At 40.3% G+C, this 476,756-nt stretch overlaps 4 protein-coding genes across 6 annotated transcripts; 3 read left to right on the top strand and 1 right to left on the bottom strand.

Annotated features, from left to right (window-relative positions):
• The first annotated feature begins 8,086 nt into the window (after positions 1–8,086).
• Positions 8,087–464,991, top strand: LOC135700024 (serine-rich adhesin for platelets-like). 3 transcript variants are annotated; one of them, XM_065220402.1, is made up of 9 exons: positions 89,997–91,174; positions 91,298–92,102; positions 324,701–324,811; positions 358,822–358,961; positions 377,512–378,546; positions 378,610–379,078; positions 424,986–425,084; positions 434,142–435,350; positions 463,775–464,991. In XM_065220402.1, the coding sequence occupies exons 2-9, from the start codon at positions 92,100–92,102 to the stop codon at positions 464,981–464,983; spliced, it is 4,275 nt and encodes a 1,424-aa protein (XP_065076474.1). In that variant the 5' UTR covers positions 89,997–91,174; positions 91,298–92,099; the 3' UTR covers positions 464,984–464,991. The 3 variants fall into 3 exon arrangements, with proteins under 3 accessions (XP_065076472.1, XP_065076474.1, XP_065076473.1); XM_065220400.1 differs by lacking the exons at positions 89,997–91,174; positions 91,298–92,102 and adding an exon at positions 8,087–9,165; XM_065220401.1 differs by having other exon boundaries at positions 89,997–92,102.
• LOC135700012 (angiopoietin-4-like) lies at positions 23,273–24,472 on the bottom strand. The gene is made up of 2 exons (XM_065220368.1): positions 24,029–24,472; positions 23,273–23,969 (listed from the first exon to the last, which is right to left on the bottom strand). Exons 1-2 carry the CDS (start codon positions 24,382–24,384, stop codon positions 23,273–23,275), a joined length of 1,053 nt encoding a protein of 350 aa, XP_065076440.1. The 5' UTR covers positions 24,385–24,472.
• Positions 449,634–451,205, top strand: LOC135700013 (uncharacterized). The gene has a single exon (XM_065220369.1). The coding sequence runs from the start codon at positions 449,889–449,891 to the stop codon at positions 450,897–450,899; it is 1,011 nt and encodes a 336-aa protein (XP_065076441.1). The 5' UTR covers positions 449,634–449,888; the 3' UTR covers positions 450,900–451,205.
• LOC135700014 (uncharacterized) lies at positions 451,289–452,621 on the top strand. The gene has a single exon (XM_065220370.1). It carries the CDS (start codon positions 451,507–451,509, stop codon positions 452,455–452,457), a length of 951 nt encoding a protein of 316 aa, XP_065076442.1. The 5' UTR covers positions 451,289–451,506; the 3' UTR covers positions 452,458–452,621.
• Positions 464,992–476,756: the final 11,765 nt, after the last annotated feature.

Here is a 476,756-nt window from a genome sequence, read left to right on the forward strand (position 1 = left end):
ATTCTCTTCGTCGATTTTCTCTTTTGTTAATAACTCGCTAGATTTAACGTTTCTCGGTGCGTTTGCTGTTGCTTTTGATAGCCAATACAACCTGTTACTACTATGTACTGAACAAATTCTAGAAAATTGTTTCGCTTAGCTGCAGCAATGCAAAGAGAAAAACGATGAAGAGAATCGATCATCGCGTATTCGCCCTTATGCATGCTCACTGTTGACTTTCAGCTTCATCTCATACGATCCGGTATGCTGACTGGGGGCTGCTATGGATTTTTTCGTCTGATACCAATTACCGTTACTAGATTTGGACGCGCACAATTCGTTAATCTGAAGATTGGTGATCTTCAGTTTAATTTGTACGTACGTAACGATGAACATGATCTGAAAAAGCGGCATGTCACCAATCGTTGGTATCGCGTGGTTGGTTAATAGTGGGACCAGCAATCTGGAAGAAAGAGTACGATAGTCACTAGGTGGATATTTACAAATAACGTCAGGCATAAACAAACCTCTCGTCATTTGATACATCTTCGATTTGATCAAAGCGATACTGATCCAGCCACTTAGACTGGATACCACTGATTGCTGTTACGCTCTGGATTCCACGTAACGACAATTGCGAACCACATCGTGGCCGAGCAATATGTTTCGGAATTAGTCTAAATTTTTCATCTCCGTCAACTTCAGCTTGAGATTTTGGCTTTTCAGTGGATGGATCTCAATGTCTGAAAGATAAACGTTAAGGTTTTAACCTCGTTGTAACTGCTATTGCTTTTAAAAACAATACAAAACAACACTGGTTAGAACCTGCGCAATCAGATTTTCTATCAGAAGGGCTGTTCGACTCCTTGCGTTCCACCAGCTCCTTGACATCATTGTTGATTTTAATGTTATCAACATACATGGACTAGCTTTGGCAGTTTGTCACCCCGTCACGATTGCCTTAATCAGTGGTATACACTGACAGAATTTTGCACCATTATTCGGACTTAGTCGAGGACTTAGTATAATTTTGAAATAAATTTTAATCGAATCAATGTCTCGATCAATGTATAAAAATAGGAAAAACATAAAATGGGTAAATTTTAATCGTTCCAAGTTTAGCTATATTTTTGAATGTGTGGTACACATAACAATTGACCACTTTTTTCAAACAGTTTTGGCGTGACCTTCTACCAGCGATTTCACAAAACGGGATCAACTAATTTCTCTTTTTTATCAAACGCACAAATGTTGGCTACTTTTCTCGTGGTTGTAGAAGAAAAAATCTCAAAATAATGTTTTATTTCAAAGTTTGAGTGGTAGTAAACGTCATTTTAACTGCTCGAATGAAGTGGTTAATTAGAAATACTCAGAGGGAGAGATGGGCGGAGAGAATGTTTTGAGCCAAATGAACTGCCAAAATCTGAGCCAATCGAACATTCCCATTAGATTTTGATCAAATATTTCTTATTCTTATTAGATAAAATTTAAGAGTATTGCAATCGAACAGAAATTCAATCACCTTTATCTTTCGTGTGCTTCTCAAATTCAACTAGTTTTTGAAATCAAAAACAATATTCTAACTCCATAGATTAATTGATCTTAGTTGGTTAATTAATGGCACCGAGAAATGTGCAAAATATTACGATGCAATCAATTATTATTTTGCACGTAAATCGAATCAAAAATAAAAGTCATGTGAAATGCTGGCTTCTAGCAAGGGTTGCAAGCAGGCTTCCGGAAATCTCACGCGTACACAAATGCGACAGCGAGCTGTGAGACAGAGCGTCGCATGACTCTCAAATCCATGGTGTGCTACATTAATTGTACAAAAGAGAGACCAGAACGATGCGCGCGACAAGCTACACGCTCTCAACAAATTCGAGCGTTTCAATTTTTTTTTTGTCTCATCGCATTGCTCTCTCAATGCGACGCATGTTTTCAATCACATGCGACTGTTTCATTGAAACATCTCAATGCGCTCTCTCAGGGCGCCATCGCCGTGCGCTGTTTCGCATGCCTTGACCACAAACGAAGTGACAGACGGAGCGGCTCGATATTTGATTTGACGCACTTACATTTAAAATTTTCGAGTGTACCTCACGGCAACACTATCTACTCATATGTACTAGCTTAAAATAGGGGGTACCGCCTGTTATTTCTTTTTCTCTAACGAAAATTGAAAGGGAGAGCCTGTTGCCAAACAGCATGTCAAGAGCAAATTTTCATTATGTCGTAAGTAACATTCCCACCGATCCGAGAAAAATAAAGTTTTGTTTGGATGACCGAAAATTTATTCCTATTTCCAATTAAACACATATAATCCCATAGTGATAGCAATGTTTAACATATTCAGCCGGGTTTTAATCATACAAAGACAAATCGCTAGCTTTCATGCTAAGAAATACTGGTTTTTAAGTCAAAAGATATTATACGTCGTTTGGTGGCCCCTATTGTTACTTAAGTCAAAGTGTATTTAACAGGATATTCGGGAGAGTAATCAATTACGTCTCCTTACGTGCAGCCCATTCATCATTTTAGGACCACCGAGATCATCTTAGCAACAAACAGTTCGATTTATTCACTTTAATAATGAGAAAACGAAACGACGAAAGTACACTTTTCACGGGTTTCTCAGTGCTGTTACTTAAGGCAAACGGCATCTCCATAGAAATCGGGTGACTTAAGCGAGGGGGGCGACACATCTAAATCTCAAGTTTAGATGGTCAACAAATCTCACACTAGCGAATCAATCTTCGAACAATCTTCTTTCATTTGTCGCATCTACTTGCATCGCTCATCAATTTTTTGCAGGAAATCTTCAGAATCGTCATCAATCTTCTTTCTATCTACTCAGCATGCGCGCAGCTAGCCACAGCAAAACACAATCTTTTTTGCATCGTAGATAGAGTCGTCCCCTTCGGACTTAAGTAACATCGAAAACTATTTTGATCGGAAGGTGACTACGTCAAAAAGCAATTCGACTGGTAAATAAATTTAAAAATGGGATGTGATCCTATATTCGGACAGTATATAGTGTAATAGCAGGAGCATCGATTGACACTGATAGCTCGACTTTGTTTACCTTTGTTACATTCGACGTAATGAAAATTTGCTCTTGATGTCATTAGGTCGCTTCTTTTGTATAATGAAAGACCATAGGCCAAAATGATTAGGGATTTAAGAGATGAACTAGCCTATGGCTAAAAATCTCTATAATAAAGGAAAAAAAAAAAAAAGATTAGGGATGAACACATCGGGTTGACATTTGCTTACAAGTAAACGATGTTGAGCTGTCAATGACTCGCGCTTGTTGCAATTGTTGCTACAGATTTCTTCAGTCCGTGCTAGAAGCCTAAGTCACAGTCATCCGCGACCGAGAAGACATCGTTATTGGACGCCAAACAGAACCCGGCCATACTCGGTATGCTGGTATACATTCGCTCCTCCGTAGCGGAACTGGAAGGATCCACCCAAGCTGCCTGTTATCAGTTTTGTCTGCTCCAGCTTCTTCTTATTATTCTGCAGAACCAGACAGTGCGAGTACTGGTCGTGTTTTATCATGCCAAACCAACCGGTGGAATACTAATCCGAGAGCCGATTTCTTAGGCACGTTGCATTTGTCGCAGTAGATCGTCACTTGCCGCTGAACTTTCATGAAGTGGATTACAATCGCCGTGGTAGTAGTTTTGTCGTACAGATCGATCACTGGATCGATATCAACCCGATAGGTATGGCCGGCATGCTTCGCGTAGTGACGCTCGCTCATGTCGATCGGGACATAGGATTTGATGTCACGCTTTTGTCTCTTGCTGCCTCGACTACTCAGCCTCTTCTTATTCATCATCAAAACATTTTCCGGTACGGGTGCGGGTAGTGGATGTCCCTGTCGAATTGGTTGATTGGACGAGATCATCGTCAGCGACAAGTACCAGTTATCAAACTTTCCAGCTATCATGCAGATGAAGTTTTCAACGGAGTAATCTCTTCCACCTATGCAGCACAAGCTCGGTTAACAAGCTGCGGCAAGTTTTTACGTCGATGCAAATGGGAAATTGGAATTCAATCTGAAATTGAAAACCAACCCTAATAAAATTGTTATGGTTATTTTGCTTAACGACGTGTTCGGGGTATCATCCAAACCATTTGTGGAATAGTTCTATTATTTGGGTTTTCGTTCATGTATGGTAGTTTTTTATTAGGGAAACAGTAAAAAAAGTTGTTGAATATTACAGCAGATAAGCTGCACATAACATATACACACTAATCCAGTCAGTAATGTTTTTACTGGGTTTTTGAATTGTGAACTGTTCGATAAAAGTTTAAAACTCTGCAGAAAATTCAAACATATGAAACTTTCTTCGAACTTGTACAGATATAGTTCTGTTAATCTCATTTCTTTTTATTTTCCTTTGATTTGTTTTCCGTTGATCTGGTTTTCCGTACTGAGCACCAATGCTACCGACGCCAGGGAGGCAGCTCCCATACCTCCCATATCGATCCATCAACTCATGAACCAGGGAACAACGGCTTCACTTCCCTTTTGAAAGAAGGCTTGATAAGGACTTTAGGCCTCAGACAATCCGGCTGCACCGACTGGGACTGAACCCAGACCTTTTGGGGTGAGAGGCAATCACGCTTACAAAATCAATCACCACTGGCGCCGCTAATCTCATTTAATGATAGAAAATAAAATTTGTCGATTGAATTGATTCCTTATATCTAATGGTCATTTAAATTTTTACTGAATTTTTCAGCAATTCATAAACCAGTTAAAAATACTGACTCCTGTAAAATAATCTAAGTGTGCAGGTCATTCCGCAGGCTGTGTAATATTACGCTTTGCGATATACACCGATTTTGCGAACAACATTACATGAATGAATTAATTACATGTAAGGTAAAATGGTGCAAGACATCTGAAGGAACACAGAAAAAATGCGCGCAGCGTAACGAATCGACGGAGAATGACAAGTGCTGTGAACAATGTGATTGGTGAGGCAGAAGAAAAGAAGTCAGCTGTTTCATTATCACGACATTCTAATGCATAATATAGTGTGACGTAACGTTGGATCATGTGTAAGAACACCGTGAGAACGAAAGAGTCGACTACATTCCTTCTGCCGCACCGCACACGGTTCTCGCGCTGACTGTTCCTTACTTTCTCACTCTAATCAAAATTTCTTTCGATGAGTGAGAAAACAGCACCCCGTCAACGCGAGCGAGAACGCGAGTTGCCAGATCATTGCACACAAAACCAACTTGAATTAATTCAAAACAAAAATACTAGCGAACCTGGCGGTGAGAGGTGGAAGGTGGACTAAAATTCTATTACAGAGAACCACATTATTTTAATTAATTTCTTCGGAGAAAGTCGTCTGTCACTTCGTTTGTGCCTTGACTCTCGCGGTTCCATCATATGTGATGTTGGCGGGTGACGAGAGAAGGGACTGCAAGGGTTTGTTCACAGAAGACTTGTGTGCTCTTTTCACATGTGGCTTTTGAAATGGGGTGAAGTTTTAAATGGTCCCAGAAATATCTTCTAGTATAGATTTATGCAGGCTCAACACATGGTTCCAGAGATATACTGGAATCACCGTAAGATCACCACTCATGCTCCTAGGAAGTCGAAAGGATGCTAAAGGAAGACTACGTGAGCGGTGGATGGCAACCTTACGGTAGTTGCGATACCGTTAGCATGTTAGCACCCCAAATAATACCGGAATATCTCTGGACCTATGTGTCCTTCAACAAGTCCTTATGCGGAAATCTTTTAAAATACATTTTTCGAAGCCTCTGAAGCTTTCAGCCCATCTGGTGGAAAAATAAACAAGTTATTGCGCATTTGCACCAAATTAGACTGCCGCGCTAAAAAAAATCCCTCAGAATACTTTCACTCAGACCAGTAAAAATATAAATGGACGATTTTGAATGTGAAACAGCACTATATTTTACTATACAAGATCATATGGTCGGCGTTAAGTCAGAAGGGACTAAGTAGCAAAATAAAAACAAAAAATGAGTTAATGATATCATAAGATTAAGAATCTCTTAGCTACATTTCACTTTTTCAGTTCGGTCTGACTTGATCGATCATATCAACACGCTAGTAGTGATAGAACTCTGAACTCCATTATTTGTATTTTGTCTGGCTTGAGTGAACAATATTTTAAGGGATTATTTTCAACGCAGAAGTGTACTTTGCTGCAAAAACGTTGGTGGTGACTTCCCATTAAATACACACAAGTCTACACTTAAAAATTTACCAAGTTTAACATGTAGTAAATTTGTTCTGTTATGATAAATTGAGCTGAAATTTTGACTCAAAACTTGCTTTTCCATTGACCTTTGTCCGATCAGCTATGCACAAATTTTAATTTTATTGTCACCTTCCAGCAGGTGCTTCAAAAAATTTGGTATTTCTTACACGTGAAATTCAAAATTTCAGCTCAATTGATCCTAACAGAACACATTTACAACATGTTAAACTTGGCTAGTTTGTACACCACAGTGTACGTAGGTACGAAATGCTGGATTAAGGTTAATGTAATAAATTTAGGAAAAAGTTGTGTCATATCTGTACTACGGATTGTTGCTAAGCTTCTTGCTTCAGGAATTGTATTGAATACCTGTCAATCAACTAAACTAAACCCTCGGTGAAATTGAAAAAAAGCATATTAACGAGCAAATAAACCACAACTTGATTGTACATTTCGCTTATCAAAGCCACATCTCTTCCTTCGTTCGTTATGAATGGCCTATTTTTCAAGTTAATCCTTTAATCAACGAAAATTGCCGCTAGATAAACTTTGTTGGTCATAGCCATCTGACACCTCTTCTCCATGTTCGATAAGAGTGTAGTAGCTAGGTCGCTTTCCACCGTTTTCAAAACGAAACAACACTTTTCCCACATCAAAAACACGAGTTGGTCTTCCAGTTGAGTTTGTTATTTCTATGTCGCATTGAGACGTCGCTTAGCGTCTCATTGAGAAAAACGCATGAGCTTCACCTCACGCGACGTCGCATGATACTCGTTCTCATGAAACGCATACATCCGGAAATGTGCTGTGCTTACAAAACAGTGCGACACACAGACATTATGAGAAAGTGAGATGCGACAAAACTGAAGAGAGAGAGAAACAGAGTGCTACAAATCTCTTGCGCATGCGACTGCTATGACTATGAGACTATTCGTATTGCGTCTCGCATACGAAAGCGCGCGCACTGGAAGCCTGGTTGCAAGATAATTTAGGTACAAATCCCTGCTGCCGAATTGCATTTTGTTTTTTCCGCCTATCTCTCCCTCTGAGTATTTCTAATAATAATAATCATTGAATTTTTCTTAGTGTATACGCTTACAATATAATTCATAAACTGCATCATGCTTATTATTTTATTTATGAAAAAAAAATATTTATAAAATTTTATATATATATATATATATATATATATATAATATTATATTATATTATATTATTATATTATTATTATTATAATATTATATTATATTATATTATAATATAATATGTATTATATTATATTATATTATTATATAATATGTATTCATTTATATTTTTTTTTAAATAATATTTTATATTATGAATAATGAAAAAATAAATTCGACAGTGAGCATTCATAAGGGCGAATACGCGATGATCGATTCTCTTCATCGATTTTCTCTTTGCATTGCTACAGCTAGGCGAAACAATTTTCTAGAATTTGTTCAATGCAGAGTAGTAACAGGTTGTATTGGCTATCAAAAGCAACAGCAAACGCATCGAGAAACGTTAAATCTAGCGAGTTATTAACAAAAGAGAAAATCGTCGAAGAGAATCGATCATCGCGTATAGGCCCTTATGCATGCTCACTGTCGAATTGCCATTTTAATGTGTTACGTACCTCTTTGTATGGACCCTAATGAAAAACTCGTCCGTGCACCACTCCGACACCACCGAGTCCCACCCCTGTTCGTCGACCGCTGGACAGAGAAACGTCAAAACTTGCTCGATTTTCCCGTCAACTTTGACAATCAGAAACTGACAGAACCGCAGTCCTTGATCGTTCGTCGTTTTCGTTTCGTTCTTCGCTTGTCCTGTGCTGTGCAGTGCAAAATAATCATGATGGTTCCCTTCTCGTAGCCGTCTTCTCTCCATCACAAGAGGAAGCCAAAGCGAAAAAAAATTTGCATCATCGCCCTCGTCGTCGTCGTCGCGATCGTCCGCCGTGTCTGTCTTTGCTGGCTGCTGATGGTCGTGTTTAGTTTTTCCGGTTTATTTCCAGTAGGATTCCTAGTTCCTCCGATTTTGTGTGCATTGTCTACGTCGTTGTCGTTGTCGTCGTCGGTCTCTGGGGTCGCAGATCCGCGGAGTTTGTCTGCTACTAGGCAGGGACAAGAGTCTGTGGTGTGAGCTGCCTGAAAATCAGAATTTAAATTTTCCCTAGTAGATCGATTGTGAAAATTCCCTTGAAGTGGTGTCCGTCGCGACGGTCTCGCGGATTCCGGAAGGAAGACCTTCCAAGTGATCCCCTAGTCCCGGGGAAGGAAAAGTTGTTGTGTGTTTCAATCAGATGATGTGTATCGTCCGACTCAAAGTCTAGAAAGCAGTGTGTTGGGATAAAATTTTCTAGAAAGTGTTTCGAGCAAGGGGGAAAAAATAAGCCAAGAAGTGGCAAGTGGTTGTGTGCAGCAAGAAAAAAAAATATAAGAAAATAGGCGAAGAAATTGTGCATTCAGTGAGCCCGAGAAGAGTGCAATGATGGAAGCAGATTTCGGTAGGGTGCAATGACGTTTCCGACGTCAGTAGGGGGTGCTGCTGCTGCTGCTGATTAATCCAATATGAGCGTATCGCCAGTCGTCATCGTCAGCAAATTTTGGGATTAGAAGCAGCGAGACGGTGATTCCCCGGAGCAGGGGGGAGGAAGTAGTGAAGTGGCAGCAGCATCATGTCTGGCACGGTGGCAGCAAATAGTGGCAACAACGTCGATGAAACGGGTTCCGGTTCTTCCTCCTCGGGTGTGACCATCAGGGCGGAGCTGCAGCTGCTGCAGAGTGACAGTGATGTTGATGCGGGTGCACCACCAGGAGGTGGAGCAGTTGGAGCTATAAAACGGATTGCTGCTGAATTGTTCAAGGACGAACTGGAACGGGCCTGCTCGTCGCTTCCGCCGCTGGTTTATGATGGAAAGGTGAGTCTTTTTTTGTTGTTGGTTTTATTGATTTATTTAATCGCAGACAGACGGAATTAAGATGGAATTGAGACGGATTTTAGACGGAATTGAGACGTTATTCAGATGGAATTGAGACGGAATTCGGACGGAAATGAGACGGTAGTTAGACGAAATTGAGGCGGAATCTAGACAGAATTTAGGTGCAATTTTAGATGAATTGAGACATTGAGATGGAATTACGAAGGAATTTAGATTAAATTTAAATGGAATTAAGAAGGAATTTACTCGTCATTGAGATGAAATTTAGACGAAATTGACACGAACCTGAGACGGAATTCAGACGAAATTGAAACGGTATTTAGACGACATTGAGACGGAATTTATATAAAATTGAAACGGATCCTATACGAAATTGAGACGGATTTTAGACGACATTGCGACGGAGTGTAGGCAAAATTGAAACTGTACTTATACGAAATTGAGACGGAATTTAACCGGAATTCAGATAAAATTGAGGTGGAATTTGGCACAGAATTGAGACAAAATTTAAGCGAAATTGCAACAGAATTGAGATATCTGGCGGAATTGATACGACATTGGGACGGAATTTGGTTGGAATTTCGACAAATTTGGGATGGAATTGACACGAAATTGAGACGAAATTTAGACAGAATTGGAACGGAATTTGAGATGGTATTTAGACGGACTCGAGATGTAATTTAGATGACATTGAGACGGAATTTAGGTGAAATTGAGATGAAATTGAGGCTTAATTTAGATTGAATTCAGATACATTGAGACGGAATTGACTCGACATTGAGACGGAAAGTTAGACGAAATTGAGACGGAATTGCGAGATGGAATTGAGACACAAGTGAGGTGTAATCGAAACGGAATTTAGAAGGAATTGAAATATAATTTAGACAACATTAAGACGGAATTTAAGATGGAATTTAGGCGGAATTCATAGGACATTAAAACGGAATGTAGTTGGAATGTAGATGGATTTGATACGAACTTGAGACGGATTTAGAACGGAATATAGAAGAAATTTAGATGAAATTGATACGTAATTTAGGCGGAAGATAGACGAAATTGAGATGGAATTGAAGTGGAATTTAGTCGGAATTTATACGGAATTGAGACGTTATTCAGATGGAATTGAAGCGGGATTCGGACGGAAATGAGACGGCTGTTAGAAGAAATTGAAACGTAATTCAGAATCGAGACGGAATTTAGATAGAATTGGGCGGAATTTATTCGACAATGAGATGGAATTTAGTAGGAATTTATACGAAATTGAGACGTAATGGAGACGCAATTTAAACGAAATTGAGATTGATTTGAGACGAAATTTGACGCCGAATTATGACGGTATTCAGACGACATTGATACGGAATTGATAAGGAATTTAAATTAAATTTAAATGGAATTTAGACTACATTGAGATGGAATTTACACGAACTTGAGACGGAATTTAAACAAAATTGCGACGGAATTGAAACGGTATTTAGACGACATTGAGACGGAATTCAGGCAAAATTGAAACGGAACTTATACGAAATTGAGACAAAATTTAGACGGATTTCAGATAAAATTGAGGTGGAACTTAGACGAAAGTTGACACAGAATTGAGACAGAATTCAAACGAAATTGAGATGGAATTGAGATAGAATTGATACGGCATTGAGACGGAATTTAGTTGAAATTTAGACGAATTTTAGATAGAATTGACACGAAATTGCGATGGAATTGAAGCACATTATGCAGAATTGGGACGAAATTTGAGATGGTATTTATAACGGAATTCAGACGTAATTTAGATTACTTTGAGACGGAATTCAATCGGAATTTAGGTGAAATTGAGATGGAATTGAAGTGTAATTTAGATACATTGAGACGGAATTTAAGATTGAATTTAGACGAAATTGATACGAAATTGAGACGGATACGGAATTGAGAAGAAATGTAGACGAAATTGATACGAGTTTGAGACGGAATTCAGACGACATTGATACGGAAATTAGATAGAATTTACACAGAATTGAGACGGCATTTAGATTAAATAGAGATGGAATTTGGATGCAATTCAAACAGAAGTGAAAAGAACTTAGACGGAATTTGAAGTGGAATTTAGACGAGATTCAGACGCAATTGCGACTGAACATAACGAAATTGAGATGGAATTGAAATGGAATTTAGACTACATTGAGACGGAATTTATATTAAATTGAAACGATCTTATACTAAATTCAGATCTAGTTTAGACAACATTGAGACGGAATAAAGGTGAAATTGAAACGGAATTGAGATGGAATTCAGCCGGAATTAAGATTAAATTGAGGCGGAACTTAGACGGAATTGGGGCGGAATTGGACCCAGAATTCAACAAAATTGAGATGTAATAGAAGCGGAATTGAGACGGAATTTAGACGAATTTGAGATGAAATTGAAACGGAATTTATACGGAATTGGGACGAAATTTGAGATGGTATTTAGACAGGAATTCAGATGACATTGAGACGGAATACAAACAGAATATAGGTGAAATTGAGGTGGAATCGAGGTGGAATTTAGATGGATTGAGATATTAAAACGGAATTTCGAGACGGATTTGTGACGGAACTTGTTGGGAATTGAGACGGAATTCAGATTAAATTAGATGAAATTTAGAAGGGATTCAGACGACATTGAGATGGAATAGAGGTGGAATTTAGAAGACATTGAGACGGAATTCAGTTAGAATTAAGACGAAATTGAGACGGAATTGACAAGAAATTCAGCCGAAAATTGAGACGGAATTTAGAAGACATTGGTACGGAAATTAGACGAATTGAAATGGAATTTTAGAGTACATTGAGGAGGAATTGATATTAAATTGAAACGGATCTTTTACTAATGTGATGGATTTTAGATGAAATTGAGACGGAATTTAGGTGAGATTGAAACGAAACCTATACGAAATTGAAACGAAATTGAAATGGAATTCAGCCGGACTTAAGATAAATTTGATGCGGAACTAAGACGGAATTTTACACTGAATTCAGACAGAATTCAATCCGAATTGAGATGGAATAGAAGCTGAATTGAGAATTTAGACGAATTTTAGATAGATGTAATACGAAATTCAGACGGAATTTAGACAAAATTGGGACGGAATTGAGATGACATTGACACGGAATTCAAACGGAAAATAGGTGAAATTAAGATGGAATTGAGGCGTAATTTAGATTACATTGAGACAGATTTAAAGATGGAATTTAGGCGGAATTTAGCAAGAATTTAAATGCAATTTTAGATGGAATTCAGATGGAATTTAGACGACATTGGGACGGAATTGCGATGGAAGTGACGGAATTTATATAGAATTGAGCGGAATTTATTCGACAATGAGATGGAATTTGGTAGGTTACGTTAGGTTATCTTACTAGCGAGACTTTCAGCCAGAGGCTGGTTCATCTCTCGGAATATAGTAGGAATTTATACGAAATTGAGACGGAATGGAGACGCAATTTAAACGAAATTGAGATGGATTTGAGACGGAAATTGACGCGGCATTAAGACGGTATTCAGACTACATTGATACGAAATTTAGATTTAGATTAAATTGAAATGGAATTTAGAAGGAATTTAGACGACATTGAGATGGAATTCAAACGGAATTTAGGTGAAATTGAGATGGAATTGAGGCGTAATTTAGATTGAATTTAGATACATTGAGACGGAATTTAAGATTGAATTTAGATGAAATTGAGACGGAATTGACACGAAACTGAGACGGATGTCAAACGGAATTGAGAAGAAATTTAGACGAAATTGAGACGGGTTTGAGACAGAATTCAGACAACATTGATACGGAAATTCGATAGAATTCAGACAGAATTGAAACGGCATCTAGATTAAATTGAGATGGAATTTAGATGGAATTCAGACAGAAGTGGCAAGAACTTCAGACGGAATTTAGACGAAATTGGTACGGAAATTAGATGGAATCTGAAGTGGAATTTAGACGACAGTGCGTCTGAACATAGACGAAATTGAGACGGAATTGAAATGGAATTTAGGCTACATTGTGACGGAATTTATATTAAATTGAAACAAATCTTATACTAAATTGAGCTTGATTTTAGACGACATTGAGAAGGAATATAGGTGAAATTGAAACGAAATTGAGACGGAATTGCGATGGAATTCAGCCGGAATTAAGATTAAATTGAGACGGAACTTAGACTCAATTCCGTGGAATTTTACACAGAATTGAGACAGAATTCAAACGGATTTGAGATGTAATAGAAGCGGAATGGAGAACATTGAGACGGAATTTAGTTAGAATTTAGATGGAATTGAGACGAAATATAGACGGAATTGGGACGGAATTTGAGATGGTATTTAGATGACATTGAGACGGAATTCAAACGGAATATAGTTGAAATTGAGATATAATTGAGGCGTAATTTAGATTACATTGAGGCGGAATTTAGATCGAATTGAGATAGAGTTAAGACGACATTAAGACGGAATTTGAGACGGAATTGAGATAGAATTTAGGCGTAATTTATACGACATTGAGACGGAATTTAGTTGGAATGGAGACGAAATTGAGACGGAACTGAGAAGCAGTTTAGACGAAATTGAGACGGATTTGAGACGGAATTTGTGGTGGAATTGAGACAGAATTCAGTCGACATTGATGCTAAAATTAGATAGAATTTAGACAGAATTTAGATTAAATATAGATGGAATCTAGAATTAATTTAGACGACATTGAGATGCAATGAGAATGAAATTGAGTCACTTCTGAATTTGAGATGGAATTTAAACGAAATTGCAACATAATTTAGACTACATTTAAACGGAATTTATATGAAATTGAAACGGATTTTAGACGACATTGAGACGGAATTGAGATGGAGTTCAGCCGGAGTTAAGATAAAATTGAGGCGGAACTTAGACGGGATTGAGACGGAGTTTTACACAGAATTGAGACAGAATTCAAACGAAATTCAGATTGAATTGAGGCGGAATTTAGACAGAATTTAGTTGGAATTAAGACGAATTTGAGATGGAATTGACAAGAAATTGAGACGGAATTCAGCCGGAACTTGAGATGGAATTCAGACGGAATTTAGATGGATTTTAGACGGAATTCAAACGGAATTTAGGTGTAATTGAGATGGAATTGAGGCAGGATTTAGATTACATTGAGACGGCATTGACACGAACTTGTGACGGAATTTTATGGAATTGAGACGGAATTTAGACAAAATTGGGATGGAATTTGAGATGGTATGTAGAAAGAATTTAGACGGTATTTAGATTACTTTGAGATGGAATTCAGGCAAATTTGAAATGGAATTTAGATGGAATTGAGATAGAGTTGAACCGGCATTAAGACGGAATTTGAGATAGAATTTAGGCGTAATTTATACGACATTGAGACGGAATTTAGTTGAGACAAAATTGACACGAACATGAGACGGAACTGAGAAGCAGTTTAGACGTAATTGAGACGGAATTTGTGGTGGAATTAAGATGGAATTCATTCGACATTGATGCGGAAATTAGATAGAATTTAGACAGAAGTGAGACGGAATTTAGATTAAATTTAGATAGAATTCAGACGTCATTGAGATGGAATTTGAGACGCAAGTGACAAGAACTTGAGATGGAATTTAGACGAAATTGGTACGGAATCTAGACGACATTGCAGTAGAATTTAGACTGCATTGAGACAGAATTTATGTGAAATTGACACGGATTTTAGATGTCATTGAGATAGAATTAAGGTGAAATTGAGGCGGAACTTAGACGGAGATTTTTTTCACATAATTGAGACAGAATTCAAACGAAATTTAGATGCAATAGAGGCGGAACTGAGAAGACATTGAGACGAAATTCGAACGGAATTTAGGTGTAATTGAGATGGATTTGAGGCAGAACTTAGATGGCATTTAGACGGAATTTTATGGAATTGAGACGGAATTTAGACAAAACTTGGACGGAATTTTAGGTGGTATGTAGACGTAATTTAGATTACTTTGAGACAGAATTCATCGGAATAGATTGCATTAAGGAATGGAGATGAAATTTAGATAGAATTGAGATAGCGTTTAGACGACATTAAGACGGAAATTAAGATGGAATTGAGATAGAATTTAGGCGTAATTTATAAGTCATTGACACGAACTTGGGACGGAACTGAGAAGTAGTTTAGACGAAATTGAGACGGAATTTAAGGTGGAATTGAGATAGATTTCAAACGACATTGATGCCGAAATTAGATAGAATTTAGACAGAATTGAAACAAAATTTAGATTAAATTGAGATGGAATTTCGATTAAATTCAGATATAATTTAGACGAAATTGAGAGGGAAGTGACAAGAACTTGAGACGGAGTTTAGACGAAATTGGTACGGAACTTAGACGAAGTTGCAACGGAATTTAGACTACGTTGAGACGGAATTTAGATGAAATTGAAATGGATTAAGACGACATTGAGACGGAATTGAGATGGAATGAAGCCGGAATTAAGATGAAATTGAGGCGGAACTTAGACGGGATTGAGACGGAGTTTTACACATAATTGAGACAGAATTCAAACGAAATTGAGATGGAATAGAGCTGGAATTGAGAAGACATAAAGACGGAATATAGTTTTAATTAAGACGAATTTGAGATGGAATTGACACGAAATTGAGAAGGAATTTAGACGACATGGAGACGGAATTCAAACGGAATTCAGGTGTAATTGAGATGGAATTGAGGCAGGATTTAGATGACATTGAGACGGAATTGACACGAACTTGTGACGGAATTTTATGGAATTGAGACGGAATTTAGACAAAATTTGGACGGAATTCGAGATTGTATGTAGACGGAATTTAGATGACTTTGAGATGGAATTCAAACGGAATATAGGTGAAATTGAGATAGAATTGAGAATTGAGATGTTATTTTGATTACATTGAGGCGAATTTTAAATGGAATTAAGATGGAATTGAGATAGAGTTGAGACGGCATTAAGACAGAATTTGAGATAGAATTTAGGTGTAATTTCGGACGGAATTTCAACGAAATTGTGACAGAGCTTAGACGAAATTGAAAGGGTATTGAGACGACATTGAGACAGAATTTAGACGGAATTCAGATGGAACTTAGACGGAATTGAGATGGAATTCAGCTTGGATTCATATGTAATTGAGGCGGTATTCAGGCGGAATTTAGACGGATTTGAGATTAAATTTGAGGTGGAATTGAGGCGGAATTTTGATTAAATTTCGACGAAATTCAGACGGAATTAACATGGTATTTTGACGAAATTGAGAAGGAATTTAGGCGTAATTTAGAGGAGATTGAAATGGAATTGAGATGGTATTTAGACGATATTGAGACGGAATTGAAACGGGCTTTAGAAAGAATTGTGACGGAATTTGAGGCGGAGTTGATACGAAAATTTAGATTAAATTGAGACGGGATTTAGATTGAATTGAGATGGAATTTATAAGGAATTTTGACGACGTTGAGAGGGAATTTATACGACATTGGTACGAAAATTAGACGAAATTTTAAGTGGAATTTAGACGGAATTTAGACGAAGTTGTGACGGAATTTAGGCTACATTGAGACGAAATTTGTATGAAATTGAACGGATCTTATACGAAATTAGGTTAGATTTTAGATTTTGGAATTTAGGTGAAATTGAAACGAAATTGAGTTGGAATTTAGACGAAATTGAGATGGAATTGACACGAAATTGAGATGGAATTAAGAGGGAATTGAGATGGATGTGAGACGGAATTGAGGCGGAATTGAGACGAAATTTACACAGAATTTGGACGGAATTTCGACGATATGTAGAACGGAATTTGAGCTAGAATTCAGACGGATTTGGAAATGGAATTTAGATGACATTGAGACGGATTTCAAACTGAATTTAGGTGAAAGTTAGATGGAATTGAGGTGGAATTCAGACGGAATTTTGAAGGATTTGAGATTAAATTCGAGGTGGAAATTGAGGCGGAATTTTGATTGAACTTAGACGAAATTCAGACGGAATTAACATGTAATTTTGACGACATTGAGAAGGAATTTAGGCGTAATTTTGAGGAGATTGAAGCATAATTGAGATAATATTTAGACGATATTGAGACCGAATTGAAACGGGCTTTAGATAGAATTGTGACGGAATTTGAGGCGGAATGGATACGGAAATTTAGATTAAATTGAGACGGGATTTAGATTGAATTGATATGGAGCTTACACACTTAAAATTTTTTACAGAAATCTGTAAACTTTTACCGAAATCTCAACAGCTGAACGTTCGGTAAACAGTTTCGCAGATTTCCTGTAATTTTTCACAAATATCTGTGATTTTTTCACAGATTTCTGTAAATAATTACAGGAAAACTGTATGATTGTTTACCGAACTTTCAGCTGTTGAGATTTCGGTAAAATTTTACAGAAATCTGTAACATAATCTTAGTGTGTATAAGGAATTTTGACGACGCTGAGATAGAATTTAGACGAAATTAAGTCGGAATTTAGACGAAATTGAGACGAAATCTAGATTAAATTGAGACGGGATTTAGATTGAATTGAGATGGAATTTATAAGGAATTTCGACGACGCTGAGAGAGAATTTAGACGAAATTGAGTCGGAATATAGACGAAATTGGTACGAAAATTAGAGGAAATTGTGACGGAATTTAGACTACATTGAGACGAAATTTGTATGAAATTGAAACGGATCTTATAAGAAATTAAGTTGGATTTTAGATTTTGGTATTTGGGCGAAATTGAAACGGAACCTATACGAAATTGAGACGACGGAATTGAGTTGGAATTTAGACGAATTTGAGATGGAATTGACACGAAATTGAGACGGAATTACGACGGAATTGAGATGGATGCTAGACGGAATTTAGACGACATGGAGAACGGAATCTGAGATAGAATTCAGATGGAATTGAAATTAAATTTAGATGACATTGAGACGGAATTCAATCTGAATTTAGGTGAATTTGAGATGGAATTAAGGCGGAATTTAGATGAGATGGCATTGAGATGGAATTTCAACGAAATTGCGACGGAAGTTAGACGAAATTGAAACGGAATTTAGCTGACATTGAGACGGAATCAAGACGAAATTTAGAATGAATTCAGCCGGAATTCAGATGTAATTGAGGCGGTATTCAGGCGGAGTTGAGACGGAACATGAGAAGAAATTGAAATTTAGACGAAATTGAGACGGAATTAAGACGAAATTTTGACGGATTTGAGATTAAAATTGAGGTCGAATTGAGGTGGAATTTTGGCTGAATTTAGACGACATTCAAACGGAATCAACATAGAATTTTGACAAAATTAAGAACGAATTTAGGTGAAAATTAGATGAGATTGAGATAGAATTTAAACGGACTTTAGATGAAATTGAGACAACATTTAGAAGGAATTGAGATGAAATTTAAACGGAATTTAGACTGAATTAGAATGGAATTCATACGGAATTTAGATGGAATTGAGACGGATTTAAAAATGAATTGAAAAGGAATTGATTGAGCTATTATTGTGGCACAATTTATAATATTTATAATTTATAATTTATAATATTATAATATTAAGTTGAATTAAGACGGGATTGAGAAGGAATGGAAAACGAATTGAATAGGAATTAAAAAGGATTTCATTAGGAATTGAGACATTATTGTGGCGGAATTAAGACGGATTTTAAGTTAAATTGAGATGAAATGGCCACGAAATTTTGACGGAATTTAGTTCGAATTGAGTTGTCACGATAGTAGGATAGAATTTAGCCAGAATCTGAGACGGAATTGAGATTGAATTTAGAAGGAATTTAGATGAAATTGAATTGGAATTGAGACTAAATTTTGACGAAATTGAGGCGAAATTTAGACGAAATTGAAGTAGAATTTACACGAAATTTGAGACGGACTTTGGATGAAATTGAGACAGAATTTAGACGGAATTAAATTGGAATTCATACAAAATAAAGATGGAATTAAATAGGAATTGAAAAGGAATTGATTGAGATATTATTGTGTCGGAATTTAGACGGATTTTAAGTTGAATTGAGATGGGCTAGAGACGAAATTTTGGTGGAATTCAGATTGAATTGAGTTGTGACGATAGTGGAATGGAATTTAGCCGGAATCTGAGACGGAATTGAGATTGAATTTAGACGGAATTTAGTCGAAATTAAATTTGAATTGAGACTAAATTTTGACGAAATTGAGGCGAAATTTAGACGAAATTGAAGTAGAATTTACACGAAATTTAAGACGGACTTTAGATGAAATTGAGACAGAATTTAGACGGAATTAAATTGGAATTCATACAGAATTAAGAGATGGAATTGAGATGGATTTAAAAAGGAATTAAGTAGGAATTGAAAAGGAATTGATTGATATATTATTGTGTCGGAATTTAGACGGATTTTAAGTTGAATTGAGATGAGATGGAGACGAAATTTTGGCGGAATTCAGATCGAATTGAGTTGTGACGATAGTGGGACAGAATTTAGCCGGAATTTGAGACGGAATTGAAATGGAATTGAGATTGAATTTAGACGGAATTTAAACTAAATTTGTGTAAATCTCTCTAAATTTTGTGTAATTTAGAGAGATTTACACAAAATGGAGACGAAATTGAGACGGAATTTAAACTATATTGAGAAGAAATTAAGGCAGATTTTAGACGGGATTGAGGCGGAATTTGAACTATATTGAGACGTAATTGCATGGACTTCAGACGAAATTGAAGTGGAATTTAGACGAAATTTGAGACGGACGTAAGGCAAAATTTAGACGGTTTTTGAAACGGAATTGAGATAAAATTTTGACGGAATTCAGATGGAATTAAGAAGAAATTGAGTCTGAATTTAGTTAGACGAAATTGAGAAGGAAATTGAGATTTTAGACGGAATTGATGTGGGATTTAGGCGACATTGAGACTGAATTTAGAGTTAATTTAAGATGGAATGTAGACGGAATTGGGATAAAATTTTTGGTGGAATCGAGACGGAATTGAAGCGGAATTTAAACGGAATTTAGGCGGAATTGATACTCAATTTCGTGTCATGTAAGACAGAATTTAGACGAAATTTAGACCGAATTTAGACGGAATTTGGTCGAAAAGAGGCGGACTTAAACGGAATTGAGATGCAATTGAGACTAATTTGGACGGAATTCTAATGGAAGTTTTTGCAATTGGGGCGAATTTAGGCGGAGTTAAGAAGGAATGGAGACTCCTGAAGAATATTCCCCCTGACAGACAGATGCAGTACGTAGATGTAACGAGAACAGGAATAGAAGAAGCTCGAAGAGAAAATCGGGAACTCTTGCTGAAGCCAATGCTCAGACAACCACTTGGATTAATTCATGAATCCTCCTGGAGAAGTCCAGCAAACCACTTTAAGATTCTTTAGGGAACCGTCAAGATTTGTCTAAGAAATCTCCAGAGAGGTTCAGAATACCTCTTGGGAAGTTCACTGGTAACGGAATATTATCGGAATTTTCAAGAAACAGAGCATCTTTTGAAAACTTTCAATCGAGTTCAAGCACCTCCTAGACAAAGCTGGAGCTTAGGCAAGCTCAGGAAACCTTCAACGGATTTTCAGAAAACTGCCCCTAAAAGGTCTAGGAACCTGGAGGGCAGGAGTTATGGAAATCTGTGAGGGGAATTTGGGGTTATTTTTTTCCTAAGAGCTCACTGAACCTCCGACAGACGCCTCGAGGTTATCTTAGATCTTTCCGGAAGTCGAAAAGTAATAGAAGTCAATAGAATCAAAAATAAACTCTCTGGGAGGCAAGGGAAGTGCAGGAAACTTCCAAGCGATGAAGGTAATTTTTAGAAGCGGAAATCATCAAGGAACGCTCAAAATGCCACCGATGAAAGTCCAGGAAGCTTTAGATGAAATTTCAAGTCGAAGTTCAAGAAACCTCAAAGAGAACGTGGTTGAAAGTGCTTTACATCAAATATCAGACTTAAAGTGGTCATTTTATACGATAGATGAGGAGATGAAAGTATAGAGTTGATTGTTCCTTGAGAGTACGGCAGTGTGAAAATTGTATAAAGAGAGTAGAAAGCGAGCAAAGGTCAATTTTGAAGAAGTCACGAATCGGATTGATCATCTCCTTTACCAGTGTTCACTCGACTGTCGACAGAAGCAGGCCACTCTCAATGTGTGTCACGCGATCGTCTGTTTACTCGGCAGCAACCATTGTGTGGTCCTCCTCATTGTTCTTCATCAGCAGTTCATTCGGTCGATGCGTCGTCGACTTTGGAAAGCAACCGTTTCGTGATGAGCGTGTGAGTGCTGACCACGTTTTGCGTCCATTTCTGCAATGGAAGCGCTCTGCCCCCCGTTCTGATGGAGAAGGCTTATTGGATAGCGGAAGATATAGTGTTGATTGTGTTGTACCTTTTGACTATAGTTTTAAGCTGTATTGCATAGTGAACAAGAATCCTCGGCTCTGTATAGTTAATTCGATTGAGCCTTATCAAATAAATTAATATAAAAAAAAATCTCCTTTACCAATCTCCCCTGCGTGAACTACTTAAACAAATCAAAAATATCCAAACAAATTTAAATTTTAAATTTGGATAAATTTTCATGAATGCTGTTTGAGTATCAATTTTATTCAAGATTTTGGATTTTTGGATATCTCCAGAATTTCCAGGATTTGAAAAAAATGTTCAGGATTCTGGCCCTTTGTAGAATTTTTAAGTGGATTTTGATGTGAATTTCAAAAGGGTTCGAGAAGAATTCTCAGAGAATTTGAGAATTATTCCTAGTGAGATGCAGAGAGAACCTTGGAGAAGTTTGAGATTTGGGCGTAATTGCTTTTGTAAACAAACACGACTATCGCCGATTAATCGTAAATTGAAACTTATTCTCGCGAACAAGCCATACTAAATGATAGAGGATTCATTTATCTACCTGTTTATGCCGTTTATTTTTTAGATTAGGCTTTAATTTGCGAGAAATTGGCGATTGAAGTGTTTGTTTACAAAAGCAATTACACCCTAATCTCAAAGTTCTCCGGAACTGTCAAAGAGTTCCAAGGTTACTCTGAGAAGAATTTCAAGCGAAATATGAGAAGAACTCACGGTGAATTTTAATCAAAAAAATTCAATGATTATAAGCAATATCGGTTTTGATTTTGATTACAATATTCTGAACGTTGGTTCTTAGGGGTCATCCACAAATTATGTGAAGTAAAAGGGGGGACGGTGAGTCTGATTTTTTTTTACATAAGATTCAATAGTTAGAAGTACATAATTCTCTGTACCGTTTATTTGGCCAAATGAGCATAAACTGATCTAGGGATAATGTTTCTAATGTCGACCTAAGTGTCCCTAATATTGGGCCCGTACTTAAATTTCGAAGGAAAGCTTTTGCTTGACAATTTTTCACTAGCAACCAAAATTATCCAGATGACGCATTGTTCTAAGAAAAATTAAAAAACTGGAAATTTTTAGCGATGGGCCCAATCTTTAGATCCATGGGCCAACTTTAGAGCCATTTGCCCTATTTATTTTAAAACGGTTTCCAACTCAATATTTAACGATTTAAAAAAAACCTTACTAAAATTTCAGAGGGAGGGGCTAAACTTAAAATCTTTCAGTGTCTCACAAGAGCGGGAAGGAACACTTACATAATTTGTGAATGACCCCTTAAATCTTTGTTTTGATTTTTAAATCACGTCCAGCTCTAGCATTTTATTAACTAAAATCTATTTTTTTACAAAGTTGTTTACTTTCTAACTAAGCACACCTACTTCTACCGATTTCATCACCCCCTCCCGGTCGAAATGCGTCATGGTTTCAATCGTCCACACTCATCACAGCTTCGCCAGCGTATCCTTCAGCTCCATCATCTCCTCTTTCATCCCCTCGGTCTTGTCCTTCCGCTTGATGTTGGTCCGCCGAATCATCATCTTGGACATCTTCAGCGAATATCCAACGCCGTGGAATTTGGCCCAGGACATCCCGACGCCAAACTCTTCGTTGGCACCCCTCAGATACTTGCCGTTCAGGTTACTGCAAAGAGAGAGATCAACGCTTGTTCCCGCTTATCTGTGTTGGCTTAGGGGCCCCAAAAGCTTACCTCGAGTGGCAATTCCTGTACCACCAGGCTCCATGGTATTTGACGGAGCAGTTCTCATCGTGCGTATCGTTGTCCTCGTCGAACGTACTGAAGTACGCCCCCAGGGTGTAGCTCATCGAGTCCCCAGCCGTCCCGTTGTAGCCGTTGATCTTGGTCACCTTGTACAGTTCCGTTTCGCTGGCAATTTCAAAGTTGGCATAGTGCGCTTGCGTCGTATTGCCATCGAAGTCCTCCAGCAGGATCATCAGTTCATGCGGAGCCGAATAGGTCAGCTGATGGATACGTTCCAAGCCTAGCCAGAACTCTCCGCCGTCCATCTTGCCGAACCCGAACCGATACTCGTCCCAGTCCCGGTAGAAGTTGACCATCCCATCGTACCGGTACTGGAATACGGTCCATCCTCCCTCCTGGAAGGTCATTTCGCAGTACACCCGAATCGGCTTGCTGAATTCCCCGTCCGGTTGCACGTCCCAAACGCCACTTCGACTACCCTCCGGAAGCTGATCGCAGGCCTCCAGAATCGTCGGCGGTGGCTTCTCCGTCGACTGAATATTATTATTCATCTGCATCTGCATCTGCTCCAACTGCATCAGATCGCCGTTGCCGTCGCAGTTGGCCGTAGCCTTCATCATCATCATGGCGTCGTCGAAGTAATTCCGCGTCGGTAGACGCTGCTGGGCTATTGCAAGATCCCTAAAAAATGAAACCGTTAAGCTCGTCTATTGACCTGTACAATTACCCTTGCAATTCACCTCATCTCCTTGTGCAGCAGGGTCAAATTCTTCGCAATAACCCGCAGCTGGTGTTCGGCATTGTTGGCCGACCGTTCCGTCTCGGAGATGTGCCATGCCAGATTATCGATCACGTGCACCAGATTCTGCAGCAAGCTAGCAACTGTATCCACCTTCTTCTGGACGTTCAACTCGAACCGCATCATCCGCATGTCCAGCTGTTCGATCTTCAACGTAAAGTGCTCGATGTCGAACTCGTTGTACTCGCTGGCGTTAACCTCGACCAGCGCCTGGCGGGGCTGTGTGGCCCGCTGCGGAACCGCTCCCTGCAGGTACAGGATCGTCCCGAACAGAACGATCACCAGGAACGACTTCATGCTCGCTCTTTCTCTCTCGCGCTCTCTCGTTCTAGAACAACAACAACATCAACAACAACAACAACAACAACAACACAGTTCTGCACGACGCGACCTGATCGACGGCCAAAAAAACACTGAACTGGAAGAGTTCCCTCCTGGGGCCGGGCCCGGTAATCATCCGGAATAACGGGTGATCTCGCGCACTCGATGCGTGCCATTTCTCCCGATTCTCCACCACAGTTTCGCGCTGACGTGGGCCAAACCGTGCGAACGTCATGTGCGAGGTGTTAAAGAGCTCAGAATAATTGGCCGAAATTGGTGGAAATCTTCTGGCAAGGTGGTGGATGGGAAGTGTTTTTTTTTTTGGGTTTGTGGGTCGGTTTGCGGCTGATAATCATCGGGGATTCGATCTCGGGTGGTTGATAATTGATTATTGTCCGGTTCGAATCGGTCTTAATGATGAGATGCAGTTTTTGTTTTTGTTTTTGGCTGTTACAAATTGCATAGCTGATTGTTTGTGTGTGTGTGTATGTGTGGATTGCGAGCGGATGTTACGTTTCCGAGGAAGCTAATCAAATCAATTGCCATAACCGGTGCCAGGTTGAATTCAAAACCGTTTGATTGGAACTGAACGATTTGGAATAACCGTGCTTTGATTTGGCAGGTTGAGGTCAAATCAGATTTCGAAGGTTGTTCTTGATCGTCAGGGTTGGTATGGAGTGTGTGTTCTTGTGAAACTCAGCTTAGAATATTGATCTTAATTCTTGATCGTTTAATTTGTTATTGCATCTTCAATCTTAATCTTGAGAATATCGCATTGATGCTAACTACGGAAATGCTTTAATAATAACAGCTGCAAAACTACAACAAGAAGAAGAAACAGAAGTTAGAGGACTTCAGAGACGAGCACGTTGAGAATTCAGGATAATAGTTTTGGGAGCATGTTCAGATAAATGTGCTCCTCTTCAAGTTCGCTTATCCTAGAGGTCCGAAGGACCTCGGCGACGGAGAATTAGGTTTTAGTTTTGGACTCTGATTCAGAAGACTTCGAAGAACCAACTGACAGAACTTCAAGGCTGGGTGGACAGATGTCCAGTGAATATTGATTACAGGTTCGGTGAACATCGCGAGAAGCTCCTTTAGGACTTCAGTGACCTATTCAGTTGGTCAGAAGACTTCGAGAACTTCTAGAGCTGATCCATAGGGTTTTAGGCCATGTTTGTCCAGAGTTCAGGTGACCTTGTTTAGGGTGAATTCGGAAAGGGATTCTGTTAAACTTCGTAACGTACAAGTTTAGCTTACGTTGTGAATTGTCCAACGGAGCTAGTCTGGAGGGATTCCGGAACTGGTGTTCAGCTAATTAACAGACAAATTCGAGGACAGACTCAGAGCCGTTTCAGAGATCTTTGGGTTCTAATTCGATTCTTTCGATCCTCCATCAATTTACTTGGACGACCTTGAACGTGAAATCGAAATTTATCGTTTTGGATTTGTAGCGTAAACGGCAAATTGGCGAAGCCCTCAAAGACTTGACCGAACCTCAAATTAGAATGTACGGTCAAGATTCCTATAGTACGGCCACCACTAGATTCCTATAATTCGGTCGATCCGGCATTAACGAATACACGTACCATATGGAATTTGAGCTAATTGGGACCATACACTGATTGTACGGCAATTTCAAGAGATAACTTCCTGATGTCTTTGGAGAGTTTTCAGGGGAACATTCAGTTTCCGGTAGGTCACAAGTCTGGTCCTGTAGAAAATCCGGTAAAAGTGGTCAATTCATGAAACTGATCGTAAAGCTCCGCGGTTTTGTCTAAACCTCTTATCAGAATGAACTCGAAGTTGGGATCGGAATATAGACCTAGATAACCTCTGGATGGTCCACCGAAAGACCCGCAACATCCTTGAAAGTGGACAATTTATAAAACTGATCCTAGAGCTCCGCGGTTTTTTCGAAACCGCTCAAGGATGCCTTACAAGAACCAAGCCGGAATTGGGACCGGAATATGGACCAAGAGAACCTCTGGATGGTCCACCAAAAGATCCGGAACATCCGTAAAAGTGGTGAATTCATGAAACTGATCGTAGAACTCCGCAGTTTTTTTTTTCGAAACCACTCAAAGACGTCTTATCACAATGAAAAATGGACGCTGGGGGCCACTGGAAGATCCGGAACGTCCGTAAAAGTGGTCAATTCATGAAACTGGTTCTAGAACTCCGTGGATTTTTCGAAATCACTTATAGACGTCAATGAATTCAGAGTTAGGACCGGAATATGGACCAAGAGACCCTCAGAATGGTCCACCGAAAGACCCGCAACATCCGTAAAAGTGGTCAATTCATGAAACTGATCCTAGAGCTCCGCGGTTTTCTCTAAATCGCTCAAAGATGCCTTGCAAGAATGAAGCCGGAATTGGGACCGGAATATGAACTAAGAGAACCTCTGGATGGCCCACTGGAAGATCCGGAACGTCCGTAAAAGTGGTAAATTCATGAAACTGATCCTAGAGCTCCGCAATTTTCTCAAAACCGGTCAAAGATGCCTTACACGAATGAAGCCGGAATTTTGTCCGGATATGGACCAAGAGAACCTCTGGATGGCCCACTGGAAAATCCGGAACGTCCGTAAAAGTGGTGAATTGATGAAACTGATCCCAGAGCTGCGCAATTTTCTCAAAACCGCTCAAAGATGCCTTACACGAATGAAACCGGATTTTGGACCAAAATATGGACCAAGAGAACCTTTGGATGGTCCATCAAAAGATCCGGAACATCCGTAAAAGTGGTCAATTCATGAAACTGATCCTAGAGCTCCGTGGTTTTCTCAAAACCGCTCAAAGCTGCCTTACAAGAATGAAGTCGGAATTGGGACCGGAATTCGGACCAAGAAAACCTCTGGATGGTCCAACAGAAGATCCGGAACGTCCATAAAAGTGGTAAATTCATGACACTGATCGTAGAACTCCACAGTTTTTTTTTCGAAACCGCTCAAAAACGTATTATCACAATGAAAAATGGACGCTGGGGGCTACGGGAAGATCCGGAACATCCGTAAAAGTGGTCAATTCATGAAACTGGTCTTAGAGCTTTTTTTTTCCGAAACCGCTCAAAGATCTCTTATCAAAATAAAGTTGGATTTGGGATCAAAATATGTACCAAAAGAACCTATGGATGGTCCGCCGGAAGACCCGGAACGTCCGTGTAAAAGTGGTCAATTCATGAAACTGATCTTAGAGCTCCGCGGTTTTTTCTAAACCGCTCAAAGACGTCTTATCAGAATGAAGTCGGAGTTGGGACCGGAATATGGACCCTGGAAACCTCGGGATGGTTCACCGGAAGATCCTGAACATCCGTAAAAGTGGTGAATTCATGAAACTGATCTTAGAACTCCGTAGTTTTTTTTAAATCGCTCGTTTATCACAATGAAAAGTGGACGCTGGGGGCCACGGGAAGTGATGAATACATGAAACTGATCCTGGAGCTCCGCGGTTTTGTCGAAACCTCTCAAAGACGTCTTATCAGAAAGAATTCAGAATTGTGACCGGAATACGGATCCTGGGGACATTTTCTTTTCTATACTTTCTCACATCTGTTGCGTGACGTTTTCCAGCACGACTTAGTTGTTTCACGTACGTCGGACGACAAGATTGATGGAAATTGTTGACATAGTTATTGTCGAAAAAAGTCCTGTAATGTCATTCTCACATCCTGTCACGACAAAACTGCCGCTGGTCGTTTTCTAGTAAATGAATGTCGCTTTGCACACGAGACATAACAAAATTGAAATAACTGGAATTCTCGCGCAACACGAGAAAAGGGCTTATCATTGTCAATCGATTTTCCTTTTCGCGAATAACCCGACTGCAAATAAATTTCCCATTCAGTGTGTTGTTTCAGGCGTAAGCTAACATCATCTTCTGTCGAACTGTGCTGCGAGCTTAGCGTGAAACTCGTTTATGTTGCCGTGGTAAACCAAAGAGAAAGCCGGTGAAGAGAATCGATCAACGAGGATAGGCCCTTTTCAAATGTTACGCGAAAATTGTGTTGTTTTGACGGGATTTCCCCTCTGGCACAAAGTAGCTTGAATCTTGGCACTAAACTTCGTGCTTGGACGACATGTAGATGCCGGAAATCGATGTCCGACGTCATTTTGGAATCCAAGGTGGATCGGAGACGGCTGAAAGTCTCCTTAATAAAGATATAAAAAAAAAAAAAAATCTTCAGAAAAACTGTCAAATACCCTAAAATATGGATATTTTCATAACGGAGGCGACGTGAAGATGCCAAAAATCAATGTTCGACGCCATTTTGGATGGTGGCTCTCAGATTCGGAAAAACTATCAAATACCCTACAAGATGGATATTTTAGGAAGAAGTACGACGCGTACATCCCGAAAATCGATGTCCGACGCCATTTTGTAATCTAAGATGGCGGCTCTCAGATTCTGAAAAACTGTCAAATGCCCTATAATATGGATATTTTCGAAACGAGGACGACATGTAGGTGCTGAAAATCGATGTCCAACGCCAGGGCTGGAAAGCGCCTCAGAGCGTTAGCAAAGCAGCTTTGTGCATGCATCTCACAACACTGGACCAATAGTGTGTTGTTCTCCCATTTACTTCGCACACTCTTTTCCAACTAATCTGTGAGAAAGCGATCCACACAATGAGCAGTACACTCCGTGCGGCGCAGAGAGCGAATATAATACAACAAGCGCTAATGTCTTCTTTGGGTTCTTTGCAGACTTCCCATTTGCAACCCTACACTGAGTGGCGCTCTTTGCGTCGGAGCCGTCGAAGTGATGGCTACACATTGAGCTTCCGTTATTTATGGATGTGTGTTTGCCTTCTCTTCTCCACTGCTTTACACTTGCGCAGAGTGAAACACATGCAAACTTTGTGTTTGCTGGATTCTCACTTTCTTTATTTCATAAAATCAGTACATTGTGCGCATCGAGTGATCAGATGACAGCCCTGTCCGACGCCATTTTGTAATCTAAGATGGCGGCTCTCAGATTCTGGAAAACTATCAAATACCCTACAATATGAGTATTCTCGGAACGCGAACGACATTTAGATACCAAAAATCGATGTCCGATGCCATTTTAGAATCCAAGATGGCGGTCATTGGTTGCTGAAAACTGTAAAATATCCTTCAATATGCGTATTTTCGGAACGGGTACGACGTGCACATCCCGAAAATGGATGTCTGACCGAATTTTAATCCAAGATGGCGAATATTGACTTCAGAAAAAAAAAACTTCCAAAGGATTATGGGTATTTCCGGAACGTCGTGGAAGATGCCATTTTTTTTAATCCAAGATGCCGGCCATTGGTTTCAGAAAAACTGACAAACACACTGTAATATCGATATTTTCAGAACGGGCCGAAAATCGTATCCAATATTGGTATTTCCAGAACCGGGAGGACGTGTCTGACACCTTTTTGTAATTCAAAATGGCAGCCATTATTTTGGGAAAAACTGTAAAATACTCTACAATATGGATATTTTTGGAACGAGGACGACGTGTAGAATAGATTCCGAAAATCGGAATGCCGAAATGCCGGATTTCAAAACTGGGCCGCCATCGTAGATTCCAAAATTGCGTTGGATATCGATTTTGAGCCCCATTTCGTAAATACCCATATTGCGGGGGTATTTGACAGTACTATCCAGTTTATCTTTTCTGAAACTGGAAGTCGCCATCTTGGATTTAAAAATGACGTTGACGTCGGACAATGATATCCGGTCCCTAGACGTCACCCTGCTTCCAAAAATGTCCATATTCAAGGGTATTTTACACAATTTCTCACTTTTTCTTACAGAAAGCCGCCATCTTGAATTTCAAAATGGCATCTGATATCAATTTTCAGTCTCTAAACGGCACCTCGATTCTGAAAGTAAATATATTGAAGGGTATTTGACCGTATTTACACTTTTCTGCAACCGAAAGCCGTCATCTTGGATTACAAGATGGCGTCAGACATAGATTTAGGGTCTTCACTTTGATTCCGAAAATATATTTGACAGTATTTCCACCTTTTTAAAACCGGAAGCTCCCAGCTGGGATTTCAAAAGGGCGTCAGACAATGATATACGGTCTCTAAACGTCACCTTGATTCCGAAGATATCCATATTTAAAAGTATTTGACAGAATTGCCCACTTTTTCTTAAATCGGCAGCCGCCATCTTGGATTTCAAAACAGCGTCGGATAACGATATCCGGTCTCTAGACATCATTTCGATTCCAAAAAATATCCATGTTTAAGAGTATTTGACAGTGGTTCCCACTTTATCTAAAATCGGAAACCACCATCTTGGATTTCAATATGGCATCGGACATCATTTTCTGGTCTATGAACGTCATCGAAATCCTGAAAATACACAAATGTCGATTGGACATAAGGTCGAATGGACACAACGTAGAAAGAAGTTAAAAAGGACAAAAGTTCGAATGAAATTAAATCTGACAAAAGATCAAATGGACAAAAGGTCGAACTAGACAAAATGTCGAATTATACAAAAGGTCGAATGAAATTAAAAGCGACAAAAGGTTAAATAAAATTAAATGGGACAAAAGGTCGAATGAAATTGAATGGGACAAAAAGTCTAATGGACAAAAGGTCGAATGAAATTAAAAGGGACAGAAGTTCGAATGAAATTAAATGGGACAAAAGGTCGAATAGACAAAAGGTCGAAATGGACAAAAGGTCGAGTAGAAAAAAGATCAAATGGAAAACAGGTCGAAATATACAAAAGGTTTGATGATATTAAAAGCGAAAAAGGTCGAACTGTACAAAAAATTGAATGGACATAAGGTCGAATGGACAAAAATTCGAAGTGATAAAAGGTTGAATGAACAAAAGATCGAGTGGACAAATGATCGAAATATACAAAATGTCGAATGGACAAAAACGTGGAATGGACAAAAACGTCGAATCAAATTTGAAGGAACAAAAGTTCGAATGAAATTAAAAGGGAAAACAGGTCGAAATGTACAAAAAAAAAACTTGAATGAAAATAAGGTCGAATGGACAAAAAGTCTAAGTGATAAAAGATTGAATGAACAAAAGATCGAATGGACAAATAATCGAAATATACAAAATGTCGAATGAAAGTAAATGGGAAAAAAGGTCGAAATGTACAAAAAGTTGATGAACGAAAATACGACGTGACTAAAGGTTTAATGGACAAAACATCAAATGGAAAAATGTTCGAATGGACAAAAGCTCGAATTAGACAAAATTTCGAACTAAACAAAATGTCGAATGGACAAAAGGTGGAAATGGACAAAAGGTCAAAGTGATTAGAGGTCAAAAGGTCGAACGAACAAAAGATCGAATGGACAAAAGATCGAATGGACAAAAGATTTAATGGACAAAAGATCGAATGGAAAAAAGATCAAAGGGACAAAAGGTCGAACTAGACCAATTTTTGAAATAAACAAAAGGTTTAATGAATTAAAAGCAACAAAAGGTCGATTAAAATTAAATGGGACAAAAGGTCGAAATGTACAACAAATTGAATGGACTTAAGGTCGAAGTGATAAATGGTCGAATAAACAAATGGTCAAACATACAAAATGTCGATTGGACAAACGGTCGAATGGACACAAAGTAGAAAGAAATTAAATCTGACAAAAGATCAAGTGGATAAAATGTCGAAACATACAAAAGGTCAAATGAAATTAAAAGCGACAAAAGATCGAATAAAATTAAATGAGACAAAAGGTCGAATGAATTAAATTGGACAAAAGGTCTAATGGACAAAAAGTCGAATGAAATTAAAAGTGACAGAAGTTCGAATGAAATTAAATAGGACAAAAGGTCGAAATGTACAAAAAATTTAATGGACATAAGAACGAATGGACAAAAAGCCCAAGTGATCAAAGGTTGAATGAACAAAATATCAAATGGACAAATTATCGAAATATACAAATTACCGAAATATAAAAATACACAAAAGGTCTAATGGAGAAACCGTCGATTGATATTTGAAGGGACAAAAGTTCGAATGAAATTAAACGGGAAAAAATGTCGAAGTGACAAAAGGTTTAATGGACAAAACATCAAATGAACAAAATGTCGAATAGACAAAAGGTGGAAATGGACAAAATGTCAAAGTAACAAAAGATTGAATCGACAAATGGTCGAAGTATACAAGATGTTGAATGGTCAAAAGGTCGAATGAACTAAATATAGACTATATGAATGGTCGAATGGACAAAGGTCGAAATAGACCAAACGTCGAATGAACATAAGGTCTAATGAACAAAAGGTCGATTGAAATTAAAAAGGACAAAAGTTCGAATGGAATTAAATGGGACAAAAGGTCGAAATGTACAAAAAGTTGAATGAACAAAAGGTCGAAATGGACGAAATGTTGACGTGACAAAAGGTCGAATGGTTAACAGATCAAATGGATCAATTATAAGCGATCGATTTAAAGGTCGATTAAAATTAAATGGGACAAATGGTCGAATGGACAAAAGGTCGAAATGTACAAAAAAATTGAATGGACATAAGGTCGAATGGACAAAAAGTCGAAGAGATAACAGGTCGAATGAACAAAAGCTCGAATGGGCAAATGGTTGAACTATTCAAGATGTTGAATGGGCAAAAGGTCGAATGAACAAAAGAGAGTAGATGAATGGTCAAATGGACAAAAGGTCAAAATAGACAAAACAAGGTCGAATGAAATTAAAAAAGACAAAAGTTCGCATGAAATTAAATGGGACAAAATGTTGAAATTTTTTTTTAAATTCTTTATTAAAGAGATTTTTAGCCTTAGGCTAGTTCATCTCTACAAAAAAATGTTGAAATGTAAAAATAGTTGAATGAACAAAAGGTCGAAATGTACAAAAAAATTGAATGGACGCAAGGTCGAATGGACAAAAAATCGAAGTGATAAAAGGTCGAATGAACAAAAGCTCGAATGGATAAATGGTCGAAATAAACAAAATGTCGAATGGACAAAAGGTCGAATGGACAAAACTTCTAATGAAATTTGAAGGAACAACAGTTCGAATGAAATTAAATGGGAAAAAAAGTCGAAATGTACAAAAAGTTTAATGGACAAAAGGTTGAAATGGACAAAAGGTCGAAATGGTCAAAAGATTGACGTGACAAAAGGTCGAATGGACAAAAGATCAAATGGAAAACAGGTCGAACTAGACAAAATTTCGAAATATACATAAGGTTTAATGATATTAAAAGTGATAAAAGGTCGAATATAATTAAATGGGACAAAAGGTCGAATGGAAAAAAGGTCGAAATGTACAAAAAAATTGAATGGACATAAGGTCGAATGGACAAAAAGTCGAAGTGATAAAATGTCGAATGGACAAATGGTCGAAATAAACAAAATGTCGAATGGACAAAAGGTCCAATAGACAAAACGTCTAATGCAATTTGAAATGGACAAAATATCAAAGTGATAAAAGGTCGAACGAACAAAAGATCGAATGGACAAATGGTCGAACTATAGAAGATGTTGAATGGACAAAAGGTCGAATGAACAAAAGATATAGTAGACGAATGGTCGAATGGACAAAAGGTCGAAATAGACAAAACGTCGAATGAACATAAGGTCGAATGAAATTAAAAAGGACAAAAATTCGCATGAAATTAAATGGGACAAAAACTCGAAGTGTACAAAAAGTTGAAAGGACAAAAAGTAGAAATGGATGAAATGTTGACGTGACAAAAGGTCAAATGGTCAACAGATCAAATGGATCAATTATAAGCGATCGATTTAAAGGTCGATTAAAATTAAATGGGATAAATGGTCGAATGGACAAAAGGTCGAAATGTACAAAACATTGAATGGACATAAGGTCGAATGGACGAAAAGCCGAAGTGATAAAAGGTCGAATGGATAAATGGTCGAAATAAACAAAATGCCTAATGGACAAAACGTTGAATGAAATTTGAAGAAACAACAGTCCGGATGAAATTAAATGGTAAAAAAGGTCGAATTGTACAAAAAGTTGAATGGACAAAAGGTTGAAGTGACAAAAGGTTTAATTGACAAAACATCGAATGGACAAATGTTCGAATGAAAAAAAGCTCGAATTAGACAAAATTTCGAATGGAAAAAATGTCGAATGGACGAAAGGTCAAAGCGATAAAAGGTCGAACGAACAAATGATCGAATGGACAAATGGTTGAAATATACAAAATTTCAAAACGACAAAACGTCGAATGAAATTTGAAGGGACAAAAGTTCGAATTGTACAAAAAATTGAATGGACAAAACATCAAATGAACAAATTGTCGAATAGACGAAAGGTCAAATAAGACAAAATGTAGAAATAGACAAAATGTCGAATGTTTTTTTTTTTTTTTTATGCTTTATTATAGAGATTTTTAGCCATAGGCTAGTTCATCTCTTGAAATGTCGAATGGACAAAAGGTGGAAATGGACAAAAGGTCGAAGCGATAAAAGGTCGAACGAACAAAAGATCGGATGGACGAACTATACAGGATTTTGAATGGTCAAAAGGTCGAATGAACATAAGGTTTAATGAACAACAGGTCGAATGAAATTAAAAAGGGCAAAAGTTCGAAAGAAATTAAATGGGACAAAAGGTCAAAATGTACAAAAAGTTTAATGGACAAAAGATCTAACTAGACAAAATGTCGAATGAAATTAAAAGCGACAAAAGATTGAATACAATTGAATGGACAAAAAGGTCGAAATTTACAAAAAGTTGAACGGACAATAGTTCGAATGAAATTAAATGGGACAGAATGTCGAATGGCCAAAAGGTCGAAATTTACAAATAGTTAAATGGACAAAAGGTCGAAGTGGCAAAAAATCAAATGGACCAAAAATCAAATTAGACAAAATGTCGAATGAAATTAAATGGGGCAAAAGGTTGACTGGGAAAATGGTCGAAATTTACAAATAGTTGAATGGAAAAAGGTCGATTGGAAAAACGGTCTAAATTGGCAGAAGCTCGAATGAACAAAAAATCGAATGGACAAATGGTCGAACTATACAAGATGTTGAATGGTCAAAAGGTCGAATGAACAAAAGATAGAGTAGACGAATGGTCGAATGAACAAAAGCTCAAAATGGACAAAACTTCGAATGAACATAAGGTCTAATGAACTAAAGGTCGAATGAAAATTAAAAGGACAAAAGTTCGAATGAAATTAAATGGGACAAAAGGTCAAAATGGACAAAAGGTTGACGTGACAAAAGGTCGAATGGTCAACAGATAACATGGACAAAATATGGAACTAGACAAAATGTCAAATGAAATTAAAAGCGACAAAAGGTCGAATAAAATTTAATTGGACAAAAGGTCGAATGGACGAAAGGTCGAAATGTACAAAAATTTGAATGGAGAAACGGTCGAAAAAGCAATATGCTGAGTAATGCAAGTAAATCTAGCATAAGGTTTGAGTAACCTAACTGAAATGTTCTCGAAAGTTACTCCTCTCTCTTTCTTCTTTAAAATATGAGCAATTCTTTAGCAGAAACAAATCTATTGAACAATCCAGCTGACAATGCTCGAAAATTATTCCTCTTACTTGGAGTTAACTCCTTTTTTGTAACCTGAGCAGTTCTAAATGAAGGCTACTGAACACCCCAATTTGAAGTGCTGGAATGTTCATTCGATCTTTTGTTTGTTGTTTGATTACTTTCAGCATTGCAAAAGTAGCTATTTCAAAACAAACTGCTGTCAAAACATTCCAGAACCGACCAAACATTTTCCGTCCAGATTCTACACTGAAATATAAACTAACTCAGAGAGTGAGTCACTTTTACTCAGTTGTGAGTCACTTTTACTCATTCGTATGGAGACATTTCTTAAAGTGTAGCTCACTCAGCGCTTGAGTAACCTACGATTTTAGAAATTTTTGTCTATACGAATGAGTAAAAGTGACTCACTCTCTGAGTAGGATTTGATATCAGTCTAACTGGACCAAGCCTTAGCCACAGTCCCATGTTAGTTTTTCCCAGCAGCCGTCGTTCTAGTCTTCCTGCAATGATCGTCCGATTCGCCAAAACCTAACCGTCTGGGATCACCCAGAAAATCCGCGTCCACAGAGATGGAAATCATGCTCCATGGCATGACATGGCACATTCATTTTACAATTCATTATTCAAATTACATTAAAATGCTCCTCCCCACTTGGAAGTGCGCGCCTCGTCACAGTCAGTTAGCCTCCGGATTCCGATTAGCTGGCAGCAGAGCTAAAATCTAAAATTAGCCCAAATTCAGTTATACTCCGCGGTCGGCGTAACCGTTCGTTTTGTATCGATCTTGAACGACCTTGATGCCAAAGCCTCATCCAATCCAATCGAAAGCGCCCGTTCCAAAATCCATCTAAAAAAAAAGCACCAGTGCAAGAGAAAACGAGGAAATTGAACAACCAGTTCGGGTCTTTCTCTCGTGTGATCTGTTTTCCTTTCCGATTTATTGGCTTTCGATCGTACTCGATGCCGGTAGGAATTGAATGGGAAGGATTCGTCGCTCATTAGTGTCCAGAACGACCGGCCGTCAGTTGTGGGTCGTTGACGGTGTCTTGTCCTCGTCGATGAGCGCTCGTTTCCTCTCACTTATTCAATCAAAGTCGGAAGACAATAACATGCACGCACGGTAAATCGGTAGGAGACGTGACATAGTTAAATTTCAGCTGAGCTCACAGCCAAGTCCGGCAGCATGATTTTACGATTACGTCTCTGCGCTAGTCACTGTAAAGAGTAAAGCACATTATGATGGCGGTGGTTGTGATTATTATTTTTTTTTTGAAAGCCTTTTCAAACTTTGAATTGAAACATCGAAAAGGTAGTCAGCAGCGGCCCATGGTGCAGCCGCTCGTAATTATCGGTTACAATCAGTTTATGTTTTGGCTACGCGTGTTTGATTCCATTAATTGAGATTACGCCAGCATTGGCCAATGGGGGCTGTGGCAGCGAGGTTTGTGTAAGGCATGAGTATGTCAGTTCGCCTCTCTAGAGAGTGAGGTTAATTTTTTTTTCTTCTGCACGGGTGTGGCAATCATAGATTGGAGAGTATCATAATTCTCGGGGATGTTTGCTCGAGCTTAGACCAAAGAAAGAATCTTTCTGAGGCAGAGAAAATTTTGAAATCCAACCTTGAAACAATCACATCCAGTATTTATCTAATATCTCTCTAGAAAATTCACAAAGAATCTTAACATGGAAGACTTTTTCGAATGTCATTGGAACTAAGAAAGTCGCACGCGAAATACATGTCATCCCCATAGTATCCCATTGTCTTCTCCAAATTTCGTATGCCCCTTCCAGGCTCTCATTTCACAACACATCACTTGCTATAACTACGATTCAAACCCGGCGGTGGCGATGACCGATGGCAACTGTCACGCAAAACATAATAAGCAGACGTCTGGGCTTGAACAGTGATGTTTTGCTCAGTAAGCGAAAACGGTAGCCACTAGGTCGCCGAGCTCCTTAAATTGTAACAAACCACACTGAGTGGGATCGTTGAACATTCCAGACCGCCGACATCCCAAGCAAGATTATAAGCATTCAAAGTGTTTCTATGTTACTTCATGCGTGAAGTTTACGATTTTCAGAGTTGGCTGGAAATGCCATCTAACATGAAGCTTAAGTGTGATAATTTGTTAGCTAGAGAAAGGTCTGTAGAGGGTCGGCTGATAGTTCCGCTAAAGTACGGCAGTATGAAAATTGAATAGAATTTGAAAATGAGCGAAGGGCCATTAATGCGACAGTACTAGTCAAACGCACACTTCTTGATGAGGAGACTTGAAGTATTCATTCAAATCTACAGACAAAAAAGTGCGCATATACTGTCTGCGGCTGTGGAATTCTAGCGACGTTTCATCTCTATCTAAAGCTAAGTTTTGGAAATTTCTGTAAAGTTCCTGCAATTTTCCTGAACTCAATGAAACTGTCTGAAAGGTATCTAATCTTCACAGAAATTCTAGACATTTTTATGAAATGTATGGACCAGCACTGAAGCTATTGGAAGTTACCCTTTAAAGCTCTCCAGACGATCTTAAAATTCTTGGAACTACTCTGAAGTTTTTGGATCTTTTTCGACGTTCTTGGATCTTTTGTAAACAGTCAAAACTTCCTAATTGTTCCTAATAATTTTCCTGAATTAAATAGAGCTACCTGCAAGCTCTCAAAAGTTCTCAAATGTTTATGATGGTCATGGAACTGCCCTGAAGCTCTCAGAACTGTCCCGAGGTTTCCTTAAGATATCTAAACTACTTTGAAGTTTACTGAGCTTTGTATTCGTTGTTGTTAAAACATCTATAACGTTCCCACAATGTATCTGATCCGAGGTCGAACCGTCCAACGTGCAACGTCGAATGATTGTATGGCTTCGGCTTGTGTCGTTAGGGATCAACTTTCTGATGGCTGTGTTAGGGTTGAGCACCTTGCGGTCAGATAATGTATGGAAAATCTCAATATTTCCATATTTATTCATTGTTAACTATTTAAATATTCAACAATTATGATGTGTGACATACCACACAAATCTTATAGCACTGTTGAATCGCTCGACGTACAAATCATCAAAATCCATTGATTATTGGCCAAGTTATTAGCATTTAAAGTCTGACCAATTTTCGTTGCATTTCCCTGAATTGGCACCCTTCCCGAAAGACGTAGGCTTTTTGAGTTCCTTCAAGTACAGGACAATTTTACAAACAGTTCCGAATGATCGCTTCCAGTCATCGTCCATTCTTTTTCGCGTGAACTGAGCACCACGTCCAACCCTCGTCCGAACCTACCTAGCCGACTGGGCCAGAATCACCGGCAATAAAACAAGATTTCTCGCACTAAAAGTCCAACATCCTCGCTAAATCCGCACTCCGTTTTGATGGCGATATCCATTACAGCCAACTTCAAGGGGTAAGCATCTCGACCATCAGTATCAATATTTTCCATACTTAAAAACCCATTCCATTCCCTATTGCACAGTGGTCCGGAATGGGATTTTTGCGGGCAAAATGCGACAAGAAATTGAAACGTTAGAAAAAGAAAAGTGTCTTGTACTTACAAAGTTTTGAACAGATAAGCCCTTATTTTGGTGTCAATTAATGCTAGGGTGGTTCTTATTATCATTGAAATGAAAAAAAAAACTATTTTGTATATAGAAATAAAAGTATACAGTCTTGAGAAAAGTTGTAGCTCAGCTTATTTCAACCAACTTTGTTGAAAAAAAAACTTTTTGTATTTCTCGAAATGACCGATTTTGCGCAATTTTCCTCAATTGACTTAGGGTGTCCCTAAAATACAAGTTTTTTTTTCGTTTAAAATTTCTTGACAAAGTTGTCTTCAGAAAACTTTTAAAACTTTTGAAGACGCAATTTTTGCCGTTCAGAACTTGTCGATACCTTTTGCCTTTTGCAAACCGGTGCGGGTACTTCTGGGCAACCAACGGAACCGAGAAGAATCCTGTCCGCAACATTCTGAGAAGAGACTGGCGTTCTATAGGGTTCGGTTATCACGGTCACCCTTTTCTTAATTTGTATGAATGGGGTTTTCGTTAACCTTCCCAAGGAAATTTACTTCTTTGTGTACGCTGACGACATTATCCTCCTGATCACTCACAAAACCATAAAGGCGCTACGTAGAAAGATGGGCGCTGCCACAAGGGCAGTCTCCCTGTGGACATCACTGATTCTATCTGCCCTCACCATCATGCCGTCCTTAACACTCCCGTCTGTATCAATCCCAAGTAACAATTTTGGCTTAGTTCTGTAAACCATGATTTAGACTTGTAGAATGCTATAAAACTGCGATAAAACCTGCAATGTTACTTGGGATGATACAGCTATTCCCATCAGGAGGTCACTCCGTATCCTCGGAGTTCGAAGCGACCGACATTTGACCTTTTCTGCTCACTTCGACGAAGTCAAGAACGCCTGCAAAACACGTCTTAATCTGCTACGATCCATCGCAGGTCGACACCCAGACAGTAACTAGAGCAATTTTGGAATCACGTCTCCTTTATGAAATCGAAATTACCTATCTCGCTCGCGAACAACTTATTACAAAACTAGCCTCTACATACCATCAAGCTATCCGTACCTCATCCGGCAACTGCAGCTTGCGTCGAAAGTGGAGTACTACCATTCAACCTTCTAGTTACTCAGGCCATCTGCTACCGATCGGTTAGCTTCGAGGAGAAGACAGCTGGCTCAGATGAAGGAGTTTTCCTCCTTACCGTGGCTAAACAGCTCCTTTCAGCCATCGCCAATCTGGAGCTCCCCCCGGTGTCTAGCATACATTGGTGTGGAGCCAGAGGTTGGAACCTGCCCGGGCCCATTAACGACTCTACTCTACGGCACTTGTGAGATCCGTCGCGGAACTCCAGAGAACCAGATACTGCAACCACACTGTCCGTTACTTCATCGACTTCCAGACCAGTACAGTATAAGCTCGGCAGAAGCGGTCTCTGCTTTTATTGCTGCTACCACTCCCTCAAACAAACCGATTGCCGTATTTACGGACTCCGCAAGTGTAGTTCTAGCCCTCAACTCAGACTCTATCAAGCACTCATGGATCCAAGCTATTCAGCGGTATGCTTCCGGAAAAACTACATTTGTAATACGGAGGCTGATCATCTAGCTGCTTTTGGAAGACAAGCCCAACTGTTTACCAAGGAGGTTCCAGCGGGGGACCTGAAAAAATGGGTTGCCAACAAAATCTGGGACCTATGGTCCCAATCAACAAGCATTTTCCTTAGAAAGGTGAAGGCTGACACACGAAGACGGGAAGACCCCCCTGACCACCGAACTCAAGTTGTTCTGGCAATACATGCCATACCAGAGTCTCGCATCACTTTTCAGGGAGCGGGCCGTTCCGGAGCTTTTGCGACCTCTGCCGTTCAGTGGAACACATAATCTGCCACTGCACTCAATACGAAGGCTCACGAGAGCTGTACGGCATACCGGGCAACTAGAATCACAGCGTCTTCCTGTTCGATAGGTCGTTTTCTGACCAATTGGCTGATCAATTTGTTGGAAGGAGATTCTTAACTGTCCCAAGGAAATGAATAGGCGAATTGCCTATCAATCCATCCATTCGTTTTTGGCCCTTCATACAGCGATTTGCTGATGACAATCAGCTGTTATAAAGCTTGATCAAGTTCAACAGTGGGGAGAGATTAGTTTCCGTGCCACAATGGGTGGTAGACCACTATCATCATCATCATCATCAAGAAGTCACTGAATTCGCTTAATGTATTTTGCCGTTCCCTCAATGAACCGAAGGAAATGGTTGTTAACAGAGGACAGTGCAGTCAACAATGCTAGAAATCCCTTTCACAGACTACAAAATAGTGTTCTCATAGCTCCAGGGAAATTCTTCTCAGAATTTTAGGGATGTTCTTCCCAAAACTTCAGAAAAGTCCTCCTCAGCGCTACAGAACAGTTCCTCCCAGAATTCCACGGAAGTTTTATCCAGAACTTCAGAGATGTTCTTTCAAAAAATTCTTCCCAGAGCTTCAAAAAATTCTGCCCAGAACTTCAGAAATGCTCTTCTCAGAGCTCCAGGGAAGTTCTTTCCAGAACTTCAGTAAAGTTCGTCAAAAAACTTCAGGGATGTTTTTCCATGAACTTTACCCAGTTCTATACTCCATGATTTAGCCTGGTAGAATACTATAAAACCGCGGTAGAACTTGAAATGTTGCTTGGGTAGGGACGTTATTTCCAAAACTTTAGGAAAAATCATCCAACAGCTTTGAGGAAGTTTATTTTCCAGAACTTAAGAAAAAATCTTCACATATCTTCAGGGAAGTTCTATCCAAACCTGTAAGGAAGTTCTTTCTAGAACTTCAGAAAAAAAAATTCTCAGAACTCCAGTAAAATCTTCCTAGAATTTGAGGGAAGTTTCTCTCGAAACTTCATGGAACTTCTTCCCAGAGCTTTAGGAAATTTCTTCCCTGAACTTAATGGATTTTCTTCCTAGTACTTTAGGAAAGTTCTTCCCAGAACCTCAGCAAAGTCCTTCCTACAAGTTCAGGAAACTACTTTCTACAATTCTGTGGAAGTTCTTCCCAGAACTTTAAAGAAATGCTTCGGAAGAACTTTAAGGAAGTTTTTTTTCCCACGACTTCAGGGATGTTCTTCCCAGAACTTTAGGGAAGTTCTTTCCAGAACTTAAGGGAAGCTCATCCCAGAACTTGAGAAAATTCCTTCTCAAAACTTTAGGGAAGTTCTTCTAAAAACTTCAAAAACTCAAGCAGAACGAAGCTGTGGCAGGATCTTGCAGCTACTTGATTGTGACTAAAATAAGTCAATTCAAGTTGCCTCGACCGTTTTGCACCAAGTGTGCTGCTAGGGAAATTTCTCGCAGAACTTAAGAAAAGTTCCTCACAAAACTTTAGAAAAATTCTTCCAAAAATGTTAAGGATGTTCTTCCCAAAACTTGAATAATTGAAATGAATGATTTTCAGAACGACTTCTGAGATCCCGACCACCGCAATGGACTTTCTCTTATCACCCAACATCTCAAACCAAAGCAAGATCCTCGGCAACTTAACAATCAAAACTTATATAAGATCAATAAGAAATACGGATCGGAACAATCGGCACAGACCTACGCGACGAAATAAGGACTACGATTGGAAACTCGGAACATGGAACTGCAAATCGCTCGGCTTCCCGGGCTGCGATAGGTTAATCTATGACGAACTTCAACCACGCAACTTCGAAGTCGTAGCACTGCAAAGTCCCTGGACGAGACAAAACGTATGTAAAAGCGGGCATCGAGCGGCTACTTTCTACCAGAGCTGTGATACCACAAACGAAGGATTGAGGGCCGTTTCTTCAACTACAGCATCGTCAACGTGCACTGCCCACACGAAGGAAGACCCGACGACGACGAGAAAGAAGCGTTCTATGCGCAGCTGTACGACGGCTGTTCGCAACGGGACGTCTAAATCGTCATCGGCGACATGGACGCTCAGGTAGGACCGGAGGCAATGTATAGACCGGCAATCGGGCCTAACAGCCTGCATGCCGTATCGAACGACAACGGCCAACGATGCGTGAACTTTGCAGCCTCTCGGGGTATGGTAGTCCGAGGTACCTTTTTCCCCCGCAAGGATATCCACAAAGCCACCTGGAGATCACCTGACCAACACACAGAAACACAGATCACGTTCTAATCGACGGGAAATTCTTCTCCGACATTATCAACGTTCGCACGTATCGAAGTGCTTCACGCGCTGGTCGACGCATTTGAACGGCACATCTAGATTCTACGTCAGCTGGGAGAACCTACCGACACGTAGAGTACCATCCTCGAACACTTGCTATGCTCGTGCATCCACGACGATACGCTGAAGGCCTGGGAGGACCATGCGTCTACGGTGAATGACACAAACTACTCTTGCCTCATCGAGTTCCTGCAACGGAGAATTCGGGTTTTGGAGTCCATTTCCGTGAATCACCATGCGCCATCGAGTACTGTTCCAGCCACGCTGTCATCAAAGAAGCCGTCGATTCAATATATATTCAAATTCCAACGTCTTCCGCTGTCTGAACGTCAGAAGATAGTCAAGCAGGCCGTCTAGCGAGAGCTCATCGGTAGCTTCGACGTCATCTTCTGCACCACTGATCCAGTCTCGCTCGCCTTCCCAGACAGAAACATCTGAGCAGTCAATGGTGGCCTCATCAGAAGTTGTTCCAGAGGTAGAAACCAGCGTTCCTGTTCAGCAGCCAAGGGAAAATGTGTTCCTGTTGACCGTAATCGTGCACATCGTTGATGCATTTGGGCAGGAGCATCCAGTGCGTGCTCTACTGGATAGCGCTTCACAGCCGAATCTGATCACTGAGCGTTTGGCAAGCAGTCTTCGGCAGTTAGTATTCACAGCAGTCAGGGCCAGAATCTTTATCATACGAGGCGACCATGGACGGCGACATGGACAAGGCGACGATGGATCGAGTGATGTGCGTTGTTCGAGTATCGGGGACACTCTCGAGTCCCTTTGAATCTCGAAGGGGGTTACGGCAAGGTGATGGACTTTCGTGTCTGCTGTTCAACATCGCGTTAGAAGGTGTGATCAGAAGAGCTGGGATAGACACGAGTGGCACGATATTCAGGAAGTCCATCCAGCTCCTTGGCTTCGCCGATGACATTGACATTATGGCACGGAACTTTGATATGATGGTGGAAACGTACATCAGACTGAAGGCTGAAGCTAGACGGATTGGACTTGCCATCAACGCATCAAAGACAAAACACATGAAAGGAAGAGGTTCTAGGGAAGACAATGTTAGCCTCCCACCCCGAGTTCAGATTGACGGTGACGAAATCGAGGTGGTCGATGAGTTCGTGTATTTGGGCTCACTGGTGACCGCCGAAAATGATACCAGCAGAGAAATTCAAAGACGCATTATGGCAGGGAATCGTGCCTACTTTGGACTTCGGAGGACGCTCCGGTCGAATAAAATTCGCCGCCGCACGAAGTTGACTGTCTACAAGACGCTGATTAGACCGGTGGTCCTTTATGGCCACGAGACCTGGACTATGCTCGTGGAGGACCAACGCGTCCTTGGTGTTTTCGAACGGAAGGTGTTGCGTACCATCTACGGTGGAGTGCAGATGGATGACGGAACGTGGAGGAGGCGAATGAACCACGAATTGCACCAGCTGCTGGAAGAACCATCTATCGTCCACATTGCAAAAATTGGGCGACTACGGTGGGCTGGGCACGTCGTAAGAATGCCGCACGACGACCCAGTGAAAATGGTTCTAGAAAGCGACCCAACAGGAACAAGAAGAAGAGGCGCGCAGCGGGCAAGGTGGATCGACCAAGTAGAAGGTGACCTGCGGACCCTTCGCAGACTACGAGGCTGGCGAACTGTGGCCATATATCGAGTAGAGTGGAGATGACTTCTTCGGACAGCAGAGGACAACAAGGCCTGATTGGTAAGGTAAGTAAGGGCCAGAACCTAGCAGTTCTTTCCACAACAGCGTGGAATATTCCGAATGATCTCGTCCTGGCCGACCCTTTGTTCAACAAATCGTAGCCGATCGATCTTGTACTCGGAGCAAAGCACTCTTACTCCTTCTTCCCCAGTGCTGCACACCTGCAGCTGGCTGAAAATCTACCCCTTCTTGTCGATAGCGTGTTCGGCTGGGTCGTTGCTGGTTCATCATCACTTGTTCGCCCAGTAAATTCGTTGAGCCTTTCTGGGTCTAGCTCCTTGACCATTTCGATGGTGTCCCTGTAAGAAAGCATCGAACGCTTCTGGAAATCCGAAGAACTGGTCCTCAACGATGGATACTCCGTGGAAGAAAGGCAGTGTGTGAAACGCTTTACCAGTCCACTGTCTCATGCAACGGGGAAGGTCGCTACCTTGTACGTCTACCTCGTCAACCGGACTTCGACGTCAAGCTGGACTTCGTCGTTTAGAACTTCTGGAAAGACGATTTGAACGGAGCGCCGAGCTCAAGGAAGATTACCAAATGTTCATGCAGGAATACCTTGATCTTGGCCATATGCGTTTGGACGGAGCGCACGAAGAAGAATTATCAGTAGCCTACTATCTGCCACACCACCCGGTATTCAACGACTCCAGTACGACAACTAAAGTGGTCGGGGTGGTATTCGATGGTTCAACGAAAACTGTAGTAGATGACGTTGCGAAAATGTATCGGCAGGTTCTACATCATCCGAACGACTAGCCGCTAGTTCGCATCTTCTTTCGTTTTTCATTGCAATCTGGTTAGAATTTCACTTTTTGGTAGTATATTTTTTTTTGACGTAGGACTACGTCTGTGATTTCTATATGGGGTACACTTTGTGAAAACCGAAAATGGAAGATATAACAAAATTATGAAAGATTTTGAACGTTAATAACTGAGCTGCCCCTGGACCAATTTCAATAATTTTATCACCAATCGATCAGAAATATTTCTACGCATCTGCTAAATTCAAGACTAAATTCAAAATGTCACTATTGAAAATTGCACGAATGTGCAACTGTTGCTATGATAATTTAAATTATCACCGATTGCCTGCGAAAAGCGATTTCCCTAACACAGATTTCAAAGTTGAATTCCATCCGGTCTCACCAAACGGTGTTAATTCAATCGCCGCGTGATGAGTGGTGGTGTTCTCCAGTACACAACAAAAGGCTGCCTGTAAGCAGTGAGCTGTAGCCCACATGAGCATCCATAGAAGGAGGAAGAAGCCGCACCGCTATTGATCGGAATCAGTAGCTCTTCGTGAGTCGTTGTGGGTTATATGTGTCAAGCGCGTCATACTAAAGAGTATAAACAGAGAGAACCCCGCTCAAATTCCTATTCCTACACAAAACACAAGCTCCTGCTGCAGTTAACAAATAATATTTATTATATAAGACCACGTAGTCCTACGTCACCATTGCGTACAACCCCATAGGGCTGTCCCTTGTAGTTTTTTGCAAAATAAAGCGACCACAACGGAGGTGCTTGTTTTCCTTTCTCTCGCGACGACGTCGACGTTTGATCAGACATCATATGATCGCGCACTGGTGGGATCTCGACGTTGTGTTGATACGAAAAAAAATAGAAATAAAAGCACACCAACTGTTACTATTGTATTGTATTTATCCGGCGAAACCGGATGGAATTCGATTTTGAAATCTGTGTTAGGGAAAGCGCTTTTTGCAGGCAATCGGTGATAATTTTGGTCACCATTGCAAGAGTTGGACATTTGTGTTGTTTTCAATAGTGACCTATTGAAAATTGATACAGTGTTCTTTTTGGCAGATTTGTTGAAATTTTTTCAATCCATTGGCTTGTTTAGAATTAAAATCCATCCGCTATTAACAGAGTTATAAGTGGTCAAAACCTAACCACTTTTCGTAACGAGGTCGATTTTGGTTTTTTGAAATTGCACCCCCAATATTTTGCTGAAAGCCGTTATCCTACGTCAAAATGTGGATTCGAAAAAGAGGGCAGTGGAAAAAATAATATTTTGGGCTGAAAATTTTCGAAAATAAAGCTAAAAAAAAAATATTGTGCAATAACACACTGAAAACCCTAATCTATCTAATCTAATTTTCTAACAAAATTACAAAAAAATATATATTTTTTAGAGATCGCAACAGGTTAAGGGGGAACTCAACCCAACGGAACAACTTTGTAGAGGACACTTTTTCGTTCTAACGTTTCAATTTCAGGCTCTAAATGCATTTTGTCCGCTAAATCCCCATTCTGGATCACTGTGTGCATTGGCGACTTTTGCCACTAGATTCGCCTATAAATTTTCGCAATCAAAAAATTACAACCTGCAACTGCGACCGACAACAATTATTAGCTTGTATTTTTTTTTCCACTGAAGCGAAGGCTCGATGTAAAAACTGGTAGGTAAGTGAGGCTGTTTCTTCACCACAAAAAGGCCCATTATCGATTGCACTTCCCGCGTTCCGGCGTTGATTTTTATTGCGCTACTTAGGCTTCATAAATGCGTTTTTCTCCGCTGGATCGCTGCGATCGGGAGCTGCAATTTGTTGCAAGACAAGTGTCGGCGAAACTCGTTATCCGGACGACGAATCTCGTTTCCTCGAACTGCTACCACCGGTGAAATGACAAATTGATTCGATCGACTTTCGCCGCCCGGAACATTCAAAGGGGGCGGCTCTTTTTTTGTTGATGGTGCCCTAATTTTCGAACAGTCTCAGTGGTTCAGGTTCAATTTAGATAGCAATAAGGCCCACTTCATTTTTGTGAGTTTATAATCGATTTTTAATAGAGGAAGAAACGACCGTGTTGTGATGGCCTCGAAAGTTACTGCCGATGCAAACCGAAGTTGGCGTCGGATGGAAGATCGAATGCACCTTCGAGCGCCGACGACGACGGGCACTGACTGTGTGAAATGACTCTACACAAATCAAGGAAATTTCGTCAAGGTTGGACCCGGTCTCGCGGCCGGTGGCGTTGATCTTGGAATGGATAGATTTGGTGCTGTGTGAGTGGAACTGGCTTTTGGTTCGATGGTCAGGCTCCCGGCCCAAATCGGTCTTCTCCAACTTGAAACGCACAGAACTTTGACCTCAAAAAACCACGGGGCTTTCCACCTGATCCGAAACCGTAATATGGTAATGACGATCATGATCATCGTTGATGGCGCTAATAACAGCACGCATGCTCGCTCGCATCATTCAATTCGCCCGGGGTAATCCAAATTGATGGGTAGGTAATTGATTGAATCAAGCAAAAGTCTACCTACTGCACTTGCTATACATATATTGCTAATTAATCATCGCCACTTCGAACCGAATCATTAAACTTTCCTTGCTGGCGATGAACGGTGGAGAAAAAGTTGGACATTTGATTGAACACTATCGGACAACGGGGGGGGGAGAGGGCTAGGGGGTGCATTATTGTGGGGGTGTCTGTCGATCCTAATCAGCTGGCGTAGCATTTGAAGAGCTCTCTGCCATGTACATATGTTTGAGGCATTGATTTATATCTCTCGGAACAGCACGGGGAAAGAGCGAAACGGAAGCACACATGTGGTTACGTTAGGGTGCGTCAATTTGGACGGTATGAACCTGGATTTCACGGGAAATCTTCCGCTTGTGAAAATTAAATGGATGGATTTCAAATTTTTTGGTTACTTCAGAAGAAAGTTAAAATACATATTAGCCCGTAGAATTGCGCGAAATTGATCACCCTAATGTAAACGAGTCAGGGCAATGTTTCCTCTACTTATTTTTTGTTGTTGCCGATGCGTACGTTCGAACGTACTCAGCTATATCGTGGTCGTGGTGCTTACCCAGGGTGGTGTCAATGGCCTGCCTGAGATCGACTTCGCTGTGATGAGTTTGATTAAAGTAAAGATAGCAGTGCGGGATTGCCTTTTCCTGTGAGAACATAATAATGAAATTAGTTCTATTCAAAACAAAAAAAAATGTGCGCTATATCAGCACTCGGCGTTCTGATTTAGTGCTGACAAACGGGTGCTGGTTAGCCCATTTAGCAGGCTGGCAAGTCAACCGAAACAGCGAGAAAAAGTTGGGAATTTGATAAATCCACCAGGAAAATAATCTTGTTTCAATAATTTCAGAATTTCGCATGGATGGCACCAGGGTGCCTTCCATTCATTTTGACTAAAAAAATGTTTTAAGAAATTATGGAATAATAAAACATAATGAAAATATTTTGATTATGTAAACAACAAGAAAAGATTGTTAAGTTTGTGTTTGACACATAATACCTGCCAATTTTGCCACATGAGAGTCGCAATATTTAAGCGATTTTGTAATTTATCTCACCCACTCTTCGCTCTTCACTCTTCGCGAAGAGGCGATCAGAAAAACGCTCATTGTGACTCTGTAAAAGCTAAATTTGCTGGTTTGATGTGTGAAACACAAACTTTACAATCTTTTCTTATTACTTACACATACAAAATATCATCATGATATCCTATTATTCTATAATTTCATAAAACATTTTTTTAGTCAAAATGAATGGAAGGCACCCTGGATGGCACATGTTTCAATAAATCCGATGTCATCGTTTATAAATTAAAACGCATCAAAACTAATCATTTCGTTCGAACTAACAACAAATTAGCCTAAATTAAGGGTTTTTGAAAAAAAAATTATCGTTATTTTATTGTTTACTAGCTGTGTGGGCGCGGTCTTGCTTGGGATTCAATATAAGCTTGAGTTTATGCGCCAATTTTTGCTCCCCCCCCCTCTTATCTAAAGGGCTACCCCCTATGACCTCCACATGCCAAATTTGGTTCCATTTGCTTGATTAGTTCTCGAGTTATGCAGAAATTTCTGTTTCATTTGTATGGGATTCCCCCCTTAAAGCGGAGGAGGGGTCTCGAACCATCATAAGAACCTTTCCCGGCCCCAAAAACCAAATTTTCACGCCGATCGATTCAGTAGTTTCTTCCGAGACAGACAGACATACAGACAGACAGACAGGACAGACAGACAGGACAGACAGGACAGACAGACAGGACAGACAGACAGACAGGACAGACAGACAGGACAGACAGACAGACAGGACAGACAGACAGGACAGACAGACAGGACAGACAGACAGGACAGACAGACAGGACAGACAGACAGGACAGACAGACAGGACAGACAGACAGGACAGACAGACAGGACAGACAGACAGGACAGACAGACAGGACAGACAGACAGGACAGACAGACAGGACAGACAGACAGGACAGACAGACAGGACAGACAGACAGGACAGACAGACAGGACAGACAGACAGGACAGACAGACAGGACAGACAGACAGGACAGACAGACAGGACAGACAGACAGGACAGACAGACAGGACAGACAGACAGGACAGACAGACAGGACAGACAGACAGGACAGACAGACAGGACAGACAGACAGGACAGACAGACAGGACAGACAGACAGGACAGACAGACAGGACAGACAGACAGGACAGACAGACAGGACAGGACAGACAGACAGGACAGACAGACAGGACAGACAGACAGGACAGACAGACAGGACAGACAGACAGGACAGACAGACAGGACAGACAGACAGGACAGACAGACAGGACAGACAGACAGACAGGACAGACAGACAGGACAGACAGACAGGACAGACAGACAGACAGACAGGACAGACAGACAGACAGGACAGACAGACAGACAGGACAGACAGACAGACAGGACAGACAGACAGACAGACAGGACAGACAGACAGACAGGACAGACAGACAGACAGGACAGACAGACAGACAGGACAGACAGACAGACAGGACAGACAGACAGACAGGACAGACAGACAGGACAGACAGACAGACAGGACAGACAGACAGACAGGACAGACAGACAGACAGGACAGACAGACAGGACAGACAGACAGACAGACAGGACAGACAGACAGGACAGACAGACAGGACAGACAGACAGGACAGACAGACAGGACAGACAGACAGGACAGACAGACAGGACAGACAGACAGGACAGACAGACAGGACAGACAGACAGGACAGACAGACAGGACAGACAGACAGGACAGACAGACAGGACAGACAGACAGGACAGACAGACAGGACAGACAGACAGGACAGACAGACAGGACAGACAGACAGGACAGCAAAGTTTTATCGAACTCCAAGTGGTAAAATTTTAAATTCTTTTAATTGTTTTTTCGCCATTTGACGGTGGGCTTGCTCATGTGGTTTCAGCATCCCCGAGAAGTGACCTCATCCGTCAATCAAATCGTTTTCAATTAAAACTATCGCCTCTTCCGTTTGCCAAACTATTACGCTTTGACAAACTCGCTTCGGTAGGTATTCGAATTAATTTCTTTAAACCCTAACAATAGCGCATCGAACTAACGTAGCAAATCAAACGAACGTAACAGGCGAATCGGTAACGAGCCGCACGAGGAATGGAAACAAGGATGATTATTTAAACAAAAGCTACTAAAAGGGGAAAAAAACATCCAAAACATTTGACGCAACCAATTAGGCGCATGTTTCTTGTGTTTGATTTAGCGGCCGGCGCTGCACCGCGGCTGGTTGGTACTTAATCCATGTAAAACATGCGTTTTCGAAAGGCAGCAGGCATCAGCTGATTTTTGCAACTATGCAACCATCAGCTGTGATGTTGCACACAGCGGGCCAGCGGTAAAGGTTACGTGTTTGTGGTTATTGTAGCAATGAAAAAAAACAATTGACCAGTTTGAGGTTATGTTTTTTTTTCTTCCATCCGACGAGCAAGCTTTGGAAGGGGGCATCTTCATGGAGGAAAACTTCAAGCGCCCGGTGCAGTGGGGCGTGAAACGACGATAGCAACATTCTTGCCAAAACTTTCGATTTCGTTCTGTTTTAGACCAAATTTTTATAGCAGAAAACAATGATGGATGTTTCAGAATAATCGCGGAAATCTAAATCTCAAGAATGTGTGGCGGTCCAAGGTCGGTGGTGTTGTGAATCGTGTCGAATTAATGCAGCGAACCGAAACCGAGAGAGACCGGGTAGTGGTGGTCATTAATCTAGTTGTAATTTGCGGATGGAATTGGATTGGAAACATATGTAGGCCTTACTTGAAACCAGCTACGGTTTGTGAAGCTATTATTGTTGATTTAAACCGAAGCTGGACTACGTACCTAATAACTGCAAATAGAGTTGGTGTATGTGGCGCATCCAAGGAATACCAAATGCAAACGATCTTGCTTGTACAGTTTGGTGGGAAATGCTCAATATATTAAGGGCTATAAATTCTACGGTGACATTTAAAACAAGTGCTTCATATGTAAATTGAAGACTGGCCTGCTCATGAAATAATTGAACATTTAAGTGCAGAGATAAGCTTATGTTAAATAGTCATAAGCTTAAAACAATATAAAGAGGATCGAGGGGTTTATGAGAACTTTACAGGCGTCCACAGATTTTCAGGTAAGTTTAAGGATTGTTAGGACAGTTCCTTTTATTTCAATCCGCGAGAGTTTCAGGGTAGTTTTGAGAACATCAGAGAAGTTCAGACAACCTCATGGTGTTCAATTTACTTCAAGGAAATTACTCTACAGAAGGCCCGAGAAACTGAAGAAGTTAGGAATACTTCGGCATAGTTCCGAAGTTATTAGGGAGACTAGTGCGTCTCTTCAGTCAGGGAAACCCAAAGAAAGACAAATTTTTAAATTTTCGAGTAGTTTCATTATTTTTAGGGATGTTACAAGTACTTAAAGGAAGATCAGAGAACTTCAGAGCAGTTCCATCAATGAATTGCAGGAATTTTCTAGAATTTCCGAAGAATTATGAAAAAATCCGAAGATTTCAGAAATATTCCAAACATTTCAGGAATCTTGCAGGGTTTTAAGGGAACTTCCATGAATATCATATAGTTTTTTGGAACGTTAGAAAATTTAGAGAAATTTATCACGAAGGAAGAATAATTTCAGGCAAGTGCACAGATGTTCAGGAAAGTTTGGAGATTTTAAGGGAAGTTCCATGACCTACAAATAAGCTTAGAAAACTTTAGAAAAAATATTGGAACTTCATAATAGATTAAATAACTTCAGGGAAGTTCAATTTACTTCAGAAATATTGTGGGAACTTTTGAAAAGTTTTGCAAAATTCAGGGAAGTCTAGAGAACTTTATTGAAGATCATAGATTTTCAAAGCAGTTCCATAAATTTCAGTGAAGCATCGGAAACCTCAAACCTCAACTTAAATTACAAATGAAACATTACTAAGTAACCATGACAGCACTGATCTTGACTCCAGAATAGTTTGGAGAGCATCAAACATATTAAAATTACTATTCCACGAAGTCTGTGTTGTCAAGAGACTTTCTTGAGCTTTACGGATTCATGCAAATTTTTAGAATATCGTTTAAGACTACATTCTGCTTGCAGAACTTCAAGATCTTGGGCTCTAGAATGGTTTGAAGAGTATAAACAATCTTATTTCAACCATTCGATGATATCCAAAAGGCTCTCTGAATTGCCTAAACGGTTTTCAGGACATTTTTCAACACTTCATTGTGTCTGTACAACTTCAAGATGTGAACTCCAGAATGGTCTGTAAAGCATTGAATAGCTTAGTGATACCGATCCGTGATAAGCATGCTTTTAAAAGACTCTCTTGAATTTCATGTAATTTCTTGAATTTCACGGACTCATAAACATTTTCAGGGCATTGCTCAAGACTTCATTGAGTCTGCAAAACTTCAAGATGTTAATCCCGGAATGGTTTGGAGAACATTAAATATCTTATTAATACCATTGCTGCCACTCATCGCAAGTCGGTTCCATTTCCGTTTTTATCAAAACTGAGTGTTTCATGGAAATAACAGTTAATCACCTATATTTTCATAATATTGGATGAACTCAACAACTTCGTTCTGAAAAAGTTTGGCCAAACTGGTAGTCCCATCACGTAAGACGCAACTGTACGAAGCAAACTTAAAACGCGTTTTTCTGGGCTTGTTGATTTGTGCTATGGGACGGACTTGTCATGAGCAGAAGATTAGATGAAGAGCATGTTGTCAAGAGGCTCTCTTGAGCTTCATGAACTCATACAGATTTTCAGAACATTCTTTAAGACTTTCATTGAGCCTGTAGAACTTCAAGATCTTAGCTCCAGAATAGTTCGGAGAGTATTCAAAATCTTATTGATACCACTCCATGATGTACAATTTGTCAAGAGGCTCTATTGAGCTTTACGGACTCATAAACCTTTTCAAGACATTGTTCAAGACTACATCGAGTCTATAGAACTTCAATATCTGAACTTCAGAATGGTTTGGAAAGCAGTCAATATCTTATTAATACCATTCCGTAATTTGCATGTTTTCAAGAGGCTTTCTTGAGATTCATGAACTCATACAGATTTTCAGAACATTGTTCAAGACTTTCATTGAGCCTGTGGAACTTCAAGATCATATCTCCAGAATTGTTTGGAGAGCATTCAAAATCTTATCGATACCAATACACGATCGGCAAGCTGTCAAGAGGCTCTATTGAGCTTTACGGACTCATAAACCTTTTCTGGACATTGTTCAAGACTTCATCGAGTCTATAAAACTTCAATATCTGAACTCCAGAATGGTTTGGAAAGTATTCAATATCTTATTAATACCATTCCGTAATTTGCATGTTTTCAAGAGGCTTTCTTGAGATTCATGGACTCATACAGATTTTCAGAGCATTGTTCAAGATTTTCACTGAGCCTGTAGAACTTCAAGATCTTAGCTCCAGAATAGTGTGGCAAATTTTTATTGATACCATTCCAAAATGTCAAAATGTGCTCTATTGAGCTTCATGGACTCAAACAGATTCTCATAACATTGTAAGACTTTAATGCCTGTGGAACTTCAAGATCAGAGTTCCAAAATCGTTTGGAGAGCATTCAATATCTTATTGATACCAATCCATGATGTGCAGAGACTCTGTTGATCTTTGCGGACTGATAAACATATTCAGGACATTGTTCAATACTTGATTGAGTCTATAGAACTTCAATATCTGAACTAACGAAGGGTTTGGAAAGTATTCAAGATCTTATTGATACCATTTCGTATTTAGCATGTTGTCAAGAGACTCTCTTGAGCTTCATGGACTCATACAGATTTCCAGAACATTATTCAAGATTTTCATTGAGGCTGTAGAACTTCAACATCTTAGCTCCAGAATAGTTTGAAGAGTATTAAAAATCATAATGATACCAATTCATGATGAGCATATTGTCAACAGGCTCTCTTGAGCTTCACGAACTCATATATATTTTCAGGACATTGTTCAAGACTTCATTGAGACTGTAGAACTTGCAGATCTTATTCCCAGAATGGATTGGAGAGCAGTAAATATCATATTGATATCATTATTTTATGTGCATGTTGTCAAAAGGCTCTCTTGAACTTCATGGACACATGGAGATTTTCAGGATATTGTTCAAAACTTCATTGAGTCTGTAGAACTTCAAGATTTTAATCCCAGAATGGTTTTAAACGCATTAAATATCTTATTGATACAATTACATAATTTGCATGTTATCAAGAGACTCTCTTGAATTTCACGGACTCGTTAAAATTTCCAGGACAATGTTCAAGACTTCATTGAGTCTGTAGAACTTAAAGACCTTAATCCCAGAATGGTTGCAAAAGCATTAATATCTTCTTGATACCATTCGATGATGTGCATGCTGTCAACAGACTATCTTGAGCATCATTGACTCATAAATATTTTCAGTACATTGTTCAAAACTTTAATTTACCCTGTGGAACTTCAAGATCATAATTGTTGAAGACTTCATTGAGTTTATAGAACTTCAATATCTGAACTCCAGAATGGTTTGGAAAGCATTCAAGATCTTATTGATACCATTCCATAATTTCCGTGTTGTCAAGAGACTCTCTTGAGCTTCGTGGACTCATACAGATTTTCAGAACATTGTTCAAGACTTCATTGAGTCTGTAAAACTTCAAGATATTAATCCCAGAATGGTTTCAAAAGCAATAAATATCTTATTGATATCATTCGATGATGTCCATGTCGTCAAAAAGATATCTTGAGCATTATTGACTCATAAAGATGTTCAGGACATTGTTCAAGGCTTCATTGAGTCTACAGAACTTCAATATCTGAACTTCAGAGTGGTTTGGAAAGCATTCAAGATCTTATTGATACTATTTCGTAATTTGCATGTTGTCAAGAGGCGCTCTTGAGCTTCATGGACTCAATCTGTATCTGTATGAGGACATTGTTCACGATTTTCATTGAGCCTGTAGAACTTCAAGATCTAGCGGCGCCGGTGGTGTAGTAGTAAGCGTGATTACCTCTCACCCCAGTAGGCCTGGGTTCAATCCCAGTCGGCGCCGCCGAGATGTTCTGAGGCATATCATCTCTGATCACGCCTTCCTTCGGAAGGGAAGTTAAGCCTTTGGTCCCCGGTTCATGAGTTGATGGGTCGATAGGTAGGGTCCAGGTGTGGGAGATGCCTCCCTGGCGTCGGTAGCATTGGTGCTCGGCACGGAAAACAAAATCGACGGAAAACAAATCAAAGGAAAAAAAAGAACTTCAAGATCTTAGCTCCAGAATAGCGTGGAGAGTATTAAAAATCTTATTGATACCATTCCAAAATGTCACGGACTCATAAAGATTTTAAGCACATTGTCCAAGACTTCATTGAGTCTGTAGAACTACAAGATCTGAACTCCAGAATGTTTTGGAAAGCATTCAATATCTTCTTGATACCATTCCATAATGGGCATGTTGTTACGCGGCTCTCTTGACCTTCACGGACTCATATAGATTTTCAGTACATGGAAATTCTTGGAAAATCTAGGAAAATGAGGAAAGTTCTCGGAATATTTGAAAAGTTGTCGGAATTTCCTAGTAAGTATCTTACATTCTGGATAAGTCCCGAAAGTTATGGAAAGTTTTCGCATCATAATTGAAAAGTTATTTTAACTTCTGAGAAGCTCTTGAGATTTCTAGAAAAAATGCAGATCTTCTGCGAAGTTCTCGGAATTTCTTGGAATTTCTGTGCTGATCTTTTGGGAAGTTTTCTGAATTTCTGGGATATTTAAGGATCTTGTGCATAGTCCCTCGAAGGAATTTCTAGGAAGCTCACAGAGATTGTGAGTAGATCCCGGATGTTATCCGAAGTGTACACATCTCGTAAGAATCGGTCGGATATTCCGGGCAGTTCTCGGAACATTTGGGAAATCCTCAGAATTTGTAGTATTTTTTTTCATTATTATTATTAAACTCACTTTAAAACTATTGGGTCATTCGTGACTTGTCAGGGGGTGAGATTTCAACTCGTGACTTTGACGTGAGAGGTATGAATTCTAGCCACTACGCCGGGATCGCCCCCAATTTCTAGTAAGTTCTCGGATCTTTTGGGAAATTCGAAAGTCTTTTCAGAGGTTCTTGGAATTTCTGGCAAGCTTTCGGATATTCTGGAAAGCTCTAGGAACTTCTAGTAAGTTCTCGGATCTTCTGGGAAATTCGCAAATCTTCTAAGAGATTCTCGGAACATCTGGCAAGCTTTCGGAATTTTTGGAAAGGTCAGATAGTTTTTGCATCTTCTGGGGAAGTTCTTTGAAACTTTGGGAAGTTCTCGGAATTTCTGATAAGTACTCGGATCTTGTGAGAAGTTCTTGGGAACTATGGGAAGATCTAGGAAATTGTGGAAAGTTCTCGGCATTTCCTAGTATCTCACATCCTGGTTAATTCCCGAAACTTCTGGAAAGTTCTTGCATCATTATTGTAAAGTTCTAAGAAGTTCTTGGAATTTCTAGAAAAAAAATTTGGTCTTTTATGAAGTTCTCAGAATTTCTGCACAGTTATTTGAACATCTGAGAAGTTCTTTAAATTTCTGTGAAATTCGTCAATCTTCTAGGAAGTTTTCGGAATTGCTGGGAAATTTAAGGATCTTCTTAACAGTTCCCAGAAGGAACTTCTAGGAAGCTCACAGAAACTGTGAGTAGTTCTCGGATGTTCTTCGAAGTTCCCGCATCTCGAAAAAATCTGTCGGAAATTCTCGGAACTTTTGGGAAGTCTTCAGAATTTGTATTAAGTTCTCGGATCTTATGGAAAATTCGCAAATCTTCTAATAGGTTCTCGGAATTTCTGGAAAGCTTTCGGAAATTCTGGAAAGCTCTCGGAACTGACGGGAAGTTTTCGAATTTTTTGGGAATATTCCGCATCTTCTGGGGAAGTTTTCTTAAAATCTGGGAAGTTCTCGGAATTTCTAAGAATTACTCGGATCTTGTGGGAAGTTCCCGGAACTTCTGGGAAGTTCTTGAAAACTCTGGGAAAATCTAGGTAAATGTGAAAAGTTCTCGAAATTTTTGGGAAGTTTTTTTTTTAATTTCCTAGAATCTAACCTTCTGGATCATTCTTCAAACTTCTGGAAAGTGCTCATTTAAGTTCTGGGAAGTTCTTGGGATTTCTAAAAAGTTCTCTAAACTTCTGAAAAGATCTTGAAATTTCTGTGAAATTCTCCGATCTTCTGAGAAGTTCTCGAAAATTTTGAAAGTTCTCCGAAATTCTGGTAAATTTAAGGATTTTCTGAAAAGTTCCTAGAAGGAACTTCTAGGAAGCTCACAGAAATGGTGAGTGGTTCTTCGAAGTGTACGCATTTGGTAAGAATCTGTTGGAAATTCTAGGCAATTCTTGGAATTTTCGGGAAGTTCTCAGAATTTCTAGTAAGTTCTCGGATCATCTGGGAAATTCGCAAATCTTCAAAGCGGTACTCGGAATTTTTGTCAAGCTTTCGGCTATTATTGAAAGCTCTCGGAACTGATGGGAACTTTTAATTTTCGGGAAGTTCTCCCATCTTCTGGGGAAGTTCTCTAAAACTCTGGGAAGTACTCGGATCTTGTGAGAAGTTTTCGGAACTTCTGGGAATTTCTCGGAATTTATTGTAAATGCACGGATTTTTTTTGATAGTTCTCAGATCGTCTGAGAAAGTATCAGAACTTATGAAAACCTCCCGAAAATTCTGGAAAGTACATGGACCTTCTATGAAGTTTTTTAAATTTCTTAGATGTTCTAAAATCTTCTGGGAAAGTTCTAGGAATTTCTGGGAAGTTTTCTGAACTACTGAGAAGTTCTTAGAATTTCTGTGAAATTTCTTGGAAGGAATTTCAAGGAAGCTCACAGAAATTTTGAGTAGTTCTCGCATGTTCTTCGAAATGTACGCGTCTCGTAAAAATCTGTCGGAACTTTTGCGAAGCCCTCAGAATTTAAAGTAAGTTCTCGGATCTTCTGGGAACTTCGCAAATCTTCAAAGAGGTTCTCAAAATTTCTGGCAAGCTTCTGGAAATTCTGGAGGGCTCTCAGAACTGATGAGAAGTTCTCGAAATTGTTGGGAAGTTCTCGCATCTTCTGGGGATGTTAGCGGATCTTATGAGAAGTTCTAGAATATTCTGGAAAGTTTATGGAACTTCTTGAAAGCTCTCGGAATTTGTTGTAATTTCACGGATTTTTTTAAGTTCTCAGATCATCTCAATACCAACAATTGAAAAGGCCTCAACAACATTTTGTAAACAAACCTTGTAAGGTCATTTTCTCGCCGAACCGAAGTCCGCCAAGGCAAAACAACAGAATGAACAGGTAGGGGAAATTCTCCTCTACCCGATTGTGGTTAAGGTTTCCCAATGTAGGTTTCGGTTCGTGAGAAAATGGCCTTACAAGGTTTGTTTACAAAATGGAGCTGAGGCCATTTCAATTGTTGGTCTTTATCTGAGAAATTCTCGGAACTTATGCAAAGCTCTCGAAAATTCTGGATATCTCTCAGAATTTCTGGGAAGTACTGGGATCTGCTAGGAAGTTCGAGAGTCTTCTGAGAAACTCTTGGAATTTGTGGGACGTTCCGAGGTCCAGAAGATCTAGATCTAGTAGTACTCGGAGTGTGTGTGAAGTACACAGAACTTCTGGGAAGTTGTTGGATCTTCTGTGAAGTTCTCGAAATTTATGGGAAGTCCTCGCAACTTATGTGCAGTTTCCCGAACTTCTGAGTAGTTACCGAAACTTCTGGAAAGTTCTCTAATATTTTTGGAGTTAGAAGTTCTCGGATTTTTAGAACGTTCTCGGAAGTTGATGGAGCTCGCGGAAATTCTGGGAAGCTATAGGAAATTCAAGGAAATTTTCGGAATTTCTCGGAAGCTCCCGGAGCTAGTGGAAAGCTCTGAAGTTTCTCGAATGTTCTGCGAAGTCATGGGATGGTCCGAGAAATCTTTAACTGTTCCTAGATATTTATTCCGGGAAGTTCAGAGTACTCCTTGGCTATTCTTAGATTTTTTGCGAAGTTTCGAGGATTCCTTTTGATGCCTAGAACTTTAGGGAAATGCCGACAAAATTGGAAACGGTTCGTAAGCTTCAGGGAAATTCCGTTTATTTGAGGAACGTTCTGGAATCTTGAGATAATTTCTGGGAAATTCAAGGATCTTCTAAACAGTTCCTGGAAGCAGCTCCTAGGAAGCTTACAAAAATTGTAAGTAGCTATCGGATGTTCTTCAAAGTGCACGCATCTTGGCTTGATCTTGGAATTTTCGGAAAGTCTTCAGAATTTCCAGTAAGTTCTCGGATCTTCTGGGAACTTCGCAAATCTTATAAGAAATTTCTGGCAAGCTTTCATAAATTCTGGAAAGCTCACGGAAGTGATGGAAGTTTTCGAAATTTTTGGAAAGTTCTCGAATATTCTGGGGAAGTTCTCTTAATCTTTGGGAAGTTTTCGGAATTTCTGAGAAATTCTTGATTCTTCTGGAAAATTTATGGAACTTCCGGAAAGCTCTAGGAATGTTTGCGAAGTTTTTGGAATTTGTTGTAAATGTACTGATTTTTTGGGAAGTTCTGCATGTTGTCAAGAAGCGCTTTTGAGCTTCACGAACTCATAGACATTTTCAGGACATTGTTCAAGACTTCATTGAGACTGTAGAACTTCAAGATCTTAATCCCAGAATGGTTTGGAGAGCATTGAATATCATATTGATATCATTATATTATGTGCATGTAAATGTACTGATTTTTTGGGAAGTTCTCAGATCATCTGAGCAATTCTCGAAAGTTATGGAAAGTACTCGGATCTTCTAGGAAGTTTCTAGAATTTCTGAGAAGTTGTGAGATCTAGCAAATTCTCGGATTTTTTGCAAAATTTTAGGAATTTCTGGAAAGTTCTCGGATCTGCTAGGAAGTTCGAGGGTCTTCTGGGAAACTCTCGGAATTTCTGGGATGTTCTGAGATCTTTAAGATCTAGATCTAGTTGTACTCGGAGTGTGTGTGGAGTACACAGAACTTCTGGGAAGTAGTTGGATGTTCTGTGAAGTTCTCGAAATGTATGATCTTCTGAGTAGTTACCGGAACTTCTGGAAAGACCTCCAATACTTTTGGAATTTTTGAGAGGTTCTCAGATTTTCTGGTTCTCAGATTTTCTGGAAAGTTCTAGGATGTTTAGACAAGTTCTCGGAAATTGTGGTAGCTCTCGGTAATTCTTGGAAGTTTTCTGAAACTCTAGGAATTTCGGGAAATTTTCGGAATTTCTTGGAACTTTGTGGAATTTCAGCGTAGTTCTTGAATCTTCTAGAAAGTTTGTGGAACTTTTGGAAAGCTCTAGGAATTTTGGGGATGTTTTCGGAATTTGTTGTAAATGCTCGCATTTTTTTTGGGAAGTTCTCAGATCATCTGAGCAATTCTCGGAACTGATGGGAAGTACTCGGATCTTCAATGAAGTTTTCAGAATTTCTGAGATCTTCTCGGAAAGGTCTCGGAATTTCTGGAAAGTTCTTGGATCTGCTAGGAAGTTCGAGGGTCTTCTGGGAAACTCTCGGAATTTCTGGGATGTTCTGAGGTCTAGAATCTAGTTGCACTCGGAATTTGTGTGAAGTACACAGAACTTCTGGGAAGTAGTTATCGTTAATTTATGGAAAGTCCACGGAACTTCTGTGCAGTTCCCAGAACTTCTGAGTAGTAACCGGAACTTCTGAGTAGTTCCAAGAACTTTTGGAAAGACCTTCAATACTTTTGGAATTTTTGAGAGCTTCTCAGATTTTCTGGGAAGTTCTAGGATGTTTAGAGAAGTTCTCGGAAATTGTGGTAGTTCTCGGTAATTCTTGGATGCTTTTCGGAATTTCTTGAAACTTTGTGGAATTTCTGCGAAACTCTTGAATTTTCTGGAAAGTTTGTGAAACTTCTGGAAAGCTCTAAGAATTTTGGGGATGAGTCCGGAATTTGCTGTAAATGCACGCATTTTTTGGGAACTTCTCAGATCATCTGAGCAATTCTCGGAACTGATGGGAAATACTCGGATCTTCAATGAAGTTTTTAGAATTTCTGAGTCGTTCTGAGGTCTTCTACGAAAGTTCTCGGAGTTTCTGGAAAGCTCTCGGATCTGCTAGGAAGTTCGAGGGTCTTCTGGGAAACTCTCGGAATTTCTGGGACGTTCTGAGGTCTAGAAGATCTAGATCTAGTTGTACTCGGAATTTGTGTAAAGTACACAGAACTTCTGGGAAGTAGTTGGATCTTCTGTGAAGTTCTCGAAATATATGGAAAGAACTTCTGAGTAGTTACCGGAACTTCTGGAAAGACCTCCAATACTTTTGGAATTTTTAGAGGTTCTCAGATTTTCTGGGAAGCTCTAGGATGTTTAGAGAAGTTCTCGGAAAGTTTGGTACCTCTCGGTAATTCTTGGAAGTTTTCTGAAATTCTGAAATTTTTGTAATTTCTTGGAACTTTGTGGAATTTCTGCGTAGTTCTTGAATCTTCTAGAAAGTTTGTGGAACTTCTGGAAAGCTGAAATTTTTGGAATTTGTTGTAAATGTACTGATTTTTTGGGAAGTTCTCAGATCATCTGAGTAGTTCTTTGAACTTACGGGAAGTACTCGGATCTTCTATGAAGTTTTTAGAATTTCTGAGAAGTTCTGAAGTTCTCGAAATGTATGAAAGTCCCCGGAACTTCTGTGCAGTTCCGAGAACTTCTGAGTAGTTACCGGAGCTTCTAGAAAGACCTCCAATCGTTTGGAAGTTTTTAGAGGTTCTTAGATTTTCTGGGAAGTTCTAGGATGTTTAGAGAAGTTCTTGGAAATTGTGGTAGTTCTCGGTAATTCTTGGAAATTTTCTGAAATTATGAAAATTTCGGGAACTTTGAGGATTTTCTTCGTAGTTCTTGAATCTTCTGGAAAGTTTGCGGAAGTTCTGGAAAGCTCTAGGAATTTTGGGGATGTTTTCAGAATTTTTTGTAAATGCGCGCATTTTTTGGGAAGTTCTCAGATCATCTGAGCAATTCTCAGAACTGATGGGAAGTATACGGATCTTCTATGAAGTTTTTAGGATTTCTGAGAAGTTCTGAGATCTTCTAGGAAAGTTCTCGGAATTTCTGGGAAGGTCTCGGATCTGCAAGGAAGTTCGAGGGTCTTCTGGGAAGCTCTCGGAATTTCTGGGACATTCTGAGGTCTAGAAGATCTAGATCTAGAAGTACTCGGAATTGGTGCGAAATACACAGAACTGCTGGGAAGTAGTTGGATTTGCTGTGAAGTTCTCGAAATTAATGGGAAGTCCCCGGAATTTCTGTATAGTTCCCAGAACTTCTGAGTAGTTACCGGAACTTCTGGAAAGATCTCTTATATTTTAGGGATTTTTGAGAAGTTTTAGGTTCTTTAGAGAAGTTTTCGGAAATATTGGGAGCTCTCGGTAATTCTGGGAACTTTTCGGAATTTCTTGAAAATTCGCGGAAATTGTTGAACGTTCTCAAATGTTCAGGACAGTTTTCGAAATTTCCAAGGAATGAGATCCCCGGAAATTTCGAGAACTGTCATGCAAAGTCATGGGATGGTCCTAGAATTCTTTATCTATTTCTAGATTTTCCGAGAATTACAGAGCACTCCTTGGCAATTCTTAGATTTTTAGCGAAGTTTCGAGAATTCCTTTTCATGCCTAGAACTTTAGGGATGTGTTGAAAATATTAGTTAAGTTCCGTGAACTTCAGGGAAGATCCGTATATTGGAGGAATGTTATGGAAACTTGAGGTAAGCTACGGAGACTGGCCATATACTGAATGTGCTGAGGATACATACCCGACAAGTTGAAAAAGCTCTGGTACAACGAAAAGTCGATCAAAACTGATTCGTTTCAAGCTTTCAACAGTTTCAATCAGCTGAGTCATCTCAGCGGTGAGCAACCTTCACAAGTTACGTCTCTTCAGCTGTTCGTTTGTTTGTTTTTTTTTTCGCACCCAACTGACCATCAATTGATTGTAGAAGTGAATTTTATTAATTACAACCATTAAACAGAAGCGGAGGGCTCGGGTGAAGAAAATCAGCTTGGCAACCGTCGCTATTATTTCAATGGCTAAAAGGGTTTGCAATTGCGTACGGCGATCGACATGGGCATACACGCAGCTTCACAATTATAGCAGTTGAAGCCTTGTTGCTCGAAACGACCATTGTCATTTAGGCTTCTAATTGCGCGATTTCAATGCGATTCGATTAGGGACTGCCCTGAAACACCCCTAGGGCCATCCGAAGGTCGCAGCTCTCTCGCAACCGAAGGCATGCGATGTTTCAATCAATAATGCGAAATGCTTCCATCCTTCAGTAGAATGGAAATTCCGATTGTCAATTTTTGACATAACACCCCGCCGGGCCACGCGCGCAACCAACGAGGAAGAGAGTTCATTGACAACTTACATGAATTTCACCTCATTTAACCCTCCGCGTCGACGTCGTCGGCGAGTGGAGTGCAGGCACAGGCAGCGCTCATTATCGATAACTGTTTCATCCGATTTCCCTCCTCTTCTTCCGAGTGAGCACACCGTATCGATTGATAACAATGCTCAACAACGATTGCAAGGCAGAAGAAGACGAAGAAGAAGAAAAATCTCGCAAACAATCCAACAGAGGTCTCCCTCTTTCCACGTTTTGAAGCATTTCCATTCAATGCTCGTTTGGTGATGCCTCTATTTCCACCATTTGCCGCGCTGTTTTTCATCTCGATTTCGTCGTCTCCCCGCAAACCACATACTTTGGGGGTACTTATTTCGGTTTTTATTATTAGAAAGTTTTTTTTTTATTATGATTTTCGAATTACAAGCTATGCTGATTTTCAGCCGCTTTATTTCCCTCCCCATCGTCATCCACTTGTAACCATTTGTATTGGCTATGTTTTGCTCGTTCGCCGAAAAAAAAAATCAATCTCTTGTTGTGCCAAATTTGGAAGAGCTTTCCCGGTTGACTGATTATGTGGGATGGTCGTGTCGGGGTGATCGCATTCCGAACGCGCCGCCGCCGTCGACCAATTTCCGCGATTAAAGAGATCGTGCTACGGCGGAATGAAGTGGGGCTTAATTTCGTTTTCTTCTCGGTTTTCAGTTGAATAGAAACGACCGAAGGGGGACAGTTTTACTTTCAATTCGTTTAGTGATCGATTGACACATTGAGGGAACATTATTCATGGGACCTTTTCCCGGCCTGGGTTGTTTGTTGGGCACAGCTCGCTCGCTGTGAACAAGGTCAGCGGGCTGGTTTCTATTGGCGTAGCTAATGATGGTGCCCAAGAGGTAGAATGATCTTGGTTTCTTTTCAATTTTTTTTGGGGGTTTATATCATTTCAGTTATCGGTATTAGAATCACAAAACAAAACTGTGGAAGGTGTCAGAAGGTTCCAGAAAAAGTCATCAACCTGATCGAACAAATATCTTCAAATGACTTCACCCCACATATATTAATTAGGATCTTGAAGAGATGTCTCAGACTAAACTGATTCTTCTAGACAGTGAAACTCTAAAAAAAAATCTGAGGTTTCGTTTTTCCACATTACAAAGAATTACTGGAAAGTTCTCGGATCTGCTAGGAAGTTCGAGGATCTTCTGGGAAACTCTTGGAATTTCTGGGACATTCCGAGGTCCAGAACATCTAGATCTAGTAGTACTCGGAGTGTGTGTGGAGCACACAGAACTTCTGGGAAGTAGTTGGATCTTCTGTGAAGTTTTCGAAATTTATGGAAGTCCCCGGAACTTCGGTGCAGTTCCGAGAATTTCTGAGTAGTTACCGGAACTTCTGGAAAGACCTCCAATACTTTTGGAATTTTTCAGAGGTTCTCAGATTTTCTGTGAAGTTCTAGGATGCTTAGAGAAGTTCTTGGAAATTGTAGTAGCTCTCGGTAATTCTTGAAAACATCTGAGAATTTCTGAATTTCTGTAAATTTTCGTAATTTCTTGGAACTTTGTGGAATTTCTGCGAAGTTCTTGAATCTTCTGGAAAGTTTGTGGAACTTCTGAAAAGCTCTAGGAATTTTTGGGATGTTTTCGGAATTTGTTGTAAATGCACGCATTTTTTTGGGGAAGTTCTCAGATCATCTGAGCAATTCTCGGAACTGATGGGAAGTACTCGGATCTTCTATGAAGTTTTTAGAATTTCTGAGAAGTTCTGAGATCTTTTAGCAAAGTTCTCGGAATTTCTGAAACGTTCCGAGACCTAGAAGATCTAGATCTAGTAGTACTCGGAATTGGTGTGAAATACACAGAACTTCTGCGAAGTAGTTGAATTTCCGGGAAGTTCTCGAAATTAATGGGAAGTCCCCGGGACTTCTGTACAGTTCCCAGAACTTCTGAGTAGTTATCGGAACTTCTGGAAGGATCTCTAATAATAGGTTTTGACCTAGCTGTTGTGCAAATTTTGGACAGAATAAAAGTTGGAGGTAACAATTGTTTTAGAATATTTTGAACATAAATTAATTAGGGTCTTGAAGAGATGTCTCAGATTAAATTGATTCTTATAGACTGTGGAACTCTAAAAAAAATCTGAGGTTTAGCTTTTCCACATTACAAAACCCTCCAGGACATTAAAAAAACTACAAGGGACAGCCCTATGGGGCTGTACGCAATGGTGACGTAGGACTGCGTGGTCTTATATAATAAATCTTATTTGTTAACTACAACAGGAGCTTGTGTTTTGTGTAGGAATAGGAATTTGATCGGGGTTCTCTCTGTTTATACTATTTAGTATGACGCGCTTGACATACATGGCCCACAAAAACTCACGAAGAGCTACTGATTCCGATCAATAGCGGTGTGGCTTCTTCTTCCTTCTATGGATGCTCATGTGGGCTGCAGCTCGCTGCTTGCAGGCAGCTTTTCGTTGTGCACTGGAGAACAATGTTCAACGCCACGTGCCGAAAGCACTGCTGCTGCTGATGCCGACGACTGGACATCACCACACACGATAATTGGAACTGAATCCGATCAGCGGTTGAGGTCAGCCTTGATCGCTAGCTGCTTGCGGGGAGCCTTTCGTTGTGTACCTGAGAACACCACCACTCACCACGCGATGGTTGAATAACCACCGTTTGGTGAGACCGGATGCAATTCAAATTTGAAATCTGTGTTATGGAAATCGCTTTTCGCAGGCAATCGGTGATAATTTTAATTATCATAGCAACAGTTGTGCATTTTTCAATAGTAATATCTTCTAAATGATAAAGTCTTAAATTCAACAGTTGCGTAGAAATATTTCTGATCGATTAGTGATAAAAATTATTGAAATTGGTCCAGGCGCAGCTGAGTTATTAACGTTCAAAATCTTTCATAATTGTGTTACATGTTCCATTTTCGGTTTTCACAAAGTGTAGCCCCATATAGAAATCAAAGACGTAGTCCTACGTCAAAAAGATCAGATGTCGGATTTTGAAACTTTTCCGCGATCACAAATTTAAAAATACAGTGCTTTCCTGATTTTACAGCTCCCGATTTGGACAGCACGAATTCTCTACCATCTCGCTCCAAATGACACCTAATTGCTTTGTCATAACCTCAATCATTGCGACACTGCACAATAACTGTTGTGGCAGTCGACAACAGAAACAAAGTGTGGCGTTGCAATCATTGCGGAACCGTATCGAGTCCCTCCCAATAACGGTAACTAGGTGCTGGGATAGAGCCGGAAATGGCTGTAATACAAGTTAAGGTCAGATACCCCATTCAAGAAGAAGGTTTCGTGATCGCCAAAATAAACGGAATCTTAATATGCAGTTGCTACGCACCCCCTATACCAAGAGCTGATCGGACAAAGACCGATAGTTTCCGGAGGAGACTTCAACGCTTAGGCAGTGGAGTGGGGAAGCAGATGTACCAACGCAAGAAGGCATATTCGGCTGGAAGCTCTGGCAAAGCTGGCAGTTAGGCTGTCGAATGAAGTACTTTTCGCAGAAATGGCCGGGAATCCATTATCGACGTCACTTTCTGCTGTCGGTCGCTGGTGGCAAAAATGAATCGGAAAGTGTGCGAAGGGTATAGCCATAGCGACCATCAGGCGATCCGATATGGCATCGGCCAACGGAATCCTGTGGTAGTACGGAGGACGAGAACTTACGACAGGAAGTGGAAGACGAAAGCTTTCGACAAGGATCTTTTCGTTGAAGCACTCAGTGTGGACAGCCGCCCCGTGGATCTGAACGCGGACGAGTTGTGACACGACACGAGCCAAATAACAGACGACGTCCAGCTTACTGGTGGAATGAGGCACTTAGCACCCTCCACGCTAGTTGTCGCACAGCCAGAAGACGTGTCCAGAGAGCAAGAACAGAAGCAGACGAGAGACAAAGCAGAGCAAGTCAAACTGTTTCAAGGAGCAGTGTCGAGACGCTGATGCCAACCTCTGGCCCGACGCATACCATGTCGTGATGGCGACGATCAGAGGTCAAACGATGCCCGCTGAAATGTACCCAGAGAAGCTGAAAGTCATCGTGGAAGGACTTTTTCCGGAGCACGATCTGGTCACCTGCACCAACGAGGAACTCGTAGCAGTGGCGAAAGGATTGAAGGTGAAGAAAGTTCCCGGTTCCCAAGGACTCTCCAACGTGACGTTGAAAGTGGAGATCCAGGCGTCCCCGGACATGTTCAGGATGGTGCTGCAGAAATGCCTGGACGAGGGTTACTTCCCTGAGAGGTGGAAGATACAGAGTGTAGCTGCCGAAGCCAGGAAACCGCCGGGGGATTCAGCATCGTATAGGTCTATATGCCTGCTGGATACAATCGAAAAACTCTTGGAGAGGATCATCCTGCAGAGGCTGACGAAATGCACGGAGAGTGAGCACGGATTGTCGGAGAGGCAGTTCGGATTCTGATTCGGTGGATGCAATTCGGACAGATCGATATTACGCCGTAATAACGATGGACGTCAAGAATTGCGTTCTACAGCGCCAGCTGGGAGGCCATCGCCGAAGCGCTGTATAGAATGAGGGTCCCTGACTATCTGTGGAGGATACGAGACAGACATGGGACAGAGATCGAGAGTTCCACAAGACTTCATCATTGATCCAACGCTTTGGAACGGGATGTACAATGGTGTGCTAAGGCTGAAGCTACCCAAAGGAATTGATATCGTCTTGACGGTAACAGGCGAGACGCTGGAAGAGATGGAACTGTTGGCAACCGAAGCGATCGACATGGCAGGAAACTGGATCCAAGGAGCGAAGCTGCAGATAGCTCAGCACAAAATGGAATTGCTATTGGTCAGTAACTTTAAAGCGGTGCAGCGAACGGAAATCACTGTGTTGCAATACCTGGAATGTGATGATCGACGACCGCTTAACTTCATTAGTCATGTCGAATACGCCTGCGATAAGGCGGTAACCAGAATCATACCGAACAGCTCAGGACCAAGCAGAAGCAAGAAGCGATTCCTTCTTCTTCTTCTTCTTCTTAGCATTTCAAACTTATTTCTTATCGAATATTAGCTTATTGCGTGCTCTCTACTCAGTGTTCTAGATGCACTTCCACAGTTATTAATTGAGAGCTTCCGATGCCTGCAGGCTTGATGGAGTCTTGCGTAGCATTTTTCTGAGGAGTAGAATGCCTACGACCAAATCATTCCACTGAGCTTCATTCATGGTTTGCTGCCATTCATGTTCATGTTTTCTATCACACGCCATTACTCTCACTCTGGATGAACTCTGAGCTTCTTGCGTCGATCAAAAAAGTGATCCGAAGTCTCGAAAAGCGCACCTCACGTCAAATCATCCTCTCTCTCTCTCGAGGGAGTTTACTGTTTACTTCTTCCATATTCCTGCCACCACTCACTCGAGGTCAGTTGACTCGGCTGTTGACAAAAGCAGGCCACTCTCGATGTGTGCCACGCGATCGTCTGTTTTCTCGGCAGCAACCATTGTGTGGTTCTCCTCATTGTTCTTCATCGGCAGTTCTTTCGGTCGATGCGTCGTCGACTTTGGAAAGCAACCGTTTCGTGATGAGTGTGTGAGTGCTGACCACGTTTTGCGTCCATTGCTGCAATGGAAGCGCTCTGACCCCCCGTTGGCAATACTGCCATACAATGAAACCACTGGAAGCGACGAGTGTTTTTAGATAGCGGAAGATAAAGTGTTTATTGTGTTGTACCTTTTGACTATAGTTTTAAGATGTATTGTATAGTGACCAAGAATCCTCGGCTCTGTAAAGTTAATTCGTTTGAGCCTAATAAAATAAATTAAATTAATAAACACACTCGAGGTGAGGGCTGGCTAAACTCGCAGGACAAGAGTGTTTTAAAACCTCCAGTGAGTTTGAGGAGTTTCAGCAAGCCTGGATGCCTGTACTATTTTTGAATTAGTACGATTGTGTGGCAAGTAAAGTCATACTATATTGCCCAGGGAAGTCGACTTATGTGCGACTTATCTAATAAAATGGGTAAATCTAAAGAAATTCTGAGGAGTATTCGAATGCAAATAAGGAGAACTTCAACAATAAAATAAGAATTGGTTTCAAGGTAGTTCCAAAAACATTCCGATTCCTGATGAAACCTAAGAATAATTCTAAGAAATTAGCGAGGAGAGCATCAAATTAATACTAAGGGGAATTCCAAGGTAGTTCTGAGGGGAATCCCAAAACAATCTTGAAGAGGATTCTAGGAGCATTCCAAAGGATTTCTGAACAGAAATACCACGGGAGTTCGAAGCAGGATTTTACAGGAATTTTAGGAAAATTGAATATTTAGATAAATTGAATGGGAATGAGGAGAAGTTTGGGTGCATTTTATGGAGAATTTCAAATTAATTCCAAGGATATTTGGGTTGAAATTCCAAGTTAAATATGAGGATAATTAAAATCCAATTAAATTGAAGGAAATCCTAGTATGTTCTAAGGAGAATTCCAAGAAAGTTTTGAGCAAAATTCCAGGATGATTTTAATAATTGAGACATTAAGGCAATACTTAGAAAAACCGAATGGGAACTATGAGGTGAAGTTTGGGGGTATTTTATGGAGAATTTCAAAAGAACTCCAAGGAAATTTGGACTAGAATTTCAAGATAAATATCAGGATAATTTTAATACAAATGAAATCTTAGTATGTTCTAAGGAAAATTCCAATGTAGTTTTGAGTAGAATTCCAGGGTAATTCTAAGGATTACTCGATAGAAGTGTTGAGGATAATTCCAGGATAATTCTAAGCAGTGTTCCAAAGCAATTAAAAAGAGAGCTCCTAATGAGTATTCTAAAGTAGGTTAATTCAAGGGAGTGTTCTAACAGAATTAAAATGAGCGTTTCAACGGAATTATGTGGAGTATTTCCATGCAATTCCCAAAGGAATTCCATGGAAGCCTGAAATGAAGAATTTCGAGGCACATTTCGAAGAATTCCTGAGCAGAAATCATGGTAATCCATCCGGTCATATAGTGTATTTTCTAGTTCCTTATCATGTTCCGTGGACAGGCAGTAGTCATTGTCTAAGTTGGAGGTTCTGATTCGTGGTTTCAAGTTTGATTGGTGGGAAGGTCCGTGGACACTACGATAATCGGGGTTTTTTGATAGGTTTAAACTTGTTTGTAGGGTTCGGTTTCGTGAAGAAAACCAGTGAGAGCCGTAATCCTGGTAGGGTCGTTGGACAGGACTTCACGAATGTTTTCTGATATTCTATAGATCTATCCTCAGTCGCGAGATTATGATCTGCGTTCGGTGGTCAGGCCCGTCGTTCCACTTTCCGACGTCTCCCTTGACCCTTCGGATGAATGGTTCTATTTGGCCCATTGGTCCTGGATGATCTCTGCTATCCATTTTTGTAGGTCATGCTCAGGGGTGTATAATGTGGACTGCCTTCCAGTAGCCGCCTGGTGATCTGTCCCAATGTTACCACGAACCCCACAGTGTCCAGGGATCCATCCGAAGATGGTGCCATAGGGGCGCGTTATCTGTATACCCTGGATCCATGGGTGCTATGTGGTATCGGATTGAATAGCTTCGACCACGTTGGCTGAATCCGTGAACATGGTGATTGGTTTATCGGAGGCAGCGGTGGCGGCAATAAAGGCTGCGTCAGCCTCGACATTTGTAGCCCGGTAGTCGTGGTACTTGTCGCTCTGGAGTTGGTTACCGCTTATGGGTTGTAACCTGCTTTAAAACTGTTTTGAATAGTTGGATCAATTCTGGATTTCTGGCTGCAACTCAGTGAACCTGGCACACTGTGGGCAGCTCCTGGTGGGCTAATTCCATCAGGATTTGATTGGCCTCCTCTAGGAAGAACCCTCCCTCACCTGTTGTCTTTGAAGCTATCCCGATCGCTCTTCGACAGATGGCGTTGACAATGTACCGGTTGCAAGGGAGCGAACCCCGATTAGTCCGAGATCCCGAGCAAGGCAAGTCACTTCCGGACCGTATGTCAGACGAGAGTCCGGGTGTCAACCTCCAAGGGTACGGAGAAGGTTTAACCTAGATTTGCAGTTAGATTTGACCTCGTTGAAGTGCGCTGTGATGAAAGCTTTCTATCAAACCGAACACTGAGAGGTCGATGGTTGTGTGAACAGCACTTTTTCGCTGAGATTGGAAAACCCGCAGAAGAAGCCCACCGGTGTATCTAATGACGACCAGAAACTCCTTAGGGAGATTTTGGTAGATCCCATTCATCCGCATTAGAAATAACTTTACTGCGATAATCGATCCTAATCGGGAGTTCTGTCTCATCCGAAAAAGTTTTCGAGCGATGGTTCCCAACAATTACCTGAAAGGTTCGGCAGAGTAGGATATTCCTCATGAAGTGAAGGATGTGTTCGCGGAGACCCCATTCGACTAGTTGTCGAATGACGTCAGGCATCCAAGACCTATTATATGCTTTTGAGATGTCCAGTGTGACTAAGCTCGATATGTTTTTCCGTCCCACAGGACTTGGCCAAAGGAATTGAAGTAGTGTCCTACTGGACATGGGTCAAATACCTACTTCAATTCCCTTGGCCAAGTCCTGTGGGACGGAAAAACATATCGAGCTAGACACATTGGACATCTCAAAAGCATATAATAGGTCTTGGATGTTTCCAGAAAGTTCAGGAGCGCCAATTAACCATTCTCTCCATGACCTTAGGAGGAACAGCAGGTTAAGGAGATGGGGCGATAGTCATCCGCCTGTCTTTCGGTTTTCCCTTTTGTTTTTTTTTTTTTTAAATAGGGACGACAAGGCTATGTGTCCACTCAGCGGGGAGGGTGTTGTGGGGGTTGTACAGCTCCAGAAGCTTGAGTTTACTCTCTGGTGGAAGGTTCCTAAGGATGGGACAGCCAATTTCGTCTGGTCCCGCGGAGTTACCTCTGGCCTTTGTAAGAGCCAACGTAAGCTCGTCCGATGTCTGATGTGATCGATTCTTCGGGAATAATAATGGCCTTGGATTTACGGAACTTGTCGCTGTATCCCCCGATCATGGAGAGGGATGCAAAATGTTCCCTGAGTTTGTCGCTGACCATCGCTGGATAACGGGTGGCGGTCCCCGAGTACTGCAGGTCTATGCCATGGGATCTCCGTTTACCGCCGATAGCGTTGATTCTGCTCCAGATCTCGCTGACACTTTGGTTTGGTCTGATACCGTTGAGAAAATCTTCCCAACTTAACTGCTTCCTTGGTGGAAGGGCTCCAGGGGAGGGCTTTACGTCCCGGGTTGGGGCTAGTCTTCGGGATTGCTGTAGATGCGGTTTGAAATATCAGGGTAAGGGTGGCTGGATTGGATGCACCAGACGCTTCAAATATATAGTCGTTTGATAACTGACCGATCAGTTTGCAATCCTAACGGATATTGATTGAGTAGTGGTCGCTACCCATGGTATCCTCGTGGACGTTCCATAGGAGACGGTGGATGATGCAGGAGCGTCAATGGCGGTTTCCCTCTGACCACTAGAGAAGGTGTTTTACCCATCCTTGAGGGGAAGAAGTTCGAAGGATTCAGCTGTCTCAAAGACGTCGACTGCTCTGCGGTTGTTCGTCGGGCTTCCTCAGACCGAAATCACAGTAACGGTGACAATCTGGAGGTCGGTGTCGAGCGGGATAGTGGTAAAAGAAAGCGGAGACTGGATTCCAATGGCTGCATTGTGTCGTGAGTTATGGTTGTTATCAAGGATCCAACTGTATTGACCTGATGGGGTCCGGTTTATGCGTTCTAGGTTGGCGTGATGGATTTCCTGCATAACAAGAATAGCCGGAGAGTGTTACCGAAACCAGTGATTCCAGATCGCTTAAATTATTCAAATAACCGTTGATATTCCATTGGATTGGTAAACAGGGTTGGGTTGGACTGAACTGACGTGCGCAGTTGATTGTTTGCCATTGCACCTGGTCTGGAAGAAGAGTTGTCCGAGTTCCGTATGGCAATCCCGTCGATGGATCTGGAGAGATGGGGTTGAGTCTGTATCTGCATAATCCTGGGAGAGGAACCCAACGAGGAGCCCGCTATTGGCATAGTGGTTCCACCGGTTATATTCCTCAGCGTTAGAGATGGCGAGTATCGGTACCGACATCCTGCTTTGTAGCCTGGCTGATCTACGAAGCGGCTTGTGTGCGTAATCAATGGTGGACCCTGGCAGAGTTACACCGGCAGAAGCAGTTAGACAGACTAGACCCCGCTGCCAGCAGATTTCCTTAGTGTTCTGTTGGGTTATAGTGAGGTAATCACTTGACACACGTATTTCTCAGGTGGACCTTAGGATAGGTGTCCAGGCCGCGTTTATTAAAGGTGGATTACCTGTACTTATAGGTCTTGAGTCCCTCGTTGTCCTTAGGGGGATACGGGAAACGCCGCTTTTTCGTCCCTCTTCCGAACCTCACCGAGGCCGAGGGTTGTCCGCCGGTTCCGCTTCTTGATTGGGCCTCGACGCCCCCACGGTCCAATTGGGTTAATGTTTCTTGTTTTGGTAGTCATTTTCGCAGTTGGGTACCGGAGGTTATCTGTAAGTTCCGGTGAGGCCAAAACGTCCGTACCGACAGTGTCCCGGCTATCTAAGGTTGAAACTGGTTCATTGGATGTCTTGATAGTTTTGTTTGGGTGCGTCTGGGCCATTTCACCGAACCAGCGACACGAAATCATGTAAGATATAAAACGTTAGTAGCTTGGCCATTAATGGATGGATTTAGAATGTCGAGGTGCCATTAGAATAAGATTTGTTGTAAGATTTGTTTGATATTAAAGTTTCAAATTTAATAATAAACTATTGAAAATTGATCAAACTTGCTTCCATCCCAAGGAATGTCGACAAAATTTGGCGATAGCGAATTCCTAACACGGACTTCAGTTCATGATACCAAAACACTAGCACTGACGTAAATTCAACCATTGATCAAATGGATAAGGAGTACCAATACAAATGTAGAAGACTTATGAGAACTAGTCCAAAGCGTTTGCAGATCATGATTCATCATATGTAACATAAAGGAACCCCCCCGTAAGTTAAAAGTTCAATAAAGGAAATTTCTGCTGACGACTAGAGGCAGTTGGGACGGGAGTGTTCCGCAGAAAAAGGCAACAAACGTGGGCAAGCTTCATTAGGAATTCCTTCCACTTTACGATCATCTTCGTGCTTTGTTTGCTCTGACTTCTTCAGGTCCTTAATCGATAAACACCATAACTCATTGCCGGTTAACTCAGCTGATTGCATCCGCATTCGCTGGAAATTCGTCTGCGCTGCGATCGTTCATCCACTTTGCACTTGTTCGTCCGCGTACGTCTATTCTAACGGAGATCTGCTTTCAACTTCTTCGGTAATTACAACCAAGATCCATATCTTCCGCAACATGCTGCCAAATGTTGTTCTTTTCGGTTGAGGCAACTAGTGTTGTAGACAGGGGGCCATTATCAAGTCGATCATCACCACCACCAGAAATCCGTCTAGAATTGATGAAAGGAAATTCAATCGTTGTTGGTACCTAATTAGAACAACTGCGCCCGGACGCCCCACCGCGGAAGCCCCGTTACTCTCGCGGGCCGTTCTTTTACTTTTTTTTTATATATTCCCTGGGTGGGGATTTGAACTCAAAACTGTGATTGGGTGAAGAATGCTTCTCTACGGCTCTAATCAGCGCAGCCCCCCGCCTGATTTCGTACACAACTGTTATCTAATGGATTTTCCTTTTGTATTCTCCTTGTTTCTCTTTGCAGGTAGGTAACGTACATTACCATTTACCAGTTGCTGCTGCTCGTGCGCCACCGGCTGGTTGTTCAACCTTTTTCCGGCAGGGGATTTTCGGACGTCATCGGACGACGGCTGCGGGAAGCAGTTTTCGGCAAAAAACGAGCAGATTATCGCAGAAACTCGGAACCAAATGCGCGTGAATCAGGTTTTTTTTTTGGTGTGCCACACAATTTGCAAGGCAAATTCCTATGATTTTCACTCTCTCTCTTTTCGATCACTATGTTTCCGTTTAATTAGTTGCAGTACTACATTCAATCGATGTAGCGAGAAAAAAAAAATCAAATAAACGGTAGTCCGAAAAATTACCTCCTAGCGTACAATTGCAATAATTGTACCAAATCCCGCCCGCGTTTCGACTATCGACTATCTTTTGTAATTCAGCGCAGCGCTCTGCTGTGCCACCACCACCCTCCCTCTTTCGCGATCGTCGTCACATTGTTGTGGTGTGCGTAATGAAATTTAATGCAAAATTGTTATGCTTTCTCCTGCGCTGCCTGCTGCCACTACTAGTGCTACTTGGGCGCATAATATTATTGCTCGGAGATCTCGTCGTCCGTCGGTCTTCGCGTTCGGTGCTCGGTTCGGTACCAAACATACATTGCACTCTGTGCCAATTGAGTGGAAATTGGTTCCGCCAGCGAGCGAGCGCCCAGCACATTCACATTCACAACAGTCGCCTCGCATACAGGCATCCAAGCAACCAAAGACGAACGATCAACTCGCGTTGGGTTGGGGTGCGGACGGGGTTCGGGATGGGTGATGTGTCATTAGTGTTGTTGTTCCAGCGAAACGATCGTGGAAGTGTTTTTCGCTTTTTGCTTTTCTGCGAAGAGATTCGTTGGTGGGATCGCTCTTTCGCTCTCGCACTTGGTGCGAGAGGGAATATAAACGGAGCGAGTGACTGGAAGTGTTGCCAGTTTTCAGGTACTGGGTGCTCATTTGATTTTTTTTAATATCGTGAATTGGTTGGCGTGTTTTCTCGCGTTTTTATAGCTCTGCGGTGCGGATTTTGCGGAAAGTTTCCATCTATAAAAAATATTGTTCAGCAAGTTAGTTTGAAGAATAATAATACAGTAAACTTGCCATAACTCAATTTTGAAGGGATAATCGAGCTATAGAATTATCGAATTATAGAATAAGTAAAATATATTTTTTACCGTCTATAATTTTAAGAATAATACCTAAATACTCCATTTACTGAATCATCTGCCCTCATATACTCATATGAATTAGAAAAATGGTTCAAGGAAACACGCATTAGGGCTGCCAGTTCTTGAAATTTAATTTTTCAAGATATCAAAGGGTCTGATCAATTCTGGAGTGTGTTTGTTCATTAGACCGAAAGTAATTAGGCCGAATGGTCATAAGCTCAGACATGAATAAATGTTGGCGAGCTTCCTTATACATTTATTTTTTAAAAGATTTTAAACGCTTTTGCCGTTTTAGTTTGGTGAACCAGGTTCGAAACTGGGTTAGTTCCTTTAAACTATCACTCTCGTGGTGAACTGGGTGAACTGAAATGTTGTGTACATGTGTATGTGTGACTTGAAATAGAAACGTCAAAAAGGCAATGACAGATTGATCAAAAGCAGTTTTCAGTTTAAATATGCACAGGGCATTCCCTTGTTCGCTGCTGAATGAGTCCGATGCCACTTGTATGCCACAATGTATTTTAACGCACGCAAATGAATATCATCAATTACGAGCTAATTTATGACCAACAGGATGGTTACATATGCTTGAGGAATATGTACAGAAGGTAGCAGAATCGATATTGAAATTGCATATTTCAATATTCGCATTACCATTTTTTCCGGTGATTCCGGATATCTGGGGATCAGTTTTCCGGTCACCCAGTAACAGAATCGGGTATTCTATGCAAATTACACAAATTCTCTTATCTCTACGCTGATCTTCAAGAATTGACTGTACACGGGGTTTTCCGGGAGTCTTCAGACCATAATCCTCTCGCTATTTTCCCGGTCTGGCTGGCCAACTACAAGTCCAATCGATTCCCTATCTGTTTCGCTGAAACGCCAATGTCCATACCTTTCAAAATTTGATGAACGCATTGCCGAGAACCAGCCATGCCAACATGAAACGATACGCATTATGCTCAGGAGTCACGAGTTTTTCCGATCCGGTTGGCCAAAAGCAGGTCCAATGAGGTAACTTTCTATTTCATTTGAAAGTTGATTCCTATATCTATCGAATGGTGGCTAAATTAGAAAAAATAGATCATCACAATGCCATGAACCAACCATGCCAACATGAATCGACACGCTGTTTGCAGTCTTTGGCTTCTGACTGTTAACGGATGTTCTGGATTTTCTGGAGGACCAGTGTGAGGCCATGGATGGTCCAAATAATGTTTACACATCGTATATAACTATTCAAGTAGAGTAAAACGACATTTGAAAAAATAGCAGAGATTTAGAATGATTTTCATGATTGGACCATTTTTAAGGGTGTTCTGGATCTTCTGAAGACTACTTATTCCGGAGTAATCGAGCTTTTGGCTTCAGAGATACAGTCATTTGGGTAAAAAAATACCATCGGAAGGTAAAAATTCTTCTGTATCAATTTTTACCTTCATAACATTTCAATATTTTCTGACGGATTTTTTGTTGTTTACCTTTTTGACATTTTCAGGTTGCTTGGTGGCGAACCTAGATTGGTAGCTGGCGTTCAAACTATCAGTTTGACAGGTCTTAGGTTGCCACCCGGGTGAAGGTTCGCTTCAAACTAAAACGGCAGGCATTGATATTTGTTCAGACTATTCGGACTGCTATTTTTGACTATTTTTTCGGATTAGAAGAAATTTCAAGTTGTTTATGTTGACTAAAAATCTCTTTAATAAAGAAAAAAAAAATCCTTCTTTCAAAAGCTGCTCGGTCTTTCAATAGCTGCTTCACACCAAGCTATGCAACTTGGATTTTTTTTCGATGTTGAAGAAATTTCATATTGGGGAAATGGATGTAATGTCGGCCTAAATGACCCTAGTTTACGATTGCCCCTAGCAATCGACTAAATTTTCAATAGCGACCAAAAATATCCATTAGTACCGTCCCAATGACGCGTTCATCAAGATAAAATTGATAAATAGCAAATTCCTAGCGATGGGCCCAATCTTAGATCCATATGCCAACATTAGATAACTTCTTATATTCCAGAATCATGGGAATTTTTCCATGTCCGGAATATTTTAAAACAAAAACTACCAGAGCCTTGAAGATTTTTCATAAAATTTTAATCATAAAATCTGAAATTTTAACATGAAATCAAAAAAAAATATACAGCCATTTTCCAAATCCTGGAAACATCATCTGCAAGAACAATCTTTGGAGTCAATCTGCAGTGCTCTTCAAATTATTGATAATTCATGTAGAATTACCAGGGAATTTACCCGAAGATTTCTCCGGAAAATTCAATTGGAGTTTTCTTCAGCATTCACTTTTGAGTTATAGAACATTTCGTGTTATAGATTATCGACTTGTTGATAGTTGACTGTATCTAGAAGTAAATGATAACAAATGTTTGAAAATGGTTTCAGTAGATTTCCATTTCTAGACCAGGGCTGGTAGTGGGTATGTGATATACTAGTAGAGCAGTTCCACGCTCAATTGTTTTTCCCCAAAGTCCTGGAGAAGCAATAGAAAAAGGCCTATCAACAGAAGGAAAGTTTGGCAGGATTTTGGAAGTACAGGAAAATTCTGTAAATTTCAGGAAAAATCTTGGAATTTCAGAGTAGTCTGTGGGCCTAAAGGAAGTTTGCGAACTTCAGAAAAATCTAATGAATTCAGGGAAGTATGGGACCTTCAAAAATATTTTGTCAACTTCAGTGAAGTAAGCGTATTTCAGGAAAAATACTGCTAACTTCAGTAAATTCTGCTTATTCCAGGAAAATTTATCAGGAAAGTCTGTGTACCTAAAAAAAAAACTGTGAACTTCCCGAACGTTCTTCAAACATGCGAAATGTGTTGCGAAGTTCAGGAAAGTTCTGATAACAACATGAAGGTTTAGTAAACTTCAGGGAACTTTTGTGAACTTTATCAAAATTATGCGAACTTCGAAAACTTGAACGAATTTAAGAAAGTTTTATCTTTAGAGAAGTCCTGAAGTTTATAAGGAAAATTCTACGACACAGAAAATCTGTAGATTTCTGAAAAATTCTTCAAAATTCAAGGAAGACTGCCAATTCTGCCAATAATTCCTTTAAAAAAAAAATCTGCGAGTTTCTTTTATCTAAAAGCTATAATAAAATATTGCTAACTTCAAGAATATTCTGCGAACTTCCAAAAAGGTCAGCTCACTTTTGGAAAAATTCTGCAAACTCCAAGGAAGTTTTAAGCCTTCAGGAAATGTTGTGAAATTCCGAAAAAAAAATCAGAGATCTACATAAAAGTTCAGTGAACTTCGAGAAAATTCTACGAGTTTCAGAAAAATTCTGGGAACTTCACGGAACTTCAGGAATATTCCGAAAACTTCTGAAAAGTTTAATAACCTGTTGTAAAGTTTTGAAAAATTCATAAAACTTGTATTAATCGAATAACATTCTGCGAGCTTCAGAAAAATTCAATATATTTTTGGAAAGTTCTGCCAACTTCAGGAAAATTCTGAAAATTTCAGGGTAGTCCAGGAATTTCAGCAAAGTCTGTAAAATTTATCAAACTTCAATAAATTGTTCTAAATTAAATCAAGTCTACGAGCTTTACGGAAATTTGCAAACCTAAGCGAAGTCCGTGAATTTCTGGGAAAAAATTTAAACTACAAAAGTATTCTGCCTATTTCAGAGAAGTCGGTAAGCTTCAGGAAAATTCTGCGAACTTCAGAAAATTTTAACAAACTTCTGAAAAGTTTTGAAAAGTTCAATTTTTTTTAAGAACTCAAAGAAAGTTCTGCGAATTTCAGGAAGGGTTAGAAAACGTTAGGAAAGTTCTTCACGAAAATATCTGGAAAAAACCTGGAAGCTTCAGGGAAGTATGTAAACTTCAAGTAAGTCTACGAACTTCAGGATTTTTTTTCTTATTTCAAGAAAGTCTGCGACTTTAAAAAAAATCTGTCGACTTCAGTAAAGGCGACGAATTTCATGAAAGTTCTGAGGGCTTCAGTCAAATCTGCTTCCACCAGGAAAATTCTGCGAACTTGAAAAATCTTTAAAATAATACCAGATGAACCTGATTGGAAAAAAAACACTGAGGACTTCAGGGAGACCTTCAGGAGTTACTCAAAATAACTAGGATAGGCAAATTGTTGGTCAACTTTGGAGTGTTGTAACTTCGTCAAATACGATCCGATTTTAAATCTTCCAAGAGAATTTGACTGGAAAACTAATATTGTTTTACGGTGTAGCCTTGAAAATATTCGTGGTCACTGGATATCGGAGATATTCTGAGTTTCCGGAGGGCTTGTCTAACTTGTATGATCGTCTGCTGGTTTTTTTAAATAAGTTCTGATCATCCTAGTATCATGGGTGAAAATTAGAGCGACTTGATTTAAATTGTTTGGCTGTTGAAGATCTTCAGAATAATACCTGATAAATCTGATAACTTCAAATATTATCCGAAGGATAATATAGAGACATCTCTGATCATCTGTAGGTTTTTGAAATAATTTCTGATCATGCTGTTATCGTGGATGAATATCTGAGAGACGCTATTTGAATTCCTGGACAGTTTAAGATCTTCAGACTAAAACCTGAACAACCTGAAGACTTAGCGGTGCCGGTGGTGTAGTGATAAGCGGGATTACCTCTCATCCCAAAAGGTCTGGGTTCAGTACCAGTCGGCGCCGCCGATATTTTCTCAGGCATAAAATCTCTGATCACGCCTTCCTTCGGCGGAAGTAAAGCCGTTGGTCCTCGGTCCATGAGTTGATGGGTAGATAGGAAGGGTCCAGAGGGAGCTGCTTCCCTGGTGTCGGTAGCACTATCAACAATTTGAGTCATGTTTTTCCCAGAACTAAGGAGAAGTTCTTCCTAGAATTTTAGAAAAGTTTTTTCCCGGAACTCCAGAAAAATTCTTCTCAGAACTTTAGGGATGTTCTTCCCAGAATATCAAGAAAATTCTTCTCAAAATTTCAGGAAAGCTCTCCCCTAAACTTCAAAGAAGTTCTTCCCAGAACTTTAGGAATGTTCATCCCAAAACTTCAGAAAAATCCTTCTCAAAACTACAGAAGATTTCTTCCAAGAACTCCAGGGAAGTTTTATCCAACACTTGAGGGAAGTTCTATTCAGAACTTGAGAGAAGTTCTTCCCAGAACTTCAAAAAAAAAAATTCTTCTCAGAACACCATAAATGACCTTCCCAAAAATCCAGGGAAGTTCTTTTTCGATGAACTTTAGGGATGTTCTTCCTAAAACTATAGGAAAATTCTTCCAAGAGCTTAAGGGAAGTTCTACCCAGACCAACAAGGAAGTTCTTTCTAGAAGTTCAGAAAAGCTTATCTCAGAACTCCAGTAAAATCTTCCCAGAACTTGAGGGAAGTTTTTCTCAAAACTTCATAGAACTTCTTCCCAGAACTTTGTGGAATTTCTTCCCTGAACTCAAGAGATGTTCCCAGTACTTTAGGGAAGTTTTTCTCAGAACCCCAGAAAAGTCCTTCCAAGTGCAGGGAACTACTTTCCACAGTTACAGGGGAGTTCTTCCCTAGAAATTTAAGGAAGACCTTCCTATAACTTTAGAATAATTTTCCCACGACTTCAGGGATGTTCTCTCCAGAAATTTAGGAAAGTTATTCCCAGACCTTTTTTTTCTCCTCTATTCGGGACCTAACACCACTGCGAACAGTAATTTGATCTATTGTAGTATATCCCGAGTCCTTAGTTTAGTGCATGTCGTATTACTCCATCACTATTGAGAAATGATGAAGTATTCGATTTTTTTCACAGTTGTCATTCTTGCATTTATCACAAGGATCCGACTCTAATTGAAAGGTTCCACTATTTATACCCTTCGGAGTGTTGAAACACCCTCCAAAGGCGCGCCCCTTTGTCAGTCAAAATTGGATTCCTTAGCAAAAAAAATAAGGAATGACACCGATAATGACCATGCATCAGAACCCTAGTCTTAATCACTTCAAACTAGAGAACAACGAATAGAAGATTAGGAATCACATATATGAAGACTAACTAACTCATTTTTTCCTTGTTTCAAGATCATCCTTGGTGGACAAAGCCGAGTCTTGTCACTATCAACAAGGCATAAAAAGTAACAAGGACTAAGATGTGTTCCTTGGATTACTGAAAAATCCTGTTCCCCTAGTTTGAAGTAGTCAGGACTAGGAATCGGTGGTAGATCTTACACCCCGTAACGTACCACGAAAAGGTGATCTACCCACGTTACGGGGCTCCCAGACCTTAAGGGAAGCTAATCTAAGAACTTGAGGGAATTACTTCTCGAAACTAGAGGGTAGTTCTTCTCAAAACAAATTCTTCAAAATTTACAGAACAAAAGCAGACGAGCTTCAGGATAGTTTTGAATTATTTTTAGAGCTCTTGAAAAATTCTGCAAGTTTTAGACAAGTTCAGTAAATGTTTGGAAAGTTGTGAATGCTTAGCGTAAGCTTATTTCTGGAGCACCACTCAGCGAAACGGTCTATTAATTGCTGTAATGCGACACAGTCCTGAAGACATTTCACCATCATGTAAATTTTGACGTCATCAGCACAGAATAAGCGGCAGCCAGGGGGCAGTGCTTTACATAACTCATTGATGAAAATTGAGAACAGCAGGGGACCCAGGTTGATCCACTGTGGCACACCTGATATGTTGGTGAACGGTGCAGAACATTCACGTCCAATCTTCACAATGAGTCTCCGGTCCGTAAGATATGATCTAAACCAGCAGGTCAAGTTTGAAGGAACACCAAGCAGTGCTGCAAAATTTCGACAATACACGGTGATACTCAAAATTCTGCTTTGGTCACTCGTTTGAGCTAGCAGTCATCGTCAAGGCAAACCATGTCAATTGTCAGTAGCATTTTTGTCAGTGACGAACATGTGTTGATTTGTTTATTAGCTAAATTTGAAATGAAATTAAATGGCTTGAGCAAAACAATTACATGGATCCATTAAAGTGAATAAGCATCTACGTCCTGAACCGCTTGGATAACAATAATGTGTCTCAGAATGCAAGAAATTACACTTTCTGTTACCAGGTGAATCTTTGTCATTGACGAAAAAATGAATGAGATTTTGACAAAGATTTTTTTGAGGATCAAGTCTATCATTGACTATGTGAAAAACAATTTTGTCAATATCGCGCAAAAGTCTGTCGATGACAATGACAAATCTCAGCACTGACACCAAGTCTTTCAAATCGTTCAAGCAAAATCTCATGATCAACTCGGTCAAAAGCAGATTTTAGGTCGGTTGATCCGAGTTGATCTAAAGAAATATAATTCCTGCAGGAGGTGAACAGCAGCATGTCGTTGATTATGATCTCAAATATTCTCGAGCAGGCGCACAGTGAAGTTATTCCACAATAGTTCTCAATGTTACGCTTATCGCCCTTTTTGTGAACTGGAAACATAATGGAAGTTTTCCAGTTGGAGGGAAATTTACGCTCTCGCAAGGAAATGTTGAACAGTTGAGTCAGAGGGTTAATCATAGCATCACAACATCTCTTCAAGATACATGACGGAATACCATCATGGCTAGGTGATGTGGAGTATTTCAATTTATCGATGGCAGATTTAAGCTGTTGGAGAAAAATCTGAAAATTTCCCAATGAACAGACGTTGCGTGGCGTGTCTCTGCAAGCATTTTCGACTTGAGCTGGAGATGACGTAGAACCATTGAAGGCACTCTTGAAGTGATTAGCGAATTGCTCGCATTTATCAGATAAGGTACTGGTGAAATGATTGCCCAAAACATTTCAACAGGTAATCCTTCCGCTTGGAGTTGACGAATTTCCAAAAATTCCTTGTGTTTCTCTTAAGATTGTCTTGCATACGTAGAGTGTAGCGTTTGTACAAGAAGCAATTGTATGTCCGATATCTGCTACTAGTTCGATTGAATACCTGCTTAGCGAGTGGACAACGAGATCTGCAGTATTTCCGAAGTGCTTCAAATGTCGCAGATGTGCATTTCCCCAAGCTGACTTCGGGCTAGGCCTACGCAAACGAACATGATCAGCAATGATGTTATGCATAATCTGAGTGAAGCGATCAACAGCATCGTCCACATCTCCGGAAGTGTCCAAATGTGCCTGGTGTGCCTGGTGTCCAAATCATAACCTGGATCTTCGGGAAAGTCCTCGAAATCGAAACCTCTAGAAACGTTGACTTCGACTGTTAACGCAGGGTCGTCACGGCAGGTGTCATCTTTGGACGGATATGAAGGTAGGTCAGACGTTGCGGCATCCGTTCGATGTGCTTCTAGCTCCTTAGCTGACGTCGTGAAAAACAGTTTTCATCTTCGGTGGACTCGATGGCAAGTTGAGATAATGGTGATGGACCATGCTGAAAGTTTGATGCACTATTCGAAAGTGTAGGATCCAATCCCACTTCGGCAGGACATATACTTGAAATAGATTTACCTGGACAATCTGATTCCGTTCTGCTGGTCACATCAACATATCCCTCTGGTTGCTAGCTGGTGTAGTCTATACGATGCTTAGCCTTTTCCAAACGTTTCTTGTGTAGCAGAAAGGTGCTGCTCCACGCAGAGTGTGCGTCGTCGAGTAGATCTTCATTTGGCTTACGATGTAGATTTTTCTAATTGCAGTTGACACAGAGTTCGGTTTGTGCTTTCCGGTGCAGTTAGGACAGCATAATTCATTACGGCAAGTAGATGATTTGTGGCCGAATGGCGAACATTTGTAGCAACGCATAGCATCAACGACTTCAAAAAACTTGCAGCGTTCCCAATCAACATTTTAGTATCGCGATTTCATCAGCAATTCAAAAGCTACAGCATTGGTTTCCTAAACAGCCACATACGAAGCAGCAGACGTGTTTTCGATCTTCTGTGGTCGAATAACATTCAATTCAGCCAGATCAGGTAGGCGGTTTTGTTATTTTAGCAGATCAACTAAATGGCTGCTGTCAGTATCGTCCGAAATGCCAACAATTTTTACTCTTGGTCTCAGTGGTTTCAGAGTGTTAACCTCGTACTTGATCGGGAACGTTTCACTAGCCACACGCACCATTTCGGTAGCAAGTGCATCAGATCCACATCTGATGACCACCTCACCGTTATCTCGACAGTGAATATCCCGAATAGCACAGGAAACAGGATTAAATTTATTGTGAACGTCTAGTTTGATGACGTCAGCTGACTGTTTTTGTTTGGGCCTAAAGACAACAGTTTGCTCAAATTTGGTTTTGACTGACCCTGCTCTGGGGTGACAGCTTTGTTTTCATCTTTCTTGGATGTGGGGTCTCCACCGCTCTTGAATGAATCATTCTCATTACGAATCTTTCCCGAACGCAATGATCCTGCTTTAGGTGCCATTGCACCAGGATCAGTACCCTTAGTGGCAGCCGAATCTGACTTGTTCTCTGTTGAATCCAGTGAAGTTGAGTCACCATCACCGTCCGTCGAATCAGAGGTACTGCAAGTGTTCTGTACAAATGTTCTTCGAATGATGTAAGCTGTTCTTTAAAGGACGCCATCAATTTTGATTCGACATCTCTGACGGTTGCATTAAAGCCGTCAACTTTCTCGAACATCTCGGAGCACTTTTTCGAGATGTCGTTCAGACCAATCTGTGTCTTCCTACACTCGAAGCAGAAGGATTTCAACGCTACGTTAGATTTCATTGCGCCAACAGCAGCAGTAGTCATATCACAACATTTCGAATGGTAAATTTGTTCGCAGCCACCAAAACAGTAGATGCGATCGCCTTCCGATGTGATACGATGTGTGCAGACATTGTACAGTACAGCAGTCATTGTGAACCAAAGCTGGCAGCTGCGATTATCTACCAGAAGCAATAATTAGTCCATGGTAAAAATAATTTGAAATTTAAATTTGTGTCGACTGGGACGTCACACACTACAATTTGTTAAATGTGTGTTTTGCTTTATTTCTATCTTTATTATTTATTTGCCTTTCTCAGCTTATTATTAATGTTTTGTGTAGAAGTTAATGGTGGGCACGCAATCTATTTTTTTTTTAAATCAGACTATGTCGTTGTTTTGGCGTTTGTGAACTCCCTGACATGGATAGTGAAAAGGAAAAACAATAACACTGTTACAAAAATTGTGGTCTAAAACTATCAGCAGTGAAAGCAAATTCAGTAAAAATCATTCACATTTGACTAAAAACCCTAATATTTAAACATCAGAATGTAAATATACGTGATTAATCGCTTATGGACCCTACAATTGAATTATGTCCTTTTGAAACAATAATGTTTCATGTTTTTCTCATCAAGGGTACAAAGATTCCTTAGGTTTTGCAGACTGAATCATGTACTTTCAGAGCTTGAGCTTGAGCTTGAGCTTGATTGACCGCCCACGGTTGCTACTCTGTTACTGCCAGATCAGCTGTAATTACACAGAGAACCAATAGACGATGCTTGGGACTAGCAATCATCCTCAATGTGTAAAAACTGGTGATCTTAAATTAGGCAATACCAGCGCCGGCCGCGCCCGAACACAGGTCAAGAAAGGAATGGGAAGGATTGTGTTGACATGACACTTGCTTTGATGGAAGCCGAGAACACCTCTGCACTTCCACGAGGAATCACTGCGATGTTGGATAAGAGATTGGGTTTGCAGCAGGGTTCGTTTTGGTAAACGATAAACTGAATTGATGTCCTAACGATCATATAACGCGAAGGAGCTTGGGACTAAACCCACGGTCTTCTGCTCAATAAGCAAAAACGTTTGCCACTAGGCAGACGAGCACCTTTTTAATCACCGAGTTGCTGTTATTACCATGTAGTCATATTAACAAATAAAACGATTGACGAATCTTGAATGTGGATGGGCCTGAGATTAGATTCATGATGTTCTGCTCAGTAAGCAAAAACGGTTGCTCTAAGGCCTCTAACTACGAAAAAGTACTTAGGCCTTCATTAAGTTCCACTTTCACGCGACGTTCAATGACAGGGTCCTATCCAGGATTACATCTGAAAAATCCAAATCTGGCCAACGCCCACCCTAAACCTAAACCTGTTCTAATTCACCTGAAATGACTAACGAATGGAAGACTTTGACTACCCATCCATGCAATAGTCTTATTCCGTGCCTTATGGCAACTTGATGATTCTATTGCGCTCATTTTTTGGCACCACCCAGGGGAGACTTGGTCCTGTACCCAATGCTTAACTTATCTCCATTCCACTCAGCTACTCGCAATTTCTTGTGATATAGTGGGCGGAATATTATTATATGAGACAATTCAATGCAGACGTCTTTCCAAATTTGGCAGATCGACAGGTAATCGGTGAGTTACCACGATAGTTGCTATTCAACAACTCAACAGCGTCCCATCGTCAACGCCTGCTATGAGAATTTCCCATTGCAGACGCCAACGAAATGATGTCATCGAGCTATCGATCAACTACCCTGGTTATCGCCTGGTACCTTATAGCACGATGCTAGGAGGCGAACCGGAAGAATCGATGAGCTACCTCTCCCCCCTGAATCATGAACTTTCAGAATATGCGTCAAACTTCTGCTCATGTTTACTCCTTTTGGAGAAAAGTGTTTTAACAAAATGGATTATCATAGCTTTCGTAAAACAGCATATCGCAATTTTCAACAAGCTTCAACATACGTGTCCTCTCATGCTCTTGAAGTCCTTCGAAGGCGGTTTTCAGAATAAAATCGAAATAAAAAAGTTAGAGCAGAAAACTGATTTTTTCAGAACCACCCTAATTTAATTTCGAAAAAAATAATGCCCAACCAATTGGTACTCGATTATGACGTCTGGGTTAGAGAAAACGTTTATTTCATGAACGCAAGTGACAAAATTATCACTTTATATGTGTATATTTACCAAAAGTTTTTTTTATGGAAAATTTGCAGAAGAATTTACTTCAGCAAATTTGTAGAGTTATTTCCTATTGATTGGTGTATTTGGATTTTAATTTCATATATAAATGACAAAATTATAAGCATTCAAAACCTAACACCTTTTCGTGTCGGTCGCAATTTTAGATTTTTAATTTACCCCTTGTATTTTCCCGTACGACGTAGTCTACGTCAAAAAAAAATCCCCATACGCATTGCATTTGCCAACCGGTTTGACCTATTAAATTAAAAAGCATTTTTCTTATCGATTACCATTTGCTAGGTGAAAAGTTAACATTATTCAGCTATCGAACGATGATTTAAATTCATTACTCTCTTGGCAACCCTTCCAGGGAGATCCCTACGACGATCGATCACGATCGGTACCGTTGTAAGGTACTCACTCTCCGTCTCCGTCTCTCTCTTCCACGTCTCAAACGCCAATTTTTTTTTATTTCTTCCACCATTCTCCTTGATGCAGTCAGTGGATGGTAGGCGGTTGACTAACTGACTTTTTTTCAGACACCCCAAGCCGACGGACTATCGACTAAACAAACTCATAAAATCACCCAGCGACTCTCAGCGACGAGGTGACTGACTATACCCCCCTTCAATCCAATTCAACCTGCTGCGTGGGGTGCACTCACTCTCTCACTCTCCCGCTCCGTTGTTTTGGGGTGGTTTTGTTTTCGGTGAGAGGCTCCCGCTCTTCGTCATCGCCCTGGTCCGGGAGGTGACTCACCGACAGACGGTCGTTGGTTGCCAGTTGAGCAATACGCGTGTGTCGAGAGTCCGTGAGTCCGTGTGCGCTGCTTCGTGTCCCCCTCATCATACATTATTGTGACGTCCGCCGACGTCGTCTCGATTCGCTGGACGGTTGGTGATCACCGATCGCCGTGCCTTATCACATCCCATTGCTTGACAATAGCTCGGCGGGAATCGTCCAGAAGCAGACGACGAAGAAGAAGTTTCCATCCCGAATTGTTGAGGCTGGTGTCTCTTCTATTGTGTGTGGATCGTCGTTTTTTTTTTTTTTAATGGGACGATCGTGTTTGTGTCGTTTGTTCGCGTTCGTTGGGGTTCCGTTCCGTTCCGGCTGGATCGGTTTTCATTCAAGCGCTTGTATGTAACGAACTTTGTGTTGTACATACCGAGGAGGAGGAGGAGGAGGAGTGCGCGTTCGTTTCGTAACGTTACGCTACGGTGATCACGAGCTGCTGCTGCAAAGTTTTCGGGTGTGCGTTACCTGATTGGATGTGTTCTGGTGTTGTTGCCGAGTGTGGGTTGTCCATCCAGGAACCGAAACGGACAGGTTGCAGTGATCAATCGGATAATTTCGGGACTCGACTGGCTGAAGCATTGCGGAGCCACGTTAATTGTAGCTGTAGTTTACGAGTTGAGTGCGCCGGGCTGCTGTGAAACAATTGCTTTCCGAATCGTAAATTGTTTTCCCCAAACAGCTGTGTGCATTGTTAAGTCGTGTGTAGCTACATGGTGAGAAAAAAATAAATAAACCGCAAGGTTATGGGCCCCTTTTCTCTGTTGGTTGTTAATGCCCCTTGGCTTGCACGGTGCTGTTTCGTTAGGCTGTTATTGATGTATTGTTATCGTTAATAGATAAAGGAGGAAAGATGAAGCAGACTTAACGCTACGGAAAGCAGTTAGGGAGATAACGCAAAATTCACTCCGTCTCCGGAGCCGTGAGCTTCTTCTGAGAGTGAGATGAGAAAATTAGATGATTGCCATTAATTAAATTAGTGATTGTGTGAAAATCGGGCCGCTCGTCCAATTTGAATTGTTCGTGAAGAGAGCAGCAGTGTGAGCAGGCAAAAAGTGCATTGGGAGGGAAGCAACTCGTAAAACCGTAAACGATCCGTCGGTGTTCGGAACGGGTAGGGTAGTGACGACGGTGAGGAGTTTCGCCGCCGTCGATGCATGGAGGAGCATCGTCGAGATCAATGGCCTGTATCGAAATCATCCTAGTCAAAGAAGATGCAATCTTCTGGTGGTGCTGAACTTCGACATGGACGACGGGGCAAAGTGATGACGATAATGAGCTGCTCATGAAGCGGAGGTTTACACACTAAATACATACTCTGGCGCACACACGCACGCTAATTGGGATGTTTTATTTTTGGTGAAGATTTCCGTTACGAGCTGAAAGCAAAAGCAGAAGAAAGTTGGCAAATTTTTTGTGCTGGTAATTGGTGTCGTGTACCTAGGGGCTAGTGTGTGTCGGAAGATCTGTGTGGAAGAGTTTCCGGGTGCGGCGAGCTAAGTGATTGTGATTTTTCTCGAAATAGAGTGCAGTGTTTGGGAAGCGATTTTTGGATAATTCACCGCAGCGGAAAAGATTTCATCGTTGGAGTTATCGAGACACGCCGAGGGGTCGGCAACTGCACGTGGATGTGATTTCTGAATGGTAAGCAAGCGAGTGGAGTGCATTTCACCTCTTTCCGGGCGGAGATAAGGGGCGGTTCGAGCGAGCCTCTGCCGAGCAAATGTTTGGATATCGTGCTTTTTTTTCCATTTACTTGTCATTGAAACGTTTCCTGTTTGACTGGATGGACTTGGGCGGGACTCTTCTCGCCGTCGGGCTTATCTCAGGGGAGATCACAGTCGTCTTCCTGTTCGATGGAGGAATTGATGTTTTGTTTTTTGCTATTATGCCTGACTGATGGAAGTGAGCTGATAATTGCTCTGGCTTGGATTGGAGGTGCATTCAATTCATAAAAAAATGTCATGACATTTTCTGTCCTAAAAACGTTCATTTTTTGGTGGTTCAGTTGGTGTTAATTTTCGGAAAATTCTTCAAAAGGAACCTGGTATTTGCTTCTTGCGTATAGTGACATCACCCAGAGCTGATAGTGGATCACTTTTTTAGTGACTTTGTCACCTTAAAGGTCACCAAAATGTCACTACCCGAGAGAATGAAAACAAAATAAGAACAAAATTTGATATTTTGATGTAAGCGTTCTTGATAACATGTTTTGACAACCGTGTGGTCACAGTTATCATAACAAAAATGAGATCTAAATGGTATATGAAGGATATTAAAAAGAAAACAAACCTAGCTTTCTTGATAACATATCGTATGTGATTTTTTTTAATCCATGCTTATTTGAAAGTTTAGAAAATTAAGCTTAAGAATTTGTCATGATTTCTGAGCAATGCAGATTTCAACTTTAGCAACTTAAGCGTTACTTTTCCAATTAGTTTATTATTAAATGAACCAATTTTAAATCAAAAATTATAATTGTTTAAGATTAATTAGATTGATTTTCGGTAATGTCATGTTCAAACTAGTAGTTGTAACGTGTTATGTTATATACATTGAGGTAACTAAGGAAAATCCTAGGGCGGAGCTAAACTTATTCGAATTTCTCAATTAGATAATTTGCGAACAATTTTGATCTGTAAGGACAATAGTAACAATTCTAGAGTAGGCTACATTAACCCTAGGGGTGCTGTAGCCCCCAATAGCCCCCTCCAATGTAGTTAGGTTATAAGCTATAAGTTGTTTATAAGATACCAGAACAATTGTGATACATTTTTAAGATTATTAGTGTTCTGTTCTTCAACATTGTGAAGAGAAACTGCTCTTTTGACTTGTTTAAAAAATATCAATATTTCATATTCAGAATTATCATGAAATACTCCTTAAACTTATCATTTTGAATTCCGTAGAAATTTTCCCAAGTATTAGTCTGGAATCCTACTTAAAATTTCTTTGCAACTACATATTTCAACAATTAAAGTCCCCTAAAATTCTTCTAATTTTTTTAACTCAATACTTAAGAGAGTCTTTTTAGAAATCCCATGGAATTTCCTTCTGAATTTTCTCAAAACTTTCCTGTGAGTTTCATTTAAATTGTGCTCCATTTTTTGGAACTGTCCTCAGCATATGATTCATATACATATGATATGATCCTTCTGATTTTTTCGGAATTCCTTTTAGTTCCTTTTACTTTGAACATCGCTTTTGAAAAAGGCGTATTTTTACTGAAAAGTGTTCATACATTGCCAACCACAAGAGATAGTGCTTAGAACGTACTGATTATGAGCAATCAATGTATGAAATTTTCAGGAGTCACTCTACATTATATATTAAAAACATACACATCTTGAACCATTAGAGGTATAAAATTGCTTCCTCCAGCAAAGTTGATTTAAATTAGTTGTTCTACAGCTTTGTCAAACATTGTGGTACTCTATCTCGAAGTGTAAAAGCTTAGAAGAAGAAGATGAAGAATCGATGATAACGAATCTCTTCGCACCATTACAAAGCATTACTGAAGTAACAATTTAGGTTTTATGAGGGTTCTGTAGACCATGATTTAGACTTGTAGAGTGCTTTAAAACCTCAATAAAACTTGTAATACTACTTGGGTAGGCAGTAGAAAGCCAGAATATGAATCTCCAACAGATAGCAGTAGTCAGGGTAATTTCCTGAGTTTTTTTTTTTGTTTAAAGAGAGTTCCATGATTTAGACCTGTAGAATGCATTAAAACCTCGATAAAACTTGCAATGTTACTTGTGCATTTCGCGCCAATTGATTTCAATGAAATTTTCTGGATGTGTAGATTTTGACTAAATAAACACTTTTGCATACTCACTTTTGAGCTTCACTGGTTTAGTTTTGTGTGAAAATGGGAAATTAAAATAAAAATCAGTTCAGACATGAAAAAGATTTTGTTAGAAAATTGTTGTTTCCTTAAAAGTGCCCATCTCGCGATGTATGGACGGTTTGTAGTATTAACATAATTACCTATCTTGAGACAGAGTTTAATTCAAATCAAATATGGCCTTTTTTTAAATCGACTTCAAATTTAAAAAAATCGATTTTTTTAATGTTCAATTTTTCAGTATTTTTTTTTTGGAAAACTTGGACGATTTCCTAAAAGTCATCCATACAACACATTTTTGTAGGAGTTGTCATTTTTCCATTATATTTTTTTTTGAAAAAAAAAATCGGCTTAAAAAGTATGGCCCTTCTCAAAGGTTAGCCTAGATAAATTTTGGAAAAAACTAAGTATATGCAAAGTGGCTTATTTAGTCAAGGTCCACACATCCAGAAAGTTTCATTGAAATCTGAGAGGGTGCTGCCAGCTCCGAATACGATTTGGCGCGAAACGCGTCATTTGCTACAGCCAGATTTTAAAAGAAAGGCAAAGACGCCATAGAGTTTCAGAAATTTCCCACCTGTTCATAGAACAGTCCTGAAGCTCCCGGAATTTTTCTTAAGTTCTCGGAACTACTCTGAAGTTCCCGTAATTTCCTCTTGACTTTCCTGAAATTCTCTTCTCAAAGTTTCCACAATTTCCCTGGTGAACAACATCCTTGAACTTCTATGGACTTCCCTAAAGATGCCTCAATTATCCTAATGGTAATGGGTCGTCTCTAAAGGACCAGAAATGATTCTGCAACTCTAGGATACTATCCCAAGTAACATGGCATGCTTTGTAGAGGTTTATAGCATTCTACAAGCCTAATTCATGGTCTACAGAACCATCATAAAACCTAAATTGTTACTTGGGATTTGAAGCTATAACAATTTCCCAGAAGTACCTGAAACTTTTTCATTAATATTATTATTTTCCTGAAGTTATAAGAACTACCCTAAGAATCTCTTAACTTTCTAGAAAAAACCTTGAACTTCTCTGAGATTCTCAAGACATTTCTGAACATTTCTTAACATCTCTGAAGATCTCTAGATTTCTGGAAAATTTGGGCACCTCTCATACATTTTCCGCAATTTTCCTCAATCACAGGTTCCTCCAAATCTCTTCTCAAAGTTTCCACAATTTTCCTGGAGAACTACATCCCTGAACATCTATGGACTTCCCTAAAGTTCCCTCAATTATCCTAATGGTCATGGATCTGAAGGACCCGAAATTATTCTGCAACTCTAGGATACTATTTGAAGCTTTAATAATTTCCCCGAAGTTCCTGAAACTTCTTCAAAAATGTTATTATTACCCTGAAGTTAATAGCTGTTGATCTTTCCCGGAGTAAATTCTTTCAATTTTACTATAGCTCTTAGTACTGGTACTGAACTTAATAGAACTATCCTAAGAATCCTTTAACTTCTTAGAAAATCGCTGAACTTTTCTGAAATTCTCAAGACATTCCTGAACATTTGTAAACATCTCTGAAGATCTCTAGAATTCTTGAACATTTGGGAATCTCTCATACATTTTCCGCAATTTTCCTCGAACAGAGGTTCTTCCCATTCTTGGAACAGCTCTGAAGCATATGGTACTTCATTTAATTTTTTTTCCTAATATTCTTGAAACTTTCCTGATGTTCTCTCCATAACGTTTTCTAAACTTCTTAATTCTTCTGAACATTCCTGAAACTTCTTAATGTCCCTGGAGTAATTTGGACTTTCCTGAAATTTCTGGAATTTTCTGAAAGTTCCCACCCTGTATGAAAAAATCATGTAAATTTCTGCGATACATAGCGCACACTGAACGCTAGATTTGGCGTAATTGTACGCGATATTTCGTGTTCATTTAGGCGCATAAATCTACAATCGTGTATACAAGCTTGTAAGAAATTTTGATGTTTATGCCAAATTTAGTTATAGCAAATTTTCTACCTTTGTTCGACTCTTATTCCTCTTCGATCCTTGTTTGGATCCTAGCCGAAGTAATCCTGCTTGGACATTGTCTTGGAAAATTCCTCTTCGATCTTTCGGATTCTTCTAGTAAGTCGATTTGGAGGAACGTTTTACTGCCGCCATAGCGCCTAAGCGCAAAAGAAAAGGGCAATCTCCTGATCCCCCTTCTGATGAAATTCAATTAAGCAATCAAAATGATCCATCATCCAGGCAAAATTCCAGTAAACTGTCCCGGCTTAACGCCAAGAAGGAAAAGGTCCCCCCGTATTGCGGTAACCATTTCCGATTAGCGATTTCGTTAAATTCAAGTTTTCACTAAAAAAAATGGCAGTCGGGGTGAATACCGTGTATTGAGAGATCACCTTAAATTCTCTAATATTCTTCGAAGTTCTTAGTAACATCTTAAACGTTCTCGCATTTTTTTTATTTATTGGAAGTCAATAGAACTGCCTTGTGATAGTAGATGATGATGATGATGATGATAGACTACCACCAATTGTAGCAAGGCGCCTGCACATAGCAGTGAACTGTTCCTACTGCATGACTTGATCGAGATTTTATTTCGTATCATACTCACCATACTCCTGTATGAAGAGCCAAAAACGGTGGGACGAACCCGTAAGCAGAGACACTTACGCGAAACCCGCGGGAGTGATAGAGAATCTCCTTCCAGAAGTAAGTTCATGTAACCAGAAACCAATTCAAGCGAGCGTGTGCAAGATCATCTCAATAGATGGGGAGAAGAGCCCGCCCTCTATCCACGAAAATTTATCAACAGGGAGTTGGCAATCCCACTCTCTCCATCCAAATCACTTCAATCGCGTTTTCACCTGGCACATATGCCCCATGGAAATGAAAGTGATAGGAGAACCCGAATCGTCCGAGGGAGTTTTGGGATGAACTCTGAGAGTTTTCAATAGAACTCCAAGTCAATTGTGTGCTTAACCCTTATGTGATCGACAGGGTACACGGGTACCTTTTCAGATTTCAAGTTAATAAATTATAAAGTTATTTTCACGACAGGAAACCAGAATTCAGTGACATCTTCGAACTCATGGAGTGACAACTTTTCGTGAAGAAATGTAAATGTATCAGAATTTCCTTCAAAAACAATTTCGACTTACTTGAGGACCAGTAGTCCCGTAGGGCCTCTAGTGGCCATAGAAGTGTTTTTGAAGAAACCCCTGCAATATGGGTTTCCAAATTCAAGAATTTACAGCAGGAGACTGTTTATCATAATTTTGTGGTCATCCGAAGAATTCTCCCCGGGACGGCCATTCCGGCGTAGGTTCCTGTAGGGCCTCTAGTGACCATAGAAGTGTTTAGGAAGAAACCCCTGCAATATGGGTATCAAAATTCATGAATTTACAGCAGGAGACTGTTTATCATAATTTTGTGGTTACCGATGGATTGCCCCCGAAACGGCCATTCCGGCGCAGGTTCCCGTAGGGCCTCTAGTGGCCATAGAAAAACCCCTGCAATATGGGTATCAAAATTCATGAATTTACAGCAGGAGACTGTTTATCATAATTTTGTGGTCATCCGATGGATTGTCCCCGGGACGGTTATTCTGGAGTAGGTTCCCGTAGGGCCTCTAGTGGCCATAGAAGTGTTTGGGAAGAAACCCCTGCAATATGGGTATCAAAATTCATGAATTTACAGCAGGAGATTGTTTATAATAATTTTGTGGTCGTCCGATGGATTGTCCCCGGGACGGCCGTTTCTAAGTAGGTTCCCGTAGGGCTTCTAGTGGCCATAGAAGTGTTTGGGAAGAAACCCCTGCAATATAGGTATCAAAATTCAAGAATTTACAGCAAGAGACTGTTTATCATAATTTTGTGGTCATCCGATGGATTGACCCCGGGACGGCCATTCCGTATTATGTTCCCGTAGGGTCTCTAGTGGCCATATAAGTGTTTAGGAAGAGACTCCTGCAATATGGGTATCAAAATTCATGCAAAATACAGCAGGAGACTGTTTATCATAATGTTGTGATCATCCGATGGATGGTCCCCGGGACGGCCATTCTGGAGTAGGTTCCCGTAGGGCCTCTAGTGGCCATAGAAGTGTTTTTGAAGAAACCCCTGCAATATGGGTATCCAAATTCAAGAATTTACAGCAGGAGACTGTTTATCATAATTTTGTGGTCATCCGAAGAATTCTCCCCGGGACGGCCATTCTGGCGTAGGTTCCTGTAGGGCCTCTAGTGACCATAGAAGTGTTTAGGAAGAAACCCCTGCAATATGGGTATCAAAATTCATGAATTTACAGCAGGAGATTGTTTATAATAATTTTGTGGTCGTCCGATGGATTGTCCCCGGACGGCCATTCCGGAGTAGGTTCTTGTAGGACCTCTAGTGGCCATAGAAGTGTTTGGGAAGAAACCCCTGCAATATGGGTATCAAAATTCATGAATTTACAACAGGAGACTGTTTATCATAATTTTGTGGTCATCCGATGGATTGTCTCCGGGACGGTTATTCTGGAGTAGGTTCCCGTAGGGCCTCTAGTGGCCATAGAAGTGTTTGGGAAGAAACCTCTGCAATATGGGTATCAAAATTCAAGAATTTACAGCAGGAGACTGTTTATCATAATTTTGTGGTCATCCGATGGATTGTCCCCGGACGGCCATTTCGGAGTAGGTTCTTGTAGGACCTTTAGTGGCCATAGAAGTGTTTGGGAAGAAACCCCTGCAATATGGGTATCAAAATTCATGAATTTACAACAGAAGACTGTTTATCATAATTTTGTGGTCATTCGATGGATTGTCTCCGGGACGGTTATTCCGGAGTAGGTTCTTGTAGGACCTCTAGTGGCCATAGAAGTGTTTTTGAAGAAACCCCTGCAATATGGGTATCCAAATTCAAGAATTTACAGCAGGAGACTGTTTATCATAATTTTGTGGTCATCCGAAGAATTCTCCTCGGGACGGCCATTCCGGCGTAGGTTCCTGTAGGGCCTCTAGTGACCATAGAAGTGTTTAGGAAGAAACCCCTGCAATATGGGTATCAAAATTCATGAATTTACAGCAGGAGACTGTTTATCATAATTTTGTGGTCATCCGATGGATTGTCCCCGGGACGGTTATTCTGGAGTAGGTTCCCGTAGCGCCTCTAGTGGCCATAGAAGTGTGTTTGGGAAGAAACCCCTGCAATATGGGTATCAAAATTCATGAATTTACAGCAGGAGACTGTTTACCATAATTTTGTGGTCATCCGATGGATTGTCCCCGGGACGGTTATTCTGGAGTAGGTTCCCGTAGGGCCTCTAGTGGCCATAGAAGTGTTTGGGAAGAAACCCCTGCAATATGGGTATCAAAATTCATGAATTTACAGCAGGAGACTGTTTATCATAATTTTGTGGTCATCCGATGGATTGTCTCCGGGACGGTTATTCTGGAGTAGGTTCCCGTAGGGCCTCTAGTGGCCATAGAAGTGTTTGGGAAGAAACCCCTGCAATATGGGTATCAAAATTCATGAATTTACAGCAGGAGATTGTTTATAATAATTTTGTGGTCGTCCGATGGATTGTCCCCGGGACGGCCATTCCGGTGCAGGTTCCCGTAGGGTCTCTAGTGGCCATAGAAGTGTTTGGGAAGAAACCTCTGCAATATGGGTATCAAAATTCAAGAATTTACAGCAGGAGACTGTTTATCATAATTTTGTGGTCATCCGATGAATTGTCCCCGGACGGCCATTCCGGAGTAGGTTCTTGTAGGACCTCTAGTGGCCATAGAAGTGTTTGGGAAGAAACCCCTGCAATATGGGTATCAAAATTCATGAATTTACAGCAGGAGATTGTTTATAATAATTTTGTGGTCATCCGATGGATGGTCCCCGGGACGGCCATTCTGGAGTAGGTTCCCGTAGGGCCTCTAGTGGCCATAGAAGTGTTTGGGAAGAAACCCCTGCAATATAGGTATCAAAATTCAAGAATTTACAGCAGGAGACTGTTTATCACAATGTTGTGGTCATCCGATGGATGGTCCCCGGGACGGCCATTCTGGAGTAGGTTGCCGTAGGGCCTCTAGTGGCCATAGAAGTGTTTTGGGAAGAAACCCCTGCAATATAGGCATCAAAATTCAAGAATTTACAGCAGGAGACTGTTTATCATAATTTTGTGGTCATCCGATGGATTGACCCCGGGACGGCCATTCCGTATTATGTTCCCGTAGGGCCTCTAGTGGCCATAGAAAAAACCCCTGCAATATGGGTATCAAAATTCATGAATTTCCAGCAGGAGACTGTTTATCATAATGTTGTGATCATCCGATGGATTGTCCCCGGGACGGCCATTCCGGAGTAGGTTCCCGTAGGGCCTCTAGTGGAGGCCTCTAGTGACCATAGAAGTGTGTTTGTGCAATGTCATCTATATGTGCAACTTCCCTACCCACTGTACCATTACAATATACAAAACAAAACAACAATGAATTAGTAGCTCGTATGCCTCCGCCATGGCAGGACGGCGAAGTAATCGGTGCTTTTCATTACTATTCGTCTCGATCGGGATCAACAATTGAAAGATAAACAAATAAAAACAACGTAGGGATCTCTCCCGTGCACGATCAAAGTGTTTGGGAAGAAGCCCCTATAATATGGGTATCATAATTAATGACTGAACAGTTCGTTACTCGACGAAAAGTCGACTGAATTCTATGTCAAAATTGACGCTCATATATGTCAGTCTAAGAGCACTTAAATTTATATGATTTTTATCGAAGTGTGCAGGTAGTTCTACCATAGAGGTAACTCTAAGACTAGTAGGTCCCGAAGAAACGTGTTCAACTTTTTGGCCCTGCTCTGATACTATCTTCGGTCCCAAGCTAGTCGATTCACCCCTCGAAACATAGGAAAATCCACTAACCCCTCATTTTATCTGTCAAACATTCATAGCGAATCAAAACAAACATTGTGTAGTAGTAGAATTTTGACTAGAATGGGATACGTTAATCGTTTGCTTGGGACCAATAGGCTAGTCAAGTAGTGAGCCAATTTAAAATCGTTAGTTTCGTATTGATTGTTGGTTCTACTCCAGTTGAACGAGATCCGTCCGGACGGGAGCCACAAGTTGGCATCTGTCATATCTGCAAAAGTGAAGACATCAAGTGTAGGAAGACCAGGAAGATGTGAAGTCATGCTCAAAACCTATATTTGATGTTAAGCATTTCCAACTACGAAAATAATCTATTTCCAAGAATTTTTTTGATTGTTCTGCAAAAAAAATAAGAATGCAGTATTGTTTTTGTAAAAGCTTATTTGCCTCTAAATTTAAGAGAAGGAGAATTATTTAAAAAAAAAGTTTTTAAGATCATTCTGAAGAAATTCTGAGAAAAGTTCTTAGCGAATTATCAAAGTTATCGACCTAGATATATCAAAATTTAAAAGATCTCGAACGCAGAAGCAAATACAAAATAAAAAATATATAACGTAAGCAAAAGTAAATTATTCATATCACTTCAAATGCTTTTCACATGAGATTCCGTTGTGAGCTTCGATTAAATTAGAGGAATTTATGAAATTTGATTTTAAGTTCCATGACATAAAAAGTTTATTTCAATATCAACCTGTATTTGAATTTCTAAGTTACCATATGGTTACTTATTTAGTATTTACAAGTCACTATTTGGTCACTATTCCCATAATTTTAGTCACTAAAGTCACTACCAGCCCTGCACCAAAAACGATTCAAAATGGATTTCTTGAAGAGATTCGGTATAATTAAAATAATCAAACTGATGTAGACCCCAAGAGTTAACAAACACGAACAGCAAATTAATGTTGGGGAACTTCAACTTGTACTCAAATTTTTATGGATTTCTGAACGACCTTCACAAGTCACATAACCAAGGTTCCCCTTCAGTTCATATCAAGAGTATGGTAACTGCGTTTCAACAACAGTCCCGATTAAATTATTAAAGCATATTTGAAGTATTTTGAGCTCACCACCAGCACGCAACGTTCCAGAGTAGACAAAAGTTGTAAGCCCAGTTGACTCACCCACCGAAACAGAAGAAAAAAAATCCATCAGCAGAAAGCCCCATGAGCGAGGCCGCGCCGTACGAACTAAAATCGATAACCCTCGGGCACACACACACACACACACGGGTTGTGGACCATTTGCAGCACAAAACCTCGCCACACCTAATTACGCCCGAACAAATCGGATTAAAAGGTCAGGTTACTCCACTTCACGTTCTGCTGGCTGACGACTACTGTTCTTCTCACTTCGGACTGGACAAATCCGTACAAATGCACACCGTAACCGTTCGCATTCCATATGGTGGCTTGGATTCGAGCCAGCGAAAAAAAAAAAAATTCACTTTAAAATTTGACCATCAATTATGAGTGGAAGAAGGTGCCCTCGGACGAAGTCAGAGGGGAGAATCGCGAGGAGAAATTCTAAGTGCTATTATTACTGCGTTTTCGAATCAAACCAAACAGAACAGCCGTGGCTCAGTCCGTACATAGCGTAGCGTGCGGTTATTAATTGCTAGGTGTTACTGTTTATTCAACGTTCCGCTCTGAATTCTACGCGGGCTGCTGCCTCGGATGTGGTCGTGGTGGTGGTGGTGGTGGCAAACCCAGCAGTCGAACGCATGTGTTTCTGGTTTCTTTCACCCCCCCCCCCATCCCATCCACACCCAACAGAAGAGGAGGAATCGTGTAAGCTGAACAGTTAGATCCCCAATTTCCCTCCCCGAGGAGAACGACGACGCGACGGTGGCGGGGGTGGCTAGGGGGAATCAAGGCAGCATAGTGGGATCTTAACTGCTTAATTCTGGGCCGCTCTGGGTCTCTCTCTACTTCTGTTTACGAGGTGGATAATAACAGCTTTTTCTAGCTGTGTCCAGGCGCTGAGAAATGAGATGCAATCCGAAAATGATGCACCATCATTGTTTCGAGACAGAACCGAATGGATCAACTTCACTAAATGACCATTTTCTCACGAGTTGAAGATCAGATGCCACCGCGCGCAATGAATGGGCTCTCGGAAAACAGTTAGTCAATGACCGGACCGAAAGGTTATTGGAGCGAAACCTTGAGAGAGGAGTCCATCATCATCATCGCTTGGATCAATCAATCGATACACCCTTCGTGGTTGAGCTTCGATTGATAAGTAATTATGCGGTCAGTTAGCTGGCTGGCCGCCGATGGTTGCGCCGTTTAATAGGGGCAGTTGTGAGAAGCGACGACCATCGTCAGTGGTGCATAGATTGAAACTCTGCTCTCAGTTGGCGCGGTGGCAGACCCTGAAACGGTGATTGGTGGTTGGTGCTGCGTTTTGTAAAGAATTACACATGGCTGGCCACTCGGCGGTGCCTACTTTCATTCGAGATTCAATCTGCTTGTCTTTACTTGCTAGAGATAGTTTGCAAAGTGATCTATCAGTGGTTGTCAAACATTCGGTGAGGGCGACCCATTTGGAGAAATTACGTAAACTCGCGACCCACCAATATGGAAGGCAGATACTGTAAGACCGCAAAGGCCTTAAAAATAGCGTAATATTGGCTTGAAAACGCCAAAATAACCTAAATGGTGTCCAATTTGTCGTAAAGACACCAAAATATGGTTATTAACGTGAAAATTGTCCAAATTTTATAAAGAGAGAGAGAAGGATTAGTAATGTCCATTAAATTCCACTACCTTATTTGTTTATCACAGACTTCTTCAGTGGCTCGACTGAAAAAAACATCGCGTTTTACCGGATATATATTAACCCAGGCACTTAAATTTAACTTCTTGTAGGAGCAGGTACTCCGCTGCTAACTCGTTGATGATGGTTCCAAAGGTTTGAGCTGATCGATTTATCTTTAAGATAATTAAATATGACAATTTAACCAGGTTTGCAAACAAAATCGAACTGGTTACAGTTACAGATATAAATTCCCTCTAGAGTTTACAGTTGCTTCACAGCGATATAAATGTGGAAAAGCTCAGGCGTCTACCTCTTAGTTCGCCTTTTTGTCCACCTAAAATATTCATGATAGCAATCTGATGTTATCACAATCTTCAGCAATGTCAGGAATGCTCAAGAACTCCCCTAAAATTTGCCAGAAAACTTACTACTAATTCAAGGTATCTTCCAAATGAGCTCCAAAATTGCATTTTGTTTTATCAACTGTAAAATTCAGTCCTCTATATTCGTAATACGCGCGCGAGGCTCAAACCTTTGTAGACTAAGTTCTATTTTTTTAAATTAATCTACTACTAATAAATCAAATATTAAAAAATCCATCATCACCATCGTGGCGAACAGAAGTAGTTTTTGCAGTGCTACAATAATTATTAAAAAGTCATTATGACAGCTATCCATACAAAATAATACGTTAGGGATAACTTAGTCAAGATACATAATTTGTCAATTCATAAAAAAAAAATCGCTGGATAGCTGTTGAAAAGACAGTTTTAACGTGTGAAATGCAGTGTCTTTTAAATTCTGTAAGTGTTGCTAAACACGTGACATCCAAACGCCAGATGTTGATGGTGAAACACCCCAAGTAACATTGCAGGTTTTATCGCGGTTTTATAGCATTCTGCAATTCAACTAATGGTCTACAGAACCCTCATAAAACTTGGGACGCACTTCTGATGCATGTCAGGTGGGTTGCAAACAACCAGCTGACAAATCTAGTTGCTGTCCCCACAAGTCTCTGGTCAGAGAGAACTAAAATTCTGGCTGTACTTATCTCACATTCATCCGGAAGTTGCCAATGAAGCGGTTTCTGCCATGGTGAAAGCCAATTTGGAAACAGATGACAACCCTGTTGTCGTAAAACTTGTACCCAAGGGAAAGGACATCTGCACGCTGGCATTCGTATCCTTCACAGTTGGCATCGACAAAGGATTGAAGACTACGGCACTGGATCCTGCAACCTGGAAAAAATCTCAACACCCAAAGAAGTTGGCAAAACTGGATCCAATTGGGCAAACACCCAAAACGGATACCCCAACAATGGACCAGACATAGTGAAGTTAAAAAAAAACATTCTGAGACGCAGCCACCAATTCTCTCACCACAGTCGAGCCATTCGTGCCAGCGTTCTACAGTCGTCCCGGCTCTGTCTGTATGACTGTCTTCCAGTCTGTTACGTCAGGCAAGTGTGATCTGTTTCTCGACCAGTACCAGTTCATTAGTTCCAGTGCATTATCAGTCATCAATCATCCGTCACATATCGGTCGCCTAACAACTCAGGGACGCATTGAAGTTGGCACTACAGGAAGCCCCTTCTTCTCCCGCCATAGTTAGTCATTCCAGTCATCGTCCCGCAGTCGTCCCGGACCTGTGTGTGGGCTTGGAGAAGGGGTCTTCCAATCTGCAATTCAAGGCAAGTATGATCGTGTCATACCAACCATCAACCATTCATCACCCGTCTGTCACCGGAACACTCTTAGACGCATTTAAGTTAGCACTACGGAAGGCCCCTTCCTCTCTCGCCACAGTCGAGGTAATCCAGTCATTGTCCTGCAGTCGTCCTGGACCTGTGTGTGGGCTTGGAAAAGGGGTCTATGGAAAAGGGGTTATGATCAGTCCCGCTCCTGATTCGTCCGTTGCTTCCAGCGCCTCACCGCCTCAAGAGCAACAACCGACTGGTTCGACTGAAAATCGGATCTGGGTCGGGTGTACTACCAAAATGTACAAGGTATTCGGACAAACATTGATGATCTATTCCTGGATGCTGCTTTGGTGGCGTGCTGATAGCTGTGACGCAACGTTATGTCAGCTCATTTGTGAACGTCAGACACGGTACTAGACTGGAACAAGTCTGTGTATCACATGGCTATAGACTATATTTATGCGCTGTGTACATCCCACCCAACCGAAGTCGCGACGTCGAAGTTACGGAAGCGCATATTGTCTCAGTCAAAGAGTTGTGCGACAAGGCATCTTGTGATGGTAAGATTCTTGTTTGTGGCGATTATAATCAGCCTCGTCTTCAGTGGAGAATCGATGACAACAGGCTCCACTTGACTGGCCATCTCACCCAGCTTGCAACGTGGATGATAGAGCAGGGCTTCTAGACTTCAAGAAAATTGATTATGTCTCATTACTGCAGTATCTTTTTGATCAAGACTGGGCCGATGTGTTTGAATGCATTGATGTTGATGAGATGACTGTGCGTTTCTGTAGTATTATTTAACATTGGTTGGAATCAATTGTTCCTCTCAAAAGACGACCAATTTCCCCAGCTTGGAGTACTCCTCAGCTTAGAGTGCTGAAGCGTGAGCGTAACGCAGTCCCGAGAAAACTACGTCGTCACAGAACAGCTGACACGAAGCGTGACTTCAAGCGTGCCAGTATCGCTTACATTAAACTTAACAGTGCCTCGTACAAATCACACGTCCTCAGAGTCCAGTGGAATTTGTAGCTTTTTCAACAGCAAAAGCAAAGATTCGAGTATACCGTCCAACATGCCAACTCGATGGGAAAGAGTCCACTTCTCTTAGCGAAGCGTGTGAGATGTTTGCTAAACACTTTGCATCTGTCTTCGATAGAAAAATATGACAAGTGACGTTGAAGCTGAATCTGCTGCCTAGTGACTCGGGATATGGTACTTTCAGCAGCAAGGAGACTGAAAACCTCACTCTCTTCTGGTCCAGATGGAATTCCGGCAGTGGTGTTCTGCCGTTGCTCAGCTACCTTAGCAGCCATATTTAATGTATCCTTTGAGTAAGGAAAATTCCCAACATTGTGGAAGCAAGCAGTCTTATATGTTTCCTGTTTTCAAAGTTGGCAATAAACAGGATATTAAGAACTATCGAGGTATCACCAGTCTTTCGGCAGCGTCCAAACTGTTTGAGATCATCTTGAGCGAATGTGTCCTGAATCGCTCGAAGAACTACATTTCAACTGACATGGATTTATTCCCGGTAGATCGGTAGCTACTAGCTTTTTGGATTTCACCAGTACACGAATCTTCAATCCTTGTATCCGTTGAGTCTCGCTGTTTCGAAGATGTACTGTAATTCCATAACCTTTCCTGTATCGCTGAGTGGAAGAGTCTGCATCCGATGAATCATGTGGTGGACGGCGGCCATTTTCTGCTGGAACGAATGGTTGGAAGTATAGGGGATAACTCTTTTGGTGCTTGGTTTCCTGTAAATTTCGTATTCAAGCGAAGAAGGTGATGACGATTCCGTGATGACTAGAAGATCGAGAAATGCGAGTTTCGCGTCTTTTTGATATCCTTGTGAATTCTGTGAATCACATCTAAAATTTGTGGAAGGGCTTCCCGTTTAACTACGCTGAAGATATCGTCAACAAACCTCCACGAACGGTTTGGTAATGGTCCTCTCTCCTTCAGGATTGATTTGTTTTTGTAAATCCCTCCAGATAACTTTCATGGCAGGATCGCGTGTTCTTTGATATTGTCGCCTACGGACATTTTTCAGACGAACCAAGAGCTGAAGATCGTCGCTGAATCCAACTGAACCTCGCATTTTGGTACCGAGGCAGCTCTTGCTTCAACCATAGAAGTAGTCAGAGTTTCAAGATGTATAATTAACATCATCTTTGGTTTGCAGAGGAGCATTTGGATCGAAGTTATATTCCATAAATGTTCCAGCTGGTTAAGCGTATTATCCGGAAGGTAAAACAAATAGAATGGGATTAAAAATAAGTGTTTCATATGTAAAATGCAGTGACCAGTGAACCGGGCAAACTAAAAAAAAGCTGGGAATTTGAACTCAGCGGGGAAAAAACCGAAAGATGACAAATCTGGAAAACTATATCGCATTCCTCTTTGAAAACAATAAGATTGCAAGACCCTTGAACTGAACTAGATTTTCAGGATACAGTCACTTTGAAAAACTAGGGGAAATGGATGTAATGTCAGCCTAAATGCCCCTAATTTGGGCCCATACATAAATTCAGCAATCGACTAAATTTTCAATAGCGACCAAAAATATCCATTAGTACCGTTCCAATGAGGCGTTCATCTAGATAAAATTGATAAATAGCAGATTTTTAGCGATGGGCCCAATCTTAGATCCATAGGCCAACATTAGAGCCATTTTCCCTGGTACGAGAATTTTTGATTTTTATTTATCAAAAACAAATTTGAGCAGATTTTAGGATGAATTCCAGTGATAACACCAAGGTATTTCAGGGATTTCAGTATTCGTGAAAAATACCAAGGGAAGTGAATTTTGAGGGAACAATTCCAAAATAATTCTGCAAAAATCTATAAGAAAATTTCTAGAATAATTCCAAGCGCATTTCGAATTGAATTTCTAGAGAATTTTAATGAGAATCCTATGTAATTTCCAGAAGAATTTAGGGGGAACTCCAAGATAATTCTGATCAAAAATTTGAAGACAATTCTCGGCGGGAGAATTTTCCCCTAATAGACCCTTGTCAATTGTTGGTCGAGAATCGAAAATTGAAGCTAAGGATGAATTTAAGATTTTTTTTGGAGTGTTTTATAGACAATTTATGTAATAAAGAAATTTTCAAGGGACTACCAGAGCGAATTTCAAATTAATTTTAGAAGAATTATGAAAAGAACTCTGTGGTATTTCAAGAAAAAGTGTCCAGAAAGCATTAATTTATATATCTGAGGAAAGTAATGGCTTATGGGGTTGTATTGCAAAAACGGGAAGGCATTGCAGCTGGATTGTTTTTTGGAAAATAACTGGAAAATCAAGGAACAGGGAAATGGATGTAATGTCGGTCTAAATGCCCCTAATTTGGACCCATACATAAATTCAGCAATCGACTAAATTTTCAAAAGCAACCAAAAATATCCATTAGTACCGTCCCAATGACACGTTCATCTAGATAAAATTGATAAATAGCAGATTTTTAGCGATGGGCCCAATCTTAGATCCATAGGTCAACATTAGAGCCATTTCCCCTATCAGATTATTTGATTTTTTTTCAATGAGTCGACACCCTGCTGAAGGTTTCGAGAGCGGCCAATGTGGTCAATGTTCCATTTTAAGCCTATCTAAAGCCTATTCATGAAAAACCATGAAGAAAGAGGTGTCACATGGCATGATTTGGTGCAAACTTGCAGTTGTCTCCTGCTACAGGTTCCCCCGAGGTGTCCCTGTCGTTTCGAGAGCGACCAATGTGGTTCGTAGTTTCGTTTAAAGTCTATCAAAAGCCTATTAATGAAAAACCATAAAGAAAGAGCTGTCGCAAGGCATGTTTTGGTGTACTAATGCAATTGTTCCCTGCTACAGGTTCCCTCGAGGGCTTCTCTGTTGTTCCGAGAGCGGCCAATGTGGTCAATTATCCATTCAAAGTCTATCGAATGCCTATTGATGACAAACCATGAAGAATGAGCTGTCACACGACATGCTTTGGTGTACTAATGCTATTGTCCCCTGCTACAGGTTCCCTCGGGGGCATATCGGAGTTTCCGAGAGCGGCCAATGTGGTCAATGATGCATTTAAAGTTTATGGAAATCCTATTCATGAAAAAATATGAAGAATGAGCTGCCGCATTTGGTGCAAACTTGCAGTTATCTCCTGCTATAGGTTCCCCTGGGGTATCCCTGTTGTTCTGAGTGCGACCAATGTGGTCCGTAGATCCGTTTAAAGTATACCAAAAGCCTATTAATCAAAAACCATGAAGAAAGAGGTGTAACACGGCATGCTTTGATGTAAAAATGCAATTGTCCCCTGCTACAGGTTCCCTCGGGGGCATCCCTGTGGTTCCGAGAGCGACCAATGTGGTCCAAAGATCCGTTTAAAGTCTATCAAAAGCCTTTTAATTAAAAACCATAAAGAAAGAGCTGTCGCACGGCATGCTTTGGTGTAAAAATGCAATTGTCCCCTGCTACAGGTTCCCTCGGGGCATCCCTGTGGTTCCGAGAGCGATCAATATGGTTCGTAGTTTCGTTTAAAGTCTATCAAATGTTTATTAATGAAAAACCATAAAGAAAGAGCTGTCGCAAGGCATGCTTTGGTGTAAAAATGCAATTGTTCCCTGCTACAGGTTCCCTCGGGGGCATCTCGGAGGTTCCGAGTGCAACCAATGTGGTCCGTAGATCCGTTTAAAGTCTATCAAAAGCCTTTTAATTAAAAACCATAAAGAAAGAGCTGTCGCACGGCATGCTGTGGTGTAAAAATGCAATTGTCCCCTGCTGCAGGTTCCCTCGGGGCATTTCTGTGGTTCCGAGAGCGATCAATGTGGTCTGTAGATCCGTTTAAAGTCTATCAATAGCCTATTCATGAAAAACCATAAAGAAAGAGCTGTCGCAAGGCATGTTTTGGTGTACTAATGCAATTGTTCCCTGCTACAGGTTCCCTCGGGGGCATCTCGGAGGTTCCGAGAGCGGCCAATGTGGTCAATGTTCCATTCAAAGCCCATTGAAAGCTTACTCATGAAAAACCATGAAGAGAGAGGTGTCGCACGCCATGCATTGGTGTAAAAATGCAATTGTCCTCTGCTACAGGTTCCCTCGGGGTCATCCCTGTGGTTCCGAGTGCGACCAATGTGGTCCGTAGATCCGTTTAAAGTCTATCAATAGCCTATTCATGAAAAACCATAAAGAAAGAGCTGTCGCAACGCATGTTTTGGTGTACTAATGCAATTGTTCCCTGCTACAGGGTTCCTCGGGGGTATCTCGGAGGTTCCGAGAGCGGCCAATGTGGTCAATGTTCCATTCAAAGCCCATTGAAAGCTTACTCATGAAAAACCACGAAGAAAGAGCTGTCGCACGGCATGCTTTGGTTTAAAAATGCAATTGTCCCCTGCTACAGGTTCCCTCGGGGGCATCTCAAAGGTTCCGAGAGTGACTAATGCGGTCAATTATACATTCAAAGTTTATCGAAAGCCTATTCATGAAAAATCATGAAGAAAGAGGTGTCACACGGCATGCTTTGAGTGATTAAAAGATCTGAATCGCAGAACCGATTCCATGGAAATGGCCATATCTCGGTTGATTATAGACCGATTTTAGTCCTTGGCCTATCATTTGCTTTGAAAATGGTTGTTTTGCAAGTTAGACAAGCGCTCCGGAAACCCGGAATATCTTCGGTTTCCGGTGACCATGGTTATATTTGGTAGAATTAAAATCGGACCATATTTGACGAAGCTGCAACACTCCAAAACCGAAATTGTGCCTATCCTAGTTGTTTTGAGTAACCCCCTGTACATCTGGACATCATACAACATTTGGTTTAGCCTGCAGAACATCGAGTCCCAATCCTCAGGCTAATTCTGAGACCCCAACATATTTTTTCATTACAACCAGGTGCCTCGCATGGTGCAATGGAGCTCCAGAAAGCTTTTTGGGTTCACACACTTAGTCGAGACATCGTCCAATACCTCTTTCAGTCTGTGAAACGTCAAGATCTGAACTCCAGGACAATTTGGATAATGGGACATATTTAGTTAACACCGTTTGATGTAATGCGGTTCTATGATGCGGGCTGGGTTAAAAAAAATCTGTTGGTACATCGTACAGGTCACTATTGAGCCTGTTGAACTTGAAGATCTAAACTTCAGGATGATTTGTAGAATCAGAGATATTTTGTCTACATAACTATGTATTCTGCAGATTGCTTTTGAGCCTAATGAAGCTCTAGGGGATCAGCAATCCGATCGATCGGGATATTGTGTACTACTTAGGGACATCGTATCTTACTTTTTTGAACCCGTAGAGCTTCAAGATCGAATCTTCAAGATGATCTGGATAACTTGTATTATTACGTTTGTCATGTTTTTGTTTTCAGTATTGAGATATGTCTTTCTGATCATACTGCATAGGCTCGTTATTTGAAGATAACTCTGTAAATTTGTGCTGGTTAAGGTTTTGGAGATCCAAGCCGTCAAAGTGTTCATCAATATCCTATTTTCTGAATAATTGAAGTATTTTTGAATAATATCGACTTCCTTAAATCTTGGAAACGACTCCAATGGATCAGCGGACCTGTAGTCGAAGTACGCTCAACTCGGCAGACCACGCGAGGCCGCTTGGATATTGATAGAAACTCTCCATTAATTTCACATCAAAACCTTGCCGCGGACGACGTTCCAACGATTGAATTGAGTCACCTACTACGCCCTCACCACGCAATCAACCGCGCTCCTGAGCTTAGGTCGCCACTTTCACCGCCCTAGCTGCCAACTGGGATCCAAGCAAATATGCATACCCCGATGGTCGTGCTTCGTTGGCCGTAACTTCAAGACAAGCAACAAGTTCACCGATTGTGATTCGTGATTTTAGTGGCCGGTTGACTGAGAGGAAGTGGTTAATTGGTGAGACGCCGATATGCGTCGCGTCCAAAGTTGACCTTAACCTGAAGGGGAGATTCCATTATCGGTTCGGACCGATCGCCATCAGTGGGTGTATTTGTGTTGCCCGCTGGTTAGTAGAACGATGTGCTTAGTCGAATGGAAGAATTACTTCACACCCTGCTCGTCGCCACATGCATGTGTGTGTTTGTATTTGTGCGCTGCTTGGGGTGGTGTTTCGTCCTCGAAGAGTGGTGCTGCTTTCGGTTTTCCAAACTAGCCAAACCATCGTTCAAACGTCAGTCAGTGCCGCCGCGACTCTCGTTTTCGATTAAAGTGTGACACACGACGTCCTCCTTCGCCTCCTACGCGTTGAAGTTCGTCGGGCGGTTTTTGAGGGAAGGTCCTTAGGGTCACCACCCCCCCTTCCCCCTAGACGCGTTTTGGGAAGCTCGCAGTTCGAGTCAGTGTTATGATTGTCCCAGTGGAAACGAGCCTTTCAATCCGGAGAAGTGGCTGGCGATTGGCCGCCATCGGTGCCGTCGCCGCCGCCGCCGCCGCCACAGACGCCATATTGGTTGATAGTGAACCCGATTGTTGAGGTGGCAAACGTCGTTGCAGCGGCCGTAGCACGGATGCTGCCTCCTCCGCTGGTCGGAGCGGTGCAATGTTTTGCATCAAACATCACCACGTTAATCAGATTTCTCGTACGTATACACAACTGTTGCGGAATCGTGACTTTGTCACGCTGACTGACACTATCGGGGGGGATCGGTGGATCGGCGACCTTTTGCCAAAGACTCCTGTGTTTTAGTCGTGGAAAACGGAGTTGTTTCCACGATTTGCTGTTTTGAGTTTCACATTTTTTCGAAAACACCTTCCCTCTCGGTAGTTGTGGCAGAAGACAACCCGATCAAAAATGTTTGTGAATTTTCAACATAATTGTTCACCGTAAAATCTACTGTTACTTCATAGGAGTCCACCATTTTTTATTAGGCTTCTAGTCGATTTACGCTCATATGCACACTAAATACGTACGTGTGGCGTGATCGTTCCACCATTGAAGCACGTTCGCCATATTGGTTGTTGCCATTTTTGTTTTTCCTTTGTTGCTTTGCTCCACACCTTCCATCTATCCAATTTGTTGCTATTGCTGCTGCTGCTGCTGCAATCACGCTCATGACGACGACGACGACGACGACGACGATGATGATTGCTAAAATACTGCTGGTGGTGGTTGTGCAGTGTTCGAGCATTTTTCATAAACCATACTACGAAGAGGACACGATACCGTTACGGATGAAGGATTTCGCTTGGGGGTGGCGGACGGGCGGTGCGAATCGATGTAAGTGATCTGACGTCAACCCCGAAGTGACGACGCGGACGACCAGACTGGACTAGAGACTAGACGCGATCCCCCGTTTGTTGTCGGTGCCGATTAATTGGATTTCGAAAAAGGAGGAGGACGAGGAGGGAAGCCCCATGTGCATCGGGCGATTACCGCGTCCAAGTGGTGGTGGTGGAAGGCTGGAAGACGCTCTCCGATGCAATCGGATCGGCGCTTTGGTGTGGGTGGTAATTTGAGTTTAGTGTTGGATTACTTAAGCGGTTGAATTGTGCATGGAATGGTATGAAGCGCTGTGGATCGTGAAAAGGTTTTGGAGTTGTTGGCAAAGTTGCGTTTTGATAAGTGGGTGAGAACTCTTACCTCTTGTCCAATGAAAGGGGTGGGGGACTTGAAGGTCTTCCCTCCGGAAGACTTGATAAATAGGTTCCAGACTAGGATTTCAGTCAGATGTTTTCTAAGAAGAACCGATATCTTCCAGAAATTCCAGAGAACTTTTAAGAAATTTTGATAACTATTTGAGTACTTCGAGGACGACCCCGTTAACTTAAGGAACGACCCCATTAACTTAAGGAAATTTTCAGCGGCCTAAAAGGACTTCCGTGGAATTAAGGAATAATCCGAGAATTATCTGGTTAATGAGATCGCAGTAGACCGCCCTTGTAAGCTGACGTGTTTTTATTTTGCTGCGTATTTTTCGTAAGCAAATTAAATACAGTTTGGCTTTAAATTTGTTAATTTGTGTGCTAAAATTTAGTTTCAAGTGTTCATAAAGTTATCATTTAGTGATATATCGTGTTTTGCCTTGAGTGGGTCGGTTGACCTTGAATCTAACCTCCAAAATATACAACGCAGAGTCAGTTCCATTGTTTGGTGTCGATTTTCATTGCCTCCCGGGAGCCACAATTTCGGCGTGTAGTTCTATTGAGAGATCGGTCTGGTTGGTGAATTAGTCCGGGAACGTGTTGATGATGTGTCCGTCGCGAGTTTTGGTGGTGATTCGGTGGCCGACGTTGCCGTGAATCAGCAAGTTTTCCGCTTGCAAAATGGCTCGACTGCTGGTCTCTCACCGGTGTCGCAGATTGTGAGCAATATGAAAGATGCCTCGCTGGATACGTCCAAGACTGAACAGGTGGCAGTTGGTGGTCGCGAACTGTTCTTGGGGAAAGCACTAGACGCAAATCTCCTCCCAGATGACCATGGTAATGCAAGAAAATTTGTGTTCGTTAAAGGAAGTATTACGAAGGTGCATCACGAAATGAGATGCAAAGCTTTGAGAAAATCAAAATTACCCTTGGATTGGAGGATCAAATTAACATGGCGAGACCAGTCCAAATACATTTTACAATTAAAAAAAACATAAACTAAATACGTGCCAGGTTTGAAAAGAATAATTTCGAACCTGGAACAGGGTGGCCAGCAAACCGGGAAAACCGGGAATACCGGGAAATATCCGGGAATTTGAAAAGTATCCGGGAAAACTGGGAAAAACCCGGGAATTCGACGAGAGAACCGGGAAAAATAAATTTACCATACCATAGGAACAATGTTTTATACCAGAATTTCAGAATAAACCATTAAAACAGATTGATACTTTACCAAATGAATGTCTTGCTCTATTTGCTGCATAATTTTCTTCAATTTTCCGTCTTATTGTTTTGAAAATTTAATCACTCAGCAATATTGCAAATTGATTTTTGTCGTTTCAATTTCAGATGTAAAGTACATGGTCCTTAAAAGAAAATATTGAAGATGTTGGACTTTGGAAACAAATATTTGTTAAAATCCGAAACTGAATTATTCTTTTCCAGGGTTTTAATTTTTCGTTGTTCAAAATTCTCATGATATGAATTCCAGAATAAACTTGGAATTCTGCCTTGAATATCATGGAATTCTTTTGAAATTAATCAGAAAACACTACGCGTAATAATTACCGTTGAATTATTTTTGGAATTTACTTGAAACCCCTTCTAAGAATTTAATTGGAATCCTTTTTAGAATTCCCTTGAACCTAAATTCGGAGACTTTGATTCCTTTGAAAATATTTTCAAAAATTTCTTTAACTCTATTCAAAACATCAGAAATCTTTCGAAATTTTATTTAGAAACGCTTTGGAGTATTTTAAAGAATTTCTTTCTAATAATCAGCATATGTTTTGCAATCAATTTTGTTGGAGCTCTGTGATGAATCTTTCGCACTAGGGTTGAAATTATTGCCAGAACACTCTTAGAACTCAGTTTCTTGTTGAATTTTCCTCACGATTCCCATACAAATCTTCTCAGAATCACGTAGGAATTTCCCTTAAAGTTTTGTTTTTCACAACTCCTTGTGAAATCTTCTAAATTTACCTAAAAATTTAATTTAGAGCTTGCATTCTTCGCCACAGAAATCCCTCCAAATTCATCTAACAATTTCTAAGGACTCAAATTCTGGACTTCTGCCCAGAACTTCTCCTTCGAAAACTGTGTGAGAATACTTCTCAATATTTGTTCGAAATCAACAGTTTGAGTTCTTTTAAATTTTACTAAAAATTCCAAGCTTTGTCCGCAAGATTCTATAGATTGTTCTGTAATTTGTTATAACCCTTGAAATGCTTCCAAGTCTCAGAGTGTGACAATTATGACTGAACGACTCATAAGTATTTTTTTTTTCAAATCTGTTATCTTGAAATTGTTTCAAAATCTAACATTTTAATTATTTTTTTTCTCCAAATCTTGCATCACGAAGATTGTTATTGATCACAAATTTTGAAGAAAAGTTCTAGTTTCAGACTCTACACAAGTTTCAAAGCCCCAGAATCTTGGAAATCTCCATAAATCACATTTTTTTTATCCTTTCAGTAAATTCCTTCCAACTTTTTGTTGAGTATTAACAACCGGGAAATTTTTAAGATTTAAACCGGGAAAAAACCGGGAATTTCAAAATGAAAATTCGCTGGCCACCCTGCTGGAAGCGTGTATGAAATACCAATATCCATTTGATAACGTGGGTGTGACTCTCCAGACATTCTGAAATGGGTTGCTGGATCTGCAATAGAGCTATCACTTTCTAACTCCCGGACTAAAGCTGTCTACGATGACCATAAATGCGACATTGTGGAGAGAGTTCTTCCATAATAACAGTGGGGCCAGTGGGGGTTAGAGGGAACACACACACACACACACACACACACACACACACACACACACACACACACACACACACACACACACACACACACACACACAATTCCGAGAATTCTCCGGTTGATCCGAAAACTTCAGAAGCGCCAGGGAATTATAAATATGGGTCATTCCAGCTCAAGTGGGTACAGAACTTAAAAAAAAAATTGTGGTCGATGTCACTGATTTGAGCCAAACTTGGCCAAAACGCTTATTTTGGCATTCTGAATAAACGGCTTTTATGATTTTGCTCTGAAGTGCCTAGATCCCTCTCGGCTACAACCCTGGATTTTTGAGATTTTTAAATATTTCATCTTCCAGAAGAGATTACTCCACAACCAAATAAGCTATTCGTGATCTTAGAACGTCAACTTAAAGGTCTTTTAACGTAGATTCTTAAAGGTGTACTCACATTTTATTTTTGTTAAAGTAACTACAGTAAACAGGCTGATTACCAGCAGGCATCCAAATTGTCAAAAAATGGCAGAAGTAAACAAATGCGCTAGTTATGATTTCATATAATGGTAATCCTGCACATAACATGTGGAAAATAACATAAAAATATTATTGTGCCATCGGCGTGAAGGAATTCAATAAAAAATTAAAACATTATTAAATAGCATTGATTTTTCACCAGAAAAGCTCGAAACTACCACTCACTCATCTGGTCATATCTCAAAAAATTATTTGTTCTAATCAAAATTGGAAACACATCTAATTGAAGAGTTTTCCAAAGTGTGGTGAAAATTTGAGCCCAAAATATTAAGAAATGCCCGTACCCGCCCGTGGTGAAAATAGGTCATTTTTTGACAATTTTGATACCTGCCGGTAATCAGTCTGTTTACTGTAGTTACTATAACAAAAACAAAATGGGAGTACTCCTATGTGAATCTACATTTAAAAACCTTTAAATTGACGTTCTAATATCATGAATAGCTTAATTGGTTGTGGAGTAATCTCTTCTGAAAGTTTAAATTTTTAAAAATCTCGAAAATCCAGGGTTGTAGCCCAGAAGGATTTAGGCACTTTGGAGTAAAATCGAAAAAGGCGTTTGTTCAGAATGCCAAAATAAGCGTTTTGGCCAAGTTTGGCTCAAATCGGTGACATCGACCACAACTTTTGACGTTGGACTACGTCTGTGATTTCTATATGGGAAAATGGAACATGTAACGAAATTATGAAAGATTTTGAACGTTAATATCTCAGCTGCCCCTGGGCCAATTTCAATTATTTTATCACCAATTGATCAGAAATATTCCTACGCATCTGCCTAAGTTAAGACTTTATCATTTTTTTTATAATGTCACTATTGAAAAATGCACCAATGTGCAACTGTTGCTCACCAATTGCCTGCGAAAAGCGATTTCCCTAACACAGATTTCAAAGTTGAATTCCATCCTGTCTCACCAAACGGTGTTTATTCAATCACCGCATGGTGAGTGGTGGTGTTCTCCAGTACACAACGAAAGGCTGCCTGCAAGCAGCGAGCTGCAACCCACATGAGCATCCATAGATGGAGGAAGAAGCCGCACCGCTATTGATCGGGATCAGTAGCTCTTCGTGAGTCGCTGTGGGCCATCTATGCCAAGCGCGTCATACTAAAGAGTATAAACAGAGAGAACCCCGCTCAAATTCCTATTCTAATACAAAACACACACTCTTGCTGCAGTTAACAAATAACATTTATTATATAAGACCACATATTCGTACGTCACCAATGCGTACAACCCCATAGAGCTGTCCCTTGTAGTTTTTAAATTTTGTACCCACTTGAGCTGGAATGACCTATGTATGGGAAAATTTGCAGGGACATTAAAAAAATTTAGAGAACTTCAGGGATGTCCAGATAAGTTCAGGAAAAATTAGTGACTTAAGGCAAAGTTCCGTCAGCGTTTATAAAGTTTATAAAACTTAAGGAAAATTGTGGTATCTTCAAGGCAATTCAATTAATTTCCGTAAAATTTCGGGTTCTTTTAAAAAATTACTAAGAAATTCAGAAATCTTTTGGGCAGTTTTAAGAACATCCGGAAAGTCTAGTCTATTGAAGAAGTTCTGCATTAGTGTCGATAATTAAAGGGCTGTTCCATGAACTTCAGGAACATCTTGAGAACAGCAGTGAAAAATATAGAACTAGGGCAAATGTCGGCCTAAATGCCCCTAATTTGGGCCCATACATAAATTCAGCAATGGACTAAATTTTCAATAGCGACGAAAATATCCATTAGTACCGTCCCAATGATGCGTTCATCTAGATAAAATTGATAAATAGCAGATGGAATAGGTGATGGGCCCAATCTTAGATCCATAGGCCACTATTAGAGCCATTTCCCCTATATTAATTATTTCGTTTTGATTCCAAGAAAATTGCGGGAACTTAAGGAAGTTTCAGAAAAACTTTCGAAACTTCTTAGAAGTCTATGGAACCTAAGGGAAGATCCGAAAACTTCAGGAACTTATTAATTAGCAGGAAATCTTAAGAAGCTCCCAGATTTTCAGAAAAAAACATCAGAGATTTTAAGACAATTAATGAAGTCTTCACATAAGTTTAGAAGTCAGTGTTCACTCGGCTGTCGACAAAAGCAGGCCACTCTCGATGTGTGCCATGCGATCGTCTGTTTTCTCGGCAGCAACCATTGTGTGGCTCTCCTCATTGTTCTTCATCAGCAGTTCTTTCGGTCGATGCGCGTTGTCGACTTTGGAAAGCAATCGTTTAGTGATGAGTGTGTGAGTGCGGACCACGTTCTGCGTCCATTGCTGCAATGGAAGCGCTCTGACCTCCCGTTGGCAATACTGCCATACAATGAAAACACTGCAAGCGGCTCCCGTTCTTTTGGATAGCGGAAGATAAAGTGTTTATTGTGTTGTACCTTTTGACTATAATTTTAAGATATATTGCATAGTGACCAAGAATCCTCGGCTCTGTAAAGTTAATTCGGTTGAGCCTTATCAAATAAATTAATGAACAAAAAAAAAATAGTTTTGAAGTCATTATCAAAGCTTTAACGGGTTTAGGACAGTACAACAAGCTTTATGTGAACGGCAAAATAGAAGAGAAGTTTCGAGAACTTCAGGAAAGAGCAGAGTACCTCAGAGCAGTTCCATTAGGATGAGAGAAATTACATAGATTTTAACGAAGTTTCGAGAACTTCAATGATTCTTTTAAAACTTCAGAGAAGATCCATGATCGTTAGAAAAATTGAGGAAAATTTATGAAGTCCGAAAAACTTCAAGGAAGTTTAAAACTTCAAGGGACAGCCTTATGGGGTTGTACGCAATGGTGACATAGGACTACGTGGTCTTATATAATAAATCTTATTTAGTTAACTGCAGCAGGGGCTTGTGTTTTGTATAGGAATAGGAATTTGAGCGAAGTTCTCTCTGTTTATACTCTTTAGTATGACGCGCTTGACATAGATGGCCCACAGCGACTCACGAAGAGCTACTGATTCCGATCAATAGCGGTGCGGCTTCTTCCTCCTTCTATGGATGGTCATGTGGGCTGCAGCTTGCTGCTAGCAGGTAGTCTTTAGTTGTGCACTGGAGAACACCACCACTCACCACGCGGGGATTGAATAAACAATTAATTAATTAATTTAGCTTTATTTAGGAGGCTTTCAGCCTTAGGCTGGTTCGCCTCCGACCGATTGAATAAACACCGTTTGGTGAGACCGGATGGAATTCCACTTTGAAATCTGTGTTAGGGAAATCGCTTTTCGCAGGCAATTGGTGAGCAACAGTTGCACATTGGTGCATTTTTCAATAGTAACATTATGAAAAATGATAAAGTCTTAACTTAAGCAGATGCGTAGGAATATTTCTTATCGATTGGTGATAAAATTATTGAAATTGTTCCAGGGGCAGCTGAGTTATTAACGTTCAAAATCTTTCATAATTTCGTTACATGTTCCATTTTCGGCATTCACAAAGTGTACCCCCATATAGAAATCAAAGACGTAGTCCTACGTCAAAAATCTGATGAGAAGTATTCTGAGCATCAGGCTAGTTTCTGAGCAAGTTCTTGACAAGTCTAGACGACGTTCAGTTCAAGGTCAGGTGCAGGTCTTCTTGGCGTTTGTTTAGCTCATTTTGGCCATAAAGTGGGTCACAGTTAAAGGAAGTGTGAGAATCGCTGTGTCTTTGGGTAAAATTTTCGGAATAATCCCTGATTGTCCAGAGGACTTCAAGAGCAAGGCCGGACGACTTTTAGGACCTAGTCGTGATTTTCAGGGTTAGTTCTGTACCTTGATTGCGTCTAAAAAAAACATCCAGGGCAATTTTATTGGGCAGTCAAGAACATGCCTAACGGATTTCATGGGTCAACTAGTGTCGAAATTGTTCAAGGCTTTTAACATAAGTGTAGGGGACCTTCCGAGCAAGTTCAATTCCACGAGACTTTTTAAGCAAGAACGTGTTCAGATGACTTTCCGGGCAAGTCTGCAGAAGTATGAGAATGTATTTTTTGATCAATCATAGAACAATGTATTCCCCAACTGGTTAATCAGCAGCTCTCCATAATCGCTTAAAACGCAAAACCCCCTTCCAGGCTGAAACTGGAACTGCAGCAAGTTCAGTTTTCCAATCCCCCACGCTTTGCCTTCTAATGATTCGGCTGCTGCTGCTGCTGCTGATGATGAAACCAATCTCACAGCCGCTCTCACAGTTTCCATGGGCGACATGCCGCGCGAAACCGAGAAAGGCATAAAAATGGGGGCGTAGGTGCGTTAACCTTTTTTCCGTACATGTGGGCATCCACCTCCAAGTCTCGCAGCGGCAGTTCATGGTTTCAACACCCATCCCCCTCCCGTGGATCGGATCCCGCCGATCCGAGGTTTGGCTCATCATGGAAATGATGAATCACACTTAATGAGATGAGTTTTTCGTTGCTACTCTGCCGGCGCGCGTTCGGATCGGATCTTTCGGGGTTCTACTAGCAGCAAACAGACTAATTGATCGGCCGAAAAACGGTTTCTGTTCGTTGGGGGCAGTAAGAGAGGCAACGAGAGCGGCCAAGGCCACGGCGACTGCCGGGTATCATCAATTTAGACGTTGTTAGCGGGAATTAGCTTTAGTCCCAGGAAGGGGGATGAGGGATCAGCTGACTGGAACTAATTGGATCCGGGTGAAGGTTCTTCCAATCGGTTGAGAACCTGTTTTCCGGCAAACTCGGGTACTTCACGCGTAAATGGCTATGCATTTGTATCTCATTCGAGACGGATAGCTTCGCGGCCAAGATGTGCTCCAATTAGCACCGTAATTTTCTCCATCTTTAATAGTGCACTCTCTGTATGCATTTCGATTTGGTTGGTTATGCTTTTGCGGTGAAAACGCTTGGCGAAAAATCAGTTCACCCGAACTGTTATGTTACGTAACTCACAAATTGGGGGAATAGGTAACCTTCAGACGAATTCCGGAGAAACGCTTGAACGTTGTCAATCAAAGGGAATCACTCCCGAAATTGTGATTACCCGGTTCGAAGTCAGTTTCGATTTGCCCTCCGGGAACTTTCCACACTGTTCGTGGCAACGCGGCGAGACACGGCAAAAGCGAAAGGGAACTACCTTCAAGCGAAAGAGGTCAATCGAGAGCCTTGAGCCGTGCGCCACCAAATATGTCGATAAATCAATACACTTCGGGCCGTTGCCAAGGGGGACCGGTTTCGTTCTGATGCGGCGAGGAGGTCGCGGAGTTCTACCGGAGAAAGGCACAAACTGAAAACATTGCAACGTGACCTACATTTCCGATCGGAAAGGGTGTTACCTTTGGAGTTCCGAAAGTTGATCACACCGAAAAATTAATGACCATTTTGGGGAGGGCAGCTCATCATTTTTCATAGTCCCCGGCAACGGCCATTTATGGTACGTGCAAGACGCAGAAAGAGTAAAGTCAGTCAATGCCGAATTTCACCATTGATGGTCGCGTAGCTTTTGCTTTGCGGAGTGCCGTGTGGAGTTTTTACGGCTGAGTGAGTAGCGATCTGTGACCCCCCCCTGCGCAATGAGTGCATCTTCCATCGTTTTCGGTTTCTTTCGCTGTTGATGGTTGCGAGAAGGTCTCTCGGTTGTTGTAGTTTAAGAAGCCTATTTACCAGACCAGCTCTTAAACTCTCTGAAGTCTTTGGAATGCTCAGAGCAAGTATATTGGAAATCCGTGGAACTTGACCCTAGAAAACCTCCAGACGTGGTCTTACAAATCCTATGGATTGACTTGCACTGAACGTCTTCTAGACTTGCCACGAAATTGCTCTGAACTTGACCAAAAGTTCTACGGAATTGGTCCAGAATTCACCGCAGGTATTCTCTGGAAGTCCATCAGATTTGCCCGAGAAGTTCTATGCATTTGTCCCGATAGTCTCGAGTCTATGGATTGACAATCTAGAATCACTCGATATCCTTTAGATTAGCCATAGCACAGTGCAGAATGAAAATTTAGCAGGAAAGATGCATTTGGAAATTGAAATTGAAATTTTAAAAAAAGTCCTCATTTTGGTGTCAATATAAGGGTGGTCCTAATTGAAATAAAAAAATAAAAAAAAAATACAGGAATAAAGATATACATTCTTCGGAAATGCTGTTTCTCAGCTAATTTCAAGCAACTTTGTGAAAACACACTTTTTTCGTGTCTCTTGACTTGACCGATTTAGAGCAATTTTCCTTAATTGACTTAGGGTGTCTCTGAAAAAAAGGAGTGTTTTTGATCTATTTTTTGTTTCTCCAAATTTCTCAGCAAAGTTGTCTTGGGATAACTTTTAGAACTTCTGAAGACGCAACTTTTGTCGGGCAGAACTCGTCGATATATTTTGCCGATCAAAAGTTGCTTTAATTTGATTGAGGGCCACCCTAATTTGACCGGGTGGCCACTGCATTTATGATTTTCTCGAATTTTCGCGGTTGTCTATGGCTCGGCGAAAACATCCATGGTACTTACCTTACCAATCAGACCAAGGCCTTGTTGTCCTCTGCTGTCCGAAGAAGTCGTCTCCACTCTACTCGATCCATGGCCACACTTTGCCAGCCTCGTAGTCTGCGAAGGGTCCGCAGGTCGCCTTCTAATAGGTCTATCCACCTTGCCCGCTGCGCGTCTCTTCTTCTTGTTCCTGTTGGGTCGCTTTCTAGAACCATTTTCACTGGGTCGTCGTACAGCATTCTTGCGACGTGCCCAGCCCACCGTAGTCGCCCAATTTTTGCAATGTAGATGGTACGCAACACCTTCCGTTCGAAAACACCAAGCACGTTGGTCCTCCACGAGCATAGTCCAGGTCGCGTGGCCGTAGAGGACCACCGGTCTAATCAGCGTCTTGTAGACAGTCAACTTCGTGCGGAGGCGAATTTTATTCGACCGGAGCGTCCTCCGGAGTCCAAAGCAGGCACGATTCTCTGCCATAATGTGTCTTTGAATTTCTCTGCTGGTATCATTGTCGGCGGTCACCAGTGAGCCCAAATACACGAACTCATCGTCCATCCATGGAACAAATTGCAATTTTCTAGAACTTCCTGGGTCGATTTCAGTGATCTTCGGTAGCAGGTCCAGAGGACTTCAGCTTTTGTAAAATTTCAAAGCAACTCGGGTCTAGCGACTGAAGCTCCAGAGCAGGTCTCCCAAGAAAACGCTACCTCAGTCCTCCGACCCAGACCATGGCGGAAATGGCCCGTTGGAGGTCCGTTGAACAGAAGGGCTCCGAAATGTAACTGCAATTCTTAAAAAAAAAAACAGCCGGTAGCCTCCAGGAGTTGCGCCTGAAAGCAATTTCAAACATGTTCAAAAGTTCATCAGGATCGGTCCGGAAGGCACTGCTGACATGCTCTTGGGCTTCTTGGAAACTATCCGAGAAACTCATAGACTTGCTCTATAGGCGTCTCTAGACTTGTCAGGAAAGCATTCACAAATTAATTTGGAAGCCCTCTGGGTCTGGATTAGCGGTGGGCAAAACAGCTCATCCAGCTGAGCGAATCTGAACCGTCCAGCTCACTAAGGGGAGTCGAGTCTTTTGAACATTAAATGAGCTGAATCGTGAAGAACCGAGGGAAACAAGATCCGAAGAGCTTGACGGGTCGGAAAGCTGTCATCCTAAATAGCTCCCAGTGAATCACTGTCCCTAAAAAATGAACCACGGGTCATCAGCTCACTTGCGAACAGCTCTGGAGCGGATCGGCCATCTCTAGCTCTGGATTAGCCCTAGAAGTCCTAAAAAAAAGCAACATTGAAGCCTACAAGTTTCGTTTCCGAAATAATTTGACATGACCACAACAAATCTTCAGAATCGACCTAGAATACCTAGGCAGGTTGCCCTTTGATAATCCGCAAGATTTGTTCTGCAAGTCTTGACTTCGTTTAGACGTACTCTTGACGTCTTCACAGCATAACCAGTAAGTCTTGACGATTTTCTCTTGAAGTCCGTTTGAACTAGCCCTAGTTAATATCGAGGAAGTTTACTGAACGTAACCTTGAAATCAACATGATGAGCACCAAAAGTCTTCAAGAACTGCCTTCAGTACACTGTGGATGTTCTCTTGGAGTCCGCAGCGGTCTACTCGGTAGTCCTAAAAGCATCCCTGGGAATTCTCAGAACGTGTTCTGGAAGTCTTTTAACCTCCATGTACTGAAAGTGTTCTGGACAAGGGTAAAATCTACCACCTTTGAGGTTAGGGACCATCCGTAAATGACCTAGCATATTTTTGACAAATTTTAGACCTCCCTTTCCCCCCTAGTAGCGTATTTTGCTATACCCAATACATGGCCGGTCACAACTTCTGAAATGCTGCGATCATTTGTGTATGTTCCCTTAGTACTGATCCTTAGTGTCTTGCATCAGAATGAACGACTTATCCAACTGAAGCTGGAGTTCATCTTAAAACGGGAAACTTTTTCCAAACTTGCAAAGAGCAACTATTCCCTACATATGGATTTAGAAAGCAAGTATAGTCCTTTAATGATACCATGACCAAAATGGGCAACTATGACCCAAAAGGACGGACTCCATTCGGGCGGTTACGGACAGGAAAACTAAAGCTGAGGTCTTACTTACCCTACCTTACCAATCAGGCTAAGGCCTTGTTGTCCTCTGCTGTCCGAAGAAGTCGTCTCCACTCTACTCGATCCATGGCCACACTTCGCCAGTCTGCGTAATCTGCAAAGGGTCCGCAGGTCGCCTTCTACTAGGTCGATCCACCTTTCCCGCTGTTAGGTCACTTTCGAGAACCATTACCACTTGGTCGTCGTGCGGCATTCTTACGACGTGCCCAGCCCACCGTAGTCGCCCAATTTTTGCAATGTGGACGATGGATGGTTCTCCCAGCAGCTGGTGCAATTCGTGGTTCATTCGCCTCTTCCACGTTCCGTCATCCATCTGCACTCCACCGTAGATGGTGCGCAACACCTTCCGTTGGTCCTCCACGAGCATAGTCCAGGTCTCCGTAGAGGACCACCGGTCTAATGGGCGTCTTGTAGATAGTCAACTTCGTGTGGCGGCGAATTTTATTCGACCGGAGCGTCCTCCGGAGTCCAATGTAGGCACGAATCCCTGCCATAATGCGTCTTTGAATTTCTCTGTTGGTGTCATTTTCGGCGGTCACCAGTGAGCCCAAATACACGAATTCGGCGAACACCTCGATTTCGTCACCGTCAATCTGAACTCGGAGTGTCTTCCTGAATGAACCTCTTCCTCTCATGTATTTCGTCTTCGGTGCGTCCAATCCGCCTAGCTTCAGCCTTCAGTCTGATGTACGTTTCCGCCATCGTCTCAAAGTTCCGTGCCATGATGTCGCTGTCATCGGCGAAGCCAAGAAGCTGGATGGACTTCCTGAAGATCGTGCCACTCGTGTCTATCCCAGCTCTTCTGATCACAGCTTCTAACGCGATGTTGAATAGCAGCTACGAAAGTCCATCACCTTGCCGTAACCCCCTTCGAGATTCAAAGGGACTCGAGAGTGTCCCCGATACGCACATCACTCGATCCATCGCGTTGCCTTGACCAATCGCGTCAGTTTATCCGGAAGTCCGAACTCGTGCCTAATCTGCCGTAGCTGATCTAAGCTGAGGTCCTGGCACAGAAATTCAAGTTTGAGATGACTTAGTCTTCTGCTAGGCGAGATTTCGATGGAGGATTCCGTGAATTTCCGAATACCGGAGCTTTTCCTGTGATTCAGCCAGGTTGTACTATGATATTAGTAAATTAAGGTGGACTTCGGATCTTTAAGACATTTAAGGCATTTCTTGGCAGTCCTGAATACTTGCTCAATTATGGATGAGCCCTGGAGGTCCTCTAAAGCGGTGTTGCTAATGTCCCGGCTATTTTTCACTACCCGGGAATCGGTGACCAGATATGATTTTTGAAGGGAAGTAAACCCCGCCCTTGGTCCCCGGTCCATGATAAGTCGATAGTGGGGGTCCAGGTTGGGAGCTTTGCCTCCCTGGCGTCGGTAGCATTGGTACTCAAGTACGAAAAAGAAATCAAGGAAAATCAAATAAAAAACCTTAGTCGGATATTTTGAGTATTTCTTCAAGCTCGAAATTCTTAACTTTTCCTTAGTTCGAGTTGGGGTCTTAAGTCTAAAATATAAACAAATAAGCAATTTCCCTGAGTTTCATAAGTCACTTTGCTTAAATGAGTCCAGTGCTAATTCTTTGAAAAATCCAAGCTTCAGTCACTTGATTTTTTGACGTAGGACTACGTCTGTGATTTCTATATGGGGGTACACTTTGTGAAAACCTAAAATGGAACATGTAACAAAATTATGAAAGATTTTGAACGTTAATAACTCAGCTGCCCCTGGACCAATTTTAATAATTTTATCACCAAACGATCAGAAATATTCCTACGCATCTGTTAAAGTTAAGACTTCATAATTTTTCAAAAAGCCACTATTGGAAATTGCACGAATGTCCAACTGTTGCTATGATAATCAAAAATATGCCTACAAAAAGTGATTTCCCTAACACAGATTTCAAAGTTGAATTCCATCCGATCTGGTGGTGTTCTCCAGTACAGAACGAAAGACTGCCTGCAAGCAGCGAACTGCAGTCCTCATGACCATCCATAGAAGGAGGAAGAAGCCGCACAGCTATTGATCGGGCTCAGTAGCTCTTCGTGAGTCGCTGTGAGCCATCTATGTCAAGCGCGTCATACTAAGGAGTATTAACAGAGAGAACCCTGAACAACCCCATAGGGCTATCCCTTGAAGTTTTTTTTAACTTTCCTATCTCAAAATTGTTTCAGGATTCGCCTCATGATTCTCTTCGGTATTTGCTTAAATTTTCTCAATAACAATCTCGAAATGTAGTTATGAAAATTCTCGCTAGAATTTCCTTAAATTTATCTCCATGTTTATATATTTTTTTAAAATCCCATGCATTGTACCTAAGAAATCTCTTCGTATTCCCATTAGAATTTAGAAACCCTAGAATTATCTTCAGAAGTCCCTCAAAGTTTACCTCAGAATTTTCTTGAATTATCTGAATTGTCTGGGAACTATTGTCAAGAGTCTCCTACCCTTGGAATTCACTCCAGGGTTTTCCGAAAGTATTCTCCCAAAATTACCTTGGAATTCCCATCAGAATTTTATGAAAATTCTCTGAATTCCATGAAATAGTTTTCAAACTGCCCTTGAGCGAATTTATTGAAATTTCCTCCTCCGAATTGTTTTGAAACTTTCCTTAGAATTCCCTTCAAACTATTCTGTGGATTCGATTCACATGGATTTTTCTCAGAGAACTTGGAATCGCCCTAGAATTCCTTCCGCAACTCCCATTAAAGTCTCTTCAGAATAACACTGGAATGCATCTTTAGTTCTCCTGACAATTCTCCTGTAATACTTCTCAAAAGTAATTGGAACTTTTTGTCGAATTATCTAGGAGTTCTCCACAGAACTAACTTAGAATTATGTCTAAAATACTTCTACAATTATCCACAAAACTCATTTGGCATTCGCTTTAAACTTGTGTACACAAGTGTTCAAACTCATCTCAGAATCCTAAAACTTTGTTCAAGCCACCATATTTAAAATTTTAATTTTTCGGTGCCTGAAATCTCTAAAAATTATAGATTATAAAGCAGCCTAAAATCCTAAAAATACGCCATGTAACTTTTGAAAAATAACTTAATCATAGATCCACGATGGGATCTCGGATTAAGTAATTTTTTTTAAAGATTACATGAGATACTTGTTTTAGAATTTTAGACTGTTTCACATTCTATAATTTTCGAGATTTTAAATAGGTACTTAAAACAATCATGGATAGAACAAAGTTTTAGGATTCTGAGACTTTGAACAATTTTGTGCCTCGCTTGATTGATTTATCCTGAAGCTCGCACAATTTTCTTGATGATTTGGATACTTCCTTGAAGCTCACAGAACTTATTGTAAAATCTTTGAACTTCACCAAAGGTTCCTAAATTTTCAAGAAATTCTTAGAACTTCTCTTGTGTTCACATATTTTCCAGAAGACCCGCAAATTTCTAGAACATTTTAGGACATTCATCAGATTCTCGAAACTTCTTGCAAGTTCCTGCAATTGATTAATGGAATTGCTATGAAGTTCTCCGATCGCCCTCGAATTACTAGCAACATCCCTGAAAATAATGAAACTGCTTGGAAATCATAACACTTCTTTGTAGCTCTCTGGACTTCCCTGAAGATCTCAGAACATTGCTAAAGCTTTCGTAAATTCTTGGCAGAGTAACATGGAGCTTCTGTAAAGTTCCTTCAGCTTGAAGTTAACTGAATTGCCCTGAAGTTCGCTGATCTTCCCTGATGCTCTCGAAGCTACCCTAAAGCTCTCACAAGTCCCCTGAAGTTCGTTGTACTACCCTGCAATTAATTGATCTGACCTAAAAACCTTAAACGTCCCCGAAATTATCTACACATCTGTAAAGTTTTCTGAAATTTTCCAGCGTCCCTAAAGTACTTGGAACTTCTTAAAGTTTCTCAAAACTCTGCTAACGTTCATGGTGCTTTTATCGAAACTACCCTTCAATGATCTTCCAACGTGTCCGGAAGTCAGAACGCTTCTGAAGTTATTGTCACTGCCCTTAAGATCTCTGAGCGTCCCTGAAGATCTCTTGACCTAGTTTCCCAGAGCTTCTTATGTCCTTGATTTGTTTTTCCTCGATCTACCGACGCCAAGGAGGCTCTTAGAACTGCTCGAAGCTGCGTAACTTCCCTGAAGAGCTTTAATCTCAACGGAAATTTTGGTAAATTCAGTAAAGTTCTTGCAATTTTCCTGAACGGAACTGCCTTGAAGCTCTTTGATCTCCACTGAAGTTCTCGAAGTTTTCCGGAAATCTTTGACACTATCCTGAAGCTTTCGGAACTTCCTTTAAAATCTTCGATGTCTTTTTTAAAGAAATTCTCAGAACTTCTTGAAGGTTCCCGCAATCGTTCTGATGTTAATGGAACTAACATGAAGTTTTAAAAATTGTCCATAAGTTCTTGAAACTTCATTAAAGTTCCCGAAATTTTCTTAACCGGGCGAGGAACTCCCAACTTCTTTAAATTGGTGTCATCTTGTTAGTTCTTGTAATTTTTCTGAAGGAAGCTTCTCTCAACTTTTCAAAAAATTTCGGATGTTATTTTCTTGAGCAAATTTACTTGAAACGACTTTATCTGGAACTTTGTAGAAGCAAGTATTTGCTTTAAAAAAAACTACAAGGGACAGCCCTTGTATGGACTATGTGGTCTTATATAATAACTGTTATTTGTTAACTGCAGCAAGAGCGTGTGTTTTGTATTAGAATAGGAATTTGAGCGGGGTTCTCTCTGTTTCTCCTCTTCAGTATGACGCACTTGGCATAGATGGCCCACAGCGACTCACGCAGAGCTACTGATTCCGATCAATACCGCTGCGGCTTCTTCCTCCATCTATAGATGCTCATGTGGGCTGCTGCTCGCTGCTTGCGGGGAGCCTTTCGTTGTGTACTGGAGAACACCACCACTCACCATGCGGTGATTAAATAAACACCGTTTGGTGAGACAGGATGGAATTCAACTTTGAAATCTGTGTTAGGGAAATCGCTTTTCGCAGGCAATCGGTGATAATTTAAATTATCATAGCAACAGTGTCACATTCGTACAATTTTCAATAGTGACATATTGAAAAATAATAAAGTCTTGATTTTAACAGATTTTTAGAAATATTTCTGATCGATTGGTGATAAAATTATTGAAATTGGTCCAGGGGCAGCTGAGTTATTAACGTTCAAAATCTTTCATTATTTCGTTACATGTTCCATTTTCGGTTTTCACAAAATGTACCCCCATACAGAAATCACAAACGTAGTACTAGTCACCATCTACGCCAAAAGGAAGATCTTTTCTTGTAGACAAACTTTTTGAGGCTTCGGTTTTTACGGTGCAATGGCGAGTGTTCCTTTTTTTTCTCGCCATCGTTGAACCGCTGCTGAACTACCATTAGTATTGAAGCATCAACTTAATGGTCCCAAAAATGGTTGCCCCATCGGTCAAAGTCACGCAAAAACAGATTCGCACGCGTCGTTGCTCACTTCAAGTTGAAGGCTGACCGGCCACAACCAGTTCTCCCTGCAGATAGTGGTGTAATCCTACAATGACTTAGCTTACCTAGGAGACGTGGTCCTAAAAATAAACAAATGCACCCCTCGACACTCACCGCTCAAGCGGCGAAAATGGTGAATGGGTTCGATAGGTGACACACATAGCTGCACAATTCGATTCGTCGTCGTCGGAGGTTTGACCGCCGCCGGCTAGTTTCTGGTGACATGCTTTTCCGAATTTGTTGAGAAATTTCAATTAGCGTCGCTCGCGCTGTTGCATGTGGAAACGTGAATCGAAAGTGAATGTGGATTGGATTCCGTTCCGTTGACGGACAGTTCCCAATTTGATGACCATTATCAAACGCACACAACATCGCATCGTATCAGTGTCACGTCGGCGGCCGCGGTTGTCGTTGATAATGATACCTTCTTCCCGCTTGACCTAGTAATTAAGCTAATTTCTCTTCTCCATAGCAACCTCATTTGCGTTCCCTGCGTCTCGTCCGGGACTTGCCTCCTCTGTGGCTGCTGAAACATGTTTCCCGATTTTCGATTATGATGGACTCGTCTTCGCCGATGATGATGATGATGTTGATGATGGTCACGTTGGTGGTTCATGGAAGAGCAACTTCCAAACCTGGTTCGCCGGAGTCGACGCATAGCAATCATAGCCACCGCAAACGCACCATTACGATGGACGGACTTATGGACATCGGCAGTCACATCAGCAGCATCAACAACAGCAGCAGCAGTGTGTATAATTATTCCTTGTATGGTTCGGGTGACGCACAAACACACACGATGCTCTTAGAGCCGTGTATCAAGCCGAAGCGGGGTCTATTATTTGCGCGATGCGATGCAAGTAGAACACATGTGCACTACTTGATGATGGTGGTGGCCGTGGATTCCGGGAAGATCAAGTCTCGATCGGACTTATATTTTTGCGCTTTGTTCAGTTTGAACAACTAGACCGGGGAGCAAATCTGAAAAACTAACGCTGACCCAGAAAAATGAAAAAAATCGTTATGTATTATGGGAAATGGCCTATTTCGGAAATTGGCTCTTTTTGATTCAATCAGAAAATAAATTTCCTTGGAAAGTGACAACTTATCGACGATTCTTTGTATGCTTCTGATCATCACAATATCAGGTGCATCAATCGAATAAGCATTTTCAGAAACTGCTAAACAGTGTTACAATCTTATCTCTGAGTACAAATTCCGGTGAATCAGTACTTTCAGGGTCAATAGCAGCGCTGACCTCGTCTCACCCTTACGGTCATCGGGGAAGGGAAGGACGATGGTACTAGAGACCGAGAACACCTCTGCATAATGGAAGGGGAATTCATCTCAGTGGGAAAGGTAGCAGAACAGGATTCACCATGGTCCGTGATCTTCTACTCGGTAAGCAAAATCGGTCGCCATTAGGCCACCGAGCACCTTGTTATGTAGTTTTTGTTATTGTCGTCCAATCTCGGCGGTGGCTTCAATGACGACGACAATCGTCACCAACGTGAAAAGAAACATTAGGATGCCAGAGGCCAGAAAAGCTTCGAAATAAACTTCCAGTATTCGTTGGAAATCGTTCGGAGAAGTCTGGACAACATTCGCGAAGATGCAAAAAAAAAATATACTTCTGAGAGAACTAAAAAAAAAACGTTCCGTAAAAATTACAAAAGCTTCCTGGTACAGACGGAAACTGGAAGGATCCCCTCCTAGGTTAAATCAGAGCAAACTTCTTAAGAATGTCAAAAGAAGCGGCTTTTCGGAAACAGTCTGATGAAACTTCTAAGAGAATCCGGAGGAATTTTCCAAAACAAAGTCAGAACACAGATACTCTCGGGTGAAAGAAAGAATTCTGGGGCAAACCGGACGAAATCGGGAGAATCTCGAAGAATAAGCCAACGGAAAATTCCGGGGCAAGTTAAAAGAAACTGCCGAGTGAATTCATTTGCCAGGGGAAACCAGATGGACTTCTAGAAGAATTTTCGGAAAAGTTACCATGAAAAATTTGAGATTTTCTGGACGATGTCAATCGAAACTTCCAGTAGTGGTGGTAAAACACTTTCTGGTTAGTTGGGTGCGCCAGTATTCATCATGTACCGTATCATTCTTTTGAACATTCTGATAAATTTATCTGGCTACTGGACAACAGTGTTTCCCGATTCCCGGGAGTTTCCGGGAAGAGCCATTAGCTATTTCCAGATTCACGGGTAGCCAAAATTGGCCTAGAAATGGAAACACAACGGTCGAAGTCTGCACGGACGCTGAGCGAATCCTGCCATCGCTTCCAACGAACACTTTCACTTGGGTCGCCATACCTCCCTTCCTAGGTATTTAGTTTCTGGCCGTAAGCCATGAACACCAGCGGCCACATTATGGAACCAAGTCGAAGATTTAAGCGATTTGTTCAGTATTAAAATTATGATTGCTTATTCCGGCTTTCCGGTTTGCCTTGACTACAAAGTGTGGATGATAGCGAATCCCTAGCACGGACATCAAGTCCAGATACCAAAACACTTACACTAACATTAGTTCAACCAGTGACCAAAAGTTAAATGTGCATATTATAGTTCTCGATAACTTTTTCAAAGGGACGTATCAGCTTTTATAAACAATGCATTTGATCGTCGCTTTGGCGTAACTGGGCTCGCCCACGCATGCTAACACTACCATCAGATAGGGGATATTTTCCCCTACCTGCTAGTTGTGTTAGTAAGTGTGTGCGAGCTACCAGTTACGCCAAATCGACGAACAAATGTATTGTTTGCAAAAGCTGATACGTCCCTTTGAAAAAGTAATCGAGAGTTAATAGGTGGAGCCTCTTGCCTGAATCTCTGCGTAATTCTTTCATGGACTGTCGATGCGACGCCAACTTGATAAGAAGAAACTTTTATTTTAGAAGCTTCTTCCAGATTCATCGTTCTGAAAGTTTCTTTTCTGAAGCTACTTCTACAAGTTTATTTTTGGAAGCTTCTTCGAGAAGCTCCTTTCTGGAATAGTAGAAGTTTATTTCTGAAATCTTTTTCTATATACTTCTTTTTATAAGAGTTATTTCTAGAAGTTTTTTTAAAATTTCTTTCAAGGTGGATAGAAACGATACTTTTGGCTAAGAACATTTGTTTGAAAGGAGGAGTTTTTAGGAAAATGATGAAAATTTAACCCTTCTCCTAGAAGCTCAAAAAAGCTTCAAGAAGCTTCTCCAAGCAGCGTTTTCTAGGAGCTCCTTAAAAAAGTTGCTTCTAAAAGCTTCTTCAAAAAGCTTCTTCTAGATCTTCAAGAAGCTTCTTCTAGATGTTTCTTCAAGAAGGTTCTTCTAAAAGTTTCTCCAAGAAGGTTCTTCTAAAAGTTTTCTCAAGAAGTTTCTCCAAAAAGCATCTCCTAGAAGCTTCTCCTAAAAGTATCTCCTAGAAGCTTATCCAAAAAGCATCTCAAAAAAGCTTCTCCAAACATCTTCTCTTAGAAGCTTCTCCAAAAAGCATCTCAAAAAAGCTTCTCCAAAAATCTTCTCTTAGAAGCTTCTCCAAACAGCTTTTTCTAGATGCTGCTCGAAAAAGCATCTTGTAGATTTTTTCTAGAAGCTTCTTGTAGTCCTACGACAATGCCGCCTTTATGATCCTAGACAGCTAGAAGCTTCTCCAAGAAGTATCTCCAGAAGCTTATCCAAAAAGCATCTCAAAAAAGCTACTCCAAACATCTTCTCTTAGAAGCTTCTTGTAGTCCTACGGCAATGCCGCCTTTATGATCCTAGACACAACATCCTTAATTTGTTTCCTTTATTCTTCCAACCGTCACTTTTAGCGGCCCAAAATAATCATTCCACCTTGCTGCCTTCCAGATGATTGTTCAAGAAGGTTATTCTAAAACTTTCTCCAAGAAGTTTTTTCAAGAAGTTTCTCCAAGAAGCTTGTCCAAAAAGCATCTCCTAGTAGCTTCTCCTAGACACTTCTACTAGTAGTTTCTCCAAAAAAAAATCTCCAAAAATCTTCTCCTAGATCTTCAAGAAGCTTCTTCTAGATGTTTCTTCAAGAAGGTCCTTCTAAAATTTTCTCCAAGAAGGTTCTTCTAAAAGTTTTCTCAAGAAGTTTCTCCAAAAAGCATCTCCTAGAAGCTTATCCAAAAATCATCTCCAGAAAGCTTATCCTAGAAGCTTCTCCTAGTAGCTTCTCCAAAAAGTATCTCAAAAAAGCTTCTCCAAGTAGCTTCTCCAAAAATCTTCTCTTAGAAGCTTCTCTAAAAAGCTTCTCCTTTGTGCTCCTAGACACAACACCCTTAATTTGTTTCCTTTATTCTTCCAACCGTCAATTTTAGCGGCCCAAAAAAGTTTCCCCAAGAAGTTTTTTTCAAGAAGTTTCTCCAAAAAGCTTCTCCAAAAAGCATCTCCTAGTAGCTTCTCCTAGACACTTCTCCTATTAGTTTCTCCAAAAAGTTGCTTTAAAAGCTTCTCCTAGATCTTCAAGAAGCTTCTTCTAGATGTTTCCTCAAGAAGATTCTTCTAAAGTTTTTTCCAAGAAGGTTCTTCTAGAAGTTTTCTCAAGAAGTTTCTCCAAAAAGTATCTCCCAGAAGCTTCTCCAAAAAGTATCTCCTAGAAGCTTCTCCAAAAAGTATCTCCTAGAAACTTTTCCAAAAATCATCTCCAGAAAGCTTCTTCTAGAAGCTTCTCCTAGTAGCTTCTCCAAAAAGTATCTCAAAAAAGCTTCTCCAAGTAGCTTCTCCAAAAATCTTCTCTTAGAAGCTTCTTCAAAAAGCTTCTCCTAGAAGCTTCTCGAAGAAGCTTCTTCTAGATTTTTTTCCTGTAGTCCTACGTCAAGGCCCGTTGAGGTCCTAGACACAAGACCCTTGATTTGATTCCTTAATTCTCCCAACTGTCACTTTTAACGGCCCAAAATAATCGATGTACATGTTCGAAAACGGATTGACCTTTGCCGCCTTCTAAATGTTTCTTCAAGAAGCTTCTTTTAAAAGTTTCTCCAAGAAGTTTTTTCAAGAAGTTTCTCCAAAAAGCTTCTCCAAAAAGCATCTCCTAGAAGCTTCTCCAAAAAGCATATCCTAGTATTTGCTCCTAGACACTTCTCCTAGTAGTTTCTCCAAAAAGTATCTCCTAGAAGCTTCTCCAAAAAGTATTTTCAAAACGCATCTCCTAGAAGTTTCTCCAGAAAGCTTCTCGTAGAAGCTTCTCTTAGTAGCTTCTCCAAAAAGCTTCTCTTTGTAGCTTCTCCAAAAAGATTTTCGTAGAAGCTTCTCCAAGAAGCTTCTTCAAGATGCTTCTACTAGGAGCTTCTGCAAAAAACTCTCTACTAGGAGGTTCTTCTAAATTTTTCTTTAATAAGCTTCTTCTATTTTTTTCTAGAAGCTTCTTGTAGTCCTACGTCAAGGCCGCCTTTGTGCTCCGAGACACAACACCCTTAATTAGTTTCCTTTATTCTTCCAACCGTCACTTTTAGCGGCCCAAAGTAATCGATCCACATGTTCGAAAACGGATCGACTTTGCTGCCTTCCAGATGATTCTTCAAGAAGTTTCTCCAAGAAGCTTCTCCAAAAAGCATCTCCTAATAGCTTCTCCTCGACACTTCTCCTAGTAGTTTCTCCAAAAAGTTGCTCCTAAAATCTTCTCCAAAAAGCTTCTCCTAGATCTTCAAGAAGCTTCTTCTAAATGTTTCTTCAAGAAGGCTCTTCTAAAATTTTCTCCAAGAAGGTTGTTCTTAAAGTTTTCTCAAGAAGTTTCTCCAAAAAGCATCTCCTTGAAGCTTCTCCAAAAAGTATCTCCTAGAAACTTTTCCAAAAATCATCTCCAGAAAGCTTCTCCTAGAAGCTTCTCCAAAAAGCATATCAAATAGCAATCCTATAAGCTTCTCCAAGTAGCTTCTCCTAGACACTTCTCCTAGTAGTTTCTCCAAAAAGTTGCTCCTAAAATCTTCTCCGAAAAGCTTCTCCTAGATCTTCAAGAAGCTTCTTCTAAATGTTTGTTCTACAATTTTTTCCAAGAGGGTTCTTCTAAAAGTATCTCCCAGAAGCTTCTCTAAAAATCATCTCCAGAAAGCTTCTCCAAAAAGCATATCAAAAAAGCTTCTCCCAGTAGTTTCTCCAAAAAGTTGCCCTTAGAATCTTCTCCAAAAAGCTTCTCTTAGATCTTCAAGAAGCTTCTTCTAAATGTTTCTTCAAGAAGTTTCTAATAAAAAAATTTCCAAGAAGGTTCTTCTAAAAATTGTCTCAAGAAGTTTTTCCAAAAAGCATCTCATAGAAGCTTCTCAAAATAGCATATCAAAAAAGCTTCTCCAAGTAGTTTCTCCAAAAATCTTCTCCTAGAAGTATCTCGAAGAAGCATCTTCTAGGTTTTTTTCTAGAAGCTTCTTGTAGTTCTAGTAGTTTCCTAGTAGCTTTTCCTAGACACTTCTCCTAGTAGTTTCTCCGAAAAATTGCTCCTAAAATATTCTCCAAAAAGCTTCTCCTAGATCCCAAGAAGCTTCTTCTAAATGTTTCTTCAAGAAGGTTCTTCTAAAATGTTCTCCAAGAAGGTTCTTCTAAAAAATTTCTTAAGATGTTTCCCCAAAAAGCATCTCCTAGAAGCTTCTCCAAAAAGCATCTCCTAGTAGTTTCTCCAAAATTTGCTCGTGAAATCTTCTCCAAAAAGCTTCTCCTAGATCTTCAAGAAGCTTCTTCTAAATGTTTCTTCGAGATGGTTCTTCTAAAATTTAATCCAAGAAGGTTCTTCTAAAAGTTTTCTCAAGAAGTTTCTCCAAAAAGCATCTCCTAGAAGCTTCTCCAAAAAGTATCTCCTAGAAGCTTATCCATAAATCATCTCCAAAAAGCATCTCCTAGAAGCTTCTGCAAAAAGCATATCAAAACAGCTTCTCCTAGAAGCTTCTCCAAGTAGCTTCTCCTAGACACTTCTCCTAGTAGTTTCCCCAAAAAGTTGCTCCTAAAATCTTCTCCGAAAAGCTTCTCCTAGATCTTCAAGAAGCTTCTTCTAAATGTTTCTTCAAGAAGGTTCATCTAAATTTTTTCCAAGAAGGTTCTTCTAAAAGTATCTCCCAGAAGCTTCTCTAAAAATCATCTCCAGAAAGCTTCTCCTAGAAGCTTCTCCAAAAAGCATATCAAAAAAGCTTCTCCTAGACACTTCTCCAAGTAGTTTCTCCAAAAAGTTGCTCTTAGAATCTTTTCCAAAAAGCTTCTCCTAGATCTTCAAGAAGCTTCTTCTAAATGTTCCTTCAAGAAGGTTCTTATAAAATTTTCTCCAAGAAGGTTCTTCTAAAAATTTTCTCAAGAAGTTTCTCCAAAAAGCATCTCATAGAAGCTTCTCAAAAAAGCATATAAAAAAGCTTCTCCTAGTAGTTTTTCCAAAAATCTTCTCCTAGAAGTATCTCCAAGAAGCATCTTCTAGGTTTTTTTTTCTAGAAGCTTCTTGTAGTTCTAGTAGTTTCCTAGTAGCTTCTCCTAGACACTTCTTCTAGTAGTTTCTCCAAAAAGTTGCTCCTAAAATATTCTCCAAAATGCTTCTCCTAGATCTCAAGAAGCTGCTTCTAAATGTTTCTTCAAGAAGGTTCTTCTAAAATTTTCTCCAAGAAGGTTCTTCTAATAAATTTCTTAAGAAGTTTCTCCAAAAAGCATCTCCTAGTAGTTTCTCCAAAAAGTTGCTCGTAAAATCTTCTCCAAAAAGCTTCTCCTAGATCTTCAAGAAGCTTCTTCTAAATTTTTCTTCAAGATGGTTCTTCTAAAATTTAATCCAAGAAGGTTCTTCTAAAAGTTTTCTCAAGAAGTTTTTCCAAAAAGCATCTCCTAGAAACTTCTGCAAAAAGCATCTCATAGTAGCTTCTCCTAGACACTCATCCTAGTAGTTTCTCCTAAAAGTTGCTCCTAAAATCTTCTCCAAAAAGCTTCTCCTAGATCTTCAAGAAGCTTCTTCTAAATGTTTCTTCAAGAAGGTTCTTCTAAAATTTTCTACAAGAAGGTTCTTTTAAAAGTTTTCTTAAGAAGTTTCTCCAAAAAGCATCTCTTAGAAGCTTCTCCAAAAAGTATCTCGCAGAAGCTTCTCCAAAAAGCGTCTCCTTAAAGCTTCTCCAAAAAGCTTCTCCAAAAAGCATATCAAAAAAGCTTCTCCTATAAGCTTCTCCAAGTAGCCTCTCCTAGACACTTCTTCTAGTAGTTTCTCCAAAAAGTTGCTCCTAAAATCTTCTCCGAAAAGCTTCTCTTAGATCTTCTATATGTTTCTTCACGAAGGTTCTTATAAGATTTTCTCCAAGAAGGTTCTTCTAAAAATTTTCTCAAGAAGTTTCTCCAAAAAAGCTTCTCATAGAAGCTTCTCAAAAAAGCTTCTCCAAGTAGTTTCTCCAAAAATCTTCTCCTAGAAGTATCTCGAAGAAGCATCTTCTAGGTTTTTTTTCTAGAAGCTTCTTGTAGTTCTAGTAGTTTCCTAGTAGCTTCTCCTTGACACTTCTCCTAGTAGTTGCTCCAAAAAGTTGCTCCTAAAATATTCTCCAAAAAGCTTCTCCTAGATCTCAAGAAGCTTCTTCTAAATGTTTCTTCAAGAAGGTTCTTCTAAATTTTTCTTCAAGAAGGTTCTTCTAAAAAATTTCTTAAGAAGTTTCTCCAAAAAGCACCTCCAGGAAGCTTCTCCAAAAAGCTTCTCCTAGAAGATTCTCCCGAAAGCATCTCAAAAGAGCTTCTCCAAAAAGCATCTTATAAAATTTTCTCCAAGAAGGTTCTTCTAAAAATTTTCTCAAGAAGTTTCTCCAAAAAGCATCTCATAGAAGCTTCTCAAAATAGCATATGAAAAAAGCTTCTCCAAGTAGTTTCTCCAAAAATCTTCTCATAGAAGTATCTCGAAGAAGCATCTTCTAGGTTTTTTTCTAGAAGCTTCTTGTAGTTCTAGTAATTTCTTAGTAGCTTCTCCTAGACACTTCTCCTAGTAGTTTCTCCAAAAAGTTGCTCCTAAAATATTCTCCAAAAAGCTTCTCCTAGATCTCAAGAAGCTTCTTCTAAATGTTTCTTCAAGAAGGTTCTTCTAAAATTTAATCCAAGAAGGTTCTTCTAAAAGTTTTCTCAAGAAGTTTCTGCAAAAAGCATCTCCTAGAGCTTCTCCAAAAGCATCTCCTAGAGCTTCTCCAAAAAGCATCTCCTAAAAGCTTCTCCGAGAAGCTTCTATGAGAAGGAACTAGGAGTGGTTTCTCCTAGAAGCTTCTCCAAAAAAGCTTATCCTAAACGCTTCTTCAAGCAGCTTCTACTAGGAGCTTCTCCAAGAACCTTCTTCTGAATTTTTCTTCAATAATCGTCTTCTAATTTTGTTTCTAGAAGCCTCTTGTATTCCTGCGTCAGGATCCGAAAACTTCAGAGTAGTTCCAAGAATTTCAAGACTGTCGGGAGAGCTTCAGAAAAGTTAAGTTCCAATAGCTTCAGTGCAGGTCCATAGATTTCAGAAAAAATGTCTAGAACTTCTGTGAAGATTAGAGACCTTCAAGGCAGTAAAAGCAGTTCCATTGAGTTTAGTTAAATTGCAGAAACTTTACAGAAGTTTCCAAAACTTCAGGGATGTTTAAAGGTTTCTAGAAAATTACATGAACTACGAGGTAATTTTTGAGAACTACAGTACAGTTCCGTGAATATCAGAAAATGTGTGGAAACTTGTCATTCAGTTCTAAGAATTTCAGCAAAATTTCGACAATATTTAAGAAGCTTCGGGAATTTGAGGGAAGTCAAATTTTCGGTCATTGACATTTATTTCAAAGCTTCAGAGAAGCATTTCAGGAAAATGTGCGAAAACTTCAGGAGAACAACAGAGAAGATCAGGAAACCTCAGGGCAGTTCAATTATCATCAGAGAAATTCTTGGTATCTAAGGAAACGTCCGAAAACTTTCGCAAAGTTTCGTGAGTTTTACGAAAATAACGGAATCTTAAGGGTAAGTTCCGTGAACATCAGAAAAATTCTGGAACATTTTAAGAGAAGTTCCGATAACTTCATGGCCGTTTTATAGAACTTCAGAAAAATTGCGGGATCTTCAGTGAAGATCAGAGAACTTTAAGGCAGTCCCATTAAATTTTAGGAAAAAATATCGAGAAATACATCCCTACAAATTGCAAGCTTTTTATGTTTATTTTGAAGGTTTGGTTTTGGCCTTTAATGCTGCTTAGCTTTGATACCATTTCTGGCGTTTTAGTTTTTTAATAGTTTGGCGTTTCAATATGGCGGGGCGGTGCTTAGCTTTCGGGCATTTTTGGCGATTTCGCCAGTTTATGGAGCTTCTAAAAGTGGGTCACCACCAACAAAAGTTTGAGAACCGCCGCCTTTCTCGTATGAGCTGCTATAAAATCAACCTTCACAACCACAGTACATCGTGAACCATTGTGGAACTCAATCCCTTAGGTCTGACCTCAGAGGCCTTCTTCAATCTACTTGGAAATAAGCCACATTGTTCTGTGTACCGGTGCAATTCATTCTGTCTCAAACAAGAGCATTCTCACGTTGAACAAACAAAGTCACCGGTTCCATAGCTGCTTGTGTCCGATCGGGTAGTGGGCAGCCAGTAGAAAATCGATAACCCTGACGAGAGGGGGGCTGGACTCCACCGAACTCAGTCCCCGACCGGCGCTCGCTTAGTGCATCCAACCAGCCACGCACAAAATACCTCCACAATATATTGACTATCATCTCGAGAGAAACTTGGAGCACATGACACTTGACAATGTAGGCAGGCTGGGGTAGGGGTAGGGGTCTAGTCAACAACTGCGCCTCCACTTTGTCCGTGTCACAAGAAGCGAAAAATCATTAATATTTAGCCGCTGAGACCGATGAATAATAATAATGGGTTTTTGTGCGTCTGGCAAGCAAGCAAACCTGCAACCGGTCGACCGGCACCAACGTCTTTGGTGGTGCAGTACTGCGTGAAATACTACAAGAAGGTACATGCAAGGTACACCGAGAGTCGACTGACGACGCACGAAGGTCAAAGCTGACCTTGGAGCAGTGACTGACTGACAGACAGTCGCATTCGAGCAGAAACCGGCTGCTGGTCTGACTTTGATCGCCGTCGTCATTGTATGCACGCGTGCAAACGGGAGCAAACACAGAAGGTGGTCGTTCGTTTGGCGGTTCGGATTTTCCTGGAGAAGCTGAAATCGGATGGCGACCTGTTTGTTCGTCGCATCGGTGATTCATAGGGTGATTGGTTGTTTCGTTCCTGAGATGTTGATAGGCAAGATAATCTGAATATTTGCATGGCACAAACTGGTCTACACTACTTTTGCGATATCTCAGTGGTGTGGTGACTTATTTCGATGTAAAAGACTCCCTTAAATTTTGCTTTAAAATAGTCACAAATTGGATGTATGGTTACGGAGATATCTAAAAACTGTAGCTAGCAGCCCCGAAACGATTGATTTCGATCAAACACATCTATCCAGTCTCACCCTATTGCACCCGATTAAAATTTATCATCGCATTCATTTCGCATCGGGAAAGTGGACTTCCGTCTGCGACGAGCTCCCCCGTCCCTCCCCCACAGAGCTCGCTCACTCACGGGAGATCCACTACCGGTGATAATGAAACACCAGGCCCCGGTTGCTGCACAAATGCAAGTCTTTTTCGTCGTCGTCGTCGTCGTTGCAGCAGGTGACTTACTGACACAGTTTACAGAGGCAGAGAGTGCACTCGCGCGCTCGCGATGATGCTGCGATGCGAAAGTCGAAACAAGGCAAGGAAGGGCGGCCCTGTCATCATCACAGCAACATGTTGGCGACGACAGCGACTAAAAGACGACAAGTTCGCCACGGTGGGAAAGTGGTTTTTAAGATCAACCTCGACGCACTGAAAACCGGCCTCGCAACGGAATGAATATGCAACAAGGTGAGGGGATTAATTTGAATATACTTTCCCTCGGCTTTGGGAAACGAAGGCGGTCGTATGTGCCCCACATGTGTGCGGTTGTCGGTTGGAGATGATACGAAAAGAAAAGGAAATTGGAGCTGATGAACTGATTCGATTGAAGTTGGTTGTGAATTTTGTACAGTTAGAATGCATTTTCCGAATCTTGAAAATTTTACGTGTCTCAGAACTTAGAACCAAACTCAATGGCCTAGATGTCCAAAACCTTATGAAGTCATTATGTTAACGAACACAGACTTTAATATTGACAGCGACGATATCGGATCATGTTAGTCAAACCAAATTTGACAATTCTCTTGGTTGCAACATGTTCCAAGTACTCCAAATTGTCCTGGAGTTCAGAATATTTGATCTATTGGATCAACCAAGGCCTGCGCGGTGTCTCCAGTGGCGACACCTACCCAAAAACTTTCATTGAGTTTTTGCGCATTACTTATAAATAAAGACTGTACTCGAAAAAAATGCGACAGACAAAAATGATCACCAAAAATTCACTTTAAGTCAATTATTAGCTATGTTTTTGCAAAGTTGGTTTATTCAACCTCTCTCCTAGGCTAAATACCAGCACCTTGGACTTGACGCTACCCATCAAATCCTGTGCAAAACTTGCGCCATCTTTCTTACACACTTTCATCCACTCTTTCTTCAAATTTTTGTCGTTTTTGAAGACCTTCCCTGTTTTCCGGAACTTGCCCTTCATAATCGCCTAGAATTTTTCTATTGGGCGAAGTTCTGGCGAGTTTGGCGGCACAAAAACAACATCGTTGGCTGCGTACCACTCCATCACCGGTTTCGCGTAATGGCACGATGCCAGATCCGGCCAAAACCGAGTGTCACCTTCGTGGGACCGGAGAAAGGATAGCAGGCGCTTCTGGAGGACTTGCCGACGAAAAACTCCAGGCCGGGGATCTGCTTGGCGTCCGCTTTAATGTGTACGTCTCGTCGTCCATTACGATGCATTTCGGCTGCACCAACCACTCGCGGTACAGCTTCCTGGCGCGGGATTTGGCCACCGTATTCTGTTTATCGGTTCGGTTAGGCGCGCCTTCCTTACCTTGAAGACATGAAGTCCGGTTGATCTTCTTGGCCACGTCCCGAATCGAAACGTTCGGATTGCGCTTGAAGTGATCGCTCACCTTCCTTGCGTTCACGGGGTCGGTTGTCTGCGCTTTTCTTCCGCTGCCAGCTCGCCGCTGGGTCGTCTGGGTTTCCCTGAACGATTTTACCACACGAGACACGGTCGAATGGTCGATTCCAACCTGTTTCGCGATCCACCTGTGGGACTGGCCGGGATTTTCCACGACCGCTCCCATAATTTTTTGTCGAAGCACTTCTAGCTTGGAAGCCATCTCGATGACCACTTGACAGATTGTGACGAGATTTTGCACATGTAAACACTACACTCTAAACTAGATGCTCAAGGTTCTCCCAATTATCCTGGAGTTTAGATCAAATGATCTACCAGATCAACCAACACTGATTCAAGACCCTTAGTAATGAAACAATTCCAAACAGGTTCACTGAGATCATGCACATTATTTACGTTTCAATTCCATGTGTATAAGGTGTTATAGATACTCCAAACTGTCCACGAGTTCAGGCTATTGGATCTACTGCATCAGTCAAGGCCTGCACGACGTCCTCCTTGACGACACCTGTTCAAACAGGTCCATTGAGTTTTTTCGCATCACTTATAATCTATTTTGATGTCTCTAAGATGCTCTAGGTTCTCCAAAATTATCCTGGAGTTCAGATCAAATTATCTACCAGATCAACCAGGACTGATACAATGCCCTTTTTTACGAAACAACTCCAAACAGGTTCATAGAGATTATGCACATCATTTAGGTTTCAATTCTATATGTATAAGATGTTCTAGGTTCTCCAAATTGTCCTGCAGTTTAGCTTGTTTGATCTACTGGATCAACCAAGGCCCACAGATTTCCTCACCTATCCAAACATGTTCCTAGAATTTTTGTGCATCATTTATAATCCATTTTGAGGCATATTGAGGTGCTCAAGGATCTCCAAATTATCCTGGAGTTCCGATCAAATGATCTACCAGATCAACAAAGACTGCTACTTTTATTATCACGACTTCAGCTATACCCAAACACGGTGCGATGTCTAGCAGCCCAGAATAACGAACGTTGGCGGGAGCGTCGCGCAGAAACGTAGAAGTTTGCCTGTGGCAGAAGATCAGGGCAGTCAATCCGGTTGCTTAGAATATCCAGCCTTATCAATCGACAGCGATGCTCGTAGGGAGGGGCAACCTGAGCCGATCATTCCAAGGTAATCTCCGTAGGGCGAATCGAATGAAGCAACGTTGCACTGTTTCAATTCGGGCAATAGGGCTTCGTGGTGAGGGGTCCAGATTTGCACAGCATACTCAACAACACTTCGAACAAGTGAACAATACAGATTCTTCAATGCATACACATTACGGAACCCAGATGCATTTCGGCGGATGAAACCATGTACGGCGAAACCTTGCGAACTGGTCGTTGAGACATAGCTTGCAGTCCATTATCACTCCCAAATCCTTAATAGATGTTACACGGTCCAATCTAATGCCATTAACTGCATAGCCAAAGCGCACAGGAGTCCGCGATCTGCTGAAACTTATAACTTTAAACTTCGCCGCGTTCATCTCCATTCCGTTTGAGACAAACCAGCTTTCAATGGTATCAATATCTTGCTGTAAAAAAGAAAACTTAAGATCTTCGGTCGACATAAGGCGATGTATTATGAGTTAAGTCGGAGGCTCAAGTGGTTAACGAAAAGAATACAAAACAAAGGCCAGATGACGGATCTCAGCTTCACGTATGACCATAACCACCTTATTAGCCTTCTCAGAGTTAATTCATGAGGCTTTAGAAAAGTCCACGTAAATACTGCCGGCTTGGCAACACTTTTCCAAGCTGGAGTTGAGCGTGCTAGCGTATGCCATCAGATTCGTAGCGGTAGAACGATTCTTCGCTTGATATTGAGAAATTTTGGGTTTAGCAGCAGAGTACATCTGTCATGAATCAAAAGATCGAGCGTCTTTGTTAAACAGCAAAGAATAGAAATAGGTCGTTAAATAGACATCTTCCATGCGTCCGGTAAGACAGCTTCCGATAGCGAAAGGTTGAATAACCAACAAACAGGTGGTCCGAGTACTTCAGCACATCGACGAATAAACCCGGGAGGTAGTTTATCCGACCCGGAACCTTTTTTTGGTTACATCTGCTACGGTGATCGTTGAGCGCGGGAAACCTATATCGTATGACGGCAGGGAATTTAACAATCCTGGAGAGTCCGCCGGAGTGACAACATCGTACAATGATTTGAAATAATCGGCAAAGAGTTCGACTGAACCTACGACGTCGTGACTCGTTCTGCCAGCGAATGTCATTTCCGGTGGGAACGACTGAGTGACTTTCCTGCCTTTGAAAAACTACAAGGGACAGCCCTATGGGGTTGTACGCAATGGTGACGTAGCATTACGTGGTCTTATATAATAAATCTTATTTGTTAACTACAGCAGGAGCTTATGTTACGTGTAGGAATAGAAATTTGAGCGGGGTTCTCTCTGTTTGTACTCTTTAGTATGACGCGCTTGACATAGATAGCCCACAGCGACTCACGAAGAGCTACTAATTCCGATCAATAGCTGTGCGGTTTCTTCCTCCTTCTATGGATGGTCATGTGGGCTGCAGTTCGCTGCTTTGATTTATTGAGACCGGATGGAATTCAACTTTGAAATCTGTGTTAGGGAAATCGCCTTTCGCAGGCAATCGGTGATGAATTTAATTACTATAGCAACAGTAGCTCGTTCCAATTTTCTATAGTGACATTTTGAAAAATGATAAAGTCTTAACTTCTACTAGATGCTTAGGAATATTTCAGATCGATTGGTGATAAAATTATTGAAATTGGTCCAGGGGCAGCTGAGTTGTTAACGTTCAAAATCTTTCATAATTTTGTTACATGTTCCATTTTCGGTTTTCACAAAGTAGTCCTACGTCTATAGCGCCAGAAAGGAGAGGGATTCGCGTTAAACTCGTCTTTGATTCGGAAAATATACTCACTGAAAGAGGAAGAGAAGCATTCTTCGTATTCAGTGCGGTTCGATGACGGAAAAGATGTTTATGATCCCGAAAATCACGTCATAGAATGTTATAACTGCTGCGTTGACATTGGGACCCAAAAAAACGTCATTCCAGTTCAGCAGACGAAGATCTTCCATAACGGCATCATAATCGCATTGATTGAAATCGAAATCGAGGTTCGTTGGAATATCGGGATAACTTTCTATGGAGCTTCGTACGGCCAAACGGAAAACAAACGGTTTGTGGTGACGGTCAGAAGGTAAAGACGTGAATTCAACTTAGCTACTGTTGATACATTGCCCTTGGTTTCGAAACAACTCCAAACAGGGGTTCATAAAGATTATGCACATTATTTTCGTAAAACGTAATTTCATGTACATACTATTTGATCTACTGGATCACTCAAAGCCTGCACGAAGTCCTTACTGACGACACATGTCCAAACAGGTCCATTGAGTTTTGCGCATCACTTATAATCCATTTTGACATATATAAGATGCTCAAGGCTCTCCAGAGTTGGGGGCGACCCCGGCGTAGTCATCATCAGCCAAATCGAAGTCGCTGGGGTGCCAAAGTAGCCCACGTTTCGGTACACGGTCGATTGCACCGACCATGATCTCGTCGGTTAACGATGAGGAACAGTAGCGGTACGTAGGACTCGATGAGGTTGGTGATTTTATCCGGGACTCCTTTGCGTCTCAGGGTCACCCACAGATTTTCGGGATTGAATCGGTCGAAAGCTTTTTCGTAGTCCATGATTACCAAATAGAGGGACTCTTGCAATTCACTGACCTTCTCCAGAATGATGGGGAGCGTGGAATTATGGTCCACACAAGATCTTCCGGTGCGCAATCCTGCCTGCTGCCACCGGAGAGTTACGTCGATCTTTCCCTGTATTGGATTCAGGTTAACTTTGCACAGACTTTGACAAACAGACGCCTGGATATCACGGTGTCCCAGATATTATAGAATAGTTGATGCAACATTTGTGCAGTTAGCATGGGGTCGGTTTGAGCATTTCTTCTCATATGCGATCGACCCCGGAAGCCTTGTTGGATTGCATACTTTGGATAGCTGCTTCGATCGCCTGCAGGGATGGGGTATCGGAGTTGACGCGAGTGATGCGCCGCACCCTTGTCGGATCATGCCGAGACGTTAATGGCTGGTTGGACGTCGAAATATCTAGTAGATAATTTGATCTGAACTCCAGGATAATTTGGAGAACCTTGAGCATCTTATAAACATCAAAATTGATTATAAGTGATGCGTAGAAACTCAATGGACCTGTTTGAACAGTTGTCAATGAGGACGTCGTGCAGGCCTTGGTTGATCCAGTAGATCCAATAGCCTGAAGTCGTGGACAATTTGGAGAATCTACAACATGTTGTACACATGGAATTGAAACGTATATGATGTACATAATCTCTATGAACTTGCTTGGGAATGATTCGTTACTAAGGGCCTTGGTTGATCTGGTAGATTATTTGATCTGAACTCCAGGATAATTTGGAGAAACTTGAGCATCTTATAAACATCAAAATTGATAATAAGTTATGCGCAAAAACTCATTGAACATGTTTGGAAAGGTATGGTCAAGGAGGACGTCGTGCAGGCCTTGGTTGATCCAGTAGATACAATAGCCTGAACTCGTGGACAATTGCGAGAATCTAGAACACCTTATACACATGGAATTGAAAAGTAAATGATGTGCATAATCTCTACGAGCTTGTTTGTGGATGATTCGTTACTAAGGGCCTTGTATAAAGCATGGTTGATCTGGTAGATAATTTGATCTGAACTCCTGGATAATTTGGAGAACCTTGAGCATCTTATAAACATCAAAATTGATAATAAGTTATGCGTGAAAACTCAATGGACCTGTTTGAACAGGTGTCGTCAATGAGGACGTCGTGCAGGCCGTGGTTGATTCAGTAGATCCAATAGCCTGAACTTGTGGACAATTTGGAGAATCTAGAACACCTTATACACATGGAATTGAAACGTAAATGATGTACTGTGATGTGATGTGAAGCTCTATGAACTTGTTTGGGATGATTCGTTACTAAGGGCCTTGTATAAGGCATGGTTGATCTAGTAGATAATTTGATCTGAACTGCAGGATAATTTGGAGAACCTTGAGCATCTTATAAACATCAAAATTGATAATAAGTTATGCGTAGAAACTCAATAGACCTGTTTGAACAGGTGTCGTCAATGAGGACGTCGTGCAGGCCTTTGTTGATCCAGTAGATCCAATAGCCTGAACTCTTGGACAATTGGGAGAATCTAGAACATCTTATACACATGGAATTGAAAAGTAAATGATGTGCATAATCTCTATGAACTTGTTTGGGGATGATTCGTTACTAAGGGCCTTTTATAAGGAATGGTTGATCTGGTAGATCATTTGATCTGAACTCCAGGATAATTTGGAGAACCTTGAGCATCTTTTAAACGTCAAAATTGATAATAAGTGATGTGTAAAAACTCAATGGACCTGTTTGAACAGGTGTCGTCAATGAGGACGTCGTGCAGGCCTTGGTTGATCCAGTAGATCCAATAGCCTGAACTCGTGGACAATTTGGAGAATCTAGAACATCTTATACACATGGAATTGAAAAGTAAATGATGTGCATAATCTCTATGAACTTGTTTGGGGATAATTCGTTACTAAGAGCCTTGTATAAGGCATGGTTGATCTGTCAATTCCACATTCAGAGCGTCACAATCAGCGATTTTACGATTCGAGAGCGTTCACTCAGAGTGAGCGCTCATGAATCGTAAAATCGCTGATTATGATTATCCTCATGATAGTTGACCACAGCCGTAAAATAATGTCAAATTTCGCAAAAAACCTTCGCCACCGGCGAATTATACCACTTTTAATTCCCCATATGCAATCCTTCTCTTCATACCACCGGTAATAATCGCAACCGTCGCGACGCCAACCACCATCAATTTGCCGACCTTTGGCCTGCTTGATATCGAAGTTCTCGTCGAAACGACGCGAACCCGAGAGCTCCGTTAAGCATTCAATGTTTCTTTTTCTGTGCTGTGTTTGACATTAAGACACATACCACACACAAACACACACACACACACACACACACATATGTTCCAGTACGTGTCTAGCCGTGTTCTCAAGTGGCAGTTCACCTTAGTTCCTTCTGCCGCCGCCGCCACCGTTCCCAACCAGCGCGCTGGTGTGGATTTGTGAAATGCATAAATAACATGAGAGCCCTCATCATTCTTATTGCCCTCTGCTTCGGTTTAAACAAACTTCAATTTGAAAGTCAAAGCAAAGCCGCACCGTGGCGCGTGACCACCACACGCCACTGACCTACGACGGCTCGAGGAGCGGTTGCTGCAACCGTTGTTAAGCGCCGGGAAAGTGAAGGGATTTTTTCCCGAGAATTTTAACGCCAAGAAAGACATTATACCAGTTTGCTATAAACTGGTATAAAACTAAATTTTGATCGTTTTGGTATGTCCTGGCTCGGAAGGGGACGTCTCCGTTGTCTAGCTGTTGCTATTAGACGTTTGAGTGATCCGACAGGGCTGCTATAAGAAAAAAAACCCGAAACGATTTGTGAGTATTCTTGGACAACCTTGCGTCTAAATTCGTATGATTAATTAAGCTTCCTCGTTCGCTCGCTCGCTCGCTGGTGGGCTGCGAAGGTAACGAACAAATTTCCAAACAAAGCAACAGCAGAAGCAAGGAATGGGGTGGAAGAAAAATTGCAATCCACTTTTTTTTCGAACGTCCGCATTATGGTGATGGCGCGGAAGTAGTTTGCCTCTCCCCCTCCGTTCCGCAATCTCTCGCACTCGCCGAGCGCAGCGCAGCGTTGGAAATCGATTTTCAACTCGCCGTCATTCCATTGTTGTTTCTGGCAGGCGAAGCGGAAGATATGCGATTTGCAGTTTTTGTTTTTTTCATTTGTTTGCGTGATTTACGACGGATGCGATGCCATAAAGTGGTATAATTTTGCGCTTTGACAGCGATTGAAAGCGTTTACGTAAGAGGTTGTTACCAGATGTGCGTCAGGTGGCGGCTCGGTCGGGGTTTTTGAGCGATTATACCACTTCTCCGGCAACTGGTATAAAAGTGGTATAATGGGGATTATCGCTGCCGTAAATGTCATTTCGATACTAATTTCAAATTTTTCTCCCATCTTTTCGCAGGTAAGCAACTGGAAAAAGGGTAATGTTAGGCAGGGCGCGCACGTCTTTCAGAGACATAGGTGCATAGTCGTAAGTCAAAAAAAAAAAGAAAATCACTCATTTCCTACTAAATTGGCTCGTAAACCGAAAGCGATACCACAGCCACACATCGGCAACAACCTGTTTGCCATCTCATCGCTCAGTTAAAACCGACCAACCGACCGATTTCGAGAAGCGAGAAGGCCTAAGCACATGCATAAATTATGTTTTATATCGTGCGTCGGTTTTCACTTTCGAGACTTCTCTCCCCCTCTCGCCCTTTCTCTCGCGGCGGCTCATTTGTGCGCCAGTCAAAGCGCGAAGCTGACTTGATTTTTTTTTTCGCTTTCCTGGTTCTTCTTTCTGTGTCCCTCCTTCCGTCTGCAGCTTCGCGACTCGTCGAACGAACCAACAACAAGAACAACAACAACAGTAACGTCAGCAACCGTTTAAGGTTAGTATGTTAATGATGATATTCTGGCCTCCCCATTGCAATTATTTTAACACTTCTCCGTCGGCTTTTAAGGGCTTTTTGTTGGGCGATTTTCACTTTTAGTGGCCGCGTTTTTTTTTTCGGTTCGCTTTTATTCGGCGAGCAAAATTGCAATCGTGTACCTACTAATGCGATTGGCTTTTATGGCGAGCGATTTGTGATTAGAAAAGGTAGGATTTTCTCGAATAAGTGGGTCATTTCGCCGAAAACAGAAGCCACCGCTTATTGATTGGGTGAAATTTGCAACTTGGCACTTTGGCAGTCGCGTGTCGGGAAACGGACCATTTTTCCAAGTGGGTCATTTCACCGAAATGTTAGTCTATTCTGCCGAATTCTACCTAGGTGCGAATCTTTTAGCATCACTCGGAGCGTTAAAACCACCTCCCCGAATGAGGTCATTTCACCGAAAAAAATTAAGTGAAATGTCCCCCGTTCCCGTCCAATTTTTCGGAAATTACTGCGGCCTTGCATTTAGTCATCAATCATCGCCGTCGTTGAGTGGTTGATCGGCTTGGATGCTGGTTATGAAAAGATGGTAATCGTTCGCCGTGAAAAGATCTCCTCTGTTGTTCCGTTAGTCTCGTCTGTTGTTGTTGTTGGCTGTTTGTGTGAGAGCGCATATGCATGCATATGAAAGCCCGGGTACGGTTTTTGACCTGTGCGCAGTCGAAACCGAACAAGCGAGCGGTTTGTACTTGTAGATTTATTATTATAATAAAATGGTGATTTTCTTCTTCTCGATCTCACCGTCGTCGTCGGTCGGTCTCTATGGCACGGCGATGAATAACGGGGAAAGTTTTGGATGAGGTTTTTTTTTTCGGGGCATAGAGGAAGTCTTCCGCTTTCTGTTGGAACAAGCAAAGGGCGTTGTCTGGGAGTTTGCTTTTGATGCCGCGCGCTGCTGAGCTCGAAGGGTTGTGTCTGGAGAAGATTGTCAAGGGTTTGAATGCAGTTGAACTCCGACATTTTCATCAACATCTCATCATTATAAAGGCTTGAGGAATGTCGGTTTAAGTAGATTTTGCTTGCTTTGAATTCGATTTTTTTTCAAACTCTGACCATCTCTAAAAAAAATTAGATTACAGTACCCGTTAAATTTTGGCAACAAAATCACAAAACTGTTCGTTTTTGGCACTCAGTTCAATTTTTGGAACCGGCACGTTTCAGTCTGGTGTATTGCTCCGCCAACTGGCTGCACTTAATGAAGATCGTGCCCCGCATGTCGAAGCCCGCACGTTTAATAACACCTTCTAGCGCAATGTTGAACAGGAGGCAGGAAAGACCATCGCCTTGTCGAAGTCCTTTGCGAGTTTCAAACGAGTCCGATAACGCACCCGATATCTTCACGCAGCACTGTACACCATCCATCGTAGCCCTGATCAGTCTTGTCAGCTTCCCGGGAAAGTTGTTCTCGTCCATAATCTTCCATAGCTCTTCACGGTCAAAAGTATCATAGGCAGCCTTGAAATCGATGAATAGGTGGTGCGTAGCGACTTGATATTCACGACACTTTTGGAGGATCTACCGCAACGTAAAGATTTGGTCCGTTGTCGATCGCCCGTCCACAAAATCGGCTTGATAACTTCCCACAAATATCCTTGCTAGCGGAGGAGTGGTAGCTGTTCTGTATCCCAGATCCTGACTATCAGTCGGTGCAGACAAGTGGCCAACATATGCGGACCCATTTTTAAGGCTCCGATACCATCTTTCCCAGCAGCTTTGTTGTTCTTAAGTTGTCGGATAGCATCGTTAACTTCACCTATCGTGGGAGCTGGCATGTCCCCCTCATCCGCTGTACCGACGAAGCCATTCCTGCCTTGGTCCTCTGCCTCTGCGCCATTCAGATGTTCATCGTAGTGCTGCTTCCACCTTTCAATCACCCCACTTTCGTCTGTCAAGAATTAGAGATGGGCGATCCGCTCCGGAGCTGTTCGAAAGACCCGATTCACTAAAGTGAGCTGATGACCCGCGGCTCATTTTTTTTTAATAACCGCAGCTCATCAGCACACTGTTATCACAAATCTAAACCATTCAATCCGTCACTTATAGCGAAGTAACCAAGATGCGCGCGTAATTCAACATGTACCTACGATTAGACGATCTTTAATTTCTACTGGTATTATCCAATGCATTTACGTATCCGGCGTATGTGCTCTTGCCTCTCCTCCCATAATTCCCTCCAGCTTATCAGCTCAGCTCCGGATCCGAATCATCGGCTCGAATGATTCACTGATATAACAGCTCCCGGACCCGTTCAGCTCTTCGGATCTTTTTTCTCTCGATTCGTCACGATTCAGCTCCGGATCCGGATCTAAGCTGATGATCTGGAGCTGAAGCCGAGAATAGCGCGAGCAATTGTGTTGGAGAATCAAGGTGGATTCCGTCCCGAGCGATATTTCACGCGCGGGGCGAGATTTTGCGAATGTACGAGAGGCAGAGAAGTACTAGTTGTCTCTCTCATTCCAACGCAAATTCTGCTCCGCTCCGCTAATGCCCGCTCAGATCTGAACACACCATTAGACTTATGATATCAGTGAGCTGATGAGCTGCGGTTCCTACAAATGAGCCGCGGTTCATCAGCTGACTTTAGTGAGTCGGGTCTATAGAACAGCTCCAGAGCCCATCTCTAGATCTGAGCTGATGATCTGGAGCTGAAGCCGAGAATAGTGAGAGCAAATCTGCGGAAGAATTAACATCAGAAATGTATGTAGACTGAAATGCATAGCTTCAGAAAAGGCGTAACATCGTGTAACACGATGTCGATCATATCATTGCGTGTGACATTTGTGTCAAAATTTCTATAATTCCATGGTGAGCTAAAGAGCTGTTTGAAAGAATCGACTCCTTTTAATGAGCTGGACGGGTCTGATCCGCTCAGCCAGATGAGATATTTCGCCCACCTCTAGTCAAGATACCCCCTTCCTTATCCCGACACACTTCGGCTCGCGGCACAAAGTCTTTGCGGCAGCATTTCTTCGCACTCCAGCTCTTCCAGGCGGTGCTTCTTATCCCGGAAAAGATGGTTTTTTGCTGTCTTCGCTTCTGCTTGTATCACTCCGCATTTTGACGGGTTCCTTGGTGCAACATCCTCGCCCCCGCTGCGTTCTTCTCGTCCAAAACCGTCTGACACTCGTCGAATCAATCGTTCGGTGAGCTCTCCTTCATCCGGCAACGCTGCGTCGAGGCATTGCGCGTAATCTTTTGCGACTTCGGGCAGCTTCAGTCGCTCCAGATTGTACCGTGGCGGGAGTTGGTACCGAATGTTGTTGGCAACGGAAAGTTTTTGGCGCACCTTAACCATTAGAAGGTAGTGGTCCGAATCGATGTTTGCACCGCGATAGGTCCTGTCCGAGAAGTGCCTTCCGTCGATCAAAATGTGGTCGATTTTCGATTCTGTCTGCTGCGGTGATCTCCAGGTGTACCCATATGGGAGGCTATGCTGGAAGTAGGTACTACGTATGGCCATGTTCTTAGAGGCGGCGAAATCGATGATTCTGAGGCCGTTCGCCTTCGTTAGCTGGTGAGCGCTGAACTTTCCTATAAACGGTCTGAATTCCTCCTGCTGGCCGACCTGAGCGTGAAGATCTCCGTTAACGATTTTGACGTCATGGCTTGGACAGCTGTCCTCCCAAGTAACAATTCAAGCTGAACAGTAAGAACAGAAGCTGATTATTGGTTGATTTAAGGTGTACAAAGCTGATTAACAGCAGGCTAGATATATATATAGTTGATGAGGAGTGCATTAAGCTAATTGTATCCCCATAAATCAACCTCAATAAGTTAGCTGATCTAAAGATTGAACAAGCCTTATTCTAGCTTAACACTTCTCCACAAATCAGCAATGCACTGCAAATATTTTGATAGCCTGATTTGTTAAATGTAGTAAGTGTCACTCGTTGCATTTCGGGCATTTTAGTTCTTCTAAATTAACTACCTATTTTTTTCTAATCCCAAACAGTGGCAGCAGTAGAAACAAGGTAGAAGAGCTTTTTAGGAATAGATACAGGTAGAAGTGGGCTGCGACGACGTCGGAAGTAGTAACATTTGAATCTCTGTGTTTGAATGCAATATTGCACTAAATTTTCAGACAGAATTCCAGAAATATAACACAATTATGGCACTAAAATAGCTTCCACATGACCATCGAAATAAATCGTGCGCTTGTGTCCACATTTCGTTTAATACGCTTGAAAATGAGAGGAATGTTTTACTGTCACCAGGTGTTGTTTACAATTCTGCATTGCTGTATAATACTCTTCCGGTTGCTGTCATTCAACTTAAATTTGACGCGTTTCAAGTTAATGATCATATCTATTACCACACATATGCTTAAGTGGTCCAGTAGGTATGATTGATGTCTGTAAATCAGCGACTGCCGGCTCGAATCCCGAAATGCAAAGGTAATTTTTAGACTTATAATAACAATATAAATATGTAAATCCAATTAGTCAGCACCTTGTTGCAGTCCCATAAAAATATATAAGATATTAACCGGTCTTCCATTATTATTATTTTTATAAATAAAACTAGAAGGCTGAACAAGAGTTGGAGAAGACTGTTATTTAAAGCCTTAAAAAGCTTATAATTTATATAACTGTTAAGCTTTTGGCTGATTAAAATCACCAGATTTAGATGTTTAAAAGCTGAACAACAATTATTCAAACTAAGGCTGAATTAAAATCGATTGAACAACACTTGTTAAGCATCAAATTGTTACCTGGGGTATTCCCGTTCCAACGCGTAAAAAGCGTCTTTATCGTCATCGTCACTTGCTAAGTGAGGGCTGTGCACGTTGATTATGTTGATATTGAAGAAACGGCCTTTGATCCGCAACTTGCACATTCTTCATTCAGCTCTGGTAGATGGTATAACCATCCCTGTACGTATGTACCGACGATCCCCTCCAGCAAACTACCTGCAGCGCAACAATGTCGAGCTTGCGGATCCTTCCCAAGAAATTGAGAGACTTGCAGTTCCATGTTCCGAGTTTCCAATCGTTAGTCCGTTTACGTTGCCTGGGAATATGCCGATTGTTCCGGTCCGTATAAACATAGCTAGCTTCCTGTACTTTAGTTTTTTTACGGCTGGCTTGTAGGACCTGCACCAACCCCTATTGTCTCGCCGGAGGACCATCGTATGCACCGTACTGTTTAGAGTCCCACGCTGGCACCAGGATGTTGATCAGCCGCTCCTAACATAGAGAACAGACGCCGTTTTGAGCCGCACCTCCATGGTGAACAGACGCTCGAAGACTGCACTCTCCGGAGAGAGGAGTCCCCCCTTTCCTGTCAGCGGGGAGCTAGGGATAGGAGTAACTGGACAAGAGGCTAAGTTACCACGCCCACAGAGGTGTTGGGGTCTATTTTATACCTTGCAGGTACGCGAAGTATCGATGGTACGCATTGTCCAGCCGTTTACCAGCCAATTACCCTAAGTAAGGGTATTTTAGGAATCGGAGTGACGTCTAGGGGCAGTAAATCGATGTCTGACGATGTCTTTAAATCCAATATGGCGGCACCTGGTTTCATAAAATGGTGTCAAATACCATAACAAATAAAGTAACTGGCGTCGGACATCGATGTTCGGCATCTACGCGTCGTCCTCGTTCCGAAAACACCCATATTGTAGGATATTCGACACTTTTTCTGAACCCGATGGCTGCCATCTTGGATTCGAGAATGGCGTTGTTAATTTAAATTTCGTTTAATGTAAAATAACAATTTATTACTAAATATAATGAGGATGCCATCCCTATCGGCAACTGATATTGTGTGGATACTATCCGGATGGAAGAATACTGGAGATTATCTCGATTCGCTTTCTTTCCCATCCGAATAATTTGACTTGGATATTATCCGCTTTGAAAGTATGCTTAGGGATCCAATGATATATTCGATAATGGACAATAGATAGAGATTTGATGCCTGATCACATGCCTTAAAAACATGTTCTTGCTCTGAGATCTTTCTATCAAGTTCAAGGTTTCTAACACAAAGGCTGAATTTAATCTCTCCCTCTAAAATTCGGTATCAAAAGACTCATTCAGCCCGATAGCGTATGGCTTTGCTAACTTACATTCCCATACAAGTTTAGAATTACATGTTGCTGATTTCAAAAAATTTAGTGCTGCTTGGCTTTCAGACATAATGCAGATATTCGAATGTCTGCGAATAATTTATACGCAAGCAAATTTTAGAACATTAAAGAATTGCTTGGACTTTTGCTTGGAACACGGTAGGCCAGTAGCCTATAGATATTGAGATATTTATTCTTGGACCTATTACCCCTGCTCCTACACGATTATCCAATCTAGAGCCGTCTGTATAAAAGACAATTGATCCTGGACGGATGTTTGGTCCCCCATTGTCCCACAAATCGCGATCCGCATCTGCTACATTGTAAAGACGATCGAAGTGATATTTTTCTCTTCATCCAATCTTCATTTTCTATCACAAGAGAATCAATATTGAACATTTTTAGGATGCTCATATGTCCTCTAAGATCACCTTCAAGGAAGTTCTGTGACCGTCGGATCCTAAATTCACTCCTTTCGGCTTCTAATTGAATAAATTGATGCATCGGAAGCAGATAAAGTAGAGCATCTAGTGCCATACTTGGTGTGCTGCTCATTACACCAGTTATTGAGAGAGTGGTTAGTCTTTGCAGCCTCCCCAACTTCTTCTGAGCTGATTTTTCATTGGTTTTAGGCCACCAAACCAATGATGCATAGGTTATTCTGGGTCTTACAATCGTCAAATAAATCCAGTGGATCATTTTAGGTTTTAGTCCCCATTTCCAAACAAAAGTTTATTTTACTTATCCAAAGAGCAGTACTGCTGACTTGCTCTAGATGCGAATTCCAATTTATTTTGCTGTCAACAGTAACTCCCAGATACTTGACTGTGTTTGAAAGTTATAAAATTATTCCTTACATGTTAATATTATTTAAGGACATTTTTTTTCAGAAATAGAAAGACTGCACAATGTTATGTCAAAAACTTCTTGCCAAATTGCATTTATAAAAGTTGGATCAACCCCCTTATTACATATATCTATTTTAAGCTTTGAGATGAAGTCTAAAAGGTACTCACCTCTGTTGTTGATGTCTGTACTAGCCCACAACGTATGTTGGGCGTTCGCGTCGCATCCAATTATGAATGGTTTGTTATGTTCCTTACAGTACGAAACAAACCTTGCAACCTCTGGTGGAGGTATATCTTCCACGTCGCTGAGGCAACGTAAACTTTTGTTTTTTCGTGGGTCGTTGGAACCTCCAACACGATAGCTGCGATGTCTCTTTTGATAAATTCTGTAATCGGAATGTTTTGGCGTAGGACTACGTCTTTGATTTCTATATGGGGGTACACTTTGTGACAACCGAAAATAGAACATGTAACAAATTAAGAAAGATTTTGAACGTTAATAACTCAGCTGCCCCTGGTCCAATTTTTATAATTTTATCACCAATCGTTGCTTCCAAACAATGCTTCCGAATGTTGATTTTCAACAAGAAACTATTGAAAAACTGGTAAATGTCCAGCATTGTTAAAAAGCGTCGAATTAACTAGCAAATCCACCAATTACCTACATGCATATGCTGCTTCCCCAGCACAGTCGTCAGAGAGTAGTAAGTAGACGAAACAAGTCGAAGTGGCATTCGCCTCCGATCCTCGGGCGCATGCGAATAGGGAGGATGGAATTGCGTAATATTTTGCACACTAATCGCCATATTCAGAACCAAACGCAAATTCTTCGAGATAACTACCATCCGTCGTCTGGCTCGCCGTGGCGATGTCTGACGTATCTCCGGTCTGATTTACGAGGTGTGCTGAAGGTGTTCCTGAAAAATGAGCGTAAGCGGCCATGGATGTCATCTACGTTTTGAAGTGACAGATACGCACTCTGTTTGGTTTCGGAGGTTAAATCATGACCAACTTTGGCAACAAAACGGCTCTTTTCAGGGCCACCAAGCTTATACCAGTAAAGAGTAGGAATAGAAGTTCTCTGCCTGTTTGTCCAACGACCACACAAAATGCTCATGTAATCAAACTGGAAGCAGGGGTACAAATTATTTTGATCAATCTTTATAAATTTTTAATCGCCACGGCCGGATATTTTCGATGGAAGAAGCAACAATCTAGCATCTTATTCGACGAAGGCGGCAGGAAACATTATTAAAGCCGAGTTATTTACGAAAGAGAGTATCGATGAAGAGAATCGATCAATGTAGATAGGACCTATTGAAAAGTGACGCGAGATTTGTTTTCCGTACTGAGCTCCAATGCTACCGACGCCAGGGAGGCAGCTCCCACACCTGGACCCTACCAATCGACCCATCAACTCAACCAGGGACCAACGGCATTACTTCCCGAAGGAAGGCGTGATCAGAGATGTTATGCCTTAGAACATGCCGGTGGAGCCGACTGAGATTGGACCCAGGCCTGCTGGGGTGAGAGGTAATCACGCTAACCACTGGCGCCGATATCTTTCAAGGTGATATCACGGCGAATGAGATCGACCCAAATTTGAGTTTAGTTATCTCAGAAATAAGAAATAAAGTGCAGGAACTCAGCGATGAGTAAATTTGCCTCATGTTTTCCCAGGTTTTTTCCAGGGAAAAATTCCCGAATTTGAGAAAAGTGAAGATTGGATTCACTCAGTCTATTGGTACTACTCCGAGACTGAATAAAATTTTCGTCAATTTCCTCATTTTCTGGCAGGTTTTTTAGGTTTTCCACAGGAAACCATGAGACAAATTTACTCATCGCTGAGTTCCTGCACTTTTGGCGATTATGAGTGAACTAAACTCAAATTTTGGGTCGTTCTCATTCGCCGTGTACGCAAAAGGAAAAGAGCCAGCGTCGCTACTTGATAGCAAACTACTCATAATGGGAGGAGTCTTTGTAGCTTTTATACCACTTGGTTGCACATCATTCTGCTTTAACCTGAAAAGATATAAAAGAGCGCTGCTTCGGACGGCGTGGTGAACATCAATAGCAGCAGCAGGAAGGTGGTGGCTAGTCCACTCCTTCACACCTAACAAGCAACAATTGACTGGTCGTGGCACCAATGTTTCCGGCACCACTTGATGCTGTGATTTGGGAATCTGAATAATCGACGATCATTCTATTATTTCCAGTTTCTTCGTGGGTCTTATCAGCTCCATGGTCGCTCCTAATTTCTGGCCTCCCACAATGATCTTTGTTTTTTATAGTTTGACTAAGTTTTTTCCACTAGATTTTTCCTTTGGAACTTCTTCCTTATTTGGGCATTTTCAAATTTAAAATCCAGCACAAAATCACAATCTTTGATGGCGTTCATGGAAACCCCATCTACAGTGAACACGAGTTCAACATGTTGCTGGTTAATAATGTTACGCTGGAGTATTCTCCATGCGTCAACTACTATCCCATCATTTTGGCTTAAAGGCACAATGCCCTAATTTCGGTTTAAGTGCTCTTTGAATAGCAATCAGTTGTGGTGTGGTAAGTTCAATATTAAGATAGCCTTTCGGAAGGATATCCAACTTCACACCACTCACTACTTCCTTGTAGGAAGGGTTGATCTTACCCTTAGTTCTTTTAAATTGCCCTGAGCGTCCGGATCTATGCGCGCGCATCCTTTCTTTGCTGTACAGAGCTTTTCGATGTTGAAGGCTTACTGGTGCCATAGCATTGACGTGGGATTTTGGAAGGACAAGGACACTAGTATTTGAACCATTGAGGTCTAGATCCTCTTCGCATCTTTCTCTCGATCTCCATCTTCGATTCGCTAATGGTTCGTAAGCTTTTGGATTGCTAGAAAACCACGCAAGAAGCGATATGTTGATGCGGTCAACAATAATAGTAATAACAGGGTGGCCAGCAAACCGAGAAAATCGGGAATACCGGGAAATATCCGGGAATTCGATGAGAGAACCGGGAAAAATAAATTAATCACACCATAGGAATACATTTTCACACCAGAATTTTAGAATAATTTAATGTTTTTTTTTTACGAAATGAATGTCTTTCTCTATTTGCTGCATGATTTTCTTCAGATTTCCGTTTTATTGTTTTTAGAATTCAATCAATCAGCAATATTTCAAATTTATTTTTGCGATTCAATTTCAGATGTAAAGTGCATGGGCCTTAAAACAAAATATTGAAGATGCTGGACTTAAGAAACACATATTTGTAAAAACTGAAACTGAACTATACTTTTCCGCGGTTTTAATCTTATTCAAAATTCTCATGATATGGATTTCAGAATGAACTTGGAATTCTGCTCTGAATTATTATAGAATTCTTCTAAAATTAATCAGAAAGCATTCTGCGTAATAATTATCGTTGAATTCTTTTTGGAATTGACTTGAAACCCCTTCTAAGAAATTGTTTGGAATCCGTCTTAGAATTCCCTTAAACCTATTCGGAGATTTCATTGATATTCTTTTCAAAATTTTATTTTAATAGTCAAAACAGCATAAATCCTTCGAAATTTTATTTAGAAACCCCTTGAAGTATTTTAAAGAATTTAATTCTAATCATTAGCATTTTTTGCAATAATTTTTTTTGGAGCTGTTTGATGAATATTTCACACTAGGGTTGATATTATCGCCAGAACACTCTTAGAACTCTGTGTCTTGTTGAATTCTCATCATAATTCTCTTGGGATTCTTCAAAAATTACAAGTTCATTTTTCTGAAACTTTTTTTTTTTTTAATTTAATCTCTTATTCTTCACAATTCTGTCTTATAACCTATTCATGCAGATAGCATTTGGCCCAGTGACCTTAATTTCTGATACTCAATAAATTCTAGGGCCTTGAATTCTAGCATAAAACATATATCGAAAGATAAATAATTTGTTTTGAATACTGATAGTGACTCATAGAGTTGAATTTTTCCTATAGCTTAAGAAAATGCTTTCTGTAATTTGGCTTTTATTTTTCATACAAATAACCACTGAAAATTTACAGTTCGCCACGTTTTAAAAAATGTCTACAATTTGGTTTTTTGTTGAATATCAACAACTGGGAAATTTTAAAGATTTGAGCCGGGAAAACTCGATTAGAGCCGATTGGCAGTCAAGGTTTCATCAAAACGAATTTGAGATCCGTTCACGATAGGGTGGGAAATGTCAATGACGTCAGGCGCTTCAGCGACGACACTGTTCAGAAGTGCACTTTCGCTTACAAAAACCAAGTTAAGAAAACGAGACTGGAAATTGTGAACAAGGTTTATCTGGCTCAGTCCATCAAAAGCCGTACCGTCTACAAGTAAGCGGCTGACAGGAGTATTTTGAAGATGCAATCGGATCTGGAAACGCATAACCGTGGCCTGAGGACCCAGGCTGATTAAAATCACCAAGCAGAAGAAGCACATCCGTTGTATCAACCAAGGATGATGCAAATTTTGCGAATGCGTTGGAAACAGCGATGAGGACACCACCACCTCGAGTACGAATGCTGTTGGATGAATTCTGATCTAATCTGTAGACAGTAAAAGAGTCACCAAACAGTTGCACTGAATTGATCCTTCAATCGAGCCAAGTTTCCGTGAATACATAAACGTCATATTCCCCGTCCAGCGCAGCCAGATAAACATCGTCCTATTTAGTCATGAGCCCCCTGGTGTTCTGATAGTAGACTCGTAAAACCGTTTTCGGTGCGAGCCGTGTCAATGGTAACTTGACCAGGATCCGTACGAGAGAACGGTGAACTATCTGGCAGCGAAAGATCACCTGGCGTAGAAAGGCTCGAAGTGGTGGCCATAAGCGAAGATGAACTGAAACCAAGCGGCGGATCAACAGCTGAATTCACATGGACGAGTTCATACTTGCCGCAAACGAGTGGTTGGAAGACCCCTTCACCAGGCCCGCACACAGGGCCAGGACGGATGCAGGTCGCTGGCGGGAATGGCTCGACTGTGGCGAGGGGCTCGGTAAACAAACAGAAGTTGATTCATCATAATGGTGTACGTCGTCAATCTTCGGCAGGGCTAGATCAGAGGGTTTGGATGCGTCCGGTGAATTTTCAGTGGAGCGTCTCGGCTTCTGGTATGGTGGGACTGGTATACTGTTAATGTCATTTTCAGACCACAATTGACGAGGAGCACTCTGGAAAGCAAGTATAGCGTAATATCGAGATTTTCGTTTCTTTATTAGAGTGACTTTCACTTGGAGACTTTTTTTATAAATTGTTACTTAAAGAAGCTTCAACACTAAAAATCCAGAACACAATTGTTACAGCCAAACCATACCCAGTAACGTCTTCGTTTGTCAGTACCTTTCCCCCACACAAGTAAATTGCAACACACCGACCAAAAGAACTGGTTCAATTTTGCTCTAAAAAATGACTCATAATTGTCTCACGTCATCATCGCGCTGAGCGATATGTCCAAAGAAAAACGAAAAAAAAAACCAATTGCCTTATTGTGCCCGCCTTCGACGAAAGAGGCCATCCAGCAAACAACCAATTACCGCCAACAGCAAAATCCAAACAAAACGCAACAAGACTCGATCGCAAACAACCGTTGGGCAACGCGGGAATCGATTTGCATTCCCAACAAACGACGGCAGCAATCTGCAATCTGCACATGCATAAGCTCGCGATTTATCGCCCGATTACCAACGTGTCAATCCGAAGCGCGATTGCGCCAAGAATCACCGCCGTAGTCGCGTCCCCCTTGGGTTTGGCTCAGGAGAGCGATCGGCGGTACGTGGGCGTCCCAGGTTCAAGTCCCACAGCGGGTGTAGATTTTTTTTTTCTTCAAGCTCGTTAAGAATTTTAATTCGAGTGATTGAATAAGTGTCGCGTAGGACGTGTGTAACTAATCTAGATCAACTGCCGCACGGCGGGAAGACCTTGAGTTTTCTGCGGTTAACAGCGTCGATCGGTTTCGGTTAGGATGGAAATAAATTAGAAATTAAATCGTTCAATTCGACCGGGACTGGAAATTTATTGCCTTCGGAGAGGTGTTTCAAAGTCACACCCGGAAGGTGCGTGCGGAATAGAGCGCTTTCGAAAACCGTAGGAAAAACAAGAAGAAGCGCCGGCGTCGACGGCTCAAATTACTCGCGCCCGGTCGACTAATGGTGTGACGGCGTCGGAACGCAGGTTGTTATTACAACGAGGCGAAAGGTCTTCATTTTCACACATGCAATTGGTTGTTGGGGGCTGTGTGGGGTTCATGAATTTTCGCTTAGCGGCGCACGACTAGTCACGAGTCACGAGATGGGTGGATTTGCTGCATCGGAGGAGAGTTGAGACGGGAGGTGCTGGTGAAATTGCTACCTTCATGGGAAAAGAGCCGCGAGCTGCACTTTTGTCCGATTGATTAGGTTATCTCCCGATGATGGTGATTTGGTTGAGATGTTTTAGGTGGCAGTTCTGCGCAGGTGGTTGGTTTTAGGCGTTTCCCAAGCGACTTTTGACGGTATTGGCCGTTGAACTCAGAGTGAGCTTTGTTCCAAAGAAATGGAAAGCCCACCCTAATAAATAAATACCATACTGAACGATAACCCAAATGATAGAACTATTCAACAAATGGTTTGGATGATACCCTGAACACGTCGTTAAGCAAAATAACCTTACAAATTTTATTAGGGCATCCCGAGCAAAGATGTTTACCAAACAAATTACAAGTCCTAATACCTGGTTATCAAGGTTTGGATAACTGAATATGTTATCATTGTGGTCGAATAACCAACCAACATAACAAAAAAAAATTCTTATTTAATATCTGAAAAATAACAAATTTTGTTATAATTAAAAAAAAACTTGGTTACAAATTCTTGTGAGGTATGCAAATTTGTTCTACTAATTATAAATGATGTGTTCTCAATCCCTTCCCTGACATCCAATTGTTACAATTATTACCCCTAGCCTCGAGATAGCCGCGAGTAATCGGCCCCCGCTTTATTAATGTTAGTTTTAAGTAAGTTTGTAATTCAAACACTAAATATCGACTCCACAAAGCTGCAGCAAATGAGCCTTGAAAAATAAACGCATTATAAAAAGATATATTAATTATGTTTTCGATTTGATATTAAAGCCTTAGGCTGATAACTGAAATATGATAAGCTGTGTAAAACACCATTTGGATAATATTCAGATTTTTTAACTAACCATGCACCGGTTGCAAACAAATAAAACTCACCCCTATCGTTCGACAATGTATAAGGCGCGGATATTCGGCCCAACTCCTACTAGACATAGAAATAAGTGTTATTTCTATCGGCACCGTAAAGCTAACGCCATTGAGCCTTGCAAATAAACGAGCTAGTTAATGATAGCAACTGAAAACAACATTTGTCAAGGTTGATAACTAAATTAATAATGCGATAAACTGAAAACAAAATTATATCTGGAATAACAAAACTTGTTATAAGGATGATATCAGGTTGTTATCTTCGCTAATCGCTTTGTGTTTAGAAAATTCTTAAAAAATATTTTCAAATTTCGGAGTATCTTCAAATGTCTGCCAATACCAAATGTCTTCAAAATGTCTAACAACAAATAAAAGTCTTCACAAGATCTCAAATGTCTTCAAAAGGCAACTACGTCTTCAAATCTGGATTCCCTGATCTCCATCGATTTTAACTTAATGCTTAGTGGCAAACACATGTTGTGCTATTTTGTTTGCATAAATTCTCAAAAGAAGGTATTTTCTAGCATTTGTAACAATCAGTACAGCAGGGTCAATGCGGATAAGACCTATTGCCATGTTGATCTAGAATCAGAGGACCTCCTTAATATATTTCATCACTTGAAGGTCTTTTTAATAGTTTCTGAGCCAGATTTTATCATGAGAGATATCTGAGAGACTTGAACTGAATTAACGGACAGTGGAAGATCTTCAGAATACTATTTTATTTTTCTGAAGTCTTGAAAAAATATCCAGAGGACCTCATTGACATCTTTGATCACCTGAAAGCCTTTGGAATAATTGTTGAGCACGCTGTTATCATGAGGGAATATCTGAGAAACTTGAATTATCATATTCGACAGTTGGAGATCTTCAGAATAATATTTGATCATCTTGAAATCTTGAATAAATTTCCAGAAGACCGCATTAATATATTTGATCACCTGAAGGTCGTTGGAATAATTTCGGAGCATCCTTGTATCATGAGAGAATATCTGAGAGACCTGAACTGAATTATCGGGCAGTGGAAGATTTTCAGAATAATATTTGGTCCTTCTGAAGTCTTGAAAAATATCCAGAGGACCTCAATAACATCTTTGATCCCCTGAAGATCTTTGACATAATTTCTGAGCCAGCTGGTATCATGAGAGAATATCTGAGAGACTTGAATTAATTTGTTGGACAATGGGAGATCTTCACAATAATATTCGATCATCCTGAAGTCTTGAAGTCCAGAGGATCTCATTAATATCTTCGATCACCTAAAGGTCTTTGGTATAATTTCGGAGCATCCTTTTATCATGAGAGAATATCTGAGAGACCTGAACTGAATTACCGGAAAGTGGAAGATCTTAAGAATAATATTTGATTCTTCTGAAGTCTTGATAACATATCCAGAGGACTGCATAAACATCACCTGAAGGACTTTGGAATAATTTCTGAGCCAGCTGGTACGATGAAAGAATATCTGAGAAACTTGAATTATTATGTTGGACAGTAGAAGATCTTCAGAATACTATTTAATCTTTCTGAAGTCTTGAAAAAATATCCAGAATACCTCATGAACATCTTTGATCACCTGAAGGTCTTTGGAATAATTTCGGAGCATCTTTGTATCATGAGAGAATATCTGAGAGACTTGAACTGAATTAACGGGCAGTGGAAGATCTTCAGAACACTATTTAATCTTTCTGAAGTCTTGAAAAAATAGCCAGAATATCTCATGAATATCTTTGATCACCTGAAAGTCTTTGGAATAATTTCTGAGCCAGCTGGTATTATGAAAGAATATCTGAGAGACTTGAATTATTATGTTGGACAGTTGGAAATCTTCAGAATAATATTTGATCATTTTGAAGTCTTGAAGAAATTTCCAGAGGACCTCATTCATATCTTTGATCCCTGAAAGTCTTAAGAATAGTTTCGGAACATCCTTGTATCATGAACGAATATCTGAGAGACTTGAACTGAATTAACGGACAGTGGAAGATCTTCAGAATACTATTTGATCTTTCTGAAGTCTTGAAAAAATATCCAGAATACCTCATGAAAATCTTTGATCACCTGAATATCTTTGGAATAAGTTTTGAGCACGCGGGTATCACGTCAAAATATTTAAGAGACATGATTTATTATATTGGACAGTGGGATATCTTCAGAATAATATTTGATCATCTTGACCAAAATGACCAGAGGACCTCATAAATATCTTTGATCACCTGACGGTCTTTGGAATAGTTTCTAAGCTTGCTGTTATAATGAGAGAATATCTGAGCGACATACATTATTTTGTTGGACAGTTGGAGATCAGAATAATATTCGATCCATCTGAAGTCTTGAAGAAATTTCCAGAGGACCTCACGAACATCTTTCATCACCTGACGGTCTTTGGAATACTTTCTGAGCAAGCTGGTATCATGAGACAATATCTGAAAGACTTAAATGATTTTGTTGGTCACTGGGAGATCTTCAGAATAAGAATTTGATCATCCTGAAGTCTTGAGAAAATGCCCAGAGGACCTCATTAATATCTTCGATCGCCTGACGGTTTTTGGAATAATTTTTGACCATCCTTGTATTATGAGAGAATATCTGAGAAACAACCTGGCATACATTGAAGCACGAAACGCCAGAACTTCTCCGAAGTTTTTCAGAACTTCTCGGAAGTTTTTCAGAACTTCTCTGAAGTTTTTAAGAACTTCTCTGAAGTTTTTCAAAACTTCTCTGAAGTTTTTCAGAACTTCTCTGAAGTTTTTCAGAACTTGTCTGAAGTTTTTCAAAACTTCTCTGAAGTTTTTCAGAACTTCTCTGAAGTTTTTCAGAACTTCTCTGAAGTTTTTCAGAACTTCTCTGAAGTTTTTCAGAACTTCTCTGAAGCTTTTCAGAACTTCTCTGAAGTTTTTCAGAACTTCTCTGAAGTTTTTCAGAACTTCTCTGAAGTTTTTCAGAACTTCTCCGAAGTTTTTCAGAACTTCTCTGAAGTTTTTAGAACTTCTTTGAAGTTTTTCAAAACTTCCCTGAAATTTTTCCGAACTTCTCTGAAGTTTTGCAGAACTTCTCTGAAGTTTTTCAGAACTTCTATGAAGTTTTTCAGGACTTCTTTTTCAGAACTTCTCTGAAATTTTTTCAGAACTTCTCAGAAATTTTCAGAACTTTTCTGAAGTTTTTCAGAACTTCTCTGAAGTTTTTCAGAATTTCTCCGAAGTTTTTCAGAACTTATCTGAAGGTTATCAGAACTTCTCTGAAGTTTTTTCAGAACTTCTCTGAAGTTTTTCAGAATTTCTCTGAAGTTTTTCAGAACTTCTCGGAAGTTTTTCAGAACTTCTCTGAAGTGTTTCAAAACTTCTTCGAAGTTTTTCACAACTTCACTGATTTTTTTCAGAACTTCTCTCTGAAGTTTTTCAAAACTTCTCTGAAGTTTTTCAGAACTTCTCTGAAGTTTTTCAAAACTTTTCTGAAGTTTTTCAAACTTCTCTGAAGTTTTTCAGAACTTCTCAGTTTTTCAAAACTTCTCGGAAGATTTTCAGAACTTCTCGGAAGTTTTTCAGAACTTATCTGAAGGTTTTCAGAACTTCTCTGTAGCTTTTCAGAACTTTGAAGTTTTTCAAAATTTGTCTAAAGTTTATCAGAACTTCTATGAAGTTTTTCAGAACTTCTCTGAAATTTTTCAGAACTTGTCTGAAGTTTTTCAGAACTTCTCTGAAGTTTTTCAGAACTTCTTGAAGCTTTTCAGAACTTCTATGAAGTTTTTCAGAACTTCTCTGAAGTTTTTCAGAACTTCTTTGAAGTTTTTCAGAACTTCTATGAAGCTTTTCAGAACTTCTCTGAAGTTTTTCAGAACTTCTCTGAAGCTTTTCAGAACTTCTCTGAAGTTTTTCAGAACTTCTCTGAAGTTTTTCAGAACTTCTCTGAAGTTTTTCAGACCTCTTGGAAGCTTTTCAGAACTTCTATGAAGTTTTTCAGAACTTCTCTGAAGTTTTTCAGAACTTCTTTGAAGTTTTTCAGAACTTCTATGAAGCTTTTCAGAACTTCTCTGAAGTTTTTCAGAACTTCTCTGAAGCTTTTCAGAACTTCTCTGAAGTTTTTCAGAACTTCTCTGAAGTTTTTCAGAACTTCTCAGAAGTTTTTCAGAACTTATCTGAAGTTTTTCAGAACTTCTCTGAAGTTTTTCAGAACTTCTCCGAAATTTTTCAGAATTTCTCGGAAGTGTTTCAGAACTTCTCGGAAGGTTTTCAGAACTTCTATGAAGATCGTTGGACTGCGCAGCAGTTCATAGCACTTTCATGTAGTTAGAAGGACTTCTTTTAAGTTGAAGTTCGTGGGGCTTCTCTGTAGCTCGTGAGATTTTCCTGTAGCTCGTGGGATTTCCGCAAGGGTCGTAGGACTTATTTGAAGTTCATAGGGCTGCTCTGACGTTCGTGGGACCTCCCTGAAGTTCGTTGGATTTGCCTAAAGTTCGTAATACTTCTTTGAAGTTCATTGGACTTCCCTGAAGGTCGTTTTTTTTCCTTGATTTGTTTTCCGTCGATCTTGTTTTCCGTTCTGAGTACCAATGCTACCGACGCCAGGAAGGCAGAGCTCCCACACCTGGATGCTACCTATCGACTCATCAACTGATGGACCGGGGACCAACGGCTTTACTCCCCTTCAGAGATTTTATGCCTCAGAAAATCCCGGTGGCACCGACTGGGATTGAACCCAGGCCCTTGGGGGTGAGAGGCAATCACGCTTACCACTACACCAGCGGCGCCGCTGTTCGCAGGTGACTTCTATAAAGACAGCAGGTGACTTCTATGAAGTTCGCAGGTGACTTCTATGAAGTTCGGAGGTGCAGTTTAATGAAGGTCGTTGGACTGTGCTGAGTTTCTATAACTCGCAGGAGTTCTCTGAAGTTCTCAGGACTTCATTGAAGTTCATAGGCCTTCCCTATAAAAATTCTAGTGAGTGGAAGCAATCCTGGTACAAATTAGTAAATTGCAAGTGTTCCCAAACCATTTTTATAGCACCAATCTTCCCGGAACACATTCATCATTTCCCCCCGTCAAAGGCGTCCACTTATCGCAGACCCCACCGAACCGATTTCGAAACTCATTCGCCTTCGCATCAGACTAATTTAGTCTGACCATCGGGCCGCGGCAGCCACCGCCCAACTTCACACTAATCATTTCGTACCTTAATTATAGCAATAAAAAAAATTTAAATACCCCCGCACACATACACACACATTCACACGCTCGTCGACGCGGATGTGGGCCCTGGATGCTGCCGCGGCGCACTGTTATGATTCATTATGTCTTTTGTTGCGCTGTTACACACCGAACACATGTGGCCCCGGCGATGGTGCCACCGATGATGAAACCCTATTGTAAAGGGTCAACTCCGGACCGCCATAATCCGATGGTGCGGCGCTCCACAGTGGCGAGCGAGATTCATATGTACACAGCATAAACATGAGTTATGCCACACTACAAAACCCGACAGCAGTTCAGAAACACACGGCGTACAGTTGTTGCTTGTGGTTACACTTTCCCTTTTTTATGCTGCCCGTTATTTTTTTTTCTTTTAGCTTTATCCAAGTTGTGGCGCTCACTTGCAGTGATTATTACCAACTGCAGCTCGCGAGCGTCGTCTTTCGATCGTCGTCGTCGTCGTCGTTGTTTGCTATTATATTGTGAAATGTGATATAGTTTTAAATTACCATGGCGACTTGTGGAAATTGACTTGGATGTCATTGGGAACGATCGCTTTTATGATTTCTATTTTTCTGAAGGAAGCTTGCATAATTTCCAGCTTTGTCGGAGCGGTAGAACAGCTACAGGAGTTTGCTTGAAATTGGTCACGGAAAAACAATAAATTATTGCGAAAAACGGGAAACGGGGCTGCCGATGCCACTCGACAAGAAACAAATTGCTATAATATCTAAAATTATGACAGTAATCGCTCAATATTAAAATTGGTTTCTTCTGTCAAAACATTTGATTTGCCTTCAACCTTGAAACCGCTGCAATAATTTTTCAGCAACGAAGCTCATCATTTCACCATCATCGTCAGCAATTACCGGCCGCTTAAGATAATCCAACGATCGGCGGCAATCGATTACCGACCACCTGGCAGAAGCTTCGAAGCTTGCGAAAGAAGAGGAGCAGGAGGTCAAACGTTAAATGGAATCAAGCGTCGTCGAAGGCCGTGACACCAACGACGCCAAAGCCAGCCCCCCTCCGATAATCGACAAAGCAAATCGTTTAACCTAGATAACGTGCCGAAAAATTAAACAACAACTTTTGACAAACGGTAGCTAGGTAAAGTCGAAAGAAAAAATCAACGAAGGAGGCATACGAAAGAACCGAACCACCTACACACACAAACAAACAGCGAGAGAGCTAATCGATAAAATAGGTCAGCTGAGCCGGGTCGATTTGTGCTGGACGGGGACGGGAAGAAGCTGCGGGTGCTGTTCAAATCAAATCACACACACAGATTAATTTTCCGGTTAGAAAACAACTCGATTGTTCTCGGCTCCTAAAACAGAAATCTATTTTTTGGGTACAATCAAACGGTTCACTTGTAATTTTCGCGCGATCCTTCGGTGGGTGTCCAATTGAATGTGGCAGGTTGAATGAGCACGGTGCTAACGGCCCGGCAGAGTCGCTGGGAACAGTGGGTCACGAACGATGACACAATGGGTCAGGAATTTTAATTGCTTTTTGCGGGTTCTTGATTATGATGAAATTGGTTAGACGAGAAGGTACGAACGAGTAACGGAATTTTACTGCTGGGCAGCACCGTCAAATGGACACACCTAATCCGGATATAATGTCTCAGCTAAATTCCGTTGTGATTATGGCAAAAAATATAGCTGAACATAGGTGGCAGGGGTCTCCCTTAGGTCAGCCGGTAAAGGCGCAACTATAAAGCAAGACCATGCTGCATGCGGCTGGGTGCGATTCCCGGTCTGGTCCAGGAATTTTTCGGGTTTGTAACATTTCTCGACTTCCCCTGGCATTTATTATGATTGAACTTGCCACACAATTATACTAACGCAAAAATGGTACAGGCATCGAAAGCTCTCACTTAATAACTGTGGAAGTGCATCTAGAACACTATGCCGAGAGCACGCAATAAAAGTTAATATGCGATAAGCAATAAGCTTTAAACGCGAAGAATAAGAAGCATAAGAAGAAGAAGGTGACATCCTGCAAGCTAAATTCTGAAAAAACATAGTTGTCCTATTTCAGACGATTTATTGATCTTAAATATTGCATGCCATAAATTTGCTATAAAATAAACTAAATAAATTTTGATCAAACAGCGGTGCCTCCTACCCTAAAGGGCCTGGGCTCAATCCCAGTCGGCGCCGTCGGGATGTTCTGAGGCATAAAATCTTTGATCACACCTTTCTTCGGAAGGAAAGTAAAGCCGTTGGACCCTGGTCCATGAGTTTATGGGTCGATAGGTAGGGTCCAGATGTAGGTGCTGCCTCCCTGGCGTCGGTAGCATTGGTACTCAGTACGGAAAACAAAGCAAGGAAAAAAATGTTTTTTTTTTAACAACTGAAATTACTGGGTAATATTCTTTGACACATATAAAAAACCATAGAAAATATTAAAAAATTTGAAATATTTTTCAGAAAAGCAACAATTTTGAGTAGCCGAAAATTAAAATCTTTATGGAAACAATTTTTAGCATAAAATTACTGAAATCTTACTGCCAGAACTCAGGAAATTAAGTTCATCAGCTTGAGCGGGCAATCTGCGCTGTGCTTGAGTTGCCGTAGATTCTATCAAAATTAGAGCGCCATCTAACTAGGGTTACCATATGGTATCCTAAAGGAGGACAGCTCAAGTGGCAATTCAGTAACCATTTGGCATCCACTCTGATTTATGATGGTTTTATAACGGTAATGAACAATCCATTTAGTTTAAATACAGCATTTCAAAGTGTAAAACATTCCTGCTCAGTAATTCAGCTTTTTGCTGTTTTAAAAACCTTTTGTAGTATGGCGAGAAAGTCAAAAACTGTCTTGTTTTAAAAATAAATTTAAAACAGTTCTCAATCCCTCCTTAAAACTGTTCTGTAATTCAAGCATAAACGTCATAAGCATTTTTTTATTAATGTCTAGATAAAATACTTTATAAACGTGTTCTATCATTATGAAATCAACCATAAAATCATTTGGTTTTGCAGTAGAACAAAAAGCATTAATTGTAACTCTTTAGGCTGTTCATAAATTGAGCTTAAAAGATGGTTCCTTATATTTAATAAAAGCCAAATTTATGGCAAAGAAATCTTCAAGTCGATTTCAGCAAAATTTACTTCTTTAGAAGAACTAGCACACCATCAACGACTGACCATCTGGCGGAGAAGAGTAAAGTGAGCGAATTCATAAAACATTGTCGAAAGTTTAAAAACATACCAGCCTTCTCCAGATCTTGCGAATAGATGACAATCGAAATAACAACCGACAGCAAACCACTGGAACTGTCAGTTAGCGGAGATAAGCTGGTTTCTATCAGCAAAAGAATCAACTCAAAATTTAATTCAAGCGTACATCCCTGCACTTCTGTAACCATCAGGAAGTAGGGGATCTTTTTCGGGAACGATTGCGCTTCAAGCTGTTTGACATGCGAAATGTTGTAAAAAAGTATCGCAAACTATCTGAGTAACTGCTCACAATCCATCGGGAGAAAACCGCCTGGAAGAACCCTGTACCCCACAGCGCAACTATCGAAAGATAACAAACTTTGACGTTTAACTTTTTGCAGGCAACTTTGCCTCCATAAATGCTGCCATAAATCTGAACGGGTTAACATCAAGCAGGCTTCAGATAAATACAATTCAGCCTGCAAGTTTTCTCCATAAAAGCCATTTTAAAACCTTATGAATTTGTTAAGGATTTCTTGAAAGCAAAACAACTTGTTCACAAATGACCCATGACAATCAACTTTTATGTCACCGCCATATTACAATTATTTTGTTTGATTTTTATAATCTTCGTTTTCAATGTATATTTCTTTGGATACCTATATCTTTAATTTGGACAATTTAGCAATGAGCAAACATTTAAATGCGAAAATCATAAAAATCTCGGCCAAGCTCGATCTGAAGAATATTTTTTTTTTCAATGTAAAATCAAACGTCAAATCGACGTTTTACGAGGGCGGACTTATTTTTTTCGATATTTTCACGTAAAGGGTGTCCACGATGAAATTGCCACACTATGAAATTGCTCTAACTTTTTAACCGTTGGGTAGAATTTAATGAAAATTTGGGTGGATTTAGTTCATAGTGCATTATTTACATCCTGCAAGTTTTAAAGTCCTGTGATCAAAACTCGCGGAAATGGAGTCGAAAGAACAGCTCGTGCGTGATAAAATCTTGCGCATTCATCACGAGAACAAGGATCTCTCGCATCGTTCCATCGCTTAAACGTTGGGAATCGCGAATTCCACGGTGTCGCGAGTGATTAAGCGGTTCGAGGAACGGTTGACCACCGATCGGAAGCCCAGAAGTGAAGGAAAAAGTATTCCGTACAACACCAAAAATCACAACCGCGTTGTTGGGGCCTTCAACCGAAATCCGAACGCCTCCGTTAGGGATGTGGCTAAGAAGCTGCACCTAAGCCGAAGTTTTGTCCAGAAGGCCAAAACTAAGGCTGGGCTTCGAACGTTCAAGGTACAAAAGGCCCCTAATCGCGATGAGAAGCAGAACAAGTCCGCCAAAACCCGTGCCAGGAAGTTGTACCACAACATGCTGACGAAAGTTGAATGCTGCATCATGGACGATGAAACATATGTGAAGGCCGACTTCAAACAGATCCCCGGCAACCTGTTTTTCACGGCCAAGGATAAGTTCAGCGTTCCGGAGCATGTCCGCACTCAGAAGATGTCCAAATTTGCGAAGATATTCCTGGTTTGGCAAGCCATCTGCACGTGCGGGAAGCGGAGTGCACCTTTCGTGACCCAGGACACGATGAACGGACAGGTGTACATAAAAGAGTGCCTCCAGAAGCGGCTGCTTCCTCTCCTGAAGGCCCACAACGTCCCAACAATCTTCTGGCCGGATTTGGCCTCATGCCACTACTCCAAGGACGTGCTGAAGTGGTATGCGGACAATAAGGTCAATTTCGTGCCGAAAATGTTCAACCCTCCCAACACTCCGGAGCTCCGCCCCATCGAGAAGTACTGGGCGATTATGAAGCAGCACCTTCTTAAACGACCTAAGGTAGTGAAGACAGTCGAGGAACTGAAGAAAGTATGGGTTTACATGCAAAAAACGGTTGATTCACAGGTTGTGCAGAATCTTATGGCCGGGGTTAAGGCCAAGGTGCGGGCATTTGCGTATGGACTGTAAATAAAATACGAGTAAAATGGTAAAATGAAGTTTAATAGTTATTTCTCAATCCCTGAAAATTTGATGGCAATCGGATGAAAACTCGAATTTTGCGAATCAATTTTGTGTGTGGCAATTTCATCGTGGACACCCTTTACATAACATTTAATAAGGCACTTAAAACTAGGCCAATTAATGAGAACTATTGTAATAAATTTGGATATTCAACAAGATTTTTATACCATCAGTTTCTATTTTAATTAATTTGATAAGCTCGGATTCATAAATCCTTTTCTATCTTGATTGATGCTTTCCTAATGGATTTAGCAAGCGGCTTGAAGGAGAAATGGCTCGGATAGTTTAATTTTTGCTCAAAAGTTTTTATTGTAGCTTTCAAATGGTTCTCAATGCGTTCGTCATACAACCTATTGCAGTAAATCAATCTTGAAGAGCTTCGAGAATACACCCTTCAGAACCTTCTCCAGGGTGGGTCAACTAGACATATTCTAGTCTTAATGAGGTTTTGGTGGATGCATTAATGACAAAATAGCCTTGACCAAGGTTTTATGAATGTTGTTTTATAGTTGCTTTGTAGTATTTCATAAAACTTAAAATGTTATTTGGGATGTCCTCAATTTTCGATAAGCAACATAGGATTTTAGAAAAATCTTTTCTCTCAGAAAATATTGTGATTTGAAATGTTCAAACATGACGGAGCACGCAGATGTTGGAGGTTTAAGGAGGTTTAAGAGTTCATATCAATGTATTAAAATTATTCCTGTGATTATTTTTTGTTCTCGCGTAAATTAGAGCTGGTTTCGCTTTGGAAAGTGATGGGATCTTGTAAAGGATAATATGCTCATAATGTCACAGTATGAATGTAAAGAGGCCTGTGATTAAACACACGATCATCTGATGAATTAGGAATCAAAAAAGTTCACTACTATGTCACCGAGCCACGTGCATCAGAACAATACACTGAGACCGATGATCGTTCAAATCAAACGACGTCCCCGAGAGACTTCAATCCACACTAAGAATACCACTGCTTTTTTCCGCTATCAGCAGCAGCTTACCACGATTTTGTATAATAAGAAAGCCTGATAAGTAGCCCGCGATATTCTTCTCAGTAAGCAAAACTGGTCACTACTAGGCCACCAAGCTCCTTTCAATGCAACCAACCACTACGAATGATGATCGTTTTAATTCTGGCAACATTCCAAGAAAGTAAGCAGTCACCGACCACTACAAACCACTTCGAATGTTACAAACACCTTGATCTTATATGTTGGTGTCGTCGTTGGCATTCTAAGACGCCACCACTACCCTCTGATATTTACATTTCCCGACTTTTTTTTTAATTTTTGCTACCCGGGCTAGTGAGAAACAACTGATGGCTCTTGCCGGGAATCGGGAAAAACTTTTATCCTATCTGACCACTGGATAAAAGTTTTATAAGCATGTTTATTGTTTAACCTCTGTTGAACGATCCATGAAGAATTCTCCTAGAATTGAGTTCCGACTGTACAGGTAGTTTTCTTCCTGCATTTCTGGATGTTTCTTCTACTATTTTGTCCGGAAATTTATCTCAAGTAGCATTTCTGGTTTTATGAGGGTTTTGCAGTCCAAGATTCAGGCTTGCAGAATTCTATAAAACCTCTATCAAGCTTGCAATGTTACTTAGGCTTCCAAATTGCTTCGGATGATTTATTTCAATTTCTTAGAAATTTCTTCCAGAAGCCCTTCTGGTTTCTCCTGGAAAGTTTATATTTAGTGTTCTTCCGGTAGTTCTGAAGTTTCTTCTGGCCTTGCCCTAGAAGGTTCTTCTCCAGAAGTTTCTCCAATTTATGCCAGGAGGTTTCTTCCATCTTTCCCAGGAAGCATTCACAAACATGCGTGGCATAACATTTTTGCTCACGAACTGCTCATTTGCTAATAACTTTTCACAGAGTCGACGAAACATAGTTCTGTTTGAAGCAGTCGATAGAATAGAATTTAAGCTTGTTATAGATACGTTAAAATAGGAGATTTTAACTCTAGTACTAAACTGTATTTGATTTTGCGTTGCAAAAATGAAGTAAGAAATGCTCGCTGCACATCTCGGATTCTAAGTGTAAAAATTCATTGGTGTTGATTCAAATGATAAGATTTGTCTACAGTATGTCTACAGTAAACTATGATCCTAATCTATCAATTACTTTAAATATAACTAAATTTCAACAACTGAGTGAAAAATTATTAACAAATGAGCAGTTGGTGTGTACCATGCCAAGCATATTCACAAATTCCGGAATGAGTTTCTTACGAGTATTCTCAGATGTTTTTTCGATAGGTATCATCTGGAAGTTTTTATAGACTTGCAGACTTGAAGTCTTGCTGGCTATCTCCGGATGCTTCCCTGAAGTACCAATTCTGGTTTTATGAGGGCACGTCAGACCATGATTTTGTCTGGTAGAATGCTTTATATATATTCTGGCCTCGATTTCGACTATGTGGCTTTTAACTTCCTGTCTTCTCCTGGAAGTTTCTTCTCCAGAAGATTTTTTCAAGAAGCTTTCATAATTTCAACTGGAGTTTCTTTCAGGATTTCTCAGATGATTCTTCTGGCCTTACCCTGAAGTTTCCTACGATTTAAACCAGGAAGTTTATTCCATCTTTTCCAGGAAGCTTTCCTAACTTCCTCACGAGTTTCTTACGGGATTTTTCTGATGATTCTTCTGCCTTCTCCTAGAAGTTTCTTATCCAGAAATTTTCTCCGATTTAAACCAGAATAATTCTTCCATATTTTTCAGGAAGGTTTTCCAACTTCCGGAAGAAGTTTCTTTCGAGTTTTCTCAGATGAATCTTCTGGCTTTCCCCAGAAGATTCCTACGATTTAAACCAGGAATTTAATTTCACCTTTTCCAGGAAACATTCCTTATTTGCATAGGAGTTTCTTTCGAGATTTCACAGATGATTCTTCTACCTTCTCCTAAAAGTTTCTTCTCCAGAAGTTTGCTCCGATTTAATCCAGAAGGATTCTTCCATCTTTTCCAGGATGCTTTTACAACTTCCGGAAGGAGTTTCTTTCGAGATTTCTCAGATGAATCTTCTGGCCTTCCCCAGAAGTTTCATCCGATTTTAACCAGGAGTTTTATTCCATCTTTTCCAGGAAGCTTTCTTAACTTCATCACTCTGTTTCAAGTACTAGTCTTCACAACATAAAGGGCACCATAACGGAGCATGAGAGGCCCGGCTGGGTGAGGGATAGAGGATGACACACACACACACACACACACACACACACACACACACACACACACACACACACACACACACACACACACACACACACACACACACACACACACACACACACACACACACACACACTCACACACACACACTCACACACACACACACACACACACACACACACACACACACACCCAGGACATAATTTGTAATCCCAACAGCTCGACTTTCAATTACCTAGCTCTATTTGGAGCAATATCGAACATTTATGGAATCTAATTTCGATCCAAATATTCCTTTGCAAATCAATGATGATGTTAATTACGCTCTTGAATCTCTGACTACTTCTATTGTTGAAGCAAGGGCTGCCTCAGTACCAACATACGAGATTAAATTCGACTCAATTATAATAGACCGTCGTCTACAGCTCTTGATCCGTCTGAAAAATGCTCGTAGGCGGCAATATCAAAGAACACGCGAACCTGCTTTGAAAATGAGTAAATATCGCTGTTTGATAATATTATCTCGTTACGTTGTAACTTTATTTGAGTGCACTATTATTGACGTATTCTGATGTTTATAAAGGTTGCACAAAGCCATGGTCGAAGCCTGTCGCTTTTGACGTAGGACTACGGCTTTCGGGAAGGGTACCAATCCAGGGAAATGCAACGAAAATTCGTCAGACTTTAAATGCTAATAACTTGGCCAATAATGAATGGATGTTGATGATTTGTATGTTGATAGATTTGGCAGTTTTATAAGATGTCTGTGGTATGGAATGATAAATATTTAAATAGCTAAAAATTAAGAAATATGGAAACATTCAAATTACTCATACATTTTCTTCAACCGCAAGGAGCTTACCCCTAACACAGCCATCAGAAAGTTGGTACTTAACAACACAAGCCGAAGTCGCATAATCATTCAGTGTTGCACGTTGGACGGGCCGACCTCGAACTTGTTCGATGCAGCGTCGGCATTTTTTCTATTCATTCACCTACATCAGCTGAATACAGAAAAAATAAGAGGCATAGAATGATAATCCAAATGCTTAAGTAAGTGAAACGTAGAAAGTTTGACTACAGTCATCGTTTGGCTGCCGAGTCATAAACAGGGGTGTTCGTTGCGTTGTGCATTGAAAACGAAACTAACTCAGAGAGTGAATAACTTTTAACGGCCAGGAAACAGGTTTCTGTATTGAGTGAAGTTATTCAGATGGACAATACCTATCGTATGATTGGCCTCTTTGTTCAGAATTCACTCACCATGCAGCGCTAGCAACATTTGATTCAAACGGCTTGCTCAAGCAGCCTACATTCACTGAAAACGAATCTTATTCCGCGAGTGAATCACTTTTACGTAGGTTACTCATACGTTGAGTGACCAACCCTTTTAGAAATGTATCCATACGAATGAGCAAAAGTTACTCACTCTCTAAGTTAGTTTCGTTTTCTGTGTTTCGACTAGATAGGAGATTGCTATCTCTAGTAACATTATTCAGATGAATAAGACCTATTGTATACTGGACACAGGGTGACCAGTGAACCGGGAAATCGGGAAAAAGCCGGAAATTCTAAATCATCGGGAGAAGTCCGTGAATTTCGATGATGAACCGGGGAAAAATATACTTCGTACTCTCGTTGGAAATTAATAATCTTCTCAACTACTAGATTTTCCGGATACAATCACTTTAAAGAACTTATTTGATAATTTTGATGAAAGTTCCAAAGGAATTTAGAGGAAAATTAAGAATGTATTCTAGAGACAATAAGGGATGTAAGATACAATGGAGTTTTTGGAAGTATTTTAAAAAAGTTTTGACTACAACGCCAAGTCAATTGTTTAAGTTCAAAGTAGAATTATTAGGTGTTTTTTGTGAAATTGCATGACGATTATAATGAGGATTACAGGTTAATTTTTAATGAATTTTCTAAATAAATTCCAAGAAGAATGTAAAGAGAGTTCTTACGAGAACTTGAACGAAATTCCGAAAGTATGGAATTCTGAGGGAATTATAAATGAATTATAATGAAAGTTCCAAAAGACATCCATGAAAAATATCATTATTTTGTCATTTATATATTATTGAATGGAACAACATAACAATCTCGTAGTTCAATGTCAACAATGCGGTCGTGCTTTGGACACAACCCTCAACTTTTTTTTTTCTAGTCAGCTTGTCACTTTTTAGGATGAAAGCAAAATTGAGTGCGGCTATCCAGTAAGAGAAAGTTCCTTTTTAAACGTACCCGCGTACCCGAACTTCAGAACCGGAGTGCGCAAGATCCGGACCACGGTGGCCAAATTTAATCTTGCAGGCATTTCTGTTTCTTCATGATACGTGCCTTGGTGTGAAAAGATGTGTCGCATGTCCATGTTTAGGCGTGGAGAAAAGCGGTCCTTTGAACCAGATTTTGGAAAATCCGGATACTGACCACCGTAGTCGCATTATGTCCAGTAGAAATCTCTAGTACTCCATCACACTCGCCTAGGATAATCAGCGTAAATTGATGTGTCGCATGCCCATATTCTGTCCGAGCGAAAAGTGGTCCTCGGAACCGGATGTTGGAAAATTCAGATGCTGACAACTGTGGCCGGATTGGATCTCTGACACTCTATCATACTCCCTTTAAAAATTTGTTTAAATTGATGGGTCACATTCCCCTGTACATAGGAACGAAAAGTGGTTCTCGAAAACGGATTTAGCAAGATCCGAATACTGGCCACTGTGGCTATGTTTCTTCTAGGCGGGTTCTCTGGTGCTCCATCGTACGCGCCTTTAAGCATTAGCGTAAATTGATGTAATGAATGCCCATGATTTGGCTAGGAGAAAAGTGGTTTTCGGAAGACCCAGATAATAGCCACTGTGGCCAGATTATGTCCAGGTGAGATCTCTGATATTCTATCGTACTCACCATTGAAAATTAGCGTAAATTGATGTGTCGGAACTAAAAAATTGTCCTCGGAACCGAATTTTGGAAGATCCGGATACTGACCATTGTTGCCAGATTACCTCTTAGAGGGTTGTGTGGTACTCCATCGAACTCGTCTTTGAAAATTGATGTGTCGCTTGCACGGGTAGATTTCAAAAGAAAAAAACAAAAAAACTAAAAATTGTATCCCCACACTGAAAAAAAAAAAGTTTTAAACATGTCTAGTTGACTTTTCTCAAATACTAACTTTTTTTAATCTAAAATTTTGTTTACATATGTTTATCTACAAGCCGTTCATACATCCCAAGATGGTCACGTTTACAAAAAAAAGTTCAATAAAAACTTTTTCGTACTCACGCTGAATGAAGTCTCAGCAGATGAAATTCATCCCAAAGTGGATAAATTTCAACCTTGGCCCCTCCCAAATTAGAACAAAACATTGGTGGTGTGATGCCTTTGACTAATAATGCAAGTTAAACTAAGTGTATAATGGTTTTTTTTTTCAGTGCAGAAATGAGACTTTTTTTTTGTTAAATAACTTTTTCCGTGTATAAGTTGCCATTTGTCGGATATATGATCGAGTTTTAGATAAATATTCTGGCTTTCTGTAAAAAAGATTTCAGAATTTTTAAAAACTAAATTATTGGGGAAAATTAATTTAGAATATTAAAACATTTTTTTTCAGTGTAGGAATGATATTTTTAATGCCTTTATATGTTCTTATAAAAATTCATAAAATTTTATACAAATCATTCTTCGACAACAATGTTTGTAGGTCTAGGATTTCAGTTTGATGTTGATATCAAAATTTGATTTGGATTTGCTGTCGTGATGTGTAACACAACTTTATTCGTTTCGAGATACATTTTCGATAGTCGAGATTTAAGCTACTCAAATAGAAACTTTACTCATTCTTCAGATATCAATCATTCTAATCTGCATTTTTTTTTTCTTTCTCAGGTATGTTCCTTTTGCGATGACGACGAGCTTGCTGAAGAGGTATTTAACACTAGCTGTCATGATGCTCTTAAGAGTGAACGCATCGGTGGATATTAGACTGGCCCATCAAAAATAAAAGTTCTAATTTTCCAACTCCTAGATTTGTGCCTTTAGGTGAGAAAACCATCATTTGAAAGTTTCAGCTTATTTGGTTCTAAGATGTGCTGGCGCTTTTAGTTTGAATTTTGTATGGTGAATTTGGATAAAATACATGAGAAAATGATTCAGATTTTCAAAACTTGCAGTTCAGTTAATGAGTAACAACTTTCCTGAAGATTGCATCAAGAATTCAGTTATTTTTATTGAGATATTCGCTTTTGAATGTACATGAGCATTTGGTATATGAAAATTTCAAACAAATCTCCTATATGAACAGTAAACCAAAAGTGCCAGCCCGTGTATCGGCAAAAATAGCTGAAACATTCAGAGAGTGGTTATGTTGGCCTGTGGAAAATATGAACTTTTATTTTTAGTGGTGATCTAGTTGATACGTTGCATAAGCTGCCTGTATTTTGTTGCAATATACGAGCAGAATACACATAATTAATTAATATCTCCATAATACTAACTTGCATCGAGTTTGCTTTGAGAATCGTTCGAGAACGGTTGTATTTTTGCTCCGCTGCGGGCTTTTATTTTATTTTATTTTTTCTGAGTTTGGGCTGCCTTTGTGCTGGCGTGGAATGCTTCCGCTTCCCTTTGTTGCCGGTGTGACTCGATCGCGCTGATCTATTGTTAGGTTAGATTAGGTTTTGTGCACAGAGTGATTTGAAAAATAAAAATGATATTTAGTTATTCTTAGTTGGAATCGCTGGAGGAGGAATTGTTTAAAAATGACTTGTGGAAAATATGCGTGGAAGCATCGGGAATGCGCTCCCGGATATATTGATTTGGTGAGTACGTTCCAGTTGAAGATTGTTCTTATACATTTCTCGATTGCATTTTCGCGGGGACGTGTCTGCTTTTCTGGGCAGTGTGTTTGATGGTCGGTGTGGTGTGGCTGGTGGCTTGCCCGCGGGTGCTGGCTCCGCTATAGCGTAGGGGAAAATTTCCCCTATCTGGTGGTTGTGTTGGCATGCGTGGGTGGGATGCCGGTTGCGCAAGATTGGAGATCGGATACATAGTTTGCGGGAGCGGATGCATCCCTTCGAGGGAGTAATCGAGATTTATTTTCAACTTTTCCCATTTGTAAGAGGGATGACCTCGATCGCGTGTGTTCCTCGGTTTTTTACGGTTAGGTGCCTACAAATAATGGATTTTGATTTTTTTATTTGCATGTTGAGAAAATAAATGTCGCGATCGAACATGCATAATCGGGGCGGTCCGGTGAAATATGAAGGAGAAAACAGTCGTTTTAAAACGCAATAGAGTTCAGTTGAGGACGCATTTCGCGCCAAATCGAATCGAAGCTGGCAACGCCCTCTCAGATTGCAATGAAATTTTCTGGATGTGTAGACTTTGACTAAATAAGCACTTTTTCATACTCAGTTTTTCCAATGTTTATCTAGACTAACATTTGGGAAGGGCCAAACTTTTTCTGCCGATTTTTTTCAAAAAAAAAATATTATGGAAAAATGAAAACTCTTTCAAAAATGTGTTGTATGGATGACTTTTATCAAATTGTCCAAGTTTTCGAAAAAAAAATTAATTCCATTAGAGACCTACATTGAATAAAATCTATTTTTAAAATTTAAAGTCGATTAGAAAAAATGGCCATGTTTGATTTGGATGAAACTTTGTCTCAAGATAGGTAATTATGTTTACTACCAACCGTCCATACATCGCGTGATGGGCACTTTTAAGGAAAAATAATTTCTAACAAAAACTTTTTAATGTCTGAACAGATTTTTGTTTTTAATTTGCCATTTTCACACAAAACTAAACCAGTGAAGCTCAAAATCATCTCAGAATCCAATGAATTTCAATTTGCGATTCAATTTTCGATAATTTGGACAATTTCTTAAAAGCCATCGATACAAAACATTTTTGTAGAAGTTGTCATTTTTCCATAATATTTTTTTGAAAAAAATCGGCAAAAAAGTTTGGCCCTTCTCAAAGGTTAGTCTAGATAAATTTTGGAAAAACTAAGTATATACAAAGTGGCTTATATAGCCAAGGTCCACACATCCAAAAAGTTTCATTGAAATCTGATAGGGTGCTGCCAGCTCCGAATACGATTTGGGGCGAAATGCGTCTGAGATAGCTTAAGAGATGCGCAATATTTGTTCGCTGGAAAAATCTTCGTGTCAGTCTTAGTTTACGTTGTGAAGTAAGATGCACGGTAGCCCAAAAATGTGAAAGTTTTATGGATTCTGTTTCCGTCTTACGTAAGAACCAAATCGAAACAACGAACGTCGCGAAGATGAATTTAATGAAGGCACCGCCGTCAAGTTTGAGTTTGAACAAATCCCTATCATATTAAGGATACTTATAGTAACATCGCTTGATTATCGTATGTTTTGTGCAACATCGTCAGCAACGTCATCGTTGGGGCCGGTTTTGAATGGTTGCAATAGCAACGCAATCGTTCCTTGTATGATGTGCTGTGAGGGGCTTGGTGGCCGTAGAGAGACCATTTTTGCTTACTGAGCAGAACATAATTAGATTAATCTCAAGCCCGTCCACATTCAAGATTCATTAATCGCTTTATTTGTTAATATGAATACATTGGAATAACAACAAATCGATCCCTGTTGTGCTGTAATAAAAGGAGCTCGTTTGCCTAATGGCAAACGTGTTTTCTTATTGAATAAAAGACCGTGGGTATAATCTAAAGCTCCTTCGCGTTATGGGATCGTTAGGACATTAATTCAGCTTATCGTTTACCAAAACGAATCATGCTGCAAACCCAACCCTATTATCCAACATCCCAGTGATTTCTCGTGGAAGTGCAGAGGATTTCTCGGCTTTCAATATAACGGGTATCATGCCAACACATTCCTACCGTTTCCTTTCTTGACCTGCGATCGGGCGCGGCCGGCGCTGGTATTGCCTAGTTTAAGATCACCAGTCTTTACATATTGATGATGAATGCTAGTCCCAAGCATATTGGTTCGCTGTGTAATTACAGCTGATCTAGCAATAACATAGTAGCATCCGCGGACGGATAATACTAGCTTGAATCGTGATGCTGTTTTCAGCAAAGTTGTTCTTTATAGTTAGAGCTATGCACGAAAGAGTGAAGGAATATTATTTCACCATACATTTCAACCAATATCCCCATATAAATTTTAAATCAAACGCGCCAGCTAAAATTTTAAGACAGTGGTTTTCTCATCTAATGGCATAAATCTAGGGGTAGGCCCGTTAAAAAATATAAAAGATTTCCCCCCTGTAAATGTGGGCCAGTCTAGTGGATATATCTGAATTATCTGGGAATTGTCTTTAGAATTCTCCTGCTCTTTGGAAGGTTCCCCAAAGTATATTGTCTCAAAATTACATTGGAATTCAATGGGACTGCTTCTCGAAATTCTTCTCCAAATACCTTTGAGAAAATCTCTTGGAATTAGCTATGGAATTCTCTTGAAACTTTCCTTAGAATTCCCTTAAAAATCATATCGGAATTCGATAATTTTTAGGAATTCAAGGCACGCCCACGCCTACATGATTTTGATGTTGATTGGCGTGGGTGAGCCTTGACTTTCAAGACATCATCGAAAGAAGTCATTGTTTACAAAAGCTGTTACGCCCTGATTCCAGCTCTATCTTGATATGGGAACTGACATCCGATTGATGACCTTGACAAATGACCAAGAAATACTCTTTACAAGTGTATGGTGGTCCTGAAAAGGACCGTTTTGTCGTGATGGTTGAGTAATTGCTGAGCTATTTTGGTGTTAAACACCGATGAGGCTGGTGAGCTGTATGTTGTTTGGAATGAGGGTGACGCGCTTGGCATAGATGGCCCAAAGCGACTCACGAAAAACTACTGATTTCGATCAATAGTGGTGCGGCTTGTTCCTCCTTCTATGGATGCCCATGAGGGCTGCAGCTCGCTGCTTGCAGGCAGCCTTTGATAGCTAGCTGCGGCGGTGAGCCTTTCGTTGTGTACTGGAGAACATCATCACTCACCACGCGGAGATTGAATAAACACCGTTTGGTGAGACCGGATGGAATTCAACTTTGAAATCTGTGTTAGGGAAATCGCTTTTCGGAGGCAATCGTTGATAGTTTTATTTCTCATAGCAACAGTTGCACATTAGTGCAATTTTCAACAGTGACATTTTGAAAATTGATAGAGTCTTGAGTTTCACAGATGTGTAGAAATATTCAATTGGTGATAAAATTATTGAAATTGGTCCAGGGGCAGCTGAGTTATTAACGTTCAAAATCTTTCATAATTTTGTTACATGTTCCATTTTCGGTTTTCACAAAGTGTACCCCCATATAGAAATCACAGACGTAGGCCTACGTCAAAAATCCGTAAAACATGCTTTTTCTTGATTTTCACTGCAGGGGTCTTTAGCAATTTTTTATTTTAATATTTTTAATTGAAAGTTCATTTAATTTTTCATTACGACATCGCTAATTTTCTAATATGTTTTGTTAAATTAAATAATTTTTTAACTAAAAATATTAAATAAAGAAGTTGTTGAAGACCCTCGCAGTAATTTTTTTTTTTCAATTTTCAAGTGTTTGTGGTTTTGTATATTGCAAAAGTTTGCATTTTCATTAGCTTGTTTTTAATTAAAAATATATAGAAATTGAAAATATGCTTTTTGAAATCTTTGAGCTTTCAATATTTTTTTATAATTATTACTCATTTTCAATTTCAATGAATATTTTATTTTTCTCTACAACTTTGTCTCAGACGACATTTCAATCAGAAGTGATGTTTACGTGCTACAATTTATTAAAAAAAATACAAAGTCGCCATTTTGAAAAAATTACATCATCCAAAATGGACGAATTGTAGAGTTGGGAGGAAATGCTACTAATATCATTATCCGCTTGAAGCGTTACGGCGATAATTTATTAGATTGAGAAACTTCACGGCAGTGTGAAAATTGAACAGAAGTAGAAATTGAGCGGAGTGCAATTAATGCGACAATACTAATCAAATGTGCTCTCCTTTACCTAGGTCACAATTGATGGGTGAGGGGATTAGAGGTATTTCCCATATTTAATTTACATGTGCTAATTATCACTATAAAATCTCATGATTTAATCATTCCGAAACATATGTTTATAGCAAGCGAGTGGAAGCAACCCTAGTGTGGACTGAGATATCATCTTAATTATAGCAATCTTACTGCGTCTAAATAATATAATTATTCAGGAATAATATATACTGTATACAAATACCACCTCTCGGAATTTTTAAAGCTTTTGCTATAAAATATCTAGTTTTTTTTTCAAATTAAGTTTATAATTCGTTAAAGTTCATAAAGTTAGTCTAGTACATTTTCCAACTTTACTTCCGGTGTATCAGGTTGAAGAAAAACGTCATAGCAAGCTTGTTTCGTTGCTATAAAATGTTACTCGCCATTTTAATGAAGTTGAGTATATTTTTATAGCAAGAAAACAAGTGTTTCATAACGTTTGACTTCAACCTCTAATATCGGAAATAAAGTCGGAGAATGTACTAGACTAATTTAAAAATGTTTAACAAATTATAAACTTAATTTGAAAAAAAAAACTAGATATTTTATAGCAAACACGTTAACATTTCCGAGAATGCTCTTTGCGATGGTATTGCATTGAGCCATTGCCGTCAAACTGTCAGGCCGCTCACAGCCCCCAAACTATTTCATAATTGCCCCGTAACACTTATCCAATATGCCATAAGAAATTCCCAAAATTCCATCACCCGTAATCAGCCAGTTCGGTCAAACAAACGCCGGTGTAAATCAATCGACCAATCTGTCACTTTTACGAGCCTACCGCGGCAATAGAGGGGCGGCGACGGGCGGTCGCACTAATTGCCACCAATTAGGCACCGTTCGTCGCCGTCGTCGTCGTCGTCATCTTCGTCGCACGCGAATCTAAGGTGTGAAGATCGAGATAAATCATTCTGAAGATGCATCTTTCTCTCGGCAATTACGGCTGCAGTCTGCAGCAACAGCCAGCCACCCAGATCCCAGAAAATCTGTGTTACATAGCTTTGTGCCCGGCCAAGACGACGACGACGACTGTTGTTCGGAGAAACAGGCAATCCAGGTCGTTATTATGATAATTTTCTTCGACCTACCCACCATTAGGTCTAGATTTTATGGCACACACAAACATTGCTCTGCGCTCGAAAGGGGGGGGGTGGAGGGTAGAAGAAGACGGCCCCGAACGAAAGTTGTGAAATTTTAACACTTTCCATTTCTATTACCGCGTTGTTGGTGGTTTCGGGCTGCCATTGCAGGTTTGCCATAATTTCGGCTCATTGCTGCACTTGAAAATGGGGGGATTCGAGCTGCTTTCCCTCTCTCTTTCTCGCTGGCCTTCTTCAGTTCGGTAATGGTGATCGCGATGATGATGGTGATGATCATGGCGGTCGTTCGAAGCTTTTAAACGCTTTTAACTGAACGATGCAAAATTATGGTAATGAAGGGGATCGGCCGCCAGGGATCCAGCGCAGCGGCGACTGGCATTCAGGTTGATACAGAAGGTAAATTGAAAATTAATTTCATTTACGTGTGCCTGAGCTTCGGGGGATTTTCCCTGCGAGTGTGTTGTGTAATCTGAGAAATGTTGGAAAATTGGTGCTGAAGGTGGTAAACTAGTTTACTATAATGGGGAAAAAAAAAAATCAATGGCGCCATGAGTTGATGTCGTTGTTTTTACGGTCTAATTGTTTTAAAGGGATTGGAATTTTCACAACCATGGCTATTGGGAGTGCTCAATTTAAAATCCATTTTCGTCGACACTGTTTACTGACCTTACTTTGAAGATTTCTTCATTCTTCAATTTAAATTTCTTATCGGCTTGGAAAGAGAGGCTCTCAAAATCTTTGAGGGCAGGGAAAATCATAGCAGCTACTAGTAAACAGCGCTAGTTAACCTCAAAGTGTTTTTATGTTACTTCACACGTGAAGTTTACGATTTTCAGAGTTGGTTGGAAATGCTATCTAACATGAAGCTTTAGTGTGATAATTTATTAGCTAGAGAAAGGTCTGAAGAGGGTAGATAGATAGTTTCACTAGAGTACGGCAGTATGAAAATAGAATAGAAGTTGAAATTGAGCGAAGGGCCATTAATGCGACAGTGCAAGTCAAACGCACACTTCTTTATCTCACTCGTACAATGTAAGTATTGCTTCAAATCTACAGGCAAAAAAGTGCGCGTTTGACTTGCTCATAAACTGTCTGCGGCTATGGAATAGTTCTAGCGACGTAAAGGGATATATTTTTTATAGTAAGACTTTTCGGGCTACTCTCGTTAGCGTATATTACTTTTGGTGTGGGAAATGCAGCACAACACTCGAATTTTGAAACTGATAGCTAGAGCAACACGTTTAAGATCCTCTAAAGGGCTACCCACATTGGATTCAGATCTGACGCGTTGCTGCAAAGTAACAGCTAAATCTATACCGTCCAATCTCTGATTTTCTCAACAACTAGTCATTAGTGACGATGCCAATTGAAAAGAGTGACAATGGCCTCTCAATGGCTCTGTAACAGGTTTTTTTTCCCTTGATACGTTTTCCGTCGATCTTGTTTTCCGTACTGAGTACCAACAATGCTAACGACGCCAGGGGGCTGCTCCCACACTTGGAACCTATCTATCGACCTATCAACTTGTAACTAATGAAGACTTCCCACCGTATTTGGCGCGGACGTCTTCACTAGCCAGCCGAGCTAGCTTAACTCTAATTTTCAGGGTCGGCAAACCGCACTAGAAGAAACTCACCTGAATCCAACCAACGACAAAATCCCAACCTGAAACTTTTCTTTCGGTGCATGCAGAATTTAGAACACAAGCGTTACGTTAAGAACACCAAGCCAAAAATATATTCAATCAAATCAAACTTTGGAGCACTTTTTTTTTATTTAGGAAAAGGAAAATGTTCTAAGGGTTTGACTCACTGTCTGATGTCTGCTGATGCTTGCCTCGCTGATACCGCCGCCGCCGCTGCCGTTGGATGCCACGTGTTTCCTCGTCGCTGGATCGCTTCACCCTTACCAGGGCCGATGCTGATACCGTTCCGATAAAAACGTGGTGCTAGGTCGTGTGTTGACGTACGACCGGTTCAGCGCATCTGGGAAGCGGTTCACTGTGCACAATCTTCACACACTTCGAGAGGAATTCAACCTAACTCACACCGCGACCCCTTGTCTCACCGGTTTTAAACTTGACGGACAGTTCTTCAGGGTGTCGACTTAAATTACACAAACCGGGAGACGACCTCTCGGAATATTAACTGGCCTCAACGTCAGTGATATGGAGGTCCAGTTTACCACCACGTGGCCACTAAAGCGCGCACTACCGTGTATTGTTCTTCGCGAGTTAGGTTTCACTTGGAGCTAAGCTCCTTTAACGTTTTTTTATTGAGACTCAACCGGCAAGAGTACTTATTACTGACTGTCCTTTAACTTCTCTAACACCGGTAAAATAACGGGTTTGAATCTCACTTGCTGAACTTTTCTAAAATGCACCAATCTTCTTCGCTTCCCAGGATACAAGAGGCCTCTATTAAGGATCGGGGACCCTTATATAGAAGTGCCGGGTTTGAATTTAGGTAGCCAATTATCATCATACGATCATCAGCCCATCGATGACGATCGTATCACGTGATTTACGCGCCTTCGGGTTTTTCTCACTTCGTGCGAGTCGAGCAGTAGGTGGTAATCTTCGCTGTAGCAATGTTCGAGCAGTGGAGCCACCTGATTCCCTGCACTAGCTAGAATTTCAAAAACCCTATCTGCACAACTCCTATCTGACTCGTAGGGTTGTGAGTCGTCTCATTTGACGATACATTCAGTATTTTTATCGTGCTGCTCGTCTTTTGGAATGATTTTTTTTTTCCCAAAATTAAGCATGACAACGGTTCACAACTTCCCCGGTCTATTTTATTAAAAAATGTTTTCTACTTTACGGCATTGGAGTTCATCAAATAGAAGTAAATTTATTAGGTTTTAATTTATATAATTCAATAAATTCTTGCATGAAATTTATATTTAAATACAATGGTATTTCATAAGGCAAATCTGACACCAAAATATAGTATATAAGGTTGAAACATTCGTCGAAGGTTACAATGTCCCCCTCTTCAGTATAAAAATTCCCTACTTTTGGGTAATTTTTAGTTTAGTTCATCGTGATGATCGATCATTGATCCCAGCATGGCAGAATGTACCTCTGACAGTAAGCCCGGATCAAACATTTAAAATTAATTTCTATTGGTATCAGGCCATTGTGGATATTTTATGGTTTTGTTTCGCCCATATATATATTTTTTTTTTGATCACCGTGATTTACGATACGATTTTATCTTTATTCTTCTTATCTCCCTTCATTGAGGAAAAGACTCTCTCAAAAGTTCTTTTTTTTTATTTTTATTTTTTAACTCCCTCAACCTGTGAGGAACAACAATTTTGGATTATTTCTAATAATTCTGATCAATTTTATCAAGCTTTATCTCACTAAAATTCTAATCAATCAGGTGCCTTTTTTGAATCCTAACTCATTCATTCTTTCATTCAATCGGGTACCCTTTCCTAAACCTAGCCCACTCATTCAATCTCTCACACACATAATCCTAACTTACTACTAACTGTACACTTGAAAATAAAAATTTAACCTGTACACTAATTATTCGATCATCTCATACTAGAAAAGTGGTGCTTTAGACGCAATTGTCTAAAGGCAGCGAAATTATTTATTTTCCCAATTATATTTCAAAGAAGTTTCTCCAAATTTGATCAGAGTGTGTTCTCAAACATTCGGGGTCATATACGTTCATCGTCGTGGGACTCCGTATCAACTTAGAAGGATATACCTTGTACTGACCGTCAGCGGCGCGTTGCCTCAGGTCTCCAGCGAATTTCGAGTTAACACATCCATCGCAAACTGAATTAACCTGAATAAATATTGAAAATAAATTAAAGTTTGTGCTAAATTCGAACTGATCATCCACCTGCATATGAAGATGCGAATCGATATTTTCTGTTCGAACTTCGAATTTCAACGTCACATTGATCATTCTGATTCTGTCAATTGTTAGATCGTGATCGACGTGAACCTAAACATTACTAATTTTTCATCTATGGCGGAAAAATCGTGAAAATTTCATCGTTTTAGGGAGAATAGCGAGAATAGTGACACGAATTTTCGAACTTGACACTGTTCCCATCGTACCTTTGTTTACCTTTCTCATTTTAGCTATCCATCGGACTGTTGAGCATCGGTGGACCTAACTTTTTATGACCAGGAGGATTGTTTACATATAAAAACGAAGATTTTGTGCTTGTTTTGGGATACTACGCCTATTTATATTGTTTTGGACAGTGACGATCCATTGACGAAAACCAATTTGATGGACTAGCAACTGCTGATAATGAAAATGTTATCAACGCTGTGTTACTGAGCTCACAAATAAAAATTAAGCGGGTTTCAGGTGGGAAGCATGCCAAACACCGAGAGATTTCCCTGTCAGGTCCTCGATTTCGTATGAGGAAGAACCAAGTTTGGATTTAACTCGAGCAGGCAGATACATTGCACCATATTTAGCATTGTAGTTCTGAACTGCGCTCGATTGTTTCATGTTCCTGTAGTAGACTTGCTGACCTATTTGCAAGTCCTTCGCATGATGACGGTGCCTAAGGTTATAACGTTGTTTACCTGACTCATGACCTTCCTTGAGATTCTTTTCGACGACTTCGTAGATTTTTTTAAAAAGTAGCCTCTGATTCTCCGAACGTTGCTCAAGGGTTTGATCCTGTTCGATCGGTAAGTCCTTATGATCAGATCCTTTTACGAAGAGTTCGTGACCGTGCGTTATGAAGAAAGTGGTCATTTTAGTCACGGAATGAACAGACGAGTTCAAGAGGGTTTCTATCTCAGAAAGTTTCGAATCCCACAACCTTTGGTCTTCCTTGACATAGGTTCTAATAGCTGCATTAACCGTGCGATTAACCCTCTCTACTGGGTTCGCTTGGGAGTGATACTTGGCGTTTAGCCAGTGTCGGATGTTGTAATGTTCTAAAAGGGATTTGAATTCTTTAGAAAGAAAACATGTTGCATTATCTGTTATGATAACTTCAGGGGTGGAATTTCGAAAGAACCATTGATCACGAATTATGCTGCATAGAGAAGCGCTATTGATCCTGCGGACTGGAGTGAGCATAATCCATTTACTAAAGAGGTCTAGTACTACTAGAATATGTTGGTAACCATTTTTGCTTCGAGGTAATGGGCCAACGAAATCCATAGCGATTATCTGCCAAGGGTGTTTTGTGATCCTTTGATCACCCATTAGAGGAACTAAGGGAACATGAGCACCTTTCACTTCTTTACACGTGCCACAATGTTGAATGTACTCGCGTATTTCTGCCGCTAATCTTGGCCAATAATATCGCTGTTTTATACGATCAATCGTCTTGTCTACCCCAAGATGCATTGACCCATCGTGATTTTCACGGATTATGTTGTCCCTATCCTCCAGTGGAGGGACTAATTTCCATTCATACCTATGATCGTACGGTAGATTAGGAGTGGAAACAAATTTCAAAAGTTTTCCATCTTCTATTCGATAATCTACAAAATTGTCAGGGTCGTCCTGAACTTTCTTGAGAGTGTCTTCGAACCAGGACGAAGATAATCTAGTGGAAACCACAGCTATGCTCCTGGAAAGAGCGTCTGGGACAATGTTGTCCTTTCCCTTTCTATGTACGATAGTCATATCATACTGCTGTAACGTTAAACACCAACGACTACAGCGGGAAGCAGTCTTCCACTTAGTCGACATAATGTGGGATAAGGCTGACGAGTCGGTGATCAAAGTAAAGTGGGCTCCTTCAATATACCCTCGAAATGCTTCGATCGCCAACAACGCCGCTAAAGTTTCCTTCTCACACGCATGATAGTTGCGTTGAGGAGTTGTAAGTTTATGCGAGAAATAAGAAATCACTCTCTCTGAGCCCTCTTGCTCTTGAGTGAGGATACCGGCCACCGCTACATCGCTGGCATCGGTCTGTATGCAGAATTCCTTAGAAAAGTCGGGACTCATGAGGATGGGAGCTGAGATGAGCTTTTCTTTAATAACACAGAAAGCTTCTTCAGCTCGTTCATTCCATCCCAGAACTTTACTTTTTGTTTTTAAAAGATCGGTCAGTGGGGTAGTAGATCCACTGAAATCCTCTATAAATCTACGGTAATAATTACACATACCTAAAAATCTGCGTAATTTGGTAATTGTTGTTGGGCGTCACTACAGCTTTAACCTTTTCTGGATTCGGACGTAATCCTTGAGTGGACAGCAAGTAACCTAAGAAAGGCAATTCATGTACGCCGAATTTAGATTTCTCTAAATTTATTGCCAGATTTGCTGCCTTTAAACGACGTGCGACTTCTTTGAGCAACAAGACGTGCTCTTCAAAGGTCTCGCTTACGATGACTATGTCATCTAAATATACAAAAACTCGGGGTTCCAGTTCACTATGCCCTAAGACTTGGTCCATAAGACGGGACAATGTCGCCGGACTATTGACTAAGCCAAAGGGAAGTCTGGTGAACTGAAACATCCCTTTTCCTTGGACGCTGAAGGCTGTGTATCGTCGGGAGGACTCTTCAAGAGGAATTTGCCAAAATGCTTCAGACAGGTCGATGGTGCTAAGATACTTAGCTTGAGGTAATTGTCCTAATATTCTACCGGGGTGAGGTAGCGGATACGCGTCTCGCACCGTGCGTTCATTTATCTTGCGAGCATCAAGACATAAGCGGACTTTTCCCGTGGGTTTGATGACCGGAACGACGTTGAGAGACCAATCTGAGTGACACCTTTCGATTATTCCTATCCGGAGCATCCGTTCGAGTTCTTCAGCAACCTTCTGATGAATTTTCGGTGACACAGTGTAAGGGTACTGACGAACTGCCGGCTTGTTTTTCCATTCGTCTTGAATGTCTATACGATGAGTAATAAGTGGGGTTGACGAAATTTCTTCAGGGATCGCTACTTTGAAACGGGTTTTGATCTCCTCGAGTTGCGCTAATTCGGTCTCGAGCAAAGATGCCCGTGACTCTTCAGGGATTGGGTTCATTTCTTCAATTAACGCACTTTGTTGAATGGACGGAGAAATACCGAATCGTTTCCAAAAATCCATCCCAAGGATGCAATCAACCACCAAATTTTCTATAACTAGAGTTGAAAGTATTCGAACTTGATTGTCGAATGTAAAAGGTATATACAATTTTCCAAGTACCATTAACTGCGTCCCACTAGCGGAACGTATTTCAATTGGGGTTTTCAAAACGTGTAGCTTGGTGTTGTTTAATTTTTGATAAATTCGGTCACTAATTAGGGTTATATTACTACCTGAATCAAGTAAACCTTTGGTTACATAACCATATAATTTTACTTTAGCGTAAGGCCTATTATCATTAGGAACTGAATTAGTAATAACTTGTACATTAGGACCTCCTTTAGAATACATGTCCTCTGAAGATGGTTCCCAAAATTCGAAAGGAGTAACGGAATCTTCAAAAGAATTTATGCGGATGACGTTGACGACCGGCGACTTTCGATCGTCTGAAAGCCGTTTTTTTTACAATACGGACAGTTTTGGGTGTCGAATCCTTTAAATCCGCACATTCTACAAAAAAGACCTTTACTCGATCGGCACTGATCTATTGTGTGGTTGGTAAATCTACAATAAATACATTGATTCATCTCAGGGGGTTTGTGAGCAGCAATCAAACTGGACAAGGATCGAATATTATTGGAATTTCCTTCTATGGGATTCTCTGAATTCACTGGAGCTTTTGAAGTGGAATTATTAGATGACGAACCGTTAGATTTTGTATTGGTTTTGGGTTGTTCCTTGTTTTGTTTGTTGTTGCTGTTGTTATTGTTAAGGGATTTTTGTTTTCGAAAATCTGTCTGTTGGTTATTATTTGGTCGTGGGTTAATTGGGTTTCTATTATCTTGTTTTCCAAGTTTAATTTCATTTACAACGTTGGCTGATTTTTCAGAGCCAAACATTTTGTTGTAAAGCGAAAAATTTGAAGCATCAATCTGACGACCTGCATCAACTAATTGTTGAAGGGTCTCAGTTGGTTTCCATAATAAATACTTTTTGTAATCTCCCCGCATATTTCGTTTAACAACATCTAACATTTCAGAATCGCTCATCTGCGACGTCATAGACCTAAAGAGTTTTTCCATGTCATAATAATAATCTTGGAATGATTCGTTCCGTTGTTGACGACGTTGGTATATTTTTGAGCGCACTAGAGAATCTAACTCTGGATGCACAAACGATTTCCTCAACTCCTCAACCATGTGAGTCCAGCCTCTCAAATAGCCTTTAGAACTCATCGACATGAACCAATTCAAAGCCGGGCCGGTGAACAAGTGGAAGGCAGAGTCAAACAGTTCCTGCTCTGAGATCCTCTCAGCGAGCGACAACTGCTGGACCAACACCAAGAATTCATTCAAATTGCTGCCTTGATCAGTTCCCGCGTATTTATCTATTTTCCATTTGGAGACAGGCAACGATTTGTGACTGTACGACGGCTGAGGTGGAACGGTGGGCAGACGAGGGGGAACGAATGGAATCGAAGGAACCGTTGGGATCAACGTTGTTGGAACAAAGGGGTTTGGGTTCGAATTTGGTATATTAGCTGATACAGGCAGTGTTGTTGAAACTCCTGGAACAGGCATCGAATATGGAACATGTGGTGGGTTATATTGAATAGGTGGATAATATGGATTGAAATATTCCGCAGCATTGGTTCCGTACATATTCGGGTACCATCTATTTTGCTCCTGTGGGTTTGCAAACGAGTCTGTATTAGGGAACGGAGTGGAATAACCGTACGCATAAGTGACCGGTGGACAACCGCCAAAGTGATGGGGTGTTGTATAAGGAATCGAAACTCTCGGGAAAGCAGTACTGGTAGTGGTAGTAGCTGTAGTTAAATTAATCGAAGATACTACCGGTGGGTTTGAAACACTAACCGATGACATGACTCTGGGTACATTCAACACACTCACCACAGTGGTTGGAGGATTCCACAATCGAGCATTTGAAATTGTGGTTATGTTAACCGATTGTGTGGTGAGTTTTGCTTGAGTTTTCTGCTTGAAAGTTCGCAACAAGTATAACTCGTGTTCGAAAGTTAGCATGGCTTCCCGAAAATCCTTTTTCAAGTCACCTGAACAGTTCGAGGTGTCCATACAACCTAACCTTTGCAAACACTGCACTAAATCTTCGTCTTCCGGGTCTAACAATGCGATTGAATTTTCATTTTCATTTAGTAGTTGCTAGTCCATCAAATTGGTTTTCGTCAATGGATCGTCACTGTCCAAAACAATATAAATAGGCGTAGTATCCCAAAACAAGCACAAAATCTTCGTTTTTATATGTAAACAATCCTCCTGGTCATAAAAAGTTAGGTCCACCGATGCTCAACAGTCCGATGGATAGCTAAAATGAGAAAGGTAAACAAAGGTACGATGGGAACAGTGTCAAGTTCGAAAATTCGTGTCACTATTCTCGCTATTCTCCCTAAAACGATGAAATTTTCACGATTTTTCCGCCATAGATGAAAAATTAGTAATGTTTAGGTTCACGTCGATCACGATCTAACAATTGACAGAATCAGAATGATCAATGTGACGTTGAAATTCGAAGTTCGAACAGAAAATATCGATTCGCATCTTCATATGCAGGTGGATGATCAGTTCGAATTTAGCACAAACTTTAATTTATTTTCAATATTTATTCAGGTTAATTCAGTTTGCGATGGATGTTTATAACTCGAAATTCGCTGGAGACCTGAGGCAACGCGCCGCTGACGGTCAGTACAAGGTATATCCTTCTAAGTTGATACGGAGTCCCACGACGATGAACGTATATGACCCCGAATGTTTGAGAACACACTCTGATCAAATTTGGAGAAACTTCTTTGAAATATAATTGGGAAAATAAATAATTTCGTTGCCTTTAGATAATTGCGTCTAAAGCACCACTTTTCTAGTATGAGATGATCGAATAATTAGTGTACAGGTTAAATTTTTATTTTCAAGTGTACAGTTAGTAGTAAGTTAGGATTATGTGTGTGAGAGATTGAATGAGTGGGCTAGGTTTAGGAAAGGGTACCCGATTGAATGAAAGAATGAATGAGTTAGGATTCAAAAAAGGCACCTGATTGATTAGAATTTTAGTGAGATAAAGCTTGATAAAATTGATCAGAATTATTAGAAATAATCCAAAATTGTTGTTCCTCACAGGTTGAGGGAGTTAAAAAATAAAAATAAAAAAAAAGAACTTTTGAGAGAGTCTTTTCCTCAATGAAGGGAGATAAGAAGAATAAAGATAAAATCGTATCGTAAATCACGGTGATCAAAAAAAAATATATATATATGGGCGAAACAAAACCATAAAATATCCACAATGGCCTGATACCAATAGAAATTAATTTTAAATGTTTGATCCGGGCTTACTGTCAGAGGTACATTCTGCCATGCTGGGATCAATGATCGATCATCACGATGAACTAAACTAAAAATTACCCAAAAGTAGGGAATTTTTATACTGAAGAGGGGGACATTGTAACCTTCGACGAATGTTTCAACCTTATATACTATATTTTGGTGTCAGATTTGCCTTATGAAATACCATTGTATTTAAATATAAATTTCATGCAAGAATTTATTGAATTATATAAATTAAAACCTAATAAATTTACTTCTATTTGATGAACTCCAATGCCGTAAAGTAGAAAACATTTTTTAATAAAATAGACCGGGGAAGTTGTGAACCGTTGTCATGCTTAATTTTGGGAAAAAAAAATCATGACAACGGTTCACAACTTCCCCGGTCTATTTTATTAAAAAATGTTTTCTACTTTACGGCATTGGAGTTCATCAAATAGAAGTAAATTTATTAGGTTTTAATTTATATAATTCAATAAATTCTTGCATGAAATTTATATTTAAATACAATGGTATTTCATAAGGCAAATCTGACACCAAAATATAGTATATAAGGTTGAAACATTCGTCGAAGGTTACAAACTCATGAACCGGAGACCAACGGCTTAACTTCCCTTCCGAAGGAAGGCGTGATCAGAGATTTTATGCCTTAGAAAATCCCGGCGGCGCCGACTGGGATTGAACCCATGCCTGCTGGGGTGAGAGGCAATCTCGCTTACCACTACACCACCGGCGCCGCTTGGGGTTCTCTGTTGATAACTCAGAAACCTTTCACGAGTGCGAGGATAGTGAAGAGAATAGAGTAAGAGAGTGTTTTGGACGATAGCGAAGGAAACAGCGATGAAGATAATTGAGATAAAAGAAAATATATAGGGGAAATGGCTCTAATGTTGGCCTATGGATCTAAGATTGGGCCCATCGCTAAAAATTTGCTAGTTATCAATTTTCTCTAGAGGCGTCGTTGGGACGGTAGTAATGGATATTTTTGGATAAATTTAGTCGATTGCTGAATTTATGTATGGGCCCAAATTAGGAGCATTTAGGCCGACATTACATCCATTTCCCGTCCATATTTTTTGTAGTGAGGGCCCAAATGTGTTTTTAAATTTCAATTCATCATGAAAAAAAGTTAAAGTACATCAGTCACTCACCAAACTGGAGACTAAATTTACCACTTCCCAAGTAGCAGTACCGAATGATTCCAGCATCATTCGATTCCCTAGAGTCGTATGTTTTTTTTTTAGCCAAAAAAATCAGCGGCGATTGAAGCTAAATATCACATATTTGGGGTTAAACGGAGCAATAAATACCATTTTAAGTTCCCAACTCTGAACCAAACTAGCATCTCTTTCCGGGCCCGGCACTGAAATGAAACCAGCTCCATTTGGTTCCCTATAATTTTTCACGTATGATATGCTGGGTTTCAATTACAAAATTCAGCGGTGATTGTAGCTCTACGAGCAGAATAATAAAATCACATATATAGGGTGAAATGGGGAAAAATGGACCACTTTTACCGGGCCCAGCGCTAAATTAAATCAGCGCCATTTGATTCCCTTTAATTTTTCACGTAGGACATGCTGATTTCCAGTCAAAAAAATCAGCGGCAATTGTTTCTATATGAATGTCAACTCAAAAATACACAGATTTAGGGTAAAACGGGGAAAAATGGCCCCACACCTGGACCCTACCTATCGACCCATCAACTCATGAACCGGGGACCAACGGCTTTACTTAGCGTGATCAGAGATGTTATGTCTCGGAACATTCCGGCGGCGCCGACTGGGATTGAACCCAGGCCTGCACGCTTACCTCTACACCACCGGCGCCGCTAAAATGTTGTTCGTCAAGTGAAATACTTACAGTGTTCACTCGGCTGTCGAGAGAAGCAGGCTACTCACGATGTATGTAACGCGGTCGTCTGTTTACTCGGCAGCAACCATTGTGTGGTTCTCCTCATTGTTCTTCTTCATCGGCAGTATTTTCGGTCGATGCGTTGTCGACTTTGGAAAGCAACCGTTTCGTGATGAGTGTGTGAGTGCCGACCAAGCATGGGAAAAATCGTTCCATTTTGCATTTACTACTCACTCACACAGCAGGCCTGGGTTCAATCCCAGTCGGCGCCGCCGGGATGTTCTGAGGCATAACATCTCTGATCACGCCTTCCTTCGGATGGGAAGTAAAGCCGTTGGTCCCCGGTTCATGAGTTGATGGGTCGATAGGTAGGGTCCAGGTGTGGGAGCTGCCTTCCTGGCACGTCGGTAGTATTGGTGCTCAGCACGGAAAACAAGATCGACGGAAAAAACAAACCAAAGGAAAAAAAAAGAATTGAGTGTTTTGCTGTGACAGCTGAGCGTAACATGAATGATTCTGAGTGTAGTAGTGTGGATGATTCTTCTCTTATTATTTTTTTCCATGCTGAGCCTTTTACGATTGCATTCTGCTGAGTGAGCTGAATGAGAATTTTGCAGAAATAATCACTAGCTTTAAACATACATTGACACATTTAAATCGCTATTAATATCGAGAAAACTGTTATACTGTAACACATAAACATAAGCGTCACGCAAATAACATAAAACTGCTGTGGCCAATTCAACTGATTTAAATCAGTGAGCCAAAAACTATCTGAGTCGGCTATTTAAATCGTTAGCATTCGGATTTTACGCATTCAATCTAGTTTCCCTCGCTAGAGAAAATCGTTCGGCTGCCTTTCAGTTTATCCTTCTTTCTTTCTTTCTATTGCTGTCAGTGGTGCTCGCGCGAGTGAATGAATTTTCCCATGCTTGGTACTACTGACCACGTTTTGCGTCCATTGCTGCAGTGGAAGCACTCTTCCCCCGTTGGCGATACTGCCATACAATGAAACCACTGGAAGCGGCTCTCGTTCTGATGGAGGAGGCTTATTCAGGGCTGGTAGTGAGTCACTTTCACTTTTTTTCAAGCCAGTCACTAAAAAGTCACTAAGGTCAAGTCACTAAAGTCACTTTTTCTTGTAATCAGTCACTATTTGCAACTATTTTAGCGTGAATTTATTTCAATATTGATTTTTTTTTAACTCTTTATTTGTTCCAAATTCAAAATAAACTACATTTCATTTTTAATCTAGGTGCTCCAGTTACTACAGTAACTTACCAGCCTTAATTGTTATGATATATATCTAAGTGTTTTTACATTGTTCCTGTCTTGGCAATTCAGTATTTTAAACAGGTTTTTTAAACCTGCATGTCAGTATAACAATTGAAATCTTAAAACAAAAACTAAAACTAAATCTTATCTAAGTATAAAGGGAATTAATCGTTGCAATTGAGGATTGCAATAATTTTTGCCGGAAATTATTAATTATTTTGTTGGACATTTGTGCTAAAGTCTTAACATTCGAAATTCTCTGTACTTCGGTAGTACTGTACCAGGGAGGCAACTTCAAAATCATCTTCAGAACTTTGTTCTGATTCCTTTGAGGTGCTTTTATCCTGGTAGTGCAACAACTAGACCATATTGGCACAGCGTAAAGCATGGCCAGTCTAAAAATTTGTTTAAATATTAGAAGTTTATTCATCAGGCAAAGTTTGGATTTCCTGTTTATAAGAGGATACAAACATTTTATATATTTTTTACATTTGGCTTGAATGCCCTCAATGTGATCTTTAAAAGTTAATTTTTGGTCAAGTACTAATCCAAGATATTTCACTTGGTTTGACCAGGAAATTGGAACTTCGTTCATAGTGACTATGTGACTACTATTAGGTTTCAAAAACGAAGCTCTAGGCTTATGTGGAAATATTATAAGTTGAGTTTTGGAAGCGTTCCATTTTTGTAAATAAGAAGAGAAAATATCTAAACTTTTCTGCAGTCTGCTGGCAAATAACACGAAGACTTCTTCCTTTAGCGGAAATGCCTGTGTCATCAGCGAACAAAGATTTGTGGCAACCCTGAGGCAAATCAGGGAGGTCCGAAGTGAAAATGTTATACAATATAGGCCCAAGAATGCTACCCTGAGGAACTCCTGCTCTTACAGGTAGTCGATTAGATTTGGAATTTGGATAATTTACCTGAAGAGTTCTGTCAGAGGACTACTTTTAAGAATTGACTATTTTCCTGGTGAATCTGGATACCCAGAAGGGCGTTTAAGGGGGTAGTATACTTTGAACGTCCAAAAAGTAAGGCATTTTCATTAATTTTTTAAGCAATAAAACACTCAGGGAGGGCAAATATGTTATAACCCGTTTATTAGTCATCCTTCGAACTACAATTTGTATTTTTTTTGAACTTGATTGGCGTCTCCCCGTGGTCGGTGCATCAGGTCGCGCGGGCGTCCTCGCGTGGAAGTCGGAAAACGGCGTGGGAAAATACTTCTTTCCATGTGATCCTGGAACATAAATCGAACAAAAATCCTGATTAGTAATGAAATTTGGGTTAGAAATACGTATTCCGATTTTTTTTAAATTATTTTTTTTCAAAAGTTGTGGCCTGAGGAAAAAAAAAGTCCATTTTTTCAGCTTAAAAATGCTTACAAAATCGTAGATTAAAAATCCATTTTTGACAAAATCGAAAATGTGGATACGTATTTCTAAGCAGAATTTAATTCTGAACAAGAAAACCTAGGCGATATCCAAATTTGATGATAGCTGGTTAGAATTATTTCCCACGCCAGTCTGAAAAACCCCATTTCGAGATAAACGCGTTTAAAGATAAAAATGCTCTCTCAGCGGGCCGGTACATGTTTTAGGAAATCGCTTCGTAAAGCGGTAAGGAATATTCTGGTGGACTTGGAGTCTTTTCTAAATTAAAGTATACATCCCAAGGAACATTTTAAGCCAAAAAAATGCATTTTTTTGAAAAATCAAAGTGTAATCTCCCCTTAATGCCAACGAACTCCTTGTAAGTCGCTGCAAATTTTCTTAAGCTAGTGGGATTTTTCTGATGTTATCTAATCGTCCTCGAAGTACACGGAACTTCACTGAATATAATGAAACAATCAACAATATCTAAATTTCTTAGAAGTTCCCTGAAATTTGTTGAAAAATATCGGTGCTTGCTAAAACTTCTCGCTTTTTTTTTAAATTAATGGAACTTCGTTGATGTTCTCTAATCAACTTAGCTAAATTTTCGAATTTTCTATAGTTCTTGAAATTTCCATGATATAACACCCCTGAAATACCCTCACATTTTCCGGATGTTCATATAATTTGTATTGCGTTCCAGAATGTTTTTCTGATCAAACCCAAGTTTCCGAAAACTCCGGTGTCTGCCATTTCCTTGAAATTGTTTGAACTGGCCTTTAATTCTCTGATATGTCTTCATGTTCTCGGAGCTTCCCTAAAACTCTCAATTCTAATGAAGATCTCGGTTCGGCTTTAAAACAAAGGTAATTCTCGTAAACACTTTTAAAAATCCCCGAATTCTCTGGATTTCTGTGAAGCTCCTGAAATATTTCTGAAGTTTTCATAAATTTTCTGAAGGTCTCTGTACTGAATCTTATGGGTTCACGATTTTATTTCAGCACCTCATGGAACTATCCTGAACTTCTCTAAACTCTCGCTTATAAATTTTTAAACCAATTCAATAATCCGGGCTAAAGTCTCGGAGACTTCACCTTAAAATCCCTGGAATTCCTCAAAAATATCTAAACCTAGCTTTTCTGAGATCAATAGAACTTCATTAAAGTTTCCACATTAAAAATGTTGTGATCCTAGACTTACTAAAATGAAATAAGTGTTCAACTTCAACATTTAATGGATTTGGTAGTCAAGCTGTTTCTTTAAAACTGATTGTCATGTCTTAAAAACGTTTGCGTTAAAAACATTTTTTTTTATCGATTTCATAAATAGCTTACTTATTATAAACCTGGAAATTATCCGCCAAAGTTATGGAAAAACCTGGAAAACTCAGGGCACTTTATTTAGCCAAATGAGTGGACACCCTGTAGATAGAGAAGAACGATTAAACGTAAAAAAAACTCTAAACCAGGTCGTCAACTTCGAATTGTTCAAAAATAGAACAAAATGTAGGCCTATCCAGAAGAATGATCAATCTTGAAATAAATTCAAGTTTAAAAAAGTTTGAAATAGTGATTTATTACAAGAAAAAGTGACTTTATTGATTTGGCCTTAAAAAAAGAGACTTTTTAGTGACTGGGTTGAAAAAAGTAACCAAGTCTCTGTTCTGTAGACCATGATTTAGACTTGTAGAATGCTATAAAACCTCTATAAAACTTGCAATGTTACTTGGGCGGTACCTCTTTTTATGCAAATAGAATAACACCTGAAGTCCATCCTTTTTTACATGCTGTTGGCAAAAGATACTTTCTGTCACGCCCCATTCATAAAAAAAAACGGCGGGAAATCCTGCTAGGGGTGGGGCTTAGAAAGTAGTTTTTGTGCAGAATATGTAAAAAAGGAGGGACTTCGGATGTTGTATACAAATTACAGATGCATTACTGTAAGAACTGTCAAAATCCTATGAATTTACACGCTAGTGTTCGTGAGAGTCTGCTTGGCGAACTGAATTTTGATGATTTTGGGCCGTCCCTGTGTTAAAGTGGGATCCAGAAAAAAATCATTTACATCTTTAAGCAGAGCTTTACATTGTTGTTTGTTACAAAATACATGCACCTAGTGGATTAGCGAGTTTCTGGGTAGTGCTGTGTTTAGTTCGGTCCAACAAAAAATAAAACTCTGAAAATGGGTTGGAGCGTCGTTTTGTAAATGCAGGAATGGCAAAAAGTTAAGAGATATATTTCTGAATACTTGTAGTTCTAGTTCCTCATTATGGTGCTTAAGAGGTGGATAAATTCCTACGTTAAGCTATCCAATGAACATTTAGAATTATGATCCTGCTTGGATGAACACATTTTTGATTGCTTGAAGTAGCAAATTATGATTAAATATTGAACATGTACCAAACTATCTTATTTTGTGAAAGCACAATTCTGAATATCAAATTTTCGATTATGCTGATGGAAAGAAAGTGAGAGGGCAATCCCAAATAACCAACAAACCTGCTTAGTAATTTACCGACTAATAATGCGCCAAAGCCCTGTATTAGTCGTATGTTAGCTTTATATCACAATCCAAATTAGCGGGCATATTGGTTACCTCCCAAGTAACAATTTGGGTTTTATGAGGGTTCTGTAGACCATGATTTAGACTTGTAGGGTGCTTTAAAACCTCAATAAAACTTACAATGTTACATCGGCTGGGATGTGCAATACACGCTTGTGAACGATTTCCCACCGGAGGTATCCCACTGCGATCAAGCGTTTGGTTAAACGTGTTATCCATAACAAATATTCAACGGAGATGGGATGGGCATTGAAGTGTGCATGGGGAATATATTTTATAACGGAGCATTAAAGACAAGTGTTTCGTACGCGGAAATATCCCTAACGGAAAGTCCAGAAACATACAGAAAAATAACTAATAAGGGTGAGGAAATTGACATGTCAAGGAGAGGAAATAAGTTACATCTACTGTATTGTAAATCAGTCCCATAGCTTTTCAGTTATTATTTTTGATATGATAGCTTTTATTTCGATCAAACCAATAACAAATTGAGATGCTCTGATATTATTTTTTCAATAGTATATCTTGCTGTTGGTTTGATATTCTCTTCTACTCGGGATAGCGTTTCAACTTCAATCGAATCGATCATGGCCAAAAAAGTGGCTTGTGGACCAAATTAGGTTCTAGTTTCAAATTACATTTTCATAACCGTCGGAGTTGGAGTCGGAGTCCATTACTATTTCTTCAACTCCGATTCCAACTCCAATTTTCAAGCGCTAACATTGTTCGCTCCAACTAGCCAAATGCCTATTTCGACACGTCCTGTCACATCAGAGACCCAACAAATGCATTTGGAATGACAAAATTGCATCACTCTGCCTGTGAACCAAAAAACACGCAGATGCAAATCGCGTGTCGACATTCGAATGGACAACGCTAAAAAAAACCAACGAAACGTAGTAATCACATTTCGACGCTAATTACATTGGCAACACCCAACCACCGAAAAACACGCGAATCAACCCAGATCAAGATGGGTGACGAACGCGACGACGCGCAAATGACATTACTCAAAACAGAAAAACAGAAAAACCGCAAGGGTGTCGGAAATTTGCGTAAGTTGACCATTTTGAGCATGTTTTTTTGAACCGTAACCACCCTCCTGCGTGACGTCAGCTGTGCTGCTGCTGCTCCCATTCGTTAGGCTAATTGAACATTTACATAATTCTACCGCCCCGCGCGAATGGCGACCGACATTCCACGCGCTGCGAAGAACAATGCAAATATTAAGCCGATTCCGAAAGAGGCGCTACCGGGCAGGAATCACAGGCAGGAAATGTGAGTGTGTGTGTGTGCATCCAAGGTCGCCGGGTGGAAGCCATACCCACCCACGCCCTACTGTACACACGGATTGTCAGACGCTCAGCTAAATCCAGGTCCAGTTTAATTAAGTTATGCCTATCGGAGGTCAGTTCACTGTCCCGTTCGCTAGCATTAGATTGTTGCATAATTTGTAATTAGTGGGGCGTGAGGGGTGGGAAGAACCCACCTTCTATCCACGAAATGCAACTACTTTTGTTGTACTGAGGCGGGCGACTCTGCTATCTAAATTTCTGGGAAGATTTTGTTTTGCTGTTGTGGTTGATGAATATTCAGTAGATTTCCTGCAAAAGTGAGACTTCGAATGTGGATGAATCAACCTGCTCGGACTGCACTTCTACTGTCTTACAAGTTCCAGAGGCTCCATTCACCTCTTTTTGTTTCGAATCTGGAAACTCCTACCGGCGCGGCGGAATGTGAATACGTGCAACAGTTCCACTCCACCCGCCGTCGTCTGCACTACGATAATGAGGAGACGGCGAGAAAGGTCTGAAGATTTATCGGTTGACTTTTCGGGGTTCACACGACCACCGACCGATAGATCCGTAATGCGCAGTGGACGTAATTATGGAAAGGTTTTGCGGCGTCCAAAGGTCAAATGATTGGGGCCCTCCTCCTGTCGTGCCGCCGGCCGCCAAGTCCTACCACTGGGGCTACGATAGTGTGGGTTTTTAATTTGAGAGGAAATTATTCCAATCGGAAAACGGGGTCCGGCCGGCGGACTGATTTCGGGTGGGCTCTCTCTCTCTATGTTGGGTTGTTACGGCGTTATGAGAGTGAGTGCGGATGTTTGGGTTATGCAATTTTGGGGTTTCTTGCGAGGGGCGATGGGACTTGGTCCGATGGCAATATTATGGAAAAGCCGTACGTCGCACAGCTCGTTGATCCATTAGACAAAATACGATTTTTATGGGTTTTCATTCAGGTTGAGTACTCAGGAATGTTTGCAGATATGGAATGGAATAAAATAAATCTTGATTTTTCACTGATCTTCACCGTTCTGTTGAAATGAATTTCAATGATTGAAGAGCGTTTTAGTAGAATAATTGTATACCTTATTACGTTGTGTTTCCTTTTTTTGTAGTACTATTGTATCACGTTCACTAATTCACTATTCACTATTTACTTTCACTATCACTTCTAAAAAAACTATAACATACGTATTTCGTTTACTTATTGTAAACTTCCTTAGTGTCTAGGTATAGTCTATGTCTAGTCTATGACTAGACACTGAGGAAGTTTGCAAGTAGTAATCGAAATACGTATCTGTTATAGTTTTTTTTTTAAAGTGATAGTGAAAGTAAATAATGAATAGAGAATTAGTGAAAGTGCAAGCGATACAATAGTAGCATAATTAAAAGAAAAGAGCAACAGAATAAGGTATGCAAGGAAAGAATTTAATCTTTGACAAACGATTAAAAAAAAAATCCACCGTGTTCCATCCTAAAACATGTGCCAAATTGTTGCTCGAAGTGTCCTTTAAAGGATCTTACACAATGTAGCTGCAATTTTTTGAAGCACTGTGATATTTTCCATTAGCTATGGTTTAACGTCAATCGCTCCTTAACAGACATATTTTTGAAAAATCTGTTAAATGCTACAGAATCAAAATAATTTTCCACTCAGTCCGTTAAAAGGTATGTTTTAAATGAAATTGAAGAAATTATTTTCCAAAGTGTAATTAAATTTATGTGAATTAAAAAAGTATTTCCAGGATTTTCTTATACGTTGGCGTTTAAGTCAGTTAAGTGATTACGTACATGATATGTCTGTTATTCAAACAGCCATCCTGATCAGCATGAACAACTATCTCTAAAAGACCATCGCTGGGCACTATTTTAAATAGAATGGCATTTGAGATACTTTTGCGATAACTTAAATTACATAAGTCATGTATGCAAATAGCAGTTCTCATGATCACTAACAACTTGTCCCATTAAACCTACAGGTAAAAATTACAAAAAACCTACAGCACTCCAGCGTCGTTGAAACATCCCAAGTAACAATTCTGGTTTTATTAGGGTGGACTTGTAGAATGCTTTAAAACTGTGATAAAACTTCCAGTGTTGCTTGTTGGGATTTGTTTTGGAAAATTAGATGCTAAAATTTTTATAGTTTGCCGTCAATTTGAAGACAATTTTGATTTCTTATTATTAGGAGGGCAATTTTTCTAATGCCAAGGCTCAATTGCTGTAGCTTTCCGGAGCCGATATTCATTTTCGAATTTACATTGTGTCTTAATGCTAAATTAGAAGAATTGGGAACGATTTCTCGCGGCTTACCTGAGTTTAACAAGTCGTAAACAATAGTAGGATAGTGAATTGGCGTCATGTTTTCAGACACAAAGCATACAAATTTCCATACATAAGACACGTACTATAAAAATTATTAAAATCAGGCATATAGCCAGAAATCCATAACATTTGCCAGAAAACTTACTGCTAACTCAAGGTATGTTCCAAATAAGCTTCAGAATTGCATTTTTTTATTAACTGTTAAATTCAGTCCTCTATATCCGTAATACGCACGCGAGGCTCAAATTTGTGTAGACAATTTTTTTTAATTAATCTACTATTAAATCAAATATTAAAAATCTATCATCACCATCGTGGCGAACAGAAATAGTTTTTGCAGTGGTACAATAATTATTAAAAAGTCGTTATGACAGCTATCCATATAAAATAATCCGTTATAGATAACTTTGTCAAAATGCATAATTTGTCAATTCATTAAAAAAAGTCACTGGTTAACAAATCAAACGACATATTTAACGTGTGAAATGCAGTGTCTTTTAAATTCTGTAAGTGTTGCTAAACATTTGATATGTCTAGGGATCGGATTGAAAACATTTATTCCTTCAAAATATAATGAATTTTGTGATGCACAAGTCAAGAAATGTGGTGCTCTTATTTCAACCGCGTTTCTAGTATTATATCTATGAAAGTCACTTCCTTTTTCAATTCTATCACACAAATATCGAGGCAGCAAACCGTTAACTACTTTAAAAATGAACACCATAGTCAAATATACAATTCATTGCTTCACCGACAACCATTTCTAAGGCGTCTAGCATCAAAGTTGAGGAAGTAAATCTATTGCATCTCAAAATCAAACGCATTATTTTATTCTGCAAGCGCTGTAATCTCGATATTTGTGTTGCATTGGCCAGAAATAAAATGGAAGGGCAAAAGTCTAGATGAGGAGAGATGATTGATTTGTATAGCTGTATTTTACTGGCAATAGTTAAATCGTTTTTCAGTCGACATAGAATTCCATACTTCTTGGCAATTTTCTTGATGACATTGTCAATGTGAGAGTTGAACTTAAGGTTGTCATCAATAATCACGCCAAGATATTCAATCTCCCGAACGCGATCAATAGTCTCATCATCAATTACAACATAGAAGTTCTCATTTAATCGATTCCGCGAAATTACCATAAATTTAGTTTTACTTGTATTCAATTTCAACTGCTTACACTTCAACCGTCTACTTAGAGAACGCAAATCTTCTTTCAAGTGTAAAACGACATCATCTAAATCCTTAACTGCAATGAATAACACAGTATCATCTGCAAAAAGATTAATGTCGCAAAATCGTAAAACACGTCGCAAGTCATTAATATACATAATAAATAACGGGGGCCCTAATACACTTCGCTGGGGCACTTCAAGGTTATTCCCCACGGGACTGGAAACAGAATCAATAGCTTTCAAACCATTTATATGCAGTACTCGTAATTCCAAAGCGCTTGATTGATTTTAACAGTAAGGGCCTAGAAATTGTTTCAAAAGCGCGTTTCAGATCCTAAAAACAACAACAATCGTATCTTTACGCTCCAAGTTATTTTTCCACTTCGCTTATACCAAATTTAACGCGGTTTCACAAGAATGATCAACAAACTATTACTATTTAACCACTAGTTCTAAAATTTTCTCTAATGTGTGCAACATGTTGCTGGGACGAAACTCTTCGGCTTTAATCGTTCCAGCAATTTTTTGAATAGTGACCACTAAGGATTCCATCCAAATTTGTGGCACATGTCCAGTTTGCAATGATTCATTAATAAGGTCCAGCAAGATGTGGCCAATGACATGAAAGCAATCTTGAATAACTCTAGCATTAACATTATCTACTCCAGCCGATTTTGCTAATGAACAACAAATAACTCTATGTTCATCTTATGTCATTGGGTGAAAACTGGGCAAAATAGCTCATGTGGCTGAGCGGATCAGACCCGTTCAGCTCATTAAAGGGAGTCGATTCTTTCAAACAGCTCTTTAGCTCACCATGAAATTATAGAAATTTTGACACTAATGTCACACGCAATGATATGATCGACATCGTGTTACACGATGTTACGCCTTTTCTCAAGCTATGCATTCCAGTCTACATACATTTCTGATGTTAATTCTTCCGCAGATTTGCTCTCACTAGTCTCGGCTTCAGCTCCAGATCATCAGCTCAGATCTAGAGATGTTCTATAGACCCGACTCACTAAAGTCAACTGATGACCCGTGGCTCATTTGTAGGAACCGCAGCTCATCAGCTCACTGATATCATAAGTCTAATGGTGTATTCAGATCTGAGCGGGCATTAGCGGAGCGGAGCAGAATTTGCGTTGGAATGAGAGAGACAACTAGTACTTCTCTGCCTCTCGTACATTCGCAAAATCTCGCCCCGCGCGTGAAATATCGATCGGGACGGAATCCACTTTGATTCTCCAACACAATTGCTCGCACTATTCTCGGCCTCAGCTCCAGATCATAAGCTTAGATCCGGATCCGGAGCTAAATCGTGACGAATCGAGAGAAAAAAGATCCGAAGAGCTGGACGGGTCCGAGAGCTGTTATATCAGTGAATCATTCGAGCCGATTATTCGGATCCGGAGCTGAGCTGATAAGCTGGAGAGAATGATGGGAGGAAAGGTAAGAGCACATATACTGGAGGAATAACAGCAGCAATAAGAGCGGGTACGTAAATGCATTGGATAATACCAGTAGAAATTAAAAATCGTCTAATCGTAGGTACATGTTGAATTACGCGCGCATCTTGGTTTACACCGTGGCTGTTCAATGCGTGCTTTTTTGATGAGCTCCGCTATAAGTGACGGATTGAATGGTTAAGATTTGTGATAACAGTGTGCTGATGAGCTGCGGTTCCTAAAAAAATGAATCGCGGGTCATCAGCTCACTTTAGTGAACAGCTCGGGAGCAACTCTGGCTCTGGTTTTGCCATTCCTCTCCAACCGAAATGGTTTACAACGAGTCTCGAACCCTAGCCGACTGCGTGACTGTCGCAAGTGCGGACTACTCAGCTAAATCAACTTATTCAATGTGAGAGAAAAACGGGCCAACCTTCGATAGAAAATTGAATTTTTGAATCGACCACCTCCGTTTGCTGTGGGCAATGATCCATATTTTTGCTAGAATTCGTCATTGACCAGGTGAACTAGGTAGTGAAGTAGGTCTAATTTCAAGAGGTCCGTTTCCTGGCCATTCAGTAGCAGAATCGATATGGTGATGGCATATTTCCTCCATGCTTATGATTGTATGCAATTTAGAAAAAATCGCGGATCTCTAGATCTACTTTCAGGAGTTGACCATTTTCCTGGTGATTCCGGATATCCAGAGGACCGTTTTTTGGGCGCCTTCTAGCAGATTCAATTATTGATGGCATATTTCCACTATACTCATAATTGTAAGTAATTTAGAAAAAAATCGTGGAGCTCTAGGTCTATTTTCAGGAATTGACCATTTTCCCGGTGATTTCGGATATCCAGAGGACCTTTATATGGCCATCCAGTGTCTGTTTCGGTATGGTGATGACATATTTCCTCTATGCTTATGATTGCATGCAATTTAGAAAAAAATCGCAAATCTCCAGGCCTACTATTAGAAATTGACCATTTTCCTGGTGATTCCGGATATCCAGAGGACCGTTTTCTGGTCATACGGTGGCAGAATCGATATGGTGAGGACATATTTCCTCTCTGCTCATGATTGTATGCAATAAAGAAAAAATCGCGGATGTTTAGGTCTACATTCAGGAAATGACCATTTTTCTGGTGATTCTGGATATCCAGAGGTCCGTTTTTTGGCCGCTCTCCAGCAGATTCAATTATGGATGGCATATTGCCTCTATACTCATAATTGTAAGTAATTTAGAAAAAAAATCGCGGATCTCTAGGTCTACTTTCAGGAATTGACCATTTTCCCGGTGATTCCGGATATCTGGAGGACCATTTTCTGGCCATTCGGTAACAGAACCGATATAATTATGTCATATTTCCTCCGTGTTCATGCTTGTATGCAAGTTAGAAAAAATCGCGGATCTCTAGATCTAATTTCTGGAATTGACCATTTTCCCGCTGATTCCGGATATCCAGGAAGAGGACCGTTTTCTGGTCCTCTAGGTCTACTTTCAGGAATTGACCATTTTCCCGGTGATTCCGGATATCCAGAGGACCACGGGTTTTCCCGTTCTGACAGGTCAACCACAAGTCCCAATCGGTTCCCTGTCTGTTCCGTGTTCGAAAGCAGATATTCATACCTTTCAAAAATAGTTGCCCAATCTTAAAATTTGGTAATCAAATTGCCGAGAACCAGTCCTGTCAACATGAATATCAACACGCATTTTGCTCGGGACTCTTCCGGGTTTCAGCGGGGGCCAAAATCAGGTCCAATCGGGTAGCCTTACCTGGCTGAATATACTTACCGCTTACCGCTGCTATAATTTTGCTATCAAAATCTCTTTTCGTTACTGGAATGCATTCAATGGTACATAAAGTGTCGTGACATTTTTCAACCCTGACAGTCAATCGATCGTTGGATTACATCCGAGGAAGAACTTCGCAGAACTGCTGCAGGGTTGAACTTGGGTTCAAGAATTATATTTTTTTTTGAAGTCATCAACTTCAAATTTTCATCGATTTGTAAGCTGTAATCCGCTATAATTTTTTGCTATAAAAATTTCAATTTTCAAAACTTCAAAATCAATTGAGCCAGGAATGCTTTTTAAAAATGGCAGCGTTGATTTTCCAATTGTATAGCAATATTATAGCACTTCTGTGAAGCATTTACGCTCCTCCCAGCGTAAGGTTCTTTGTTGATGTCCGATCCCCTATTTTCCTTCAGCAAATACCTTCAACTAAGCGGATTTACTCGACCTGCTAGCTAGCTACCTGTTTTGTGAGAGACGGACTAGGCCAGACAAAACCCCCGTAACCAATTCTATTAATACCGGCGACCCGATGACGCAAAAACGTAGCGTCGCCGTCGCCGTCGCACTTTCTAACACAAAGCGATAATTACATTATCACTGCTTCTTTTTCGCCAGTCATCGCCAGAGCTGTGATAAGCTTTTGCTACCATTGAGGTTTGTATGGGTGTGCGACGAACAACAACTGAACCCGGTCGCAACCGACAAGGATGCTATAAATTCCCATTTTTGGTAATGTTGCCTTCACTCTGCATCGTTAATAATAACGCACTGGAGGACCGGTCCCATAAAGTAGCCATCCGCGGAGGAATCCGGGCACAATTTTATAGCTTTATGGCTCCGCGCTCCCAACGGCATAGGCGGCGGAGTGCACTGTGAAACTTTCGCACATGAGAAGCAATTTATCCGATCGGCTTTAGGTAGAATATATCTGAAACTGCGACGAGGGCAAATTTTTAATGAATATCAAATTTAGCTGAACTGAAACTGAGACGAAGCGTGGGTCTCGATCGACCTCGTTTTGCAGTCCGACCGGAGACGAGGCACGGGGCGTGGGTAATGCCATAAATCAATAATAAATCAAATCATAGTCGCGGCGTGAGCTTTTTCGCTCCCGGGGCCGGTTCCATTTGGGTATGTGGAGTGTTTGAAACCGTTTTCACTCTCGGGATGATGAATGGGTATTTAGGGTAAATGGTGCTCATATGGGTCAATTTTAAGCGAATAATTCAAGCAGAAAGGAGAAAACTGTTTTATAGCAACGTTTATAGCACGTCAGCTGAAGTGTAATAAGGTTGCTAGCATCTTCAACGAAGTCAATAGTATTCAGCCGGTTTTTTTTTTGGTCACTTATTTTACTAGGCTCAATCGTATCCGCTTCACGGAGCCGATGCAGCAGCCTGAAGTACGTGTATGTTGAAACCAAACTTGGAAACTTATGCTGCTGGGGAAACAAAAGCTGCACCACCGTTCTGGCGATTCTTATGCAACACCAATCCTGTCGCAGAACAGTTTCAGCATCGAAAATTCAATTTAAACATCGTTTTCAATTGCAAACAACGTAGAGCAAAACCGCGAACAATGCTAATCACAATGACAACCACTAACCCGGCTGCAAAGACGTGAAAGTTTCGAATTACAGCCCCAACTGAAAATCGAAAAACAAACTTGAACAAAAGAGTGCGGTCCTCGGAGTGCGCAGTTTCTCTGTCATTAAATGTACTCGCCGTCCAACCTCTTTCGTTTTCGGCGCCGATGCGGATTTATTGTTTCCTGCTATAATTGTCCGCGTATCAGCATATGCGAACAAGTGCGATCATCACCATCGTCATCATCATCGGATGCATGTTGCTTTACGACAGCAGCACTCTAATGTAGTTATTGTTCGCTGCGGTTGATACGAAGCGAGAAAATTACTGCGTAGCAACTAAATTGACAACAAACCGCTGCTCGGACGGGCAAGGGGAATTTTTGCGTGTTGTGAATTACATTATTTATGATTTATCATTCCAACTACCTTTCAGCTGTTTTCGTCTCGCAGTCGTCTGATTTCGGGCTTTCGCGAGTATGAATTTCAACTATGGCTGCTGCACTCTTACTTTCGAATGAATTATGGATGTACGACTTCATGTCGCGTTCGGTTGGGATGTTATGTAATTTAACACAAATGAAATGGACTCTTATTTATGTTTCTTATAGCGAACAAAAAAAAACTGGACGATGATGTTAATATGAAACAAATGCAGAATACTTCAGAATTACGTCAGTTTCACTCACATGTTTGAATGATTAAATTTTGTTTGGAGAGCATTCCACTTTGCGCCTCTGTCCCCTGTAGGAGTCGTTCGGAACGGTTCGAGTTATTCTGGTTGTGTTTCTTTGCTGGAAATGCCCAAAAGCGGTGGAAACAATTTCGCTAATGATATCGAGGCCAATGCTGTTGCCGATAGCTTTTAATTCGCCAACAAGGTCAATCTGCATGCCAGTTTGTCCTATTTAAGCTACTGTTGCTTCTTATGAAGAATTATTTTGGCGTTTTCGAAAGAATTTAAAGATCTTTTTTGAGTTACAATAGAGCAGATCCACGCCAAATGACGAATCAATTTGATGCGACCTTCTCCGATTTGCTGTCATATGACATTTTAGATTAGGTAGTGTCGGAAGCAAAGGCAGCCAATTATGACAGAAAATGCGTCGGCTACGGTGTCGACTTACAAGATGGGATGAGACTCACCGAGGGGGTTGTGCTGAAGTTCCGCAAAGCGCCATTGATTCGTTTAATAAATCAGGACATCTTAAAAGGCTTTGTTAAGCTTGTAGAACCTCAAGATTGAAATTGCAGGATAATTCTAGATAGAGCTGGAATTAGGGCGTAACAGTTTTTGTAAATAATGACTTCTCTCGGTGATTTCTCGGAAGCCATGGCTCTCCGTAGCAAATCGACATCACCATCGAGTAGAGGAAGACTTCTCCTACCCTATGGATATGTTGGTTTGTGTAGGTGTGTCTGGAATTCCGAGAAATCAACGAGTGAAGTCATTGTTTACAAAGGCAGTTACGCCCTAATTCCAGCTCTATCTAGAATTAGGAGGTCTCGAAATACTATATCACTGCAATTATAAATACCACGGATTACTATGGAGCTCCGAGAAACTCTACGGGTTCAAAAAATTAGTCTGGTCGTCGAACAATTGTCCCAATTGTCCCTATAGAACTTCAATAGCTGGGCACCAGGCACTTTGGAGAACCCTTTATTGAGCCTGTAGAACATCGAGAGCTAAACTCCAGGATAATTTTGATAGTCCAAATGCTTTTTCATTTGTAATATTATGATGCTCCACGAACCTCTACGGACTCAAAAATTATGCGGATTATCCTGCTGGCAATACCTCGTTGAGTCTATAGAACTTTAGGATCTGAACTCTACGAATTCGTCTAATAACTCAGATTTATTTTTTTAATTGATTTGTTTTCCGTCGATCTTGTTTTCCGTGCTGAGCACCAATGCTACCGACGCCAGGGAGGCAGCTCCCACACCTGGCCCCTACCTATCGACCCATCAACTCATGAACCGGGGACCAACGGCCAACTTAGGAAATTGTATAAGGCTTTGTTTGAAGACGGAGAACTTCATGCTCTAAAGTCCAGGATAATTTGGAGCACCCTACATATTTTGTCATAACAACAATATATCTCCCATGATGTTACGGGTCTCCACGATGCTGTAAGGTTTTAAAACTTTAGTCGGTACATCATAGAATATCTTGTCTACAGTCAGTGATGGATCGCTCTTTTGTGGCTTTTACATTACTTTTTATTATAGAATCCTAACGTAAAATCCAGTTCACGTTTCAATAAACAGACCACTCCGGATCTTCCGGTGGACCATCCCGTGGTCTCCAGGGTCTATATTCTGGTCAAAACTTTGAATTATTTTTGATATGACGTCTATGAGTGGTTTTGAAAAAAAAAAACGCGGAGCTCTAGGATCAGTTTGATAAATTGACCACTTTTACGGATATTCCGGGTGTTTTAGTGGACCACCTCGTGGCTTCCAGTGTCCAAATTCCGGTCATAACTTCACATTAATTCTGATAAGACTTGTATGAGAGGTTTCGACAAAACCGTGGATGTTTAGGATCAGTTTCATGAATTGACCACTTTTACGGATGTTCCGGATTTTGCAGTGAACCATCGCGTGGTCTCCAGGATCTATATCTCGGTCACAACTTCGAATTCATTCTTATAAGACGTCTATAAGTGGTTTCGAAAAATATGCGGAGCTTTAGGATCAGTTTCATGCATTGACCTCTTTTACTGATGTTCCTGATCTTCTAGTCGACCATCCTGTAGTACCCAGCGTCCATATTTCGGTCACAACTCCGATTTCATTCTGATAAAACGTCTAGAAGTGGTTTCGAAAAAAAAACGAGGAGCTCTAGGATCAGTTTCATGAATTGACCACTTTTACGGATGTTTTGGATCGTCCGGTGAACTAACCCGTGGTCCAAAGGGTTTATTTTTCGGTCACAACTCCGAATTAATTCTGATAAGACGCTTATGAGTGGTTTTGAAAAAACCACGGAGCTACAGGATCAGTTTCATGAATTCACCACTTTTACAGATGGTCCGGATCTATCGGTGAACTATCCCGTGATTCCCAGGGTTCATATTCCGGTCATAACTCTGCATTAATTGTAATAAGATGTCTATGAGTGGGTTTGAAAAAAAAAAACAAAGCTCTAGGATCAGTTTCATGAATTTACCACTTTTACGAATGTTCCGGATCTTCTGGGGAACCATCCCGTGGACCTCAGGGTTTATATTCTGGTCACAATTTCTAATTCATACTGATAAGACGTCCAAGAGTGGATTAAAAAAAAAAAAAACAAAGAAGCTACAGGATCATCCCGTGGACCCCAGGGTTTATATTCTGGTCACAATTTCTAATTCATTCTGATAAGACGTTCACGAGTGGTTTTGAAAAAACCACGGAGCTACAGGATCAGTTTCATGAATTTACCACTTTTACGGATGTTCCGGATCTTCCGGTGGACCATCCTGTAGTCACCGGAGTGTAAATTCCAGTCAAAACGCCAAATTAATTGTGACAAGATGGCTATGAGCGATTTCGAAAAAAAAACGCGGAGCTCTAGAATCAGTTTCATGAATTAGCCACTTTTACGGATATTCCGGATCTTCCGGTGAACCATACCGTGGTCCAAAGGGTTGATTTTCCGGTCACAACGCCGAATTAATTCTGATAAACCGTCTATGAGTGGTTTCGAAAAATTCGCGGAGCTCTAGGATCAGTTTCATGAATTGACCACTTTTACGAATGTTCCGGATCTTACGGTGGACCATCCTATAGTCCCTTGAGTCCAAATTCCAGTCAAAACTCCGAATTAATTGTAATGTGATGTCTATGAGTGGTTTCTAAAAATAACACGGAGCTCTAGGATCAGTTTCATGAATTGGCCACTTTTACGGATGTTCAGGATCTTCTGGGGAACCATCCCGTGGACCTCAGGGTTTATATTCTGGTCACAATTTCTAATTCATACTGATAAGACGTCCAAGAGTGGATTTAAAAAAACAAAGGAGCTACAGGATCAGTGTCATGAATTTACCACTTTTACGGATGTTCCGGATCTTCTAGTAGACCATCTCGTCGTCCCCAGCGTCCATATTTCGGTCACAACTCCGAATTCATTCTGATAAACCGTCTAGAAGTGGTTTCGAAAAATTCGTGGAGCTTTAGGATCAGTTTCATGAATTGACCTTGACCACTTTTAAGAATGTTCCAGATCTTGCTGTGGACCATCCTATAGTCCCTAGAGTCCAAATTCCAGTCAAAACTCAGAATTAATTGTAATAAAATGTTTAAGAGTGGTTTTGAAAAAACCACGGACCTAGGATCAGTTTCATGAATTGGCCACTTTTACAGATGTTCAGGATCTTCCGGTGGACGAACGACAAAAGGACAAACAACAAAAGGTCGACCGTCAAAAGGTCGAATGACAAAATGTCAAACGACAAAATGTCAAACGTCAAAAGGTCGAATTAACTAAAGATCAAAGGGAAAAAAGGTCGAATTGAACTTAGAGGGACCAAATTGTTTAGAATATTTTCGCTCAGAGTTTAAAAGAACTTTTGAATAAAATACTATGCAAATACTCCCAAAAAATGCTTATGATTTAAAAAAGGAACATATTCTAGAGACATTTTGCACTGACACGCACGCACGTTATCTTCCAAAGAACTGTTCATTATTAAAAGAAGAAAACATATTTGAGAGTTGGCCCATTTTATTATTCTCCAACAATTTGACCAGTTTATCCATGTCGATCTTTTATCCATTTCGATTTTTTGTCCATTCGAACTTTTGTCCATGTTGACCTTTTATCCATTTCGAACTTTTGTCCATCTTAGATCAATTCGACCTTTTGTCCATTTCGACCTTTTGTCCATTTCGACCTTTCGTCCCCCTTCAAGAGAGAACGTCACACTTCAATCACGCCTAGAAGTTCTGTAGGCTACTTCACAAATATTGTTGATCCACAGAAAATTTCTCATTTGGCGGAGTAAAGAAGAAGTAGAAGAATCAGTGCAGCAGCTGTCAAACTGCTGTACACTAAAACAATATCTCAAACTAAAATCGAACAAATTTCAATCAAATTTTAAATTTGAAATGTTGAAATTCTAAATAATAATGAAGTAATGACATTGGATTATGCTTAGATGAAACAGCCAAAAAACGGTATTTTCCATTTAATTCCACTTAATCAATGACGTATTTCGACTACAATGTGCAATCTTCACCAGTGTCATTCCCACTAAAGAACTTATCAAAATCTAATTCCCTTAACCCGTAAAAGCCCGGGACAAACGTTTTATTTTCAAAAATTTGTATCTCTGAAATGCTATGGCCGATTAAATTGAAATTTCTGTAACATCATTCCGGTGGTTCTCACGTCCTCAGGCCCCTCCCTCTCTGTGTTTTTTCAATCTTAATCATATATCTTACTTATCACTGCGACAACATATTGTATATTTTTTCTTGGAACTCGAGAAAATAATAGAGAACAATTATAAGAACCCATGTCTACCTTGGAATCAATGCCGAATGCTCCGGATTATGGTTCCATATGGTCAAATTTATTATCTATCATAACCATATCGTCTCGATGAAATGTGACCAATGGCACTCAAACGACAACCATACAGCCATTTGGTCACCGTAAAACCAGTTCCAGATATTCCGGATCATGGTTCTACATGGTAAAATTTGATGTCTCTCATCACTACGCCTGTGATTTCTATAAGGGGGGTACACTTTGTGAAAACCTAAAATGGAACATGTAACAAAATTATGAAAGATTTTGAACGTTAATAACTCAGCTGCTCCTGGACCAATTTCAATAATTTTATCACCAATCGATCAGAAATATTTCTACAAATCAGTATAATTCATTATTTTTCAAAGTGTCACTATTGTAAATTTCACGAACGTGCAACTGTTGCTATGATAATTAAAATTATCACCGATTGCCTGCAAAAAGCGATTTCCCTAACATGGATTTCAAAGTTGAATTCCATCCGGTCTCACTAAACGGTGTTTATTGAATCACTGCATGGTGAGTGGTGGTGTTCTCCAGTACACAACGAAAGGCTGTCTGCAAGCAGCGAGCTGCAGCCCACATGAGCATCCATAGAAGGAAGAAGAGGCCGCACCGCTATTGATCGGAATCAGTAGCTCTTCGTTAGTCGCTGTGGGCCATTTATGCCAAGCGCGTCATACTAAAGAGTATAAACAGAGAGAACCCCGCTCAAATTCCTATTGCTACGCAAAACACAAGCTCCTGCTGTAGTTAACAAATAAGATTTATTATATAAGACCACGTAGTCCTACGTCACGATTGCGGTCCCTTGTGGTATTTAATTTTAATTTTTTGTAGCATTGAAATTTATAGTGTTTGCAACTAACTGGCAAAATTTGGTTATGGTGAAATCATAAACAAAAAAGCCATCCCTCTCCAACTGGGGAGTTTGGTAAAGGGAGATGATCTCCATATACAATTTTCACGTTGCCATAACTCTAACTATCAACTCTATACTTTCATCGAAAACAAATTAGCATGTTATTTGAAATTAGCATCTTCAACTAAGTGTATTTACGTTTATTTCATTAGCGCTTTTCTTCACAGGCCCAATTGGAAAAGTAGTCGGAAATCCGTTATTGAAAAGAAACGAAAATTCTTTCTGATGAATATTCAACTTAAACCTAAATTTTCGATCCGTATCAGTGACCTTAACGATAATAAGTCCAGTGCTCAACGCTGTAGTATTGAGCACCAAAAACATCTGTCTGTACCGATGGTAGAAATTGTACCTATCAATCTGATACTTTTTTTTTCTTTTGATTTGTTTTCCGTCGATCTTATTTTCCGTGCTGAGCACTAATGCTACCGACGCCAGGGAGACAGCTCCTACACCTGGACCTTACATATCGGCTCATCAACTCAATCTAATACTTAAAAGCGTTCTAATTGTGGAAACTAGCAGGAGTATTGAGTGAAAACCCAAAATTTGATAACTTTAAAAAAATTAACTCAAAAGCAAAACAAAATGCATTGCTGATTTTTTTTTATATGTTGTGTGAAAAAGCCTAAATTTTCAAGGAAAAATATCAATAATATAATATAATAATACATTAAAACCGTAAAAAAAAAACAAATTCAAACAATGTTTTTCAATACAAAATCCCAACTTTTCAATATATAGGTATTTTTTAAAAAGCATTTTTAATTACCTTTCATTTGACATTTTGATCTTTGAAATTTGAATTATGACATTGATTTTTTGAACCACCCTAACATGGAAATGGTCACCCTAATGACAAAAAGCAAAAATACGGGTCTAATATTTAACGATAAGGAACAAAACTACAAATTTTTACGAAATTTTGAGAACCACTATATCGTTGGCTGATATGATAAATGCCCGTATTAAATGTAATAGGGGAAATGGATGTAATGTCGGCCTAAATGCCCCTAATTTGGACCCATACATAAATTCAGCAATCGACTAAATTTTCAATAGCGACCAAAAATAACCATTAGTACCGTCCCAATGACGCGTTCATCTAGATAAAATTGATAAATAGCAGATTTTAGCGATTTGCCCAATCTTAGATCCAGGCCAACATTAGAGCCATTTCCCCTATGTGCAATGTAAATTATAAAATGATAGCTCAATTCGACCTTCTGTCTTATCGACCTTCTGTCTTATCGACCTTCTGTCTTATCGACCTTTTGTCCTTTGGCCTTTTTTACAACTGGGTGGGAGGGCGTACCATAATTTGTGGAAGTACGTATATAGGTATGGGAAAATGCGTGACACAGAACGGGGGGAGGGATGTGAATGTCATATTTGAGTCGCCCCCTAGCGCAGTTCAACTGCAAAGGTCTCCAAGTGGTTCTAACAAATGCATGGGTGAATCCAGAAGTGGCATGTGGCAAGTGGCATGCTCAGGCAAGATTTACAAGGGCGTGTTGAGAATTCCTAAGGCTAGTCCCGTGAACTGGACAAGATTTAAGAACCGGTTTAGAGGACTTCCTCCAGTACATGTTGAAGAGCATCAACAGGTCGAGTCTTGATGCGACGTTCAAACCAGACGACTTCTTCTTCAAGTCAAAAAATACAGGCCATGTGCAGATAACTTCAAAGGCACGTTAGTTGAGGGAGTTCAAGAAACAGTTCATTTAAGTTCAACGCACATAGTTCCTGAAGGTTTTGAATTGTTTTCATCGCTAAAATCTACTGCTTTGAGTATTCCCTAAACAGATGTTTTGTTATGTAAAGGGTGTCCACGATGAAATTGCCACACACAAAATTGATTCGCAAAATTCGAGTTTTCATCCGATTGCCATCAAATTTTCAGGGATTGAGAAATAACTATTAAACTTCATTTTACCATTTTACTCGTATTTTATTTACAGTCCACACGCAAATGCCCGCACCTTGGCCTTAACCCCGGCCATAAGATTCTGCACAACCTGTGAATCAACCGTTTTTTGCATGTAAACCCATACTTTCTTCAGTTCCTCGACTGTCTTCACTACCTTAGGTCGTTTAAGAAGGTGCTGCTTCATAATCGCCCAGTACTTCTCGATGGGGTGGAGCTCCGGAGTGTTGGGAGGGTTGAACATTTTCGGCACGAAATTGACCTTATTGTCCGCATACCACTTCAGCACGTCCTTGGAGTAGTGGCATGAGGCCAAATCCGGCCAGAAGATTGTTGGGACGTTGTGGGCCTTCAGGAGAGGAAGCAGCCGCTTCTGGAGGCACTCTTTTATGTACACCTGTCCGTTCATCGTGTCCTGGGTCACGAAAGGTGCACTCCGCTTCCCGCACGTGCAGATGGCTTGCCAAACCAGGAATTTCTTCGCAAATTTGGACATCTTCTGAGTGCGGACATGCTCCGGAACGCTGAACTTATCCTTGGCCGTGAAAAACAGGTTGCCGGGGATCTGTTTGAAGTCGGCCTTCACATATGTTTCGTCGTCCATGATGCAGCATTCAACTTTCGTCAGCATGTTGAGGTACAACTTCCTGGCACGGGTTTTGGCGGATTTGTTCTGCTTCTCGTCGCGATTAGGGGCCTTTTGTACCTTGAACGTTCGAAGCCCAGCCTTAGTTTTGGCCTTCTGGACAAAACTTCGGCTTAGGTGCAGCTTCTTAGCCACATCCCTAACGGACTCGTTCGGATTTCGGTTCAAGGCCCCAACTACGCGGTTGTGATTTTTGGTGTTGTACGGAATACTTTTTCCTTCACTTCTGGGCTGCCGATCGGTGGTCAACCGTTCCTCGAACCGCTTAATCACTCGCGACACCGTGGAATTCGCGATTCCCAACGTTTTAGCGATGGAACGATGCGAGAGATCCTTGGTCTCGTGATGAATGCGCAAGATTTTATCACGCACGAGCTGTTCTTTCGACTCCATTTCCGCGAGTTTTGATCACAGGACTTTAAAACTTGCAGGATGTAAATAATGCACTATGAACTAAATCTACCCAAATTTTCATTAAATTCTACCCAACGGTTAAAAAGTTAGAGCAATTTCATAGTGTGGCAATTTCATCGTGGACACCCTTTAGTATTGGAAGACAGATATAAACCATTCTTATCCGTATCTTATCTTTCGCCCACAGGTATGTTCCTTTTGCGATGACGACGAGATTGCTGAAGAGGTATTTAACACCTTCGGTTTTGATTTATCTTAAGAGTGAACGCTTCGGTGAAAATGCATTAGCAAGAAATGATGTGGCAATTTTCAGTCCAGTGGATTCCGATAAAAAATAGACAGATTTTTAGATCTCATACAGACATACAGTTCTTTCGCATAAACATTTTTTTTTTTCAAAAATTTAAAGAAGCCATTTGGGCTTAAAGCTGGCTTTAGACTAGGCAAGTCAAATGATCAACTCAGTTGAATTCAATTTTCTTGAAAAGTTGAGTCTGGTTCAACTTTTTTTCAATTCAAGTGAGTTGATCAAGTCAGTTGAAAGGCATGGTTTACACGTTCAATTCGACTGACTTGATCAGTTGACTTGCCCAGTCTAAACCCAGCTTAAGAAAAAAAATATTAAGATCTCGAATTAAGATTCGAAATCGTGGACCAAAATGTGTTTGTGCTCAAGTTTCTTAAGTTGATTACTAAACAAGTTTGCTTACTTTAGATTCGATGAAATGGCCCTCGACAAAACGCCCTGTAGCGATTTTATTAAAATTGCGATTATTTCTTGAAGCATCGTAAGATTGTTATGGATGTTTTACTTCAGCTAGGGTTTGATCCCTGGAATCTATTCTTTTTTTTTATAATTACTTTATTTGTACAGGCTCAATTGAATAAACTTTACAGAGCCGAGTTATCCTTTGCGTTATACATTATTACTGTCTTAAATTTAAAGTTAAAGGAACTGGACCGAGTACTCGCGGTTGTCTCGAGGTTAGTGGAGATTTACAATTTTTTGGATGGGAAAAAGGGAATCTATTCTGAAACGTATAATTTAATCAATAACCCGATTTCATCGAATTGTGTCATTTCACCGAATTTTAAACCCATACTCGCATTTTCTCCCTCGACAGTTTACCCGCCAACGAAAGTAAAAGTAAACAAGCAAAGCGATCAATAAACAAACAAATAATTAAAAAAGCAATTCATTACCACCAACAACCCTCTCCAGCCGAGTTCCAGCCAAGTCGAGCATATGGGAAAGCAAATATTTGCGCACAAAGCCTCCATAATTTCCACCGTGGTTAAGCTGACTGCGAACGACAAAAGCACTTGTTTACCCGAAAAGACGACCGCCATTGGTGATGGATCGGTTCGCACACGAGAGAGAGAGAAAGGCATCCAACCAACACGACCAACCAAACGATGAGGACCGACTAAAGTGCTGGTTTTTGATTGTGAAATTTTTAATTAGAAGCTCATGTCGATTGCGGCGGCGGTGCATGTGATGCACCGTGCCATATGGCGCCTCCCTCGTCGTCGCCGCTCTGTTTACTCTCGCACACTCGCGCTGAACCACTTGCTACATGACCATATGACGGAATAGGAATAATTTATGCATAATTCCTCCGCTGCGAGGGGGCATCCGGCGACGAACTTTTGACATATCAGCAGAAAGGCGAAAGGCGCGCAAAGGACTAACTTCCCCAACAAACGAACCCATTTTTCGAATCAAACGGTTGAGGTCGAAAGTATGTTAAAAATTTAAAACACTTTCCATCTTTTCTGCCTCTGTTGACGTTTGGACGGAGAACGGGTTTCGCATTGAACCTGCTTGGTCGTCGTCGTCGTCGTTGTCGTCGCCGCTGTCGCCATTGAACTATTTACACGCGCTAGCAGAAAAGAAAAGCAAAAAAATAAACTGTAGCCAAAGGGGAAACAGTTGAAGAACAGTTAATGAATAAACTTGCTTTGTTTGATTTCCTGGAGCTACAGCGGGACATAGTTTTGTCGTTGTTGTTGTTGACGATGGCAAGTGGTCGAATAGTTGGAATTCTTGTGTCTGCGTGCTTTCGCTTTCCACGAGCTCTGCGGGGTGTAAATTTCTATGTGACATTTGCTGATGCTGAAAGTGATGGACTGTAGATTGTCTTCGTTGAATTTGAATTACATGACCTGAAAATACTATCCACTGATCTATCACATTGTCTCTAATGTCAATTAATGTGTTTCAGAAATTGGTCATCTTGGAACTGGCAAAATGCGATTTTTTTAATGGACAGTAGCGCCGCCAAGGGGACGAATGTCGCATTAAACGGACAGTCATTCGATGGACAATTAATCGATTTCCAACTTTGTAAAACTCGAGAAAGCTCGAACTTACCTTGTTCTGGAGATATTGGACATTTTTCTCCATTATATAGACACTAGCGCCACGCCACGCCAGGTGGTGGGATTTCGCTTCAAACGGACTGTCACAGGGTAAGAGAGACCTCTATTTTTTCAAATGCACAGTCTTTGAATGGAAAATTGATGGACTCCCGGCTTTGTAAAACATCCAAAAACATGATCACTTAGTATGGAAACTAGCGCCACAAAGTGGTGAAATTTTGCACTAAACCAATAGTCTCGGAGGCCGAAGCCGTGCTCCACCTTAGCTTTTAAATCGCTTTCTATGCAAAAATTAAAAAGGTTAATTAACTTGACTTAAAGTTGTTGTTTTAGGAATTTTGTAAAATTTTAAGTGTCTGCGGATTTCAATATTTAAAAAGTTTTCATTTTTCATTAGCTTTAAAAAATAAATAAAAAAATATTGAACCAGGGAAGTTTTGTTGGTTAAGTTTTTAACAATTTTGCTCGATTTTATTCTCAAAATAGTGAAACAGTTATTTTCCTAGAAAGGCTTTATTTTTGCTTACAATATTGACCCAGACGTCATTGAGATTAGAAGTGACGTTTTAGAGTTACAGTGTATTAAAAAATGTCGAATACGCCAATTTGAAATGGTCGAATGTTAGCACAAATGTGAATGATTCCCAGTAACAAACAATTGTAAGTTTATTGAACTTACTCCATGGTCCCAGAACTGACATAAATTTAAAATATATTCACTGAAGATCTCTTAATTTCTTGCAACTGAACTTCTTAAAAACAATCGGAACTTCTCTGAAATGCTATTGCAATATTCATGAAGTACTCTCGAAACTTCTCTGAAATTCTCTGGACTTCCCTGAAGATCTCTGGACTGCTCTGAGTTTCTAATGATATTTTTGAAGGTCTGTGGCTTTTCCTGAGATTCTTTGATCTTCTCTGAAGACCCTTGAACATCTTTAAACATATCACAACTGTAGATAGAGCTGGAATAAGGGCGTAACAGCCTTTGTAAACAACGACTTCTCTTGTTTAATTTTCCAAATTCAAGGCACGCCTACACAAACTAGCGTATTCATCGGGAATGAGAAGTCTTCCTCAACTCGATGGTGATGTCGATTTGCCAGGGAGAGCCACGACTTCCGAGAAATCAACGAGAGAAGTCATTGTTTACAAAAGCTGTTGCGCCCTTATTTCAGCTCTATCTAGAACTGTTCTAACAATCACCAAACTTGTCTAAAGATTAGTAAACTGTCCTGAACTTCTCGAAACCTGAACCTAATGGAAATGCCCAGAAGATGTCTTAGTCTTAACTTTTCCTAACTTCCGTAAAGTTCCCGGAACTTACCTTGATTTCTTAGAACTTCAGTGCTTTTTTTTACAGATCTAGTCAATCTCCTGATGCTCTCTCAACATCTCTGAGGTTCTCGGAACTTCCCCGATGTTTTCGGAATTTTCCCGGAACTTCCCCGATTCAGCCATTTACGCGAAAAAGATCACCAAAATTGTGATATCCTGAACCTCACAGAACTTCCCTGGGGTTCTCGGAACTTCCTTGGAGCTCTCAGAACTTCCCCGAAGTTTTTGGAATCTCCCTGCAGTTCCTGCAATCCTACTGTTCTCATAACTTCCCTGAAGGTCTTGGAACTTTCCTGAAAATATTTAAATTTTCCTGAAGTTCTAATAGGTTCCTTGAAGTTCCAAGAGCTTCCTTGACGTTCTTGGATCTTCCCTAAAGTTCCTACAAATTTGTTGAAGCACTCGAAACTTCGTTGAAGTTCCTGAAATTTTCCTGAATTTTTCTTGAATCTTCTTTAAAGTTTTTGTTATTTTTTAAAGCTCTTGGGATGTTCCTGAAGCTTCGTAAATTTCACTGAACTTCCTTCAATTAAAGTTCCTGCATTTTTCCATCATGACTTTTTAACGTTGCTGCAATTTTCCTGAAGTCCTCGGAACCTTAAAGCTACTGCAATTTTCTGGAGCAGTCAGAACTTCCCTTGCGTTCCTGAAAATTTCCTGAAGTTTTTGGGACTTCCCTGAAGTTCCTACAATTTTCCTGAAGTTCTTGGAACTTCCTTAAGGTTCCTGCAGTTTTCCTGAAGTTCTCGTAACCTCCCTATGTTTCTGCAATTTTTCTGAAGTTCTCGGAACTTTCCTAAAGTTCCTGCATTTTTTTGCAATTCTCGCAACTTCTCTAAAGTTTCTGAAGTTCTCTTAAATACCCTGAAGTTCGTTCAATTAAAGACCCTGCATTTTTTTCTGGAGCTATCGGAAAGTTTTTAACGATCCTGCAATTTTTCTGGAGCTGTCAGAACTTTCCTGAAGTTATGGGAACTAGCCTGAAGTTCCTGCCATTTTCCTAAAGTTCTCGCAGCTTCCTTAAAGCTCCTGCAATACTCCTGATGTTCTCGGAACTTCGCTGAGGTTCCTGCAATTTTCCAGAAGTTCTCGGAATTTTCCTTAAGTTCCTGCAATTTTTTAAAGCTCATGGAACGTGCCTGAAGTTTATGAAATTTGCCTGAAGTTCCTGCAATTTTCCTGAAGTAAAGTTCCTGCATTTTTCCTAAAGTTAGCGGAATTTCCTTAAATATCCTGTATTTTTTCTGGAGCTGTCAGAACTTTACTTAAGTTCCTGCCAATTTCTTGAGGTTCTTGGGACTTCCCTAAGGTTTTCCTGAAATTTTCCCAAAGCTCTTGGAACTTCCTTAGAGCTCCTGCAATACTTCTGAAGTTCTCGGAACTTCACTTTAGTTCCTGCAATTTTCGTAATTCTCGCAATTTCTCTAAAGTTCCTGAAATTCTTGGAACTTCCCTGAAGTTCCTGCAATTTTTCTAAGTTTCTCGGATCTTTACTGAAATTTTCCTGAAGTTCTCGGAATCTTCCTATGTTTCTGAAATTTTTCTGAAGTTCTCGGAACCTTCCTAAGGTTCCTGCATTTTTGCAATTCTCGCAACTTCTCTTAAATACTCTGAAGTTTGTTCAATTAAAGATCCTGCATTTTTTATTGAGCTGTCAGAACTTTCCTGTAAATTTTCCTGAAGTTCCTGAAATTTTCCCAAAGTTCTCGCAGCTTCCTTAAAGCTCCTGCAATACTCCTGATGTTCTCGGAACTTCGCTGAAGTTCCTGCAATTTTCCTGAAGTTCTCGGAATTTCCCTTAAGTTCCTGCAATTTTTAAAAGCTCATGGAACGTTCCTGAAGTTTCTGAAATTTGCCTGAAGTTCTCTTAAATACCCTGAAGTTCCTTAAGTTAAAGTTCCTGCATTTTATCTAAACTTAGCGGAATTTCCTTAAATATCCTGTAATTTTTCTAGAGCTGTCAGAACTTCCCATAAGTTCCTGCTAATTTCTTGAGGTTCTTGGGCCTTCCCTAAAGTTCCTGAAATTTTCCCAAAGTTCTCGGAACTTCCTTAGAGGTCCTGCAATACTCCTGAAGTTCTCGGAACTTTACTTCAGTTCCTGCAATTCTCGCAATTTCTCTAAAGTTCCTGAAAATCGCGGAGCTTCCCTGAAGTTCCTGAAATTTTTCTAAGTTTCTCCGATCTTTCTTGGATTTCCTGAAATTTTCCTGAAGTTCATGGAACATTTTTGAAGTTTCGGAAATTTTCCTGAAGTTCTATAAAATACCCTGAATTTCCTTCAATTAAAGTTCCTGAATTTTTCCTGGAGTTATTGGATCGTTTTTAACGTTCCTGCATTTTTTCTGGAGCTATTAGAACTGCCCTTAACTTCCTGCAAATTTCCAGAAGTTATCGGGACTTCCCCGAAGTTTCTGAAATTTTCCTGGAGCTCTCGGATTTTCCCTAATGTTTCTGAAATTTTCCTGAAGCTCCTAGAACTTCACTAAACTTTCTGAATTTTTTCTGGAGTTCTCGAAACAGCCTTAAATTCTTGGAATATCTCTGAAGATCCTGCAGTTTTCCTGAAGCTCTCGGAACTTCCCTGAAGTGCCTGCAATTTTCCTGAAGTTCTCGGAATTTCTTTACAGTTCATGCAATTTTCCTGATGTTCTCGCTACTTCCTCAAAGTTTGTGCAATTTTCTTTAAGTTCTCGGAACCTCTCTAAAGTTTCTGTAATTTTCTTGTAGCTGTTGGAACTGCTCTTCCTGATTTTCTCGTAGCCTCCCTAAAGTTCCTACAATTTTTATGAAGTCCTTGGAACTTCCTTAAACTTCCTGCAGTTTTCCTGATGTTCCTGGAACTTCACTAATGTTCCTGAAATTTTTCTTAAGGTTTTAGAACTTCCCTAATGTTCGTTACGTAGCTTCCCTAAAGTTTCTGCAATTTTTTTAGAGCTTTTGGAACATCGCTGACGTTGCTGCAATTTTGCTGAAGTTCTCGCAACATCCCTGGAATTCTCGGAACTTTTGCAATTTTCCTGTAGCTGTTGGAACTTTTCTCAAGTTCTAGATATTTTTCTGAGGTTCTTGCAATTTTCTTGATTCTCTTAAAGTTTACCTTAAGTGAATACAATTTTTCTTAAGTCTTTGGAACTTCCTTAAAGTTCCTGCAGTTTTCCTGAAGTTCTCGGATCTTCCCAAATGTTTCTGAAATATTCTGGAAGTTTCTGGAACTTCACAAATGTTCCTGAATTTTTTCTTCAGGTTTTGGAATTTCCCTACAGGTCTTTAAAAACGTTGACACTTTCCAGAATTTTCTGAAATTTTCATGAAGTTCTCAGTACAGCCTTGAAATACTCGGAACTTTTCTGAAGTTTCCTGAAGTTTTCCTGAAGTTTTTGAGACTTCATTAAAGTTCCTGCTAGTTTTCTGAAGTGCTCGTAGCTTCCCTAAAGTTCCTGCAATTTTTTTAGAGCTGTTAAAACGTCTCTGAAATTCCTTAAATTTTCCTGAAGTTCTCGGAACTTCCCTAAAGAACTTCCTTAAAGTTCGGGCGATTTTCCAGAATTTTTCGGATCTTCACATCAATTTCTGAAATTTTTACTGAAGTTCTTGGAACGTTCCTAAAATGTCTGCTATTTTCCTGAAGTTCTCGCAACTTCTGCAAAGTCTCTGCAATTTTCCTGAAATTCTCGAAATAAATTAATGTCTCGGAACGTCCTTGAAGTTCCTGCAATTTTCCTGCAGTGCTTGGAACTTCGTTGAAGTTTCTGCAATTTTCCTGAAGTTCTCGCAACTTCCCTAAAGTTTCTGCAATGTTCCTGAAGTTCCTGAAATTTTCCTGAAGTTCTTGGAACTTCCTTAAAGTTCTTGTAGTTTTCCTGAAGTTCTTGGAAACTTCCTAATGCTTCTGATTTTTTTTAAGTTCCTGGAACTTCACTAAAGCAGACATTTTTCTTCAGGTTTTGGAACTTTCCTAATGTTTCTGCAGACTTCCTGAAGCTGTTGAAACTTTCCTGGTTTTTCTGCCATTTTCCTGAAGTTCTCGGAACATCCCTGCAGCTCCTGAAATTTTGCTGAAGTTCTCGGAATTTCCATACAGTTCCTACAATTTTCCTGAGGTTAGGTTATCTTTATTAGCGAGACTTTCAGCCAGAGGCTGGTTCATCTCTCAATTTTCCTGAAGTTCCTGGAACTTTCCTGAAATGTTTAGAATTTTCCCTGAAGTTCTCGAAACATCTCTAAAATTTTCGGTTCTTCCCTGAAGCTCCTGCAATTTTCCTGTAGTGCTTGCAACATCCTAAAAGTTCTTGCAATTTTCCTGAAGTTCTCGCAACTTCTCTACAGTTCCTGCAATTTTTCTGAAGTTCTCAAAACATCCCTGAAATTCTCGGAACTTCTCTGAAGTTCCAGCAATAAACCTGAAAATCTCGGAGCTTCCCTGAAGCTCTTGAAATTTTCCTGAAGCTCATGAAACTTCCTTAAAGAATTGTGCAATTTGCTTGAAATTTTCCGATCTTTACTTATGTTCCTGCAATTTTCCTTAAGTTCTCGATAATTTCTAATGTGTCTACTATTTTACTGAAGCTCTCGAAGCACGCCTGAAATTCAAGTATTCTCCTCCAATTTTACTGCAGTGCATAGTACTTCCTAAAAGTTTCTGGAATTTTCCTGAAGTTCGCGGAATACCCTTGAAATTCTCGGAACATCCCTGAAGTTCCTGCAATTCACCTGACGATCTCGGAACTTCCCGGAAATTCTTGCAGTTTTTCTGAAGTTCCTGGAAATTTCCTGATGTTTCTGAAATGTTCATGAAGTTCCTGGAACTTCACTAAAGTTCCTGCCATTTTCCTGAAGCTTTCCTAAAGATCCTGTAACTTTTAGAGATTTTTGAAGATCGCTGAAGTTCCTGCAATTTTCCTGAATTTCTCGGAACTTCCAGAAATTTTAGGTACTTAACATTAGTTGCTGCAATTTCTTGGAAGTTCTTGGAATTTTCATAAAGTGTCTACAATTTTTCTGAAATTCTCGCAACTTTTGTAAAGTTCCTGCAATTTTCTTGAAGTTCTCAAAGCATTCCTTAAGTTCTCGGAAATTTCCAGAAGTTCCTGAAATTTGCCTAAAGTTTTCGTTACTTCCTCAAAGTTTCTGCAATTTTTCTGAAGTACTCGGAACCTTCCTAAAGTTCCTGCAATTTTCCTGTAGCTGTTGGAACTTCACTGAAGTTCCTGAAATTTTCTTGAAGTTCTTGCAATTTTCTTGAAGTTCTCAGTACTTCCCTTAAGTGCCTAAAATTTTTCTGAAGTTCTTGGAACTTCTCTGAAGTCTTAGGAGAGCTTCAAAAAAGCACTCTACTGAAGCTACCCTTAGAACCACGCTGAAGATCTTTGAACTTCTTTGATGTTCTGGAATTTTCTAGGAACTTCTGGGAACTTCTTTGATGTTCTCGGTTCTCGATTCTTCGCTGAAGATCCTGCAAAGTTCCTAAGGTTCTCGGAACATTTCTGACGATCTTTGAACTTCCCTGAAGCTTTCTTGACACTGCTGCAATGACTAAACATTATTTACCTTACCCGAAGCTCAGGGGTGATGCATATATTATGTCACGCTCTAAGGGGGGATGGGAGGGGGGGTAATTCTTCCTCAATTTAGCGTGACATAATAAATGTATAGCCTCTCATAAAACTGATCTGCACTAATGATCTCTTAACTTCTCTGACGTTCTCGGCTGAATTTATAGAAGCTTCTCTAAAGTTTCTGGAGTTTGCCTGCAGTCTATGCAATTTTTCTATAGGTACATCTACATTTTTTCTTGAAGTTCCTTGGACATCCATGTAAATCTCTGTTCTTCCGGAGGCTCTTTCGATTTCCTTGAAGATCTTGGAGTTTCTCTGAGCTTATCGGAGCTCCACTGAAGTTATCGAAACTTCTCTGAACTTCTGAATAAATCAGAGCTTCTTTGAAGATCACGGAGCTTCCCTAAAGAACACGGAACTTCCCTTAAAGTTATTGGACTTACTTACTTACCTATGTATTCTGCACACCCCTAGTGGTGCATAGGACCATCGTGAAAGATTTCCATCCTGGGTGGCTGCTCGCCAGGTCAGATTACTGTCGACTTCCTTCGATACCTTGTTGTGAGCCTCCGCCGCCATGAGCCCCTGGGTCTGCCTCTGCTGCGATGTCCTGCTTGCAGATTTCGATCCGCCTCCACGTACGTTCTCGAATATCTGTTGATATCGGTCTCTGCTGACATTGACGATGGAGCTCAGCATTCGAGATCCAGTTGGGAGGCCACCAGGCACGAATTATGTATACCGCAGGCATCGGTTGATGACGATCTGCAGTGCTTTGAGTGTTCTCCGGTGATACACACCTTGCTGGCACAGATTTTACGTTTGAATTGAAAATTCGAATTTTGGTTCGTTGACTTATCTGGTTAGATCTCCTTAGAAGTTATCTTAAATTGCTTAGGTGACGACCTAAACTGAAAAATCTCTTAAATTGGGACTTATCTGAAGTTTTCGGGACTCTCGGAGCTTTCCAAAAGCTCTCGGAATATCCCTGAGTTTCTGGAAACTTCTCTGAAGTTCTAAGAACTTCTTTGAAGTTCTAGGAACTTTCTAGGAACTTCTCTGAAGATTATGGCTTTTCCCTACTGGGCATTCTTTTAAAATCTCATATTTTCTCTGAAGGTTTGGACACTTTTTTGGATTTCTCTGAAATTCATGAACTCCTCTGAAGGGCGTAGAATTTTTCCTCAGTTTTTTAGAAGTTTCAGCAGTTTCCCCGTAGATTTCAGGACTGACCTGATGATCACGAAACTGCTCTGAAGTTATCGGAATTTTTCAGTTGTTTTCTGGACTTTCCTGAAATGACGGGCTCAGTAGCTTTCTGGTTACCGTTTTTGCTTACTGAGCAGAATGTCGGGAGTTCAACACTAGGCCCGTCTCTTGCAATTTTTCACTATGCCAGCAACGTTTACCGAACGTATCCTATGGCTTCACCCTCCCCCCAAACAATCCTCCAAACTCCTGTGACACTCATGAGAGGTCGTAGAGTTCGCTCTTAAGTAACTATCCAACTAACAATCCTTCTCATCCCTAGCAGTGGCAAGGACGTGGCCAGGACAGTTCTCGATTGTTGGAGATAGTGCTACTTCCATCTAAGAGGCCGAGATCAGTCCCACATTTGGGTAAATACGGTAACGACAGGAGGTGACAAACTCTCAAACAATGGTCTAGAACTAGAGAAAGTCGAGTCTGATCGATTCGACATGGTTATGGTTAAATGGTTAAAATCTAAATTATCATGTTGGGGTCGCCGAAAATGACCTTGAAATTGACAAAATGGTCTTCGAAAAATCAAAATAGCACAAATCGATGCTTGTTTCGGGAAAACGCCAAAATTATCCAAAGTCGCCAATATGGTCCTAAAATGGAAGCATTATAAGCAGATTTTGGTTTCAATCCTAGCATGCCATGGTGGATTAGATCTACAAAGTTCCACCCGATTCAATCCCAAAACAGACCCGGAAATTCAACCAGCATTTTTTGCTTATCCCAAGCGGAACTTCCACTCCAATAAAATCTCGAATCAAGCCGTGAACAATGCCGCAGCATGCCCTCAAAGAGTAGTGAGTGACATTGAAAACCGACTAAACTACCGGTTTCGGTTTGGAGCAGCAACAACATTGTAGGTACCCACTGCCGCCGCCGCCACAATGTGTCATTATCAGCGATGGACCCCTTGGACTTCATCAGCCGAAAGCGACGACGACGACGGACGGTGGCGTGAGGAATGCGACGTCGAAGAAATAGACGAAATGAAAGCGTTACAGTCTCAGCAGCAGCAGCAGCACACAACTTGATGCGGTTGATTGGATGCTTTATTGAGTTGAGGTTCCCCGCGATGCACGGCCAGATTGAGAGAAAGTATGGGAATTGAAATGATACTCCAAATCAACAACCAACCCCAGAAAGCTGGCCGCCGCCTGGTGAAATGATAGGTTTTTTTGTCACCACTTAATTATTCGGTTGTGTGACTCCCACCAGTCAAGGCGGCAGTCACTGACCAATAATTGTCCCGCGGAAAGGTCATCGGGGTTGAAGTCCCATCCGGAGTGTACTTCGAACTCCCAACGGACAAGTGAAGCTTTGGAATCTAGATCACGGCAGGGGGGCGGTTGGCGGCTCGATGGCCAATTCTCTCAATGGAAAACCGAACGGTTCGCAAATGAGTTCATGAGAGTGATTGCGCACACATGTTACCACCACATATGTGCGTGTATGCGCTGCTGCTGAATGCCTATGCTCTCGGAACAACATGTTGTTGTTATAGGCAGCGAAGGAGCGCCGTAATAATGGACGGGCGGCGAAAAAAAAAACTCTACATAGGCATTCCATAAATAGTTTTCCAGTACCGTGCACACGCACTGGATGCATCATCGTCGTCGTGGCACAGCTCAGAGAGGTGAGGGGGGGGGGGGGGGGTATCATGTGGTTCGGGGACGGGGTAACCTGCTAAAGCGCGCATTGGTATTTCCGGTTTTTCCTGAGTTGGCGTTCATTCGAATCGGTTGGTCTTTTTTTGTGCAGTGTAATGTGCCGCACAGTATGGCGAAACAATTGCGTGTAGAAATGTTGCGCTTGCCGAAACGTTGTAACGCCGGATGGTTGTATGTGTGTGTGTGTTGTAGCAGGTGCTTTTTGTCATGGTTGCCATTGAAGATTTGCTAGATTTTGAAAGATCTTTTCGATGATCGTCGTTCTCCAAGCATGTCTAAGAAAATCCCCAAAATGGTCTTGAAACTGCTACGGGTTGATCTCCGAACATTTCCTGGAAATTGCCCTGAAAAACCGAAAAATTTTCTATTGGAAGATAGTCGAGCCTCCTTTGGAAGGTCACTACCGGAATTTGTACCGTAAATTTCTCCAAAAATATTTCCATTTGCATTCCTAAAATAATCCCCCGGAACTGCGTTTCTCATTCTACGGTTCGTGGGCTGGGGTCTAACAATATGAAGCTTTAGTGCGATAATTTATTAGCTAGAGAATGGTCTTAGAAGAGGATAGGTAGATAGTTCCGCTAGAGTACGGTGGTGTGAAAATTGAACAGAAGTTGAAATTGAGCGAAGGGCCATTAATGCGACAATACTAATCAAACGCGCAATCCTTTACCTAACTCATACATTCATACATGAGGGTAAGCGATCTTTTGTTCATTTGACCTTTTGTACTTCGACCTTTTGTCATAGGTTATTCCATAAATACACAAAGGGGTCCGGACCTTCAAAAGAGATCAGAGAAAGCATTTGAAATTAATTCAATCGACTTGCTGCTCGATAGCTTCTAGGTTTTCTCAGGTTCCTCAAAATATTTCAAGGATGCTACTCAGAAGTCGCTAATAGTTTTCAGATCGCAGAAATTCTCTTCATCATTGTAAATATTGTAACATTGAGAAATTCTTCTGAGCATAAGAAATGGGAACATTATCCTGCTCCTCCTTAAAAAGAGTTTCCGGGGTCTTAAAATTGGGTATTTTTAGACGTAGGATTTTTGCTGTGATGATGTAATTAGACCCATGAAAAACAATTACGAGGTCGTAGAAAAAAAAAATTAAAATGAATCACAAAGCTATTTAAGGATGGTATTCAGTAGTTCTTTAAATTCTTTAAGTTGAGAACCTTTTCTGATCATCTATTTCGGGTGGCATCCTTGAACAAAGCATTCAGTTTTTGAAGTCCTCTGAACAGTTCTCAGGATTGTGTAACGGAAGACGCTTTCGAGACCCACATGCATTAAGGAAGATATTCAGTTGTTTCTATAATTTCTCAGGTTTTTACAATCAGGTCTACAATGTAGACTTCCTGTTTATTGGCCATATGCACCGACCATAATCAACTCGAAACCCACTTGACTGCTTTAACCCTTCCCAATTCCCAGCTCTCGCAGCTCCCAGCGCATATCGATTAAAAAATTCCTCCCTTCCCTGCTGACATAACCGGGAAATTCCAAACCGAAGGCCACGGTACCGATCGAGGCCACCGCATCGCACCGTGAATCTCCACTAACGGAACACACCGACGCCGACACCGGAATTCACCGCCTCGGCCCAGCAGACGGCTAATTAAAAGGTAGTTGATTTCGTTTGCGCGTTTTCACCATCCGCCACCACCTCCTGCTTCACCGGCACCACCACCGATATCATATCTCATAATTTTCCCATCCCCCGCATGTGGTGCTGCAATCACTTGCGCTGTTTGGTGCTGTTATTCGGTTGGTATCGTTTCTTGGAGAGTGAGTTCAGTTATATGGGGAGAATGGGGTGAGTGGGCATACTTATCTGGTGCTTTGAAAGTCTGCACGATTCTCCAGAACCTTTCTGAACTATTCGTAAGTCCACTAAACTTCTCGGGGAAATTCCTCTGAACGTTGGACGTCCTTTGGTTTCCAATCCAGGAACATTTTCTGGTGAAAGCTTTCTGGATTTCTCCAAACAACTCCTTCTTAAACTCCACATAAAACGTTTTGATTGCCCCTAAAAGGGTTTTGAAAAACAGCTTAAGACCTTTGAGATTTTCCAGCAAATACTTCGGCTTTTACCTGAAAGACTGAGGCTTCTCCAAGAACTGTTCTAAATTTTCCCAAAATGTTATCGCAACATTCCCCAGAAGCCTGTTGAACTTATCGTGGAACTACTCCGAGCTTGCTTTGATGAACTTTCTACTTTCCTGAGAAAGTCTTTTTCTAGAAATTGTCGATCGTCCAAAACTCCATCTGAACTTCTTTTAGAAAGTCACCTGGAATTCTGAACATCTCACAGAAATCGATTGAAAGATCGTTGAACTCCCCGAAGCTCTGAAAGTTCTTCAGAAATCCGCTATTCCTGAATTGCACCCTAGGACTTCTCTTCTTCTCTGATTGACTTTTCAAAACATATTCTTCAAATCTTCAGAGCTCTGCGTTTACTCTAGAGGTGGGCTGAGCGGATCAGACCCGTCCAGCTCATTAAAGGGAGTCGATTCTTTCAAACAGCTCTTTAGCTCACCATGAAATTATAGAAATTTTGACACAAATGTCACACGCAATGATATGATCGACATCGTGTTACACGATGTTACGCCTTTTCTCAAGCTATGCATTCCAGTCTACATACAGATTTTATTTCTGATGTTAATTCTTCCGCAGATTTGCTCTCACTAGTCTCGGCTTCAGCTCCAGATCATCAGCTCAGATCTAGAGATGGGCTCTGGAGCTGTTCTATAGACCCGACTCACTAAAGTCAGTTGATGACCCGTGGCTCATTTTTAGGAACTGCAGCTCATCAGCTCACTGATATCATAAGTCTAATGTGAAATATCGCTCGGGACGGAATCAACCTTGATTCTCCAACACATTGCTCCCACTATTCTCGGCTTCAGCTCCAGGTCATCAGCTTAGATCCGGATCCGGAGCTGAATCGTGACGAATCGAGAGAAAAAAGATCCGAAGAGCTGGACGGATCCGAGAGCTGTTATATCAGTGAATCGTTCGAGCCGATGATGCGGATCCGGAGCTGAGCTGATAAGCTGGAGAGAATGAGGGGAGCAATAGGAGCAATGCGTAAAAGAGCAATGCGTACTTTTTTTTTATAAATTCCGCTATAAGTAACGGATTGAATGGTTTAGATTTGTGATAACAGTGTGCTGATGAGCTGCGGTTCCTAAAAAAAATGAACCGCGGGTCATCAGCTCACTTTAGTGAATCGGGTCTTTAGAACAGCTCGGGAGCGAATCGCCCATCTCTAGTTTACTCACGCTGTCGTTTCTCGTTCTTACAGTTCCAAGTTCTGATTTTCCAATCGGTAGTCCGTTTTCGTTACCGAAACAACTCCCTCTGAAACTCATTTCGAAGATCCGGTAGCTTTTGTGATAGAAATGTTCTGTCCGTATCCTGGTAGCTTCACCAGGGCAAGACTTCTTAACTTCCCTTAATTTAACCTCTGCACATGTCCTGGAAGTTTTCCCAAAACCTTTCTTGGAAAATCCCTGAAATCCTTATCTCAACACCATACCAAATGCCTAGCGAAGCTGGGTGTTCCGGATTACATCAAAGTGTGAATAATTTGTTTCCCGATAGAGTACTACGTAAGTAGTGTTTCCTACCCGGGACATCCTGGGAAACCATTCCCGGGAAATTTAATAATTTTGTTTGTTTGTATCTTCATTAGAGAGGCTTCAGACCTGGGCTGGTTCTTCTCTTATTTACTAAAAAAATTGATTTCTAGATTCCCGGGAATATGTTTCAGTTTCCCGGGAAACAGGTAATGTTCTAAATTTTGTACTAATGTGGACATCACGCAGAAAATTGTTCCCAGAAAATTTGTTTTATTTTTTTCTGAGGAACACCGAAATAAATAAAAAAAAACAATGAAGCTGGATATTGGAAGAAGCCTTTCGGTGAATGTAGGAAAAACAATCCGAATTAAATGTCAAGAAACATCCGGAATTAAGAAGAAATGCTTGCGTAAAATTGAACGAAAATTGCCAAGAAGGTCCAAAAATCGTCCAGAAGAAGTTCTAGGACAATTTGACAAGGATTTTCTGGTGAAATGTTTGCGGAATTCGGAAGATACTTCTAGAGGAAACCAAAAGGTTTCCTTGAGACAATTAGAATAGATACTTCCGAAGAATTCCAGGAAAACCTTCTTAGGAATCGAAATACACTTTGTTGTAAGTTATTTAGTTTCCCCAGAAGACATCCACCAAAATCCAAACGGAAGTTTCTCGTGGAAGATTTTGGCGACTCCAAGTTCGGAAGTTTCTCCTGACCTCACCCGGAAGATTCGTCTGACTTGTCCCGGAAATTTCTTTAATTTTATTTCCCGGAAGCCTCTTCCAACACTCCCCAGTAATTTTTTCCAAAAATTTTTGAACTTTTTCCAGGAAATTTCTTTTAACTTCCAGCGGATTTTTCTTCATATTTGCTCCGGAAGTTGCTTCGAAAACGACTTCACTTTCCTGAAGGATTCTTCTGGCAGTCCCTAGTGGTTCTTCTGGCTTCCCCAAGAAGTGCTTCCCCAATGTTCGTTTCAGAAGATTGTTCCGATTTCTCCAAGTCATGTTTTTCTGACTGCCTCCGGAAACTTTAATTTTCACTGGAAGTTTGGTTTGAGTTCTCCCAAAAGTATCTTTTGACTTCTGGACGTTTCTCCAGACTTCCCCCGGAGGTTTTGTTTTCGACTTCTATTGGGGTTTTCTACCTTCTAGCTTCCACTGGAAATATCTTCCGAATTTTCTGGAAGTTCTTGAGACCTCCCTCTCGGAAGTTTCTACTGGCTGTCATCGAAAAATTCTTCCCACATCTTCTGTGACTTTCTTCTAAAATCTGGCTTTTTCTGGATTTTTTTCTTGGATTTGTTTCTGGAGTTGTTTCCAACATCTTCGGGAATAGGTTTCTTCCGACTTTGAACCTTAAACATTGCGTTTCCTGGAACTGAGTATCCCCGATTTTTTTCCGGACAACCTTTCGCGGAGCCTGCTTCCAACGTAATGCAAAAGTTCCATTCAATTTATGATTTTGGAACTCTTTCCCAGTTTTCCCGGAAACTTCTTTCATCTTCCACCGAAGTTTTTTTTCCTGCTTACTCCGGAAACTGCTTCGACTTCTGATTCTTCGTCCAAGTTTCCCTGGCGGATTCTTCTGGTAGTCCATAGTGGCCCTTTTGGCTTCCCCAAAAAGTGCCTTCCTACGTTCATTCGAGAAGATTGTTCAGATTTCTCCTCCTCTCTGACTGCCTCCGGAAACCCTCTGCCTTCCGTTGGAAGATTCTTTCGACTTTCCTCCAAAAGGAAATTTCTTCTGACTTCTTCGGAAGCTTGCTCCAGCTTCCACAGAAAATTTCTTTTAAGTTCTCCCAAAAGTATCTTCCCTCTTCCGACTTCTCCGGGAGTTCTTTCGACTCCCCTCTCGAAAGTTTCTACTCACTTTCATTCTTTCTACTGGCAGTTTTTTTTTCGGACTTCTTTCTGGAATTTTTTCTGACATTCTCCGGAATGGATTTCTTTGGAGTTTCAACTTTTAAAATTGCGTTTCCTGTAAGTTTTTTGGACTAACTTTCGCGGAGCCTCCTTCCAACTTCCCGCAAAAGTTCTATTCAATTTATGAGCTTACAACTCTCCCCGGATGCTTCTTTTGATTGCCTGGAACCTTCTCCCAGTTATCCCGGAAATTTATTTCATCTTCCATCGAAGTTTTTTTTTACTTGTTTGCTCCGGAAAATGCTTCGAAAACTTCAATTATAAAGATTTTCCGACTTCATCCGGATGATGCTTCTTGCAACTTTCTCTGGAGGATTCTTCTGGCAGTCGTTGGTGGCTATTCTGGCTTTCCCGAGAAGTGTCTTCCAACGTTCGTTCCAGAAGATTGTTTCGATGTCTCAAACAAAATTTTTCTGACTGCCTCCGAAAACCTTCTGGTTTTTGTTGGACGATTCTTGTGACTTTCCTCCAACAGGAAGCTTTTTCCAACTTTCACTTCTTTTTAGTCCTCCCAAAAGTATATTTCAACTTCCTCTCTGGAAGTTTCTCCAGACTTTCCAAGGGGTTTTTTTGTTCTACTGCATTTTTCTTCCGAGCTCTTTCTGGCTTCCGCTGGAAATTTCTTCCTACTTTCATTAGGAAGTTTTCCGACTTCCTCCGACTTCGGTCGAGAAGATTGTTCCGATTTCTCCTAAAAAATCTTGCTAACTGCCTCCGGAAACCTTCTGGTTTCCGCTGGAAGATTCTTTCGCCTTTCCTCCAAAAAGAAAGTCTCTTCTGACTTCTTTGGAAACTTTTTCCAATTTCTCCCAAAAGTATCTTTCGATTTCCTCTCTGGAAGCTGCTCCAGACTTCCTCCGGAGGATTTTCTTTTTCGACTTTTACTGGTTTTTCCTGCAAGCTCCTTCTAGTTTCCCCTGGAAATATCTTCCGAATTTTCTGGAAGTTCTTTCGTCTTCCCTCTCGAAAGTTTCTACTGGCTTTCATCGAGAAATTCTTCCAACATCTCCTGTGACTTCTTCTCATTTCTGGCTTCTCCCGTGTCTTGCGGCTTTTCCCGCAAGTTTTTTTTTTTTGGGCTTCTTTCTGGAGGTTTTCCCGACATCCCTCGGAATGGATTTCTTCCGACTTTCAACCGCTTCTCATCTCATCTCACGTCACTCTTACTTCTTCCTTTCTCATCTCAACTCATCTCTTCTTACCTCACGTCATTTCACTTATCTTTACTTCACCTCAATTCACCTCATCTCGCTTCTACTCATCTCAACTCACCTCACTTTCACCCCTTTTCATCTCATCTCATCTCACCTCACCTCAAGTACACCTCACTTCACCTCAATTTACTCTACCTCATTTCACCTCACTTCGGCTCACCTTTCCAAAATTCACCTCACCAAAGTTTCCAAGTCCTTAGCCAATTTATTTTAACGCTTCTTCCAATACTCCTCAGTATTTTTTGCCGACCTATACCATAAGACAGACAGCCATCAAAAGTGTTTTGGACTACATTTCCAAAAGTATCTTCCGACTTCCTCTCTGGAGGTTTCTCCAGACTTCCCCCGGAGGTATTTTTGTTTTTGACTTGACCTCTACTGTATTTTTCTTCCAAGCTCCTTCTAGCTTCCCCTGGAAATTTCTTCTGACTTCTCCGGAAGTTCTACCGACTTCCCTCTCGGTAGTTTCTACTGACTTTCATTGAAAAATTCTTCTGACATTCTCTTTCCGACTTTCTAGACGTTTTCCCGACATCCCTGGGAATGGATTTCATCCGACTTTTAACCGCTTCTCATCTCATCTCACCTTACTCTTACTTCTTCTATGCTCATGTCGACTCATCTCTTCTCACCTCACTTCATTTCACTTATCCTTACTTCACCTCAATTCACCTCATCTCACTTCTACTCATCTCAGCTCACCTCACTTTCACCCCTTCTCATCTCATCTCAGCTCATCTCAACTCATCTAACTTCACCTCACTCCACTTGAATTTACTCTACCTCATCTCATCTCACTTCACCTCACCGTTCAAAAACTCACCTCACCCCTCAACTCTACTCAACTCGGTACCCTATGGAAGTTTCCGAGTCCCTTAAAGTTGGCATAGCATTCATTTCCGATCATGATCCTGGCATCTTACTCAGAAATGTCTAGGAATTCCTCTGAAATGTCCATTGAAATTCTTCGCAACCATTATCCATAATTATTTTTCAATAAAATCCATGAAATTCTCATCAGGTTATTCTTGGAATGCTCTTCCAATTCTCCTGGAAGCAGAGAGCGCCTTCATGAAGATCATGAATTGTGGCGACATTAAGAAAGTTCCACGAAATGCACGAACATTTCGGGATATTCAGGGACGTTTGAAGATTATTAAGGGAGCAATCTGAGATCTTCAGTGAAGCTCCTACTTCCCTTAAGTTTGTTTTTAATTGGAAGTTGGAGCTCTAGCTTTTGCTTGAAGTTTCAGGAACTTCTGCATAGTTCTATGAACTGCTTTGAAGTTCTGCATACATTTTTTTTTCCTCTGTTCGGGACCAAACACTACTGCGACCAGTAAATTGATCTATTGTAGTCTATCCCGTGTCCTTAGTTTAGTGCATGTCGTATTACTCCATCACTATTGAGAAATGATGAAGTATGTATTCGATTTTTTTACAGTTGCCACTCTTGCATTTATCGCAAGGATCCGACTCTACTTGAAAGGTCCCGCTATTTATACCCTTCGGAGTGTTGAAACACCCTCCAAAGGCGCGCCCCTTTGTCAGTCAAAATTGGATTCCTTAGCAACAAAATTAAGGTATGACACCGATAATGACCATGCATCAGAACCCTAGTCTTAACCACTTCAAACTAGGGAACAACGAATAGAAGATTAGGAATCACATAGATGAAGACAACTAACTCATTTTTTTCCCTTGTTTCAAGATCATCCTCGGTAGACAAGGCCGAGTCTTGTCACTATCAACAAGGCATAAAAAGTAACAAGGACTAAGATGTGTTCCTTGGATTACTGTAAAATCCTGTTCCCCTAGTTTGAAGTAGTCAGGACTAGGAATCGGTGGTAGATCTTACATCCCGTAACGTACCACGAAAAGGTGATCTACCCACGTTACGGGGCATACATACATGAAGTTCGGCAAATTTCTCTGAAGTTTCCCGAAATTCTTTCCCTGAGTTTTGTGTACTTCTCAGGAGTTCTACGAATTACTCAGAAGATCTGAGATTATCTGAAGTTCTGCCGGTCTGAAAACTTTTCTGAAGTTCTACCTTTGCTACTTGAAGTTCTACGTTCTTCACGGAAGTTTTGCAAACGTTTTTGGCGTTCTACGAAGTATTCAGAAGCTCTGCATTTTTTTTCTTGAAATTTAGTGAACTTCTTCAAAGTTATGCCAACTCCCCCAAATGTATGCCAGGGTAGTTCAGAGAACTGCAGAGATGTTTGGAGGTTTCATGGACAGTTTCCAGTACTTTGGGAAATGCAGATAACAGAAAAATACAGGAACTTGCAAGAAGTTCTGAGGAAATATGGGAAATTCCAATCATTTCAGAGAAGTTTTCAAAACTACAGGAAAATTGCTTGATTTCCAGGAAAACTCTATAAATTCCAGGATGAGTTCCGGGATATTAGACAAGCACCAAAAAAAATCAAGGGTGTCCAGAAAAGTTCCAGGGATTTTTAGAGATGTTAAAGAATGATCCTTAAAATTGGAGACAAATCCAGGAAAGTTTAGATCTTTGGGACAGTTATAATAACTTCAGAGTACTCCTGATTTTTTTTTTGGAAATTCTAGCCTTTCAGACTTAAAGACTTACAGATTTTGAAGAACTAGTTATGATAAATTCCGAGCAGTTCCATGAAATTAACTAACATTTCTGAAACTTCGATGAAAATCTTGGAACTGCGTACATTATTCGACTTTAAATTTCAGGAAAATTTACCTTAGAGAAATCTCGGAAATTTCAGGGTTGTAAAAAGAACTCCAAAGAAGTTTGGAAAACTTCAGAAAAGATTGGAAAACTTCACACACACTTTTTTGCCTGTAGATTTGAAGACATACTTCAAATCTTCTTGTACATCGTACGAGTTAGGTAAAGAAGCGTAAGTTTGACATGTACTGTCGCATTAATGGCCCTTCGCTCATTTTCAACTTCTATTCAATTTTCATACTGCCGCACTTTAACGGAATTATGTATCTACCCTCTTCTAAGACCATTCTCTAGCTAATAAATTATCACACTAAAGCTTTATGTTAGATAGCATTTCCAACGAACTCTGAAAATCGCAAACTTCGCGTATGAAGTAACATAACAACACTTTGAGTGAAGAAATTTCCGGAAATTTTAGCGCAGTCCAGAGACCTTCAGTGAAGGTAAGACAACTTCAGGAAGTCCATAGAACTCCAGAGAAGTTCGGGACAGTTCCACGAGCTTCAGGTCACTTTCGGAAAATATCAAAAAAGTAAGTAGAAGTTCAGGTCCTTCAGCTAAGTTGTAGAAACTTCAGAGAAGTTCCGAGAACATCGAGTAAAATGAGAAAACTTCAGTGAAATTCAGGAAACTTCATAGAAGGCGTGCAAAATGTCTAGAAGTTCAGAGAAGTTTAGAAAAATTGCAGGAACTTCAGGAAAGTCCAGAGAAGAACTGGAAAGTTCAGAGCTTTTTTGAGAATTATTGAGAATTTTAATAAAGTTGCGGGAACTCGATGATAGTCTATACAACATCATTATAGTTATATGATTTTATTGAAAAGTTCAGAGAACTTCCATGTTCCATGCAGTTCCATGAATTAAGCAGGTCAATTCCAAGAAACTTCAGGGAAATTCCGGAAACTTTGGTGAAGTTCCGAGAACTTCAGAGCAGTTCTAAGAACATGCGAGAAGAGTGAAAAGTTCAGAGGATTTCGGGGAAGTTCCGCGTAGATTCTGAAAAATCCAAACTCCAGCAAAGTCCAGAGAACTTTTTTTTCTCATCTCATCTCACGTCACTCTTACTTCTTCCCTTCTCATCTCAACTCATCTCTTCTTACCTAACTTCATTTCACTTATCTTTACTTCATCTCAATTCACCTCATCTCACTTCTACTCATCTCAACTCACCTCACTTTCACTCTTTCTCATCTCATCGCAGCTCACCTCACCTCAAGTACACCTCACTTCACCTCAATTTACTCTACCTCATTTCACCTCACTTCGGTTCACCTTTCCAAAATTCACCTCACCAAAGTTTCCAAGTCCTTAGCCAATTTATTTTAACGCTTCTTCAAACACTCCTCAGTATTTTTTGCCGACCTATACCATAAGACAGACAGCCATCAAAAGTGTTTTGGACTACATTTCCAAAAGTATCTTCCGACTTCCTCTCTGGAGGTTTCCCCAGACTTCCCCCGGAGGTATTTTTGTTTTTGACTTCTACTGTATATCCCTAAATATCCCCTAATTTGGGTCCAAACATAAATTCAGCAATCAACTAAATTTTCAATAGCGACCAAAAATATCCATTAGTACCGTCCCAATGACGCGTTCATCTAGATACAATTGATAAATCGCAGATTTTTAGCGATGGGTCCAATCTTAGATCCATAGGCCAACATTAGAGCCAATTCCCCTACCTAAAATGTTTTTCTTAAATTTTTTAAATAAAAAAAAAATCATGAAAAATGTAATTTTTTTAAATGCTTAAAATTACGGACACTTTAAATTTGTCAAAAATTGTAAAACAAGAACTTTTGGTCAAATTTTAGACCTTATTTTAAACCGTTTTTAACTCAAAAATCAATGTCTGCGACACTATGAATAATTTTCTGTGAAAAAACACACAAAAAAGCGTACTAACAGAAAGTTCAAAAATTTTACCAAAAGTTCTTGTTCTATGATTTTTGTCAATTTACAAGTGTCTATGGAGTCAGATCTGAGCTGTGCGATTCCCTTCGGGCTCGAGGTAGACAACCTAATGTTCCAGTTCGGGATATTTTAACTAGACGTGATCTGGAGTTTATGAAACTCATATATGTTTACTTTAAAAATACTAACCTTAGATTGTAAGTTTGATTAACCTTGTGTTTAGTTTGTGTATTGTGCATGTAGTTTTTTTTTAATGTTCATGTTTTAGGATTAATTAAATATTTGTATAATAAATCATATTTCAAACCTCCTTCTCCCTTTCCCCATCCAAAAAAATGTAAATCTCCACTAACCTCGAGACGACCGCGAGTAATCGGTTCAATTCCTTTAACTCTAGATTTAAGACATTAATCATGTATAATGCAAATGATAACTCGGCTCTGTAAAGTTTATTCGATTGAGCCTGTACAAATAAATTAATATAAAAAAGTGTCTATGGTTTTAAACATTACAAAACTTTGCATTTTTCATAAGCTTTTTTTTTTAAAGAAACAATTTCAAAAATAGGGCATTACATTTTGAGATAATTGAGCTCTCATTTTTTTAAATTTTCAGTGAAATAAAATATTTTTTAAATTTTTTTTTTATTTTCTCTAAAAAGACATTATTTTTCCCTACCACTTTATCTCAGACGTCAATCAGAAATGCCGTTTCCGTGCTACAATTTTTTTTTAAATTTCAAGGACGCCATTTTGAAAATTTTACAAGATCCAAAATGGCCGAATTTTAGCAAAAGTGTGAATCATTGCCCACAACAAACAACAACGCAAAGTGTCATACAAAACGGAGATGGTTGATTCTAATATTCAACTGTTTTCGCTATTTTGCCTGCAACTCCTCTTCTGCCCACCAATTCGCTCTCCGCTCTCCCCTATTCACACCTTTCGAAAACTTGTTACCTTGGAAGTTCAGCCATCGGGAGCTCCGCTTCGGTCGTTCTTCTCCGTTACTTATTAGGCTGTGGTGCAGAAGGCGGCGAAAAGAGCTCTATCCGATAAAATCCCCCCCCTCTCCCCTCCCCCCAAATGCCGAAACAATCAGCAGCCAGCCCACCCGAAGAATCTCTTCACCACCAACAGGTGTTGTTGGTACCAACGCGCAACGCTGATGACGATGCCTTCCGGACGTTCGACTTGCTCCTCGGAGTGGTGAAATAAAATTAATGGAAAAATGATTTATTAACCACGGCACACACACAGACGGACGAAGAGGAAGTCGAACGAGCGCCGAACGGTTCAACAAGAGTAAAGTGGCCATTTCGGGAATCCCACTGGTCCATACGGCGAAGAAGGTCATGGCAACAGAGAATCGAATCGCTTCCTTCCCCGGTGCACTCTCTCTCTCGAAAGTCAATTTATCCATCCCAACCAATTGGGACCAGTTTAGCCCCCACATGCGGCGGATGGGATGGGTCTTGCAAGAATACCCAAGCAGAAAGTCATTAGCACCTATTTCTCGGCTCGTAACGAGAGCGAGAACCTGATTCCGCCCGTTAGAACACCGAGAACCACCACACGGGCGCGGCGTGTGGAGGAATAATTGAAGAAATGAAAATATTTTGATTTATTCCACCAATTAGCCCACTTTGTCTAGGGCGCTGACTCAGACAGTGCCGCCGCCTACGACAAAACCTCTTCGCGACTTCGGATGGGGGCGAAACGTAGACTCCGCGAGGCCTCCAGATGGGCGAGATTCTCTATTGTGTTGTCGCAACGGAGCAGCGATGCAATCTGACATCCCTGAGAGGTGACTAGAATCTCCGTGTGGGTCGGACGGTTGATGGTCGCGGGTCATAAATAATAAATGCTTAAAATGGATTGAATCACAGCTCTCTGCTGTTGCTGCAGGGTCGAACAGCTTGAAGTGAGCGAGTGTTTTCAGATTATCGCTGTGTTATCCAGATTGGAGCTACAAATGGGGCGTGGACAGCGGGATTTTGGGTTGAACGGAGCGGAAGGCGAAGTGTGAACTGTTCATCTTGATTTTGGACGAGTAGCGAGGAAGAGGAACTTCATTTTCATTCAACAACACCAAAAATAGCTGATGTGATCGCCATGGAAGCATACCCGAAAAACTATCGGTTAATCAGCAAACTGAACATGATTGATTCTGCATTCTGCTCTTGACGAATAAACACCTAATTTCTAGTGTAATTACATATGCCATTTATTTTGATGATAATTTGGTTATCTCAAGGAGCCATTTTGGTAGTTGAAAGAACATTTTGACGTTTTCCAAGTGTTATTTTAAAATGAAATTCAGGCCGTTTTGGCTTTTTAGTTTTTTTTTTGCTATTTTGGAGTTTACAAACAAAATTTTATAATTTACTGTGGAGATTTTGGCGCTTTTTAAGTAATTTTGGTGTTTCTAGGCCAATTTTGAGCTTGCCTTTCAGCGTTTTCCAGATCAATTAACGTTTTCACACCATTTTGGTTTTTAGTAGCTTATTTTTTGGAGTTTTTTTTTAAATCCAATCAAGACGTGATTTTGACGTTTTCAAGGATATTCGGAGGAACAATTCAAGACCAACAATTGAAATGGCCTTAACTCCATTTTGTAAACAAACCTTGTAAGGCCATTTTCTCGAGAACCGAAATCTTCATTCGCAAACCTAAACCACAATCGGGTAAAAGAGAATTTCCCCTACCTGTTCATTATGTTGGTTTGCCTTTGCGGACTTCGGTTCGCGAGAAAATGGCCTCACAAGGTTTGTTTACAAAATGGAGTTAAGGCCATTTCATTTGTTGGTCTTGAATTAATTGGCGATTTTCGTTTTATGACCGTTTTGACGTTTTCGAGGCAGTTTAGCATTCCCCTTTATACTACGTGCTTCGATTTCTACATTACCCAGGAAACAATTTTGGTTTTATGAGGGTTCTGTAGACCATGATTTATACTTGTAGAATACTTTAACACCTCGATAAACATTGCATCGTTGCTTGGGTAGAGACGGTTGCAAGGCTATTTTGTGGGTTTATTTTGACGTTTTCTCTTGTGTCCTTTTGGCACTTTCAAGAATTTAGGTTGGAGTTCTGATGCCGTAGGCATTTTGGAGTTTTCAGGAGTCATTTAGCCCGTTTTTTTTTTGACCATTTTGGCGGTTTTCAATCCGCTTCTGTCAAGGGCAATTTGAACGTTTTCAAAGTAGTTTTGGAGATTTGCAGAATTTTTAGTTATTTATAGTTTTGAAAATCCATGTATGCTTTAATTCATTTGCTTTCAAGGGCGCAGTTTTGGAGTTCTAAATTTTATTTTGGAGAGTATCTGAAGTTAAACCAAAGTTTGCGCTTTACGGGATATTGGGACGTTTGATTCACATGTAGGTAGGATTTGCGTTTTCTAGACTTTTTGGGGTTTACAGATTGTGTCGGCTTTTTTATGGTTATTCAGAATTTTTTACAGCCATTTTGGTGGATTTACAGTTATTTTGGCGTTTATGGGACTTTTGAAAATTAAAGAGCCGTTTACGATTCTACACATTTGGAATTACGAGTACTGCATATAAATGGTTTGAAAGCTATTTGTCTGACAGAACTCAACGGACGTGGGGAATAACCTTAGAGTGCCCCAGGGAAGTGTATTAGGGCCCCTGTTATTTATTATGTATATTAATGTCTTGCGACGTGTTTTACGGTTTTGCGGCATTAATATTTTTGCAGATGATACTAAGGATCTAGATGATGCCGTTTTACACTTGACTGAAGATTTGCGTTCTCTAAGTAGATGGTTGAAGTATAAGCAGTTGAAATTGAATACAAGTAGAACTAAATTTATGGTAATTTCGCGGAATCGATTAAATGAGAACGTCTCTGTTGTAATTGATGATGAGACTATTGATCGCGTTCGGGAGATTAAATATCTTGGCGTGATTATTGATGACAAACTTAAGTTCAACTCTCACATTGACAATGTAATCAAGAAAATTGCAAAGAAATATGGAATTCTATGTCGACTGAAAAACTATTTAACTATTGCCAGTAAAATACAGCTATACAAATCAATCATCTCTCCTCAGCTAGACTTTTGCCCTTCCATTTTATTTCCGGCCAATGAAACACAAATATCGAGATTACAGCGCTTGCAGAATAAAATAATGCGTTTGATATTGAGTTGTAACAGATTCACTTGCTCACCTTTGATGCTAGACGCCTTACAATGGTTGTCGGTGAAGCAAAGAATTGTATATTTGACTATGGTGATAATTTTTAAAGTAGTTAACGGTTTGCTGCTTCGATTTTTGTGTGATCGAATTGAAAGAGGAAGTGACTTTCATAGAAATAATACTAGAAACGCGGATGAAATAAGAACACCACATTTCTTGACTTGTGCTTCACAAAATTAATTAAATTTTAAAGGAATAAATGTTTTCAATTCGATGCCTAGACAACAAACAACAAGATCAAATGTTCACCAACACTTACAGAATTTACAAGACACTGCATTTCTCACGTTAAATCTGTCGTTTGAACAGTTATCCAAGTGATTTTTTATAAATTGACAAAGAATGCATCTTGACGAAGTTATACTTTGTAAAAACCGAAATTGGAACATGTAACAAAATTATGAAAGATTTTGAACGTTAATAACTCAGCTGCCCCTGGACCAATTCCAATAAATTTATCACCAATCGATCAGAAATATTTCTACGCATCTGTTAAATTTTATATTTTATCATTTTTCAAAATGTCACTATTTAAAATTGCACGAATGTACAACTGTTGCTATGATAATTGAAATTATCACCAATTGCCTGCGAAAAGCGATTTCCCTAACACAGATTTCAAAGTTGAATTCTATCCGGTCTCACCAAACGGTCTTTATGCAATCACCGCGTGGAAAGTGATGGTTGTACACAACGAAGCGCTGCCTGAAAGCAGGGAGCTGCAGCCCACATGAGCATCAGGAGATTCAGGAGGAAGAATCCGCAGCGCTATTGATCAGAATCAGTAGCTCTTCGTGAGTCGCTGTGGGCCATCTATGTCAAGCGCGTCATGCTAAAGAGTATAAACAGAGAGAACCCCGCTCAAATTCCTATTCCTACACAAAACACAAGCTCCTGCTGCAGTTAACAAATAAGATTTATTATATAAGACCACGTAGTCCTACGTCACCATTGCATACAACCCCATAGGGCTGCCCCTTATACTTTTTACCTAGGGCATGAGTACTGATTTTGATAAGTCTCATGGAGACTGCACATTGTAGTTGAAATACGTAAATATATACCAAAATTAATTAGGTGGAATTAAATGGAAGATAACCTTTTTTGCTGTTTTATTTAAGCAATCCAAATTCATTACGATGTTCAGTTGATCAAAAAAATATTTTCATATAATTCAGAATAAAAACAAGGGAAATCAGTGCAATGAACTTCATACGATCTTTGTATAGCTCAACAAAGTACAGAGAATTCAGTAAGATGTTTAGAGGCTTAATTTCCACAATCAGAAGGGGAATGCATGTTATGACGGGATATCTTTATGCTTCTTATGTAAGACGAAGAAAAGCATGACTAGGACGATGATTGGAGCGGAAGGTCTGGTATCGGATGATGCCAGGAAGCTGTACCGCGAGTTGTTGGTGCAACCGAAATGCATCGTAATGGACGACGAGACGTACTTTAAAGCGGACGCCAAGCAGATCCCCGGCCTGGAGTTTTTCGTCGGCAAGTCCCGCCTGGATGATCCGGAGAATGCCAAATTTGCCAAGAAGTACTTATTGTACAACGGCCAACTATATGAAAGTGGGCGCACAACAAGGCGAGATTTATGATAGAAGAATTTCACATGCTGAATTTTTCCCATTAGTACGTCAGAGTTCTCTTTTAAGTTGGCAAAACGATTGGACAAGTAATTATCTTGGGCGGTGGTTACATTCCATTACTCCAAATGTTTATTCGAGAGCGTGGTTCAAAGGTCTGGATGTAAGTCGGGGCTTCATTCGCGTGATGTCAAGACTTATGTCCAACCACTACTCGTTAGACGCACATCTTTACAGAATGATGACATCGATCACGCAGTTTGGTATTGCCCGGGTAATGACGCCTCCAGAGAACGACTGTTGTACACCCTAGTGGCCTGAGGTAGACAACCCTTCCGTGAAGTAAGAGATGTATTGGGAACCCGTGATCTTCCCTACATGCAGGCGATCTACGAATTTCTTTGTTTGTCTGATGTTAGAGTCTGATGTGACCATCCCCTCCATTCCAAACAACTTCCAGCCATTGTTTCCCAGTCTCATTATCCTCCTGTTTCTGTGCTACTTGCCCCTGCCCAGCCAGCATTTGGTCAATCGTTCGAGAGTAGTATCTGAAGGAGGCTTCAGAAACCAGTTTCCTACCATGCTCCTTCCAATTGAAATTGTTACCCATTAACCTCGAGCCCGCCACGAGTAATTGGTACCCAATACTAACCTAGATCTACTGCTGTTTAAAATGTAAATTCAAACATTACTGATTTTTGGCTCCGCAAAGTGTCACACACGACTGAGCCTAGTAAATAAACGAACTAGTTGAAGAAAAAAAACTCTATAAAGAAGAATGTCTCCAGAAGCGCCTGCTGTCCTTCCAAGCGTTTCAGCGGCTTCTTGTGATTTTTAAGGGTTTGATGAGTTCTAAAGGTTTCTTGGCACAAAAATGGCGTTTTTGACATTTTCAAACAAATGACTGTTTTGGTGCGTTTTATAAACCTTTCTGTTAAATGGCTTTTTGACGGTCAATTTCCCTCCTATGATTGGCTATATAACATTACATTTAACATTAGCGGTGATGGGTCATTAGACAGAATGCCATGCAGCCGAATGCCGTTAGACCGAATGGGTCACAAAGACGAATGGTTATGTGAAGAGCTCGCCTTCGCCTTAAAATCACTTTAATAAAGTTTAACAAAAATCCAAGCCTAATGGGTCATTAGCCCGAAATTTTACGGCATCTGTATTGATCTGTTTTAAGAAATAAAAAATGAGCAGTAAAAAAGAATAATAAATACTGGTAATCCTTGAATGAGTTACTCATAGTTTATATACGGAAAAATCTGCTACGTAAAAATGATCATTTTTTGAAAATCGAAACCTGCCATGATAAATTTTAGGCCAAACATTCCTCAGCTGAAAAATGATGAAATTTTTTAACGTTCCAAATTGTTCAGTTTTAGACAAAGTGTCCAATTTATTTCAGTTTTCAATTTTTTCAAAGATCTGCAATCCTGGAAATTTGTCTCTTAGCATATGATTTTGTAATGTCTTCAATTCCTGAGTAGGGAGAATATTAAGAAATTTTCAACGTCCCAGAGTTTTGAAAAATATTCCTATGAATTCTCTAAATACATAAATTTATTTTTCAAAATTCGGCATAGTGGCCTTCCAATCCATTTACATGTATATCAGGTGTTCTAGATTCTCCAAATCATCCTGGAGTTTCAGCCAATTGATCTACGAAATTTGGAGAACCTAAAACATCTGACATGTTTCCTGGGTGATCTGGCAGTCTTCAGATTTGATCTCCAGAACGACTTGAAAAATCTACAATATCACATATACATGGATATGAATTGGAAATGGTCAACATAGGCTTTATGAATATGGTTAGACATGTGAGGATACTTGGGACACTGTTAGAGTCGTGGTTGATTTAGTAGATCATCTGATCCAAAATCCAGGACTGATATACATGAAAATAGAACATGCATGATGTGTATTGGACCTGCTTTGGCATATTAAGTTACTACAAATACTGTCTCAGTAGATCAGTAAGTGTGAACTCCAGGGCAATTTGGAGAACCTAGAGCATCTGGTATACATGAAAACAAATCCTGCATGATGCACATAAACACCAGGAATAGGTTTGGACATATTTCGCTACTGCAGACATTATTCCAGTGTGGTCTCTGGATGAAAACATCCTTAATAAAGTTAGAAAAAGAATAAGAAGATCATCTCGTAGATCTAATCATTTGAACCCTAGGACGATTTGGAGAACCTAAAAATATGATTTACATGAGAATGTATCGGAAATGGGATGTATTGGTTCCATTAATCTATTTGGATATATTTCGACACTACAGACATTGAACCAGTTTTGGTTGATCCAGAAACGTCATCTGACCTAAACTCCAGAACGATTTGGGGTGTCTGGAACATCTGATATACATGAGAAAGGATCGCGAATGATGCGCACTGGCTCTATGGGTCTGCTTGGGCACATTTCGGTACCACAGATACTGTCCCAGTCTTGGTTGATCTAGTAGGGTAGTTGATGTGAACTCCAGAATGATTCGGAGAACCTGCGACATCTCACATACTTGTAAATGTATCGCAATTGATGCGGATATACCAGATGGATCATTTGATACGCTCCCGAGTTGTTCACGATATTAGTACTCCAGGACAGAAAAACGATATTAGTACTTCAGGACAGTTTGGACGTTACACAAATTTTTAAAACTGTTTTGGTATTTTTTTACGAATGTTTTTTTTTGGTCTAAATGGCTGTTTAAGAGTTTTGAAAGATTTTGAAGCGTTCATTAATCTTTGTGGCGCATAATTGGTTTTTCTCGCCAATTTATTGGCTCAGCTTTCATGTGTTGAAAGTTGAGAATTTCTAGGCAAAATAACAAACAAACAAATTTTAAGCTCCACCTTCTCCGATTTGCATGAAACTTTGCATAACTGTTTGCTATGGTCAACCATTTACATTTGAGCTCAAATTCGGCTATTTTGAATCTCGCAAAAAAAAAAATGTCAAAATGGCGTATTCGCTATTTTTCAACAAATCATAACTCGAAAAATTCTCTTCCAATCGAAAAGCCGTTTGAAACTAAGTTTGTTTTAAAAATAATCCCTTTTCAGGTAAAATATACACGTTACAAAAAATCGGGAGTATAAAACATAGGTAACAAAACACGATCCTCTTCAATATTTATTGAAAATATTTCATTAAGAAGCTTATAAAAAATTATAGCTTCTGTGAAATTTGGAATATGGAGTTTGAATAGTTTGACCAAAAATTGTTGTTCAACGATTTTTGTCTATTTTGAAGTGTCCAAGATTGACTCTACCTTACAAAAGTTTGCTTTTCGCATGAGTTTTTTTAAACAAAAATATTGAACAAGAAAATTTTGAAACATTCAATATTTTCACACTTTTTTTTTTAAATTATTAACAAAAATTAACCGTGCAGATGGTTTTTTGGGACGACTTTATTTTTCTCCACAACTTGTTCTCAGACGTCATTTCGATCAGAAGTGACATTATCGTGCTATAATTTATTGAAAAATTTTGCCGAATTTTAGCAAAAATGTTTCATGGAAATCGGAGCAGGTCAAATTTAATCGATTCGTTGTTTGCCATGGAACTGCTCATTTACTGCATTTTAATTTGTTTTCGAGAGTTTGAAAGTTATTTTTTATGCGGTGCAATTGATACGATGACTGACTTGAAGCATCTATTATAAATTACTATATTTTATAAAATAATATACTTTGATGAGATAGCTGTTTCGATTAGAACTCCGACAAGCCACATTTTGTCTATTTGGCATCTTTTCTACTAGTAGGGTTTGATGGAAATGAGTTTAGGCTTCCGACCCAGAGTTGTAATTTTGACGAAACATAGTTGATGTAACTCCGACAAATTCAATATTATCATATTTATCGGTCTGCTGTTTGGATCGTAATTATCAGTCATACGCCATGTTGACTGTCATTTGTTGACTGATTGGCTTCAACATTGTTTGTGATCATTTTTTTCAAATTGCCGTTATATTGTCCTAAAGTATTAAGTTAAATTCTAGATTCAACTCCGACAGAGCTCCAGTCATGATTGTTTAACGAATTCTACTGCGTGTTATTTGAAATATTTTTTTTTAGTATGGAAACATGGGATAATATGATTATACGCTTTTAAATAACGAGGCTGTCGGAGTAAGAGTTAACAAAATTTCAACAGCATTATCTAACTCCGACATATTAAGTGTTTTATAAATTTGATGTAAATTCTGATCAGATTACTCAATTCCCAACCTAAAAGAGCTTGAGATTATGCAAGATACTGTTCCAATCGGAACTCCGACAAACTGATTGCGACCTACAAACTCAGCATTATCTCCAAAAGTGGCAACGAGTTCCACCGGATCGATCCCGGATCGAAACCTGTTGTAGGACAGCGCCAAAAACCTGGCTGAACTTGAACTTTTATCAAGCTGTCACTGCTCTCGCTGTGCGAAATACCTCCGACTTTCGTCAGTGTCTGTCTTGTAGACAACGCATGCGAAGCGTGAGTGAAAGGTCCACCATGACCACCACACACAGTCGAGTGATTAATGATATGTGGCGTGGCATGTCGGGATGATAGGTCGGCAAACAGGTTTGCCATTTCATTTCGTTTTCCAGCAGGTTCGTTGTTTTTGGCTTCCTTTACCCGTACTTCCATGGTCCTATTTTTAAACCGCCGCTGAAAAGAGAAGGCGCCGAGGGAGCTCTGTCAGTGGTGAGTGACATTTGCGCCAAATATGGTCGTCCAAGAAGGATTCCATCCGATGGAAGTGGGTCACGTGCTGATGGTGCCGGTTGAAATCGAATTCGATCTTTCGATTAGCAACCTATCGTCGATGGTAATTATGGAACACAACATTCTTGCTCCTGATGGAAGAACCCGTTTTCAACATAAAGCAAACGAATCATCACCATATCGATCAAACAAAGTACAAGTCCGTTCCATTTCTCCGCAGTCCCCGTTGTTTCCGCGCAATGCCGGCGAAGGTAATATCCTAGCGAACGAGAAATTACCCTAATGGCTCAGGAAAACTCATGAAACCGGCAAACAGCGATTTACAGCAATCACGTGCTACGGCATGTGCCGCACACCGGGGAGAATCACAAGCGAGAAGCGTTACACATTTCTTCGAAACACATGTCGCACGATTTCTCGACATTTGCATGACGTCAGACAACAGCAAATTGTCATCTCGCCGTTCTCACCGATCGCCGTCGTATTGACTTGTCAATCCAAATCAGGAATGCACCCTCGGAATCCGTGACCTGTCACAGAAATTTGTTACTGTTCAAACATTCCGTTAGCCTCCACAGTTCAAAGTTCGTCAACTGGCGGAGGTGAATGGAAGACTATTTCTGCACGCCACCCACCGCCCGCTTCTCCTGGCTTTGCTTTGCACAAATGGAAATGACTTTGTTTGATCAATGCTCAAACCACGCGTTTCACCCGGCGTTGGCTCTTGAATCAATTTCGGTTTTTACGAGCCCGATTTGGGAACCGTTAGAACTAGTAGGAAAGCATAAACCATGGACTACCGCTTGGCTTGCATGCAATGCTGCCTATATTCCCTCCCCATAAGAGTCATAACCCCCGAATCGCTTTCGAAGGAATTTTATGGCGCTGCTGTGTTGACGTATGTGTGTGTGTGTGTGTTCAGTGAGTCGCTTGACGTTTTTGATCATTCGAGGGGGATTCTTTCTCCCGAGGACAGTTTGAGTGAAGCTATCATTTATTACTTCGTTTGATATGAAGTATTTAGTTGTTCAGTGATTTATTTGATAAGGCTCAATCGAATTAACTTTACAGAGCCGAGGATTCTTGTTCACTATACAATGCAGCTTAAAACTACAGGCAAAAGGTACAACACAATCAACACTTTATCTTCCGCTATCCAATAAGACTCCCCCATCAGAACGGGAGCCGCTTCCAGTGGTTTCATTGTATGGCAGTATCGCCAACGGGGGCATAGTGCTTCCATTGCAGCAATGGACGCAAAACGCGGTCAGCACTCATACACTCATCATTAAACGGTTGCTTTCCAAAGTCGCTGATGAAGAACAATGAGGAGGACCTAGGCGCTTAATATAACAGGTGGGCAGGAGCTCACGGTCTCCCAGTGTTGGTGAGTTCTTTGCCGTTAATGTTCACGAAAAGTTCACTATTTTGCCATACAGAATTTCAAAACAAACCAAAAATTATGGGCGGATTTGGACAGTTTTTGACATGTTTCATACGACCGGAAGGTGTATGCTGGTCACAAATGCCGTGCCAAACTGATTTCCTGCGCAATTAATCAACCTTTGATGTGAATTTCGCTATAAACACGAGGAGCATTTCTTATAGCAAAACTTGCCATAACAAAATGGGCATAGTTCATGTTAGTAAACAAACTAACACTTCTTCCTACTGTGTCACCTTTCTATTACCCGCCTAGGAGGAGGACCACACAATGGTTGCTGCCGAGTAAACAGACGATCGCGTGGCACACATCGAGAGTGGCCAGCTTCTGTCGACAGCCGAGTGAACACTGATGTGAAGTATGTGTAGCTTTAGTTTGTGACTTCAGGAGCATTTTTCTTTAATGCTCAGCTTATGATCGTTTAGTTTTGGTGACGTATAGATTGATAATTCTAATGGAAACCGCAAAATAATTGAGGACTAAAATATCATATTAGAATCTGTTGGAGTTGCATCAGAAATTCAGATAAAATCGTAAATCGCCATTCATTTCTGTAGAACTTCTAGGGCGATCTGGAGACGAAATTTTGTCTGTCGGAGTTCCGATGGGACATCGTCTTTAACTTAAAACTCATCCCTGCTCGATATCATCGACTCTCCACAATACAGAGAGCGAGATATATATAGAAAATCGCCAGTCGGATCGAATTATATCGGGTATCAGATTGAGCTTAATGCAAAAAACAGCTCATTGAGTCTCCTTCCACCCCACCGCTGGTGTATTGCGAAGTAACATTGCAAGTTAAATCGAGGTTTTAAAGCATGCTACAAGTCTAAATCACGGTCTGTAGAACCCTTATAAAACCAAAATTGTTACTTGGGAGATCACGTATGATGGGATGAGTTGATTTCAGACAAGTGTTTCCAAACCTTTCCAGGATAAAAAATCTCCGTTCTTCTAATGTCTGAATTCCAGCCAGGAGGTGGATCTCAGAATTTCTAGTTCGCGGGGGACTGTTTAGGATCATCCTAAGGACCTTGTTCTGGATCCTTTGGAGTTTGAGGTGATTTTTTTTTTTTTTTTTTAATTTCCTTCTTTAAGAAAGAGATTTTTAGCCTTAGGCAGGATGTCTGCTCATTTTTCTAAATAAAATTACTTGAGTTTTCCAGGTTTTCCCAGAATTTTAACGGATATATTCCAGGCTTATAATAAGAAAGCTATTTTTGAATGCGTTAAAAGAATGTTTTTTTTTTGTAGACCGAACGTTTTTAATACAGTTTTAAAGAAACAGCTTTTCAATCAAATCCATTGCATGTTGAAGTTTAACATTTCATTAATTTCTCACTCTAATAAAGTTAAAAAGCTTACTTAGTTTGGGTAAGTCCAAGATCTAAAAATATTCAGTGTCTTGAATTTTCGTATTCCATGTACAAGATCAAGGTATTGAAATTTTTCAAAGGGCCAGAATTAAGGGAAAAAAAAATTATTTATTACAAGTTCGTAATTAACTTTATGAAAGATTAGAGATCTTCATGGTAGTCTCAATAACTTCACAACATTATAGGAACTTTAGAGAAGTTCTGAGGAATGAAAGGAAATGCTGAGAATTTCAGTGAAGCTTGATAAACAAACTGCGGAACATAAGGGATTTTATCATGCTGAAAATATGGAGAACTTATTGGATGCTTTAAGAACCTTAAAGCGGTTCTTTTAGCATCCAAAAATTTTAAGGAAATTTTATCATGTTCCTAGAATTTCAGGGAAGTTCACAGGGGTCAAGTGAACTTGATAAATATAGAAAACTTGAGGGGTATTGTGCAATTATTTAAGAAGTTCTAAGCACCTCAGAAAATCTAGATCTAGAGATCTTTGGGGAATTTCAGATCTTTTGGAGCAGTTTAAAGATCTATAATGGTAAATTTAGAAAAAAAATCAGAGAGTTCCATGATGAGCTGAAAAAAATCAAGGACCCTTGAGATGTTCCGAATATTTCAGGGAAGAGAATTTATGAAAACTTCATAAATATTTCAGGAACTACACAGAAGTCCACAGGATTTCAGGGAAATTTAAAGGTGTTTACGAGAATTACATTTATTTCCGAGCACAACCGAAACCTTCAATAGAATTGAGAGCTTTAGAGAAGCTTCGAGAACATCAAACAGATCAGAGAATCAAAAATTAAAAGAACACCCGGAAAACGTGTTAGTATTTTAAGGGTGTTAAGTTGATTAGAGAACATCAACGAAGTTCCATTAATTTAAAAAAAAAATGCGAGAACTTTAGGCAAGCAGCAAAATCTTCGGGAAATTCCAGAGATCTTCTAATAAATTTAGATATTTTTAGATAGTTTCATGATATTCAGCAAAGTTCCGAGTACTTCGAGGACGATCAGATAGGTTCAGAATAATCCCATTAACTTAAGTAAATTTGCAGCGACTTACAATGAGTTCCGTGGAATTATGGGATATTCCAAGAATTCTATAATTGATCCGAAAACGTCAGAAGCGTCAGGGAAATATGAATATATATATGTATCAGAAAATTTGCCGGATTATTAAAAAAGGTAAGATAAGTTCCGGGAAAATAAGTGAGCGTTTATAATGGTTATAGTACTTAAGGAAAATTGACGAAACTTCAAAGTAAATCAGTTAATTTCAGTAAAGTTTCGGGTTCTTAAATAATACTGATAAATTCAGGGCAGTCTAGAGAATTTTAAAGAAATTCTGTAATCGTTTAGGCAGTTTTAATAACACAAGGAAAGTCTAGACTATTGAAGAAGTTTTAAATTAGTGTCGATAATTTAAGGTAAGTTCTTGAGAGTTCAGTGAAAATCATAGAACTATATTAATTATTTCGTACTAATTACATAAAAATTGAGGGAGCACAAAAGTTCCAGAAATTTAGAGAAAGTTCACTAAGCCCCGAAAATTGGAGAAATTTCAGGGGGAGGTCAGTTCCTTCGTTTCAGAACATTAGTGGGAAATTTAAAGCAGTTCCCATATTTTCAGATAACAGTTCCTTTGACATTAGAGAAGTCACATAAATTTTCAAGAAGTTTAGAGAACTTCAGCGAATTTTTAAACCTTTAGAGGAGATCCATGCTCGTTAGAAAAATTTAGGAAAATTTAGGAAGTGCTATAAAGTTCAGGGAATTATAAGAATTTGACGAGAAGTATTATGAGCATCAGGCTAGTCTTTCAAACTACAAAAGAACTTCAAGGCAGTTTCATTAACTTCAGGAAAAATTTGGGAGATTTCAAGTAGTTCAAGTAGACCTCAGAATTGTTCATTTCATATTCATTGGAGATTTCCATTGAAATATTCCTCATACGTTCGATGAAGCTATCCTCCGAATTCAATTTTCTTTTAATTTTTCTCGGAATTACCTTGAAATACACAGTATGAATCTCTTTGGAAAGATTCTCCAAATTTTAATTAGTTCATTTCAGATTTCCGTTTGAATCTTACTCCTTCCTTTGGAATTCTACTCACGCTGAAAGGTTCCTAAGAATTCATTGGCATTTCTCCTCACAAATTCCTTGGATTTCTTCTCATAATTTGTTTGACATACTCTCCTGAATTTATTTTCCGAATTCCTTTGAAGGTATCCTGGAGTTATTCTCAGATATAATTTTAATCCTATTAGTATTAAAAAAAATCCAAGTGCTTATGCTCCGGATTCGTTTTCTCCCACAAATTTATAAAATCATCCTCTGAAGTTCACAGGAGTGGTGCTCCTCAGAAATTCCTAAGAGTTTCCATTGAAATTAAGTTTTAATTCAACTCAGGGTTTCTGAAAATTATACTCAAAACTTCACATGAAATCTAAAATGTATCAGAACTACCTTGAAAGCAGATTGCATTTGATGGACTCCAGAATTATAGAAAAACTTATTGAAAATTATGCGCAAAACTCTAATAAATTAATATTTTACTAAAAATAATGCTATTTCATAGACTTTAAAAATTAAAAAAAATATAGATTTTTTAAAGCAAGTTACCAGTCTACACTTTTCACCAAGTTTTAGAACATTTCTTCAGTTTTCTTGATAAAAAATTATTATGATAGTGGGGAGGAGTGTTTTGAGATAATCAACGTTTTACGTTTTTTTTTTTAAATATTAATTGACTAATATTTTATTTCAGTGTATTTTTTCCTTAAAGATAACTTAACTACCTACAACTTCTTTTCAGATGTCATCTTGATCAGATCAATAGTTCTCGTGTTATGATGTTTTGAAAAAATATAATCATTTTTTTTTTTAATACGCCCTTTTCAAAAGTTACGGTGAAGAAAAAAAATCATATGTAAATGAAAATGCAACCATTGGTAGCAGCAAACATATGAGTAATGTTTCATTCAAATCGGAAACACTCACGTCCAACCGGTTTGCGTTTTGGGCTGGAAATGCTCAGTGATCTTATTAAGAAATTACACTTGCTTTTCGTTTTGTCAACGTGCTCCCTGAAAATCAGCTTGCTGTCTAGCGTTGAGCCGAGGTAGACTACCCCTTTCGACTATTCCACCACTGTGCCGTTCAGGCAGATCTTATTATTCTCCGACGGAACTGAAGTCTGGGAGATTTAGAGTGTGGAAAGATGATGACCTGGGGCTTTGCCGCGTTGATACGGATCTTCCAGCTGTTGAAATATTCAGACAGGGCCGTCCAGGCCTCTCTGAAGTTTGGCAGTCAGAGCTCCGATGAGCCTACCCTTGTAGACGATGGATGTGTCATCTGCGAACAGAGACAACGATCCACCATCAGGGAGAGCCGGCATATCGGAGGTGAACAGGTTGAATAGAATGGGGCCCGGCATCGATGTTGAAAGCATCCGAAGTAATGCCATTCAGAGAGACTCGGAACGTCCTGTCCGATAGATAGTTGTTTATCATCTTCACTAGGAAGACTGGAAGACCGTACTGCTGCAATTTGAACACCAGGCCATCCTGACATTGTCGAATGCCATGGCAGATGTTTTCGAAACAGACCTGTTCCGTCCGAGAATGTTCCTTACTCAAGTCAGCTGGTGGACGGTCGAACGACCTTTCCGAAAACCAAACTGTTCCTCGAGTATCAAGTTGTTTTCTTCGGCACATATTAGGAGCCGGTGGTAGACTGCTCTTTCGAACAGTTTCGATAACCCTGAGAGAAGGCTAATTGGTCGATAACTTGAACTAGAGGACGGATCCTTCCCAGGTTTCCGGATGGGTATGACTTTAGCTGACTTCCAACACGAGGGAAAGTATCCAAGTCGGAGGCACAGATTCAAAATCAGTGCCAGATGGTTGTAGAATGTGGAACTCAAGTGTTGTCGAAACCTGGGGCCTTCATGTTTTTAGATGATTTCATATTAGAGGTGGGCAGAATAGCTCATCTGGCTGAGTGGATCAGACCCGTCCAGCTCATTAAAGGGAGTCGATTCTTTCAAACAGCTCTTTAGCTCACCATGAAATTATTGAAATTTTGACACAAATGTCACACGCAATGATATGCTCGACATCGTGTTACACGATGTTACGCTTTTTCTCAAGCTATGCATTCCAGTCTACATACAGATTTTATTTCTGATGTTAATTCTTCCGCAGATTTGCTCTCACTAGTCTCGGCATCAGCTCAGATCTAGAGATGGGCTCTCGAGCTGTTCGATAGACCCGACTCACTAAAGTCAGCTGATGACCCGTGGCTCATTTTTAGGAACCGCAGCTCATCAGCTCACTGATATCATAAGTCAAATGGTGTATTCAGATCTGAGCGGGCATTAGCGGAGCGGAGCAGAATTTGCGTTGGAATGAGAGAGACAACTAGTACTTCTCTGCCTCTCGTACATTCGCAAAATCTCGCCCCGCGCGTGAAATATCGCTCGGGACGGAATCAGCCTTGATTATCCAACACAATTGCCCCCACTATTCTCGGCTTCAGCTGCAGATCATCAGCTTAGATCCGGATCCGGAGCTGAATCGTGCCGAATCGAGAGAAAAAAAGATCCAAAGAGCTGGACGGGTCCGAGAGCTGTTATATCAGTGAATCATTCGAGCCGACGATTCGGATCCGGAGCTTAGCTGATAAGCTGGAGAGAATGATGGGAGGAGAGGGAAGAGCCATATACTGGAGGAATAACAGCAGCAATAAGAGCCGGGTACGTAAATGCATTGGATAATACCAGTAGAAATTAAAGATCTTCTAATCGTAGGTACATGTTGAATTAGGCGCGTACCTTGGGCTGTTCAATGCGTAAAGGAGCAATGAGTGCTTTTTTGATAAATTCCGCTATAAGTGACGGATTGAATGGTGTAGATTTGTGATAACAGTGTACTGTTCCTAAAAAATGAACCGCGGGTCATCAGCTCACTTTAGTGAATCGGGTCTTTAGAACAGCTCGGGAGCGGATCGCCCATCTCTATTTCATATAGGCCAACAGTTCGTCAGCCGTAATCTCGGATTCCTCGGGAAAAATATTAGGAATCTGATGGAGGTTGGTTGCATTTTCAGCAACCTCAACTTCGTGCGGGCTGACCATGTTTTATGGAAGCTGACGAATCGCGGCAGCCTTCTCTTCTGGAGTTATCAGAACTGGAGTCGCCAGGACTATCCAGTGGGGTTTTGGTTAGTTTCCAAAAGGGCTTTGCACAATGGATGGTTTTTGTTAGGCGATTACAGTGGGTCTTCAACCACTGGCAAGCCAGAACGTTGGTATAGCCTTCGAATTGAGTTACGGAGTCCAACAAGTTTTTTGGTAATTCTATCGAGGCTCAGAGTATTGCTCACCTGTCTGGATACTGGCACGTGTTGTTCCCTGGCCTCCTCGATGGAACGCAGACACCGGTCAACGTCTTCGAGCGTCTCCGCAAGGACACCGTAGTCGACACAGTGTTGGAACTGATCCCAGCTGACGCGATGGTAGCTGCGTCGGGAAGCTAGGAATCGGTTGACTGATGAGCCCACATCGGCCACCACCGGATAGTGATCCGAACTCAGCTCCCAGGTGTGTCACAGGTTGCGAGGTGTTGTCTCCCATGTTGCTAACGAAGATGTCGATGGTGAAGTGTACCCCAGACCGGCTCAACCGGGTGGTAGAGTCCGGCGCTAATATGGTGTAGTGAGCCTCTTCCGCCCAAGTATCAATTTTGGTTTTATGAGGTTTCTGTAGACCACGATTCAGACTTGTGGAATGCTATAAAACCGCGATAAAACCTGCAATGTTACTTGGGCGGTCTGGTCTAGTCTTAAAAGTTGAAAATCGGGAGGTGAACGTTTATCTCCGGCTTCAGGTGTGTTTCGGTTATGACAGCTATGTCAATGTTATGTTCATTGAGGAATTCAACGAACTCAATGATTTTGCTCATGAGCGGGCAAGGGTTCCAGTTGACTATTTCGATGGCTTCACGGTGGCGACCGGGTTGGTTCCTCGTGAAAGCCTGTTATCGGATCTGGATGAAGGCCGCTCGCTTGGTACATCTCCTATCGCTGCCCAGGTGGTTGGAATCACAGTTCACGCACTTAGATTCAGTTTCTTCTTGCAGGCGGTAGTATTGTGAGCCCCAGCATATTTTCCACAACGAGCCTTCCTGTGACAATTCTTCGTACCGTGCCAAAATGCCAGAGAATTAGTGTCACGCCGAGGGCGATACTGCTCCCTCTTAATCACGATGTTGAACAGTGCGCGAATCTGCCGCAGAGCAGACACATTTTTGGAGCCCTTATCCAAGTGCACCAGGTTCAACTGGTCTCGGAATGCACTGGTTTCATCACGTCTTGCGATGGAAAAAATGTTGATTGGTTGCAGATGAAGGCACTCCAATTCCGCTGCAATCTCCGCAACAGGGAGATTTGGAAGACCACGGATCACCATTTTCGTGAGTAATTAATTAATTTAGCTTTATTTAGGAGGCTTTCAGCCTTAGGCTGGTTCGCCTCCGAATTTTCGTGAGTATAGAACTCAAACCTGTTCACCTGAAGAAATGTGCCAACAGCTTTGTAGTTCCAGCGTCGACCACGTGATTTTGATCCCCGTGCTGCACAACTTGAACAGCGGATGGATTTGATTTTATACCAGCTCATTCCTGAGCAATGCGAGTTCCTTCGTCGAGGTGAACAGTGAGGGCACTTTTTCCCGTTTCTCAACTGGATCTATTGTCTGCTTCTTCGGGGAGTGCCGAGAACGGATTACTCTGAAGCAACCTTTCCGTGTGGTTGCTGGCACCAGCTTTCTTGCGAGGCCTTTTCGGGGCACCTTGAACTTTTTTCAACGGGTGAGTGGAGGCATTCAATTGTTGCTCCGCTACCGCAGATTTAGTGACTGCCACAAGAGAGGCGAGAACTGACGACACCACGGCCAAACGACCGACTTAAAACGCGGAACGACTCGAGAGAGCGAGCGAAAAGAAAACAGGACTGTACAGCTTGATGGTTCAGCAGAGAATGTGATGAGCGGTAGGGCAACAGCAGCGCTCTTTTATAGCATAACAGGTGTGCAACCAAATGATACACGATAATGACAGCTGGGTTAGGGAAAACGTTTATTTCACGAAAACATTGATAAAATTATCATCTTTCTAGACTTTTTAAATTGAGAATTGGAAAAGTATTTATTTCAGCAGATTCGTACAGTTATTTCATATCGCTTGGTGTGTTTGGATTTAAATTTCATCTATAAATAACAAAGTTATAAGCGTTCAAAACCTAACACCTTTTTGTGACGGTCACAATTTTAGATTTTAGATTTACCCTCGATTTACCTTCACGTAAGACGTAGTCTACGTCAAAAAATCCTATGTATCAACAAAGAAGAAATCACATAGCTACACTGAAAACAAATCTTATTCAGAGAGTGAGTCACTTTTACTATTCGTATGGAGAAATTTCTAAAGACGTAGGTGTCCTTTAATTCTTTAATGAGAAATTGAAGTGTTTAGAGGGGGGACTACGGAACCTTATGATCACCCAAGTATCAATTTTGGTTTTATAAGGGTTCTGTAGACCATGCTAGACTCGTAGAATGCTTTGAAACGTCGATAAAACCTTCAATGTCACTTGGGCAGTTTCAGGAAATCGCCAGTTTAACGGTACTTCCGCATGTTTTGGATAACCGTCCCGTGTCACTTCAGGGTCCGCAACCTTAAATTGAGTCTCATAAAATCTCCCTGATTGGCACAAAAAGCACTTGTTTTTAAGGTCATCGTACAAAAAAATAATCTTCCATCTCCCGTGGACCAAATTCAGTGACGGGCAGTTTTAGATAACCTTCTTTATCAATTTAAACCAGTCATGCGCAGAAAAGCTTGACTTTCTTAAATGCTCTTCCAAGATACCAAGTTTTTTTTTACGTATATTAAAAACCATTGAAAGGTTACACTAGGCGCGGTATTAGCTTTTTTTCCAGCAATTTCCTCCGCTGTTTAAGGTTATTCAAATAGACTTCAGTACCGCAGTCTAACACTGTTTTAGCCGCGTGAGGTAATAAATTTAATGCAAACAAAAAAATGCGGCAGGATGTGCCGACCTTTTCGTCATTGGGCCACCAACTGGACCATATGTAAATGACAGTCGACCGGCTGCCGTCGTCGTCGTCGTCGTCGGTCAGTTGCATAAATTTGGACTTTTAACACATCGCTTTCGCCGTGTAAACAGTAGTAGCTCGACTGTATCTAAACGCTAATCGATCCCGTTTGACGTGACGAAAGCTCGCTGCAAGCTTCGAAGCGCAGCGAGTTTGACCCCCGGAAGGGGGGTACCCAAAAAATCACCTCTTTACGATTTTTACAATCCGTTTCGCTTGGACCTTGTCCGAATTTGAACCCATTCACCGGATTTGGAGCTCCCGCGGCGAATTATACCCGGTGTAGGTGGTTTGAGCTGCAAAAGGTTGTTCGGGCAATTACCCGTCGTCGTAGGCGACGGTGATTGCCTTCGTCATCGGCGATTTACCCCGCGCAATGACATCTCCGAAATATAATTTCTGGAAAAATAATACATGAAGGCCGGTACCACCTACTAATAGAACGCGAAGCACAAGCAACCGACCCGGCTTTGGCCTTGATTGTCAATTAGCCTCCTCTTCGTCGGTTGCGTTAAAGATGATGATTGTTGATTTTTTTTTTTCGGAGCGGACCGGAAGACTCCAAATTTGGGATCGTGCCCGAATGCAATTAGCAACTTCCTACACACGCACACGACAAACTATTCCGAGAAGAGAAAAAAAAGCGAAAGTGCCGGTGTTACTTTGTGTGTTACATCGGAACAGATCGAGAATTGAGTAATGTTCTGAGTTGTTGTGTTTCCATCGAATGCGAAGCGGGGGAGGAACGGGAGGAGTTTGGCTGGAGTTCAACGATCTTCTCGCCGGTTTTAGGAATCGCCGGGGGGAGGTTGAAACGGAGCATATGTGCATCGGTCGTAGCAGTGTGTGTGTGTGTGCGTGTTTGTGTGCTGCAACATATCCGTTCGTTGGCGATCGATGGAATTTTTAATGAAAACCATATTGCCACACTTGAGCAGCGGGTAGCAGACGACGGGCGTCGACATGTGCAGATGCGGGTGCTGGAAAGTTCATTGCTTGCATGGAAATTATGCCGTGAACTTCGTAGCGTTTTCGGTTTTGGGTGGTTTTTGCGATCCAAGGAATGAATTTGAAATTTATTTGTAAATTTGAAAAATTTGTTACTGCCATGATTCTAATGTTTTTCTCTTTCTTCTCTTTCAGGTAAGCGATCCAAACTGTTGTTCGAAAGTAGAAGTACGTAACATGTCGTGTGATGCCCTGAAGCAGACCAAATTGTAAATCTTCAACTGGAACAAATCTTCAACAATTGGAATTGACAACTTGATCAAGATTGTTTGCACCAACTGGTTTTTCAGTATTTAGCTTTGAACTGTCCCGATAAAGTAGAATCGTCATAATTACTGGTCGTCCCGAATCACAAAATAAGAGCATGGCTTACGGTGGTCGTCCCGAACCGCTTGCTATCGAAGTAGAGGTGGGTAAAATAGCTCATCTGGATGAGCGGATCAGACCCGTCCAGCTCATTAAAGGAAGTCGATTCTTTCAAACAGCTCTTTAGCTCACCATGAAATTATAGACATTTTGACACAAATGTCACACGCAATGATATGATCGACATCGTGTAACACGTCAAGCTATGCATTCCAGTCTACATTCAGATTTTATTTCTGATGTTAATTCTTCCGCAGATTTGCTCTCACTAGTCTCGGCTTCAGCTCCAGATCATCAGCTCAGATCTAGAGATGGGCTCTCGAGCTGTTCTGTAGAACCGACTCACTAAAGTCAGCTGATGACCCGTGGCTCATTTTTAGGAACCGCAGCTCATCAGCTCACTGATATCATAAGTCTAATGGTGTATTCAGATCTGAGCGTACATTAGCGGAGCGGAGCAGAATTTGCGTTGGAATGACAGAAACAACTAGTACTTCTCTGCCTCTCGTACATTCGCAAAATCTCGCCCCGCTCGGTTAATATCGCTCGGGACGGAATCAACCTTGATTCTCCAACACAATTGCTCCCACTATTCTTGGTTTCAGCTCCAGATCATCAGCTTAGATCCGGATCCGGAGCTGAATCGTGACGAATCGAGAGAAAAAAGATCCGAAGAGCTGGACGGGTCCGAGAGCTGTTATATCAGTGAATCATTCGAGCCGATGATTCGGATCCGGAGCTGAGCTGATAAGCTGGAGGGAATTATGGGAGGAGAGGTAAGAGCACATATACTGGAGGAATAACAGCAGAAATAAGAGCCAGATACGTAAATACATGTTGAATTACGCGCGTATCTTGGTTTACGCGGTGGCTGTTCAATGCGTAAAGGAGCAATGCGTACTTTTTTGATAAATTCCGCTATAAGTGACGGATTGAATGGTTTAGATTTGTGATAACAGTGTGCTGATGAGCTGCGGTTCCTAAAAAAATGAACCGCGGGTCATCAGCTCACTCTAGTGAATCGGGTCTTTAGAACAGCTCGGGAGCGGATCGCCCATCTCTATATCGAAGCATGTATTCAGCTTAAAACTGTTCTTTGCTGGTCGTCCCGGTCCAGTCAAACGAACTGATTGTCATTCAAATGCACCAAGTCGCCGGTGGTGTAGTGGTAAGCGTGATTACCTCTCACCCCAAAGGGCCTGGGTTCAATCCCAGTCGACGCCGTCGGGATTTTTTGAGGCATAAAACCTCTGATCACGCCATCATTTAGGAAGGGAAGTAAAGCCGTTGGTCTCCGGTCCATGAGTTGATGGGTCGCTAGGTAGTTTCCAGGTGTGGAAGCTGCCTCCCGGGCGTCGGTAACATTGATACTAAGTACGGAAAACATGATCGACGGAAAACAAATGCACCCTTTAGTTTGGTATTCCAAAAATTTGCAATTTTCAGTTGTGAAATTTCCTCACTATCCAAACCAATCCAAGTGCCAGAAATTGTCCTACTTCCGGCTGTTAGGTAGGTACTTATGCATACTTTTTACTGAATAAATTCCCAACAATGCCGACAGTCCGGCATCACAAAAATTCAACACTTTAAAAATTTGTGTAGAAGGTTAGTTTCTAAAAGTTTGGTTCTGGGATTGATTTTTTGGAACCATGCATTTTTTGCATTGCATAAAAAATGGCTTTGTAAGACTTTTATCACTCCGAACACGATGCTTCCGGGTAAAATGTGTTACGGAAAATTGTCAATGTTTGAAAAACCATTGCTCTGCAATTTATCGATAGGTTTTAAATCTATTAATTCCGAATAAATCTTTAAAGTATGAAGGTTCAAATGGTGCCAACAGATTGGAATTTCGTCAATAAATGCTGTGATTTTTCAAACATTGCAAGTTTGCCGTTAGACATTTTACCCGGAGGCATCGTGTTCGGAGTGTTAAAATGTGTTATAAATGGAGCATTTTTGAGCCCATGAAATTTCCTAGTGCAATTTCCGGCTCATAAAAAAAAATTGAAGAAAGTGTTGGAAAATCAGATGAAATACACGTGCTTCTTCTACGTTCTTACACCAATGCAACTGCGGCGGAGGTTAAAACGACAATTCATCCCAATGTACCTTATCCCAAGTCTACATCCAACCTGTTAAAAAATTGTTGTTCTTAACCTCGAGTAAGCCGCGAGTATTCGGTCCCCGTTCTACAAGCTTTAGTCATAAGAAACACTTTATATTGAATTACGGCTCCGCAAAGCTAACGCAATTGAGCCTTTACAAATAAATGATATTAAAAAAAAAAACTTGTAAAATTTTCGAATGTTTGGATTTTTTGAACTCTCGGTAGTTGAAATATTTCCAGGACTTGAGAAATCTTCAAACTTTGAACTATGCCAATTTGTGGAACTTTGATAATTCGAAAATAACAATTTTGAATCCAAAGAAAATCTCTAGAGCTTTTAACGCCCCGAACACGATGCCCACGAAAAACGTGTATCGGAAAGTTTGCAATGACCTATCTTAGCCTTTTCTTGACGAATTTAAAGAAAAATGTGCTTTCACAAGAGTCGCTAGGGTCTGTAGATTATTTTTAACGTAAATAGGTTAAAAGCGAAAAAAGCCATTCCACGTTTTTGTTTTAAGGGGTGTTTATGGGTTTTGCTTAAGTGGCTTAAGGTCTATAATTTTGATTAATGAGCACAAATGTATAATTAGCAAAAATACAGTCATGGTTCCCATATACAGTCATTCCATAGCAAAACGATATAGTGCCATTCAGAAATTTGTAAAAAATTGTAGATTTGTTGCTTATCTCAAAATATTAGACCTGTATTTTTTATTTTTTTTACTAGGGTGACCATTTCCATGTTAAAATAGTCCAAAAATTCGTTTTTTTTCAATTTTATTCAAAAATGACTTTTTACAAACATTTGTTACTTTTGAACCACTGGCCGATTTTAAAGATCAAAATATCAAATGAAAAGTAATTAAAAATACTCTTAAGGAAAAACATAAATATACTCAAAAATTGGCATTTTGTATTGAAAAACATTGATTGTATTTGTTTTTTTATGGTTTTCATGGGTTGTACACAGAGGGCGCATACATATTTTTCCTTGAAAATTTAGGCTTTTTTACACAACATATCAAAAAATCAGCGATGTGTTTTGTTTTTCGTTTTTGAGTTATATTTTTTTTAAAGTTATCAAGTTTTGGGTTTTCGCACAATACTCCTATGCGACTAGACTACCATGTGCCTCCATTGATTTAACGCGACTGTTACATGGTCACAACGCATGGTAGTCTAGTCGACTCAAAAACGAAAAAAATTACGCGTCGCTGATTTTTTGCTACGTTGTGTAAAAAGCCTAAATTTTCAAGGGAAAATATAAACCATAAAAACCAATAAAAAAACAAATACAATTATTTTTTTCAATAAAAAACCTCAATTTTTTAGTATCACTTATTTTTATATTAAAATTATTTTTAATTACCTTTCAGTTGATCTTTTGATTTTTGAAATCCGCCCAGTGGTTCAAAAGTTATGAATTTTCGAAAAATAAGTCATTTTTGACAAACATTGATTTTTGAACCACCCTAACATGTAAATGGTAACCCTAATAACAAAACAAAAAGAGTATGGGCCTAATTATTTGCAATAAGGAACAAACTAACAATTTTTACGAAATTCTGAAAACCACTATATCGTTTTTCTATTTAATGGCTGTACACGGACCCTGAAGACGACGGAACGGTCCTCCGGTAGATTTGGAACATCCGTTAAAGTTATCAATCGACGAAACTGATCCTAGAGCCCAGTCGGTTTTTTAAACATTAGAAACTGTGAAAGAATTTGGGTTCGTGACACAAGCAAGGACCTGGATGGCCATGGGACTGTCCTCTGGAAGACCCGGAACATCCGCAAAAGTGGTAAATCCATGATACTGATCCTAGAGCTCCGCAGTTTTTTTCGAAAAACGCTTGGAATTGTGATATAGGAAATAATTTGGGGTCGTGACAAAAACTTGAACCCGGATGGCCATTAGGGCCGGCCTCCGGAAGATCCGGAACATCCGTAAAAGTGGTCCATCCATGACACTGATCCTAGAGCGCCGCAGTTTTTTCGAAAACACTTGCAACTGTCATATACGAAATAATTTGAGGTTGTGACAGTAATATGGACCCGGATGGCCATGGGATCGTCCTGCGGAAGATCCGGAACATCCGTAAAAGTGGTCCATCTATGAAACTGATTCTAGAGCTCCGTGGTTTTTCGAAGAAAAAAACGTGGAACTGTGACATAAGAAAGCATTTGGCGTCGTGACATAAACATGGACCCGGATGGCTACAAGACCGCCCTTCGGAAGATCAGGAACATCCTTAAAAGTGGTTCATCCATGAAACTGATCTTAGATCTCCACGGTTCTTCGAAAACACTTGGACCTGTGATATAAGAAAGAAATTAGAGTCGTGACATAAACATGGAAGAGGGCGACTACGGGACGGTCCGGAACATCCGTAAAAATGGTCCATCCATTAAACTGATTCCAGAGCTCCGTGATTTATTCGAAAACACGTGGAACTGTGACATAAGATAGAATTCGGCGTCGTGACATAAACATAGACTCGGATGGCCAATGGGGCCGTCCTCCGGAAGATCCGGAATATCCGCAAAGATGATCAATCAATGAAACTGATCCTAGAGCTCCGCAGTTTTTCGACAATACTTGGAACTTAACTTGGAGTCGTGACATAAACATGGGCCCGGATGGCCATGGGGCCTTCCTCCGGATGATCCGGAACATTTGCAAAAGTGGTCAATCTGATTTATTCGAAAAGACGTGGAACTGTGAAATAAGATAGAATTCGGCGTCGTGACATAAACATATACCCGGATGGCCAATGGGGCCGTCCTCCGGAAGATCCGGAACATCTGCAAAGATGATCAATCAATGAATCTTATCCTGGAGCTCCACAGTTTTTTTTCAAAAACTCTTGGAACGATGATATAAAAAAAAATAGGGTCGTGACATAAACATGGACCTAAACGGCTGTGAGACCGTCCTCCGGAAGATCCGGAACATCCGTAAAAGTTGTCCATCCATGAAACTGATCCTTAAGCTCCGTGCTTTTTTCGATAACACTTTGAACTGTGACATAAGATAGAATTCGGCGTCTTGACATAAAAATTTACTCGGATGGCCATTAGGGCCGTCCTCCGGAAGATCCGGAACATCGGTAAAAATGGTCCATCCATGAAACTGATCGTAGAGCTCCGTGATTTTTTCGAAAACACTTGGAGCTCCACGGTTTTTCGACAATACGTGGAATTTAATTTATCATAGTGACATAAACATGGACCCGGATGGCTACGGGACCGTCCTCCGGAAGATCCGGAACAACGGTAAAAATGGTACATCCATGAAACTGATCGTACAGCTCCGCGGTGTTTTGAAAACACGTGGAACTGTGATATAAGAAAGAATTAGGGTTCGTGACATAAACATGGACCCGGATGGCCATCGGGAAATACGGAACATCCGTGAAAGTTATCCATCTATGAAACTGATCCTAGAGCTCTGTGATTTTTTCGAAAACACTTGGAAATGTGACATAAGAGAGAATTCGGCGTCTTGACATAAACATGGACCCGGATGGCCATGGGGCCGCCCTCCGGATGATCCGGAACATTTGCAAAAGTGGTCAATCTTTGAAAATGATCCTAGAGCTCCACGGTTCTTCGAAAACTGTTGGAACGGTGATATAAAAAAATAGAGTCGTGACATAAACATGGACCTAAATGGCTATGAAACCGTCTTTCGGAAGATCCGCAACATCCGTAAATGATGTCATTTTATTAAACTGATTCTAGAGCTCCACATTTGGAACACTGGATTGCAACACTTGGAACTGTGATATAAGAAATATATTAGAGTTGTGACCATGGAACCGTCCTTCGGAAGATCCGGAACATCCGCAATAGTGGTAAATCCACGAAACTGATCCTAGAGCTCCGCGGTTTTTCGAAATACGTGGAACGGTGCTATAAGAAATAATTTGACGTCGTGACATAAACATGGACTCGGATGGCCATGGGATCGTCCGTCGAATGATCCGGAACATCCGTAAAAGTAATCAATCAAAGAAACTGATCCTAGAGCTCCGCGGTTCTGCGAAAACACTTGGAATTGTGATATAAGAAAGAATTTGGGGTCGTGACATAAAAATTAACCCGGATGGCTATGGGACCGTTCTCCGGAAGATCCGTAAAAGTGGCCACACTTTTTTTTCGAAAACAGTTGTAACTGTTATATTTGATGTCATGACATAAAAATAGTATTGGATGGCCATTGGACCGTCCTCCGGAAGATCCGGAACATCCGTAAAAGTGCACAGTTCACGAAAATTATCCTACTGTCTTACATGACTCATAATGCATATACGTTGTATCTGGGAGCACGTGAACTCGTCTAATTTTTTTATAGCAAATGCCATGTCCCTATATTCAATCTATTTACAATCAAAATAATCTACAGGCTATAGGAATTCTAGTGCTACGACAATTTTTTTAAATTGAATCCTACAATGGCTAAGCTACCTAGCATGTAAATTCCCAAGATTTATAAAAAAGAAAACGATGGTTTAAAAACCTTACTTGGCTTACTAATCAGGTTGAGGTCTTATTGTCCTCTACTGTCCGAAGAAGTCGTCTCCACTCTACTCGATCTATGGCCACACGTCGCCAGCCTCGTAGTCTGCGGAGGGTCCACAGGTCGCCTTCTACTTGGTCGATCCACCGCGCCTCTTCTTCTTGTTCCTGTGGGCTCGCTATCGAGAACAATTTTCACTGGGTCGTCGTGCGGCATTCTTATGACGTGTCCAGCCCACTGTAGTCGCCCAATTTTCGCAATGTGAACGATGGATGGTTCTCCCAGCAGCTGGGGAGCAATTCGTGGTTCATTCGCCTCCTCCACGTTCCGTCATCCATCTGCACTCCACCGTAGATGGTATGCAACACCTTCCGTTCGTTGGTCCTCCACGAGCATAGTTCAGATCTCGTGGCCGTAGAGGACCACCGGTCTAATCAGCGTCTTGTAGATAGTCAACTTCGTGCGGCGGCGAATTTTATTCGACCGGAGAGCCCGATCTGATTTTTCCAAATAATCTGAACTCCAAGGCGATTTGGATAACTTAGACCATGTTACAGCCAACGAAATGTATCTTGAATCGTGAAATTGGGTTTAATTAACATGATAATGCATATTCCGTTGCTAAAGGCATCGTCCCTGTCCAGATTCAAGTCTGTGTTCTCAAGCATAATAACTTCCTATGGATTTGGAGATCAACTTTGCTCAAGCAAAAATGTACCTATCAGTCAGTCACCTGTGATTTGATACAACGAATCAAAAAGCGTTAGTCATATACGACCACGTGGGCTCGAATGATGGTAGCAAATACTTCAAAGTATTTTCAAATGTCCAGTTGCAAAGTGATCTTATCAACCAACAACAATCATTCCAATTCTTCCGCCCCGCTGAGAGAAGAGAAAGCCCCGCACCAGACCTGGGACTATCGGACACGTCAATCTCCGACAGAGGGCGCTCGTTTCTCCATCTCCAGAGTGCACTGAATTTGCGTCTACCGATCAACATTTTGACAGCTCACACCACCGGCTTGCCTCAGACGGTCGGGAACTTCTCGTACACCGTTTTCGACGAGCTCAATTCACTTCCTCCCCCCAAACGACTGGGACGCGACTTGCTGACTGACTGACTGAAGAGAGTCTCTAATCGAAACTTTCTAATCGCAATTAATCATTTTTTTTTATTTTACAAAACAACGTCTCTTTTCGCTGAATGCATCGCTGGGTCCAGCAAGGGTTCGATTTGAATGAATATGTTAGGGGCGGGACACCACCCATCCTAGTAATCCTCCAAGCAATCACGGTGATTTGTTTACATTTGCCAACAAGGGGGGGAGGGGGGAAGGGTGTGCGATTAAATAATATCGCAGTCGGAGCGAGCAATCATAATAGCGGAAAAAAATTAAGGTGAAAATGAAGGTTATTAAAGTATTTTTTTCTTCATTCGCTTCAAATCGCTTCGAGTGGAACAAATTTCTCGGTCGTTTGACAGCTTCACTATGCGTGGTGTTTCATAACGGTGGCTTATGGGTGTGTGTGTGTGTGTATGTACGTGTCAAATTGGAGGTGAACTTCTTTTTGTTTCGATTTCATTTCACGATTGAAAACTGCCGGGGTGGGGGGGGGAGAGACAAAGCTCTCGGTAATGAGAGACATCATACTGTGTTTGGGGTTTGAAGAAATTTTCCACCTGAGTGTGTTGCATCATCACACGTGCTGTGTCATATCTGTGGTATCACACGCTGATGATGGATGGATGGGGAAAAACGGGGTCGTTGGACCTCGTCATGGTGTGGGGGAAAACACTCGGCGGGCGGTTTGACAAGACTGGAGTAAACGACCGAAACAGGCTTGAGGGTCGGTCGGTTGGCTCAGTGTCAAAGTTCGGTCGATGGTCGTTAGCATTTGGAGCGTGAAGAGCATGGAAAATTGCTGCTCAATTAACTTTGAATGATGCATCTTAGGTTTTGATATTTGAATTAACTAGTTTGAGGTTATCTTGCGTTTCGGGTTGTATGAAAAACAAACGAATCGTTTCCCATTCATAAGAAACACGTGATTTTTCAAACCTTTCAAACACGATGAACAGTCACAAATTGTTGACATGATCAGAGATTTTATGCCTCAAAATATCCCAGTGGTGCCAACTGGGATTGAACCCAGGCCCTTTGGGATGAAAGGCAATCATGCTTACCACTACATCACCGGCGCCGCTAAGCACTGTTATTTTTCACTATCATCGTTCACAAATATGAATCGGGAAGCGATCATGACGAAACTCTTTGCTCATTAATTCAAGAGAGTAAGAATCTTCAACAGGTACCGGCAAACAGGGTAATTTGAAAGGTAAATGTTATTTATTACAGTCTGAAATAAGATCTAAGGCAAAATCCATAGAGATCCTGAAATTTTTCAAAAAAGAATAGAACATCCTTGAATATCCTGTATTTTTTTTTTTGTGATATCTGGACTTCCTCGAAGTTCCCATAACCATTGGTGTTCCCATAACCATTGGGGTGCCAGGGGGGCCAGGCCCTCTCCAGAATTATCTAAGCCCCCTCCAGAATTATCTAGGCCCCCTCCAGATAAATTGTCTAGCTACGCCAATGCCCATAACTTTCTTGAAGTAAATGGAGTCTTGTTTTTGTTTTGATCTTCCCCTCACGAAATTGACGATCGATACAAAGCGGCAATAACTGCAGGTACGCCAACCGCAGCTACGCACACTGCTGTCCGTAACATCTGGTAGTTCTTCCCGAAAGTCCCAGATTTCCTATCAGACCTCCATCACTGCTAAGTTGGCTACAGCACGTCGGTATACTCCGTTAGCCGTTCGCACTCTCGCCTGCCTCACTCTTCCGTCTGGCCCCCGGATTATCTCTTCCACGATCCCTCGGATCCAGCTTTTCCTGGTTTTTTCGTTCATCCATCTGCACTCTACGGTAGTTGGTATGCAACACCTTCCGTTAGTCCTCCACGAGCATAGTCCAGGTCTCATGGCCGTAGAGGACCACGTCAGCGTCTTGTAGATATTCAACTTCGTGCGGCGGCGAATTTTATTCGACCGGAGTGTCCTCCGTAGTCCGTTTAGCCGTTCGCACACTCGCCTGCCTCACTCTTCCATCTGACCCCCGGATTATCTCTTCCACGATCCCTTTGGATCCAGCTTTGTCCACGATGAAAACAAGGTCGTTCACCTGTAACGGCTTGTGGACCTCGAACCATTTCGTTCGTCTGTTTATGGTTCACCAAGTGTTGCGAACGCCTGTAGGTATCTCACAATGTCTCAGCTAGATCTACTGTTCCATCCACCTTCATGTCCGCGTCCGTTACTGACCCGCGAAGGAGAAGGCTCGTGGGGATCGCTTCTTACTCGGGCGTTGATCATATCTTCTGCTTCTGCTAGTATTGTCTGCAAAACCTCGTCGGACAACGTTCGTCCATCGTCCAGCGACTTCATCGCCTCCTTCACTGGGCCTCCTGCTGGGCCTGCTTATAGAATGTAACTTCCCAAGTACCATTGCAAGTTTTATCGAGGTTTTAAAGCATTCTACAAGTCCAAATCATGCTATACAGAACCCTCATAAAACCAATATTGTTACTTGGGTTCTGCATGTTTAACTCCTCCTGCTTGCCTTGACGTTTTCGCTTCAAAGTACCAATTTTCTTTAAAAAAAAAACGGCTCTTTTCAATTGTCAATATCTTCAAATGAAACAAACCGATTTTCATACAAAGTGTTTTTTATGTTACTTCATACGCGAAGTTAACGATTTTCAGAGTTGGTTGGAAATGCTAACATGAAGCTTTAGTGTGATGATTTATTAGCTAGAGAATGATCTTTAGAAGAGGGTAGGTGGATAGTTCCGTTAGAGTACGGCAGTATGAAAATTGAATAGAAGTTGAAAATGAGCGAAGGGCCATTAAAGCGACAGTTTACAAGATAGACGCACATTTTTGCCTGTGGACTTGGAGACATACTTCAAGTCCCCGCGTACATCGTACGGGCTAGGCAAAAATGTGCGTCTATCTTGTAAACTGTCGCTTTAATGGCCCTTCGCTCATTTTCAACTTCTATTCAATTTTCATACTGCCGTACTCTAACGGAACTATCCACCTACCCTCTTCTAAAGATCATTCTCTAGCTAATAAATCATCACACTAAAGCTTCATATTAGCATTTCCAACCAACTCCGATTTTCATACTTTTGATTCCATTTGAAAGATCGTTTTTATCATTTTTGGTGACAAAAACTGCGAGAGCGTTTTTTAATAAAGCATTACATTTAATTAAAAAAGTCATATTTTTAACTCAGCAAAAATATGCGCCATAAAAATTTCTAAAGGTATCAAGCACAATATTTTTACGATAAATGAACGTATAAAAAGATATATTTAAAGAAAGCCGATTTTCTAGGGGCCACCCTAACCTGCTTATTTAAAATAATCATAGCTCATGAATAATAAGAGATAGAAATATGGTGTCTTCGAATTGATTGTTCTACATATTTTTAGGACATTGGTCTACCTCAAATTAAAAAAACGTACCACCCTAATTTTACTAACATAAAAAGATCGACACTTTTAGAACCTTTAATGCGCATATTTTTGATGAAAACACCATATTTCTATGGTTCATGAGTTATGATTTTTTTAGCAAAGTAGCTTAGAGTGGTCCATCAAAAATTTATGAGTTATTATTTTAAAAAATCAGGTTAGAGTGGCCCCTAAAAAAACAGTTTTATTTGAATATCTTTGCATACGTTCAATTCGCGTAGAAGCTTTGTTCTAGACATATCTTTTATTTGAAAAGTTATGGCTAAATTTTGCTGAAAAATATTACTTTGTTTTTAAATTAAATTAAATGCTTTAAACAAAAAACGCATTAGCAGTTATTTTCACCAAAAAAAATAAGAAAAACAAAGAATTAAAAATTAAGAAAATGGAATTCAAAGTTAGAAAATCGGATTGCTCCATTCAGTGATATTGGCAATAGAAAAGAGCAATTTTTTTGAAGAAAATCTCCTTCAACTTAAAATCAAAAATATCCGTCATCAAAAGTTCTAAAAGTGTCTAGAATAACGATTCTACGAGAAATGAACGTATGAAAAGATATTAAAAGAAATCTGACTTTTAAGGGGCCACCCTAACTTGCTTGGCCTCATGAACCATAAGAGATAGAAATTTAGTGTCTTCAGCAAAGTTGCTTCGAATTGATTGTTGTACAAAATTGCATTGGTCTATCTCAAATAATATTTTTTTTTTGTAAAATTCAGCAATTTTATGGACCACCCTAATTTCCCTAACATTAAAAGATCGGCCATAAAACTTGAAGAAACTTCCCCAAAGGTACCATATAGGGGAAATGGATGTAATGTCGGCCTAAATGCCCCTAATTTAGGCCCATCCATAAATTCAGCAATCGACTAAATTTTCAATAGCGATCAAAAATATCCATTAGTACCGTCCCAATGACGCGTTCATCTAGATAAAATTGATAAAAAGCAGATTTTAACGATGGGCCCAATCTTAGATCCAGGCCAACATTAGAGCCATTTCCCCTACCTTAAAGTGATGGTTTGGGCGCAAATATTGCTGTCTTCCTAAATACGGCTTTGGGACCATTCTGGCCACTAGTGCATCAATGTTCGGCCGTGGATCAAGAATAAGCTAAATAACCCTAACGGATCGAATAGGCATATGACTACACGAAGCACCACGTGCTTCGTAGGTGTGTGCGAATCATCCAGAGCGTGTTTGAGATCCTGGCAACATACAAAAGTGTAGGTGAATTCGTCACCACTCGGGATCCATTTGAGAATCCAGAGAATTTGGTTAACCAAATCAGTTATCATGATTTCATTTCATTTTGGTCGCTTTAAAATTAGGTTTTGACGTAGAATTACGTCTTTCGGCAACATATTGGGGGTGCCATTTATTAAAAACCAAAATCGACCGTGTTACGAAAGGTGGTCAGGTTTTGACCACTTATAACTCTGTCAATAGCGCATTGCTTTTAATTCTAAACAAGCCAATCGATGGAAACATTACCAATTTTCAATAGGTCACTATAGAAAATTACACAAATGACCAACTGTTGCAACGGTGATCAAAATTATCATCGATTGCTTGCAAAAAGCGCTTTCCCTAACACAGATTTCAAAATTGAATGCCATCCGGGCTTATTAAATCACCGTTCGTAGTGGTGTCCGGTCGGTCGTCATCAGCAGCAGCAGCAGTGTTTTCGGCGAGTGGCTTTGAACATTTCTCCAGTACACAACGAAAAGCTGCCCGCAAGCAGTGAGCTGCAGCCCACATGAACGTTCATTCACCGAAGAAAGAGGAAGAAGCCTCGCCGCTACTGATCGGATTCAGTAGCTCTTCGTGAGTCGCTGTGGGTCATCTATGCCAAGCCCGTCTACCTCGTTCCAAACAACATACAGCTCGCCAGCCTCATCTGTGTTGAACACCCTAATAGCTTTGCATTACTCAACCATCACGACAAAACGGTCCTTTTCAGGATCACCATAAATTTGTTGAAGAGTATTTTTTGGTCAAGGTCATCAATCGGATGTCAGTTCTCATAAGTTTAAATCTAACATACCTTTTTTTTGAGCAACCATTCCAAAAACTAAAGGCGGTCACGACATGAAAGTAGCTTGATTTTGATCCAGAGAGGATGGATTTTAATTCTTAATACGCCAATCGATAGGAAATTTTTCTACGAATCTGTTAAAATTAAGACTTCATCAATTTTCAAAAGGTGACTGCTGCATTGATAATTAAAATTATCACCGATTGCCTGCGAAAAGTGTTTTCCCTAACACAGATTTAAAAATCTAATTCCACCCGGCCTCGCCGAACGGTGTTTCTTCAATCACAGCGTGTGCTGAGTGGTGGTGTCCGGTCGTCATCAGTCCTTTCGGCGCATTGCTTTGTACATTTTTCTCCAGTACACAACGAAAGGCTCCCCGCAAGCAGCTAGCTATCGAGGCTGCCCTCAAGAGCCTCGATTCACCAAAGTAGGAGGAAGAAGCCACACCGCTACTGATCGGATTCAGTTGCTCGTCGTGCGCCGCTGTGGGCCATCTATGCCAAGAGCATCACCCTCGTTCCAAACATCATACAGCTCGCCAGCCTCATCCGTGTTGAACACCCTTATGGCTCAGCATTACTCAACCATCACGACAAAACGGTTCTTTTCAGGAACACCATAAATTATTGCTGTTTAAGAGTAAATTGTCATTGAACGTTCGCTCGCCTTGCTCCAGTCACATCACCCCCAAAGCTCTTTAATAATGCACCCAGCAGCCAAACGTTTGTGGTCAAATGCGTAACAGTATTGAAGTGCAATGACCTATTACCACATGACCTTGTGAATTAACCAGAAACACTTAGAATTAAGGCAAGGTTTTCTCAAGGACGCTAGAAAAAAAAAGCAAACAAAATCTCGAATTTATATGATTGATCGCGAAAATCTCCCGATTGGAAAAATTTAGCAAGCAATTCCTCTTATCAATTTTCGCTCTTTTTACTATCTATTGAATAAACCAAAAATTCCGTGCGTTTTGTGCATGAAAATACTTAATTTTGCCATCAGAAAACCAGGCGTTTCCGTGATGGGAAAAAAGTGGTTTCCCTAACACGGTCGCCGAACACGTAATCCTACGTCAAATCTACGGTCGTGTCTTGGGTACAACCCAAGGGGTAAGTCACTCAGCACATTGTGCCGAAATTAGATTTGGCACATCCATCGGCACACCTTTGGCACAATATCGTAGGCATTGGATTGTTGTAAATAAAATAGGAGCACTGCTGGACAACTGCCATTGAAGTTGTTCACAACATTACGCACTGTTTGGCTGTATATTCAGGAACATTATAACTGAATATACCAGAGGAACTCAGACCAGCAGTTCACTTCTCGGTTCACTTAAAGATCTAAATACGAAATGAAGCTTCTAAAGCGGGCTCAAGAGAAAGAGGCAGTTAATCAGACCCCATTAGTACCCTTAATTCAAATAATGCTGCCACTCTCACACTCTAGACCGTTGCTTTTCACATCACGAAAAGCTAGGTTTCTGATCCGCCTTTGAGGGCACCCTATAAAACCCTAAATCACAGGACTTGTATTAATTTATGACAATAATAATTTCGCACACCCACCGCTTCCCGCGTCACCCTTCATCCGATTTATACTTGCGATTTCAAACCAAAACATTCAAGGTGTCAGAAATACCGGGTTGCCGGGATGGGTATTTTACAAACAATCGCAGCTTGCTCTATGACCGGCACAGTCGGCGCACCTGCGGTACACTTGCGGCACACTGACAAAAAAGATGACCCAAGATTGGTGTGCGAAGGGACCTTCCCCTGGATACAACTTCTTACTTTTTAGTTAATTTTGGTCACAAATCGACTATTTTTATATTTTAACACTGCTGTCTGGCATTCCAGGGTTCATTTTTCAGGTTTAAAAGAGGGCCATTTCAGCTTAAGTGTGTTCAAAGTTGTAGTCAATGTCACCGATTTCAACCGAACTTTGCCAAAATGCTTATTTTGGTATTCTAAGAAACGTCCTTTTGGATTTAGCTTTAAAGTGCTTGGTTGCACCTTGGCTACAACCCTGGATTTTCTAGATTTTTTAGAAATTATACCTTTAAATAAAGATTACTCGCCAACCAAACAAGTTCAATGTGTTCTTGACCCACCATTTTGAAGGCATTTCAATGTAGAATTTGATGGATTTATAAAAAAAAATTGACGGTGGACTACGTCTGTGATTTCTATATGGGGATACACTTTGTGAAAACCGAAAATGGAACATGTAACAAAATTACGAAAGATTTTGAACGTTAATAACTCAGCTGCCCCTGGACCAATTTCAATAGTTTTAGCACCAATCGATCAGAAATATTTCGATGCATCTTAAAGACTTCATCATTTTTAATGGCACTATTGAAAATTGCACGAATGTGCAACTGTTCCTATGATAATCAAAATTATCAACGATTGCCTTCGAAAAGCGATTTCTATAACACGGATTTCAAAGTTGAATTCCATCCGGTCTCACCAAACGTTGTTTATTCAATCACCGCGTGGTGAGTGGTGGTGTTCTCCAGTACACAACGAAAGGCTCCCCGCAAGCAGTTAGCTATCAAGGCTGCCCTCAACCGCTGATAGGATTCAGTTCCAATCACCGTGTGTGGTGGTGTCCGGTCGTCCGCATCAGCAGCAGTGCTTTCGGCGCGTGGCGCTGAACATTGTTCTCCAGCACACAACGAAAGGCTGCCTGCAAGCAGCGAGCTGCAACCCACATGAGCATCCTTAGAAGGAGGAAGAAGCCGCACCGCTATTGATCGGAATCAGTAGCTCTTCGTGAGTCGTTGTGGGTCATATATGTCAAGCGCGTCATACTAAAGAGTATAAACAGAGAGAACCCCGCTCAAATTCCCATTCCTACACAACACACAAACTCCTGCTGCAGTTAACAAATAAGATGTATTATATAAGGCCACATAGTCCTACGTCACCATTGCGGACAACCCCATAGGGCTGTCCCTTGTAGTTTTTTTTTTATTAAAATTAAAGTATAGAGACAGATTATTGGAAGATAGTCAATTTTTCAAAATAGGCCTTTTTCATATCGACCTGAAATTCTTCCCTTAATGCCGATTTGGATACCATTCAATAGTCTGACCCTTCACTGTAGTTTGAATAACTTAAATCAATTTTTTTTTTTGCTTTATTATAGAGACTATCAGTCTTTAGCTGATTCGTCTCTTTAACAAATCAAATTTCCAAAATGGTTACAAGGACACATAGCACTTGTTGGGTTGCGGAGTAGTCTCTATTTAAAGATATGTAATCTAAATATCTCAAAATCCAGGGCTGTAGACCAGAGTATTTTAGAGCAAAGTCCAAAAAGGCTTTTTCTTACAATATCAAATTCAGTATTTTGGCAAAGTTTGCTGGAAATCGATGGCATTGACCTCAACTTTGAATACATTTGAGCTGGAACAACCCAAGTGTTCGTAATTAAAAATGTTATATATGTTCATTATCCATCTTCCCAAACGTGAGCAGATCTTTAATTTTTTTTCCTAACTGATGATGATAAGCAGCATCATCGACTCCTACCGCGTATGTGAATGCAATAAATTTTGTATTCCATCAAATTGAGTAATTGCGCGAGAGGTGCAACAAACGACGACGACGACGACGACATATGACGAAGGAAGACACAGCCGTAAAAGGTAATGGCATAACGCTCAAGACGCTACTGCTGATTGGTGCGGGTGTTTACAATTTGCTGGGAAGTGCCATTCAAGTGCGTCTTCGGTACACTCTTTTCGACAGCGTGTCTGTTTATTTGATATGCAAATTGCAGTAGCTCGTGGAGCTGCATGTCACACAGGAAGTGCTGGAGTAATAGGCAGAAGCCGGTATTTTGTGAAGCTAATGAAGTCATTCGCCTTTGAGGGTGGCGTTGCTCGGTTGCAATTTACAATCGACTGTCAATTAAAGTTTTCGAAGTCTCATACAAAGAAAGTGGACAATGCGAAAGATAAAGAACAAGAAGAGACCCGCTGGCGGCCCCGCCGCCGCCGCCAGGTGTAAAAAAGTGCAAATAAGCACTGTTCTGCTATTACCTGTTTGGTATGCGTCGTGATATATTGAATGTTTTGCCGTTTGCTTGCTAATTACTGCACAAACAGTTTAACAGCTTCAGTAATATTTAACAATGACTGGTACAATCACAAAACACGGAGTAATTTTTCTCGCCTGATAAGGTATCTTTATTAATCTAGACAATATGCACTTGGAATGCGAAAACACACGAGGAAAGCATTTTTTTTTGTATGACGGCCATAAGAACAAGCGCTTTTTCTGCTATTTTAAGAAAACTCTGAAACAGCCCTCAAACTATAAAATCTTGAAAAACACTAAAGGTCCAATAACAGTTAGGATAAGGAAGCGTTACATTGCCAATCAAGGAAACGATCCTGTGCAAACAACCTTCGGAACGACCCAAGCCAAAACCGGAATAAACCACAAACGATGGCGAGCACAATCCGGGCCGGGTGCTTCTGCACCTTCTGCGGTTTGCGATAAATCAACCGAATTATGATCGAATTACCTTCTGGTGGATATAGGTGCTGTTCCAAATAAAAAACAACTGCACACAACTCAGCTCCGTCGAACCAGGTGCTTTCGCTGCACCTGAAGCCGGTCACATAACCACAAAAGCTAAAACAATCATCAACAACAAATGGGCTTTGGGAGGTTTATCGAATGTCACTTTCCGACAAGCAGCGCCCTTCCCGTGCGAGATTGGAGCTGTGTTATTTGAAGCCCGCTGATCGATCAGAGCGACGACGACGACGACAATCAAGGAAACAGGGTGCTATAATTTCAGTGTCATGCAAGCGCAAACTGAAACTGAAAGGTGTAGAATTCGATTAGATTAGAAACGCTTGCAGTCAGCAGATAACGGCCACTCGTCGTCGTTCACTTTCTGGTGTGTGTTTACTTTTCTCCAGCGCACCACCGTGTGATTACAATCACAGCCCAAAGTGACGGTTGTAGCTACAAGTAAAACAGCGACGCTGAACTCGATCTGGCCGGGGCGGAAGCGGTACGAGACAATGCGTCGCCTCTCATGGTATTAAGAAAAGGGCGGACACGTGCAGCGGAGCCTGCCTTCGAAGCCATTGTTGCATTCCGTCGGCTAGGAAAACAGGAAAGTACATATTAGGCGATTTGGCTGCTGGATAGTTGCGCGAAGGGCAGTCCCAGAAATGGGAGAAAGGAAAAAAAACAATCAAACTCGTTAGGGGCCCTCGTTTGATTACCTAATGCCTGAAGAATTGGGCGATCTTGGATTTCGATTAGTCCCGAGGTCATATTGGTCAACTTCAGAGGCCTCATTGGTTATGTTAGTCTTTGTTAAAAAATAATCATATTTTTCCGAAAGCTTTGGAAGCTCAAAGCGAACTTTTCTTCCGAGAGATCCAAAGAAAAGTTTAGAGGATACTTTAGACAAGTTCTAAGTTCTAAGAAAAGTTTCAAGAAGATTAAAAGTTAAGTTCTAATAAAATTTTAAGGCATTTTGCTTGAGCTTATGGAACTAGATAAATTCAGAGGAAACTTCAGAGAAGAACTAACTTGAAGTTCACTCAGAACTGCCCTTAAATATCTTCTGAAGTTCTAAAAGGTCCTTTTAGAACATCTAGAAAAATCCATAGAAACTCTTGAGGAGTTTAGTAAGAATTAATCTTAATTCCATTCGGAACACACCAGATGTTTCCTTAGAACTTCTGCGTAGTTTCCTGGGAGCTTCTGTGAAGTTCAGTAGGAACTTCTGCGAAATTTCCTTGGAACTTCTACGAAGTTTCTTTGGAACTTCCGCGAAGTTTCCTCGGATCTTCTGCGAAGTTTCCTTGGAACTTCTGCGAAGTTTCCTTGGAACTTCTGCGAAGTTTACTTGCAACTTCTGCGAAGTTTCCTTGGAACTTCTGCGAAGTTTCCTTGGAACTTCTGCGAAGTTTCCTTGGAACTTCTGCGAAGTTTCCTTGAAACTTCTGCGAAGTTTCCTTGGAACTTCTGCGAAGTTTCCTTGAAACTTCTGCGAAGTTTCCTTGAAACTTCTGCGAAGTTTCCTTGGAACTTCTGCGAAGTTTCCTTGAAACTTCTGCGAAGTTTCCTTGGAACTTCTGCGAAGTTTCCTTGGAACTTCTGCGAAGTTTCCTTGGAACTTCTGCGAAGTTTCCTTGGAACTTCTGAGAAGTTTCCTTGGAACTTCTGCGAAGTTTCCTTGGAACTTCTGCGAAGTTTCCTTGGAACTTCTGCGAAGTTTCCTTGGAACTTCTGCGAAGTTTTATTGGAACTTCTGCGAAGTTTCCTTGAAACTTCTGCGTAGTTTCCTTGAAACTTCTGCGTAGTTTTCTTGGAACTTCTGCGAAGTTTCCTTGGAACTTCTACGAAGTTTCATTGGAACTTCTACGAAGTTTCATTGGAACTTCTACGAAGTTTCATTGGAACTTCTACGAAGTTTCATTGGAACTTCTACGAAGTTTCATTGGAACTTCTACGAAGTTTCATTGGAACTTCTGCAAAGTTTCCTTGGAACGCAGAAGTTCCAAGGAAACCAAATATGCTTAATTTCGGGCAAGTTCACGAATCTTCCGATAAGTTTAAGGAAATTCCGAAAAATTCACGGATTTTCCGATAAGTTAACGGTTATTCCAACAACACCACGGATCTGCTGCCAAGCTCACGGATCTGCTGACAAGTGCAAGTCCAACAAGTTAACGGAACATTCAAGAAGCTCATGGAACTTCCGACAAGTGAACAGGATATTCAGGTTCGGAATAATTTCGAAAAGTTCACTGAATAACTGAAAATTTAACGGAACTTTTGACTAGTTAACGGAATTTTCGAAATTTTTTAAAGTTTTTTAGAGAATTTCGACGAGCTACAGCACTTTTAGAAACCTCATTATAAATCTAACAGAACTTATAAGAACTGCAGAGAAACTTTAAGAACTTCTCTCAGTTCCCTGAAGTGCCCTTAATACTTGTCGAGAGAAACTTTCGAGATGTTTATGGAGTTTCCGACTAGGTTATGGAACATCCGACAACTCGGAACTTAAGACTGGTTTATGGAGGGTCTGACAGGTTCATGGATCTTAAAATAAGTCCATGCAACTTCCAATAAGTCAACGAAACTTGTGACAAATTCGAGGAGCTTCTGGCAAGTTTTGAGGAATTTCCAAAAAAATTACACGGAATTTCTGACAAGTTCATGAAACTTCCAACAAGTTCATGGAAATTTTGGTTTGTTCACGTCACGGAGCTTGAGAAATGTTCACTGTATAACTGAAAATTTAACGGAGCTTCTGACAAGTTGACGGAATTTCCGAAATTTTTTAAAGTTTTTTAGAGACCTTCTCCCTTAATACTTGTTGAGGGAAACTTTCGAGAAGCTCATGGAATTTTAGACTAGTTCTCGGATCTTCTGGCAGATTCATGGATCTTCCGACAAGTTCATCGACAAGTTTTACGGAGTTTCCAAAAAATTCATGGAAGTTCATGGAACTTCTAACAAGTTCATGGAACTTCCAAAAATTTCATGGAATGTTCGACTAGTTATCAGAACCTCTTAAAAAATTGCCCAATTTCCGACAAGTTCACGGAACTTCTGACATGCTCGTGGGACTTCTGACAAGTTCACGAAGCTTACGGCACGTTCAGGAATTTTACAACAACTCCACGGAACTTACGAAAAGTTCATGGGCCTTCTGACAAGCTCATGGATCTCCTGCACGGAATTTACTACAAACTTACGGAACTTTCAAGAAGTTCAAGGAATTTCCAACAAGTCTACAGGTCTTCCGACAAGATCACGGAACTTGCGAAAAGTTTACGCAGTAGCCAAAAATTTAAAGAAACTTCGAATAAGTTCACGGAAATTTTTACCAGCTCATGGAACTTTCGCAAAATTAAAACTGACCTGAAACGTGCTACCCCATTAAAATACATGAGAATTCTAAAACAAGCTCAATGGTGGTAAAATTGAGTACCCAGGTGTTCCGGGCTCCCCCGGGAAAGCGGTCAAAATTTGAATTGAACTAAACGTATCATGCGACACCTCAAATTACATGAGAATTCAGAAATAAGATCATTGGTGGTCATACTGAGTGTCCAGGATCATATTGGCCACAACCGGACATGTTTCGGCCTCCCCCGAGGATGTGGCCAGAATTTGACGTTAGCTAGAACCCACTTTAGCTAGAAATCACATAAGAATTCTAAACAAAAATCGTTGGTGGTCATATGGAGTGTCCAGGACCGCATTGACCACACTCGGATATGTTCCGGGTTCCCCCGGGGAAGTGGCCAGAATCTGACTAGAGCTAGAACCCATCATGCGACACCTCAAATCACATGAGAATTCAGAAATAAGATCACTGGTAGTCATACTGAGTGTCCAGGACCATATTGGTCATACTCGGACGTATTCTGGGATCCCCGGGGAAGTGGCCAGAATCTGACTTGAGCTAGAACCCATCATGCGACACCTCAAATCACATAAGAATTCAAAACTATGATCATTGGTGGTCATGTTGAGTGTCCAGGACCACATTGGTCATACTCGGACATATTCCGGGATCCCCGGGGAAGTGGCCAGAATCTGACTAGAGCTAGCACCCATCATGCGACGCCTCAAATCACATGAGAATTCAGAAATAAGATCACTGGTAGTCATACTGAATGTCCAGGACCACATTGGTCATACTCGGACGTACTCCGGGATCCCCGGGGAAGTGGCCAGAATCTGACTTGAGCTAGAACCCATCATGCGACACCTCAAATCACATGAGTATTCAAAACAAAAATAATTGATGGTCATATTGAGTTTCCAGGATTTTATTGGCCTCATCTGGAGATGTTCCGGGCAGCCCCGGTAAAATGGTTAGAATCTGACTTGAGCTAGAACCCATCATGCGACACCTCAAATCACATGAGAATTCAAAACTATGATCATTGGTATTCATGTTGAGCGTCCAGGACCACATTGGATACACTTGGACATGTTCCGGGTACCCCCGGGGAATTGGCCGGAATCTGACTTGAGCTACAACTCAATATGCGATTACTCAAATCATTACTATTCAGTAATAAGATCACTGGTAGTCATACTGAGTGTCCAGGACCACGTTGGTTATACTCGGACATATTCCGGGATCCCCGGGGAAGTGGCCAGAATCTGACTAGAGCTAGAACCCATCATGCGACACCTCAAATCACATGACAATTCAGAAATAAGATCACTGGTAGTCATACTGAATGTCCAGGACCACATTGGTCATACTCGGACATATTCCGGGATCCCCGGGGAAGTGGCCAGAATCTGACTAGAGCTAGCACCCATCATGCGACACCTCAAATCACATGAGAATTCAGAAATAAAATCATTGGTGGTCATATTGAGTGTCCAAGACCACATTGGCTAATGGTCAGACAGAATACGACTTGAGCTAGAACCCATCATGCGACACCTCAATTCAAATGAGGATTCAAAACAACAATTATTGGTAGTCATATTGAGTGTCCAAGTCCACATTGGCCACACCCGGACATGTTCCGGGCACCCCCGGGAAATTGGTCAGAATCTGACTTGATCTAAAACCCATCTAAAAATTTTGGTTTTATGAGGTTTCTGTAGACCATGATTTAGACTTGTAGAATGCTATAAAACCGCGATAAAACCTGCAATGTTACTTGGGATGGAAATTCAAAAAAAAATTCATAGGTAGTCATATTGTGTGTTCAAATGTGGCGCCACGTAGAATGTTCCTCGTTTTGGGCAAAGCTGTTCAGTTGAGTAAGATCTTAAAGATGGCATTTTGCTTAGTTCATAAATGGCTCACCAGGTGGCACTTTTCGATCATTTTCACTGGCTTTGGACAGTCAATATTGTTCATGAATCTCAATCCTTGTCGAAGATAGATAACAGGTTAAATTAGGCACATCTAAAAGGGATGTATTTTTTTCTAGTTCCATAATCCTCCGCATAGACGGCACTCTTGTCGATCTTTGTTGGGTAAGATCTCCTGTAGTAAATTGATGCCTTTGGTGAAGCTTGTCTATCACACAGCTCTCCCCAGGTCCTAGACACAGATTTGAGAGGGAGCACTTCAGCCTACCAAAGGCTAGTGATCGTTCCAAAGATCAACAGTCTTCGGTTAAATCAATCACCTATTTATCCTCGAAACAATTTCTCATTAAGTGAATACCGACCATTTGATGCTGTCCAAAATGCGGAAGCCCGAGCCACTGTGATTTATGACTTCAATCAACCAACAACTCCGGTTGCATAAGCCCGTGCCGTTCGATCAACCAGTCGATTTTCAGAATCCGAGAGCGCAACTAATTCCCGTCCCAAAACAGTCGTCATAATCTGCCTTGGCGGAGAACGACCGTGACTCTTGGGGAAATAATGAGATCGCAGCTCAGTCCGTCAATTATGGATTTTATTTGCTTTTGGATTTGATCTCCCCCAATACTCGGTCGGTCGGTCGGTTATGATTGGTTGTTGTGATTGGATCTAGCGTCAATCAGCCGGGATTTTTCGATTTCGGAATTGGAAACTGAAAGTTTTTCCGACTTACTATGAGCCCTCTCGACGCGTGCGCTCTTGTCTGTAGGCTGAAGACAGATGAAGATGCCAGGCTGTTTCGTAATGCCGGTCGGGCGGTCGGCTCGGTAGCGGCACATAATGAAATAATAACCCAGAGCTGTTTTCGACAACGACGACGGTTGCCATCCGTCAAGTGTCTTGCTAATTATGTATCATGCGGGAAAACAAACGGTTGTGTCGAAAGCGAACTTTCGCTATCAGCAGCCATCCAGGTGTGTATGTGTGTGTGTGTGTATGGATTGTAAAGACGTATAGTCAAATTGCGGCCATAACAAACGTGCGGATTACGACGGATCGTTATCCGATACTTGCTAATGAGCCGACAGATTGACGGTGGTTCAATTTAGATATAACAATGCACACAATCAAGATTTGGCAGTCGGACGTGAGGCGAATTTTGATTTTCGCCGTTTGGGAGCTGATCCTGATTAAAAAAAAAGTTAATGAAGGCGGGAATTGAACCGGGACCCGTCTCCGGATGCCAAATCTACTTGAACTTTTTTCAATCGCATCAACGCGCTCGCGTTCATTAAAATTAAAATTTCCGCACTTTACGCATATTAATCGAGACTCCAAGCCCGATCGTCGTGGGTGCTTAATGAGGGGAGCTTTTCTTTTGAATCGATTATCTTGAAAAGGAATTCCGCGCTGCGTTGGTGCCAGTGAAAGACGACCGTACCTAATCAATTTAAAACTAAACGCTTCGATTTTCTTCAGGGAAGGTAACGGCAAGTGCCGCATAAATGCCTACGGTGTCTTTGATGACGGCGGTGGTGGTGGTGGATAATTGCCTACATTTCCGGATAATTATTCGTCTGCGTGGCGCGTCGTAGTCCAACCGAGTAACTTCATTGTGGCAATTTTGATAATTCGATAAATTAGAATTAATCATTTTTGGGAGCCTTGTGCTGACCAATTGTGTATGGAATACCATCATAGAATTTATATTAACGTTTACGTTTCTGTTTCCTTTCAGGTATGTCATGATCTGCACCGTCACTTGGTTAGCATTTGATTGCTTTATGAAGATAAGTAGTGAACTAATTAAGATGAGAATCAAACACTGACTGCTGATGAGAATAATCTATCAATTTGACCGAAATAGTGCTTCTATCACTAAATAGCTTTGGCATTATTATGAAAAAAAAATATGCGAGATTATCTCGTCAAAAATTATCGGATAATGTTAAATCTGTTTAATATAAGAATTTGTTCAATTCATCTAGAGATTGGGAAATTGATCCAAAGTTGTGTGTTGTGTCCATTTTCTTCGTTTAAAAATTAAATGAAAAAAGTTACAAATTTTAACGATTTCCTCTTAGAGTAATTGATCACCATTTTAAAATGAAACTGGACATAACTTCTAACGTATATGATATAATTTGTTAGAAGTCATGGTCAATTGAATTTTAAAATGGTGACCAATTTCTTGTTGTTGACGTTGTGATCAATATCGTTAAAAACAGTGACTATTTTCCTTAGTTGTTTTGTTGTGACCATTTTATTAATCTCTTTCGATCTTGTGACCAATGTTCATTAAAGTTGAGCCTACTTCATTAGCTCCTAAAAAAACCCCAATGTCACAAAAAACTCATTTCAATTAACAATAATTTCAGAATAAAAAGATTTTCAACTCATCAAAACTTAAGACGTTTGCGTTTTATTGATAGATAAAAAATCTATGGAATTAATGGAGCACTAGTCACTATCTAATGAAAAAAGTTTATCGTGTTGTATTCAGCTTCGGTTCGAGGTTGTGTCCATTTTCGGTTAAATTGGCTCAAGGCTGCAAAATTTGTGTGGGCTAAAAAATTCCAAAAACGTTCGATCCAACAGCGTAAAAAAGGCCCAAAAAACGAGAAAAATTTATCCAATTATTATTCAAATATGTTCCAAATTGTCACAGTGGCCTGGACTTCAACCTAACCTAGACTTTGAACTGACTTCCAAATTTCAAAATGGCCAAAAATCACCAAAAATAGTCCAAATAAATCCAAAAAAATTAAATAACTTTGCACCTTTGTTAATGGTACATTTCATATTTTTATGGAACATTTCATCTTTCTTTTGTTCCGTATATTTACTGTCCTGCCCGTGTTATTTTAGTTAGAGGAGCAGAGCGACGGGTAAGGTTTTTTTTTTTAACGCTTTTGGGTCATTTGTGGGGGCCTCATAGCCTAGTCAGTAAAGGCACGGTATTACCAAGCCGGAGGCGGCGGGTTCGATTCCCGGTCCGGTCGAGGGAATCTTTCGGGTTGGAAATTTTCTCGACTTCCCTGGGCATAGAGTATCATTGTGCTTGCCACACAATATACAAATTCATGGTATGGCATTGGTATTGGCATCGAAAGCTCTCAATTAATAACTGTGGAAGTGCATTTAGAACACTAAGTTGAGAGCACGCAATAAGCTAATATGCGCTAAGCAATAAGCTTGAAATGCGAATAAGAAGAAGAAGAAGAAGAAGAAGAAGGGTCATTTGTGACTTGTCCGGGAGTGAAATTTGAACTCGTGACTTTGTCGTGAGAGGGTCCCCCCCCCCCATTGGCGCATTTAATTTTATAGTAGGTCAGTATTTTTTAGAGGAAATTTTTTCTTTTTTAGCTAGCTGAGTGTGCCCGGCCTTGTTCGAGATTCAAAATTAGCTTGAGTTTATGAGCCGATTAAAAAAGAAGCATGCTATATTGTACGTAGCACCCCCTCATATCAAAGGGTTTGGTTCCAGTTGCTTGATTAGTTCTTGAGTTATGCAGAAATTTCCGTTTCATTTGTATGGGAGCCCCCCCCCCCCTTGCAGCGGGGCGGGGGGTCTAAAACCATCATAAGAACCTTTGCCGGCCCCAAAAACCCCTGCATACAAATTTTCACGCCGATCGGTTCAGTAGTTTCCGAGTCGATAAGGGTCAGACAGACAGACAGAAATTCATTTATATAGGGGAAATGACGGCTTCGGCATGACAGACTATTTTCGGCAACCCAAATTGAAACACTATTTTCACTGGATTTTCTTACGAAAACACTTCGCTGAATGCATGCAAACCATTCTTTATGCTTTCAGCTTCAATTTGACTATATTTTTACCACTGAGAAAAAGCAATCTAGCAAGGTTTTCTTGAAATGCAACACACGCACTACAAATTGTAGCTGATTTCGAGTTGCTGATAATAGAACAGCAGATTTACATGCAGTTCAAATGGAATGGTTGCCGAAGAAAAACTGGTTGCCGACAATACTCGCTCTCACTAGAGAAGATTGGAGCTTTGTAAAAGCGTTTCAAAACAGTTTTTGACAATTCTTTCGACTTAAATTGTTAGAGCAGCTGGCAGCAAAACATTGTAAACAAACCAATACTGCATATGTGTGCGTTCCTTAGAGAAAAAGGCTATAGAAAGAAGGTCGCTGCTTGGGTTGCCGAGAATACGTAAATTCCCCTATATAAATAGATTTTCTTGTTTAATAAAGATTTTTTCTCATTTTACTAGTGCAATTTTATTTGTTCATGGTGTCTCCACCTTTTCTTGTTGAGAATTTCTACTTAATTGGCACATAAGCCTGTTTTTATGGGTCAATTATTAAGTTTTTAGGTACATTTTATTGTTTCTATGGGTGAAAAATATGGGCTCCCCTTATAAATTATCATAAGTATCATCAGAAGTTGTGGCGATTTCAACTAACTTTGTCAAAAGTTCAAAGTCAAATTGTGATTGTTTTCAGCAGATTTGGTGGCTTCGTTTGAGTGTGGGCTCAATTATGTTCGGAATTTTCTACAATGTCATTGAAATTTGTGATCGATTTTGCAAAAAATCGTCACCAATCTCGTCGAATAATCGTCCAAAAATGCCACAATGGCTTGGACTTCATACTGATCTAAACTTTGAACTGGCTCCAAAATGACAAAATAGCCAGAAAACGCCAAAAAATGTTCCGAGTTTTTTTTATATGCGAAACATGACTCAAAAATGTTCAAAAGGCCAAATAAATAAATGTCAATAGGTCCAACAAATTCCAAAAATGATCAAAATCTTACCAAACACGATCAAAAAACAAGTAAAATATCGCCAAAATGGTCAAAAAATGAGGATCGTTTGAACGAGCAAAATGATTAAGATTTTCCAAAATGGCCAGGACTTCAAACTGACCTTCAAAATGTCCAGAAAATTCAAGAAATGGCCCAAAATATTCCAAATTTGATCCATAAAATTACCAAGAACCAAAATCGCTAAAAAGACCCTGAAAAACGGCGTTGAAAATGGACCAGAATTTTCCAAAAACTATCCAAAAACACCAAACATGGTCCAACAACGTAAATAAGTCCCACAAAACGTGAAAAATTGAGCCATAAATGATCCAAAAATGTTCCAAATTGTCACAATGGTCTGAACTTTAAACTTTGCACTGAACTTAGAATTACAAAATGGCCAAAAAATTCCAAAAATTGCCAGCAAAAAAAAATCAAAAAAATGTCAAAAGGAAATTTTACAAGTCTACCAAAAATGGCCAAATTAGCAAATGTTTTGAAAATGTCATAATGATACTTTAAACGAGATAAATGGTTCGAAATTGTAAAAATGTCCTGGACTTCAAGCTGACTCTAAAATTCCAAAATGGCCATAAACATCCAAAATTGGCCCAAAACATTCCAGAAATTATCCCAAAATGGCAAACATCCAAAACCGTTAATGGCACCAACATAATTTTAAAATTCCAAATGGCCAGAAAACGCTAAAAAAGGACTGAAAATGATGAAAAATGATCCAAAAACTCCCGAAAAACAATATGCCAAAGCTGGCTTCAAAATTACAAAATGGCCAGAAAACGCCAAAAAATGGGCCAAAAAAAATATCCAAAATACGCAAACCATGGTCCAGAAACGTAAAAAAAAACAAAACTGATCCAAAAATGACCCTGAACGTGAAAAATGGTGCCAAAAATGGCTGAAAATTGTCACAATGGCCTGTAATTCAAACTGAATTGAATATGCAAACTTGCCAGATAATGCCAAAATATGACCCCAAAAACATCGAAAAGGCCTAAAAAAATCTATTTTTCAAACAACTGATTTTATAATTCTATAATGGTCGGAAAACGCCAACAATGCACAGTGGTCCAGAATGCAGATTTAGGTGGAAGGATACGTTTTGAGCCTGAAATTGAAACTTTAGACTAAAAGTCTCTTCTACAAAGTTGTTCCTTCGGAGGCGAACCAGCCTAAGGCTGAAAGCCTCCTAAATAAAGCTAAATTAATTAATTAATTAAGTTGTTCCTTATAGTTAGGCTGTCATTTTTATGACAATGAATTCTAGGGTTGTTCTTACTATCATTGAAATCAAAAATCTAACTTTTTTGCTTGAAGGAATTAATGTATATAATGTATATATATATAGCTGAGCTGATTTCAAGCAACTTTGATACAAACACTTTGTTTATATCTCATAAATTGACCGATTAAGAGCTATTTTCTTGAATTGAGTTAGGGTGTATCTAAAAAACAGTTGTTTTGCTCTAGTTTTCTTATTTCAAATTTCTCAGCAAAGATGTCTTTCAATAGCTTTTAGATCTTTAGGGGCCAACCAGAGATGTTAACATTTGAAAAGGGCATATTTTTAGTAGAAAAACCTCAATAACTCTTGATCAGCGAAAGATATCAACAAGCTCTGTGCAGAAAAAAATCTAAAGTCTGCGCCTTTAAAAGATCTAAAGGTTATTCAAAGACTTTTTTGCTGAGAAATTTGAAATAAGAAAACTAGCGCAACACAACTGTTTTTTTAGAGACACCCTAACTCAATTCAAGAAAATAGCTCTTAATCGGTCAATTTAAGAGATACAAAAAGTATGTGTTACAAAGTTGGTTGAAATTAGCTCAGATATATGTTTGCCGAAGAATGTATACATTAACTCCTTCAAACAAAAAAATGTGGCTTTTGATTTCAATGATAATAAGAACCTCCCTAGAATTCATTGCCATTAAAATGAGGGAAGAGACTTTTAGTCTTAAGTTTCAATTTCAGGCTCAAAACATATCCTTTCACCTAAATCTGCATTCTGGACCACTGTGCAATGGTTGTAAAAATAAAATCCAAAATCAATCCAAACAACGCTAAACGTCCAAAACCCAGACAAATGGTCAAACAGGGTCCAACAGCTTAAAAAGGCCCAAAAACGAGAAAACTTGTGCCAAAAGTTGTGCCAAAAAAGGCCTAACATTGTCACAATGAAAGGCCTGGAATTCAAACTGACTTTAAAATTACAAAATTGCCAGAAAATGACAAAATATGGCCCCAAAAAATGTCACTGAGCTTTGCAATTCAAAAATGGTCAGGTTATCAAAAATTGTTTTAACAAGAAATGTCGAGATGATACTTATTCATATTTGTCAAAATGGCCAGGACTTTTCAAACTGACTTAAAATTCTAAAGGGTCAAAAACGTCGAAAATGGTTCAAAAGAAAAACAAAATCATCCAAAATACGCCAACCATGGGCCAGAAAAAGTGCCAAAACTGATCAAATTAAATGTCGACATGATCTTGAACGTTAGAAATGGTGCCAAAAATGACCCAAAATTGGCACAATGGCCTGGAATTTAAACTAACTTTAAAATTACAAACTGCCTATGTAACATTTCTGGTTTTATGAGGGTTCTAAAGACCGTGATTTAGTCTTGCAATGGGGTGGCCAGAAAATATGACCCAAAAACAATGAAAAGACAAAAAATGAGAACAATGTCACCGAACTGACTTCCAAATTCTAAATTTTGTCGGTTCGTCGGTGGTAATTCAGCTTCTTAGTCGGACATTGGAGTATTATTGAAATTATCGATCAAACGAATTTCGATCACAAATTCGTTATGGTTGCCTTAATTTATTTTCGAACTCGCCGTTAGGTAAAAATATCACTCCAAATCAATTCCAAGGATTTTTTTGAATTTTGGGATCAGGAACAAAATTAGGTATTTATAAGTAATTTTCCCCTGCTCGGGATGTTATCGACCTGATATTAAATCCTTGCGCTAATAACTGAAAGCTAATTAGCGATGTAAAGCATATTTTTTTTCGTACCACGTGAGTTTTGAACAAACGTTGCATTCTTCGTAGCCAAATAGTATGTTTTTCCTGATTACAACTGATAACCAAAGTTAGTCAAGGTTGATAACTAAGTTAGTAATACGATAACGACTGCAAACCAAATGATATCTGGAATAACAAAACTAGTTATTTAGATGATATTTAACAAATTTCAAACTACTGCAGTTCACATTAGTTCCAAAAATTTCAGGAAATAAATCAAATCAATAAAATAAATCTAGTAAATCAAATAAATCAAATAAATCAAATCAATGATATAAATCAAATAAATCAAATAAATCAAATAAATCAAATAAATCAAAAAATCGAATAGTTCATATCAATCAAATGAATCAAATAAATCAAATAAATCAAATAAATCAAATAAATCAAATAAATCAAATAAATCAAATAAATCGTATAAATCAAATAAATCGTATATATCAAATGTTTTTTTTTTAATTCTTTATTAAAGAGATTTTTAGCCTTAGGCTAGTTCATCTCTAAATATAAATCAAATAAGTCAAATAAATCAAATAAATTCAAATAAGTCAAAAAAATCAAAAAAATCAAATCTATCTAATAAATCAAATAAATCAAATAAATCAAATAAATCAAATAAATCAAATAAATCAAATAAATCAAATTAACCAAATAAATCAAATAAATCAAATAAATCAAATAAATCAAATAAATCAAATAAATCAAATAAATCAAATAAATCAAATAAATCAAATAAATCAAATAAGTCAAAAAAATCAAATAAATCAAATTAATCAAATTAATCAAATAAATCAAATAAATCGAATAAATAAAATAAATCAAATAAATCCAATAATTCAAGTAAATCAAATAAATCAAATAAATCAAATAAATTAAATAAATCAAATAAATCAAGTAAATCAAATAAATCGAATAAATCAAAGAAATCAAACAATCAAATTAATCAAATAAATCAAATATATCATATATATCAAATATATCATATATATCAAATATATCAAATAAATCAAATCAATCAAATCAATCAAATCAATCAAATGAATCAAATAAATCAAAAAAATCGAATAAAATTAATTAAATTAAAAATATCAAATAAATCAAATCAATCAAATGAATCAAAAAAATCGAATAGTTCATATCAATCAAATAAATCAAATAAATCAAAAAAATCAAATCAATCAAATAAATCAAATATATCAAATCAATCAAATGAATTAAATAAATCGAATCAATCGAAAAAAGCAAATAAATCAAATGAATTTAATAGATCAAATAAATCAAATAAATCATATAAATCAATAAATCAAATAAATTAAATAAATCAAATAAATCAAATAAATCAAATACATCAAATAAATCAAATTAATCAAATTAATCAAATTAATCAAATTAATCAAATAAATCAAATAAATCAAATACATCAAATAAATCAAATAAATCAAATAAATCAAATACATCAAATAAATCAAATGAGTCAAATAAATCAAGTAAATCAAATAAATCGAATAAATCAAATAAATCAAATATATCATATATATCAAATAAATCAAATAAATCAAATAAACAAGAAAATCGAATAGTTCATATCAATCAAATAAATCAAATAAATCAAATAAATCAAATAAATTAAATAAATCAAATGAATCAAATAAATCAAATGAATCAAATGAATCAATTAAATCAAATAAATAAAAAAACGAATAAATCAAACAAATCACATAAATAAATCAAATAAATCGAATAAATCAAATAAATCAAATTAAAAAATCAAATAAATCAAATAAATCAAATATTTCAAATAAATCAAATAAATCGAATAAATCAAATAAAGCTAATAAATCAAATAAATCAAATAAATCAAAAAATTTAATCAATGAAATAAATCAAATAAATCAAATTAATCCAACAAATCATTTAAATCAAATGCCTTCATCAAATAAATCAAACAAATACTATAAACTAATTTAATCAAATAAATCGAATGAATCAAATAAATCAAACTAATAAAATAAATGAAAAGATCAAATAAATCGAAAAAATCAAATAAATCAAAGAAATCGAATCAATCAAATGAATCAAATAAATCAAATAAATCAAATAAATCGAATAAATCAAACAAATCGAATAAACGAAATAAATAAAATAAATCAAACAAATATTATAAATCAATTGTATCAAATAAATCAAAAAAATCAAATAAATCATATAAATCAAACAAATCGAATAAATCAAACAAATCGAATAAACGAAATAAATAAAATAAATCAAACAAATATTATAAATCAAATTAATTAAATTAATCATATAAATCAAATAAATCAAACAAATAAATCAAGCGTGTTTGCCTCTCACCTCAAAAGGCATGTGTTCAATCCCAGGATTTTCTGAGGCATAAGATCTCTGATCACTCTGATCCTTCCAAAAGTTAAACCGTTGGTCGCCGGCCATGAGTTCATGGGTTGTTAGATAATATCCAGGTGTAGGAGCATTGGTACTCAGTACGGAAAACAAGAATGACGGAAAACAAATCAAGGACAAAAAAAATCAAATCCTAAAACACCAAATAAATCAAATTAATCAAACATATCAAATAATCAAACCAGTCAAGTAATCAACAAATCATATAAATCGAATACATCACATTAATCAAATAAATTAACCAAATCATGAACATTAAACCCAATTAATCAAATAAATCAAAAAAACCATATAAATCAAATACATAAAAAATCAAACAAATGCAATAAATCAAATATATAAAATTAATCGAAGTAATCAAATAAACTAAACAAATAAAATATATCAACTAAACAAAAAAAAACAAACATCATAAAAATTCACCACATCAAATCAATGAAATAAGTCTAATAAATCAAAACAATCAAACAAATCAAAATCACCAAATAAATCAAATAAATCAAACAAATCGTATGAATAAAATAAATAAGAAAATCAATAAAAAAAATCGTAAAGCTCAAATAAACCAAATTAATAAAATACATATAAATAATCAAACCATTCAATAAATCAAATTAATCAAATAAATCATACAAATTCAATAAATCAATTAAATCAAACAAATAAAACAAATCCATTCCCTAAAATAAATCAAATAAATCGAAAAAATCAAGCAAACCAAATAAGTATAAAATATCAAATATATAAACAGAAAACAAGAATCAAATAAATCCACTTAATCAAATAAATTAAATGAATCTAATAAATAAAAATAAATAAAAAATCATACAAATTATATAAATCAATCAAATCAATCCAAGCATATGAATCAAAATCACCATAGAAATCAAATAAATCAAGTAAATCAAACAAATCACATAAATCAAATGAATCATTCAAATCATATAAATGTAATGAAATACACCATTTAAATCAAATAAATGAAATAAATTCAAATAGATCAAAAAATCAAACAAATCATAGTTGAAGATGCTAATTTCAAATAACAGACTAAAGTGGTAATTTTATACGATAGATGAGGAGGAGGTGAAAGTATAGAATTGATAGTTCCGTTTGGAGTACGGCAGTATGAAAATTGCATATAGAGAGTAGACAGCAAGCTAGGACAACTTTTAGGAAGGTACAAATCGGTTTTATCATCTCTCTTTACCAAACTCCCCCTTTGGAGAGGGATGTGTTTGAACCAGTTCTACCGATCTTTCTAACGGAACTATCATCTCCTCCTCATCTATCGTATAAAATTACCACTTTAGTCTGTTATTTGAGATTAGCATCTTCGTTGACTTCACGCAGAAGTAATACTAAATATATAGTCAAAGCAAATAATTCAAATATACCAAATAAATCGTAAAAATCTAATAAGTAAAATAAATCACATTAAGCAAATAAATCATATTAATCAAATAAATCAAATGAATCAAATGAATCAAATAAATCAAATAAATCAAATATATAAAATTATTCAAAGAATACGTCAAATAAATAAAATAAATAAAATAATTTGTTTCGAGCTAGTAGAGATTAATTTTGCTAGTAATTTCAATTCTGTTTGATGCGATTTTTGATCTAGTAATCTTAAATTACATCCAAATTTATTGCAACATGTGTAATATGACGATAGAAACGGGACTATGGGCTTTGCTTTACTCATCTTTCATGAGGGCAACATCGAAAAAAAAAATGATAATCGCGTAAAATTGGGTTTGAGTGTAAATTAGTGTACGTACAAAAAGTAAGGTAAAAATTCTATAAATTTGAACTATCTCAAGCAAGATTTTAAACAGCAGTCTATGAGGTTACGATCATGAAAATCCCAAATCCCTGTTCGAATAGTCTAACTTTAAATGAAAGGGGCATTACAAGTTTTGTTTTCAAAGTATGATAGGCCCTTTTCAAATGTTCGCGAGATTGCATCTCTTTTATTGATGCATTTCATATTTTTTATGGAACATTTAAGTATTTTTAGGGAACAATTCTTAACTTGTTCACGAAACATCTTATGTTTCTTATTGATCTGAATTTATGGAGAATATAAAAAAAAAATACTGGTGCAATTTTTCTTATTTATGGTACTTTGACATTTTTTATTGACCATTTGCATTTAAATATTGACACATCTACCTGTTTTTTTATGGGGTACATTTTGAAATTTTATTAAGCTTAATGACAAAAATTCCTGTCATAAAGTGATGATGGATCTCAATCCAAGATGACTTATAGAAAAAAAAAATAATGACCATATTTGGCTATAATGACCAATCATAAAACCATCGAAACAGTAATTCGAGGTGCATTCCATCGGATTTGGAACCCCAAAATTGCGGTCATTATGCCACCCGCTCCACTAGAAACGATGTTAACGCATTTATCGATCAACCGCAAACCGAAAGATAAAAGTTGACAAGCTGCCGACACTTCATAACAAGCAATCAAACACACACTCACTCACACAATCAGGAAGTTTTCCACCGCTGAACACACTTCAATTACAGCAGAACATCGCAGAGCGATACATTTTATCGAGGTCGTGTGCCATTCCCGGCCATTAATCGCTTACAGGTAGCTTCCGATCCGATCCGATGGTAATTACAATTTGAATGCAAACTCGCAACTCACCACAACCGTCGTCATCAGCAACTCCAACACACCGCACATTCGGTGGCAGCTTAGCTTGACTCAGCTCGACTGTAGACAGATCTAATTTAAATAATTATCTGATTATTCTCTCAGTCAGCTTTTCCCCTAGAGCAGCAGCAGCAGCAACCCGGAGGCTAGACATGAAAATTTGCAACTGCAACTGCAACTGCTGGTGCTGCACACTCCAATTGCTGGCAGTTAGTTTTTCCGACACGCTCTGGTACTGCTACTACCTACTGCTGCCTCACTCGTTGATTGGATTGAGCTGAGCTCATTTCGGGCTTCCTTGAACTATGACGCTTTGTTTCCCGGCCCCAGGGAGAGATTTCGCCAAGGCGAAATTAATCAAAGTTCGTTAATTGATTTCTTGTGCCGCTTGTTTCCATTTTTATGGGAGCCAATAAATCACCCCAGTTCCCGAGGAAGTCGTGATCCACCAATATCGTAAGCTTGATAAGAAATGGAAATTCACTTTTTTTAGAAAAATGATCTCGTAGGAGGAAGCCAGGGCGTAAGATCTATGGCTCCCATTAGTCTGCAAAAGGGGAAAGGATTTTCTAAATTAAAAAAAAAACTTGAAGAAACGGCTTCACTTCCCACTCGGCTGAGCGCCACCACCGGTGAAAATCCGCAGCTAATGAGATATATCTCCCTCTAATGATTGCAACGACCGAACAACCGACCAGGGTACATGCATGTAACTCAATGAAAGGCTTGCCGCCGTCGTCATCAGTCATCCAGTCATCCAAAGTGCTGAAGCGTCCAATATCAAACTCACGTTTGCCGTACTGCCGTCGTCGCCGCCGCCGCCGTTGTCGTGTTCAATTCGATGGGAATATCTGGCTGCCGTTTGCCGTTTGACGTGGTCGTTGTGGCAGATTAGAAATACCCTCCCGCAGCAGTCTGTCACATCTGATTAGTGTCAATTTCAGAGATCGGCACACGGTAAGCCACGTTGATTGCGACACGACTGGGCGACGACAGCGAGCTGGATAGCGGGATTGAATTGATGGACAAAAATGGATGAATGCAACCAACTCGTGATGGGCTCGGAATTGCAGGGACAACATAAGCTCATGCAATTTTGTGGACAAGCTCAGAAAATCTGCCATGAGAAGTTTTAAAAAATATCAAATGTGGTCTGGGAGATGTCCCTGTTAAGTTCCGGTAATTTCCCGTAGACTTCATGAGAGCCTCAGGAAACCTCGATGATGTGCGGAAAACTTCCAAAGGAAGTTCAGGCTACTTCAGTACAAACAAGGCATTCAGTTAGCGAAAGTACCAAGCTAATTTTAGAAAACTTCTGAGGCAAAGGAACTTCCAGGGAAAAACCTAAAAGGTGGGATCTGATCCTTCTTACTAAATAACAAAGTTTGTGCCACATCCTAGTTCTAGTCAGCAACTGGCTACTTTCCCGGGAGTTCCCGGAAAATGTCCCAATGTGACCATGGGCACTAGATATGGCTATCGATGAACGTGGTTTTGAATTCTCATGTGATTTGAAGTGTCGCATGATGCGGTTTGGTCAAGTCGGAAACTGGTCACTTCCCCCGGGGGTACCCGGAACATCTCCGTATGTGACCAATTTGGGAACTCGGTATGACCATCAATGAACTTGGTGTTGAATTCTCATGTGATTTGAGGTGTCGCATGAAGGCTTTGGCTCTAATTAGGAAACCTCCACTTTCCCTGGAACATTTTCCGGCCATATCTCCGGAACCAGTTGACCGATTCCAAAATTATTCTATAGTGTTCTATGGGACGATAGTTCCTGTTATTTTGTGTTCATTGCATCCAATTCGGTTCAGTTCTAAGGGACTATAAAACCTTTCATTTGTCGGTTGTTGCGTCCAACTCAGTTCAGTGGTTGCCGAGAAAGATGACTTAGTTCCTAAAATTCGTGTTTTTTAAACTTAATCCGGAACTGGATGACCGATTCCAAAATTATTCAATTGCGTTAGATGAGACCATGATATTTTTCATTTGGCGGTTGATGCGTTTAATTCGGTTCAGTGGTTGTCGAGTAACAGGACTAATTTTCCAAAATCCATGTTTTTTGGAACATGTTCCGGTCATATCTCCGGAACCGGTTGACCGATTCCAAAACTATACTATATTCTTTTATGGGGCTACACAACTTTTCATTTGGCGGTTCTTGCATTCAATTCGGTTCAGTGGTTGCCGATAAACATGACTTAGATCCCAAAATCCGTGTATGTTGGAACTTAATCCGGCCATATCTCCGGAACCAGATGACCGATTCCAAAACTTTTCAATATCGTTCTATGGGACTATAAAACCTTTCATTTGGCGGTTGTTGCGGCGTCTTATTCGGTTCAGTGGCTGCCGAGAAACACGACTTATTTCCCAAAATCCATGTTTTTTTTTGGAACATGCTTTGGCCATATCTCCGGAACCAGATGACCGATTCCAAAACTATTCAATTGGTTTTCTATGGGACCTTGATACCTTTCATTTGGAGATTGTTGCGTTCAATTTGGTTCAGTAGTTGCCAAGAAACATACCGTTATTTATTTTGTTACGCACGCACACAGAAATTGTCCGATCTCGTCAAGCTGAGTGAAATGGTATATGACACTAGGCTCTCCGGGCCTTGGATCAAAAGTCCGGTTTCCAAGCGATATGGATAACCTTCTCTGTAAGATATTGTCAGTGAACCTCTAGGGGAAAGGACTAAATTTGGAGTAAAGATACCCAGTACTCCGAGAGGTCTCGGATCTCCAGAAACTTCTGCAAAACTTTAAAGGTTTTTGAAGCTCCTGGAATTTCAAGAACTTTTAATACTTTGTCAACTCTCGTGGAGTTGCAAGTAGTTCCGGAGTAGAACTTTCAAAAACTTCAGGAAATTCCGACGCTTCGGGGAAACACTCAGAATATGCGGCACTCTCAAAATTATAGGTATTTCTAGAGCTATATCAGTCATCTGCGGATGCTTCAAGGGCTTCGGGATTTTACAAGAGTTTTTTTTGGGAACACTGGAGGTTTCCGGAGTTTCACAAGTTCTCCAAGTGTCTCGATGTATCAGTTTGTTTCCTACAATATATGGTCAGGGAACTTCTAGGGAAAACGATGCAGACTAAATTTGGAGTAAAGAACCCAGTACTCCAAGAGGTCTCGGATCTCCAGAAACTTCTACAAAACTTTAGAGGTTTTTGAAGCTCCTGGAATTTCAAGAACTCTTAATACTTTGTCAACTGTCGTGGAGTTGTGAGTAGTTCCGGAACAGAACTTTCAGAAACTCAAGGAAATTCCGACGCTTCGGAGAAACACTCGGAACATGCGACACTCCCAAAATTATCGGTATTTCTAGAGCTATATCAGTCATCTGCGGATGCTTCAGGGCTTCGGGATTTTACAAGAGTTCTTTTTGGAACACTGGATGTTTCCGGAGTTTGAAAAATTCTCCAAGTGTCTCGATGTACCAGTTCGTTTCCCGCACAGCGAAGCTCCGGTGGTTTATAAAGTTATACTATTCAAGACTGTTCATAGAGCTTCCAAAAGACCATAATATTGTTATTTCAAGAATTTCGGAACTTTCTGTTGATATTCGCATATTTGAATATCCCTGGTACTTCCCGTGGACAATCAACAGAACTTCCTTTTAGAAGTTGAGTGTTCACTCGGCTATCGACAGAAGCAGACCACTCTCAATGTGTGTCACGCAATCGTCTGTTTACTCGGCAGCAACCATTGTGTGGTCCTCCTCATTGTTCTTCATCAGCAGTTCTTTCGGTCGATGCGTCGTCGACTTTGGAAAGCAACCGTTTAGTGATGAGTGTGTGAGTCCTGACCATGTTTTGCCATCCATTGCTGCAATGGAAGCGCTCTGCCCCACGTTGGCAATACTGCCATACAATGAAACGACTGGAAGCGGCTCTCGTTCTGATGGAGGATGCTTATTGGATAGCGGAAGATAAAGTATTTATTGTGTTGTACCTTTTGACTATAGTTTTAAGATGTTTTGTATAGTGAACAAGAATGCTCGGCTCTGTAACGTTAATTCGATTGAGCCATATCAAATAAATTAATACACATTATTAACTTTCCGTTTGAAGTTGTAAGAGCTTCCTCCTGGATGTTCCCGAAAAATCCCGGTGGCCGATCACCCGCTTAAAGGTCCCTGAACGTCCCGTTATAATTTCACAGAATATTCCTTTTGAAGATCTCAGAACTTATTATTGAGAATCCCTTTATCATCCCAGATTTTCTCGATGTACGTGTCCAGAACTTCAATTTCGTTCAATGATCCCAGAACCTCTCGTTGAAAGTCGTTTGAACTTTCCATGTGAACATCCCTGTACTTCCCGTGGAAAGTCTTCAGAACTAGCTTTTAGAATTCTTCTGAACTTTCCATTGTCGCTGGATGTCTCGAAAACTACTCTTGAATGCCTCCGGATATTGTCGTCTGTAGCTCCCAAGGACTTTCTCGTGGATGTTCCCGAAAATTATCGGTGGACGGTCACCAGTTTGAAGATCCCTAAACTTTCATAATCTTCCCATTGGAAGTTCGTAAAAATTTTCGTTGAACGGTTCCACAATATCTAGTTGAAAGTCACCAGAAATCATCAGAACTTCTCATTGAAAACCTCCAGTCCTTCTCATTGAATGTTTAAGATCTTCACTATGGTTTCCCCTTAAACGTTCCCTGGGAAGTTCTTAGAAACATCAGTTGACAATACCCAAAGATTATCGTTAAAAGCTCCCAGAACTTCCCGATAAACTTACCGCTGGAAGCTCCCAGAACTCTTCATTTATAGTCCCAATCCCTTGCAGTCGGTTATCCCCAGAACGTCCCCTTGAATGCCCCCAGAACATTCCATTGAAAGTTTCAAGAACTTCCAACTTGACGATCCCAAAATTTCCCGGTGAACGTTCATCCTTTGGAAGATCCTTAAACATTCCGCCGAAATTTCACAAAACTTTCCTGTAGAAGATCTTGGAACACATATTTTAAAAAAACCTATAATCTTCCCGGTGGGTGTTCGCAAAAAGTCTCGATGAGAGGGTTCTGAACTTCCCGCTGGAATTCTACAGAACTTCTTTTTGGGTGTCCTCAGCTTTTCCCGTTGACCTTCCTTAAACATTCCGTCAGAAGATCTTAGAACAAAAAAAAAAATTAAAATCCTACAATCTTCCCGGTGGATGTGTCCAGAAACTCTCGAAGGTTCCTGACGTTCCCTACAAAGGTTTCAAAGGTTCCCAACGGAGGAGTTTCAAGACGATTTCAACGGAATTTATAGAAGTTCCTGAATGAGGAGGTTCTAGACGACTTCAACGGAGATTCCAGAAGCTGCCAACGAAGGTTCCAGACGATTTTGAAGAGATTCCAGACGTTGCCGACGAAGGATCCAGGCATTAACGACAGAGGAGGTTTCAGACGACTTCATTTCCTTCATTCCAGAAGCTGCCAACGAAGGCTCCAGGTTCCACACGATTTTGAGAAGATACCAGACGGAGGTTCCAAACATTGACGACAGAGGAGGTTCTAAACAACATCAACGGAGATTCCAGAAGCTGCCAAGGTTTCAGACGTTCCCGATGGGAGGTTTCAGACGATTTTGAGAAGATCCTAGCCGTTGCCGGCGGAGGTTTCAGAAGTTCACGACAGAGGATGTTTAAGACGACTTCAACGGAGATTCCAGGAGCTGCCAACGTGAATTCCAAGAATTTAAAGAAGTTCCGATATCTTAAGGGTAGTTCTGAGAACTTCAAGAACGCCCAGAACCACGGGGAAGTTTTCAGATCATTTATATTAGGCTCCGATAGTTTCCGGCCAGTTCCATAGATTCCAGGAAAATGTCAAGAACTGTTCCAATAAATTGAGGAAAATTGCAATATTTTAACACAGGTTGCCAAAACTTCAATTGAGTTTAAAGGTTTTAAGGGAAGTAGTGTAAACTTCGAATGTCAGGAAAAACTTCAGGACAGTTCCATGAACATCGAAAAAAAAAATTCAGAATTTTAGGGAAATTCCAAAAACTTCAGGAAGTTTTTTGAGAGTTTCAGGAGCTTTCGATTATTTAAAAAAAATGCAAGAACTTTACAGATATTCCGAAAAAAAGGTCCAGAAAACTTTAAGAAATTTGCGAGAGCCATCCGAGAGTTCCGAGAGTTTCAAGGACATTTTGAGGATTTTATGTTCGTTCCATTCCCAGGTAACAATTTTAGTTTTATGAGAATTCTGTAGACCATGATTTAGGCTTGTGTAATGCTATAATCCCTGAACTTTCTGGTGGATTTCTCCAGAAATTCCCCTTGGGTGTCCCCAGATCTTCCCGTTGGAAGATCCCAGCCCAAGCAACATTGCAAGTTTTATGGAGGTTTTAAAGTATGCTACAAGACTAAATCATGGTCTACAGAACCCTTATAAAACCGAAATTGTTTTTTGGGAGAACTTCCCGTTGAAAGTCCTCAGGGCTCAGCAAGAGATCCGTGGAACTTAGTAATTTATTCCAATGTTTTAGACCAAAATGCGGAATACCACACCGCATTGATGTATTCAAAGAAGTGTAGCTGGCATTCCGGTTTGGGAACACGACATCTTTTCCAAAGTTTCCGCGCGACAACCGATTCAACTAAGATTCAGACGTTCCTGACTTAGATTTTAGACGATCCAGAATATGATTACATACGCTCCCGAAAAAGATTCCAGACGTTCCCGACGGAGATCCCATACGTATTCGCCAGGACTGCCAGACGTTCGATTTAGGGAATGCCTGCCAGACGTTCTTTATTCCTGTGAGTTTGAGCACTTGATTCCCACACCGGTGCAGCGTAGAAAATTGCAGGTGCTATAATTTGATTGCAGACAGCCAGTTTGTTAACCCTAGAGAGGCGGGATCTGCGACAAATCAGCGGACACAAACACCTAACTTAGCTTGAACACTTAACTAACGTCTTCTCTACAATATGCGAGCGGAACAGGAGCTTCTCATCGAATACCATTCCAAGGTACGTAACTTCAGCAGACCACTCAACCCTTGTGCCGTCCATGACTACAGTGCAAGAAGGTGCCGGTATCAGTTTGGGCGATTGCCTGTGCAGGAACATGATAGTTTGGGTTTTGGAGGCATTGATTTTGATTTTCCGGAGTCTTTGCATAGTCAGCAAAGGTGTCAAGGCATCTTTGTAGTTTGTTTGTATTCATCTGCGAACAGGAAGAACACGCAACCGTCTCCGAGGGGAGGAATTTCGGAAGTATACAAGCTGTAGAGCAAGGGGCCCAACAAACTGCCTTGCGGAATGCCTGCCGGGATGGAAAATTTGTCTGAGAGACAACCATTGAACGATACCTTGAACGACCTTTGCTGAAGGTAGTTACGGGTAATTTTGACCAAATGCAATGGTAAATTGAAGTTACAAATCGTGTATATAAGTCCGTCATGCCAGAAATTGTCAAACCCCTTTTCGACTGCTAGCAAGGTCATGGCTGTGGACTTGGATACAGCCTTGTTACTTCGGATGTTGTTCATCACCCGTACTACTGACGGAGTTATTCCAGACGGGGATTCCATACATTTTCAACAACGATTGCAGAGGTTCTTGACAGATCTTAGAGACATGATGTTGATTATGAGCAATGCAAATAATGTCTTGAAAAAATATCTACAGAACTTAATTGATTAGCTGGAGATCTTTTGAATATTTCTTGATCATCTTGCCGTCTAGAGAAAATATCTGTAATAATATTCTGTGACTTCTACAACGTTCCTTGAACATCTAAAAAATTACAAAATGGTTTGATCCTCTACAAAATTCTCTGAACTTTTACAAAATACCTGCACTTCTTTGAAGTCTTACGCAGTTCCTTGTATTGCTGCGTAATTCGCCCCTACAAAGTTTGCTGCACTTGTACGAAGTTCGCTGAGTTCCTACGTATACTCGTTGAAGGTCCCTGAGAATTTATGAGGATCCCTGAAATTCAACAATGTTCCCTTGACTTCTACGAAGTTCCCGAAACTTGTTCAAATTTCTCACTTCTACGGAATTTTCTGAATTTTTACGAATTTCTCTTAAGCTCTACGAAGTTCTCGGATTTTTTACGATTATCTAGGATTTTCTACGAAGTCCTTGAAGTTGTTTGAACTTCAGTCAAGAAAAATCCCTGATCTTCAATCAATTTCACTAAATTTCTCAATTTTTTTCAGAATTTCCACAAAGCTTAAAGAAGTTCCCTAAACTTTTGCCAAATTCACTGAACTTTCAACAAAATTCCTATCACTTCTACAAAGTTCACTGAAGTGCTTCGATGTTCTCTGAAGCGTTTACAAATATACCTGATCTACGAAGTTCTTCCCTGATCTTTTACGAAGCTCCCCGAACTACTTCCAAGGGGCATGAAATCAAATGCTGTTCTCTTAACTTCCCTGATCTTTTCTGTAAGGAGTAATTTTAAGAAAAATCAAATCGCCGCCACCGCCCGGTCCAAAACATGAAAACTCTTTATGACCTTCCTGGGTGACATGTAGGCATAGAATCCAGACGATTTGTATGTTCAGCAAAGGAAAACCAGGCCTTAGACAGATTGAAGATTCCGACTCATCCAGACTGGACCAAACGTTGGGAATGTGTGGAATCTCGCGTCAGGAAAGTTTTGGATCATCTCCATTGAAAATCTGTGGAATCGCCTTCGGGAACGTCTGGAATCTCCGTTAGGTATCTCGCGTCAGGATCGTCTGGAATTATCTTTGGCAAACGGTTGGAATCTTCGAAAACGTGTGCAGTTTTCGTTGACGTTGGAACCTCCGTAGAAAACGTTTGGAATCGCCTTCGGGAACGCCTGGAAACTCCGTTGGGAACGTCTCATCAACATCAACCATCGAAATCGTGCCGAATCTCCATCTGGATCGTCTGGAACAGGATTGTTAATTGCGTTAACGTTTGCATTGCAAATTCCCATTGAAAACGTTAAAACAGAACGTCATTAACAACCCTGATCTGGAATCATCGTTGGGAACGTGTAGAACTTCGGGCTGAAGCGTTTTGAATCCAAATCGGGAACATCTGAGATCATCTTTGATAAAGGCTGGAACCTCCATCGAGAACGTCGAGAATCGTCTTTGGGATCGTTTGGAACCTTCGTTGGAAACGTCTGGAACTTCGCGTCAGTGTGCAATCTACGCTGGGAGCGTCTGGAGTCTCTGCTTGAAGGGTCTGAAGCCATCTACGAGAGCGGCGCGAATCATTTTTGGAAACGACTGGAATCTCGCGTCAGAAATGACTGGAATCATCTTTTGGATCATCTGAAACCTCTGTCCATAACGTCTGGAATCATCTTTGGGATCGTTTGGATTATCCGTTGGAATCATCTTTGGGAACGTCCGGATTATTCGTTGGAAACATTTGGAATCAGACGTCAGCAACGGCTGGAATCCATGTCGGGAACATCTGGAATCATCTTCGGCAACGTCTAAAATCATCTTTGATAAAGCCTGGAATCTCCGTCCAGAATGTCGAAAATTGTCTTTGGGAACGTTTGGAACCTTCGTTGGAAACGTCTGGAATTTCGCGTCAGTGTGGAATCTACGCTGGGAGCGTCTGGAGTCTCTGCTTGAAGGGTCTGAAGCCATCTACGAGAGCGGCGCGAATCATTTTTGGAAACGACTGGAATCTCGCGTCAGAAATGACTGGAATCATCTTTTGGATCATCTGAAACCTCTGTCCATAACGTCTGGAATCATCTTTGGGATCGTTTGGATTATCCGTTGGAATCATCTTTGGGAACGTCCGGATTATTCGTTGGAAACATTTGGAATCAGACGTCAGCAACGGCTGGAATCCATGTCGGGAACATCTGGAATCATCTTCGGCAACGTCTAAAATCATCTTTGATAAAGCCTGGAATCTCCGTCCAGAATGTCGAAAATTGTCTTTGGGAACGTTTGGAACCTTCGTTGGAAACGTCTGGAACTTCGCGTCAGTGTGCAATCTACGCTGGGAGCGTCTGGAGTCTCTGCTTGAAGGGTCTGAAGCCATCTACGAGAGCGGCGCGAATCATTTTTGGAAACGACTGGAATCTCGCGTCAGAAATGACTGGAATCATCTTTTGGATCATCTGAAACCTCTGTCCATAACGTCTGGAATCATCTTTGGGATCGTTTGGATTATCCGTTGGAATCATCTTTGGGAACGTCCGGATTATTCGTTGGAAACATTTGGAATCAGACGTCAGCAACGGCTGGAATCCATGTCGGGAACATCTGGAATCATCTTCGGCAACGTCTAAAATCATCTTTGATAAAGCCTGGAATCTCCGTCCAGAATGTCGAAAATTGTCTTTGAGAACGTTTGGAACCTTCGTTGGAAACGTCTGGAATTTCGCGTCAGTGTGGAATCTACGCTGGGAGCGTCTAGAGTCTCTGCTTGCAGGGTCTGAAAACATCTTCGAGAGCGGCGCGAATCATTTCTGGGTACGATTGGATCATTCGTAGGAAACGTCTGGAATGGCTGGAATCATCTTTGGGATCGTCTGAAGCCTCCGTACAGAACGTCTTGAATCATCTTTGGGAACGTCTGGATTATTCGTTGGAAACATCTGGAATCGCACGTCAGCAACGGCTGGAATCATCTTCGGCAACGGCTGAAATCATCTTTGATAAAGCCTGGAATCTCCGTCCAGAATGTCGAGAATCTTCTTTGGGATCGTTTGGAACCTTCTTTGGAAACGTAGGGAATTTCGCGTCAGTGTGGAATCTCCTCTGGGAATGTCTGGAATCTCTGTCTGGAGGATGTGAAAATATCTCTTTTTGGGTACGACTGGATCATTCGTTGCAAACGCCTGGAATCTTGCGTCAGGAATGGCTGGAATCATCTTTGGGATCGTTTGGAACCTCCGTCCAGAACGTCTGGAGTCATCTTCGGGAACGTCTGGATTATTCGGTTGGAATTCAAGTCGGGAACATCTGCAATCATCTTCGGCAACGTCTAAAATCATCTTTGATAAAGCCTGGAATCTCCGTCCAGAATATCAAGAAACGCTAACGTTTGCATTACAAATTCCCATCGAAAACGTTAAATCAGAACGTCATTAACAATTCTGATCTGGAATCATCTTCGGGAACGTGTAGAACTTCAGGCTGAAGCGTTTTGAATATAAGTCAAGAACGTGTGGAATCCAAGTCGGGAACATCTGAAATCATCTTTGATAAAGCCTGGAACCTCCATCCAGAACGTCGAGAATCGGCTTTGGGAACGTTAGGAATTTCGCGTCAGTGTGGAATCTACGCTGGGAGCGTCTGAAGTCTCTGTCTGGAGGATGTGAAAATATCTCTTTTTGGCTACGACTGGATCATTCGTTGCAACCGTCTGGAATCTCGCATCAGGAATGGCTGGAATCATCTTTGGGATCGTTTGGAACATCCGTCCAGAACGTTTGTAATCATCTTTGGGAACGTCTGGATTATACCTTGGAATCGTCTGGCATCTCACGTCAGGAACAGCTGGAATCATCTTCAGTGAAAGCGTGAAATCTCCGTCGGGAACGTCTGGAGCGTCTGCAATCATCTTTGGGAACTTTTGGGATCATTTTTCAACGCCTGAAACCTCCGTCGAGACCGGTTTAAATCGTCTTCGGGAACGTCTGGAATCTCGTACCAGGAAAGTCTTGATTCATTTTTGGTTGCGGTTGGAATCTCCATCGAAAACGTGTGGAATTTTCGATGGGGAAGTCTGGACTATCTGCCTGAAGCATCTGATTATACTTCGGGAACGTCTGGGACTTCATCTAGAATCAGTAATTATTGGAATCCAAGTCGGGAACGTCTGTAATAATCCGTCGAAAACGTGTGGAATCCGTCTGGAACGTGTGAAATCATCGCCGGGAATATTTGAAACCTCCACCGTAAATGTCTGGAGTAATCTTCAGAAACGTTAGGAATCATCTTCCGACACGTTTGGAACCTCCGTCGCATCAGAAACGCCTGAAATCATCTTTGACAACGGCTGGTATCTCTGTCAAAAACATGTGAAATCCCCGTAACGCCTGCAGTGTCCATCTGAAGCGTCTGAAGTCATCTTCAGGAACTTCTAGAATCATCTTTGGCTCCGTCGAGAATGTTTAGAATCTGCGTTGGGGTCGTCTGAAATCATCTGCAGAATCTTCGACGGGAACGTTTGGAATATCCGCCGGGAACTTCTGGAGCCTACATCGAGAACACTTGGAATCTTCGTAAAGAACATCCGGAATCATCGATTAGTATTTTTGTCAGATCTCCATCGGAAACGTTCTTCGTTGGGCAACTCTGGAATCTGCTTCTGGAACCATCGTCGGGAGCGCCTTGTCGAGAACCTGTGGGAACATTTGTCGGAATCTGCGATTGAAACGTCTGGTATGCCCGTCGTATGCGTGCGTGACGAAGTGTAAGGTGATAATGGGCCGCATTTTGGAAGTCGAAACTACAGACTTTTTCATACAAGCGTTCATACAAAAAATGCTTCGTTTCGACTGCCACTAGGAGGCCCCAGAGCACTGAAAAATGGTCACATCTCTGGCAATGTTGGCTGCACCTCAAAAGCAAATGGATCAAGACGAAACCCGATTGAAATCATGCAATATTTGGATCACAATTTAGAACGTGATGCAGGATTTTAAATCAACTCAAATCTAAGAATTTGTAACTATATCATTTTTGGATCATTTTATCAGTATCAATTGTTTTGAAACATCGGTAATTACTGCTTTAGCTAGTTTTTAAGTTTTTTCGTGTTTGAAGGCGAAAATTAAAACTTTTGGATTAAGAACGGAAAATTTAGTCGGAATGAATTTCTAAGGAATGTCCGAAGGAAGCCGACAAAACTTCCAGAGAGTAACGAATGAAGCTCTTCTGGAGAAAGTTTGAAGAAAGTTCTAAGAAGAGTTGGAAAAAGACTCGGGGAACTTCCAAAAGAAATATTGAGAAACTTTTGGAAAACATCGGATGACACATCCAGAGGAAGCCAGCAAGGCTTCAGAAATCGGATAAAATGTCCAGGAGTAGCCATTTCCAGGGGAAGTCAGAAGTAGTTCCGACTCGGAAAACTTGTCAATAGAAATTGGAAAAAATCTCCAGAGAAAACTTATGGACAATTTTCCAGAGTAAGACGAAGGAAACCTCTGGGAGAATTCAATAGATAGAAATCAAGCTAAACATTGCATTAGGTCCTAAGTAACATTTAAAGATTATCTTTGTCGACTTTCTCTTTGTATCCCCACGGCCATGGAATGATAATCTTAGCTATTTTCAGCACACAGATCGATAAAAGAAGCTTTTATCTAGCATCTAATACGATAAACACAGCAAGAAACGGTTATGTGCTCAAGTTATTAACGAAAGAGAAAGTCGACGAAGAGAATCGATTGATGTTACTTTGGACCTTATGCAATGTTCAGCTTGAAATGGACAATATCAACATGAATCCGATCGACTTTGTTCATTTGTCAACTTGTCACTCCCAACACAGTTTACCCATTTTTGGGTAGGTTCAGTTTTGACCGATCTGGGTGAATTCTATCCAAATTTGGGTAGCTTTGAAATAACGTATCAGATAAACGTCAAATTGTTTTTTTTTTTTGTAAAATCGCCTTACCGATGCAAATTTCCAAATCGTGCACCGGATCGATTAATTTATTAGCCGCGGTTATTCAGTTCCGGAGGTCCGGTCCGGACCTCTGGCAGCTGAACCGCGCCGACTAATCGATCCACCACGTAATGGACTTTACCGTCGTCGTCGCCGATGACAGCAAACCACCTCCGGCAGTCCACCGCCAATGACGGCTAATCTGATTAAAACAATATGTTTCCAGCTAAAAGCATACTAAACGAACCAGCTCCGAGGAAAAAGTGAAATTTTCTACCATTTATGAGAGAGTAGATAGGTTGATCGAAGCGGGAAGTTCCATAAAATAGAGAAGCGAGCGTGGGTTCCGAGCGGATCGGGTGGTGTGGATTAAAATCAGTTCGATTGCCAATCGATCCGGGGGCAGGAAAATCTTGATGGGAAACATTTTTTGTTTTCGCTTTGACAGCCGGAATGGATCGGACTCGGCCGGTGACGTCACTACATTCGGGTTCTTCCTCCTTTCCCTTTCATTGGGCCCTCGGGCAGTAGGCCATGTGGATAAAAAGTGAAACAATGTCGATTCATCTAACCACAGCCGTAAATGGCCAGCAAGAAGAGAGCCTGACAGATTGTGGCTCTGTGCCGGGGGTTTTGTGTCAATTGACAAAACAAAGTAATGCGACGTATAGAAAAAGACAACAATTGCGACAGAAAGCGACGGAGGCAAAACAAAAACTGTAGCGCTTCATATAAAAATTGTGCAAAACTTTCTTTTCCATTAGCAACGCGCGAGAGCGACTTTGTCGTCGTCGTCGAGAAGGCATAGAAGATTATGTCACTCCCCTGTTCCCCCCCCCCCCCCCCCCTCGGTCCTAAAGCATAAAAGGCTTTGGGCACGTGCACAAGAAAGAGTTCCACTTGGGGTAATTCAATGGAAGAATTGAAATGTTTCCTCCATTTACAGCTACCCATTTTTTTCACCTTCCCGCGCTCCCTCTGACATACGAATTGCATCATTTTTGCAGCTGTCAAACATCGCCGCCCCACACAAGTCCGCAAGCGCTGCCCATATAGATGGCGTGATTTGACAGCTGAGCAAAATGCCACTGGTTGCCAGTGGCGGCGACGACGACGGTGGGTTCTACAAAGTGCTTAAGCAAAATAAACAAACCGAAACAAGCGGTTTCTGACTCTTAACAGTAGATGAAGCATTCAAAAGCCCGAGGGAATGGGATGTGCTTTCAAATGATTCCATTGTTGCATGTAAGAAATAGGTAGCCGCCGTACGCGCGTGTCGATCAGAATTCCTAGACAGATTGCTACCGCGGACAGCTTCCTATACAAATGCTAACAGACAGGCACAACCTCGCCATCTACCGCTTAAAGGTAGAACTGACCGAACTAATTTTATAGCGAATGTGTCATCCCCTTGTTTACATATTTGTACGTATTTCTAATCTCACCATCTCACCCTCAAATAGACTACACATCTAAAACCCACTTCTGATCGAATCATTGGAAACGACGGGACCAAACGGTGCACAATCTAGATCGCCAATATCCAGGCGATCCAATTTTCCACTCAATTGTACTTCCCCCTGACACATATTTATTTCTGCATACACAGCAAAGATCCGACCTCCATCGTCATCGTCATTCGTCATAACAATCACTCCGAACGATCCACTTAATACCGTCAGAAACGGAACGCATCATTTTGCGGAGCGGAGCCGAAACAAGGCCGCCAGGGCCAGATTCAAATTGCACAAGTTGCATCTTCCAATCCGGTTGTTGTTGTTGTTCTTGTTGGGGAAAACGGCTCTTTGCCCTAATCTCGGACGAGCCGCCGCGCCGCTGCTGGTACAGGAAGGCATTGTTTACTTTTGCGGGAGATTGTTTGCATTAGCGCGCATAATGGAGGAGGAAACCGTTTCAGTCGAGTAAGCAAACATAAGTCTTTGTGCAGCCGAGATAAGATCGATTCGCGGCGTGGAATGAGTCATTTCATTTGTTCCGATCTGTCCTTGAAGGGAACTGATGTCGCTACCTTATAATTATTTTACTTACCATTAGGCAGTCTGCGGAAGGTTCTAACTTGAGTCTTGTTTATTCCCTTCTCTCCATTTCAGAGTGACTTGTGCACACTGGGTTCGCACCCTGGTATGGAGTGTGTGCCACTGAGATCTCCAGCAGACCCGTATCACTATCATCACGTCACCGATCAAACAAAGTCACTACAGGTAGGTGTTTCGGCGATTTTGAACTGCGAAATTCTTCTTCCATGCAGCTTACTATATAGTCAATACCCCGATTACACTAATTAAAGTTTTAAATCAAAGTTCAAAATATCAAGTTGAACACTAGCTCAGTCTAATGGGTGAATTTTGAATTGAATTGTTCTGTCCGTTGATCTAAGCCGATATTAACAGCGATCTTCTATCTTGGGATAATTTCAATTTAAAGGAGAACAGAAGTCATCAATATGCACACTAGCACCGTCTGGCTACTCAGATTTACTGTTCTGCCCATTTTTTTTCGACGTTGTACTACTACTTTCGAGAAGGCTGCCATTCCAGGGAAATGTAACGAAAAGAGGTCAGACTTTAAATGCTAATAACTTATCCAATTATGGATGGATTTACAATTTTAATCTGTCATTTGAATCAGATTTGATGTAAGATTTGTTTGGCGTTAACATTGTTTTTGGTTATAAACAGGGTGCCTTCCATTCATTTTGGCTAAAAAAATGTTTTATGGAATTATGGAATAGTAAGATATTCTGATGATATTTTGTATGTGTAATTAACAAGAAAAGGTTGTAAAGTTTGTGTTTAACACATACAACCTGCAAATTTAGCTTTGGCAGAGTCACAATGAGCGAAGAGTGGGTGAGATAAATGGCAAAATCGCTTATTGCGACTCTCATGTAGCAAAATTGGCAGCTATTATGTGTCAAGCACAAACTTCACAATCTTTTCTTGTTGCTTTCCCAAACAAAATATTATCATAATATCTGATTATTCCATAATTTCATAAAGCATTTTTTTTTTGCCAAAATGAATGGAAAGCACCGTGGCTATAAATAGTAATCTATTGCTAAATCTATCGAACTTGTTTGCATGCCATTACTTTGGAATGTCGATTGACTTAGCCCATAGCAAATCCCCAACACGGACTTCAACTACAGATACCAAAACACTAACGTAAATTCATCCGATGAACAAATATACAATGTGCATACAATAGCAAATAGCTGGAGCATCTCTGCTTAACCGTCAAGCAGTGCGGTCCGGTTTCGTTCTCTCTCTCTCTTTCTCAAGTGTTTTTGTGCTAGTCCGTTGTGATAATGTTCGTGCTTTATTTTTCGCGGTGTTAAGCAAAACATCGTTCGATCCCAGCACGGGAAAGCCGCTGCGTGATGATGCGGTTGCAGGCTCGTCCGGGAAGCGTCCCCGACAGGAAACCACCAACGCTCAGTCATCATCAAAAAAGTTGCTTTCGAACAACCGGTGCGCCATTCTAGGAAATGACGAAGAGCTGGTAATTGAAAAGAAGGAGAAAGTATTTCCAGTCTTCGTCCGGGCTTCGGGAGAGCATTGAGTTCTACATTGGGAAGGGATTGAAGTGCACCATCAAGGTATCAAGCTTACGGTTCCAGCAAAGAAACACTACAAGGCCGTTGAACAGTATTTCTCCAACGATATCGAGGCGCTCAAGGTGGTCCGGCAAGGTCTGCCCGACATGGAAGCCGCTGTCGGAGGAACTGAAGGTGAACGGTCTGAAGTCGAACCAAGTCTTCAAAATTAATCTGGCACGACAGCTCCCGTAAGTACTGTGACCAGCTGTATTTGATCCACCTCGAGCGAAACTCAACGTGTCTAAATGACCTTCCGTGCATTCGGGCCCTTTTCCACATCTTAGTTAGTTGAGAACGTAATTAACCTCGCCACCGTAACGTTATCTAATGTTCAAACTGCCCGTGGCTCATCGTTGCAACGATTGTGGCAAATAACATGCACCCGAAGCATGCGAGAGCATGGAGGACGCCGATCCACAATGCGCCAATTGTAGTGCAGCTCATCGGGCTACCAGCAAGTCTTGTCCAAAACGTGCGGAATTCATGGATATCCGCAAAAGGGCCTCCACGCAAAACCAACCAGGTCGGAAGAAGGCTCGGGCATGAAACGCAAACAACTGCGGTGCATAACACTCCGGTAAACTCAAGTCGTCAGTCATATGCGGCAACCGCTGCATCCCGAAGCCACCTCCGGAGCTATTGTGGCAGCATGAAGGGACTCTTCCTTCATCAACGATCGAGAATGCAGACACTCTGCTTACAACGGCGTAATTTGCTACACTCGTGACGGAAGTCATCATGATCCAGCGCACCTGCAGAATTCTAACAGAACAGCTTCATTCTGCCATATCCCTCATCAATAAGTATGGACCGTGCAGCCATCAAAATTGCCAATTGGAACGCTTGCTCGCTCAGGAGCAAGAGCATAGAGTTCGTTGAATTCCTCGATATATCCATCATCACCGATTTCCGGCTTGTGAGGCTAGATCGAACCAGCTCCGGGGGAGGAGGGGTCTGTCGGCTGCTGCCGAGCTTCCAGCTGAAGATGGTCGAAGTCGTAGGGGTGGAAGTTCCTACTCCTGTCGACCCCACCACCATCGTTGCGGCATGCTGCCCCAAACAAGTCAACATCAGGTATGGGTCGGCAGCAGACCTGCGAAGAGATATTGTCAAGCTAACACGACGGCGGGAAAAATTCATCATCGCTGGCGACCTGAACGCCAAACAGGCGCAAAATCCAGGAACCGCAGTACAACATCTTGAGTCCGGACACTCCCACCCGGTTGAGTATCGGGTGGTGGCCGAGGTTGGTTCCTTGGTGAACCGATTCGAAGCTTCCCTGCGTCGACACAACCATCGACACTGCGTCGACACAACCATCGACTACGATGTCCGAAGACGTTGACCGGTGTCTTCAATCTATCGAGGAGGCAATATCCCTGGCCAGGGAACAACACGTGCCAGTATCCAGACAGGTGAATAACACTCTGAATCTTGACAGCCCTACCAAAGATCTCATTAGGCTCCGTAACACCATTGCGTAAGAAGTACCAGCGTTCTGGTCTGCCTAACTTGAAGACCAATTGTAATCGATTAACAAAGATCATTCACCCGCTCTCTCCCAGATTGTGCAAAGCCCTTCTGGAAACTAACAAAAATCCTTAAAAATAAGCCAAGGCCCATTCCACCATTTGTACCGTTGAATCAACTCAATGATTCAGTCGCCAATCTGATAACCTCTGAAGCGAAGGCTGATGCTATAGGTCAACACTTCGCTAGCTCTCATAATCTCGGACTGAACATGACAAGTCCATACGATACTGAGGTTGCTGAAAATGCAGCTAACCTCCAGCAAATTCCCAACAATTTCCCTGTGTAATCCGAGATTGCGGCTGACGAACTGCTGGTCATCTAAAACCATGAAGGCCCCAGGTTTCGACCAAATTCTGAATCTGTCCAGATTCTTCAACCAACTGTAACTGATTTTTAGTCAGTGCCTTAGACTTGGCTACTCCCCTCGTGCTGGAAGTCAGCTAAAGTCATCCCCATCCGGAAGCCTGGGAAAGATCCGTCCTCTCCTTCAAGTGATCGACCCATCAGCCTTCTCTTGGGGTTATCTAAGCTGTTCGAAAGGGCAGTCTACCACCGGCTCCTAGCATCTGCCGATGAACACAACTTATTGCTCGAAGAACAGTTTGGCTTCCGTAAAGGTCGCTCGACTGTTCACCAGCTGACTCGGGTGACAAACATTCTCAGACGGAACAAGTCTGTATCCAAAACATCTGCCATGGCATTGTTGGACGTTGTTCTATAATGTCTGGCAGGATGGCCTGGTCTACACATTGCAGAGATACGGTCTTCCAATCTTCCTTGTGAAGATCATATCTATCTCTCGGACAGGAAATACCGAATCTCTCTGAATGGAATCACATCGAATGCCTTGAACATCGGTGCGGGTTTTCCACAAGGAAGCATCCATGGACTCATCTTGTTCAACCTGTTTACCTCCGATATGCCGGCTCTCCCTGATGGTGGATCGTTGTCCCTGTTCGCAGATGACACATCCATCATCTAGGATCATCGAAGCTCTGACCGCCAAACTTCAGAGAGGCCTGGATGTCCTGTCTGATTATTTCAACAGCTGGAAGATCCGTATAAACCTGGTGAACACTCAGGTCATCATATTTCTGCATTCCCTTTCTCCCAGAGTTGATCCGTCTGAGAATAATAAGATTAAATTAAACGGCACACTGGATTTTCCTAACCTTCTATGACGTTCCTGTTATTTTTCTAGAATACTCGAAACTTATCTGTAGCTCCCGTAATTTTTCCGGAATTCTCGGAACTTCTGTGAAGCTCTTTAATTTTTTGTGATGTTATCTTATCTTCTTTGGAGTTCAATGGACTTCCCTGAAATTATCAGAACTTCTCAAAGGTAAATTTTACCTAAAAATCTAAATTCAAATAATTTACGCCGATCCAAGATTGTCACTGAAGTTCCATTAATTTTATTGAAGTTCATGGAACTGCCCTGAATTTATAGGAACAAATTTTTCAAAATCTTTAAACAACCCTGAAAATATAGACTTTCGAAAAAAAAATCGGAGGTTCCCTGAAGTTATTGTAAATACCTCAAGGATCTGGACTTCCCTGAACTTCTCTGGGCTACCCTGGAGTTTTTGGATGCTTGCCTAATGTCCCGGCAATCATCCTGGAATTTGTGAGACTTCCCTGAACATCATGCAATTTTCCAGTTTTCGGAACATCTCTGAAGTGATCGGGATTTTGGATAGTTCCTTGGAACTTTCTACAACTTCTTTAAATTAATGAAACTGCTTTAAAGTTATCTGATCTTCCCCCAGAGTACTCTAAACTTCTCTAATGTTAAGTCGATTGCCCTAAATTCCTCTAAACTTATCAGGAGCTGTTTGATCTACCCTGAAGTGAAGGTCTCGAAGCGTCTTAAATGTTTTTGCAGTTGTCTGAAACTAATGGAACTGCCTTGAAGTTCTCTGATCTTTGCTAAAGTCTTAATTTTCGAAATTGATCTGAAGTTTATGGAACTTGTCTCAAACTGTTCCCGCCTTCTATTGATGTCCAGAAGCTCTCGAAAGTTTCCTGAAGTTTTCGAAAATTTGTTGAAGATCTCGGAGCCACTTTCAAGTTCCTGCAATTTACTTGAAGCTAATGGAACTGCTCTGAGGTTTCCCTGATGCTCTTGGAGCTTTCCTGAAGTTCTCGAAATTCTCCTACCCAGAAACTAATTAAACAGTATTAAAAATCTTAAAATTTCCCTTTAGATCCCTGGTTTTTTGTTAAATTCCTGATATGTTTCTAAAATTTTCTTTAAACCACCCCAAAAATGAGGACGTTCCTTAAGATCTCACAACTTCCCTGAAGTAACCGGAACTGCCCTTAAGAAATGTAAACTTCCTGAAGCTCTTGGAACATTTGTTTTTGTCTTCCCACAATTTACCTCATGTTATTTGGACTTCTGTGAAGTTGCCTGAACTTCCTTTAAATTCACCAGATATCCCTGAAATCCTCAGAACTTCTTGAAAGTTTCTGCAACTCCTCTGAAGCTAATGAAACCGCAATGATTTTTTCGAAACTTCTCTGAAGTTATTTAAGTATTGCAGATTGTTCTACTAGTCTGTTGATGAAGCTTGAACATATTAAAACTTCCCTTTAGTTTCCTGATTTTCTGTTAAATTCCTAATATATTTCTGAAATTTTCTAAGTTCCAAAACTCACCCTTATAGGTCATTAAACCACCTCAAATTGTGAACTTTATTTGAGATCTCGAAACTTCCCTGAAGTTATCAGACAGTAGGAACTGTCTTCCCACAATTTACCTCGAGTTCTGTGGACTTCTGTGAAGTTGTGTGGACTTCCTTTAAATTCACCAGATATCCCTGAAATTCTCAGAACTTCTTGAAAGTTTCTGCAACTCCTCTGAAGCTAATGAAACCGCCTTGGTTTTTTTCGAAACTTTTCTGAAGTTTTTAAAGTATTGCAGATTGTTCTACTAGTCTGTTGATGAAGCTTGAACATTTTAAAACTTCCCTTTAGTTCCCTGGTTTTCTGTTAAATTCCTGATATATTTATGAAATTTTCTAAATTCCTAAACTCACCCTTATAGGTCATTAAACCACCTCAAATTGTGGACTTTAATTGAGATCTTGAAACTTCCCTGAAGTTATCAGACAGTATTAACTGTCTTCCCACAATTTACCTAGAGTTCTGTGGACTTCTGTGAAGTTGTGTGGACTTCCTTTAAATACACCAGATATCCCTGAAATTCTCAGAACTTCATGAAAGTTTCTGCAACTCCTCTGAAGCTAATGAAACCGCAATGAATTTTTCGAAACTTCTCTCAAGTTTCTGAAGTATTACAGATTGTTTCACTAGTCTGTTGATGAAGCTTAAACATCCCTTTAGTTCCCTGGTTTTGTGTAAAATTCCTGATATATTCCTGAAATTTTCTAAAATTCTAAGCTCACCCTTATAGGTCTTTAAACCACTCCAAAAGTTTGGACTTCATTTGAGATCTTGAAACTTCCCTGAAGTTATCAGACAGAACTGTCTTCCCACAAAATTACCTCAAGTTCTGTGGACTTTTGTGAAGTTGTCTGAACTGCCTTTAAATATATACACCAGATATCCCTGAAATTCTCAGAACTTCATCAAACTTTCTATAACTCATCTGAAGCTAATGAAACCGCCGTGAATTTTTCAAAACTTCCTGAATTTCCTGAAGTATTACAGCAGTTTTCTGAACTTCCCAAATGTTCCAGTAGTATGTTGATCAAGCTTTTCTGAAATACTCAGAATTTACTTTTAATCCTCGTAACTTCCATTAGGTTCTTATAATTTTCGAAAAGTTATTGGGGCTGCTCGAAAGCTCTACATACTTCCCTGAAGTTTTTGAAACTTCGAAGTATTCGCAACTCTCCTGATAATGTTCTTAAAACTGTCCTGAAATTAGTGGAATTGTAATAAAGATAGAAGGACCTCGCAATTTTCCTGAAATTGTTGGAATATTCCACGGAGCTTCAATTATTGAATGGAACTGTTCTGAAATTCTTTGATCGTTCTTTCAAAGTACTCATAATAATGAGACTTTCCTGAAGATCTTCGAACATTTTTGAAGTTTTCGAAAATACCCTGGTTTTCTTCAGAATGTCTGAAACGTCCTTTCTTTGAAGTTAACTAAACTGGCCTAAGGTTCTTGAAGTTTGTGTGAAGTGCCCGCCATTCTCTTGAAGTTTTTGATAGTGCTCTTAAATAAGATCTTTAAGCTTTCCAGAAATTCTTTGAATTTCTACAAAGTTCCCAAAATATGCCTGAAGTTTTCTAAACTTTTGAGGAGTTCTCTGGGCCTCCCTGAAATTCCCGGAAATGTCTTTCTCGAAAAGCTACCCTTAATTTATCGAAACTAACCTTTACAGATCTTTGAACAACCCACACATTATGGACTTCCCGGAATTTATTGGGTCTGCCCATAAGATCTCCGAGCTTCCCGGAAGATCTCTATACCTCGCTTCCCTGAAGTTCTTAGAAGCTCTTAAAAGTTTCTGCAGTCTCCCTGAGGCAGAAAGAATGCCCGAAATTTTCCGGAATTTTTCGGATCTTCCTTTATTATCTGTTCATGAAACTTCCACGATATACCGGTATTTCCAAAATTTTCCTTGGAACTTCTTTAATGTTGAAACTAACCTGTACAGTTCTTTGAACATCCCGCAAATTATGGACTTCCTTGAATTTATGGGATCTGCCCATAAGATCTCTGAGCTTCCGAGCGGCTCTTGGAACTTCTTTAAAGTTTTTACGATTTTCCTCACGTTCGCTGAAGTTTTCAGGACTTCCCTGAAGTTCTTAGAACCACTTAAAAGTTTCTGCAGTCTCCCTGAAGCAGAAGGAACCGCCTTGAAGATCTCGAAGCTTCCCTGAAATGCCAGAAATTTTCCGGAATTACTCGGATCTTTCCTTATTATCTGTTCATGAAACTTCCACTATATCCCGGCATTTCCAAAATTTTCCTCGGAACTTCTTTAATGTTGAAACTGACCTTTACAGTTCTTTGAACATCCCACAAATTATGGAATTCCCTGAATTTATGGGATCTGCCCATAAGATCTCTGAGCTTCCGTGCGGTTCATGGAACTTCTTTAAAGTTTTTTACGATTTTCCACTCGTTCGCTGAAGTCTTCTGGACTTCCCTGAAGTTTTCGGTACTTGTCTTATTGTCTGTTCAAAAAACTTCCACGATATCTCGGTATTTCCTTAATTTTCCACGGAACTTTTGTAATGTTCCTATAATTTTTGTGGACTGCCCTGAAGTTCTCGCTACTCTGTTGATGATGTACATAATTGAAACTGTCCTAAAGATCTCTTAGCTTCACGGCGTCGCACTTACGTAAACTTTTCGGCACTTCTGTGAAGTTTCCGAAAATTTTCGTAAGGTCTCTTACTTCCCTGATGTTTTCTGGACCATCTTTAGTTTTTGGAACTTTTTGAATGTTCTTGCTATTTTTTTTTTTAATTTAATGGAACTGATCTAAAGTTCTCGAAATTTACCAGTAGTTCTCGGATCTAACCTATAAGTTCCCGCAATTTCCTTGATATTCATATTTTAGCTCTCAGAACCGGAATTTTAAACTCGATCCAATCCGATTTGCTTGAAACTTTGCATGATTGTTGGCTAAAATCAAAATCAGAAAATCAAAATCAGCTGTCCTTCAAGATCTACATCACCTAAAATCACAGGCACCAATCTGACAAGTCCATCATCACAACGATTTCCGATTCCCAAAATCTACCAGCATCAATATCAACCAACATCAAAATCATCGAAAATGATAGGATTAGAAGAGATGTTAAATTCTAGAGTCTGGAACATTTCGAAATTCACGTCAGCATTCCGGATGAAATTAAAATGGTGGATTTCAACCCAAGCCATCTTCCACAAATCCAAGATGGCGGACCAGAATCCAATATGGTGGCCTCCGGACAGCGTATATGCATCTAAACCCATGCAACATGGGTATTTATGGAATGGGCTCGATGAGTAGAAGTGGAAAATTTACATCCGCCGCCATTTTGGAATTCAAGATGGTAGACCAACATCCAATATGGTGGTTTCCGGATAGCGAGTATGCATCTAAATCCATGCGATATGGATATCTACGGAATATTCTGAATGAGTAGAAGTGGAAAATCGACATCCACCACCATTTTGGGATTCAAGATGGTGACCTCAAATCCAATATGGCGGCACCCGGACAGCGTATATGCATCTAAATCCATGCGATATGGATATCTACGGAATATTCTGAATGAGTAGAAGTGGAAAACCGACATCCGCCGCCATTTTGGAATTCAAGATGGCGGACCAAAATCCAATATGGTGGTCTCCGGACAGCGTTTATGCATCTAAACCTAAGCAATATGGGTGTCTATGGAATGGGCTCGATGAGTAGTAGTGGAAAATCTACATCCACCACCATTTTGGAATTCAAGATGGTGAACCAACATCCAATATGGCGGCCTCCGGATAGCGTATATGCATCTAAACCCATGCAATATGGGTATCTATGGAATGGGCTCAATGAGTAGAAGTAGAAAATCGACATCCGCCGCCATTTTGGAGTTCAAGATGGCCGACCAAAATCCAATATGTAGGCCTCCAGACAGCGAATATGCATCTAAACCTTTGCAATTTGGGTATCTACGGAATGGGCTCGATGAGTAGAAGTGGAAAATTTACATCCACTGCCATTTTGGAATTCAAGATGGTCACCTAAAATCCAATATGGCGGCCTCCGGACAGTGTATTTTCATCTAAACCCATGCGATATGGGTTTCTACGGAATGGGTTTGATGAGTAGAAGCGTAAAATCTACATCCACCACTATATTGGAATTCAATATGGCGGACCAAAATCCAATATGGCGGCCTCTGGACAGCGTATATGCATCTAAACCCATGCGATATGGGTATCTACGGAATGGGCTCAATGAGTAGAAGTGTAAAATCGACATCCACCACCATTTTGGGATTCAAGATGGCGGACCAAAATCCAATATGACGACCTCTGGAAATTCCATAGATACCCATATGGGTTTAGATGCATCAGGGTGGCCAGCAAACCGGGAAAACCGGGAATACCGGGAAATATCCGGGAATTTGAAAAGTAATCGGGAAAACCGCGAAAAACCCGGGAATTCGGTGAGAGAACCAGGAAAAATAAATTAACCATACCATAGGAATAATTTTTTACACCAGAATTTCAGAATAAACCATTAAAACAAAGTAATCCTTTACCAAATGAATGTCTTGTTCTATTTGCTGCATAATTTTCTTCAGTTTCTCGTCTTATTGGTCTCAGCAATATTGCAAATTGATTTTTGTCGTTTAAATTTCAGATGTAAAGTGCTTGGTCCTTAAAAGAAAATATTGAAAATGCTGGACTTTGGAAACAAAAATTTGTAAAAACCGAAACTGAATTATTCTTTTGCAGGGTTTTAATTTTTCTTTGTTCAAAATCCTCACGATATGAATTCCAGAATTAACTTGGAATTCAGCTTTGAATTATCTTGAAATTGTTCTGAAATAATCCAGAAAACACCCCGCGTAATAATTACCGTTGAATTCTTTTTGGAATTTCCTTGCAACCCCTTCTAAGAATTTAATTGGAATCCTTCTTAGAATACGCCTTTTAAACTAAACCTCTGGTGGTAAATAGGAGAACGTCAAAAAGAGTGTTGTGAGCACAAATTTCTGCCATGAGACATAGGAAGCGGAACACCTTTTTTTTACTTTTTCTGATAAATTGATTCATCTGAGATGCTTCAAAACTTGATTTACAGTTGAAAAATTTAATTCTGTATCGTTTTTGCAAGGATCCTGCTAGTGTCCAAGAACATTTTTGGTGAGTAAAATGGAAAATTATAAAAGTGGTTATTCTCTTCTGAATTTCTTGTGTGTGAATAGGACAGGTGCAAATCAGTTCAGGTCTGTGAAAAATCGTAATACCTATACGGCAATTACTGATGGAAATTGGCAAGATGTTGGATGAAAAATGCTCTAATTTGCATTGTGAAAAATCCTAATTCTGATGTAAACAAATGGTTTGGCTGACGTTTCCTCTCGAATTCGCTTGGCGTACTCTACATTGGTGGTGTATTAAAAAGGCATATTCTCTTGAGTCTATCTGGAGACTTCGATTCCTTTGAAAATCTTTCAACTCTTTTCAAAACAGCAGAAATCTTTCTAAATTTTATTTAGAGACCATGGAAGTATTTTAAAGAATTTCTTTCTAATTATCAGCAATTTTTTGCATTCAATTTGGAGTTCTGTGATGAATCTTTCGCAATAGGATTGAAATTATTGCCAGAACACTCTTAGAACTCTGTTTCTTGTTGAATGCAGATCATAATTCTCTTGGAATACTTCTTAAAATTCATCTGTCATTTTCGTCACGATCTCCATACAAATATCCTCAGAATCAAGTAGGAATTTTCCGTAAAGTTTTGTTTTTAAATTTTCTAAAATTACCTAACAATTTAATTTAGAACTTGCATTCTTCTCCACAGAAATCCCTCCAAATTCATCTAAAAATTTCTAAGGATTTCATGTCAGCATAATTCTGGTATTCTGCTCAGAACTTCTCATTCGAAGCTGTGTGGGAATCCTTCTCAATATTTGTTCCAAAAAACTCTTTGAATTTTTTTTTTAATTTGACTAAAAACTCCAGGGTTTGTCCACTAGATTCTATAGAATGTTCTGTAATTTGTTATAGCCCTTTAAATGCCCTTAGCGTGACAATTATGAGTCCACGACTCATAAGTATGATATTCTTTTTTTCAAATCTGTGATCTTGAAAAATTTTCAAGCTCTCACATTTTAAATATTTTTTCTCCAAATCTTGCACCACGAATCATTATTAATCACAGATTATGAACAAAAGCTCTACACAAATTTAAAAGCCCAACAGTCTTGGGAATCTTCTTAAATCATATTTATCCCTTCAGTAAATTCCTTGCAGCTCGCTCTTAAAAATGCGTTCAATTTCGTTTTTTTGTTGAATATTAACAACCGGGAATTTTTAAAGATTTGAACCGGGAAATCCGGGAAAAAACCGGGAATTTCAAAATGAAAATTCACTGGCCACCCTGGTTTAGATGCATATACGCTGTTTAGAGGCCGCCATATTGGATTTTGGTTCGCCTTCTTGGATTCCAAAAGGGTGGCGAATGTGGTTTCTTACTTTGACTAGAATACCAAGGTATTGAATTTCCGTTTGGTGATTTTGTTATCTCAAAATCAGCTAAGGTTGAAATCTCTCAAGATCAGCTAAGATCAGCTGTTTGTGATTTTTAGCCGTTCCTTTTGGATTTTGTGTTGTTGAAAAAATAAGGTATTTTTTAGGAAGAATGTACACGTTAAAAAAATATTAATTTTGGATAGAAAATCGAAAAAGAGTTTAATATATAATTATTTTATTAAAAAAGCACTTGAAAAAATTTCACATTCGAAGCGATGAAAACACTTCAAAATTGACGAGAATCGTAAAACAACACCCTAATGTGAAATATTTTAACTTGCTTTTGCTTGATTCTAAATGGCCGAAATATAGCACAAATGTGTTCCCATAACAAAAAATTATGCAAATCGGAGAAGGTCGTGTCTGACCGATTCCTCATTTGGCTTATTTAGGATTTTTGACGCTTAAGTACTTTTTCTAGTTCTCTTGCAGTGGTTTGATTTTTTTCCTAAATTCCGTCTTAATTAATCATATATATCGTTCGACCATTTTCCACAGGGATGGTGCTGTTCCGCTGGTAGGAAGTGATTAAAATTCCCATATAGAAATTTAGAGAAGTGGAAATAACTCGCTTTCGGTGCATATTCAGGTCAAAAAAAAAAGTGAACGACAACATAAAGAAATTAGTCAGTTCAATTTGTCGTTCAATTTTTTCCCGGAAATTAATGTTAAACAAGCTAAAATTGAATAAAAATTATTTTTCCCAATGCAGTTTTAACTGCTTTACTACTAGTCCCCAGAGAGCCAAAGCTTTCAAATTTGAGAGAGAAAATTTGCTCTCACTAGTTCAATTTCTCAACATGCCATGTATTTTTATGACACTCTATTTGTGATTTCCCTCTCACAGACTACAAAATAGAGTACCTGACACTGCAAAACATGTCTGGTGCCTATATATATGTTGATTAACATCCGAAGTCCCTCCTTTTTTTACATATTCTGCACAAAAGATACTTTATGCCCCGCCCCATTCATGGGAATCGTCGGGAAATCCTGTGAGGGGTGAGCTATTTTGTGTGCAGAATTTGTAAAAAGGGAGGGGCTTCGGATGTTAATTTAAATGCATATATAGAGGTACCAGACATGTTTTGCACTGCACTGTCCTCTGTGAACAATTAGCGGAAAACAAATTATGTGTAGTTTCCGATAGATGTCACCGCCAACAACAGCAGTGACATCTGATGGAAAATGAATGCAGAAGCTTGACAAAATGATTGATTGCATATTTGTTTACAGATATGCGTATTGAGCAGTTCCACGCCAACTGACGAATCGATTTTATTTGTCCCATTTATAATAATTACTTACTAGGGATAATGAACCAAGATTGTGCCTAAAATGGGCCATTATGACTAACGCCTAATTTTTCAAAAAGGCGTATTCGATATATTTCAATTAATCATAGCACGAAATGTCTAATCTCATGTAATCGAAATGACGTTTGACACAAAGTTGTAGGAAAGTGGATTGCCTTTTCAGTAAAAAATACACACTGAATAAAAAATAACATTTTTTTTGTCAAAAAATAAAAAAAAATACTTCAATTACAAAAAAAATAAGATTTAAAAAAATGCTAACTTTTCTGAAAAGGACATAAGTGTCCTTTTTTTTGGATTTATACATACATTTCAAAGGAAAGCATTTTTTGACAATGTTTCACTAGTTATCAAAACTATCAATTTGTATTGTCCAGATGACGCATTGATCTTCCAATCTTACGATCCATAGGCCAACATTAGAACCATTTCCCCTATATCACCGATTTCGTTACATTACTTAGCTTAAACATCAATTTAAAATTATCGTTACTGAATTTGGGAACTGGTTGGAACTGTTTCAAGCCTTCAAAATTAAAATCTATTTTCGTACCAAAGTCTTTGAACTGCACCAAGATCCAGATTTTCGCCACAATTGATCAATTTAGATGGTCAAGTTTTGAACCCACCGCAGCATGCTTTTGGTGCTACTGCATACGGACGATCAAATGTAAAATACTGTCGCAGCCACAGCATAGTTCTTGATCCATTTCAACCTCATCCACCCAACTCGCGAATTGGCAAAATCGATTCTCCTTGACCTACATTCTGAAGCGCAAAACTTCTCCATCTTCGCCTCCAAAGCGCCAAATCCATTTACAGCAAACCCCACCCATCCCGAGCCCAAGAAGGAAAAGAAAAAAAAAACACCCTCATTATCATCGGCATCTCTCGGAAGTCAGACCAAGGGAGACCAAGTGGCGACCAAGCTTCTTGGATTTGGACCTTGGACACACAAAGGATTGAGTTGGAGTTGGTGCTGCTGCAGTGCACTCGTTTTCCGGGCAACCGGGCGGCAATCGATAATCGAATCCCACCCGACCGACAGGGCTTAAGTGCATTAACAGAGAGAGGAAGGCAGACAGGCGTTGCATCACTGACTGGCTGCAGCTTGCAGCCCCGAGCCGAGAGCCGTGTGTTACCAAAGAGCGATAATGTGGTGTAATTATTTTGCACTGCTGCCATCCGTCGTCGTCGCCGTAGTCGTCATCGGCTCCGTACAGTTCTCGAAGCCTTAGTTTTGCCCGGGTGGCGAAGCGATGGCATTAGGGAAACACGTTAAGCTCTCCGTCTAATCGGTGCGGAGTTCGGGCATGTAGGCGGGTGCTGCATTACGTAAGCCACTGCATTTAGGTGCGGCTAATTTTTCTGGGGGCTTCTTGTTCCGGATTTGGCAACAATTGGTTCGATGCCGAATGAATTAGAAACGATAGCAGCAGTCCAAAAGTGTCGCCTCTGCAGTGAATTTGCCCGTCAGACAGGCTGCTAATCTCGCACAGATCGTTGAACGTCTGGCAGAGGAGGCAGTGTGCGTTCGAAATTCCCACATGAATGGGTGATTAGTGCGAATGCGAATAGAAGATATGCAAGAGGAATTGTACGGGGCGGCAGTGATGCCAGGAAGAGGATTGCCTATCGGTTTTTGAAAGTATGGAGTGTTAAATATTTTAGTTTTCAGTATATAATTTATGAAATCCTGTACATTTGTCGACGAATGCCGGATACATAAGAGATTTTGAACAGTAGATATATAGTCTATTTTTCGATAGCAACCCATTGTTGCGGTGCTTGTTCATTGTTTGAAGTTCGTTAAATACGTGAGAGTGTCCCGGATAGCGATCGAGCATTGGTGATGTAAAGCGTGCAGTTCAGAAGAAATTTCCAGCTGCCTTGGGCCTCGATATGCACACAGGTGTACGTAGGGGTAATTATGAGATTCCCAGCTCACTGTATTTCCTCAATCGAAAGGGGGACATCTTCTATCAAGGGAACAACAATTTGTCCTTTATTTGTAAGACTGAGGGGCATCGCATGAATTCCTGCCCCAAACGGAAGGATGTTCCATGTTGTAACCATTTTCCCTACTATTCGCATTTTTTGGGAGTTTACCGTAATTAAAGTTAAGCTTGTTTAGTTCAAATCATTTTTTTTTAGAAATACCCGTTGGTTTCAGATCAATTGGTACCTAGGCAGCAAAATGGCAATGGAAAACTCACACTATTGTACAAAATACAACGCGCGAGTGCTCGTGTTACAAAAGTTGGTGCGAGAATGAAAGGTAATTGAAATGAAAGCAGGTTCAACGAACTTTCAGGGCAAATCCTGAGGAACCAGGACAATTCCGGAATTGTACATGGTGAGACTTCCAGAAAAAATCCAGAATACTGCTAGGAAGGACTTACAGGAAAAGTCTAGATAATTTTCAGAACACATCCAGAGATCTTCCAGAGAGAGAGCCTATAAGACCTTCAGACCAAGGCTAGAGGACTTGCTAAGCAGATCCAGAAGAGTTTCAGAATAAGTCCAGAGCGCATTCAAAAAAATTTCAGAGAACTTTCAGTGCAAGGACAAATTGGCGCACTAAGAAATCCCAGAGGTTTTCTATGGTGAGTCCCAGGGTGGGTGTAAAGGTCCCCCAAGACAAGCTTAGAGGAATTTCAGAGCTAATTCAGGGCATTTTTGGGGCTATTCCCGAAGATTCGCAGGGAAAATGCACAGGACGGTCAGTACTAGTTCATAGGATTTCCAAGGCAAGCCTAGAACACATGTAGAACAAGTCTAGAACACATGTAGAACAAGTCTAGAACACATCTAGAGACGGTCAGGAAGACTTCCATTTTTTTTCCAGGACCAGAAGGCTTCCTCGGCAAGCCCAAAAGTTTTCAGGAGGAGTTAAAAAATTCAGGAGAAGTGAATTTCCAGGGTGAGTCTAGAGGACTATCAGAGAGGACCTTCAGCCATTGCAGTCAGCTTCCAGAAGATGGGGCAAGTCACCAAGAGGACTTCCAGGAAAAATCCAGAAAATATTGAAAGCAAGTTCGAAGAACATTCACAGCACGTCACAGTTAACAGTGAGTTCAGAGCAAGTCTAGAGGACTTTCTGACCTGATCCAGATGAACTTTATAATAAGTCCAAAGGGTTTTGAAAGCAAGGTCAAAGAACATTTAGTGCAAGGACAAATGGGCTCCCAAAGAAATTCCACTATGGTGAGTCCTTAAAAATTCACAGGGTGAGTGTAAAGGTCCTCTAGGACAAGTCTAGAGGAATTCCAGACCAAATGTAGGGTGTTTTTTAGTTCTAGTCCCGAAGATTCGCTAGGAAAATGCACAGGGCTTTCAGTGCTAGTTCATGGGATATCCAGGGCAAGCCTAGAAGGCATGTAGAAGAAGTCTAGAGGACATCTAGAGGTGGTCCAAAAGAATTCCACTGCCTTTTTAGCGTCTAGAGCTCTTCCACAACAGATCCAGAGGACTTTGAAAACGAGGTTTTCAGGAGAAGTTCAGAAGACTTCCAGAAGATTTTTCATAGCGAATCCAGAGGAAATTCAGGAGAAGTACAGACTACTTTCAGGGCGAGTTCATAGAATTTCCAGTGCATGCTCAGAGGATTTCCAAGATGAGTTTAGAGGACCTTCTGGGCAAGTCTGGTGCATTTCCAGGATGAGTCTGGAAGACTTTCAGAGTATGTCCAGGGGTCCTTCAGAGCAGATCCAGAGCCATTGCTGATAGCTTCCAGAAGATGAAGCAAGTCGTTCAGAGGGCTTTCAGGGCAGATGAAGAGCACTTCCAGAAAAAAGTCTGGAGAAGTTTCAGAATAAAGCCAGGGGGCTTTGAAATCCAATTCAGAGAACTTTCAGCGCAGCTACCAAAGGCTACCCAAGAAATTCCCGGGGTCTTCTATGGTGACTTATGAAGACAAAATATTTGCTCTGGAATTCCTCTAGACTTACCCTAAGTCTAGAGGAATTCCAGAGCATATATTTTGAGGACTAGTCTCAAAGATTCTCGGGGAAAATGGACAGGACTTCCAGTGCTTGCTCAGAGGATTTCAGAAGCAAACCCAAAAGACATTTAGAACAAGTCTAGAGGATATCTAGGAAACATCTTGAGGATCTCCATTTTTTCCATCATCTAGAGGTCTTTCAGACAGAGTCTAGAAGAATTCGAAAACATGCTATGCGGGCTTCCATATCAAGGCCAAAGATTTTCCAAATTAAAATCAAAATACTTTTCAGAGCAAGGAGACAGTCCAGAAGACATCTAGATCAATTCCAGAAAACTTCAAGAGCAAGTCCTCCAGAGCAAGTTCAGATTACATCAAGGAGAAGTTCAGAAGTCTTCCTGAGTATTTTGAGAGCGTACTCAGGAAACTTATCAGCCCAAGGCTGGAAGTCTCTCTCAAAAAGAAACTCAGGAAACTTCTTAGGTCCAGAGCTATTCTAGGGCTAGTTTGAGAGTAAGTCCATAGGACCTTGAGAGCAGATTCAGAGCCATTGCAGATAGCGTCCAGAAGATGGAGTAAGTCGTCCAAAGGATTTTCAGAGCAGGTATAGAACTTCCGGAAATAGTCAAATCGACATTGAAAATAGATTCAAAGAACTTTCAGAGCAAGTCCTGCTAGCACCCATGGAGAAATTTTGGAGGTGTGGTGAATGGTGACCCCTTAAGATTTCCACGGTGAGTACAGAGGACCCTCAGGGCAAGTCTCGAGGATTTTCAGAGTAAATTTTAAGCACTTTGAGAGTCTTTTCCAGAAAACTTTCAGGCCATGTCCAGAGGGCATTCAGATCAGATCCCCAATTGTTGCAGTTGACTTCTAGAGCAGGTTCAGAAGACTTGGAAAGCAAGTCCTGCTGGCACTTAGGGGAGAAATTTCATAGGTGTTTCATTCAATCCTAGCGATTTATTCTCAGGGCATGTCCCGAGGACTACCAGAGCAAATCCAAAGCATTTTGAGAACTTTCAGGACAAGATATTTTCAGATTGAATCCAGAGGACTCTCAAGGCTAGTTTCGAAGATTTCCAGAGCAAATTCAGAGCTCTTCTAGAGGAACTTTAGAGCAGATCAAGAATCATTGCAATTGGTTTCCAGAGCAAGTTCTGAAGACTTCCAGAGCATGTTTTTCAAAGTTCTTTCAGTTGCATGGAAAGCAAATTCTGCTGGCACCTAGGAAGAAATTTCAGAGGTGTTCCTTTCAATCCTAGAGATTTATTCTCAGGGCATGTCCCGAGGATTACCAGAGCAAATCCAAAGCACTTTGAGAACTTTCAGGACAAGAGATTTTCAGATTGAATCTAGAGGACTCTCAAGGCAAGTCTCTTCATTCAGGCCTTAGTTCAGAGGACCTTCAGAGCAGATGCAGAACCGTTGCAGTTGGATTCCAGAGCAAGTCCAGAAGAATTCCAGAGCACGTCGTCCAAAGGACTTTCAGAGTAGGTCCAGAGGACATAGGGAAAAGTGCGTCGGACATTAAAAGCAACTTCAAAGAACTGTGCGCACCCAAGGAGAAGTTCCAGAGGTGTTTCGTTGTGGGTCCTAGAGATTTCCAGGGTGAGCCCATAGGCAAGTCTCCAGAATTTTCAGAGAAAATTCATAGCACTTTGAGAATGAGTCCTAAAGATTCTCGTTCCAAGTCAAGAGGACTTTCCAGCTAAGTTCGGAGGACTTTCAGAGCAGATCCAGAATCATTGCAGTTGGCTTCCAGTGCAAGTCCAGAACACTTCCAGAGCATGTCGTCCAAATGACTTTCAAAGTAGATCCAGAGGAAAAAGTCCGGAGGACAGTTCATGTCCCGAGGACTACCAGAGCAAATCCAAAGCACTTTGAGAACTTTCAGGACAAGAGATTTTCAGATTGAATTTAGAAGGCTCTCAAGGCAAGTTTCGAAGATTTCCAGAGCATATGGTTTCCAGAGCAAGTTCTGAAGACTTTCAGAGCATGTCTTCCAAAATTCTTTCAGGGCTGGTCCAGAGGACTTCCGGAAAAAGTCCAACGGACATTAAAAGCAAGTTCTGAACACATCTCCAAGATTTTCAGAGCAAATTTAGAGAACTTTGAGGATCTTTTCCAGACAACTTTCAGGCCTTACTTCAGAGGACCTTCAGAGCCGATACAGAATCGTTACAGTTGGCTTCCAGAGCAAGTCCAGAAGAATTCCAGAGTAAGTCGTCCAAAGGACTTTCAGAGTAGGTCCAGAGGACTCAGGGAAAAGTGCGTAGGACATTTAAAGCAACTTCAAAAAGCTGTGGGCACCCAAGGAGAAATTCCAGAAGTGTTTCATTGTGGGTCCTAGAGATTTCCAGGCAGGTCCATAGGCAAGTCTCTAGAATTTTCAGAGAAAATTCAATGCACTTTGAGAGCATTTCAGTTCCAAAGGCTTCCGAAGCAAGTCCAGAAGACTCTCGTTCCAAGTCCAGAGGATTTCCGGGCTAACTTCAGAGGTTTTTCAGAGCAGATCCAGAATCGTTGAAGTTGACTTCCAAGTCCAGAAGACTGCCAAAACATGTCGTCCGAAGGAATTTCAGAGTAGGTCCAGAGGACCCCAGCGAGAAATTCAAGAAGTGTTTCGTTGTGAGTCATAGAGATCTCCAGGGTGAGTCCATAGGCAAGTCTCCAGAATTTTCAGAGCAAATTCAAAGCACTTTGAGGGTATGTTCAGAAGATTATCTTTCCAAGTTCAGAGGACTTCCAGGCTATGTTCAGAAAACTTTCAGAACAGATTCAGAATCATTGCAGTTGCAGTCATTGCAAATGACTTTCAAAGTAGATCCAGAGGAAAAAGTCCGGAGGACAGTTAAAGCAACTTCATAGAACTGTGGGCACCCAGGGAGAAATTCCAAAGGTGTTTCATTGGAAGTCCTAGAGATTTTCAGGGTGCGTTCATAGGCTAGTCTCCAGTATTTTCAGAGCAAATTCAATGCACTTTGAGAGTATTTCAGTTGGCTTCTAAATTAAGTTCTGAAGACTTCTAGAGCATGTTTTCAAAGGGCTTTCAGGGCTAGTCTAGAGGACTTTCAGAAAATTTTAGAACAAACCCTACGGGCATCACTGCAGAAATTCCGGAGATGAGTTCTTGATATTCCAAGGTGAGTCCATAGGCAAGTCTCGAGGATTCCCAGACCAAAATTGAAGTAATTCCCAGACCAAAATCGGAACAAGTTCAAGTCTAGTAGACTTTTGGGTTAAATCCAGAGGTTTGAGTTGAACTGCGAAGCTGCCCTTTACAAGAATCTGTAAGCATTCTGATTTTAAACTTGTCTTTAAAATAGCTGAGATTCTGGTCATGGGCGTTCCCTGAACTTGCCTGCATTTTTTTTGAAGTTGCTCCATTTGAAGTGTTTGTGAGAAGTGCTTAAGAATTGCCTGATCAGGTTCTCTGAACCTTCCTTCACAAGTTCTTGAACATGTCTACGGGGTTTCCTTCAATCTGGCTCCTGTAGTTCCATAATTTTGCCTCCAAATATTCGATGATCTTGCCGTTTTTAATTGCTTGAGCTTGAGTCACAGGTAGGTTTAAGATATTTGAGTCTGTAAATCCTGATACTCACTATTGAACCTAAAAAAAATCAGAACGACGTGTCACATCAAGATTCCCCACCTGACAGATGATAATTTCGTTGGCCGTGGGCTTTCGCAATCCCCCTCTGAACATCGACCAATAATTGCATTATAATGTCACTGCATGTGATCCGTTCGTGTTATGATCACAGCAGCGTACAAGTGCAGTACCGTGTGTGGATTTGCTGCAGCTTCGAAGACGACGAAACACGTGCCTTACCCAATAATAATATTTGCCGCACCCGAGCGCCCCTGCAGGGCAGCCATATTACCGCCGCCGCCACCACCACCACCTAACATAACTTCCGGCGATGAAGGGCCTCGTCCCCGTCTTCTCCTCTCCGAACAACGAACACGAGAAAATCAATGCAATCACGAATTTATGCATACATGAGCCTAACTACTAGCCCAACATCTTCCTACACTTCTTCCCTTGCGAAGTCACACCACTCTAGCGTCGTACCGCTTTCTAACCGCACATTCTGCATGAGTCACGATGAGACGAGCGCACACCAGACCAGCACTGTATGTGCGAGACGATTAATTTATAGAGTGTTACAACATAATTGATGTCTGCCAGATATGGGCAGACCGACCCCTTCGCCATCAGAATCAAACAAAACTTGATTCGAGTGGATTGCAGCAATTCAATTTGGCGCAATTGTCGCGGACCATCTAGGGAAGGGGCTGTGTCTCTGCAGAAGAATGGCGTTTTCAAACGCATCTTCTAGTTGGATTTTGGATTTTGTTAAAGCTTTTGCTAGCTGTCTTCAATTCGATCTACGACACACGTCATCACGAGTGTGTGTGTTTATCGGTACAGTCAATTTAGGTAAAGCAGCGCAGAGAAACAGTGCAGCCAGATTGGAGAATCGGTTCATTAAGAAATTTTAGACTATTTTGGAAAATTCAATTTGCTGCGTTCAGTACAACTAAACACAATTTTAGAAGGTATCCTATTGGCTTATTCAGTCACAATATCTATACTGTTGACGTATGGCAGTAACATTGTCTTAAAAATAAGTTTTAGTATAAATGATGATTTTCCGATGAGTTAGACTAGACTAGACTAAATGATGATTTTCCGATGAGTTTGGGATGCATCTAATTATTGATGCATCATCATTAGTGCATCTCTAGACGCTGGAAGAAGGAGAACTCCCCGAGACCTTCGCTAGATGTCCTTTTAACTTACCCTATAAGTCCTCTAGATTTATTCGGCATGTCCTCTTGACTTGCCCTGAATGTCTTCTGTGCTTGCCGTGGACATCCGCTGAACTAGCACTGACAGTCCTGTGCACTTAAGTTATGGAATTCCTTTTGACTTACCCTGGGAGCTTTCTGAACTCACCAAAAAAATCTTCAGGACCCATCATGGAAGCCCGTAGAACTTGTTCTGAGTTGTCTGGATTTCTGCTCTGCTCAGACTAGTCCTCTAGATTTGCCCTCGATGTGCCCTCAAAATCCTCTAGACTTTTACTGTAAGTCCTTTTCACTTGCCCTAGAAGTTTTTTTGGAATTGGTCTGGAAGTCTTCTGGAATAACTCCGGAACTAGTCTGGGCTTGCTCTGAAAAGTTTTTAATCTGGACAACCTTTTTACTTGCCGTGGGAGCCCGAGGAACATACTCTAAACGTTCTCCGAACACGACTCAAAGCCTTTTGGAGTTATTCTGGATGACCTCTAGATGCTAGAAAAAGTTTATGTCTTCTATCCCCTTTTATAGATGTTAAATTGCACTGTAAGTCCTTTGGATTTTTTTCTGCATGTCTTCTGGACTTACCCTGAAAGTCCAACGAGCTTGCACTGAAAATCCTCTGAACTAGCGCTGAAAGTCCTTTGCATTTTCTTTGAAAATCTTCGGGACTAGCCTTCAAAATACTCCGAATTTACTTTGTAATTCCTTTTGACTTGCCCTGGGAGTCTGAGTAGAAATTGCTCTGAAAGTTCTCTGAACATACTATCAAAGTTTTCAGCTCTGCTAAGCGAATCCTCTATACGTGCCCTGAAAGTCCTTTGTACTTACTCTGGAAGCTCTCTGAGTTTTTTCCCAGAAAATCATCTAGACTTCTCTTGCGAGTCTTTTTCTGCAGTCTTCTGGAATTGCTCTGGAAGTCTTCTAAATACGCTCTCGAAGACCTCTGGACTTATTTTGGAAGGCCTCCAGATGCTGAAAAAGTGGAGTCCTCTAGACCTTCTCTTAATGCGCTCTGAAGTCCACACTTGTTCTGCTTGTCCTATGGACTTGCTCTGAAAGTCTTCTCTGCTTGCCCTGGAAATCCTCTGAACTCTAGCGCTGGAAGTCCTGTGTACTTTCTTTGAGAATCGTTGGGACTAACCCTCAAAAGACTCCTGAATTTCTATGGAATTTCTCTAGACGTACTCAGGGAGTCCTCTGGACCATTCCAGAAAATCTTCAATACTCATCTTAGAAGACCTCTAGAATTCCTTGTAATGAAAGTTAAGTGAACTTGCTTTAAAAGTCCTCTGTATTTCTGGAAGCTGTCCTCTGCATGTCCTCTAGACTTGTCCTGAAAGTTCACTGGACGCTCTCTGGAAGATCTCTGAGTTTGCTCTGATTATCCTCTTTTCCTGTAAGTCTGGAATTGCTCTGGAAGTCTTCTGGACGTGCTCAGAAAAAGTTAAAAGTTCTCTAAACACGCTCTCAAAGCCCTCTGGACTCATGCTGGATGATCTCCAGACGCTGGAAAAAGCGGAAGACCTCTAGACCTTCTCTTGATGTCCTCTTAAGCTCGCATTTGCTCTGCCTACCTTCTGGACTTTCCCTAGAAATCCTCTGAACTAGCACTGGAAGTCCTACGTATTTTCTATCATAATGGTAGGAAATATCACTCAAAAGACTCCGGAATTGCTATGGAATTTCTCTGGACTCACCCAGGAAATCTTCAGGACTCTGAAATACCCTAAGAGCACATAGTACTTGCTCTGAAACTTCTATAAACTTGCTATCAAGGTCCTCTGGATTTTTCCAAAGTTTTCCGCTCTGCTTCTAGACTAGCCCTAAAAATCATCTAGGCTTACTCTGGAATATTGCTGAGTTTGACCTGAAAATTCTTTATACTTTTCCTGTAATTCATTTTCACTTGCTATAGCAGTCTTTTGGAATTACTCTGGAAGCCTTTTGGACGTGCTCAGAAAAACTTAAAAGTTCTCTAAACACGATCTCAAAGTCCTCTGGACTTATTCTGGAAGCCCTCCAGACGTTTGAAAAAGTGGAACATCTAGATCTCTAGACCTTCTCTTGATGCCCTAGTCCTCTTAACATGCCCTGTAAGTCTTCCACACTTGCGCTGAAAGTCTTCTGAACTAGCACTGGAAGTTCTGTGCACTTTCCCCGAGAGCCTTCGGGACTGTCCTCAAAAGACGCCGGAATAGCTATGAAAACCCTATAGTCCTACCCTGGAAGTTCTCTGGACTTACCCAGGAAATCTTCAGCTCTCATCACTCAGGACCCTCTGAAAATACCCGACTTGCTCTGAAAGTTCTCTGAACATGCTATCAAAGTCCTCTGGATCTATGGAAACTTTCTGCTCTGCTCGGCAAGGCCCACAGGATTTGCCCTGAAAGCCCTCTTGACTTACCCTGGAAGATCGCTGAGTTTGCCCTGAAAATTCTCTAGCCTTTTCCTTGCCATAGCAGTCTTCTGGAATTGCTCTGGAAGTCTTCTGGACGTGTTCTGAAAAAGTTAAAAGTTCCCTAAACATGCTCTCAAAGTCCTCTGGAAGACCACCACACTTGTTCTGCCTGTCCTCTTGACTTACTCTGAAAGTCTACGGGACTAGCACAAAAAAATTCTCCGGAATTACAATGAAATTCCTTTAGACTTTCCCTGGGAGTCCTGGGAGACTCATCATAGAAGACCTCTGAAATTACCTTTGGAGCCCATAGGACTTGCTCTGAATGTTCTCTGAACTTGCTATCGAGCTCCTCTGGATTTCTGGAAGCTTTCTGCTCTGCTCATGAAGTTCTCTAGACTGGCACTGGAAGTCCTCTGGACCTACTTTTAAAGATCTATGAGTTTGACTGAAAATCCTATAGACTTTTCCAATAGGTGCTTTTCACTTGGAAGCCTTCTGGACGTGCTCTGAAAAAGTTAAAATTTCCGTAAACACGCTCTCAAAGTCCTCTGGATTTATTTTGGAAGCCTCCAGACGTTTGAAAAAGAGGAACTTCTAGACCTCTATACCATCTCTTGATGTCCTAGTTCTCTTAACTTGCCCTGTGAGTCCTCCACACTTGTTCTGCCTGTCCTCTGGACTTGCCCTTAAAGTCTTCTGTGCTTGCCCTGGAAATCCTCTGAACTAGCGCTGAAAGTCCTGTGCACTTAAGTTATGGAATACCTTTTGGCTTACCCTGGGTGCTTTCTAAACTCACCAAGAAAATCTTCAGGACCCATCATGGAAGCCCGTAGAACTTGTTCTTAGTTGTCTGGATTTCCTCTAGATTTACCCTGAAAGTCCTCTGCTAGATCCCTGAACTTTTCCAGATCCTGATCACTTTTCCTGTGAGTCTACGGGACTAGCTCTTAAAATACTCCGGAATTGCTATGGTATTCCTCTAGACTCGCCCTTGGAGCCCTCTGGACGCACCCAGGAAGACTTCGGAAATTATCTCGAACCCGGACTTGCTTTGAAAGTTCTCTGAACTTGCTACCAAAGTCTACTGGATTTCTGAAAGTTTTCCGCTCTACTCAGCAAATCCTCTTCACTTGCCTTGAAAGTCTTCAGAATACAGCATAGAATACCTCGGGAATTCCCTGCTTTGAAAGTTCTCTGAACTCGCTTTCAAAGTCCTCTGGACTTATTCTGGAAGTCATCTGGATCTACTCAGCATGTCTTCATCTGGATCAGGGTTGTTAATCGATAGGCGTCCACAACGTCTACGCTAGCGTCTTCTATGCACATTCACAATTGCAGACGTTAACACTGACGTTATCTGCCGTTATCGATTAACAATTCTGTTCTGGATCTACTCGGTAAAAGTCTTCTGGATTTGCCATGACAATTCTCTACATTTGCTTCATTTTTGCTCTGAAAATCCTCTAGATGAGCACAGAAAGTCCCCATGACTTTCAGTTGACTCATGAGGGCTCTCAAGTTGATTCAGACTTTAGGCTTAGCCCGTTGAGTCTTCAAAATTAACGCATAATTCATCCCAAAGGGATCGATAAGATCTGTAAGGGTTACTCATGAAAGGCTCTACAGTTGATCAATAATGCGTCTCGAATAGTTCTCACGACCGATTAAGACTTTGAAGTTACTCAGAAGGTCTTTAGAGCTCAGTTTAGCACATCAGCCGTCAGTAACTATCCCGTATGGCTGAATTCAAACGACAAGGTCGCTGCAGTTAATCGTAAAGCTACCAAAGATCCGGCCTACTAGAGAGTCCTTTGCAGTTGATCTATGAGACTTCTGATGTTTCTACAAGGCCTCTGCCGTTTACCCTAGAGATAATTGTAGATGAATCTATTAGTTCTGTCAACTCAGGTCGTATCCCAAGTAACAATTTTGGTTTTATGAGGGTTCTGTAGACCATGATTTAGACTTGTAGAATGCTATAAAACCTCTATTAAGCTTGCAATGTTACTTGGGATGGTTCCTGTAGTAAACTCAACTCCAAAGTTGACTTATAAGTTTTATGGAGTTTTCAAAAGATGGTTCTGTAGTTGATCCAAGCTGCAAGTGAAACAAGAGGCTGCCAAAAAAATTACTCCCTAATAGATAGACTAAGTCTAGAGCCCGCAAAGCCAGAGCTCAACCCATAAGGTCATCACAATTGACGGACAGTGAACTCTGATACCACTCGATATTGAAGGGACCGGCGAGTTATAGAATCTCGAGTTTTAGTACAGCAATCACCATTTAGAAAGACATTTTTACTAATGTTCTACAGCTCGAATGCGAGCTAGTGGAAATCGAGTTGTGGAGTGTTGACTGTACAAGATCTCTGAAGTTGACCCAGTTGTCCCCAGATATCTAGAGTTGACCTATAAGGTCTCTAAACATATACCAATTTTCCTCCAAAAGTTAACTATTAACTTGGCCCATAAAGCTTGATAGGACCTTGAAACTTGCTTTGTCGTCTTTAGATGCAATCAATTGTAGTCTTAATTTAGTACATGTTATGAATTAAAACCTTATAAGTGTTTTTAGTGCATTGCAGTTTTAGTACAATTTGTTATTTTCCAATATTTAGAGAAGTATAAAATTTAAACGAATCGAATTATCAGCAGAAATTTAAATAAACAAGAATTATCATACATCAAAAATTCATAGTTTGTACTAAAACCACACTCAATTATTTTTTTACTAGATTGTTGCGCATTTGCTGGTTCAAAATGATAGATCCACAAGGAAAAATGTGAAAAACATTTCAGCCAAGATCATTTTCAGTACGACAAGAACGATTGTTTTCACTGAATTATTTAAACAATTGTACTAAATTTCAAAATTAATTTAAAATCTGAATGCTTGTTTTTTTGTTCTAGAATTTTTTGAAGCCTAACGTTCCAAAACTTCGTTAGCTAAAGCTGCATATTTTGTACTAAAACCATACTCAATTTAGACGTTTATTTGTTTTTTGCGCAACTCCTGGTTATAAATGATAGTTTCACTAGCTTTTTGTTTTAGCATTTTCTGAAGCCTAGCGCTCCGAAACTTCTTGATCATAAGCTGCATATTTTGTACTAAACCCACACTCAATTAAAACTTTTCCTTGATTTTTGAAGCCTGACGTTCCAAAACTTCGTTAGCTAAAGCTGCATATTTTGTACTAAAACCACATTCAATTTAGACGTTTACTAGAATTTTGCGCATTTGATATCAACTCCTGGTTCAAAATGATAGTTTCACTAGAAAAATGCTACCAAAATTTCAGCTGAGTATATTTTTAGTACGAGAAGAACGATTGTTTTCAGTGAGTTGTGCAATTAAATTATTTAAACAATTCTAGATAGAGCTGGAATTAGGGCGTAACAGCTTTTGTAAACAATGACTTCTTTCGATGATTTCTAGAAATTAAATGCTCGCCAACGAAAATCAACAACACCATCGGGTAGGGGAAGACTTCACCTACCCGACAGTTATGTTGGTTTGCGTGGGCGTGCCTTGAGTTCCTAGAAATCATCGATAGAAGTCATTGTTTACAAAGGTTGTTACGCCCTAATTCCAGCTCTATCTAGAATTGTACTAATTTCCAGAATTCATTTAAATACTGAATGCTTATTTTTTTGTTCTAGCATTTTTTGAAGCCTAACATTCCCAATCTTCTTAAACTTTAGCTGCATATTTTGTACTAAAACCGCACTCAATTTAAACTTTTGCTAGATTTTTGCGCATTTGATGTCAATTTCTGGTCGAAATTCATAGTTTCACTAGGAAAAATGTGACAATTATTTCAACTGAGTGCATTTTTAGTACGAGGAGAACGATTGTTTTCACTGAAGTTGTGGACTTCAATTATCTAAACAATTGTACTAAATTTCAAAATTAATTTAAAATCTGAATGCTTGTTTTTTTTTTGTTCTAGAATTTTTTGAAGCCCAACGTTCCAAGCCTTCGTTAGCTAAAGCTGCATATTTTGTACTAAAACCACACTCAATTTAGACGTTAACTAGATTTTTGCGCATTTGATGTCAACTCCTGGTGATAAATGATAGTTTCACTAGAAAAATGTGACCAAAATTTCAGCTGAGTGCATTTTCAGTACAACGAAAACAATTGTTTTCATTGACTGATGGAATTTAATTATTTGAACAATTGTACTACACTTCAAAATTCATTTAAAAACTGAATGCTTGTTTTTTTTCTAGCATTGTTTTAAGCCTAACGTTCTGAAACTTCTTAAACCTAAGCTACAATTTTGTACTACAACCACTCTCAATTTAAACGTTTTCTAGATTTTTCCGCATTTGATGTCAATTTCTGTTTCAAAATGATAGTTTCACTAGGAACATGTGACAAACATTTCAGCTGAGTGTATTTTTAGTACGAGAAGAACGATTGTTTTCAGTGAGTTGTGGAATTAAATTATTTAAACAATTGTACTAATTTCCAGAATTCATTTAAATACTGAATGCTTGTTTTTTTTTGTTCTAGCATTTTTTGAGGCCTAACATTCCCAATCTTCTTGAACTTTAGCTGCATATGTTGTACTAAAATCACACTCAATTTAAACTTTTACTAGATTTTTGCGCATTTGATGTCAATTTCTGGTCGAAAATCATAGTTTCACTAGGAAAAATGTGACAACCATTTCAACTGAGTGCATTTTTAGTACGAGAAGAACGATTGTTTTTACAAAAGTTGTGGATTTTAATTATTTAAACAATTGTACTAAATTTCAAAATTCATTTCAAAACTGAATGTTTGTTTTTTTTTGTTCTAGAATTTTTTGAAGTCTAACGTTCCAAAAGTTCGTTAGCTAAAGCTGCATATTTTGTACTAAAACCACACTCAATTTGGACGTTTACTAGATTTTTGCGAATATGACATCAACTACTGGTGATAAATGATAGTTTCACTAGAAAAATGTGACCAAAATTTCAGCTGAGTGCATTTTTAGTACAAGGAAACAATTGTTTTCATTGACTTATGGAATTTAATTATTTAAACAATTGTACTACATTTCAAAATTCATTTAAAAACTTAATGCTTGTTTTTTTCTAGCATTGTTTTAAGCCTAACGTTTTGAAACTTCTTAAACTTAAGCTACAATTTTGTACTAAAACCACTCTCAATTTAAATGTTTTCTAGATTTTTCCGCATTTGATGTCAATTTCTGTTTCAAAATGATAGTTTCACTAGGAAAATGTGACAAACATTTCAGCTGAGTGCATTTTTAGTACAAAAAGAACGATTGTTTTCATGGAGTTGTGGAATTTAATTATTTAAACAATTGTACTAAATTGCTAAAACTAAAAAACTAAATTTAAAAATACATTTAAAAACTGGATGCTTGTTTTTTTTTGTTCTAGCATTTTTTGAAGCCTAACATTCCGAAACTTCTTAATCATAAGCTGCATATTTTGTACTAAAACCACACTCAATTTAAAGTTTTACCAGATTTTTGTGCCTTTGATGTCAATTTTGGGTTGAAAATCATAGTTTCACTAGGAAAAAATGTGACAACCATTTCAGCTGAGTGCATTTTTAGTACGAGGAGAACGTTTGTTTTCACTAAAGTTGTGGATTTTAATTATTTAAATAATTGTACTAAATTTTATTAGTTAATTTAAAAACTGAATGTTTGTTTGTTTTTGTTTTGGATTTTTTTTAAGCCTAACGTTCCAAAAGTTCGTTAGCTAAAGCTGCATATTTTGTACTAAAACCACACTCAATTTGGACTTTTACTAGATTTTTGCGCATATGATATCCAACTCCTGGTGATGAATGATAGTTTCACTATAAAATGTGACCAAAATTTCAGCTGAGTGCATTTTTAGTACAAGGAAAACAATTGTTTTCATTGACTGATGGAATTTAATTATTTGAACAATGTTACTTCATTTCAAAATTCATTTAAAAAGTTAATACTTGTTTTTTTTCTAGCATTGTTTTAAGCCTAACGTTCTGAAACTTCTTAAACTCAAGCTACAATTTTGTACTAAAACCACTCTCAATTTAAACGTTTACTAGATTTTTCCGCATTTGATGTCAGTTTCTGTTTCAAAATGATAGTTTCACTAGGAAAATGTGACAAACATTTCAGCTGAGTGTATTTTTAGTACGAAAAGAACGATTGTTTTCATGTAGTTGTGGAATTTAATTATTTAAACAATTGTACTAAATTGTTAAAACTAAAAAACTAAATTTCAAAATTCATTTAAAAACTGGATGCTTGTTTTTTTTTGTTCTAGCATTTTTTGAAGCCTAGCATTCCGAAACTTCTTAATCATAAGCTGCATATTTTGTACTAAAACCACACTCAATTTAAACTTTTACCAGATTTTTGCGCCTTTGTCAATTTAGGGTTGAAAATCATAGTTTCACTAGGAAAAATGTGACAACCATTTCAGCTGAGTGCATTTTTAGTACGAGAAGAACGGTTGTTTTTACAAAAGTTGTGGATTTTAATTATTTAAACAATTGTACTAAATTAAAAACTGAATGTTTGTTTTTATGTTCTAGAATTTTTTGAAGCCTAACGTTCCAAAAGTTCGTTAGCTAAAGCTGAATATTTTGTACTAAAACCACACTCAATTTGGACGTTTACTAGATTTTTGCGCATTTGATATCAACTCCTGGTGATAAATGATAGTTTCACTAGAAAAATGTGACCAAAATTTCAGCTGAGTGCATTTTTAGTACAAGGAAAACAATTGTTTTCATTGACTTATGGAATTTAATTATTTAAACAATTGTACTACATTTCAAAATTCATTTAAAAACTGAATGATTGTTTTTTTGCATTGCTTTAAGCCTTACGTTCTGAAACTTCTTAAACTTAAGCTTCAATTTTGTACTAAAACCATTATCAATTTAACCGTTTACTAGATTTTTCCGCATTTGATGTCAATTTCTGTTTCAATATGACAACCATTTCAGCTGAGTGCATTTTTAGTACGAGAAGAACGATTTTTTTTTTACAAAAGTTGTGGATTTTAATTATTTAAACAATTGTACTAAATTTCAAAATTCATTTAAAACTGAATGCTTGTATTTTTTTTGTTCAAGCATTTTTGAAGCCTAACATTCCGAAACTTTTCAATCATAAGCTGCATATTTTGTACTGAAAACACACTCAATTTAAACTTTCAGTAGATTTTTGCGCATTTGATGTCAATTGCTGGCTCAAAATGATAGTTTCACTAGGAAAAACGTGACAAACATTTCAGCTGAGTGTTTTTAGTACAAGATGATTGTTTTCATTGAATTGTGGAATTAAATTATTTCAACAATTGCACTAAATTCCAGAATTCATTAAAAACTGAACGCTTGTTTTTTTTTTGTTCTAGCATTTTTTAAGCCTAACGTTCTGAAACTTCTCAAACTTTAGCTGTATATTTTGTACTAAAACCAAACTAAATTTAAACTTTTACCAGATTTTGACGCTTTTGATCTCAATTTCTGGCTGAAAATCATAGTTTCGCTAGGAAAAATGTGAAAAATGATAGTTTCACTAGACAAAATGTTATAAACATTTCAGCTGAGTGCAATTTTAGTACGAGAAGATCTTTTTTTTTCACTGAGAGCATTTGTGGATTTTAATTATTAAAACAATTGTACTAAATTTCAAAATTAATTTAAAACTGAATGCTTATTCTAGTTTTTTTGTTCTAGCAGTTTTTGAAGCCTAACGTACCAAAACTTTTAAAAGTTAAGTAAGATACATATTTTGTACTAAAACCACATTCAATTTAAACGTTTACTAGATTTTTCCGCAATTGTTGTCTATTGCTGGTTCAAAATGAATGTGACAAGCTGCTTGACAAATAAAAATTACGTATTTGATTTGAAAACATGATGTTGGTTACTGAACTGTGCCCAAACTTAGCCATTTACAGTTGGTGACAAAAAGACGCTGAACCTTAATTAGGATTACAATTAAATAAGTTTATCGTCAGTTCATATCGTCAATGCAAAGTTTCATTCTTATAGGCACAAAAAAAAAGAATAAATTCTCTTCTTACTCAGTTTTAGTACAATTATTATGAGGAAAAAATATCTAATCGGACTGTTCGTTTTTAAAAGCAGGAACATCAAAACCATGTGTACTAAAATCAAACTCGACTTCAACGAGGACTAGACAGTTTGGTATACTTCGATTTTTTGTTCACATAGCGAAGCTGTCGATTTCTATTATTTAATCAACTGTACTAAAGATGCTCCAATCACAAAGTGAATACTTTCCGGGATAAAAATGCATGTTCTAAAAATGCATTATCTACAGATACTTCATACAATTAATTGAAGCCATTGATTTAAGCATTTCAGTAGACCATAGTTTTAGTACAATACTGCATTTTTCGAACAGTCGAAAAGTTTTCAATGTAACCGAATGACGTGTACAGCAAACTTGTTCAAAGGCATTCAACAACATTAAATACGTCTTGAGCCATCGTAAAAACATATTATGTACTAAAACCACACTCGAACAATAATGCTCCCCGGATTTTTTACACTGTTGCTGCTGATTCAGCTAATGTTATCCAAAAACAGTAGCCCAAAAGATTGCAAAACAGAAACATTATAATGCCATTTCCACTAATGGATCCACCTCTATTAGCACCACCTCCGCTAGGAAATTCCGGATCCTAAATCAAGTTAGCCGTAGATCATGGCAAAATGTTAAGCAACTCGGACGGCAGCTCAGCAGCTTGGCACTTTTCACCTCATTTTATCGGCCGCAAATCGCAACACAAACATGGACAACGGCCATTCAAAATCCAACTTGATTTCCATATTTTCCGTAGGCTTGCTTCTGGTTGTGTTGCTTTTATTATGGGAAGACATTCACCTCTAGAATTAGTTCTCGCCTATTGAATACCTCCCTAATCGCTCTTTCGAGCAACGCATTTCGAGTTGTTAATTAGTCGAAACCCATTTGTCTGCCTCTTGGTTGAATCTTGATGGAGCGTTTCGCATATTTCATTGTTGTTTTTCTCGCGGCTGAAGCTGAAGACGGTCGCCGTCTTGACCCCGGGCAGACAAAACAACCCAATCTCATATTCAACCTCTCATCAACCTTCCATCATACGGGGTAACGGGGGGGATCCCGTTAAATGCGAATGCGAATGAATGGAACGGTTATTTCGTTCTGTTGTTCCCCACCATATCGACTGTAGGCCATCTGCTTCAGTGTTTTAGTTTTATTTTTATGGCCAAAATTGCAATTATTTAGACAACCTTGAAATAACAACGGATCGAAAACAATGCCCACCACCACGATCGTTTTTACTAATCATCGTTATTTTATCTCTTCTGTTCCCCCTCCATCCAATGGAACATACAGGAATTGCAGAATGAAGTCGGCGCTCTGTTGGAATTCCGCGATCTGGTTATCGAGACCTTTCCCGACCTTAAAACAAAGATGGCATCGTCCGCTGCCAACAGCACACTCACCGGCATCCCGTCGTCATCGCTGGCATCCAGGTAAGAGCTGTCGGGGTTGGATTAATTTAAAAAAAACGGTCGTCCCGATTCATTTTTTAGAAGTGTTGCCTAGTAGAATTCTCAGTAGTTGTCCCGATCCGCCTGATTCCAGGGTTCGTCCCTTCTGAATGTTAATCTCATTTGTGTGAGCCGTGCCAACTCAGCTGGTTCCTCGAAAGTTGTCGTGCTTTGTCTGGAGCGGTCGTCCCCCTTCCAGTGAAGCTACATTCCAAAAACGAAAATGGTAACGTGGTGTCCCGACTCTGGGTTTTGATTTCATTCGAGGATTCATACCGTACCGATACCGTACAAGCGAACAAAATATTAGCGGTCATTCCGACTCCAACGAAGCTACACCTGAAGTAATCGTCATATTGTTTCGATTTGAATTTTCACATGCTTGAGCACAACTTTTATCTTTTAAAGCACCCTGTGGTTGTCATGTGGATTTCGTTACTGTTTTTGCTTTCATGGTAGCGGGTTCGGCACACATTTTTTTTTTAAGGAAGCTCTCTCAACAGGTGTCCTGATTCCACCTTTGTGGGATTCTCACTGTACTCGTTAAACATCGAACATAGCTATTTAGTGTTAAGGATCGTCCCGAATCTTCTCCACAACATTCTCATTCTACCATTGTTCTAGCAAACCTGCCGTGGATTTTTAAAATTTGGCATTCTGATGGATTTTACCAATCTTCTAACGGATTTCAGTTTCGAAATAGGGGGAGGCAATTTTATAAGTACCAATCTTCTAACGGATTTCATCAAGGTTTCGAAATAGGGGGAGGCAATTTTATAAGTACGAAGAGGTCACTAGACCAAATTAGCCATTAGACTGAAATTAACATTTCTGACAAACCGTACTCAGCAGATCCTGATTATCAATTTTAGGGTTTTCCGGTGCTTTCCCGGAATTTGAAAAATGCTCGCGGTTGTACGATCTGCTTTTAAATTAAGCATATACATTGAGTAGTTCTCTGTGATTACCTTGCAATGTTCATTACAATCAGAAATTCAATGCAGAACACTCAAAACAGATCATGGAATTAATCCTTAAGAGAGAGAAGGATTAGTAATTTTCATTTAATTCCACTACCTTAATTGCTTATCCTTGACAGATACGCGTATTTCGTCTGCAATGTGCAGACTTCTTCAGTGTCTTGTACTAATACCCGAGTATTAGTACAAGACACTGAAGAAGTCCACGCATTTAGATGAAATACGCGTATCTGTCAAGGATAAGCAAAAAAGGTAGTGGAATTAAATGGAAATTACTAATCCTTCTCTCTCTCTCTCTTTATTCCATGATCTGTTTTGAGAGTGAACTTTAACCCTTCGAACACGGTGCCTCCAGTAAAATGTGTAACGAAAAACTGGCAATGTTTGAAAAATCATACCTCAGCCATTTATTGACGAATTTCAAATCTATTGACGCCATTTTAAATTTCACACTTTAAAGATTTATTCGGTATCAATAGATTTAAATCCTATTGATAAATTGCTGAGCAATGATTTTTCAAACATTGCCAATTTGTCGTCACACATTTTACCGGAAGCATCGTGTTCAGAGTGTTAATTATTCTTCAAGAATTCAGCTTCCTTTCACAATTCACTTGAATTCTCCATAGAATTTATATGCAATTTACCTCCTAAATTTTTCGATATCAGGGAAATTTCAACTGAAGTAAGTACAACTCATAATAATCGTTTGTAAGATTACAACACTTCTAGAGAACGTGCAATTATTACCCTAGGATTTCGATATTCAAAGATCTTTTTGGAGGCACTCAAACCATTTGCCTTTTGGCGTACGAGCTCTTTGGACAGGCTCTTAATGTTTTCTGGACATGATTTTGAGGTATAACTTGAGAAGACCCTTAGCTCCGGTGTGGACACCCCTGGTCCTGATCTCTGGGATTTTTGGACAAACCCCAAGGATTTACTTCAAATCATCAGTAGTCATCCTGGGGTTTCTGCAAATGAGCTGTCTGAGTCTTGAGATCCTACCTTTGAAGGAATCGGAAGGTCGAAGTGACAAAAGGTCGAATTATGAATGAAACAATAGGACAAAAGGTTGAAGAACAAAAGGTCGAATCATGAATAAAACAATAGAACAAAAGGTAGAAGGAAAAGAAGGTTGAAGGACAAAAGGTTGAAGTAACAAAAGGTCGAATCATGAAAAAAAACAATAGGACAAAAGGTCGAAAGGAGAAAAAGTCGAATCATAAAAAAACAATAGGACTAAAGGTCGAATCATGAAAAAAAAGAAAAGGACATAAGGGGGAAAAGGCTAAGGGTCGCAGAGACAAAAGGTCGAAATGACGAAAGGTCGAAGGGAAAAAACGTTGAAGGGATAAATGGTCGAAGGACTTAAAGGTTGAAGGTACAAAAGGTCGAATCATGAAAAAACAATAAGACAAAAGATCGAAGGAAAATAAGGTTGAAGTACAAAAGGTCGAAGTAACAAAATGTCGAATCATGAAAAAAAAATAGACAAAAGGTCTAAGGAAGAAAAGGTCGAATCATTAAAAAACAATAGGACAAAAGCTCGAATCATGAAAAAAAAATGACACGAATGCCACACAATAATGTGGTAAAGTGTCATAAATAAATAATAATAATAATAATAATAATGAAAAAAAAAACAATGCCATAAGGTCGAAATGACAAAAGGTCGAAGGGAAAAATGGTCGAAAGAATAAATGTTCGAAGGACTAAAAGGTCGAAGGGACAAAAGGTCGAATCATGAATAGAACAATAGGACAGAAGATCGAAGGAAAATAAAGTTGAAGGACAAAAGCTCGAAGGGACAAAAGGTTGAATCATGAAAAAAAAACAATAGGACAAAAGATCGAAGGGAGAAATGGTCGAATCATAGAAAAAAACCAATAGAACAAAAGGTGGAATCATGAAAAAAAAGAAAAGGACATAAGGGCGAAAAGGCTAAAGGTCGGAGAGACAAAAGGTCGAAATAACGAAAGGTCGAAGGGAAAAAACGTTGAAGGGATAAATGGTCGAAGGACTAAAAGGTTGAAGGTACAAAAGGTCGAATCATGAAAAAAACAATAGGACAAAAGATCGAAGGAAAAGAAGGTTGAAGTAAAAAATGTCGAAGTAACAAAATGTCGAATCATGAGAAAAAAATACGACAATAGGTCTAAGGAAGAAAAGGTCGAATCATTAAAAAACAATAAGACAAAAGGTCGAATCATGAAAAAAAAAACAAAATGACATAAAGTCGAAATGACAAAAGGTCGAAGCGAATAAATGTTCGAAGGACTAAAAGGTCGAAGGTACAAAAGGTCGAATCATCAAGAAAACAATAGAATAAAAGGTAGAAGGAAAAGAAGGTTGAAGGACAAAAGCTCGAAGGGACAAAAGGTCGAATAATGAAAAAAAAAAAATGTGGAATATATTGCCAAATACTAGAGCTGCACCGAATAGTGCTATTTGGCCTGGTATTCGGTGTTTACATGCAAAGTTTCGCTACACGGCAAATGAGAACGACCCAAATTTGAGTTTAGTTCACTCATAATCGCCAAAAGTGCAGGAACTCAGCGATGAGTAAAATTTGTCTTATGTTTTCCAAGGTTTTTCCAGGATTTACCAGGGGAAAATTCCCGAATTTGAGAAAAGTAAAGATTGGATTCACTCAGTCTCAGTGGCGTCGCGTCCACAAGTGCAACCTGTGCACTGCACAAGTGTAAATAATAAAAAAATGGGTTTAGATTTTTATAGATTTTTATAGTCACATTATAGCTGTACTTCTTTGCTCCAGACCACAAGTGACCATGAATACACTATTTTATAGTGTGGTTCAATTAAATCTTCGACCTTGGTTTGCTTCAAAAAGTATTAAATCCAGTTCGGATGGTCTGCCTAATCCCTAATGCTTTGATTTTTAAGCATGTCGATAACACTACCATGACAAAACTCCTTAAATAGTGCACTTAAAAGCGAGCTTTTTTGGGTGACGGGCGGCAAGTTTGTGAATGGTCAAATGCCTGATGTAAGCCAAGCAGATCTTCTATCCCCTTTTGAAACATACCACAAATTTTCCACAATACATGGCGGTTTGGACCACTAGTTGTAAGTGAAGCTTTCAGAAGTTACGCGTTAAACGGGAGCAACACGAAAACAGCAGTCTGGTACGATTTGGACGTGTATTATACTTGAAGACCGGTTTGAATGTGTGAGTTTAAATTAGAAGAAGATTTGTGATGTATGGGTGCCTAAAGCGTGCATTTTTCGCTGTGCACGTGGATATCTGATTGCAGGCAAAGAGAGTAATGGAGAAAGAGAGCGCAAAAGCTCGCTCTCACTCTCTTGTCAGTTGTGAATCGCTCAATTACCGCCGATGCGTCTGTCAAAACTTATGAGCTTCCCCTGGTTCATTCTGATAGTGTTGTTCTGAAGAATAAAGAGTTGATTAATTCAATTTTGCTACCCAGGGGACTTCATGAATTTTCTCTAGATTTTGACATTGTTTTGTATCAAAAAAATGTTCAGAAGCGTTTGACGGATATTCTTTATTATACTTCAGTCGAAAGAGTTGGCCTTGTGATAAAAACGAGAATTCAAGCTGAACATTGCATTAGGTCCTAACTAACATTGACAGATTCTCTCCGTTGACTTTCTGTTTGTATCTCCACGGCCGTGTAAAGACATTCCCAGGTATTTTCAGCACACAGAGTGATAAACACAACAAGAAATGGTTATGTGCTCAAGTTATTAACGAAAGAGAAAGTCGACGAAGAGAATCGAGCAATATTACTTAGGACCTAATTCAATGTTCAGCTTGAATTAGTTAAGTTTTGCAATTCCTTACTTCGGTTAGCGCGAAAAGGGCCATACAAGTTTTGTTTACACAAAATGATAGGCCCTTCAAATGTGACGTTAGGTAGTGATCAATATAGTAATTGAGAATATGTCCTTCGAATTCATGGAGCATTGAAATATAAAACAAAAACTAATATGTGGTGGTAAAGTATAACGAACAAAGTTTGGTGCACAGGTAAACAAATAAGGCACGCGACGCCTCTGCTCAGTCTATTGGTAATACTCCGAGGACTGAATAAAATTTTCGTCAATTTCCTCATTTTCCGGCAGATTTTTTAGGTTTTCCACAGGAAACCATGAGACAAATTTACTCATCGCTTACTTCCTGCACTTTTGGCGATTATGAGTGAACTGAACTCAAATTTGGGTCGTTCTCATTCGCCGTGTAATATTCGACCATTTTCTTACAAATGTGTGGTCGACAAAACGATTGAGTGAAATTTTGTTAGCTCAACGCCTGATATTCGGCCGAATACTATGGCGGCCGAATTTACGGTGCAGCACTATCAAAGTATTTTTGGAAACGGGATGACGTCTAGAGAATAAAATCAATATCAGACGCCATACAAAATGGCGGCTTCGGATTTCAAAAAAAGTGGGAAATACATCAGTATAGGTATTTTTGGAAGCAGATTGACGTTTAGAGGCCAGAAATCGTTGATTTTTTAAATAAAAGTAGGAAATACTGATGCCGACCCATCCATAGTGGGTATTTTTGGAATCGTCGTCTAGACGATGACGTCTAGAGAATGAAAATCGATATTCGACGCCATTTTGAAATCCATGATGACGGCTTCTGGATTCAGTAAAGTGAGAAATTATATCAAATAGGGGAAATGGCTCTAATGTTGGCCTATACATTTATCAATTTTATCTAGATGGGACGGTACTAATGAATATTTTTGGACGCTATTGAAAATTTAGTCACTTGCTTAATTTATGTATTGGCCCAAATTAGGGGTATTTAGGCCGACATTACATCTATTTCCCCTACCATATATATGTTTTTTTTAGAATCAGGTTAACGTCTAGAAGCCGGACATCGATATCGCCATTTAAAATCCGAAACGACGGCTTCCGATTTGAGAAAAAGTGTCAAATACCCTAAAATATGGGTATTTTCGGAACGGGGAAGACACGTAAAGGCCGGAAATCGATGTCAGACGCCATTTTGCAATCCCATGGTTTCAGAACATGTGGGAAATACTGTCAAATACCCATCAATGTGGGTATTTTCGAAATCCCAGTAACGTCTAGCGGCCAGAAACCGATGTTTGACGGCATTTTAAAATCTTATTCATAAAAAGAGTAAAATACTGTCAAATACCGATCAATGCGAGTATTTTTGGAATCGAGGTGACATCTAAAGGGCGAACACGAAATTATTGCGACACATTCAACAGGGCATAACTTTTTTACCATTGGGTAAAAATCAATCAAATTTTGCACACTTTCTCATTGATGTGTATTGTGTACATACTGTCAAACTCGAAGTCGTGTTTTTCGATTCAACGAAAATGGAGGTGAACCAACGCGAGTTGATAGAACAAATTCTTTCCAAACACCTGGAATTTCCTGACCTGTTGCACCGGCAGTTGGGAAAAATGTTGAACATTCACCATTCAACCGTCTCCAGAGTGTTGAAGCGGTTCCAGGAGTGGTTGACGTTGGACCACGGCAAAGGAGCTGGAAGAAAACCGGGACCGGAGAACAAAAAGACGGAGGGAAAGGTGAAGCGGATGATTAAAGCAAATCCCAACGTCTCAAGCCGTGATTTGGCTAAAAAGATCGGCATGTCGCAGAGCTACGTCCAGAATGCAAAGAAGAGAGCTGGACTACATACATACAAGGTACAGAACTTCCCAAACCACGATGAGCGGCAACAATCGACGGCTAAAACTCGGGCACGGAAGCTCTACGAGAAGATGCTGACAAAATATGGCTGCTGTGTGATGGACGACGAAACGTATATAAAAGCCGATTTTAAGCAAATTCCGGGGTTGGAGTTTTTCACCGGCAAGAGCAAGTTCGATGTGGACGACAAATTTAAGAAGCAGAAAATGTCGAAGTTCGCCTCCAAATATCTCATTTGGCAGGCCATCTGCTCTTGCGGACTGAGGAGTGAGCCTTTCGTGACAAAGGGCACAGTAAATGGCGAGATCTACAAATCTGAGTGCCTCGAGAAGCGCCTTTTGCCGTTCTTGCAGCAGCACGACGAAGCTCCGCTATTTTGGCCAGATTTGGCATCATGCCACTATTCTAAAAGTGTTCTGGAGTGGTATGAGGCCAATTCTGTCCATTTTGTTCCAAAGGACATGAATCCGCCAAACTGTCCGGAGCTGCACCTGGTGGAGCAGTACTGGGCAATAATGAAGCGGGAACTTCGGAAGAGCAAGAAGACAGTCAAAGACGAGAAGGACATGTTAAGAAAATGGAAAAAAAAACTGAGAAACTGGTACCGGATGACACTGTAAAGACTTTGATGGAGGGCATCAAGCGAAAATGCGTTCAATTTTACACTCAAGGCTCCATCGATTACCTTTTCTTTTGATTTTTGAAGTAAATATATGTATAAAACTACCCTAAAATTTTGGTTTGATTCTAAACATTATAAAAAAATTGGCATGACATTTTCGGTGTCGCAATAATTTTGTGTTCGCCCTTTAGAGGCCGGAAATCGCTGTCTGACACCATCTTGAAATTCAAGTAGTGGCTTCCGATTTCTGCAGAAGTGTTAAATACCCTACAAATGGCGTCGGATATCGATTTTTGGCATCGACGCGTCGTTCCCGTTTCGAAAATACCCAGATCTTAGGGTATTTACACTTTTCGTAAAACGTCAAGTATCGATTTTCGGCATCTACGCGTTATCCCCGTTCTGTAGGGTATTTGACACTCCTAAAATGGCGTCGAGTGTTGATTTTCAGCTTCTACGCGCCGTCCCCGTTCCAAAAATACCCATATTGGGTATTTGACACTTTTGCCGAAACTCGATGGCCGCCATGTTGGATACCAAAATGGCGTTGGATAGGATATCGAAATTCGTCATGTACGCGTTGTTCCCATTCCGAAAATACCCATATCTTAGGGTATTTGACACTTTTTTGAAAACCGTCGTCGAATGTCGATTTTCGGCATCTACGCGTCGTCTCCGTTCTGAAAATACCCATATGGTAGGGTATTTGTGGCTTTTCCTGAGCCCGATGACTGCCATCTTAGACTCCAGAATGGCCTCGTTAATTTAATTTTCGTTTAATATAAAATAACATTTTATTACCAAATATAATCCGGATGCCAACCCTATCGGCAACCGATATTGACTATATTTTGATGCCTGATGACACGACGCGTGACATGTCGAATTAGCCCCGAATTTAAGTGAAAGTGGAAACATCGAAGGAAGCGGTTTTCGAGTCATTCATTGCGTCAATTGAAACAAGTCTTTGCTTCAAATGAAATGAACTGATGCACTTGACGAACGAAACAAGCGATAGTCATGCCATGTTTGACAGAAAGAGTGTTCATCGTGACTCGATAACAAGAAACACAATGACTTACACGAAAATGATATTGCTCGAAATGAAGATCCTGCGGAAAGCTCATTTTCTTTTCTTTGATTCGAAAATGCAGAACCCTGCTCTCAACATAGATCATGAAATTAATCCTTACATTAACTTTGAATCTTTAACACTCCGAACAAGGTGCCTCCGATAAAATGTGTAACGAAAAACTGGCAATGTTTGAAAAATCATAGCTCAGCCATTTATTGACGAATTTCAAATCTATTGGCGTGTTTTGAGATTTCAAACTTTAAAGATTTATTCGATATCACTAGATTTAAAATCCATTGATAAATTGCTGAGCAATGATTTTTCAAACATTGCCAATTTGCCGTTACACATTTTACCGGAGGAGGCATCCGAACATCTTCAAATAAACAGTTTCCTTTCATAATTCGCTTGTGATCACCATAGATTTTCTTGTAATTTCCCTCCGAAATTTAGCCGGCGCCAGTGGTGTAGTGGTAAGCGTGACTGCTTTCTCTCCCCATCTGGGTTCAATCTCAGCCGAGATCTGTGGGTTTTTTCTGAAGCATAAAAATCTCTGGTCACGTCTTCCTTCGGAAGGGAAATAAAGCAATTGGTACCGGCCCATGTGTTGCGTTTGAAAGGGTGCGATATCCTAAGCAGGTGTGGAAGTTGCCTTCCTGCAAATTCGATTGCCGTCAATGGATTGGCACTGGAAACCGACGTTAAATAACGGCAGGAAGAACCTCCGAAATTTTTCGGGTGGAGTTCAGTAGATTAGGAAAATTTCAGCTGAAGTAAGGCATTTGGCGTTGGAGCTCTTTGGACAGGCTTTTAATGCTTTTGAGGTATAACTTGACAAGACCCTTAGTTGGGAATTCTTATGGGCATTCCTCCGAGATCCTTTGGAGTTAAGTTCCCTTAAGGTCGTTGGAATTTCTTTTCAAGTTATTGCTTTTAAAGTGTACAATGCATACACATGGACATTGTCCTGTTTTTTGAGATCTTTGGACAAACCCCAAGGATCGCCTCGACTTGCCATTCAAATCATCAGTACTCATCCTGGGGTTTCTGCAAATCGAGGCTGTGTCATTTTGCCGATAGGCGTTTCGCCGAAGGACATTCCGCCGAATGGGTCATTTCGCCGGACATCGATTGTCATTCATTGACGGCAATCGAATGTGCAGGAAGGCAGCTTCCACACCTGCGTAGGATATGGGTCGGGACCAACGGCTTTATTTCCCTTCCGAAGGAAGACGTGACCAGAGATGTTTATGCCTCAGAAAAATCCCACCGACCTCGGCTGGCATTGAACCCAGACCCATTGAGGTGAGAAAGCAGTCACGCTTACCACTACACCACCGGCGCTGACTAGCAAGAGCAAGAGCATTTTCTTCATTCGCGTGATGTCAAGACTTATGTCCAACCACTACTCGCTAGACGCACATCTCTACAGGCTTCAAAAACCAGCTTCCTACCTAGCTCCTTCCAATCGAAATTGTTACCCATTAACCTCGAGCCCGCCACGAGTAATTGGTAACCAATATTAACCTAGAACTACTGCTGTTTAAAATGTAGATTCTAGCATTACTGATTTTTAGCTCCGCAAAGTGTCATACACGACTGAGCCTAGTAAATAAACGAACTAGGTTTAAAAAAATGTATAGAAACGTCAATCCGATGCCAGCGCTGTGGTGGGGGATTCGTGTAACACATATTATTTAAATTGAATGCTACATGGGGGCTGTCCATAAACTACGTAGACAGATTTTTCTCCATTTCCAACACCCCCCTCCCCCCGTAGACAACCGTAGATATTTAGCAACTCCCTCCCCCCCCCCCCCCCTACCTGTCTACGTGGTTTTTTTTTCCAATACTCCTAAATACGCTGAAAAACGAAAAAATAGAATTCTTCTGAAAACAACAAATTCAAATTTTTATTTTTATACGTAGATATAACTAAAATATAACAAGAAGAAAAACTCAAGAGGAAAGTAAGAAGTAAAGAAATATAAAAAAAAAACAAAAAAAAAACTTAATAGTGCCTCTCCATATAGTCTTCAACAAAAGGTTGCTCAAACCAAACGTTGAAATTGTCAATCACCGAGAACTCCATGTCTGAATTATTGAACAACATTTCATCAGGAGGCAACTCAACAGAAACGTTATCCAGCCAGACAACTTCCATGACATCTGCTGGGCCTTCAACCACACAAAGCACTTCCTCCGATCGCTAATTAAATATTTTAAGTGGCCGTGCCTTGAATTGACTGCCAATCAGTTTGTGGAAGTTTTTAATGTGAGCTGCCACATTGCTCTTTGATGCAAACTATAGGCCATATACAGTGCACACACGTCCTGGAAAAAGGTAAACATCAAGATAATAATCGATACCGATTGTCGTTTGGGCAAATCCAGACCAATGAGCTAAAATCGGAATTTCAGACTCGACCCTTTCAGATTACCGTGAAACTTTGCAAATTGTTCGCTATGGGAAATCATTGACACTCCCGATAAAAAATTTGGGGGTACCCTCCAAATAACATACCATTTAACGTAAAATTTCCATTTTCTGTGTGAAATTTGAAAGATATTGAATGAAATTTACTTCGTAAGTATATGGATCCATAAGTTTTGTAAAATAAAACTTCACCTAAAGTTACATTTTCCCAAATTCACATTGAACAATCATGACTGATTTTCTCAGAATTTGGTTGGCCAAATTTTGAAATTAAAGTGGTAGTAGCACCCTTATTGTATACCCATCAAGCACCGTTCATGATTTTTTTTTGAAAATATTTTAAATAATTAAAATAGTTAATTATGTCATCGCTCACAAGTTTGGAGTCACCCTTAAAAAACTGAAAACCTCGTACTTTGATAATTTATAACTCATTGTCGAAATTACGTTGTATAGAGAAATGATAAGAAAATTTTCTCATCAATACATTCAAATTGCAATCTATCTATCTGAAAAATGTTTTCAACGGCATTTATCACAGTGGAGGAAAATCGAAATAAAAATCAGGAAAATCCTTCACCAGGTTTATGAAAAAAAAAATTTCTTATCTTTCAGTGGTAATACTAACGACCGGCCATAGGATCTCTAAGAAAACTGTCATTTTCTTGTTTAATGATTTTCTTAAAATGGCCCATAATCGTCCATTAATTTTTCCGATAATTACTATAAAACGGTAAAAGATACCAGAAATTTGCACCAGTAAAAGATAAGAAGTAATGGTCACCAGGGCAAGTTGAAACGGTTTTTTGAAACTTGAAATTTAAGGCTCTCTGGAACAGTAATAAATTTAGATACACCAGATGTTTTTACACCAACAGTTTCATTAAAGAGTTTTCCAGAAGCATATTTGTTAAGCATACAATAATAGTGTGTATTATTTCATGTTACCCCATATAGTGGGGCTGTTTGAAACACTTATTATACAGCAGTTTAACGATGAAAATTGTAAAAAAAAAATCCTTAAAACACTATTATTCATGTATAAAATAACCCTTTGCGGATATTATACATAAACTCCTGGCGGGATTAAAAGTATCTCCCAAAGTGTACGGTTTTTTTTCCTTGTCGGGTATTTCCATCACTGCGACCATTTTTCTGATCTATTGTGATATATTCCCCATTTTTTTTCTTCAGCTACATCAAGATGCCGTATCACTATTATTAGGAGTGATCGCCAACGCTTGACTAATAGCATTATCCTAGTACGGCATTATACTTCGAATAAAGTGCACTGCTGTACTGGGAGTTGTTCCCCAAATGTCAAAGGGTTCTATCAGCCCCTTGTCGAAGAACTTACGCCTTTTATTGAAAATTGCCAGACAGTGGCATAGCAAATGTTCCGAGTCTTCCTTTTCTATGCCACAGAAGCGACATACATCATCTTGAAGTTTTCCAATCAGCTTCAAGTGATAACGGCTCGGACAATGACTTGTTATAAGACCTGCATATATACTAAGATCTTTCTTAGAAAGTTCCAGGATTTTGTGGGTCACAGAAATGTTTGGATTAATGAATCGCTTCGACTGCCTAGCAATAGAAGTGTTCTTTCAGTTTTCCTCCACTTTTGAAGATTTCCACGCTTTTAGCCCCATTCTAAGAGATGCAGCCGATAAGCCACAAAAGGGCTCTGGCCCGATGAACTTATGAGAAGATCCGAGTCTTGCTAGTGCATCAGCTCTTTCATTTCCCTCAATCCCGCAATGACCAGGAACCCAATATAAGTTGACTTCATTATCACAAGACAACTTTTGAAGTGATTGAACATTTGAATGATTATTTTTAGCAAAATAGACGATAAGCCTGAAGGATTTTGGTGAAATTTTATCCTTTTTATTAGCCTTGGGGATAAAAATAACCCGCACTTGTCGCCACACTACCGGTATATAGCTTAATATTAATATTTGTTAGAATAGGTATTAAAACCGCTTTTCCCTTCTGTAGTAGTACAGGAAAAAATCCATCCCTACCTGTTGACTTGAAAGGTTCAACGGAGTCAATCGCCCATTAAACTTTTCTTTCAGTATAGATTTTGTTGGCCAAAGTGCAAGCATCAGCTCTTGTTCTGTCTAGCTCAGTCGTTTCATTCAATATTTCATGAATATCCGTCCTGGTTTCATCGATACCTATTGCTGTTGTCGTTACGTTTTGGTCTTCGTTTGAATTAATAATAGAACATGGAAAATGCGTTCTCATCATCAACTCTAACGTTTAATTTTTAGAAGTAGTAAAAGAGCCATCCTCTTTTTTTTTCAAAGTGCCCAGACCAGTGCCCAGGAATGATCTTTAGCGAGAATTTTCTGCAACCTAGCAGTTGCTGGAGTATTTTCAATGTTCTCACATGTATGCCTCCAGTGTATCTTCTTTGATCTCCGTATTTCCTTATTATAAGCGGTGAGGGATTTCTTATATTGTTCCCACTGTTGTGTTCGTTTAGCCCTATTGAAAAGCTTCCGGGCTTTTTTCCGAAGTTTCTGTACTATAGTGAACGGTTGGTAGTGTAGTACATCCAGACAATAATCAAGGAATTACAATGAAATAAACATTAAACAAAATACTTTCAATTGTTGACAACTACTCGCATTATAAATGTAATTTATTAGCAATATGAACATATTTAGTGTTACTACAACAAGTTGACCCCAGTCTGTCTGTAAATGCATAATACATTTATGCATAATAATAATTTGTAACAATGAAAATCATTTTAAATGATCGGATAGAGCAACAATCAATTACTCGTCATCAATCACTACTATTTCCGGTTTGTCCTCCAACCAACTGCACTGTTTTTTTGTAATGAGATTGTGACAATCATCATCCATTTTAACTTGCTCCTGTACTCATTTCATTTTACCCTATGGGGTGCAAAAATATGGGGCAAGTTGAAATGCTTTAAATATTTCGGAAAATTATTGTGACCGAAATTTTATGTGCAATCACTCTAACTGGCCTTCATATGTACATCACTGGATTAAATTATACAAAACTCATCTTTTTGGAGAAGATAACTACTTCCAACTATTTGTTTTGACAGTAAAAAAATGCATATAGGTGCTTATTATACTGAGTAGTTCCACGCCAAATGACGAGTCGATCAGACGCGACCTTCTCCGATTTGAATGAAACTTTTCATAATTGTTTGTTATGGTCAATCATGTACATCTGAGCTAAAATTTGGCGATTTTGAATCTTGTAAAACAAACTTCAAAATGGCGTATTCAAAACTTTTCAATGAACCATAACACGAAATCGTTACTTCCAATCAAAATGACGTCCGAGATAAAATTGTAGGAAAAAAAATGCTTTGCAGAAAAAATATAAAAGATTCATTAAATTAATGTAACTTTTGGTACGAATCCTTAAAAGTGTTAAAAACTTTAATAACAGAAAATGACCCTCTTCAATATTTTTGAACCATTTTTATTAAAAAGCATACTCAAAGTTCTATTGTATTGTGAAATTTTCAAGTTGAACACTTAAAAATTGACAAAAATCATGGTACAAGTTTTTGTAAGTTTTTTCACAGAAAACAATTTATTAGGTCTAAGCAATCAAATTGTGTTCAACTATATACCAAAAAATCTTTTTAACAAAAAGTTAAAACATTTGACTATAAGTTCTTGTTCTATGATATTTATCAATTTTTTAGTGTCCATTATGATAAATTCTATTTTTTGTGAAATTTTCATTCAGTTCTATTTTTTTGTGAAATTTTCAAGTTGGACACTTAAAAATTGATAAAAATCATAAAACAACAACTTTTAATAATATTTTAACTTTTTGTTTAGACGATTTTTTGGTATATAGTTGAACACAATTTGATTGTTTGGACCTAATAAATTGTTTTCTTTGGGAAAACTTGCAAAACGTTGTATAAACAAAAAGTTTTACAGTTTTTCCATGATTTTTGTCAATTTTTAAGTGTCCAACTTGAAAATTTCACAAAAAAATAGAACTTTGAATATGCTTTTTAATAAAAATGGTTCAAAAATATTAAAGAGGGTCATTTTTGTTATTAATGTTTTTAACACTTTTTAGATTTTTTACCAAAAACTTCGTAAATTTTTGTACCATTTATATTTTTTCTGAAAAGCATTTATTTCAGTGCTAACATTTGAAAACGGCACAAAAGCCATTTGTAAACAAATGGTTTGTGGGCCCTTTACTCACTACTTGAAGTACACCCACGCGACACAACAGCAACATCGGGTAGGGGAAATTTTCCCCTTCCTGACGATGCTGTTGGTTTGCGTGGGCGTTCTTCGGGTAGCGAGTAAAGGGCCCACCAACCATTTGTTTACAAATGGCTTTTGCGCCGTTTTCAAATGTTAGCACTGATTTCTTCCTACAACATTGTCTCAGATGTCATTTAGATTTGTTGTGGCGTTTTCGTGGATTTATTGAAATATTTTGAATAACTTTTTGCATGATTCAAAATGGCTTAATTTTAGCTGAAATGTGAATGATTTACCATACAAGGCAACTATTTATATAAAGTTTCATGCAAATCGGAGAAGGTCGAGTTTGAAAATCATTTTTTTTTGCTATTTGGCCTGGAACTGCTCTGCTCAATCACAGTGATATCACACTTCCGCTAATAGTTACGCCTTCCTTTTCAACTTACCCCGGTGTACCTTATTCAAGCATAAAACAATATAAGAAAAAATGTTTCACCCTGGCAATGGTTTTCCGGATTTTTCATGCGGGTTTTTCGTGGATTGCTGAGATGATTTACTTATGCCACGGATACACTTGTATGAGAATCTATGAGCATAAGCATTTCTGAGCACTTAGCATAAACTAGTAATCCTATCCTATATATATATGTGACCAAGATTACCAATGGATTTTTTTTCAAAAACGATTTTATTTTAAAGTCAATTTTTGAACCGCACGGCCGATTCCAAAGATCAAAATATAAAATGAAAGGTAATTAAAAATGCTTCTTAGTAAAAATATGATGATAATACTCAACTTGTTTTTTTTTTTATTATTTATGTTAGCTATGTATCAATGGAGAAGTATGGTAGTCTAGTCGCTAAGGAGTATTGAGTAAAAACCCAAAACTTGATAACTTCCAAAAATATAATTCAAAACCAAAAAAAAAAAAATTGCTGATTTTTTCAAATTTTGTGTAAAAAGAGAGAATATCTATTCGTATTACTATGTCCTGTGGATTTCCTATATACATGGAACTGTTATGCGAATAGCGGTGGTATCCACAACCTATTTCCACTTATCTCCAACTCTTCCTGGGTCTCTCCTTAAATGATACTGCCAAATAATTTGAATATCCAGCTAATTAGTCAAATCTTACTTAAAGCTCACGCACATTTGTTTCGTTTACGAAGCGTTGATGCAAATTTGATAGCTAGACAATAGATTGAGCTTTTATTTTGCAGGAACGTAAAGGGTGATACGGTCAAAATTTGGTCAATATCAACTTGACGTATTTCTTTCAATTTTGCATTTAAAAAACCTGAACACCCCTCATTTTGAAGGTGTGTGTGTGTAGAATGTTGCTCTTATTTTGATTTTGGAATTCACTCTTCAGTTGTCAAAATGCCGTCGCGAAAATCCGAGCTACTCGCACGCAAAGTTGGCAAAATCGCTAAAAGTTGCCAAATCAACCGTTACAAATGTAATTAAAGTGTTTGGGGAACGTTTGTCGACAGCCAGGAAGTCTGGATCGGGGGGAAATCGAAAACCGGAAGCCGCTGAAACGACAAAGAGAGTTGCCGGTAGTTTCAAGCGAAACCCTAACCTCTCTCTCCGAGATGCCGCAAATAAGCTGGGTGTATCGTCTACAACCGTGCATCGAGCCAAAAAACGAGCCGGACTATCGACTTACAAGAAGGTAGTGACTCCAAATCGCGATGATAAACAAAATACGACGGCCAAAGCGCGATCCCGGAGGCTGTACACGACGATGCTGACGAAGTTTGACTGCGTGGTAATGGACGACGAAACCTACGTCAAAGCCGACTACAAGCAGCTTCCGGGACAGGAGTTTTATACGGCAAAAGGAAGGGGAAAGGTAGCAGATGTTTTCAAGCACATGAAACTGTCAAAGTTCGCAAAGAAATATCTGGTTTGGCAAGCCATCTGTACCTGTGGCTTGAAAAGCAGCATTTTCATAGCTTCCGGGACTGTCAACCAAGAAATTTACGTGAAAGAGTGTTTGAATAAACGTCTGCTGCCTTTCCTGAAGAAACACGGTTGTTCCGTACTGTTTTGGCCGGATTTGGCATCTTGCCATTACGGTAAAAAGGCCATGGAGTGGTACGCCGCCAACAACGTGCAGGTGGTTCCCAAGGACAAGAACCCTCCCAACACGCCAGAGCTCCGCCCAATTGAGAAATACTGGGCTATTGTCAAGCGGAACCTAAAGAATACCAAAAAAACTGCTAAGGGCGAGCAGCAGTTCAAGGCAAACTGGCTTTCTGCGGCGAAGAAGGTGGACAAGGTGGCTGTACAAAATCTGATGGCAGGGGTCAAGCGTAAGGCCCGGCAATTCGGATTTGGAAAAGCGGAAGCCTAACTGAATATTTTTCCTGAATTTTACACTAATTGAACTTGAAAAAGAAATTTAATTTGATTTTTTAAATAAACGATTTCACCGATTTACACGCGTTTTCCCTTGACCAAATTTTGACCGTATCACCCCTTATTACAACCGGATCAAATGTGCGTGATACTTTATGCATTGTGCGCCGGCCTTCAACCGTTTTCACTAAGCGAAATGGAATCCTTTTAGATGAATTGGAACAGCATTTCACTGCTGACCTTATATTTTATTCTTACTGAATAATACTCCAGATAGTGGTCATTTGAATTTCATAGACTTAACAACTAATCAATAATCCAAAAAGGCCAATAATTCGGTCAGCTTCGCATCCTGATTTATCCAAAACTGAATTTAGGCACACCAAATTTTATGCAATTCAACTGTCTATTCCTGTGGGTTATGTTTCCTCATAATGTTCAATTATTGGGTTATTTGTGGTTTTGTTCTTGATCTCTCAATGAAAATGTTCTATTCGGAATAAATTTGTAGATGGAAGCATCACAATAGTAAGCGGCTAAATACATAAAAAAAAAACTGTTCTAATAAAACCACGTAGACAGGACCTTCACCCCTCCCCCCCCGTAGACTAACGTAGACATTTTTGGAACCCCTCCCTCCCCCCTAAGTGTCTACGTAGTTTATGGACAGCCCCATGCGTGAACGACGATTTGGGAGAAAGGGTTAAGTCGGTTTGTCTGTGATGTCAGATTCATGGAGTCAATATGCATTATGTACTATCAATTTCCAAGAATATTTGATTTTTCAGGTTCTCTAAATCATATTCAAGTTCAAGTCAAATGATCTACTAGATCACAGACTTTCACCGAATTCCAAAATATTTTGCAGGGCTAGGTCATCTAACCATCAAAAGACTACAAGCGAAGGTTCTAGCTTGGTTCATTATTCCTTCTGTCCTTTTGTCCTTTCGGCAATTTGTTTAAATAGAGTCTTCTTCCACGTCGTTCTCGTTTGTTTTGAGTCATACTTCCCTCTTAGAACAGAAATCCGTCCGATTCCCCCTCAAATGTACCCGAAAAGCGTTCGTTCTTAAAGCCACCATACAATTCTAATCACAACCCTTTCCTTCCATTTGCAGACGCGAGTGGGAGCCCGGGATACGGTCCCGGCGGAAACTGACCTACAAGGAGTCTACGTCGGTGGCGTCATCGGCGGCGGCAGCAGTGGCAGCGGCAGCGACCGCAGTAGCGTCGTCGTCCTCGTCCGCCGAGCTCCACCAGCACTCGTCGTCGTCGCTGATCCGCAGCAGAAGCAACTCGCACAGCGGCAAAAAGGAACCAAAGAGCGGTGAGGGCAACAACGGTAGCGTCGTGATACAGGACTCGGGCTTCTCGACCGAGACGTCCTCGTCCAAGGAGACACACAGTGCCTCGTCGACGACGGGTGGCGCCACCAACAGCGGTGGCAGTAGCAGCGGCAGCGGTGGCCTCGTCGGGCAGGGAACTATCGTATCCAATACGCCCAATCGACTAACTGTAGATACCGAAGATGAACTGTGGAACTTACTAGATGTGATACATAGGAAAAGCAATCGACTTCGGGAGGAGGTGGATGCGCTGCAGCAGCTGGAGCGGGAAAAGTATCGAACGAATCAGCTGAACAACAGCAGCAACAGCAACAGTAACAACAACAACAACAATAACATCAATAATCACACGACCGTCGTTAGCAGTACTAGTAATATTAATAATATCGTTAATCATAGCAGTAGTAGTAGAAGTAGTAGTGGTAGTAGTGGCAGTAGCGGCAACCTTCCTCAAACGCATCAGCCGCCGGGCGTTCGGAGTGCCAACGGTTCGGTCGTCGCCGTCGGTGGCGGTGGCAGCCTAGCGAAAACCTTTCAAAATCAGCTTCTAGTGGACATTGTAAATAAGGATGATGTACAAATTCTGCGGAAGGAACGGGATCGACTGTTTGACAAGCTGTCCGAGTTCGAGACGGAAGCGATCGCTAGTCGGATACGGACCTCGAAGATGCAGGACGAGGTCGACGCGCTGGCACTAGCCAAGCGTGAACTGGAAGACCAACTCAAAGCGGCCCTAAGTCAGAAGCTAGAACTTAACAGTAGGATTCATGATCTCCATCAGCAGTTTGCGAACAAGAGTGCGCCTAGGTAAGTTCCCTTCTATCCCCAGTAGTCGTCCATCCGATGATATTCTAACCCTACTTTTCACAGTTCTCCGGATTCCATCAAAAGTCGGCACCAGTTGACGCCGGGTCTGCGGAAGCATTCGTCATCGGATTCCACCACCAGTACCATCATCGTCACACCTTCCTCCCATCTATCGACGTCCCCGTCGTCCGGTAGCCAATCGACGACGCCGGCTACGCATCTACTTAAGCCGCGCTTTAGTCAATCGAGCTTCGCGCCCGTCAAGAGCGTTAGCAGTAGCAGCAACAACAGCAACAGTAGTAATACGAAAGTTCCCGTTCCGACGGTTCCGTCGGCTGTGATAGCGGCAAGTGCCGTCGAACTGCAGCAGGAGGAGATCGCCGAGCTGGGCAAGCTGGACGGACTGGTGAGTTCGCCGGCGCGGCTCAGCAAGGTGCGCATGACTGATTCGAAAAAGATTGCCGCCATCCTGCTGGAGACGAACATTGTCGAACTGCAGCGACATCTGCTGACCATTACGGTGCAGAACCAGGTAAGTGACACCAAAGTTCCTACGGCATGCGATGACACACATCGGAGAAACGCACTTCAACTGTTTGTCTGATTAGTCCGGTAGAATCAGGGACCATAAAACGCATCACAATGCCACCACATTCCCCCCCCCCCCCCCCAGCGAACGGGAGTCCGACCGAGTTTAATTTGCATTTGCTTTGAAACGAAAAATGCTTTTCACACACCCACCTGGGACTGGCTGGATGGACGCTCCCTGGTGCGATTGCGAGTGCCATTCCGTCCCACATCGGCAACGCGCACCGTTTAGATCACCGTTAATTTATTGTAATACCGAAATGATAATTTTCATTTCCAATTCGCCCCGATTTGGATAGCCGCGTGAGTGGGAGGGGTGGTGTGACGACGACGACCATCTCGCTTTTGTTGTACGCTTTTTGTATGGGCTTATAAATCGTCATCGTAAATTACGACGACCAGCCGGAGTCCGGAGTGAGAGGGCGACTAGTATCGCTCTGCTTCGCTGGAACAGTGTCGGACGAAACTTTAGAGTGGATTGGAAGTTTGGAAGACCTTTCAGTTTTGCGCTGGATTTTCTGTTCAGTGTGGTGCGATTTCAAACCTGACATTACAACATTACAGTACATTACAAATATGGAATTCATAAGAAATTCCGAGCTAAATTACGGGCAGTTTTAGGATTTCTTAGATTATGAGTAAACTTCCAGGAAATTTTGAGGGAACTGTTGAGTAATTCGCCACGGTTCCGAGGGAATTTTTGAGAAGCTTTAAAGTAATAACTAGGACGTTCCGTTGTAATAAATTCCTGGAGAACTTTTCCGAGCATACTTGTAAGAATTTATGAGCGAACTTCTGGGATGGTTCAAGTGTATTATTGGGAAGTTACGAGGAAATTTTTGCAAATATGAAATTCATAAGATAGTCCAACAAAAATTACGGGAAGTTCCGAGGCAGCTCTAGGAATTCTTAGATGTTCAGAGTTTAGAACAAACTATTGGGAAGTTCTGGGAAAAAATCTGGGCTGTTCCGTGAGAACTTTTGGGGAGTTTCTAAAGAATTTCGAAAAAGTTTCGAGTGAACTTCTGGAAAGCTCAGAGCAAGGCATATACAAATTTCAAACAAAATTACCGGAACAAAAGAAGCTTTGAGGACGCTTTAGATGTTTTTGAAAACTTCTGGGAAGTTTTCAGGGTATTATTAGGAAATTTCGAGAAAGCTTTCGAGATGCTTCGAGAGAGCTTTTCTTAAGTTCCGGGCAAGTATGAAGTTATTCTTAGATATTCCGAGTCAAATTCTAGGAAGTTCCAAGGGAAAATAAAAAGTGCGAAGGCATGTTAAGTGGGAACCATTGGGAACTTCCGAGACTCCAGGTGAACTTGAGGGAAGTTTTGATTTTTTTTTTCTGGGATGCTCTGAAGGTACAGCTAGGATAATCCAAAGAAACTTCAGGGATGTTTCGAGCAAACTTCTAGGAAGTTCCTAGAATTGTTCTAGAAAATTTGAAAATTTCCAAATGAACTTCTGTGATGTTCCAAGTGAATTACTGAGCATCTTAGAGGCTTACAAGAACACCTTAGACGTTCTAGAAGCTTCCTTGGAATTTCCGTAATTATCCTTGGAATTTGTTATGAATTTAAGGCTGAGTATATATGAAGCTCCGTGAATCTTCTCGGCAGTTTCATGAATCTTTTATTAAGTTCTTAGGTTTCCTCATAATTTCTGAAGTTCCGTTAATTTGTTTTGAACTTGTTTGAAGTCCCTCAGACTTCTCTTAATTTCCGTAGACTTCTTTGAAGTTTCATGAACTTCTTTGAAGCTTCCTGAACTTTTATCAGCTTTCCTGAACGTCTATGCATTTATATGAAGTTCCTTGAGCTTGCACGAAGTTTGCTGAAATTATTTGAAGTTCCCTGAATTCCTTCGAAACTACCAGCAAGAAGCATAGAAGCTTTCGGAACTTCCAACAAGATCACAAATTATCATAGAATTCTAGAAAGCCTCATATAGAGTTTTTGACACATTGACACACGTTTTCAAATCTTACCCAAGCAGCACACTTCCATCGAAATAAGTTGTTGCAACTTGATTGTGACTGGAACGGGTTGCACACAAGTAACCACAATTATTCAGTGACAAATGTGTTGCTAGGGTAGTGAACTTCTTACTCTGAAGGTACAAATAGTAGATTCCAAGGAAACATCAGGGAAGTTTTGAGCGAAGTTCTAGGAAGTTCCGAGAATTTTTCTAGCCAGAATCGAGAGCATATTTGGAAATTTCCTAGTGTATTTTTGGGATGTTCCGAGCATCTTTGAAGTTGACAAGAACATCTTAGAAGTCCTAGAAGATTCCTCGGAATTTCCCGTAATTATCCATGGAATTTGTTATGAATTTCATATTTTCAAGGCGGGTATTATTTATTAGATTCCGTGAATTTTCTCTGAAGATCCTTCAATATTCTCTGAGATATCCTCATTATTTCTGAAGTTCCGTAAATTTGTTTTGAACTTGTTTGAAGTTCCGCAGACTTCTTTTAAATTCCGTAGACTTCTCTGAATTTTCATAAACTTCTTTGAAATTTCCTGAACTTTTATCAGCTTTCCTGAACTTCTCTTCATTTCCCGAAGTTATATGGAGTTCCTTGAGCTTGCACAAAGTCTGCTGAAATTATCTGAAGTTCCCTGAATTTCTATGAATCTAGAAGCAAGAAGCTTAGAACTTTTCGGAGCATCCAACAAGTTCACACATTTTCATAGATTTCTTATGCCTTTTGTAGAGTTTTTGGAACGTTAATAAAAGTATGTGGAGCTCCAGGGACGTTCTCAGATCTTTCAAGAAGTTCATGGAACTTGAGATATTCACGGAACTTACAAGAAATTCGAGAAGTTCACGGTTTTTCGAAAAGTCCGTTAGGAAAATTAATAGAAGCTTCCGGGTTTTTAGCAAACTTCACGGAACATCTGAGATGTTAACGGAACTTAAGAGAAAATCCAGGGTCTTTTGGGAAGTGCACCGAACTAACTGAAGTTCACAGATCTTCATAGAATTCTAGAGACCCTATTAATTTTTTAACAAATCAATAGAAGTTCCAGGATCTTCCAAGAAGTTATCTTGGAAGCTTTTGAGAAGTTCACGAAACTTCAGAAAAAAATCACAGAACTTCAGAGCTGGTCAGGAAACTTCATAGTAGTTCACGGAATTTCAATAGAAGTTCCATGTTTAGAGACACTCCTGGAAATTCCAAGAAATTTACGAAACTTCTGAAAAATTTTCTGATCTTCCGGAAGTTTTAAGGAGTTTTTGAGAAAATCACGAAATTTCAGAGTAACTCACGGTACATCAGCGATGTTCACGGAATTTCAATAGAAGTTCCCGGGGCTTCAGAGACATTCATGGAACATCTGAGAAATTTACGAAACTTGAAAAAAAAATTAATGAACTTTCGGGAATTTCACGGAGCTTTTGAGATGTTCACGAAACTTCAGAAAAATTCACGGTACTTCAGCGATGTTCAGGGATCTTCATCGTAGTTCACGAAATTTCAGTAGAATTTCAACTCACGGTACTTCAGCGATGTTCAGGAAACTTCATAGTAGTTCACAGAATTTCAATAGACGTTCCCGGAGCTTCAGAGACATTCATGAAACATCCAAGAAGTTTACAACACTTCCGAAAAAATTACTTCTCTTTCAGGAGGTTTAAGGAGCAGTTGAGAAGCTAACGAAACTTCAGAAAAATACACGGTACTTCAGCGATGTTCAGGAAACTTCGTAGTAGTTCATGGAATTTCAATAGTAGTTCCCGGAGCTTCAGAGACATTCATGGAAGTTCTAAGATGTTTACGAATCGTCCGAAAAAATTACTGATCTTTCGGGATGTTAACGGAGCTTTTGAGAAGTTAATGAATCTTCAAAAATATTCACGGTACTTCAGCGATGTTCAAAGAGCTTCATAGTAGCTCACGAAATTTCAATAGAAGCTCCCGGAGCTTCAGAGACTTTCATGGAAGTTCTAAGATGTTTACGAAACTTCCGAAAAATGTACTGATCTTCCGGAAATTTTAAAGAACCTTTTGAGAAGTTCACGAAACTTCAGAAAAATTCACGGTACTTCAGTGATATTCAGGGAACTTCGTAGTAGTCCCGGGAATTTCAGTAGAATTTCAATTCACGATACTTCAGCGAAGTTCAGGGAACTTCATAGTAGTTCACGGAACTTCAAAAGAAGTTCCCGGAGCTTCAGAGACATTCATGAAACATCCAAGAAGTTTACAATATTTCCGAAAAATTTACTGCTGTCTCGGGAACTTTACGGAGCTTTTGAGAAGTTCATGAAACTTCAGAAAAATTCATGGTACCTCAGTGATGTTCAAGGAGCTTCATAGTAGTTCACGAAATCTCAATAGATGTCCCCGGAGCTTCAGAGACATTCATGGAAGTTCTAAGACGTTACGAATCTTCCGAAAAATGTACTGATCTTTCGGGAAGTTTACGGAGCATTTGAGAAGTTCACGAAACTGCAGAAAAATTCATGGTACTTCAGCGATGTTCAGGGAACTTTATAGTAGTTTACGGAATTTCGGAGAAGTTCCCGTAGCTTCAGAGACATTCGGGAAGTTTTACGGAGCTTTTGAGAAGTTCACGATACTTCAGACAAATTCACGCTACTTAAGCTTCCAGAAGTCTTCAGGAGACTGATCAGTTTCCGAGAATGTTCACCTAGAAAATCTGAAGGTCTCTTTTATTAGATGGAATGTTCAGAAGACTACCGAGTTAATTTCCAGAAGTCATCAGATATTCAAGGAATCCTAAGTAATGCTCGATATTCATCAGGAAGTCTTTCATTAGATATTTCCAAAAATCTTCTGGAGTGGAGACAAAGTATTCAAGTCCTCTGCAGCAGTCAGCAGATGTTTCCTAAAGGAGTCTTACAGTACTCTTTAAAATCATTTTGCAGGAGGAGTGTTGAGCAATTTGTATTTGAGAGTCTTCAAGAGGAATTTTCTGATATCTTCAGTAATCCCAAGTGTTATTTAAGAATTTTCAGTAGTCTCCAGGAAGAAGAGTAGGAGACTCTTCTCCAAAGAAGTTGCTAAAAGCCTACAGAATCCCTAGGTGTCTTTAAGAGAAGCTTCCACAAGACTTCAGGAGAAGCTTCCAGAAGTCTTCAGGAGAAGGTTCCAGAAGTCTTCAGAAGAAGCTTCCAGAACTTTTCAGGAGAAGGTTCTAGAAGTCTTCAGGAGAAGCTTCTAGAAGTCTTTAGGAGAAGTTTCTAGAAGTCTTCAAGAGAAGATTCTAGAAGTCTTCAGGAGAAGCTTTCAGAAGTCTTCATGAGAAGCTTCCAGAAGTCTTCAGGAGAAGCTTCCAGAAGTCTCTGGGTGAAGCTTCTAAAAGTCTTTAGGAGAAGCTTCCTGAAGTATTCAGAAGAAACTCCCAGAAGTCTTCAGGAGAAGCTTCTAGAAGTCTTCAGGAGAAGCTTCCAGAAGTCTCCAGGAGAAGCTTTTAGAAGTTTTCAGAAGAAGCTTCCAGAAGTCTTCAGAAGAAGCTTCCAGAAGTCTCCAGAAGAAGCTTCCAGAAGTCTTCAGAAGAAGCTTCCAGAAGTCTTTAGGAAAAGCTTCCAGAAGTCTGAAGAAGAAGCTCCAGAAAACTTCAGGAGAAGATTCTAGAAGTCTTCAGGGGAAGCTTCTAGAAGTCTTCAGGGGAAGCTTCTAGAAGTCTTCAGGAGAAGCTTCTAGAAGTCTTTAGGAGAAGCTTTCAGAAGTCTTCAGAAGAAGCTTCCAGAAGTCTTTAGAAGAAGCTTCTAGAAGTCTTCAGAGGAAGCTTCTAGAAGTCTTCAGGAGAAGCTTCTAGAAGTCTTCAGGAGAAGCTTCTAGAAGTCTTCAGGAGAAGCTTTCAGAAGTCTTCATGAGAAGCTTCCAGAAGTCTTCAGGAGAAACTTCTAGAAGTCTTCAGGAGAAGCTGTCAGATGCCTTCATGAGAAGCTTCCAGAAGTCTTCACGAGAAGCTTCCAGAAGTCTTCAAAAGAAGCTTCCGGAAGTCTTCAGGAGAAGCTTCTTGAAGTCTTCAGGAGAAGCGTCCAGAAGTCTTTAGGTGAAGCTTCCAGAAGGCTTTAGGAGACGCTTCCAAAAGTCTTTAGGAGAAGCTTCTAGAAGTCTTTAGGAGAAGCTTTCAGAAGTCTTCATGAGAAGCTTCCAGAAGTCTTCAGGAGAAGCTTCCAGAAGACTTCAGGATAAGCTTCCAGAAGTCTTCAGGAGAAGCTTCCAGAAGTCTTCAGGAGAAGCTTCTAGAAGTCTTCTGGAGAAGCTTCTAGAAGTCTTCAGGAGAAGCTTCTAGAAGTCTTCAGGAGAAGCTTTCAGAAGTCTGGAGAAGCTTCCAGAAGGCTTTAGGAGACGCTTCCAGAAGTCTTTAGGAGAAGCTTCTAGAAGTCTTTAGGAGAAGCTTTCAGAAGTCTTCATGAGAAGCTTCCAGAAGTCTTTCGGAGAAGCTTCCAGAAGACTTCAGGATAAGCTTCCAGAAGTCTTCAGGAGAAGCTTCCAGAAGTCTTCAGGAGAAGCTTCTAGAAGTCTTCAAGAGAAGATTCTAGAAGTCTTCAGGAGAAGCTTTCAGAAGTCTTCATGAGAAGCTTCCAGAAGTCTTCAGGAGAAGCTTCCAGAAGTCTCTGGGTGAAGCTTCTAGAAGTCTTTAGGAGAAGCTTCCTGAAGTATTCAGAAGAAACTCCCAGAAGTCTTCAGGAGAAGCTTCTAGAAGTCTTCAGGAGAAGCTTCCAGAAGTCTCCAGGAGAAGCTTTTAGAAGTTTTCAGAAGAAGCTTCCAGAAGTCTTCAGAAGAAGCTTCCAGAAGTCTCCAGAAGAAGCTTCCAGAAGTCTTCAGAAGAAGCTTCCAGAAGTCTTTAGGAAAAGCTTCCAGAAGTCTGAAGAAGAAGCTCCAGAAAACTTCAGGAGAAGATTCTAGAAGTCTTCAGGGGAAGCTTCTAGAAGTCTTCAGGGGAAGCTTCTAGAAGTCTTCAGGAGAAGCTTCTAGAAGTCTTTAGGAGAAGCTTTCAGAAGTCTTCAGAAGAAGCTTCCAGAAGTCTTTAGAAGAAGCTTCTAGAAGTCTTCAGAGGAAGCTTCTAGAAGTCTTCAGGAGAAGCTTCTAGAAGTCTTCAGGAGAAGCTTCTAGAAGTCTTCAGGAGAAGCTTTCAGAAGTCTTCATGAGAAGCTTCCAGAAGTCTTCAGGAGAAACTTCTAGAAGTCTTCAGGAGAAGCTGTCAGATGCCTTCATGAGAAGCTTCCAGAAGTCTTCACGAGAAGCTTCCAGAAGTCTTCAAAAGAAGCTTCCGGAAGTCTTCAGGAGAAGCTTCTTGAAGTCTTCAGGAGAAGCGTCCAGAAGTCTTTAGGTGAAGCTTCCAGAAGGCTTTAGGAGACGCTTCCAAAAGTCTTTAGGAGAAGCTTCTAGAAGTCTTTAGGAGAAGCTTTCAGAAGTCTTCATGAGAAGCTTGCAGAAGTCTTCAGGAGAAGCTTCCAGAAGACTTCAGGATAAGCTTCCAGAAGTCTTCAGGAGAAGCTTCCAGAAGTCTTCAGGAGAAGCTTCTAGAAGTCTTCTGGAGAAGCTTCTAGAAGTCTTCAGGAGAAGCTTCTAGAAGTCTTCAGGAGAAGCTTTCAGAAGTCTGGAGAAGCTTCCAGAAGGCTTTAGGAGACGCTTCCAGAAGTCTTTAGGAGAAGCTTCTAGAAGTCTTTAGGAGAAGCTTTCAGAAGTCTTCATGAGAAGCTTCCAGAAGTCTTCAGGAGAAGCTTCCAGAAGACTTCAGGATAAGCTTCCAGAAGTCTTCAGGAGAAACTTCCAGAAGTCTTCAGGAGAAGCTTCTAGAAGTCTTCTGGAGAAGCTTCTAGAAGTCTTCAGGAGAAGCTTCTAGAAGTCTTCAGGAGAAGCTTTCAGAAGTCTTCTTGAGAAGCTTCCAGAAGTCTTCAGGAGAAGCTTCCAGAAGTCTTCAGGAGAAGCTTCCAGAAGTCTTCAGGAGAAGCTTCCAGAAGTCTTCAGCAGAAGCTTCCAGAAGTCCTCAGGATAAGCTTCCAAAAGTCTTCAAGAGATGTTTCCAGAATAATTCAGAATAAGCTCCCAGAAGTCTTCAGGAGAAGCTTCCAGAAGTCTTCATGAGAAGCTTCCAGAAGTCTTCAGGAGAAGCTTTCAGAAGTCTTCATGAGAAGCTTCCAGAAGTCTTCAGCAGAAGCTTCCAGAAGTCTTCAGGATAAGCTTCCAAAAGTCTTCAGGAGATGCTTCCAGAACTATTTAGGAGATTATTCCAGAAGTTGCCATGAGACTGAGCAGTTTCCGGGAATGTTCACCTAGAAGATCTGGAGGTCTTTTTTATTAGAATCGTCAGAAGACTACCGAAGAAATTTCCTGAAAACATCAGATATTTAAGGAACCCTCAGTAATCTCCAAGAGGAGTCTTCACGAGTAGTGTTCAGTATTCATCAGGAAGCCTCTAGAAGGAGACTTTTGAGAGTTCCAGAAGAATTTTCATTATATATTTCCAGCAGTCTTCAGGAGTCCGAAGATCCTGTGGAATTGTTCGTCTTTAGGAGTCCGAATAATCGGAAAGGCTTCTTCTGATTTTCCTTCAGACAAGGTATTCAAGTCCTCTTCAGAAGTTAGCAGATGTTTCCTAAAGGAGCCTACAGTACTTTTCAAAATCATTTTGCAGGAGGAGTGTTCAGCAATATTTGGAAGTATTCAAGAGGAATTTTCTGAAGTCTTTAGGAAGAGTAGGAGACTCTTTTTGAAAAAAGTTGCCAGATATCGACAGAGCTCCAAGGAGTCTTCAGGAGTCCGAGGATTCTACATGAGTCAGTGGCGTCGCCCTAACCTCAATCTACCTGTTCAACAACTTCTAAAACGTAAACAAACAAAACAATATTGGTTTCAATGGATACAAATCAGTGAAACTAAAAGACCCTTTGCCTTTTGGAACTGAATTGAATGTAAACATGACCCTAAATAACGTTTTCAAAGTTGTTGAACAGGTAAAAAGTGAGGTTACGCGACGCCACTGACATGAGTATCTTCCTAGTAAACAAGTAAACCTTTCATTGAAGCTCAACATTTCATGGAACACTTCTGGAAGACCTCTGAAGTCTTCGGAGCTTTCCCCGGAGGGTTTTCAATATCTACCGGATAATTTTTATTAGATCTATGGAAGACCATTGAAGAAGGTCTTCAAGCAACTTCTGAAGTTCACCTAACCATTGAGCCTTCGTAGTAGCCTCTTGAACTATCATTCAAAGTTATCTGGAAATCCTAAAATAAGACTTTCTCATGTTCAGAACTGAATGACCTCTTAGTCTCCTATAGATAACCATTCAATAGTTTTTAGTCTTTGATCTACAGGAGGAGTCTGCAAGAGCCTGCAAAAGTTTTCCAAAAGACTTTTCAAGAGCAGTTTGCAGGAGCTTGGGAGTCTTTAAGAGGAATTTCCTGAAGCCTTCAAAGGAGGCTTTGGAGTGCTTCAAGAGTTTGCAGTAGAAGTGTTCAAGAACCATCGAGAAGGACACAGTGGAAGACCTAAATTCTCCAAACGACTTGCCATTTCTCGTTTGAAGTTGTTCATATGTTCGAAGATTCCTTAGAAGTGATCTGAACTAATCCGTTAATTTTCCGGAAGTTCTCCGAAATTCCTTGAAATTCACGTTACTTGCGTAAAGATCACTACACTTTCGTTTTTTTAGACTTAGGAAGCCCTTGAAATTCTCTGCACTTTCCTGAAATTCTCTAGACTTCCCTGAAGTCCTCAGTATTTCTTAAAAGTTCACACAATTTTTCTAAAGTGACTACTTTGGTGATTTTTGAAAGTTTGATACTCACGGAACTTCCTTTAAAATCTTCGAACTTCCCTAAACATCACAGATCCTCCCTGAAATTTCCTTAATTGTCCTAATGTGCATAGATCTTTCCTGAAGATTCCGTAATTTTTGGGGATTTCTCGGAACTTCCTGACTTTGCGAAACTTCTGTTCCTGAAGCACTCTAAACTCCTGCAGTTTCGCTGCAGTTTATAAAGTTGCCCTGAGGTTCTTGGAATTTTTCCGACGTTTTCTAAACTTCTATGAAGTTTTCTGAACTTCCAGAAAATCTGGGCACTTCTCAAAATGTCTTTATTTTTATTTTTCTGAAATTAATGGAACTGCAATAAGCTTCCCCGGTGTTTCCGCAATACTTGAAACTGCCTTGTAGTTTACGGAACTTCAATTAAAATGTTTCTGCATAATCATCATTAAATTTTTCTGGAGTATTTGCCATTATTCCCTAGTTTTTAGAACTTTCATGAAGTTCTCAAAGTTTTCCTATAATTTCCCAAACTTCACGGGAGTTCTATGGACTTCTGTGAAGTTTCTCAAGTATAGCTAAGATTGTCTAAATTTCACTTATGTCTACTTCCCTTAAATTCCCCGAAACTTATTTAAGGATCGTTTTTTTCCAGAAGTTAAAACGAAATAATTAATGCAGTTTTAAGATATCCACTTAAGTTTTCGAACATTTTTATTTTTTTTTTTTTATTTTATCAGAGCTAGAGTCTAGTCTTTCATGACGTTTTCGATGCTTTCCTGCATTTCTCAGAACATTTAAAAAGCTCCCGCCAATTTCCTGAAGTTTACCAAACTGCCTTGAAGTTCATTAACCTTCCCTGAAGATCCCGAAATTTCCCTGAAGTTTTCGAAACTTTCTTGAACATCTCTGACGGAACATCTTTTAGAATCTCTTAACTTCCCTCATCTTCCTAACAAACAATTATGCAGGCTAAAAGCTTTGAAGGCCTATATTTAGTTGCATAAGGCTGATCTGCAGATTGAATTGTTTGTTCGGTTCTAAGACCTTCCCTGAAGTTCACCAAATTGTCAAGAAGTTCTCAGAAATTCCTTAATGTTCCTGAAATGTTTTCTGATGTTAATGGATGACCCTGCCATTTTCCTAAAATTTTCGGAATTTGCCATGATCCCTTGAAATTTCGTGATATTTTTTCCAATTTTCCTGAAGTTAATGGACGTGCTCCGAAGTTCTTCGATCTTGCTCGAAGTGTTAAGAACTTTCCTGAAGAAAAATAAAATAAAATATCTAGAAATCTCTGAAGTTCTTTGGACTTCCCTAAAGATTGTTCTTTAAAGTTTTCAGAAGTTTCCTGAGTTACGCAGAATTTCTTTGATCCTGTTGATGTTAATTGAACTGCCCTGAGGTTCTCTGATCTTCGCAACTGTAGCTCTTAAAAATTCTCCTGAAGCTCTAAAATAAATGGAAATCACCAGACAATCTTCAAACAGGACTTCCTCAAATTCTCGGACCGTCTTAAATATTAAGAAACATCTCCTGAAATTCTTGGAAATGACCGGATTTTTTTCGAAACTTGCTCTTCCAGATTATTAAACTTCTAAAAAGTCTGAACGGTCCTAAAATTCTCGGAGCAGTCCTGAAGTTATTGGAACTGCCCTTAAAGTGTCTGAGCTTCCCTGAACATCTCTAAACCTAGCTTTCCTGAGCCTCTTGGAACTTCTTTCATTTTTTTCAATTTTCCAGAAATTCTCCGAATATCCCTGAAGTTCTCAGAACTTTTTAAAGTTGTTGCAGTTTTCCTGCAGCCAATGAAACCGCCTTGAAGTTCTTGAAGTTTCCTAGAAGTGCTCGAAACTTGTCCAGATATTCCAAGAACTTTTCTTATGTTCCCGCAGTCTGTTCAAGAAACTTCCCTGACATTCTTGGAACACCCGTTCATTTTTCGGAACTTCATTAAAGTTCCCTAAATTTCGTGAAGTTATTAGGACTGTCTTGCAGTTCTCTAATCTTTCCTGCTGCTTTCGGAACTTCCCTGAAGCTCTCGCTCAGATATTTCCCAGTAGTTTCCACAAATTTTCTGATATTCACGGAACTGTACTGAAGCTCTCAGAATTACCCAGAAGTTCACGTAATTTGCCTAAAGATCTTGAAGCTTCCCTGAAGTTTTGGAAACTTTGCCCTCTTGAAGCTTTCCAGACGGTCTTGGAACTGCTCTGAAGGTTTCGGGTCTTCTTTTTTCTCATTTATAGAAACCTTTCAAAATTTTTAATTTCCTGGATTGAGGGCGAGCACTTCCCCCCCTTATGGACGCTTTCTTCCTGTGCAATGACTTTGCTTTGCAGTTAATTGTCCAATCACTCGGTCAATGATACCAATGTTTTGTCCGTCACTGTTCCCCCTTAGAGACAGGCAGATTCCGAAAACTATGCCCATACAGAGGCGCAGAAGCTGAAGCAACTGAGTATAAACTTTACGCCCATACGACGGGTACTGAGGGGATTGACCACCATCCACTCAGTCAGTGGTGGTCGTGGGATGTCCCGTCCCATCGCGTATGAACTGCGAAAACCGAAGGTGCGTTCACTTGCGCGACCGGTCGTAAAAAAAGCCATAACCGGTCGGAGTAATCTATCTCGCAGTGTTGTTAATTAATTGAAACCAAGCGATTCTTCGGCCTTTCCCCGGACAAGAATCGTAACTCTTGGAAGGGGCCCTAACTCGATAATGCTTTGGCAGACGGATGGGGCAAGACAACGGCCTACCCCTTCTAATTAAATTAGCAACCTGCTGCTGCCGCTACCTTGGCTTCAAGCCGACCCCAATCGTCGGATTAGTTGATGATGGGCTCGTTAAAACTATCCTTTGAGAGTTGGCAAAGTAGCAAAAAGCATTGGAAATGAAATGGAGAAGCTACATAAGTCGTTAATCTGCTGGGCACCCTCCCAGTCAGTGCTGCCCCTACTTTGGAGAAGGAAATGTGACTTCTTGGAAGTTTTGCCCATTTGCGCGGATGCAGATTTTAATCCTTTCCCTCCCCCAGTGAGTGTCGATTCGATGGTGCTAGGCAAAACGAGACGGCTCGTGATGTTGACATCAGAAACACAGAGAAATAAGATGCGCCAAACAACGTATTTAAATTTTTAAATTTAGCAAAACTCGATGACATGTCTAGCTACCTGTTCATCATTTTTCGTGGACAAGTAACAGGTTCTTTTCCTTTAGAGGGTAAGAGACCGACCATTATCCACGAAATGTTGGCATTCCTAGCTTCTTCAAATAAAGTTATTCATTCCTTGACATCTTTTTAGCTGTATATCAACTCTAAACAGTCATAAATGTGTAATTTTAAGGTTATGTTAGTCTTTAAAAAGTTCTATGCTGGAGCGCATGTGAAAATTTTTCAGCATTGCCCCTTCTGAATCCTGTAGTAAAACCCCGTTTTGGATGCTCCAATAAACAGTCTATTCCAGAGAAACGGACTTCTTTGGTAAGTTCATCAAAAGCAATTCGGCACTTGCACTTTACGTAATAGGCTACGAAGCCTTTCCAGAAGGTTTCTGTTAATTCGAAAGGGGCAGTTCATAAACTAGGGAGATAGTATTTTAGAGGTTTTAGACCCCCTCTCATCTTCCGTGTTGACAATCATTCATACAAATGTTTGGAAATTTGTATGGATCGTAGACACTTGCCCATCCCCCCCGTCACCACCCCTAAATGGTCTAAGTAGTTTGTGAACAGCCCCAAACGACCGCTTCTATCTGAGGTCCCTTTAGAACTATCTGAAAAAAGCCTTTGATTAATTTGTTTTGGATATTATGATGTAGTACTGATCTCCAAACATCCAGGGGCCACATTCTAGTGGAAATTATATAGAATTTAAATTTTTGTCACACAAACCAATGATCCCATTTACCCCCAGTGTACCTTATTGGCTTTTCAGTTTAACGATGGATCGAAACGCTGGGATGTTTTATGTCCACTGTTTCGGTCTTTGGACTTGGCCTTCTTCAGAGTATATAAAGTTGTACCTCGTTTATCGTTCAGCTCAAAAATCTTTACGATCTCAAACTCAAACTAGCCCTGGATCGTCTACAAAAACCTATCCACTTCTACGAAGTTCGTTGAACTTCTACAAAGTCAGCTGAACTTCTAAAAAATATGCTGCACTTCTAAAAAGTTTCCAGAAGTTTGCCGAACTCCTCAGAAGTTCCCTGAACTTTTATTGAATTCCCTGCACTTTGAAGAAGTTTCTCATATTGCTAGGTTATTTGAAAAACTTTAAAAAAATCGCTTCACTACTACAACTTAATTTCTTCTACAAAGTTTCCTGAACTATTTTGGAGTTCGCTGAACTTTTTCCAGTGAGTTTTGCTAAACTAGTACGAATCTACTTTAACTCAAAAAATTTTCCCTGAACATCTACGAAGTTTCCTCAACTTCTATGATTTTTTTTTGGTACTTCTGCCAAGTTCCATGATTTAGCTCTCTTAATTATGTCAAGTTATCAGAGCTTCTAGGAAGACCCTGAATCTTCCTGAAGATCTGTGCAGCTCCCTTGAATTAAACGAAGTTCCCAAAAACTTCAAGGAAGATCATTCAGGTGTTGTGAAGTAAGTCACTGACAAGCTGCTACGAATTTCCGTAAAATCGCTGAAGTTCTACGAAGTTTGCCGAACTTCTACGATATTTCCTGAGCCAGTATGAAATTTCCTGAAGCTCTACGAAGTTTTCTTAGCTTCTACAATGTTTGCCGAACTTCTACGAAAGAGTCTGAACTGTCACAAAATTCCCTGCACATGTTTGACGAAGTTTCTTCAATTGATACGTGCAAAGTTCGCTGCACAATTTCCCAGAATTTCGTTGATTTTTCTGTTGTTCCCTGAACTGTTCCAAGCCCATTAGACTTCAACGAAGTCCCCTTAGAAGAAGGTCCCCGAGCTTTGATAAAGTTTCCTAATATTAAACAAATTTCTCTGAACATCTGCGAAGTTCCCTAAAATTTGTATAAAATTCCCAATTCTACAAAGTTTCCTGAATGTTTCCGATGTTCTCTGAACACCTTCGAAGCCTCCTAAGTTTATAAAAGTTCTCGGAAGTTTAAAAAAAATCTTCTGGACGATGATTTTGCAAACAAAAAAAAAATGTACATTTGCCACACCTACTTATGGCACTGGACATTATTGAGTAAATGATCTCACTTGACTTGAAATGAACTAACTAAATATCATTAGAAATCGCGCTGCGTGAATCGCCAGGACTGGCTTAACTAAAAGTAAATTTGTCAATTCATCTTTGATCTGAGGCAGGGATTCATCTCCGAGCAGACCGTTCAAGACAACCTTGAACAGACGTTCAGTTGTGGTGTCGTAAGTAAAAAAAAAATGTGTCCCTTCTCAGGAAGATACTTGAGAAGACGTTTGAATCCGTCGAAGGTTTCAGCCAAAACGCGGCGTCCACCCCGACGGCCAATTTGAAGTCAAAAAGTTTCATGCGAAGAGCATGAAAATCGGCAGTGGCTACCACAACAGAGGGGACCTTTTCCTTCTTGGCATTAAGCCGGGAATTTTGATTGGAATTTTGTCTGGGTGGTGGATCATTCTCATCATCCGTGAGCATGTCAAATTGATAGCTGAAATGAATTTCATTAGAAGGCGAATCAAGAGATTGCCCTTTTTTATCTTTAACATTCTGAGTACTTGTACGAAGTTCGCTTAACTTCTAAAAAGTTTTCTGGTCTTTGTCTTTGTTTAGGTCTTCTCTGGACTTTCCTGAAATTTTTAAACTTCTTAAATTTTACTGACGTTCATGGTGCTGGCCTGAATTCACCGAAATTAACGTTCACAGATCGTAAAACTTGCCCGAAACTCTGGACGTCCCTGAAGTTATTGTGAGCTACCCTGAGCTACTCTGATAGTCTCTAGATCTATCTTCCTTGAACTTCTTAAAGTTTCTTAAAATTTTACTAATGTTCATGGTGTTGGCCTGAATTAATCGAAACTAACGTTCAAGGTTTTTAAGCTTCTCCGGTAGTGTGGACGTTCCTGAAGTTATCGTAACAGCCTTAAGATCTCTGAGCTACCCTGATAACCTCTAGGCCTATTTTCCTTGAACTTCTTAAAGTCTCTCAAAAATTTACTATGTTGATGGTGCTAGCCTGAATTCATCAAAACTATCATTCAAGGGTTTTAAGCTTTCCCGTTAGTGTGGACGTCCCTGAAGTTATCGTGACAGCCTTAAGATCTCGGAGCTACCCTGATAACTTCTAGACCTATTTTCCTTGAACTTCTTAAAGTTTCTCGAAATTTTACTAATGTTCATGGTGTTGGCCTGAATTAATCGAAACTAACGTTCAAGGTTTTTAAGTTTGTCCCGTAGCCCCTGAAATTGTTGTGACAACCTTAAGACCTCTGAGCTACCCTGATAACCTCTAGACCAATCTTCATTAAGGTTCTTGGAACTTATCTTAAGTTTTCACTATTATCCTCAAGTTTTCTGAACTTATCTGAAGTATTCTTGACCTAACTTTCTTCTGGATATCTCTGAAGTTCCAATATCTTAAAGTTCTCCAAGCTTGCCTGAAGTGCCCGAAGTTTTACAGAAGTTTCAAAATCTTCAAAATCCTCGATATTTCCTTTCATGAACTGATCTTGAAGTCCTTGAAATCTTACGCATTAGTCTTGGTATTAGTTATATTTGTGCACATGGAGTTGCCTTTGCAGAGCCTTGGATTTATCTCGATGATTTTTAGGAAATCAAGACACGCCCACGCAAACTAACATTACCGTCGGGTAGAGGAAGTCTTACCCTACCTGATAGTGATGTTGATTTGCGTGGGTGAGCCTTGACTTTCAAGATATCATCGAAAGAAGTCATTGTTTACAAAAGCTGTTACGCCCTAATTCCAGCTCTATCTTGATATGGGAACTGACATCCGATTAATGACCTTGACAAATGTCCAAAAATACTCGTTAACAAATTTATGACGGTCCTGAAATGGACCGTTTTGTCGTGAAAGCTGAGTAATTGCTGAGCTATTTTGGTGTTCACACAGATGAGGCTGGTGAGCTGTATGTTGTTTGGAAGGAAGGTGACGCGCTTGACATAGAAGGCCCGAAACAACTCACAAAGAGCTACTGATTCTGATTAACAGCGGTGCGGCTTCTTCCTCCTTATATGGATGCTCAGCCTTTCGTTGTGTACTGGAGAACACCACCACTCACCACGCGGTGATTGAATAAACACCGTTTGGTGAGACCGGATGGAATTCAACTTTGAAATCTGTGTTAGGGAAATCGCTTTTCGCAGCAACAGTTGCACATTCGTGCAATGGCCAATAGTGACATTTTGAAAATTCGTAGATGTTGAGCAATTCGTAGAAGTTGAGAGAACACCATTTGATTTCAGAGAACTTGGTGAAACTTCATGGTACGTTTTAGAACTTCAAGGAACTTCGTAAATCTTGAGAAAACTCCGTAGAATCTTCTGAAACTTCGTAGGAGTTTAGAAAACTTGGTCTGATTTCCGGGAACTTTCTTTCAACTTCAGGGCAATTTGTTGAAGTCTAAAGGACTCGAAAGCATTCAGCGAACTCCGAAATAGGAAACTTCTGGGAGCTTCGCCGAAATTCAACGGAATTCTTAAAACATCAGGAAACTTCAATTAAGTGTAGTAAACTTCGTAGTAGTGAAGCGAACTTTGTAGAAGTGTAATCCTTGAAACAGTCCCAAGCACAACACCAGTTGCAAGCACTCAATTTCTTTATAGAAGTCTATCGAATACGTACCAAATTCGGGAAACTTCTTCAAACTTCAGAGAAGTGGAGGGCATTTCATTAAAAGTTTAGGGAGCTTCGTAGGAGTTCGGCAAAGACCAGAAAACTTTTTAGAAGTACAGCGAACTTCGTACTAGTGCTCAGAATGTTAAAGAAGAAAATGAGCAATCTCTTGATTCCCCTTCTGATGAAATTCATTTGAGCTATCAATTTGACATGCTCACGGATGATGAGAATGATCCATCACCCAGACAAAATTCCAATAAAAATTCCCGGCATAATGCCAAGAAGGAAAAGGTCCCCGCTGTTGTGGTAGCCACTTCCGATTTTCATGCTCTTCGCATGAAACTGTTTGACTTCAAATTGGCCGCCGGGGTGAATGCCGCGTTTTGGCGGCTAAAACCTGCGACGGATTCAAACGTCTTCTCAAGCATCTTCCTGAGAAGGGACACAATTTTTTTACTTACGACACCACAACTGAACGTCTGTTTAAGGTTGTCTTGAACGGTCTGCTCGGAGGTTTCAAAATTTTCAAATCTTTTTCACGGGGAAATAATTCAGGTGGCATTTCCTCGACTTAGTCATTTCCTCCTGCAAGTATTCCAATGGCATTAAGGAATTTTAGCAGTCCAATTTTCCATCGGCGCTCTTGAAGCGCTACATCCCTGGAGATAAAAACAAACGCTTGAAGCAAATTCTGAATACTTCAGTGATGTTACAAGAATGTAAGTGAATATCCGACGCGTTCAGAGTAGTTTCAAAAACTTCAGGAAAGTTCAAAGAACTACAGGAGAGTTCAGAACTTTCGGGAGATTAAAGATTTTTGATGGATTGATACCCAGAAATTCAATTAAGTTCTATGAACTTCAGGAAATTTTCGTAAACTTAGATCAAGATCAGAAATCTTCACGACAGTTACATTAACTTCAAAAAAAATCCAGGAACTTTACAATACCTTAGTAATGATAAACGTCACTAGAACTATTCCACAGCCTTTACCTGTGTATTTGAAGCAAAATTTCAAGTCCCCTCATCGATAAACGTGTGAGCTAGGCAAAAGAGAGTGCGTATGATTAGTTCTGTAGCATTAATGGCCCTTCACTCAATTTGAAGTTCTATTCAATTTTCACACTGTCGTACTCTAGTGGAACTATCAACCTAGCCGCTTCAAAACTTTCTCTAGCTAATAAATAATCACACTAAAGCTTCATGTTGATATCCCTAGCAACACAAATTCATAGGAATATGTTGAGTAAACTCCTTTTCAAGTAAAACAAGTCATACAAACGTCATATAAACTATTATAGAACATGTATGCTGATTGGGATTAGTATAGCATTGCCAACCAACTCTGAAGAGCTTCAAGAAACTTCAGAAAACTTCATGTATGTTCTGAGAATGTCACTGCAGTTCCATGAACATCCGGATAATTGTGAAAAGTTGAGAGAGGTTTCAAAAACTTCTGGAAAATTCTGAGAACTTCACGGTGCGTTCGATTAAATTCATAATAATTGAAGAAATCATACAGATGTTCCAAGAACAACATCCAGAAAACTTCAAAGTGGTTAAGAGTCCCATGAAACTTTCAAAACAACACAAAAATTGCGAGAACCTTCAGGAGGTTCTGAGAATTTTATGGAAATTCAAAGCATTTAAAGGAAATTCCCAAAACATAAAGACCGTCCAGAACGTTCAGAATACCATGGAAGTTTTAAAGGTCTTTAGGGCAGTTCCATAGATTTCAGGAAAGTTTTGAGCACTTCAGTGAAGATCCAACAGCTTAAGAGCAGTTCTACTGTATTCAGGAAAAATGCAGGAATTTCAGGAACTTCCATTGCAAAAACTTCAGTTGAGTTCAATGATCTTGAGGAAAGTTACGTAGCTTCGGGCGATTGCATGATAATCAGGAAAATCATGGGAACTTCAGAGAAATTCCGAAAAGTTCAGGGAAGTTTCGAGAACTTCAGGTATTAGGAAAATAGCTAGAACCTTCCAGAGTTTCCAAAATGAATGACAATCTTTAAAAAGTTTGGAGAGCAAGAAAAATGTCGGAAACTTCACAGAAATAAAAAAAACAGTCGCAAAGTTTAAAGGTCTTTAGGGCAGTTCTATTAATTTTAGGGCAATTCCTGGAACATTATCAAAAGAGTAGTGAGAACTCGAGGAATGATACAAATTGAAGGCAGTCTTCAAAAATTATTGGAACATTGAAGAAGCTCTGAGTAATGAAAGGAAATATCGAGGATTTTGAAGATTTTGAAACTTCTGTGAAACTTCGGACACTTCAGACAAGCTTCGAGAACTTTAAGATATTGGATATTGGACCCGGCGTTGTGGTTAATATCCATTCCTCTCTCCCCAAAGTCACGAGTTCTAATCTCACCCCCGGACAAGTCACGAATGACCCAAAAGTGTTAAAGTGACTACTAGGATTTGATGAAGTATCTAGATGCCTTTCCATTGTTTTTCGGACTAAACATTTCATCCAAATGACCCATCAAATCAGAATAAACTCCCCATTGGTAGGGGAAAGAGCCCGTGCTCTATCCAAGAAATGTTAGCATTTCTAGTCTCTTCATTCATCTTGCTTGAATCCTTCAAGCCTATTTACAGCTCTATCGATCTTCCAAAGTTTCATTCCAGTTGCCCAAATGTTTTCACGATTGAACATGTGACTGCCGAGTGAATGATGCGGTGCCCGTGTCACTGTTTTCAAAAGCAAACAATTCAATTATTTCTGCCTGCCCCGTCCGAATCTAGATCAAACGATCATCGCTCAATTTATATCGTTTGACATCAATGAAGTTCGAGTTCGGCAATAGAAATGGAAAACTACACCGTGAATGACACTCCCCGATTGTACGGCACACAGCACTCACATACATTGGAAGCCACACGGTATATGTCAATCGTGGCGCACCAGCCGCTACCAAAACGACTATAGCCGGCAAATCACTTCAGCCCGTCATCATCATAAGCACCAACCGTTAACGACAATTAAATGAGTGTGTTGGATAGTGCCGCTGCCTGATGATGGATTTACCTGAAAATTCCATGCATCAATCCGTCGCTCGATTGGTGCCGCCTCATGTGGCGCTTTTTATGGGATCATCCCAGTTACGTGAATACTGGTGCAACGGTTGCAGTAAAGCACACCGTCGTCGGCACTTTGCCAGGCGCGGCGGACTGAACATGTTTTGCATCCCAAACAACGGCGGTGATCGTAAATCACGTTCCCGGCTTTCAAAAGCTACTTAGCATGATCAATGTGCATTTGGAATGTAAACAAACCCTCCGAAACTGTCAAACTGCTCTTGGAAAATTCTGTCATACATGGCAAAGCAAAGCGATTGCGCAACTTCAAATAGCGAATAAACACTGACTAGTCAGGGGGAAATGAGAGCAACACAAGAGGCTATCTAATCGAAGAAAAAAAAAACACACGGGTGGTTATTTTAATAAATTGCGTTAAATTTCGTTTATAGGCGACTTGTGCCCGTACAAAGAAGAAATCAAGAGAAAAAAGGAAATTAATGCGAATTCGTGACGGAGGTTCGAGAAGCCATCGAAGGAGAGAAACACTCTTTATTAAGTAACTCATCACGCTCGCGTTGTTGTTGGGTGGTAAATGTGCGAAACCAAGTGCTGTTATTATAGGCCCAGGTCCCGCGTTGGCCGAAGCCGTGCGTCGCAATCTCCGCCAACGACTGCGACTGCCTGATGATGGTGTTTTGAACGGGTTTTTAATAGCCGACATTGGAGCCACACATTGCTGCGGACGAAAAGTGCGTTTCTGCACCAAAAGATGTAAGGTAGATAGAAGCCCGATTTTGGGTGGTTTTGCGTTTCTGTGTATCACAGAGAGATTAGATGCTGCTTCATGAACGTACTCCAGTGTGTATTTTGTGTATTGCTTGTATGCAGGCAACTAGAACGATCTCAATCGAAGTCCACCAGGAACGTTGTTGATATTGATTTTACAAGCTCCTTTTTGATATTCCCCCAAGTAACATTGCAAGCTTTATAGAGGTTTTATAGCATTCTACAAGTCCAAATCATGGTCTACATAACCCTCTTAAAACCAACCAACTAACCAACCAACGGCCGGGACTATTCACAACATGTAAAAATGAAGCTGTGAGAGTTGACTCGACACCAAAATGATTCCGTTGCGCATCGGTTTCTTAGAAAGAGAAAGTATAGTTTACTATCTCTCTTTACTCTTCACCGATGGCAGACACGAAGCTACTGCTGCCAGCAGTGACGGTAGCTTCGAGTCGGGTTCGGATGTAAAGCAAAAATCATGAAACTCAAACTCACCACGGTTTGGTTAGAATTGTAGCTCTGGTGAGTTTTGTTAGCTTGATATTCGGAGCAACGGTATCGTAGCTTGAAATATCATCCGCAGTTGCTTGCTTGTTGATCATTATCTACGAAAATCAAGCGTGATCTTGGGCATTGGTGAGATTTGATTTTTTGATATTTTCCCAACACTGCTTTGTTGCATTCAAAATTGTAAATGTTTATGTTTACTCTGCCCAACGCCTGATTCGGATTCTTGGAATCCAAGTTCATAAAGCAGATCTACTATAAATACACTGTGAAGCTATTTAAAGAGTAAATCAATTTCACCCCTCATCGACATTTTTAATATTGAGACTTCAATTTTTTTCTAAAATTAAAAATAAATAAATCTAATACGACAAGTTATTGTGTAAAACAATACACGCCACATAGCTACTGGTTTCAATTCCATTGGTTGGTCAATATCCTTTTTCGTTGAATTTTATAACAATATTTAAGTAGGGTCATTAGGGCCGAACGCCATTACTTTTTTGAAAAGTTAAGCAATGGACTTAAAGAATTCATTGGAACAATTTTCATCATTCTGGGACTTTGCATTTTTTTTTTCAAGATTCGTGCCGCCCTACTTAGCCATTGAAGATATTGCAAAATCTTGAACTTAAGTAGATTTCAAGGATTGCAGATCTTTGAAAATGTTTTAAAATTGAAGCTATAAAAAAATTAACCTTTTTGAGTCTTAAAAAAAATTAAAATCTCATTCTATGAAAAACTACAAGGGACAGCCCTATGGAGTTGTACGCAGTGGTGTAGAATTACGTGGTCCTATATAATAAATCTTATTTGTTAGCTGCAGCAGGAGGTTGTGTTTTGTCTAGGAATAGGAATTTGAGCGAATATAGATGGCCCACAGCAACTCACGAAGAGCTACTGATTCCGATCAATAGCGGTGTGGCTTTTTCCTCCTTCTATGGACGCTCATGTGGGCTGCTGCTCGCTGCTGGCAGGGATCCATTCGTTGTGTACTGGAGAACACCACCACTCACCATGCGGTGATTGAATGAACAATGTTTAGTGAGACCGGATGGAATTCAACTTTGAAATCTGTGTTAGGGAAATCGCTTTTCGCAGGCAATCGGTGATCATTTTAATTATCATAGCAACAGTTGCACATCCGTGCCGTTTTTTCAATAGAGACATTTTGAAAAATGATAAAGTCTTAATTTTAACAGATTCGTAGAAAAACTACCTATCAATTGGCGTATTAATAATTAAAATCCATCATCTCTGGATCAAAATCAGACCACTTTCATGCCGCGACCGACTTTGGTTTTTGAAATCGCATCCCCAATGTTACCTTAAAGTACATGGTATGTTAGATTTAAACATATTTAGATAGAGCTGGAATTAGGCGTAACAGCTTTTGTAAACAATGACTTCTCTCGATGATTTTTAGAAATTCAAGGCACGCCCACGCAAACTAACATTACCGTCGGTAGAGGAAGTCTTGCCCTACCTAATGGTGATGTTGATTTGCTTGGGAGAGTCTTGACTTTCAAGACATCATCGAAAGAAGTCATTGTTTACAAAACCTGTTACGCGAAGCTCTATCTTGATATGGGAACTGACATCCGATTAATGACCTTGACAAATGTCCAAAAAATACTCTTTTACAAATTTATGGTTCTCCTGAAATGGACCGTTTTGTCGTGAGGGTTGAATAATGCTGAGCTATTAGGGTGTTAAACACAGATAAGGCTGGTGAGCTGTATGTTGTTTGGAATGAAGGTGACGCGCTTGAAGTAGATGGCCCACAGCAAATCACAAAGAGCTACTGATTCCGATTAACAGCGGTGCGGCTTCTTTCTCCTTCTATGGATGCTCAGCCTTTCGTTGTGAACTGGAGAACACCACCACTCACCACGCGGTAATTGAATAAACACCGTTTGGTGAGACAGGTTGGAGTTCAACTTTGAAATCTGGGCTAGGGAAATCGCTTTTCACAGCAACAGTTGCACAATTATCAAAGCAACAGTTGCACATTCGTGCAATTTTCAATAGTGACATTTTGAAAAATTATAAAGTCTTCAATTTAACAGATGCGTAGAAATATATCTGATCGATTTGTGATAAAATTATTGAAATTGGTCCAGGGACAGCTGAGTTACTAACATTCAAAATCTTTCATGATTTTGTTACATGTTCCATTTTCGGGTTTCACAAAGTGTACCATCCATATAGAAATCATAGACGTATTCCTAAGTCAAAAATAGGATCACAAATGTTGTCCTTATTTTTCAATTAAGAGATTATGGGCGTGGACATTGATTTAATATCAAAGACTTGGAAAGTTTTTCAAGACTTCACATGTAGAAACACTTTCAGCTGTGGAATTTTAGTCTATCATTTTCATAGTAGATATCTCCTTCTTTAAAACAAGTTCTTTCTAGACATGGGCGATCTGTTCCTAAGCTGCCCTAAAGACCTGATTCACTAAAGTGAGCTGATGACCCGCGGTTCATTTTTTAGGAACCGCAGCTCATCAGCTTACTGATATCACAAGTCTAAACCTCACAATCCGTCAATTTTTTTTATTAATTCATTTGATAAGGCTCAATCGAATTAACTTTACAGAGCCGAGGATTCTTGTTCACTATACAATACAGCTTAAAACTATAGTCAAAAGATACAAAACAATAACCACTTTATCTTCTGCTATCCAATAAGCCTCCTCCATCAGAACGGGATCCACTGCGAGTAGTTTCATTGTATGGCAGTATTGCCAACGGGGGGCAGAGCGCTTCCATTGCAGCAATGGAGGGCAAAACATGGTCAGGACTCACACACTCATCACGAAAGGGTTGCTTTCCAAAGTCGACGACGCATCGACCGAAAGAACTGCTGATGGAGAACAATGAGAAGGACCACACAATGGTTGCTGTCGAGTAAACAGACGATCGCGTGGCACACATCGAGAGTGGCCTGCTTCTGTCGACAGCCGAGTGAACACTCGATCCGTCACTTATACCGGAAATTTTCAAAAATGGACTCATTACTCCACTTAAGTGAACCCTACACGATTGGTTTTATTGACAATAATCGTATTGCCAATACATTCAATATTGATGTCAATACATCGATATTGACAATATTTCTGTATTCACATCATCAATATTATTTTCAATAATTCCCCTTTGCGTCAATATATTGATACGTGTGGGGTTCGCTTTATGCATTGAACATCCACCACGTAAAACAAGATGTACCTTATGATCGATAGCATCAACGGTAAAAGCAAACCTCCGAGCGACTGTATGGGAGAGAGAGAGAGAGACATGAACATGTGTTAAGTGGACCCTACACGACAGTTTGTATTGACAATAATCGTATTGTCAATACATTTTATATTGACGTCAATACATCGGTATTGACAATATTTCTTACCGTGTGGGGTTCGCTTTACACGATGTTAAATTTCTACTGGCATTATCCAATGTATTTACGTACACGTCTCTTATTGCTGATGTGCTCCTCCTCTCCTTCCATCATTCTCTAGGGGAGCGGAAGATCGGCAGAAAAGCAAATAGCCGAAAAGCAAAATGAAGCTGTCCACCTCAAAGCTATGCTCCGGATCCCGAATCATCGACCCGATAGGATGATAGCTCTCGGGCCCGTCCAGCTCTTCGGATCTTTCTTCTCTTTCTCTTGATTCTTCACGATTCAGCTCGGCTTCCGGATCTGAAGCTGAACCCGAGAATAGTGAGAGCATTTCTACTGGAGAATTAACATACACGCTGTTTCAAAACTACCCAAATTTGGGTAGAATCCACCCAGATCGGTCAAAACTGAACCTACCCAAAAATGGGTAAACTGTGGTGGGAGGTAGAATTTGACATACGAACAACATCGACATGAATCCGATCGACGTTGTTAATTTGTCAACTTGTCACTCCCAACATAGTTTACCCATTATTTGGGTAGGTTCAGTTTTGATCTGATCTGGGTGGATTCTACCCAAATTTGGGTATTTTTGAAATAGCGTGTAAGCAATAACATTTCTATGTAGACTGGATTGCATAGCATGAGAAAACACGATGTCAATCATATCTGGTGTCCTTTTTGATTGGGTCATATGTAACATTTATGTCAATTAGAGAGACGGGGTGTTTTGTTTTGGTGAACAAAAAATTGTTTCTATTTTCAATGTGAAGGATAATTCTTTCAAAACTTCCCATTAACTAACATCTCAGGAGTGTTGCTATCAACTGAGTAAGGTATTGATAGCGTTTCTGTTGAAAAACAAACGTTTTTTAACCAATCAATATTATACGACCTTTTGCATGCCCTGGTTTTACATTCGACCGTGCGCTTTGTAGCGGCTTAAAAATGTATTATTATGAGTAATTACTCACAAAAAACGTAGTTATCATTTTATAGACTACCCACAACCGTTTAACATTAAATATTTGCAAAATTTGCACTTTTATTAGGAAACAACAACAGGTCTTATGTACAGTTTTTACGCTTCTGTCAAATTTGTTACATACGACGATTGACACCCCCATAGAAGTTAGGTGTCGTATGTAAAATTGAGCTATGCTTTGGTCAGTTGTCACATACGACGAATAGCTTTTTGACGATAAAATAGAAACAGAAATGAGGTAGCGGGCCCAAATTTTGCCTATAGTAAGAGTAAGCAGAGTAGTGTCTGGTAGCATTAAAATGTCAATTTGTTTACATTTGTTACAAATGACCCACACGCTAACTTGAAAGTACCCATTAATGGTTGAAAAAGACCCATTTTGAAGAAAAGTGGCTTAACTCATTAAATGAGTAAATTTTTTACCCATTAATGAGTATCTGTTACCCATTTATGAGTAATTGTTAATCATTAATGGGTAACAGATACTCATTAATGGGTAAAATTGTTTAATCATTGATGAGTTAAGCCACTTTTCTTCAAAATGGGTCTTTTTTTACTCATTAATGAGTACTTTCAAGTTAGCGTGCAATCAAAAAGGACTCCAGATATCATGTGTTGTTGGACTAGGATTGGGCGATCTTCAGAGAACGATCGATTTTGACGGATCGATCTTATATTTGGCTCTAGAATCGATCCACTGATTAAATCGTTACCAAAGAATCGATCTTTGGTGGATTGATTTCTTAATTTTTATTTTAATACGTTTGTTTACGTTGGTACCTCAAGAAATTATTTCCTTTATAGTATTCAATTAAATGTTGTCGTGACGGTAAGGGGCTGTTCATTAACTACATACAGTATGCAAAAAAAGTTTATCCACCCCCCTACGAATTAACATTTCTTTTTGTTTTTATGGTGAAAATCAGTTTAATTTTATGAGTGTTCCGCCATGATTTATCAATTTATGTTTATTTATCACATTGCCATTGAAAATACGGGTTTATATCTTTTCTTGAGATTTCATGTGATAAACTATGAAAAATGGTAAAAAATATCGCAAAAAAAGTTTATCCACCCCCAAACGGATACTATGATTTATGTGTGTTTTACAGAGTTTTAGTGTGTATTCTGTAACTTTATCGAATGTAAACATTGTGTCTATCTGTCATTTAGTGCTCTTGAAGTTTTCGTGCTCAAAATTTCAGTTTTGTGTTCAAAATTGGAAGTTATTTGTTTCAAAATGCCTAACAAAGATCAAATTTCAATCAGAATCCGAAATTTGATTATTGAACATCACAAAACTCGCAAAAGCTACCGTGATATTGCCTATATTGTCCAGATTCACAAAGATACGGTCGCTAGAATTGTGCAGATGTACAAAAAGCGTGGTTCTATCTCACCAGCTAAGCGATCGGGGAGTCCTTCAAAGACAACTGGCCGAATGGACAGAGCTATCGTGAAGAAGGCGGAGCTGGACCGGGGACTATGAGCTCCAAAAATTGCGAAACAGATTGAAAGCGAGTTTTCCATTTAGCTGACATCACAATCCGTACGAAATCGTCTTCATAAGAAAAGTCTTAAGGGCAGAGTAGCTCTTAAGAAGCCATGGTTTTCCGCAAAAAAAATTTAAAAAAAGATTGAAGTGAGCCCAGGACCACATTTCATGGACTAGTGATGACTGGAATAAGGTGATCTGGTCAGACGAGACGAAAGTAATGCTATTTGGGTCACCATTGATACCATCAGACCCAAATAGCATTACTTTCGTCTCGTCATGGTCCATGAAATGTGGTCCTGGGCCCACTTCAATCTTTTTTTAAAATTTTATGCGGACAACCATGGCTTCTTAAGAGCTACTCTGCCCTTAAGACTTTTCTTATGAAGACGATTTCGTACGGATTGTGATGTCAGTTGAATGAAAAACTCGCTTTCAATCTGTTTCGCAATTTTCGGAGCTGATAGTCCCCGGCCCAGCTCCGCCTTCTTCACGATAGCTCTGTCAATTTGGCCAGTTGTCTTTGAAGGACGCCCCGATCGCTTAGCTGGTGAGATAGAACCACGCTTTTTGTACATCTGCACAGTTCTAGTGACCGTATCTTTGTGAATCTGGACAATATCGGCAATATAACCGTAGCTTTTACCAGTTTTGTAATGTTCAATAATCAAATTTCGGATACTGATCGAAATTTACTCTTTTTTGGGCATTTTGAAACAAATAACTTCCAATTTTGAACACAAAACTTAAATTTTGAGCACGAAAACTTTCAGAGCACTAAATGACAGATAGACACAATGTTTACATTCGATAAAGTTGCAGAATATACACTAAAACCATAGAGGTAACTCTAAGACAGGAAGGTCCCGAATAAACGTGCTCAACTTTTTGGCTCAGCTCTGGTACTCTCTTCGGTCCCAAGCTAATTGATGCACCCCTCGAAACATGGGAAAATGCATGAACCCCTCATTTTATCTGTCAAACTTTCATAGTGAATCAAAACAAACATAGTGTAGTACTAAAATTTCTACTAGAATGGGGTACGTTAATCGTTTGCTAGGGACCAATAGGCTAGTCAAGTAGTGAGCCAATTTAAAATCGTTAGTTGCCACCGGTTGCTAAAACTCTGTAAAACACACTTAAATCATAGTATCCGTTTGGGGGTGGATAAACTTTTTTTGCGTAATTTTTTACCATTTTTCATAATTTATCACATGAAATCTCAAGAAAAGATATAAACGCCGTATTTTCAATGGCAATGTGATAAATAAACAAAAATTGATAAATCATGGAGGAACACTCATAAAATTAAACTGATTTTCACCAGAAAAACAAAAAAAAATGTTAATTGGTAGGGGGGGGTGGATAAACTTTTTTTGCATACTGTAGACAGTTTTTTGGGGTTCTTGACCCTCCCCCACCCCTCCCCCTGCGTAGACAATTGTCCATACCAAATTTTTCAAATTTGTATGGGCCGTTGATAATTCCCAACCCCCCTAACCTGTCTACTTAGTTTATGAACAATCCCTAAGGAGCAATGAGCACAGGAGGGAGGTAGAACAAGCCTTCAAATGTTGCAGTATTCGTAAATATCGAAAACGCAAATAGGGACGTCATTCTAGGGAGCGATGATGATGTTGATGTTATGTTCGTTAAATTTACTACCCAGTATGTTGTGAGAATAAATCGTTTTTTCGAAGTAAATATACTTAAAAAAATTTGTAGATCGAAAAGATCGAAAGAAGAGATCGATTTTTTCGTTTTTTTCGTGGACAAAGAATCGATCCGAAAAATCGGAAATCGTGATGAAAAAGATCGATCGTCCAAGGATCGATCTAAGATCGCCCAATCCTAGGATCCTGTGAAGGATTGGGCGATCTTTAGTAAAAGATCGATCTTGGAGAATCGACTTTATTTACGGCACTAGAATCGATTCATCGATTTAATCGGTACAAAAGAATCGATCTTTGCAGGATCGATCTTTTCTTCATAATGCTAAATTACCGTAATGCACCGAATACTGGACAGTCGGTTAACCGGACATTTAAATTATAATTAAATATTACGTCTACTTTGCAAGATAACTAATAAAACACGTTTACGTGCCTTTTTGAGCATAGTAGGCAGTGATAATAAACTTTTAAAAGTGTTCAGGTTTTTGGGCTAAGTATCTGGATTTCGAGTCATTACGGTATATTTTGAAATTTGAAATTAAAAATCAAAAGTTACATGTTTCAATTTTCATTTACTTGTGTTTTTCAAGAGATTTTTTTTATTTATCAGAAGAATTGCTTAAGAAGTCTTTAAATGATATTTTGTATTAGTAGGTTGCTTAAGTAGATTATAAGGAATGTGTTGCTCACATAAAACCTACCAATTTTGCTTTCAAAGAGTACAAATCAGCGATGCTCGGATCGCTGTTCACGAAAAATCAAGAAAGAGTCAGATTTTATGAGTATACAAAATACAAAACATCATCATAATCAGGGTTGGAAAGCGCCTCAGAGAGCGTTTGCAAAGAAACTTTGTGCATGCATCTATAACACTCGACAAAGAGTGTGTGATTCTCCCATTTGCTTCGCACACTCTTTTCCAACTAATCTTTGAGAAAGAGATCCACACAATGAGCGGTACACGTCGTGCGGTGCAGGGAGCGAATATAATACAAGAAGCGCTAATGTCTTCTTTGAGTTCTTTGCAGACTTTGCTTACCACGAAGATGAAGAAGTGCACAACGAAGAAGAATATTGTCATTATGCTAGGCTAGGTTTCCCATGTGCAACCCTACACTGAGTGGCGCTCTTTGCGTCGGAGCCGTCGGAGCGATGGCTACACATTGAGCTTTCGTGCGCATTGAATGATCAGATGACAGCCCTGATCATAATCATAATATCTTATGATTCCATTATCCCATAAAACATATTTTTATGCGAAATGAATGAAATTAACCCTGTTGTCAACCTAACTGTCATAATGCATAATATTGAAAGAGACAACATTTTAAATTTATATTCTCAGCACTATTTTATACAACATTAGGAGCGACTATGCTGAGGCTAAATTTGAGAGTATGTTCATTATATTTAGGTTTGCGGAGAATGGAAATCAGTTTTTCGATGCACACAACTTACATTCGTTTGCTTCTTTGAAGATCGAAAAGATAGAACAGTAAGATCGATTTTTACGATTTTTTAATAAATAAAGAATTGATCCTAAAAATTGAAAATCGAGATCCAAAAGATCTCACAAAGGTCGATCCAAGATCGCCCAATCCTAAAAGAATTGGCGTTGACGGCGACTCTGTAACTCTTTACTCCTATGAGAAAATCCATAAGCAAACGTCAGACTGTGCGTGAAACATGGCGGACTTTGTTCTATCCTTTCACTCCATCGAAAATTCCCATAAGAAACTGTCTATATTTGCTGGAAGAGCAAATTTTTCGACGGTGCCGTCAACGCCAATTGAGTTCTCCAAGCAGGATCTCACGAACACTACACTAATAATATAATTTTACACACACTAGCGTAAGTTGTTGTGTTTGTTCTATTAGATGCTAGATAAAAGTTTCTTTTATCGATCTGTGTGCTGAAAATAGCTAAGATATTTGACTGTTATCGTGCAAGCGTAGGGTTTGTTTTCGTTTTGTTGTTTATTTTTACTTTAGAATGACAGTTCTTACAGCAAACAAAAAAATTCTCACAGTTAACAAAAAATTTCATCTCACTAACACACGCAAATCTCACCAATACGAACCCGCCTGGAGAGGACTACACTCATAAAATAAATCACATAACCAGTGGAAAATATCCATGTGAATTTCACATAACTTTCATGTGATCCCATAATTGGGAATTGCACCACTAAATCACATGAACGTTATGTGTCCAATGAAATCTATATGATTTATCATATAGAATTTCTAATGCTATGTGATATACAGATAGAAATCATTGTTTTTGTTTTTGGAAAAATACTATGTGCGTTCCTAATAGAAACTAAGTGAAAACTTTTTTCAGTGTATGACATTAAATTACATTAAGCTGAACATTGCATTAGGTTTTAAGTAACATTGATCGATTCTCTTCATCGACTTTCTTGTCAACTTGTGTTTGTTCTATTAAATGCTAGATAAAAGTTTCTTTTATCGATCTGTGTGCTGAAAACAGCTAAGATTATCATTACATGGCCGTGAGGATACAAAGAGAAAGTCGACGAAGATAATCTGTCAATGTTACTTAGGACCTAATGCAATGTACAGCTTGATTTTGCCTGCGAGATTTTTCATTTCGCCGTTTCAGATCATTACGCGATAGGCCTTTTTAATAGAAACTAAACGATCGATTCAACCTCTGGTGGTGAATAGGAGAACGTCAAAAAGAGTGTTGTGAGCATAATTTTTTGCCTTGAGACATAGGAAGCGGAACACTTTTTTACTTTTCCTGATCAATTGATTCATCTGAGATGCTGCAAAACTTAATCTACAGTTGAAAAATTTAATTCTGTAACGTTTTTGAAAAGATCCTGCCGGTGTTCAGCAATATTTTTGTTGAGAAAAATGGATAGTTAGAAAAGTGCCTTTGTGGTTATGATCTTCCGGATTTCTTGTGTGTGAATAGTTAAGGTGCAAATCATTTCAGATTTGTGGAAAATCGTACAATAAGACAATTACCGATGCAATTTTTTTGACAGCACGTCCCTCCCCAGGCTATTCCAGCAGACTTCTTTCTGACAGACAAGGAATCAATTTTGACGGAAACCTTCTCGAAAATCGTTCGATCAACAACAGAGGGATTTTCGAACATCTTAATTAATTTTCAAAATGTAAAATTTAAGTGAAATTTTACCAAATGGAACACAGCCTTAAATCAGTTTTGGTAGGTTTTCTAAAATTGAAGAGCCCGTCTGGCAAATTGACAAATATTCCTAGTCGGATTCGAAATTCATTCATTCTCAAAAGATTAGCAGAAGCGTCTTCAAAGGTCTGTCCGTTTTGTTCGTTCCACCGAATTAACCTTGAAAATGAGCCACAAGAAGAAAGCCAACTCAGTTCCGGACCTGCATACATTTTTCGCCATGAGCAGCCTCCGGTCCAATTTATGATGGCTCATTTCCGATTCAAAAGAACCGTTCCACAACCACCGCAGTTCTCGGATCATAAGTTCCAAAACCAGAAGAAAAGTTCAGATCCAAAAAGGCCCCAAATTGGGAGCAGTGCTGATTAAGCTATTTGTTGCACCCATCAAAACAGTAAAAACACGAGGGGCACGATGAACCTGTTTATCGGTCGATCTTTGACGCTCATGAAACAGGGGGAAAAAGCGCGGCGAAATGAGTTGTTCCACAACAGTAGAAAATCACGAACGCAATCCAATTTCTGCCTAAGCCATTTCGATCGATCGATCGATCGATCGTTCGACGGTGGCCATTACTCAATCCAAAATTCATTCAAAATCAGCCCATCATTCAATTTCGTCCGACAGTCAATGACAGGACGAGTTCGGGGGACGCACCGCGAACAATATCCGTTTATGCAATCGGAAAGTAGTTTTGGCGCTCGGTAAAAGTGATTTTCTGCTTAACAAAAGCGCCAATCGTCGAATACGCTTGAGCACGCGCCTTTCGCGATCGCAAACAATGGGATGAGGGGCGAACCGAAAGAAATCGATCAAACTGATCTGTTTTATTTTCGGCACTCGATGAGCGTGAAAGACTGAAATACCAATACTTCGGCGGGCCTCTAGGACTAATAATAATCGATCAGCATCGGTTGATTATGGGCCGACTTCGAAGCGCAGCTTTTAAGAAGTGGATTGATTGTTTGCAATGATGGGAAATGGATGGCTTTCTTTGAGAAACGAGAAACACGAAACGTGTTTGTTGTTGTTGTTGGGAAGTGATTGCACTTAACAAGTTACGATATCGTCAATCGATCATTACCTGATCGGACGCTCTAAAGGCGAGGGTTTCAAAAAGTACACATAGTCTTTTTTATGGATCTCATTATCACTTCGAAAGATGCCGTGAACGTAGTCCAGCGTGCACGTCACGCTAACTTCAATGTACCCATTAATAGGCAAAAAATACCCATCTTGAAAAAAGTATTTTAACTCATTAATGAGTATTTTTACGCATTTATGAGCATATGTTACCCATTACCCATTTGTTTACTCATTTAATGAGTTAATCCACTTTTCTTCAAAATTGCTATTTTTTACCCATTAATGGGTACTTTCAAGTTAGCGTGTTAGCCCTTTATAGAATTCTCGATTAATCAGTAGTTGCTGATTAGACGAAATTGACTCACAAATTGAGCTTCATTGGATTCTAAGATGTATGTATATGATTTTCGCTGGTTTAGTTTTGTATGAAACTGGCACGTTGAAAAACTTTTTTTTTTAAATTGCCCTTCTCGCGATGTATGAACGGTTGGTAGCAGGGCCCCACAAAGTCACTTTCAATCGAAAATCGGCAAGCGACGATGAAGCTGTCAACCATCACTTTCAATTGAAAGTCATTCTGTCTTCTCTTCGAGCATATCCCCTTCAACATCAACAGAACCACTTTCGATCAGGTTTCATGCTGTTTGTTTTGGCTTGGCAAGTCTTCATTTCTTCTTTCATTGTCAAATGAAATTACTTTTGCATTGAAGCGAAGCTGTTCGATCCAAATTCGTGCAGTTTTAGGACTTTTGTTGTTTGTTAACTCGGTTCATTTAAGCGTATGCGCATAGATCTGTGCACGTGGATGCCAAATTTATCATTGTCGGGTGTTTGTTTACCCATCAAAATGGGTACTTTTTGAATTGGGGTGACGTCTAGAGATCGAAAATTGATATGTGACGCCATTTTGAAATCCAAGATGGCAACTTCCAGTGTAAGAAAAAGTGGGAAATACTGTCAAATACTTATCAATAAAGGTATTTTGGGAATCGGAATGATGTCTAGAGGATGAAAATCGATATCCGACGCCATTTTGAAATCGAAGATGGTGGCTTCCGATCTTCGAAAAAGTGGAAATACAGTCAAATACACATCAATATTGGTATTATTGTAATCGGTATGAAGTCTACAGATCGAAAATTGATAAGCGACGTCATTTCGAAATCCATGATGGCGGCTTCCAGTTTAAGAAAGAGTGGGAAATACTGTCAAATACTTATCAACATAGCTATTTTTGGAATCGGGATGGCGTCTAGAGGCCGGAAATCGATAGCCCACGCCATTTTTAAATCCAATATGGCGGCTTCCTATTTCAGACAAAATGCCGTCCGTGCTAATGCCGTCCCATCAATATGGGTATTTTTGGAATCGGGGTGACGTCTGGAGATTGGAAATCAATATCCGATGGCGGCTTCCGGTTTGAGAAAAAGTTGTAAATTCTATCAAATACCCATACAAACGGTTTTTTTTTTAGAATCAGGGTAACGTCTAGAAGCCGAAAATCGATATCCGACGCCACGGCGGCTTCCGATTTGCGGAAAAGTGTCAAATATCCTAAAATATGGTTATTTTCAGAATGGGGATGCCGAAAATTGATGTCACGCCGTTTTTAAATCCAAGATGGTGGCTTTGGTTCAGAAAAACTGTGAAATACTAGAGGAAATACTGTCAAATACTGATCAATGTGGGTTTTTTGGAATCGGGTTGACATCTAGAAGAAAGAAATCGATGTCCGACGCCGTCTTGAAATTCAAGATGGTGGCTTCCGATTTCAAAAGAAGTGTCAAATAGCCTACAAATGGCATCGAATATCGATTTTCAGCATCTACGCGTCGTCCTCGTTCCGAAAAACCCAGATCTTAGGGTATTTGACACATTTTGTGAAACCTGATGGCCGCCATATTGGATTCCAAAATGGCATCGGATATCGATTTTCGGTATTCACACGTTGTCCCCATTCAGAAAATACCCATATTGTAGGGTATTTGACACTTTCTGAAACCCTATGGCCGCATATTGAAATCTAACATAGCATCGGATATCCTTTTTCGGCAGTCACGCGTTGTCTCCGTTCCGAAAATACCCATTTCTTAGGGTATTTGAAACGTTTTATGAAACTTGATGACCACCATCTTTGATTCCAAAATGGCATCGAATATCGATTGTCGGCATCCCCGTTCCGAAAATACCCATATTGTAAGATAGTTGACACTTTCTGAATCCTTATGGCCACCATATTGGATTCCAACATAGCGTCGGATATCGAAAACATAGCGTCCCGTTCCGAAAATAACCATATCTTAGGATATTTGACACTTCATAAAACCAATGGCCACTATCTTGGATTCCAAAATGGTTTCGGATATCGATTTTCAGCATCTACGCGGCATCCCCGTTCCGAAAATACCCTATTGTAGGGTATTTGACACTTTTTCTGAAACCCGATGGCCGCCATTTTGGATTCCAAAATAACGTCGAATATCGATTTCCGACACCTTCGCGTCGTCCCCGTTCCGAAAATACACGTATTGTAGGGGGGTATTTGAGACTTTCCCCGACCCCGATGGCTGCCATCTTGGACTTCAGAATGGCCTCGTTAATTTATTTTTTGTTTAATATAAAAGAATATAGTATTACTACATATAATCCGGATGCCATCCCTATCGGCAACCGATATTGTGCGGATACTATTCGGATACTATATGCTGATGCCTACGTCATCAAGTCGTGACAATTCGAATGAGCCCCGAATTGAAGTGAAAGTGGAAAAAACGAAGGAAGCAGTTTTCGAGTCGTTCATTGCGTCAATTGAAACAAGTCTTTGCTTCAAATGAAATGAACTGAAGCACTTGACGAACGAAACATGTGATAGTCCAGTCATGTTTCAAAAGAGGAATGTTCATCGTGACTCGATAACAAGAAACACGATGACTTACACGAAAATGATATTGCTCGAAATGAAGCGATTCTGCGGAGCGTTCATTTTCTTTTCTTTGTTTCGAAAATGCAGAACCCTGGTTGGTAGTAAACATAATTACCTATCTTGAGGCAAATTTTCGTCCAAATAAAACATGGCCATTTTTTTAAATCGGCTCTAAATTTTAAAAATCATTTTTTTACGTAGAACTACTGGGGTGTAAATCAAAAAAAAATGTAGTGAAATAGTTTTAGGTTTTGAACGCTTGTAACTTTGTCATTTATAGATGAAATTAAAATCCAAATACGTCAATCGATAGGATATTACATCACGAATCCAATCTTCCTTTGAAAAATGTACAAATGATAATTTTATCACTGTTTTCACGAAATAAACGTTTTTCCCAAACCCAGTCATCATAATCGAGTACCATTTGGTTGCACATCGTTCTGCTTGAACAGCGCTTCTGTCGTGGCTCTGCCCATTAAGAAGGCGTTTGACAATGTCTGGCATGATGGCCTAGTGTACAAACTGCATCGATGCAACTTTCCGATCTACCTTGTGAAGGCCATCAAAAACTACTTATCGGGCAGATCATGCCAGGTCTACTTGAACAATGTCCCCTCTGATACGTTCAACGTTGATGCAGGGGTACCTCAGGGTAGTCTGCTTGGGCCTATCCTATTCAACATTTTCACGTCAGACGTTCCTCTCCTGTCAATGTTCGCAGATGACACCTCCATCATCTATAAGGTTCGAGTGATCCATGCTCTGGCGAGTAAACTACAACCATGGTATGCCAATCTGGGAGAGTTGTGCTAAGTTCCATCGCCTAAAGCTTCAGAAGATCCAAAACAAGATCCTCAGAATGATCCTTAACAGTCCACCGCGAACTCGTAATTCTGAGATTCACCACCTGGCCGGTCTTCAAACATTCGAGGAGCGAAAAACTTCCACGCTGGAAAGGTTCAGAGTCACCTGTCTGCGATCAAACCACCAGATCATTCGTGATTTGGCAACCTAGTACCTAGGTAGGTTTACAAATTTTTAAATTCAAACGAAAATAAGCCCTTAAAAGGGTATCCTGTAAATTAGCGCTAAACCGAAGACAACATATCAAGAAGACTGGCAACCTTGCCTGGATCCGAGCGACAGACACAGTAGCGCTGTTCTCGAGCGAAGGTGGAAGCAACTCATAGAAAAATGAGCAAACGCACAAACCTTTCTTCTGAGGATGGAACCTTTGCTATCGTTCGGAGCATTTAACTTTGAGCGGCAGATGACGCGATTGTGCCTGTCTCATGCCGGTCGTTTGAGAAAATGCAAGAGTTGCCAGTCTTCTTGATATGTTGTCTTCGACTAAACGCAATTATCATATTAGGGTGATTTGGAATGAGGAAAGATGATGACCTGGGTCTTTGCCGCGTTGATACGGATCTTCCAGTGGTTGAAGTATTCTGACAGGACATTTAGGCCTCTCTGAAGTTTGGCGGTCAGAGCTCCGATGGCTCTACCCTTCCAGCGATCCACCTTCAGGGAGAGCCGGCATATCGGAGGTGAACAGGTTGAATAACAGTGGGCCAAGGATGCTTCCTTGTGGAACCCCGGCACCGACGTGGAATGCATCCGAAGTGATGCCATTGAGAAAGACTCTGAATGTTCTGTCCGAAAGGTAATTTTTAATTATCTTCACTAGGTAGATTGGACGACCGTATCGCTGCAATTTGTAGACCAGGCCATCATGTCAAACATTTTCGAACACTTTTTCAACGTCCAACATCCAATCTGCCATGGCAGATGCTTTAGATACAAACTTCTCAAATAACATTGCAAGTTTTACCGAGGTTTTAAAGCATGCTACAAGTCTATCTTTATCTTTATCTTTCTTTATTAAAGAGACTTTCAGCCATCGGCTCGTTTATCTCTGAGCTACAAGTCTAAATCATGGTCACCAGAACCCTAATAAAACCATATTTGTTACTTGGGTTGTTCCGTCTGAGAATGTTTGCTACTCGAGTGAACTGATGAACAGTCGAGCGACCTTTACGGAAGCCAAATTGCTCCTCGAGCAATATGTGGTTTTCCTCGTAATCGATGGTAGACTGCTCTTTCGAACAGCTATGATAACCCCGAGAGAAGGTTGATGGGTCGGTAACTTGAAGGAGAGGATCGATCTTTCCCAGGTTTCCGGATGGGGATGACGTTAGCTGACTTCCAGCACGAGGGGAAGTAGCCAAGTCTTAGGCACTGATTGAAAATCTGTGCCAGATGGTTGAAGAATCTGTTACGAGACTGTCCAGAGCCACTAAATGTTCCTTCGAAAGCCAACTGCCACCGTTTTGGATCTCAATTTTGGGCCTATACACGTCGTATCCATTAATAGTTTTCGTTAAAGCAAAGGCCGCCATCTTGGATTGCAAAATGACATCTTGCATCGATTTCCGGCCTCTACACGTCATCCTCCTTCCAAAAATACCCATATTGTAGGGTATTTGACAGTTTTTCTTGAACCGATGGCCGCCATCTTGGATTTCAAAATGACGTCTGGCATCGATTTCCGGCCTCTACACGTTGTCCCTGTTCCGCAAGTACCCTATTGTAGGGTGTCGGGGACCATCCCGACCGATTGATGGTGACTTCTACTTGCCCTTGAACTTTCCTTTCCAGTCCGTATCCTTCCGTCAGTGCTCGAATTTTGGCGACCCTGTTCGCCACGTGAATTCAATCGTATTAAGCATTGCTCTCGTGGAATGTTCGCCATTCCTCACCCACTGTTCGGTTCCAGGTAGGTTCAATTGAATACCTTGCCGTTTCACAGTTGCAGCTCAATCCACCCAGTTTCGCAAGAACTTCGTTGTGCTTGGAAAGAGTTACAGTTTACCGACCATCCGATTCCCGTTCGACTGTACGCTCGAATAGCTCCTCGCAGCGTGTCTCGTCCGGCGGGTATTTGCTGCTGGTTCCCACTTCCTTGCAGGACCAAACCGTTCCATGGACTTCTCCAGATCGTTCGATACTGACATGTTACAAGCATATCTCGTACCTTGGCTTGATGTAGTAACTTCGCCTGTCACTATCCAACCGAAAACTGTTTCGGTGAGTACTGGCAGACCAGTTCCCAGTGGAATCTCTCTTCCGGATGGGAAGAAGCTCAAGAAAGCTTGGATGCCCATGACCAAGTCGACCTTTCTCGAGCGGAAGAATTCTGGATCTGCCAGTTCGATGTCTGCCGGTATGTCCCATCCATTTGCCTGCACTGTAGAAGTAGGCAGACAAGCTGTGACCTTCGGCAAGACGAGAAATTCCATCGTTCGAGAGTATGACGAGAACCGAGACTTGACGACAGCTTGGATTTTGCGATTGACTCTCGTTCCGGTTTGTCCGATACCCGATATCGAAACATCCACCTTCTCACTAGAGACCTTCATCAGCTGACTTAGATCTTCAGAGATGAAGTTGCATTGCGACCCGGAATCCAACAGTGCGCGTGCCGGATAGCGAGAACCCTGGTTGTCCTCGATCACAACAACTGCTGTAGCCAGAATTACCTGCGACGTGTGACTCTGTGCTTTGTTCGACGATACTATCTGAACCGATGCGGCATTCGCTGTCTTGGGATCAGAACTTGAGTCGTTCCAGTTACCACTTTTACCCGAATTGGCCTTCTAGGGTGATCCATTCCTACTGCTTCTTCCTTCGCCCTTGAAGCACAGCAGTGTGTGGTGTCGAGCCTTGCAGTTGCGACACGAGAACATTGACGAACAATCTCGAGCTAGATGTCCTCGCTTGAGACAGTTTCGGCAGAGTGACTGTGCTCGTATGAACGACTCCCTGCTGGACAGCGACATTTCCAGGAAGGCTGGGCACGTATGTAGTCCATGAACCTCCGTACACGATGGGCACTTAGCGGTATTCCATTGTACGGCATTGTGGCTGACCTTCAGTGAAAACGACTTCCATTTGGGTTGTTGCGGCTCGTTTTTGAGTTCTGCCTTCGCTGGTAGAGACTCGAGGATTTGAATTCTCCGTTATAGGAACTCCTGCAAGTCCTGTAGAGTGTCTTGCTCCTTAGCGGACGTGTGTTCCTCTCAGCCACGTCGAGTGACTGGATCCAGACGAGAACTCAGCAGTTCTACCAGCAGCAAATCCTTGTATTCGGCTGGTTCGATGACTTGATCCAATATCTGAATCGCACGGTCGAATCCATCAGCCAATCTGTGGAGATCTTTGACCGATTCCTTGGCGAGTGAAGGTAGTTTGACCAGCGCTTGTACCTGTTTCCTCTATAGTAGCTTACTGTTGTTGAAACGTTTTAGCAACGACTCCCAAGCAATTTTATAATTGACGCTAGTTATCTTTAGCGGATCGACTAGCGCCCTAGCTTCGCCTGCTAAGCAACCTTTAAAATAGTGAAAATTCTCCACATTCGGAAGTTCTGCCGTCTCATGGATCAAGGACGTGTAGAGATCCCTGAAACTCAGCCAGTCATCGATGTCTCCGTCGAGACAGCTTGATTTGCGGCAGGCGTACACGGTCCATTGTACCATGGGTACTGGCGGCGTCCGCACTCCGTGTTGACTGATTTAGTGCTGATTCTTCCTGGAACTTCATGGCTTTCTCCATCAAGAACGATTTCGCATCGTAGTAGCGATTCTCGAACTCCAGGTGCTCTTTTTCGACACCTTCTTGCTCTTCGTAGTCCTCATGCGATTCGATCTCCGAAGAAGTCTCACTAATTTGCTCCCACAACAAACCTATACGTTCAAGGCGGACATTGACCTGACTAGCTGTTGTACCCTCCTTATAATACCTAACGAACTGACTAATGTTGTTTAACGACGCTCGAAAACCCTTGAGTTTTGACGTCAACACCTTCAAGGAGTTGGTTGACCTGGTAATCTTCGTTGACATGGTTGTTGTCGGAGGAATCACGTTACAGAAACGAAGAACCAAGAGCCAGTCGTAAGTTGGTAGATACTAGTGATGCGTTGCTCCACGCGATGTTTGGCGAAACGTTGAAATATCCGAGAATCGAAAGGAATCGGCGATGTAGTATGCAAATTGTCTGCTTCGGCTGGACATATACTGTTCAACTCACCTGTGAGAAGAACCAGTTGTGCTACCGAAGCCAGATAGCAGTAAATTCCAAAACTGTACACCTCAAAACGTTTGATCGGGAATCTCGGTATTCCAATTCGAGCCAGTGAAGAGCGAAGGAGTGGAAAAGCGAATGTAGTAACCAATATTTGAGCTTCGGCTGAACATATACCGTTCGGCTTACCTGTGCAAACGACAGTTTGTGCTAACAGCCGAATCCAAATTGCCTCAAAATCACGATAACTATCCTTTCGAACCAGGAAGATGTAAAGCCTTACGGTAACAATTCGGTAGATCGTATCGAAATCCAGTGCAGCGAAGGAGAAATGTACCAATGTAGGTGTAGGATCAATAAATTCCAGCTTCAGCCGGGCATATACTGTATTTATGTATTTACCTGGCCAAGATGACCGTTGCACGATGCCCGAGCCTGAAATCGTGATGTCATGCCGTCTATTGTCTAGTCATAAGGAAGTAGCACCAGAATCGTCGTCGACCGTCCTCAATCGCCACCGAATTCCTCGAATGGTGCCCGAAACCAAGTTCTTCGAGAACTGATTCACCACTTCGACGTCCGTAAGTACTCGTCGATTCGCCAACAATAACACAAGTCGAAATGAGGGTGTTAGTTGAGAAATTTTGTCACTTCGGCGGACATATACCAGTTCTTACATACCTGAGTGGTAGCAGAACAACGCTCTGGTTGTCCTACAATCCTGATGATTGTCGAAAGTAACCGAGTAGAGCCAATATCCACTTATGAAAACTGGTTGCACTAGCTGGAGACGATTCTGTTGAAGGACGATGGCGACCTTTCTCTCTGTTCCACAGCTAGTCGATGATTTTCAGCGATGGTGGGTTTCCCGATGTAGGATAATAGGTGATGTTGTTTGGTTGCAATAGATCCTTTCACGTAATTGACGATGGCGATCGAATCCTTTGATCCACTTCAAGGATGGCGATTGGTCTTTTGTGGCATACGAGGCTGGCGGTTTGGTGCTCGTACGATGGCGCACTTCGATCGTACCTTGGTCAAATCGTAGAGATTTGGCCGATCCAAAATCCACCGGCAGTAGAAATCCGGTTCGTATTTGAAAGTTTTTCTTGAACCGATGGCCACCATCTTGGATTCTAAAGTGCAGTCTGGAATCGATTTCCGACCTCTACACGTCATCTTCTTTCCGAAAATACCCATATTGTAGGGTATTTGACCGTTTTTCTTGAACCGATGGCCGCCATCTTGGATTCCAAAATGACGTCTGGCATCGATTTCCAGCCTCTCTACACGTCATCCCTATTCTGTTTCGTGTCCTCACATTGCACAGCAACATCTTATATGGACAAGCTTTCCAGACATAACATATTAGGGAAGTTCATGCGCAACTCTCTCACTAGCGCCGCCTAGTGAGAGAGTTTTTAAATAATATGATCATCATCCGAAAGGACTTGGTCACCTGAACAACTTTGCTCAAGACAGCACCTTTCTATATGGCCAGGTTTTCGAGATACAGTTTATATAGGAAGTTCGCATGCACACTAGCGCTGCGTAGTGAGAGAGTTCTGAACTGATATGGCCACCATCCAAAAGGACTTGATCACTTGAACAACTGTTCCCAAGACAGTAACTTTCTATATGGCCAGGATCACGAAATATTCTATGTTGGACCTATGATCCATATATTATAGCGCCCGTCATAAGTAACATAAAAGTGAAGCGCCTCTAGCGGCATAGTTACCAATTAAACCTTATTCCAATGACACAGGCTTGTTGGTCTATCTCAGTACAACAACTTTGTTGAAGACAGTGTAGCTTTATATATTGAAACAAATAAGATAATCCACCACAGCCCCTATTTGTGAAAATCCCATAAGCTGTGGGAATCCTTATTCGCGGATAGCCCGGCAATAAGGATCCGACGATAAGGATTCCTGACTGTAACTTATTTAGTCAAGGTCCAAACACCCTGAAAGTTTCATTGAAATCTGAGAGGGGGCTGCCAGCTCCGAATACGATTTCGTGCGAAATGCGTCCAAGTGTATTTAGAAAACATCTCTAGGAACTAGGTCCTTACAGACTTAGGGCAATTTGTAAAAGTAAAGTCAACTTCATTTGATTACAGAGAACTTGAAGGACGTTTGTCGATCATCATGAAACTTTGTAGAACTTTAGGATACTTTGGAGTTCGGGAAACTTTCCAGAATTGCAGCGAATTTGTTAGAAGTTCAGCTATCTTTGTAGAACTTTATCAAACATTGTAGAAATTACCGACCATTATAAAAATTTAGCGAAGACAACAAATCAAGAAGACTGGCAACTCTTCTATTTTCTCATACGAACGCTATGAGACAGGTATAATCGCGTCATCTGCCGCTCAAAGGTAAATGCTTCGAAGGAATTTGATAGCAAAGATTACATCCTCAGAAGAAGGGTTTGTGTATTTGCTCATTTTTCTATGCGTTGCTTCCATCTTCACTCAAGCGCAGCGCCATTGTATCGGTCGCTTGGATTCTGGCAAAGTTGCCAGTCTTCTTGATTTGTTATCTTCGAATTCAGTGAATTTCGTAAAAATTCGGGTAACTTAGTTGAAATTCAGGGATTTTTCAATAACTGCAGAGGACATCATAAAACTTCAGGTACTTTGTAGATATTCAGGGTACATCGTAGAAATACAGGAAATTTCTTAGAAATTCGTGGTACTTCGTAGAAGTTAGGGGAATTTTGTTTAATTTCAAGGATCTTCCTAAAAGTTCGGGGAACTTGTTTTAACTTCATGGTACTTCGTTGAAGGGTACTGGAATTGGAATCAGGATCAGGAGATTCCGTACAAGTTCAATAAACTTCTTAAAACTTCAGGAAACTTGGGAGAAAATTGAATTCCTAAAAGTTTAGGGAGCTTTGGAGAAGTGTGGCGATCTTCATAGTAGAACGTAAGAAGCTAAGCGAATTTTGCTGAACATCAGGGTTCCGGTAACTGTTGTTGACGCTCAGCAGGGAATATTGTAAACGTTCAGCAAATTTCTCATGTCCTTCAAGCATCTTCTAATCAGTTTCTCAGAGAACTTAAACCGATTGTTCAAAGCGTTATTTTTAGAGTTTCGACAAACATTTTTTTGAAGACTAAAATACTGGCAACCCTGCTCGTAAGAACTGATCAATTAATATCATGCTGAACGAAACGATATCCCTATCGATTCAAGAAGAACGGTTGTAAATCTCCTGCATATGACATTGAGTACCTCAGGCTAGACCAATTATTACGATCCACAGTTTGTGTCAATTTATATCCGGCTAATTTCGTGCCAACAAGTCCAAGTAGTTGCCCAGAACCGGACCGAAAATAATCAAGTTAATTGTCTCTCGCAGTAGCAGCAGAGATAGGGGGAAAACGAGCTTTGCGTGCTGGCTGGCTGTTTGTCTGTCTGTGAACAAGACTGACTGAGTGGATTCAAAAGTCGTTAATTTCCTCAAAAGCAATTATCCACCGTCAAAAAGTCATTATAGACGGTCATCAGAACGAATCGCTCGGTGTCGGTGTGGATGTGCTAGGTGCTAGGATAAACAACAACACGCTGATGAACGCGATCCGTGGGATGATAAATACCAACATCAACTTCTGTAGGTTCTAGAAAAAGCAATCTCCGAATTACTTTCAGCACTACTTTTGTTACTCATATTTGTGGAAATACAATTTATCTTTGACTTAAGTTGACGATTGTGGGCAAACTGTAGTCAAATTTGCCTAAAAGTTACTCAAATTGTGGTTGGATTTTGACCCAAAAGCAACATACAAAAATTCTCTTAAAATAGTCAGTCATACCTTAAATGGCCTATGCAAACGCCACTTGAGATGACTTTGAAAACTCCGAAATTGTCTAACTCAACTCAACACAAAAATTAAAAAAAAAAATCAAGAAACTCAAACTCACCACGGTGTGGTTAGAATTGTAGCTCTGGTGAGTTTTGCTAGCGAAGCTACCTGCATGTTGATTTTTGTCTACGAAAATCAAGCATTATCTTGGGCATTGGTGAAATTGGATTTTTTTATATTTTCCCAACAGTGACAGGGGGATATTGACATTGAAGTGCGTTTCTGATTCTTAAATACTCGTTGGACTTCCATCTATTATTGACCCAACAATTAACGAATCCGTTTTCGATTCTTTTTAGGTTCTACAACAGCGGCTGGACCATGCGACTCGGTCACGGATCTTCCTCAGCAAGAAGCTGGACAAATCGAAGGAGGACATGGACGATCTCAAGTTTAAGGTAAGTTGTTTCTTTGAAAATTTAGGCAAATTGTGTCTGATATAATTTTGATGGTTAAAAAACAAAACAAATGAGGCAATCGAAGAATTTACATTCAAATTTATTCCCCTCGCACAGACATCAAAATCAAGCAACCAAATGGGCGCATTCAATCTCAACTAATAAGCGATGAGTCGAAATGGCCATATTCGCAATGAGCAGGGCCGTCGAAGTATCTCTGTGAATCGGAAGAGGTTCCTAATCACAGGAGGACTGAAACTGTTGCATCGTTCATTCCACCGAAGCGAAAACGTCAAATACACTTCTCTGATGTTTGTCTGAACGCTTAAGTGTGAGTGCAAGAATCGAGTAAATTAGCAGTATAAGTGCAAGGAAACCGTGTACATTAGGGTGCTTCATTCTGAAAAAAGTGATGAATTTCTGATGGGCCACCCTCCAGTTCGATTCATAGCCCCAAAATATGAACCTGTGCAAAAATTGGTAAAGATTGATGAAGGTTTAGAGGTCGCGCCAATGATTTGAAATTTGTATGGGAATTACTATGGAAGAATTTAAAAAATCGCTTATATCGCTATAACTTTGCTTCTACTTGTCCAAATGTCGAAAAAATTTAGTATGTTATTGCTATGGCAATAAACAAAAAGCCTACAGTTGCTACGCTCAGTTTTGCAGCGTATCAAGAATTATAAAAATGTGAAAAAATGGCAAAATAGGGTAAATTGACAGATGAATATGTACAAGGCAACAACGCCAATTTCATCGCAACAACAACAGGCTTGTTGATCATTGTCATGACAACCACATATTTTTTTTTTTTCAACGTTTGGACAACTACAACCAAAGTTAGAGCAATGTAAACGAAAATCAATAATTTCCCATACTAATTCACCAAAATCTCCATACAAAATCCAAATCATTGGCGCGACCTCTAAACCTTCATCAATCTTTACCATTTTTTGCACAGGTTCATATTTTGGGGCTATGAATCGAACTGGAGGGTGGCCTATCAAAAATTCATCACTTTTTTCAAAATGAAACACCCTAGTGTACATATACCTCTAGAAATTACCCAAAGTTCTTCATTAATATTTGGGCATTCAGAGAAGTCTATACACGGTCGATTAGACTAACTCAGAGAGATAATCACTTGCACTCAGTTGTATGAGAAATTGCTAAACAAGACAAATTACTCAGCGATGAGTGACCTGCCTTTTTTTAGAAACTTAGCATACAACTACGCAAAAGTGATAATCTCTCTGAGCTAGTCTCATCGGCCGTGATTCGAATGGGCAATACACTCTAATACCCCGTTCACATTACATCCTATATCACGTAATATAGGCTGTCTTGAAATGAGCACTCATACATAGGATTTCAAGCGAAAACTAGATGTATGAGTGCTCATTGCAAGACAGCGTATATCACGTGATATACGCTGTAATGTGAACGGGGTATAAAATGTAAATTCCAATTTGATGGGTAAACCAACCGTTTAACAACCTGACATCCTACAAATTATTTAGTTCGAGGAACTTGTCAAAAGTTTAAAAACTTGTCAAAAGTTCGAGGAACTTGTCAAAAGTTCGAGGAACTTGTCAGAAGTTTGTGGAACTTGTCAAAAATTTATGGAACTTGTCAGAAGTTCGAGGAACTTCTCAGAAGTCTGAGGAACATCTCAGAAGTTTGTGGAACTTCTGAGAAGTTCGTGGAACTTGTCAAAAGTTCGAGGAACTTGTCAGATGTTCGAGGAAATTGTCAAAAGTTCTAGGAACTTGTCAGAAGTTTGAGGAACTTGTCAGAAGGTTGGGGAACTTGTCAGTAGTTCGAGAAACTTGTCAGAAGTTCAAGGAACTTCTCAGAAGTTTGAGGATCTTCTCAGAAGATAGAGGAACTTCTCAGAAGTTTGAGGAACTTCTCAGAAGTTTGAGGATCTTCTCAGAAGTTTGCGGAACTTCTCAGAAGTTTGAGGAACTTCTCAGAAGTTTGAGGAACTTCTCAGAAGTTTGAGGAACTTCTCAGAAGTTTGAGGAACTTCTCAGAAGTTTGAGGAACTTCTCAGAAGTTTGAGGAACTTCTCAGAAGTTTGAGGAACTTCTCAGAAGTTTGAGGAACTTCTCAGAAGTTTGAGGAACTTCTCAGAAGTTTGAGGAACTTCTCAGAAGTTTGAGGAACTTCTCAGAAGTTTGAGGAACTTCTCAGAAGTTTGAGGAACTTCTCAGAAGTTTGAGGAACTTCTCAGAAGTTTGAGGAACTTCTCAGAAGTTTGAGGAACTTCTCAGAAGTTTGAGGATCTTCTCAGAAGATAGAGGAACTTCTCAGAAGTTTGAGGAACTTCTCAGAAGTTTGAGGATCTTCTCAGAAGTTTGCGGAACTTCTCAGAAGTTTGAGGAACTTCTCAGAAGTTTGAGGAACTTCTCAGAAGTTTGAGGAACTTCTCAGAAGTTTGAGGAACTTCTCAGAAGTTTGAGGAACTTCTCAGAAGTTTGAGGAACTTCTCAGAAGTTTGAGGAACTTCTCAGAAGTTTGAGGAACTTCTCAGAAGTTTGAGGAACTTCTCAGAAGTTTGAGGAACTTCTCAGAAGTTTGAGGAACTTCTCAGAAGTTTGAGGAACTTCTCAGAAGTTTGAGGAACTTCTCAGAAGTTTGAGGAACTTCTCAGAAGTTTGAGGAACTTCTCAGAAGTTTGAGGAACTTGTCAGAAGGTTGGGGAACTTGTCAGTAGTTCGAGAAACTTGTCAGAAGTTCAAGGAACTTCTCAGAAGTTTGAGGATCTTCTCAGAAGATAGAGGAACTTCTCAGAAGTTTGAGGAACTTCTCAGAAGTTTGAGGATCTTCTCAGAAGTTTGAGGATCTTCTCAGAAGTTTGCGGAACTTCTCAGAAGTTTGAGGAACTTCTCAGAAGTTTGAGGAACTTCTCAGAAGTTTGAGGAACTTCTCAGAAGTTTGAGGAACTTCTCAGAAGTTTGAGGAACTTCTCAGAAGTTTGAGGAACTTCTCAGAAGTTTGAGGAACTTCTCAGAATTTTGAGGAACTTCTCAGAAGTTTAAGGAACTTGTCAGAAGGTTGGGGAGCTTGTCAGTAGTTCGAGAAACTTGTCAGAAGTTCAAGGAACTTCTCAGAAGATAGAGGAACTTCTCAGAAGATAGAGGAACTTCTCAGAAGTTTGAGGAACTTCTCAGAAGTTTGAGGAACTTCTCAGAAGTTTGAGGAACTTCTCAGAAGTTTGAGGAACTTCTCAGAAGATTGAGAAACTTCTCAAAAGTTTGAGGAACTTCTTAGAAGTTTGAGAAACTTCTCAGAAGTTTGAGAAACTTCTCAGAAGTTTGAGAAACTTCTCAGAAGTTTGAGAAACTTCTCAGAAGTATGAGAAACTTCTCAGAAGTTTGAGAAACTTCTCAGAAGTTTGAGAAACTTCTCAGAAGTTTGAGAAACTTCTCAGAAGTTTGAGAAACTTCTCAGAAGTTTGAGAAACTTCTCAGAAGCTTGAGAAACTTCTCAGAAGCTTGAGAAACTTCTCAGAAGTTTGAGAAACTTCTCAGAAGTTTGAGAAACTTCTCAGAAGTTTGAGAAACTTCTCAGAAGTTTGAGAAACTTCTCAGAAGTTTGAGAAACTTCTCAGAAGTTTGAGAAACTTCTCAGAAGTTTGAGAAACTTCTCAGAAGTTTGAGAAACTTCTCAGAAGTTTGAGAAACTTCTCAGAAGTTTGAGAAACTTCTCAGAAGTTTGAGAAACTTCTCAGAAGTTTGAGAAACTTCTCAGAAGTTTGAGAAACTTCTCAGAAGTTTGAGAAACTTCTCAGAAGTTTGAGAAACTTCTCAGAAGTTTGAGAAACTTCTCAGAAGTTTGAGAAACTTCTCAGAAGTTTGAGAAACTTCTCAGAAGTTTGAGAAACTTCTCAGAAGTTTGAGAAACTTCTCAGAAGTTTGAGAAACTTCTCAGAAGTTTGAGAAACTTCTCAGAAGTTTGAGAAACTTCTCAGAAGTTTGAGAAACTTCTCAGAAGTTTGAGAAACTTCTCAGAAGTTTGAGAAACTTCTCAGAAGTTTGAGAAACTTCTCAGAAGTTTGAGAAACTTCTCAGAAGTTTGAGAAACTTCTCAGAAGTTTGAGAAACTTCTCAGAAGTTTGAGAAACTTCTCAGAAGTTTGAGAAACTTCTCAGAAGTTTGAGAAACTTCTCAGAAGTTTGAGAAACTTCTCAGAAGTTTGAGAAACTTCTCAGAAGTTTGAGAAACTTCTCAGAAGTTTGAGAAACTTCTCAGAAGTTTGAGAAACTTCTCAGAAGTTTGAGAAACTTCTCAGAAGTTTGAGAAACTTCTCAGAAGTTTGAGAAACTTCTCAGAAGTTTGAGAAACTTCTCAGAAGTTTGAGAAACTTCTCAGAAGTTTGAGAAACTTCTCAGAAGTTTGAGAAACTTCTCAGAAGTTTGAGAAACTTCTCAGAAGTTTGAGAAACTTCTCAGAAGTTTGAGAAACTTCTCAGAAGTTTGAGAAACTTCTCAGAAGTTTGAGAAACTTCTCAGAAGTTTGAGAAACTTCTCAGAAGTTTGAGAAACTTCTCAGAAGTTTGAGAAACTTCTCAGAAGTTTGAGAAACTTCTCAGAAGTTTGAGAAACTTCTCAGAAGTTTGAGAAACTTCTCAGAAGTTTGAGAAACTTCTCAGAAGTTTGAGAAACTTCTCAGAAGTTTGAGAAACTTCTCAGAAGTTTGAGAAACTTCTCAGAAGTTTGAGAAACTTCTCAGAAGTTTGAGAAACTTCTCAGAAGTTTGAGAAACTTCTCAGAAGTTTGAGAACCTTCTCAGAAGTTTGAGAACCTTCTCAGAAGTTTGAGAACCTTCTCAGAAGTTTGAGAACCTTCTCAGAAGTTTGAGAAACTTCTCAGAAGTTTGAGAAACTTCTCAGAAGTTTGAGAAACTTCTCAGAAGTTTGAGAAACTTCTCAGAAGTTTGAGAAACTTCTCAGAAGTTTGAGAAACTTCTCAGAAGTTTGAGAAACTTCTCAGAAGTTTGAGAAACTTCTCAGAAGTTTGAGAAACTTCTCAGAAGTTTGAGAAACTTCTCAGAAGTTTGAGAAACTTCTCAGAAGTTTGAGAAACTTCTCAGAAGTTTGAGAAACTTCTCAGAAGTTTGAGAAACTTCTCAGAAGTTTGAGAAACTTCTCAGAAGTTTGAGAAACTTCTCAGAAGTTTGAGAAACTTCTCAGAAGTTTGAGAAACTTCTCAGAAGTTTGAGAAACTTCTCAGAAGTTTGAGAAACTTCTCAGAAGTTTGAGAAACTTCTCAGAAGTTTGAGAAACTTCTCAGAAGTTTGAGAAACTTCTCAGAAGTTTGAGAAACTTCTCAGAAGTTTGAGAAACTTCTCAAAAGTTTGAGAAACTTCTCAAAAGTTTGAGATACTTCTCAGAAGTTTGAGGAACTTCTCAGAAGTTTGAGGAACTTCTCAGAAGTTTGAAGAACTTCTCAGAAGTTTGAAGAACTTCTCAGAAGTTTGAAGAACTTCTCAGAAGTTTGAAGAACTACTCAGAAGTTTGAAGAACTACTCAGAAGTTTGAAGAACTTCTCAGAAGTTTGAAGAACTTCTCAGAAGTTTGAAGAACTTCTCAGAAGTTTGAAGAACTTCTCAGAAGTTTGAAGAACTTCTCAGAAGTTTGAAGAACTTCTCAGAAGTATGAAGAACTTCTCAGAAGTTTGAAGAACTTCTCAGAAGTTTGAAGAACTTCTCAGAAGTTTGAAGAACTTCTCAGAAGTTTGAAGAACTTCTCAGAAGTTTGAAGAACTTCTCAGAAGTTTGAAGAACTTCTCAGAAGTTTGAAGAACTTCTCAGAAGTTTGAAGAACTTCTCAGAAGTTTGAAGAACTTCTCAGAAGTTTGAAGAACTTCTCAGAAGTTTGAAGAACTTCTCAGAAGTTTGAAGAACTTCTCAGAAGTTTGAAGAACTTCTCAGAAGTTTGAAGAACTTCTCAGAAGTTTGAAGAACTTCTCAGAAGTTTGAAGAACTTCTCAGGAGTTTGAAGAACTTGAGAAACTTCGCAGAAGTTTGAAGAACTTGAGAAACTTCTCAGAAGTTTGAGAAACTTCTCAGTAGTTCGAGGCACTTGTCAAAAGTTCGAGGAACTTCTCAGAAGTTCGAGGAACTTCTCAGAAGTTCGAGGAACTTCTCAGAAGTTCGAGTAACTTCTCAGAAGTTTGAGGAACTTCTCAGAAGTTTGTGGAACTTCTCAGAAGTTTGAGAAACTTCTCAGAAGTTTGAGAAACTTCTTAGAAGTTTGAGAAACTTCTCAGAAGTTTGAGAAACTTCTTAGAAGTTTGAGAAACTTCTCAGAAGTTTGAAAAACTTCTCAGAAGTTTGAGGAACTTGTCAGAAATTCGTGGAGCTTGTCAGAAGCTCGAGGAATTTGTCAGTAGTTCGAAGAACGTGTCAAAAGTTTGTGGAACTTCTCAGAAGTTCGTGGAACTTGTCAGAAGTTCGTAGAACTCGTCAGAAGTTCGAGGAACTTCTCAGAAGTTTGAAGAACTTCTCAGAAGTTTGAAGAACTTCTCAGAAGTTTGAAGAACTTCTCAGAAGTTTGAAGAACTTGAGAAACTTCTCAGAAGTTTGAGAAACTTCTCAGTAGTTCGAGGCACTTGTCAGAAGTTCGACGAAGTTCTCAGAAGTTCGAGGAACTTCTCAGAAGTTCGAGGAACTTCTCAGAAGTTCGAGTAACTTCTCAGAAGTTTGAGGAACTTCTCAGAAGTTTGAGAAACTTCTCAGAAGTTTGAGAAACTTCTCAAAAGTTTGAGAAGTTTGAGATAACTTCAAAGAAGTTCGAGGAACTTCTCAGAAGTTTGAGAAACTTCTCAGAAGTTTGAGAAACTTTACAGAAAAACTTCTCAGAAGTTTGAAAAACTTCTCAGAAGTTTGAAAAACTTCTCAGAAGTTTGAAAAACTTCTCAGAAGTTTAAAAAACTTCTCAGAAGTTTGAGGAACTTCTCAAAAGTTTGAGGAACTTCTCGGAAGTTTGAAGAACTTCTCAGAAGTTTGAGAAACTTCTCAGAAGTTTGAGGAACAATGTCAGGATAGAAAAGTTCAGCAAAGTCTAATAACCTTCAGCGAAAATCTTTAGCGACTTTCCCTAAATTTTAAAGAACTTTAAAAAATTGATACGAAGTTTCAAACATTTTATCGAAGCTCAAAGAAATTTAGTGAAATTCCAAGAGTTTGAGGTTAGCTTCAATAAGATTACGAGAATTTTGGAGAAATTTTAGGACCTTTGGTGAAGTTCTAGAAGTACGTTTAGAGATGTTCAAGTACTTCAAAGAGCACCAGCAAAGTTCCAAAAATTTCAGTGAAGTTCCGAAAACATAAGAAAGGTTAAACAAATTTTACCAATGTTTTAATGTCTCCCTATAACTTTGTGAAGATCCAACAACTTCAGCAATGTTCCAAAAATTTCAACGAAGTTTCAACAATTGGTGCGAAGTTCCAAACACTTCGACGAAGCTCCATGTTAGTTAAATTCCAAGAATTTGCGAGCAGATAATAACTTCATTTAAATTCTTCGAATTTTGGATACATTCCAGGAGCTTTGGAGAAGTTCCTAGAACTACGTATGGAGTTGTTCAAGTACTTGAAATAATACAGGTTAATACAATTTCAACAAACCCTACAATTTGCGAAGATCCAAGCACTTCAGCGATGTTCCGTAAATTTTAAAAAAGTTTCAAAAGTTCATGCGAAGTTTCAAACATTTCAACGAAGCTCCAAAATTTTTAGCGAAGTTCCAAGAACTTGAGATAAGCTCCGATAAGAACTTAAAATAAATTCCAAGAATTTTGGAGAAATTCGTGGAGTTTTGGTGAAGTTTTGAGAACTACATATGAAGATGTTTAAGTACTTGAAATAAGTCTCAACAAATTTAGCAAAGGTCCAAGAGCACCAGCAATGTTCCAAAAACTCTAGTGAAGTTCCGAAAACACTAAAAGGGTTTACTTAATTTCACCAATGTTTTAATGTCTCCCTCCAATTTAACCAATTTCCAAGAAGTTCAGCTATATATCAGAATAAATTCCGTAATTTTCAAAGAAGTTTCAAAAATGGTTGCGAAGTTCCAAAAAATTCAGCAAAATTCCGGGAACATGAGATAAGTTCGGATAAGAACTTCAAATAAATTTCGAGAATTTCGGATACATTCCAGGAGCTTTGGTGAAGTTCCTAGAACTACATATGAAGATGTTCAAGTACTTAAATAAGCCCCAAAACATTTTAGCAAAGATTCGAGAGCACCAGCAATGTTCCAAAAATTTCAGCAATGTTCCCAAAACATAAAAAAGTTAAGCAAATTTCACCAATGTTTCAATGTCCCCCTATAACTTAGCGAAGTTCCCGGAACTTCAGCGATGTTCCGTAATTTTTTCAAAGAAGTTTCAACGCTTGATGCAAAGTTTCAGACTCTTCAACGAAGCTCCATAAAAAAATAGCGAAATTCCAAGAAGTTGAGATAACCTCCAATAAGAATTTCCAATATATTCCGAGAATTTTGGAGAAATTCGTGGAGTTTTGGTGAAGTTTTTAGAACTACATATGAAGATGTTTAAGTACTTGAAATAAGTCCCAAAAAATTTAGCCAAGGGTCCAAGGACACTAGCAATGTTCCAAAAACTTTAGCGAAGTTCCAAAAGCACTTAAAGGGGTTACAAAAATTCACCAATGTTTTAATGTCTCCCTCCAATTTAGCGAAGTTCCAAGAACTTCAGCGATGTTCCGTAAGTTTCAAAAATGGTTGCGAACTTCCAAGAAATTCAGCGAAATTCCGAGAACTTGAGATAAGCTGCGATAAGAACTTCAAATAAATTCTGAGAATTTTGGAGACATTCCAGGAGTTTTGGTGAAGTCCTTAGAACTACATGTGGAGATGCTCAAGCACTTGAAATAAGTCCCGAAATTGTTTGAAAAGGTCCAACCAATGTTCAATTACCTTTAGCAAAGTTCCAAAAAATTCAGTGAAGTGTGAAGAACATTTACATTTGTAATAATGTTGTGATTGTTATAACCATGTTTTCTCCATCCCTCCATTTCATTCCAGCTCGAAGAGAAAACCATCGAACTGGAGGGTACCAAAGCTCAACTGCGGGTGCTGGAATCCAAACAGAGCGGTAAGTCCTCCTCGTCGTCCGGTTTCAGCCCGGAGCACCACCATCACCATGGCAGCACCACGACGTCACCGTTAATTACATCCGCCGGTGCCGCCGCCTCAGCTACCTCCACCATGCTGAAGGGGCCTACCGCCAGCACCACCTCGGTGGTGGTAACTACTTCGGCCGGTGGTATCGTCAGCCATCAGCATCGATCCGCCTCTACCTCGGAACTGGCCCAACTGTCGCCAGTTCACCAGCTTCATCACCATCAACAGCTGCAGCAGCAGCGGGATCTGGCGCTAAGGCTGGCCCAGTCTCAGGTTTCCACGCCCAGCATGAAGGCGATGACACCGCTGGCCATGGACGAGATCCAGCAGCACTCCAGTAGTACCGAGTCGGCGCAGGATCAGGCCGAGCGGGATTCACCCGGCCGACTGCAGTGTCCGGAGACTCCACGGAGGAGGCCCAGCAAGATTCCCCTCGCGGGGACCAAGGGCTACGTGGCGCCCAAACCTCCTTCCGGGAGAAATTTCATGGCCTCGCAGCAGCGAGGGGAGAAGAGTTCCCCCTCGCCATCCGCTTCGTTGACAAACAAGTCACTAAACAAAAGCACCGGTAGTTTGAACATGAAATCGACCGGGCCGAGCTCGATAACCAGTGCTAACAAGGACAAGAAGGACGTGAGTCTGAACCGTCCCGAGTCGGCTCAAAGCTGGCGTCGGGACACATCTCTCGAAAAAAGCCGTAGTTCCTCAATTCCGGTCTCCAAAGGAGGTGGTGGTGGTGGCTCGCCGACGGTGGTCAAACCGCCGTCGGTGGTGAGCAGCTCACCGCTTCCGAAGGCGAAACGGGACTCGCTAACGACACGGGTAAAAAATTTGGACTCGCTTTCGCGGCTCCAGTCGGCGGCATCGGCCTCGACCGGCAATCTGAGCAAGTCCAGCTCGAAGAAAGATCTGAGTTCCAGTTTCACGACCGGACAGCTGCGCGACCGGAAGCAAAGTGCTAGCGCGATCCGCCGGGTCAGTAGTGCTTCCATCGGACGGGGCTCCTCGTCGTCTTCGGCGGCCGAGCAGAATAACAATAACGGTTCTTCCGCGGGGGCCACGGCCGATTCCGGCCCGACTGGGGGCAGCGGCTCCGGCGACAGCGGAAAGGTACGAAACATTCGTTCGACGTTTTGGAATTGGTTGAAGATCTAAGTTTTCGTTTTCCGTTTCTCCATGGGAGTTCCCCCGAGTTGGCTCCGAACACGCAATTTAACCGGAAGAAGTCGTAACATAGAAAACTCCTTAAATCGAGTCACTTTAAAAAAAAAAAAAAGTTTTAACCGTTCCTTTTAACCTGTCCCCGTTTTTACGTATTGTGTGAAACATATCAGTTCGCGAAGTGTTAATTTCAGACTGAATCGTGAATAAGTGATTTCTTTTTGAGCAAAATCTCGCGCAGGGTGTCTAACTAATAAGCTAGGAGTTATCAAAAATAAAGTGATTTCATTGGTTTCGACGATGAAGAATTCGGATTTGGAGAGCGTACACTCGAAGTGAAAACGAAACGATGGCCTTATGCACGATCAGTGTTGTTGTCTACTACCTACTAGTTTGCTAAAACGAACATACGTGTGTGTTTCTAAAAGCCTGAACTGACTGAACCCGCCCCCCACTTTAATGTACTCGTCATTTGTTACTCTCTCTCTCTCTCTCACTGTGTTTTCCACTAACATCTATCCACCTACTTAATCACCCGGGAAACAAAATCTCTGGAAAAAAAACACACACAATCAAAAACGATCGGAGCTAAAATCGGCAAAAGTATAACCGGTGAGCGGTGAGCACCCTTCAGCATTCATCACCACAGCGAACGCCATCGGTGGACCCCCCGAGAACTACAACAATCATCAGCAATCCCCCGTGAAATCCGCCGCGCGTAAAGTAAGCTGTGAGCGCTGTGAGAATCAAATTCAGATCAGAGTTGTTTTGGTTCCACTGCCTGCCAACCTAAAGACCAAAAGCCTGCATTCGAAGGATTTTTACAAAAAAAAAGAAAACAACAGTCCTACTAAAACAAACCTCTGTTAATAGTCCACACAAAAACACCTCCACACACACACACACATCCGGCTTAGCTACTAGCAATAAAACAATAAAAATCAACAAACCGACCCAGTCCGACCGACCGTTTGCAGGATTTTTGTGGTTCTACTGTTTCTTCTTGTTTCGTAAGTCATGTTATATTTTTTATGTTTTTGATTTTTATTTTCCTTTACTTTCCTTCACTTTCTCAACTCATTATATACCAACCAACACGTGCTTCGTATTTACGCGTATGGGTTTCTGCTTCTTTCGTTTTTTTGGATTACTCTGTCTGGTGATAAGGATTTTTTTTTCGTTTTTAGTTTTTAGTTTTTGTTTTGTTGTAGAACATTTTTTTTTTATTTAGATCATTTCAGTCTGTAGAATTAGCTTAGCTTTTGGGAACCAATTTTCGGTATCGTTACGCTTTTGTGCTTCTATTTTCGTAGTTTGTAGTAAGATTTTTTTTTTCAATGCCCGAAATTGAACTTGTATATTTATTTCTATGGAAAAAACAATGTGAGCTCAGTTGGGGATGGGTTCAATATTTTAACGTGCGCGTAACGCTTAACTGAATTAAATATGTAGTAGGGTAGAGCGCTACTTAGTCGTAAATACCCGTTTCCGTTCTATCGAGTTGAAAACGTCAATAATGTCAATGATTTTACCGAATCAATAATACGTTTATTTATATACTTTAGTTCAAAAGCTGCAATACAAAGCAAAGTCTATAAAAGTGCAAAGTATGGATACTCACTCCTCATTGTTCTCAAAAACAAAAGAAGCGTTCCTAGGGAATCCATTTTGCTGCCTTCATCCATATGATCTGATGTGTCCGGAAAGTAGTCCCGGAATAGAAAGATAGCTTGATAAATACTGGAGATGTTTCTTATTTCAAGGTCCAACGTATCATCCTCAATACTTGTCAATTGCACCGTTATATAGTGTTCCAGTGATTGCTATGATCCAACATTTCCCCCCTAAGGTTTTGTCATCCAGTAGTCCTCTTTCCAAGAGTGGAGTTCCCGGATGGGCTGCCTCCTCAATTGCATCTGTTGGTTCTGGATCGTCGATACCTTCAGATTCGGCGTCTAATGTTGGATTGGAGAAATCTGAATCCGTTAACTCCAGAATTGCTGAGTCGTCCAAACGTTGTTCCTCTAAACGCGGTCTTGTTGCAGGTTCTTCTGGAGGAATGGCTGCTGCTGGAACGGTCAATCCAAACTCGTCGAAGAAAACCGAAAGTGGCGTCGAATGTTCTGCTCTTTTCAGCATTATCTCCGAGAAAAACGTTGTAGGTAACGTTTCCCACCTTCTCGATGACCATCGCTGGTTCCCATTGCTAAGAATTTTCTTGATGAACCTTGATAAACAGGCTGCAGCAGCGATGATATGGTGCGTATCGACCTACCGAACATCATTTCAGCAGCGATATACTTGCAGAAATGTTTGCAGCACTTCCTCAAGCGTTTCTACTCCATCCGAACGAATTTTCCGAAGGCTTCTTTTCACGGTGTCCACAAATATTTCAGCCAAACCGTTGGATTGTGGATGGTAAGGTGGGGTACGGATGTGCCGAATACCGAGATTAGTGCAGAATACTTGGAATTCGTGTCCTGAAAATTGAGTGCCATTGTCGGATACGATTATCTCGGGTACACCAAACGTAGCGAATGACTGCTTCAATAGTTTGATGGTGGCTTTCGCTGTTGTCGATCTTGCTACGTGCACCTCAGGCCACTTGGAGTGCGGGTCGACCACCATCTACAGGTCCTGCGTAGTCGATGTGAATCCGGGTCCAGGGTTTACTTGGAATGGGCCACGATTCTAGTGTCGTTTTCGTCGGAGCTTTACCAGCTGTGGAACATGGTGCGCAGCGTTTGACGAATTCCTCGATATCGTTATCCATACCGGGCCAGTATACAAAGCTTCTTGCAATTGCCTTCATACGAACCATTCCTGGATGACCACGGTGGAATTGTTGCAGGATCCTTCGTCGAAACATGTTGGGAACGACGACTCTATCGCCGAACATCACGCAGCCGCTGATTACACTGAGCGATTCTCGTTTCTGTTGTAGTAGGGTTGAACTTCAGCATCGAACAGAGTTTTATTAAGCCAACCATCATGAATATGCTTTGCAACGGTTTCTGCCAGGATGCTTACCAAATCTTCTTTTATGGTGAGTGTTGCAATCACAAATTCTTCCTTTGGTTTATTGGTTCGGTCGATGATAACAAATCTGCACATCCGAAGTCGTTGGTGGACACATGTTGAATTTCGAAGTCGTAATTTAGCATCGTGAGTAAGCGAAAATAGACAGCAATGGCTTGTGGTCGGTCAACAATGTGAAATGTCGTCCGAGCAAATACTTATGGAACTTCGTCAATGGCGTAGACTAACGCAAGTCCTTCCTTTTCAGGTTGTCCATAATTACGTTCTGCGGGTGCAAGTGTCCTCGAAGCGTGTTGCACAACCTTCATGATGCCATCGGGAAACTGGTGAAAGATTACTGCATCGATGCCAGTGCTTGATGCGTCTGCTGGCTATGATCGGCAGCTTGGGGTCGTAGTGTGTCAACAACAAGTTTTAATGAAGAAGTATCTTGAACTTTTCGAAAGCTTGCTGACACTCGGATGTCCATTTCCACTTAGTTTCTTTCTTGAAAAGCTTGTCCATTGGATAGCACATTTGATTTTCTCGGCGTATGCACGGATACCTTGTCGGTCCACGATGTCTCCCAAGTAACGGATTTGCGACTGGAAGAAACTACACTTCTCTGCCTTGACGGTGCAATCCATACTACTTGAGACGTAGGAAAAGCTGGTTGAGTGATGCTGCATGCGACTCAAAGTCCCGGCCGAATACTATGGCATCGTCGAGGAAAGAGCGGACGCCAGGTATTCCTGCAATCATTCCATCAACCAGTCGTTGGAATGCTCCCGGTGCAGACTTCAACCCTGGAGCGAGGCGATTGAACCGGAATAAACCCCGATGCGTATTGATGGTGAGCAACTTTTTTGAATCGTCATCCACCTCGAGCTGCAAGTATGCATCGGAGAGGTCGATGATGCTGAATACGGAACTGCCATTGAGTTGGGTGAAAATTTCCTCCGGTGTGGGAAGCGGGTAGTGATTAGCTTCTAACGCCGCGTTGAGTCCTGCTGAATAGTCCGCACAGATACGAACCCGGCAGCTTGAACGGATTTTGGTTTGGAGAAGCAGTCACAGTAGCCTTCCTTGTGGCCGATACGGATGCACAGCTTGCACCGATGATTCGAGAATGGACAATCCCGAACATAGTGCATCTCGCCGCATTGCCAACGAGGTGTGGGAGGCGATTTACCTTCCGTCTTCGAGGACTGTTGTTGTCGAGAGATTCCCCTCTTCTCCTGAACGGCGTGCACCGTTGGTTTCGAGCTTGTCTGACGCTCGATCATGGATGTGTCCGCCTTGAGATTGACGAGCCGTTGATAGTCGGCGATCAAGTTTTGGAGTGAGCTTCGGGAGCTTCTGGTGTTTAGCTTCGATCCGGGAGAGTAGCCTGGCTCGTATGTCTGCATAGCAATGGCTTTTGAGACCGCAGACAAACACCAAGCATTTGAATTGGTCAATCTTCACGTTCTTGAAATCGAAATCCTCGCAAGCACGGTTGACTTTGCCTCCGTAGCTGAAGATGTCTTCTGCTTCAGATTTCACGAGCTGCAGGCACTGATTTCGCTTGTTGAAGATGGAGGTTTGTGACCCGAAAATCTTCTTTAGGGTGTCGACTGTCTTTTGGAAGCTTCGGCAGGATGTAGTTGGTGCACCGGGTGTGTGACAGCAATCGGACCTTGGCGGAATCTTCCAGGTTCTTGGCATCCGAATCGAAAAGATCCGCGTACCTGCTGTATCACTTCTCGAAGGTGATTCCAACGAAAATTCGCTGATGTTCGTTGCCAAGGCCTTGAGTGTTTGCTCCGGGTTGCTATGAACTTGATTGGGTTCCGCTAGCTTCTGTAGGAGCGGTGCCATCTGGAGAATTACTTCCTGAAGTTCTGCCATCGCTTCTGGTTCTTGAATCCTCATGGCCAAATTGATGTGTCCGGAAAGTAAACCGGAATAGAAAGATAGCTTGATAAATACTAGAGATGGTTCTTATTTCAAGGTCTAACGTATCATCCTCAATACTTGTCAATTGCACCGTTATATAGTGTTCCAGTGATTGCTATGATCCAACATGATCAAAGACAAACAGACGTAACTCTTTAAATAAATGTTCCTTAACAATATCGTCATGGAACTGTAATCGCGTAACGACATCTCGCGAGCTATTCCCAGAAAAAAAGCTTGATTGCCAAGTCTCAAACAATGTTGCAAACAAGTTGGCTAGAATGGAAACGTCAAAGTGATCCGATGCCACCGCTGTGATAGGATATTCGTGAATGTAATAATAATTAAAATGATCGTTAAATGCGTGTACGACGATTGAGAAGAAAGAGTTACGTCTGTTTGTCTGTGATATGGCGAAGAAAAGCTCATGGCGTTTCAATGCGTTTTTACAACATCTCAATAATTTGTGATGCTTTATCAAATCTAACGGTACACATGGACAAAAAAAATAAATTTAGAGTAGAGTAGAAGCATTATATGTTTGGCCACTTACTGGCAGTGGCATTATGGGTAGAATCCTCCTGCAACCATCTTTTATATACATAATTGCAAGAAGCTTAAATCCGGGAGTTAGAAGGTGACAGCTCTATCGCAACTTCAAAAGCCCATTTCAAGAACGCAAGCATTCCGAAGCCTTTTGTCCAAAACGATAAGCCCCGCTCTAATACATTACAATGTGAGAATCATTAATTATGTACTGGAACTGTCAATCAAGCGGTATTGCTTGATTGACGCGTATTTAATGAGTTGGAAATGTTTGTAGTATCACTAGTACTAGTACTAGTACTCGGAAATTAAGTATGAACATATTGTAAAGGACAAAATGGAACGAACTCACCAAATCTGGCCCGAATTTAGTCTTGACTGTCTGATACAATCCGCATACTGTGGAATTCGATTGAGGAAATTCAAGTATCTGTTCGTCACCATTATAACTTAACTGTTAAAAAAATCCCGAACAACAACACAACTTTTTTCGTTTCTATTTACAAGCACAGCACTCTTCGATTCCTGTAGAGTAGAAACATTATATTCAAGCGTAACTATTGAAATCGACGTATCTGTTTTGGTAAACAATCAATTCAATCGACGATTTGTTACAACTGCTTGCTCACTCACTGAAACTAACAACGCTAGCTAGTAGGGGAGAGATTCCCTTACCTGATGATGTTTGTTTGCAAACATTACCAAATCGTCGATTGAAGTGACTGTTTACAAAAGCAGATATTTCCATTTGAATAGTTACGATATGTTCTTTAAAAACCCGTTCGGAAAAGGAAGGTAAAGCGAGAGCTGTGCTTCTTCTTCTTCTACTTCCTCGCATTTCAAGCTTATTGCTTATGACCAGGCATGGAAAATCATTTGCATTCATTTCATACATTCATTTACATTCATTTGCCTCTAACTTTTTTCATCAACAGCATTCCGCAATATGATGTATGGAGCTTTTGTAGGTTTTGTTATTAGCTATAAGTTTTGGTCATAACTCAAATCTGTATCTCTTATGCATCACGAACTAGAGCAGGGCAGAACTTGTTACAGTTTTTCAGTGAATGTAAAATACATTCACTGAAAAACAGTAGTGGCTTCTGTTCACTCTGCTTCGTCATGCATAAGAGATACGGATTTGGCTTTTTGACAAAAGTTGTAGCTAATAACAAAACCTACAAAAGTTTTGTACATCATTTTGCGGAATACTGTTGAAGAAAAAAGTTAGAGGCAAATGAATGTAAATGAATGCACGAAATGAATGCAAATGATTTTCCATGCCTGCTTATGACACATTAGTTTATTGCGTGCTCTCAACTTAGTGTACTTAGATGCACTTCCACAGTTATTAATTGAGAGCTTTCGATGCCTGTACCATTTATGCATTAGTTTAATTGTGCGGCAAAAGTACAATCATACTCTTATGGCGACTCGATAAATTTTTCAAACCCGGCAAATTCCTAGACCGGACCGGAAATCGAATCCAGACACCTTCAGCATGGCCTTGCTTTGTAGCTGCGCCTTTACCGACTGAGCTAAGGGATGTGCTTAGTAGGACGGAAATTAGATCAAAAACTCTATAGCTATTAGGTGCACAACTAATAAAGGGTGTCCCACATCAAATTGCATCACGGAAAAAACGCTGTAGAAAATTACCTAGTTGACCGAGCCTTTTCAATACCATAACCGTTCGCTCGCACCTTACGCTTAACTCCACTCATTAGGTTCTGTACAACATCTGGCTGCAGCTTCTTCTGTACGGAAACCTACTTTTTCTTTATGCCTTCCTCAGATTTGACCTCCATGATGCTTCCGTAGGGCCTGCTTCATAATAGCCCGGTATTTTTGGATGGGCCTTAGTTCCGGTGCGTTTGGGGGTTCATGTCTTTGGGTACGAAAGTGACCCCGTTGGCTTCGTACCACACCAGGACAACATTTGAATAGTGGCATGAAGCAAGATCCGGCCAGAAGATCGTAGGGCCCTCGTGTTGCTTCAACAGAGGAAGCAGACGCTGTAGACACTCCTTGAGGTACTCCCCGTTTACAGTCCCGGTAGTCACGAACGGCGCACTCCGTTTGCCACATGAGCAGATCGCTTGCAGATCATGTATTTCTTGGCAAACTTTGAAAGTTTCTGCTACCATTCTTCCTCCGGAACATCAAACTTGTACTGGGCGGTGAACAACAGTACCTCGGAAGCTGCCGGACGTCCGCCATGACGTAAGTCTCATCATCCATAATGAGACAATGAGGCTTCGTCAGCATCTGGGAAGAACTTGTTCTCTACTTCCTCCGGAACATTCAACTTGTGCTGGGCGGTGAAGAACAGTAGCCCCGGAAGCTGCCGGAAGTCCGCCTTGACGTAAGTCTCATCATCCAATGAGGCTTCGTCAGCATCTGGGTGTACAGTTTCCGGGCCCGTGGCTTTCCCACCGTATTTTTCCGTACGTCACGATTTGGAGCATTCTGCACTTTGTACGTATGCAGTCCCTCCCGGTCCTTGGTTCTCTGAACAAAAGACTTGGACAGATTCAACTTTTTGGCCACATTCCTGACCGAAGCATTGCGATTCCGCTTAAACGCTTTCACGACACGCTTGTGATCCCGATCACTAATAGAAAATTCATTCTGACCGCATTTCTCCTTCCGTTCGATGCTCAGAGTTTCGTAGTAACGTTTAATCACACGACTCACTGTTGACTGCACGATTCCGAGTTGTTTTCCGATATTCCGATGAGAGAGTTGAGGACAGGGGTGGCAAATGTCATTTTCAATGAAAGATCTCGCGCGATATTTACAGAGATACTTCTGTCACTATCATTGGATGAGAAAACGATGATAGAGATTTTCTTCAAAATCTCATCGAATTTTTTGTCATGATTGAACGTGACAGTGTTGTGATCATCGTAATTACTAGCTCATTTAATGCTATTAAAGTTACTTGTACCGAGGAAATCTTAATAATATATTCACTCTACCGATTACATACCGTTGTTTGTTTAAATTCATCTAAATCAGTTAGAAATGTTGATGTCAACCGCATAAGAATTATTCTCATGAGTGCTTGATCATTGAAAAATGACAAGAAAGCTAATGATAGGTAGCTTCGTCTCGTGATAGTGAGAGGACCTGTTTTCTCATCGTCACATGACGGCCGTGATATTTACCAGCTCTGGTTGAGGATTTCCCAGGTGCTTGCGCAAAATCAATTCGCGACGTTGCTTTTCGGGTGACGCCATTTTTTCCAACGTTCGAAAACTGACAGCGATAAAAATACAGTGTAAACAATACACTCTAAACTACTTCTACCCAAATTTTCAGGAGAAGATACCCAATGGATAAGAAGAAAACGGTGAAGTGAAACAACGAAGGCTATGCTGTGTATTTGGTGGGACCAGGTCGGTGTTATTTATTATGAGCTGTTGGAACCGAACGAACGAACTGGGAAACGGTATCTAAGTCAATTGATGCGATTGAGCCGAGCACTGCGCAAAAAACGGCCACAATACGAGCAAAGGCACTGAACGCTCGGCCTCACTTGTTAAAACCTACTTGGAAACGCTAAAATGGGAAGTCCTACCTCACTCGCCCATATTCCCAAGATACGACTTCGCCAAAAACAGCAACCATCTATCTTGTTGAGCTTTCCAGTTAAAGCAAGTACAGTCAAATTTCGCTCGTTCGCCATGTTTAAGTGGGCTACGTTCTAGTTGGGCTCCCGTTAGTTGGGCTCCCGTTAGTTGGGCTCCCGTTAGTTGGGCTGTAGCCCACCTAAATCAAAGTCAAACGTCATTTCTGACAGAGCTGTTTCCTTTTCGAAGGGCTCATGTATGAACAATTTGGATAGTTGCTAAAGGATACCCTAATAAAAAATTACCTTAAACGAACGATAACCCAAATGATTGAACTATTCCACAAATGGTTTGGATGATTCCCCGAACACGTCGTTAAGCAAATTAACCATAACATTTCTATTAGGGTAGTGATGATAATAAACAATCGGTGTATCGCTCAATAAATTTTCAGCTTGACCGCTCAGCCCAACTAACGAAAGCCTTTCACTAAGTGGGCTACAGGTTTAGCCCAACGAGCGAAAGTTGACTGTAATTATAAGTCAAACCGTATACTCGCGTCGCCTGGTTTGAATATTCAGAACTGAGCTGGTCACTATCCAGCTTTCCATGCTCGGTAATGGCGGCCTGTTTGTATGAATAAATGTATCCTTCACTGTACTTTTTGACACTAACTGGAGGGCGTATGTTTTTCCATTTTCTTCTGTTCCTGGGAGAGGGAAAGGGAGGGATCAAAATCCGAACATCCAGATAGTGTCAAAAAGCACAGTGAAGGATACATTTATTCAAACAAACAGGCCGCCATTACCGAGCATGGAAAGCTGGATACAATAGAATCTTTTGATGCATCATCGATTTTGAGAGGAAATGTCATGCAATCTGTTTGTTTGCATCATAATGACGATTTTCAAAATTCAAAATAGTGTATATTTTAATACACAACTTGAAAATTTCCATCGAGAGAGGTCTTATTTTTCGATTATCAACAGATCTGAACTGATTTACAGTTGAAATAACCACACGTTAAAAATCCGGAAGATCATAACCGCTGAGAAAATTTTATAAATCTTAATTTTTCTCATCAAAAATATATGGAAGCACCAGCCGGATCACTGCAAACCCGATACAGAAAACAAAATATTCCACGATGATGATGATTTCAAGCACCTGTGGTGGATAAATTAATCAGGAAAGGTGAAAATATTTTCCTCTTCCTATGCTTCACGGTGAAAATTTCCACCCTCATCACTCTTTTTATGGTTTCCCTATTCACCGCCAGAAGACGAAACAATCGCTTAGTTTCTATTGAATTCGCCTATAGAAACTTAGCGATCGATTCAACCTTGTAAGCAGAATTTTTTTTGCCGTGGTTATGATCTTCCGGATTTCTTATGTGTGAATAGTTAAGGTTCAAATCAGTTCAGTACTGTGGGAAATCGTACAATAAGACAATTACCGATGGAAATTGGCAAGATATTGAATTAAAAATGCTTTAATTTGCGTTGTGAAAAATAGTTATTTTGATGTAAACAAACGGTTCGGTTGACGTTTCTTCTCGAACTCGCGTGGCGCACTCTACGTTGGTGGTGCATTAAAAAGGCCTATAGAAACTAAACGATCGATTCAACCTCTGGTGGTGAATAGGAGAACGTCAAAAAGAGTGTTGTGAGCATAAATTTTTGCCTTGAGACATAGGAAGCGGAAAACTTTTTTACTTTTCCTGATAAATTGATTCATCTGAGATGCTGCAAAACTTAATCTACAGTTGAAAAATTTAATTCTGTAACGTTTTTGAAAAGATCCTGCTGGTGTACAGGAATATTTTTGTTGAAAAAAATTGAAAATTAGAAAAGTGCCTTAGTGGTTATGATCTTCCGGATTTCTTATGTGTGAATAGTTAAGGTTAAAATCAGTCCAGTACTGTGGGAAATCGTACAATAAGACAATTACCGATGGAAATTGGCAAGATATTGAATTAAAAATGCTTTAATTTGCGTTGTGAAAAATAGTTATTTTGATGTAAACAAACGGTTCGGTTGACGTTTCTTCTCGAACTCGCGTGGCGCACTCTACGTTGGTGGTGCATTAAAAAGGCCTATAGAAACTAAACGATCGATTCAACCTCTGGTGGTGAATAGGAGAACGTCAAAAAGAGTGTTGTGAGCATAAATTTTTGCCTTGAGACATAGGAAGCGGAAAACTTTTTTACTTTTCCTGATAAATTGATTCATCTGAGATGCTGCAAAACTTAATCTACAGTTGAAAAATTTAATTCTGTAACGTTTTTGAAAAGATCCTGCTGGTGTACAGGAATATTTTTGTTGAAAAAAATTGAAAATTAGAAAAGTGCCTTAGTGGTTATGATCTTCCGGATTTCTTATGTGTGAATAGTTAAGGTTAAAATCAGTCCAGTACTGTGGGAAATCGTACAATAAGACAATTACCGATGGAAATTGGCAAGATATTGAATTAAAAATGCTTTAATTTGCGTTGTGAAAAATAGTTATTTTGATGTAAACAAACGGTTCGGTTGACGTGTCTTCTCGAACTCGCGTGGCGCACTCTACGTTGGTGGTGCATTAAAAAGGCGTATTGGAATTTTGCTTTTTTCTCAACAAAAATATTCCTGAACAGTAGCAGGATCCTTGCAAAATTGATACAGAATTAAATTTTTCAACTATAGATCAAGTTTTGGAGCATCTGATCTCAGATGAATCAATTTATCAGGAAAGGTTAAAAAAAAGTGTCCCACTTCCTATGTCTCACGGCAATTATTTTTGCTCACAACCTAAGAGGAAGAGGTGACAATTGGCTTCTTCCTCTTTTATTTCTATCTCTATCTCTATCTTACGCGTATGAAATCGGTCAATCAGGAGCTGGTTCACGTTTGACAGAAAAGTGGTTCATATTCGCCCCCGTATAGGCGAATTCAATAGAAACTAAGCGATTGTTTCGTCTTCTGGCGGTGAATAGGGAAACCATAAAAAGAGTGATGAGGGTGGAAATGTTCACCGTGAAGCATAGGAAGAGGAAAATATTTTCACCTTTCCTGATTAATTTATCCACCACAGGTGCTTGAAATCATCATCATCGTGGAATATTTTGTTTTCTGTATCGGGTTTGCAGTGATCCGGCTGGTGCTTCCATATATTTTTTGATGAGAAAAAATAAGATTTATGAAATTGTCTCAGCGGTTATGATCTTCCGGATTTTTAATTTGTGGTTATTTCAGCAGTAAATCAGTTCAGATCTGTAGATAATCGTAAAATAAGACCACTCCCGATGGAAATTTGCAAGTTGTGCAATAAAATGTACATTATTTTGAGTTTTGAAAATCGTCATTATGATGTAAACAAATGGATTGGATGACATTTCCTCTCAAAATCGGCTAGCGCACTCTACATTGATTGTGCATGAAAAGAGCCTATTGTCACCTCTTCTCTTAGCTCACAACACTCTTTTTGACGTTCTCGTATTCACCGCCAGAGGTTGAATCGATCGCTTAGTTTCTATTAAAAAGGCGTAGCGGAACACTTTTTCACTTTGCCTGATAAATTGATTAATCAGAGATGTTCCAAAACTTGATCTACAGTTGAAAAATTTAATTCTGTATCGGTTTTGTAAGGATGCTGCTGGTGTTCAGGAATATTTTTGTTGAGGAAAATGGAAAATTATAATAGTGCCTTAGTGGTTATGATCATCCGGATTTCTTGTGTGTGAATAATTTAGGTGCAAATCAGCTCAGATATGTGGAAAATCGTATTATTAGACTATTACTGATGGAAATTAGCAAGATGTTCAATGAAAAATGCTGTCATTTGCGTTGTGAAAAACCCTTATTCTGATGTAAACAAACGGCTTAGTTGACGTTTCCTCTCGAACTCGCCTGGCGCACTCTAATTGGTGGTGCATTAGAAGAGCCTATAAGTCTCTTTCATTTGAAAAACTTGTCCAAAGTCAGAAAACATCTATCTAGTCAAGATGTCAAGTGAAGCAAATTATTTGAAATCAAATGGCATATTAGTGCCACCCAAGGGGTGGTGACTCTACACACTTATTTTGTGCCAATTTTTTTGTAAATGTGCCGAGAGTGCGAGTTATTGGACTGGCTTTGTTTGTTTGTGAAAAATGGGTTGTTTGGCAACCCGGTTAACTTGACAGTTTAATAGCGGTAAGCTCGAACAAGAATTAACTTTTAATACCGTCCCTTTTTGGAACAAGTGGCCGAGTCAAGATGGCTTTAGACAGGCAGTGCAAACTGAAACAGATAGGAATACGTCACTGCCAACAGCTGTTTCGTGTAAAAAGATAAACATTACAATGAAATGCGAACACAACTAAACATATGCACATTTCACTAACATCAATAAGCCCTTTGGCCTTGTATAAAAGACAATTATTGGCTGGCGTTTCTCGAAGGGAGACGGTGATACTCGTCGATTCTACGTTTACAATGTGAGTACACTGTGCTTGATCTCCGAAGTCAAAACCGTGTGTGGTAAAGGGATTTGAGGAGGAGACAAAAGGATACCGTCTATATGATCCTAATTTGAAGAGTTTCCTGAAAAGCGAAGATTGTGAGCAGCCCAGACGAATCAAGCAATTTCGAAGGGTTCAGTGATGTTGGAGATGGCTCCGAACAGTGTTTGGCAACGGAGTCCCATCAACACGGCTAGTACCAAGAAAGGGTGAAAATTGTATATAGAGAGTAGAAAGCGAGCAGCAAGGACAACTTTGAGGAAGGTACGAATCCTGTTGATCATCTCTCTTTACCAAACTCCCCAGTTGGAGAGGAATGGTGAGGGGTATTGCCCCCCCCCCCCCCCACACCACCACTGGCAAAAAGAGATGATCACCGATTTCTATCGATTGTAACGCACTCAAGACGTTATCTTAAGGGAGGCATCTAGTCGTGGGTTTGGAAATTGCAGCTATTGTTACCTCTACTGTACCTTCCTCAAAGTTGTCTTTGCTCGCTTTCGACTCTCTATAGGGTGAGTGTACCAGTTATGGTCATACGTTCCTATTATGGTGTGTTCCAATTATGGCCTATGGAATTCCCATAGGCCATAATTGGAACACACCATAATAGGAACGTATAACCATAACTGGTACATCTACCCTATACAATTTTGACACTGCCGCACTCTAACGGGACTATCAACTCTATACATTCATCTCCTCATCTATCGTATAAAATGACCACTTTAAGTCTGATATTTAAGCATCTTCAACTATGTAAATCGTTACATCACGCACAAGCAATATAAACAAAATAGTTAAAGTATATAATTGGTATTTGGTGGCCTCACAACTAGACCTCAAAAGCTGAGCTCCATCGTCAATGTCATCAGAAGCTATTGAGTGACTGATTGTTGACAATTCCATCCACAGACCAGCTGCGATACAAATGAGTAGCTATCAATCACCCACTGACCACTCGGTACACGGTGCGACTTCAGTGGATATTTATAGCCTCCCCACAAAGTCTCAGACGTTCAAGGCAAACAAGTCCACCGCGGCAAGAAGCCATATTCCTTGGAAAATGGAACCTTTGACCGCCAAACTGACATTCCTCCTATTGGTACTCGCTACTTCAATCCTATTTCCCCATCCCGCATCCAGCAGTTCCTGCTCCGCAGGCGACCTTACTACCGTGCAATCCGTTCTGCTGACGTCAGTCAACGCTGGGGATCCCCTGCAGCCGTCGGAAACAGCTCTGAAACGTTGTCCTGCCTTGACGAACATCACCGAGACCCTGCGCCTGATGGTTTCGGGCATGCGTCAAGTAGAGCAAGCTGGGATCTGCAGTGATCGGGTCAGGAAACTACGGGAGGCTTTCAAACAGAAGATCAACAAAGTCGTCACAATCAAAACGATTGCCTCGCTTCCGGCACAGGTCGACAAGCTCCGGGCAGAAATGATGGAGGCAACCAGGGAGCTGTACGAAGACGCCGTGGCGTCCGTGGTCAAGCTGCTGTGGATAAACCAGGCGTTTTCTGTTCGTAGTTTTTCCAAACACAAGCTGGTTTCGCCACTGAACAAGCTCAGTCCGGACTATAGGTTGTACCTGAACTCGTTGCAGTATCTGAATCGAACCAAGAATGAAGCAATGGTTGGCAGCGTGTTTGACGCGATCTTGAGCCGGTTGAACAAGTTGGACGTGGGTATTCGGCGCAGGATGGAAACGGGAAGGAACGATTTGGTGACTCTGCTCTGTTGGACCGTCAATAATGGTTTGCTGGGTGAGAAGTATATCGAGAAGAAGGGGGACATTTTGAGGCTCGCTTTGCAGTTTTATCCGAAGGATGGTGACACGAAGAGCTATCAAGCGGATATACAACGGCGGAAAACTTGCCCGGAGAGATTCCCCGATACGGTGATCAGGGGGATGGCTTTGGGTTTGAGAGATGTTAAATGAAAGGGAAATGAAGAAAATGTTACTGTTCTAGAAATTATTCCAATCACACCCAATTAATCCTCGTTATAAGATCCAGCATTTGGCCATCGTGGCTCCTTCCGCTTGCGACGATTCCTGCTTGGCCTGCTTCTCGAAAATGTGTGATTTCATCGCCAATTTCATTTGAGCGAGGTTCTCTTGAGACGGTTTATCTACTGAAAGTCGATCAGTTTTTTTCCCTTGATTTGTTTCTATTGATCTTGTTTTCTGTATTGAATACCAATGCTACCGACGCCAGGGAGGCAGCTCCCACACCTGGATCCTACCTATCGAGCCATCAAACTCATTTTATGACTCAGAAAATCCCGGCGACGCCGGCTGGGTTGAACCCAGGCCTTGGTGAGAGGCAACCACGCTTACCACTTCACCACCAGCGCCGCTAGAGCCGATCAGTTGATTAAACATCCTTCCCACCATTACAACCAACGTTGTATTCTCGGCAAACAAGAAACACATTTTCCCAACATTCCGTGCAACATTGAAGCAGTTGGCAAACAAAGACAGTCGATACACACTAGGCATCGCTCGAAAGCAAAGAAGCTCAGTAGCTCGCGAACAGCCATCCAAAATGGAGCCCATTCTCGCCTATACTCTTCTCATCGTGGCAATCCTCGTTCCGGCCGTGCATCCCAATCCTCTGCCCCAGGGCCAATGCACCGCCACCGACGACGACCTGAGCTCAATAAAGTCCGCCCTGCAGAAAGCCACCGGCGGCCGGGCAGCTCCGGATGACATTCTCCCGCAGGAAACCCTCGACCGGTGCCCCATGCTGAAGGCCATCACCGGGAAAATCAAGTCCGTAGCCGACGAAATCATGCAGTTGAAGGAAAGCTCCATCACGACCGAGCAGGTGGACGAGCTGAAGGAATCGTTCGAGCAGAAGGTGAGCGAAATCATGAAAAGCCGGGATATTTTCGAAAAGCAGTCCAACCTCGAAGCGACCAAGGAGCACGGGCAGATGATCGATCGAATGACGGCCCTCCAGGTGAAGGTGGTAGAACTGGAGAAGGAAATTGCCGAAAAGACGAAGCAAATGTACGAGGACATGGCCGAGCTGATTTTCGTGCGACTGCAGATGAACAGTACGGACCTTATCCGGAACTACACCAAGCACATGATGGATCAGAAGTTGGACGAGCTGATGCGCAAGCTGGAGACGGACTACAAAGTGTTCCTCGGCGCGTTGCGATTCCTGAACCACCTGAACGATCAGAACCTGATCGATAAAGTGTTCGATGGGGTTCTGAAGCGGCTGCACGATATGAAGCTGGATAGCGATACGGATCGGGAGCACGGAAAGTACACCCTGGTGAATCTACTGTGCTGGACGGTGAACAACAAATTTCTGACGAAAAAGTACATAGCCAAGCAGTCCGAATTGTTCGGAATTGCGTTGAAGTTCTATCCGGACACGGGTAACAAGCAGGCCAACGCAGCGGATGTACGGAGTCGGCAGTACTGCGATGCCATGTTCCCGGCCAATGTCATCACGTGGTTTGCCGTGAGCCGCGGGAAGTAAGGTTGAAGGTTTCTGATAATTTTGGAAAGTGAAATTGATTGTCAAACTTGGATGGGTGTGTTTTCTATGCTCGAAAAACTCCTTCAGCTGTTGAATCTGATCAGCTTAGCTCCCTCGGTATGCCAGGGAGTCCATCTAGGTGGAAAACAACATTCTGGTGGTGAACCATGGGAAAGCTTGATTATCTCTGCGCCTGCGATTTGATTGAATCATTCTTGTTGATAACTTTATTTTGAAAGCGTGACCGATGGATTCCCCCTCAGCACATATCCCAATGCCTTTCCGAAGCTCAACATTATTCCACAAAAGATTCAGCGAGCGTTCACACATTCTGACTAGAAATACTCAGAGGGAGAGATGGGCGAAGAAAACAAAATACAATTCGGCAGCAGGGATTTGTATCTAAATTTTCTTGCAACACTTGCTAAAACTTAGCATTTCACATGACTTTTCTTTTGATTCGATTTACGTGCAAAATAATAATTGATTGTATCGCAATATTTTGCTCATTTCTTGGTGCCATTCATTAACCAACGAAGATCAATTAATCAATAGAGTTAGAATATTGCTTTTGATTCCAAAAACTAGTTGAATTTGAGAATCACACGAAACATAAAGGTGATTCAATTTCTGTTCGATTGCCATACTCTCAAATTTAATCTAGTAAGAATAAGAAATCCTCGGAAAAATTCTAATGGGAATGGTCGTTTGGCTTAGATTTTGACAGTTCATTTGGCTCAAAACATTCTCTCCGCCCATCTCTCCTTCTAGTATTTCTAATTCTGACCACTGCGCATACCAAAACCGGGGCAATCGCTTAAGGCTCTGAACCATTTGGTGGAATATTTTAACTTTTGGTTAAAATTTGACAGATGGAAAGTTATCGATGAACCCTGCTATCCGAGCTTTGTTATTTCTGACAGACAAGAAGTTAAATTTTGACAACCGTGGGTTGAAAACCGGTCGATCGACAGCACAGGGATTTTCGAACATAGAAAATAACTTTCGAAATGTCACTTTTAACCACGAGTCAAATTTAACTTGGCAAATGGTTCACAGCCTACATGATCAAGAACAGCTGACTACGGACTAATGCGTGGAAGGTCAATGATAAAACCAAAACATTCTGGCTTTCAGGACCAGGAACAGGCTCGGGCTGCTCTTTGTGAAACCGAGCTGTTATTATCCGTCTGATAATTTCTCAACCTTGGCCAAAGCCACTGTAAACAGTAGATTATTCTACGGGATCGAACTGTTCTGCCTTTCCAACGACTCTCTTACCACACGACTAGCCCCAACGTATAACCAGGCAATCAGAATCGTCGCAGGACTTCTGCCTTCAACACCGGCTGAATCGGCATGCGTCGAACTCGGCGTACTACCGTTTCAATACCAAGTCGCCGAAACGACCAGCTACCTGGACGACCGGGAACCACCAGGTCTTTCTCTTCAGGGAGGGGAACAGAGCTCTCGGAAACTAGGTCCATCAGGAGCTCCCACCCGTGGCCAGGGTACACTGGAACGGAGCCAGAGGATGGACAGAACCAACCATACGCGTTGACCTTTCAATTGCCAAGCGCTTCAAGGCAGGTAACAACTCCCGTGCCATGCAGGCCCACGTAGCGGAGCTGCTGAGAACTAAATACGCAAATTTTCAACACCGTTACACGGACGGCTCTAACGCCGAGGGGAAGGTCGGATTCGGAGTAGCGGATGTATCCAATAGCTACTTCTTTCGACTACCCGATCAGTGCTCCGTCTTCTCGGCGGAGGCTGCGGCCATCCACTTCGCCACCACGACACCCGCCAATAAACCCATATGTGTCCTTACAGACTCCGCTAGCGTTTTATACGCCTTGAACTCAGCAACATCCAGACACCCCTGGATACAAGGGATCCAAAAGGCCGCGCCGCCGAACACCTCATTTGTTTGGGTACCCGGCCATTGTGGTATCCGGGGCAACTGTGAAGCAGATCATCTCGCTGCCACAGGTCGCTCCGGCCGTTGTCAGGACGTAAAAAAATGGGTGAAAGCATCCCTCCGAGACGCATGGGCCCGGGAGTGGTTCGCAAAAAGGGGACCGTTCTTGAGAAAAATAAAGGGCGACACCTCCAAATGGAATGACATTACGAGCTGATGGGAACAACAGGTCTTATCCCGGCTTCGATCCGGACACACCCGAGTGACCCACAACATGGGTAGCGCTACCTTTTTTCGGAAGTTTTGTGACTCCTGCAACACCACGATTATGACAGTCGAACACCTGATTGTTAACTGTCCCTGCTTCCATAACATCCGGCTCCTCTATGGAATACCGAACAGCATACGTAACGCCCTCTCTAACGACCCGTCCACGGAAGCAACCCTAATAGTTTTCCTAAAAGATGCTGGACTGTTCTATAAAATATAATCAATATATACAAAATGACTACGCTTCGAACATGGACACCACTGGAGTAAGCCTGGATATCACATGACGATTACCTGACTGCCTTCGACAACGACCACCGCCATTCACACCATGATCCGCCAACCACGCTAAGAACCAAGACAGGAACTATAATGAACTCTGTTTAAAAATACTCTGTACTAGGGGGACTCCCTTCTGGAGCTCCACCAACCTCTAGGAGAACCCCTTCTGGGTTCTCCAAACTCTCAACTATGTAATTAGGGAAGCCCCCTTCTGGGGTTCCCGGAGATGAACCAGTCTGCGGCTGAAAATCTCCTAAATAAAGATAATAATAATAATAATAATTACTCAACCTGACACTTCTAGGGTCAATGACGGCTTCGGAAATACCTTATTCAATTATTGTCAAAGGGTAAACAACGTCCTTGAGAGCTCAATTTTGGCATGTGGATACAGTGTGTTTCCGAGCATCTATTGGCCAAATTTGAGTGCTCTAGGACTTTGTTTACCACCCTGACGATAATAGGTTAAGGTACTGCCGAAGCCGACATTTCCCCCATATTGTGTTTCGGTTTGAACTGTTCGAAATAGGCTGGTTGTAGTTGGCATTTATTTTTCTATAGCTGTTGCTGCCCGGGACACGGTCATTCCGGTGCTAATAGTAATGAATAGCGGCGAATACAACCGCCACCTCAGAACCACTTTTGGCGTCAATTTTTGAATTCACCGGTTCCTCGGTAATACCAACAATCAATACGAAACTAACGATTTTAAATTGGCTCACCACTTTAGTAGCCTATTGGTCCCAAGCAAACGATTAACGTACCCTATTCTAGTTGAAATTCTATTACTACACTATGTTTGTTTTGATTCGCTATGAAAGTTTGACAGATAACATCAGGGGTGTGTGGATTCATGCAGAACATGCAGGGGTGAGTGAAATAGCTTGGGACTGCTTGGGACCGTTGTTCTGGTACTGAGTGAGCCAAAAATAATAATGATTTTCTTCGGGACCCAGTGGTCTTAGAGTTACCTCTATGGTAATACCCCTGAAGCAGCCAACTTTTACTAGTAGGATCACTTTTGTCGTATTCACCATTGTCCTGGTTCGCTGCCAGGTAGCCATAGTTGGCCGTCTCAGCAGATTTCGATCCCCGGAAGAGCTTCTCCCGTGCCCGATAGCGTGAGCGCGTTCCAATGATTGCAACAATCAGCAGTACATTTCCCCAGGCGGCTGTAGTTTTTCGAGGGGTGCATCGATTAGCTTGGAACCGAAGATAGTACCAAAGCTGAGCCAAAAAGTTGAGCACGTTTCTTCGGGACCTACTAGTCTTAGAGTTACCTCTATGATGAAACTGTCAACCATCACTTTCAATTGAAAGTCATTCCCCCCTATTCTGCGAGTCACGTGACTCTCTCTCACCGGTGAGGTGACAATAGTCACCTCGTGTGAGGTGACTCTCCATTTGATTTACATGGAGAGTCACCTCACACGAGGTGACAATTGTCACCTCACCGGTGACAGAGAGTCACGTGACTCGCAGAATAAAGGGGATTGTGTCTTCTATTCGAGCAGATCCCGTTCAACATCAAGAGAACCACTTTTGGTCAGTTTCCATGCTTGCTTGTTTTGGCTTGACTCGTGTTCATTTCGTCTTTCATAGACGACTGCACCGATGGATTTGAGTTCATGCACTGACGGAGGAGAGCGGGGTAATGTTCATTCATAACGAACATTTAGTGTTCATTTTTAGTAAACATTGCCCCGCTCTGCTGTCAAATTTTCGTCAGAGCATGAACTAAAATTCATCGGTGCACTCGTCCATTGTCAAATGAACTAACTTCTAGATAGAGCTGGAATTAGGGCGTAACAGCCTTTGTAAACAATGACTTCTCTCGTTGATTTCTCGGAATTCAAGGCACGCCTACATAAACCATCATATCCATCGGGTAGGAGAAGTCTTCCTCTACTCGATGGTGATGTTTTACCAGGGAGAGCCATGGCTTCCGAGAAATCATCGATAGAAGAAATACCAGGAAAAAAGCACTTCAAAGGATTCAGAACAAAATTCTGAAAATGATTTTGAAGTTGCCTCCCTGGTACAGTACAACCGAAGTACATAGAATTTCGAATGTTGAGACTTTAGCACAAATGTCCAACAAAATAATTAATAATTTCAGGCAAAAATCGTTGCAATCCTCAATTGCAACGATTAATTCCCTTTATACTTAGATAAGATTTAGTTTTAGTGTTTAGTTTTAAGATATCAATTGTTATACTGACATGCAGGTTAAAAAACCTGTTTAAAATACTGAATTGCCAAGACATGAACAATGTAAAAACACTTAGATATATATCATAACAATTAAGGCTGGTAAGTTACTGCAGTAACTGGAGCACCTAGGTTAAAATGAAATGTAATTTATTTTGAATTTGGAACAAATAAAGAGTTAAAAAAAAAAAAAAAAAAAAAAAAAAAATCGATAGAAGAAATTGTTTACAAAAGCTGTTACGCCCTAATTCCAGCTCTATCTAGACTTTCGCATTGAAGCGAAGCTGTTCGATCCATATTCGCCCAGTCTTTCTGACTATTGTTGATTGTTCACACGGTTAATTTAAGCGCATGCGCATAGATTTGTTCACGTGGATGTCAAATTTATCATTATCTGGTGGTTAGTTTACCCATCAATATGGGTATTTTTGGAATCGAGATATCATCTTGAGAATGAAAATAGATATCCGACGTCATTTTGAAATCTAACATGGTGGCTTCCGATTTCAGAGAAAGTGGAAAATATTGTTGAATACCTATCAATAACCTCGATATAACGTAACTGTCATTTTTGACTTCCACCGCCGATTTCTTCCAATCGATCATTCAATCAAGCAAAAGAATCAGAACATCAGACAGATGAAACAATCCTCCATCTATTGGTAATAGTGATTTGTATGATCGAATTGTCAACTTCGAGATGTCGACAATGGATGCCAAAAGTGACAACTACAGTAAAAGTTTTGACGATCGTCAAAACATAGTGGTAACTCTAAGACTAGAAGGTCCCGAAAAAACGTGCTCAACTTTTTGGCTTAGCTCTGGTACTATCTTCGGTCCCAAGCTAATCGATGCACCCCTCAAAACATAGGAAGATCCACCAACCCCTCATTCTGTCTATCAAACTTTCATAGCGAATCAAAACAAACATTGTGTAGTACTAGAATTTCGACTAGAATGGGGTACGTTAATCGATTTGCTTGTGACCAATAGACCAATAGTGAGCCAGCTTTGAATCATTAGTTCCCACCGGTTGCTATAACTAGAGGGCTTTAACCTGTATAGGTATGTTTGTAATCGGGATGATTACTAGAGAATGAAAATCGATATCCGACGCCATTTTGAAATCCAAGATGGCAGCTTCCGATTTCAGAAAAAGTGGGAAATACTGTCAAATACCGTATACAATATAGGTATTTTTTTGGAATCGGGGTGACGCTAGGGGAAGATCACTTGAGGTATATTTATTGTAACATCATAGAATTAAATACATGCATCCATGCATGACAAGTTTTGTCCTGTTTTGTTGTTCGCCTTGATTCATTCAAATCCACACTCCTGACTCGAGAAATTTATTTCAGAAGCTCCTCGGAATCGTGCACAACCTCCTCCACCAAAAACGCGAGAAAACTCCGTTGAAATTCACTGGAACCTCCGTTGGCAGCACCGAAAATCTCCACTGAAATTTACAGGAATCCTCGCAGCCATGAACAGGTGAAAACTCCGGCGAAACTTCCCTCGAAAATTGAGATGCTGCCAACGGAGGTTCCCAGAGACTTTCGACGGAGTTAACCCTGCATTGTCGGCTACGGTATTATCTCGTGTTTTCGGTGAAGGATTTCCGATGATGCCTACGGAGGTTCTACGGAATTTCGACGGAGTTGTCTCGCGTTTTCGGCGGAGCAGGTTTTGCGTGATTTCAATGTTGGCAGTGGAAGTTCTGGAGGGAGCTTCTGCAGGATTTCTTTGGAGATTTTCGTTGCTGCCGGAGGAGGTTGCAGGAAATTTCCCGTGAATTGTCTACTCCACCGAAATCGTGTAGAGCGACGAGTTTTCTTTTCCTGTTGTGTTTGTTTATCTTCGCATCGATGCATGCAGAGGTGTCAGCAAAAAAGCGCATGCTTTGTTTTGATGTTCACATCCCACAGAATGGTTGATACAAACGATTTTTTTTTTAATTAAATGCATATTGAATCTGTATTGCAAAAGTGAGACGCCCCTAGGGGTGACGTCTAGAGATCAAAAATTGATATGAGACGCCATTTTGGAATCCAAGATGGTGGTTTCCAGTTTAAGAAAAAGTGGAAAATACTCGAGTGAAATGACTCTATCTACGACGAGTCTACGCTGTAGGAATGATTTAGTTTTGGTATGGTTAGCTACTCGCACACCGAGTAGATAGAAAGAAGATTGATGACGATTCTGAAGATTTCCTGCATTTGCTAGTGTGAGATTCTTCGAGCAGCTAGAATTGAGATTTAGATGTGACATCCCCCTCGGAAATGCTGTAAAATACCCATCAATATAGGTATTTTTGGAATCGGGATGACATCTAGAAAATGAAAATCGATATTCGACGCCATTTGGAATTCCAAGATAACGGCTTGGGAAAAACCGATACCGACCCATCAATATGGGTATTTGTGGAAACGGGGTGACGTCTAGAGATTGGAAATAGATATGCGACGCCATTTAGAAATCCATGATGGTGGCTTCCGGTTCAAGAAAATGTGGGAAATATTGTCAAATATCCTTTAATATGGGTATTTTTGGATGACATCTGGACATGGGAATCGATCACTGACGCCATTTTTAAATCCATAATGGCGGCTTCCGGTTTAGGAAACAGTTGAAAATTCTATCAAGTACCCATACATACGGTTTTTTTTTTAGATTTAGATTTAGATAGGATTTCGCGATTGTTGGATCGGTGGGGGCGAGATATGGTCTTAATCAGGTTGGACCGACTGCGACAGTCCTTCTTTACTTGTCGGAAGTGCGGCTCAAAGAATAAATTCCGATCGCGGAGCATTCCCAAGACCCTCACGGTGTTTTTGGTCGGTATTGCTTGTTGTTTAATCTTGATGGGCTGTCCGTTGTTGCGATGCCTGGTGGTACATATATGGCATGGCACGCTCTTGCCGGCGGAAAGCTGGAAACCAACAGAGTCAGCCCATCTGACCACTGAAGAGACTGCCGCTTGCGCTCTCAGTTTCGTCCTCTGCAGAGTGGGACCCACCGTTACAATGGGGGCGTCATCAGCGTAGACGAAGATTTAAACGTTCTTGGGTAGTTGGTCAAAGACCCTATTCATGGCCACCAGGAAGAGGGTGACCGCGATCACCGAACCCTGTGGCACTCCAGTTTCCTCACTGAAACTTCCGTATTGCACGTTTCTGACCGAAACCCGCAAAGATCGGTCGGTCAGAAAGTTGCGGACGAAGTGAAGGATGTGTCCTTTCTGATCCCAATCAGCAAGCTTCTTCAATACGGCTGGTGTCCATGTTCGGTTGAACGCTTTGGAGATGTCCAGAGAGACGATCTCCGCGTGATGACCTTGGTCCTTTGCCTCCTTCAGGACTTCCCCAATGGATGGTGTTTGACGGGTGTTTGGATGCATGGTGTTTGACGGGGTTGACCGATGATGCCAGGATTGCAGAATGATTTTTATATTTTAATTTGATTTTGATTCGGAGTTTCTACCGCAGTTTAGCACCTTGTACATCATTTTTGCTTAACACAATACAAGCAACCATAAACAAATAAGAATATCCATCTAAGCACACCGTGGACCCTATTTTCCAACTTGCCTTTCGCAAATATAAACAACTAACAATGCCATTGATGTCAACAATGATTCCGGCATCACTGCCAGTCAGATTGATGTGATACATCTCACCTTTTTATTCCACGATTGCTACTGTCAAATCGACCAATCAGCAACGGGTTCGGATTTGACAGAAAATTGGCTCGAAATCGCTACCCGATTGTCAAGTCCCATCGCACACGCTATTTCAAAACTACTCAAATGGGTAAACTGTGTTGAGAGTGATAAGTTGACAAATGAACAACGGCGATCGGATTCATGTCAATGTTGTTGATTTGTCAACTTGTCACTCCCAACACAGTTTGCCCATTTTTGGGTAGGTTCAGTTTTGTCCGATCTGGGTGGATTCTACCCAAATTTGGGTAGTTTTGAAATAGCGTGAAGATCCGTAGTCTATTTTAACCTATTATTTAGTATCCGGGACATTAGTATGAGAGTGGGGCTGTTCATTAACTACGAAGACGGTTTTTTTAGGATTCTTGAACCCCCCCTCCCCCTGTGTAGACAATTCAGGCGTAACATTTGATAACGGCACAAAACCATTTGTAAACAAACTTTCTAAGGCCCTTTACACGTTAACCAACGTACGCCCACGCAAACCAATACCACTTTCGGAAAGGAGAGAGTTGCCGCTATCCAATGATGTTGTTGGTTTTTGTAAGCGTACTTTGGTTCGCGTGTAAAGGGCCTTAAAAAGTTTGTTTACAAAAGCTTTTGTGCCGTTATCAAATGTTACGCCTGAATTGTCCATACAAAAATTTTAAAATTTGTATGAGCCGTGGATAATTGTCAACAACCCCCCCCCCCCCCCCCCCTGAACTGTCTACGTAGTTTAAGAATAGCCCCAGTATGACAGAGTGCTTCGCAGTTGACCGGAAAACTGCAAGAAACTGCACTTCTTGCTTGACAATTTGTGTGCTTGCAGGCAGAAGGGATAAGTTTTGAGTTAGTAAGAATAGATGGGATGGATTGAAATTTTATTCACGTTGGAAATTTCATGAGAGATTTGAGTAAAAATGGGATAATGACTTTCATCTGGTTTTCTCCTCCTTCGGCGGAAAAAATGCCCTTTTCCGGCAGGATTCCATTGCCCAGCGATGGATTTCACACTACGCAAATACAGAAGTACGCGGCCAGTGGTTAAAGTAAGGATCTCTTCGAGGATAGTTAGTTGAAAATGTTGCCATTTTGTGCCATTTGCTTTTTCTACACACACATGCTGTTCTAAAACTACCCAGAAATGGGTAGATATCTATCCACGAAGAAGTCATTTTGACAGATTTTGACTGCAAAACAAATTTTCGATTTGAAAATTTGCACTTTTAAAATTACAAGGTAAAGTTAAAAGATTTACTTTTGGTTTGAAAGCTACCTTGTTGTATTAAATATTTGTTTAATTAGAATTAATAATTGAAAGGTCAAATTTACTGCAACAATTTTCGTTTTGTGTGTGTAGCAAAACCGTCAGCATCATAGTGCCCCTCGAGTCAGTGTCAAAAATAAAAAAAAATAAATCTTGATTTAAAAATCGAGATGCATTTCTATGGGATCGATAAAAAATATTGGTGTGCTCAGAAAACGAAACTCTTTCAGATGATCGATCGATGATCGAGAAGATCGGCACATTTTTCGAAATTAAACAACCCTATTGTCCATTCGATTCTCCGTTGTAAAAGGTCAACAAAATCACCCAAGAATTCCTATACAATTTTAGAAATCATCTTCCAACAGTTACGATTGTTCGTTGTTCTAACAGTGGGTGGTGAGTATTTATGTTGACAGATCAAATATAAAACAATCACGCGATACACTCTAAAATCAATACCCACAATAGTGAGTTGAATGGGCGTCACAATGTTGTACGAATGTGAATAAGTGGTTCACAACCGAAGTTGCTTGCGTTGACTGGAGCACTCCCAGATCGCAGAGCTGCCAAACTGTACACTCTAATGTAAATCAGAACACTTTAAAATCTTTGTACTTATTTGTAACATTTCTATCATTTATTGTAATTTCGTTCCGATATCTATTTACTACTAACCAACTTTCACACTTGCGTTGCTTCACTAACGACAAACTACCCCAGCTTCCTAACGCTTGCTTTTTCACTAAAGCTTGTTGTAGTTTTCGTTTTCAATAGTCGTAGAACTCCGTAGTCCCCGTACCACACTAATAGCCTATTCGTATTTGTTTCCATTTAGCCGTAGTTGTTAAGTTCCCCTGTTGTTGATGTTTTTTTTTGTCTAACTACAAACAACCCAGCTTATTTATTTACTTACCAGATTCCGTTTCTCTTTTTTTCAGTTGCATCCGTTTGCAAAAATCCCTCGAATGAAAGGCTAAATAAAGAGAGAGTAATTTACGTTTTTGAGATTAACGATTCCTTGGTTGGGCAGCATCACACGCCTCGAGGTTCTGAGACCGAGAAAGAGATTTTTGAGGTTAGGGTACCCCTTGCCGTCCGACATTCGTGTTGGAATCGTGTGTGATGTACTCTGTGTTTGTTGGTAGAATATTTCTGCAACTGCTCTCAGTAGTTTCCTCCTCCGCGCTAGAAGTAATCGTCTTTCGAAGGATCCTGCGTCCAACTGAATCATTCCATTCCACATAGTTTATAAGTTTCGTAGTAGAAAGCATGCGTACTACACACAAAAAAAAAGAGCGGAAGCAAGCAAATCGTAACGAGCCCGTGTTGGTGATGGGGCACGCTAACAACGCAAAGTAAAAATATCCAAATTTTGCATCGCACACTAGAATCTTGTTTACCTTTCTTACCCCCTTCCTTAGTTGAGCTCATCTTTTGTTTGAAGCATTTTGTTGCACCCATTGTTATACACTCCTTATTTCTCATATTTCTAATATTCGTTGCCAGTTTTTACACTCTCCTCTCACTCTCACTCATTTATGTTTACCGAATCCGATTCCAGTGCCATCCTGCCAGTATTTGACTACAATTTTTCTTTTTTTTTTTCTCTCTCTCTCTGTTTTCTCTTTCTCATTCTTCTCCAACCCACCCGAAACCATAGGCCCGAAGAACGAACACTTTCCGACTGGCCAAACCAACGCTGATGCCACCGCTAGAAATCACCTCCATCGGGCCGAAGTCGCCACGGGGCCGTTATGCTAGCAATCTTCCTATCCCTCGGACACCAACTGCACCGGCCCTGATCATAACCTCGTCCTCTCCGGTGGTCCACCATCCGCCATGTTCCAGTTCGTCATCCTCGTCGTCATCGGCCGGATCATCCCCCTCGTCGGTGACCACCATCACAACGATCGAGTCGCATTCATCTTCCACAGCTGCTCCCTCGCGGGATCTCATCGCCGAGTACCTCGCTGCCAAAAGCCGAAGCCAGCAGGCTCCGGCCATCTTCAATCCCAAGCTCACGCCAACCGGTTCCGCCGAAGAACAGCAACAGCTGGAACTGGCCTACAAGCATCCGATTCTCCTGATGGACGAAGAGGAGAACGTCGCCTTCTGCAGTGTCGTCTCGAGCATGGGCAACGAACGGAACCGCGAGGTCGAGGTCAAGTATATTGAAGACAACTCGATGGAACTGCTGGAAGCCAAGGCAGAGGAGATGGGCGAAGGCGAGAAGGAATCGTTGATCGTGCCCAAACCGAAGATGATTGCATTCCACTCGCCGAAGACGAGTCCGGTAAAGGCCGTGGATGACACCGACGGTAAGTGCCGACTCGTCGGACGGGTCAACCCGAATATCCTCAAGACCTGGGAACAGCTGAGCGGCGGCGGAAGTGAGAAGACCTACTGCGAACACAAGCGTAAGAACAGTCTGATAACGGTGACGTCGTCGGAGAACAGCGGCGGCGATAAGCAAAGCTGCCTGATCTACTACCGCAATCCGTACGAAATCGAGCCGGACGAGGAAGCGAACGGCTTCCGGGTGATGAAGATCCGACACCGGGAGTCGGTGAGCGAGAGCTCGACGACGGTTGCCGACGAGGAACAGCAGGAGGCGGCACAGACGACGATTTCGCTGGCGACGTCCACCGCGACCACCACGACGACGACCAGCTCCGAGGGTTGTTACGATTTCTACGACAGCATCGATGATAGCAGCAGTAACCGGATGATGGTGTGTGGCAGGATGGAAGTGGACGAGGACGAGGACGAGGAGGACGAGGAGGAGTATGCGCTGGCGGCCGGGGAAGGACTGGCCGATTTTACCTCGCTGGATCGGAAAAAGCTGATGTGGTCGATCGATGTGGAATGAGAGTTGAACGAGGGACAAGAAAAGGGATGCCGATAAGTATCGTGTGCAAAATTATCAGTATTGTTGATCGTATGTGTTTGTTTTTTTTAGAGGAAGAGTTTATATATTTTTTTTTCATCTACCTATTTATGTTTTTTTGCTTTCCGTATGTGCGAACGTGTGAGTTGAAGATGTTTGGGAATGGGCTTTTTTGAGGAAATTTAAATACCTAGTTCAATTTAGTCTGGAGGGTCCCTAACAACAACAACCTTATTCTGACAAAAATATACTTCTTTTGCTAAAAACTAGCTTATTCAGCCTTTATTCAACTCAAATTGTTTGTTGGGTCTTTTGAGTTTCCATCAACTCGTAAACTTTTTTTTTCGTTTAAAACCTCACTCGACAACGTCGTTTTGATTTATGAACCCCGCCAGAAGGGTAATATTCTTGCATTCGACTGTGGCTATTTGTTTTAGCGTGTATTTTAAGAAATGTCAAACTACGCACTCTCAATTCAACCACCGTAAAAACGTCAAAACGGGTTGGAAATGCTAAAAATGGCTTTAGAATCGCCAAGTTTTCTCAAGTTCGGTCCTCAAGTTTCAAGTTTTAAGGCCTTTAATAAAAACACTAAAATAGCCCTTAAATTTAAGACTCAAGTGTCTTAAAAATGCAAAAAGGGCTTATATTCGAAAAAATGCCCTATAGTCACTGAAATGAACATATCTAGACCAACAATTGAAATAGGTGGAACAACCAAACGTAAACAACCCAAGTAACCAACAAGCCCGTTAATCGCCATTTTTGGTATATAAGGCTGCTATACGGCTGATATAAAGTTCGGAAACCCTATATTTACCTTATATCGTAAATAGGGCGATTTTAGGGTAATTAGTGGGCTTGGTGGTTACTTGGGAATGGCTTGAAACGCAAAATTCTCGAGGATCAAAACATACCCAGCTAAACTAACAATGCGTCATTTGATATAGGAAGTTTACTCTATCAGATGCTGGTGTTAGATTGCTTGGATGCGTTTTGATTCTCGAGAAACTTGCGTGTGAAGCCATTGTTTACGTTTGGTTGTTCCGCCTATTTCAAATGTGTGCTAGAATTAACAACCTCACTCGACAACACCGTTCTGGTTTATGAGCTTCGCCAGAAGGGTAATATTCAAGCATTCGACTGTTTCTATTTGTTTTAGCGTGTATTTTTAGAAACGTCAAACTAGGCACTCTAAATCAAACTACCGTAGAATCGTAAAAATTAGCTGGTAAACACCAAAAATGGCTTTGGAAATTTCAAAATGGTATAGAATCGCCAGAATGATCTTGAAGTTTTCGGAATGGATCAAAAAACGCATAACTGGCTTATCAAAACACCAAAATAGCCCTCAAATTACCAACTCAAAACTGTCCTGAACTCACTGAAATGAACGTAAATTAACATCCTCACTCGACCAAGTCGTTCTGGTTTATGAACTCCACCAGAATAATATTGTAATGTGGCTATTTGTTTTAGCGTGTATTTTTAGAAATGTCAAACTATGCACTCTCAATCCAACCACCGTAGAATCGTCAAAAATGGCTTTAGAAATTTCAAAATGGTAAAGAATCGCAAAAATGGCCTTGAAGTTTCCAAAATGACTCAAAAACTGCTTAACTGGCTTCTCAAAACACCGAAATAGCCCTAAAATTAAAACAACTCAAAGCTGTCCTGAAAATGCAACCAAAAAGTTTTACATTCGGCAAAATGTTCTAAAGTCACTGAAATGAACATCTAATCGTTATGGCAGATGATCTCCCTCCGACGTGAAACAACTCCACACTCGGGGATGCCAGGTGTATTTAGCAAAACATCTTCAACGAAATTGACAAATTATCGAGGTTTTAAAGCATGCTACAAGTCTGAATCATGGTCTCCAGAACCCTCATAAAACCTAAATTGTTACTTGGGCGGTGTTCCAATATTTCGGATTTATAAAAGTTAATGGCCGCACCTTCTAAGAAGGTCAAAGGCAATTTGTAGACGTCAAGAGACTATCATTTGATTTCAAAGTGCTTCGTACAAGTTCGAAGAGCTTCATAAATGTTCAGGGGAACGTTGCAGAATTTAAAGGAACTTCCGGGAAGTTCGTAGAAGTTCGGGAAAACTTTTTTAGAAGTGCAGCAAATTTTCATAGGATTCAAGGCAACATATCAAGAAGACTGGCAACTTTGCCAGAATCCAAGTGACAGATACAATGGCGCTGCGCTTGAGTGAAGGTGGAAGCAACGCATAGAAAAATTAGCAAATACACAAACCCTTCTTCTGAGGATGTAATTTTGCTATCCAATGCGTTCGAAGCATTTACCTTTGAGCGGCAGATCTCATAGCGTTCGTATAAGAAAATAAGAGTTGCCAGTCTTCTTGATTTGTTGTCTTCGATTCAAGCTAACTTAGCAAAAGCACGGCGATCTTCGAAGAACTTCAGTGAACTTTGTAGAAGTGCAGAAAATTTTGAACAACTGCAGCACATTTTATTAAACTTTGTCGAACTTTATCAAACTTTGTAGATTTTCCGCGAATTTTGTAGAAACTCGGGATCTTCGTTCAAGTTCATTGATCTTCTTAAAACTTCAGGGACTTTGTAGATGTGCAGGGACATCGTAGAAATTCAGGAGATTCTTTGTGAATTTGGGGAACTTTCTAGAGCTTCGGAAACTTTTGTAGAAATTCAGGGAGCTTAACTTCCAAGAAGTGGACCTTCGTTTGATTTCGGGAAACGTCATAAAAGTTCCGGCTTCTTCTTCAGGAGACTTTGTAGAACTTCAGGGAACTTCGCAGAAAATCAACGAAATTCTTAGAAGTTCAGGAAATTCAGCGAACTTTGTAGAATTTTAGCGGATTACGTGGCAATTGGAGGAACTTCGTAAAACTTCATTTTACGAAGATTTTTTTTAAGATTCCGGAAACTTCGAAGAAGTTTGGAATACTTTGTATAGCTTCGTAGAAGTTTTGAAAACTTAGTAAACTATGTATAACTTCGTAAAAGTATAAGGAATTTCTTAAATGTTCAGGGAACGTTGTAGAATTTAAAGGAACTTTCGTAGAATTTCTCTACACTTTTTAGAAGTTCAGCAAATTTGATAAAACTCAAGCTAACTTAATAACAGCACAGCGAGCATCGCAGAAGTGCAATGAACTTTTGTAGAACTTCAGCATATTTTGTGGAAATAGAGCGAATTTTTTAGGAACTCTAGAACTTCGGGAACTTCGCAGAAGTGCAGAGATCTTAGTAGAACTTCATCAAACTTTGAAGTAGTTTAAGGAAATTAAGCGAATTTTGTAGAAACTCTGGAACTTCGTTGAAGTTCAAAGATTTTTCTTTAATTTAATTGAACTTCTTAAAACTTCTGGGACATGGCTGAAATTTAGGAAATTCAATACGAATTCGGGGAACTTTTTAGAACTTCAAACAATTTCGTAGAAATTCAGAGAGTTTTTCAAAATTCTGAACAAATTTCGTGGAAGTGGAACTTTGTTTGATTTCAGGAAACGTCATAAATTGTCCGGGAACTTCTCCAGGACACATTGAAGAACTTCAGGGAGCTTTGCAGAAAATTAACGAAATTCTTAAAAGTTCAGGAAATTCGGTAAACTTCATTTTAAGAAGAATTGTTTAAGATTCAGGAAATTTCGTAGAAATTTTAGCTAATAGTGTATATTTTCGTAAAAGTTCGAGGATCTTCATAAATGTTCAGGAAACGTTGCAGAATTTGAAGGAACTTCCGGAAACTTCGTAGGTGTTCTGGAAACTTGTTAGAAGTGCAGCAAATTTTATAGAACTCGAGCTAACTTAGTACGATGCCACAGTGAGCTTTGTAGAACTTCAACATATTTGTGAAAATTAGGCGAACTTTAAAGAAACAAAGCGAATTTTGTAGGAACTCGGGAACTTCAGAAACTTCGGGAACTTCGCAGAAGTGTAGAGAGCTTAGTATAACTTCATCAAATTTTGAAGAAGTTTAAAGAAAGTAAGCGAATTTGCTAGAAACTCTGGAATTTCGTTCAAGTTCGGAGATTTTTCTTTAATTTAATTGAACTTCTTAAAATGTCCACGACTTTGTAGATGTCCAGGGACATCGTAGAAAGTCAGGAAATTCAAAAGGAATTGGGTGAACTTCCTAGAACTTCAAAGAATTTCGTAGAAATTCAAGGAGCTTTGCACAAAATTCGGAAAATCTTCGTAGAAGTGGAACTTCGTTTGATTTCAGGAAAGTTCCGGTCCTTCTTCAGACAGCTTTGCAGACCTTCAAGGAACTTCGCAGAATATCAAAGAATTTCTTATAGATTCAGTAAATTCAGCGAATTTTGTAGAATTTTAGCGGATTACGTAGCAATTCGAGGAAATTCGTTAAACTTCATTTTACGAAGAATTTTTAAGGTTCAGGAAACTTAGCTAACTTTGTATAACTTTGTTAATGTTCAGGGAACGTTGCAGGATTTAAAAGAAGTTCCAGAAACTTCTTAGAAGTTCTGGAAACTTGATAGAAGTGCAGCAAATTTTATAGAACTCGAGCTAGCTTGGTAACAGCACAGTGACCTTTGCAGAAGACCAGAGGACTTTGCAGAACTTCATCGAACTTTGAAGAAGTCTAATGAAAATAAGCGAATTTTGTAGAAACTCTGAAACATCGTTCAAGTTCAGAAAGATTTCTTTAATTCCATTGATCTTCTTGAAACTTCCGGGCCTTTGACGATGTTCAGAGACATCGTTGAAATTTGGGAAATCACATAAAAATGCGGAGAACTTCCTAAAGCTTCAGAAAATTTCCCAGAAGTTCAGGGAGATTTGTGAAAATTCGGGAAGCCTTCGTAGATGTGGAAATTCGTTTGGTTTCAGGAAACGTCATAAAAGTTCAGAGACCATCTTCAGGAAACTTTGTAGAACTTCAAGGAACTTCGCAGAAAATCAAAAAAATTCTAAGAAGTCCAGGGAATTTCGTAGAAGTGCAGTGATCTTCGTAGTAGTTCAGCAAGCTTCGTAGAAGTTGAGCGAATTACGTAGCAATGCGAGGAATTTGGTAAAACTTCATTTTACGGTTCAGGAAACTTTGTAGAAGTTGGGCAAACTTTGTATAACTCCGTAAAATTTTGAGGAACTTTATAAGGAACGTTGTAGAGTTACTACTATAGGAAACTTTGTAGAACTTCGGGGAACTTCACAGACAATTAACGAAATTCTTAGAAGTTCAGGGAATATCGTAGAGAGGAACAGAAACTCCACAGTAGTTCAGAGAGCTTCGAAGAAGTTGAGCGGATTACGTAGAACTTCGAGGAACTTGGCAAAACTTAATTTTACGAAGAATTTTTCAAGGTTCAAAAATCTTCGTAGAAGTTCGGCAAACTTTGTATAACTTTGTTATTTTTTTAGGAACTTCATAAACGTTCAGGGAACGTTGTAGAATTTAAATGAATTTTCGCGAGCTTCGCAGAAGTTCTGGACACTTTTTTGAAGTGCAAAAAATGTTATAGAACTCAAGCTAGCTCAGTGAACTTCGCAGAAGTGCAGAGAACTTTTTAGAACTTCAGCATATTTTGTGAATACTAAGCAAAATTTAAAGAAATAATGCAAATTTTGAAGAAACTCGGGAACCTCGGAAACTTCGCAGAATAGCAGAGAACTTTGTAGAACTTCATCAAACTTTGGAGAAAGTTAAAGAAATTAAGCAAATTTTGTAAAAAATCTTGAACGAAGTTCAGAGATTTTTCTTTAATTTAATTGAACTTTCGTAGAAATTCAGGAAGCTTAGTAAAAATTCTGGAAAACTTCGCAGAAGTTAAACTTCCTTTGATTTCAGAAAACGTCATAAAAGTTTCGAGACCGTCTTCAGAAAACTTTGTAGAACTTCAAGGAACTTCGCAGAAAATCAACGAAATTCTTAGAAGTTCAGGGAATTTCGTAGAAGTGCAGTGATCTTCGTAGTAGTTCCGCAAGCTTCGTAGAAGTTGAGAGAATTACGTAGCAATGCGAGGAATTTGGTAAAACTTCATTTTACGGTTCAGGAAACTTTGTAGAAGTTCGTCAAAATTTGTATAACTCCGTAAAATTTCGAGGAAGTTCATAAGGAATGTTGTACTATAGGAAACTTTGTAGAACTTCGGGGAACTTCACAGACAATTAACAAAATTCTTAGTAGTTCAGAGAATATCGTAGAGAGGAACAGAAAACTCCACAGTAGTTCAGCGAGCTTCGAAGAAGTTGAGCGGATTACGTAGAACTTCGAGGAACTTCGCAAAACTTAATTGTACGAAGAATTTTTCAAGGTTCAAAAATCTTCGTAACAATTCGGCAAACTTTGTATAACTTTGTTATTTTTTTATGAACTTCATAAACGTTCAGGGAACGTTGTACAATTTAAATGAATTTTCGGGAGCTTCGCAGAAGTTCTGGGCACTTTTTTGAAGTGCAGAAAATGTTATAGAGCTCGAGCTTACTTAGTAAGACCGCAGTGTACTTCGCAGAAGTGCAGAGAACTTTGTAGAACTTCAGCATAATTTGTCAATTCTGAGCAAAATTTAAAGACATAAAGCGGTTTTTGAAGAACCTCTGGAACCTCGGAAACTTTGCAGAAGTGCAGAAAACTTTGTAGAACTTCACCAAACTTCGAAGAAGTTTAAAGAAATTTAGTGAATTTTGTAGAAAATCTTGAACGAAGTTCAGAGATTTTTCTCTAATTTAATTTAACTCCTCAAAAATTCAGAGACATCGCAGAAAGTCAGAAAATTTAATAAAAAATCGGAGAACTTCCTAGAACTTCAAAAGAGTTTCGTAGAAATTCAGGAAGCTTGGTGAAAATTCTGGAAAACTTCGCAGAAGGTGAACTTTTTTCGATTTCAGAAAACGTCATAAAAGTTCAGGAAACTGTGTAGAACTTTAAGGAACGTCGCAGAAAATCAACGAAATTCTTAGATGTTCAGGGAATTTCGTAGAAGTGCAGTGATCTTCGTAGTAGTTCCGCAAGCTTTGTAGAAGTTGAGAGAATTACGTAGCAATGCGAGGAATTTGGTAAAACTTCATTTTACGAAGAATTTTTTAAGGTTCAGAAAACTTTGTAGAAGTTCAGCAAACTATGTACAACTCCTAAAAATTTCAAGGAACTTCATAAGAAACGTTGTAGAGTTTAAAGGAACTTCCGGAAACTTCGTAGAAGTTCTGGACCCTTTTTAGGTGCGCAGCAAATTTTATAGAACTCGAGCTAACTTAGTAACACCACAGTGAGCTTCGCAGAAGAGCAGAGCACTTTGTAGAACTTCATCAAACTTTGAAGAAGTTTGAAGAAATTAAGCGAATTTTGTAGAATCTCTGGAACGTCGTTCAAGTTCAGAGAGATTTCTTTAATTCCATTGAACTTCTTAAAACCTCCGGGACTTTGTAGATGTTCAGGGACATCTTAGAAATTCAGGAAATTCAATTGGAATTCGGGAATCTGCCTAGGACTTCAAATATTTTCGTAGAATTTCAAGGAGCTTTGTGAAAATTCCGGGAAACTTCGTAGATGTGGAACTTCTTCTAATTTCAGGAGACGTCATAAATGTTCCGGGACCTTTTCTTAGGAGCCTTGTAGAACTTCAGCGAACTTCGCATAAAATTAACGAAATTCTTAGATGTTCAGGGAATATCGTAGATGTGCAGTAAACTCCATTGTAGTTCTGCGAACTTCGAAGAATTTGAGCGAGTTGCGCAGCAATTCGAGGAATTTCGTAAAACTTCATTTTACGAAGAATCTTTTAAGGTTTAGGAAACTTTGTAGAAGTTGGGTAAACTTTGTATAACGCCGTAAAATTTCGATGAACTTCATAAGGAACGATGTAGAGTTTAAAGGAACTTCAGGAAACTTCGTAGAAGTTATGGACACTTTTTAGAAGCGCAGCAAATTTTATAGAACTCGAGCTAACTTAGTAACACCACAGTGAGCTTCGCAGAAGAGCAGAGCACTTTGTAGAACTTCATCAAACTTTGAAGAAGTTTGAAGAAATTAAGCGAATTTTGTAGAAACTCTGGAACATCGTTCAAGTTCAGAGAGATTTCTTTAACTCCATTGAACTTCTTAAGACTTCCGGGACTTTGGAGAAGTTCAGGGACATCCTAGAAATTCCGGAAATTCTATTGAAATTCGGGGAATTTCCTAGGGCTTCAAATAATTCCGTAGAATTTCAAGGAGCTTTGTGAAAGTTCGGGAAAACTTCGTAGATGTGGAACTTTGTTTGATTTAAGGAGACCTCATAAATGTTCCGGGACCTTTTTTAGGAGCCTTGAAGAACTTTAGCGAACTTCGCAGAAAATCAACAAAATTCTTAGATGTTCAGGGAAGGTCGTAGATGTGCAGAAAACTCCATAGTAGTTCAGCGAGCTTCGTAGAATTTGAGCGAGTTGCATAGCAATGCGAGTAATTTCTTAAAACTTCATTTTACGAAGAATCTTTTAAGGTTCAGTAAATTCGGGGAGCGTCTTAGAACTTCAAAGAATTTCGTAGAAACTCAGGAAGCTTAGTAAAATTCAGGAAAACGTCATGAATGCTTCGGGACCTTCTTTGGGAAACTTTGTAGAACTTCAGGGAACTTCGCAGAAAATCAGCTTAATTCTTAGAAGTTCAGAGTTTTTTTTTGTAGAAGTGCAGCGAACTTCGTAGTGGTTCAGTGAACTTCGTAGAAGTTGAGCAAATTACGTAACAATATGATGAATTCCGTAACACTTCATTTTACAAAGAATTCTTTAAAAATCAGCAAACTTCGTAGAAGTTCGGTAAATTTTGTATGACTTCGTAAAATTTCGAGGAACTTCATAAATGTCCAGGGAACGTAGAACTTAAAGGAACTTCCGCAAAGTTCGTTGAAGTTCTGGAAACTTTCTAGAAGTGCAGCACTTTTTGAAATTCTGAGAACTTTGTAGAACTTCATCAAACTGTATAGAAATTAAGTGAACTTTAAAGAAACTAAGCGAATTTTACAGAAACTCGGGAAGTTCGTTGAAGTTCAGAGATTTGTCTTTAGCTTCATTGATCTTCTTAATACTTCAGGGACTTTGTAGATGTTCATGGACATCGTTGAAATTTAGCAAATCAAATAGAAATTCGGAGAAGCTTCAGAAAATTTCATAGAAGTTCAGGGAGATTTGTGAAAATTCGGGAGAACTTCGTAGATGTGGAAATTCGTTTGGTTTCAGGAAACGTCGTAAAACTTTCGGGACCTACTGTAGGAAGCTTTACTGAACTTCGGGACTTTGTAGAAAGTCATTACATTTAACAGGTGGAACTTCGTTTGATTTCAAGCAACGTCGGAAAATCAACGAAATTCGGGGAATTTCGTAGAACTTCAGCAAATTTCTTGGAATATCAGCGGTATGTTTTGGCTCAAATGTTAAGGAAAGTTCATAGAGGAGGTTCATGGTCTTCCCGCAAGCTTGGTAAAGTGCATAGATGTTCTACGATTTTGGTTGAATTAAAAGAGCTTTGAAAGAGAAAATACAGTCAACTCTCCCTAACTCGATATTCAAGGAACCATCAGCTTAGGGTGGTATTAACAACCGGTGGCAACTAACGATTTTAAATTGGCTCACTACTTGATTAGCCTATTGGTCCCAAGCAAATCGATTAACCTACCCCATTCTAGTCGAAATTCTAGTACTACACTATGTTTGTTTTGATTCGCCATGAAAGTTTGACAGATAAAGTGAGGGGTTCGTGGATTTTCCTATGTTTCGAGGGGTGCGTCGATTAACTTGGGACCGAAGAGAGTACCAGAGCTGAGCCAAAAAGTTGAAAACGTTTCTTCGGGGCCTTCTAAGTAGTTGCCTCTATGGTATTAAGCTATATAGAACATCTGAAAAAAATCACAATTCTTAGATTTCTTAAAATTACCCAAATTGTCTGTTTTGATAGATTTTGATATGAAATCAGATTTGCTGACCTAGCCAGTGCTGGAAAATATCATAGTCAATGCAAAATTCCACGCAATTGGAGGCTCTGTCATTATCATAATACAGTGACAGAGATTTTCGAGAAATTCTCATCGATTTTTGTGTCATGACGGAACGGGACAGTGTTGTTAAAAATCTAAGAGAACCACTTTTCTGTCAAACGTGAACCAGCTCCTGATTGGCCGACTTCATGTGCGTTATACCCCGTTCACATTACAGCCTATATCACGTAATATAGACTGTCTTGCAATGAGCACTCATACATAGGATTTCTAGTGAAAACTAGATGTATGAGTGCTCATTGCAAGACAGCGTATATCACGTGATATACGCTGTAATGTGAACGGGGTATTAGATAGAGATAGATAAAGATAGGGATAGAAATAAAAGAGGAAGAAGCCAATTGTCACCTCTTCCTCTTAGTTAAAAATTTAATAACGAGCTCATTTATTAATATAATTCTAGCGTCCAGAATCATAAGGGCCTAACTCTGCTGGATTAGCATTCCTGGGCGCGTTTCACTACACTGTATTGGAATAGTTTCGGAAAATAGCTATACTTAGCTGCGGTAATGGCCAAGAGAAAATCGATGAAGAGAATCGATCATCGCAGTTAGGCCCTTATGATTCTGAACACTAGAATTCAGTGCCAACATTTCAAAGGGGTGTAATTGCATTTGTAAACAATGGCTTTAGCCGTCAATTTCTCGCAAAGAAAAGCTCACTCATGAACATTAATTGCACCAACAGGTAGAAGAATGTTTCCTCTACCAGCTAGTGGTAGAGCGAAAAATCGACGGCTAAAGCCATTGTTTACAAAAGCAATGACGCCCCTTTGAAATGTTGGCACTGAATCGAAACTCGCGCTGCCGACATTTTTTAAATAAATTAACTTTCTCGATTACACACGCTAACTTCAGCTTACTCACCAGGTTAGTCGATCGTACTCACTTTCGTCCGATGTATCGAGTTGTCAAAAACTGAGTAAACGTGAAATGTTGAACTGAGTAAAAGCCACTCAGTCAGCAAAATCCTGGACTTGGAAAAAAAAATTTCGGAGGAAACTTCCTAAGAAAAGATACTCAAAACCGACTGAAATGCCTTCAGGTAAGAAGGAATTTCTTAGGGAAACGATGTTGAAGCATTTTCTGCTCCGGTAGAATCAATCCGGAGCAGGCAATTTCCATTTCCTTGAATAAAAATCAAAACAAAAACCCTCCCCGCAACCTAAAATATCGATGAGTGGATTTGACTCAGTCTACGTGAGAACGTCGTCTACTCAAAAGTGAGTCAACATAAGGCTATTCAATTTTAAGTAGCCCTACTTGCCGCTGAGATGAGTACATTCGACTCAATTTTGAGTTGACCAGAATAAGTGTGTGCACACTGTTGCTTGTGGCAATTCATCTAAATTTACTAGTAATTTGGTTTTCAAAAAATATGACAACTTCGTCATTGAAAAATGACAGGAATGCTAATGACAGATGGTTTCATCTCACGATAGGGATGTAGGATCTGTTTTGTCATTCTCGCATGACGGATATTTTCCAGCACTGGACCTAACAATTGGCGTTGACGAGAGCTCTGTAACTCTTTACTCCTCTGGAGAAATCTCATATGTAACTGTCAGTCTATGTGTTAAACATGGCGGACTTTTTCTTATTCTCTCACTCCAACGCAAAACCCCATAAGGAACTGTCAAAATGTGTGTGAAGAAACGTCACTTCGGGACTGGTGTCAAGGCGAATTGAAATCCCGCGCAACACGAGAAAAGGGCCTATCCTCCGTGATCGATTCTCTTCATCGATTTTCTCTTTCGCTGCAAATGAATGTCCCA

This window comes from Ochlerotatus camptorhynchus, unplaced genomic scaffold (assembly GCF_037179485.1).
Source record: "Ochlerotatus camptorhynchus isolate MF236.1 unplaced genomic scaffold, CSIRO-AGI_Acam_v1.1 ptg000125l, whole genome shotgun sequence".
In the NCBI taxonomy this organism is placed as follows: Eukaryota; Metazoa; Arthropoda; class Insecta; order Diptera; family Culicidae; genus Ochlerotatus; species Ochlerotatus camptorhynchus.

Bases quoted from the DNA above. Each gene is read 5' to 3' on its own strand.
- LOC135700024 (XM_065220400.1), top strand. From the start codon at position 8,923: ATGTCTGGCACGGTGGCAGCAAATAGTGGCAACAACGTCGATGAAACG. The intron at 425,085-434,141 runs GTAAGTTGTTTC...ATTTCATTCCAG, and splicing joins TGGACGATCTCAAGTTTAAG to CTCGAAGAGAAAACCATCGA. The intron at 435,351-463,774 runs GTACGAAACATT...CCGAAACCATAG, and splicing joins GCTCCGGCGACAGCGGAAAG to GCCCGAAGAACGAACACTTT.
- LOC135700012 (XM_065220368.1), bottom strand. From the start codon at position 24,384: ATGAAGTCGTTCCTGGTGATCGTTCTGTTCGGGACGATCCTGTACCTG. The intron at 23,970-24,028 runs GTGAATTGCAAG...TTCATTTTTTAG, and splicing joins CTGCTGCACAAGGAGATGAG to GGATCTTGCAATAGCCCAGC.
- LOC135700013 (XM_065220369.1), top strand. From the start codon at position 449,889: ATGAGTAGCTATCAATCACCCACTGACCACTCGGTACACGGTGCGACT.
- LOC135700014 (XM_065220370.1), top strand. From the start codon at position 451,507: ATGGAGCCCATTCTCGCCTATACTCTTCTCATCGTGGCAATCCTCGTT.